Source organism: Ranitomeya imitator, chromosome 1 (genome assembly GCF_032444005.1).
Source record: "Ranitomeya imitator isolate aRanImi1 chromosome 1, aRanImi1.pri, whole genome shotgun sequence".
NCBI classification, from domain to species: Eukaryota; Metazoa; Chordata; class Amphibia; order Anura; family Dendrobatidae; genus Ranitomeya; species Ranitomeya imitator.
In genome coordinates this window covers 129,148,237-129,724,952 of record NC_091282.1, presented here as the reverse complement: position 1 = coordinate 129,724,952, position 576,716 = coordinate 129,148,237, and the positions used below count along the sequence as shown (strand labels likewise).

Below are 576,716 nucleotides of genomic sequence, written 5' to 3'. Positions count from 1 at the left end.
CTGCATCCCACCACAAGAATCACTCTGGAGTAATCACGGGAGAATGCTAAAATCCTCAGTGACATAGTGAGGGGTTGCGCACCCTCTTCTTCTCTGAGGCTATTTACTCATCTAAGAGTGCTACTCAAACTGATGGGGTGCAGCTGTGGGACCCTATTTTCAGAGATGATGTCCTCCACCCAAGTCTCAAAAAGCTGGAAGGGTCTTCAGGAGAGGTGGGTAGTCGAGCTAGGCTATCAGACGGTCACCTTTGTAGCTGTAGTGTCATCTTTCCTATGGTTACATTCAGGAGTGGACAGAGGCAGACATGTTATTGGTGGAACTGTGCAACTGCCCATTGGCCAAGAAGTAAGGTGACCCATTTCCACCTTCAAAGCATATGAAATTGTGCTTTATGATGAGTTATTGGTCTGACCATTAGCATAAAGACAGAATATAACATTTCTCCACAACAAAACCATTAATATGAGGCATTCAGGTAGGACAAGCTTAACATTTGAATTACCTGTATGCCCATATTAATAGGTTATATATGTCTTGGGGGTGACAGATTCCTAATGAGGCAAAAACACACATATATTAATTCTAATCTATATAATAGGATGACGACAGCTTTCCAGACCGGCATCCCACCACAAGAAACACTCCGGAGTAATCACGAGAGAAAGCTAAAATCCTCAGTGACATAGTGAGGGGTTGCGCACCCTCTTCTTCTCTGAGGCTATTTACTCATCTAAGAATGCTACTCAAACTGATGGGGTGCAGCTGTGGGACCCTATTTTCAGAGATGATGTCCTCCACCCAAGTCTCAAGAAGCTAGAAGGTTCTTCAGGAGAGGTGGGTAGTCGAGCTAGGCTACCAGAATGTCACCTTTGTAGCTGTAGTGTCATCTTTCCTATGGTTACATTCAAGGGTGAACAGAGGCAGACATGTTATTGGTGGAATTGTGCAGCTGCATATTGGCCAAGAAGTAAGGGGACCCATTTCCACCTTCAAAGCATATGAAATTGTGCTTTATGATGAGTTGTTGGTCTGATCATTAGCATAAAGACAGAATATAACATTTCTCCACAACAATACCATTAATATGAGGCATACAGTTAGGACAAGCTTAACATTTCTATTACCTGTATGCCTATATTAATAGGTTATATATGTCTCGAGGGGTGACAGATTCCCAATGAGGCATAAACACACATATATTAATTCTTATCTATCTAATAGGATGACGACAGCTGTCTAGACCTGCATCCCACCACAAGAAACACTCCGGAGTAATCACGGGAGAATGCCTAAATCCTCAGTGACATAGCGAGGGGTTGCGCACCCTCTTCTTCTCTGAGGCTATTTACTCATCTTAGAGTGCTACTCAAACTGATGGGGTGCAGCTGTGGGACCCTATTTTCAGAGATGATGTCCTCCACCCAAGTCTCAAAAAGCTGGAAGGGTCTTCAGGACAGGTGGGTAGTCGAGCTAGGCTATCAGACGGTCACCTTTGTAGCTGTAGTGTCATCTTTCCTATGGTTACATTCAGGAGTGGACAGAGGCAGACATGTTATTGGTGGAATTGTGCAACTGCACATTGGCCAAGAAGTAAGGGGACCCATTTCCACCTTCAAAGCATGTGAAATTGTGCTTTATGATGAGTTATTGGTCTGATCATTAGCATAAAGACAGAATATAACATTTCTCCACAACAAAACCATTAATATGAGGCATTCCGGTAGGACAAACTTAACATTTCTTACCTGTATGCCCATATTAATATGTTATAAATGTCTCGGGGGGTGACAGATTCCCAATGAGGCATAAACACACATATGCTAATTCTTATCTATCTAATAGGATGACGACAGCTGTCCAGACCTGCATCCCACCACAAGAAACACTCCGGAGTAATCACGTGAGAATACTATAATCCTCAGTGACATAGTGAGGGGTTGCGCACCCTCTTCTTCCCTGAGGCTATTTACTCATCTAAGAGTGCTACTCAAACTGATGGGGTGCAGCTGTGGGACCCTCTTTTCAGAGATGATGTCCTCCACCCAAGTCTCAAAAAGCTGGAAGGGTCTTCAGGAGAGGTGGGTAGTCGAGCTAGGCTATCAGACGGTCACCTTTGTAGCTGTAGTGTCATCTTTCCTATGGTTACATTCAGGGGTGGACAGAGGCAGACATGTTATTGGTGGAATTGTGCAACTGCACATTGGCCAAGCAGTAAGGGGACCCATTTCCACCTTCAAAGCATTTATGATCAGTTATTGGTCTGACCATTAGCATGTTACAGAAGACAGAATATAACATTTCTCCACAACTAAACCATTAATATGAGGCATTCAGGTAGGACAAGCTTAACATTTCTGTTACCTGTATGCCCATATTAATAGGTTCTATATGTCTCGGGGGGTGACAGGTTACCAATGAGGTATAAACAGACATATATTAATTCTTATCTATTTAATAGGATGACGACAGCTGTCCAGACCTGCATCTCACTACAAGAAACACTCCGGAGTATTCACAGGAGAATGCTAATATCCTCAGTGACATAGTGAGGGGTTGCGCACCCTCTTTTTCTCTGAGGCTATTTACTCATCTAAGAGTGCTATTCAAACTGATGGGGTGCAGCTATGGGACCCTACTTTCAGAGATGATGTCCTCCACCCAAGCCTCAAAAAGCTGGAAGGGTCTTCAGGAGAGGTGAGTAGTCGAGCTAGGCTATCAGACAGTCACCTTTGTAGCTGTAGTATCATCTTTCCTATGGTTACATTCAGGGGTGGACAGAGGCAGACATGTTATTGGTGGAATTGTGCAACTGCACATTGGCCAAGAAGTAAGGGGACTCATTTCCACCTTCAAAGCATTTATGATCAGTTATTGGTCTGATCAGTAACATAAAGACAGAATATAACATTTCTCCACAACAAAACCATTAATATGAGGCATTCAGGTAGGACAAGCTTAACATTTCTGTTACCTGTATGCCCATATTAATGGGTTCTATATGTCTCGGGGGGTGACAGATTACCAATGAGCTATAAACAGACATATATTATAATTCTTATCTATTTAATAGGATGACGACAGCTATCCAGACCTGCATCCCACCACAAAAAACACTCCGGAGTAATCAAGGGAGAATGCTAAAATCCTCAGTGACATAGTGAGGGGTTGCGCACCCTCTTCTTCTTTGAGGCTATTTACTCATCTAAGAGTGCTACTCAAACTGATGGGGTGCAGCTGTGGGACCCTACTTTCAGAGATGATGTCCTCCACCCAAGCCTCAAAAAGCTGGAAGGGTCTTCAGGAGAGGTGAGTAGTCGAGCTAGGCTATCAGACAGTCACCTTTGTAGCTGTAGTATCATCTTTCCTATGGTTACATTCAGGGGTGGACAGAGGCAGACATGTTACTGGTGGAATTGTGCGACTGCACATTGGCCAAGAAGTAAGGGGACCCATTTCCACCTTCAAAGCATATGAAATTGTGCTTTATGATGAGTTGTTGGTCTGATCATTAGCATAAAGACATAATATAACATTTCTCCACAACAAAACCATTAATGTGAGGCCTTCCGGTAGGACAAGTTTAACATTTCTTACCTGTATGCCCATATTAATAGGTTATAAAGGTCTCAGGGGGTGACAGATTCCCAATGAGGCATAAACACACATATACTAATTCTTATCTATCTAATAGGATGACGACATCTGTCCAGACCTGCATCCCACCACAAGAAACACTCCGGAGTAATCACGTGAGAATGCTATAATCCTCAGTGACATAGTGAGGGGTTGCGCACCCGCTTCTTCTCTGAGGCTATTTACTCATCTAAGAGTGCTACTCAAACTGATGGGGTGCAGCTGTGGGACCCTATTTTCAGAGATGATGTCCTCTACCCAAGTCTCAAAAAGCTGGAAGGGTCTTCAGGAGAGGTGGGTTGTCGAGCTAGGCTATCAGACGGTCACCTTTGTAGCTGTAGTGTCATCTTTCCTATGGTTACATTCAAGGGTGGACAGAGGCAGACATGTTATTGGTGGAATTGTGCAACTGCCCATTGGCCAAGAAGTAAGGTGACCCATTTCCACCTTCAAAGCATATGAAATTGTGCTTTATGATGAGTTATTGGTCTGATCATTAGCATAAAGACAGAATATAACATTTCTCCACAACAAAACCATTATTATGAGGCATTCAGGTAGGACAAGCTTAACATTTGAATTACCTGTATGCCCATATTAATAGGTTATATATGTCTCGGGGGTGACAGATTCCTAATGAGGCAAAAACACACATATATTAATTCTAATCTATATAATAGGATGACGACAGCTTTCCAGACCGGCATCCCACCACAAGAAACACTCCGGAGTAATCGCGGGAGAAAGCTAAAATCCTCAGTGACATAATGAGGTGTTGCGCACCCTCTTCTTCTCTGAGGCTATTTACTCATCTAAGAGTGCTACTCAAACTGATGGGGTGCAGCTGTGGGACCTTATTTTCAGAGATGATGTCCTCCACCCAAGTCTCAAAAAGCTAGAATTGTCTTCAGGAGAGGTGGGTAGTCGAGCTAGGCTACCAGACTGTCACCTTTGTAGCTGTAGTGTCATCTTTCCTATGGTTACATTCAAGGGTGGACAGAGGCAGACATGTTATTGGTGGAATTGTGCAGCTGCACATTGGCTAAGAAGTAAGGGGACCCATTTCCACCTTCAAAGCATATGAAATTGTGCTTTATGATGAGTTGTTGGTCTGATCATTAGCATAAAGACAGAATATAACATTTCTCCACAACAAAACCATTATTATGAGGCATTCAGGTAGGACAAGCTTAACATTTGAATTACCTGTATGCCCATATTAATAGGTTATATATGTCTCGGGGGTGACAGATTCCTAATGAGGCAAAAACACACATATATTAATTCTAATCTATCTAATAGGATGACGACAGCTGTCTAGACCTGCATCCCACCACAAGAAACACTCCGGAGTAATCACGGGAGAATGCTTAAATCCTCAGTGACATAGCGAGGGGTTGCGCACCCGCTTCTTCTCTGAGGCTATTTACTCATCCAAGAGTGCTACTCAAACTGATGGGGTGCAGCTGTGGGACCCTATTTTCAGAGATGATGTCCTCCACCCAAGTCTCAAAAAGCTTGAAGGGTCTTCAGGAGAGGTGGGTAGTCGAGCTAGGCTAACAGACGGTCACCTTTGTAGCTGTAGTGTCATCTTTCCTAAGGTTACATTCAGGGGTGGACAGAGGCAGACATGTTATTGGTGGAATTGTGCAACTGCACATTGGCCAAGAAGTAAGGGGACCCATTTCCACCTTCCAAGCATTTATGATCAGTTATTGGTCTGATCATTAGCATAAAGACAGAATATAACATTTCTCCACAACAAAACCATTAATATGAGGCATACAAGTAGGACAAGCTTAACATTTCTATTACCTGTATGCCCATATTAATAGGTTATATATGTCTCGGGGGGTGACAGATTCCCAATGAGGCACAAACGCACATATATTAAGTCTTATCTATCTAATAGGATGACGTCAGCTGTCCAGACCTGCATCCCACCCCAAGAAACACTCCGGAGTAATCACGGGAGAATGCTTAAATCCTCAGTGACATAGTGAGGGTTTGTGCACCCTCTTCTTCTCTGAGGCTATTTACTCATCTAAGAGTGCTACTCAAACTGATGGGGTGCAGCTGTGGGACCCTATTTTCAGAGACAATGTCCTCCACCCAAGTCTCAAAAATCTGGAGGGGTCTTCAGGAGAGGTGGGTAGACGAGCTAGGCTATCAAACGGTCACCTTTGTAGCTGTAGTGTCATCTTTCCTATGGTTACATTCAGGGGTGGACAGAGGCAGACATGTTATTGGTGGAATTGTGCAACTGCACATTGGCCAAGAAGTAAGGGGACCCATTTCCACCTTCAAAGCATATGAAATTGTGCTTTATGATGAGTTATTGGTCTGATCATTAGCATAAAGACAGAATATAACATTTCTCCACAACAAAACCATTAATATGAGGCATTCAGGTAGGACAAGCTTAACATTTGTATTACCTGTATGCCCATATTAATAGGTTATATATGTCTCGGGGGTGACAGATCCCCAATGAGGCATAAACACACATATATTAATTCTAATCTATCTAATAGGATGACGACAGTTGTCCAGACCTGCATCCCACCACAGGAAACACTCCGGAGTAATCACGGGAGAATGCTAAAATCCTCAGTGACATAGTGAGGGGTTGCGCACCCTCTTCTTCTCTGGCGTTGTCTTCTTTTTGTATCACATTTTCTTCTTGTGCCTGGGGTCTTCTTCTTGTGCCTGGGGAATTCTTCTTGTGCCTGAGGTCTTCTTGTATCAGATCTTCTTCTTGTGATTGGGTCTTCTTCTTGTGCCTGAGGTCTTCCTCTTGTTCCTGGGGTCATCTTCTTATGGCTTTATAGTCCAAATATAAGAAAGAAGATGAGGGCACTCACCGGTCTTCTTGAAATACAAAACTTTTATTGGCAACACATCCAGATAAAATTCATGGCCGGGAACGATGGAGCCGAAGCTCTGGTGAGCAGGGGAGAACAAGGACGACGGCCATTTCGCGCTGTGCTTGCGCTTCTACGTGACCCTTCTTTCTTATATTTGGACTATACAGCTGGTTTTTCTTCTGTTTTTGAGGAGCACCCGAGGTCAGAAATATTATGGCTGTTTTTACCGCTGCCGAGCACCTAGTATGAGGTAGCAGTCTGGTCATAACCGCCGTACTGGAGACTGTGCCACCCTGCTTGTATTATTTTTCTTTTTATGGCTTTGTTTTCTTCTCGTATCCAATCTTCTACTTGTGGCGGGGGTCTTCTTCTTGTGCCTGGGTCTTCTTCTTGTGCCTAGGGTCTTCTTCTTGTGCCTGGGGTCTTCTTCTTGTGCCCGGGGTCTTCTTCTTGTAACAGATCATCTTCTTGAGGCTGTGTCTTCTTCTTGTGCCAGGGATTTCTTCTTGTGCCTGGGATCTTCTTCTTGTGCCTGGGGTCTTCTTCGTGTTCCTGCTGTCTTCTTCTTGTGCCTTTGTCTTCTTCTCTTGTAAGATGTTATTCTTCAGGCTGGGTCTTCTTCTTGTGGCTGGTGTCTTCTTCTCGTGGCTGTTGTCTTCTTCTTGTGGCTGGAGTCTTCTTCTTGTGGCTGGTGTCTTCTTCTTGTGGCTGGTGTCTTCTTCTTGTGCCTGGGGTCGTCTTCTTGTGCCTGGGGTCGTCTTCTTGTGCCTGAGATGTTCTTCTTGTGCCTTTGTCTTCTTCTTGTATCAAATCTTCTTCTTGCGGCTGGGTCTTCTGCTTGAGGCTGGGTCATCTTATTGTGGCTGGAGTTTTCTTCTGCCTGGGGTCTTCTTCTTGTGTATTGGGTCTTCTTGTCCCTGGGGTCTTCTTCTTGTATCATATTCTTCTTGTGCCTGGGATCTTCTTCTTGTGCCTGGGGTCTTCTTCTTTTGCCTTGGATCTTCTTCCTTTGCCTGGGGTCTTTTCTTGTGCCTGGGGTCTTCGTCTTGTGCCTTGGGTCTTCTTCTTGTGCCTTGGGTCTTCTTGTGCCTGGGGTCTTCTTCTTGTGGCTGTGGTCTTCTTGTGGCTGTGGTCTTCTTCTTGTGCCTGGGGTCTTATTCTTGTACCTGGGGTCTTATTCTTGTGCCTGGAGTCTTATTCTTGTGCCTTGGGTCTTCTTGTGTCTGGGGTCTTCTTCTTGAGCCTGGTGTCTTCTTCTTGTAGCAGGTCTTCTTCTTGAGCCTGGGTCTTCTTCTAATGCTAAGGTCTTCTTCTTGTGCCTGGGGACTTCTTCTTGTATCAGATCTTCTTCTGGTGCCTGTGGTCTTCATCTTGTATCAGATCTTCTTGTGCCTGTAATCTTCTTGTGTCTGGGGTCTTCTTTTTTCTTGGGTCTTCTTCTTGTGCCTGGGGTCTTCTTCTTGTAGCAGGTCTTCTTCATGAGGCTGGGTCTTCTTCTAATGCTAAGGTCTTTATCAAGTGCCTGGGGACTTCTTCTTATATCAGATCTTCTTGTGCCTGTAATCTTCTTCTTGTGTCTGGGGTCTTCTTCTTGTAGCAGGTCTTCTTCTTGAGGCTGGGTCTTCTTCTAATGTTGAGGTCTTCTTCAAGTGCCTGGAATTTTCTTCTTGTATCCAATCTTCTTCTTGTGTCTGGGGTCTTCTTCTTGTGCCTGGGGACTTCTTGTATCAGATCTTCTTCTGGTGCCTGTGGTCTTCTTCTTGTATCAGATCTTCTTCTTGTGCCTGGGATCTTCTTCTTGTGTCTGGGGTCTTCTTCTTGTAGCAGATCTTCTTCTTGAGGCTGGGTCTTCTTCTAATGTTGAGGTCTTCTTCAAGTGCCTGGGGTCTTCTTCTTGTATCCAATCTTCTTCTTGTGTCTGGGGTCTTCTTCTTGTGCCTGGGGACTTCTTCTTGTATCAGATCTTCTTCTGATGCCTGTGGTCTTCTTCTTGTATCAGGTCTTCTTCAAGTGCCTGGGGTCTTCTTCGTGTTCCTGCTGTCTTCTTCTTGTGCTTTTGTCTTCTTCCCTTGTAAGATGATATTCTTGTGGCTGGTGTCTTCTTCTTGTGGCTGGTGTCTTCTTCTTGTGGCTGGTGTCTTCTTCTTGTGGCTGGTGTCTTCTTCTTGAGGCTGGTGTCTTCTTCTTGTGCCTGGGGTCGTCTTCTTGTTGCTGTGGTCTTCTTCTTGTGCCTGTGGTCGTCTTCTTGTGCCTGAGATCTTCTTCTTGTGCCTCGGATCTTCTTCTTGTGCCTTTTCTTCTTGTATCAAATATTCTTCTTGGGGCTGGGTATTCTTCTTGAGGCTGGGTCTTCTAATATTTTGGCTGGGGTCTTCTTCTGCCTGGGGTCTTCTTCTTGTGTCTGGGGTCTTCTTCTTGTGCCTGGGGACTTCTTCTTGTATCAGATCTTCTTTTGGTGCCTGTGGTCTTCTTCTTGTATTGTCGGGGTCGTCACGACAATACCTTTCATCCACCAGTCATTCCAAATCAGATTAAGAGCATGTTGGTACCGGATAAGAATGAGTCAGACACAATGCTGGTTCAAACTCATTGCATGCTCGTGTGTCCACACGTAGTGGGAACGTCACAGCAACTGGTTTATTTCCTAATACACAACATTATATGATCTATTGGGGGAAGGTGTGCAGAGGGCGGGGTTAGGCGGGGTTTAAGCAATGTATCTAGTATTCAGTCCTTCTGGTTGGTCTGACGTCATATGATGGATCCTCCTTCCTCCACGTCACTTTAAGTTTCTATTTCTCCAGGAACGATACTTTAGCTTCAGAAACGAAAGTAGATTCTTGGCAAGAACAAAAACTAAGGCATCACGTTAAGTTTTGATTTCCAGAGAAATGATACTTGGCTTCTGGAATGTGAAACTTATTTCTTCAGCAGAGTGAATCTGGGGCAAAGGTGAATACTGGCAGCCATCTTAAATACAATTACATATGCATTAGCAAGCATGAAGGAAAAACTTATTGTTTCGCAGCATAAGATTATAAAAGTACAAAAGTATATAAAGAAAATATATTTTTACCTTGACAGTATCAGATCTTCTCGTGCCTCGGATCTTCTTCTTGGGCTTGGGGTCTTCTTCTTGTAGCAGGTCTTCTTCTTGAGGCTGGGTCTTCTTCTAATGTTGAGGTCTTCTTCAAGTGCCTGGGGTCTTCTTCTTGTATCATATACTTCTTGTGCCTGTGATCTTCTTGTCCCTGGGGTCTTCTTCTTGTATCATATTCTTCTTGTGCCTGGGATCTTCTTCTTGTGCCTGGGGTCTTCTTCTTTTGCCTGGGGTCTTTTCTTGTGCCTGGGGTCTTCATCTTGTAGCTGGTCTTCTTCTTGAGGCTGGGTCTTCTTCTAATGCTAAGGTCTTCTTCAAGTGCCTGGGGTCTTCTTCTTGTATCCAATCTTCTTCTTGTGTCTGGGGTCCTCTTCTTGTGCCTGGGGACTTCTTCTTGTATCAGATCTTCTTCAAGTGCCTGGGGTCTTCTTCTTGTATCAGATCTTCTTCTTGTGCTGGGGTCTTCTTCTTGAGCCTGGTGTCTTCTTCTTGTGCAGGGTTCTTCTTCTTTTACTTTGGGTCTTCTTCTTGTGCCTGGGGTCTTCTTCTTGTAGCAGGTCTTCTTCTTGAGGCTGGGTCTTCTTCTAATGTTGAGGTCTTCTGCAAGTGCCCGGGGTCTTCTCCTTGTATCCAATCTTCTTCTTGTGTCTGGAGTCTTCTTCTTGTGCCTGGGGACTTTTTCTTGTATCAGATCTTCATTTGGTGCCTGTGGTCTTCTTCTTGTATCAGATCTTCTCGTGCCTCGGATCTTCTTCTTGGGCCTGGGGTCTTCTTCTTGTAGCAGGTCTTCTTCTTGAGGCTGGGTCTTCTTCTAATGTTGAGGTCTTCTTCAAGTGCCTGGGGTCTTCTTCTTGTATCATATTCTTCTTGTGCCTGTGATCTTCTTGTCCCTGGGGTCTTCTTCTTGTATCATATTCTTCTTCTGCCTGGGATCTTCTTCTTGTGCCTGGGGTCTTCTTCTTTTGCCTGGGGTCTTCTTCTTTTGCCTGGGGTCTTTTCTTGTGCCTGGGGTCTTCATCTTGTAGCTGGTCTTCTTCTTGAGGCTGGGACTTCTTCTAATGCTAAGGTCTTCTTCAAGGGCCTGGGGTCTTTTTCTTGTAGCAGGTCTTCTTCTTGTATCATATTCTTCTTGTGCCTGGGATCTTCTTCTTGTGCCTGGGGTCTTCTTCTTTTGCCTGGGGTCTTTTCTTGTGCCTGGGGTCTTTTCTTGTGCCTGGGGTCTTCGTCTTGTGCCTTGGGTCTTCTTCTTGTTTCTTGGGTCTTCTTCTTGTAGCTGTGGTCTTCTTCTTGTGCCTGGGGTCTTCTTCTTGTGGCTGTGGTCTTCTTCTTGTGCCTGGTGTCTTTTTTGTGCCTGGGATCTTCTTCTTGCACCAGATCTTCTTCTTAGGCTGGGGTCTTCTTCTTGAGCCTGTTGTCTTCTTCCTGTGCTGCGCTCTTCTTCTTTTTTCTTGGGTCTTCTTCTTGTGCCTGGGGTCTTCTTCTTGTATCCAATCTTCTTCTTGTGTCTGGGGTCTTCTTCTTGTGCCTGGGGACTTCTTCTTGTATCAGATCTTCTTCTTGTGCCTGGGATCTTCTTCTTGTGCCTGGGGTCTTCTTCTTGAGGTTGGGTCTTCTTCTAATGTTGAGGTCTTCTTCAAGTGCCTGGGGTCTTCTTCTTGTATCATATCTTCTTCTTGTGCTGGGGTATTCTTCTTGAGCCTGGTGTCTTCTTCTTGTGCAAGGTTCTTCTTCTTTTACTTTGGGTCTTCTTCTTGTGCCTGGGGTCTTCTTCTTGTAGCAGGTCTTCTTCTTGAGACTCGGTCTTCTAATGTTGAGGTCTTCTTCAAGTGCCTGGGGTCTTCTTCTTGTATCCAATCTTCTTCTTGTGTCTGGGGTCTTCTTCTTGTGCCTGGGGTCTTCTTCTTGTATCAGATCTTCTTCTGGTGCCTGTGGTCTTCTTCTTGTATCAGATCTTCTTCTTGTGCCTGGGGTCTTCTTCTTGTGTCTGCGGTCTTCTTCTTGTAGCAGGTCTTCTTCTTAAGGCTGGGTCTTCTTCTAATGTTGAGGTCTTCTTCAAGTGCCTGGGGTCTTCTTCTTGTATCCAATCTTCTTCTTGTGCCTTGGGTCTTCTTCTTGTGCCTGGGGTCTTCTTCTTGTGCCTGAGGTCTTCTTCTTGTGCCTGGGGTCTTCTTCTTGCATCAGATTTTCTTCTTAGGCTGGGGTCTTCTTTTTGAGCATGGTGTCTTCTTCTTGAGCATGGTGTCTTCTTCTTGAGCATGGTGTCTTCTTCTTGAGCATGGTGTCCTTTTCTTGTGCAGGGTTCTTCTTCTTTTACTTTGGGTCTTCTTCTTGTGCCTGGGGTCTTCATCTTGTAGCTGGTCTTCTTCTTGAGGCTGGGTCTTCTTCTAATGCTAAGGTCTTCTTCAAGTGCCTGCTGTCTTCTTCTTGTATCCAATCTTCTTCTTGTGTCTGGGGTCCTCTTCTTGTGCCTGGGGACTTCTTCTTGTATCAGATCTTCAAGTGCCTGGGGTCCTCTTCTTGCATCAGATCTTCTTCTTGTGTCTGGGGTATACTTCTTGTGCCTGAGGACTTCTTCTTGTATCAGATCTTCTTCTTGTGCTGGGGTCTTCTTCTTGAGCCTGGTGTCTTCTTCTTGTGCAAGGTTCTTCTTCTTTTACTTTGGGTCTTCTTCTTGTGCCTGGGGTCTTCTTCTTGTAGCAGGTCTTCTTCTTGAGGTCGGGTCTTCTTCTAATGTTGAGGTCTTCTGCAAGTGCCTGGGGTCTTCTTCTTGTATCCAATCTTCTTCTTGTGTCTGGGGTCTTCTTCTTGTGCCTGGGGACTTCTTCTTGTATCAGATCTTCTTTTGGTGCCTGTGGTCTTCTTCTTGTATCAGATCTTCTCGTGCCTCGGATCTTCTTCTTGGGCCTGGGGTCTTCTTCTTGTAGCAGGTCTTCTTCTTGAGGCTGGGTCTTCTTCTAATGTTGAGGTCTTCTTCAAGTGCCTGGGGTCTTCTTCCTGTATCATATTCTTCTTGTGCCTGTGATCTTCTTGTCCCTGGGGTCTTCTTCTTGTATCATATTCTTCTTGTGCCTGGGATCTTCTTCTTGTGCCTGGGGTCTTCTTCTTTTGCCTGGGGTCTTTTCTTGTGCCTGGGGTCTTTTCTTGTGCCTGGGGTCTTTTTCTTGTGCCTTTTGGTCTTCTTCTTGTGCCTTGAGTCTTCTTCTTGTGCCTGGGGTCTTCTTCTTGAGCCTGGTGTCTTCTTCTTGTAGCAGGTCTTCTTCTTGAGCCTGGGTCTTCTTCTAATGCTAAGGTCTTCTTCTTGTGCCTGGGGACTTCTTCTTGTATCAGATCTTCTTCTGGTGCCTGTGGTCTTCTTCTTGTATCAGATCTTCTTGTGCCTGTAATCTTCTTGTGTCTGGGGTCTTCTTTTTTTGGGTCTTCTTCTTGTGCCTGGGGTCTTCATCTTGTAGCAGGTCTTCTTCATGAGGCTGGGTCTTCTTCTAATGCTAAGGTCTTCTTCAAGTGCCTGGGGACTTCTTCTTGTATCAGATCTTCTTGTGCCTGTAATTTTCTTCTTGTGTTTGGGGTCTTCTTCTTGTGCCTGGGATCTTCTTCTTGTGTCTGGGGTCTTCTTCTTGTAGCAGGCTGGGTCTTCTTCTAATGTTGAGGTCTTTTTCAAGTGCCTGGTGTCTTCTTCGTGTTCCTGCTGTCTTCTTCTTCTGCCATTGTCTTCTTCCCTTGTAAGATGTTATTCTTGTGGCTGGTGTCTTCTTCTTGTGGCTGGTGTCTTCTTCTTGTGGCTGGTGTCTTCTTCTTGTGCCTGGGGTCTTCTTCTTGTGCATGGGGTCTTCTTCTTGTGCATGGGGTCTTCTTCTTGTGCCTGAGGTCGTCTTCTTGTTGCTGTGGTCTTCTTCTTGTGCCTGGGGTCTTCTTCTTGTGCCTCGGATCTTCTTCTTGTGCCTTTTCTTCTTGTATCAAATATTCTTCTTGGGGCTGGGTATTCTTCTTGAGGCTGGGTCTTCTTATTTTGGCTGGGGTCTTCTTCTGCCTGGGGTTTTCTTCTTGTGCCTGGGGTCTTCTTCTTGTGCCTGAGATCTTCTTCTTGTGCCTCGGATCTTCTTCTTGTGCCTTTGTCTTCTTCTTGTATCAAATCTTCTTCTTGGGGCTGGGTCTTCTTCTTGAGGCTGGGTCTTCTTATTTTGGCTGGGGTCTTCTTCTGCCTGGGGTCTTCTTCTTGTGTCTTGGGTCTTTTTGTCCTGGGGTCTTCTTCTTGTATCATATTCTTCTTGTGCCTGGGATCTTCTTCTTCTGCCTGGCGTCTTCTTGTTTTGCCTGGGGTCTTATTCTTGTGCCTGGGGTCTTATTCTTGTGCCTTGAGTCTTCTTCTTGTGCCTTGGGTCTTCTTCTTGTTCCTTGGGTCGTCTTCTTGTTCCTGAGATCTTCTTCTTGTACCTCGGATCTTCTTCGTGTGCCTTGTCTTCTTCTTGTATCAAATCTTCTTCTTGAGGCTTGGTCTTATTATTTTGGCTGGGGTCTTCTTCTTGTGCCTGAGATCTTCTTCTTGTGCCTTTGTCTTCTTCTTGTATCAAATATTCTTCTTGGGGCTGGGTCTTCTTCTTGGGGCTGGGTCTTCTTCTTGAGGCTGGGTCTTCTTCTTGAGGCTGGGTCTTCTTAGTGTGGCTGGGGTCTTCTTATTGTGCCTTTGGTCTTCTTCTTGTGCCTGGGGTGGTCTTCTTGTGCATGGGGTCGTCTTCTGGCATCAGATTTTCTTGTTAGGCTGGGGTCTTCTTCATGAGCATGGTGTCTTCTTCTTGTGCTGGGTTCTTCTTCTTTTTTCTTGGGTCTTCTTCTTGTGCCTGGGGTCTTCTTCTTGTAGCAGGTCTTCTTCTTGAGGCTGGGTCTTCTTCTAATGCTGAGGTCTTCTGCAAGTGCCTGGGGTCTTCTTCTTGTATCCAATCTTCTTCTTGTGTCTGAGGTCTTCTTCTTGTGCGTGGGGACTTCTTCTTGTATCAGATCTTCTTTTGGTGCCTGTGGCCTTCTTCTTGTATCAGATCTTCTTCTTGTGCCTCGGATCTTCATCTTGGGCCTGGGGTCTTTTTCTTGTAGCAGGTCTTCTTCTTGTATCATATTCTTCTTGTGCCTGGGATCTTCTTCTTGTGTCTGGGGTCTTCTTCTTGTAGCAGGCTGGGTCTTCTTCTAATGTTGAGGTCTTTTTCAAGTGCCTGGTGTCTTCTTCGTGTTCCTGCTGTCTTCTTCTTCTGCCATTGTCTTCTTCCCTTGTAAGATGTTATTCTTGTGGCTGGTGTCTTCTTCTTGTGGCTGGTGTCTTCTTCTTGTGGCTGGTGTCTTCTTCTTGTGCCTGGGGTCTTCTTCTTGTGCATGGGGTCTTCTTCTTGTGCATGGGGTCTTCTTCTTGTGCCTGAGGTCGTCTTCTTGTTGCTGTGGTCTTCTTCTTGTGCCTGGGGTCTTCTTCTTGTGCCTCGGATCTTCTTCTTGTGCCTTTTCTTCTTGTATCAAATATTCTTCTTGGGGCTGGGTATTCTTCTTGAGGCTGGGTCTTCTTATTTTGGCTGGGGTCTTCTTCTGCCTGGGGTTTTCTTCTTGTGCCTGGGGTCTTCTTCTTGTGCCTGAGATCTTCTTCTTGTGCCTCGGATCTTCTTCTTGTGCCTTTGTCTTCTTCTTGTATCAAATCTTCTTCTTGGGGCTGGGTCTTCTTCTTGAGGCTGGGTCTTCTTATTTTGGCTGGGGTCTTCTTCTGCCTGGGGTCTTCTTCTTGTGTCTTGGGTCTTTTTGTCCTGGGGTCTTCTTCTTGTATCATATTCTTCTTGTGCCTGGGATCTTCTTCTTCTGCCTGGCGTCTTCTTGTTTTGCCTGGGGTCTTATTCTTGTGCCTGGGGTCTTATTCTTGTGCCTTGAGTCTTCTTCTTGTGCCTTGGGTCTTCTTCTTGTTCCTTGGGTCGTCTTCTTGTTCCTGAGATCTTCTTCTTGTACCTCGGATCTTCTTCGTGTGCCTTGTCTTCTTCTTGTATCAAATCTTCTTCTTGAGGCTTGGTCTTATTATTTTGGCTGGGGTCTTCTTCTTGTGCCTGAGATCTTCTTCTTGTGCCTTTGTCTTCTTCTTGTATCAAATATTCTTCTTGGGGCTGGGTCTTCTTCTTGGGGCTGGGTCTTCTTCTTGAGGCTGGGTCTTCTTCTTGAGGCTGGGTCTTCTTAGTGTGGCTGGGGTCTTCTTATTGTGCCTTTGGTCTTCTTCTTGTGCCTGGGGTGGTCTTCTTGTGCATGGGGTCGTCTTCTGGCATCAGATTTTCTTGTTAGGCTGGGGTCTTCTTCATGAGCATGGTGTCTTCTTCTTGTGCTGGGTTCTTCTTCTTTTTTCTTGGGTCTTCTTCTTGTGCCTGGGGTCTTCTTCTTGTAGCAGGTCTTCTTCTTGAGGCTGGGTCTTCTTCTAATGCTGAGGTCTTCTGCAAGTGCCTGGGGTCTTCTTCTTGTATCCAATCTTCTTCTTGTGTCTGAGGTCTTCTTCTTGTGCGTGGGGACTTCTTCTTGTATCAGATCTTCTTTTGGTGCCTGTGGCCTTCTTCTTGTATCAGATCTTCTTCTTGTGCCTCGGATCTTCATCTTGGGCCTGGGGTCTTTTTCTTGTAGCAGGTCTTCTTCTTGTATCATATTCTTCTTGTGCCTGGGATCTTCTTCTTGTGCCTGGGGTCTTCTTCTTTTGCCTGGGGTCTTCTTCTTTTGCCTGGGGTCTTTTCTTGTGCCTGGGGTCTTCGTCTTGTGCCTTGGGTCTTCGTCTTGTGCCTTGGGTCTTCTTCTTGTTTCTTGGGTCTTCTTCTTGTAGCTGTGGTCTTCTTCTTGTGCCTGGGGTCTTCTTCTTGAGCCTGTTGTCTTCTTCCTGTGCTGCGCTCTTCTTCTTCTTTCTTGGGTCTTCTTCTTGTGCCTGGGGTCTTCTTCTTGTATCCAATCTTCTTCTTGTGTATGGGGTCTTCTTCTTGTGCCTGGGGACTTCTTCTTGTATCAGATCTTCTTCTTGTGCCTGGGATCTTCTTCTTGTGCCTGGGGTCTTCTTCTTGAGGTTGGGTCTTCTTCTAATGTTGAGGTCTTCTTCAGGAGGGCGTTAAACTAGAAGAAGAGGGGACGGGAAGAAAAACATTAGACTCGAACAAAGACGACCCAGGAAAACATACTCAGAAGGGAGGTAAGAACATTTCTAAAACAATCCACAGTGAGGAGATTGGAACAAAACAAAATCCTCTAAACTGCATGCTCGCAAACGCCAGAAGCCTGACAAACAAGATGGAAGAACTAGAAGCAGAAATATCTACAGGTAACTTTGACATAGTGGGAATAACCGAGACATGGTTAGATGAAAGCTATGACTGGGCAGTTAACTTACAGGGTTACAGTCTGTTTAGAAAGGATCGTAAAAATCGGAGAGGAGGAGGGGTTTGTCTCTATGTAAAGTCTTGTCTAAAGTCCACTTTAAGGGAGGATATTAGCGAAGGGAATGAGGATGTCGAGTCCATATGGGTTGAAATTCATGGAGGGAAAAATGGTAACAAAATTCTCATTGGGGTCTGTTACAAACCCCCAAATATAACAGAAACCATGGAAAGTCTACTTCTAAAGCAGATAGATGAAGCTGCAACCCATAATGAGGTCCTGGTTATGGGGGACTTTAACTACCCGGATATTAACTGGGAAACAGAAACCTGTGAAACCCATAAAGGCAACAGGTTTCTGCTAATAACCAAGAAAAATTATCTTTCACAATTGGTGCAGAATCCAACCAGAGGAGCAGCACTTTTAGACCTAATACTATCTAATAGACCTGACAGAATAACAAATCTGCAGGTGGTTGGGCATTTAGGAAATAGCGACCACAATATTGTGCAGTTTCACCTGTCTTTCACTAGGGGGACTTGTCAGGGAGTCACAAAAACATTGAACTTTAGGAAGGCAAAGTTTGAACAGCTTAGAGATGCCCTTAATCTGGTAGACTGGGACAATATCCTCAGAAATGAGAATACAGATAATAAATGGGAAATGTTTAAGAACATCCTAAATAGGCAGTGTAAGCGGTTTATACCTTGTGGGAATAAAAGGACTAGAAATAGGAAAAACCCAATGTGGCTAAACAAAGAAGTAAGACAGGCAATTAACAGTAAAAAGAAAGCATTTGCACTACTAAAGCAGGATGGCACCATTGAAGCTCTAAAAAACTATAGGGAGAAAAATACTTTATCTAAAAAACTAATTAAAGCTGCCAAAAAGGAAACAGAGAAGCACATTGCTAAGGAGAGTAAAACTAATCCCAAACTGTTCTTCAACTATATCAATAGTAAAAGAATAAAAACTGAAAATGTAGGCCCCTTAAAAAATAGTGAGGAAAGAATGGTTGTAGATGACGAGGAAAAAGCTAACATATTAAACACCTTCTTCTCCACGGTATTCACGGTGGAAAATGAAATGCTAGGTGAAATCCCAAGAAACAATGAAAACCCTATATTAAGGGTCACCAATCTAACCCAAGAAGAGGTGCGAAACCGGCTAAATAAGATTAAAATAGATAAATCTCCGGGTCCGGATGGCATACACCCACGAGTACTAAGAGAACTAAGTAATGTAATAGATAAACCATTATTTCTTATTTTTAGTGACTCTATAGCAACAGGGTCTGTTCCGCAGGACTGGCGCATAGCAAATGTGGTGCCAATATTCAAAAAGGGCTCTAAAAGTGAACCTGGAAATTATAGGCCAGTAAGTCTAACCTCTATTGTTGGTAAAATATTTGAAGGGTTTCTGAGGGATGTTATTCTGGATTATCTCAATGAGAATAACTGTTTAACTCCATATCAGCATGGGTTTATGAGAAATCGCTCCTGTCAAACCAATCTAATCAGTTTTTATGAAGAGGTAAGCTATAGGCTGGACCACGGTGAGTCATTGGACGTGGTATATCTCGATTTTTCCAAAGCGTTTGATACCGTGCCGCACAAGAGGTTGGTACACAAAATGAGAATGCTTGGTCTGGGGGAAAATGTGTGTAAATGGGTTAGTAACTGGCTTAGTGATAGAAAGCAGAGAGTGGTTATAAATGGTATAGTCTCTAACTGGGTCGCTGTGACCAGTGGGGTACCGCAGGGGTCAGTATTGGGACCTGTTCTCTTCAACATATTCATTAATGATCTGGTAGAAGGTTTACACAGTAAAATATCGATATTTGCAGATGATACAAAACTATGTAAAGCAGTTAATACAAGAGAAGATAGTATTCTGCTACAGATGGATCTGGATAAGTTGGAAACTTGGGCTGAAAGGTGGCAGATGAGGTTTAACAATGATAAATGTAAGGTTATACACATGGGAAGAGGGAATCAATATCACCATTACACACTGAACGGGAAACCACTGGGTAAATCTGACAGGGAGAAGGACTTGGGGATCCTAGTTAATGATAAACTTACCTGGAGCAGCCAGTGCCAGGCAGCAGCTGCCAAGGCAAACAGGATCATGGGGTGCATTAAAAGAGGTCTGGATACACATGATGAGAGCATTATACTGCCTCTGTACAAATCCCTAGTTAGACCGCACATGGAGTACTGTGTCCAGTTTTGGGCACCGGTGCTCAGGAAGGATATAATGGAACTAGAGAGAGTACAAAGGAGGGCAACAAAATTAATAAAGGGGATGGGAGAACTACAATACCCAGATAGATTAGCGAAATTAGGATTATTTAGTCTAGAAAAAAGACGACTGAGGGGCGATCTAATAACCATGTATAAGTATATAAGGGGACAATACAAATATCTCGCTGAGGATCTGTTTATACCAAGGAAGGTGACGGGCACAAGGGGGCATTCTTTGCGTCTGGAGGAGAGAAGGTTTTTCCACCAACATAGAAGAGGATTCTTTACTGTTAGGGCAGTGAGAATCTGGAATTGCTTGCCTGAGGAGGTGGTGATGGCGAACTCAGTCGAGGGGTTCAAGAGAGGCCTGGATGTCTTCCTGGAGCAGAACAATATTGTATCATACAATTATTAGGTTCTGTAGAAGGACGTAGATCTGGGTATTTATTATAATGGAATATAGGCTGAACTGGATGGACAAATGTCTTTTTTCGGCCTTACTAACTATGTTACTATGTTACTATGTAAGTGCCTGGGGTCTTCTTCTTGTATCATATCTTCTTCTTGTGCTGGGGTATTCTTCTTGAGCCTGGTGTCTTCTTCTTGTGCAGGGTTCTTCTTCTTTTACTTTGGGTCTTCTTCTTGTGCCTGGGGTCTTCTTCTTGTAGCAGGTCTTCTTCTTGAGACTCGGTCTTCTAATGTTGAGGTCTTCTTCAAGTGCCTGGGGTCTTCTTCTTGTATCCAATCTTCTTCTTGTGTCTGGGGTCTTCTTCTTGTGCCTGGGGTCTTCTTCTTGTATCAGATCTTCTTCTGGTGCCTGTGGTCTTCTTCTTGTATCAGATCTTCTTCTTGTGCCTGGGGTCTTCTTCTTGTGTCTGCAGTCTTCTTCTTGTAGCAGGTCTTCTTCTTAAGGCTGGGTCTTCTTCTAATGTTGAGGTCTTCTTCAAGTGCCTGGGGTCTTCTTCTTGTATCCAATCTTCTTCTTGTGCCTTGGGTCTTCTTCTTGTGCCTGGGGTCTTCTTCTTGTGCCTGAGGTCTTCTTCTTGTGCCTGGGGTCTTCTTTTTGCATCAGATTTTCTTCTTAGGCTGGGGCCTTCTTTTTGAGCATGGTGTCTTCTTCTTGAGCATGGTGTCTTCTTCTTGAGCATGGTGCCTTCTTCTTGAGCATGGTGTCTTTTTCTTGTGCAGGGTTCTTCTTCTTTTACTTTGGGTCTTCTTCTTGTGCCTGGGGTCTTCATCTTGTAGCTGGTCTTCTTCTTGAGGCTGGGTCTTCTTCTAATGCTAAGGTCTTCTTCAAGTGCCTGGGGTCTTCTTCTTGTATCCAATCTTCTTCTTGTGTCTGGGGTCCTCTTCTTGTGCCTGGGGACTTATTCTTGTATCAGATCTTCTTCAAGTGCCTGGGGTCTTCTTCTTGCATCAGATCTTCTTCTTGTGTCTGGGGTATACTTCTTGTGCCTGGGGACTTCTTCTTGTGTCAGATCTTCTTCTTGTGCTGGGGTCTTCTTCTTGAGCCTGGTGTCTTCTTCTTGTGCAGGGTTCTTCTTCTTTTACTTTGGGTCTTCTTCTTGTGCCTGGGGTCTTCTTCTTGCATCAGATCTTCTTCTTGTGTCTGGGGTATACTTCTTGTGCCTGGGGACTTCTTCTTGTATCAGATCTTCTTTTGGTGCCTGTGGTCTTCTTCTTGTATCAGATCTTCTCGTGCCTCGGATCTTCTTCTTGGGCCTGGGGTCTTCTTCTTGTATCATATTCTTCTTGTGCCTGGGATCTTCTTCTTGTGCCTGGGGTCTTCTTCTTTTGCCTGGGGTCTTTTCTTGTGCCTGGGGTCTTTTCTTGTGCCTGGGGTCTTTTTCTTGTGCCTTTTGGTCTTCTTCTTGTGCCTTGAGTCTTCTTCTTGTGACTGATCTTCTTCTTGTGCCTGGGGTATACTTCTTGTGCCTGAGGACTTCTTCTTGTATCAGATCTTCTTCTTGTGCTGGGGTCTTCTTCTTGAGCCTGGTGTCGTCTTCTTCTTGTGCAAGGTTCTTCTTCTTTTACTTTGGGTCTTCTTCTTGTGCCTGGGGTCTTCTTCTTGTAGCAGGTCTTCTTCTTGAGGTCGGGTCTTCTTCTAATGTTGAGGTCTTCTGCAAGTGCCTGGGGTCTTCTTCTTGTATCCAATCTTCTTCTTGTGTCTGGGGTCTTCTTCTTGTGCCTGGGGACTTCTTCTTGTATCAGATCTTCTTTTGGTGCCTGTGGTCTTCTTCTTGTATCAGATCTTCTCGTGCCTCGGATCTTCTTCTTGGGCCTGGGGTCTTCTTCTTGTAGCAGGTCTTCTTCTTGAGGCTGGGTCTTCTTCTAATGTTGAGGTCTTCTTCAAGTGCCTGGGGTCTTCTTCCTGTATCATATTCTTCTTGTGCCTGTGATCTTCTTGTCCCTGGGGTCTTCTTCTTGTATCATATTCTTCTTGTGCCTGGGATCTTCTTCTTGTGCCTGGGGTCTTCTTCTTTTGCCTGGGGTCTTTTCTTGTGCCTGGGGTCTTTTCTTGTGCCTGGGGTCTTTTTCTTGTGCCTTTTGGTCTTCTTCTTGTGCCTTGAGTCTTCTTCTTGTGCCTGGGGTCTTCTTCTTGAGCCTGGTGTCTTCTTCTTGTAGCAGGTCTTCTTCTTGAGCCTGGGTCTTCTTCTAATGCTAAGGTCTTCTTCTTGTGCCTGGGGACTTCTTCTTGTATCAGATCTTCTTCTGGTGCCTGTGGTCTTCTTCTTGTATCAGATCTTCTTGTGCCTGTAATCTTCTTGTGTCTGGGGTCTTCTTTTTTTGGGTCTTCTTCTTGTGCCTGGGGTCTTCATCTTGTAGCAGGTCTTCTTCATGAGGCTGGGTCTTCTTCTAATGCTAAGGTCTTCTTCAAGTGCCTGGGGACTTCTTCTTGTATCAGATCTTCTTGTGCCTGTAATTTTCTTCTTGTGTTTGGGGTCTTCTTCTTGTGCCTGGGATCTTCTTCTTGTGTCTGGGGTCTTCTTCTTGTAGCAGGCTGGGTCTTCTTCTAATGTTGAGGTCTTTTTCAAGTGCCTGGTGTCTTCTTCGTGTTCCTGCTGTCTTCTTCTTCTGCCATTGTCTTCTTCCCTTGTAAGATGTTATTCTTGTGGCTGGTGTCTTCTTCTTGTGGCTGGTGTCTTCTTCTTGTGGCTGGTGTCTTCTTCTTGTGCCTGGGGTCTTCTTCTTGTGCATGGGGTCTTCTTCTTGTGCATGGGGTCTTCTTCTTGTGCCTGAGGTCGTCTTCTTGTTGCTGTGGTCTTCTTCTTGTGCCTGGGGTCTTCTTCTTGTGCCTCGGATCTTCTTCTTGTGCCTTTTCTTCTTGTATCAAATATTCTTCTTGGGGCTGGGTATTCTTCTTGAGGCTGGGTCTTCTTATTTTGGCTGGGGTCTTCTTCTGCCTGGGGTTTTCTTCTTGTGCCTGGGGTCTTCTTCTTGTGCCTGAGATCTTCTTCTTGTGCCTCGGATCTTCTTCTTGTGCCTTTGTCTTCTTCTTGTATCAAATCTTCTTCTTGGGGCTGGGTCTTCTTCTTGAGGCTGGGTCTTCTTATTTTGGCTGGGGTCTTCTTCTGCCTGGGGTCTTCTTCTTGTGTCTTGGGTCTTTTTGTCCTGGGGTCTTCTTCTTGTATCATATTCTTCTTGTGCCTGGGATCTTCTTCTTCTGCCTGGCGTCTTCTTGTTTTGCCTGGGGTCTTATTCTTGTGCCTGGGGTCTTATTCTTGTGCCTTGAGTCTTCTTCTTGTGCCTTGGGTCTTCTTCTTGTTCCTTGGGTCGTCTTCTTGTTCCTGAGATCTTCTTCTTGTACCTCGGATCTTCTTCGTGTGCCTTGTCTTCTTCTTGTATCAAATCTTCTTCTTGAGGCTTGGTCTTATTATTTTGGCTGGGGTATTCTTCTTGTGCCTGAGATCTTCTTCTTGTGCCTTTGTCTTCTTCTTGTATCAAATATTCTTCTTGGGGCTGGGTCTTCTTCTTGGGGCTGGGTCTTCTTCTTGAGGCTGGGTCTTCTTCTTGAGGCTGGGTCTTCTTAGTGTGGCTGGGGTCTTCTTATTGTGCCTTTGGTCTTCTTCTTGTGCCTGGGGTGGTCTTCTTGTGCATGGGGTCGTCTTCTGGCATCAGATTTTCTTGTTAGGCTGGGGTCTTCTTCATGAGCATGGTGTCTTCTTCTTGTGCTGGGTTCTTCTTCTTTTTTCTTGGGTCTTCTTCTTGTGCCTGGGGTCTTCTTCTTGTAGCAGGTCTTCTTCTTGAGGCTGGGTCTTCTTCTAATGCTGAGGTCTTCTGCAAGTGCCTGGGGTCTTCTTCTTGTATCCAATCTTCTTCTTGTGTCTGAGGTCTTCTTCTTGTGCGTGGGGACTTCTTCTTGTATCAGATCTTCTTTTGGTGCCTGTGGCCTTCTTCTTGTATCAGATCTTCTTCTTGTGCCTCGGATCTTCATCTTGGGCCTGGGGTCTTTTTCTTGTAGCAGGTCTTCTTCTTGTATCATATTCTTCTTGTGCCTGGGATCTTCTTCTTGTGCCTGGGGTCTTCTTCTTTTGCCTGGGGTCTTCTTCTTTTGCCTGGGGTCTTTTCTTGTGCCTGGGGTCTTCGTCTTGTGCCTTGGGTCTTCGTCTTGTGCCTTGGGTCTTCTTCTTGTTTCTTGGGTCTTCTTCTTGTAGCTGTGGTCTTCTTCTTGTGCCTGGGGTCTTCTTCTTGAGCCTGTTGTCTTCTTCCTGTGCTGCGCTCTTCTTCTTCTTTCTTGGGTCTTCTTCTTGTGCCTGGGGTCTTCTTCTTGTATCCAATCTTCTTCTTGTGTATGGGGTCTTCTTCTTGTGCCTGGGGACTTCTTCTTGTATCAGATCTTCTTCTTGTGCCTGGGATCTTCTTCTTGTGCCTGGGGTCTTCTTCTTGAGGTTGGGTCTTCTTCTAATGTTGAGGTCTTCTTCAAGTGCCTGGGGTCTTCTTCTTGTATCATATCTTCTTCTTGTGCTGGGGTATTCTTCTTGAGCCTGGTGTCTTCTTCTTGTGCAGGGTTCTTCTTCTTTTACTTTGGGTCTTCTTCTTGTGCCTGGGGTCTTCTTCTTGTAGCAGGTCTTCTTCTTGAGACTCGGTCTTCTAATGTTGAGGTCTTCTTCAAGTGCCTGGGGTCTTCTTCTTGTATCCAATCTTCTTCTTGTGTCTGGGGTCTTCTTCTTGTGCCTGGGGTCTTCTTCTTGTATCAGATCTTCTTCTGGTGCCTGTGGTCTTCTTCTTGTATCAGATCTTCTTCTTGTGCCTGGGGTCTTCTTCTTGTGTCTGCAGTCTTCTTCTTGTAGCAGGTCTTCTTCTTAAGGCTGGGTCTTCTTCTAATGTTGAGGTCTTCTTCAAGTGCCTGGGGTCTTCTTCTTGTATCCAATCTTCTTCTTGTGCCTTGGGTCTTCTTCTTGTGCCTGGGGTCTTCTTCTTGTGCCTGAGGTCTTCTTCTTGTGCCTGGGGTCTTCTTCTTGCATCAGATTTTCTTCTTAGGCTGGGGCCTTCTTTTTGAGCATGGTGTCTTCTTCTTGAGCATGGTGTCTTCTTCTTGAGCATGGTGCCTTCTTCTTGAGCATGGTGTCTTTTTCTTGTGCAGGGTTCTTCTTCTTTTACTTTGGGTCTTCTTCTTGTGCCTGGGGTCTTCATCTTGTAGCTGGTCTTCTTCTTGAGGCTGGGTCTTCTTCTAATGCTAAGGTCTTCTTCAAGTGCCTGGGGTCTTCTTCTTGTATCCAATCTTCTTCTTGTGTCTGGGGTCCTCTTCTTGTGCCTGGGGACTTATTCTTGTATCAGATCTTCTTCAAGTGCCTGGGGTCTTCTTCTTGCATCAGATCTTCTTCTTGTGTCTGGGGTATACTTCTTGTGCCTGGGGACTTCTTCTTGTGTCAGATCTTCTTCTTGTGCTGGGGTCTTCTTCTTGAGCCTGGTGTCTTCTTCTTGTGCAGGGTTCTTCTTCTTTTACTTTGGGTCTTCTTCTTGTGCCTGGGGTCTTCTTCTTGCATCAGATCTTCTTCTTGTGTCTGGGGTATACTTCTTGTGCCTGGGGACTTCTTCTTGTATCAGATCTTCTTTTGGTGCCTGTGGTCTTCTTCTTGTATCAGATCTTCTTTTGGTGCCTGTGGTCTTCTTCTTGTATCAGATCTTCTCGTGCCTCGGATCTTCTTCTTGGGCCTGGGGTCTTCTTCTTGTATCATATTCTTCTTGTGCCTGGGATCTTCTTCTTGTGCCTGGGGTCTTCTTCTTTTGCCTGGGGTCTTTTCTTGTGCCTGGGGTCTTTTCTTGTGCCTGGGGTCTTTTTCTTGTGCCTTTTGGTCTTCTTCTTGTGCCTTGAGTCTTCTTCTTGTGACTGATCTTCTTCTTGTGCCTGGGGTCTTCTTCTTGTGGCTGTGGTCTTCTTGTGGCTGTGGTCTTCTTCTTGTGCCTGGGGTCTTATTCTTGACCTGGGGTCTTCTTCTTGTGCCTTGGGTCTTCTTCTTGTGCCTGGGGTCTTCTTCTTTTGCCTGATGTCTTCTTTTTGTCCCTGGGGTCTTCTTCTTGTATCATATTCTTCTTGTGCCTGGGATCTTCTTCTTGTACCTGGGGTCTTCATCTTGTGCCTGGGGTCTTCTTCTTGTAGCAGGTCTTCTTCTTGAGGCTTGGTCTTCTTCTAATGCTGAGGTCTTCTTTTTGTCCCTGGGGTCTTCTTCTTGTATCATATTGTGCCTGGGATCTTCTTCTTGTGCCTGGGGTCTTCTTCTTTTGCCTGGGGTCTTTTCTTGTGCCTGGGGTCTTTTCTTGTGCCTGGGGTCTTCTTCTTGTGCCTTTGGTCTTCTTGTGCCTGGTGTCTTCTTCTTGTAGCAGGTCTTCTTCTTGAGGCTCGGTCTTCTTCTTGTGCTTGGGGTCTTCTTCTTGTGCCTCGTATCGTCTCCTTGTGCCTGGGGTCTTCTTCTTTTGGCACAGTCTTCTTCTTGTACCATATCTTCTTCTTGAGGCAGAGTCTTCTTCTTGTGCCTGGAGTATTTTTCTCGTGGCTTTCTCTTCTTCTTGTATCAGATCTTCTTCTTGAGGCTGAGTCTTCTTCTTGAGGCTGGGTCTTCTTCTTGAGGCTGAGTCTTCTTGGGACTGGAGTCTTCTTGTGGCTTTCTCTTTTTCTTGTATCAGATCTTCTTCTTGACGCTTGGTCTCCTTTTTGTGACTGTTGTCTTCTACTTGTGCCTGGAGTCTTCTTCTTGTATCCAATCTTCTTCTTGTGTCTGGGGTCTTCTTCTTGTGCCTTGGGGACTTCTTCTTGTATCAGATCTTCTTCTGGTGCCTGTGGTTTTCTTCTTGTATCAGATCTTCTTCTTGTGCCTGGGGTCTTCTTCTTGTGTCTGCGGTCTTCTTCTTGTAGCAGGTCTTCTTCTTGAGGCTGGGTCTTCTTCTAATGTTGAGGTCTTCTTCAAGTGCCTGGGGTCTTTTTCTTGTATCCAATTGTCTTCTTGTGCCTGTGGTCTCCTTCTTGTGCCTTGCGTCTTCTTCATTTGCCTTGGATCTTCTTCCTTTGCCTGGGGTCTTTTCTTGTGCCTGGGGTTTTCTTCTTGTGCCTTGGGTCTTCTTCTTGTGCCTTGGGTCTTCTTGTGGCTGTGGTCTTCTTCTTGTGCCTGTGGTCTTCTTCTTGTGCCTAGGGTCTTATTCTTGTACCTGGGGTCTTATTCTTGTGCCTGGGGTCTTCTTCTTGTGCCTTGGGTCTTCTTCTTGTGCCTGGGGTCTTCTTCTTGAGCCTGGTGTCTTCTTCTTGTAGCAGGTCTTCTTCTTGAGCCTGGGTCTTCTTCTAATGCTAAGGTCTTCTTCTTGTGCCTGGGGACTTCTTCTTGTATCAGATCTTCTTCTGGTGCCTGTGGTCTTCTTCTTGTATCAGATCTTCTTGTGTCTGTAATCTTCTTGTGTCTGGGGTCTTCTTTTTTTGGGTCTTCTTCTTGTGCCTGGGGTCTTCTTCTTGTAGCAGGTCTTCTTCATGAGGCTGGGTCTTCTTCTAATGCTAAGGTCTTCTTCAAGTGCCTGGGGACTTCTTGTATCAGATCTTCTTGTGCCTGTAATTTTCTTCTTGTGTCTGGGGTCTTCTTCTTGTGCCTGGGGTCTTCTTCTTGTGTCTGGGGTCTTCTTCTTGTGCCTGGTCTTCTTATTGAGGCTGGGTCTTCTTCTATTGTTGAGGTCTTCTTCAAGTGCCTGGTGTCTTATTCGTGTTCCTGCTGTCTTCTTCTTGTGCCTTTGTCTTCTTCCCTTGTAAGATGTTATTCTTGTGGCTGGTGTCTTCTTCTTGTGGCTGGTGTCTTCTTCTTATGGCTGGTGTCTTCTTCTTGTGCCTGGGATCTTCTTGTGTATGGGGTCTTCTTCTTGTGCCTGGTGTCGTCTTCTTGTTGCTGTGGTCTTCTTCTTGTGCCTGGGGTCTTCTTCTTGTGCCTGGGATCTTCTTCTTGTGCCTCGGATCTTCTTCTTGTGCCTTTTCTTCTTGTATCAAATATTCTTCTTGGGGCTGGGTATTCTTCTTGAGGCTGGGTCTTCTTATTTTGGCTGGGGTCTTCTTCTGCCTGGGGTTTTCTTCTTGTGCCTGGGGTCTTCTTCTTGTGCCTGAGATCTTCTTCTTGTGCCTTTGTCTTCTTCTTGTATCAAATCTTCTTCTTGGGGCTGGGTCTTCTTCTTGAGGCTGGGTCTTCTTATTTTGGCTGGGGTCTTCTTCTGCCTGGGGTCTTCTTCTTGTGTCTTGGGTCTTTTTGTCCTGGGGTCTTCTTCTTGTATCATATTCTTCTTGTGCCTGGGATCTTTTTCTTCTGCCTGGCGTCTTCTTGTTTTGCCTGGGGTCTTATTCTTGTGCCTGGGGTCTTATTCTTGTGCCTTGAGTCTTCTTCTTGTGCCTTGGGTCTTCTTCTTGTGCCTTGGGTCTTCTTCTGGTGCCTGTGGTCTTCTTCTTGTATCAGATCTTCTTCTTGTGCCTCGGATCTTCATCTTGGGCCTGGGGTCTTTTTCTTGTAGCAGGTCTTCTTCTTGTATCATATTCTTCTTGTGCCTGGGATCTTCTTCTTGTGCCTGGGGTCTTCTTCTTTTGCCTGGGGTCTTTTCTTGTGCCTGGGGTCTTTTCTTATGCCTGGGGTCTTCGTCTTGTGCCTTGGGTCTTCTTCTTGTTTCTTGGGTCTTCTTCTTGTAGCTGTGGTCTTCTTCTTGTGCCTGGGGTCTTCTTCTTGTGTCTGCGGTCTTCTTCTTGTAGCAGGTCTTCTTCTTGAGGCTGGGTCTTCTTCTAATGTTGAGGTCTTCTTCAAGTGCCTGGGGTCTTTTTCTTGTATCCAATTGTCTTCTTGTGCCTGTGGTCTCCTTCTTGTGCCTTGCGTCTTCTTCATTTGCCTTGGATCTTCTTCCTTTGCCTGGGGTCTTTTCTTGTGCCTGGGGTTTTCTTCTTGTGCCTTGGGTCTTCTTCTTGTGCCTTGGGTCTTCTTGTGGCTGTGGTCTTCTTCTTGTGCCTGTGGTCTTCTTCTTGTGCCTAGGGTCTTATTCTTGTACCTGGGGTCTTATTCTTGTGCCTGGGGTCTTCTTCTTGTGCCTTGGGTCTTCTTCTTGTGCCTGGGGTCTTCTTCTTGAGCCTGGTGTCTTCTTCTTGTAGCAGGTCTTCTTCTTGAGCCTGGGTCTTCTTCTAATGCTAAGGTCTTCTTCTTGTGCCTGGGGACTTCTTCTTGTATCAGATCTTCTTCTGGTGCCTGTGGTCTTCTTCTTGTATCAGATCTTCTTGTGTCTGTAATCTTCTTGTGTCTGGGGTCTTCTTTTTTTGGGTCTTCTTCTTGTGCCTGGGGTCTTCTTCTTGTAGCAGGTCTTCTTCATGAGGCTGGGTCTTCTTCTAATGCTAAGGTCTTCTTCAAGTGCCTGGGGACTTCTTGTATCAGATCTTCTTGTGCCTGTAATTTTCTTCTTGTGCCTGGGGTCTTCTTCTTGTGCCTGGGGTCTTCTTCTTGTGTCTGGGGTCTTCTTCTTGTGCCTGGTCTTCTTATTGAGGCTGGGTCTTCTTCTATTGTTGAGGTCTTCTTCAAGTGCCTGGTGTCTTATTCGTGTTCCTGCTGTCTTCTTCTTGTGCCTTTGTCTTCTTCCCTTGTAAGATGTTATTCTTGTGGCTGGTGTCTTCTTCTTGTGGCTGGTGTCTTCTTCTTATGGCTGGTGTCTTCTTCTTGTGCCTGGGATCTTCTTGTGTATGGGGTCTTCTTCTTGTGCCTGGTGTCGTCTTCTTGTTGCTGTGGTCTTCTTCTTGTGCCTGGGGTCTTCTTCTTGTGCTTGAGATCTTCTTCTTGTGCCTCGGATCTTCTTCTTGTGCCTTTTCTTCTTGTATCAAATATTCATCTTGGGGCTGGGTATTCTTCTTGAGGCTGGGTCTTCTTATTTTGGCTGGGGTCTTCTTCTGCCTGGGGTTTTCTTCTTGTGCCTGGGGTCTTCTTCTTGTGCCTGAGATCTTCTTCTTGTGCCTTTGTCTTCTTCTTGTATCAAATCTTCTTCTTGGGGCTGGGTCTTCTTCTTGAGGCTGGGTCTTCTTATTTTGGCTGGGGTCTTCTTCTGCCTGGGGTCTTCTTCTTGTGTCTTGGGTCTTTTTGTCCTGGGGTCTTCTTCTTGTATCATATTCTTCTTGTGCCTGGGATCTTTTTCTTCTGCCTGGCGTCTTCTTGTTTTGCCTGGGGTCTTATTCTTGTGCCTGGGGTCTTATTCTTGTGCCTTGAGTCTTCTTCTTGTGCCTTGGGTCTTCTTCTTGTGCCTTGGGTCTTCTTCTGGTGCCTGTGGTCTTCTTCTTGTATCAGATCTTCTTCTTGTGCCTCGGATCTTCATCTTGGGCCTGGGGTCTTTTTCTTGTAGCAGGTCTTCTTCTTGTATCATATTCTTCTTGTGCCTGGGATCTTCTTCTTGTGCCTGGGGTCTTCTTCTTTTGCCTGGGGTCTTTTCTTGTGCCTGGGGTCTTTTCTTATGCCTGGGGTCTTCGTCTTGTGCCTTGGGTCTTCTTCTTGTTTCTTGGGTCTTCTTCTTGTAGCTGTGGTCTTCTTCTTGTGCCTGGGGTCTTCTTCTTGTGGCTGTGGTCTTCTTCTTGTGCCTGGTGTCTTTTTTGTGCCTGGGGTCTTCTTCTTGCATCAGATCTTCTTCTTAGGCTGGGGTCTTCTTCTTGAGCCTGTTGTCTTCTTCCTGTGCTGAGTTCTTCTTCTTTTTTCTTGGGTCTTCTTCTTGTGCCTGGGGTCTTCTTCTTGTATCCAATCTTCTTCTTTGTCTGGGGTCTTCTTCTTGTGCCTGGGGACTTCTTCTTGTATCAGATCTTCTTCTTGTGCCTGGGATCTTCTTCTTGTGCCTGGGGTCTTCTTCTTGAGGTTGGGTCTTCTTCTAATGTTGAGGTCTTCTTCAAGTGCCTGGGGTTTTCTTCTTGTAGCAGGTCTTCTTCTTGAGACTCGGTCTTCTTCAAGTGCCTGGGGTCTTCTTCTTGTATCCAATCTTCTTCTTGTGTCTGTGGTCTTCTTCTTGTATCAGATCTTCTTCTTGTGCCTGGGGTCTTCTTCTTGCATCAGATTTTCTTCTTAGCCTGGGGTCTTCTTTTTGAGCATGGTGTCTTCTTCTTGACCATGGTGTCTTCTTCTTGAGGATGGTGTCTTTTTCTTGTGCAGGGTTCTTCTACTTTTACTTTGGGTCTTCTTTTTGTGCCTGGGGTCTTCATCTTGTAGCTGGTCTTCTTCTTGAGGCTGGGTCTTCTTCTAATGCTAAGGTCTTCTTCAAGTGCCTGCTGTCTTCTTCTTGTATCCAATCTTCTTCTTGTGTCTGGGGTCCTCTTCTTGTGCCTGCGGACTTCTTGTATCAGATCTTCTTCAAGTGCCTGGGGTCTTCTTCTTGCATCAGATCTTCTTCTTGTGTCTGGCGTATACTTCTTGTGCCTGGGGACTTCTTCTTGTATCAGATCTTCTTCTTGTGCTGGGGTCTTCTTCTTGATCCTGGTGTCTTCTTCTTGTGCAGGGTTCTTCTTCTTTTTTCTTGGGTCTTCTTCTTGTGCGTGGGGTCTTCTTCTTGTAGCAGGTCTTCTTCTTGAGGCTGGGTCTTCTTTTAATGTTGAGGTCTTCTGCAAGTGCCCGGGGTCTTCTTCTTGTATCCAATCTTCTTCTTGTGTCTGGGGTCTTCTTCTTGTGCCTGGGGACTTCTTCTTGTATCAGATCTTCTTTTGGTGCTTGTGGTCTTCTTCTTGTATCAGATCTTCTCATGCCTCGGATCTTCTTCTTGGGCCTGGGGTCTTCTTCTTGCAGCAGGTCTTCTTCTTGAGGCTGGGTCTTCTTCTAATGTTGAGGTCTTCTTCAAGTGCCTGGGGTCTTCTTATTGTATCATATTCTTCTTGTGCCTGTGATCTTCTTGTCCCTGGGGTCTTCTTCTTGTATCATATTCTTCTTGTGCCTGGGATCATCTTCTTGTGCCTGCGGTCTTCTTCTTTTGCCTGGGGTCTTTTCTTGTGCCTGGGGTCTTTTCTTGTGCCTGGGGTCTTTTTCTTGTGCCTTTTGGTCTTCTTCTTGTGCCTTGAGTCTTCTTCTTGTGGCTGTGATCTTCTTCTTGTGCCTGGGGTCTTCTTCTTGTGGCTGTGGTCTTCTTGTGGCTGTGGTCTTCTTCTTGTGCCTGGGGTCTTATTCTTGACCTGGGGTCTTCTTCTTGTGCCTTGGGTCTTCTTCTTGTGCCTGGGGTCTTCTTCTTGTGCCTGGGGTCTTATTCTTGTACCTGGGGTCTTATTCTTGTGCCTGGGGTCTTCTTCTTGTGCCTTGGGTCTTCTTCTTGTCCCTGGGGTCTTCTTCTTGTATCATATTCTTCTTGTGCCTGGGATCTTCTTCTTGTGCCTGGGGTCTTCTTCTTGTGCCTGGGGTCTTCTTCTTGTAGCAGGTCTTCTTCTTGAGGCTTGGTCTTCTTCTAATGCTGAGGTCTTTTTTTTGTCCCTGGGGTCTTCTTCTTGTATCATATTGTGCCTGGGATCTTCTTCTTGTGCCTGGGGTCTTCTTCTTTTGCCTGGGGTCTTTTCTTGTGCCTGGGGTCTTTTCTTGTGCCTGGGGTCTTCTTCTTGTGCCTTTGGTCTTCTTCTTGTGCCTGGGGTCTTCTTCTTGTAGCAGGTCTTCTTCTTGAGGCTCGGTCTTCTTCTTGTGTTTGGGGTCTTCTTCTTGTGCCTCGTATCTTCTCCTTGTGCCTGGGGTCTTCTTCTTTTGGCACAGTCTTCTTCTTGTACCATATCTTCTTCTTGAGGCTTCTTCTTGTACCTAGAGTATTTTTCTCGTGGCTTTCTCTTCTTCTTGTATCAGATCTTCTTCTTGAGGCTGAGTCTTTTTCTTGAGGCTGAATCTTCTTGTGACTGGAGTCTTCTTGTGGCTTTCTCTTTTTCTTGTATCAAATCTTCTTCTTGAGGCTTGGTCTCCTTTTTGTGACTGTTGTCTTCTTCTTGTGCCTGGAGTCTTCTTCTTGTATCCAATCTTCTTCTTGTGTCTGGGGTCTTCTTCTTGTGCCTTGGGGACTTCTTCTTGTATCAGATCTTCTTCTGGTGCCTGTGGTCTTCTTCTTGTATCAGATCTTCTTCTTGTGCCTGGGGTCTTCTTCTTGTGTCTGCAATCTTCTTCTAATGTTGAGGTCTTCTTCAAGTGCCTGGGGTCTTTTTCTTGTATCCAATCGTCTTCTTGCGCCTGGGGTCTTCTTCTTGTGCCTGGGGTCTTCTTCTTGTATCATATTCTTCTTGCGCCTGGGATCTTCTTCTTGTGCCCGGGGTCTTCTTCTTTTGCCTTGGATCTTCTTTCTTTGCCTGGGGTCTTTTCTTGTGTCTGGGGTCTTCTTCTTGTGCCTAGGGTCTTCTTCTTGTGCCTTGGGTCTTCTTGTGGCTGTGGTCTTCTTCTTGTGCCTGGGGTCTTCTTCTTGTGGCTGTGGTCTTCTTGTGGCTGTGGTCTTCTTCTTGTGCCTGGGGTCTTATTCTTGTACCTCGGATCTTATTCTTGTGCCTGGGGTCTTCTTCTTGTGCCTGGGGTCTTCTTCTTCAGCCTGGTGTCTTCTTCTTGTAGCAGGTCTTCTTCTTGAGCCTGGGTCTTCTTCTAATGCTAAGGTCTTCTTCTTGTGCCTGGGGACTTCTTCTTGTATCAGATCTTCTTCTGGTGCCTGTGGTCTTCTTCTTGTATCAGATCTTCTTGTGCCTGTAATCTTCTTGTGTCTGGGGTCTTCTTTTTTTGGGTCTTCTTCTTGTGCCTTGGGTCTTCTTGTGGCTGTGGTCTTCTTCTTGTGCCTGGGGTCTTCTTCTTGTGGCTGTGGTCTTCTTGTGGCTGTGGTCTTCTTCTTGTGCCTGGGGTCTTATTCTTGTACCTCGGATCTTATTCTTGTGCCTGGGGTCTTCTTCTTGTGCCTGGGGTCTTCTTCTTCAGCCTGGTGTCTTCTTCTTGTAGCAGGTCTTCTTCTTGAGCCTGGGTCTTCTTCTAATGCTAAGGTCTTCTTCTTGTGCCTGGGGACTTCTTCTTGTATCAGATCTTCTTCTGGTGCCTGTGGTCTTCTTCTTGTATCAGATCTTCTTGTGCCTGTAATCTTCTTGTGTCTGGGGTCTTCTTTTTTTGGGTCTTCTTCTTGTGCCTGGGGTCTTCTTCTTGTGGCAGGTCTTCTTCATGAGGCTGGGTCTTCTTCTAATGCTAAGGTCTTCTTCAAGTGCCTGGGGACTTCTTCTTGTATCAGATCTTCTTGTGCCTGTAATTTTCTTCTTATGTCTGGGGTCTACTTCTTGTGCCTGGTCTTCTTATTGAGGCTGGGTCTTCTTCTAATGTTGAGGTCTTCTTCAAGTGCCTGGGGTCTTCTTCGTGTTCCTGCTGTCTTCTTCTTGTGCCTTTGTCTTCTTCCCTTGTAAGATGTTATTCTTGTGGCTGGTGTCTTCTTCTTGTGGCTGGTGTCTTCTTCTTGTGGCTGGTGTCTTCTTCTTGTGGCTGGTGTCTTCTTCTTGTGCCTGGGGTCTTCTTCTTGTGCCTGGGGTCTTCTTCTTGTGCCTGGGGTCGTCTTCTTGTTGCTGTGGTCTTCTTCTTGTGCCTGGGGTCTTCTTCTTGTGCCTGAGATCTTCTTCTTGTGCCTCGGATCTTCTTCTTGTGCCTTTTCTTCTTGTATCAAATATTCTTCTTGGGGCTGGGTATTCTTCTTGAGGCTGGGTCTTCTTATTTTGGCTGGGGTCTTCTTCTGCCTGGGGTTTTCTTCTTGTGCCTGGGGTCTTCTTCTTGTGCCTGAGATCTTCTTCTTGTGCCTTTGTCTTCTTCTTGTATCAAATCTTCTTCTTGGGGCTGGGTCTTCTTCTTGAGGCTGGGTCTTCTTATTTTGGCTGGGGTCTTCTTCTGCCTGGGGTCTTCTTCTTGTGTCTTGGGTCTTTTTGTCCTGGGGTCTTCTTCTTGTATCATATTCTTCTTGTGCCTGGGATCTTTTTCTTCTGCCTGGCGTCTTCTTGTTTTGCCTGGGGTCTTATTCTTGTGCCTGGGGTCTTATTCTTGTGCCTTGAGTCTTCTTCTTGTGCCTTGGGTCTTCTTCTTGTGCCTTGGGTCGTCTTCTTGTTCCTGAGATCTTCTTCTTGTACCTCGGATCTTCTTCTTGTGCCTTTGTCTTCTTCTTGTATCAAATATTCTTCTTGAGGCTGGGTCTTCTTCTTGAGGCTGGGTCTTCTTATTGTGGCTGGGGTCTTCTTCTGCCTGGGTTATTCTTATTGTGCCTTCGGTCTTCTTCTTGTGCCTGGGGTGGTCTTCTTGTGTGTGGGGTCGTCTTCTGGCATCAGATTTTCTTCTTAGGCTGGTGTCTTCTTCTTAAGCATGGTGTCTTCTTCTTGTGCTGGGTTCTTCTTCTTTTTTCTTGGGTCTTCTTCTTGTGCCTGGGGTCTTCTTCTTGTAGCAGGTCTTCTTCTTGAGGCATGGTCTTCTTCTAATGCTGAGGTCTTCTGCAAGTGCCTGGGGTCTTCTTCTTGTATCCAATCTTCTTCTTGTGTCTGAGGTCTTCTTCTTGTGCCTGGGGACTTCTTCTTGTATCAGATCTTCTTTTGGTGACTGTGGTCTTCTTCTTGTATCAGATCTTCTTCTTGTGCCTCGGATCTTCATCTTGGGCCTGGGGTCTTTTTCTAGTAGCAGGTCTTCTTCTTGTATCATATTCTTCTTGTGCTTGGGATCTTCTTCTTGTGCCTGGGGTCTTCTTCTTTTGCCTAGGGTCTTTTCTTGTGCCTGGGGTCTTTTCTTGTGCCTGGGGTCTTCGTCTTGTGCCTTGGGTCTTCTTCTTGTTTCTTGGGTCTTCTTCTTGTAGCTGTGGTCTTCTTCTTGTGCCTGGGGTCTTCTTCTTGTGGCTGTGGTCTTCTTCTTGTGCCTGGTGTCTTTTTTGTGCCTGGGGTCTTCTTCTTGCATCAGATCTTCTTCTTAGGCTGGGGTCTTCTTCTTGAGCCTGTTGTCTTCTTCCTGTGCTGAGTTCTTCATCTTTTTTCTTGGGTCTTCTTCTTGTGCCTGGGGTCTTCTTCTTGTATCCAATCTTCTTCTTGTGTCTGGAGTCTTCTTCTTGTGCCTGGGGACTTCTTCTTGTATCAGATCTTCTTCTTGTGCCTGGGATCTTCTTCTTGTGCCTGGGGTCTTCTTCTTGAGGTTGGGTCTTCTTCTAATGTTGAGGTCTTCTTCAAGTGCCTGGGGTCTTCTTCTTGCATCAGATCTTCTTCTTGTGTCTGGGGTCTACTTATTGTGCCTGGGGTCTTCTTCTTGAGGTTGGGTCTTCTTCTAATGTTGAGGTCTTCTTCAAGTGCCTGGGGTCTTCTTCTTGTATCATATCTTCTTCTTGTGCTGGGGTATTTGTTATGAACTAGTGATTCAGAACCACAATGGACCTAGTGGTTAAGAGCACACAAAGTGACCTGATAGTTACTAATAACATAGGACGAGCACTGAGACGTGGGAACTCTGCTGACCGCAATCCCTAATCCTATCATACCACACCAGAGGTAGCCGTGGAGCGCTCCTGACCAGACCTAGGCGCCTCGGGCACAGCCTGAGAAACTAGCTAGCCCTGAAGAAAGAAAAATAAGCCTACCTTGCCTCAGAGAAATTCCCCAAAGGAAATGGCAGCCCCCCACATATAATGACTGTGAGTAAAGATGAAAATACAAACACAGAGATGAAATAGATTTTAGCAAAGTGAGGCCCGACTTACTGAATAGACCAAGGATAGGGAAGATAGCTTTGCGGTCAGCATAAAAACCTACAAACAACCACGCAGAGGGCGCAAAAAGACCCTCCGCACCGACTAATGGTACGGAGGTGCTCCCTCTACGTCTCAGAGCTTCCAGGAAGCAAGAAAGACCAATATAGCAAGCTGGACAGAAAAAATAGCAAACAAAAGTAACACAAGCAAAACTTAGCTTATGCAGGGCAGACTGGCCACAAGAACGAAGAGAGAGCAAGACCAATACTGGAACATTGACTGGAGGCCAGGAACAAAGAACTAGGTGGAGTTAAATAGAGCAGCACCTAACGACTTAACCTCGTCACCTGAGGAAGGAAACTCAGAAGACGCAGCCCCACTCACATCCACCAGAGGAAGCTCATAGACAGAACCAGCCGAAGTACCACTCATGACCACAGGAGGGAGCTTGACCACAGAATTCACAACAGGTATTCTTCTTGAGCCTGGTGTCTTCTTCTTGTGCAGGGTTCTTCTTCTTTTACTTTGGGTCTTCTTCTTGTGCCTGGGGTCTTCTTCTTGTAGCAGGTCTTCTTCTTGAGACTCGGTCTTCTAATGTTGAGGTCTTCTTCAAGTGCCTGGGGTCTTCTTCTTGTATCCAATCTTCTTCTTGTGTCTGGGGTCTTCTTCTTGTGCCTGGGGTCTTCTTCTTGTATCAGATCTTCTTCTTGTGCCTGGGGTCTTCTTCTTGCATCAGATTTTCTTCTTAGGCTGGGGTCTTCTTTTTGAGCATGGTGTCTTCTTCTTGAGCATGGTGTCTTCTTCTTGAGCATGGTGTCTTTTTCTTGTGCGGGGTTCTTCTTCTTTTACTTTGGGTCTTCTTTTTGTGCCTGGGGTCTTAATCTTGTAGCTGGTCTTCTTCTTGAGGCTGGGTCTTCTTCTAATGCTAAGGTCTTCTTCAAGTGCCTGGAGTCTTCTTCTTGTATCCAATCTTCTTCTTGTGTCTGGGGTCCTCTTCTTGTGCCTGGGGACTTCTTCTTGTATCAGATCTTCTTCAAGTGCCTGGGGTCTTCTTCTTGCATCAGATCTTCTTCTTGTGTCTGGGGTATACTTCTTGTGCCTGGGGACTTCTTCCTGTATCAGATCTTCTTGTGTCTGGGGTCTTCTTCTTGTGCCTGGGGACTTCTTCTTGTATCAGATCTTCTCGTGCCTCGGATCGTCTTCTTGGGCCTGGGGTCTTCTTCTTGTAGCAGGTCTTCTTCTTGAGGCTGGGTCTTCTTCTAATGTTGAGGTCTTCTGCAAGTGCCCGGGGTCTTCTTCTTGTATCCAATCTTCTTCTTGTGTCTGGGGTCTTCTTCTTGTGCCTGGGGACTTCTTCTTGTATCAGATCTTCTCGTGCCTCGGATCTTCTTCTTGAGCCTGGGGTCTTCTTCTTGTAGCAGGTCTTCTTCTTGAGGCTGGGTCTTCTTCTAATGTTGAGGTCTTCTTCAAGTGCTTGGGGTCTTCTTCTTGTATCATATTCTTCTTGTGCCTGTGATCTTCTTGTCCCTGGGGTCTTCTTCTTGTATCATATTCTTCATATGCCTGGGATCTTCTTCTTGTGCCTGCGGTCTTCTTCTTTTGCCTGGGGTCTTTTCTTGTGCCTGGGGTCTTTTCTTGTGTCTGGGGTATTTTTCTTGTGCCTTTTGGTCTTCTTCTTGTGCCTTGAGTCTTCTTCTTGTGGCTGTGATCTTCTTCTTGTGCCTGGGGTCTTCTTCTTGTGGCTGTGGTCTTCTTGTGGCTGTGGTCTTCTTCTTGTGCCTGGGGTCTTATTCTTGACCTGGGGTCTTCTTCTTGTGCCTTGGGTCTTCTTCTTGTGCCTGGGGTCTTCTTCTTTTGCCTGATGTCTCCTTTTTGTCCCTGGGGTCTTCTTCTTGTATCATATTCTTCTTGTGCCTGGGATCTTCTTCTTGTGCCGGGGGTCTTCTTCTTGTGCCTGGGGTCTTCTTCTTGTAGCAGGTCTTCTTCTTGAGGCTTGGTCTTCTTCTAATGCTGAGGTCTTCTTTTTGTCCCTGAGGTCTTCTTCTTGTATCATATTGTGCCTGGGATCTTCTTCTTGTGCCTGGGGTCTTCTTCTTTTGCCTGGGGTCTTTTCTTATGCCTGGGGTCTTTTCTTGTGCCTGGGGTCTTCTTCTTGTGCCTTTGGTCTTCTTCTTGTGCCTGGGGTCTTCTTCTTGTAGCAGGTCTTCTTCTTGAGGCTCGGTCTTCTTCTTGTGTTTAGGGTCTTCTTCTTGTGCCTCGTATCTTCTCCTTGTGCCTGGGGTCTTCTTCTTTTGGCACAGTCTTCTTCTTGTACCATATCTTCTTCTTGAGGCTTCTTCTTGTACCTGGAGTATTTTTCTCGTGGCTTTCTCTTCTTCTTGTATCAGATCTTCTTCTTGAGGCTGAGTCTTCTTCTTGAGGCTGGGTCTTCTTCTTGAGGCTGAGTCTTCTTGTGACTGGAGTCTTCTTGTGGCTTTCTCTTTTTCTTGTATCAAATCTTCTTCTTGAGGCTTGGTCTCCTTTTTGTGACTGTTGTCTTCTTCTTGTGCCTGGAGTCTTCTTCTTGTATCCAATCTTCTTCTTGTGTCTGGGGTCTTCTTCTTGTGCCTTGGGAACTTCTTCTTGTATCAGATCTTCTTCTGGTGCCTGTGGTCTTCTTCTTGTATCAGATCTTCTTCTTGTGCCTGGGGTCTTCTTCTTGTGTCTGCAATCTTCTTCTAATGTTGAGGTCTTCTTCAAGTGCCTGGGGTCTTTTTCTTGTATCCAATCGTCTTCTTGTGCCTGGTGTCTTCTTCTTGTGTCTGGGGTCTTCTTCTTGTATCATATTCTTCTTGCGGCTGGGATCTTCTTCTTGTGCCTGGGGTCTTCTTCTTTTGCCTTGGATCTTCTTCCTTTGCCTGGGGTCTTTTCTTGTGCCTGGGGTCTTCTTCATGTGCCTTGGGTCTTCTTGTGGCTGTGGTCTTCTTCTTGTGCCTGGGGTCTTCTTCTTGTGGCTGTGGCCTTCTTGTGGCTGTGGTCTTCTTCTTGTGCCTGGGGTCTTATTCTTGTACTTGGGATCTTATTCTTGTGCCTGGGGTCTTCTTCTTGTGCCTTGGGTCTTCTTCTTGTGCCTGGGGTCTTCTTCTTGTGCCTGGTGTTTTCTTCTTGTAGCAGGTCTTCTTCTTGAGCCTGGGTTTTCTTCTAATGCTAAGGTCTTCTTCTTGTGCCTGGGGACTTCTTCTTGTATCAGATCTTCTTCTGGTGCCTGTGGTCTTCTTCTTGTATCAGATCTTCTTGTGCCTGTAATCTTCTTGTGTCTGGGGTCTTCTTTTTTTGGGTCTTCTTCTTGTGCCTGGGGTCTTCTTCTTGTAGCAGGTCTTCTTCATGAGGCTGGGTCTTCTTCTAATGCTAAGGTCTTCTTCAAGTGCCTGGGGACTTCTTCTTGTATCAGATCTTCTTGTGCCTGTAATTTTCTTCTTGTGTCTGGGGTCTTCTTCTTGTGCCTGGTCTTCTTATTGAGGCTGGGTCTTCTTCTAATGTTAAGGTCTTCTTCAAGTGCCTGGGGTCTTCTTCGTGTTCTTGCTGTCTTCTTCTTGTGCCTTTGTCTTCTTCCCTTGTAAGATGTTATTCTTGTGGCTGGTGTCTTCTTCTTGTGGCTGGTGTCTTCTTCTTGTGGCTGGTGTCTTCTTCTTGTGCCTGGGGTCTTCTTCTTGTGCATGGTGTCTTCTTCTTGTGCCTGGGGTCGTCTTCTTGTTGCTGTGGTCTTCTTCTTGTGCCTGCGTCTTCTTCTTGTGCCTGAGATCTTCTTCTTGTGCCTCAGATCTTCTTCTTGTGCCTTTTCTTCTTGTATCAAATATTCTTCTTGGGGCTGGGTATTCTTCTTGATGCTGGGTCTTCTTATTTTGGCTGGGGTCTTCTTCTGCCTGGGGTCTTCTTCTTGTGTCTGAGATCTTCTTGTGCCTCGGATCTTCTTCTTGTGCCTTTGTCTTCTTCTTGTATCAAATCTTCTTCTTGGGGCTGGGTCTTCTTCTTGAGGCTGGGTCTTCTTATTTTGGCTGGGGTCTTCTTCTTGTGTCTTGGGTCTTTTTGTCCTGGGGTCTTCTTCTTGTATCATATTCTTCTTGTGCCTGGGATCTTCTTCTTCTGCCTGGCGTCTTCTTGTTTTGCCTGGGGTCTTATTCTTGTGCCTGGGGTCTTATTCTTGTGCCTTGAGTCTTCTTCTTGTGCCTTGGGTCTTCTTCTTGTATCAAATATTCTTCTTGGGGCTGGGTCTTCTTCTTGAGGCTGGGTCTTCTTCTAGAGGCTGGGTCTTCTTATTGTGGCTGGGGTCTTCTTCTGCCTGGGGTATTCTTATTGCGCCTTCGGTCTTCTTGTACCTGGGGTGGTCTTCTTGTGCGTGGGGTCGTCTTCTGGCATCAGATTTTCTTCTTAGGCTGGGGTTTTTTTCTTGAGCATGGTGTCTTCTTCTTGTGCTGGGTTCTTCTTCTTTTTTCTTGGGTCTTCTTCTTGTGCCTGGGGTCTTCTCCTTGTAGCAGGTCTTCTTCTTGAGGCTGGGTCTTCTTCTAATGCTGAGGTCTTCTGCAAGTGCCTGGGGTCTTCTTCTTGTATCCAATCTTCTTCTTGTGTCTGAGGTCTTCTTCTTGTGCCTGGGGACTTCTTCTTGTATCAGATCTTCTTTTGGTGACTGTGGTCTTCTTCTTGTATCAGATCTTCTTCTTGTGCCTCGGATCTTCATCTTGGGCCTGGGGTCTTTTTCTTGTAGCAGGTCTTCTTCTTGTATCATATTCTTCTTGTGCCTGGGATCTTCTTCTTGTGCCTGGGGTCTTCTTCTTTTGCCTGGGGTCTTTTCTTGTGCCTGGGGTCTTTTCTTGTGCCTGGGGTCTTTTTCTTGTGCCTTTTGGTCTTCTTCTTGTGCCTTGAGTCTTCTTCTTGTGGCTGTGATCTTCTTCTTGTGCCTGGGGTCTTCTTCTTGTGGCTGTGGTCTTCTTGTGGCTGTGGTCTTCTTCTTGTGCCTGGGGTCTTATTCTTGACCTGGGGTCTTCTTCTTGTGCCTTGGGTCTTCTTCTTGTGCCTGGGGTCTTCTTCTTTTGCCTGATGTCTTGTTTTTGTCCCTGGGGTCTTCTTCTTGTATCATATTCTTCTTGTGCCTGGGATCTTCTTCTTGTGCCTGGTGTCTTCTTCTTTTGCCTGGGGTCTTTTCTTGTGCCTGGGGTCTTCTTCTTGTAGCAGGTCTTCTTCTTGAGGCTCGGTCTTCTTCTTGTGTTTGGGGTCTTCTTCTTGTGCCTCGTATCTTCTCCTTGTGCCTGGGGTCTTCTTCTTTTGGCACAGTCTTCTTCTTGTACCATATCTTCTTCTTGAGGCTTCTTCTTGTACCTGGAGTATTTTTCTCGTGGCTTTCTCTTCTTCTTGTATCAGATCTTCTTCTTGAGGCTGAGTCTTCTTCTTGAGGCTGGGTCTTCTTCTTGAGGCTGAGTCTTCTTGTGACTGGAGTCTTCTTGTGGCTTTCTCTTTTTCTTGTATCAAATCTTCTTCTTGAGGCTTGGTCTCCTTTTTGTGACTGTTGTCTTCTTCTTGTGCCTGGAGTCTTCTTCTTGTATCCAATCTCCTTCTTGTGTCTGGGGTCTTCTTCTTGTGCCTTGGGGACTTCTTCTTGCATCAGATCTTCTTCTGGTGCCTGTGGTCTTCTTCTTATATCAGATCTTCTTCTTGTGCCTGGGGTCTTCTTCTTGTGTCTGCAATCTTCTTCTAATGTTGAGGTCTTCTTCAAGTGCCTGGGGTCTTTTTCTTGTATCCAATCGTCTTCTTGTGCCTGGGGTCTTCTTCTTGTGCCTGGGGTCTTCTTCTTGTATCATATTCTTCTTGCGCCTGGGATCTTCTTCTTGTGCCTGGGGTCTTCTTCTTTTGCCTTGGATCTTCTTCTTTGTCTGGGGTCTTTTCTTGTGCCTGGGGTCTTCTTCTTGTGCCTTGGGTCTTCTTCTTGTGCCTTGGGTCTTCTTGTGGCTGTGGTCTTCTTCTTGTGCCTGGGGTCTTCTTCTTGTGGCTGTGGTCTTCTTCTGGCTGTGGTCTTCTTCTTGTGCCTGGGGTCTTATTCTTGTACCTGGGATCTTATTCTTGTGCCTGGGGTCTTCTTCTTGTGCCTTGGGTCTTCTTCTTGTGCCTGGGGTCTTCTTCTTCAGCCTGGTGTCTTCTTCTTGTAGCAGGTCTTCTTCTTGAGCCTGGGTCTTCTTCTAATGCTAAGGTCTTCTTCTTGTGCCTGGGGACTTCTTCTTGTATCAGATCTTCTTCTGGTGCCTGTGGTCTTCTTCTTGTATCAGATCTTCTTGTGCCTGTAATCTTCTTGTGTCTGGGGTCTTCTTTTTTTGGGTCTTCTTCTTGTGCCTGGGGTCTTCTTCTTGTAGCAGGTCTTCTTCATGAGGCTGGGTCTTCTTCTAATGCTAAGGTCTTCTTCAAGTGCCTGGGGACTTCTTCTTGTATCAGATCTTCTTGTGCCTGTAATTTTCTTCTTGTGTCTGGGGTCTTCTTCTTGTGCCTGGTCTTCTTATTGAGGCTGGGTCTTCTTCTAATGTTGAGGTCTTCTTCAAGTGCCTGGGGTCTTCGTGTTCCTGCTGTATTCTTCTTGTGCCTTTGTCTTCTTCCCTTGTAAGATGTTATTCTTGTGGCTGGTGTCTTCTTCTTGTGGCTGGTGTCTTCTTCTTGTGGCTGGTGTCTTCTTCTTGTGGCTGGTGTCTTCTTCTTGTGCCTGGGGTCTTCTTCTTGTGCATGGGGTCTTCTTCTTGTGCCTGGGGTCGTCTTCTTGTTGCTGTGGTCTTGTTCTTGTGCCTGGGTCTTCTTCTTGTGCCTCAGATCTTCTTCTTGTGCCTCGGATCTTCTTCTTGTGCCTTTTCTTCTTGTATCAAATATTCTTCTTGGGGCTGGGTCTTCTTCTTGAGGCTGGGTCTTCTTAGTTTGGCTGGGGTCTTCTTCTGCCTGGGATCTTCTTCTTGTGTCTTGGGTCTTTTTGTCCTGGGGTCTTCTTCTTGTATCATATTCTTCTTGTACCTGGGATCTTCTTCTTCTGCCTGGCGTCTACTTGTTTTGCCTGGGGTGTTATTCTTGTGCCTGGGGTCTTATTCTTGTGCCTTGAGTCTTCTTCTTGTGCCTTGGGTCTTCTTCTTGTGCCTTAGGTCGTCTTCTTGTTCCTGAGAGCTTCTTCTTGTACCTCGGATCTTCTTCTTGTGCCTTGTCTTCTTCTTGTATCAAATCTTCTTCTTGAGGCTGGGTCTTATTATTTTGGCTGGGGTCTTCTTCTAGTGCCTGAGATCTTCTTCTTGTGCCTTTGTCTTCTTCTTGTATCAAATATTCTTCTTGGGGCTGGGTCTTCTTCTTGGGGCTGGGTCTTCTTCTTGAGGATGGGTCTTCTTCTTGAGGCTGGGTCTTCTTCTTGTGCCTTCGGTCTTCTTCTTGTGCCTGGGGTGGTCTTCTTGTGCGTGGGGTTGTCTTCTGGCATCAGATTTTCTTCTTAGGCTGGGGTCTTTTTCTTGAGCATGGTGTCTTCTTCTTGTGCTGGGTTCTTCTTTTTTCTTGGGTCTTCTTCTTGTGCCTGGGGTCTTCTTCTTGTAGCAGTTCTACTTCTTGAGGCTGGGTCTTCTTCTAATGCTGAGGTCTTCTGCAAGTGCCTGGGGTCTTCTTCTTGTATCCAATCTTCTTCTTGTGTCTGAGGTCTTCTTCTTGTGCCTGGGGACTTCTTCTTGTATCAGATCTTCTTTTGGTGACTGTGGTCTTCTTCTTGTATCAGAACTTCTTCTTGTGCCTCGGATCTTCATCTTCGGCCTGGGGTCTTTTTCTTGTAGCAGGTCTTCTTCTTGTGTCATATTCTTCTTGTGCCTGGGATCTTCTTCTTGTGCCTGGGGTCTTCTTCTTTTGCCTGGGGTCTTTTCTTGTGCCTGGGGTCTTTTCTTGTGCCTGGGGTCTTCGTCTTGTGCCTGGTGTCTTTTTTGTGCCTGGGGTCTTCTTCTTGCATCAGATCTTCTTCTTAGGCTGGGGTCTTCTTCTTGAGCCTGTTGTCTTCTTCCTGTGCTGAGTTCTTCTTCTTTTTTCTTGGGTCTTCTTCTTGTGCCTGGGGTCTTCTTCTTGTATCCAATCTTCTTCTTGTGTCTGGGGTCTTCTTCTTGTGCCTGGGGACTTCTTCTTGTATCAGATCTTCTTCTTGTGCCTGGGATCTTCTTCTTGTGCCTGGGGTCTTCTTCTTGAGGTTGGGTCTTCTTCTAATGTTGAGGTCTTCTTCAAGTGCCTGGGGTCTTCTTCTTGCATCAGATCTTCTTCTTGTGTCTGGGGTCTACTTATTGTGCCTGGGGACTTCTTCTTGTATCATATCTTCTTCTTGTGCTGGGGTATTCTTCTTGAGCCTGGTGTCTTCTTCTTGTGCAGGGTTCTTCTTCTTTTACTTTGGGTCTTCTTCTTGTGCCTGGGGTCTTCTTCTTGTAGCCGATCTTCTTCTTGAGACTCGGTCTTCTAATGTTGAGGTCTTCTTCAAGTGCCTGGGGTCTTCTTCTTGTATCCAATCTTCTTCTTGTGTCTGGGGTCTTCTTCTTGTGCCTGGGGTCTTCTTCTTGTATCAGATCTTCTTCTGGTGCCTGTGATCTTCTTCTTGTATCAGATCTTCTTCTTGTGCCTGGGGTCTTCTTCTTGTGTCTGCGGTCTTCTTCTTGTAGCAGGTCTTCTTCTTGAGGCTGGGTCTTCTTCTAATGTTGAGGTCTTCTTCAAGTGCCTGGGGTCTTCTTCTTGTATCCAATCTTCTTCTTGTGCTTGGGGTCTTCTTCTTGTGCCTGGGGTCTTCTTCTTGTGCCTGAGGTCTTCTTCTTGTGCCTGGGGTCTTCTTCTTGCATCAGATTTTCTTCTTAGGCTGGGGTCTTCTTTTTGAGCATGGTGTCTTCTTCTTGAGCATGGTGTCTTCTTCTTGAGCATGGTGTCTTTTTCTTGTGCAGGGTTCTTCTTCTTTTACTTTGGGTCTTCTTCTTGTGCGTGGGGTCTTCTTCTTGTAGCAGGTCTTCTTCTTGAGGCTGGGTCTTCTTCTAATGTTGAGGTCTTCTGCAAGTGCCCGGGGTCTTCTTCTTGTATCCAATCTTCTTCTTGTGTCTGGGGTCTTCTTCTTGTGCCTGGGGACTTCTTGTATCAGATCTTCTTTTGGTGCCTGTGGTCTTCTTCTTGTATCAGATCTTCTCGTGCCTCGGATCTTCTTCTTGGGCCTGGGGTCTTCTTCTTGTAGCAGGTCTTCTTCTTGAGGCTGGGTCTTCTTCTAATGTTGAGGTCTTCTTCAAGTGCCTGGGGTCTTCTTCTTGTATCATATTCTTCTTGTGCCTGGGATCTTCTTCTTGTGCCTGGGGTCTTCTTCTTTTGCCTGGGGTCTTTTCTTGTGCCTGGGGTCTTTTTCTTGTGCCTTTTGGTCTTCTTCTTGTGCCTTGAGTCTTCTTCTTGTGGCTGTGATCTTCTTCTTGTGCCTGGGGTCTTCTTCTTGTGGCTGTGGTCTTCTTGTGGCTGTGGTCTTCTTCTTGTGCCTGGGGTCTTATTCTTGACCTGGGGTCTTCTTCTTGTGCCTTGGGTCTTCTTCTTGTGCCTGGGGTCTTCTTCTTTTGCCTGATGTCTTCTTTTTGTCCCTGGGGTCTTCTTCTTGTATCATATTCTTCTTGTGCCTGGGATCTTCTTCTTGTGCCTGGGGTCTTCTTCTTGTGCCTGGGATCTTCTTCTTGTAGCAGGTCTTCTTCTTGAGGCTTGGTCTTCTTCTAATGCTGAGGTCTTCTTTTTGTCCCTGCGGTCTTCTTCTTGTATCATATTGTGCCTGGGATCTTCTTCTTGTGCCTGGGGTCTTCTTCTTTTGCCTGGGGTATTTTCTTGTGCCTGGGGTCTTTTCTTGTGCCTGGGGTCTTCTTCTTGTGCCTTTGGTCTTCTTCTTGTGCCTGGGGTCTTCTTCTTGTAGCAGGTCTTCTTCTTGAGGCTTGGTCTTCTTCTTGTGCTTGGGGTCTTCTTCTTGTGCCTCGTATCTTCTCCTTGTGCCTGGGGTCTTCTTCTTTTGGCACAGTCTTCTTCTTGTACCATATCTTCTTCTTGAGGCTTCTTCTTGTACCTGGAGTATTTTTCTCGTGGCTTTCTCTTCTTCTTTTATCAAATCTTCTTCTTGAGGCTGAGTCTTCTTCTTGAGGCTGGGTCTTCTTCTTGAGGCAGAGTCTTCTTGTGACTGGAGTCTTCTTGTGTCTTTCTCTTTTTCTTGTATCAGATCTTCTTCTTGAGGCTTGGTCTCCTTTTTGTGACTGTTGTCTTCTTCTTGTGCCTGGAGTCTTCTTCTTGTATCCAATCTTCTTCTTGTTTCTGGGGTCTTCTTCTTGTGCCTTGGGGACTTCTTCTTGTGCCTTGGGGACTTCTTCTTGTATCAGATCTTCTTCTGGTGCCTGTGGTCTTCTTCTTGTATCAGATCTTCTTCTTGTGCCTGGGGTCTTCTTCTTGTGTCTGCAATCTTCTTCTAATGTTGAGGTCTTCTTCAAGTGCCTGGGGTCTTTTTCTTGTATCCAATCGTCTTCTTGTGCCTGGGGTCTTCTTCTTGTATCATATTCTTCTTGTGCCTGGGATCTTCTTCTTGTGCCTGGGGTCTTCTTCTTTTGCCTTGGATCTTCTTCCTTTGCCTGGGGTCTTTTCTTGTGCCTGGGGTCTTCTTCTTGTGCCTTGGGTCTTCTTCTTGTGCCTTGGGTCTTCTTGTGGCTGTGGGTCTTCTTGTGCCTGGGGTCTTATTCTTGTACCTGGGGTCTTATTCTTGTGCCTGGGGTCTAATTCTTGTGCCTTGGGTTTTCTTCTTCTTTTGCCTGGGGTCTTCTTCTTGAGCCTGGTGTCTTCTTCTTGAGCCTGGTGTCTTTTTCTTGTAGCAGGTCCTCTTCTTGAGCCTGGGTCTTCTTCTAATGCTAAGGTCTTCTTCTTGTGCCTGGGGACTTCTTCTTGTATCAGATCTTCTTCTGGTGCCTGTGGTCTTCTTCTTGTATCAGATCTTCTTGTGCCTGTAATCTTCTTGTGTCTGGGGTCTTCTTTTTTTGGGTCTTCTTCTTGTGCCTGGTGTCTTCTTCTTGTAGCAGGTCTTCTTCTTGAGCCTGGGTCTTCTTCTAATGCTAAGGTCTTCTTCTTGTGCCTGGGGACTTCTTCTTGTATCAGATCTTCTGGTGCCTGTGGTCTTCTTCTTGTATCAGATCTTCTGGTGCCTGGTGTCTTCTTCTTGTAGCAGGTCTTCTTCATGAGGCTGGGTCTTCTTCTAATGCTAAGGTCTTCTTCAAGTGCCTGGGGACTTCTTCTTGTATCAGATCTTCTTGTGCCTGTAATTTTCTGGGGTCTTCTTCTTGTGCCTGGGATCTTCTTCTTGTGTCTGGGGTCTTCTTCTTGTAGCAGGTCTTCTTATTGAGGCTGAGTCTTCTTCTAATGTTGAGGTCTTCTTCAAGTGCCTGGGGTCTTCTTCGTGTTCCTGCTGTCTTCTTCTTGTGCCTTTGTCTTATTCTTGTGGTTGGTGTCTACTTCTTGTGGCTGGTGTCTTCTTCTTGTGGCTGGTGTCTTCTTCTTGTGGCTGGTGTCTTCTTCTTGTGCCTGGGGTCTTCTTCTTGTGCATGGGGTCTTCTTCTTGTGCCTGGGGTCGTCTGCTTGTTGCTGTGGTCTTCTTCTTGTGCATGGGTCTTCTTCTTGTGCCTGAGATCTTCTTCTTGTGCCTCGGATCTTCTTCTTGTGCCTTTGTCTTCTTCTTGTATCAAATCTTCTTCTTGGGGCTGGGTCTTCTTCTTGAGGCTGGGTCTTCTTATTTTGGCTGGGGTCTTCTTCTGCCTGGGGTCTTCTTCTTGTGTCTTGGGTCTTTTTGTCCTGGGATCTTCTTCTTGTATCATATTCTTCTTGTGCCTGGGATCTTCTTCTTCTGCCTGGCGTCTTCTTGTTTTGCCTGGGGTCTTATTCTTGTGCCTGGGGTCTTATTCTTGTGCCTTGAGTCTTCTTCTTGTGCCTTGGGTCTTCTTCTTGTGCCTCGGATCTTCTTCTTGTGCCTTTGTCTTCTTCTTGTATCAAATCTTCTTCTTGGGGCTGGGTATTCTTCTTGAGGCTGGGTCTTCTTATTTTGGCTGGGGTCTTCTTCTGCCTGGGGTTTTCTTCTTGTGCCTGGGGTCTTCTTCTTGTGCCTGAGATCTTCTTCTTGTGCCTCGGATCTTCTTCTTGTGCCTTTGTCTTCTTCTTGTATCAAATCTTCTTCTTGGGGCTGGGTCTTCTTCTTGAGGCTGGGTCTTCTTATTTTGGCTGGGGTCTTCTTCTGCCTGGGGTCTTCTTCTTGTGTCTTGGGTCTTTTTGTCCTGGGATCTTCTTCTTGTATCATATTCTTCTTGTGCCTGGGATCTTCTTCTTCTGCCTGGCGTCTTCTTGTTTTGCCTGGGGTCTTATTCTTGTGCCTGCGGTCTTATTCTTGTGCCTTGAGTCTTCTTCTTGTGCCTTGGGTCCTCTTCTTGTGCCTTGGGTTGTCTTCTTGTTCCTGAGATCTTCTTCTTGTACCTCGGATCTTCTTCTTGTGCCTTGTCTTCTTCTTGTATCAAATCTTCTTCTTGAGGCTGGGTCTTATTATTTTGGCTGGGGTCTTCTTCTTGTGCCTGAGATCTTCTTCTTGTGCCTTGTCTTCTTCTTGTATCAAATATTCTTCTTGGGGCTGGGTCTTCTTGGGGCTGGGTCTTCTTCTTGAGGCTGGGTCTTCTTCTTGAGGCTTGGTCTTCTTATTGTGGCTGGGGTCTTCTTCTGCCTGGGGTATTCTTATTGTGCGTTCGGTCTTCTTCTTGTGCCTGGGGTGGTCTTCTTGTGCGTGGGGTCGTCTTCTGGCATCATATTTTCTTCTTAGGCTGGGGTCTTCTTCTTGAGCATGGTGTCTTCTTCTTGTGCTGGGTTCTTCTTTTTTCTTGGGTCTTCTTCTTGTGCCTGGGGTCTTCTTCTTGTAGCAGGTCTTCTTCTTGAGGCTGGATCTTCTTCTAATGCTGAGGTCTTCTGCAAGTGCCTGGTGTCTTCTTCTTGTATCCAATCTTCTTCTTGTGTCTGAGGTCTTCTAATTGTGCCTGGGGACTTCTTCTTGTATCAGATCTTCTTTTGGTGCCTCGGATCTTCATCTTGGGCATGGGGTCTTTTTCTTGTAGCAGGTCTTCTTCTTGAGGCTGGGTCTTCTTCTAATGTTGAGGTCTTCTTCAAGTGCCTGGGGTCTTCTTCTTGTATCATATTCTTCTTGTGCCTGGGATCTTCTTCTTGTCCCTGGAGTCTTCTTCTTGTATCATATTCTTCTTGTGCCTGGGATCTTCTTCTTGTGCCTGGGGTCTTCTTCTTTTGCCTGGGGTCTTTTCTTGTGCCTGGGGTCTTTTCTTGTGCCTGGGGTCTTCGTCTTGTGCCTTGGGTCTTCTTCTTGTTTCTTGGGTCTTCTTCTTGTAGCTGTGGTCTTCTTCTTGTGCCTGGGGTCTTCTTCTTGTGGCTGTGGTCTTCTTCTTGTGCCTGGGGTCTTGTTCTTGTGTCTTGGGTCTTCTTCTTGTGCCTGGTGTCTTTTTTTTGTGCCTGGGGTCTACTTTGTCTTCTTCCTGTGCTGAGTTCTTCTTCTTTTTTCTTGGGTCTTCTTCTTGTGCCTGGGGTCTTCTTCTTGTATCCAATCTTCTTCTTGTGTCTGGGGTCTTCTTCTTGTGCCTGGGGACTTTTTCTTGTATCAGATCTTCTTCTTGTGCCTGAGATCTTCTTCTTGTGCCTGGGGTCTTCTTCTTGAGGTTGGGTCTTCTTCTAATGGTTGAGGTCTTCTTCAAGTGCCTGGGGTCTTCTTATTGCATCAGATCTTCTTCTTGTGTCTGGGGTCTACTTATTGTGCCTGGGGACTTCTTCTTGTATCATATCTTCTTCTTGTGCTGGGGTATTCTTCTTGAGCCTGGTGTCTTCTTCTTGTGCAGGGTTCTTCTTTTACTTTTGGTCTTCTTCTTGTACCTGGGGTCTTCTTCTTGTAGCAGGTCTTCTTCTTGAGACTTGGTCTTCTAATGTTTAGGTCTTCTTCAAGTGCCTGGGGTCTTCTTCTTGTATCCAATCTTCTTCTTGTGTCTGGGGTCTTCTTCTTGTGCCTTGGGGACTTCTTCTTGTATCAGATCTTTTTCTGGTGCCTGTGGTCTTCTTCTTGTATCAGATCTTCTTCTTGTGCCTGGGGACTTCTTCTTGTGTCTGCGGTCTTCTTCTTGTAGCAGGTCTTCTTCTTGAGGCTGGGTCTTCTTCTAATGTTGAGGTCTTCTTCAAGTGCCTGGGGTCTTCTTCTTGTATCCAATCTTCTTCTTGTGCCTGAGGTCTTCTTCTTGTGCCTGGGGTCTTCTTCTTGCATCAGATTTTCTTCTTAGGCTGGGGTCATCTTTTTGAGCATGGTGTCTTCTTCTTGAGCATGGTGTCTTCTTCTTGAGCATGGTGTCTTCTTCTTGTGCAGGGTTCTTCTTCTTTTACTTTGGGTCTTCTTTTTGTGCCTGCAGTCTTCATCTTGTAGCTGGTCTTCTTCTTGAGGCTGGGTCTTCTTCTAATGCTAAGGTCTTCTTCAAGTGCCTGGGGTCTTCTTCTTGTATCCAATCTTCTTCTTGTGTCTGGGGTCTTCTTCTTGAGCCTGGTGTCTTCTTCTTGTGCAGGGTTCTTCTTTTACTTTGGTTCTTCTTCTTGTGCCTGGGGTCTTCTTCTTGTAGCAGGTCTTCTTCAAGTGCCTGGGGTCTTCTTCTTGCATCAGATCTTCTTCTTGTGCTGGGGTCTTCTTCTTGAGCCTGGTGTCTTCTTCTTGTGCAGGGTTCTTCTTTTACTTTGGTTCTTCTTCTTGTGCCTGGGGTCTTCTTCTTGTAGCAGGTCTTCTTCTTGAGGCTGGGTCTTCTTCTAATGTTGAGGTCTTCTGCAAGTGCCTGGGGTCTTCTTCTTGTATCAGATCTTCTTTTGGTGCCTGTGGTCTTCTTCTTGTATCAGATCTTCTCGTGCCTCGGATCTTCTTCTTGGGCCTGGGGTCTTCTTCTTGTAGCAGGTCTTCTTCTTGAGGCTGGGTCTTCTTCTAATGTTGAGGTCTTCTGCAAGTGCCTGGGGTCTTCTTCTTGTATCAGATCTTCTTTTGGTGCCTGTGGTCTTCTTCTTGTATCAGATCTTCTCGTGCCTCGGATCTTCTTCTTGGGCCTGGGGTCTTCTTCTTGTAGCAGGTCTTCTTCTTGAGGCTGGGTCTTCTTCTAATGTTGAGGTCTTCTTCAAGTGCCTGGGGTCTTCTTCTTGTATTATAATCTTCTTGTGCCTGTGATCTTCTTGTCCCTGGGGTCTTCTTCTTGTATCATATTCTTCTTGTGCCTGGGATCTTCTTCTTGTGCCTGGGGTATTCTTCTTGTGCCTGGGGTCTTTTTCTTGTGCCTTTTGGTCTTCTTCTTGTGCCTTGAGTCTTCTTCTTGTGGCTGTGATCTTCTTCTTGTGCCTGGGGTCTTCTTCTTGTGCCTGGGGTCTTATTCTTGACCTGGGGTCTTCTTCTTGTGCCTTGGGTCTTCTTCTTGTGCCTGGGGTCTTCTTCTTTTGCTTGATGTCTTCTTTTTGTCCCTGGGGTCTTCTTGTATCATATTCTGCTTGTGCCTGGGATCTTCTTCTTGTGCCTGGGGTCTTCTTCTTGTGCCTGGGGTCTTCTTCTTGTAGCAGGTCTTCTTCTTGAGGCTTGGTCTTCTTCTAATGCTGAGGTCTTCTTTTTGTCCCTGGGGTCTTCTTCTGGTATCATATTGTGCCTGGGGTCTTCTTCTTTTGCCTGGGGTCTTTTCTTGTGCCTGGGGTCTTTTCTTGTGCCTGGGGTCTTCTTCTTGTGCCTTTGGTCTTCTTCTTGTGCCTGGGGTCTTCTTCTTGTAGCAGGTCTTCTTCTTGACGCTCGGTGTTCTTCTTGTGCTTGGGGTCTTCTTCTTTTGGCACAGTCTTCTTCTTGTACCATATCTTCTTCTTGAGGCTGGGTCTCCTTCTTGAGCCTTGGGTCTTCTTCTTGAGGCTGAGTCTTCCTTCTTGTGCCTGGAGTATTTTTCTCGTAGCTTTCTCTTCTTCTTGTATCAGATCTTCTTCTTGAGGCTGAGTCTTCTTCTTGAGGCTGGGTCTTCTTCTTGAGGCTGAATCTTCTTGTGACTGGAGTCTTCTTGTCGCTTTCTCTTTTTCTTGTATCAGATCTTCTTCTTGAGGCTTGGTCTCCTTTTTGTGACTGTTGTCTTCTTCTTGTGCCTGGAGTCTTCTTCTTGTATCCAATCTTCTTCTTGTGTCTGGGGTCTTCTTCTTGTGCCTTGGGGACTTCTTCTTGTATCAGATCTTCTTCTGGTGCCTGTGGTCTTCTTCTTGTATCAGATCTTCTTCTTGTGCCTGGGGTCTTCTTCTTGTGTCTGCGGTCTTCTTCTTGTAGCAGGTCTTCTTCTTGAGGCTGGGTCTTCTTCTAATGTTGAGGTCTTCTTCAAGTGCCTGGGGTCTTTTTCTTGTATCCAATCGTCTTCTTGTGCCTTGGGTCTTCTTCTTGTGCTTGGGGTCTTCTTCTTGTGCCTCGTATCTTCTCCTTGTGCCTGGGGTCTTCTTCTTTTGGCACAGTCTTCTTCTTGTACCATATCTTCTTCTTGAGGCTGGGTCTCCTTCTTGAGCCTTGGGTCTTCTTCTTGAGGCTGAGTCTTCCTTCTTGTGCCTGGAGTATTTTTCTCGTAGCTTTCTCTTCTTCTTGTATCAGATCTTCTTCTTGAGGCTGAATCTTCTTGTGACTGGAGTCTTCTTGTCGCTTTCTCTTTTTCTTGTATCAGATCTTCTTCTTGAGGCTTGGTCTCCTTTTTGTGACTGTTGTCTTCTTCTTGTGCCTGGAGTCTTCTTCTTGTATCCAATCTTCTTCTTGTGTCTGGGGTCTTCTTCTTGTGCCTTGGGGACTTCTTCTTGTATCAGATCTTCTTCTGGTGCCTGTGGTCTTCTTCTTGTATCAGATCTTCTTCTTGTGCCTGGGGTCTTCTTCTTGTGTCTGCGGTCTTCTTCTTGTAGCAGGTCTTCTTCTTGAGGCTGGGTCTTCTTCTAATGTTGAGGTCTTCTTCAAGTGCCTGGGGTCTTTTTCTTGTATCCAATCGTCTTCTTGTGCCTGGGGTCTTCTTCTTGTGCTTGGGGTCTTCTTCTTGTGCCTCGTATCTTCTCCTTGTGCCTGGGGTCTTCTTCTTTTGGCACAGTCTTCTTCTTGTACCATATCTTCTTCTTGAGGCTGGGTCTCCTTCTTGAGCCTTGGGTCTTCTTCTTGAGGCTGAGTCTTCCTTCTTGTGCCTGGAGTATTTTTCTCGTAGCTTTCTCTTCTTCTTGTATCAGATCTTCTTCTTGAGGCTGAGTCTTCTTCTTGAGGCTGGGTCTTCTTCTTGAGGCTGAATCTTCTTGTGACTGGAGTCTTCTTGTCGCTTTCTCTTTTTCTTGTATCAGATCTTCTTCTTGAGGCTTGGTCTCCTTTTTGTGACTGTTGTCTTCTTCTTGTGCCTGGAGTCTTCTTCTTGTATCCAATCTTCTTCTTGTGTCTGGGGTCTTCTTCTTGTGCCTTGGGGACTTCTTCTTGTATCATATTCTTCTTGTGCCTGGGATCTTCTTCTTGTGCCTGGGGTCTTCTTCTTTTGCCTGGGGTCTTTTCTTGTGCCTGGGGTCTTTTCTTGTGCCTGGGGTCTTCGTCTTGTGCCTTGGGTCTTCTTCTTGTTTCTTGGGTCTTCTTCTTGTAGCTGTGGTCTTCTTCTTGTGCCTGGGGTCTTCTTCTTGTGGCTGTGGTCTTCTTCTTGTGCCTGGGGTCTTGTTCTTGTGTCTTGGGTCTTCTTCTTGTGCCTGGTGTCTTTTTTTTGTGCCTGGGGTCTACTTTGTCTTCTTCCTGTGCTGAGTTCTTCTTCTTTTTTCTTGGGTCTTCTTCTTGTGCCTGGGGTCTTCTTCTTGTATCCAATCTTCTTCTTGTGTCTGGGGTCTTCTTCTTGTGCCTGGGGACTTCTTCTTGTATCAGATCTTCTTCTTGTGCCTGAGATCTTCTTCTTGTGCCTGGGGTCTTCTTCTTGAGGTTGGGTCTTCTTCTAATGGTTGAGGTCTTCTTCAAGTGCCTGGGGTCTTCTTATTGCATCAGATCTTCTTCTTGTGTCTGGGGTCTACTTATTGTGCCTGGGGACTTCTTCTTGTATCATATCTTCTTCTTGTGCTGGGGTATTCTTCTTGAGCCTGGTGTCTTCTTCTTGTGCAGGGTTCTTCTTTTACTTTTGGTCTTCTTCTTGTACCTGGGGTCTTCTTCTTGTAGCAGGTCTTCTTCTTGAGACTTGGTCTTCTAATGTTTAGGTCTTCTTCAAGTGCCTGGGGTCTTCTTCTTGTATCCAATCTTCTTCTTGTGTCTGGGGTCATCTTCTTGTGCCTTGGGGACTTCTTCTTGTATCAGATCTTTTTCTGGTGCCTGTGGTCTTCTTCTTGTATCAGATCTTCTTCTTGTGCCTGGGGACTTCTTCTTGTGTCTGCGGTCTTCTTCTTGTAGCAGGTCTTCTTCTTGAGGCTGGGTCTTCTTCTAATGTTGAGGTCTTCTTCAAATGCCTGGGGTCTTCTTCTTGTATCCAATCTTCTTCTTGTGCCTGAGGTCTTCTTCTTGTGCCTGGGGTCTTCTTCTTGCATCAGATTTTCTTCTTAGGCTGGGGTCATCTTTTTGAGCATGGTGTCTTCTTCTTGAGCATGGTGTCTTCTTCTTGAGCATGGTGTCTTCTTCTTGTGCAGGGTTCTTCTTCTTTTACTTTGGGTCTTCTTTTTGTGCCTGCAGTCTTCATCTTGTAGCTGGTCTTCTTCTTGAGGCTGGGTCTTCTTCTAATGCTAAGGTCTTCTTCAAGTGCCTGGGGTCTTCTTCTTGTATCCAATCTTCTTCTTGTGTCTGGGGTCCTCTTCTTGTGCCTGGGGACTTCTTCTTGTATCAGATCTTCTTCAAGTGCCTGGGGTCTTCTTCTTGCATCAGATCTTCTTCTTGTGCTGGGGTCTTCTTCTTGAGCCTGGTGTCTTCTTCTTGTGCAGGGTTCTTCTTTTACTTTGGGTCTTCTTCTTGTGCCTGGGGTCTTCTTCTTGTAGCAGGTCTTCTTCTTGAGGCTGGGTCTTCTTCTAACGTTGAGGTCTTCTGCAAGTGCCTGGGGTCTTCTTCTTGTATCAGATCTTCTTTTGGTGCCTGTGGTCTTCTTCTTGTATCAGATCTTCTCGTGCCTCGGATCTTCTTCTTGGGCCTGGGGTCTTCTTCTTGTAGCAGGTCTTCTTCTTGAGGCTGGGTCTTCTTCTAATGTTGAGGTCTTCTGCAAGTGCCTGGGGTCTTCTTCTTGTATCAGATCTTCTTTTGGTGCCTGTGGTCTTCTTCTTGTATCAGATCTTCTCGTGCCTCGGATCTTCTTCTTGGGCCTGGGGTCTTCTTCTTGTAGCAGGTCTTCTTCTTGAGGCTGGGTCTTCTTCTAATGTTGAGGTCTTCTTCAAGTGCCTGGGGTCTTCTTCTTGTATTATATTCTTCTTGTGCCTGTGATCTTCTTGTCCCTGGGGTCTTCTTCTTGTATCATATTCTTCTTGTGCCTGGGATCTTCTTCTTGTGCCTGGGGTATTCTTCTTGTGCCTGGGGTCTTTTTCTTGTGCCTTTTGGTCTTCTTCTTGTGCCTTGAGTCTTCTTCTTGTGGCTGTGATCTTCTTCTTGTGCCTGGGGTCTTCTTCTTGTGCCTGGGATCTTATTCTTGACCTGGGGTCTTCTTCTTGTGCCTTGGGTCTTCTTCTTGTGCCTGGGGTCTTCTTCTTTTGCTTGATGTCTTCTTTTTGTCCCTGGGGTCTTCTTCTTGTATCATATTCTGCTTGTGCCTGGGATCTTCTTCTTGTGCCTGGGGTCTTCTTCTTGTGCCTGGGGTCTTCTTCTTGTAGCAGGTCTTCTTCTTGAGGCTTGGTCTTCTTCTAATGCTGAGGTCTTCTTTTTGTCCCTGGGGTCTTCTTCTGGTATCATATTGTGCCTGGGGTCTTCTTCTTTTGCCTGGGGTCTTTTCTTGTGCCTGGGGTCTTTTCTTGTGCCTGGGGTCTTCTTCTTGTGCCTTTGGTCTTCTTCTTGTGCCTGGGGTCTTCTTCTTGTAGCAGGTCTTCTTCTTGACGCTCGGTGTTCTTCTTGTGCTTGGGGTCTTCTTCTTTTGGCACAGTCTTCTTCTTGTACCATATCTTCTTCTTGAGGCTGGGTCTCCTTCTTGAGCCTTGGGTCTTCTTCTTGAGGCTGAGTCTTCCTTCTTGTGCCTGGAGTATTTTTCTCGTAGCTTTCTCTTCTTCTTGTATCAGATCTTCTTCTTGAGGCTGAGTCTTCTTCTTGAGGCTGGGTCTTCTTCTTGAGGCTGAATCTTCTTGTGACTGGAGTCTTCTTGTCGCTTTCTCTTTTTCTTGTATCAGATCTTCTTCTTGAGGCTTGGTCTCCTTTTTGTGACTGTTGTCTTCTTCTTGTGCCTGGAGTCTTCTTCTTGTATCCAATCTTCTTCTTGTGTCTGGGGTCTTCTTCTTGTGCCTTGGGGACTTCTTCTTGTATCAGATCTTCTTCTGGTGCCTGTGGTCTTCTTCTTGTATCAGATCTTCTTCTTGTGCCTGGGGTCTTCTTCTTGTGTCTGCGGTCTTCTTCTTGTAGCAGGTCTTCTTCTTGAGGCTGGGTCTTCTTCTAATGTTGAGGTCTTCTTCAAGTGCCTGGGGTCTTTTTCTTGTATCCAATCGTCTTCTTGTGCCTGGGGTCTTCTTCTTGTGCTTGGGGTCTTCTTCTTGTGCCTCGTATCTTCTCCTTGTGCCTGGGGTCTTCTTCTTTTGGCACAGTCTTCTTCTTGTACCATATCTTCTTCTTGAGGCTGGGTCTCCTTCTTGAGCCTTGGGTCTTCTTCTTGAGGCTGAGTCTTCCTTCTTGTGCCTGGAGTATTTTTCTCGTAGCTTTCTCTTCTTCTTGTATCAGATCTTCTTCTTGAGGCTGAATCTTCTTGTGACTGGAGTCTTCTTGTCGCTTTCTCTTTTTCTTGTATCAGATCTTCTTCTTGAGGCTTGGTCTCCTTTTTGTGACTGTTGTCTTCTTCTTGTGCCTGGAGTCTTCTTCTTGTATCCAATCTTCTTCTTGTGTCTGGGGTCTTCTTCTTGTGCCTTGGGGACTTCTTCTTGTATCAGATCTTCTTCTGGTGCCTGTGGTCTTCTTCTTGTATCAGATCTTCTTCTTGTGCCTGGGGTCTTCTTCTTGTGTCTGCGGTCTTCTTCTTGTAGCAGGTCTTCTTCTTGAGGCTGGGTCTTCTTCTAATGTTGAGGTCTTCTTCAAGTGCCTGGGGTCTTTTTCTTGTATCCAATCGTCTTCTTGTGCCTGGGGTCTTCTTCTTGTGCTTGGGGTCTTCTTCTTGTGCCTCGTATCTTCTCCTTGTGCCTGGGGTCTTCTTCTTTTGGCACAGTCTTCTTCTTGTACCATATCTTCTTCTTGAGGCTGGGTCTCCTTCTTGAGCCTTGGGTCTTCTTCTTGAGGCTGAGTCTTCCTTCTTGTGCCTGGAGTATTTTTCTCGTAGCTTTCTCTTCTTCTTGTATCAGATCTTCTTCTTGAGGCTGAGTCTTCTTCTTGAGGCTGGGTCTTCTTCTTGAGGCTGAATCTTCTTGTGACTGGAGTCTTCTTGTCGCTTTCTCTTTTTCTTGTATCAGATCTTCTTCTTGAGGCTTGGTCTCCTTTTTGTGACTGTTGTCTTCTTCTTGTGCCTGGAGTCTTCTTCTTGTATCCAATCTTCTTCTTGTGTCTGGGGTCTTCTTCTTGTGCCTTGGGGACTTCTTCTTGTATCAGATCTTCTTCTTGTGCCTGGGGTCTTCTTCTTGTGTTTTTGGTCTTCTTCTTGTAGCAGGTCTTCTTCTTGAGGCTGGGTCTTCTTCTAATGTTGAGGTCTTCTTCAAGTGCCTGGGGTCTTTTTCTTGTATCCAATCGTCTTCTTGTGCCTGGGGTCTTCTTCTTGTGCTTGGGGTCTTCTTCTTGTGCCTCGTATCTTCTCCTTGTGCCTGGGGTCTTCTTCTTTTGGCACAGTCTTCTTCTTGTACCATATCTTCTTCTTGAGGCTGGGTCTCCTTCTTGAGCCTTGGGTCTTCTTCTTGAGGCTGAGTCTTCCTTCTTGTGCCTGGAGTATTTTTCTCGTAGCTTTCTCTTCTTCTTGTATCAGATCTTCTTCTTGAGGCTGAATCTTCTTGTGACTGGAGTCTTCTTGTCGCTTTCTCTTTTTCTTGTATCAGATCTTCTTCTTGAGGCTTGGTCTCCTTTTTGTGACTGTTGTCTTCTTCTTGTGCCTGGAGTCTTCTTCTTGTATCCAATCTTCTTCTTGTGTCTGGGGTCTTCTTCTTGTGCCTTGGGGACTTCTTCTTGTATCAGATCTTCTTCTGGTGCCTGTGGTCTTCTTCTTGTATCAGATCTTCTTCTTGTGCCTGGGGTCTTCTTCTTGTGTCTGCGGTCTTCTTCTTGTAGCAGGTCTTCTTCTTGAGGCTGGGTCTTCTTCTAATGTTGAGGTCTTCTTCAAGTGCCTGGGGTCTTTTTCTTGTATCCAATCGTCTTCTTGTGCCTGGGGTCTTCTTCTTGTGCTTGGGGTCTTCTTCTTGTGCCTCGTATCTTCTCCTTGTGCCTGGGGTCTTCTTCTTTTGGCACAGTCTTCTTCTTGTACCATATCTTCTTCTTGAGGCTGGGTCTCCTTCTTGAGCCTTGGGTCTTCTTCTTGAGGCTGAGTCTTCCTTCTTGTGCCTGGAGTATTTTTCTCGTAGCTTTCTCTTCTTCTTGTATCAGATCTTCTTCTTGAGGCTGAGTCTTCTTCTTGAGGCTGGGTCTTCTTCTTGAGGCTGAATCTTCTTGTGACTGGAGTCTTCTTGTCGCTTTCTCTTTTTCTTGTATCAGATCTTCTTCTTGAGGCTTGGTCTCCTTTTTGTGACTGTTGTCTTCTTCTTGTGCCTGGAGTCTTCTTCTTGTATCCAATCTTCTTCTTGTGTCTGGGGTCTTCTTCTTGTGCCTTGGGGACTTCTTCTTGTATCAGATCTTCTTCTGGTGCCTGTGGTCTTCTTCTTGTATCAGATCTTCTTCTTGTGCCTGGGGTCTTCTTCTTGTGTCTGCGGTCTTCTTCTTGTAGCAGGTCTTCTTCTTGAGGCTGGGTCTTCTTCTAATGTTGAGGTCTTCTTCAAGTGCCTGGGGTCTTCTTCTTGTATCCAATCGTCTTCTTGTGCCTGGGGTCTTCTTCTTGTGCCTGGTGTCTTCTTCTTGTGCCTAGGGTCTTCTTCTTGTGCCTAGGGTCTTCTTCTTGCATCAGATTTTCTTCTTAGGCTGGGGTCTTCTTCTTGAGCATGGTTTCTTCTTCTTGAGCATGGTGTCTTCTTCTTGTGCAGGGTTCTTCTTCTTTTACTTTGGGTCTTCTTCTTGTGCCTGGTGTCTTCTTCTTGTAGCAGGTCTTCTTCTTGAGGCTGGGTCTTCTTCTAATGCTGAAGTCTTCTTCAAGTGCCTGGGGTCTTCTTCTTGTATCCGATCTTCTTTTTGTGTCTGGGGTCTTCTTCTTGTGCTGGGTTCTTCTTTTTTCACTGGGTCTTCTTGTGCCTGGGGTCTTCTTCTTGTAGCAGGTCTTCTTCTTGAGGCTTGGTCTTCTTCTAATGCTGAGGTCTTCTTCTTGTGCCTGGGGTCTTCTTCTTGTATCCGATCTTCTTCTTCTGCCTGTTGTCTTTTTCTTGTTTCTGATTTTCTTCTTGTGCCTGGGATCTTCTTCTTGTGCCTGGGGTATTCTTCGTGTTCCTGCTTTCTTCTTCTTGTGCCTTTGTCTTCTTTCCTTGTAAGATGTTATTCTTGAGGCTGTGTCTTCTTCTTGTGGCTGTGGTCTTCTTCCTGTGCCTGTGGTCTTCTTCTTGTGCCTGGGGTCTTCTTCTTGTGCCTTGGGTCTTCTTCTTGTGCCTTGGGTCTTCTTGTGCCTGAGATCTTCTTTTTGTGCCTTGGATTTTCTTCTTGTGCCTTTGTCTTCTTCTTGTATCAAATATTATTCTTGGGGCTGGGTCTTCTTCTTGAGGCTGGGTCTTCTTATTATGGCTGGGGTCTTCTGCCTGGGTTCTTCTTGTGGCTTGGGTCTTCTTGTTCTTATATCATATTCTTCTTGTGCCTGGGATCTTCTTCTTGTGCCTGGGATCTTTTTCTTTTGCCTGAGGTCTTCTTCTTGTGGCTGTGGTCTTCTTCTTGTGCCTGGGGTCTTCTTCCTGTGGCTGTGGTCTTCTTCTTGTGCCTGGGGTCTTCTTCTTGTGCCTTGGGTCTTATTCTTGTGCCCGGGGTCTTCTTCTTGTGCCTGGGGTCTTCTTCTTGTGCCTTGGGTCTTCTTCTTGTGCCTGGGGTCTTCTTCTTGCATCAGATCTTCTTCTTAGGCTGGGGTCTTCTTCTTGAGCCTGGTGTCTTCTTCTTGTGCTGGGTTCTTCTCTTTTCTTGGGTCTTCTTCTTGTGCCTGGGGTCTTCTTCTTGTAGCAGGTCTTCTTCTTCAGGCTGGATCTTCTTCTAATGCTGAGGTCTTCTTCCAGTGTCTGGGGTCTTCTTCTTGTATCCGATCTTCTTCTTGTGTCTGGGGTCTTCTTCTTTTTCCTGGGGACTTCTTCTTGTATCAGATCTTCTTCTGGTGCCTGTGGTCTTCTTCTTGTGCCTGAGATGTTCTTCTTGTGCCTGGGATCTTCTTCTTGTGCCTTTTTCTACTTCTTGTATCAGATCTTCTTCTTGGGGCTGAGTCTTCTTCATGAGGCTGGGTCTTCTTCTTGTGGCTGTGGTCTTCTTCTTGTGCTTGGGGTCTTCTTCTTGTGGCTGGGGTCTTCTTGTTGTGGCTGGGGTCTTCTTGTGGCTTTATCTTCTTCTTGCATCAAATCTTCTTCTTGAGCCTGGGTCTTCTTCTTGTGCCAGGGGTCCTCTTCTTTTGCCTGGGATCTTCTTCTTGTGGCTGGGTCTTCTTCTTTTGGCTTTGTCTTCTAGTGCCTGGGGTCTTCTTCAGCAGTAGACAAAAGATGGTCATCACTGCAGAGCCACATAAAGGCCAAGGACCATTATGACATGTGAGTGTTCCAGCACACATTTTATTTACTGTAGTCAGCGCACCTGGCTGCTACAAACCATTGGAATACTCAGATCTAACTACCTGCTGCTGCGGCTTCAGCAGTAGATTAAAGATGGCCACCACTGCACAGCCACATAAAGGCCAAGGCCCCGTATGACACATGAGTGTTCCAGCATACATTCTATCTACTGCAGGCCACGCACATGGCTGCTACAAATCATTAGAATATTCAGACCTACCTACTTGCTGCTGTGGCTATAGCAGTAGACTAAAGATGGCCACCACTGCACAGCCAGATAAAAGCCGAGGCCCATTACTACACGTGAGTGTTCCAGTGAGCCTGGCAGATAGTGGTGGCTGAAGTCTCCTGCTCCGTCACAGCCTGGCCTCCCCTCCTATAAACAGTGTCCACTAGTAAGTGTACCTGTGTCTCCAGGTCCAAGAGCATCAGAGTCTCCTCTCTTCTGCAGGGAACACTCTTCAGACGATATCACACAGAGACACAGTCCATTGCAATTTTCAAATGTGCAACTTTACTGTCTTCATGACACAGCACATCCTGTTACATGTTACAGCATTACTACCATGTTCCAAGCAGTACACGTCTTCCTCTTTCCCTGCACTATTCTTCCTGTCACACAGCAGGTACCCGGGCCGAACCGTACCGCATATTTTCTTAGAGTCCTCCCTGTTCAGCTCTATCAGGTTTAGGCGTCCAGTAATCTGTTTTGCCCCAGACACAAGCCTTTCAGACCCCGAAATCAGCTGCAAACAAGCGAGGGACCGGGTCTTTTTTCATGGCTTTTTCTTCAGCCTCTGTTCAAATGCTGCTGTATCCTGTTGCTGTGGATGGCCTCGTTTGTCTTTTACTTGTGGCTGGTCTTCTACTTGTGGCTGGATCTTCTTCTTGTGCCTGGGGTCTTCTTCTTGTGCCTGGTCTTCTCCCGGTTTTGACTTCTTCTAGTATCAGATCATCTTCTTTAGGCTGGGTCTTCTTCTTGTGCCTGGGTCTTCTTGTGGCTTGGTCTTCTTCTTGTGGCTTTGTCTTCTTGTGCTTGGGGTCTTCTTCAGCAGTATACAAAAGATGGCCACCACCACACAGCCACATAAAGGCCAAGGTCCATTATGACATGTGAGTGTTCTAGCACACTTTTTATCTACTGCAGGCAGCGCACCTGGCTGCTACAAACCATTAGAATACTCAGACCTACCTACCTGTTGCTGCAGCTTCAGCAGTAGACTAAAGATGGCCACCACTGCACAGCCACATAAAGGCCAAGGCCCAGTATGACACGTGAGTGTTCCAGCATACATTCTATCTACTGCAGGCCACGCACATGGCTGCTACAAATCATTAGAATATTCAGACCTACCTACTTGCTGCTGCATGTTCAGCAGTAGACCAAAGATGGTCACCACCGCACAACCAGAAAAATTCCAAGGCCAAATATGACACATGAGTGTTCCAGTATAAGGGTGAATCAGGTGGATAATCATGGCTAAGGGCTCCTGCTCCTTCACAGCCTGGCCTCCCCTCACAAAAAACGTGTCCATTAGTAAGTGTACCTGTGTCTCCAGGTCCAAGTCCTTCAGAGGCTCCTCTCTTCCGCAGGGAACTCTCTTCAGCCTATTTCACACAGAGACACAGTCCATTGCAATTTTCAAATGAACAATTTTACTGTCTTTAGGACACAGCGCATCCTGTTACATGTTACAACATTAATACCATGTTCCAAGCAGTACACGTCTTCCTCTTTCCCAGCACTATTCATCCTGTCACACAGCAGGTACCCGGGCCAAATCGTACCGCATGGTTTCTCAGAGTCCTCCCTGTTCAGCTCTATCAGGGTTAGGCATCCAGTAATCTGTTTCACCCCAGACACAAGCCCTTCAGACCCAGAAATTAGCTAAAAACAGGCAAAAGACCTGGCCTTCTTTCCTGGCTTTTTCTTCAGCCTCTGTTCTAATGCTGCTGTAGCCTGTTGCTGTGGATGGCCTTGTTTGTCTTTTACTTGTGGCTGCTTCTTCTTTTTGTGCCTGGGGTCGTCTTCTTGTGCCTGGAATCTTCTTGTTGTGCCTGGTCTTTTTCTTGCGGTTTTGACTTCTTCTTGTATCAGATCTTATTCTTGAGGCTGGATCTTCTTGTGCCTGGGTCTTCTTGTGGCTTTGTCTTCTTGTATCTGATCTTCTTCGTGAGGCTAGGTAATCTTCTTGAGGCTGGGTCAGATCTTCTTCTTGATACTAAGTCTTCTTCTTGAGGCTGGGTATTCTTCTTGTGGCTGGGGTCTTTTCTAGTGGCTGGGGTCTTCTTCTGGTGGCTGGGGTATTCTTCTTGTGGCGTTGATTTCTTCTTGTATCAGATCTTCTTTTTGTGCCTGGGGTCTTCATTTTGTGCCCTGGGGAATTCTTCTTGTGCCTGGGGTCTTCTTTTTGTATCATATCTTCTTCTTGTGCCTGGAGTCTTCCTCTTGCGCCTGAAGTATTCTTCTTGTGGCTTTGTCTTCTTCTTGTATCAGATCTTCTTGAGGCTTTGTCTTCTTCCTTTATGAGATCTCCATCTTGAGGCTGGGTCTTCTTCTTGTGCCAGGGTCTTCTTCTTCTGCTGGGGTCTTCTTCTTGTGCCTGGGGTCTTCTTCTTGTGCCTGTGGTCTTCTTCTTGTACCAGATCTTCTTCTTGTGTCTAGGGTCTTCTTCTTGTGCCTGGGTTCTTCTTGTGGCTTTTTCTTCTTCTTGTATCAAATCTTCTTCTTGAGCCTGGGCCTTCTTCTTGTGTCCGGGGTCGTCTTCTTGTGCCTGGGGTCTACTTCTTGTGCCTGGGGTCTTCTTCTTGTGCCTGGGTTCTCCTTCTTGTGCCTGGGGTCTTCTTAAAGCTTTGTCTTCTTGTATCATATTTTCTTCTTGAGCCTTTATCTTCTTCTTGTGCCTGGGGTCCTCTTCTTGTGCCTGGGGTCTTCTTCTTGTGCCTGGGGTCTTCTTCTTGTGCCTGGGGTCTTCTTGTGGCTTTGTCTTCTTGTATCAAATCTTCTTCTTGAGGCTGGGTCGTCTTCTACTTGTGGCTGGGTCTTCTTGTGGCTAGGTCTTCTTCTGGTACTTGGGGTTTACTTCGTGTGCCCGGGCATTCGTCTTGTGCCTGGGGTCTTCTTCATGTGCCTGGAATTTTCTTCTTGTGCCTGGGGTCTTCTTCTTGTGTCTGGGGTCTTCTTGTTTTGCCTGAGGTCTTCTTCTTTTGGCACTGTCTTCTTCTTGTATCCGATCTTCTTCAGGCTGGGTCCTCTTCTTGAGGCTGGGTCTTCTTCTTGTGGCACTGTCTTTTTCTTGTATTAGATCTTCTCCTTGAGGCTGGGTCTTCTTCTTGTGCCGGGTGTTTTCTTCTTGTGCCTTGGATCTTCTTCTTGTGCCTGGGGTTTCCCTCTTCAGATCTTCTTGAGACTGGGTCTTCTTCTTGAGGCTTGGTCTTCTTCTTGAGGCTGGGTCTTCTTCTTGATGCTGGGTCTTCTTCTTGTGCCGGGGTCTCTACTTTTGCCTGGAGTCTTCTTCTTGTGGCGCTGTCTTCTTCTTGTATCAGATCTTCTTCCTGAGGCTGGGTCTTCTTCTTGAGGCTGGGTCTTCTTCATAAGGCTTTGTCTTTTTTTGTGCCAGGGGTTTTCTTCGTGTGGCGCTGTCTTCTTCTTGTATCAGATCTTCTTCTTAAGACTGAGTCTTCTTCTTTTGACTGGGGTCTTCTTCTTGTGCCTGGTGTCTTCTTCTTGTGTCTCTGGGTCTTCTTCTTGTGCTTGGGGTCTTCTTGTGGCTTTTTCTTCTTCTTGTATCAAATCTCCGTCTTGGGCCTGGGCCTTCTTTTTGTGTCCGGGGTCTTCTTCTTGTGCGTGGGGTCTCCTTCTTGTGCCTGGGGTCTTCTTGTAGCTTTGTCTTCTTCTTGTATCATATTTTCTTCTTGAGCCTTTGTCTTCTTCTTGTGTCTGGGGTCCTCTTCTTGTGCCTGGGGTCTTCTTCTTGTGCCTGGGGTCTTCTTGTGGCTTTGTCTTCTTGTATCAGATCTTCTTCTTGAGGCTGGGTCGTCTTCTACTTATGGCTAGGTCTTCTTCTGGTCTTGTAATAAGATTATGCTATTGTTCTATGGAGACCGATGACGTGAGTCAGAATGACGACAAACACGGTATATCACAGTTCAAGATATATATATATATATATATATATATATATAGTAGGAAGATGAACTTCAGATAACTGATGCAAACTGCAACTTTACAGATAAGCAATTAAACAGTCTCAAGAATATGCAGATATTAGAAGTACAGACCGAGGGTGCAAGTACAAGTCCAGCAATGCAGTGTCCAGAGGTCAGACTCCAGGCTGGCTCCCAGTTGAGGGGCAGACCATAGCAGAGGTGGGTGCAGTGCAGGTGAAGAGTAACAGAGTCTTTCCGGTGGTACGTAGATCCAGAAGCAAGTGGGGTATCCCGAGGAGTAGAAGAACAAGCAGGTTGCAAGTCCTTGAGCTTGGCAGCAAGTGAGATACAAGATACACAAGCAAGGTATAGTGTGCAGAGTTCCTTTATATATGCAGCAGACAGGAAACAAGGAGTATCAGACAGGAAACAAGATGGCCCCCATGAAGCCAGCCACTCCATCTTGGGAAGGGCAGAATCCAACAGAACTAAGGGCAAGAACAGACAAAAACAGGTATGCAGTCTCAGTCCTTACAGGTCTTCTTTTTGTGCTCGGGCATTCTTCTTGTGCCTGGGATCTTCTTCATGTGCCTGGGGTCTTCTTCTTGTGCCTGGGGTCTTCTTCTTGTGCCTGGGGTCTTCTTCTTGTGCCTGGGGTCTTCTTCTTGTGCCTGAGGTCTTCTTCTTGTGTCTGGGGTCTTCTTGTTTTTCCTGGGGTCTTCTTCTTGTGGCACTGTCTTCTTCTTGTATCCGATCTTCTTCTTCAGGCTGGGTCCTCTTCTTGAGGCTGGGTCTTCTTCTTGTGGCACTGTCTTTTTCTTGTATTAGATCTTCTTCTTGAGGCTGGGTCCTCTTTTTGAGGCTGGGTCTTCTTCTTGTGCCTGGGATCTTCCTCTTGGCCCGGGGTCGTCTTCTTGTGCCTCGGGTTCTTTTCTTGTGGCACTGTCTTCTTCTTGTATAAAATCTTATTCTTGAGGCTGGGTCTACTTCTTGAGGCTGAGTCTTCTTTTTGTGCCTGGGGTCTTGCTATTGTGCTTGGGGTCTTCTTCTTGTATCAAATCTTTTTCTTGTGCCTGGGTCTTTTTCTTGTGTCTGGGGTCTTCTTCTTGTGCCTGGGGTTTTCTTGTGGCTTTGTCTTCTTCTTGTATCAGATTTTCTTCTTGAGGCTGGGTCGTCTTCTACTTGTGGTTGGGTCTTCTTGTGGCTGGGTCTTCTTCTTGTGCCTGGGGTCTTCTTCTTGTGCCTAGGGTCTTTTTCTTTTGCCTGGCGTCTTCTTCTTGTGGCACTGTCTTCTTCTTGAAGAAGAAAATGTATATTAAGCTGCTCCACCAATTGCCAAGGTATACCCATAATAGAGCAGTCCTATCTAATGTATATAATCCTTATCTGATGTATTAAAAACCTGATCATCTGTATAGTACCTGTATAAGTGGGGTTCAGAGAGAAAATATCCATGTGGACATCCAGGGTGGAACAGCTTCTATGCAAATGGCCCACACATGAGGGGTGGACTCCCCAGTCTTGTAGAAACAATTGAACAATTATAGAACCAAAAAACACATGGGCTACTTGCACAGTGAACAAGTCTGTAGAAACCTGTTCACACCACCAAGAAACCTGAAGACACAAAAAGAGCACAGCGAAGTCAAAAATACTCTGTTGTAAAGAAGTCACAGTAAATGAGCAAGTGCTAGTAAAAAAATGAAAAATATACAGGGTATTTAGTTAAAACGTATTAACTAAATACCCTGTATTTTTTTTTTCATTTTTTAAAGCCTGGGGTTTGCAGTAGACAAAAGATGGCCACCACTGCACAGCCACATAAAGGCCAAGGCCCATTATGACATGTGAGTGTTCCAGCACACATTTTATCTACTGCAGGCAGCACACCTGGCTGCTGCAAACCATTAGAATACTCAGACCTACCTACCTGCTGCTGCGGCTTCAGCAGTAGACTAAAGATGGCCACCACTGCATAGCCACATAAAGGCCAAGGCCCAGTATGACCCATGAGTATTTCAGCACACATTCTTTCTACTGCAGGCCACGCACATGGCTTCTACAAACCATTAGAATGTTCAGACCTACCTACTTGCTGCTGCGGCTTCATCAGTAAACTAAAGATGGCCACCACCGTACAGCCAGATAAAGGCCGAGGCCCATTATGACACGTGATTGTTCCAGTGTAAGAGTGAGCCAGGCGGATAATCGTGGCTGAGGGCTCATTCTCCGTCACAGCCTGGCCTCCCCTCACATAAACAGTGTCCATTAGTAAGTGTACCTGTGTCTCCAGGTCCAAGTCCTTCAGAGTCTCCTCTCTTCTGCAGGGAACTCTCTCCAGACGATTTCACACAGAGACACAGTCCATTGCAATTTTCAAATGAACAATTTTACTGTCTTTAGGACACAGCGCATCCTGTTACATGTTACAACATTAATACCATGTTCCAAGCAGTACACGTCTTCCTCTTTCCCAGCACTATTCATCCTGTCACACAGCAGGTACCCGGGCCAAATCGTACCGCATGGTTTCTCAGAATCCTCCCTGTTCAGCTCTATCAGGGTTAGGCGTCCTATAATCTTTCACCCCAAAAACAAGCCCGAACGTCTTAAAAAAAAAAATTAATTCCTGCTATTCCATTTGATTGGGCTAAACCTCAATGCCTTTAATGTCTCCTCCACCTCCCCCAATACATCCTACATTATTCTTAGCCATTTTCCTTCATGTAGAATTAACCTACAAGGAAACAAAGGGTTTATTTTAATTCCGATATTTTTGTCCCATTGACTTGCATTGTTATTGGGTATCGGCGATATCCGATATTTTTTGGATATCGGCCGATCCAATCCGATACCGATATTTCCGAATATCGGAAGGTATCGCTCAACACTAATTACGACCATCAGGATCAGAAAAAGTGTTTTATAAATGGGAAAAATACATACAAGATGAAGAACTTGAGCATAAAATATTACATGGATGGAAATTGGTAAGAAAGCATATCATCAATGAGCAATGGAGGGATAGCCAGTTTAGAATAATGCACAAAATAGTATGTGGATTTAACATACCGCCATCTCCACAGAACCCGGATAGGCAGATGAGTTGCCCCAAATGTAGCACATCCAAAACAGATATGGAGCATGGCATATGGTCGTGTCCCAAGACTCAAGAGTTTTGGGCCACGGTTCAAGATATGTATCTGCAAATGTGTGGGATCTGGGTAGACTCTAATCCGATATGCTGGTTGTTTCATTATGCGACAGGCAATACAAGAGGGGGACAGTTACATGACTTGTTTCACACCATTGCTTGGGTAACAAAACGTTTGATCTTGCAATTTTGGTTAGCCAGATCACTCCCAGGAAATAAAAGAGATTAAAGCAGGACTAATGTCCAGCCTATATTTTGAGAAAAGAGAAGCAGAAAGGAATAAAGATAAGATGACTAAAAGATTTTTTTTTAAATGGAGAGCCTTTATAGAATCGTTATTGTCTGTTGGGGAAATTCAGAAGATAATGAGGTCTCCGTAGTACACGCGTGCGCAATGCAATCTCGCCTTGCGCACGCGCAGTATGCTTTGCCCAACTGTGGGCAAAGCAGAAAAGCATTAGTGCGCATGCACCGGCGCACTATGTCCCGGAAGTATTTCGCTGTGTTCCGGGACATAGTGTGCCGGCGCATGCGCACTAATGCCTTTCGGCTTTGCCCGCAGTTGGGCAAAGCATACTGCGTGTGCACAAGGCGAGATTGCATTGCGCACGCGTGTACTACGGAGGAAACCGAATCAAATTCAAGACAATATTGCAGCCAGCGGGAAAGGAAGGGGTGCATGAAAGAACAGAAAACACCGCCCATCGGACCGAAAACAGAGCCCGCCAAATTCAGGTGACAGGTTCCCTTTAAGGTGCAAGGAGAACAACACCCTTTGATCAGCAAATAGCAATAACAGTTCAATGACACGCATTCCATGCTGTGTTGTTCACTTTAGGGCTCTATGCCCGGTTGCGGACTGACGCTTCTGCAGCCGTAGGTGTCACTGATTGCCAGGAGGTGGCCTTTACGTATATTTTACCATTAGTTCCAACTTCAATGTCCGCAATCCAGGCGGATTGCCTGGGGGATGAGACAAGGCCCTCAACTAGGGGACGGAGACGTGAGGTCCCCAGGGACATGGACTTGCTGATGGTACGCCCAGCCTACGAGGTATGGAGTTCAGACGCCAACCAATCATCAGGGGCAAAGGATCGGGCAACAGCACCCGCACTAGTGGGCTCAGGCAGGGACCTGTTGTGAATTCTGTGGCAGAGCTCCCTCCTGTGGTCACAAGTGGTACTTCGGCTGATTCTGTCTGTGAGCTTCCGTTGGTGGAGGAGAGTGGTACTGCGGCTTCTGAGTTTCCTTCCTCAGGTGATGTGGTGAAGTCGTTAGGTGCTGCTCTATTTAACTCCACCTGGTGCTCTGATCCTGGCCTCCAGTCAATGTTCTAGTATTGGACTTGCTTCCTCCTGGTTCGTTCCTGTGGCCTGCTGCTCTGCATAGCTAAGTTTCGCTTGTGTTATTTTTTGTTTGCTGTTTTTTCTGTCCAGCTTGCTTATTTGGTTTTTCTTGCTTGCTGGAAGCTCTGGGACGCAGAGGGTGTACCTCCATGCCGTTAGGGTGGTTTCACACTTGCGTTTTTGTCTGCAGCGTTTTTTTTCAAAAAAACGCATGCGTTTTTTTCCCTATCTTTAACATTGAAAACACATGCGTTTTTTTGTGTACGCGTTTGGTCGCGTTTTTGACGCATGCGTTTTTTTACTGCATGCGTTCATTTTCTGAAATGCTACTTGTAGTATTTTTAGAAGCGTTTTTTGGACCAAAAAAAAACGCATGCGTTTTCATGCGGTTTTTTTTGGGTCAAAAAATACATTGGAGTCAATGGGGACGCATGCGTTTTTTGGTGCATGCGTTTTTTGCGGTAAAAAACGCATGCGTTTTTTTATTAAAAAACCAGAAAACACACTGATATGCCACCCCCCAACATAAAGGTGATAAAGGGAACCTAACCCTACCCCTAACCCTACCCCTAACCCTACCCCTAACCGTAACCCTAACCCTAACACTAAGGGATCCTAACCCTAACCCTACCCCTAACCCTAACCCTACCCCTAACCATAAAGGGATTAGGGTTAGGGTTAGGGTTAGGATCCCTTAGGGTTAGGGGTAGGGTTAGGGTTAGGATCCCTTAGGGTTAGGGTTAGGGGTAGGGTTAGGGGTAGGGTTAGGGTTAGGATCCCTTAGGGTTAGGGTTAGGGGTAGGGTTAGGGGTAGGGTTAGGGTTAGGATCCCTTAGGGTTAGGGTTAGGGGTAGGGTTAGGGTTAGGGTTTGGGTTAGGATCCCATAGGGTTAGGGTTAGGGTTAGGGGTAGGGTTAGGGTTAGGATCCCTTAGGGTTAGGGTTAGGGGTAGGGTTAGGGTTAGGGTTAGGATCCCTTAGGGTTAGGGGTAGGGTTAGGGTTAGGGTTAGGGTTAGGATCCCTTAGGGTTAGGGTTAGGGGTAGGGTTAGGGGTAGGATCCCTTTAGGGTTAGGGTTATGATCCCTACCCCTACCCCTAACCCTAACCCGAACTGTTTCTGTTTATAGTGGGTTTTTTACTTTTTTTTGATAATTGGCAGCTGTCACACATTTCTCAGCATGCATTTAAAAAACGCAAACGCATGTAAAAACGCATGTAAACGCGTCAAAACGCCGCGTTTTTTTCACCACATGCAAAAACGGATGCGTCAAAAAAACGCAGCTTTTACACGCGTTTACATGCGTTTTTTCACCATGCGTTTTTTTGCGTTTTTTACCGCAAAAACGCACCCCAAAAAACGCCAATGTGAAACCAGCCTTAGTCGGTACGGAGGGTCTTTTTGCCCCCTTTGCGTGGTTGTTTGTAGGGTTTTGTGTTGACCGCAAAGTTACCTTTCCTATCCTCGCTCTGTTCAGAAAGTCGGGCCTCACTTTGCTAAATCTATTTCATCTCTACGTTTGTCTTTTCATCTTAACTCACAGTCATTATATGTGGGGGCTGCCTTTTCCTTTGGGGTATTTCTCTGAGGCAAGGTAGGCTTATTTTCTATCTTCAGGCTAGCTAGTTTCTCAGGCTGTGCCGAGTTGCATAGGGAGCGTTAGGCGCAATCCACGGCTGCCTCTAGTGTGCTTGGAGAGGATTAGGGATTGCGGTCAGCAGAGTTCCGGTCGACGCTTGCGTGAGCGTAAATCTGTGCACCATTTGGCGGTATTATCTGAGCATAAACCTGAGCCTATGCAGTGCGATAGGACTTTGACCAGAGTTGAACGGCAAGAACACAGACGTCAGAATGGGCTGTGTTTCTACTGTGGTGATTCCACTCATGCTATCTCTGATTGTCCTAAACGCACTAAGCGGTTCGCTAGGTCTGCCACCATTGGTACAGTACAGTCAAAATTTCTTTTGTCCGTTATTTTGATCTGCTCTTTGTCATCTTATTCTGTCATGGCATTTGTGGATTCAGGCGCTGCTCTGAATTTGATGGACTTGGAGTATGCCAGGCGTTGTGGGTTTTTCTTGGAGCCCTTGCAGTGTCCTATTCCATTGAGAGGAATTGATGCTACGCCTTTGGCCAAGAATAAGCCTCAGTACTGGACCCAGCTGACCATGTGCATGGCTCCTGCACATCAGGAGGATATTCGCTTTCTGGTGTTGCATAATCTGCATGATGTGGTCGTGTTGGGGTTGCCATGGCTACAGGTCCATAATCCAGTATTAGATTGGAAATCCTTGTCTGTGTCCAGCTGGGGTTGTCAGGTGGTACATGGTGATGTCCCATTCCTGTCTATTTCATCATCCACCCCTTCTGAGGTCCCAGAGTTCTTGTCTGATTACCGGGATGTATTTGATGAGCCCAAGTCCGATGCCCTACCTCCGCATAGGGATTGTGATTGTGCTATCGATTTGATTCCTGGTAGTAAATTTCCAAAAGGTCGACTGTTTAATTTATCTGTACCTGAGCACGCCGCTATGCGGAGTTACGTGAAGGAGTCCTTGGAGAAGGGGCATATTCGCCCGTCATCGTCGCCATTGGGAGCGGGGTTCTTTTTTGTGGCCAAGAAGGATGGTTCGCTGAGACCTTGTATAGATTACCGCCTTCTAAATAAGATCACGGTCAAATTTCAGTACCCCTTGCCGCTGTTATCTGATTTGTTTGCTCGGATTAAGGGGGCTAGTTGGTTCACCAAGATAGATCTTCGTGGTGCATATAATCTTGTGCGTATTAAGCGAGGCGATGAATGGAAAACTGCATTTAATACGCCCGAGGGCCATTTTGAATACCTAGTTATGCCTTTCGGACTTGCCAATGCTCCATCAGTGTTTCAGTCCTTTATGCATGACATCTTCCGAGAGTACCTGGATAAATTCCTGATTGTGTACTTGGATGATATTTTGGTCTTCTCGGATGATTGGGAGTCTCACGTGAAGCAGGTCAGAACGGTGTTCCAGGTCCTGCGTGCTAATTCTTTGTTTGTGAAGGGATCAAAGTGTCTCTTTGGTGTTCAGAAGGTTTCATTTTTGGGGTTCATTTTTTCCCCTTCTACTATCGAGATGGATCCTGTTAAGGTCCAGGCCATCCATGATTGGACTCAGCCGACATCTCTGAAGAGTCTGCAAAAGTTCCTGGGTTTTGCTAATTTTTATCGTCGCTTCATCTGCAATTTTTCTAGTATTGCTAAACCATTGACCGATTTGACCAAGAAGGGTGCTGATGTGGTCAATTGGTCTTCTGCTGCTGTGGAAGCTTTTCAAGAGTTGAAGCATCGTTTTTCTTCTGCCCCTGTGTTATGTCAGCCAGATGTTTCGCTTCCGTTCCAGGTCGAGGTTGATGCTTCTGAAATTGGAGCGGGGGCTGTTTTGTCGCAGAGAAGTTCTGATTGCTCGGTGATGAAACCATGCGCCTTCTTTTCCAGGAAGCTTTCGCCTGCTGAGCGAAATTATGATGTTGGCAATCGAGAGTTGCTGGCCATGAAGTGGGCATTCGAGGAGTGGCGTCATTGGCTTGAAGGAGCTAAGCATCGCGTGGTGGTCTTGACTGATCATAAGAACTTGACTTATCTCAAGTCTGCCAAACTGTTGAATCCTAGACAGGCTCGCTGGTCGCTGTTTTTCTCCCGTTTTGACTTTGTGGTTTCGTACCTTCCGGGCTCTAAAAATGTGAAGGTGGATGCCCTGTCTAGGAGTTTTGTGCCCGACTCTTCGGGTTTATCTGAGCCGGCGGGTATTCTCAAAGAGGGAGTAATTGTGTCTGCCATCTCCCCTGATTTGCGGCGGGTGCTGCAAAAATTTCAGGCTAATAAACCTGATCGTTGCCCAGCGGAGAAACTGTTTGTCCCTGATAGGTGAACGAATAGAGTTATCTCTGAGGTTCATTGTTCGGTGTTGGCTGGTCATCCTGGAATCTTTGGTACCAGAGAGTTAGTGGCTAGATCCTTTTGGTGGCCATCTCTGTCACGGGATGTGCGTTCTTTTGTGCAGTCCTGTGGGATTTGTGCTCGGGCTAAGCCCTGCTGTTCTCGTGCCAGTGGGTTGCTTTTGCCCTTGCCGGTCCCGAAGAGGCCTTGGACACATATCTCTATGGATTTTATTTCAGATCTTCCCGTCTCTCAAAAAATGTCAGTCATTTGGGTGGTTTGTGATCGCTTCTCTAAGATGGTCCATTTGGTACCCTTGTCTAAATTACCTTCCTCCTCTGATTTGGTGCCATTGTTCTTCCAGCATGTGGTTCGTTTACATGGCATTCCAGAGAATATCGTTTCTGACAGAGGTTCCCAGTTTGTTTCGAGGTTTTGGCGAGCCTTTTGTGCTAGGATGGGCATTGACTTGTCTTTTTCCTCGGCTTTCCATCCTCAGACTAATGGCCAGACCGAACGAACCAATCAGACCTTGGAAACATATCTGAGATGCTTTGTTTCTGCTGATCAGGATGACTGGGTGTCCTTTTTGCCTTTGGCTGAGTTCGCCCTTTAATCGGGCCAGCTCGGCTACCTTGGTTTCGCCGTTTTTCTGCAACTCTGGGTTCCATCCTCGTTTCTCTTCAGGGCAGGTTGAGTCTTCGGACTGTCCTGGTGTGGATACTGTGGTGGACAGGTTGCAGCAGATCTGGACTCATGTAGTGGACAATTTGACCTTGTCCCAGGAGAAGGCTCAACATTTTGCTAATCGCAGACGCTGTGTGGGTCCCCGACTTCGTGTTGGGGATTTGGTTTGGTTGTCATCTCGTCATATTCCTATGAAGGTTTCCTCTCCTAAATTTAAGCCTCGTTTCATTGGTCCATATAGGATTTCTGAGGTTCTTAATCCTGTGTCTTTTCGTTTGACCCTTCCAGATTCTTTTTCCATCCATAACGTATTCCATAGGTCATTGTTGCGGAGATACGTGGCACCTATGGTTCCATCTGTTGATCCTCCTGCCCCGGTTTTGGTGGAGGGGGAGTTGGAGTATATTGTGGAGAAGATTTTGGATTCTCGTGTTTCGAGACGGAAACTCCAGTATCTGGTTAAGTGGAAGGGTTATGCTCAGGAAGATAATTCCTGGGTCTTTGCCTCTGATGTCCATGCTCCCGATCTTGTTCGTGCCTTTCATATGGCTCATCCTGGTCGTCCTGGGGGCTCTGGTGAGGGTTCGGTGACCCCTCCTCAAGGGGGGGGGTACTGTTGTGAATTCTGTGGCAGAGCTCCCTCCTGTGGTCACAAGTGGTACTTCGGCTGATTCTGTCTGTGAGCTTCCGTTGGTGGAGGAGAGTGGTACTGCGGCTTCTGAGTTTCCTTCCTCAGGTGATGTGGTGAAGTCGTTAGGTGCTGCTCTATTTAACTCCACCTGGTGCTCTGATCCTGGCCTCCAGTCAATGTTCTAGTATTGGACTTGCTTCCTCCTGGATCGTTCCTGTGGCCTGCTGCTCTGCATAGCTAAGTTTCGCTTGTGTTGTTTTTTGTTTGCTGTTTTTTCTGTCCAGCTTGCTTATTTGGTTTTTCTTGCTTGCTGGAAGCTCTGGGACGCCGAGGGTGTACCTCCGTGCCATTAGTCGGTACGGAGGGTCTTTTTGCCCCCTTTGCGTGGTTGTTTGTAGGGTTTTGTGTTGACCGCAAAGTTACCTTTCCTATCCTCGCTCTGTTCAGAAAGTCGGGCCTCACTTTGCTAAATCTATTTCATCTCTACGTTTGTCTTTTCATCTTAACTCACAGTCATTATATGTGGGGGGCTGCCTTTTCCTTTGGGGTATTTCTCTGAGGCAAGGTAGGCTTATTTTCTATCTTCAGGCTAGCTAGTTTCTCAGGCTGTGCCGAGTTGCATAGGGAGTGTTAGGCGCAATCCACGGCTGCCTCTAGTGTGGTTGGAGAGGATTAGGGATTGCGGTCAGCAGAGTTCCCACGTCTCAGAGCTCGTTCTATGTTTTTGGGTTATTGTCAGATCACTGTATGTGCTCTGACTTCTATGTCCATTGTGGTACTGAATTACCTAATCATAACAGGGACCATCCATCTGGGGTCATGGGCCATGGTGCACTCACCCTCTTCTGCTTGCTTATCGCGCTCATCCTGGGCCCGCTGTATTCTTCCACGGTTGCGGCTGTGCACTCCGATGTTGACAGATACAGCTCCGGCTCGGCTCCCATCACTGTATCAAGTTTCTTCAGGGCGGTCACTACTTCCGGTTCTCCGGTCTCCAATCCTGGGCAAATTAGTTCTGGCTCCCGCCGATGTAGTTCCGGCCCCTGCTGCTGCGGATGTCCCGGCTCCTGTGGACAGCTCACCCGCTCGTTCTCCTCCACGGGTTCCCCCAGCAGCTGTTGATCCTCCTCCACTGACAACACGGGGAACCGCTGAGTCCAGAATTCATCCCCGACTCCGGTAAGCCATTCTGTTCTTCTCCTCCTTCTGTCGCCATCTCCATTCAATGCATCCCAGGCCACCGCAGCTGCCCACAGAATATTCTTCTGCGCCCCACTCATTCGAGGGTGGGGTTGCTTCTAGCCGCTCCACCCATTTCACAGCATTTGGTTGTAGAGGGTGGGGTTCTCTTTTCTTTAGCCACACCCACCTTGGTTGGGTCGGAGATTGTTGGCAGACAGACTTTGCACTCTCTCTAGGACGACACACCCATGAAGGGTGGAGCCACCGTTGTTGTTCTCTTCCTCAATGCCCCTAATCGCCAGCTTTGAGGCTACCATCTCGGCACAGAAAGTATCTTAGTCAAATTCACAGTTGCTGTCAAGTCCTTTGTTCTAGTCACATCCATTAAAATAGCCACATCAAAAATCTGTCTCTTTTTTCCTCACAATTTCCTTACTTAGCAAGGTGTCATCAAATGCAGCAAAGATACTTGCCATTTGTCTCAAATCTTCTCTTGTCATTTCCAGGGCATCTGTTAATCCTGGATTCACAGTTTTGGTCACATCTATATTGTCTGCCACTTGCAGAGCATCACTGCTTCTTTCCATTGAAGCTTTAATCACATTGACTTCACTTGCTGCATTCAGCGCATCAATTTCTTCGCTCACAGCATTCTCACGCTGCATGATTTGGACATCCTGCCGACTACACCAAGTGTAAGTGAGTCGCCCGCCAGGGCCGTGGGGTACCCGGTATCGGGCCCGGTGTTCACAGGGGGATGTCATGGTGGTGACCCGGTCCGTGGCTCTGGGCGCCCATGTAAAATAGGAAATTGAATGAAGTTTATATTTCTGATGCCACCTGTGGTATTTGGTCAGTGGGGACCGACGCTGCTTTAAGGGGTCCTCTGGGGTGATGTTATGGCAGCTAGATGGTCTAATTTCCCACAGGTGAAGTGTCTCCCCAGGGCTCCCGTTGTGTAGATGGAAGATGGTGAATGGCGGAATAAAGAACGAAGACACAGGTTTGCAGTCTCTACCTGGTTTACTGAAGACTTCAGGCAGCCACAGTCCAGGGTACCAGATCATAGGGCAGGCAGGGTCCAGCTGGCTTGGAAGCGAATCCACAGTCCCCTTTACCAGGTAGCGTTAAAAGCCTTCCTCTAGTGCTGTGATGTTGTAGTCCCTTACTGCCTATGGCTTCAGATAAGGTCCTCACAGTTCTTCTCTCTGTCCCCCTTATAGGATAGGACAATACCTGCATGACAGGTAGCTTGAACCTTTTTACAGGGACTCTAGTATGCCCCGGGCTCTATGTGTTACTGTGTCTCAGGTGTGTGTGGCGGACAGGTAACTTACAGCAGAGACCGGCAGGACAGCTGAACTGCAAGTCTTAGCTGGACCACTGAGGTTGTAATGGACTCTATCGGTTATCTGCGCTTCAGAAGGAGGCAGCCTGATGTTACTCTCCTGTGCTTCGCTCTCCTTCATGCTCACTGAACAATATTTGGCTTTCTATATGTTTCTTTCCAGGAGCTGTAGTACTTCAGACTATACCGCCCCATCAGACCTTCTGACACGGTCAATCTGCCCTCTCCTCTGCCTCTCTGACAGGAACTGACCTCACTTTCCTTCCAAACCACAATATACAGTGGGGCAAAAAAGTATTTAGTCAGTCAGCAATAGTGCAAGTTCCACCAGTTAAAAAGATGAGAGGCATCTGTAATTTACATCATAGGTAGACCTCAACTATGGGAGACAAACTGAGAAAAAAAAATCCAGAAAATCACATTGTCTGTTTTTTTATCATTTTTTTTGCATATTATGGTGGAAAATAAGTATTTGGTCAGAAACAAACAATCAAGATTTCTGGCTCTCACAGACCTGTAACTTCCTCTTTAAGAGTCTCCTCTTTCCTCCACTCATTACCTGTAGTAACGGCACCTGTTTAAACTTGTTATCAGTATAAAAAGACACCTGTGCACACCCTCAAACAGTCTGACTCCAAACTCCACTATGGTGAAGACCAAAGAGCTGTCAAAGGACACCAGAAACAAAATTGTAGCCCTGCACCAGGCTGGGAAGACTGAATCTGCAATAGCCAACCAGCTTGGAGTGAAGAAATCAACAGTGGGAGCAATAATTAGAAAATGGAAGACATACAAGACCACTGATAATCTCCCTCGATCTGGGGCTCCACGCAAAATCCCACCCCGTGGGGTCAGAATGATCACAAGAACGGTGAGCAAAAATCCCAGAACCACGCGGGGGGACCTAGTGAATGAACTGCAGAGAGCTGGGACCAATGTAACAAGGCCTACCATAAGTAACACACTACGCCACCATGGACTCAGATCCTGCAGTGCCAGACGTGTCCCACTGCTTAAGCCAGTACATGTCCGGGCCCATCTGAAGTTTGCTAGAGAGCATTTGGATGATCCAGAGGAGTTTTGGGAGAATGTCCTATGGTCTGATGAAACCAAACTGGAACTGTTTGGTAGAAACACAACTTGTCGTGTTTGGAGGAAAAAGAATACTGAGTTGCATCCATCAAACACCATACCTACTGTAAAGCATGGTGGTGGAAACCTCATGCTTTGGGGCTGTTTCTCTGCAAAGGGGCCAGGACGACTGATCCGGGTACATGAAAGAATGAATGGGGCCATGTATCGTGAGATTTTGAGTGCAAACCTCCTTCCATCAGCAAGGGCATTGAAGATGAAACGTGGCTGGGTCTTTCAACATGACAATGATCCAAAGCACACCGCCAGGGCAATGAAGGAGTGGCTTCGTAAGAAGCATTTCAAGGTCCTGGAGTGGCCTAGCCAGTTTCCAGATCTCAACCCTATAGAAAACCTTTGGAGGGAGTTGAAAGTCCGTGTTGCCAAGCGAAAAGCCAAAAACATCACTGCTCTAGAGGAGATCTGCATGGAGGAATGGGCCAACATACCAACAACAGTGTGTGGCAACCTTCTGAAGACTTACAGAAAACGTTTGACCTCTGTCATTGCCAACAAAGGATATATTACAAAGTATTGAGATGAAATTTTGTTTCTGACCAAATACTTATTTTCCACCATAATATGCAAATAAAATGTTAAAAAAATAGACAATGTGATTTTCGGGATTTTTTTTCCTCAGTTTGTCTCCCATAGTTGAGGTCTACCTATGATGTAAATTACAGACGCCTCTCATCTTTTTAAGTGGTGGAACTTGCACTATTGCTGACTGACTAAATACTTTTTTGCCCCACTGTATATAGGGGAGGCACCTAAGAATAGGATCAAAAGCTCCCCCTTGTGGCCTGGAGTGTGAACATGTTGTGTGTATGGTGGTTACCTGATAAAAGATATCCTTCATCGCTTCCAAATGTAACATCATCTTCCCCGTGAGGAAAGCAATGCTACTGTGATGACCAGGACCCTGGGGCACCCCACTCCCGTTAAATTCAGTACTCCCGGACTGGGAAAAGAAGAACAACATTACAGATTAGCAAAAAGACATACAAATTTTTGAATGCTGTAAACATGTAACACAAGTTAATGTAAACTGGAGCTTCCCTTTATGGGAGGAATTGATGCTTGAACGTTACAAGAACATATTTACATGGTATGCATACCTATTATAACTAACTATGAAATGCAATCGCCCTTACGGGTATACTACTTTAAGACTTCAAAATGCAAAACAAACGTTATATTACTTTCTTTAAAGTGCAAAACTTTTTTTTCTACAAACGGCTACTACCCCTACGGGTATACTGCATCAGGTCCGTTTAATTCAAAAGTGCAACATCAATACTTTCTGCACATAACACTATCTGGATTCAAGTTTCAGTTTCATTTTTATTCCTTATATTAACTCACTAATATATTAACTATCTAACATATAAAGAACAGTTCAGACTAACTTCAGATCATTTAACTGATCAAATGTCCAAATTCAAATCTAACTTCTTTCAGTACTGAGGTAATGCATTTAAAGGTGTAATTTAATACACAAGTCACTTAATAACTTATAACAGCAGCAACGATGCGAGAGACCGGTCATGAACCCCCAACGTAGGTTTTGGGCGAGCTACAAGGCATGTATCCAGACCCGGAATCCTGCCGCGCCAAACGGGTTTTTCTTCAGGTCTCTGTAAAACAAGGCAACTTTCACAGTAATGTTAGAAACAATCTCTTAGCAGCTGCTTTGTAAAACAAGTAGGAAGCACCTACATTCCCGACTCCACATACGGCAACCAGACTAGTTCCCTGGATCAACACCCTATCAAGGAAACTAATGTATATATCCTTTAACATTATGCTTTTCAAAAAAGGCATCCAGTCCCCTCTAAAATTTTAGTAATGAGTCACTCATTACAACATCATATGGCAGAGAGTTCCATAGTCTCGCTGCTCTTACAGTAAAGAATCCGCGTCTGTGATTATGCTTATACCTTCTTTCCCCCAGACATAGAGGATGCCCCCTTGTCCTCGTCTCAGGTCTACGAGTAAAAAGGTCATTAGAAAGGTCTCTGTACTGTCCCCTCATATGTTTATACATTAAAATAAGATCACCCCTTAGCCTTCGTTTTTCCAAACTAAATAACCGCAAGTGTAATAATCTATCTTGGTATTGCAGACCCCCAGTCCTCTAATAACCTTGGTCGCTCATCTCTGCACCCGCTCTAGTTCAGCTATGATTTTCTTGTACATTGGAGACCAGAACTGCACCCAGTATTCTAAGTGTGGTCGAACAAGTGACTTGTATAGAGTTAAAATTATGTTCACCTCATGCGCATCTATGCCTATTTTAATGCATCCCATTATTTTATTTGCCTTTATAGCAGCTGCCTGACACTGGCCACTAAATGTGAGTTTGTAGTCCACCCAAACACCCGGGTCTTTTTCAATGATGGTTTTGCCCAGTGTTTTACAATTAAGCACATAATTACAGTATACATCTTATTTGCTCTACCCAAGTGCATGACCTTGCATTTATCCCCAATAAAGCTCATTTTCCATTTATCAGCCCAAGCTTCTAGTTTACATAAATCCTCCTGTAAGATAAAATTGTCCCTCTGTATTGATTACCGTGCAGAGTTTAGTGTCATCTGCAAATATTAAAATTCTACTCTGTAAGCCCCATACAAGGTCATTAATAAATATATTTCTAGTTTACATAAATCATCCTGTAATATAAAATTGTCCCCCTCTGTATTGATTACCCTGCAGAGTTTAGTGTCATCTGCAAATATTGAAATTCTACTCTGTATGCCCCCTATAAGGTCATTAATAAATATGTTAAAAAGAAGAGGGCCCAATACTGACCCCTGTGGTACCCCACTGCTAATTGTGACCCAGTCCGAGTATGCTCCGTTAATTACCCCCCTTTGTTTCCTATCCCTGAGCCAGCTATTAACCCACTTACATAAAATGAGAATAATGGGGATAGGGGAAAATATGTGTATCAACCTTTTGTGTGGCACCTTATCAAAAGCTTTTGAAAAGTCCAGTCCGGAACTTACCTCTTGATAGAAACTGATCAGATTAGTCTGTCAGGAACGGTCTCTAGTTGATATTGGGTCATGAGGTTATTCCTCTTCAGATACTCCAGTATAGCATCCCTTAGAATGCCCTCTAGGATTTTACCCACAGTAGAGGTTAAGCTTACTGGCCTATAATTTCCAAATTCAGTTTTTGTCCCCTTTTTGAATATTGGCACCACATTTGCTATACGCCAGTCCTGTGGTACAGACCCTGTTATTATGGAATCTTTAATGATTAAAAATAATGGTCTATCAATGACTGTACTTAGTTCCTGCAGTACTTGGGGGTGTATCCCATCTGGGCCCGGAGATTTGACAATTTTAGTGATTTTTAGACGCCGCCGTAATTCCTGCTGGGTTAAGCAGGTGACATTTATTGGGGAATTTTTGTTATCACTGATCACTGATATTGTTTGCCATGAGATTTTCTTGTGTAAATACTGACGAAAAAAAATCATTTAGCATAATGGCTTTTTCCTCATCCACCATTTCAACCAGACTATTTTTAAGGGGGCCAACACTATCATTTTTTTAGTTTCTTACTATTTATATAGTTAAAGAATATTTTGGAATAATTTTACTATATCTGGCATTGTCTCAATCTTTACTGCTTTGATTTGCTTTTTACAGAATGTATTTAAGTTTCTGCATTTATTTATTGCCTCATCACTACCTACTTGCTTTAATTCTCTAAATGCTTTCTTTTTATCACTTATTGCGCCCCTTACAGCTCTATTTAGCCATAGTGATTTCTTCCTATTTCTAGTATGTTTATTCCCATACGGTAAATATTGTTCTCAGGTCCTATCCAGGATGCTAATTAACGTATCCCATTTTCTTTGTGTATTTTTATGTCTCAGGATATCATCCCAGTTAATTGCACCAAGATCATCTCTCATCTGTTGGAAATTTTCCTTCCTGAAGTTTAGTGTCCTAGTAACCCCACTACTACATATATTATTAAATTATACATGAAAACTTATTATTTTGTGATGACTATTACCCAAGTGACCCCCCAGTCCTTATATTTGCTATGCGGTCTGGCCTGATGGTTAATATTAGGTCTAGCAGTGCTCCACTACTTGTTGGGTCCTGAACCAGTTGTGAAATGTAATTGTCTCTCATAGTTGTCAAAAACCGATTACCTTTGCTGGAACTGCAGGTTTCTGTTCCCCAATGTATTTCAGGGTAGTTGAAGTCCCTTATAATAATGACTTCTCCTTGAGTCGCAGCTTCATGTATTTGCAGTACGAGGATATTCTCTGTTGCTTCCATTATTTTTGGAGACTTATTACAAACCCCTATCAGTAAGTTATTATTTTTCCCCCCTCCCCTTATCTCCACCCACAGGGACTCTACATTTTCATTCAATTTACATATATTATCACGCAGGATGGGTTTTACGGATGATTTTACATACAGACACACACATTCCCTTCGCTTATCTGTACGGTCATTTCTGAACAGACTATAGCCCTGCAAGTTAACAGCCCAGTCATGGCTCTCATCCAGCCATGTTTCAGATATCCCCACCATGTCATAATTATGATCCAACAACATTGATTCTAATTCCACCATTCTGTTGGCGAGGCTTCTGGCATTAGTATACATGCACTTGATGTTCCTCTCTGTACCTTTATTCTTTCTTAAATTATTAACTGCTCTAACACCCCCCCATGCCACCGCCCCCCCCCCCCATTTCATTATTTGTGCCCAGGTCTCTATCTGCACTATCTTCCCCTCCTATAAAATGATTATCCTCCCCCCAGTCCCTCTTTAAACACTCCTCCACCCTTCTAGCCATTTTCTCCCCCAACACAGCTGCACCTTCCCCATTGAGGTGCAGCCCGTCCCTAGTGTAGAACCTATAGCCAACTGAGAAGTCGGCCCAGTTCTCCAGGAACATAAACCCCTCCTTCCTACACCAATTCTTGAGCCACTTATTAACCTCCCTAACCTCCCATTGCCTCTCTGGTGTGGCATGTGGTACAGGCAGTATTTTAGAAAATACCAACTTGGAGGTCCTTGCGTTAAGCTGGCAGCCTAATACCCTGACATCGTCTTTAAGGACCTTCCACCTACCTTCCAACTTTGTCATTTGTGCCTATGTGCACCATGACCGCTGGGTCCTCACCAGCCCCTCCCAGTAGTCTGTCAACCTGATCAGTGATGTGTCGAACTCGAGCACCAGGTAGGCAGCACATAGTTCAACAATCCCTGTCTTTGTGACAGATTGCCCTATCTGTTCCACTAATAATTGAATCCCCCACTACCAGCACCTGTCTGGCCTGCCCTGCTCTCCTATTTCCCCCCTTACTGGAGCAGACACTCCCCCGGCTTTAAGAGGACATGCCTGGCTGCAGCAGTGCTAGCCCTGTACTGGCACCCCCTCATCCGCCAACTTAGCAAACTTATTGGGGTGTGCCAGATCAGGATTAGCCTCCCTGGCACGCTTTCCTCCACCCCGCTTTGTTGCCCAGCTTGCTGTTTAACTGTCCTGCAGCTCTATCCTACCATCCCCCCCCCCATCTATCCAATTGAGCGTCTGCTCAGTGAGCAGAAGACTCCTTTCCATATTGTCAATGGATCTCAGTGTTGCCAGCTGCACATTTAAATCCAGTATCTGGGCTTTCAAATGCACAACGTGCTCACATCACGCACAGCAGTATGCACCCTCAACCGGCTGCTCAAGGACTGCATACATGTGGCAAGATGTACACTGGATGGCATTATCAGTAGTGGAGCACATTTCCTAATGGGGATTGCACCAGACAGAACAGTTAAATAAAAAATAAATGAAAAGTATTAATAAAATACAGATAGCAATTCAGTATTTTCTCCCTTGGAAACTCCCTGAATCCAAAGTCACTGAATCACAAGTCACACACTTACCACGTTTCGCACTCATGCTTCGGTCACATTCAGCTCATTCACACTCTCTAAACAGAAGATTTAAAGAGATTTTTTTTTCTTTTTCCCCTCAGTAGCAATCCACCCTGCTGTTCAATGCACTAAAGATGATGATACTGCACAACCATATAAAGGCCAAGGCACATTATGACACGTGCGTGTTCCAGCACACATTCTATCTACTGCATTCAGTGCACCTGGCTGCTACAAACCATTAGAATACTCAGATGTACCTACTGCTGCGGCTTCAACAGTAGACTAAAGATGGCCACCACCGCACAGCCAGATAAAGGCCAAGGCCCATAATTACGCGTGAGTGTTCCAGCACATATTCTATCTACTGCAGGCAGTGCACCTGGCTAATACAGACCATTAGAATTCTCAGACCTACCTACCTGTTGATGCGGCTACAGCAGTAGACTAAAGATGGCCAACACAGCACAGCCAGATAAAGGCCAAGGCTCATTATGACACGTGAGTGTTCCAGCAAGCATTCTATCTTCTGCAGGCAGTGCACATGGCGGCTACAAACCATTAGAATACTCAGACCTACCTACCTACCTGCTACTGCGGCTTCAGCAGTAGACTAAAGATGGCCACCACAGCACAGCCAAATAAAGGCCAAGGCCCATTATGACACGTGAGTTTTCCAGCAAACATTCTATCTACTGCAGGCAGCACACATGGCAGCTACAAACCATTAGAATTCTCAGACCATGCGGATCAACAGGCTATAAAACAAATTCAAGCTAATAAAGCTAAAACGATCAGACCAGCCGATAAAGGGGGAGGTATAGTTATACTGAATACGGAGGACTATACAAAAGAGTGTTTAAGGCTGCTAGGAGACCATCAAACTTATAGTCTCCTATCTCAAGACCCATCAGATATATATATTCATGAAATGAAGGGTCTAATCAAAAAAGGATATGATCAAGGGATTATCACGAAAAAAGAGTTTGATTTTATAAATATTAAACATCCTAAAATAGCCCATTTTTATTACCTCCAAAAAATTCACAAAGACCCAGTCAACCCCCCTGGAAGACCTATAATATCAGGGGTAGACTGTTTAACAGCAAATTTATCAAAATATATAGATTGTCACCTTCAAAAATTGGTCCCTGAACTTCCCTCTCACTTAAAAGATAGTACACATATCCTTAGAAAATTATAGAATATAGAATGGAAGGATCATTTTATTATGGGCACGCTTGATATACCATCATACAGCACAATAAAGGCTGTGAAGCGGCAGAATTCTTTTTAAACAAACAAGGCTTACTTCCAAAAAGTCAAATCCAGTTTATTTTATATTGTATGCGTTTTATTCTATCCCACAACTATTTTAAATATAATGCGCACTACTACTCCCAGCAATGGGGTACTGCTATGGGTACCAGATTCGCACCTAGCTACGCTAATCTTTATGTGGGTAAATGGGAGTCGGACACCATTTATGGGAATTCCCCCTGGGGTGCGAATCTGGTACTCTGGCAAAGATTTATTGATGACATTGTTTTTATCTGGTCTGGTGGTCCCGATTCTCTGTCTGATTTTATTGGTAATTTAAATAAAAATTCATATTTTTTAAACTTTACGGGAACCACCAGTACCGTTTCTATCAATTTTTTAGATCTTAATATTTTTTATCAAGGAGGGTACCATTCATACGAGAACATTCCATAAACCCACGGATGGCAATAACTATATTTCTTTGGATAGCTGCCATCTCCCTAATTGGTTGTTAAACGTGCCCAAAAGCCAGATGATTAGGGCACATAGAAATTGTTCCCGGGAGCAGGATTTTATGCAGGAATCAAAAATTCTGATGGATAAATTTATAAAGAAGGGTTATTCCCACAGCTCTTTGTCCTTGGCTAAAAACCAGGTAGAAAAATTACCAAGATCTGGTCTCTTGCAAACAAAAGAAAAAATTAGTAAGAAAGGATGGTTAGATAAAGTCCCAATTATTACTAGATATAATGCTAATACTCACCTGTTCAAAAACATTGTAAGTAGACATTGGGACATCCTAAGAGAGGACAAGGTGATCGGTGAAAAACTCCCAGAACGCCCATTGTTCATCTATAAAAAAAGCCCTTAATTTGGGTAATAGGATAGCTCCTACAGTTCCACGCAATTTTCTTCCAACTAAATATGCATTTGTAAACACACCCCAAGGTTTCTATCCATGTTTAAAGTGTAAACCATGTAAATTGCTAAAAAGTAAAAAACAGCAGTTATTTGAGAAGGGGACTATTAATTGGAGAATTAGGAATTTCATTTCTTGTAACACTAAGGGGGTTATATATGCAATTACATGTCCTTGTGAGAAGGTATATATAGGCAGAACCAAAAGAGCAGTAGAAAAGAAATCTGCGGCACTCACCCAAATGTAGCAGTGAAGACGTGAAACTTTAATGGAGAAAATACATCAATATTACATCCATCTGGACATAAGGTAAGCAGGAGGGTGCGGTAATGGAGCTTGGACGACGGCCGTTTCGCACGTGATGTGCTTCGACGGGTCCAGGTGGTAGATTACTACACGTCATTTCCTTATAAAGGTTCCATGACGTGTAAGCATGAAAATAACAACTTCAAAAAATATTCAAAAATTACGTGATAAAGTGTTCTGTATGTAGATTATTGCACTACTATGTCACTTTATCACGTAATTTTTGAATATTTTTTGAAGTTGTTATTTTCATGCTTACACGTCATGGAACCTTTATAAGGAAATGACGTGTAGTAATCTACCACCTGGACCCGTCGAAGCACATCACGTGCGAAACGGCCGTCGTCCAAGCTCCATCACCGCACCCTCCTGCTTACCTTATCTCCAGATGGATGTAATATTGATGTATTTTCTCCATTAAAGTTTCACGTCTTCACTGCTACATTTGGGTGAGTGCCGCAGATTTCTTTTCTACTGCTCATATGAACTCTTCATGCTTCATTATCGTGCAGAGCACCACTACCCCCAGCATGCGTGACACCTGGCAACTTGGGAATCCGCTTTAAGTCCTGATTACATTATGTCACTCTAGTGCCATCCATTTCTACTTATCTTGTTGGTTGATTATTCACTTATTACTGGATAGAGCACAGAGTTTTTTGGTGACATAAAATAGAGAGGTTTCCAGTTTCAGACTCTCATAAAGAGGACTTTATTGATTTAATCGTTATGGATAACAATATGGAAAATATGGACTCCACAAATAGTCCAGGTTTGGAGAAATAAGGTATTTTAGCAGGTCGAGAGGGTGCGGTGGAGTTTTTTGCGGACTGCAATCTTAAGGATGAACTTCAAATCATCAGTACCAAGACTTTAGAAACCAAAATATGTTCGCTTGCCGAAAAGGAGATGCGCTTATTTTGCACAATCAAATCCTTAAAATCATACATAGACTGTAATAGAGTTCCCAGAGGCTTACGTGTTTTTAAAGAAATCTCTCAGTTTCAACATGACAGCGCATTCCAAAAAGAATGGGAAAAAATACATCTGCAATGTTCCCACAGTTTATTGTCGCTAGTAACTTCTCAGAATGAAAAAGAGTATTTACATCTATGTCAAGAACTAGAAAAAGCTAAAAAAGAATTATCTTCTCGATTGACAGAAAGTCAGAATAAAAATTTTGAAAATAAACTGGAAAGAAAACTAACATTATTACAAATAGAAATTAAACAGCAAAAGAAAGAAAAATTCTTGAGAGATAAAACTGATTATGAAACAGGAATGGTGTTTAAGTGGAATAAAAATAAAAGGCAATCTACATTCCACAAAAATCGAAATCAAAAAGGAAATAAAACTTATAAGAAAAAGAAACAAGACGGCTGGATTACCGATTCAGAATCTAGTGCGGCAGAGGACTCAGGTGACTCTAATCTTACTAATTCCGTTACTTCAGATAAAGCCAGTTGTTCATCCCCTTTAGAGGAAAGACTAGACGAGGAAGGAGGAACCGCAACTTACAGAAGAAAACGCAAGCAGGTTTCTTGGAAGAGATAGATACAAACGCAGAGGAAATAAAGGATGAACTACAAGTATTGAACTTATCTAAAAGGACTTTAAATGCGGACCATATTGCTTTACTATCTAAGGGCCTGAATTACTGTATCCCGGAATCATTTGATCTTACTGGATTCAAGATAGATCTTTTTAAGAGTGTTAGAAAACTCCATTTACATAAACATTTCCAGAAAGAAAATAAATATAACTTCAATGTACCAGTTGATCAAATGATTGTGGGGACTTCTCCAAATTTGGAGAGTGATATAGGTTCATTGGGTTTTATGATTTATCCATCTACTGTAAATGAAGATATTAATGATGCAGCTTTGTTGCTCAGTTTGAATGAGACTGCTGTCTCACGAACCACTGAGATAGAAAATATGAAGCCTTTTAAAGGTGGCAAGAAGTCTTGCTTTATGCCTCCTATCTCTCCTAGTAACGCCATCGACCTTTTCCAAGACTTAGTGATTAAGGATGTAGAGGCAATTATATATCATACTCCTAATAATAATCTTAATAACAGAGAAATGTTGGCACTAAAAGAACTACAAAAGTGGGACGATGTCGTTATCAGAAGAGCTGATAAGGGAGGCAATATTGTTGTCTTGGATAAGGAATATTACATAAATGAAGCTTATGCACAATTGAATGATCAAACTACTTATTGTATTCTACCCAATAACAGTACCCATAAATATATACTTAAACTAAGAACATTACTTAGAAAGTACGTAGAAAAGGGAGTGTTACCCAAAAAACGAGCAGAAAGCTTATTGTTAGAACACCCACAATTTCCATATTGGTACGGTATACCAAAAGTCCACAAAAACTTGAAAGAACCTCCGGGACGTCCTATTATTGCTGGGATGAATTCAGTTACAGAGGCACTATCCCAATATATAGATTGGCTTTTAAAGCCGTTGTTACCAGCTATCCCTTCGTATATCAAAGATTCGGGAGATTTAGTTTTGATTTTAAAGGAGGTAGATTGGCAGCCTACCTTTGCTCTAACATCTATCGATGTAGTTAATCTATATACTCGAATTCCAAGGGATAAAGGAATATGCGCCATACAAACAATCTTACAAAAAAGAGGCGTAGACCCGGATATTATATCTTTTATTTTAGATAGTCTGGACTTTATTTTATCCAATAATTCCTTTAAATTTTTGGACAGGTGGTATACACAATAAATTAGTACCGCAATGGGTACGCCCATCTCTTGTACTTATGCGAATTTGTTTTTATCAGTTTTTGAGGAGATATATGTTAATAATATTAATAATCCCTTCTTGAAACATATTCGCCTATATACTAGATTTGTAGATGACATCATGATAATATGGGACGGTGATGAGATAGAGTTCAATAATTTTGTTAGTTATTTGAATACCTCTAATAATGAAAATATGCAGTTTACTTCATGTTTCGGGAATCATAATCTCGAATATTTGGATGTAGAAATACAAATTAGAGAAGGAAATATTTCAACAAAGGTATTTAGAAAGCAAACTGCAACAAATAATATCTTGCACTTTGAGAGTGCTCATCCGTTACACACAAAAAGAGGGCTGCCTTATAGCCAAATGGTTAGACTACGTAAGATTAATAGTAGTAATATAACATTTAATGAGCAGATAAGTGAATTAAAATCTCGTTTTTTAAAAAGAGGCTATCCTGATCAGCTATTAAAAGAAGCAGAAACTCGTATTAATAAACATACGCAATATGATTTTTTGAAAAGGAAGAACAAAAATAAGAATAAAAATTTTGATGAATTACATTCTGAAAAAACAGATAATAATAACTTTTCTTTCTGTTTCAAACATAGCAATCTAGATAGAGTTATACATGCATCGATCAGAAAAAACTGGCATGTGTTGCAAAGTGACAAAGAGCTTATGTCTACCTATAAAAAGGCTCCGAGATTTGCTTATAAACGTGCGCACAATTTAGCTGATTTATTGGTCCATAATAAAATGGTTTCACAAAAAAATACCTGGTTAGCTAATAACATGCCTTCTGGAAATCATAAATGCGGCAATTGTAAATTTTGTCATCTTCATATAACTAAGAATCCCTTGCAGATAGGTTCTATCACTCATATGGTAAAAGATTTTATTTTTTGTAAGAGTAAATTTGTTATATATGTCCTGTTCTGCCCCTGCCGATATTTTTATATCGGTAAAACGATCAGACCGCTAATTGTTCGTTTCAAGGAACATTATAATTCGATTAAAACAGGAAAAGGATGCCTTAGACTTATTCAACATATGAGAGACAAACATGATGCTAATCCTAACCTTCTTAGTTTTGCAGGGATAGAAATAGTTAAATTTCCCCAGCAAGGAGGTGATCAGAACAAACTTTTATTACAAAAAGAAGCTAAATGGATTCTCAATGCGAACGCCCAGGGACCTATCGGTCTAAATGACAGACTTGATATGTCTGTATTTTTATAAAATATTAGAGGTCATGGTACTGTTAAAAATTAAAAATAAAATAATGTTTGTATCACAGATAATATGAGAATATTGATAGTTATATAGTATATTCGAATATGATGTTAACAAAGGATCCTTTAGAATTGTATGTTTTGTATGTAGATTATTGCACTACTATGTCACTTTATCACATAATTTTTGAATATTTTTTGAAGTTGTTATTTTCATGCTTACACGTCATGGAACCTTTATAAGGAAATGACGTGTAGTAATCTACCACCTGGACCCGTCGAAGCACATCACGTGCGAAACGGCCGTCGTCCAAGCTCCATTACCGCACCCTCCTGCTTACCTTATGTCCAGATGGATGTAATATTGATGTATTTTCTCCATTAAAGTTTCACGTCTTCACTGCTACATTTGGGTGAGTGCCGCAGATTTCTTTTCTACTGCTCATATGAACTCTTCATGCTTCATTATCGTGCAGAGCACCACTACCCCCAGCATGCGTGACACCTGGCAACTTGGGAATCCGCTTTAAGTCCTGATTACATTATGTCGCTCTAGTGCCATCCATTTCTACTTATCTTGTTGGTTGAGAACCAAAAGAGCCCTTCACACAAGGATAAATGAACATATTAGGAATATAAAGAAAAAATTTGTAGGGCACCCTCTTTCTAAACATTTTTTGACTCATCATGAAGGGTCAATTTATGGAACCACTTTCACTGGCCTCAAAGTAGTACAAAGTTGCTGGAGAGGGGGTGATTTCATTAAACAAATGTCCAGGGAAGAGACTAAGATGATTTTTGAACTGGATACATTAATCCCGAGAGGTCTTAATAGCGAGATTGAGCTATTTGCGTTTAATTCTTAATATGGCTGTGTGTCCTGTTATGACCTGGTGGTCAGGACAATAATGGACCTGGTGGTTAAGAGCACACGAAATGACCTGATAGTTACTGATAATAAGGACGAGCTCTGGGACGTAGGAACTCTGCTGACCGCAATCCCTAAACCTATCAAGCACACTAGAAATAGCCGTGGATTGCGCCTAACGCTCCCTATGCAACTCGGCACAGCCTAAGAAACTAGCTAGCCCTGAAGATAGAAAAATAAAGCCTACCTTGCCTCAGAGAAATTCCCCAAAGGAAAAGGCAGCCCCCCACATATAATGACTGTGAGTAAAGATGAAAATACAAACACAGAGATGAAATAGATTTAGCAAAGTGAGGCCCGACTTACTGAACAGACCGAGGATAGGAAAGGTACTTTGCGGTCAGCACAAAAACCTACAAAAAGACCACGCAGAGGGCGCAAAAAGAGCCTCCGCACCGACTCATGGTGCGGAGGCGCTCCCTCTGCGTCTCAGAGCTTCCAGCAAGCAAGACAACAAATTAAATAGCAAGCTGGACAGAAAAATAGAAAACCAAAGAAATACAAGCTGGAACTTAGCTTCTGATGGGAAGACAGGCCACAAGAACGACCCAGGAGAGAGCAAGACCAATACTGGAACATTGACTGGAGGCAAGGAGCAAAGAACTACGTGGAGTCAAATAGAGCAGCACCTAACGACTTAACCTCGTCACCTGAGGAAGGAAACTCAGAAGCCGCAGCCCCACTCACATCCACCAGAGGATAGGTCACAAGAACGATCCAGGAGTGAACTAGACCAATACTGGAACATTGACAGGTGGCATAGAGCAAAGATCTAAGTGGAGTTAAATAGAGCAGCAGCTAACGAATAAACCTAGTCACCTGTGAAACTCAGAAACACCCACCAGAGGAAGTCCATGGACAGAACCAGCCGAAGTACCATTCATGACCACAGGAGGGAGCCCGACAACAGAATTCACAACAGTGTCCACCGCTAACTATATAAGAGCGCAGTACCCCTAGAGGACCATCCCTGAGGAAGGAGATCGTTTATCTCTGAAACGCGTAGGATTTGGTCCCAAGCTCTTTCCATAGCCTGTCACGTGATCATTCACGTGACTGTGACGTCACATTAGGTCCTGCTACTGCAGAACACCTAACGGCTTTGTCCAGCAGCGTGGACACACTCCATTGAACGCAGGCGTGCGCTGCCACCGGCCGGAGCAGTGCCTGCTATCCGGATCTATACAGGACAACTCGTGGAATACGTTTCACCTGACCCTTTCCGGGCATCGCAAGTGGAAAGGATATTGGAAGACGCCGCACTATCGCTTCATGTACAGTTAACATCAGGCACTGACCTCACTTTACCCCTTCTGGGTGACTCGAGTTAACTATACCGAAGAAATCTTCATCTCCCTTGGACTACTCCTTCAGGTAGTGAATTAACACTTTTTTAACTATTTGTTCTTATATGTTTGGCGGTATAAGGTTGTTTTCTTACACTAACACGGTACCATTCTCTGCAACTTTTTTTCATTTTTTGAGTTAGATCTACTAATTTACTTGGCAGTTTCGATGGTCCTCTAGTGGGTTTTCCAGCGCAGACAGTTTCTTTTTATTTTTATCAGATTTATTGATTTTTTTGCGGGTGGGTGGTACCGCTATGACTGTTTGCTGCAGGTTTTAATTTAGTGTGAGCGCTACAGGTTCTCTTTGAGAATTCTCAGACCTACCTGCTGCTGCTGTAGCTTCAGCAGTAGACTAAAGATGGCCACCACCGCACAGCCAAATAAAGGCAAGGCCCATGATGACACGTGAGTGTTCCAGCACACATTCTATCTACTGCAGGCAGTACACATCTAATATATAAAGCTGAATGTTTGTATGTTTGTATTTCCGGGATTGGCATCTGCACCGTCGCAGCTACAGCCACAAAATTTTGCACAGTCACACGTCTGGACCCCGAGAGCGTCATAGGCTATCTTGTGAGGCGAAATTTTTACCCCACGCGTTCCAATTCACCAAACAATTTTGCCCCTATCTACATAATGTGGAAAAAAGTGAAAGGAAAAGTGTTGGAGGCGTCGCAGCTACAGCCACAAAATTTTGCACAGTCACACGTCTGGACCCTGAGAGCATCATAGGCTATGTTGTGAGGTGAAATTTTAACCCCGCGCTTTGCAATTCACCAAACAATTTTGCCCCTATCTACATAATGGGGAAAAAGTGAAAGGAAACGTGTTGAAGGCAAATTGACAGCTGCCAGATGTGAACAAGAGGGACTTAAAGAGTGAGAGCGATGGCGCCAAAGAGTATATACGGTACAGTTGCTAAGGTGGGGCCCTGACATGGGATACTCACCACACACGGGGATATGAACACACGCACAAAATGCGCCACACACTACCACGTGCTTGAACACATACTGTATACAATCCTCAGCACACATTTCACCACACATACACCAACCTCACCACATAAAAGTCGAAACACAAAAGTCGCCGCTCAAAACTCGCCACGCGCAAAACTCGCCACATGCAAAAACTAGGCTCACGCAAAACTCGCCACAAGTGCAAAACTCACCTCATGGAAAACTCGCCACACGCAAAACTTGCACATGCGGAAAAATTGCCACATGCACAAAAGTTGCAACACATGCAAAAGTTGCCTCACACAAAACTTGCACATACTCAAAAGGCACCACACATAAAACTCGCCACGCGCAAAACTCGCCATGCGCAAAACTTGCTGCACACAACTTGCTACACTAACCTGTCACATGCAACTCGACACACAAAAAGTTGCTACACGCATGTTGCCACACAAAACTCATCTCACAAAAGTCGCTACATGCATGTCGCCACACACAACTTAACACACACAACTTGACAAACGAAACTCGCCCTAAAACACACACAAGTCTGGTATTATCCTTCAAAAATAAAAATCTGATTAATAAGCAGACAAACTACAAGAGCAACAAATGTACCATATAGGAAATACGGCAGCTGTCAGTCACATGACCTGTCTGTTATGTGTATGTGTGAGCTAATATATACTGCCAGGGGGAGGGCTTCCTGTTGGCTGGGGATTTATCAGGCTGCCAATTTAGCTTACAAATACTGAGGTAAAAATACTGAGCAAATAACGTGTGAACGAGGTCTAATACAGGAGGAGATGACCTACAGGTATATACTATATACAGGAGGAGATGACATACAGGTATATGCTATATATAGAAGATGACATACAGGTATATACTATATACAGGAGGAGATGACACACAGATATATACTATATACAGGGGAGATGACACAGGTATATACTATATACAGGAGGAGATGACATACAGGTATATACTATATATAGAAGGAGACGACATACAGGTATATACTATATACAGGGGAGATGACACACAGCAGGTATATACTATATACAGGGGAGATAACATACAGGTATATACTATATACAGGAGATGACATACAGGTGTATACTATATATAAGGGAGATGACAAACATGTATATACTAAGGTGAAAATAAGAGGTGTGAGGTGAAAATGAAAAGGTGTGAGTGCAAAATGAGAGGAGTGAGGGAAAATAGTGGAGTGATCGGAAAATGACAGATGTGAGGTCGAAATGACAAGTGTTAGGGGGGAATGAGAGGAGTGAGGGAGAAAATGAGAGGTGTGAGAGAAAATGAGAGATGTGAGGGGGAAAATGAAAGATGTGAGGGGGAAAATGAAAGATGTGATTGATTGGGAAAATGAGAGGCGTGATGGGAAAATAAGAGAAATGAGGTGCTATAACTAACCACAGATATTTACTATGCCCAGGCAACGCCGGGCTCTTCAGCTAGTTGCTTATACAGTACAAACTATTAGAATACTAGACCTACCTACCTACCTGCTACTTCGGCATCAGCAGTAGACTAAAGATGGCCACCACCGCACAGCCAGATAAAGGCCTAGGCCCATTAAGACACGTGAGTGTTCCAGCACACATTCTATCTACTGCAGGCAGTGCAGATTGCTTATACAAACTATTAGAATACTTAGACCTACCTACCTACCTGCTACTTCGGCTTCAGCAGTAGACTAAAGATGGCCACCACCGCACAGCCAGATAAAGGCCAAGGCCCATTATGACACGTGAGTGTTCCAGCACATATTCTATCTACTGCAGGCAGCGCACCTGGCTAATACAAACCATTAGAATTCTCAGACTGACCTACCTATTGCTGCGGCTACAGCAGTAGACTAAAGATGCCCACCACCGCACAGCCATATAAAGGCCAAGGCTCATAATGACATGTGAGTGTTCCAGCAAATATTCTATCTGCTGCAGGCAGCGCACATGGCGGCTACAAGCCATTAGAATACTCAGATCTACCTACCTATCTGCTACTGCGGCTTCAGCTGTAGACTAAAGATAGCCACTAGGGTTGAGCGAAACGGGTCGAGATTTTTCAAAAGTCGCCGACTTTTGGCAAGGTCGGGTTTCATGAAACCCGACCCGACCCCAGTGTAGGGTCGGCCATGAAGTCGGCGATCTTTTGAATCTGGAATCGGAATTCCGATACCGATTCCCGATATGTTTAAGATATCGGGAATTGGTATCGAAATTCAGATTAAAGTGTAAAATAAAGAATTAAAATAAAAAATATCACAATACTTACCCTCTGACGCGCCCTGGTACTAACCGGCAGTCTTCCTTCCTTAGAATCAGCCTTCCAGGACCTGGCGGTGACGTCGCGGTGACGTCGCGGCTTGTGATTGGCCGCGCGGCCGCCCATGTGACCGCTCGCGCGACCAATCAGAAGCCGTGACGTCACCGAAGGTCCTTCAAGCGCTGATTCTTAGGAAGGAAGGCTGTCGGAAGGAAGCAGGGCGCTACCGAGGGTGAGTATATACCTAATAGGAATATACTCACCCTCAGAAGCGCCCTGCTTCCTTCCGACAGCCTTCCTTCCTAAGAATCAGCGCTTGAAGGACCTTCGGTGACGTCACGGCTTCTGATTGGTCGCGCGAGCGGTCACATGGGCGGCCGCGCGGCCAATCACAAGCCGCGACGTCACAGCGACGTCACCGCCAGGTCCTGGAAGGCTGATTCTAAGGAAGGAAGACTGCCGGTTAGTACCAGGGCGCGTCAGAGGGTAAGTATTGTGATATTTTTTATTTTAATTCTTTATTTTACACTAAAATATGGATCGCAGGGCCTGAAGGAGCGTTTCCGCTCCTTCAGACCCTGGGAACCATGGAAACCCAATGCACTGCATTGGGTTTCGAGTTTCGGCCGACCCCGACCCCGACTTTTTTATAGGATCGGCCGATTTCACTCGACCCGACTTTTGAAAAAGTCGGGTTTCGTGAAACCCGACCCGATCCTATAAAAGTAAAGGTCGCTCATCCCTAATGGCCACCACCGCACAGCCAGATAAAGGCCAAGGCCCATTATGACACGTGAGTGTTCTAGCACATATTCTATCTAATGCAGGCAGTGCACCTGGCTAATACAAACCATTAGAATTCTTAGACCTACCTAACTGTTGATGCGGCTACAGCAGTAGACTAAAGATGGCCACCACTGCACAGCCAGATAAAGGCCAATGCCCATTATGACACATGAGTGTTCCAGCACATATTCTATCTACTGCAGGTAGTGTACCTGGCTGCTATAAACCATTAGAATACTCAGACCAGCCTACCTACCTGCTGCTTCGGCTTCAGCAGTAGACTAAAGATGGCCACCACTGCACAGCCAGATAAAGGTCAAGGCCCATTATGCCTACCTGCTGCTGCGGCTTCAGCAGTAGACTAAAGATGGCCACCACCGCACAGCCAGATAAAGGCCAATGCCCATTATGACACATGAGTGTTCCAGCACACATTCTATCTACTGCAGGTAGTGTACCTGGCTGCTATAAACCATTAGAATACTCAGAACAGACTACCTACCTGCTGCTTCGGCTTCAGCAGTAGACTAAAGATGGCCACCACTGCACAGCCAGATAAAGGTCAAGGCCCATTATGACATGTGAGTGTTCCAGCACACTTTCTATCTACTGCAGGCAGTACACATGGCTGCTACAAACCATTAGAATACTCATACCTACCTATCTACCTAAATGCTGCTACGGCTTTAGCAGTAGACTAAAGATGGCCACCACCTTACAGCCAGATAAAGGCCAAGGCTCATTATGACGCATGAGTGTTCCAGCACACATTTTGTGTACTGGCTTCTACAAACCATCAGAATACTCAGACCTACATACCTACCTGCTGCAGCGGCTTCAGCAGCAGACTAAAGATGGCCACCACCTTCTTCTTGTTGCTGGGTCTTCTTCATGTGGCTGGATCTTCTTGTGGCTGGGTCTTGTTCTTGTGGCTTGGTCTTGTTCTTGTGGCTGGGTCTTCTTCTTGTGACTGGGTCTTCTTCTTGTGACTGGGTCTTCTTCTTGTTGCTGGGTCTCCTTCTTGTTGCTGGGTCTTCTTCTTGTGGCTGTTGTCATGATCCAGTCCGGAGTTTGTTTTGTTATTCACTCTCTGGACTGGTCATGCGGGGGTTAACAAACTCTGCCTTGTTTTTGAGCTGGCTGGGCTTTTTTAGTCCTCTGCAGTCTGCTGGCCAGCGTCAGTGATAGTTCATTCTTTCAGGCTAGAGCAGCTGACCTGTATACCCTGGTGATCCTTCTGCCACTGACTTCCCATATTTGTGTTATATTCGTTCCCTATTCCTGACGTAATGTTCGTCTGGTGGTTTTCCTAACAGTGTATGACTCAGCCTGATATCTGAACCCCGCCTCTTGCTTTCAGTCTCTGTTATCTTGTTCCCTGATCGACTTTGACTTCTGGCTTGTACCCCAACTTCATTATAAGTCTCATGTTTTGGATACCGCGCTCCCGTTTGCCTCTGCCTTCTGGCTTGCCTCTGACTTCGTGCATTCTGTGACCTCTGGTACCTCTGCTCCTGACAGTTTCTGACTCATCTGACCACTCTTTCTTTACATGTGACACCTGTGTGGCTGCTCAGTTTTGCTACGCTGTTGGCGTGCAACCTCTCTTCCCTCACCAGCACCTCCAGGTGGAGATTGCGCTAAACTGCACTGAAGCCACATCACAGCTGGGTCTTGTTCTTGTGGCTGGGTCTTGTTCTTGTTGCAGGATCTTCTTGTGGCTGGGTCTTCTTCTTGAGGCTGGGTCTTCTTCTTGAGGCTGGGTCTTCTTTCTGTGGCTGGGTCTTCTTTCTGTGGCTGGGTCTTCTTTCTGTGGCTGGGTCTTTTTCCTGTGGCTGGGTCTTTTTCCTGTGGCTGGGTCTTCTTGTATCAGATCTTCTTGTGGCTGTCTTCTTCTATCAGATCTTCTTGTGATTGGGTCTTATTCTTGTGGCTGGGTCTTCTTTGGGTTGTGTCTTTTTGTGGCTGGGTCTTCTTGTGGCTGGGTCTTCTGCTTGTATCAGATCTTCTTGCATCAGATCTTCTTCTTGTGGCTGGATATTCTTCTTGTGGCTGGGTCTTCTTGTGGCTGGATATTCTTATTCTGGCTGGATCTTCTTCCTGTTGCTATGTCTTCTTGTGGCTGGGTATTCTTGTAGCAGGATCATCTTTTTGTGGCTGGGCTGGATCTTCTTGTGGCTGGGTCTTCTTGTGGCTTGGTGTTCTTTTAGCTGTGTCTTCTTGAGGCTGGATCTTCTTCTTGTGGCTTGGTATAATGCACCACATAGTCTATGACGTTTAATGCACTCCTATATTCCTCTGTTCAGTATAATGCTCCCCATAGTGCATGCAGTTTATTTCATCCCAGTTCATATAATTAGCTCCATAGTCCACATAGTATAATGTGCCCTATACTCCATATAGTATCATGCGCCTCATACTCATATATTAAAATGCCTATCATAGTTCATATAATATAACTCACCATATATCATAATGCTCCCCATAGTCATGTAGTCCAATGTACCCCATAGTCCATACAGTATAATGCTTCCCATAGTCCTCTGTATAGTATTATGTGCCCCATAGTCAATATAGTATAAGGTGCCCCGTAGTACATACAGTATTATGCGCCTCATAGTTTATGTAGTAAAACGCACATCATAGTGCATTTAATATAAATCACCTCATAGTCTATATACTGTATTATAATGCATGCCATAGTTTTCTGTATCGTATAATGCGCCCTATAGTCCATAGAATATAATACATCCCATGTTCCTTTGTATAGAATAATGTGCTCATATTCCATATAGAATACTGCACCCCATCGTCTATGATGTTTATTGCACCCCTATATTCCTCTGTTCAGTATAATGCTCCCCATAGTCCATATAGTATAATTTGTAAAGCGCTGCGGAATATGTTGGCGCTATATAAATAAAATTATTATTATATAATGCACCCCATAGTCTATGTTTAAAGCACCCCTAATATCCTCTGTTCAGTATAATGCTCCCCATAGTCCATACAGTATAATGTTCCCCATAGTCCATATAGTATAATACATCCCATAATCCATGCAGTATAATGAACCTCAAAGTCCCTATACTATAATGCACACTATGGTCCATACAGTATAATGCATCCCATAGTCCATACAATATAATTCACCCCATAGTCTATAAAGTATAATGCATCCCATAGTCCTCTGCATAGTATAATGTGCTCAAAGTCCATATAGTATACTGCATCCCATAGTCTATAACGTTTAATGCACCTCTATATTTCTCTCTTCAGCATAATGCTCCCCCATAGTCCATACAGTATATTGCATCCCAGTTCATATAGTATAATGTGCCCCATAGTCCATATAGTATAATGCACCTCATAGCTCATACAGTAAAATACACATCATAGTCCAAATAATATAACATGGTCCATATATTATAATGCTTCCCATAGTCCTCTGTATAGTATAATGCACACCATAGTCCATACAGTATAATGAACCCCATAGTCCATACAGTACATTTCATCCCAGTTCATATAGTATAATTAGCCCCATAGTCCACATAGTATAAAGTGCCCCATAGTCCATATAGGATCATGCGCCTCATAGCTCATATAGTAAAATGCATATCATAATCCAAATAATAAAACGCACCGTATATCATAATGCATCCCATAGTCCTCTGTATCGTATAATGCATATAGTCCATATAGTATAATGCACCCCATTGTCCATAGAGTATAATGTGTTGTGATAAGGTAATTCAGTACCACAATGGACATAGAAGTCATAGCACATACAGTGACCTGACAGTAACCCAAAAACATAGAACGAGCTCTGAGACGTGGGAACTCTGCTGACCGCAATCCCTAATCCTCTCCAACCACACTAGAGGCAGCCGTGGATTGCGCCTAATGCTCCCTATGCAACTCGGCACAGCCTGAGAAACTAGCTAGCCTGAAGATAGAAAATAAGCCTACCTTGCCTCAGAGAAATACCCCAAAGGAAAAGGCAGCCCCCACATATAATGACTGTGAGTTAAGATGAAAAGACAAACGTAGAGATGAAATAGATTTAGCAAAGTGAGGCCCGACTTTCTGAACAGAGCGAGGATAGGAAAGGTAACTTTGCGGTCAACACAAAACCCTACAAACAACCACGCAAAGGGGGCAAAAAGACCCTCCGTACCGACTAACGGCACGGAGGTACACCCTCTGCATCCCAGAGCTTCCAGCAAGCAAGAAAAACAAATAAACAAGCTGGACAGAAAAAACAGCAAACAAAAATAACACAAGAGCAACTTAGCTATGCAGAGCAGCAGGCCACAGGAACGATCCAGGAGGAAGCTAGTCCAATATTAGAACATTGACTGGAGGCCAGGATCAAAGCACTAGGTGGAGTTAAATAGAGCAGCACCTAACGACTTCACCACATCACCTGAGGAAGGAAACTCAGAAGCCGCAGTACCACTTTCCTCCACCAACGGAAGCTCATAGAGAGAATCAGCCGAAGTACCACTTGTGACCACAGGAGGGAGCTCTGCCACAGAATTCACAACAGTACCCCCCCCTTGAGGAGGGGTCACCGAACCCTCACCAGAACCCCCAGGACGACCAGGATGAGCCATATGAAAGGCACGAACAAGATCGGGAGCATGGACATCAGAGGCAAAGACCCAGGAATTATCTTCCTGAGCATAACCCTTCCACTTAACCAGATACTGGAGTTTCCGTCTCGAAACACGAGAATCCAAAATCTTCTCCACAATATACTCCAACTCCCCCTCCACCAAAACCGGGGCAGGAGGATCAACAGATGGAACCATAGGTGCCACGTATCTCCGCAACAATGACCTATGGAATACGTTATGGATGGAAAAAGAATCTGGAAGGGTCAAACGAAAAGACACAGGATTAAGAACCTCAGAAATCCTATATGGACCAATGAAACGAGGCTTAAATTTAGGAGAGGAAACCTTCATAGGAATATGACGAGATGACAACCAAACCAAATCCCCAACACGAAGTCGGGGACCCACACAGCGTCTGCGATTAGCAAAATGTTGAGCCTTCTCCTGGGACAAGGTCAAATTGTCCACTACATGAGTCCAGATCTGCTGCAACCTGTCCACCACAGTATCCACACCAGGACAGTCCGAAGACTCAACCTGCCCTGAAGAGAAACGAGGATGGAACCCAGAGTTGCAGAAAAACGGCGAAACCAAGGTAGCCGAGCTGGCCCGATTATTAAGGGCGAACTCAGCCAAAGGCAAAAAGGACACCCAGTCATCCTGATCAGCAGAAACAAAGCATCTCAGATATGTTTCCAAGGTCTGATTGGTTCGTTCGGTCTGGCCATTAGTCTGAGGATGGAAAGCCGAGGAAAAAGACAAGTCAATGCCCATCCTTGCACAAAAGGCTCGCCAAAACCTCGAAACAAACTGGGAACCTCTGTCAGAAACGATATTCTCCGGAATGCCATGCAAACGAACCACATGCTGGAAGAACAATGGCACCAAATCAGAGGAGGAAGGTAATTTAGACAAGGGTACAAAATGGACCATCTTAGAGAAGCGATCACAAACTACCCAAATGACCGACATTTTTTGAGAGACAGGAAGATCTGAAATAAAATCCATAGAGATATGTGTCCAAGGCCTCTTCGGAACCGGCAAGGGCAAAAGCAACCCACTGGCACGAGAACAGCAGGGCTTAGCCCGAGCACAAATCCCACAGGACTGCACAAAAGAACGCACATCCCGTGACAGAGATGGCCACCAAAAGGATCTAGCCACTAATTCTCTGGTACCAAAGATTCCAGGATGACCAGCCAACACCGAACAATGAACCTCAAAGATAACTTTATTTGTCCACCTATCAGGGACAAACAGTTTCTCCGCTGGGCAACGATCAGGTTTATTAGCCTGAAATTTTTGCAGCACCCGCTGCAAATCAGGGGAGATGGCAGACACAATTACTCCCTCTTTGAGAATACCCGCCGGCTCAGACAAACCCGGAGAGTCGGGCACAAAACTCCTAGACAGGGCATCCGCCTTCACATTCTTAGAGCCCGGAAGGTACGAAACCACAAAGTCAAAACGGGGGCGAAAAACAGCGACCAACGAGCCTGTCTAGGATTCAACTGCTTGGCAGACTCGAGATAAGTCAAGTTCTTATGATCAGTCAAGACCACCACGCGATGCTTAGCTCCCTCAAGCCAATGACGCCACTCCTCGAATGCCCACTTCATGGCCAGCAACTCTCGATTACCAACATCATAATTTCGCTCAGCAGGCGAAAACTTCCTGGAAAAGAAGGCGCATGGTTTCATCACCGAGCGATCAGAACTTCTCTGCGACAAAACAGCCCCCGCTCCAATCTCAGAAGCATCAACCTCGACCTGGAACGGAAGCGAAACATCTGGCTGACACAACACAGGGGCAGAAGAAAAACGACGCTTCAACTCTTGAAAAGCTTCCACAGCAGCAGAAGACCAATTGACCACATCAGCACCCTTCTTGGTCAAATCGGTCAATGGTTTAGCAATACTAGAAAAATTGCAGATGAAGCGACGATAAAAATTAGCAAAGCCCAGGAACTTTTGCAGACTTTTCAGAGATGTCGGCTGAGTCCAATCATGGATGGCCTGGACCTTAACAGGGTCCATCTCGATAGTAGAAGGGGAAAAAATGAACCCCAAAAATGAAACCTTCTGAACACCAAAGAGACACTTTGATCCCTTCACAAACAAAGAATTAGCACGCAGGACCTGAAACACCGTTCTGACCTGCTTCACATGAGACTCCCAATCATCCGAGAAGACCAAAATATCATCCAAGTATACAATCAGGAATTTATCCAGGTACTCTCGGAAGATGTCATGCATAAAGGACTGAAACACTGATGGAGCATTGGCAAGTCCGAATGGCATTACTAGGTACTCAAAATGGCCCTCGGGCGTATTAAATGCAGTTTTCCATTCATCGCCTCGCTTAATACGCACAAGATTATATGCACCACGAAGATCTATCTTGGTGAACCAACTAGCCCCCTTAATCCGAGCAAACAAATCAGATAACAGCGGCAAGGGGTACTGAAATTTAACCGTGATCTTATTTAGAAGGCGGTAATCTATACAAGGTCTCAGCGAAACAGGAACACATGGGCTACTTGCACAGTGAACAAGTCTGTATGATCATGTTCACACACCACCAAGAAACCTGAAGACACAAAAGAGAATAGTGAAACCAAAAACACTCAGTTTGAAAAAATGTTGCAGTAATCCGCAAGTGCTAGTAAAAGATGTAAAAAACAGGGTATTTGGTTGATACGTTTTTTGCAAAAAATGTATACTAAGCTGCTCTACCAATCTTCACGGTATACCCTTATCAGAGCAGTCCTAACTAATGTATGCAATCCCTATCTGATGTATTTAAAAACCTGATCATCTGTATATAACCTGTGTGAACAGGGTTCAGAGAGGAAAAATCCATGTGTGCATACAGGGTAGAACAGCTTTTGTGCAGATAGCCCAAGAGGAGTGGTGGAACTCCCCAGTCTTGTAGACACAAGAGAACAATTATGGAAACAGGAACACATGGGCTACTTGCACAGTGAACAAGTCTGTATGATCATGTTCACACACCACCAAGAAACCTGAAGACACAAAAGAGAATAGTGAAACCAAAAACACTCAGTTTGAAAAAATGTTGCAGTAATCCGCAAGTGCTAGTAAAAGATGTAAAAAACAGGGTATTTGGTTGATACGTTTTTTGCAAAAAATGTATACTAAGCTGCTCTACCAATCTTCACGGTATACCCTTATCAGAGCAGTCCTAACTAATGTATGCAATCCCTATCTGATGTATTTAAAAACCTGATCATCTGTATATAACCTGTGTGAACAGGGTTCAGAGAGGAAAAATCCATGTGTGCATACAGGGTAGAACAGCTTTTGTGCAGATAGCCCAAGAGGAGTGGTGGAACTCCCCAGTCTTGTAGACACAAGAGAACAATTATGGAAACAGGAACACATGGGCTACTTGCACAGTCAACAAGTCTGTATGATCATGTTCACACACCACCAAGAAACCTGAAGACACAAAAGAGAATATTGAAACCAAAAACACTCTGTTTGAAAAAATGTTGCAGTAATCCGCAAGTGCTAGTAAAAGATGTAAAAAACAGGGTATTTGGTTGATACGTTTTTTGCAAAAAATGTATACTAAGCTGCTCTATCAATCTTCACGGTATACCCTTATCAGAGCAGTCCTAACTAATGTATGCAATCCCTATCTGATGTATTTAAAAACCTGATCATCTGTATATAACCTGTGTGAACAGGGTTCAGAGAGGAAAAATCCATGTGTGCATACAGGGTAGAACAGCTTTTGTGCAGATAGCCCAAGAGGAGTGGTGGAACTCCCCAGTCTTGTAGACACAAGAGAACAATTATGGAAACAGGAACACATGGGCTACTTGCACAGTGAACAAGTCTGTATGATCATGTTCACACACCACCAAGAAACCTGAAGACACAAAAGAGAATAGTGAAACCAAAAACACTCAGTTTGAAAAAATGTTGCAGTAATCCGCAAGTGCTAGTAAAAGATGTAAAAAACAGGGTATTTGGTTGATACGTTTTTTGCAAAAAATGTATACTAAGCTGCTCTACCAATCTTCACGGTATACCCTTATCAGAGCAGTCCTAACTAATGTATGCAATCCCTATCTGATGTATTTAAAAACCTGATCATCTGTATATAACCTGTGTGAACAGGGTTCCGAGAGGAAAAATCCATGTGTGCATACAGGGTAGAACAGCTTTTGTGCAGATAGCCCAAGAGGAGTGGTGGAACTCCCCAGTCTTGTAGACACAAGAGAACAATTATGGAAACAGGAACACATGGGCTACTTGCACAGTGAACAAGTCTGTATGATCATGTTCACACACCACCAAGAAACCTGAAGACACAAAAGAGAATAGTGAAACCAAAAACACTCAGTTTGAAAAAATGTTGCAGTAATCCGCAAGTGCTAGTAAAAGATGTAAAAAACAGGGTATTTGGTTGATACGTTTTTTGCAAAAAATGTATACTAAGCTGCTCTACCAATCTTCACGGTATACCCTTATCAGAGCAGTCCTAACTAATGTATGCAATCCCTATCTGATGTATTTAAAAACCTGATCATCTGTATATAACCTGTGTGAACAGGGTTCAGAGAGGAAAAATCCATGTGTGCATACAGGGTAGAACAGCTTTTGTGCAGATAGCCCAAGAGGAGTGGTGGAACTCCCCAGTCTTGTAGACACAAGAGAACAATTATGGAAACAGGAACACATGGGCTACTTGCACAGTCAACAAGTCTGTATGATCATGTTCACACACCACCAAGAAACCTGAAGACACAAAAGAGAATAGTGAAACCAAAAACACTCTGTTTGAAAAAATGTTGCAGTAATCCGCAAGTGCTAGTAAAAGATGTAAAAAACAGGGTATTTGGTTGATACGTTTTTTGCAAAAAATGTATACTAAGCTGCTCTACCAATCTTCACGGTATACCCTTATCAGAGCAGTCCTAACTAATGTATGCAATCCCTATCTGATGTATTTAAAAACCTGATCATCTGTATATAACCTGTGTGAACAGGGTTCAGAGAGGAAAAATCCATGTGTGCATACAGGGTAGAACAGCTTTTGTGCAGATAGCCCAAGAGGAGTGGTGGAACTCCCCAGTCTTGTAGACACAAGAGAACAATTATGGAAACAGGAACACATGGGCTACTTGCACAGTGAACAAGTCTGTATGATCATGTTCACACACCACCAAGAAACCTGAAGACACAAAAGAGAATAGTGAAACCAAAAACACTCAGTTTGAAAAAATGTTGCAGTAATCCGCAAGTGCTAGTAAAAGATGTAAAAAACAGGGTATTTGGTTGATACGTTTTTTGCAAAAAATGTATACTAAGCTGCTCTACCAATCTTCACGGTATACCCTTATCAGAGCAGTCCTAACTAATGTATGCAATCCCTATCTGATGTATTTAAAAACCTGATCATCTGTATATAACCTGTGTGAACAGGGTTCAGAGAGGAAAAATCCATGTGTGCATACAGGGTAGAACAGCTTTTGTGCAGATAGCCCAAGAGGAGTGGTGGAACTCCCCAGTCTTGTAGACACAAGAGAACAATTATGGAAACAGGAACACATGGGCTACTTGCACAGTGAACAAGTCTGTATGATCATGTTCACACACCACCAAGAAACCTGAAGACACAAAAGAGAATAGTGAAACCAAAAACACTCAGTTTGAAAAAATGTTGCAGTAATCCGCAAGTGCTAGTAAAAGATGTAAAAAACAGGGTATTTGGTTGATACGTTTTTTGCAAAAAATGTATACTAAGCTGCTCTACCAATCTTCACGGTATACCCTTATCAGAGCAGTCCTAACTAATGTATGCAATCCCTATCTGATGTATTTAAAAACCTGATCATCTGTATATAACCTGTGTGAACAGGGTTCAGAGAGGAAAAATCCATGTGTGCATACAGGGTAGAACAGCTTTTGTGCAGATAGCCCAAGAGGAGTGGTGGAACTCCCCAGTCTTGTAGACACAAGAGAACAATTATGGAAACAGGAACACATGGGCTACTTGCACAGTCAACAAGTCTGTATGATCATGTTCACACACCACCAAGAAACCTGAAGACACAAAAGAGAATAGTGAAACCAAAAACACTCAGTTTGAAAAAATGTTGCAGTAATCCTCAAGTGCTAGTAAAAGATGTAAAAAACAGGGTATTTGGTTGATAACCTGTTCACACAGGTTATATACAGATGATCAGGTTTTTAAATACATCAGATAGGGATTGCATACATTAGTTAGGACTGCTCTGATAAGGGTATACCGTGAAGATTGGTAGAGCAGCTTAGTATACATTTTTTGCAAAAACGTATCAACCAAATACCCTGTTTTTTACATCTTTTACTAGCACTTGCGGATTACTGCAACATTTTTTCAAACTGAGTGTTTTTGGTTTCACTATTCTCTTTTGTGTCTTAAGGTCTCAGCGAACCATCCTTCTTGGCCACAAAAAAGAACCCCGCTCCCAATGGCGACGATGACGGGCGAATATGCCCCTTCTCCAAGGACTCCTTCACGTAACTCCGCATAGCGGCGTGCTCAGGCACAGATAAATTAAACAGTCGACCTTTTGGGAATTTACTACCAGGAATCAAATCGATAGCACAATCACAATCCCTATGCGGAGGTAGGGTATCGGACTTGGGCTCATCAAATACATCCCGGTAATCAGACAAGAATTCTGGGACCTCAGAAGGGGTGGATGACGAAATAGACAGAAATGGGACATCATCATGTACCCCCTGACAACCCCAGCTGGACAAAGACATGGATTTCCAATCTAATACTGGATTATGGACTTGTAGCCATGGCAACCCCAACTCGACCACATCATGCAGATTATGCAACACCAGAAAGCGAATAACCTCCTGATGTGCAGGAGCCATGCACATGGTCAGCTGGGTCCAATACTGAGGCTTATTCTTGGCCAAAGGCGTAGCATCAATTCCTCTCAATGGAATAGGACACTGCAAGGGCTCCAAGAAAAACCCACAACGCCTAGCATACTCCAAGTCCATCAAATTCAGGGCAGCGCCTGAATCCACAAATGCCATGACAGAATAAGATGACAAAGAACAGATCAAGGTAACGGACAAAAGAAATTTTGACTGTACCGTACCAATGGTGGCAGACCTAGCGAACCGCTTAGTGCGCTTAGGACAATCAGAGATAGCATGAGTGGAATCACCACAGTAGAAACACAGCCCATTCTGACGTCTGTGTTCTTTCCGTTCAACTCTGGTCAACGTCCTATCACACTGCATAGGCTCAGGTTTATGCTCAGATAATACCGCCAAATGGTGCACAGATTTACGCTCACGCAAGCGTCGACCGATCTGAATGGCCAAAGACATAGGCTCATTCAGACCAGCAGGCATAGGAAATCCCACCATGACATCCTTAAGGGCTTCAGAGAGACCCTTTCTGAAAATAGCTGCGAGCGCACCTTCATTCCATTGAGTGAGCACGGACCACTTTCTAAATTTCTGACAATATACCTCTATCTCATCCTGACCCTGACACAGAGTCAGTAAATTTTTCTCTGCCTGATCCACTGAATCAGGTTCATCGTACAGCAATCCGAGCGCCAGGAAAAACGCATTAATATTACATAATGCAGGATCTCCTGGCGCAAGAGAAAATGCCCAGTCCTGAGGGTCGCCACGTAAAAAAGAAATAATGATCCTGACTTGTTGAACTGGGTCACCAGAGGAGCGAGGTTTCAAAGCCAGAAATAGTTTACAATTATTTTTGAAACTCAGAAATTTAGTTCTATCTCCAAAAAACAAATCAGGAATAGGAATTCTTGGTTCTAACATAGAATTCTGAACCACAAAGTCTTGAATATTTTGTACTCTTGCCGTGAGCTGATCCACACATGAAGACAGACCTTTAATGTCCATCGCTACACCTGTGTCCTAAACCACCCAAATGTCTAGGGGAAAAAAAAAGGCAAAACACAGTGCAGAGAAAAAAAATGGTCTCAGAACTTCTTTTTTCCCTCTATTGAGAATCATTAGTACTTTGGGCCTCCAGTACTGTTGTGATAAGGTAATTCAGTACCACAATGGACATAGAAGTCAGAGCACATACAGTGACCTGACAGTAACCCAAAAACATAGAACGAGCTCTGAGACGTGGGAACTCTGCTGACCGCAATCCCTAATCCTCTCCAACCACACTAGAGGCAGCCGTGGATTGCGCCTAACGCTCCCTATGCAACTCGGCACAGCCTGAGAAACTAGCTAGCCTGAAGATAGAAAATAAGCCTACCTTGCCTCAGAGAAATACCCCAAAGGAAAAGGCAGCCCCCCACATATAATGACTGTGAGTTTAGATGAAAAGACAAACGTAGAGATGAAATAGATTTAGCAAAGTGAGGCCCGACTTTCTGAACAGAGCGAGGATAGGAAAGGTAACTTTGCGGTCAACACAAAACCCTACAAACAACCACGCAAAGGGGGCAAAAAGACCCTCCGTAACGACTAACGGCACGGAGGTACACCCTCTGCGTCCCAGAGCTTCCAGCAAGCAAGAAAAACAAATAAACAAGCTGGACAGAAAAAACAGCAAACAAAAATAACACAAGAGCAGCTTAGCTATGCAGAGCAGCAGGCCACAGGAACGATCCAGGAGGAGGCCAGGATCAAAGCACTAGGTGGAGTTAAATAGAGCAGCACCTAACGACTTCACCACATCACCTGAGGAAGGAAACTCAGAAGCCGCAGTACCACTTTCCTCCACCAACGGAAGCTCATAGAGAGAATCAGCCGAAGTACCACTTGTGACCACAGGAGGGAGCTCTGCCACAGAATTCACAACAATAATGCATCCCATGGACCTTTGCATAGTATAATGTGCCCATAGTCCATATAGTATAGAATGGTGTAATTTTTGGCATTTTCTGTTATATTGACCCCCCAAAACTCCTTCAAATGTGAGGTGGTCACTAAAAAAAATGGTTTTTGTAAAGTTTGTTGGAAAAATTAGAAATCGCTGGTCACATTTTAACCCTTATAACATCTTAACAAAAAAAATTATGTTTCCAAAATTGTGCTGATGTAAAGTTGACATATGGGAAATGTTATTTATTGACTACTAGATGGTGGCCCGATTCTAACGCATCGGGTATTCTAGAATATGCATGTCCACGTAATATATTGCCCAGCGACTTAGTATATTGCCCGGCCCACGTAATATATTGCCCAGTCCACGTAAGATATTGCCCAGCCCACGTAATATATTGCCAAGCCACGTAGTATATTGCCCAGCGACGTAGTATATTGCCCAGCGATGTAGTATATTGCCCAGCCACGTAGCATATAGCCCAGCCATGTAGTATATTGCCCAGCCACGTATATTATCCAGCCACGTAGTATATTGCCCAGTGACGTAGTATATTGCACAGCCCACGTAGTATACAGCAGAGCCATGTAGTATATTGCACAGCGACATAGCATACAGCACAGAGCCACGTAGTATATTGCACAGCGACGTAGTATACAGCACAGAGCCACGTAGTATATTACCCAGTGACGTAGTATATTGCCCAGCCACGTAGTATATTGCCCAGCCACGTAGTGTATTGCCCAGTTACGTAGTATACTGCCCAGTTACGTAGTATACAGCACAGAGCCACGTAGTATATTGCCCAGTGACGTAGTATATTGCCCAGTCACGTAGTATATTGCCCAGTCACGTAGTATACAGCACAGAGCCACGTAGTCCATTACCCAGCCACGTATGTCACAGGTTAAAAAATAAAAAGTAAACATACCTAACGATCCGAGGGCCCCTTGTAGTTTAACATACTCACCATTCTTGTCGCTGCTCCTCAGCGTCCTGTGTCTCCGCCTCCTGGGATCCAACGGTGCTGTGTCGATGGGCGCACGGGTGTTGCCATCTTTCGTTCCCAGAATGCATTGCAAAATTACCTAGATGACTTAGCGGTTTCGCGAGACCGCTAGGTCTTCTGGGTAATTTCGCAATGCATCGCTGGGAAAGGAAGATGGCGGCAGGCGCGAGCGGACAACGGAGGGTGAGTATAGCAGGTTTTTTGTTTTTTTTACTATTTTTAACATTACTTTTTTTACCATTGATGCCGCATAGGCAGCATCAATAGTAAAAGGTTGGGGACACACAGGGTTAATAGCGGCGGTAACTGAGTGCGTTACCCTCAGCATAACGTGGTCCATTACCGCCGGCATTAACCCTGTGTTAGCAGTGACCGGAGGGGAGTATGGAGCGGGCGCTGGGGACAGTGACTGCGGGAAGCATGGAGCGGAGCGCTGGGGATACTGCGGGGAGTATGGAGCGGAGCCCCGGGGACACTGACTGCAAGGAGCAGGGAGTATGGAGCGGATCACCGGGGACACTAACTGCGGGGAGCGGGGAGTATGGAGCGGAGCGCCGGGGACACTGACTGAGGGGATTAAGGAGCGGCCATTTTCTTCCGGACTGTGCTCGTCGCTGATTGTTCGCGGCAGCCATGACAGGCAGCTGGCGAAACCAATCAGCGAATGAATAACCGTGACAGAAGGACAGACAGACGGAAGTGACCCTTAGACAATTATATAGTAGAGTTTGTGTGATACTACTCTCCAATTTAAGGGTACAAAAATAAAGTTTGAAAATTGCAAAATTGTCGAAATTTTTGCCAAATTTCAATTTTTTTCCGTAATAAACGCAAGTTATATTGCAGAAATGTTACCACTTTATATATAACAGGTTTATTTAATTACCAGTTTTTATTTGCTATTTATATTTCACTATAGCAGTATTCACATATGCTGGAAGCTGATGGTCTGTACTTCTTTTTGAGATATCCTTGTTTTTTATATGATTTTATTGTTCAAGTATTTTTTAATAAGATTATCCAGTAAAAATTCAACTTTTTACATCATCATAGATCTCTTCTTTATCTGTGACTATTCAGTCACCGAGTAATGATTTTTCAAAGGGGGTGTACTCATTTATGCTGAGCACTGTAGATCCCCTACGTACTGCCTAAAAATTTGAAGAGGAAAATAGTGAACACCACAAAAAACATATGATGGGTAAAAAAAAGGAGTAGTTCGGTAAGAAAAGAAGCTGCACAGAAAAAAGCATCAAAATATCTTTACTAACAAACTAAGTGTGAAACAAAATAAAAACAATTAAAAATCACAAAGTGACAACCAGCAGGGAAAAGACATGACAGTACTGGAAAATAATATAAAAATATTGTTACCCTATATATATGGAGCGCCCCCAGACACAGGGCCACGAGTTACATAGTTATATAGTTACATAGTTATTAAGGTTGAAGGAAGACTATAAGTCCATATAGTTCAACCCATAGCCTAACCTAACATGCCCTAACATGTTGATCCAGAGGAAGGCAAAAAAAAACCCATGTGGCAAAGAGTAAGCTCCACATTGGGGAAAAAAATTCCTTCCCGACTCCACATACGGCAATCAGACTAGTTCCCTGGATCAACGCCCTATCAAGGAATCTAGTGTATATACCCTGTAACATTATACTTTTCCAGAAATGTATCCAGTCCCCTCTTAAATTTAAGTAATGAATCACTCATTACAACATCATACGGCAGAGAGTTCCATAGTCTCACTGCTCTTACAGTAAAGAATCCGCGTCTGTTATTATGCTTAAACCTTTTTTCCTCCAAACGCAGAGGATGCCCCCTTGTCCCTGTTTCAGGTCTATGATTAAAATGATCATCAGAAAGGTCTTTGTACTGCCCCCTCATATATTTATACATTAAAATAAGATCACCCCTTAGTCTTCATTTTTCCAAACTAAATAGCCCCAAGTGTAATAACCTATCTTGGTATTGCAGACCCCCCAGTCCTCTAATAACCTTGGTCGCTCTTCTCTGCACCCGCTCTAGTTCAGCTATGTCTTTCTTATACACCGGAGACCAGAACTGTGCACAGTATTCTAAGTGTGGTCGAACTAGTGACTTGTATAGAGGTAAAATTATGTTCTCCTCATGAGCATCTATGCCTCTTTTAATGCATCCCATTATTTTATTTGCCTTTGTAGCAGCTGCCTGACACTGGCCACTGAATATGAGTTTGTCATCCACCCATACACCCAGGTCTTTTTCATTGACGGTTTTGCCCAGAGTTTTAGAATTAAGCACATAATTATACATCTTATTACTTCTACCCAAGTGCATGACCTTACATTTATCCCCATTAAAGCTCATTTGCCATTTATCAGCCCAAGCTTCTAGTTTACATAAATCATCCTGTAATATAAAATTGTCCTCTGTATTAATTATCCTGCAGAGTTTAGTGTCATCTGCAAATATTGAAATTCTACTCTGAATGCACCCTACAAGGTCATTAACCCCTTCATGACCGGGGGATTTTTCGTTTTTCCGTGTTTGTTTTTCGCTCCCCTCCTTCCCAGAGCCATAACTTTTTTATTTTTCTGTCAATTTGGCCATGTGAGGGCTAATTTTTTGCGGGACGAGTTGTACTTTTGAACGACATCATTGGTTTTAGCATGTCGTGTACTAGAAAACGGGAAAAAAATTCCAAGTGCAGTGAAATTGCAAAAAAAGTGCAATCCCACATTGGTTTTTTGTTTGGCTTTTTTGCTAGGTTCACTAAATGCTAAAAATGACCTGCCATTATGATTCTCCAGGTCATTACGAGTTCATAGACACCAAACATGACTAGGTTATTTTTTATCTAAGTGGTGAAAAAAAATTCCAAACTTTGCTAAAAAAAAAAAAAAAAAAAATTGCGCCATTTTCCGATACTCGTAGCGTCTCCATTTTTCATCATCTGGGGCCGGTTGAGGGCTTATTTTTTGCGTGCCGAGATGACGTTTTTAATGATAGCATTTCGGTGCAGATACGTTCTTTTGATCGCCCGTTATTGCATTTTAATGCAATGTCGCGGCGACCAAAAAAACGTAATTCTGGCGTTTCGAGTTTTTTTCCCGCTACGCTGTTTAGCGATCAGGTTAATACTTTTTTTTAATTGATAGATCGGGCGATTCTGAGCGCGGCAATACCAAATATGCGTAGATTTGATTTTTTTTTATTGATTTATTTTGATTGGGGCGAAAGGGGGGTGATTTAAACTTTTATGTTTTTTTTATTTTTTTCACATTTTTTTAAACTTTTTTTTTTTAACTTTTGCCATGCTTCAATAGCCTCCATGGGAGGCTAGAAGCAGGCATAGCACGATCGGCTCTCCTACATAGCAGCGATCTGCTGATCGCTGCTATGTAGCAGAATTGCACGTGTGCTGTGAGCGCCGACCACAGGGTGGCGCTCACAGCGACAGGCAATCAGTAACCATAGAGGTCTCAAGGACCTCTATGGTTACCATTCACAAGCATCGCCGACCCCCGATCATGTGACGGGGGTCGGCGATGACATCATTTCCGGCCGCCCGGCCGGAAGCGGTGGTTAAATGCCTCTGTCTGCGTTTGACAGCGGCATTTAACTAGTTAATAGGTGCGGGCAGATCGCGATTCTGCCCGCTCCTATTACGGGCACATGTCAGCTGTTCAAAACAGCTGACATGTCCCGGCTTTGGTGCGGGCTCACCGCGGAGCCCTGCATCAAAGCAGGGGAGCCGGCATCGGACGGTATAGTACGTCCGATGCCGGTAAGGGGTTAATAAATATGTTAAAATGAAGAGGGCCCAATACTGACCCCTGTGGTACCCCACTGCTAACCGCTACCCAGTTCGAGTGTGCTCCATTAATAACCACCCTTTGTTTCCTATCCCTGAGCCAGCTCTCAACCCACTTACACATATTTTCCCCTATCCCCATTATTCTCATTTTATGTATCAACCTTTTGTGTGGCACCGTATCAAAAGCTTTTGAAAAGTCCATATACACTACATCCACTGGGTTCCCTTGGTCAAATCTGGAACTTACCTCTTCATAGAAACTGATCAAATTAGTCTGACATGAACGGTCCCTAGTAAACCCGTGCTGATACTGGGTCATGAGGTTATTCCTCTTCAGATACTCCAGTATAGCATCCCTTAGAATTCCCTCCAGGATTTTACCCACAGTAGAGGTTAAGCTTACTGGCCGATAATTTCCGAGTTCAGTTTTTGTCCCCTTTTTGAATATTGGCACCACATTTGCTATACGCCAGTCCTGTGGTACAGACCCTGTTATTATGGAGTCTCTAAAGATTAAAAATGATGGTCTATCAATGACTGTACTTAATTCCTGCAGTACTCGAGGGTGTATCCCATCCGGGCCCGGAGATTTGTCAATTTTAGTGATTTTTAGACGCCGCCGCACTTCCTGCTGGGTTAAGCAGGTGACATTTAATTGGGAATTTTTATCACTAGTCATTTTGTCTGCCATGGGATTTTCTTGTGTAAATACTGATGAAAAAAAGTCATTTAGCATATTGGCTTTTTCCTCATCCTCATCCACCATTTCACCCAGACTATTTTTAAGGGGGCCAACACTATCATTTTTTAGTTTCTCACTATTTATGTAGTTAAAGAATATTTTGGGATTATTTTTACTCTCTCTGGCAATGAGTCTCTCTGTCTCAATCTTTGCTGCCTTGATTTGCTTTTTACAGAGTTTATTTAATTTTTTGTATTTATTTAATGCCTCCTCACTACCTACTTCCTTTAATTCTCTAAATGCTTTCTTTTTGTCACTTATTGCGCTCCTTACAGCTCTATTTAGCCATATTGGTTTCCTCCTAATTCTAGTATGTTTATTCCCATACGGTATATACTGTGCACAGGTCCTATCCAGGATGCTAATAAATGTCTCCCATTTTCTTTGCATATTTTTGTGTCTCAGGATATCGTCCCAGTTAATTGCACCAAGATCATCTCTCATCCGTTGGAAATTTGCCCTCCTGAAGTTTAGTGTCCTTGTAAGGCCTCTACTACAAATCTTATTAAAGGATACATGAAAACTTATTATTTTGTGATCACTATTTTCCAAGTGACCCCCAACCCTTACATTTGCTATGCGGTCTGGCCTGTTGGTTAATATTAGGTCTAGCAGTGCCCCCCTTCTTGTTGGGTCCTGAACCAGTTGTGAAAGGTAATTGTCTTTCATAGTTGTCAAAAACCGATTACCTTTGCTGGAACTGCAGGTTTCTGTTCCCCAATCTATTTCAGGGTAGTTGAAGTCCCCCATAATAATGACTTCTCCTTGAGTCGCAGCTTCATCTATTTGCTTTACGAGGATATTCTCCATTGCTTCCATTATTTTTGGAGATTTATAACAAACCCCTATCAGTAATTTATTATTTTTCCCCCTCCCCTTATCTCTACCCACAGGGATTCTACATTTTCATTAAATTCACCTATATTATCACGCAGGATGGGTTTTAAGGACGATTTTACATACAGACACACCCCTCCCCCTCGCTTATCTGTACGGTCATTTCTGAACAGGCTATAGCCCTGCAAGTTAACAGCCCAGTCATGGCTCTCATCCAGCCACGTTTCAGATATCCCCACCATGTCATAATTATGCTCCAACAACATTAGTTCTAATTCGTCCATTTTGTTGGCGAGGCTTCTGGCATTAGTATACATGCACTTGATGTTCCTCTCTGTACCACTATTCTTTCTTAAATTATTAACTGTTCTAACCCCACCCCCCCATGCCACCGCCACCCCCAACTTCCTTATTTGTGCCCAGGTCTCTGTCTGCACTATCTTCCCCTCCTATAAATTGAATACCCTCCCCCCCAATTCCTAGTGTAAACACTCCTCCAACCTCTCTGTACCTTTATTCTTTCTTAAATTATTAACTGCTCTAACCCCACCCCCCATTTCATTATTTGTGCCCAGGTCTCTATCTGCACTATCTTCCCCTCCTATAAAATGATTATCCTCCCCCCAGTCCCTCTTTAAGCACTCCTCCAACCTTCTAGCCATTTTCTCCCCCAACACAGCTGTACCTTCCCCATTGAGGTGCAGCCCGTCCCTAGCGTAGAGCCTGTAGCCAACTGAGAAGTCGGCCCAGTTCTGCAGGAACCCAAACCCCTCCTTCCTACACGAATTCTTGAGCCACTTATTAACCTCCCTAATCTCCCGTTGCCTCTCTGGCGTGGTAAATTGTACAGGCAGTATTTCGGAAAATACCACGTTGGAGGTCCTTGCTTTCAGCTTGCGGCCTAATTCCCTGAAATCATCTTTAAGGACCTTCCACCTACCTCTAACTTTGTCATTTGTGCCAATGTGCACCATGACCGCTGGGTCCTCACCAGCCCCTCCCAGTAATCTGTCCACCCGATCAGCGATGTGTCGGACTCGAGCGCCAGGTAGGCAGCACACCATTAATAATCTTTATTTTTAATAATCTTTATTTTTATATAGCGCTAACATATTCCGCAGCGCTTTACAGTTTTGCACATATTATCATCACTGTCCCCGATGGCGCGCACAATCTAAATTCCCTATCAGTATATCTTTGGAGTGTGGGAGGAAACCGGAGTACCCAGAGGAAACCCACGCAAACACGGAGACAACATACACCATTCGACGATCCCTGTCTTTGTGACAGATTGCCCTATCTGTTCCCCTAATAATTGAGTCTCCCACTACCAGCACCTGTCTGGCCTGCCCTGCTCTCCTATTTCCCTCCTTACTGGAGCAGTCACTCCTCCGGCTTTCAGAGGACATGCCTGGCTGCAGCAGTGCTACCCCTGTACTGTCACCCCCTTCATCTGCCAACTTAGCAAACTTATTGGGGTGTTCCAGATCAGGACTAGCTTCGATAGCACTCTTCCCTCTACCCCGCTTCCTAACTGTCACCCAGCTTGCTACTTCACCATCCTGCAGCTCCATCCTACCATCCCCCCTCATCTGTCCCATTGAGCGTCTGCTCCGTGAGCAGAAGACTCCTCTCCATATTGTCTATGGATCTCAGTGTTGCCAGCTGCACATTTAGATTCAGAATCTGGATTTCCAAATGCACAACGTGCTCACATCTCGCACAGCAGTATGCACCCTCGATCGGCTGCTCAAGGATTGCATACATGTGGCAAGATGTGCACTGGATGGCATTAACAAGAGTGGAACACATTTCCTAATGGGGATTGCACCAGACAGAAAAGTTAAATAAAAAAAATAAAAAATAAATACAAAGTATTAATAAGAAACAGACAGCAATTCAGTAATTCCTCCCCTGGAAACTCCCTGAATCCAAAGTCACTGAATCACAAGTCACACTTACCGTCGTCCACACTTACGCTCAGGCCACACTCAGCTCGCTCACACTCGCTATGCTGAAGATTTATAGATTTTTTTTTTCCTCTAGTTCCCTTAACAGCAATCCACCTTGCTGTTCAAATGCACTTCCATCTCGGTACCGGGCCTCTCTGGTTCGGTTCTGAGGCTGTCACGGTGGCTAGGCCCGGTCCGCGACCCTGCTAAGGGGCGTCCAATAAAAGGTGATAGGAGTCTGTCAAGTTTTCGTGACGCCACCTGTGGTGTTCGGTCAGGGTGACCGACGCTGCTGTGGGGTCCACTGGGGTGATGGAATGGCAGCTGGATGGTATACCTTCCCACAGGTGAAGTATGTCCCCAGGGCTTCCCAGTAAGGTAGATGGTGATGGTGTGAGGTGCAGTCAATAACAAGGACACAAGGTTGCAGTCTCTTTACTGAAGACTTCAAGATCCGCAATCCAGAGCACGTTTAACAGGGCTATCTGAGACCAGCCGGTCCGATGGGCACTTCCAGAGTTCCCTTTGCAGGTGGAAATCGTTGCCTACCACTAGCGCCTGTGTGTTGTAGTGCTACCCTGCTGAGCATTCGGAATAGTCCTCACAACTGCTGTTCTCGTTCGTTCGTTCTTTCTAATTCTCTGTCGCTTGTTCCAGATGTTTCTAGTTTCTCGTCCCCCAGTATGTTATGGCTTGGACGCACCCGTATGACGGGAAGGCTCGGAGCTCTTCCGGGACCCTAGAGACGCCTCTCTCCACATGTTGCCCCCTATGTCTTCGTAGGAAATTTAAGGTAGACAGCCAACCTATAATTAACTGTCCTGCGGAGTTCGAAGTAATGCCTAGAGTCAGTTACTTCCGCGGTGTTCCAGCCACCGGCTACGCGCCTCAGTAGGATGTTGCCTCGGTCTCACGGCACGACTCCTACTGGCTCTCCTTTGTGCTTGATCTCATTTCTCACTGTTCCACAATATCCTTCGCTTCGTGTCTCTTTCTTAGGATACCGCCGTGGGGTGTGCAGGCGCGGTTCCGTAACATTCTATTCTGGTCGCTAGGTGCCTGCCATGTTCCCACGCCTGACAGGGACCCCCCTGTGTCTTCTCCCTGCAACACCCCCTGCCACGGGATGTTGCCTGAATCCAACCCAGTCAGCTTCTGACTAACTTCCTATCCAACCCCTAGTTTTACCAGTGTGAGGAGTGGCCCAATAAATAAAGCCCTTTGCTCCCCCTAGTGGCCGGAGTGTGAAGTGTAATGTGTGCTGGTGATACCTGGTCGGTAGAATTCCTTCAGTGCCATCAGACGTACCATCACTCCCCTTAGTGGCAGAGGGTCATACTGCAATGACCAGATCTCTGGGGCGCTGCATATACATATACAGTGGGTTCGGAAAGTATTCAGACCACTTTAAATTTTTTACTCTTTGTTTCATTGCAGCCATTGGTAAATTAAAAAAAAGCTTAAAGGGACACTGTCACCTGAATTTGGAGGGAACAATCTTCAGCCATGGAGGCGGGGTTTTGGGGTTTTTGATTCACCCTTTCCTTACCCGCTGGCTGCATGCTGGCTGGAATATTGGATTGAAGTTCATTCTCTGTCCTCCGTAGTACATGCCTGCACAAGGCAATCTTGCCTTGCGCAGGCGTGTACTATGGAGGACAGAGAATGAACTTCAATCCAATATTGCAGCCAGCATGCAGCCAGCGGGTAAGGAAAGGGTGAATCAAAAACCCAAAAACCCCGCCTCCATGGCTGAAGATTGTTCCCTCCAAATCCAGGTGACAGTGTCCCTTTAAAAACACATAAAGGACTCCCAGACTATGAGATATAAGATTCTCTGGTCTGATAAGACGAAGATAGACCTTATTGGTGATAATTCTAAGCAGTATGTGTGGAGAAAACCAGGCACTGCTCATCACCTGTCCAATACAATCCCAACAGTGAAACATGTTGGTGGTGGCAGCATCATACTATGGGGGTGTTTTTTAGCTGCAGGGACAGGATGACTGGTTGCCATTGAAGGAAACATTAATGCGGCTTGGGTACAGTGATATCCAGGATGAAAACCTCTTCCAGAGTGCTTTGGACCTCAGACTTGGCTGAAGGTTCACCTTCCAACAAGACAATGACCCTAAACACACAGCTAAAATAACAAAGGAATGGTTTCAGAACAACTCTGACCATTCTTGACTGGCCCAACCAGAGCCCTGACCTTAACCCAATCGAGCATCTCTGGAGAGACCTGAAAATGGCTGTCCACCAACGTTCACCATCCAACCTGAACCGGAGATAATCTGCAAGGAAGAATGGAAGAAGATCCCCAAATCCAGGTGTGAAAAACTTGTTGCATCATTCCCAAGAAGACTCATGACTGTACTAGCTCAAAGGAGTGCTTCTACCCAATACTGAGCAAAGGGTCTGAATACTTATGACTAGGGTTGAGCGACTTTTAGTTTTTTAGGGTCGAGTCGGGTTTCGCGAAACCCAACTATCTCAAAAGTCGAGTCGAGTGGAATCGGCCGATTATCGCGAAAAGTCGGGGATCGACCGAAACACGAAACCCAATGCAAGTCAATGGGGGAGCATAGTCGGCAGTGAGTGGAGGCCAGGAAAACATGTACAGTGCCCATTTTAATGGCAAAAAACATACATTCTTGTTCCTGAAGCTTGTCAATCTAAATTTACTTTATGATAATAGTAAGGCATTGGAAATTGGGGGTCATTTGGCTAAAGTTGTGGGGGGTAGGGCTGGTTCAAGTATTTAGTGGGCCCAGGAAATCTGGACCACGTCATGGCAGTGGAGCAGGGAGAGGTAAGTATTTCAACTTTGCAAGTTCTGTGATCCTGAGCAAGCAGGGGGGCCCACTCGTTGGCATTGGCACTGGCACAGGGCCCCTCAAAGTACGGCGGTGTGTTTGCACGGCGGGGGCGCCTCCCACCGGCAGCGACACTTTTGCGTACTATGAGGGGCCCTGTGCCAGTGACGTCGCTGAGTATTCCTCCCCCCACCTGATGAAGGAACCTGCACTTTCATCTGCACCTTCCTCTTTGTCCCCGTGTAAGGTGGTATGGTATGCGGGAAGGGGAACCTGACTTTCAGCAGGGTCACAATCTTGCTGTGTAGCGTGCACGGGGAATGTTGCGTTATGGGTCAATATACCAGCAGACTCATCTATCACTGGCTGGGCAATGGGCAGGATGAGGAGGAAACACAGATATAGGCCCAAAGAATAAAGTGGGCTAAATGCAGTTCAAAATTGGTAACGGGACTAACCAGGGGGCATTGCTTTGTTCAGTGGAGGACAACTGTAATGAGAGGCTGACACAGAGAGTAAGTCCAAATCAGTAAGTATTCTAAATGCAGTTCAAAATTGGCAACAGTAGTAAACAGGCGGCACAGCTTTGTTCAGTGGAGGAGAACAGCAAGGAGCGACAGACACCGATAGTAGGCCCCAACCCAACTAGTAGGCCAAATGCAGTTGTTCCATTTAACAACTATTTAACAAGAGCCTGAAGATAGAAGCTCAGGAAAGGCAACCAGGAGAACACCTTGGAGCGGCAGATACTGTTAGTAGGCCCCAACCAAACTAGTAGGCCCACTGCAGTTTTAAAATTCCGATAGGCTGAAAACCTGATAATTGCAGGTCATTTTTTTTAAAGAGGACAGCTGTATTGAGTGGCGCAGCCAGACACTACAAGTAGGCTTTACACCACAAAGTTGGCTCGACGCAGGTTTAAAAAAGGTTACATGGGTACACGGTCTGCATTGGTATGCTCACTGGAGGACAATTGGAAGGAGGGACCGCAGAAAGACTTAGTAGGCCTAAAATAACAAAATAGGCTCTATGCAGCTTCGATTATGTGGCAACCTGGAGAACACCTTGGAGCGGCAGACACCGTCTCTACGACCCAGACCCAACTTGTAGGCCTAATACAGTGTTGTTTCAACAGCTACTTAACGAGAGCTAGAATATAGAAGCTATGGAGAGGCAACCTGGAGAACACCTTGGAGCGGCAGACACCGTATCTACGACCCAGACCCAACTTGTAGGCCTAATGCAGTGTTGTTTCAACAACTACTTAACGAGAGCTAGAAGATAGAAGCTATGGAGAGGCAACCTGGAGAACACCTTGGAGCGGCAGACACCGTCTCTACAACCCAGACCCAACTTGTAGGCCTAATGCAGTGTTGTTTCAACAACTACTTAACGAGAGCTAGAAGATAGAAGCTATGGACAGGCAACCTGGAGAACACCTTGGAGCGGCAGACACCGTCTCTACAACCCAGACCCAACTTGTAGGCCTAACGCAGTGTTGTTTCAACAACTACTTAACGAGAGCTAGAAGATAGAAGCTATGGAGAGGCAACCTGGAGAACACCTTGGAGCGGCAGACACCATCTCTACGACCCAGACCCAACTTGTAGGCCTAATGCAGGGTTGTTTCAACAACTACTTAACGAGAGCTAGAAGATAGAAGCTATGGAGAGGCAACCTGGAGAACACCTTGGAGCGGCAGACACCGTCTCTACAACCCAGACCCAACTTGTAGGCCTAATGCAGTGTTGTTTCAACAACTACTTAACGAGAGCTAGAAGATAGAAGCTATGGAGAGGCAACCTGGAGAACACCTTGGAGCGGCAGACACCGTCTCTACAACCCAGACCCAACTTGTAGGCCTAATGCAGTGTTGTTTCAACAACTACTTAACGAGAGCTAGAAGATAGAAGATATGGAGAGGCAACCTGGAGAACACCTTGGAGCGGCAGACACCGTCTCTACAACCCAGACCCAACTTGTAGGCCTAATGCAGTGTTGTTTCAACAACTACTTAACGAGAGCTAGAAGATGGAAGCTATGGAGAGGCAACCTGGAGAACACCTTGGAGCGGCAGACACCGTCTCTACGACCCAGACTAAACTTGTAGGCCTAATGCAGTGTTGTTTCAACAACTATTTAACGAGAGCATGAAGATTGAAGCTATGGAGAGGCAACCTGGAGAACACCTTGGAGCGGCAGACACCGTCTCTACAACCCAGACCCAACTTGTAGGCCTAATGCAGTGTTGTTTCAACAACTACTTAACGAGAGCTAGAAGATAGAAGCTATGGAGAGGCAACCTGGAGAACACCTTGGAGCGGCAGACAATCTTAGTAGGCCCCAACCAAACTAGTAGCCCCACTGCAGTTGTTCGATTAAAAAACTATTTAAGACGAGCCTGAAGATTGAAGCTCAGGAAAGTAAACCAGGAGAACACCTTGGAGCGACAGACAATTTTAGTAGGCCCCAACCAAACTAGTAGCCCCACTGCAGTTGTTCGATTAAAAAACTAATTAAGACGAGCCTGAAGATTGAAGCTCAGGAAAGTAAACCAGGAGAACACCTTGGAGCGACAGACAATCTTAGTAGGCCCCAACCAAACTAGTAGCCCCACTGCAGTTGTTCGATTAAAAAACTAATTAAGACGAGCCTGAAGATTGAAACTCAGGAAAGTAAACCAGGAGAACACCTTGGAGCGACAGACAATCTTAGTAGGCCCCAACCAAACTAGTAGCCCCACTGCAGTTGTTCGATTACAAAACTAATTAAGACGAGCTTGAAGATTGAAGCTCAGGAAAGGCAACCAGGAGAATACCTTGGAGCGGCAGACACCGTCTCTACAACCCAGACCAAACTTGTAGGCCTAATGCAGTGTTGTTTCAACAACTACTTAACAAGAGCTTCAAGCTAGAAGCGAGGGAGAGGCAACAGAGAGAACACCTTGGAGCGGAAGACTCAGTTTGTAGACCACGATGAAACTTGTGGCCCCAATGCAGTTGTATAATTCTGACAAGCTGAAAATCCGCCTTTTTTTTTTTAGAGGAGGACAGCTGTATTAAGTGGCGCAGACAGACACGGCTAGTAGGCCTTACACCACAAAGTTGGCTCACTGCAGGATGACAAAAAGTTATATGGGTACACGGTTGGCATTGGTGTGCTCAGCGGAGGACAAATGGAAGGAGGGACCGCAGACAGACTTTGTAGGCCTAAAATAAAAAAAAATTAGGCTCAAAGCAGTTTGAATTATCTTGCAGAGGTACACAGGCAGCATTGGTGTGTTCAGCGGAGGACAATTGGAAGGAGGAACCGCAGAAAGACTTAGTAGGCCTAAAATAAAAAAAATTAGGCTCAAAGCTGTTTGAATTATCTTGCAGAGGTACACAGGCAGCATTGGTGTGTTCAGCGGAGGACAATTGGAAGGAGGAACCGCAGAAAGACTTAGTAGGCTGTAAGACTCATGCTGGTGTGGTAGATGGAGGCAGGTATATCTCGCCCAGGTGTTTGTCCTATGTGAATTAGGCCACTCAGTATCTTCAGGGTGCTAATGGGTTAATGATTGCAGGAATAAAAGATGACCAGCTGGGTGTTTCCAGTGTCTGCCTGGGGCACACAGATTGCCTGTCTGTGTGGGACAAACGTGAGTGAAGAGCTCTGCTCCAGAATTGTGTGATGTTAGCTGGGTGGGAGAAGCCCCCCCAGTTGTTGAGATAGCAACGTATTTGTTTAGTTAGTGCCGGACAGGCTAGGATTTATTTTTATGTTTTGTTTTTTGTGTTGCTTTCACGTTAATAAATCTGACCTGAGGTCAGCCTGCTCAGAAACCTGCTGTACGCCTCAGATTCAATGCACAAACCACGTGTCCTTTGACCCCAGCAAAGGCGATCCCAGAGTGTTTTGTCACATTGTGGTGGAGAACGCGGGCATACCGTGGCACAGGCGACAGCATGGAAGACGTGGTGAAAGCCTTAGTACAGTCCACTGCCGTACAGCAGCAGGCCACTGCCGCACAGCACGAAGCTAATCGCTTGATGGCCGCACAGCTGAAGGAGTTACTGGACATGACGATTGCAGACCGCCAACTTCTCCAACAGGTGGCGCAGCGCCTGGTGAGCATGCCTGACGCTGACCCGGAAGCAGAGTCCAGAAGGATCCATGTGAGTCGATACTGGCAAAAGCTGACTGCAGAAGATGACGTCGAGGCATACCTGACAACGTTTGAGCGGACGGCATTGAGAGAAAAGTGGTCAAAGGCACGATGGGCCGATTTGATTGCCCCGTTTCTCTCCGGCGAGGCCCAAAAAGCTTACCATGATTTGGACCCGGAGGTCGCTCAGGACTTTGAGAAGCTGAAAGCTGAGATCCTGGCCCGGCTGGGTGTGACGACGGCTGTCCGTGCACAGTGGGTACATCAGTGGACATACCAGCAAGATAAACCAGCGCGGTCTCAGATGTTCGACCTGATCTACTTGACAAAGAAATGGCTGCAACCCGAGGTACTGACAATACCCGAAATAATCCAGCGGGTTGTCCTGGACAAGTACCTGAGAGTACTACCCCCAGCGCTGAAAAGGTGGGTAAGCCAAGGAAATCCCACGACAGCGGATCAACTTGTGGAGTTGGTCGAGCGTTATTCTGTGGCAGAAGGACTTCCCGACGACACCGCCAAACCCCGGTCTGTGCCTCCTCCTCGTGGAACCGGTAAGACTGTTCCAGGGACCACGGGTGAAGGAAAATCGCTTAAAACTGTGGGGGAGGAGTCCGGGACTGCTCGCACTCCGAGACCAAGAGTATTGGACGGTGGTCTCAGTAGGGGACCTGTTAGGTGTTTCCGCTGCCATGAGAAGGGTCATGTTTCTGCGAACTGTCCTGTTACCGCTGAACCCATGCAGTGCGACGTTATAGACTCTAGAAAACACATGTCTTTGGTTACACAGCTAGTGAGTGTGAATGCGGGTCAAAATGATACAGTGAAACACCTGTGTGAATTATCTGTTGATGGGAAAAATGTTGTGGCATTACTAGACTCTGGAAGTGTGGTGACTCTGGTGAAAGCTAGTCTAGTGGCACTTCCGTCTGGTCCGTCTGACAAGTTTTCTGTGACGTGTGTGCATGGTGACACCCGCTCGTACTTAACAGCGGTCATATGGATTTCTACTCCCTATGGGTCAGTGCAGCACAAAGTGGGACTCGTCCCCGCATTGTTACATGATGTAATCCTGGGCAGGGATTTTCCCTATTTCTGGCAGTTGTGGGAGAATCAGTTGCTCCTTCACGGTAGCTGTACCCGTGAATCTTCTCCCATGCCATCTGGAGGTCCCGAGTCCCTAGAGGAGACCCCACAGGAAGACGTTGCTGGGGAGGTTGGTGAATCTAACCTTCAGTACCCCTTCTCCGTCATGGCGGGGGAAACAGAGGAAACTGAGGAACCTCAGCGAGAGGCGGAGGCAGACAGCCATCCGGCACCCTGCCTGCCAGATTTGGGAGTCCAGGTGGATGACTTCCACAGCGAGCAAATGAAAGATCCTACCCTGACTCCGGCTAGGAAAAATGTAAAAATGATAGATGGGGTACCCGTAGAACCTGACACTAGGCTAGCGTACCCATATATGGTTCTTGAAAATGATTTGCTCTACCAGGTAGAAAAAAAAGGGGAAGACACAGTGCAACGGTTAGTGGTACCCAAACCTTATTGGCGGAAGGTACTGGATTTGGCCCACGGACATATAATGGGGGGACATCTGGGGGTACAGAAAACCACAGAAAGGATATTGCATTATTTTGTGTGGCCTGGAATACATTGTGATGTGCGTAACTATTGTGAGTCCTGTCCAGAGTGCCAAATCGCGGCCCCTAAATCTCAGTTCCGTAGCCCTTTGGTACCCCTTCCTATCATCGGGGTCCCTTTTGAGAGAATTGGGATGGATTTGGTTGGGCCCCTTCCCCGATCCGCACGTGGGCACCAACATATCCTCGTCATCGTGGACTATGCCACTCGTTACCTGGAAGCCGTCCCTTTGCGTAACACAGCTACCAAGATGATCGCCAAGGAATTGGTACAAGTGTTTAGTCGGGTGGGAATTCCAAAACAGATACTCACCGACCAGGGGACTCCCTTTATGTCGAGGGTAATGAAGGAGCTCTGCAGGCTCTTACAAATAGACCCGTTGCGTACATCTGTCTATCACCCTCAAACAGATGGCCTGGTTGAGCGCTTCAACAAAACCTTAAAACAGATGCTCCGGAAGGCGATAGACAAAGATGGGAAGAACTGGGATTACTTGTTACCCTATTTGCTGTTTGCCATTAGGGAAGTTCCCCAGTCTTCCACAGGATTTTCGCCTTACGAACTGTTGTACGCCCGTCGTCCCCGGGGACTGCTGGACGTCGCAAAAGAAACCTGGGAAGGTCAAGTCACTCCCTTTAAAACGGTGATCGACCATGTAACACAAATGCAGGATCGTATTGCCGCTGTCATGCCCATTGTTAGGGACCATATGTTACAGGCCCAGGGAGCCCAGAGGCAAAGTTATGATAGAGGTGCTAAGGTCCGTACATTTGCACCCGGCGATAGGGTGTTGGTCCTAATCCCTACGGTGGATAGTAAATTCCTGGCGAAATGGCAGGGCCCATTTGAGGTCCGAGAAAGAGTTGGTGAAGTGAACTATAAAGTGTACCAGCCGGGTAAGAGAAAACCGGAACAGATTTATCATGTGAATCTGATAAAATCCTGGAAAGACCGCTCTGCCCTAACGGCGGATCTGCCCCGTCCGGTTTGTTCACCTACTGTACCAGAGGTGAAGGTTGCTGAGACTCTCTCAGAACGACAAAAATCTGAGGTTAAGCAATTTTTGTTACAGAACCGACAGTTTTTCTCCGAAAAACCTGGCCGGACTAAGTTGGTGAAACATGAGATTGTCACAGAGCCTGGCGTCACTGTTCATGTGAAGCCCTACCGGATTCCGGAAGCCCGCCGTGAAGCCGTCTCCCGGGAAGTGATGGCAATGTTGGACTTAGGAGTCATTGAGGAGTCACACAGCGCCTGGTCCAGTCCAATTGTGTTGATACCTAAACCGGATGGCTCCATCCGGTTTTGTAATGACTTTAGGAAACTGAATGCAGTTTCTAAATTTGATGCGTACCCTATGCCCCGGGTCGATGAGTTGATCGACCGGCTTGGTAAAGCCCGATACATTACGACCCTGGATTTAACAAAGGGGTACTGGCAGATTCCTCTGGCCGAGGCGGCCAGAGAGAAGACAGCATTTGCTACACCGGAAGGTCTGTTCCAGTATGTCTATATGCCGTTTGGACTTCACGGAGCTCCCGCAACGTTCCAGAGATTGATGGATCGAGTCTTGAGGCCTCACAGACAGTACGCTTCTGCCTACCTGGATGACATCGTAATTTACAGCATGGACTGGGAAACTCATCTCCAGAAGGTACAAGCGGTGATTGATGACCTGCGAGATGCAGGTTTAACGGCAAACCCCAAGAAATGCCACATCGGGCTTGAAGAAGCCCGATACTTGGGCTACGTGATTGGCCGAGGAGTGGTTAAACCCCAGATCGACAAAATACAGGCAATTCAGGGCTGGCCACAACCAGTGAACAAGAAACAAGTGCAGGCTTTCCTGGGGATTGCCGGCTATTATCGCCGGTTCATACCCAATTTTGCAGCCATGGCTACTCCCTTGACGGATCTTACCAAGGGGAAGGGTTCCGTCATGGTAAAATGGACCTCAGCTGCTGAAGAGGCCTTCCACAGCCTGAAACGGGCTTTGTGCTCTCAGCCCGTACTAGTGACTCCTGATTTCAGCAGCGAGTTTGTGGTACAAACTGATGCCTCTGATACTGGTGTCGGAGCTGTACTTTCCCAGGTGAGGGACGGAGTCGAACACCCGGTCCTCTATCTCAGTCGGAAACTGAATGTACATGAGCAGAGATATGCGGTGGTTGAAAAAGAGTGCCTAGCCATTAAATGGGCTCTCGACTCCCTCAAGTATTACCTGGCTGGTAGGAAGTTTAGGCTGGTCACCGACCATGCCCCTCTCAAGTGGATGCACCTCCACAAGGACCATAATAGTCGGGTAACCCGGTCGTTCCTTGCCCTGCAGGCTTACTCTTTTACGGTGGAGCACCGACCTGGGGTGCAGATGGGGAACGCCGATGCCCTATCCCGAGTGCACTGTTTCAAAAGTGTTCTTGCTCGACCGGAGTGGTCTGAGCAAGGGGGGGGGATATGTAAGACTCATGCTGGTGTGGTAGATGGAGGCAGGTATATCTCGCCCAGGTGTTTGTCCTATGTGAATTAGGCCACTCAGTATCTTCAGGGTGCTAATGGGTTAATGATTGCAGGAATAAAAGATGACCAGCTGGGTGTTTCCAGTGTCTGCCTGGGGCACACAGATTGCCTGTCTGTGTGGGACAAACGTGAGTGAAGAGCTCTGCTCCAGAATTGTGTGATGTTAGCTGGGTGGGAGAAGCCCCCCCAGTTGTTGAGATAGCAACGTATTTGTTTAGTTAGTGCCGGACAGGCTAGGATTTATTTTTATGTTTTGTTTTTTGTGTTGCTTTCACGTTAATAAATCTGACCTGAGGTCAGCCTGCTCAGAAACCTGCTGTACGCCTCAGATTCAATGCACAAACCACGTGTCCTTTGACCCCAGCAAAGGCGATCCCAGAGTGTTTTGTCACAAGGCCTAAAAAAAAAAAAATTAGGCTCAAAGCTGCTTGAATTATCTTGCAGAGGTACACCGGCAGCAATGGTGTGGTCAGCGGAGGACGATTGGAAGGAGTGTCTGACACAGTTAGTACTCCCCAAAAATAAATAGATGTTAATGTCTCGCAAAACAACAAAACCAAAAAACAAAAGGGTGGCATACTTAGGTACAGGGGTGGGCTCCTCTGCTGAGTTTCAAACATAGTAATTTGGCGCTAAGTATTTACTGGTGTCAATATAGGACACTGACCCTGACTATTTTAACTAGCATCATACATGTCAACAAATTGGTATTGTCAGTGCCAGGCATTGAAGGATGTCAGCGCATAGACTAAACATTGGTGGAGCTGTGAGAGATAATTTTGCAAGTGGTAGAGCACTGTTTGAGCTGGGGGGGAACTCTCTTGTGGCCGGCGGTACAGGCCCAGGGCCCCTAATGTTACAACGGTGTGTCTGACGTTGGGTGCGCACCACCACCGCCAGAGACACTTTATTGTACTATGAGGGACCAAGTTGCAGTGCCGTCAACCAAAAGCGGGCACACCCACCTCTTCAGACAAATGGCACTCTCACGGGTGCTTGCGCCAAGTGGCGCGACCACGGCCCCGTGGGGGGAGTTAGCCCATTTAGGGAGGTGTCAACATGTTGTATGCTGGACAAACAGCTGCTGCAAATTAAGAGATAGGAACAGTCAGTAAGACGAGTCCACAAGCAAGACCTTTTTGTAGGAAAGCTAGGTGTCAGCCTAGAAAGGTGGGGCAAAATAATTCAAAATCCATGAGTGGTTCATTTTAATGAAGGTTAGATCATCAACATTTTGGGTAGCCAGAAGAGTCCTTTTTTCGGTCAATATTGAACCAGCAGCACTGAATACTCTTTCTGATAGCACACTAGCTGCTGGGCAAGCAAGCTCCTGCAATGCATATTCTGCCAATTCAGGCCAGGTGTCTATTTTGGATGCCCAGTAATCAAATGGGAATGACGGTTGAGGGAGAACATCGATAAGGGATGAAAAATAGTTAGTAACCATACTGGACAAATGTTGTCTCCTGTCACTTTGAATTGATGCAGCAGTACCTGTACGGTCTGCGGTCATAGCAAAATCACTCCACAACCTGGTCAGAAAACCCCTCTGTCCAACACCACTTCTGATTTGTGCAACTCTAACACCTCTGCCCTGTTGCCCCCTGCAGCTCGTGTGAGAACCATCACCAGCGCCGTGTGCTGGGATTACCTGAATCAAACGGTCTACAAGAGTTGCTTGTTTGGTTGCTAATATTTGTTCGAGGTTCTCATGTGGCATGATATTTTGCAATTTGCCTTTATAGCGAGGATCAAGGAGGCAGGCCAACCAGTAATCGTCATCGCTCATCATTTTAATAATGCGTGATTCCCTTTTGAGGATACGTAAGGCATAATCCGCCATGTGGGCCAAAGTTCCAGTTGTCAAATCTGCGGTTGTGCTGGGTTGAGGGGCAGTTTCAGGCAAATCTACGTCACTTGTCTCCCTAAAAAAAACAGAACCCGGCCTTGCAACGCCACCAGTTGCTATTGGCCCCGGAGAAGCTTCCTCATTCAAAAAATACTCATCCCCATCATCCCCCTCGTCCTCCTCCTCTTCGCCCGCTACCTCGTCTTGTAGACTGCCCTGACCAGACAATGGCTGACTGTCATCAAGGCTTCCCTCTTCCTCGGCTGCAGACACCTGCTCCTTTATGTGCGTCAAACTTTGCATCAGCAGACGCAGTAGGGGGATGCTCATGCTTATTATGGCGTTGTTTGCACTAACCAGCCGTGTGCATTCCTCAAAACACTGAAGGACTTGACACAGGTCTTGTAGCTTCGACCACTGCACACCTGACAACTCCATGTCTGCCATCCAACTGCCTGCCCGTGTATGTGTATCCTCCCACAAATACATAACAGCACGCCTCTGTTCGCACAGTCTCTGAAGCATGTGCAGTGTGGAGTTCCACCTTGTTGCAACGTCGATGATTAGGCGATGCTGGGGAAGGTTCAAAGACCGCTGATGGTTCTGCATACGGCTGGAGTGCACGGGCGAACAGCGGATATGCGAGCAAAGTCTGCGCACTTGGAGGAGCAAGTCGGGTAACCCCGGATAACTTTTCAGGAAGCACTGCACCACCAGGTTTAAGGTGTGAGCCAGGCAAGGAATGTGTTTCAGTTGTGAAAGGGCTATGGCAGCCATAAAATTCCTTCCGTCATCACTCACTACCTTGCCTGCCTCAAGATGTACAGTGCCCAGCCATGACTGAGTTTCTTTCTGCAAGAACTCGGACAGAACTTCTGCGGTGTGTCTGTTGTCGCCCAAACACTTCATTGCCAATACAGCCTGCTGACGCTTGCCATTAGGTGTCCCATAATGGCACACCTCGTGTGCAACAGTGGCAGCTGCGGATGGAGTGCTCGTGCGACTGCGGTCTGTGGACGAGCTCTCGCTTCTGGAGGAGGAGGAAGAGGGGCGAACGCCTACAGCCAACTGTTTCCTAGACCGTGGGCTAGGCAGAACTGTCCCAATATTGCTGTCCCCTGTGGACCCTGCATCCACCACATTAACCCAGTGAGCCGTGATGGACACGTAATGTCCCTGGCCATGCCTACTGGTCTATGCATCTGTTGTCAGGTGCACCTTTGTACTCACAGATTGCCTGAGTGCATGGACGACGCGGTCTTTTACATGCTGGTGGAGGGCTGGGATGGCTTTTCACAAAAAGAAGTGTCGACTGGGTAGCTCGTAGCGTGGTTCAGCGTAGTCCATCAGGGCTTTGAAAGCTTTGCTTTCAACTAACCGGTAGGGCATCATCTCTAATGAGATTAGTCTAGCAATATGGGTGTTGAAACCCTGTGTACGCGGATGCGAGGATGAGTACTTCCTAATGAGAGTCTCATGTAGGGTGAGCTGGACTGGAGAGCTGCATATGGTGGAACTAGCGGGGGTGCCAGTGGACATGGCAGACTGAGAGAGGGTTGGAGATGGTATTCTTGCTGGTGCCCTACATATAAGCAACACAGAACCCAACAAAAGGGGGACAAGGAGCGAAAATCTAAAATAAATCAAGTTTATTGAATATCCATAAAAACATCAAAAGTTTTTTTCAACAAGTGTTTTTCAAGTGCTTCACGTCAAAACTAGAAATAGACAACAGCGTTGACACACCATATTGACCCTAAGATATTACACACATAATAATAATAATAACTCTCTCTTTATGGGATACAAAAAAAGGCATTTACCATATGTGATGGATATAATCCTATTACTCACAAAATACTAAATCCCATATTGGTTCTAACACCATACTGAGAGGGCATACAGATACCCACCCCCATCTCTATCTATCGCACAAAGCTATCCCAGAATTTGGAGTGCATATCTGCATGTAACTACCTGGATCTGCGTGTCCTCCCTGTTGTCTCACCCCGACGCTGCGTTTCGCCGATCCTTCTTCCGGGGGCACACACTGGAGTGGCACTGAGGCTGAAATGCCAATCTTAATCTCCCACTATTTTTTTTTTTCAGGGAGAATTTAAAAGAAATCTGACCCAGTATTACACACTGGGTTTAATGTGGCACACAATTTGAGACAGGTGGCACACACTGGAGTGGCACTGAAGCTGAAATGCCAATCTTAATCTCCCACTATTTTTATTTATGGGAGAATTGGCAAGAAATCAGGCCCACTGTTAGACTGTATGTTTTCTGTGCCAGAAAATGAGACACAGATGCCACACACAGGACTGCCACTGATACAGATTTGCCAATTTTAATCTGCACCCTTTTTTTTTTTCTTCAGGGAGACTAGTGAATAAATCTGGCCCACTGTATTAGAGTCTATTTTCTGTGGCAGAAAGTGGCTTGAAGAGATATAACGAAACAAAAAAAAAAAAAAGGGACTGTACTACAATTACTATTTCCCTGCAGTAATCTCAGCAATGTATGGCAGCCAGCAATAAAAAGGAGTAGACTGCTGCACAAAAAAAGTCAACAGTGTGGACAAACAAACAAGAAAGCTGTGCAGAAAGGAGAGGAACAACAGGATTTGTGCTTTGAAAAAAGCAGTTGGTTTGCACAGCGGTGTACAAACAGCAATGCAGCTATCAGGGAGCCTTCTAGGGCAGCCCAATGAGCTACAGCGCTGAGGGGAAAAAAATGTAGCCTCCACTGTCCCTGCAAACAAAAGGTGGTGTTGGACAGTGGAAATCACTACAGCACAAGCGGTTTGGGGGTTAATGGACCCTGCCTAACGCTATCCCTGCTTCTGACGAAGCGGCAGCAACCTCTCCCTATGCTCAGATCATCATGCTGCCCACACTCTGCGTCCACCTTCATTGGCTGAGAAATGGCGCTTTTCGCGTCATTGAAACGCGACTTTGGCGCGAAAGTCGAGTACCGCATGGCCAACCCCACACAGGGATCAGGTCGGGTTTCATGAAACCCGACTTTGCCAAAAGTCGGCGGCTTATGAAAATGACCGACCCGTTTCGCTCAACCCTACTTATGACCATGTGATAGTTCAGCTTTTCTTTTTACCATATCTTCAAAAATTTCTACGTTTGTTTTTTTCCAGTCAAGATGGAGGGAAGAGTGTACATTAATGAGAAAAAAAATAAACTTTTTTGAATTTACCAAATGGCTGCAATGAAACAAAGAGTGAACAATTTAAAGGGGTCTGAATACTTTCTGTACCCACTGTATGTACAAATAATTCCAGAGCCATTCAGATATACAATAGATGTTCAATATAAAAATAGTCCCAGGTAATACATAATATAGAACTAGGAAAGATTACCAATATATTAAGGATAAATCATACAAGATACTAAATACAAGAGTAACAATATAATGGGACTAAAACCAATCAAGTATAAAAGTAAATGTACATGAAAAATAGCCAATAATGACAAATATCACCATGTAATAATAATAATAATAATGTAAGTATTAGTTTAAAGTGACAGATAGCATATAATATATTAATTAAACCCAATATATTTTATAAACAGAGGCATGAATAAAATGCCACTAATCCTGTAAAAACATAACCATATAAAAATACCTAAGATGGATACCAGGGGATCAATATATATTTAGTATAAGGCCCTGATAAGAAATATGACTTGCCCTAGAGATACACCATACAAGGAGACATACATACAGATAATGGTATATCCTATTAGGATGGTTTCACTATAAAGAAACTCTTATGATAGCTCAATCCAAATCCAGATTGTAACCCCTTCACCCCAAAGCCTGTTTTTACCTTCCAGACCAGGCCATTTTTTTCAATTTTGACTAGTGTCACTTTATGAGGTAATAACTCTGGAACGCTCCAACGGATCCCACCAATTCTAATACGGTTTTCTCAGGACATATTGTACTTGATAGTGGTAAAAATTTGTTCTACACAACTTGCGTTTATTTTATGAAAATTTCGCAATTTTCAAACTTTTCATATGTTTTTTGTTAGGAAGTTAGAAGGGTCAAAAGTTGACCAGCAGTTTCTCATTTTTCAAACAAAGTTTACAAAACCATTTTTTAGGGACCACGTTACATTAGAAGTGACTTTGGGGGGTCTATATGACAGACAATACCCAAAAGTGACACCATTATAACACCTCAAGGTGTTCAAAACCACATTCAAGAAGTTTATTAACAATTCAAGTGCTTCACAGAAACTGAAGCAATGTGGAAAGAAAAAATGAACATTTAACTTTGTTTCACAAATTTTTTAATTTAGACCCATTTTTTTTTTCACAAGAGTAACAGGAGAAAAAGGACACCAAAATTTATTGTGCAATTTCTCCCGAGTATGCGGACACCCCATATATAAGGGAAATACACTGTTTTGGTGCACGGCAGGGCTCAGAAGGGAAGGAGCACTGTTTTACTTTTTGACTGCAAAATTGGCTGGAATTGAGAGTGTTTGGAGAGACCCTGATGTGTCTAAACAGTGGAAACCCCCACAACTGAACCAATTTTATAAACTAGACCCCTCAAGGACCTTATCTAGATGTGTGGTGTGAGCACCTTGAACCCTTCAGGTGCTTCACAAACATTTATAGCATATAGCTGTGAAAATAAAAAACTTTTTTCTGCACAAAAATCTTTTAGCCCAACATTTTTGATTTCCAATTGATGTGTAATTTCTCCCGAGTACGCTGATACCCCATACGTGGGGGGGGGGGAGGGAAACACTGGGCGTGCGGCAGTGATTGTAAGGGAAGGAGCACCGTTTGACTTTTTGAACATATAATGAAAGAGGAGAGAGGTCAACTCACCAACTTGAATCCTCCAAGCGCAGGGAACTCCATTCTAATCACACTCATCAAGCTCTAGGATGAGTTAAAAGGATTTGTTTCTTTAGTAAATGCTAATTTTTAATAGCATGGCACTAGGCATAGTACCACAGAGAAAAAAGTGACGTATTTCAATTGCAACTGCAGTCTTTGTTTGACTTTTTGAACGCAAAGTTGGCTGTAATCGAGAACAGACACCATGTCACATTTGGAGCCCCTGATGTGCCTAAACAGTGGGCCCCCACAAGTGACCCCATTTTGGAAACAAGACCCTTCAAGGAACTTATCTAGATTTGTGGTGAGCATTTTGAACCCTGGGGTGCTTCACAGAAATGTATAATGTGAAAATAAAAAAACAACAACATTTTTTCCACAAAAATGTTTTGTTTTTTTTTGCCCCTGGCAGGCCTTGGAAGGGAAGTCGTGAGGGTTTGGAGGGCTGCCTTTGATGGAATGATCTGTGCACGCCATGTTGCATTTAGAGAGCCCCTGATGTGCCTAAACAATGGAAGCCTCCCACATACAGTAATGGCCAAAAGTATTGACACCTCTGCAATTCTGTCAGATAATACTCATTTTCTTCCTGAAAATGATTGCAAACACAAATTATTTGGTATTATTATCTTCATTTAATTTGTCTTAAATGGAAAAACACAAAAATAATTGCCCTAAAGCCAAATTGGATATAATTCCACACCAAACATAAAAAAAGGGAGGGTACAAGTATTAGCACTGTTCGAAAAATCATGTGAGCATGGAGAAAAGAAAGAAGACCAAAGAACTGTCTGAGGACTGGAGAAACCAAATTGTGAGGAAGCATGAGCAATCTCAAGGCTACAAGTCCATCTCCAAAGACCTGAATGTTCCTGTGTCTACCGTGCGCAGTGTCATCACGAAGTTTAAAGCCCATGGCACTGTGGCTAACCTCCCTAGATGTGGACGGAAAAGAAAAATTGACAAGAGATTTGAATGCAAGATGGTGCGGATGTTGGATAAAGAACCTCGACTAACATCCAAACAAGTTCAAGCTGCCCTGCAGTCCGAGGGTGCAACAGTGTCAACCCGTACTATCCGTCGGCATCTGAATGAAAAGGGACTGTATGGTAGGAGACCCAGGAAGACCCCACTTCTTACCCCGAGACATAAAAAAGCCAGGCTGGAGATTGCCAAAACTTACCTAAAAAAGCCTAAAACGTTTTGGAAGAATGTTCTCTGGTCAGATGAGACAAAAGTAGAGCTTTTGGGGCAAATGCATCAACATAGAGTTTACAGGAGAAAAAAGAGGCATTCAAAGAAAATAGCACGGTCCCTACAGTTAAATATGGCGGAGGTTCCCTGATGTTTTGGGGTTGCTTTGCTGCCTCTGGCACTGGACTGCTTGACCGTGTGCATGGCATTATGAAGTCTGAAGACTACCAACAAATTTTGCAGTATAATGTAGGGCCCAGTGTGAGAAAGCTGGGTCTCCCTCAGAGGTCATGGATCTTCCAGCAGGACAATGACCCAAAACACACTTCAAAAAGCACTAGAAAATGGTTTGAGAGAAAGCACTGGAGACTTCTAAGGTGGCCAGCAACGAGTCCAGACCTGAATCCCATAAAACACCTGTGGAGAGATCTAAAAATGGCAGTTTGGAGAAGACACCCTTCAAATATCAGGGACCTGGAGCAGTTTGCCAAAGAAGAATGGTCTAAAATTCCAGCAGAGCATTGTAAGAAACTCATTGATGGTTACCGGAAGCGGTTGGTCGCAGTTATTTTGGCTTAAAGCTTGTGCAACCAAGTATTAGTGTGAGGGTGCCAATACTTTTGTCTGGCCCATTTTTGGAGTTTTGTGTGAAATGATCAATGTTTTGCTTTTTGCTTCATTCTCTTTTGTTTGTTTTTTTCATTTAAGACAAATTAAATGAAGATAATAATACCAAATAATTTGTGTTTGCAATCATTTTCAGGAAGAAAATGAGTATTATCTGACAGAATTGCAGGGGTGTCAATACTTTTGACCATGACTGTATGACCCTACTATTTTGGAAACTAGACCCTCCAAGGAATTTATCTAGATGTGTGGTGAGAAACTTGAACCCTCAGGCGCTTCACAGAAATGTATAACGTTGAATCGTGAAAATAAAGTCACATTTTTTTCACAAAAATTTTTTTTGTACCATTTTTTTTTATTTTCACAAGGGTAACAGGAGAAAATTGACCAAAAAAATTGTTGAGCAATTTCCCCTGAGTACACCAATACTCCAAGTGTAGTAGGAAATTACTGTTGGGGCGCATGGTATGGCTTGGAAGGAGTGATGGCTTGGAGCACAGAATTTGATTGAATGGTCTGCGTGTGCCATGTCACGTTTGGAGAGCCCCTGATGCGCCTAAAAAGTGGAAACCCCCACAAGTGACCCCATTTTGGAAACTACACTCCTCAAAGATTCTATCTAGAGGCAGTTTTATAGTAATGATAAGGCTTTCCTTTTTACTGGTGTATGAATTTATAATGTGGTGGTACGTGTAAGTTGTGTGGAGTACATCAGATTATAAAAGTGTGTTGTGTCAACAGGGTAACAATGAATTTTATTAATTTGTGGACTTTGAAGCACGCTTTGAAGCAACTCTTAATGCAAAGTCCAGGTTTCTCAGAGCAGGTTTCACAATGGAAAACTGTCTTTTCATTTCCCCTCTTGGAGCAAACTCAGCACCTTTTCCTATGATCTTCCCTTCGTTGTTTGGGGAACCTCTCAGGGAAGATGTTGATCTAGTATGATATGGGCACCATCCGTTTCAAATGTACTGGGATGCTCTCCTTCTTGAGTGCCAAACATCTGGGCCTTGATGACTACCTCCTGAAACTGAAGGAAAGTCCCCTTATTGCCTGCAGATCGAAACAGCACAAGAACATTGTACAGTGCCATCTGTACAATGTGCATGGACATTTTTTTGCACAATACTTTAGCTTTTCACATGGTACATACTATATGGTTTGAGGACCTGATCTGAGCGATCTACACCATGTACCATTTGTAATCCAAGATACAATCTGGCTTCGGAACTTGTGTTGTGGTACTTCAGACAGTGACAAGGGAGCTGTTGTCACAGTGTATGGTGGTCAAGAAAAGGACATCCCTCTAGTCCTTACACTTGACCACCAGCATGTTGTCGCTGCATTGGGCTCTGCTGTCGCCCTTTCTTAGCAGTTGCCCAAGTAGCGGCTTAGGGAGACCTCTTTGATTTTAGAGCAATGTGTTGCATGCAACTGTACCTCGACAGAGAGGGGGTGGGATGCTGGTGTAAAAGTTATCTATGTGGAGGAGATAACCCTTAAGGTACTGTCACACTAGACGATATCGCTAGCGATCCGTGACGTTGCAGCGTCCTCGCTAGCGATATCGTCCAGTGTGACAGGCAGCAGCGATCAGGCCCCTGCTGGGAGATCGCTGGTCGGGGAAGAAAGTCCAGAACTTTATTTCGTCGCTGGACTCCCCGTAGACATCGCTGAATCGGCGTGTGTGACACCGATTCAGCGATGTCTTTGCTGGTAACCAGGGTAAACATCGGGTAACTAAGCGCAGGGCCGCGCTTAGTAACCCGATGTTTACCCTGGTTACCATCCTAAAAGTAAAAAAACAAACACTACATACTTACCTACAGCCGTCTGTCCTCCAGCGCTGTGCTCTGCTCTCCTCCTGTACTGTCTGTGAGCGTCGGTCAGCCGGAAAGCAGAGCGGTGACGTCACCGCTCTGCTTTCTGGCTGCCCGGCGCTCACAGCCAGACCAGAGAAGCAGAGCGCCGAGGACAGACAGCGGAAGGTAAGTATGTAGCGTTTGTTTTTTTACTTTTTAGGATGGTAACCAGGGTAAACATCGGGTTACTAAGCGCGGCCCTGCGCTTAGTTACCCGATGTTTACCCTGGTTACCGGGGACCTCGGGATCGTTGGTCGCTGGAGAGCTGTCTGTGTGACAGCTCTCCAGCGACCAAACAGCGACGCTGCAGCGATCCGGATCGTTGTCGGTATCGCTGCAGCGTCGCTAAGTGTGACGGTACCTTTATCCAGCAGTAGGTGCAAGAATTCCCACACAATTTTCACACTCACCCTCAGGACAGGGGGGCATTCAGGGGGTTAATCAGGGTTTCCTTCTCTTTGTAGACCCCAAATCTGTGAGTCTATCTTGTGGTGCTCTGGCACAGTTTGTACAGTTTAATTCTATACTTGGCAGTTAAGCAGGGGTCTCACTGATGAATCAGATCCAATGTGAGAACATCGATTGTGATATGCTAATGCCGAGGGTCAGTGCTCTGTGCTCAGATCCTCTCAGCACATGAGAGGACATGAGAGGATCACCTTAAAGCTGCAGAGACAGAAATTAATTTCTCCATTTCCTCTGCTGCCAGCGCACATACACCCATAGACTTATATGGGTTCGTGTGATCCAAATTCAGCATGCTGCGATTTTTTTTCTTGTTCCAATCGCGATCCAATCAGAGAAGGAAAAATAGGGATTTTTGTGTACTCATCGTAAAATCCTTTACTCCGAGCCACTCATTGGGGGACACAGGACACTAAGTAAATACAAAAAGGGTTAGCTCCTCCTCTGCAGTATAAACCGCCCACTGGCTCCGGATAATACCAGTTTGTAGCAAAGCAGTAGGAGATTAACAAGATTTAACTGTAGGAACAACATATCAGAGACAAAAACACTTATCCACTTATCATAGGCAACAAGCCAAAACAAGGGTGGGTGCTGTGTCCCCCAATGAGTGGCTCGGAGAAAAGGATTTTACGGTGAGTACATAAAAATCCCTATTTCTCCATCGCCACATTGGGGGACACAGGACCATGGGATATCCAAAAGCAGTCCCTGGGTGGGAAATAACAACCCAACAGTGTAAAGTTATGGCACCTGCTGTCTACAGGTGCGCTACCGCTGCCTGCAGAATACGCCTACCCAGGCTTGCATCTGAAGATGCCTGAGTATGGACATTGTAATGCTTTGAAAAGGTGTGCAGGCTAGACCAGGTCGCAGCTTTGCAAAATTGCTCTGCAGACCCTTGATTCCGAATGGCCCAGGAAGCACCCACCGACCGAGTGGAGTGTGCCCTGAGTCCCGCAGGGATAGGCTTGCCTCGGACGCGGTAAGCCTCTTGAATCGTCGACCGAATCCATCTGGTGATTGTCGACTTAGAAGCGGCCACTCCCTTCCGGTGTCCCGCCGGGAGCACAAACAGAGCATCCGTCTGTCAAAAAGATGCCGTTCTGGACACGTACTTCCTGAGATCTCTAACAAGATCCAAGGAGTGAAGAGCCTTCTCCACGCGGTGCGTTGGAGTAGGGCAAAGAGACGGAAGAACGATATCCTCATTGAGGTGGAAGGAAGACACCAGATTTGGGAGGAAAGTAGGGGACGGTCTGAGGACCACCTTGTCCCGGTGGAACGTAAGGAACGGCGTCCGACAGGAAAGAGCAGCCAACTCCGATACTCGTCTGATCGAGGTAATAGTGATGAGAAAGGCCACCTTCTATGAAAGGAGAGGTAGAGAGATATCCTGCAATGGCTCGAAGAGAGATTCCTGCAGGACACCTAGGACCAGATTAAGGTCCCAAGCCTCTAGAGGCGCTTTGTAGAGAGGCACCACATGAGAGACTCCCTGAAAGAACGTTCTGACCTGATGTTTGGAAGCAATTTTTCATTGAAAAAGGACTGACAAGGCCGAGACCTGCCCTTTAAGGGAACTCGGTGAAAGCCCCAAGTCCAGACCGGATTGGAGGAAATCCAGGATGGTAAGGATGTTGAAAACCATCAGAGGGCGACCTCTGCTTCTGCACCATTCGAAGAAGATCCTTCAGGTCCGATGGTAGATGGGCGATGACACCGGCTTTCAGGCATTGATCAAGGTGGAAACTACCTCATGGGAAAAACCCGCTTGAGTCAGAACCCAGGATTCAACGGCCAAGCCGTCAAAGACAGGGCCTCTGAGTTCTGGTGGTAGATCGGGCCCTGAGAAAGTAGATCTTTACGATCTGGTAGGCACCAATGAACGTCTGCGATGAGCTGGACCAGCTCTGCATACCACGCCCGGCGAGGCCAATCCGGGGCAATGAGAATTACCGTGACACCGTCTGCTCTGATCTTCCAGATAACTCTGGGAAGCAGGGGCAGGGGGGGTGAACAGGTAAGGGAGGCAAAACTGACTCCAAGGAAGGACTAGCGCGTCCGCCCCGATTGCTCTGGAATCCCGGGACCAGGTCACAAACTGAGGTACCTTGGCATTGAACCAGGAAGCGATCAAGTCTACATCCGGAGTACCCCAATGAAGGCAGATTTGTCGGAATATGTCCTGATGGACAGGATATTGATTGGAAGACGAGACTCATGATGAGTCCAGGTCCCTGCGCAGTGTGATGGCGAAAGACCGCTCCCCAGCCTAGGAGACTGGCGTCGGTAGTGACTACCAGCCAATGGACTGGGAGGAAGGACCTCCCTTGGAGAAGAGAGGATCGGAGCGTCCACCATTGGAGTGTCTGCTTGACCCGAGGGGAGAGAGGACACAGTCGGTTGAGGGAAGACGGACTCCCGTTCCATGTGTCCAGCAGAGTATGCTGGAGGGGACGGAGGTCTAGTAGTGCAAATGGAATCACCTCCATTGCGGCCACCATCTTCCAAAGAATCCTCATGCCGAAACGGATGGAACAGGGGGACGGCTGAAGAAGCTTCCAGACCCCTGTTGAAGAGCCAGGACCTTGTCCCGAGGAAGAAGCACGAACCCTAGGGAGGTGTCCAGGGTCATGCCCAGGAAGGAAATCCGTTGAGCTGGAACAGGAGATAACTTATTTAAATTGATCAACCAACCCAGCCGAGAAAGTGTATCCAAGGAAATGTGGACGCACTCCTCGCAGGCTCGGAAAGATGGGCCTTTGACCAGTAAGTCATCTAGGTAGGGAAGTACGACTAGACCCCGAGAATGCAGGATGGCCATGACCGCCACCATGACCTTTGTGAAAACTCTGGGGGCGGTGGCGAGGCCGAAAGGCGAGGCCGTGAACTGAAAATGTTCCTCTCTGACGGCGAAGCGAAGAAATCTTTGATGAGGTGGGAAGATTGGGATGTGGAGGTATGCATCCCGGATGTCGATGGATGCTTATAATTCACCGTGTTCCATCGAGGCAATGATGGAACGGACAGATTCCATCCTGAAATGACGGACTTTGACAAATCTGTTCAAGAGCTTTAGGTTCAGGATGGGCCTTACTGTTCCATCCTTTTTGGGAACCATAAACAGATTTGAATAAAAACCGCAGAATCTTTTGTCCTCTGGGACAGGGACAATCACTCAGTCTTGTCAGAGCGACTGGATGGCCTGGGAAAAAGCCCGAGCGCGCATTCCCGCTTCGGGAGGGCGGGAAGCGAAAAACCGGGTTGGAGGGGGAGAGGAAAAATCGATTTTGGAACCGGAGGACACCAGATCCCTGACCCACTCGTTGTGAACGACTGCGAGCCAGGCATGACTAAACAAGGTCACTTTTCTGTAAGGCCTCATGTAGAGAGTCAGCCCAACAAGTCACGGCTTTGGCTACCCAGGTAGCAGCGAAGGAGGGAAAGAGTGCCGAGCCTGAAGCCTCAAAAGCTGAACGGGCGAGACTGTCAACTAGGCGGTCTGTGGGATCTTTGATAGAAGATCCGCCTGGCACGGATAGGATAGTTTTAGAGGACAAACGTGAGACAGGAGGATCCACAGTAGGGGATTCTGTCCATTGTTTTCAGAGATCAGGAGAAAAAGGATATTTGGACTCCAGAGATCTCTGGCCCTGAAAACGTTTGTCTGGATGTTCCCTATGTCGCTGGACTATGTCCTGGAACTCCGGGTGATTGGCAAACACCCTGTGAGTACGTTTGGTCCTTTTGAAAGACACCGAATTATCCGTACTGGAGGTCGCCGGTTCCTCATCAACCTGAATGTACTGGTTGACGGCTTCAATGAGACTATCTATAGTGCTCTGATAACCTGGCGACTCCAGATCTAGAGGTCCGTCAGACTCAGGATCAGAGTCCTGGTTGGAAGAGGTGCCTGGGGAGTGAGAGCGGGAAGCGGAGCTAACGGATGCCGAGGCCCCAGAGGGCCTGGGGGACGAGCTACGGACGCGCTTCCTAGATGGCCGCTTGTGCTTAGAATGAGAGCGGCCCCTGCAGGCTGAAGATTCCGCAGCTGTAGGGGAAGCTTCCTGAATAGGCAGATTAGTGGTCCTGCTCCTGGTTGGATCCTGTAGCTTTAGTCAAAGAAGCCATAGATTGCAAAAGTGACAAAGCCCACTCAGGGGGACTGGTCACCGCGGGCTCGTTTGTGGCAGGGGGCTCCGGAGCGCATTTAGGGTCACAAGCACTACAGAGCGGAGCAGTATGCCCGCTTGGTAGAGCAGCCTGACAGGAGGTGCAAGAAGTGAAGAACACTGTATGTGTTTTTGCGGACTTTTTGTGTTTAAGCAGAGACATGTTGTCTCTTAACCTCTGTGCAGGGCTGTGAGGCACCTGTGCAGCTAGTAAAGCGGAGCACTGTGCAGGAGTATGAGGGCCTGTGTCAGCGTGCAGCGCACCTACCCAGGTCCTGTGTCCAGATGCCGCACTGAGACCGGGGGGGGAGAAGGTGGCGTTGAGGCTCATCGTTGTCCCAAGATGGCCGCCGAGAGTTTGTGGGGCGCTTCTCGCAGTGTGCGAGAAGCGCTGAACCGGTGGGCGGGCCGTCACGCGAGGCTGTGGGCGGAACGTGGCCTAGCTGAGGCCGAATCCGAGGACTAAATTAGCGGTGCCTGGCCGCAAGATGCGGCCAAGCCCGCGGTGCGCTCGGGAGCCCCACCCCTCCCCAGCTAGACTCACCGCTTAAGATCCTATTCAGGCGAGGTATGGGGGGAGATGCAGTCAACCTCGATCCGCCACCCTCTTGATGAGGAGGTGGAGAGGGACTGAGAAGCTCTTTGCAGCACCGCTGTTCTTCAGTGGTGGAGCAGAGGGAGGGCGGCCGGACTGTGCTCATGGGAAGGTGGCCTCTGTGTATCCTAAGGGATCGCTCCCCTAGGATTTAACAGGGCTAGTCCAAGGCCGGACATTCCACTTCGCAGGAGAGGGTACCGGGAGTAAACTCGCCGTGCTCACCTGTTGATGTTTCGGGGGAGATCGGCCCCCTTAAAAGGGTCCGTCGCCCCCTTCATCCTCTTGCGCAAAGTTAAAAATAAAAATAAGAACGTCTGGAAAAAACAGACACAGTGTGCCTCCTACGGACACTAAACAAGAACTGGTACTATCCGGAGCCAGTGGGCGGTGCATACTGCAGAGGAGGAGCTAACCCTTTTTGTATTTACTTAGTGTCAGCCTCCTAGTGGCAGCGGAATACACCCACGGCCCTGTGTTCCCCAATGTGGCGATGGAGAAAAATGCAATTGAGAACAGAAGCATAGGTTTAAATTGGTACGAATACAATCCAATTTTTTATCAGTTTTTTGCATTTGTCCAATTTAATTGCAAGTAGGAGCGAGCCCATATGTTCAGAAGTATAGCCTCCCTTTGAAATGAACCAGCGATTTATCTATACAGACGTCCCTTTAGGGGTTGTATGCCTCAGCAAATTTTCTGCTGAATTGTTCAACTACTGGCCAAATTTTATATAGCTAACAGAAAAAACTAAAAAAAAAAACATATACCATAAGATACAGCCTTCCCAAAACCCTGTCTGATGACAAATGCACATTTAGCAGGATGCAGCAGGCCTCCACTGATAAAAGCAAGCAGCAGCACCGGTGCAAACTACTGATAAAAACAGCCACCTCCACACTAGCAAGATATTACAAGGGTTGGCTGCTGGGTAGAAAAAATGCACAGTGAAATAGCTTGCATGCATAGGACGCCAGTCACACAGGTAAGTGTGATGCACAGTGTCTGGTTTGCAGCCTATTAATGACGCCCTTGTATTAGCAGGTGGGCTGCCCAGTACTATAGTATGCAGCACACAGGGACAGACTCCCCAATAATCAAGCCAACAAAAAGAAACTGGCCACATCCTGCAAAAAAAAAAACCCGCTATGATAAGAAGTGCAAAAAATTAATGCATATGATAAATACACTAAATGAGGTTTTGGTTAATATTTTGGCCAAAATAGATAAGCTCTAGTGATGAGCAAGTAATGAGGACCCTTGACGTTGGGTTGCAAGCTTATTAGTGATGAGCGAGTGTACTCGTTGCTCGGGTTTTCCCGAGCACGCTCGGTTGGTCTCCGAGTATTTGTCTGTGCTCGGAGATTTAGTTTTTGTTGATGCAGCTGCATGATTTAAGGCTGCTAGCCAGCCTGAGTACATGTGGGGGTTGCCTGGTTGCTAGGGAATCCCTGCATGTATTCAGCCTGTCTAGCTGTCGCAACTCATGCAGCTGAGGCGAGGAAAACTAAATCTCCGAGCACTTACAAATACTCGGAGACTACCCGAGCATGCTCAGGAAAACCCGAGCCACGAGTATACTCGCTCATCACTAATAAGCTTGCAACCCAACATCAAGGGTCCTCATTACTTGCGATTCCTACCACTAATATAAAAAAACAGCTAACCTGTGCTGCCTCTTGCCTTTATCAGTGGAGGTCTGCTGCATCCTGCTAAATGTGCATTTGTCATCAGACAGGGTTTTGGGAAGGCGGTACCTTATGGCATGCCAAATTTTATATACTAAAAGGCAAACATTTTTGGATCGCTTCAAATCGTGTCCTTGTCATGGCCATACGGAATATCGGCATGCTGTAGAGTATATCAGTACTCCAATATTGACAAAGTACACTGTACTATTTTTCTTTTCTAAAAAGAAGATCTGACGGTACTAACACAGACGTCTGCTACTCTAATACAATACCTCCCTACCATTTTTTTTTTCTATTAAAAAAAATCTCGACTATCACTTACACTGTGATATCCACTGCTCTAACTAGCTAAAAAAAGAAAAAGTTCCTTGGCTCAGACTCTGATCAGCAGCGATACTGATCAGAGCGCTACGGGCATGGGAAGAGCACGAATGCTCAGCGCAGGACGCCACGCACAAGGAGAAAGCGCAAAAAGGCTACCAATGGACATTACTGGATTTTTCTCTCAAGTAACTCAGGGGGTGTACAACCACATGTCAGGAAGGGTTAAAGGGGTTATTCACTACTGGATTTTTCTTTCTTTCCCTCAGGTAACACAGGGGCATATGTAACCACTCTGTATGCCAACTGAGTTAACGATGGTGTGCACAGTGGTGATCGCTATTTTAGATGAACCCCTTTGGTGCTGATTGGCTACACAATAATTACTGACCTATCAGCACCAAAGGGGTTAATCAGGCGAGGTGATGTGGTGATCACCCCATCCATTGTGACTGCTGTGTTTGGTGCTGTCTACATGCCATGTCACATGGATTCTTTTTCTCAAACTTATATAGTCACATTGCTGTGATTGGCTGGTCAGAACTGATCAGGCAATCACAGCAATTACCGACTGGGGGGTTAGGGTGGTACCGATCCCCGGGGAGACGTACAGGGATGGCCTGCTGTCAGAAAGTATATATACAGTGCATGTCGGGAGGGGATTAAAGGGGTTGTTCACCACTGGAAAGCCTCTTATTAATCACTCTTGTATTCTGCACAACAGAAAAATGAATACATTTATATTTACTGACTGGTGCGGCTCCTTCAACGTTCCGGAGGTCAAGTACCATAAGTAGTGCCATGTGATTTTTCGGGAGACACTGTGGGGAGAAACGTGAATTTTCGGCCAGTTGGTAACCCAAATGGAGAAAATATTTTTTTATATTTTATGAAGGATACAATACAACTAACAGAATACACGCATGCAGCCGTTCCTTCATAACTTTTATGCCCCATGATACAGTAATGAAAGAAGTAGTTGGCATACATTCTGAATATACATCTGCTCTTCTGGATATATTCTTTGTCACGTCCTTTGGTCTGTAAGGAGTTAAAGACATACACTGGCATACATTGAGGAATCCCTTGTTTCCGCTTGTTTCAAATGTAGATCCCAAATTCATATTTAGTGTATAATTCATATAGTGTAAATTCATATTTATTCAGTGTTTTACCATTCGTAGCTGTATTAACACAGTTCTGAACATGCACAGGTGCCATGTTACTGAGGGTGGATGATTATGTAGATGTGGATGTAGGACATATCCATGTCAATCAATGGAACAGGAGATGGATTAGTAAGCAAGGCATTATCAGCAGGGCATTATGAAAGGACACTTGATTCCTCAATAGAATACCATACACAATTAGGCAAATTAGCTTTTAACCTGGAACAAAACAATTTCATTAAAAAAGGCTCAAGGAAAACCTAAGGCAGCAGTCAGACAGCTATTTTTCATGGATATAACACGCATCAATTAAATTCCATGAGGTTTTTTGCATTTCCGCAGGTTTTTTTTTTTTTTTTTTTTTGAGAACCTGTGCGTCTACAAAACAGTGATGGACACATGTCCGATTTTTGATCCTAGGAATGAGAAATAAGGTTATTTATCCGAGGGCCATAAAATCTGCATAACGCATTAGTTTAAGAAATGGTGTGGATTGGAAATTTGCTGATTTTCTTTCAAGATTATAGAAAAAGGTTGTGCAGAGAAAACAAAGTTAAAAAAAAGGATTTTTATTTAACATAAAGTATGTTTTAGATATTCTTCAATGAAAGTATATTTAACCCCTTCATGACCCAGCCTATTTTGACCTTAAAGACCTTGCCATTTTTTGCAATTCTGACCAGTGTCCCTTTATGAGGTAATAACTCAGGAACGCTTCAACGGATCCTAGCGGTTCTGAGATTGTTTTTTCGTGACATATTGGGCTTCATGTTAGTGGTAAATTTAGGTCAATAAATTCTGCGTTTATTTGTGATAAAAACGGAAATTTGGCAAAAATTTTGAAAATTTCGCAATTTTCACATTTTGAATTTTTATTCTGTTAAACCAGAGAGTTATGTGACACAAAATAGTTAATAAATAACATTTCCCACATGTATACTTTACATCAGCACAATTTTGGAAACAAAATTTTTTTTTGCTAGGAAGTTATAAGGGTTAAAATTTGACCAGCGATTTCTCATTTTTACAACGAAATTGACAAAACCATTTTTTTTAGGGACCACCTCACATTTGAAGTCAGTTTGAGGGGTCTATATGGCTGAAAATACCCAAAAGTGACACCATTCTAAAAACTGCACCCCTCAAGGTACTCAAAACCACATTCAAGAAGTTTATTAACCCTTCAGGTGCTTTACAGCAGCAGAAGCAACATGGAAGGAAAAAATGAACATTTAACTTTTTAGTCACAAAAATTATCTTTTAGCAACAATTTTTTTATTTTCCCAATAGTAAAAGGAGAAACTGAACCATGAAAGTTGTTGTCCAATTTGTCCTGAGTACGCTGATACCTCATATGTGGGGGTAAACCACTGTTTGGGCGCACGGCAGGGGTTGGAAGGGAAGGAGCGCCATTTGACTTTTTGAATGAAAAATTGGCTCCACTCTTTAGCGGACACCATGTCACGTTTGGAGAGCCCCCGTGTGCCTAAAAATTGGAGCTCCCCCACAAGTGACCCCATTTTGGAAACTAGACGCCCCAAGGAACTTATCTAGATGCATAGTGAGCACTTTGAACCCCCAGGTGCTTCACAAATTGATCCGTAAAAATGAAAAAGTACTTTTTTTTCACAAAAAAATTCTTTTAGCCTCAATTTTTTCATTTTCACATGGGCAACAGGATAAAATGGATCCTGAAATTTGTTGGGCAATTTCTCCTGAGTACACCAATACCTCACATGTGGGGGTAAACCACTGTTTGGGCACATGGTAAGGCTCGGAAGTGAAGGAGCGCCATTTGACTTTTTGAATGAAAAATTATCTCCATCGTTAGCGGACACCGTGTCGCGTTTGGAGAGACCCTGTGTGCCTAAACATTGGAGCTTCCCCACAAGTGACCCCATTTTGGAAACTAGACCCCCCAAGGAACTTATCTAGATGCATAATGAGCACTTTAAACCCCCAGGTGCTTCACAGAGGTTTATAACGCAGAGCCATGAAAATAAAAAATAATTTTTCTTTCCTCAAAAATGATTTTTAAGCCTGGAATTTCCTATTTTGCCAAGGGTAATAGGAGAAATTGGACCATAAATGTTGTTGTCCAGTTTGTCCTGAGTACGTCGATACCCCATATGTGGGGGTAAACCACTGTTTGGGCGCACGGCAGGGCTCGGAAGGGAAGGCACGCCATTTGGCTTTTTAAATGGAAAATTAGCTCCAATCATTAGCGGACACCATGTCACGTTTGGAGAGCCCCTGTGTGCCTAAACATTGGAGATCCCCCAGAAATGACCCCATTTTGGAAACTAGACCCCCAAAGGAACTAATCTAGATGTGTGGTGAGGACTTTGAACCCCCAAGTGCTTCACAGAAGTTTATAATGCAGAGCCATGAAAAAAATATATATATTTTCTCAAAAATGATCTTTTAGCCTGCAATTTTTTATTTTCCCAAGGGTAACAGGAGAAATTTGACCCCAAAAGTTGTTGTCCAGTTTCTCCTGAGTACGCCGATACCCCATATGTGGGGGTAAACCACTGTTTGGGCACATGCCGGGGCTCGGAAGTGAAGTAGTGACGTTTTGAAATGCAGACTTTGATGGAATGCTCTGTGGGTGTCACGTTGCGTTTGCAGAGCCCCTGATGTGGCTTAACAGTAGAAACCCCCCACAAGTGACCCCATTTTGGAAACTAGACCCCCAAAGGAACTTATCTAGATGTGTGGTGAGCACTTTGAACCCCCAAGTGCTTCACAGAAGTTTATAATGCAGAGCCATGAAAATAATAAATACGTTTTCTTTCCTCAAAAATAATTATTTAGCCCAGAATTTTTTAATTTTCCCAAGGGTAACAGGAGAAATTTGACCCCAATATTTGTTGTCCAGTTTCTCCTGAGTACGGTGATACCCCATATGTGGGGGTAAACTACTGTTTGGGCACATGCCGGGGCTCGGAATTGAAGTAGTGACGTTTTGAAATGCAGACTTTGATGGAATGCTCTGCTGGCGTCACGTTGCGTTTGCAGAGCCCCTGATGTGGCTTAACAGTAGAAACCCCCCACAAGTGACCCCATTTTGGAAACTAGACCCCGAAAGGAACTTATCTAGATGTGTGGTGAGCACTTTGAACCCCCAAGTGCTTCATAGAAGTTTATAATGCAGAACCGTGAAAATAATAAATACGTTTTCTTTCCTCAAAAATGATGTTTTAGCAAGCATTTTTTTATTTTCACAAGGGTAACAGGAGAAATTGGACCCCAGTAATTGTTGCGCAGTTTATCCTGAGTATGCTGGTACCCCATATGTGGGGGTAAACCACTGTTTGGGCACACGTCGGAGCTCGGAATTGAGGGAGCACCATTTGACTTTTTGAATACGAGATTGGCTGGAATCAATGGTGGCGCCATGTTGCGTTTGGAGACCCCTGATGTGCCTAAACAGTGGAAACCCCTCAATTCTACCTCCAACACTAACCCCCCCACACCCCTAACCCTAATCCCAACTGTAGCCATAACCCTAATCACAACCCTAACCGCAACACACCCCTAACCACAACCCTAACCCCAACACACCCCTAACCCTAACCACAACCCTATTTCCAACCCTAACCCTAAGGCTATGTGCCCACGTTGCGGATTCGTGTGAGATTTTTCAGCATCATTTTTGAAAAATCCGCGGGTAAAAGGCACTGCGTTTTACCTGTGGATTTTCCGCGGATTTCCAGTGTTTTTTGTGCGGATTTCACGTGCGGATTCCTATTGAGGAACAGGTGTAAAACGCTGCGGAATCCGCACAAAGAATTGACATGCTGCGGAAAATACAACGCAGCGTTTCCGCGCGGTATTTTCCGCACCATGGGCACAGCGGATTTGGTTTTCCATAGGTATACTTGGTACTGTAAACCTGATGGAACACTGCTGCGAATCCGCAGCGGCCAATCCGCTGCGGATCCGCAGCCAAATCCGCACCGTGTGCACATAGCCTAATTCTAAAGGTATGTGCACACGCTGCGGAAAACGCTGCGGATCCACAGCAGTTTCCCATGAGTTTACAGTTCAATGTAAACCTATGGGAAACAAAAATCGCTGTACACATGCTGCGGAAAAACTGCACGGAAACGCAGCGGTTTACATTCCGCAGCATGTCACTTCTTTGTGCGGATTCCGCAGCGGTTTTACAACTGCTCAAATAGAAAATCGCAGTTGTAAAACCGCAGTGAAATGCGCAGAAAAAATGCGGTAAATCCGCCATAAATCCGCAGCTGTTTAGTACTGCGGATTTATCAAATCCGCAGAGGACCAGAATACGTGTGCACATACCGAAACCCTAACCCTAGCCCTAACCCTACCCCTAACCCTACCCCTATTCTAACATTAGTGGGAAAAAAAATTCTTTATTTTTTTATTGTCCCTACCTATGGGGGTGACAAAGGGGGGGGGGTCATTTATTATTTTTTTATTTTGATCACGGAGATAGATTATATCTCAGTGATCAAAATGCGCCCGCCATTTTGGAAGATGGCGGTGCTCAGGGAGAAGACGGACGGACCCCGGCAGGATCGGTAAGTATGATGGGGTGGGGGGGAGCACGGGGGGGGGAAGAAGCATGGGGGGGTGGATCGGAGCGCGGGAGGGGTGGAATGGAGCACGGGGGGGTGGAACGGAGCACGGGGGGGTTGGATCGGAGTGCAGGGGGGGTGATTGGAGCACGGGGAGGGTGATTGGAGCACGGGGGGAGCGGACAAGAGCACGGGGGGAGCGGAGCACAGGACGGAGGGGAGCCGGAGCAGTGTACCGGACAGATCGGAGGGCTGGGGGCACATTAGTGTTTCCAGCCATGCCCGATGATATTGCAGCATCGGCCATGGCTGGATTGTAATATTTCACCAGTTATAATAGGTGAAATATTACAAATCGCTCTGATTGGAAGTTTCACTTTCAACAGCCAATCAGAGCGATCGTAGCCACGGGGGGGGGGTGAAGCCACCCCCCCTGGGCTAAACTACCACTCCCCCTGTCCCTGCAGATCGGGTGAAATGGGAGTTAACCCTTTCACCCGATCTGCAGGGACGCGATCTTTCCATGACGCCACATAGGCGTCATGGGTCGGATTGGCACCGACTTTCATGACGCCTACGTGGCGTCATGGGTCGGGAAGGGGTTAAAAATATTAACCAGCCAATAGGCGGTACCATATAACAGCATTGGGGAAACACGGGTATTACATACCTGGTAATGTGTTTTTTCATGAGACATGACGGCACCACGAGAGATGGGATCCGCCCTTCAAGGACAGGAAACCTTCAAGATAAATCAGTTGTTTTACAGAGTACGAGAGGAACTCCGACGGTTAGTGTACACAAATACATCCTATACAGTTCTATTCACCGACACCTGAGGGAGTGTATAATACAAATAATGCTAATAATGCACCCAATTAATGACGTGATCAAAAGGGTGGGAATATAAAGGTGCCGTCATGTCTCATGATAAACCCATTATCAGGTATGTAATACCCGTGTTTTTCCATCATACATGACGGCACCACGAGAGAGTTACAGAGATTTGTATTCTTTTTTAGGGAGGGATCACTGCTTGTAACACTCTTCTCCCAAATGTGAGATCAGAGGTAGCAGATAGGTCTAGCCTATAATGTTTAAAAAATGTAGACAGAGAGGACCAAGTGGCCGCCTTACAGATTTGGTCGATGGTAGCATCTGCTCTCTCCGCCCACGACGTCGCCATGGTCCTCGTGGAGTGGGCTTTCAGACCCTGTGGAACAACCCTGCCTCCACTACTATACGCTAGAATAATGGCATCTCTCACCCATCTAGCGATAGTTTGTTTTGAGGCTTTAAGGCCCTTCCTTGACCCCTGGAATGAAACAAAAAGCCCTCTGTTTCCTCCAGGATTTTGTCATCTCTAAATACTGTAGGATACATCTCCTGACATCTAGGCAATGGAGTCTCTCCTCTTTCTTGTTGCTAGGATTGGGACAGAAAGAGGGTAGGGTTATATCCTGAGCCCTATGGAATCTCGATAACACTTTGGGGAGATATGCCGGATCTAATTTTAATACAACTCTATAGTCCATAATTTGCGTGTAAGGGGGGTCAGCTGACAATGCGTGTAAATCCCCAACCTTACAGCCCGATGTAAGTGCCACTAACAAAGCTGTTTTTAATGTTAGTACTTTATCTGATGCTCAAAGGGGCTTTCTGTCAAAGCTGTCAATACTAAATTTAGATCCCATGGTGGAGGAGTAGGGGATGGAACAGAGTCAGCTCTACTACAGGCTCGGATAAACCTCAACACCCATCTATTGCTTGCCAGGTCAGTTAAATAGGGCTGCTAAAGCTGAAATGTGTACTTTGAGGGTACTAACAGCTAATCCTAGATCTAATCCCTTTTGCAGGAACTCCAGTATTGCCACTATCTGGACCTCCCCTTCCCGTATTGGCGCTGAGCTGGACAGGAATTTCTTCCACATTCTCCCCTAGATCCTGGTCGTTACTGATTTTCTGCTACTAAGCAAGGTGGATATTAAACCAGCTGAGAATCCTTCTTTCTCTAATAATGACCGTTCAAATGCCAGACTGTCAAATGTAGCCCGGAATTCTGCGGATGGTTGAAGGGACCCTGTGTTAGAAGGTCCTGGTCTTCCGGGAGTACCCACGGGTTCGTCACTGACATCACTCTCAGCCAGTAAAACCATGGTCTTTTCGGCCAGAAGGAAGCGATTACAATTACCCTGGCCTTGTCCTCCCTGATCTTCTTCAGAATTGCTGGGATTAGACATATCGGTGGGAAGGCATACAAGAGTCCTGACATCCATTCTATGCTGAAGGCGTCTACTGCCAACGGTCTGTCTGCTGGGTTCAGAGAGCAGAACTTCTAAACTTTCTTGTTGGCTTTTGAAGCAAAGAGGTCTACACTGGGTCTTCCCCCCATGTGTATTATCCGATGAAAAATTGACTTTTTTAGGGACCATTCCCCCTGCCTTAAAGGGACTCTGTCACCTGAATTTGGCGGGACTGGTTTTGGGTCATATGGGCGGAGTTTTCAGGTGTTTGATTCACCCTTTCCTTACCCGCTGGCTGCAATATTGGATTGAAGTTTATTCTCTGTCCTCCATAGTACACGCCTGCGCAAGGCAAGATTGCTTTGCGCAGGCGTGTACTATGGAGGACAGAGAATAAACTTCAATCCAATATTGCAGCCAGCATGCAGCCAGCGGGTAAGGAAAGGGTGAATCAAACACCCGAAAACTCCGCCCATATGACCCAAAACCAGTCCCGCCAAATTCAGGTGACAGGTTCCCTTTAAGTGGTTCCTGCTTAAAAAGTCTGCCTTTATATTGTCCACACCTTGAATATGCAGGGCCGATAATGAGAGAATATGCCTTTTTCAGCCAGAGTCATGAGTCTTTTGGTTGTGCATCAATGACCGAGAATGGGTGCCCTCCTGGTGGTTTACATATGTGACCACTGTTCGGTTGTCCGATAGGACTCTCACATGATGCCCTGTTAAGTGTGGAAGTAACTTCCTCAGCGCTTTCTCGATTGCTAGGAGTTCCCACTTGTTTGAGGATAGATTTCTTTCCTCTTAAGCTCAGGAGTCTTGGACCCATAGTGTGTCTGAGTGAGCTCCCCACCCCCATGGACTGGCATCCGTTGTGATTACTTTGGAGGCTGTGTAAGTCCAAGGAACTCCTCATTTGTTTGATTGTTTCCTCTTTTTCCTCTGGGAGGTGACACTCCTGCACCACCGAGTCTACCGTTATCCCTAGGAAATTCTGGACCATCGCTGGCACCAGTTTGGATTTCTTGAGGTTCAGTTGCCATCACTATTCTGACCTGCTCCTGACAGTGAGAAAAGTTTTCCCCACTATCAGGAAGTCGTCTAAGTAAGGTATTATCAGAGTATCTTTTTCGTTCCAAACAGTTTTATTAGAATTTTAACTCTTAACCGGGAAGGAAAGATTAGGAATGGACGGGGGGGGGAGGGGTTGGGTTAAGAAGATGGGGAAAATAAACCCCTATAGCAATAGGGGAAACAGGTATCGTATAGTAGATTAGAATAAACATAATGATTTGAACTGAAATTACACAGTAGGTTATCAAAATGACATTAGGACTTTTTGTGCAGATTCGCTGAGTAGTCATCTAAGGCTATAGTCAGTAGATGGTAGAATACGAGTCCCTGTTGTGAGCTTTAAGCTTAATGAATATTATATGGTAGCTTTTTGAGTCCGGGAACACCCTCGGGAGACCCTGCGACTATGTGGGCGGCAAAAATATCTGGCTCATTATCCAAGCTAATCATTAGGAAGGAATAAAACAATAACCCAAAAGAAGCGTAGTAAAAATAGATGACAATATGCATAGGGCAGAACTACAGTTCAGGTAGGACCTTTGAAGGTTCTAGAAGGTTTCAGACCATGTTGCTGCAGGCAGGACAAACCCTCTGTAGGTGTTGTGATATGTATAGTTCCGGATAAGAGTTTTACCAACAGAGTAGAGGAAGGCGACCATGAATAAGCAAAGTGGGACCTCCGTAGCTCCCGTGTAATTGATGAAAAGTCTCGTTGCTTTTTCAAAGTGTCTTTAGACAGGTCTCTGAAAAATGTTAGGTGGCCATATGAGGAGAGCTGGAAGTCTTTTTCGGAGGAAAGCTCAAATAGTTTACCCCGGACCCAGGTGGGGAAAAAGGAGACAATAATGTCTCTTGGCACATCCAGTGGGAGGGACGAGGGTCTCTTAATTCGGTAGACTTTATCTATTACAGAGTATCTTATTCTCTGAGATGTGCTGACCTCTGCAATCAGTTTTGTAAATACCCTTGGGGCTGTTGCTATCCCAAAGGGTAGAGCCCTGTACTGAAAGTGACGTAGCTGGGACCCCATCTAAACTGCCACTGCCAATAAGCATCCTTTAGGTCTAGGACTGACATGTAACACTGAGGATATAGAAGTTTCACCGCTGATTTTATGGTTTCCATTCAGAAAGATGGAATTATTAGATATTTGTTGAGGCCTTTTAAATTTATTATTGTCCTCCAAGAATTGTCCGTTTTTTTTTTATGAGAAAAAGGGGGGAATAAAATCCTTCCATCCTTTCCTCTATTGGAACTTCTTCCAAGACGTGTTTGTCTAGGAGTGATGTTACTTCCCCTTCCAGACTGTCTTGTTTCTCTTGGGAGGATTGTACCGGAGTCTGCATGTATCTTCTTGGAGGCCAGTGGTGGAATTTTAGTTTTAGGCCCAATCCTATAATTTGTCTGATCCATGCGCTGGATGAGATCCTCTCCCAGGCTGGAAGGAAGTGAGAGCCTCCCTCCCACCTGAGAAGGACCGTCACTGGGAGGGTTTCTTGGTGTCCCTGGGGGACTTGCTAAAATAGAAGCCTTTTCCTCCTCTGGATCGCTTGTCAAAATTGCTCCTGTCTCGGTCTCTATACTGCTGCCTTCAGAATTTTCGGCCTCTCTGAAAGGAGCGCCAAAAGGGCTGAAATGGCTGCTTTGGAAAGTTTTTCTTTTTGTCACCGGCTTTTTCTAATACCTCGTCTAATGCCGGTCCAAACAGGAAGTTCCCCTCACATGGCAAAGAGCAAAGTTTCATCTTTGCCTGTGTATCTCCTGGCCAGTATTTAAGCCATACCGCACGGCGTCCTGTGTTGGCTAAAGCTGCTGACTTTGCTGCCAGTCTAGCAGAGTCTGCTGATGCTTCAGCTAGAAATACTGCCGCTGCTCTCATGGCCGGTATTGCCTCTAGGATAGTCTCTCTGGGAGCTTTTTGTTCTACCTGATCCTCCAGCTTTTATAAGCTTATCCATAGCCTCTGCTGGAAATGTATCTTCCTCCTCTGAGCTACTATCTGAGCAATGAGCTGTATCTGAGTCTTCTCCTGACTCTGAAGAATCCCTTTGAGATGCTACTGAGGGGCTGGATCTGTCCCTAGATCTGATATCTGTGTCGGCTGTCTGTAATGCTTTTACAGACCTACAGACCTCTGATTGGATCAGTGATCTAAGGGTACCATCACACAGTGGCATTTTGATCGCTACGACGGCACGATTCGTGACGCTCCAGCATCGTAACAATATCGCTCCAGCGTCGTAGACTGCTGTCACACTTTGCAATGTACAACGCTGGAGCGATAATTTCATGACGTATGTGTGATGTAGAAGCCGTTGGTTACTATGCGCACATCATATACAATATCGTGCACACCTTTGTTACACCATGCGATCATGCCACCACAGCGGGACACTAGACGACGAAAGAAAGTTTCAAACGATCTGCTACGACGTACGATTCTCAGCGGGGTCCCTGATCGCAGGAGCGTGTCAGACACAGCGAGATCGCTGGAACGTCACGGATATATCGCTCGAACGTCACGAATCGTGCCGTCGTAGCGATCAAAATGCCACTGTGTGACGGTACCCTTAGACTCTCCGTAAAGGAGGGTGTTTCTTCCGCTACAGTCTTGCTAATGCAATCCTGACAGATTTTTATTCCAGGATGGTTTTAACGCTTTTTTGCATAAGGGACATTCCTTGTTTTTAGCCTTTGATTTACACTTCTTGGGGACCTCCTATACTCCACCCCCCCCCCCCCCACCAAATGTATGTAAGAAAAGAGGGGAGAGACGGATATAAGAGAAAAGAACAGACATTAGAGTGCTGGACTTTCTCGAAGTTCATTCACCACTCGGACGCTTTCAAAGTACGGGTACCGGATCCGGAGGTTGACTGGTTTTCTCCGTGTCGCCCTGAGACCAGGGACCCCCTCCTTGGTATGGCGATTCGTCCGCCCGCTGTCTGAGTGGCTTCTGCTGCTGCCATGGCGTATCTGGCTCTTCTCACTTGAGCGAGACTGCCTCTCCTGCCCCTCTTGCTGTGGCATTAAATGTTCTGGCGAAAAACTCTCCATCTTACACACTACCACGTAACAAGAGCAGTCACTTTCAACCTGGCCTGGTTAGTGACACAGGACAGCACTTCTGGTTCGTTTAAATAGACTCACTTCCTTCTCTTTTTTTGTTTTAATGGATCACCTGGTTGATCCTGCCTTTTACTGGCCGCTCAGCACTTTGTGCTACAATCAGGTGTATGTGCGCACCTGCATGTTATAAGCAATAAATCACCTGGCTGATCCTGCCTTTGTAGTGGTCCAGCCTCAGCTGGTTAATAAATGCATTTGCGCTTTCGTTCTATGCGTGCCGCCGGTAGCCACGTCCGGTGCGCGCTACTTAATCAACTATTCACCTGCATCTGCCGTCCTGGCGCAACGCCTGCGCCACATAACTATGTCAGAGCGCGCACCCGGCAACCACTTCCGATGCGCGCCGCCTTTTTCGGTCCCCCTGCCCCTTAGTCCTGTACAAACGTTCCGAGTGTTCCCGCCGGGTATTTTGCGCATGCGTGTACCCACCATTTCTGGGTACCCGGCGCCGGCTGAGGAGCTCGCAGCACCAGGAATGTCCACGCCACAGACTCCAGGAGGCAGCGCAGCACTCACCCCCAATGCCCTGATGCTCCCCAGTGCTCCGGACACCGCTCCATACCTTTCCTTTGTGCAGCCTCAGGTACCGACCAGGGAGGAGGGAGGAGGGAGAGAACCTGCTTTCTATACTCGACAGGGAGGGCCCCAACCCTCCGAGGAGACTTACCTAGCCCGGGCACCAATGTGCCTTACGGCCTGCATGGCCACCCTTGGTCAACAGGGGGGGCACCATAAAAGTGACCCCCGTGGACAGCAGGATTTTATATAAACAGTAAGGAAACGCTACCTGCGGCCCCCGAGGATAATCTTTATCGGGCATTGCCTCACAGGTTGTGGCCATGCTTCGCTCAGGGGGGCCATGGATATTCATGGCCCCCGAGGCGACTACCGGTACCTGGTGACGGAAGCAGACCAGTGTCTGCCCCAATCCTTCCTGTTGTGAGTTCTGTTTTTGGGCTCCCTCTGGTGGTTACTGATGGTACTGGGTGATTTGTGTTCTGCTGTCTCTGGTGTCCACCTGTTCTATTAGGATTTGGGAGTTTCCTATTTAACCGGGCTTTCTTGTCATTTCCCCGCTGGCTATCAAGGTTATCAGAGTGTTTTGTTACCTCAGCTTCTGGCTTCAGTAATCTTCAGGACAAGCTAAGTTTTGATTTTCTTGTTCCACGTTTTGCTTTATTTTTGTCTTGTCCAGCTTGCATATAATTGTCTCTTTGCTGCTGGTTGCTTTAGTGGGCTGTAATTGCTCCTCATGTTCCATGAGTTGGAACATGAGTTCAAGTAATTACAGGATGGTTTTTTGAAGGGTTTTTTGCTGACCGCGCAGTTTACTTTTGTATCCTCTGCTATCTAGTTTTAGCGGGCCTCATTTTGCTGAATCTGTTTTCATACTGTGTATGTGCCTTCCTCTCATTTCACCGTCATTATATGTGGGGGGCTGCTATTTCTGTGGGGTATTTCTCTGGAGGCAAGAGAGGTCTGTGTTTCTTCTAATAGGGGAAGTTAGATCTTCGGCTGGTGCGAGACGTCTAGGATCAACGTAGGCACGTTCCCCGGCTATTGTTATTTGTGTGTTCAGGTTTAGGGTCGCGGTCAGCTCAGGTTCCATCACCCTAGAGCTCGTTGGTGCTTGTCCTTTTGTGATTCCCTGCCATTGGAATCATGACAGTATAGCCGGCCAAAATGTTTGGGCTGAAGTAGGAGGAAAAGTAGTCTGAGGAAGTTTTTTTTTTTTTTTTCTCTCCTCTGAGGTTGCTGCCTAGCCTTAATTGCAGCCAGGCTGATTTTTTTTTTTCCTCCTCTTAATCCTTGAATGGCTCTGACCTTAGCGGTTTATCATGGACGTCCAGAGTTTAGCTTCCAGCTTGAATAATCTTGCTGCTAAGGTTCAAAATATACAAGATTTTGTTGTACATGCTCTTATGTCTGAACCTAGAATTCCTATTCCAGAGTTCTTTGCTGGAGATAGATCTAGTTTTCTGAATTTTAGGAACAATTGCAAGCTGTTCCTTTCTTTGAAATCTCACTCTTCTGGAGACCCTGCTCAGCAGGTTAAGATTATTATATCTTTCCTGCGGGGTGACCCTCAAAATTGGGCATTTGCATTGGCACCAGGGGATCCTGCGTTGCTTAATGTGGATGCGTTTTTTCTGGCATTGGGTTTGCTCTATGAGGAACCTAACCAGGAGATTCAGGCTGAAAAAGCTTTATTAGCTCTCGGTCAGGGGCAAGATGAAGCAGAAATATATTGTCAAAAATTTCGGAAATGGTCAGTGCTTACTCAGTGGAATGAGTGCGCCCTGGCTGCAAAGTTCAGAGATGGCCTTTCTGAGGCCATTAAAGATGTTATGGTGGGGTTCCCTGCGCCTACGGGTCTGAATGAGTCTATGACTATGGCTATTCAGATTGATCGGCGTTTACGGGAGCGCAAACCTGTGCACCATTTGGCGGTGTCTTCTGAACAGGCACTTGAGACAATGCAATGTGATAGAGTTCAGTCTAGAAGTGAACGGCAAAACTATAGGCGGAAAAATGGGTTGTGCTTTTATTGTGGTGATTCAGCTCATGTTATATCAGCATGCTCTAAACGCACAAAAAAGGTTGATAAGTCTGTTGCCATTAGTACGTTACAGTCTAAGTTCATTCTGTCTGTGACTCTGATTTGCTCATTATCATCCATTTCCGTCGATGCCTATGTAGATTCAGGCGCTGCCCTGAGTCTTATGGATTGGTCATTTGCCAAGCGATGTGGGTTTAGTCTTGAGCCTCTGGAAGTCCCTATTCCTTTGAAGGGAATTGACTCTACACCTTTAGCTATGAATAAACCTCAGTACTGGACACAAGTGACCATGCGTATGACTCCCGTTCATCAGGAGGTGATTCGCTTCCTGGTATTGTATAATTTCATGATGTTTTAGTACTTGGTCTGCCATGGTTACAAACTCATAATCCAGTCCTTGACTAGAAAACAATGTCTGTGTTAAGCTGGGGATGTCAGGGGGTTAATGATGATGCACCTCCGATTTCTATCGCTTCATCTACTCCTTCTGAGGTTCCTGTATTTTTGTCGGATTATCGGGATGTTTTTGAGGAGCCTAAGCTCAGTTCGCTTCCTCCTCACAGGGATTGCGATTGTGCTATAGATTTAATTCCTGGTAGTAAATTTCCTAAAGGTCTTTGTTCAATCTGTCAGTGCCAGAGCATACTGCTATGCGGGATTATGTTAAGGAGTCCTTGGAAAAGGGACATATCCGTCCATCTTCGTCCCCTTTGGGAGCAGGTTTTTTTTTCGTGGCCAAAAAAGATGGGTCCTTGAGGCCTTGTATAGATTATCGTCTTTTGAATAAGATTACCGTAAAATATCAGTATCCTTTGCCTTTGTTGACTGATTTGTTTGCTCGCATTAAGGGGGCTAAATGGTTCACTAAGATTGATCTCCGGGGTGCGTATAATCTTATACGAATAAAGCAAGGTGATGAGTGGAAAACCGCATTTAATACGCCTGAGGGCCATTTTGAGTATTTGGTAATGCCTTTCGGACTTTCTAATGCTCCTTCAGTCTTCCAGTCCTTTATGCACGATATTTTCCGTGAATATCTGGATAAATTTATGATTGTGTATTTGGATGATATTTTGGTTTTTTCTGATGACTGGGAGTCTCATGTTCAGCAGGTCAGGAAGGTGTTTCAGGTCCTGCGGGCTAATTCCTTGTTTGTAAAGGGCTCAAAGTGTCTCTTTGGAGTCCAGAAGATTTCTTTCTTGGGGTATATTTTTTCCCCTTCTACTATTGAGATGGATCCCGTCAAGGTTCGAGCTATTTGTGACTGGACGCAGCCTGCATCTCTTAAGAGTCTGCAGAAGTTCTTGGGCTTTGCTAATTTCTATCGTCGTTTTATAACTAATTTTTCTAGTGTTGTTAAGCCTTTGACAGATTTGACTAAGAAGGGTGCTGATGTTACTGATTGGTCTCCTGCGGCTGTGGAGGCCTTTCAGGAACTTAAACGCCGGTTTTCTTCTGCTCCTGTGTTGCGTCAGCCTGATTTTTCGCTTCCTTTCCAAGTTGAGGTTGATGCTTCCGAGATCGGAGCGGGGGCGGTTTTGTCACAGAGAAGCTCCGATTGCTCGGTGATGAAGCCATGTGCGTTCTTTTCTAGAAAATTTTCGCCCGCTGAGCGGAATTATGATGTGGGTAATCGGGAACTTTTGGCCATGAAGTGGGCATTTGAGGAGTGGCGTCATTGGCTTGAGGGTGCTAGACATCGTGTGGTGGTCTTGACTGATCACAAAAATCTGATTTACCTTGAGTCTGCCAGGCGTCTGAATCCTAGACAGGCTCGTTGGTCACTGTTTTTCTCTCGTTTCAATTTTGTGGTTTCATACCTGCCAGGTTCAAAGAATGTGAAGGCGGATGCTCTTTCTAGGAGTTTTGTGCCTGACTCCCCTGGAAATTCTGAGCCCACTGGTATCCTTAGGGATGGGGTGATATTGTCGGCCGTCTTCCCAGACTTGCGACGTGCTTTGCAGGAGTTTCAGGCGGGTAAACCTGATCGTTGTCCGCCTGAGAGACTGTTTGTTCCGGATAGTTGGACCAGTAGAGTCATCTCCGAGGTCCATTCTTCTGCATTGGCAGGTCATCCTGGAATATTTGGTACTAGAGACTTGGTGGCCAGGTCTTTTTGGTGGCCTTCCTTGTGATGTGCGTTCTTTTGTGCAGTCTTGTGAGGTTTGTGCTCGGGCTAAGCCTTGCTGTTCTCGAGCCAGTGGATTGTTGTCACCTTTGCCTATCCCGAAGAGGCCTTGGATGCACATTTCCATGGACTTTATTTCGGATCTCCCTGTCTCTCAAAAAATGTCTGTCATCTGGGTTGTGTGTGACCGCTTTTCTAAAATGGTTCATCTTGTACCCTTGCCTAAGTTGCCTTCCTCCTCTGAGTTGGTCCCTCTGTTTTTCCAGAACGTGGTTCGTTTGCATGGGATTCCGGAGAACATCGTTTCTGACAGGGGATCCCAGTTTGTGTCTAGATTTTGGCGGACGTTCTGTGCTAAGATGGGCATTGATTTGTCCTTTTCGTCTGCATTCCATCCTCAGACGAATGGCCAGACGGAGCGAACTAATCAGACCTTGGAAACTTATTTGAGGTGTTTTGTTTCTGCTGATCAGGATGACTGGGTTACCTTTTTGCCGCTGGCCGAGTTTGCCCTTAATAATCGGGCTAGTTCTGCTACCTTGGTTTCTCCTTTCTTTTGTAATTCGGGGTTTCATCCTCGTTTTTCCTCTGGTCTTGTGGAACCTTCTGATTGTCCTGGAGTGGACATGGTGGTGGATAGGTTGCATCAGATTTGGAGTCATGTGGTGGACAATTTGAAGTTGTCCCAGGAGAAGGCTCAGCAGTTTGCTAATCGCCGTCGCCGCGTGGGTCCTCGACTTCGTGTTGGGGACTTGGTGTGGTTGTCTTCTCGTTTTGTTCCTATGAAGGTCTCTTCTCCTAAGTTCAAGCCTCGGTTCATCGGTCCTTATAGGATCTTGGAAATTCTTAACCCTGTGTCGTTTCGTTTGGATCTCCCGGCATCGTTTGCTATTCATAATGTGTTCCATCGGTCGTTGTTGCGGAGGTATGAGGTACCTGTTGTTCCTTCGCTTGAGCCTCCTGCTCCGGTGCTGGTGGAGGGAGAATTGGAGTATGTTGTGGAGAAGATCTTGGATTCTCGTGTTTCCAGACGGAAACTCCAATATTTGGTCAAGTGGAAGGGTTATGGTCAGGAGGATAATTCTTGGGTGGTTGCCTCTGATGTTCATGCTGATGATTTGGTCCGCGCTTTTCATAGGGCTCATCCTGGTCGCCCTGGTGGTTCTCGTGAGGGTTCGGTGACCCCTCCTCAAGGGGGGGGTACTGTTGTGAGTTGTTTTTGGGCTCCCTCTGGTGGTTACTGATGGTACTGGGTGATTTGTGTTCTGCTGTCTCTGGTGTCCACCTGTTCTATTAGGATTTGGGAGTTTCCTATTTAACCGGGCTTTCTTGTCATTTCCCCGCCGGCTATCAAGGTTATCAGAGTGTTTTGTTACCTCAGCTTCTGGCTTCAGTAATCTTCAGGACAAGCTAAGTTTTGATTTTCTTGTTCCACGTTTTGCTTTATTTTTGTCTTGTCCAGCTTGCATATAATTGTCTCTTTGCTGCTGGTTGCTTTAGTGGGCTGTAATTGCTCCTCATGTTCCATGAGTTGGAACATGAGTTCAAGTAATTACAGGATGGTTTTTTGAAGGGTTTTTTGCTGACCGCGCAGTTTACTTTTGTATCCTCTGCTATCTAGTTTTAGCGGGCCTCATTTTGCTGAATCTGTTTTCATACTGTGTATGTGCCTTCCTCTCATTTCACCGTCATTATATGTGGGGGGCTGCTATTTCTGTGGGGTATTTCTCTGGAGGCAAGAGAGGTCTGTGTTTCTTCTAATAGGGGAAGTTAGATCTTCGGCTGGTGCGAGACGTCTAGGATCAACGTAGGCACGTTCCCCGGCTATTGTTATTTGTGTGTTCAGGTTTAGGGTCGCGGTCAGCTCAGGTTCCATCACCCTAGAGCTCGTTGGTGCTTGTCCTTTTGTGATTCCCTGCCATTGGAATCATGACACCTTCCGACCCAGGCATCCTCTTCTGTCTTCAGAAGTCTTCTATCTTGAGGGTTCCCCGTCAAGGACAGGAAACCAACTGATGTGGAGAAAGGAACCGCCCCTTTTATCTTGAAGGGTTCCTGTCCTTGATGGGCGGATCCCCTCTCTCGTGGTGCCGTCATGTATGATGGAAAAACAAAATTGCTAGTAATCCCAAGTAAAATGAACACTTATAGTATCCCATGTGACAGTATCACATCTAAAAGAGACTATACAAGGACAACCAGAGTAAAAAAAAAAAAAATTGGAGAATAGTTAATTACCCCTCTGGAATGTGGTGCACTTTAGACAAGGTTCACACTTCCAACAAAGCCTCCAAGTGCAAGTTCACTTATTTTCACTAGAAGAAAAAAAAAGTAATGAAGGATTCACTTTTTAGCCCAGTTAAAATAAGACATTCTAGTAGAAACCCAAACAGCTCTCATTATAGTCAAATGAGGTCCATCTGGTGCCATTGGTGTTCAGTATGGGATGGATAGGTTTCCTTCACTTATTGGCACTTCAAATTCTAGTGTGAACCCAGCTTTGCATTTTTATTTTATCTTCTAATACAGCACTTAATATCTTAATGGAGTTTAACTCTTCACACTCAACTTCTGTACAATATGAACATTTTTTCAGTCCTTTTAGATTGATGACCCATCATAAAGACACCCGGCACCCCCCACCAATTAGATGTTAGCACCTCTGGTGGATGCGTAAACTGTTTTTAAACTCATATTGAAAAGAATTCCGTTCCTGGAAACCACGTCGTTCTTGTTTGATATTATAGTGTATCCCCATGTAAGAACGTGAGTTATCTATGTTTGGTGCTGCATTCTAGTCTCAAAGATTGGTGGTTGTGGGTTGGGGTGGGGGTTAGACAATTCTGTGACCAGAGCACTTAACCCTTAGGAACAAAGCAGTGGTTGAGTATTTTCTATGGGGCTGCCAGAAAAAGCTTTGTGTTTGGCTATTTTCAACAGTCCTACAGGGAATTAATGGAGTGGCGGGCCATCACTTCAGCTAGACATTTCACAGTCCCTTGGGATTAGTGGATGGTGGAAATTTGCACATGACCCCCTTTAGATGTGGCTGAACCCATGGATTTTTCCAAGAGTAAGATCATTCAGGAGACTTTTTCATCCTGTAGTGTCATTTTTTGTGTGTTTTTGGTCGTATCAAAAGTACTTGCTTTGTTGTTAATGACAGCTGGTGATTGTTTTGTTTTTTTTCAAAAGGTTTTGGGGTTGTCTTTTACTGGTGTTTTCCAATCTTTTTCTACATTCAACAATGAAGATTTCTGAAGCAAACCTGATGGGAAAACTATAAAAAATAGCTCCGTGCAGCTTTTCAGACTTCCCATTGACTTCTACAACATATGGGGCGTCTTCAGAGGAAAACGCCTGAAGAGGGGTCAGGTCACTTCTTTTTGCCACTTGGCATCTTTTGCAGTTAAAAACTTGCCAAAAACCTGAACATATGAACTGCAAGTCGTTTTTAGATATCGAGATGCAAATGTTCATTCTTTTGATCGCTTTTTCAGGCGGGTTTCAATGTCTTTTGAGCTGCTGTTTCTGCCGCTGCTCCTGCTGTGGTGGCTGCTGCTGTGGTTCACTGTCCTCCATTCTGCCGGGGACAGCTGATGGCAGGGAGAATCTCACCACGCTCCTTATATATAAAACAGCCACCCAGCGTCCTCACACCTACTTCCAGTTTTACCCAGGAAGTTCTTCCTCGTCACATGCACCGGCCGGACACCCGAAAGCCCTGCACTGGAATATGGTGCAGCGGCTGCACTCCCCCCAGCTCACACTGTAAGACCCATCGGTCCCAGAAGTGGCGGCTTCAGGACACCGCACCAGCCGCGGCAGGGGCATCATCGCTGCCTGAACCAGTCTGGCCGGGTCTGGACCATCTTCATCCTGATTCTTCAGTCTTCAGGTACACCGAACTGAAAGCTTCCAGTCAGGGACAGGAAACCAACTGATGCAAGGGAGAGGTACCGCTCTTTTACCTGTAGGTTTCCTGTCCCTGAAGGGCGGATCCCCTCTCCTCGTGGTGCTGGTCGTGCACATATACACTTTGGTATCTGTATGTTGTCAAGCAGTTGGTATCTAGAAAGGCCAGACTGCTGAATACTTGTACAGATTTACAACTTTCCACTACTTCACAGACCAAGTTTACATATTTTTATATTTTCTCTTTGGTAAAATTTAATTGAAATCATTTAAAAAATGAAAATCAAAAACATTTTATTTACATAAATAGTTTAGCACAAAACTTTACATAAACTACAGTTCACGCCCTTGTTATGCTGGCATGTAGGAAACCCGTACCAAGGTTTGTAATGTCACAGCAGAGGCTCATATAGGAGAAGGTACAATGGAAACGTGACAAGTTTATTCTCTTGTGTAATAGTTTCTGTTTGAGAGAACTATAAAATAAATGCATATACTATTGGAGAGATTATTTACAAAGCAAATGTGCATGACCATAAATTTTTAAATAGGTTCAGACAGAAAACATTAGATAGTAGCCAAATGTAAACCCTATTCATGGCGTTTATCAGTCACTGTCAAACTCCTCTATCCTCATCTCTTCATCTTCCATAATGGCCTGAGCAGTCATAGGTTGAGGTTGACTATTTGGAAGATCAGTTTCTCCTCCTTGACTGGAAGACAGTATTGAACTACTTGACCTTTCCTGAGTCTTGGGCCTGATTTCACTTCCCCTTTCTTTTGTAGCTTGTCCACTAGGGGGGTCTTCTTCATCACCGCTATCACCATATGGTACTCCAGAGTCCTTGTCAGTCAGGGCTTCAAGCCTCATCCTAGACAAACATTATATACAAGTCAGAAATGGAATAATACAAAACGTAATCAAATTTATAGATAGCATTGCTATATAGAGACATTTAAAGGGGTTATTCCCAAAATCACAATATGGTCTTATAATAATGTCCACTTTTTTTTTATTAATTTGTGCCAATAAATCTCTTTTTTTTGCACATATCAGCCCCAGAATGATGCCCATTCTCAGCTCTATTTACCCTTCAGTTTCCATAGAAACCATCCTCTAGTAATTCCAGTGCTCCTGGTTGATCATGCGCAGTGGGGTCTCTGTCAGTTGGCCTCCAGCATGACTCTGCCTCCATCTCTGACAATGTGTAATCTAACTTAAGAATAGACTCTCTGCCTCTGTGCACTGCCTACTTATGTATAGCACTCTGTATGGCCGATTTCATATTTTGTCAACCACATCAGTGAGGTTCTAAATCATTGTTAGTTAGTTTTTAGCAGAGCTCAACTCTCCTGCACTACTCTACATCAGGACCTGTAAATACTAGGCACTGCAGAGCTGTGTTTGTAGACTGCTGCTGACAGATCACTGATGTGAAATTGCAAATACTGCTAAGTCAATGTATATGGAGGAGGATAATCATCTACCATATGCATCAACAAAGCTGTATTTGCAGTTTCATGTTATTGATCACCCTGTTTATTTTTGGAGGTGTAAGGGAACATAGTTATTCGCCTGAATGATGGCTATCTTGTACAATAACTCCTAACTCATAGTTATTGCAACACTTTTGTTAAAACTTAGTAGAACTCTGAAGCCTCTCATGCTCTGTGCTAGGTATGACAAGAACATCAGTTTTACTGTGTTTATTTGAGAGTAAGATCAGATATGGCATTCACTGCAGCTAGAATCAAATAATTATTTAAAAAACAAATTGAAAACCACATCACCACCAGACTTCTGTAATTTGCACCTGAGATGTGAACTCAAATTCTGGCTTAAAGGGACTCGGTCACCTGAATTTGGAGGGAACAATTTTCAGCCATAGAGGCGGGGTTCTCGGGTGTTTGATTCACCCTTTCCTTACCCGCTGGCTGCAATATTGGATTGAAGTCCATTCTCTGTCCTCTGTAGTACATGCCTGCACAAGGCAATCTTGCCTTGCGCAGGCGTGTACTACGGAGGACAGAGAATGAACTTCAATCCAATATTGCAGCCAGCAATATTTCCCACCCTAGGCTTATACGTGAGTCATTAAGTTTTCCCGGGTTTTTGTGGCAAAATTAGGGGTCTCGGTTTATACTCGGGTCGGCTTATACTCGAGTATATACGGTATATTGGTGCAAGGCAATCCACCTAGCAAAAAGATGCATATAACCTTTAGGGTGACATACCACTGAGTCAGACTGAAGGATCACGTGTGGGAACCCCCTGACACATGTTTCGCAATCTTACATCTTCCGATATAAATGATATAAATTTAACCCCTTCATGACCCAGCCTATTTTGACCTTAAAGACCTTGCCATTTTTTGCAATTCTGACCAGTGTCCCTTTATGAGGTAACTCAGGAACGCTTCAACGGATCCTAGCGATTCTGAGATTGTTTTCTCGTGACATATTGGGCTTCATGTTAGTGGTAAATTTAGGTCAATAAATTCTGTGTTTATTTGTGATAAAAATGGAAATTTGGCGAAAATTTTGAAAATTTTGCAATTTTCACATTTTGAATTTTTATTCTGTTAAACCAGAGAGTTATGTGACACAAAATAGTTAATAAATAACATTTCCCACACGTCTAATTTACATCAGCACAATTTTGGAAACAAAATTTTTTTTTTGCTAGGAAGTTATAAGGGTTAAAATTTGACCAGCGATTTCTCATTTTTACAACGAAATTGACAAAACCATTTTTTTTAGGGACCACCTCACATTTGAAGTCAGTTTGAGGGGTCTATATGGCTGAAAATACCCAAAAGTGACACCATTCTAGAAACTGCACCCTTCAAGGTGCACAAAACCACATTCCAGAAGTTTATTAACCCTTCAGGTGCTTCACAGCAGCAGAAGCAACATGGAAGGAAAAAATGAACATTTAACTTTTTAGTCACAAAAATGATCTTTCAGCAACAATTTTTTTATTTTCCCAATGGTAAAAGGAGAAACTGAACCATGAAAGTTGTTGTCCAATTTGTCCCGAGTACGCTGATACCTCATATGTGGGGGTAAACCACTGTTTGGGCGCACGGCAGGGCTTGGAAGGGAAGGAGCGCCATTTGACTTTTTGAATGAAAAATTGGCTCCACTCTTTAGCGGACACCATGTCACGTTTGGAGAGCCCCCGTGTGCCTAAAAATTGGATCTCCCCCACAAGTGACCCCATTTTGGAAACTAGACGCCCCAAGGAACTTATCTAGATGCATAGTGAGCACTTTGAACCCCCAGGTGCTTCACAAATTGATCCGTAAAAATGAAAAAGTACTTTTTTTCACAAAAAATTTATTTTCGCCTCAATTTTTTCATTTTCACATGGGCAATAGGATTAAATAGATCCTAAAATTTGATGGGCAATTTCTCCCGAGTACGCCGATACCTCATATGTGGGGGTAAACCACTGTTTGGGCACACGGCAGGGCTCGGAAGGGAAGGCGCGCCTTTTGACTTTTTGAATGGAAAATTAGCTCCAATTGTTTGCGGACACCATGTCGCGTTTGGAGAGCCCCTGTGTGCCTATGCATTGGAGCTCCCCCACAAGTGACCCCATTTTGGAAACTAGACCCCCCAAGGAACTTATCTAGATACATACTGAGCACTTTAAACCCCCAGGTGCTTCACAGAAGTTTATAACGCAGAGCCATGAAAATAAAAAATAATTTTTCTTTCCTCAAAAATGATTTTTTAGCCTGGAATTTCCTATTTTGCCAACGGTAATAGGAGAAATTGGACCACAAATTTTGTTGTCCAGTTTGTTCTGAGTACGCAGATACCCCATATGTGGGGGTAAACCACTGTTTGGGCGCACGGGAGGGCTCAGAAGGGAAGGAACGCCATTTGGCTTTTTAAATGGAAAATTAGTTCCAATCATTAGCGGACACCATGTCGCGTTTGGAGAGCCCCTGTGTGCCTAAACATTGGAGATCCCCCACAAATGACCCCATTTTGGAAACTAGACCCCCAAAGGAACTAATCTAGACGTGTGGTGAGCACTTTGAACCCTCAAGTGCTTCACAGAAATTTATAACGCAGAGCCATGAAAAAAAAAAAAAAAATTTCTTTTCTCAATAATGATTTTTTAGCCCGCAATTTTTTATTTTCCCAAGGGTAACAGGAGAAATTTGACCTCAAAAGTTGTTGTCCAATTTCTCCTGAGTACGCTGATACCCCATATGTGGGGGTAAACCACTGTTTGGGCACATGCTGGGGCTCGGAAGTGAAGTAGTGACGTTTTGAAATGCAGACTTTGATGGAATGCTCTGCGGGCGTCACGTTGCGTTTGCAGAGCCCCTGATGTGGCTGAACAGTAGAAACCCCCCACAAGTGACCCCATTTTGGAAACTAGACCCCCCAAGGAACTTATCTAGATATGTGGTGAGCACTTTGAACCCCCAAATGCTTCACAGACGTTTACAACGCAGAGCCGTGAAAATAAAAAATCATTTTTCTTTCCTCAAAAATGATGTTTTAGCAAGCAATTTTTTATTTTCACAAGGGTAACAGGAGAAATTGGACCCCAGTAATTGTTGTGCAGTTTTTCCTGAGTATGCTGGTACGCCATATGTGGGGGTAAACCACTGTTTGGGCACACGTCGGGGCTCGGAAGTGAGGGAGCACCGTTTGACTTTTTGAATACAAGATTGGCTGGAATCAATGGTGGCGCCATGTTGCGGAGACCCCCTGATGTGCCTAAACAGTGGAAACTCCAACACACCCCTAACCCTTATCCCAACTGTAGCCGTAACCCTAATCACAACCCTAACCCCAACACACCCCTAACCCTAACCACAACCCTAATTCCAACCCTAACCCTAAGGCTATGTGCCCACGTTGTGGATTTGTGTGAGATTTTCAGCATCATTTTTGAAAAATCCACGGGTAAAAGGCACTGCGTTTTACCTGCGGATTTACCGCGGATTGCCAGTGTTTTTTGTGCGGATTTCACCTGCGGACTCCTTTTGAGGAACAGGTGTAAAACGCTGCGGAATCCGCACAAAGAATTGACATGCTGCGGAAAATACAACGCAGCGTTTCCGCGTGGTATTTTCTGCACCATGGGCACAGCGGATTTGGTTTTCCATATGTTTACATGGTACTGTAAACCTGATGGAACTCTGCTGCGGATCCGCAGCAGCCAATCCGCTGCGGATCCGCAGCCAAATCCGCACCGTGTGCACATAGCCTAATTCTAAAGGTATGTGCACACACTGCGGAAAACGCTGCGGATCCGCAGCAGTTTCCCATGAGTTTACATTTCAATGTAAACCTATGGGAAACAAAAATTGCTGTACACATGCTGCAGAAAAACTGCACGGAAACGCAGCGGTTTACATTCCGCAACATGTCACTTCTTTCTGCGGATTCCGCAGCGGTTTTACAACTGCTCCAATAGAAAATCGCAGTTGTAAAACCGCAGTGAAATGCGCAGAAAAACCACGGTAAATCCGCGATAAATCCACAGCGGTTTAGCACTGCGGATTTATGAAATCCGCTGCGGAAAAATCCGCAGAGGAACAGAATACGTGTGCACATTCCTAACCCTACCCCTAGTTCTAACTCCAACCTTTGTGGGGGAAAAAAAAAAAATTCTTTATTTTATTATTGTCCCTACCTATGGGGGTGACAAAGGGGGGGGGGTCATTTACTGTTTTTTTTTTTTATTTTGATCACTGTGAGGTTTTATCACAGTGATCAAAATTCACTCTGGAACGAATCTGCCGGCCAGCAGATTCGGCGGGCGCACTGCGCATGCGCCCGCCATTTTGGAAGATGGCGGCGCCCAGGAAAGACGGACGGACGGACCCCGGGAGGCTAGGTAAGTATAGGGGGGGGGGGGGGGGAAGATCAGGGCATGGGGGGGGGGGCGTCGGAGCACGGGGGGGTGGATCGGAGCATGGGGGGGGGATCGTAACACGGGGGGCTGGATCGGAGAACGGGGGGGTTGATCGGACTGCGGGGAGTGGATCGGAGTGCAGGGGGGTGGGATTGGAGCACGGGGGGTGGGATTGGAGCACGGGGGGAGCGGACATTAGGACGGGGGAGCGGAGCACAGGACGGAGGGGAGCGGACCACAGATCGGAGGGCTGGGGGGGCGATCGGTGGGGTGGGGGCACATTAGTGTTTCCAGCCATGGCCGATGATATTGCAGCATCGGCCATGGCTGGATTGTAATATTTCACCAGTTTTTTAGGTGAAATATTACAAATCGCTCTGATTGGCAGTTTCACTTTCAACAGCCAATCAGAGCGATCGTAGCCACGGGGGGGCTAAAGTACAACTCCTCCTGTCCCTGCAGGCCGGGTGAAATTACAGTTAACCCTTTCACCCGGCCTGCAGGAATGCGATTTCGCCATGACGCATACGCTGCGTCATGGGTCGGAATGGCACCGACTTTCATGACGCAGCGTATGCGTCAAAGGTCGGGAAGGGGTTAAAGGCGATACATATGGGTATTGGATGGTGCTTTGCTTAATCTGCAAACAGCCTTATAAGGAACCATAGAAACGATTGCAGCAGGATAGGATGTAATTCTCTTTATCCCACTAGAGGGCAGAGTAATAATAAAAGAAAATATATATATATATATATATATATATATATATATATATATATATATATTAAAAGTATATAATAAAAGAATATATATGTATATATATATATAGTAAAAGTATATAATAGAAGAATATATATATATATATATATATATATATAAAGTATATAATAAAATATAATTAAAGCCAATAAAGGCAATACAGCTTCTTTGAATCTTGAATCTATATATATATATATATATATATATATATATATATATATATATATATATATATATATATATATATATATATATATATATATATATATATATATATATATATATAGTAAAAGTATATAATAAAAGAATATATATATATATATATTCTTTTATTATATACTATATATACAGTGGGGCAAAAAAGTATTTAGTCAGTCAGCAATAGTGCAAGTTCCACCACTTAAAAAGATGGGAGGCGTCTGTAATTTACATCATAGGTAGACCTCAACTATGGGAGACAAACTGAGAAAAAAAAATCCAGAAAATCACATTGTCTGTTTTTTTATCATTTTATTTGCATATTATGGTGGAAAATAAGTATTTGGTCAGAAACAAACAATCAAGATTTCTGGCTCTCACAGACCTGTAACTTCTTCTTTAAGAGTCTCCTCTTTCCTCCACTCATTACCTGTAGTAATGGCACCTGTTTAAACTTGTTGTCAGTATAAAAAGACACCTGTGAACACCCTCAAACAGTCTGACTCCAAACTCCACTATGGTGAAGACCAAAGAGCTGTCAAAGGACACCAGAAACAAAATTGTAGCCCTGCACCAGGCTGGGAAGACTGAATCTGCAATAGCCAACTAGCTTGGAGTGAAGAAATCAACAGTGGGAGCAATAATTAGAAAATGGAAGACATACAAGACCACTGATAATCTCCCTCGATCTGGGGCTCCACGCAAAATCCCACCCCGTGGGGTCAGAATGATCACAAGAACGGTGAGCAAAAATCCCAGAACCACGCGGGGGGACCTAGTGAAGGAACTGCAGAGAGCTGGGACCAATGTAACAAGGCCTACCATAAGTAACACACTACGCCACCATGGACTCAGATCCTGCAGTGCCAGACGTGTCCCACTGCTTAAGCCAGTACATGTCCGGGCCCGTCTGAAGTTTGCTAGAGAGCATTTGGATGATCCAGAGGAGTTTTGGGAGAATGTCCTATGGTCTGATGAAACCAAACTGGAACTGTTTGGTAGAAACACAACTTGTCGTGTTTGGAGGAAAAAGAATGCCGAGTTGCATCCATCAAACACCATACCTACTGTAAAGCATGGTGGTGGAAACATCATGCTTTGGGGCTGTTTCTCTGCAAAGGGGCCAGGACGACTGATCCGGGTACATGAAAGAATGAATGGGGCCATGTATCGTGAGATTTTGAGTGCAAACCTCCTTCCATCAGCAAGGGCATTGAAGATGAAATGTGGCTGGGTCTTTCAACATGACAATGATCCAAAGCACACCGCCAGGGCAACGAAGGAGTGGCTTCGTAAGAAGCATTTCAAGGTCCTGGAGTGGCCTAGCCAGTCTCCAGATCTCAACCCTATAGAAAACCTTTGGAGGGAGTTGAAAGTCCGTGTTGCCAAGCGAAAAGCCAAAAACATCACTGCTCTAGAGGAGATCTGCATGGAGGAATGGGCCAACATACCAACAACAGTGTGTGGCAACCTTGTGAAGACTTACAGAAGACGTTTGACCTCTGTCATTGCCAACAAAGGATATATTACAAAGTATTAAGATGAAATTTTGTTTCTGACCAAATACTTATTTTCCACCATAATATGCAAATAAAATGTTAAAAAAACAGACAATGTGATTTTCTGGATTTTTTTTTCTCAGCTTGTCTCCCATAGTTGAGGTCTACCTATGATGTAAATTACAGACGCCTCTCATCTTTTTAAGTGGTGGAACTTGCACTATTGCTGACTGACTAAATACTTTTTTGCCCCACTATATATATATATATATATATATATATATATATATATATATATATATATATATATATATATATATATATATATATTTTTTTTTATATATATATTTATATTTAAACTTCTGATTTGGTATGAATGAATCGTGGATATTTGTGACTGCAATTTTTGAGAAGGTTATGGTGAATATAGTTCCAAGCCCGCTCCTTCACATTGATGCATGATGGATATCGCGCGCATTTTCCCCGCATTTTATTGAATGGCTCTTCTCCCCTGATGATCAAGGCAAGAGAAACGCGTGGGGAGTTACATTTTAGGGACAAATCTGTTATGGCCCTGAATATATCCAAGTAATGGGGTACTGTATGGACGTTTATGGAGGCCTCCCCCTGTGGCTGTGGATATTCTGAACCCTTTGTTTTTCGCTTTTTCCAGTGAAGGAAGTAACAACACTGGGTGAGATCGTTCCATTTCTTTGTCCTTTTATAAGTAATATACACCTAGGCATTATGACAATTAATGGTGCCTATTGGTAGTCCTGGTAGGGTGTAAATCTGGAGGTGTCTTTGTTAACCCCTACTATATTTCTATTTTGCATCACTAAGATGAGTGTTGCTAGTATGTCAATTTTTGGTGTGTATACTTGTTATTTACAGGTTTATTAGTTTTGATGGGATTACGAACCCTAAGGGTTCTTTTATAAATATAAATTAAAAGTAATGTTTTAAATATTGCTCTATCCACAAGTTTACCTTGCTGTTTTACATAGTTCCATAGTCCAAAATAATGAGGACTGTTTTTGTGAGAATAATCATGTATTTTTAAGGAACCATCTAATATATGTACCACTTCTTACTTGAAGGTATCATGTATTGTCTAATCATGTACTACTTACAATGTGTTTTATTAATTATTGTGTTTAATAAAGAATTGTCGATTTTATTAAGAAGTTCTCCAAGCTTTTTTGATAGGATAATTCAAATATAAAAAGTACATTGCAGCTTAAGTAGGTTTATGGTTAATAGTTATGATAAAAATCTTCCCAATAAAAACTGTGGCCGTGGATAGACACTAACGGGGTAAGTGTAAAATAGCAGTTAAGCTTTTCTCATTTACTGAAACAACAAGCTTGGCCACATTCATCTACTTGTGATTCTTGGTGTGGATTCTGCACAAAAAATCTGTTACTAATCACATTGTGACATGTGGTTCGGCATCTCAAAACAGGCTCAGATTTTCACAGTGTATTTAATCCTTTGTAATGCAACCCTTTGATACCAAAGCCCTAATAAATTAATGCAGATTGACAAAAAAAATTTTAGAAAAAACCTAACACTGCCTAATGCCAAAGACAACACACTAGCAGATATGACACATCAGACATGCTAATACAGCATGACAAACTTTGTGATACCTTCCAAAACATGTCTTCAATGGAAGCCTGCCAACATCCTGGATAAATGCAATTTGTGCTGCAGAAAGAAAAGAAATTACCTACATCAATGCCCAAAAATGTAGTCAGATCACTATTTACAACTGTTGATTGACAGGTGACAACAACGTTTCATGTGGAGAATTAATAACTGACAAACAAATAGGGGGATAAGTATTTAAGACAGGGATGTAGAACAGGAAAAGGCAATGGTCGTGGAATAACCTTGCAGTTTACCTTGGTTTCTTAGAGGGTTTGTCAGCTTTGCCAGGTATGGCACCACTTGGGTCTGAAGGCACATTGGTGAAGAACAGAAACTTGAGAACAGTTCTCTCGCAGCAAGTGTATTTTCCTGATACTGGCAGTAGAAATGAAGAGAAACGAATGTGAAGATCCCAGAGATACAGTTTGGTTGAAAAAACAAAAAACAAAAAAAAAACAGGTAAAAAATACACTTGTAAGCATCAAATTACCCACAACAGAAATACTACAATTTAGTAAGACAGAATACACAAGCTGTTAAACCAGTTTTTAGAAACTGCTCAACTACCTTTATAGGGAACCTTTACATGAAAAATTAATACTATAGCTGGTTATTGTAAGTTGTGTCCTGCATTTTCACCGGTTTTCACCTTTGCAGGCTCTCTCTCTAGTTTACAAGTGACTGAGATGGAGGGAAAGTTGCGGCTAGGATTTCTCCAAAACATAGCACAGCACACAGAGGAAGAATTCCTGCTTTTCATTCCTTTTTAGCACAAAGATTACGCAGCTGTACTGAAAAGCTGTTTTCTTATTTTTCCAATTTTGTTTTTGCAGAAAAAATTGTAGTCTTCACTAGTACCATTTTTGGGCGCATTCAACTTACTATTCGCTTATTATTCCATCATTTTGTGGGAAGGATAAATAAAATACAATAAATCTGGATGGTTGAAATAATTACTGTGAAAATCGATTTATATATTTCATTTTATATTTTTCTAATTTTCCTGCAGAAAGTCTTTTTAGAACATTATTTTAGAGCAATAGTCTTTTCAATTTTCTTTTATAGAGCTGAATAAATATTTGTTTTTTAAGATGCAACTATGGATACATTTTATTTTACTTTTTGTGAGGTGCGGAAAGTAACACTTCACCATAACATACATGTTTGGCTAGGTGTGCAAAGAAGTTAAGTATGTATGTATAAGAATAAAACGTTGAACCTTTTTATTTACGAGAAGCCATTGTGGCTTATGTAGAGGTCGGAATCCAACTCCTGATTGACAACTTGCAAAAGCCCTGGAACTGTTGGCATGTATTATCCCTCTGCTCGCCACCGAAGAGCCATAAACATTCAGCGTGGATCGAAACTGGAGAAAATAAAAATGTGGAAGCAAACATATAAATAGAACCACATACTCGACCCACACCAGAAATATACATGACAATTGCAATCCTGAACAAGGACAAAACTATGGAGGTACCTGACAAATTACTAATTATGTTAATCCAACAGTATGATGATGGTATAAAACCAACAGCCTAGTAGTTATTGGAGCGCTTACCACATAGAGCGCCACTCTCACCTGCGTTGGGTCTGGTTTTGAAGCTCTGATGCACTTAATTCAATAGCGCAGGTAAATATCAGAACTGCAGAATCAGACACAGCCCAAACATGACATCCAAAAAACCTTAGATTGCTCCAAACTCATGTGCTGTTTTGGACTTTCTTACACGGCAAATCTGGTAATATCCCAGCACAGATCTCTACGGATCTCCCCAAGTATGAACAATACGTGTTTAACCAGATGGAATTTATGAGTATGTTATTAGCACAGATGACGACTGTAACACTCCTTACATTCCAGTCACCAGTGAGACCATCGGCAGCACTGAGATACTCGCTGGCTCGAACAACGTCATCAATATCCGAGAAGAAATCCAAGTAGTTTTGGTGAAGATATAAATTAAATAATTCACTTTGCATATGTGACTTCTCTACAACGGCCTGTGTGGAAGAAACGAGATAAACATTACTGACCTAATAAAAAAAAAAAACACTAAAAACTTGACTGACGGCAAGAAAAGAGTAACAGACTTTGTGTGATTCAGAGTCCAGGGATTCAAAATGGACAAGGAAAATCAAAAAATATTCACCTGTGTCTCCATCCTTATGACCCAGAGTCTACATGACCCCTCTAAGCTGTACAGAAAATCTACCTACTCTTCACAATGCTCACTAAGTTATTGCATAAGTCCTTCCAGACAGTGCATGGTGGTATAACTCCTCTAGTTAACCACTGGCCATAAGTAAAATCAGCTCTGATCAGAGTAATAATGATTCATGCACACCACAATGTGGGATGTGTTGGGCTAAGTAAGGAATAGGAAATTAAAACAAAAGTTCTGCTAATCCCCTCTGTAAAACGTGAACCATCGTTACGTTTAACCAGAACACAGTCAAGAACCATTTTAGTTTACCCCGAGTCATATATAATAGCATCCATACTGGTAAAAAAAATGTCTCACCTCTGGAAGAACGAGCAGCAGGTCTCGATCATGTTGTGATAAATGTGTAGGCAATTTATAGCAGTCAGAGTCAGATTCTGGAGCCTCCCCTGGAAATACAAGTGATAGAGTACATCACCAAATAAAGCCTCTATTCCCAGTTCTCTAGTTTTGTGTACAGTTGATGGACTGGGATCATTTATACACAAATGTACTGATGTTACAAACCGCATGGTAATGCTGCTATGCAGCTGATTTTCCTCCTATATGAAGATACTGCAGCAAGTGTACTGTCCGCTGGGCTAAGGCCTAAAATCCTGACATGACCCTCAAAAACTTGGGTCCTTTTAAAGGACAGATTTATTTAATTTTTCTAAACGGTCACAAGCACCAATAACGGTTGCAAGGGGTAATTGCACATTTGACTACTCATTCGCATCAACAGCATATGTGCTGCTGAAAAGTGATAACTTTGGCAAATAAAACTGAAAAACAAGCATTTGCTCACTTGTCAGCTGATTGATGGGTTTGTTTATATTGGGCAATGATCAAAAAGATCTAATTTTCAATCTGCTGATCATTGGCCCTTTAAAAAAAAGCCTTCAGTCCCTAAGGTCACTGAAATTACTACAATATCAGTAAAGAAAAGTAACAATAACATAAGAATAATCCTCATTCGCATTTCACACAATGGACTAAAAATGCAGTCCTGGCCTATGTTATTAATATTATTTATTGCAGTTTTAGTGGAACATTAGAGTACAATGCTTTGACTGATTCTTACTTTTACAGTGAAGTATTTTCCCCAATGCTCGGAACAAGAAAAGAGAAGCATCTTTGCCTCCGATGGCTTGAATTTCATCTGCTTTGTCTCCTACATGAGATGATTTTTTTTTATTCTTTGATTTGGATGATATTTTTGACATCTTTGAGGGTTTTCCTTTCTTCTTTGACCAGAATTCACTTGTCAAGGAAGAATCTGTGATCAATGGAGAAATAGGAACAACATTTTCAAGCTACGATTACTGGTAATAAAAACAGGATTTTTGGTTGCTTACCGTAAAATCTGTTTCTTGGAGCCTCCATTGGGGGACACAGGAACCATGGGTGTATGCTACTGCCACTAGGAGGCTGACACTATGCAAATAAAAAAGTTAGCTCCTCCTCTGCAGTGTACACCCCACCGACTGGCATTATACTCTTCAGTTAGTGAGAAAGCAGTAGGAGATAAATAAGGTTGAAAACCCATAACCACAAACTTGAGGACTGTAAACGTGAGAACAGTCATAGAACATAGAACAACAGAAACGGAGAAACATTGGGAGGGAGCTGTGTCCCCCAATGGAGGCTCCAAGAAACAGATTTTACGGTAAGCAACCAAAAATCCTGTTTTCTTTATCGCCTCTCATTGGGGGACACAGGAACCATGGGACGTCCCAAAGCAGTCCCAAGGGCGGGAAAAACAGACTTCCGTCAGGTCAGAGGACTCACCACTGCCGCCTGCAAGATCCTTCTGCCTAGGCTGGCGTCCGCCGAAGCGTAGGTATGGACCTTGTCAAATTTGGCGAACGTGTGGATGGAAGACCAAGTTGCCGCTTGCAAAGCTGTAGGGCGGAAGCCCTGTGGTGCACCGCCCAGGAGACGCCGACTGCCCGGGTAGAGTGAGCCTTAATCCCAGGAGGGGGCACTCTGTACTTAACCCGGTAAGCCTCCGGAATTGCAGTTCTGATCCAGCGAGCAATAGTCGCCTTGGAAGTCGGTTGGCCTCTGCGCGGGCCATCAGGAATGACCAAAAGAGAATCAGTCTCTTGGAAAGTGGACGTTCTATCCAGGTAGATCCCCACTGCCCTGACGAGGTCCAGCTTGTTCAACTATCGCTCCAAAGAATGAGTCGGAGCTGGACAAAAGGAAGGTAGAACGATGTCCTCGTTGAGGTGGAAGAGGCGGAGGCCTGAGGACCACCTTGTCCTGGTAGATGACTAAGAACGGAGGACGGCAAGAAAGAGCCGCCAACTCGGAAACGCGGTGGATAGAAGTGATGGCCACAAGAAAGGCCACCTTCCAAGATAGGACTAACAGGGGAATCTCCCTGAGGGGCTCACAGGGGGAAACCCTCAGAACGTCCAGTACCAGGTTTAAATCCCATGAATCCACAGGGGCCCTGTACGGAGGAACAGCGTGGGCCACTCCTTGAGGAAAGGTCTTAACCTGTGGTCGGGAAGCTAAAGTCTTCTGAAAAACAAAAGGATGGAAAGCGCAGAGACCTGGCCCTTCAGGGAACTAAGGGCCAGGCCCGAATCCAGTCCTGCCTGAAGAAAAGCAAAAATGGAAGGCAGGGAAAAAGGACATAGATGAAACATGGTTGGACTCGCACCAACGGAAGTAAGCCTTCCAGGTACAATAGTAGATCCTGGAAGACGAAGGCTTCTGAGCCTGAATCATGGTGTGAATCACCCGTCCAAAAGGCCGGACGCTCCTAGAACTGCGGTCTCAAAAACCACGCCGTTAAAAGGAGCGACCGAGAATTCGGGTGGCAGATCGGACCCTGAGACCGCAGATCGGGCCTGCCTGGAAGGCGCCAGGGAGCGTCCGCGAGAAGATTGACGAGCTCCGCGAACCAAGCTCTCCTGGGCCAATCCGGGGCGATCAGAATGACCAGCATCCCTTCCGCTTTGATCATCTTCAACAGTCTGGGAAGGAATGGAAGGGGTGAGAACAGGTAGGGCAGCATGAACTGTGACCAAGGGATGGCCAGAGCGTCGACGCCCACTGCGAGAATCGCGAGACCTGGAGATGAACTGCGGAACCTTCCTGTTCATTCGAGACGCCGTGAGATCCACGTCCGGAGTCCCCCATCGAAGACAAATCTGATGGAAGACCTCCGGATGCAAGGACCATTCCCCTGCCGCGAGGCCCTTGCGGCTGAGGAAGTCGGCGGCCCAATTTTCCACGCCGGGGATATGCACCGCGGATATCACCAGAACTGTTGCCACTGCCCAGAGGAGGATCTTGGATACCTCGGCCAAGGAGCTCCGAGGCCCCCCTTGATGGTTGACATATGCCACCGCCATGGCATTGTCCGTCTGGATTCGAATTGGAATACCCCTGCGAATCCTTTTCCAGTGACGAAGGGACAGAAAATGGCCCGGATCTCGAGGACAATGATTGGCAAGGTTGTTCCTGCACCGACCAGCGGCCCTGTACAGTCAGGTGGCGAAACACCGCACCCCAGCCGAGCAGGCTGGCGTCCGTCATCAACACCTGCCAGGGACTGGAAGGATCTCTTGTCTTCGGGAAGAAAGACCTTCCTCTGATGAGTGTCGAAGAGCACGCCCAGAAAGATGATGTGCTGAGGAATAAGGCAGGGCTACTTCCGGTTGACCGGCCACCCGAAACGGGCTAGGCTGTCGACGATGGACAGGCTTTCCTGAGCCTGAGAAAAGGACAGAGCCTTGATGAAGATGTCGTCGAGGTGTGGAAACAGAACCAGGCCTCTGACCCTCAAGATGGCCATCAGTGCCGCCATGATCTTCATGAAAACTCTTGGGGCGGTTGCAAGACCGAACGGCAGGGCGACAAACTGAAAATGTTCCTGAAGCAATGCAAACCGCAGGTATCGGTGATGTCCCGGAAATATCGGAACGTGGAGGTAGGCGTCCTGAATATCTATGGAACACAGAAATTCCTGAGCCTCCATGGAAGCAATTACTGAACGAAGGGATTCAATCCTGAAGTGCTTCAGACAAACTCTCCTGTTCAGTAATTTGAGGTCCAGAATGGGACGCACCCTGCCGTCTTTTTTCGGTACCACAAAAAGGTTGGAATAGAAACCTGTGAACCGCTCTTTTTCTGGGACGGGAACAATTACCCCGGCTTTGAGGAGAGAAGTGATGGCTGCGAAGAAACCTGGAACTAGAGCGGGATCTCTTGGAGGTCGGGATTCTAAGAAACGATCCCGGGGTCGAGAAACTAACTCTATCTTGTATCCGAGGATACAACTTCTCTGACCCATGCGTCCTCTACTGAGGAGATCCAGACGTCCCTGAAGAAGAGGAGACGGCCGCCCCGCCGGGGAGGTGGGATGTCGACTAGCCGAAAGTCAGGCCGAGGTGGTTCTTCCAGTCCTGGAGGGCCTACCCTGGGAGTAGCGAGGACGCCAGGAAGGAGTGGGCCTAAAGGATGCCGCCTTCTTCTCCTGGCGTGCCTGTGGCCTTTGATGCTGCTGGGAGAAGGAGTTTGATGCCGCAAAGCGACGAAAAGGCCGAAAAGACCGAAATTGTCATCTAAAAGAGAGGCGACGAGGCTTGGTCTGGGGAAGAAGGGAGCCTGTGCCCCCAGTAGCGTCCTTAATGATTTGGTCCAGCTTAGAACCAAAAAGGACGAGACCCCTGAAAAGGCAGGCTGGTAAGGGACTTTTTAGAGGACAAATCCGCCTGCCAGGCCTTAAGCCAAACGGTCCGGCGGATGGCAACCACGTTGCTGGACACCTGAGCCGCCCAAGACGCGGCGTCCAGATAGGCTGAGACCAGATATTCACCCGCGTGAGAAATCTGGTTGGCTAGTCCCGCCAGCTGTCCGGAAGGAACCCCGTTCAGAATGCCCTGACGGAGCTGTTTGGCCCATTTGGATATGGATTTAGAAACCCAAGTGGAAGCAAAGGCCGGGCAAAGACTGGCTGCGGCAGCTTCAAAGGCTGACTTCGCGAAAGATTCTATGACTATCGTTAGAATCCTTCAGAGATGTTCCGCCAGACAGTGGGAGGACTGTGTTGGTGGATAGTCTAGAAACCGGAGGATCCACCAAGGGATAAGCCGTCCAATTAGCGGTGAGCTCCGGAGAAAAGGGATATAAAACGCCAAGTCGCTTTCCTCTCTGAAAGCATCTGGTCGGGTTCTCTCTTTCTCTGGTCATAATCTCCTCGAATTCCGGGTGAGGAGCGAAAAACTTGGAAGGTGGTTTAGCCCGTCTAAACGAAACCGCCTAATCTGCGGGTTCCGTAGAGGACTCCTTGATGCCACAGGTTAGATTTATCGCTCCAATGAGATTCTGAACCATCCCTCATGGTAGCGATCTGGTTAGAATCCAACTCCGAAACATGCTCCGAAGGCGCATCAGAGAACGCCTCGCCTGACTCAGGGGAGGAGGATCGGGAGGACGCCGACCGCAGAGGAGGACCGAGTGGAGAGATGGAGCGAGAAGAGGACTCAGACCGGCGTTCCTGTCTGGACCTTTGCGGCTAGCAATGGAGGGCTCGGACGGAGCTTCCTGCGACCCGCTGGCTACTGCGATGTCTGCAGGGGTAACCGATCCAGCACGGACACCAAAGTTTGAGACGCCAGAGTTAGATCGGCCACCGATTGGGACAGAGAGGAAGCCCAGCCTGGGATGGGGGTATCACTCTCGGGCGGATCGGCCGGGGGATCTTGGTAGCGGTGGAAACAATCGGGTTGCTGCAGAGCCTGACAGAGCGGAGGCAGAAGAGGAAGAAGTAGGAGGACCCCCTTAGAGTTAGACATTTGAAGAGGTCCCTGAAGAAAATGCCAGAGGGTTAGGGGACAGTGGGGCAGAGGGGGGTGTCAGTTTGCAGTGCAGAGCTACTCACGGCAGACGAAAAGCACAGATACCAGGATGCTGTAGGCCTGAAGGAAGATGCTGTGGATCTCCGGGGCAGCTGGTGTGCTGTGCCCCCAGAAAGGATCGCTCTGCGGAGTTCTCCGGCGCAGGTGTGTGGCACGATAGAGAAAAACTCGTGCCCTGAGTGTCCGACAGCCGGCGTGGAGGAAGGGGCGGAGCCAGTCGAGATGGTGCCGGTGGGTGGGGAAAAGCAGGGCACAGATTGTCGGGCGGGAGAAAGCCCGCCCGATGAAAAAGGAAGTGGGCGGAGCGCGGCACCGGAAGTAGGCCCCGGGAAAAGCCGGGGCCTATATTAGAAGCCGGTGCCCGCTGAGAAGAACCCCCGCGGCGCAGACACTGCCCGGCAGAGAGGCGCTGAAGCCGCCGCATGAAAGAGCAAGCGCTGCCGCCGGTTAAGAGTCGCCGGAGTAGGCCCCGGAAAAGCCGGGGCCTAAATTAGGAGCCGGTGACCGGAGAGAAGATCCCCGCGCGCAGACGCTGCCCAGCAGAGCGGCGCGGCAGCCGCCGCATTTAAGAGAGGGAGCGCTGCCGCCGGTGAAGAGTCGCCGGAGTAGGCCCCGGAAAAGCCGGGGCCTAAATTAGGAGCCGGCGACTGCCGGAAGCAACAGTGCTGGCTGTGGAGGTGAGCGACGCCTGAGAGGCCGCCGCATAGAATGCTGAGGGGGGAACGCTGAGGGTAGGTGGTACGGCGCAAGTAGGCCCCGGGAAAGGCCGGGGCCTAAATTAGGAGCCAGCGACCGCTGAGGGAAAAGCTGCAGGCAGGAGTGTGCCGCAAGCAGGCCACGGGAGGCCGGGGCCTGAAGGAAGAACGACGACCGCTGGAGGAACGCGGTGGGGCATGGAAAAGTAGCGCGGCTGACAGAAAAAAACGCCACGTCAGAAAGAGCCACCGCGCAGGGAACGGGGAAAGTGCTGCAAATGCAGCGATGACCCCGCGCTGAGTCCTGGGAACCCCTTTAGAAATACTCACCTAGTAAAATCCCACGTCGTCTGCTACTAACCTTGAGAAGGTATCAGACGTCCATAGGAGCTGTGATGGACGTCCTCGTCTCCTCCGACCGACAGGCTCTGGTAGGCGAGTGGGTGGGGGACGGAGCCAGGACCGGACTTCTGAGCACGCTTGTGTGCCAGGCTCTTGGTCCTGCTGAGGGATCTATGAGGATACGGGGTGGCAGTACACGCCGTACTCATAGTCCGCTTGTGGGAATACAGGTGTGACTCTTCACCCTGTATCCCTTCCGGAAAACCTGAAAAGAAACGACGCACATTGAGGTAGATAAGGGTCTAATGAAAGACCCGTGTCCACCTCCTACACACTAAGCTAAACTGAAGAGTATAATGCCAGTCGGTGGGGTGTACACTGCAGAGGAGGAGCTAACTTTTTTATTTGCATAGTGTCAGCCTCCTAGTGGCAGCAGCATACACCCATGGTTCCTGTGTCCCCCAATGAGATGCGATAAAGAAATAAAATGAATTCTTTATTATAAAATACATGAATTTCGGACATATTACTCTTTGGGCCAGCACATCCAGTTTTGCCTCTGTGTGCACTAATGGTGGAGTCAGGCAGTTTTTCTCCAACTCCTGACAATACGGTTTTGAGGACTGGCTAAAAAATTGTAGTTACTTACTGATAACGGTATTTCTCTGATCCCATGATGGCACCACGGAGAGAGGCGTCCGCCCCCAGGCACAGGAAACCTACAGATGAAAAAGGGCGTACCTCTCTCCCACATCAGTTGGTTTACAGAGCCTTATACAGAACTTCAGCCTCAACTCAATATTTGCACAAATTAAACTTAACCAATTTAACTTAACAGAGGCGCCATGACTAAAGCCAATTACTAGTAAATTATAATGTGCACACCTGTGTGTGAAAAGGGAGGGAATATACGGGTGCCATCATGGGATCAGAGAAATACCGTTATCGGTAAGTAACTACAATTTTCTCTATCCCCATGATGGCACCACGGAGAGATTTGCATAGATTGTAACTCTTAGGGAGGGACCACTGCCTCTAGAACCCTTCGACCAAAGGTAGGATCAGAGGAGGTCAAGTCTAAACGGTAATGTTTGAAAAATGTAGACTGGGAAGACCAAGTGGCCGCTCTACATATCTGTTGTATCGAAGCGCCAGCTCTCTCCGCCCAGGATGATGCCACTGCTCTGGTTGAATGAGCTTTTATATTCTCCGGGATGGCTGTCCCACAGGATGAGTAGGATAGGGCGATGGCGTCTCTTATCCATCTCGCTAACGTGGTTTTTGATGCTTTCTGTCCCTTCCGAGGACCCTGGAAGCAGACAAACAGAGCCCTATCCTTCCTGCACTCCCTAGTGGCTGATAGATATTGGACGAGACATCTTTTTACGTCTAGGGTATGCAGTGTTTTTTACCCCTCATTTTTGGGGCTGGGACAAAAGGAGGGTAAAGAGATCTCTTGTGTTCTATGAAATTGTAACGCGATTTTAGGGAGGTAAGCCGGGTCAGTTTTAAGAATGACTCTGTCTTCAAGTATCTGAGTAAAGGGTGGGCATGCAGATAACGCTTGTATATCGCTGACGCGGCGGGCCGAGGTTAGGGCCACTAGGAGTGTGGTTTTTAGAGATAAGCTCTTTAAAGGGGCGTCCGCCAGGGGCTCAAAGGGAGGTTTGGTTAGATCATTTAAAACAAGGTTTAGATCCCATGGAGGAGTATTATGGAGAGGAATAGCCTGGACCTACTTGAGGCTTTAATGAATCTCATGATCCAGCGATTTCTGGCTAGATCATGATTATACAAAGCTCCCAAGGCTGCTACCTGAACCTTTAGAGCAGAGGTCCCCAACTCCAGTCCTCAAGGCCCACCAACAGGCCATGTTTTCAGGATTTCCTTAGTCTTGCCCAGGTAATAATTGCATCACCTGTGCAATGCAAAGGAAATCCTGAAAACATGACCTGTTGGTGGGCCTTGAGGACTGGAGTTGGGGACCTCTGCTTTAGAGTACTTGTAGCTAGACCTTTTTCCAATCCCTTCTGCAGGAACTCAAGAATTTTTCCTATTGGGATTTCCCCAGATGGGTCTGCGCCAGATACCGACATAAATTTTTTCCATACTTTCCCATATATTTTGGTGGTTACGAGTTTTCTACTCTGTAATAGAGTGGATACTAGATTGGGTGAGAAACCTTTATCACTTAGTAGCTTCCTTTCAAAAGCCAAGCTGTCATGTGTAGGTTCTTTACACTGGGGTGAAACACCGGATCCTGGGATAAAAGTTTCGGAGTGTCTGGTAGAACCCAAGGGCTTGATATGGACATTTTTCTTAGCCAAGAAAACCATATTCTGCGGGGCCAGAATGGAGCTATTACTATCACTGTTGCTCCCTCCTCCCGAACTTTTCCTCAGCACTAAGGGGATGAGGGATATCGGAGGGAACGCGTAGGCGAGGCGATAGTTCCAGGGAATTGTAAAGGCGTCTAGAGCTACTGGGCCCCCCCGGGGATCGATTGAGCAGAATGTTTTTAATTTCTGGTTTTGACTGTTCGCGAATAAAGGCCCCTTCACATTAAGCGACGCTGCAGCGATACCGACAACGATCCGGATCGCTGCAGCGTCGCTGTTTGGTCGCTGGAGAGCTGTCACACAGACCGCTCTCCAGCGACCAACGATGCCGGTAACCAGGGTAAACATCGGGTAACTAAGCGCAGGGCCGCGCTTAGTAACCCGATGTTTACCCTGGTTACCATCCTAAAAGTAAAAAAAACAAACAGTACATACTTACCTAACGCTGTCTGTCCCCGGCGCTGTGCTTCTCTGCACTCCTCCTGTACTGGCTGTGAGCACAGCGGCCGGAAAGCAGAGCGGTGACGTCACCGCTCTGCTTTCCGGCTGACCGACGCTCACAGCCAGTACAGGAGGAGTGCAGAGCACAGCGCCGGGGACAGACAGCGGTAGGTAAGTATGTAGTGTTTGTTTTTCTTACTTTTAGGATGGTAACCAGGGTAAACATCGGGTTACTAAGCGCGGCCCTGCGCTTAGTTACCCGATGTTTACCCTGGTTACCAGTGAAGACATCGCTGGATCGGTGTCACACACGCCGATCCAGCGATGTCCACGGGAGATCCAGCAACGAAATAAAGTTCTGGACTTTGTTCAGCGACCAACGATGGCACAGCAGGGGCCTGATCGTTGGTCGCTGTCACACATAGCGATTTCCTTAACGATATCGTTGCAACGTCACCAAAAGCAACGATATCGTTACCGATATCGTTATGTGTGAAGGTACCTTAAGTCTATTTCTGGCTGTCCCCAAAGTTTTACGATCTGGTTGAATACCGACTGTTTTAGCTCCCACTCCCCCTGTTTTAAGCATGTCCTGCTCAAGAAGTCTGCAGTTTGGTTTTCTGAGCCTTTTATGTGGAGAGCTGTTAAGGACTTCAGATTGTGTTCTGCTATGTGGAAAATGGATTGGGTTACCTCCATTAGTGCACGAGACCTGGTGCCCCCTTGGTGGTTTAGATATGCTACCACTACCTGGTTGTCCGAAAAGATTTTTACGTGATGGGAGTGAAGGAGTTTTAGAAAGTGCGTTAGGGCCAATTTTACCGCTAACAGTTCTTTCATGTTTGAAGAGACTAGCTCTTGACTTTTGCTCCAATTCCCCTGTGCCTCTTGATCGTCTATGTGTGCTCCCCACCCTCAGTGGCTTGCATCCGTCGTTAGGATTTTTTCCGTCGGTAGTGCCCAAGGAACCCCCTTGGTTAAATTCACTGGGTCTGCCCACCATACTAGGGAGTGTATCGTGCTTGATGAGATACTTAATTGCCCGTCTAAATGTCCGCGCAGAGATAGGCTTGAATCTAAAGTCTCCCATTGTAGGTCCCGGGTATGACATTGTGCCCACTGCACGGCCGGGATACAGGCTGTCATGGAGCCCAGCAGGGACATCGCTTTTCTTAGAGTAGTGACTGGAGATATCGTCAACTGTAACATCGTCAACTGTAACACAGCCTGTGTCATTTTTTGAATCTTCCCCTGAGGAAGGTAGCACTTCTGCGTGATCGAGTCTAGGACTATCCCTAAGTACTCCTGTACCTGGGTTGGCACTACTCTGGATTTGGGTATGTTCAGTAGCCAACCTAGACTCGACAGTGAAGCCATGACCAAATCCAAACTGTTGTTTGCAATGTTGGAATGAGGTCCCTACCACAAGGAGGTCGTCCAGATGGGGAACTATTAGAACATTCTGTTTCCGTATGTGGGCCATCACTTCTGACATTATTTTCGTGAACACCCGAGGTGCGATGGCTAACCCGAAGGGGAGAGCCCGGAATTGGTAGTGTTTCACTTCCCCCTGGATATTCACTGCTAGTCTGAGATACTTGATGATGATCCCTGTGGATAGGCACATGGTAATATGCGTCTCGTAAGTCTAGAACAGTCATGAAACACAAGGGAAAGAGTATTTTCACGCAAGATTTTATTGTCTCCATTTTGAAGTGTTGAATCTCAAGGAAACAGTTTAATCTTTTGAGATTTATGATCGCCCTGTACAATCCGTCCGGTTTCTGGCGAAGGAAGAGGGGAGAGTAGAAGCCCATGCCTTTTTCCTGGTATGGGACTTCTTGCAACACTCCCTTCTGAATTAAGTTCAAGATTTCTTCCTGGAGAGCTGACTGTTCGTGTGATTGTCTCTGCGGTGTTACCATGAAGGAATTGCCGGGAGGAATGCGGAATATCAGTTTGAGACCTTCTCGTATTATGCCTAATATCCAGGGACTGTTTGAAATTTTTTCCCAGGCTGGAAGAAAACCAGCTAGCCTCCCTCCGACCCGGGGAATACCTTCATTGTGTTTTCTTATTATCGGGGAGGGGGGGGGGGGGGAGGTTGTTGAACAAAAAACCTCTGTTCTTATTTCTTTTGTCTTCCCATCCATCTTTATTATTCCCTTTTGGGGGGTCTCCTCCGCATGAACTTTCTGTTCCGAAAGGGACGCCTGTAAAGGTACCTTCACACTCAGCGACGCTGCAGCGATACCGACAACGATGTCGATCGCTGCAGCGTCGCTGTTTGGTCGCTGGAGAGCTGTCACACAGACAGCTCTCCAGCGACCAACGATCCCGAGGTCCCCGGGTAACCAGGGTAAACATCGGGTTACTAAGCGCAGGGCCGCGCTTAGTAACCCGATGTTTACCCTGGTTACCAGCGTAAAAGTAAAAAAAACAAACACTACATACTTACCTACCGCTGTCTGTCCCCAGCGCTCAGCTTCTCTGCACTCCTCCTGCACTGGCTGTGAGTACAACGGCCGGAAAGCAGAGCGGTGACGTCACCGCTCTGCTTTCCGGCTGACCGACGCTCACAGCCAGTGCAGGAGGAGTGCAGAGAAGCTGAGCGCCGGGGACAGACAGCGGTAGGTAAGTATGTAGTGTTTGTTTTTTTTACTTTTACGATGGTAACCAGGGTAAACATCGGGTTACTAAGCGCGGCCCTGCGCTTAGTAACCCGATGTTTACCCTAGTTACCAGTGAAGACATCGCTGGATCGGTGTCACACACGCCGATCCAGCGATGTCTGCAGGGAGTCCAGCGACGAAATAAAGTTCTGGACTTTCCTCAGCGACCAACGATCTCCCAGCAGGGGCCTGATCGTTGGTCGCTGTCGCACAGAACGATTTCCTTAACAATATCGTTGCTACGTCACAAAAAGCAACGATATCGTTAGCGATATCGTTATGTGTGAAGGTACCTTAAGACTGCTTGGGGAACCCGGGAAAAGATTTCTTCTTATCCCCGGCTTTGTCGAGGATGTCGTCTAATGTTGACCCAAATAAAAATTCGCCTTCACAAGGTATTGAGCATAGTTTGGTTTTGTTTGCAAGTCCCCTGGCCAGCACTTTAGCCACAGGGCACGTCTTGCGGTGTTTGAGAAGGAGGCTGACCTGGCTGCTAATCTAGCCGAATCTACCGATGCGTCAGCCAAAAAGGCTGCCGCACCTTTCTTCACAGACACTGACTTTTGAATTGTCTCTCTTGAGACTTTTTCCTTTAATTGGGAATCCAAGTGCTCGAGCCACACCATTAAGGCGCGGGCCGTACAAGTGGCCGCGATGGCTGGTTTTAGTCCACCGCCTGCCGCTTCCCAGGAGCTTTTCAAGAAAGTCTCAGTTTTTTTGTCCATAGGGTCTTTTAAGGTACCCATGTCCTCGAAGGGCAGGACGAATTTTTTTAGAGGCCTTCGCTATGGCCACATCCAATTTTGGTGCCTTACTCCAGGATGAGCAGGCTGGGTCATCGAAAGGGTATTTTCTCTTGGGAGTCAAGAGAACTTTTTTGTCTGTGTTTTTCCATTCTCTCAATTAGAGAGTGAATTTTTTCATTTATTGGGAACGCTCTTTTCTTTTGTTCCAAACCGCTGAACATTATATCCTGCGCCGTTTTTTTAGGGCGTTCATCTACCAGACCCATTGTTGTCCTGACGGCTTTTACCAAGGAGTCTGTCTCTTCGATAGGGAAGCAACTGCGTCCCCCTTCTGAGGATAGCAAAGAGGTGTCAGAGGCTGATGAATCACTAGAATCAGATATTTCGCTTTCCGACTCGTCCACACTAGATTCAGGGGACCTATGACTTGTTTTCCGTTTTTTCTTTGAGGTTGTAATGCCTTTGAGGGCATTCTCCACCTGACTCCTTATTAATGACTTTAGGTCTGATGCAAATGCCGGGGATTCCTCCTGAATCGTTTTCTCTATGCAAGTGCTGCATAGCTTTTTCTCCCAGGAGGAAGGAAGCTCTTCTGAACATATAGCACATACTTAGTGCTTTGATTTGCCTGTACATTTTCTTCCCTAGGGGAAAGAGTAACCCCGTATTAAACTCAGCACTTTCACGTAGATCACTCACCCCCTGTGGATAAGAGATACCGTCTCAGGCCTGGGGACTATATCCACCACTGGATTTGTCACCGGTCGTGTGGTTTTCGCAGAAACACGGCTGCGTTGTGACCCTGAGCGTCCACTGCTGCTGCGCTGTTGAGAGGAAGAGTTTCCCTTGCGCTGATGCTGTGAGCGCTGGTGCCGCTGTACCTGCGCTTGCTCAGGAGATAACCGTACGATCTCCTGTGGATCCTGCTGCTCTTGTCGCTCATAGTGGCCTCCGCACTGCGTTTAGTGCAAAGGAGGTTTGAATTGTCCACATTTTCCCGCCTGAAAGCGCTCCTTAAATCGCTTGCGCCGCCGGCGGAAGTGGCGATCTGCACATGCGCCCGCCTGACTTCCGGTTTTCCAGACCACGGGCGCCCACATATGGGAAGATATAAGCGGGGACACCCGCGCGCGCGCCTCAGCGTTCCGTCTGCCGGTGCCTGCCCGCGCACCTGTTTGGAGCTTCCGGTTCGGGCGGCAATTGCGCCGGCGTTTCAGCGGTCCCACATGTCGCTCCGGCCCACTGGCCTCTGCCCACCATACCGGCTTTGTCTGGGACCTCATGGAGAAGTAGCCACCGCTACCTCCATGTACCGCTGTGCCTCGGTATGGAGGCTATTTCGGTGACCGCCGCCACCTGCTTCCTTCCTCCCCCTTTTTTTTTTTTTTTTTTATCGTGGTGAAGGCAGGCTTGATCCTCTTCACTGCCTCCCCCTTCACACTCACCCATAAGGCCCGCCGACCCCAGTGGTGGTGCTTCAGGGAAGGGAAAAAGGGGGGAGAGAAAACCCGCTCCACCCAGCCGTGACAGGGCGCCCCCTGTCAGGAACCGACTGGACCAGCCCCTGGAATCCCACGAAGTATCCTCAGGTACGTGCTGTAGGTTCCCCGTCAGGGACAGGAAACCAACTGATGTGGGAGAAAGGTACGCCCTTTTTCACCTGTAGGTTTCCTGTCCCTGGGGACGGACCCCTCTCTCCGTGGTGCCATCATGGGGATATAGAAAAGACCTTTCACTAGTTTTAGCATGTTAAACTGGCCACAACATTGAACAGTGGGTTGCCGTACTGAATTAAAGGTAGTTTTTTTATTTTAAATTTCTGCTTCCTTTACAGAGAGATTAGCTTGCAAAGTTTAATTATAATTTACCACAAATCCTACTAGGTGTTACCAAGGATTTGCATAAGGCGTCATACAAAAGAAAAAAAAAAAAGGCCGTGCAATGACAGTATACTCTCCTCACTGATCTCACTGCAGAGCTGTGTGTGATGTTCTGTGAATAGAACAGAGTTGAGTGTAATTACTAACAATTCTTCAGCTTTTATTTTACAACAGAACTGAGCTGTCTCAGTACCAACACTTCTAGCAGCACTCCACTCACAATGGTGTCCAATCTGATGTACTGCCCCTCCCCTCACACTGCCTGCTGTGAGAGGAAACTGAAGAAGTGTTAGTAATTACACTCACCTCTGCTCTACTCCCAGAACTTTGTAATCACACACAGCTCTGCAATGAGATCAGTGAGGAGAGAAGGCTGTCTGTCATTTACATGTCTCACAAAGGAGCAAGCCTGTTTTAAAATGTTATGGGGGTGTATGCTTCCCTCCGCCCTCCCCCCCATATGACCTCTAGATTGGTCAATCTCATGCAGGTGAAACAGTACATGCCCAAAGAAAAGGGTGGTAATTAGAGATTAGCGAATTTACTCGGGTTCCTTCTTCTTGTCCTGACTGTATTTTATAATTTCTTCTCTCTGTTGCAAAGATATTTGCATTTAAAGTTTAGGTTATAACTTATGATAAGCCCATTTATTCCACGATGTGGATGTGGCGTTACCACTAGAGTTTAGCGAATGTGTTCGGGTTCCCTCTTCTTCGGCAAGCTATACCGCTAACTGAATAAGCTGTAGAGTGAACCCGGCTTCCTGGATCGCGCCAGCCGATCGGCGCCAAAGCTGCATGTGTCGCGGCTGTGTCACATATGCATGGAGAGAGCCGGTTTGTTAAGCTCTCCATGCACGTGTTGTGACTGTGACACAGCGGCGACACATGCAGCTGCGGCGCCGATCAGCCAGCGCAATCAAGGAAGCAGAGTTTCCTCTGCAGCTTATTCGGTAAGCGCTATAGCTTGCCGAATAAGAGGGAACCCGAACACATTCGCTAAACTCTAGTGGTAACGCCACATCCACATCGTGGAATAAATGGGCTTATCATAAGTTATAACCTAAACTTTAAATGCAAATATCTTTGCAACAGAGAGAAGAAATTATAAAATACAGTCAGGACAACATGGGATCGCAAATGATTTCTTCTTTGAAGAAAAACATTGTTTAAAAAAAAAACAGGCAGGGTAATGTTTGCTCTCGCAAGAAGAATCAGCTGTGATCGCCTGCTGTAATGTCTGTATACTCTTTCTTCCCTAACCATGCTGTGTTATGATCAGACCATGTTCCTGCATGGTAAGACACAGACATTACACAGTACACAGCAGGGGCACATTTAGCTCAGCACAGGAACATTTCACTTAAACACATCCTATTGTGAAAGTTAATATTATTGCAAAATTTACTGATTAAAATCAACTTTTGTTCGAGAGAAAACCCCTTTAAGTCATAAGTTCAGTCTTACCTTTAAGTGCTGAGAACTGAAGACTATTAATGGCGCTTCTAATATCCCCCGAACATCCGGAACACAAGAGCTCCAGAGCTTCCTTATCAGGGATAATGAATTTTCCTCCGCTCTGAAACAGAACAGCACGGTGCACATTACAATGCAGCTTTGAGGCGCATATACTTAGAGATTCATGATATTATGCAGCTTCATAAAGACATTTATTTAAGATGACACATTTACTAAGAGAAATTTCAAGGATAACAGTCTGCCTACCTAGATGTTCAATGTAGAGAAAAAAATACTCGTTTTTGTTTCCCTCTTCTAAACTGCTGCTATCACTTTGTTAGAACTCTTAAGAGCTTCGATTCCCAATTTCTTCCCTGTAACTGGGCACGACTGAGGAAAAGTCTCTTTGTCGAACACAATATGCATATCGGCCTGAGTAGTCCAGTGGGTGGGTCTGGACCATACTCAACGCCTTTAAGGCTATATTCACACTTTGCGGATTTTGCTGCGGATCCGCAGCAGTTTCCCATGAGTTTACAAAACAATGTAAACCTATGGGAAACAAAAAACGCAGTGCACATGCTGCGGAAAAAACCGCGCGGAAACGCTGCGGATTACATTCCGCAGCATGTCACTTCTTTTCTGCGGATTTTCACCTGCTCCAATAGAAAACTGCAGATGAAAATCCGCAGAAGAAACCGCAGTTAAAACCGCGATAAATCCGCAGTAAAAACCGCGACGGGTTTTCACTGCGGATTTTGTAATTCTGCTGCGGAAAAATCCGCAGTGGAATCTGCAAAGTGTGAACATAGCCTAAAGAGCCAATCAGGCTCCTTTACAACTAATTAGTATACAAAGCGGAGACTGCAAAGTGAGTTTGTTGTGTGCGTGCTTTCAGAATTTTAATGAATGCTCAATTAATCATTGCATTTTACAGGGCATTTGTAGGATTATTGTTGTATAGTGAAAATGATTCATTACCCGTTTCCACTGCTGCAAGAGCTACACAAGATATCAATCTATCCATACTGTGTTATGATTTGTAACTATTGCTGATATATTGCGGTTTTGTATAAGTACCTTTTAAATATTCAATAAAAAGTGTGGAATATAAATGGATTATGAAGTGGTGTCTAAACCATGCACACACTGACCGTAGTGGCTTCTGTAGCTGCAATTCGGCTCAGTACTTTCATCATGCTGGTGGGTGCAACAGGATTGAAGCTGCAAGAGAGCAGGAGCATTTAATACACATGTATTTTCCAATAAATTGTATAGTGACAGAAAATTATCCTGCTATAGGAGTGGCCTACTCATAGCAGAGGGCAAGTATACATAATATATAATGGAACCGAGAGTCTGCCACAGAACATCTGCTCTTTATAAGGCAGAACATGGTTACATGCGAGTCGTTTCAAACTGAAATATTCCACACACGCCGTGGTCTTGTCGGGGCTTAGATCCAATTCCCCTTGCAAAATGGGGTTCTTGCTTATGTGCCGACAGAGCCTTTGACTATAATGGTGCCGACAGAGTCAATGTGTGCTCTGTCGTGCATAATTTTTGGGCATATGTGCCTACTGGAGGCAGACACTGAAGACATACACTGTGTCCGAGTGTCCATCTCCAGTACACGTATACACCTGAAAATTAAGTAAGACAAAGTACACAATGACTATGTCCGCACTATTATAGACAATGGCCCCGACAGCGCACACGTAGGCATCCCGTTTTGTGGGGGAATTCGGACCTAACCACGACGGGACAACTGATCGTGGGTAAGAATGCAATGTAAGAGGGATCTAAGTTGAAAAAAAAAAAAAAGACTTATAAATCTAGTTCAACCTCATTCAATTAAATCGCTAGATTATTAATTATTCCAGTGGTTTTTAGAAAAGCATACAGCCCTCTTATAAAAGAGGATATCTGACATGTTGTGGACAAGCATTCCACAGTCTGACTGCTCCAACTAAAAAGAATCCTTTTTAGCTACTGGCATCACCTTTCTTCCACATGTAGTGAATGTTCCCTGGTCTTTCGGAAGGAATAAATCATGCCAGTCCTTTGTATTGACCACACACATATTTATACACAGGGTTAGACATCAGTCGATTCTCCAGTGGGCTCTCGAGCAGAACGTAGAGGGAGCCCGCTGACTTCAACTGAATGTTCGTCTAAGGACGCACATTCAGTTGAAATGTATTGCAGTGCAGTAGTTGTGGCATAAGACGTCACTGTCATGCGCAGCCTGCGACGGGCGTACTGACGTCAGCCGCCTGCCTCTGATACGTCGGCGGTCATGTTAAGACGACCACACTAGATCTGAAAGAAGAGGATGCCACGCGGAGCTGGGAGCACAGGCAGACAAGAGGAAAAACAGACTCCATGAGGGTGGTATGAAAGCCCGACATCCACAAGTGGGAGTTGTTCTTACAGACCAACACCGTGCAGGATAACTGGCAGATTCGACATTGGTGCCTTGTGCTCTGAGCACATTTGACAAATGTGAGAGTCAGGAGACGGCGTGAAGAACGTTCTGCTGCCTGCAACATCTTCCAGCATGACCGGTTTGGCAGTGGGTCAGTAATGATGTGGGGAGGCATGTATCTGGTGAGCTCCATGTGCTCGCCAGAGGTACCCTGACTGCCATTAGGTACCAGGATGAGAGCCTCAGACCCATTGTGAGACCATATACAGGTGCATTGGGCCCTTAGTTCCTTCTGATGCGTAACAATTCTAGGCCTCATGTGGCTGAAATGTGTCAGCAGTTCCTGCATGATGAAGGCATTAATGCTATGGATAGGCCTGCTCGTTCCCCAGACCTGAATTAATTCAAGCACATCTAAGACATCATGTCTCGTTCCATCCACCAATGCCCCGTTGCACCACAGACTGTTCAGGAGTTGACGGATGATCTAATCCAGGTTTGGGAGGAGATCCCATCAGGAGCATGCCCAGGCATTGTAGGGAGGTCATACAGACACGTGGAGGCCACACAGACTACTGAGCATCATGTCCTTGTCTTGAGGAAAGTTGAATCATCAAGTTGCTTTTCTATTTTGTTTTGGAGTATAATTCCAAATCCAGACCTTCAAGGGATATTAATTTTTATTTACATTGATCATTTTTATGCAGGGCCGGCTCCAGGTTTTTGAGGGCCCCGGGCGAAAGAGTCTCAGTGGGCCCCCCCCCCTTTAACACATACCCGATTTATGATGCACAGATACGGCAGAGAAATGTATAGTACAATGCCAGATTTCACTTCTTACATGAGTGACAGCTATTGTAAATTCTGCAGTGTATATATACAGGACAGGAGGAGTGATACTGTGCAGTGTATATATACAGGAGGAAAGGTGCTGTGCAGTGTATATATACAGGAGAGGTGCTGTGCAATGTATACATACAGGAGGAAAGGTGCTGTGCAGTGTATATATACAGGGGGAAAGGTGCTGTGCAGTGTATATATACAGGAGAGGTGCTGTGCAGTGTCGTGAGCAGGGCGTTGTTGTATCAGAAAATCTTTTCTGTTTTGAGTTTTTCTATGAAACAAAGACTTTTCTACATAAACAACGTTGTTTGGTTTTGCGGCCCTAACAGATCTGTGCTATAAAGTAACATCGCTCGGGCATTAATGAGGGACCTGATGCTGAATCCTTTCCACAAACCCTAATGACCCAATTAGTGCCTCGTCATTAGAAGCTCATTAAACGCCTCCCTGTCCCGAGCAATCATGTACAGTATGGGGGGATCTTGCAGCCCACCCGTGACTGCTCCATACCATACACTGCCCTCTGTCACTCTCACTATTATCCTGTGCATTTCTCCTTCATCGTTACCCCATGTTACACTTGTCACCCCCCACTACAGAGTAGCAGGGCAGCCAATGTCACCCCCTCCCGGACCCTAATGGCAGCAGGAAATGTCTGCTCCTCTATTGGATTGGAACCTGATTTAATCAAGGAATAATGTGGATTTGTTGCCGGTGGCTGCAGGGGAAGGGTTAAGTGATGCCATGTCCTTGGTGGGAGCAGTGGCAGCTGCTGGGACCTGGACAGACACAACCAATGTTGCTGTGACTGCACAGTGTCACCTGGAGGAGAGAAGCTGAGACTCCGGAGCAGAAATCACCCACATGCCAGCACTGGGCAGAGTCCCTCCAGTCACCAGCCTGGGGCCACGGGGCCCCAACGTACAGCCCACATGGCAGCAGCTCCCCTTCCTCCTGGCATCTGGTTAACCCCATTTATGCGGGTCAGATTGTTATATTTAAGGTTTAGCAATAACCTTCATACAGATGGGAAGGGGTTAAGCTTCTTCCTACCCCACTGGTGCAGGTTTGGTGCAGCATGCATGTATTCTGGGGTTCTGGGAGAGCTGGGTGGCTGCACCCCACCAGCTGCTCCTCCAGACATCACCCACATTTTTAGGCAGCAGAGACAGACAGCAGCAGACTGAGCCACAGGACCAACTGCAATTATTGCTGGATACCTTTGCACTCTGGTAGGACTAGCTCCTCCGGAATCTTCCTGATAAGTTCAGCTCAGCAGCACTGTCTGCAGCCAGCCAGGGGCCAGAGCAGAGAACTGCTCTCTCCGCCCACAAACAGTCACGCTGGCTGCCTTCTGTTAACCCCTATGTGTGCCTGCCTGGCTGCACTGACTGAGTGAGAAGATGCTTGTGTCAGAGCTGGCACATAGGGGTTAAGAGAACGCAGCCAGCAGTGACTTTGTGGGGGGAGAAAGCATGTTATCTCCTGCTCTGCTCTCCCAGCTGCTAGTGGGCCCCCCTTTCTTCCCAAGGCCCCGGCATTTGCCCGCTGTGCCGGGTGCTGACGCCGGCCCTGTTTTTATGTTTTATTGTTCTCAATGAATTCCACTATGTAATGAATAAAGATTTGCAACTGGAATATTTCATTCAGTGATATCTAGGATGTGGTAGTTTAGTGTTCGCTTTATTTTTGTTGAGCAGTGCATATTGTAATTTCTTACATTTTAAAATTACAAAAAGGAAAATGGGACAATGCAAAAGTTTGGGCATTCTTGGAGATTTGTGTGCTCTGATAAAGCCTGAAACCTTGGTCAAAGTTAATTAGCCTGTTAGTGAACAAGCCTTAAACATATCATCGTTAGGAAGGCCAGTTGATGCAAATTTCCAGCTTTATAAAACCCAGCCTCCTCTAACCTTGTGCCAAAAACCTGCAGCCATGGGTTCTTCTAAGCACCTAGCACTCTGAAAATGAAAATGGTGGAGGGTCACAAAGCAGAAGTGCATCTAGTTCCCACTTCCTCAGTTTGAAATGTAATTAAAGGGAACCCGTCACCAGAAATAACGCAGTTAACCTGCATGCATTTGAATGCAGAGGGGAGAAAATTATCTTCATTCCCCCCCCAGCATTCGCTATTCAGTCACGGTGGGCGGGGCATGGTTACAGTGGCCGCTCTGTATACTCAGAGTGGTGACTGAACTGGCGTCGCCCCGCCCCTATGACTAAATACCAAATACTACTGGCGGAAGAATATAGAATTGTCTCCCCGCTGCATTCGGCTGCCTGCTGGTGCCAGACAGCATCGTAACGCTGTTAACCTGCAGATTAATTGCACATCTGCAGGTTAACAGCGTTATTCCTGGTGTCAAGTTCTCTTTAAGAAATAACAGTTAACAGGAACAGTGGAGGTCAAGATAAAGTCTGGAAGACCAAGCAAAATTTCAGTGAAAGCTGTTCGTAGAATTGCTAGAGAGGCAAATCTGAACCCCCGCTTGACTGCAAAAGTTCTTCAGAAAAATTTGGCAGACTCTGGAGTTGTGGTACACTGTTCTACTATTCAGAGATGTCTGCACAGATATGGCCATCATGGAACAGTCATCAAAATAAAAAACCTCTCCTGCATCATCATCATCATCATAAAATTCAATGTCAGAAGTATGCAAAAGAACATCTAAACAAGCTTGATGTATTTTGGAAACAAGTCCTGTTGACCGAAGAGGTTAAAGTTGAACTCTCAAAAGTATGTGTTGAGAAAAAAGGGCTCAGGATTTCAGGAAAAGAACATCTCATCTGGGCAGCACGGTTGCGCAGTGGATAGCACAGCAGCCTTGCAGCGCTGGAGCCCTGGGTTCAAACCACACTAAGGACAACATCTGCAAAGAGTTTGTATGTTCTCTCCGTGTTTGCGTGGGTTTCCTCCGGGTACTCCGGTTTCCCCCCACATTCCAAAGACATACTGATAGGGAATTTAGATTTGTGAGCCCCAATGGGGACAGCGACGATAATGTGTGCAACCTGTAAAGCGCTTCGGAATATGTTAGCGCTATATAAAAATAAAGATTATTATTATCTCACCAATCATTAAGCATGGGAGCAGATCCAGGGGCGGACATATAGCCAGTACAGCTGAACAAGGGCCCGGAGGTGGAGGGGGGCCCTTGAGGAGCGGTAGCACTGATGGCAATCTGGTCTGTTGCTGGGATCCTGAGGCTCGACGTGTTTTCCTACAGATTGGTTCTTCAGGAGAACATACTGGTATATAAATCCCATAAAAGGGGAGGAGACTTGTTTAAATACCATCAGAACAACAGCGTGGAAATGATGCCATTCATGCGTGTCAGTAGCCGATATTCACCATCTTTTATCCCTTTTATGGGATTTATATACCAGTATGTTCTCCGGAGGAACCAATCTATAGGGAAACGCATCGAGAAATGTACATACTGGCCATTTTTTGTTGTTGGTCCACATGGGGTAATGAAATCCCTTTGAATGATTGCATTCTGATATCATGAACGGAGGGTTCAATTTGATTATTTAATCCCTCTGTAGAGTGCAGCATTAGCGCCTTAATTTTTTTCCTGGGATTTCTAACCCCCACTGTGTGTGGTATGGGAACCTGGAACTTGTTTTAAGTTCCTTTATTCGTGGGCAACGTGCAATATAAATATATTATCAAATGGCATATTGCACAATGATTGTTTATGGTGCATATACTGGGAAATCATTTATTTTGGCACCTATATTGTGAGATCTGGTTAAGGTGCATTAAGAGTATATTATCTAAAGAGTTCTTGCAAACTGATGACGTATGATGCAGTCTCTAGGATACCGCTTTTTGCACTAATATTTGGATGTGACTTGGGAATATATATACACAATTATGATATCTGCCTATTCCTAAACTTTTTATGATGTATGATTTTGGTGTTTTGCCTTTGGGCCTTATTTATCTCCCTCTCTGATATATTGCACTTACCATATGGTATATCAGAAGCAGGGTACCATGTCTGTCTGATTCTACTACATATGGTAGTATTGTTGCATTTCTGTGCACCCTATCTGGATAGGGTTTTCTAGGAAAAGGGAGGGAGAGTCCATGTGGAGAGGGGGCACCAATGCGCAGGTACAGGGGGCCAACCTCCGCTGGTAGGAAGGGAAACTATAGTAACCTATTAGGGTGAAGTATTCCTCTTCCTTATGTGCCTATTAGCAGACCCATATCATAATATGGGGTGTTGATTGTAAAAGTTGTGAAATATTTTATTGAGATTTATTAAAGGTTATGTTTTATATGATTTGAGGACTATTTGGTGAAAGTATAGTAAAAGTTGGGTCTCTAATATTTGAAATTCGGTGATTAGTATGTATAGTGCCATACTTTGTTACATAGTTTCCTCTTGTTTTGTATAACACCGTCCCTTGTTACGTACCATCCTCTCTAGTTATGTATAGGGAAGTCCATACATAGCGTATTTTTGTTAATCACAGCGCCAGAAGACCAGTCCATCAGCCGCCTGAATTAGAAAAATAGCTTTCCCATGCTCCCGTCATTGCATTATCTATATATATAATTGTCTAAGGGTTTTTCCGTCTGTCTGTCTGTCTTGGAAATCCCGGCTCTCTGATTGGTCGAGGCCGCCAGGCCTCGACCAATCAGCAACGGGCACAGCGACGATGATGTCATAAAGGACGTAGACATCCCGTGTCTCTGATTGACACTTCTATATTGATCAGTCCTCCTGACACTTCTATATTGATCAGTCCTCCTGACACCTCTATATTGATCAGTCCTCCTGACACCTCTATATTGATCAGTCCTCCTGACACTTCTATATTGATCATTCCTCCTGACACTTCTATATTGATCAGTCCTCCTGACACTTCTATATTGATCATTCCTCCTGACACTTCTATATTGATCAGTCCTCCTGACACTTCTATATTGATCAGTCCTCCTGACACTTCTATATTGATCAGTCCTCCTGATACTTCTATATTGATCAGTCCTCCTGATACTTCTATATTGATCAGTCCTCCTGACACTTCTATATTGATCAGTCCTCCTGACACTTCTATATTGATCAGTCCTCCTGACACTTCTATATTGATCAGTCCTCCTGACACCTCTATATTGATCAGTCCTCCTGACACCTCTATATTGATCAGTCCTCCTGATACCTCTATATTGATCAGTCCTCCTGACACCTCTATATTGATCAGTCCTCCTGATACCTCTATATTGATCAGTCCTCCTGACACTTCTATATTGATCAGTCCTCCTGACATTCTATATTGATCAGTCCTCCTGACACCTCTATATTGATCAGTCCTCCTGACACCTCTATATTGATCAGTCCTCCTGACACTTCTATATTGATCAGTCCTCCTGACACTTCTATATTGATCAGTCCTCCTGATACCTCTATATTGATCAGTCCTCCTGATACCTCTATATTGATCAGTCCTCCTGACACCTCTATATTGATCAGTCCTCCTGACACTTCTATATTGATCAGTCCTCCTGACACTTCTATATTGATCAGTCCTCCTGACACCTCTATATTGATCAGTCCTCCTGACACTTCTATATTGATCAGTCCTCCTGACACTTCTATATTGATCAGTCCTCCTGACACTTCTATATTGATCAGTCCTCCTGACACTTCTATATTGATCAGTCCTCCTGACACCTCTATATTGATCAGTCCTCCTGACACCTCTATATTGATCAGTCCTCCTGATACCTCTATATTGATCAGTCCTCCTGACACTTCTATATTGATCAGTCCTCCTGACACCTCTATATTGATCAGTCCTCCTGACACCTCTATATTGATCAGTCCTCCTGACACTTCTATATTGATCAGTCCTCCTGACATTCTATATTGATCAGTCCTCCTGACACCTCTATATTGATCAGTCCTCCTGACACTTCTATATTGATCATTCCTCCTGACATTCTATATTGATCAGTCCTCCTGACACCTCTATATTGATCAGTCCTCCTGACACTTCTATATTGATCAGTCCTCCTGACACTTCTATATTGATCAGTCCTCCTGACACTTCTATATTGATCAGTCCTCCTGACACCTCTATATTGATAAATCCTCCTGACACTTCTATATTGATCAGTCCTCCTGACACCTCTATATTGATCAGTCCTCCTGATACCTCTATATTGATCAGTCCTCCTGACACTTCTATATTGATCAGTCCTCCTGACACTTCTGTATTGATCATTCCTCCTGACACCTCTATATTGATAAATCCTCCTGACACTTCTATATTGATCATTCCTCCTGACACTTCTGTATTGATCATTCCTCCTGATACCTCTATATTGATCAGTCCTCCTGACACTTCTATATTGATCAGTCCTCCTGACACCTCTATATTGATCAGTCCTCCTGACACTTCTATATTGATCAGTCCGACACTTCTATATTGATCAGTCCTCCTGACACTTCTATATTGATCAGTCCTCCTGGTCTATATATATAATTGTCTAAGGGTTTTTCCGTCTGTCTGTCTTTCTGTCTGTCTGTCCTGGAAATCCCGCGTCTCTGATTGGTCGAGGCCGCCAGCGACGATGATGTCATAAAGGACGTAGACATCCCGCGTCTGATTGGTCGAGGCCGCCAGCGACGATGATGTCATAAAGGACGTAGACATCCCGCGTCTGATTGGTCGAGGCCGCCAGGCCTCGACCAATCAGCAACGGGCACAGCGACGATGATGTCATAAAGGACGTAGAAATCCCACGTTTCTGATTCAGCGACGGGCACAGTATCGACGTAGATGTCATAATGGTTGCCATGGCGACGATGTCATAAAGGTTGCCTCGACCAATCAGCGACGGGCACAGTCTGCGGCGAATTCTGGAATCATCATTGTCCATATACTACGGGGACATGCATATTCTAGAATACCCGATGCGTTAGAATCGGGCCACAATCTAGTATATACATAATAAAGGAAATCACTACAAAATTAGATTTCAATTCAATTAAATTTCAGCCACCGTATTTTTTGGACTATAAGACGCACCGGACCATAAGATGCACCCCAAATTTTCAGAAGGAAATAGGGGAAAAAAAATTAATGTGTCAAATGGGGGTCCGTCTTGCAGTCCGAATTCAGCTTACTCGGGAGGAAATCGGCAGCGCTGGTGGAGCGTGGGTGTTCGGTGGTCCGGTGATGACTCCCACCCCAGACTGGTGTGGCAGGTTCGGTGGTGCTTTGTGGTGCCCCCGCACATCCATTGCTGCGATGCAATGGCTTCCAGGAAAATGGCCGCCGGGGGAGGCGCTTGCTCAGATTGAGATCTCGTTGCCGAGATCTCGTTGCCGAGATCTCAATCTGAGCATGTGCTGTCCCCGGCGGCCATCGCATTGCAGCAGATTGAGATCTCGTCTCCCGAGATCTTGGGATGAGATCTCGTTGACGAGATCTCAATCTGAGCATGTGCCGCCCCCAGCCGCCATTTTCTTGGAGGCCACCACATCGCAGCAATGGATGTGCGGGGGCCTCCGGGCATTCACAAAATGCCGGCGGAGCCCCCACGTGCCACTGGGCACCACCGAACCTGCCGCACCAGCCTGGGAAGAGAGTGTGATCATCACCCTGCAGCATAGGACTGGGACTGCCGCAGAATCGCCCGGCTCCTGCTGCTGCTACACTGGGGTGAAAAGTGCGTCTTATAGTCCGAAAAATACGGTAATTGTTGATGGAAACATATGGCTTCTACAAATGGGTAATAAACCTAAACACAAGTGAAAAATCCACATTAGACTACCTCAAATGGCACAAGCTGAAGGTTTTACAATGGCCCTCGCAGACCCCTGATCTGAACATCATTGAAAATTTGTGGCTAGACCTCAAAATAGCAGTGCATGCAAGACGACCCAGGAATCTGCAAAAACACAGAAAGGCGGGCACCGCACTCAAATCAATACTAAGGGGATCAACCACATGCATATATAGGATACAAATAAAACAAAAGAAAAAAAGGAATATGCACACAGTGGGATCAACCTAATAAATTTTATTATAATATAACAATCCACCATATACAAAAGCAAGAAAGGGAAAGACAAACATTTAAAAACAAATCGGACCTACGCACATCCGACCCAGGAATCTCACACAACTGGAAGAATTTTCCAAGGAAGAATGGATGAAAATATATGAAATATATATGCAATTTACACACAGGATTCAGCCGGCCGCGAGCAATTAGCAAAGCAAAGTTCAAATTGCCACGTAGTATATTGCCCAGCCACGTAGTTTATTGCACAGCCACGTAGTATGTAGCACAGCCCACGTAGTATATTGCTCAGCCACGTAATATATTGCTCAGCCACGTAATGTACAGTTATATGAAAAAGTTTGGGCACCCCTATTAAGTTATTGTATACAATGCTTTTTCATTTTTTAAATTTTTTTTTAACATTAGATCCCGCGCCAATGTCACCAATTGCTCGCGCTGGCTGACCGCGAGCAATCAGCGAAGCGGGATTTAAATCCCGCGCCAATGTCACCGATTGTAGGGAGCGGACATTTCGCGGCCAGACTGTGCCTGACGCTCCCAAGAGTGCATTCCAATCTCGCGAGATGATGACGTAGCGGTCTCGTGAGACCGCACGTCATCAACTCGTGAGACCACAATGCATGGACCAGACCGTCGCGAGGAGCGGGAAAGGCCTGGGCTGTATCCGGGGGGCCGACAGAAGGGGAGTATATAATGATTTTTTATTTTTTGAAATATTTTTAAACATTAGATCTTTTTACTATTAATGCTGCATAGGCAGCATCAATAGTAAAAAGTGGGTCACACAGGGTTAATAGCAGTTGTAACGGAGTGCGTTAGCTGCGGCATAACGCCGTCCATTAACGCTGTCATTAACCCTGTGTGAGCGCTGACTGGAGGGGAGTATGGAGCGGGTGCCGGGCACTGACTGGACGGAAGTAGGGAGGGACTAATTCTCGGCAGAACTGTGCCCATCGCTGATTTGTCGCGACCAATCAGCGACGCGAGATTTCCGGGACAGACAGAAAGACGGAAGTGACCCTTATATCTACTATATAATTGTCTAAGGGTCACTTCCGTCTGTCCTTCTGTCTGGCTCGGATATTCATTGGTTGCGGCCTCTGTGTCATGGAAATGCAAATCGCTGATTGGTCTCGCCAGCTGCCTGTCATGGCTGCCGCAACCAATCAGCGACGGCCACAGTCCGATTAGTCCCTCCCTACTCCCCTGCAGTCAGTGCCCGGCGCCCGCTCCATACTCCCTTCCAGTCACCGCTCAACCCTGTGTGACCAAGTTTTTACTATTGATGCTGCCTAGGCAGCATCAATAGTAAAAAGATCCAATGTTAAAAATAATTTAAAAAAAAAAACCAAAAAAAACCTGCTATTCTCACCTTCTGTAGTCCGACGATGCGCTCGCGCCTGCCGCCAGCTTCCGTTCCCAGAGATACATTGCGAAATTACCCAGAAGACTTAGCGGTCTCGCGAGACCGCTAAGTGATACATACACACACACACACACACACTTTTACATGCCACTGTACCTACTCTGTGGGCCCTTGGGGTCAATTCTTCCTGTGGGCATCAGACACCACAGTCTGACACTGTCTATATATATAATTGTCTAAGGGTTTTTCCGTCTGTCTGTCTTTCTGTCTGTCCTGGAAATACAGCGTCTCTGATTGGTCGAGGCCGCCAGGCCTCGACCAATCAGCGACGGGCACAGTATCGACGTAGAAATCCCGCGTCTGATTGGTCGAGGCTGCCAGGTCTCGACCAATCAGCGACGGGCACAGCGACAATGATGTCATAAAGGACGTAGAAATCCCACGTTTCTGATTCAGCGATGGGCACAGTATCGACGTAGATGTCATAATGGTTGCCATGGCGACGATGATGTCATAAAGGTTGCCTCGACCAATCAGCGACGGGCACAATCTGCCGCGAATTCTGGAATCATCATTGTCCATATACTACGGGGACATGCATATTCTAGAATACCCGATGCGTTAGAATCGGGCCACTATCTGATGATCGCTGCTATGTAGCTGAGCCAATCAGGCTATGCCAGCTTCTAGCCTCCCATAGCGGCTATTGAATCATGGCAAAAATTTAAAAAAAAAGTTTAAAAAAAAATATGAAATAAATAAAAAATATATTTAATTTTAAATCACCCCCCCTTTTGCCCCATTCAAAATAAAACAATAAAAAACATCAAACATACACATATTTGGTATCGTCGCGTTCAGAATCGCCCGATCTATCACTAAAAAAAGGATTGACCTGATCTCTAAACGGCGTAGCAAGAAAAAAAATTTGAAACACCAAAATTACGTTTTTTTGGTCGCCGCGACATTGCATTAAAATGCAATACCAGGCGATTAAAAGAACATATCTGCACCAAAATGGAATCACTAAAAACATCAGCTCGGTACGCAAAAAATAAGCCCTATCCTGACCCCAGATCACGAAAAATGAAGACGCTACGAGTATCGGAAAATGGAACAATTTCTTTTTTTTAGCAAAGTTTTGAATTGTTTTTCACCACTTAGACAAATAGCCTAGACATGTTTGGTGTCTATGAACTCGTAATGACCTGGAAACTCACAATGGCAGGTCAGTTTTAGCATTTAGTGAACCTAGCAAAAAAGTCAAACAAAAAACACGCATGGGACTACACTTTTATTGCAGTTTCACCGCACTTGGAATTTTTTTCCCTTTTTCTAGTACACAACATGCTATAACCAATGATGTCGTTCAAAAGTACAACTTGTTTCGCGAAAAATAAGCCCTCACATGGCCATATTGACCTGGGAAGGAGGGGAGCGAAAAACGAACACGGAAAAACGGAAAATCCCAAGGTCATGAAGGGGTTAATATTTGGCAATATTTTAGGTGGAGATAAAGTGATATGTCAGAATAAAGAATGCTTTCACCTGATATTGCAAACACACAAGTCATCCTGGATTTCCTTCGGGAACAGTCGCCTTTGATGGCTGTCACCACTCAGACTGTCTGATATTATGAACACTAGGGGGCAGCGACCAGTCTTTACAAATTTCCTGCAGTGGAATGAGAAAAAAAATGAGTTTAACTCAGCGAGATACATGAATATACAGGAAAAGAGCACACAGTTTATATTCTAACTTACCTGAGAATATCATGAAGACTTGAAGGGTCCCTATAAAATTGGTTGGGCATATCCTGAAACAAAGTTAAAAAAATATATATATATATATATAAATTGATATTTGCTTAATTGTATGTAATGAATACACATTTGGTCTGTATTACTCTGTGCAATTTACCACTTGAGGACACATTCACTAATGGACACCACTGACAAAGCGTGAGGATTTGTACATACATTGCTGGTTTACTGTGATTTAAAAAAATAAATTAATAAAATAGGTCTACTATGTTTCAATGTAAAACTTCATATTCTTCACTCACTCATAGATTCAGACTTTTTACATATGCCTGCCAGTAATGTATGCTGGATATGAGGTTTGCCATCCTCAGAGCTTTTGTACAGTAATGGCACAGCTTCATTCCTGTACCGATTTCCCTTTATACAGCCCTTGAGGGATCTCACCTCTCCAGTTCTGCTTGACACTAATGTTAGAGTGCATGAAACTCTCCGTTCTCTGCATAGATACTCATCTTGTGTATTCACTGCTCTATTTCCTACTTACTGACATGTGAATTTCTTGTAATATACAGCCTCTGTCCTTCCAAATTATATCCTTAGCTCAGAGGAGGGATGGGAAAAGCAACCAAAGCAGACTCAACAACATGCGCCACCATCAGATATGTGAAGGAGTTGATTTTGTAGCATCAGAATGGTAGGAAACTTAAATAAAAGCTATTCAAAAATGTTCTTAAATTTTGCAATTACGAAGCAAATAAACAATAATAAAATGTACCAACATGGCGTCAATGCCCTTTAAAATTCTCCAGTGTGGTGTTATTTTACTTTTATTTCTAATCTGTATGCAAAGTATGATTAAATCCCTCGCAATTAACCGTTTGTAGACAGATTTCTTTCCCCTTCTATACGTAGGCAAGCTTTGGTGATTAGCAGTTTATATTGACTTTATTTTAGGACTTACGTCGATGATGATGAGTTTTCTGTCAGTAGAGGGTGACTCTCCCATCATCAGAAGTTTGTTGTATTTGTTAGCCCTTAAAAGAAAATCCTGAAAAAGAGCGGACTGAGACTGACTGGTGAAAATCTGGAACCCCATATCTAGAGGAGAAAATGGAAACAGACACAAAACATTTATGTTACAAGCCAATGTTTTAATTAATTTGATTAACAAAAGGAACCTATAGACGTAAAGGATCTTTTGTAACTTGGACAAATGTATACTATCAACCCCATAATTAAAAACACCTATTAATAGGAAATAATAACCAAAATGTACTCTCAGCACTGATTCCCTGCTTAACAGACTGTCAATCCAAATGCCGGAGCGTGGTTACAGCCACCGCTCTCCATAAAGCAAGTGATGACTAGCCTCGCCAACATGACTGACAGCCAGCGGCTCCCTGGAGAAATAAAAATGTAATTTGTACAGTGCTGCAGTCTCAGCACTGGTCATCTTCATAACGGTACTAACCCACAGATTAACACTATATCTGCAGGTTAATAACTTATTGGACATGACAGGTTCCCTTTAAATATATATATTTTTTATTTTTGATCATGTTATTTTTTTTTTTAATTTTCACATTAGCCAATAGCACTTAAACTAGACTCATGCTTCCTGTTCTGCATAAAAGACTTTTCAGCAATCTGACTGTCATCACAGGCAGGATTATAATGACAGGTACCACAATGTACATAATGGAGGTAAGGTTGCAGCTCACCTCTTTCTCTTCCCTGTACATTGCCAAGATTACAGCATGCTCAGATAAGGCTTCTATACAAACAAATAGGGTCAGAAGGACAGCGAGCAGGGTCTGTGGCAGCTGAGCATGTGAACAAGATGTCGATATGCAGAACTAGACTACACCACACAACTTCAGGTATGAAGAAACAAAGTTTACTTAAATGAAAGCACAGTACATAACAAAACATAATGATGTCAGGATCCCGATTCCACACGTCTAGGAAGGGCACACGTCTCAGGAGAACAGACGAAGGCAGTGTTGATGCAGTCCAGGATCATCTGGCACGGGTTGATGCAGTCCAGGGTCATCTGGCACAAGCTTACTAGAATGGCCTCTCTCTCAGGCCTCAGGCGTAGCACAGGCTCATCAGGAGAACATCAGACACCGATCCCAGAAGGACGTCGTCACAGGGTGGACCTCAGGACACAGGCAGGACATCAGGTCACCGGACACAGGAAAGACATCTGGGACACTGGCGTGGCAGCCCAGGGCATCAGGACATCGGACACAGGCTGGGACTCAGATGGCACAGGACCAGGTAGCGGTGATCTTCAAGTCCCAAGCTACGGCCATCAGGCTCCGGGCATCGGACCTAGGAAGGAACTCAAGCGTGATGGTGCAAGCACCGCCGTACTGGACCTGGACCAGACGGGGTTAGCACCGCATAGCAGGCTGAGCACAGCATAGTAAGAGCTCAGTAGGAACTCCTGACTCCATCTTTAAAAGATGAGCCCAAGGAGTACAGTCACTGGGTACGGGGTGTCAGACACAAAAGGGCTGACTGAGCAGCACAACAGACAGCATCCAAGGATGCATGTACCAGGTAATCGCCTGCTCGGGAAATTTGGTTCGCAAGGTGCGCCGCCTCTGGAGGAAGGTTACAGCTGCGAAGTGAAGTAGCTAAGGTTTTTGACCAGAAAATTATTGCCTTAACTACCCAGCTGTGGCAAATGATGTACAGAGAGCCGAACCTGAGGCTTCAAAGACAGAGCGAGCCAAACTTTCTATCTGACGGTCTGTGAGATTTTTGATGGATGAGCCATTCGACATGGACAGGAGAGTTTTGGATGCTAGGCGGGATACTGGGGAATCTACCACCAGAGATTGAGCCCAATCTTTCTTCAGATCAGCTGAAAAAGGATACTTTACCTCAAGAGGCATTTGTCCTGGGAAGCGTTTATCCGGGCGTTCTCTGTGCATATTAACTATGGCTCTAAATTCAGGATAAACAGCCTTATGAGAGCGTTTAGTCCTCTTCAAGGACACTGTTTAATCCGAAGTGGAGCCGGAACTTTTCTCAACCTTTAAAGCGTGGTTGACAGCCTCAATCAGCGAATCCACTGTTTTCTGAAAATCTGGCGAATCTGGATCTAAGGAACCATCAGATTCACACTCAGATTTGTGCTCGCTACTCACCTCTGGAGTGGTAGAGCGAGAAACAGAGCTCTGAAGCGACAAGGCATGTGTCTGCTCAGGTGACGTGCTACGGATCCGTTTTCTAGGTGCCTGACGGCTTCTAGAGTGCTTTCAGCCCCTGCTAACCGACTGCTCCCGGCTTGGGGAGGAACCATTTACATCAGTCCTGCAAACGCTCTGGTCCTCCGAAGGATCACGGCGGGATTCAATCGCTTTTGCCAGTGAAGCAATGGACTAAGACAGTGATGAAGCCCACTCAGGGGGACTAGGTACACTGGGCTCGGTGGCGGCGGATAACTCCTGAGCGCAGTTGGGGTCACAGGCATTGCAGAGCGGCAAACTCTGAGCCTTAGGAAATGCAGACTGGCAGGAGGAGCAAGAAGTAAAAAAATATAGTCATAGTCTTGTTAGACTTTTTAGATGCCTTAGGCTGGGACATTATGTACCCTTCAATGTGGCCCTAGGCTGGGACATTATGTACCCTTCAATGTGGCCCTATAATAATAAGGGCTGCGGAGAAGATACTGCTGAGCAAAAAAAAGGGGTTACAGCTGGGAGGAGGATGTATAATACAGTGCTCCCTTACCAAGGTCTGTGTCCCCGCTCCTCCTGCGTTTCTCCAACTGCGTGGACCCTGCGCTGAATACACTTGCTGCCGGGACCTTTCCGTCCTTCCGGATGGCAGTTAGTGTATGATCCCCTGAGATCTCAGAGGCGCTTCTCGAGCTGTGCGGAAGAAGATACGTGGAGGCGACACTCCATTTACTTGTCTGTTAGGTGTGTGGGGAGATCGGTGCCCTAGAAAAAATTCACCCCTGGCTTGGCATCCCACGTCGCAGGACAAGATATGGAGAGGCGACACTCTCCGTGCTCGCCTGTTGATGGTTCGGGGAATATCGGAACCTTGAAAGGATCTGTCACCCCTTCATTCCACTTGGAAAAATTGGTAAAAATAAAATGTAAAAATAATAAAGATCTTTCAGTCTGAAGACCAGACCTGTATGCCTCCTACGGATACTAAGCAAGAACTGGTTCTCTGGGAGCCAGCATGAGGGTGTATACTGCAGAAGAGGAGCTAACTTTTTTTTGTGTTAACTTAGTGTCAGCCTCCTAGTGGCAGCAGCATACACCCATGGTCTGTGTGTCCCCGAATGAGGCGAAGGAAAAATATATTTTTTGTCTGTGTTAGAGAACATCGGCAGAACCAGAAGCATTATCACAGGATGGGCCTAGGACCTGGACATTATACTGGGAAGGGCCACAAGATGGGGGTTATATAATACTGAAAGGGGTCAGGATAGGGGACATTATTACTCAAAGGGGCCATGAATGAGGGACATACAGTTGTGGCCAAAAGTATTGACACCCCTGCAATTCTGTCAGATAATACTCAGTTTCTTCCTGAAAATGATTGCAATCACAAATTCTTTGGTATTCTTATTTTCATTTAATTTGTCTTAAATGAAAAAACACAAAAGAGAATGAAGCAAAAAGCAAAACATTGATCATTTCACTCAAAACTCCAAAAATGGGCCACACAAAAGTATTGGCACCCTCAGCCTAATACCTGGTTGCACAACCTTTAGCCAAAATAACTGCGACCAACTGCTTCCGGTAACCATCAATGAGTTTCTTACAATGCTATGCTGGAATTTTAGACCATTCTTTGGCAAACTGCTCCAGGTCCCCGATATTTGAAGGGTGCCTTCTCCAAACTGCCATTTTTAGATCTTTCCACAGGTGTTCTATGGGATTCAGGTCTGGACTCATTGCTGGCCACCTTAGAAGTATCCAGTGCTTTCTCTAAAACCATTTTCTAGTGCTTTTTGAAGTGTGTTTTGGGTCATTGTCCTGCTGGAAGACCCATGACCTTTGAGGGAGACCCAGCTTTTTCACACTGGGCCCTACATTATGCTGCAAAATTTGTTGGTAGTCTTCAGACTTCATAATGCCATGCACACGGTCAAGCAGTGCAGTGCCAGAGGCAGCAAAGCAACCCCAAAACATCAGGGAACCTCCGCCATGTTTGACTGTGGGGACCGTGTTCTTTTCTTTGAATGCCTCTTTTTTTCTCCTGTAAACTCTATGTTGATGCCTTTGCCCAAAAAGCTCTACTTTTGTCTCATCTGACCAGAGAACATTCTTCCAAAACGTTTTAAGCTTTTTCAGGTAAGTTTTGGCAAACTCCAGCCTGGCTTTTTTATGTCTCGGGGTAAGAAGTGGGGTCTTCCTGGGTCTCCTACCATACAGTCCCTTTTCATTCAGACGCCGACGGATAGTACGAGTTGACACTGTTGTACCCTCGGACTGCAGGGCAGCTTGAACTTGTTTGGATGTTAGTCGAGGTTCTTTATCCAACATCCGCACAATCTTGCGTTGAAATCGCTTGTCAATTTTTCTTTTCTGTCCACATCTAGGGAGGTTAGCCACAGTGCCATGGGCTTTAAACTTCTTGATGACACTGCACACGGTAGACACAGGAACATTCAGGTCTTTGGAGATGGACTTGTAGCCTTGAGATTGCTCATGCTTCCTCACAATTTGGTTTCTCAAGTCCTCAGACAGTTATTTGGTCTTTCTTTTCTCCATGCTCAATGTGGTACACACAAGGACACAGGACAGAGGTTGGGTCAACTTTAATTCATGTCAACTGGCTGCAAGTGTGATTTAGTTATTGCCAACACATGTTAGGTGCCACAGGTAAGTTACAGGTGCTGTTAATTACACAAAGTAGAGAAGCATCACATGATTTTTCAAACAGTGCCAATACTTTTGTCCACCCCCTTTTTTATGTTTGGTGTGGAATTATATCCAATTTGGCTTTAGGACAATTCTTTTTGTGTTTTTTCCATTTAAGACACATTAAATTAAGATAACAACAAAGAATTTGTGTTTGCAATAATTTTCAGGAAGAAACAGTGTTATCTGACAGAATTGCAGGGGTGTCAATACTTTTGGCCACAACTGTATATTACTGGAAAGGGCTATTACACCAGGATGGGGACATTATTACTGGAAGAGGCCAGGACGGGGGACATTATTACTGGAAGGGAGCCATGATAGGGATATTATGACAGAATGTGGCTCAGGATGGGGGACATTATAGCAGGAAGGGAACCAGAAGGCTGGCAGTCTATGGAGAATGGTTATACATGTACAAATTTGACGTTTCAGCATCCGTGTGGAAGAGGAGATTAAAAGTGGAGAAATCTAAAAGGTATGCACCTGGGCACTAATAAAAGGCAAACATACATACTAGGGGGAGTAAAACTAGGAGTTACTTGTAGAAAAGGATCTTGGTGTACTAGTAGATCACAAACTAAATAGCTGCTTGTAATGTCAATCAGTAGCTCCTAAGGTCAGTAGAATATTGTCAGGTAATAAAAGAGGAAAGAACTTGTAGGACAGGGAAGTAATACTAATACATAACAAATGATGGATCCATCTGGAATAAGTAGTTAAGTTCTGTGAACCAGTTCATAAAAAGAATGCCCTCGAGTTAGAAAAGGTTCAAAGAACAGCTACCAAACTGATAAGAGCAAGGATGATTTTACTTATGAGGAAAGATTATAACAATTATGGTACATTTATTTAATCTTAAGGACAAGCATCTAAGGGTATGTTCCCACGGTCAGTATTAGACAGCGCTTTGGATGCAGCACGTCCGCTCCGTCCAAAGCTCTGCCGGCTTTTGAAAACAGGTAATCCTGCATGTGTTCATTGAACCGTGGAGAATCACCACGTCCAATACATTGTACGGGTGAAATTTATCTTGGAGACTGAGCATCCCCGCAAGACAAATAGACATGCTGCGGTCCGGAAAGACGCACCACAGGTCCGTCTCCACAGGGAAGCCAGAGGCGTTCGTGCACGCATAGTGGACATGAGATTTCTTGAAATCCCATCCACTATGCTTTAACATCTGGCCGCTGCGGGTTGGATGCTGCGGATGTACGCAGTGTCCAACCCACCATGTTTATTGACTGTGGGAACATACCCTAAGGGTATGTGCACACGCTGCAGATTTTGCTGCGGATCCGCAGCATTTCCGCAGCTGCGGATCCGCAGCAGTTTCCCCATGAGTTTACAGTACTATGTTAACCTATGGAAAACGAAATCCGCAGTGCACATGCTGTGGAAAAAAAAAAACACACGGAAACGCAGCGGTTTACATTCCGCAGCATGTCAATGCATTGTGCGGATTCCGCTGCGGTTTTACACCTGCTCCAATAGAAAACTGCAGGTGTAAAGCCGCAGCGGAATCCGCAGTAGAAACCACGAAAAATCCGCAGGCATAACCGCAGCGGTTTTGCACTGCGGTTTTTCCAAATCCGCTGTGGAAAAATCCACAGCCTTCCAGAATACGTGTGCACATACCCTAAGGCGGGACATGATTAGCTTGTTCAAGCTTACCTCCTCCTTCCTCATCCTACACATAAATGGGCATGCCCACAATACTCATGACCTTCCAGCTATGAGGGGGCAATTATACTGTTTTTTAGGACTGTGTGAGAGGGGGCATTATACTGTTTGCAGGACTATGTGAGGGAGTGTCATACTGCTTGTAGGATTATTTGAGTGGGGAACATTATACTGTTTGCAGGACTATGTGGTTGGAAATTATAGTGCATGTAAGCTTTTATACAGTGTGAAGGTTTTTGTGAGGGCCATAATACTGTGTAGGGAGTGGGGACCATTATACCATTTTGATGGGTGGCCACTATACAGTATGGTTGGTTGTATTGGGGCCATCATACTCAGTGGAAGGGTGTGGGTGACATACTGTATGTAGGGCTATGCGGTGTCCATAAGACCACCTATTGAGGGCTATGCTGTGTCCATAAGACCACCTATTGAGGGCTATGCGGTGTCCATAAGACCACCTATTGAGGGCTATGCGGTGTCCATAAGACCACCTATTGAGGGCTATGCGGTGTCCATAAGACCACCTATTGAGGGCTATGCGGTGTCCATAAGACCACCTATTGAGGGCTATGCGGTGTCCATAAGACCACCTATTGAGGGCTATGCGGTATCCATAAGACCACCTATTGAGGGCTATGCGGTGTCCATAAGACCACCTATTGAGGGCTATGCGGTGTCCATAAGACCACCTATTGATGGCTATGCGGTGTCCATAAGACCACCTATTGAGGGTTATGCGGTGTCCATAAGACCACCTATTGAGGGCTATGCGGTGTCCATAAGACCACCTAGTGAGGGCTATGCAGTGTCCAAAAGACAACCTATTGAGGGTTATGCGGTGTTCATAAGACCACATATTGAGGGCTATGTGTTGTCCATAAGACCATATATGGAGGGCTATGCGTTGTCCATAAGATCATATATGGAGGGCTATGCGTTGTCCATAAGACCATATATGGAGGGCTATGTGGTACCCATAACATCATATTGAGGGCTATGTGGTGCCGATAACACCATATTGAGGGCTATGTGGTGCCGATAACACCATATTGAGGGCTATGTGGTGCCGATAACATCATATGGAGGGCTATGTGGTGCAAATAACACCATATGGAGGGTTATGAGGGGGCCACTATAATGTTTTTTTTTTTAGGACTGTGTGAGGGGGGACATCATACTGTTTGCAAGACTGTGTGGGGGGCATTATTCTGTTTGCAGGACTATGTGAGGATGGCATTATACTGTTTGTATGTGGTGCCCATAATACCATATGGAGGACTATGTGGTGCCTATAATACGATATGGAGGACTATGTGGTGCCCATAATACTATATGGAAGACTATACAGTATTCATGATAGTGTATGGAGGACTATGTGGGGCGACATTATACTTTTTGCAGGTCTATCTGGGGGGAGCATTATATTATTTTCCGGGCTATGTGGGGGCCATTATACCGCATGTAAGTCATTATACAGTGTGAAGATTTTTGCAGGGGTTCATAATACTGCGTAGAGAGCTGTGGAGGGGGCAGTATGTGGTTTGGAGGGCATTATACTATTCAGAGCTCAAGTGGGGGCCATTATGCAATGAGCAATCAGAGTTGGGGCATCAAACTGTGTTAGCGTCGCCACACTTTGCAGAGGGAGGGTTGAAGGGGAGGGGGGTACAGTAGGGTCATCATACAGTGTGTGTGGAGGGTACAGTGGGGTTATCATACTTTGCTTCGGCAGGGTGGAACACACAACAGAGTTTGCATCATACTTTATGGGGGTAATGAAAGTGCAATACATGGGCTATTGGTTCAATAGGAGGAAATGACTTTGTAAGGGCTGCAAAGTTGTTAGATATGCTCTTCTGTGACCACGCTGAACATTAAGGGTTTTTTTTCATTGGGGGGGGGGGGGGGAGGAATGAGAACTTCTGCTATGTATATTTGTATGCCCCTGCAGACACTCAGATGCCATCTACTATGTCTAGGTGTCCGCCTCCAGTAGTCGTATTTGCCTAAAAATTATGCATGTGAGATTACATGTTAATTCTGATGGCACCATTACAATCTATGGCCCCGTTGGTGCATATGCTCGAATCCCATTTTGCAGGTGGGGTTTGGACGTAAGCTCTGACAGAACAAATGAGCGTGTAACAAAACGCAATGTGAAAGCACTCCAATATGAGAATTTATGACCAATGTGAAAACTGAATGATTTTTTTTTTTTTTAATATAGATCCTGATATGAAAGAATAACTTTAAAAAAATCTATAAAAAAAAATAAATGTAACAAAGTGTGTGCCTCCAATATTGAAAAGCTGCATGACAAATTACACATATAGGCATCTATAAGAGAAGGCAGAAATGATATGACAACTTGCATTTTTATATCGCCAACATATTCTAGGCCGCAATTGCTGATCATTAGTGGCCTGGCCCTGTGACCAATGCTGTGAATAACTAACCCTGGCGCAACACCCATTTTGACAGTTTTCACACAATCAGACCCATTTTTCCCTGTAAGTGGCGCTGTGATTGCAACATTAAAAATCTACATTTTGGTTTTTGCTTTTTTTTTTCTTTTTCTTTTAAATATATTTTTAATTACCTCGGTCAAAAATGACTGGTGGCTCATCCTGTTTATATTCTTGCATTAAAGGGTTGATCCACTCCTGGACTTGGATGCCCATCTCTTTGGCAAGCACTAGGATGGTTGCAGTCTTTCCACACCCAGGAGGGCCAGTCAGCAGCAAAATAGACCCGCCCTGTGAAGACATGCAGATGCGTTAGCGATAAAGAAAGGGTGATGAAGGTCCGACCTCTGAGGGCTCCAATGATAACTAGAAAGGGGGTCCTCTGCATTTGCGCTGTGAGGAGGAATTCAAATGGAGGGGCATGACAAATGCTTAATTCCTGCTCCACTCACAGCGGTCATGCTCAAGACCGCCACTCTAATGATCTGCAATCAGCCATTTATTTCCCGTCCTTTACACAAGTAATAAACGGCAGCTATGGAAAACCAGTACACATCAGTACTGTATAATAAGCAGACTGACCTGTTTTTTGTCACAGTGTGCTCTTAGCCAAGTTTCAACTTCCTCCACTTTCTTCTTATGTACAGCCAGCTCTGTCTGCAAAAAGTGTACAGTGCTTTCATGAAAATCCCGGATGATGTCCATATAAATTAAGAATCGCGGTACTTATTGGGAACATCCATAAGCATTAAAGGGGTTGTCACCTTTTCATATGTCTTATTTAAGAGACTTAGACATTTTTTTTGCTATGGAATTTGAGAGCAGCATGATGTTAGGGCTGAGACCCTGATTACAGTGCATTTCAAAAACCTGACCGTCACATCCAAACATAGACTCAGTGTGAACAGGTGCTGAACCTAGAGTCGCCAACTCGTATATAGTTAAGTAAATAAGGCAGCACACTGCAGCGCTAGAACATACAAACTTGAAAAACAAAATTTGAACTGCATTAGAAATATGAAAAATGAGAGCGTTCATTTTTCATATTTCTAATGCAGTAATGCAGTTCAAATTTCGTTTTTCAAGTTTGTATGTTCTAGCGCTGCAGTGTGCTGCCTTATTTACTTAACCTGATTACAGTGATCTGCTACTTGCTAGAATGTGTGTTGCGGTTTCAATAAAATCAGTGTTTTATCAGCAGATTATCAATACAGGACTAGGTGTCTTGTGCCTCCTAGTCAACTCCTCTGTATAACCCCACCCCCATCACTGATTGGCAGCTTTCTGTTAATATACAGTGTACACAGAAAGCTGCAAGAAGCATATGAGGGGTTATACAGAACACTACTAGATGTGCAGCTGAAAAACAGGGATTACAGCATGTAGACCACCAAGTGACACATCGTTGTAATCATGGTCTCTTTCATACTCCTCATTGTCAGATTACATAGGAAAAACCTGCTGACAAAGTCCCTTTAAAAAGGTATACACACTGGAGTAGTGGGTTCCATTTGGACCCTCCTGTGAGACTGCAGCGCCCTTATAATAACAGACCATCAATGTATTATATGGCTAGCCATTATACAGAATGACTAACATTTAATATTACAGAGTGGCCAGGAAGCTGTTTGGCCAGACCTGATGATAACAAGTGACTATAAGAGGCTAAAGGGTTATTCCCACCTCCGTCTTTCATGGCCGTTATGGGAACAACTGCTCCTTGGTGTTGGCCACCAAAAGCAGAGTTATGAACACTCCATAAATTAAGCTACGTGTACCGCAGCCCGTGAGTTATGCCAACAGTTCACATTGTTATATTATTTCCATAAGCCCCATATAAGCCATGAAAGACGGAGATGGGAATAACACTTTAATGAGAGCGTCCACAAAACCGCATCAGATGTTATTTAAAATCTTTTCATGAGAACAACCCTGTAGTTAATTTCCAGGATTCTGCCAGAACCATATTCTACATATCATGCCCTATTAGTAATGAGCGAATATACTCGTTACTCGAGATTACCCGAGCACGCTCGGGGGTCCTCCGAGTATTTTTTAGTGCTCGGAGATTTAGTTTTTCTTGCTGCAGCTGAATTATTTATATCTGTTAGCCAGCATAAGTACATGTGGGGGTTGCCTGGGTGCTAGGGAATCCCCACATGTAATCAACCTGGCTAAGAGATGTAAATAATTCAGCTGCGGCAAGAAAAACTATATCTCCGAGCACTAAAAAATACTTGGAGAACACCCGAGCGTGCTCGAGAAATCTCAAGTAATGAGTACGGTATATTCGCTCATCACTATTCCCTATTCATTATCAAGTACAGAAATATTATGGGTTAAAATTAGAATTAAAAAGTGAAATATTTCCAACTAAAAAAAATAAGTCACAGCTTGAGATGAGCTCTAAGAAATACATTACAAAACTTCATCTTTACTGCGTGACCTACCAGAACATTGGGCCTGTATTTGTCAATCCAGGGGTCATTCTGAGACTGGCCTGGTGTTGCTGCGACTCCATCTTTACAATGATTGGCAGAGAATGGATTTGCTCTTTTTTTGTTGTGAGATTTGTTCTCTAACGTGGACTCATCTTTTTTGCCAACACCTTGCTTAGAGGTCACAAAAACCTTTGAGGTGACTTTACCCGAGCTGCCAAAGAAATCTTCAAAGGACGGTTCTACCCAGTCAGTGATCTGGAAACAAGTCACATCATATTACATCATTAAATTGTCTTTCTGCAGTGTTGTGATTCACAGAGATCATTCTACTAAGGAACAGACACGCTAAGGAAAATATACAGGGAATATTTCATAATGAAAATTGCATTCAACGCCCTCGATCACCAGAGACGCACTCAACGGTTTCATGTGTTCTACAATTGTATCACAGATTGTGAGTGTGTTGTTTCAGAGCAAATCTGAAAAGTATCACAACTATCAGACATGTCCTCCATTTCACAATGATCACAACACTCATCTGATGAGATAATAAGCATCTAACATCCGACATAGACAAATACACAAGTGTCTCCTAAGCAATGTTACGCTTTAGGGTAGGTGCACACGATCAGTAATCGCTGCGGTTGGACGCTGTGAACTTGTGCAGCGTCCAGATGTTACAGCATAGTGGATGGGATTTTAACAAATCCCATGTCCGCTATGTGTGCACAGATGCCTACAGCTCACCGGCGGAGACGGACATGTGGTCTATCTAGACCGCAGCATGTCAATTTCTCTTGCGGAGATAAACAGAATGTATTGGACGCAGTGAATCCACCTGTGTTCAATAGACGGTGGCGAACGTGCGCTGTGTCCAAAGCACTGCCACTTCCGGATCGTCTGCACATACCCTTACAGGAGGCAGAATAACAGGGCGGCACATTTATCAAAGCCAACTGCGTATATCTGCAGGAAATACATCAGTATTGCACCGTATGGAACCCAAAATGTTAGATTGTAAATTGGTCAAATCACAGTAATTTTTGTTGTAAGGTTTCTGCATCTCTTGGCAGGAAAAACGCGCGTTTTTGTATGCGTTTTTGAACAGCAATGAAGGCTTTTTTGAGCTAAATACAGATGTTTAAAAAAAAATAGAATTATTCTTACCGTTAATTCGGTTTCAAGGAACCTTCCATGACGGCATATGGAGGTTGTCTCTTTGCCCTAAAGGGGAACAGGAAACACAAGAGAGGTTAAAAGCACCTCCCACCTCCCACTCGCCAGTGACTTATAACTGAAACCATAGCACCGGTTTACCTTCTGAGTCCCAGAATTAATCTAGGAAATATAGAGGGTGGGAAATTAGCGCCGTCGTGGAAGGTTCCTAGAAACCGAATTAACGGTAAGAATAATTCTATTTTCTCTAGTCACCTTCCACGACGGCATATGGAGGAATACCAACTAATTGGCACTAGGGAGGGACAACGGCCTGAAGAACCTTGCGGCCGAAGACTAAATCTCTATTGGATAATACATCCAACCTATAATGTTTGGAGAAGGTATGGAGTGACGACCACGTAGCTGCCCTGCAGATCTGCTCTGGAGATGCGCCTGCTCTCTCTGCCCAGGAGACCGACGTAGATCTAGTTGAATGGGCCTTGATTCCTACCGGAGGTAGTTTATTTTGAGCAAGGTAAGCTTCTGTTATGGCTTTTTTAATCCATGTAGCAATGGTACTCTTGGCTACCTTCTTCCCCTTATTTTGACCTGAGGAGTGGACAAAAAGGTTGTGATCAACTCTAAAGGCAAGGGTGTGATCCAAGTAATGTAGCAGGATACGCCTAACATCGAGAGTATTAAATCTTTTTTCCTCAGAGTTTGCAGGATTATTGCAAAAGGTTGGTAGCACTATTTCTTGAGAACGATGGAATTCAGAGACCACTTTTGGGAGGAAAGGGGGATCAAGACGGAGTATTATTGAGTCTTCTCTAACCAGTAGATAAGGTTCTCTAATAGACAAGGCCTGTAATTCACCCACTCTTCTAGCTGAAGTTATAGCTACCAAGAAAACCGTTTTGTAGGCGAGATTTTGTGGGGAACAGGTAGACAAAGGTTCAAATGGTGGACCTGTAAGGCCTTGAAGCACAATATTGAGATCCCATGGAGGAACTATAATTTGCTTCCTAGGGTTTATTCTATTTGCTGAGGTCATGAACCTTTTAATCCAGCGATGTCCTGCTAGATCTTGATCAAAGATGGAACTGAGCGCAGAGACCTGGACCTTCAGAGTACTGGGTTTCAGACCAATTTCTAGGCCTCTTTGTAAAAAGTCTAATATTTTAGGTATATCTGGCCTGAGAGGGTCTGGAGGGTTAGGCAGACAAAAAGATGACATTTTTTTCCAAATTTTATTATAAATAGCATTTGTTACCGGTTTTCTGGATTTTTGTAGAGTAGCTATAACAGGGTTTGATAACCCTTTCGCTCTCAGCACATTGGCTTCAGAAACCACGCCGCTAAATTCCATTTCTGAGGGTCTGAGTGAAGAACTTGGCCCTGAGAAAGGAGATTGACCTTTATCGGTAACATTACCGGTCCGTCCAACTGTAGTTGGATAATCAGGTTGAACCAACTTCTCTTGGGCCAAAATGGAGCAACCAAAATAGTTGGAGTCTTTTCTATCCGAATTTTCCGTAGCACCTTTGCAAGAATCGGGATGGGCGGAAATGCATAAGCCAGATGAAAGTGCCAATCTTGAACTAAGGCGTCTACTGCTCTGGGATTTCCTCTTGGATCCAGGGAAAAAAAATGTTTCTACTTTCACATTTTGGTGAGAAGCAAAAAGGTCGACCTCCGGGAGACCCCATCTGTTTACCAGTAAGTTGAATGTTTGCCGATCCAGACTCCATTCGCCTGGGTGAATATCCTGTCGGCTCAGATAATCTGCCTGAAAATTGGCAGTACCTTTTAGGTGAGTTGCCGTCAGGGACAGTAAGTGTTTCTCGGCCCAGGCAAAAATTCGGGCAGAGATCTTTTTTAGACTGGTGAATTTTGTACTGCCCTGATGTCTGATATGAGCCACCGTGGTCATGTTGTCCGAGTATATCTGGACATGTTGTCCAGAGAGCTGACGATTTGCTGCTAGGAGAGCTTCTTCCACAGCTTTGTGTTCTCGGATGTTTGACGATCTCTCTGATTGACGGGTCCCAAAGACCCTGATAGGGAACATGATTTATCATGGCTCCCCAGCCCCTCTTGCTGGCATCTGATTTGATCGTGGTTAACGGGAATTGAATCCAACTCACACCCCTGCGAAGATTTTCGGATTTCATCCACCACGTTAAGGCTGCTTTCACTCGACCTGGAGTGTGAATTCTTTTGTTTAAAGAGCCAGGACGACCATCCCAATTGTCTAGCACATGGGTCTGGAGAATTCTTGAGTGGGCTTGAGCCCAAGCCACCGACTGAATGCAGGCTGTCATGGAGCCTAATAGCGACATTCCTTCCCGGAGTGTGGGAGATCTCATCTCTTTGTATTTCTTGATCTTTACTACTAATGGTAGTCTGTGATTTTCTGGAAGGAAGGACATCTGTTTTTCCGAGTCCAGAATTACTCCCAAAAACTTTCTGGTTTTTGAGGGTTGAAGCTGGGATTTCTTTATGTTCGGTATCCAGCCCAGAGACTTCAATATCTCTAATGTGGTTGACACATGAGATACCAGGGTCATTTTGGTGGGAGCCACTATCAGCAGATCGTCCAGATAGGGCACTATACAAACCCCTTGTCTCCGAATGAATGACACTGCTTCCGCCATTATTTTGGAGAATACTCTCGGAGCTGATGAGATGCCGAAGGGAAGGACTCCAAACTGATAGTGCTCCACCTGATGATTCCCCTGAATCGCAAACCTGAGATATTTTTTGTGTCTCGGGTGAATAGGGATATGAAAATACGCAACCTTCAGTTCGATTGTCGCCATAAAGGCGTGCTGATCTATTAAAGGAATGGCTGATTTTACAGACTCCATCTTGAATCTTCGATATTTTACATATTGATTCAGACCTTTTAGATTTATGATGATACGTACTTCCCCCGATGGTTTGGGTACCAGGAATAAACGGGAATAATGCCCCTGACCCCATTCTGATTGTGGAACTGGGGAGATCACATTTGATCTTAAAAGGTCTCTGAGACCCAATGTTAACAATTTGTGATCCCTCGTTGAGGGGGTGGTAATTTTTAGACCCTGAGGGGGGGGGGGTAGAAGTTAACTCGATCAATAGGCCCTCCTTGATAACATTGAGGACCCAGTGGGAGCTGGTGATGTTTTCCCACTGATCCACATATTTTGAGAGTCTTCCCCCCACCGGGTCGGAGTCATTGTTTATCTTGCTGGAATGACTGCTGCTGCTGTTGTTGTTGAGGGACGAAGATATTTTTCCCTCTGCCTTTAGCATAGCTCCACCTGCCGGTCTTGCCTTTACCCCTCGGCTGAGAGGGCTGAGACAGTGGGGCACGAAAAAACCGTTTCCTCGGTTGTTTTTGCTCCGGGAGCGCCTTTTTCTTGTCAGTCGCCTTATCCAAAATGTCGTCTAAAGCTGGACCAAACACATAGTCTCCCTTAAAGGGGATGGCACATAACTTGGCCTTAGACGTGATGTCACCACTCCATAGCTTAAGCCAGAGAGCTCTTCTGGCAGAGTTAGAGAGCATTAAAGATCTGGTGGCAATTCTAACGGACTCCAGAGAGGCATCCGCCAGAAACCCAGTAGCCTTATGTAAGATAGGGAGAGAATCCAACATCTCACTTCTAGAGGTACCCTGAGAAATGTGCGATTCTAATTTCTCCAGCCAGCAGGAAAGGGTCCTCGCTACACAGGTAGAGGCGATATTAGCCTTGAGGACAGAAGAAGAAGACTCCCAGGATTTCTTCAGGAGACTCTCAATCTTCCTGTCCATAGGGTCTTTTAGCTGCGACGCATCCTCAAAGGGGAGTGCAGTTCTTTTGGCGACTCTGGCCACCTGCACATCCACCTTGGGAATGTCAAGTTTGACAAGGTCACCTTCTAGAGGAAATCTATGTTTCATCTCAGAAGACATACTAAGGCGCTTTTCAGGAAGTTCCCATTCTTGCGCAATCATATTAACGACATTAGCATGAACGGGGAATCCTGCCTTTTTCTCCGATCTGAGACCACCAAACATATGATCCTGTATGGACTGTGGTACAGGTTCCTCTTCAAGCCCCATAGTGTTACGAACAGCAAACACCAGGTCCTCAATATAATCCGAGGAGAAGAGGTATTTCCTGACCTCAGCCTTAGGGGATGCTGGATTTTCCCAGCCAGTAGATGAAGAAAACGAGTGGTCTGAATCCGAATCAGATTCTACGACCTGAATCTTCCTCTTCTTAGCTGGGGAATGTGGTGGCGGAGGTGGGGGTGGAGGTGTAAAAGCTGCTAAGGAAGATTGTACCTCCTGTTTAACAAGAGAGCGTATCTCATCTAGAAGGGATGGTTGCTCGGCTTTAACTATCCTGTCAGTGCATGGCTGGCAGAGTTTTTTATCCCAGGTAGGAAGGAACTTTGCAGAACAGACCGGACACTTCTTCCTAATAGTAGCTCTAGGGGCAGACTTTTCTCCCTGAAACAGAGAGAGAGAGAAGAATGAGGAGCTACCCCTAAGAAAAACTACCTCCCGGATCCAGACCCTGCGTACTCACAGAAGCAGGGGCAGCGCTGGGCTCTGCAGACGCAGGGCACAAAGAACCATCCATACTGAAGAGATTATAGTCTTACCTTCAGTGGTGATTCAGCAGGCTTTTATGGAGTAGCTCTCCTAGCACCTGCCTCCAGCGATAGGATTTCCCCTCCTCCAGGATCCACGTGTGGGACGCCATATCACTGACACCGCCGCCGGCGAAACCCGGAAGTGCCGGCTTCAGGGAGATACGAAAACCGGAAGTGACGCGCGCGCGACCGCTGACGTCACTTCCAAAACGCCGAACTGAGCAGCATGGAGGGAGGAAGCCGGGAAGCTTCAGAGAGGATCCCGGCTGGGGATCCCGGCTGGGGATCCCGGCCTGCTTTACCCTCGCGGGGGCGCAGGAAGGCCGGGAAGGGTCCCGAGGTACCTGCCAAGCAGGACGACGGGAGCAGCCCACGGAGAGGCACGAGGCGACCCCAGCTGCCCGGCTGAAAAGCAGGTAAGACCTGCAAGAATGACTGTAGTCACCGGCCACTACAGCATATAGGAACCTCTCCCTGTCCCATGGGGAACAGGAAAGACACTGGCGAGTGGGAGGTGCTTTTAACCTCTCTTGTGTTTCCTGTTCCCCATTAGGGCAAAGAGACAACCTCCATATGCCGTCGTGGAAGGTGACTAGAGAAAAAAAAGTTTTGTGATGTAATTTCTTGGTTCAACAGTCACCTTTTTCTTTCTGCTGCAGTAGCACCATGGTAATGGGATTAGGGCTTAGTGTCAGCATCTGTTATTGACACCCTCATTACTAAAGGTACCGTCACATTTAGTGACGCTGCAGCGATCTAGACAACGATGCCGATCGCTTCAGCGTCGCTGTTTGGTCGCTGGAGAGCTGTCACACAGACAGCTATCCAGCGACCAACGATGCCGGTCCCCGGGTAACCATCGGGTTACTAAGCGCAGGGCCGCGCTTAGTAACCCGATGTTTACCCTGGTTACCAGCGTAAATGTAAAAAAAAAAAAAAACACTACATACTTACATTCCGGTGTCTGTCCCCCGGCGCTGTGCTTCCTGCACTGTCAGGGCCGGCTGGCCGTAAAGCACAGCGGTGACGTCACCGCTGTAATCTGCTTTACGGCTGGTCGGCGCTGACAGTGCAGGAAAGCACAGTGCCGGGGGACAGACACCGGAATGTAAGTATGTAGTGTTTGGTTTTTTTTTACATTTACATTTTACATTTACACTGGTAACCAGGGTAAACATCGGGTTACTAAGCGTGGCCCTGCGCTTAGTAACCCGATGTTTACCCTGGTTACCAGTGAAGACATCGCTGAATCGGCGTCACACACGCCGATTCAGCGATGTCTGCGGGAGGTCCAGCGACGAAATAAAGTTCTGGACTTTCTGCACCGACCAACGATGGCACAGCAGGATCCTGATCGCTGCTGCCTGTCAAACTCAACGATATCGCTAGCCAGGACGCTGCAACGTCACGGATCGCTAGCGATATCGTTCAGTGTGACGGTACCTTAAGCAGATAAGTAAACACAAACACACACATTGTCACCAGCCTATGTAGGATTGTTAACAGAATGAAAGTACATAGGCTGTAGCCAGACAGCAAACGTTAATTAAAAAAAAAAAAAAAAAAATTGCATGGGCTCCTGCATAATTGTAATAACCAGCAGAGGGAAAGCTGATGGCTGAGGGCTGATAATATTCTTGGAAGGAGCCAATAGCCATAAAGGTTCCCAGGCTATTAATATCAGCTCACAGCTGTTTGCTTTTGCTTTAATGGCTAGCTTACAGTGGGACCCCGGAAAAAAATTGACATAGGGTCTCCCTATAAAATGTAACCAGCAAAGGCTAGTCAGAAAGCTGTGGGCTGACATTAATAGCCTCGGAAGGGGCCATAGATACTGGCCTCTTCCAGACTAAAAACATCAGCTCTCAGCCGCCCCAGAAAAAGTGCATCTATAAGATGCGCCAAATCTGGCACTTAGCCTCTTCTCTTCCCACTTGCCCTGTAGCGGTGGCAAGTGGAGTTCATATTTGTGGGGTTGATGTCTTTGTATTGTCAGATGACATCATTCCACAGGTTAGTAATGGAGAGGTCTATAAGACACCTATCCATTAGTAACCCCATAGTCAAATTGTATAAAAACACAGACACCCAGAATAAAGTCCTTTATTTGAAATAATGACACAGGCTCCTTTAATGAATCTTAACCCCTTCATGACCCAGCCTATTTTGACCTTAAAGACTTTGCCGTTTTTTTGCAATTCTGACCAGTGTCCCTTTATGAGGTAATAACTCAGGAACGCTTCAACGGATCCTAGCGGTTCTGAGATTGTTTTTTCGTGACATATTGGGCTTCATGTTTATTTGTGATAAAAACGGAAATTTGGCGAAAATTTCGCAATTTTCACATTTTGAATTTTTATTCTGTTAACCCTGCTGTTCTGTTAGGTCAAAAATGACCGTTTTTGAAATTCTATAATGTTATAAAAATTCAGCGTGTGATTCTGAGACTTGAGGCTCCCTGACTTTTCGTCATTAGGGGGGTACTCTGTGTGGGATTTTTTTTTTTTTTTTAATTTTTGTTTACTTTATTTGGTACAATTTTTTTTACACTTGTACTGTTCGGTCAAAAATGACCGATAGGCCTTTATTCAGCTCTCCAGACAATTTTTGACAAAAATAAAGGTGCTATCACCTCATTTTGAACTATATATTGCATCTACTACTATTTATCAATGTATCTGACTACTTTTGGTCATAAAAGATTTACACATACCAACATTTTCAAGTTGCGATACAGCCGACGGATTCGCTTCCAGTATAGCTATGCGCAATTTATTTCACTGGTTTTTATTTACCCTGCTGTTCATATAGATCTAGTTCCATTTAGTTGTCAACATTTCATATTGTAAATCATGATTTTCTGATTTTCCATGTGTTTGCTGGTTGTACAGTATTACACTGTGCAATGCTGTCCTAAGCAGAATTCACCTAAAGTGTTGTACTGTGAGCTTTTTCCTGCTGCAGGGTGGTGTCTGCTCTGATCTTATCTGTAGACAGATAACATAGCAGTGTAGAGTTTCAGTTCAGCTGGAGACAACACAGAGTGAGCAGAGGTTCAGACGTCAGAGCTCTGAAGTCCCATTTTTACAGGTATGTTACAGATAAATTATTCTTTTATTCTAAAATTATTCAATATTCTCACTGCTGTGATAAAATGGATGATAGGGGGTTAGCATTAGGGTTGTGTAGACTCAATGTCTGCTTATGAGTACATATTCTCACTGCTGTGATAGAATGGATGATAGGGGGTTAGCATTAGGGTTGTGTAGACTCAATGTCTGCTTATGAGTACATATTCTCACTGCTGTGATAGAATGAGTGCATGCCTCATTTTTGTTTGCGACGCTCCAGCACCATAATCACAGGGCATATCTCAATGTGTGACGGGACGTTATTGTGTGTATTGTTGCGAAATTGTTTTGATTTTAATTTTCATTCATTGTTTATGGATATATTTTATTTTTTCATTCAACAGTGATGCCTTACAGCATGAGAAGAAGACACTTCACCCAAGCTGAATTGGAGGAGTTTATAAACGACTCCGATACAGACGAGGATGTCCCACCTGAAAATGTCTCCGAAGAGGAGGACAACATTAGTGAGGATGAAGATATTGCCAAGAACTCGGATTCTGAGGGTGAATCTGATGTAGAAACCCCGACAACCGGTCTGACGCAAGAAATCAATTCAAAAAACAAAGATGTCGTTTGGAAATTGCAGCCTCCTGCTCCGACTGGTAGAAGGTCTTCATCAAATGTCATCACAGATACTCCAGGTCCCACTAGATATGCAATTGCTAGAATTGATGACATTCAATCGGCATTCCTATTATTCATAAATATAGCCATGCAAAATATACTTATCCAAATGACAAACATTGAGGGAAAAAAGGTTTATGGCGATAAATGGAAGAACTTCGATGTGACGGCTATGAATGCTTACATCGGGTTACTTCTATTAGCTGGAGTATACAAATCATATGGAGAGTCCACTAAAAGTTTGTGGAATTCGGAAACGGGGTGCCATATATTTAGGGCCACTATGTCTTTAGAAAGATTCCACGAAATTTCCAGAGTTCTACGGTTTGATGACAAAACGGATAGATCTGAAAGAAGAAGCACAGATAAACTTGCCCCAATTAGGGATTTGTGGAGTAAATGGGTCGAGATACTCCCAAAATGTTATAATACCGTAGAAAATGTCACTGTTGATGAGCAGCTGGTGTCATTTAGAGGCAGGTGCCCATTCAGGCAATACATTCCAAGTAAACCAGCAAAATACGGTATAAAAATCTGGACTCTGTGTGACAGTAAAACATCATATGCTGCAAATGTTCAAGTATATATTGGAAAAAACCCTCTAGAAAGACCTGAAAAAAACCAAGGCATGAGGGTAGTTTTGGACTTGACCCATGGACTCAAAGGGAGAAACGTTACCTGTGACAATTTCTTCACATCCTACCAATTGGGGCAGATGTTACAAAAAAACAATATAACTATGCTGGGTACTGTACGAAAAAATAAACCTGAACTTCCACAGGGTATCCTCAATAAGAGAGACGTACACAGTTCAATGTTTTATTTTACAAAGGTCGTACGTTCCCAAAAAAAATAAACAAGTTATCCTCATGAGCACCATGCACCATGATGCAAAAATAAGTGAGAGAGATGACAGAAAGCCAGACATGATTCTTCACTATAACGCCACTAAAGGTGCTGTTGACACATTAGACCAGCTTGTAGGCACGTATACATGTAAAAGAAAAACAAATAGGTGGCCTATGATTCTCTTTTACTACCTGATCGATGTATCTGCCTATAATGCCTTTGTATTGTGGCGGGAAATAAACCCCAAATGGCAAGATAAAAAATTACACAAACGACGGCTTTTTATTGAGGAATTGGGGAAGTCTCTCACTAATCCATATGTAAAAACACGGCCACGAAATCCAAGAAATGAGAGTGCAGAAAAAGTGGCCCGACAAATTCGAGAGCATGGTGGAGACGGCGAGCCAACAGCTTCGACCACCACTGATACTGAAACGGCTTCCACCATCGCAACCAGCTGCAAGCGAAAAAGAGGCTCATTCTGTCCAACGTCCAGTAACCATAAATCTAATATTATGTGTTGCAAATGTGCAAAATACTTGTGCAAGCGTCATGTAAATTATACATGTGATCAATGCAAGTAATACAATGATCGCATTTATCATTTGTTTTTGACAAAAAACCTTTTTTTTTAAAAAAAGTTTGTATATAGTTTAGAATAAAGAAAAGTTTTTATGTGCAATATGAAGCAAATATTGCAAAAAATGTTAATTTATTTGATTCAAAAAATAAAAGTTTTTGATTTAATTTTTCATCTGATTATTGAAAACCATGTTCACATACAGTAAAACAATGCAACAGGTAATCAAATAACACTTGAATTAGGTACAAATCACAACTTTGTTAGGTCCGGTCAAAAATGACCGGGAACAGTATAAGTGTATAAAAAACAACGTTTTTTGCCATTTTATAGAGAAAAAAGCTTTTTTTTTTTTTTTTTTTGCCTTTGAAAAAAGTATATCTACATAATGTTTGATATTATTACTTATAGTTAACATTTAGATCAAGATTTTTTTTTTATCTGCAAAAATAATCAATTTTTACAAAAATCGAAAAAATACCATGTTCCCTTTTGGATATAAAAAAAATATAAAACAAGCTTTGTATTTATTTTTTTTTCTGGTATTTGAACAACCATCTTCACAAGCAATATAATAGTGCAAAAACGGTTTTGAAAAACCACTTAGATTAGCTAAAAATGATTATTTTATAAGGACGGTCAAAAATGACCGGGAACAGTACAAGTGTATGTGAAATCTAAACAGAACAGCAGGGTTAAACTAGAGAGTTATGTGACACAAAATAGTTAATAAATAACATTTCCCACATGTATACTTTACATCAGCACAATTTTGGAAACAAAATTTTTTTTTGCTAGGAAGTTATAAGGGTTAAAATTTGACCAGCGATTTCTCATTTTTACAACGAAATTTACAAAACCATTTTTTTTAGGGACCACCTCACATTTGAAGTCAGTTTGAGGGGTCTATATGGCTGAAAATATCCAAAAGTGACACCATTCTAAAAACTGCACCCCTCAAGGTACTCTAAACCACATTCAAGAAGTATATTAACCCTTCAGGTGCTTCACAGCAGGAGAAGCAACATGGAAGGAAAAAATGAACATTTAACTTTTTAGTCACAAAAATTATCTTTTAGCAACAATTTTTTTATTTTCCCAATGGTAAAAGGAGAAACTGAACCACGAAAGTTGTTGTCCAATTAGTCCTGAGTACGCTGATACCTCATATGTAGGGGTAAACCACTGTTTGGGCGCACGGCAGGGCTTGGAAGGGAAGGAGCGCCATTTGACTTTTTGAATGAAAAATTGGCTCCACTCTTTAGCGGACACCATGTCACGTTTGGAGAGCCCCCGTGTGCCTAAAAATTGGATCTCCTCCACAAGTGACCCCATTTTGGAAACTAGACCCCCCAAGGAACTTATCTAGATGCATATTGAGCACTTTAAACCCCCAGGTGCTTCACAGAAGTATATAACGCAGAGCCATGAAAATAAAAAATAATTTTTCTTTCCTCAAAAATGATTTTTTAGCCTGGAATTTCCTATTTTGCCAAGGGTAATAGGAGAAATTGGACGCCAAATGTTGTTATCCAGTTTGTCCTGAGTACGCTGATACCCCATATGTGGGGGTAAACCACTGTTTGAGCGCACGGCAGGGCTCGGAAGGGAAGGCACGCCATTTGGCTTTTTAAATGGAAAATTAGCTCCAATTGTTAGCGGACACCATGTCGCGTTTGGAGAGCCCCTGTGTGCCTAAACATTGGAGATCCCCCACAAATGACCCCATTTTGGAAACTAGACCCCCAAAGGAACTAATCTAGATGTGTGGTGAGCACTTTGAACCCCCAAGTGCTTCACAGAAGTTTATAATGCAGAGCCGTGAAAATAATAAATACGTTTTCTTTCCTCAAAAATAATTATTTAGCCCAGATTTTTTTAATTTTCCCAAGGGTAACAGGAGAAATTTGATCCCAATATTTGTTGTCCAGTTTCTCCTGAGTACGGTGATACCCCATATGTGGGGGTAAACTACTGTTTGGGCGCATGCCGGGGCTCGGAATTGAAGTAGTGACGTTTTGAAATGCAGACTTTGATGGAATGCTCTGCGGGTGTCACGTTGCGTTTGCAGAGCCCCTGATGTGGCTAAACAGTAGAAACCCCCCACAAGTGACCCCATTTTGGAAACTAGACCCCGAAAGGAACTTATCTAGATGTGTGGTGAGTACTTTGAACCCCCAAGTGCTTCATAGAAGTTTATAATGCAGAGCCATGAAAATAATAAATACGTTTTCTTTCCTCAAAAATAATTATTTAGCCCAGAATTTTTTATTTTCCCAAGGGTTACAGGAGAAATTAAACCCCAAAAGTTGTTGTCCAGTTTCTCCTGAGTACGCTGATACCCCATGTGTGGAGGTAAACCACTGTTTGGGCACAAGTCGGGGCTCAGAAGTGAAGTAGTGACTTTTGAAATGCAGACTTTGATGGAATGGTCTGCGGGCATCACGTTGCATTTGCAGAGCCCCTGGTGTGCCTAAACAGTAGAAACCCCCCACAAGTGACCCCATTTTAGAAACTAGACCCCCCAAGGAACTTATCTAGATATGTGGTGAGCACTTTGAACCCCCAAGTGCTTCACAGACGTTTACAACGCAGAGCCGTGAAAATAAAAAATAATTTTTCTTTCCTCAAAAATGATGTTTTAGCAAGCATTTTTTTATTTTCACAAGGGTAACAGGAGAAATTGGACCCCAGTAATTGTTGCGCAGTTTATCCTGAGTATGCTGGTACCCCATATGTTGGGGTAAACCACTGTTTGGGCACACGTCGGGGCTCGGAATTGAGGGAGCACCATTTGACTTTTTGAATACGAGATTGGCTGGAATCAATGGTGGCGCCATGTTGCGTTTGGAGACCCCTGATGTGCCTAAACAGTGGTAACCCCTCAATTCTACCTCCAACACTAACCCCAACACACCCCTAACCCTAATCCCAACTGTAGCCATAACCCTAATCACAACCCTAACCACAACCCTAATTCCAACCCTAACGCTATGTGCCCACGTTGCAGATTCGTGTGAGATTTTTCAGCACCATTTTTGAAAAATCCGCGGGTAAAAGGCACTGCGTTTTACCTGAGGATTTACCGTGGATTTCCAGTGTTTTTTGTGCGGATTTCATCTGCGGATTCCTATTGAGGAGCAGGTGTAAAACGCTGCGGAATCCGCACAAAGAATTGACATGCTGCGGAAAATACAACTCAGCGTTTCAGCGCGGTATTTTCCGCACCATGGGCACAGCAGATTTGGTTTTCCATAGGTTTACATGGTACTGTAAACCTGATGGAACACTGCTGCGAATCCGCAGCGGCCAATCCGCTGCGGATCCGCAGCCAAATCCGCACCGTGTGCACATAGCCTAATTCTAAAGGTATGTGCACACGCTGCGGAAAATGCTGCGGATCCGCAGCAGTTTCCCATGAGTTTACAGTTCAATGTAAACCTATGGGAAACAAAAATCGCTGTACACATGCTGCGGAAAAACTGCACGGAAACGCAGCGGTTTACATTCCGCAGCATGTCACTTCTTTGTGCGGATTCCGCAGCGGTTTTACAACTGCTCAAATAGAAAATCGCAGTTGTAAAACCGCAGTGAAATGCGCAGAAAAAACGCGGTAAATCCACCATAAATCCGCAGCGGTTTAGCACTGCGGATTTATCAAATCCGCAGCGGAAAAATCCGCAGAGGACCAGAATACGTGTGCACATACCGAAACCCTAACCCTAGCCCTAACCCTACCCCTAACCCTATTCTAACATTACATTAGTGGAAAAAAGAAAAAAAAAATCTTTATTTTTTTATTGTCCCTACCTATGGGGGTGACAAAGGGGGGGGGGTCATTTATTATTATTTTTTTTTATTTTGATCACTGAGATATAATCTATCTCAGTGATCAAAATGCACTTTGGAACGAATCTGCCGGCCGGCAGATTCGGCGGGCGCACTGCGCATGCGCCCGCCATTTTGGAAGATGGCGGCGCCCAGGGAGAAGACGGACGGACCCCGGCAGGATCGGTAAGTATGATGGGGTGGGGGGGGGCATGGGGGGGGGGAATCGGAGCATGGGGGGTGGATCGGAGCGCGGGAGGGGTGGAACGGAGCACGGGTGGGTGGAACGGAGCACGGGGGGGGTGGAACGGAGTGCAGGGGGGGGTGATTGGAGCACGGGGAGGGTGATTGGAGCACAGGGGGAGCGGACATGAGCACGGGGGGAGCGGAGCACAGGACAATTACCCCTGTCAGTGTATCACCGGCGGCCAGGTAGAGCAGTCACATCCCCCGATGTGACTGTTCTATATGTGAGATTGCCATGGGACACTCTGGATTACGTGGACTACTGCGGACAGGTAAGTATATGGTGATTTTGTTTTTTTCCCCTATGATTTTTGTGCCATTTTTTTTTACTATCGTTCTCCGGTCATTTCTTTTCACTCCATTGAATAAGAAAGAAAACACTAGCATTTTTAAGTACAATGACAGTGTGCTACAAAAATGCCCGGGAGTCTTTCAAGCTTTCCTATTGACATATATTGTTAAGTATAGAGCGTCTTCTGAGTAGAAAATGCCTGAAGAATAGTCGGCTCACTTTTATCCACGTGGTGGTTTTAGAAACCTGAAGTGGTTAAAAGATGTTCAAAAGCCTGAAGTATGCACGGAAGATACAGAATTTAAATGCAATCTAAAAATTCTTATAACATTAGAAAGCCGACTCATTACCTTAGCAGAAGAGACTTTCCTTCTGCAAGATGTCTTTGACATTATAAAGTTGTAAAATTCCCATCAGCTCAGCGCTGCATGATATGTGGGGTCTGCACTATAACAAGGAAATGAGACATTCATGTATAAATGTGTTAATCAAAAACAAAAAACATGACATGGCATACATCAATATAAACAAGTTATCGCCGCTGTACTGTATACCCAACAACTAAGAACGGGGCAACTTGTGTCCATGGGCAAAAGGAGATGATTGAGATGGCGTGTTATGCATATGCCCACCGGCTCCAAACAAGTCTATGACACTAAAGATAAAGCATTATGCTGCGCTCGACTCTGGTCAGTGTCAGATGAGATTGGAACAGCAGGGCTAACCTTTAATATGTTCAATGTCAGATTTGAATGAATCGGCGGGGAGTATGAGCAACTCTCCATTCATTCCCATTTTGCTGAAGATCAATGCAGACACTGCACATAGGAGGGCAGACAGGGTGCGTGTGCAAAGCGCATGCGCGGGATTACAGCACCAAACAGGTCAGTGTGATGCTGATGGGAGGGGGAACCATAATAATGAAGTCAGGAGGCAGGGATATCTTCCAGGCAGCGCACACCCCGGAGCTTGGGAGAAATCATTAGCATATAACATTATAAATACATGTCTCAAGATCTACCGCAGCTATGAGGCATACAGGCAAGACTGGTGTAACATTCTATTACCTGTGTGCCCATAGTAATAGATCAATATCATCCAGGGGTGACAGATTCCCTTTAAAAGGATAATCAGTATCTGATCAGTGGAAATCCAAGATTTTCCAAGGCAGAGCGCAGCAGCCTCCTGATGCTGTGCAGAGAATAAGGCTATGTGCACACGTTGCTGTTTTTACTGCGGATCCACAGCGTTTTTGACGCTGCGGATCTGCACCAGTTTTCCATGTGGTGTACAGTACCATGTTAACCTATGGAAAACAAAAACCGCTGTGCACATGCTGCGGAAAAAAAACGACCGGAAACGCAGCGGTTTATTTTCCGCAACGGTTTATTTCCCGCAGCATGTCAATTTTTTGTGCATAATCCGCAGCGGTTTTCCATCTGCTCCAATAGAAAACTGCACATGGAAAACCGCAGCAGAATCTGTATTAAAAATCGCGGTAAATCCGCAGTAAAAACCGCAGCATTTTTTCACTGCGGATTTTGCAAATCCGCTGTGGAAAATTCCGCAATGGAATCCACAACGTGGTGTGCACATTGCCTAAGGCCACGTTGTATTTTCTATACATCCCCTGATTGTGAGCGGTAACAACATCCACTTTAGCACCAGCTTTTCAGAGTGTAGCAGTGCCTTGTTTTAGGGATTGCAGATGGTTCCAGAAGTCAGACCTTCACTTATCAGACAAAATTAAAAAGGCGCGTCGGGGCTTTTTTTTTTTTTTAACTGTTCTGATAACAACCTGAGTGTCCTCCATGTGTGGGTAATATGTTTCCCTATAACTATTTTGTAAATTATGCCTACTTTGCCTGAGACATTATCCAGTTGTACATTTATATGACATTTGTCTAATACTAACTTCTTACAACTCATGGTTGTTAAATGTCTTTTCTAAAATGTACTATTTTTGAACCATTTATATTCCGCATTCTCAGGTATCTAAATATCTGCCTCGAGCGTTTTTTTTTCTTGTGATTACTTCCACCGATGTCAGTGTTCTGTCCCACAAATAACGCACAACTGGGTTGGTTTTTACCTGATGGAAGGTGCCTGAGCAAAGTGTAATGTCAGCGGTCTGCACGCTTGTGCTAGTTCTCAGGTTCCCTGGACCTGTCTGCCCGTACTTGCCTTGTGTGCCTGTATTTCAGCCATGCCCGCCAGCACTTACCTACCGGTCTGTATACCAGCCAGCACCTGCCGTGCCAACCTGTACACCAGCCATACCAGCCAGCACTTACCTACCGGTCTGTATACCAGCTGTGCTCACCTGTATACCAGCCTGCACTTGCCGTGCCCACCTGTACACCAGCCATACCAGCCAGCACTTACCTACCAGCCTGTATACCAGCTGTGCTCACCTGTATACCAGCCTGCACTTGCCGTGCCCACCTGTACACCAGCCATACCAGCCAGCACTTACCTACCAGCCTGTATACCAGCTGTGCTCACCTGTATACCAGCCTGCACTTGCCGTGCCCACCTGTACACCAGCCATACCAGCCAGCACTTACCTACCAGCCTGTATACCAGCTGTGCTCACCTGTATACCAGCCTGCACTTGCCGTGCCCACCTGTACACCAGCCATACCAGCCAGCACTTACCTACCAGCCTGTATACCAGCTGTGCTCACCTGTATACCAGCCTGCACTTGCCGTGCCCACCTGTACATCAGCCATTCCAGCCAGCACTTACCTATCAGCCTGTATACCAGCTGTGCTCACCTGTATACCAGCCTGCACTTGCCGTGCCCACCTGTACACCAGCCATACCAGCCAGCACTTACCTACCAGCCTGTATACCAGCTGTGCTCACCTGTACACCAGCCAGCACTTACCTACCGATCTGTATACCAGCTGTGTCAACCTGTATACCAGCCTGCACTTGCCATGCCCACCTGTACACCAGCCATACCAGCCAGCACTTACCTACCAGCCTGTATACCAGCTGTGCTCACCTGTACACCAGCCTGCACTTGCATTGCCCACCTGTAAGCATACCAGCCTTGCCTACCTGTGCCTGTATGCCAGCCGTGCCCGGATCGTACATGTCCATGATATGTCATGTCAGCAGCCGTTACCTCAGTTATTATAGCTCCTGCCAATTACCACACAGCGCTCTTCTCAGCTCAGTGCATGTGTATAAGCGAGGGGTGGGACTTGTAGTTCCACAGGTGTAAACCAATGTAACTAGAGAGCAGGCAGTGTATATAGGCGCAATGTCACCTCCTCCTCCAGCCCCGGCTGGTTCATTCATTGCAGACAGAACTCCATCCGGGCACTCACCTCCGAACACCACAACAAATCGCCTCCTGTCTGCAGTAACGGTTTGCCGTGCAGTAAGTGCTCACCCTGCCAGCGCCTCACATCAACGTCACCGACGCAGACAGACAGCAGCTACTGGTGGTGAAGCCAGCGGCGCCATGTTTGATGTGGGCAGAAATTTGCTTTATTGGTTCCTCTGTATAATCCATATCGTAAATATCGCGCTATGATAATTATGAGGCCAGGATGTTATTTATGTATTTTTGACACTACAGTAATGATATCTAGGTTGATGATGCAGGCCTCAGCTGTGACGTCACGTCGCCCCGCCTCCAGTATGTGTAAGGATACAACGTGCGTGACTGGTGCTGCACGTGACCGAGCGAGATAGATCTGTGTGACCATGAGGCGCCCCAATATCCTGCTGACTGGTGAGTACTGGCCCAACCCCAACCTACTGCTGCCAGGAGAGCAGATTACACCCATATACTGCCCAGTCCCCAACCTACTGCTGCCAGAAGAACAGATCACACCCATATACTGCCCAGTCCCCAACCTACTGGTGCCAGGAGAGCAGATTGCACCCATATACTACCCAGTCCCCAACCTACTGCTGCCAGGAGAGCAGATTACACCCATATACTGCCCAGTCCCCAACCTACTGCTGCCAGGAGAACAGATTACACCCATATACTGCCCGGTCCTCAACCTACTGCTGCCAGGAGAGCAGATTACACCCATATACTACCCAGTCCCCAACATACTGCTGCCAGGAGAGCAGATTACACCCTTATACTACCCAGTCCACAACCTACTGCTGCCCGGAGAGCAGATTACACCTATATACTGCCCTGTCCACAACCTACTGCTGCCAGGAGAGCAGATTACACCTATATACTGCCCAGTCCACAACCTACTGCTGCCCGGAGAGCAGATTACACCCATATACTGCCCGGTCCACAACCTACTGCTGCCAGGAGAGCAGATTACACCTATATACTGCCCAGTCCACAACCTACTGCTGCCAGGAGAGCAGATTACACCTATATACTGCCCAGTCCCCAACCTACTGCTGCCATAAGAACAGATTACACCCATATACTGCCCAGTCCACAACCTACTGGTGCCAGGAGAGCAGATTGCACCCATATACTGCCCAGTCACCAACCTACTGCTGCCAGGAGAGCAGATTACACCTATATACTGCCCTGTCCACAACCTACTGCTGCCAGGAGAGCAGATTACACCTATATACTGCCCAGTCCCCAACCTACTGCTGCCATAAGAACAGATTACACCCATATACTGCCCAGTCCACAACCTACTGGTGCCAGGAGAGCAGATTGCACCCATATACTGCCCAGTCACCAACCTACTGCTGCCAGGAGAGCAGATTACACCCATATACTGCCCAGTCCCCAACATACTGCTGCCAGGAGAGCAGATTACACCCATATACTGCCCAGTCCCCAACCTACTGCTGCCAGGAGAGCAGATTGCACCCATATACTGCCCAGTCCCCAACCTACTGCTGCCATGAGAGCAGATTACACCCATATATGCTGCCCAGTCCACAACCTACTGCTGCCAGGAGAGCAGATTGCACCCATATACTGCCCAGTCCACAACCTACTGCTGCCCGGAGAGCAGATTACACCCATAAACTGCCCGGTCATCAACCTACTGCTGCCAGGAGAACAGATTACACCCATATACTGCCCGGTCATCAACCTACTGCTGTCAGGAGAACAGATTACACCCATATACTGCCCGGTCCTCAACCTACTGCTGCCAGGAGAGCAGATTACACCTATATACTGCCCGGTCCTCAACCTACTGCTGCCAGGAGAGCAGATTACACCTATATACTGCCCAGTCCTCAACCTACTGCTGCCAGGAGAGCAGATTACACCCATATACTGCCCGGTCCCCAACCTACTGCTGCCAGGAGAACAGATTACACCCATATACTGCCCGGTCCCCAACCTACTGCTGCCAGGAGAGCAGATTACACCCATATACTGCCCAGTCCACAACCTACTGCTGCCAGGAGAACAGATTACACCCATATACTGCCCAGTCCCCAACCTACTGCTGCCAGGAGAGCAGATTACACCTATATACTGCCGAGTCCCCAACCTACTGCTGTCAGGAGAACAGATTACACCCATATACTGCCCAGTCATCAACCTACTGCTACTGAGGACTGGGCAGTATATGGGTGTAGTCTGCTCTCCTGGCAGCAGTAGGTTGAGGACTGGGCAGTATATGGGTGTAATCTGCTCTCCTGGCAGCAGTAGGTTGGGGACTGAGCAGTATATGGGTGTAATCTGCTCTCCTTGCAGCAGTAGGTTGTGGACAGGGCAGTATATGGGTGTAATCTGCTCTCCTGGCAGCAGTAGGTTGGGGACTGGGCAGTATATGGGTGTAATCTGCTCTCCTGGCAGCAGTAGGTTGTGGATTGGGCAGTATATGGGTGTAATCTGCTCTGCTGGCAGCAGTAGGTTGATGACTGGGCAGTATATGGGTGTAATCTGTTCTCCTGGCAGCAGTAGGTTGTGGACCGGGCAGTATATGGGTGTAATCTGCTCTCCTGGCAGCAGTAGGTTGGGGACTGTGCAGTATATGGGTGTAATCTACTCTCCTGGCAGGCAGTAGGTTGATGGCTGGGCAGTATATGGGTGTAATCTGCTCTCCTGGCAGCAGTAGGTTGATGACTGGGCAGTATATGGGTGTAATCTGTTCTCCTGGCAGCAGTAGGTTGAGGACTGGGCAGTATATGGGTGTAATCTGCTCTCCTGGCAGCAGTAGGTTGGGGACTGGGCAGTATATGGGTGTAATCTGTTCTCCTGGCAGCAGTAGGTTGATGACTAGGCAGTATATGGGTGTAATCTGTTCTCCTGGCAGCAGTTGGTTGATGACTGGGCAGTATATGGGTGTAATCTGTTCTGGCAGCAGTAGGTTGAGGACTGGGCAGTATATGGGTGTAATCTGCTCTGCTGGCAGCAGTAGGTTGATGACTGGGCAGTATATGGGTGTAATCTGTTCTCCTGGCAGCAGTAGGTTGTGGACAGGGCAGTATATGGGTGTACTCTGCTCTCCTGGCAGCAGTAGGTAGGGGACTGGGCAGTATATGGGTGTAATCTGTTCTCCTGGCAGCAGTAGGTTGTGGATTGGGCAGTATATGGGTGTAATCTGCTCTCCTGGCAGCAGTAGGTTGGGGACTGGGCAGTATATGGGTGTAATCTGCTCTCCTGGCAGCAGTAGGTTGTGGATTGGGCAGTATATGGGTGTACTCTGCTCTCCTGGCAGCAGTAGGTTGAGGACTGGGCAGTATATGGGTGTAATCTGCTCTCCTGGCAGCAGTAGGTTGAGGACTGGGCAGTATATAGGTGTAATCTGCTCTGCTGGCAGCAGTAGGTTGATGACTGGGCAGTATATGGGTGTAATCTGTTCTCCTGGCAGCAGTAGGTTGTGGATTGGGCAGTATATGGGTGTAATCTGCTCTCCTGGCAGCAGTAGGTTGAGGACTGGGCAGTATATAGGTGTAATCTGCTCTGCTGGCAGCAGTAGGTTGATGACTGGGCAGTATATGGGTGTAATCTGTTCTCCTGGCAGCAGTAGGTTGTGGACCGGGCAGTATATGGGTGTAATCTGCTCTCCTGGCAGCAGTAGGTTGGGGACTGGGCAGTATATGGGTGTAATCTACTCTCCTGGCAGGCAGTAGGTTGATGGCTGGGCAGTATATGGTGTAATCTGCTCTCCTGGCAGCAGTAGGTTGATGACTGGGCAGTATATGGGTGTAATCTGTTCTCCTGGCAGCAGTAGGTTGAGGACTGGGCAGTATATGGGTGTAATCTGCTCTCCTGGCAGCAGTAGGTTGGGGACTGGGCAGTATATGGGTGTAATCTGTTCTCCTGGCAGCAGTAGGTTGATGACTAGGCAGTATATGGGTGTAATCTGTTCTCCTGGCAGCAGTAGGTTGAGGACTGGGCAGTATATGGGTGTAATCTGCTCTGCTGGCAGCAGTAGGTTGATGACTGGGCAGTATATGGGTGTAATCTGCTCTCCTGGCAGCAGTAGGTTGGGGACTGGGCAGTATATGGGTGTAATCTGTTCTCCTGGCAGCAGTAGGTTGTGGATTGGGCAGTATATGGGTGTCATCTGCTCTCCTGGCAGCAGTAGGTAACCTACTGCTGCCAGGAGAGCAGATGACACCCATATACTGCCCAGTCCTCAACCTACTGCTGCCAGGAGAGCAGATTACACCTATATACTGCCCAGTCCTCAACCTACTGCTTCCAGGAGAGCAGATTACACCCATATACTGCCCTGTCCCCAACCTACTGCTGCCAGGAGAGCAGATTACACCCTTATACTGCCCAGTCCCCAACCTACTGCTGCCAGGAGAACAGACTACACCAATATACTGCCCAATCCACAACCTACTGCTGTCAGGAGAGCAGATTACACCTATATACTGCCCAGTCACCAGCCTACTGCTACCAGGATAAACGAGTGCACCTATATACTGCCATGCATACCTTTTCACGTAACGTGAATATTTGCTTTGGATTTTAATGTGGAACATTCTCTAAATCTCATCCATTCTCCTGAGACAGCCTTATCATTCTGCAATAAAATCCTCACAATGTGAACATATCCTAACACTTGTCATCTTTCAGGTACGCCAGGTGTTGGTAAGACAACTCTGGGCAGAGAGCTGGCAGAGCGAACTGGTCTGGAATATGTCAACATCGGAGATTTGGCAAAAGAAGGTGCGTTTTATTATATAGAGGTGGTAATGTACCGTATATACTCGAGTATAAGCCGAGATTTTCAGCCCATTTTTTGGGGCTGAAAGTCCCCCTCTCGGCTTATACTCGAGTCATACCCAGGGGTTGGCAGGGGAGGGGGGGCGGGGGCTGTGTAATTATACTCACCTGCTCCTGGCGCGGTCCCTGCGGTCCCTACTTCTTCCAGCGCTGCAGCTTGTTCCTGTACTGAGCGGTCACATGGTACCGCTCATTACAGTAATGAATATGCGGCTCCACCTCCCATATAGGTGGAGCCGCATATTCATTACTGTAATGACCGGTAACTGTGACCGCTCAGTACAGGAAGAAGATGCAGCGCTGGAAGAAGCAGGGACCACGCCAGGGACAGGTGAGTATACGGGGAGGAGAGCGCTGCGCGATATTCACCTGCTCATCGTTCCGGTAAGGCTCCGTCTTCAGCGTCCTCTGGCTGTGACGCTCAGGTCAGAGGGCGCGGTGACGTGGTCAGTGCACGCCCTCTGCATGAGCGTCAGTGCTCAAGACGGAGACGCACCGGAACGAGGAGCGGTGAATATTGAAAGTGCGGGGGGTCCTGAGCGACGAGAGGTGAGTATGTGATTTATTTATTTATTTTTTATCAAAGCATATGGGGCAAGTGACTGTATGGAGCATCTTTTGGGGCCATAACTCTTGTGCAGCACTATATGGGGCAAGTGTCTGTATGGAGCATCTTAGGGGCCATAACGCTTGTTCAGCACTATATGTGGCATTTATCTGTATGGAGCATTTTATGGGGCCATAACGTTTGTGCATCACTATATAGAGCAAATATCTCTATGGAGCATCTTATGGGGCCCTTATTACCCTTTATGCAGGATTATATGGGGCATATTTTAATATGGAGCATCTAATGGGGCCCATCAAACTTTATGGAGCATTATATGGGGCTCCTGATTCAATATGGATATTCAAAAACACTTAACCTACTGATGTCTCAATTAATTTTACTTTTATTGGTATCTATTTTTACTTTTGAAATTTACCGGTAGCTGCTGCATTTTCCACCCTAGGCTTATACTCGAGTCATTATGTTTTCCCAGTTTTTTTGTGGCAAAATTAGGGGGGTCGGCTTATACTCGGGTCAGCTTATACTTGAGTATATACGGTAACAATGGATGAGGTGTGTATGGACGTCTATAGAGAGCCTGCAAGTCTTTCTTTCCCACACATAGTGATTGGCAGCTGTATAAGTTTACAACCAGAACATAGCTGTCCATTATAACGGTAGGTTTTAAGAAATACTCAGTGAGATGATTTTATTCTTTTTTCCAGGACGTCCCTCCTGACAGCACCCTGGAGGATGTCCTTCTCCTCCTTGCTGGGACAGGAAACACACGAGAGTTCAAATATCCAGAACCACCTACCAATCCTCAGTGTTTTTCCTGTCCCTGCATGGAGAGACACACGTAGAGAAGCAGTGCATGCTTACCGAGCTCAGGGGGATCGGGCGGTCATCCAATCCTTCCCTCTGTCAAGCGGCTCAGGGTCGAAACTCCCCGGAGGGGAGTCCCTCTACCCCAGAGGCCCGGAGTGGGACGATGCTCCGGGATTGAACCGCTCCTCCCAGTGGGGGGGCTCTCGGTTCGAGACGCGGCGGCGATCCAGCCTCCATTCTGCAGAGCGCGTAGTCCTGGAGACGCTACAGCAAGCCGGCACTTCCGTGTCTAAGGTAGCCGCGTCACTTTCGGTTTCACCAGTGCCGGCGAGACGTCCCTTCCGGTGGCGTTCTTTTGAGCGGGGGAGGCAGACGCTCCACTAAGGAGTATGCCAAACAGAGCGGTCGCTACTGCATTAGCGTCCAGCCCCTGCAGTGGCTCATATTGTCTGCTTCAGCATCGGCTATGGAAGACAGCATCAACGAGGAAGGGGTAAGTCTGCCTGGGGCAGTACATCCTTAAACTCAGAAACTACCTCGTACCTTCTAGCCTATTACTCCCTATCTTATGTCGTTTAGGATAAAGGGAATCCCCGCTGCTCCCCCAGCCACGGTTAAAAAATCTGGGCAGGTCACGACGAAGAGCGTCAGATGGCCTGTATACTATACTAAGCTCCCAGACTCCAACGGCATGACCCTCTGTGCATCCTGCACTTCTAAGGTCATGAAAGATGAGCAGACATCCCTGCTTTCTGAGATGAGATCCCTAATACGGGAAGAGGTGCAGGCTTCTATATCCAGCCTTTCGCAGTCTCGGCCCACCAGTCCCATAGCTGGTCGCAAGCGTCCCAGGCAGGAGGAAACCCAGGGGGAGCCTGAGTATTCTTCTGATGAAGATTCCGAGCTCAGGGATTTGCTATCAGAAGAGGAGGGAGAAATTCCTTTGGAGAACCAGGACCGAGCCAGGAAGTATCTCTTCCAGTCTGAAGAGACAGATGAACTTTTCCAGGCTGTTAGGAATACGATGCAGATTGAAGATACTTCTAAACCACAGTCCAGACAGGACTTGATGTTCGGGGGACTTGTGGCACAAAACCTGACCGTGTTTCCCATAAGTGATCATATCAAACTATGGTCCTGTAGGAATGGAAGGAGGCTGAGCGCCGATTGGTGCTATCTCATGACTTTAAAAGTCGTCTACAATTTGACTCTGAGGAAGTCAAGTTATGGGAAGAGGTCCCTAAAATTGACGTTCCCGTGGCAAAAGTCACTAAAAAGACTGCTATACCCTTCGAAGACTCCTCTAGTCTTCGTGACCCTATGGATAGGAAGGCCGACATCCTCCTTAAGAGGGCTTGGGAAGCTTCTGCAGCCCTGATTAGAACAAACATTTCAGCCACTTCGGTGGCCAGGTCTATGTACTTATGGATGGGGCAGTTGGAAGAGCAGTTATCCAATAAGACTCCTAGATCAGATATTCTACATTCCCTTCCTATAATGAAGTCAGCAATTGCTTTCTTGTCGGATATGACAGCTGAATCAGTCAGATTTTCAGCCCGTAACAGTTCACTATCTAACGCGGCTAGGAGAGCTGTGTGGCTGAGGTCATGGTCAGGTGACAACGCCTCTAAATCCAAACTCTGCTCTATAACGTTCTCAGGACAGAGGGTGTTTGGACCTGCTTTGGACTCTATCCTTGAGTCAGCTTGTGATAAAAAAAAAGGGATTTCCTGAGGACAGGCCTAAACGTTCTCAGTCCTTTCGGAGAGGTTTCTTCTCTAGAAAGCAGTTCGACCCTAAAGGTCAGGGTCGGTCCAGCAGAGGATCCTACAGAGGCTCCCATGGACAGAGTAACAGGAACAGAGGTTCTTTCTTTAGCCCATCCTACAAAAATAAGTCACTATGACGCCACTGGCATCGGGGGAAGGCTTCGGAGGTTTGCAGGAAAGTGGGCTCAGATTACTCAGTCAGTGGGTTCTCAGTACTGTCTCCGAGGGATACAGCACAGAACTCTACGCTCCTCCCCCAGAGAGGTACATTGCACCTACTATCGTCACAGCAGATTCGGCCATACTAAAAGACTTACAGGACATGCTCAGGCTCAGGACCGAGGTAATAATTCCGGTCCCTCACTCAGAGATGGGAAAGGGTCACTATTCCTCCCTAAAGCTTTTGAATGCCTGGGTGAGATACAAAAGGTTCCGCATGGAATCTATCCATTCAGCAATTCAGCTCATAAATCAAGATGCGGTCATGTGTACTATCGACCTAAAGAGTGCCTACTACCAGGTTCCAGTACACCCCTTGTCTCAGAACCTGCTGAGGTTTGCAGTAGCTCTGCCAACCCGGACCTGCCACTGTCAATTTCAAGGCCTCCCCTTCGGGCTGGCTTCTGCGCCTCGTATTTTTACAAATCTTGTATCAGAGATGGTGGCCTTCCTGAGGAAACAGGGCATCATAATAATTCCGTACCTGGACGATTTCCTTCTTGTGGCAGATTCAGTAAAGCTCCTGGAAGATCACAGAGATCGGACAATCGCAGTGATGGAGCATCTCGGATGGGTACTAAACCGGCAGAAATCCAATCTTCTACCAGAACAAAGGAAGACCTTCCTGGGAGTGCATCTGGATTCCAGACGCAGAATATCCTGCTTACTGGATGTCAAGCAACGGATAATTCAAACTCGAGTCACGTATCTATTGGAACATCGGGTTACCATAAGGATGGCTATGAAGGTTCTCGGCCTAATGACAACCTGCATACCATGTGTCAGGTGGGCGCAGTCGCACTCAAGACATCTACAAAGGCAGATCCTGTCGGTATGGGATCGCCGCCAGTCTTCTCTAGAGGCTCCATTGAGGCTGACAGGTCCAACTCGGAGATCTCTCCTTTGGTGGACTCGCACAGAATACCTAAAAGTGGGCGTTCTATGGATCACCTCTCCCTACGTAGTTATCACCTCTCCCTACGTAGTTATCACTACAGACGCCAGTGCATGGGGCTGGGGAGCTCATTTACAAGGCAGAATCTTGCAAGGCAAGTGGCCAGAAAGTATAAGAGACAGATCATCCAACTTCAAAGAGCTCTACGCTGTATGGCAAGCGTTGAGGCACAATCGGCCCGTGCTCTTAGATCGCCACGTAAGAATTTCTCCGACAATATAACGACAGTCTCATTCCTGAACCATCAGGGAAGACCAAGATAACAACCACTGCAGGATCTAGCAGAGATGATCTTCAGCTGGGCAGAGAACACCGTGCTATCTATAACAGCTATCCACCTAGAAGGATCTCAGAATGTAATTGCAGATTACTTAAGCAGACGGGAACTGTGTCCAACAGAGTGGGAATAGAAGCAGAGCATCTTTCGGAGATTATGTATTCGGTGGGGAACTCTGTTGTGAATTCTGTGGCTGAGTTCACTTCTGTGGTCACAAGTGGTATTGCAGTCTCTGGGCTTCCTCCCTCAGGTGTTTTGGTGAGCTCGTTGGCTGCCTTGCTATTTAGCTCCACCTGAGTCTGTCTTCCTTGCTCCTTGTCAATGTTCCAGTTTGGATCTGAGCTACTGCATCTTTCCTTGGGCCTGCTGCTCTGCTAGATAAGTGCTTCTAGTTTGTTTTCTGTTTTTTCTGTCCAGCTTGTTATTATCTTTTGCTGGAAGCTCTGAGAAGCAAAGGGGTGCACCACCGTGCTGTTAGTTCGGCACGGTGGGTCTTTTTGCCCCTTTGCGTGGTTTTCGTTTTAGGGTTTTTTGTAGACTGCATAGTTCTCTTTGCTATCCTCGCTCTGTCTAGAATATCGGGCCTCACTTTGCTGAATCTATTTCATTCCTACGTTTGTCTTTTCATCTTGCTAACAGTCATTATATGTGGGGGGCTGCCTATTCCTTTGGGGTATTTCTCTGAGGTAAGTCAGGCTTGTATTTCTATCTTCAGGCTAGTCAGCTCCTCAGGCAGTGCCGAGTTGCATAGGTAGTTGATAGGCGCAATCCACTGCTGCTTCCAGTTGTGTGAGGATAGATCAGGTACTGCAGTCTACAGAGATTCCACGTCTCAGAGCTCGTCCTATTGTTTTTGGTTATTGCCAGATCTCTGTATGTGCGCTGATTACTGCACGCTGTGTTGCCTGATTGCCAGCCATAACAGTACAAGGAGACTTCAATGATTTCCAATAGAGGGAAAAAAGAAATCCTGACATCATTTTTTTTTCTTAGCTCTGTCTTCAGTCTTTTTTTTCCCCTAGACATTAGAGTGCTTCAGGACACAGCTGTGGACATGGATATTCAGGCTCTGTGCTCCTCAATGGATAATCTCGTTGTAAATGTACAAAAGATTCAAGATACTATTGATCAGAAATCGATGCTAGAACCAAGAATTCCGATTCCTGATTTGTTTTTTGGTGACAGAACGAAGTTCCTGAGCTTCAGAAATAATTGTAAGCTATTTTTGGCCTTGAAACCTCATTCTTCTGGTAATCCTATTCAACAGGTTTTGATTATTATTTCTTTTTTGCGCGGCGACCCACAGGACTGGGCGTTTTCTCTTGCACCAGGAGATTCTGCATTGAGTAATGTTGATGCATTTTTCCAGGCGCTGGGATTGCTTTACGATGAGCCTAATTCAGTGGATCAAGCTGAGAAAAATCTGCTGGCTTTATGCCAGGGTCAGGATGATGTAGAAGTATATTGTCAGAAATTTAGAAAATGGTCAGTACTCACTCTGTGGAATGAATCTGCACTAGCGGCTTTGTTCAGAAAGGGTCTCTCTGAAGCTCTTAAGGATGTAATGGTGGGATTTCCTATGCCTGCTGGTTTGAATGAGTCTATGTCCTTGGCCATTCAGATCGGTCGTCGCTTGCGCGAGCGTAAATCTGTGCACCATCTGGCGGTATTGTCTGAGAGTAAGCCTGAGCCTATGCAGTGCGACAGGACTATGACTAAAGTAGAACGGCACGAACACAGACGTCTGAACAGGCTGTGTTTCTATTGTGGTGATTCTACTCATGCTATTTCTAATTGTCCTAAACGCACTAGGCGGTTCGATAGCTCTGCCGTTATTGGTACTGTACAGTCCAAATTCCTTTTGTCCATTACCTTAATGTGCTCTTTGTCATCATATTCTGTCATGGCGTTTGTGGATTCAGGCGCTGCCCTGAATCTGATGGATTTGGATTATGCTAAACGTTGTGGATTTTTCTTGGAGCCTTTGCGGTGTCCTATTCCGTTGAGAGGAATTGATGCTACACCTCTGGCCAAGAATAAGCCTCAGTACTGGGCCCAGCTGACCATGTGCATGGCTCCTGCACATCAGGAAGTTATTCGCTTTTTGGTACTGCATAATTTGCATGATGTGGTCGTGTTGGGGTTGCCATGGCTACAAACCCATAATCCAGTATTGGATTGGAACTCTATGTCGGTAACCAGCTGGGGTTGTCAGGGAGTACATGGTGATGTTCCATTTTTGTCTATTTCGTCATCCATTCCTTCTGACATCCCAGAGTTCTTGTCGGACTTTCAGGATGTATTTGAAGAGTCCAAGTCTGATGCCCTACCTCCGCATAGGAATTGTGATTGTGCTATCGATTTGATTCCTGGTAGTAAATTCCCTAAGGGTCGTTTATTTAATTTGTCCGTACCTGAACACACCGCTATGCGCAGTTATGTGAAGGAGTCCCTGGAGAAGGGACATATTCGCCCATCGTCGTCACCATTGGGAGCAGGGTTCTTTTTTGTAGCCAAGAAGGATGGTTCGCTAAGACCGTGTATTGATTACCGCCTTCTTAATAAGATCACTGTTAAGTTTCAGTATCCCTTGCCATTGATTTCTGACTTGTTTGCTCGGATTAAGGGGGCTAGTTGGTTTACTAAGATTGATCTTCGTGGTGCGTATAATCTGGTGAGAATCAGGCAGGGAGATGAATGGAAAACGGCATTTAATACGCCCGAGGGTCATTTTGAGTATCTGGTGATGCCGTTCGGACTTGCCAATGCTCCATCTGTTTTTCAGTCTTTTATGCATGACATTTTCCGTGAGTATCTGGATAAATTCTTGATTGTTTACTTGGATGACATTTTGATCTTCTCAGATGATTGGGAGTCTCATGTGAAGCAAGTCAGAATGGTTTTCCAGGTACTGCGTGCTAATTCCTTGTTCGTGAAGGGATCAAAGTGTCTCTTCGGTGTGCAGAAAGTTTCATTTTTGGGGTTCATCTTTTCCCCTTCTACTATCGAGATGGATCCGGTTAAGGTTCAGGCCATCCAGGATTGGACTCAGCCGACATCTCTAAAAAGTCTGCAGAAATTCCTGGGCTTTGCTAATTTTTATCGTCGCTTCATCTGTAATTTTTCTAGCATTGCCAGACCATTGACCGATTTGACCAAGAAGGGTGCTGATTTGGTTAATTGGTCTTCTGCTGCCGTGGAAGCTTTTCAGGAGTTGAAGCGTCGTTTTTGCTGTGCCCCTGTGTTGTGTCAACCTGATGTTTCTCTTCCGTTCCAGGTCGAGGTTGATGCTTCTGAGATTGGTGCAGGGGCGGTTTTGTCACAGAGAGGTTCTGGTTGCTCAGTGTTCAAACCATGTGCTTTCTTTTCCAGGAAATTTTCTGCTGCTGAGCGTAATTATGATGTGGGCAACCGAGAGTTGCTGGCCATGAAGTGGGCATTCGAGGAGTGGCGTCATTGGCTTGAGGGTGCTAAGCATCGCGTGGTGGTTTTGACTGATCATAAGAACCTTACTTATCTTGAGTCTGCCAAGCGCTTGAATCCTAGACAGGCCCGTTGGTCGTTATTTTTTGCTCGTTTTGATTTTGTGATTTCATACCTTCCGGGCTCTAAAAATGTGAAGGCGGATGCTCTGTCTAGGAGTTTTGTGCCCGACTCTCCGGGGTTATCTGAGCCGGCGAGTATCCTCAAGGAAGGAGTCATTGTGTCTGCCATCTCCCCTGATTTGCGGAGAGTGTTGCAGAAATTTCAGGCTAATAAACCTGATCGTTGTCCGGCCGAGAAACTGTTCGTCCCTGATAGGTGGACTAGTAAAGTTATCTCTGAACTTCATTGTTCGGTGCTGGCCGGTCATCCAGGAATCTTTGGTACCAGGGAGTTGGTTGCTAGATCCTTCTGGTGGCCATCTCTGTCACGGGATGTGCGTGCTTTTGTGCAGTCCTGTGGAATTTGTGCTAGGGCTAAGCCCTGCTGTTCACGTGCCAGTGGGTTGCTTTTGCCCTTGCCGGTCCCGAAGAGGCCTTGGACACATATTTCGATGGATTTCATTTCTGACCTTCCCGTTTCTCAAAAGATGTCTGTCATTTGGGTGGTCTGTGATCGCTTTTCTAAAATGGTCCATCTGGTGCCCTTGGTTAAATTGCCTTCCTCCTCTGATTTGGTGCCTTTGTTCTTCCAGCATGTGGTTCGTTTACATGGCATTCCTGAGAATATTGTTTCTGACAGAGGTTCCCAGTTTGTCTCGAGGTTCTGGCGAGCCTTTTGTGGTAGGATGGGCATTGACCTATCTTTTTCCTCGGCCTTCCATCCTCAGACTAATGGCCAGACCGAACGAACCAATCAGACCTTGGAAACATATCTGAGATGTTTTGTTTCCGCTGACCAGGATGATTGGGTGTCATTTTTGCCGTTGGCTGAGTTCGCCCTTAATAATCGGGCCAGCTCGGCTACCTTGGTCTCTCCATTTTTCTGCAATTCTGGGTTCCATCCTCGTTTCTCTTCAGGACAGGTTGAGTCTTCGGACTGTCCTGGTGTGGATTATGTGGTGGACAGGTTGCAGCAGATCTGGACTCAGGTAGTGGACAATTTGACCTTGTCCCAGGAGAAGGCTCAGCTTTTCGCTAATCGCAGACGCCGTGTGGGACCCCGACTTCGTGTTGGGGATCTGGTTTGGTTATCTTCTCGTCATATACCTATGAAGGTTTCCTCTCCTAAATTTAAACCTCGTTTTATTGGTCCGTATAGGATTTCTGAGATTCTCAATCCGGTGTCTTTTCGTCTGACCCTCCCAGACTCCTTTTCCATACATAATGTATTCCATAGGTCGTTGTTGAGGAGATACGTGGCACCTATGGTTCCATCTGTGGAGCCTCCTGCCCCTGTTTTGGTGGAGGGGGAATTGGAGTATATTGTGGAGAAGATTTTGGATTCTCGTGTCTCTAGACGGAAACTCCAGTATCTGGTCAAATGGAAGGGTTATGCTCAGGAAGATAATTCCTGGGTTTTTGCCTCTGATGTCCATGCCCCAGATCTTGTTCGGGCCTTTCATGTGGCTCATCCTGGTCGGCCTGGGGGTTCTGGTGAGGGTTCGGTGACCCCTCCTCAAGGGGGGGGTACTGTTGTGAATTCTGTGGCTGAGTTCACTTCTGTGGTCACAAGTGGTATTGCAGTCTCTGGGCTTCCTCCCTCAGGTGTTTTGGTGAGCTCGTTGGCTGCCTTGCTATTTAGCTCCACCTGAGTCTGTCTTCCTTGCTCCTTGTCAATGTTCCAGTTTGGATCTGAGCTACTGCATCTTTCCTTGGGCCTGCTGCTCTGCTAGATAAGTGCTTCTAGTTTGTTTTCTGTTTTTTCTGTCCAGCTTGTTATTATCTTTTGCTGGAAGCTCTGAGAAGCAAAGGGGTGCACCGCCGTGCTGTTAGTTCGGCACGGTGGGTCTTTTTGCCCCTTTGCGTGGTTTTCGTTTTAGGGTTTTTTGTAGACTGCATAGTTCTCTTTGCTATCCTCGCTCTGTCTAGAATATCGGGCCTCACTTTGCTGAATCTATTTCATTCCTACGTTTGTCTTTTCATCTTGCTAACAGTCATTATATGTGGGGGGCTGCCTATTCCTTTGGGGTATTTCTCTGAGGTAAGTCAGGCTTGTATTTCTATCTTCAGGCTAGTCAGCTCCTCAGGCAGTGCCGAGTTGCATAGGTAGTTGATAGGCGCAATCCACTGCTGCTTCCAGTTGTGTGAGGATAGATCAGGTACTGCAGTCTACAGAGATTCCACGTCTCAGAGCTCGTCCTATTGTTTTTGGTTATTGCCAGATCTCTGTATGTGCGCTGATTACTGCACGCTGTGTTGCCTGATTGCCAGCCATAACAGAACTCCCAGCATCGACCTATTCGCAAGCAGGAGAAACTCGAAGACCTCAAGATTTTTCTCCCTGAACCCCTCGGATCTTCCAGAAGGGGTAGACGCTCTGAGCCAAGAATGGGATCAACCCCTCTCATATGCCTTCCCACCACTGGTATTAATTCCAGCTGTTCTTCGGAAGATCAAGGAGGATCAGGCAACGGTCATCCTAGTCGTCCCGTATTGGCCAAGAAGGAGCTGGTTTCCTGTGCTGGGGACTCTAGCAATCGACAATCCACCAGTCATATTACCCATCAAGGGGAGAGTCATTCACCAGGGTCCAGTGTATCATCCAGACCCAAGCAGACTCTGTCTTTCAGCCTGGATCCTGAAAAGGACATCCTGAAGTCAAAAGGCCTGTCAGACCAGGTCAGATCTACTATCCAAGGTAGTAGAAAACCCATTACTTCAGCCATTTACCAAAAGATTTGGAAACGTTTTTGTCTAGAAGGTGGCAGGTCCGAGGTTGTATCAGGCTCTCCGGACATCCCTGTTATCTTGGACTTTCTGCAGAAAGGGTTTAACATGGGTCTTCGACCTAGCACATTAAAGGTCCAGGTGTCCGCACTAAGCTCATTCCTGGACTATCCTTTGGCATCTCACCCATGGATAATAAGGTTTATTCGGGCCACTCAGAGAATGCATCCCACCATTAGACAGTTGTCCCCATCCTGGGACCTTAACCTAGTCCTTAGGGCCCTATGTAAAGGTATTTACGCTCCGGGGGATGATAGGCCTATCTCTATTCGCACTCGGAAAACGGCTTTCTTAGTGGCGATCACTACAGCCAAGAGGGTTGGAGAGATTCAGGCTCTATGTATCAGGGATCTTTATCTACAAATTAGAGAACACAGCCTTAAGGTACCGTCACACTAAGCGACGCTGCAGCGATACCGACAACGATCCGGATCGCTGCAGCGTCGCTGTTTGGTCGCTGGAGAGCTGTCACACAGACAGCTCTCCAGCGACCAACTATGCCGGTAGCCAGGGTAAACATCGGGTTACTAAGCGCAGGGCCGCGCTTAGTAACCCGATGTTTACCCTGGTTACCAGCGTAAAAGTAAAAAAAAAAAAAAACACTACATACTTACTTCCGCTGTCTGTCCCTCGGCGCTCTGCTTCTCTGCCCTGTGTAAGCACAGCGGCCGGAAAGCAGAGCTTTCTGCATAGTCCTATTGAATAACATTGGTCCGAGTGCTGTCCGTTCTTTTTTTTAAACTGATAGAACTTGGACCAAAAATACGATTGTGTGCATGAGCCCTAAGTGAAAGGGAGAAGCAGACTTTCTTCAAGAGTCCTAGCAGCAGTAACCCCTCAGTGACAGGGCTAATTTTGACCTTAACGACCAAGCCAAATTTTACAATTCTGACCGCTGTCACTTTATGAGGTAAAAACTCTGGAACACTTCAACGGATCACATTGATTCTGAGAGTGTTTTTTCGTGACACATTGTTCCTCATGATGGTGGTAAAATTTCTTTGATATGACTTGCGTAAATTCATGAAAAAAAACTTAAATTTGGCCATTTTCAAACTTTTAAATTTTTGTGCCTTTAAATGAGTTATGTCACACAAAATAGTAAATAACATTTCTCACATGTCTACTTTATATTAGCTAAATTTTTAAAACTTTTTTTTGTTTTGTTAGGAAGTTAGAGTGGTTTGAAGTTGACAAAGGATTTCTCATTTTTCCAATCAAATTTACAAAGCCATTTTTTTAGGACCTAATCACATTTAAAGTGACTTTCAGGAACCTGTATGACAAAAAATACCCAAAAGTGACACCATTCTAAAAATTGCAGCTGTTGTGAATTCAGCTTTTGGGCTCCCTCCGGTGGTTGTAGAGAGTAATGCAGTTGTGCCTGGACTGCAGGAGTGGACAGGTGTATCTACTAATTGCAAAACTGACTGGGGTATATAGCTTTGCAGGATCCTTTAGTCAGTGCCAGTTGTCCATTGTTCTGGAAGGATTCACTTCCCTGCTGGTCTCTCCAGTTTGCTGTGCTTTTCTACAAAGATAAGTCCTGGCTTGGTTTTTGCTGTCCACCTGCAGTGGACTTTATAGTTCTGTGCATTTTCATGTTTTTGTTTTGTCCAGCTTGGTCTGTGAAGGATTTTTTGCAGCCTAGATATTTCTCTGGAGATGCAGATATACCCCCCATGTCTTTAGTCAGATGTGATCCGTATTTTCTGCGGTGGATATTTTCTAGTGTTTAAGTCCTCAAAACCACATTCAAGAAGTTTTATTACCCTTCAGGTGCTTCACCGAAATTAATAGAATGTGGAAGAGGAAAAAATTAACATTTAATTTTTTTTTTTTAACAAAATGGACCCCAAAATTTGTTGTGCAATTTCTCCTGAGTACGCCGATACCCCATATGTGGGGGGAAACTACTGTTTGGATTCATGGCAGGGCTCAGGAAGGAAGGAGCACTGTTTGAGTTTTTTGAACGCGAAATTGGCTGGAATCGATAGCGGATGCCAACTCATATTTGGAGAGTCCCAGACGTGCCTCAACTATAGAAACCCTCCAGAAGTGACCCCAATTTGAAAACTGGACCCCTCAAGGAATATTTAGATGTGTGGTGGGCACCTTGAAACCCCAGGTACTTCACAGAGGTTTATAACACACAATTGTGAAAATAAAAAGATGAGATGTTTTTAGCCCCAACTTTTTTTATTTTCACAACGGTAACACAAGAAAATGAAACCCAAAATTTGTTGTGCAATTTCTCCAGAGTATGCAGATACTCCATGTGTGGGTGAAAATTACTGTTCGGGCACACAGTAGGGCTTAGAAAGGAAGGAGTGATGTTTTTTAATGCAGACTTTAGTGGAATGGTGTGCGCGGGTGTCATGTTGCGTTTTGAGAGCCCCTGATGTGACTAAACAGTGGAAACCCCTCACAAATAACCCCATTTTGGAAACTAGACCCCCGAAGAGGAAATTATCTAGACATGTGGTGAGCACCTTGAAGCTTTTGTTGGGAACAGTTTTAGATACCATTTTGCATCACATTTATCCTGCGCTCTACGCTGAGCACTTAGTTTGGAGCTTCCATCTAAATCATTGAGTGACGTGATTCAGATGAAACACCTGAGGGGTCCATTCATTATAATGAGCAACAAAGTTACTCTGGACTCAGTCTGGCCTCTGTTCAGCGGTGTCCTTCTTTTCATAAGTACACAAAGCTGTGGGTTTTTTTGCACGTCTAAAAAGATGAGCACCGTCGGATCACAAGCTAATAGGTGTCCACAGTGGCTTCATCTGCCTCATTATAGGGACTCTTCTGCAGGAGGTTCTGTCCGAATCATGTATTTGAGATTTACACAGGATCCAAGAAGTATCGTTTCTCCTTGTGGAGAGTGACATGATAAGCATGTCGAGGTGAGGAGACTTAAAGCCGCAATGCTCCTCTGGGAAATATGCAAATTGTCTCTTCAGAGAGGAAGAGAACTAGAACTCTAGTGCCACCTATTGGAAGTAGCAATCCTATCAGTCAATGTCGATCCTTTACCGAGCCTTGTTCCCACTCCCCATATGGGATGCTAGATGTATGTATATTGAATATTAACAGTGTTGATATTCACGTCCCCTTATCCTTTGGTTGGGGTTACCCATGTGGTTATAGGTTTTTTTTACCTTGTATTTGGTGCCAATCTATTCAGAGATGATAAATGCATTCAGTTATGCTATAAAGGTTTGCCTCCTTTAAAATCTAACATTTGTGCTTTATTATATTGTGATTGTATGGTACATACCTGCCTTGACTGTATTAACCAGTGCTCCTGATTGTTACATTAATGGTATACTTACCGATTGTTTTTAAATGTTTTTAAAAAAATCCTGGTGTTTTGGGTTTGTGTAATAATAAAATTTGACATTTCTTAAGGTGATCCCTGCTTTTTTGTATGTCTTTTTGCTCTTTGGTTGTTGATCCTATATACAAGACATACTGCAGGAGGATCCCATGGGTATTTTTAAATTATTTACTTGATGGTGCCCTGATTGTGTTGAATAGTATTTATTGGAAGCCGTCCCGTTTGCGCAGTTACATCTCCGTCCCCTGCAACAGGCGCTGCTGTTAGCCTGTCACAGGAGTCCGTTTTCCCTAGACCGTCATTTTCGCCTGTCCCCACAGGTCCGGCAGACCCTCAGGTGGTGGACGCTACAGTCCTCCCTGAACCAAGGGAAATCCTTTCTCCCTGTGCGCTGGTTAGTGGTGACCACCGATGCCAGCCTTTTGGGCTGGGGCGCAGTTTTGAATCACCACACGGCACAATGTCGTTGGTCCACAAGAGTCGTGTCTTCCAATCAATATCTTGGAGATTCGAGCGATCACACTTGCCTTACGCAACTTTCACCACCTTCTCGCAGGTCATCCCATCACAATCCAATCCGACAATGCCACAGCCGTGGCGTATATCAACTGGCAAGGAGGAACCCGCAGCAGGGCAGCCAGGCTCGAAGTCTGCCACATCCTGCGCTGGGCCGAGACCAATCACTCGCTCATCTTGGCGATGCCCATACCGGGTGTGGAGAATTGGGAAATGGACTTCCTCAGTTGCCAAGGTCTTGCCTCGGGCGAGTGGTCCCTCCATCCGGAAGTCTTCCAGCAGATTTGTCTTTGCTGGGGGGATGCCGGATGTGGATCTCATGGCCTCGAGGCTCAACAACCAGGTTCCCCAGTTCATTGCTCGACCCGCGATCCTTGCGCCATCGGGGCAGACGCTCTGGTCCTGATGTGGCATCGGTTCCAGCTGCCCTACATATTTCCGCCTTTTCCTCTGCTCCCGAGAGTCATCAAGAAGATCAGGGCAGAGTGGAGACCAGTGATCCTCGTTGCGCCAGACTGGCCGCACCGAGGATGGTAAGCGGAACTCGTCCAAATGGTTGCCGACGTCCCCTGGCGGCTTCAAGATCGCGTTGATCTTCTCACAGGGCCCGATTTGCCACCAGAACTCTGGGGCCCTGTCTTTGACGGCGTGGCCGTTGAATCCTGGATTTTAGCCCAAGCCGGATTCTCTACAAGGGTTTCTTCTACCATGATTTGCGCTAAGAAACCCGTATCATGTGCATTTATTATCGCACCTGGCGCATCTTCTTTTCATGGTGCAACGCCCATGGACGTTCTCCTCTGGTGTTTTCAATTCTGGAGTTTCTCCAATCAGGTTTAGAGTCAGGCCTTGCCCTGGGCTCGCTCAAGGGACAAGTGTCCGCATTGTCTATTTTTATCATCACCTGGGTTAGGACCGGTTATGATATATGAATAAAAAAAAGATGCAACATTTGGGATTTTATGAGATGTTTAACCCGGCAAAAAAGATGCAACATTTGGGATTTTATGAGCTGTTTCTCCCGGCTCCTGCGTGAAGATCTGCCTTCTTCCTCCTGTGCCTTCTCCATTACGCTGTGGCTCCTCTCAGGTGAGGTCTGACCTGGTGCCAGGGAAATAGACAACCCTTTCCCCCCCCAGACCCTGCCTGAGGCCGTGGTGAGTGATAGTGTGGGTTTCCCCCGCCACTGTCTGCTGCTTTGAGCCGCTATAGGTCTGCTCAGCTACTCATCTGGAAATGCCCTCCCCCACTTAAGGGGTTAACTAGTGTGATAGTTTTATGCGGCGGGTCTTTCCAGACACGGCAATATCAAATGTGTACGCTTTTTTATTTTCCCCTTTTTTACATAAAAATATTTTGTAACCATAAATTTGTATTTATGCAGCATCGATAGTAAAAAGATCAAACGTTAAAAATAATAATAAAAAAAAAATCATTATATACTCACCTTCCGGCACCTTTCCCGCTCCTCGCGACGCTCCAGGCCATGCATTGCGGTCTCGCGAGGCTGTGCTATATACTACATCGCTGTGCTATATAAAGCGTGAGCTGTTATATACTGCCTCTGCTATATACTACGTGGGCTGTGTTATATACTACGTGGCTGTGTTGTATACTACGTGGCTGTGTTGTATACTACGTGGCTGTGTTGTATACTACGTGGCTGTGTTATATACTGCGTGAGCTGTGTTTATATACTGCGTGAGCTGTGCTATATACTACGTGGCTGTGTTTATATACTATGTGGGATGTGCTATATACTACGTAGCTGTGCAATATACGTGGCCGGGCAATATACTACGTGGCTGTGCTCTATACTACGTGGCTGTGCTCTATACTACGTGGCTGTGCTATGTATTACGTGGCTGTGCTATGTATTACGTGGCTGTGCTATATATTACGTGGCTGTGCTATATACTATGTGGGCTGTGCTATATGCTACGTGGCTGTGCTATATGCTACGTGGGCGGTGTTATATGCTACTTGGCTGTGGTATATTTCTCTGCTGTATCTGTGCATCATGAATCGTGGTATCTGTTAAAGAGGGGGGGCCACTGAGACTTTCACCCGGTGCCCTCAAAAACCTGGAGCCGCCCATGGCTTCACTGATTGGTCACGCCTGGCCGACAGCGAACAATCAGCGACGGGTGCAATCCAGCCATGAATTGGCGCGGAATTTGAACCACGCTTCGCTAATTGGTTGCGCCCGGCTGGCCAAAGCCTATGTATAAATTACATTATTCTGCAAACTTCATAAATAAACTACATACATATTCTAGAATAACCGATGCGTTAGAATCGGGCCACCATCTAGTGGTTTATAACTGTCAGTTTTGCATTGACACAAGCCCCTCAGACTGTGCTCTGCACATGGTCTATGGGGCTTGTCGTAGCCTGGTGACCCAGATATCGTCATGACGACACTGGGTTACCATGGCAATTGATCGGAGGGCAGAGGGAGCCCCCTCCCTCTGCCTGCCTTATAAATGATGTGCTCTATATCAATCAAAGCATTTACGGGGTTAAACTGACGGAAGTGGTGTGGGCACTGAGTGTCGGATATGATATCAGCTGAACAGCTTGTGGCGATAACGCACGCACAGCTGCTGTGCGCACAAAATGGCCAGGACGTACGCTATATGTCCAAGGTGGGGGAAGTCCTTCCCAACTAGGATGTACTGGGTATGTCAAAGGTCGGGAAGGGTTAAAAACCCTCCTTTTCGTGATTATCTTGCCGTTTAAACAAGCTGTTATGCAACATGTTCCTGCCAATGCACTGTCCCCTGTAAACTGGATTTGCTTATGCGTAGAACTATGTCAGCTCACGCGCACTTAAGGTGCCGTCACATTTAGCGACTCTGCAGTGATCTAGACAACGATCCCGATTGCTGCAGCGTCGCTGTGTGGTCGCTGGAGAGCTGTCACATAGACAGCTCTCCAGCGACCAACTATGCGAAGTCCCCTGGTAACCAGGGTAAACATCGGGTTACTAAGCGCAGGGCCGCGCTTAGTAACCAGATGTTTACCCTGGTTACTTTTGTAAATGTAATAAAAAAAAACACTACATACTTACATTCCCGGTGTCTGGTCATGTCCCTCACCTGCAGCTTCCCACACTGACTGGTGAGCGCCGGCCAGCCGTAAAGTACAGCACAGCGGTGATGTCACCACTGTACTTTACGGCCGGCGCTCAGTCAGTGCGGGAAGCTGACGGCGAGGGACATGACCAGACACCGGGATTGTAAGTATGTAGTGTTTTTTTTTTTTGTTTTTTTTACATTTACAATGGTAACCAGGGTAAACATCGGGTTACTAAGCGCGGCCCTGCCTGTCACGTCCCCCGCCGTCAGCTTCCCGCACTGACTGTGTCAGCGCCGGCCGTAAAGCAGAGCACAGCGGTGACGTCACAGCGTGACAGACATCGGAATGTGAGTATGTACTGTTTTTATTTTTTTTTTTACTTTTACAATGGTAACCAGGATAAATATCGGGTTACTAAGCGCGGCCCTGCACTTAGTAACCCGATATTTACCCTGGTTACAAGTGAACACGTGTGTGACGCCGATCCAGCGATGACAGCGGGTGATCAGCGACCAAAAAAAGGTCCTGATCATTCCCCAACGACCAACGATCTCCCAGCAGGGGCCTGATCGTTGGTCGCTGTCACACATAACGAGATCGTTAGCGGGATCGTTGCTATGTCACAAAAAGCGTGACGTTGCAATGATATCGTTAACAATATCGTTGTGTGAAGGTACCTTAAGGCTCTGCTTACACTTATTCTGCGCTCTATGCTGAACGCTTGCATCGGGGTTTCCATGTAAATCTCTGAAATATGTGCTTCGGATGGAACCCCTGTAGAAGATTCCTTATAATGAGGCAGATGGAGTCACTGTGGACATTGCTTGGCCTGTGAACCGGCATTGTCCATCGTTTTAGGAGTGCATAAAAGTGTGGAAAAGGACAACGCAGAGGCCAGATGAGTCCAGAGTAACTGCCTCATTATAGTGAATAGATCCCCTGGGGGGTTTCATCTGAAACATGTCACTCGGAGATTTAGGTCGGGATCACATTTGCAAGTGCAATGCGAGAGACTCGCATCAATACCCAACACTGCCGCCGCCGGCGGTTCAGACCAGAGCCTTCAGCTGCATAGAAATGCATGCAGGCGCACACTTTGGTCACTAGTGCCCGGTATTGATGCGAGAGACTGGCGCGAGTCTTTCACATTGCACTCGCAAGTGTGACCCCAGCCTTAGATGGAAACCACAAAGTAAGTGCTCAGCATAGAGCCCAGAATAAATGTGATCCCAAATGTTATGTAAAATGTTCCCAATAAAATCTTCAAATCAATCCATACAAAAAAGCAAATCCCCACCGATGTCCATAATACATAGTAACATAGTTAGTAAGGCCGAAAAAAGACATTTGTCCATCCAGTTCAGCCTATATTCCATCATAATAAATCCCCAGATCCACGTCCTTCTACAGAACCGAATAATTGTATGATACAATATTGTTCTGCTCCAGGAAGACATCCAGGCCTCTCTTGAACCCCTCGACTGAGTTCGCCATCACCACCTCCTCAGGCAAGCAATTCCAGATTCTCACTGCCCTAACAGTAAAGAATCCTCTTCTATGTTGGTGGAAAAACCTTCTCTCCTCCAGACGCAAAGAATGCCCCCTTGTGCCCGTCACCTTCCTTGGTATAAACAGATCCTCAGCGAGATATTTGTATTGTCCCCTTATATACTTATACATGGTTATTAGATCGCCCCTCAGTCGTCTTTTTTTCTAGACTAAATAATCCTAATTTCGCTAATCTATCTGGGTATTGTAGTTCTCCCATCCCCTTTATTAATTTTGTTGCCCTCCTTTGTACTCTCTCTAGTTCCATTATATCCTTCCTGAGCACCGGTGCCCAAAACTGGACACAGTACTCCATGTGCGGTCTAACTAGGGATTTGTACAGAGGCAGTATAATGCTCTCATCATGTGTATCCAGACCTCTTTTAATGCACCCCATGATCCTGTTTGCCTTGGCAGCTGCTGCCTGGCACTGGCTGCTCCAGGTAAGTTTATCATTAACTAGGATCCCCAAGTCCTTCTCCCTGTCAGATTTACCCAGTGGTTTCCCGTTCAGTGTGTAATGGTGATATTGATTCCTTAATCTGTTAGAAATATAGGGGGCTTCCACGTTACTGGTAGTACAAATGCTCCAGAAAAGCGAAATGGCTCCTCACCCCCAAAAGAAATTCTGCGCTCTCAAATCCAAATGTTCCCTTCCTCTCTGAGCCCCATAGTGTGCCTAAACCACATTTAGTAAAAAAAAACTGACCTCCAAACAGAAATCGAGTATGTACAGGTGCTTACTAAGTAGCTATCTCCATATATAACCAACAAAATAAAGTAGCACTTTGCATTACTGCACTAGAAATTATGAAAAATTAAGAATACATAGTGCATAAATTTACCGATTCATGTGTACTCGGCAGTCGCACAGGTGCATTTTACTTAGTAAATATCACTTATTGGGTTTCTGTTTTTGTAGGCAACTTGTATGAAGGGTTTGATGAAGAGTACGAGTGTCCTGTTCTTGATGAAGACAGAGTAAGTTGTACTATTTTATTCCTTTACGTATGAATTTCATTCTGTACATCTGAAAAAAAACAAACAATAATTTGACCTTTGGGACATGTTGGACTAAAGGTACCTTCACACATAACGATATTGTTAACGATATCGTTGCAACGTCATGCTTTTTGTGACGTAGCAACGATCCCGCTAACGATCTCGTTATGTGTGACAGCGACCAACGATCAGGCCCCTGCTGGGAGATCGTTGGTCGTTGGGGAATGATCAGGACCTTTTTTTTGGTCGCTGATCACCCGCTGTCATTGCTGGATCGGCGTGTGTGACGCCGATCCAGCGATGTGTTCACTTGTAACCAGGGTAAATATCGGGTTACTAAGCGCAGGGCCGCGCTTAGTAACCCGATATTTACCATGGATACCATTGTAAAAAAAAAAAAAAACACACTACATACTCACATTCCGATGTCTGTCACGTCCCCCGCTGTCGGCTTCCCTGCACTGACTCAGCGCCGGCCGTAAAGCAGAGCACAACGGTGATGTCACCGCTGTGCTCTGCTTTACGGCCGGCGCTGACACAGTCAGTGCGGGAAGCTGACAGTCAGTGCGGGAAGCTGACGGCGGGGGACGTGACCGACATCGGAATGTGAGTATGTAGTGTGGTTTTTTTTTTTTTTTTTTGTTTTGTTTTTTTTTTGTTTTGTTTTTTTCAATGGTAACCATGGTAAATATCGGGTTACTAAGCGCGTCCCTGCACTTAGTAACCCGATGTTTACCCTGGTTACCCGGGTGCTGCAGGGGGACTTCGGCATCGTTGAAGACAGTTTCAACGATGCCGAAGTCTTTCCCCTGATCGTTGGTCGCTGGAGAGAGCTGTCTGTGTGACAGCTCCCCAGCGACCACACAACGACTTACCAACGATCACGGCCAGGTCGTATCGCTGGTCGTGATCGTTGGTAAGTCTTTAATGTGACGGTACCTTAATGTTTGTCCTGTAATTAGCATTTATTACTCCTACTCAACTCCCTACTTTCCTTGCACATCCCAACCCCCCTAAATTCTCATTGACCCCCTACTGTCTCACTCTTTGTCTACTCTATCTATCCCCTTATTAGCACAACTACCCTCCCCCAGTTCTTAGTTTAAAAGCACTTCCATCTAACTGACCTTTTTTTTTTCTCCAAGCACAACTGCACCCTCTCAATTTAGATGCAGCCCGTCCCTACCATAGAGCCTGTAGTCTACAGACAAGTTGGCCTAGTTCTCCATGAACGCAAACCCTTCCTTCCTGTACCAATTTCTAAGCCACTTAACTATCTCCCTAAAGGTACCGTCACACTCAGCGACGCTGCAGTGATAGACAACGAGCCGATCGCTGCAGCGTCGCTGTTTAGGTCGCTGTAGAGATGTCAAACACAGCAACTCCAGAACGATGCAGGAGCGATCCAGTGACGTAACAGCGACTCACTTATCGTTCTCGCTGGTTGTTAGCTCCATGTAAAACATTGCTGGCGTCGTTGCTTTTGATGTCAAACATGACGATACACGCCGACCTGACGACGAAATAAAGTTCTGGACTTCTAGATCCGACCAGCGATATCACAGCGGGATCCAGATCGCTGCTGCGTGTCAAACACAACGAGATCGCTATCCAGGATGCTGCAATGTCACGGATCGTTGCCGTTCTCGTTGCAAAGTTGCTGAGTGTGACGGTACCTTTAGGCTAGGTTCACATTGCGTTAGTGCAGTCTGTTCAACGCACACGTTAAACGGACTGCGCTAACGCAAGTGCCGACTTTGCACAGCGCTAGCGCAGATGGAGCATCTGCTAGCTCCATCTGCGCTAGCAGTGATGGACCCAGAAACGCTGCAGCCCGCGTCTCCGGGTCCGTCACTCAAATGACTGCACATCGCTAGCGATGCGTCCGACATTGCAGTCTATGGCGGCGTTAACGGACTACGTTACACTGCGTTATGCCGCAGTGTAACGTCCGTTAAACGTACCGCCGTAACGCAATGTGAACCTGGCCATAGCTCCTGCTGTTCTTTCTAGTGATGCTCGTGGCATCGGCAGTATTTCCGAAAACACCACCTTGGAGGTCTTGGCCTTCATCTTTCCTAGTAGTTCTCTGCAATCGTTTTTAAGGATCTTTCTCCTTCCTTTAACTTTGCTATTGGTACTAATGTGTGCCATGACCGCTGGGTTTTTCCCAACCCCACCCAGCTATCTATCTTTCCAATCCGCAATATGTCGAGCCTGAACACCCGTCAGACAACACATTGTTCAGCATCCACGATCTCAGGGACAGATGACTCTGTCTGTCCCCCCAATTATAAAGTTCCCTACCACCAACATCTGTCTGGCCTTTGCTGCAGTTCTATCTCCCTTCTTCCCACAGCAGTCGTTTTCTTGGTTGCTAGGAGCAACGTCCTGGTGTAATGATCCCATTCCTGGTCTTGCATTCCTAATATCAGACAAACACGCATATTTACTAGGTTGTGCCAGATCAAGATTGAGCTCCCCGGCACTTTTTCCTCTACCCCTTCTTGTAACCGTCACTCGGCTGCTTTCTTCTAGGTGCTGATCTTCCCCACCTACACCCTCCTCCATATCACTGTCCCCAGCCAGCGCATGCTCAGTGAGCTCAACACTCATCTCCATGTTTGCAATGCTTCTGAGTGTTGGAAGCTGCACATTTAGATCCGTTACCTGGGCTTCCAATCATGTAACTCGCTGACATCAAGCGCAGATATATCCACCTTCAAACAGCTGTTCAAGGCATGCATACATCACATAAGATGCACACCTGGTGGCATTGTCCATATAGCACATATTAAATGGGGTTAACAATACAGATATAAGCAGAAAAAAACAATGGAAAACTAGTAAGGAAAACGCCAAACTATGATATTGTTTAACTGTGCACTTATCTGCTGCCTCTGCTCCGCTCAGTTTGCTTTTTTTTATACATTTCTGATGATCCACAGTACAAAAGCAATGTCTGATTTGTATTAGTTGATATTCATTCCGTACTTTTAAATTGAAATTTGTCAGTTTCAAGTAATTTCAGTGACCATTGGAGCAGTTTTCCTACTTTACCAGAATATAGAGATGTTGACAAAACTGTTGTTGAAAATCTATTTAATCCTAAGTCATGTTGGAGTCGAGAGTTTCAGTTGTTTCCTTTCTTGCAGGTGATAGATGAGTTGGAGGACAGAATGAGTGAAGGAGGTATCATCGTAGACTATCACGGCTGTGACTTTTTTCCAGAAAGATGGTTCCAAATAGTATTTGTGCTGCGGACAGACAATTCGTTGTTATATGATAGGCTGGAAAGCCGGTAAGTGGAGAAAAATGGAAAACCGAACAGATAATAGATTAATCGCTTGGGATTTTCCGTTTTGGTTTTTTGCTCCCCTTTTTCACAGGGCCATATTTTTATTCTATTTTTATTTTTTTCATCAATATGGACGTGTGAGGGCTTGTTTTACTCTGGACCAGTTGTACTTTTGAACATCACCATTGGTTTTATCGTGTAGTGTACTACAATTGTTTTTTTACCATGTTCACTAAATGCTAAAACTGACCTGAGATTCTGGTTCTCCAAGTCATTACGAGTTTGCAGATGCCAAATATGTATAGGTTCTTTTTTTTTATTTAAGTGGTGAAAAAATAATCCAAAATTTGTAATAAATAAAAATGGCTCCATTTTCCAAGACCAGTAGCGTCTCCATTATTCATGATCTCGGGCTGGGTGAGAGCTGCTTTCTTGCGCGCTAAGGTGACTTTTTTTTATCTATTCCTTTTTAAGGTAGATACGATCTTTTAATTGACTGTTACTGCAATTTGCGACGACTAGAAAAGTAATTCTGGCTTATTGTTTTTTGTTTTTTTTCTCCCCTCATTACACCATTTACAATCAGATTAATTATTTTTAGATTTTGATAGATCGGGCGTTTCTGAACTCAGCGATGCCTATTATGTATATATTTTTTTTCATTCTTATTTTAACCCCTTTGTGACCTTGGACCGTATAGTACGTCCGAGGTCAGATCCCCTGCTTTGATGTGGGCTCCGGTGCTGATGTTTTGTACAGCTGACATGTGCATGCAATAGTGGCGAGTGGAATCGCGATCCACCCGCCGCTATTAACTAGTTAAATGCCACTGTCAAACGCTGACAGCAGCATTTAACTACCGCTTCCGGCCATTCGGCTGGAAATGCGTGCATCACCGACCCCTGTCACATGATCGGGGGTTAGTGATGCGTCGGCATAGTAACCAGAGGTCTCCTTAAGACCTCTATGGTTGCTGATGCCGGCTTGCTGTGAGCGCCACCCTGTGGTCGGCGCTCATAGCAAGCCTGTAATTCAGCTACATAGGAGCGATCTGATGATCTATGTAGCAGAGCCGATCAGGCTATGCCAGCTTCTAGCCTCCCATGAGTGCTATTGAAGCATGGCAAAAGTAAAAAAAAAAAAAAAAAAAGTTAAAAAATATGAAATAAATAAAAAAAAATATAAAAGTTTAAATCACCACCCTTTCCCCCCCATTCAAAATAAAAAAAAAAATAAAATCAAATATACACATATTTGGTATAACCACGTTAGATCGCCCGATCTATCAATAGAAAAAAAGGATTAACCAGATCGCTAAATGGCGTAGCGAGAAAAAAACTCGAAACGCCCGAATTACGTTTTTTGGTCGCCACGACATTGCATTAAAATGCAATAACAGGCGATTAAAAGATCATGTCTGCACCGAAATGGTATCACTAAAAATGTCAGCTCAGCGCGCAAAAAATAAGCCCTCACCCGACCCCAGATCACGAAAAATGGGGACGCTACGGGTATCGGAAAATGGCGCATTTTTTTTTTTAAGCAAAGTTTGGATTTTTTTTTTCACCACTTACGGTAGATAAAAAATAATCTAGACATGTTTGGTGTCTATGAACTCGTAATGTCCTGGAGAATGGAGAAACATAATGGCAGGTCAGTTTTAGCATTTGGTGAACCTAGCAAAAAAATGCCAAACAAAAAAAACACGCACGGGATTGCTTTTTTTGCAATTTCACAGTACTTGGAATTTTTTTCCCATTTTCTAGCACATGGTAAAACCAATGATGTCATTCAAAAGTACAACTCGTCCCGCAAAAAATAAGTCCTCACATGGCCATGTTAACGAAGAAAATGAAAAAAAAGTTTATGGCTCTGGGAAGGAGGGGAGCGAAAACCGAACACTGGAAAAAAACGAAAAATCCCAAGGTCATGAAGGGGTTAAAAAACATCTCTGCAACACGTTAACAGCCGCGGGTGGATCTCGATTCCACAAGCGGCTGTTAGGGACACATGTCAGCTGTTCAAATCAGCTGACGTGCTGGAAAAGTTGCGGGCTCACCGCAAACAGGGGGAGCCCACCTTAGATATAACTATACGTCAAAGGTGGGAAAGAGGTTAAATCAGGTTCTTGTGTTGTGTGTGTTTAGTCAAACACGGGCAATGCTGTTTGATACAAACATAAAACTCCCAAAGGATTCAAAACCAAAACAACTTCTTCTGGGCACAAAGGTATCACAGCAAATAGTTCATTTAGCAGGGCACATACATGTCAGTGTGGGTCCACCAGAACAGATAAGTCCTTTCTCCTGGTGCAAATGTCACACACAGAAGACCCACAATTCTAGCAGTCTTGGTATCCCCTTTTCTGCCTGAGCTTCCAGCGCCAAACTAAACTGTTCAATTCCAGGCACAGTTCACACTGAACAGGCTGCATCTTCCACACGGTTCTTCAGGTGCATCTAATTAAGACAACTGCAGTGCTAGGATTTCAAAAATACATACCGTATTTTCCGGCGTATAGGACGACCTCCAACGTTTCCAGCTAAAATAGTTTGGGATATGCTCGCCATATAAGACTATCCCTCTTCCGATGTTTGCTGCGCTGTCATGTGCATGACAGCGCGGCAAACACCACTTCTGATCAGTGGGGAAATCATCTCTGCCGGTCAGAGAGCCGCGGTTCCCACGCTGTCAAAAGACAGCGTAAGCCCGCAGCTGTAATCGGAGGTATAAACTTTACCTCCGGTCACTGGTGTCAGCTGATGGGTCAACCGCTCCCATCATCCAACACCTACAGCCGCTAATTACAGTGAGACGGATCAATGCATTCCTATGTGTGCAGAATCCCCGCGATTCCGCACAAAGAATGAACATGCTGCGATTCCGCCGTGGAAAAAAATGCAGCATGTGCACAAAAAATGCGGAATGCATTCTAATAATAGGACGCTTAATGTATGCGTTTTTATAGCGAAAAAAAACGGGAAAATTCCTGAACGTGTGCACATGGCCTTAACCCCTTCATGACCTTGCGATTTTCCATTTTTCCGTGTTCATTTTTCGCTCCCCTCCTTCCCAGAGCCATAACTTTTTTTTATTACAAACAAGTTGTACTTTTGAATGACCTCATTGGTTTTAGCATGTCGTGTACTAGAAAGTGGGAAAAAAAATTCCAAGTGCGGTGAAATTGCAAAAAAAAGTGCAATCCCACACTTGTTTTTTGTTTGGCTTTTTTGCTAGGTTCACTAAATGCCATTATGATTCTCCAGGTCATTACGAGTTCATAGACACCTAACATGTCTGGGTTATTTTTTATCTAAGTGGTAAAAAAAAATTCCAAACTTTGCTAAAAAAAAAAAAAATTGCGCCATTTTCCGATACCCGTAGCGTCTCCATTTTTCATGATCTGGGGTCGGTTGAGGGCTTATTTTTTGCGAGCCGAGCTGGCATTTTTATTGATACCATTTCGGTGCAGATACGTTCTTTTGATCGCCCATTATTGCATTTTAATGCAATGTCACGGCGACCAAAAAACGTAATTCTGATGTTTCAAATTTTTTTTCTCGCTTCGCTGTTTAGCGATCAGGTTAATGCTTATTGATAGATCGACCGATTCTGAACGCGGTGATACCAAGTATGTCTAGGTTTGATTTTTTTTTTTTTTATTTAATTTGAATAGGGCGAAAGGGGGGTGATTTAAACTTTTTATATTTTTTTTTTATTTTTTATTCACTTTTTTTTTTTTTCTTTTGCCATGCTTCAATAGCCACCATAGGAGGCTAGAAGCAGGCACAACTCGATCGGCTCTGCTACATAGTGGCGATCATTAGATCGCCGCTATGCAGCAGAAATGCAGGTGTGCTATGAGCGCCGACCCCAGGGTGGCGTTCACAGCTAGCCGGGATCAGTAACCATAGAGGTTTCAAGGACCTCTATGGTTACTATACAGAAGCATCGCTGACCCCCAATCATGTGACGGGGGTGAGCGATGCGCTCATTTCCGGCCGGAAGCGCCGGTTAACCCCTTTACCCCCAAGGGTGGTTTGCACGTTAATGACCAGGCCAATTTTTACAATTCTGACCACTGTCCCTTTGAGGTTATAACTCTGGAACGCTTCAACGGATCCCAGTGAATCTGACTTTGTTTTCTCGTGACATATTGTACTTCATGACAATGGTAAAAATTCTTTGATAGTACCTGCGTTTATTTGTGAAAAAAACGGAAATTTGGCGAAAATTATGAAAATTTCGCAATTTTCCAACTTTGAATTTTTATGCAATTAAATCACAGAGATATGTCACACAAAATACTTAATAAGTAACATTTCCCACATGTCTACTTTACATCAGCACAATTTTGGAACCAACATTTTTTTTTGTTAGGGAGTTATAAGGCCATGTTCACACAGTGCGTTTTTTACTGCGGAACCGCAGCGGTATTGCCGCTGCGGTTCCGCAGCAGTTTTCCATGCAGGGTACATAACAATGTAACCCTATGGAAAACAGTCACTGCTGTGCACATGGTCCGTAATTTCGTTTAAAAAGCCGCGCAGAATAGCTGCGGCAAAAAAGGAGCATGTCACTTCTTTTTCCTGAACCGCAGCGGTTCTGCACCCATAGACCTCCATTGTGAGGTCAAAATCACAGTAAAACCCGCAGATCAAAAATATATCTGCGGGTTTTACTGCGATTTGATGTGCAGAACCGCTGCAGCAGGAAGTGCGGGGGAGCGGGCGGAAGTGCGTGGGCGGAGTGTGGCTGCCCCCCCCCCCGTGCTCCGATCCCGCCCCCCCATGCTCCGATGCCCCCCCCCCCAGTGCTCCGATGCCCCCCCCCTGCCCTAATCTCCCCCCCTTATACTTACCCGGCGTCCCGGTGTCCGTCCGGCCGTCTTCTCCCTGGGCGCCGCCATCTTGCAAAATGGCGGGCGCATGCGCAGTGCGCCCGCCGAATCTGCCGGCCGGCAGATTCGCTCCAAAGTGCATTTTGATCACTGAGATAGGTTATATCTCAGTGATCAAAATAAAAAAATAGTAAATGACACCCCCCCCACTTTGTCACCCCCATTGGTAGGGACAATAAAAAAATTAAGAATTTTTTTTTTTTTTTTTCACTAAGGTTAGAATAGGGGTAGGGTTAGGGTATTTTCAGCCATTTTAGCCCTAAAAAGCTTCCTAGGAAACACACAGTCTCTGCATAGAAAACTGCATAAAAAAAGGATAAAAAAACGCATCAAAAAAAGGACCTGCGTTTTCTGCCAAGAGCTGCAGTTTTTTAAAAAAACTGTCCTGAAAAAAAAAGGATGGAAATCCTGAACGTGTGAACATACCCTAAGGGTGAAAAGTTGACCAGCAATTTCTCATTTCTACAACACCATTTTTTTTTTTTTAGGGACCACATCACATTTGAAGTCATTTTGAGGGGTCTATATGATAGAAAATACCCAAGTGTGACACCATTCTAAAAACTACACCCCTCAAGGTGCTCAAAACCACATTCAAGAAGTTTATTAACCCTTCTGGTCCTTCACAGGAATTTTTTGAATGTTTAAATAAAAATGAACATTTAACTTTTTTTCACAAAAAATTTAATTCAGCTCCAATTTGTTTTATTTTACCAAGGGTAACAGGAGAAAATGGACCCCAAACATTGTTGTACAATTTGTCCTGAGTACGCCAATACCCCACATGTGGGGGTAAGCCACTGTTTAAGCGCATGGCACAGCTCGGAAGCGAAGGAGCGCCATTTGACTTTTCAATGCAAAATTGACTGGAATTGAGATGGGACGCCATGTTTCGTTTGGATAGCCCCTGATGTGCCTAAACATTGAAACCCCCCACAAGTGACACCATTTTGGAAAGTAGACCCCCTAAGGAACTTATCTAGAGGTGTGGTGAGCACTTTGACCCACCAAGTGCTTCACAGAAGTTTATAATGGAGAGCCATAAAAATAAAACAAAAATTTTTTCCCACAAAAATTATTTTTTAGCCCCCAGTTTTGTATTTTCCCGAGGGTAACAGGAGAAATTGGACCCCAAAATTTGTTGTCCAATTTGTCCTGAGTGCGCTGATACCCCATATGTGGGGGGAAACCACTGTTTGGACGCATGGGAGGGCTCAGAAGGGGAAGGAGTGCCATTTGAATGCAGACTTAGATGGAATGGTCTGCAGGTGTCACATTGCGTTTGCAGAGCCCCTAATGTACCTAAACAGTAGAAACCCCCCACAAGTGACACCATTTTGGAAAGTAGACCCCTAAGGAACTTATCTAGATGTGTGGTGAGCGCTTTGACCTACCAAGGGCTTCACAGAAGTTTATAATGGAGAGCCATAAAAATAAAACAAAAATTTTTTCCCACAAAAATTATTTTTTAGCCCCCAGTTTTGTATTTTCCCGAGGGTAAAAGGAGAAATTGGACCCCAACAGTTGTTGTCCTATTTGTCCTGAGTACGCTGATACCCCATGTGTTGGGTTAAACCCCTGTTTGGGCACACGGGAGAGCTCGGAAGGGAAGAAGCACTGTTTTACTTTTTCAACGCAGAATTGGCTGGAATTGAGATCGGACGCCATGTTGCGTTTGGAGAGCCCCTGATGTGCCTAAACAGTGGAAACCCCCAATTATAACTGAAACCCTAATCCAAACACACCCCTAACCCTAATTCCAACGGTAACCCTAACCACACCTCTAACCCTGACACACCCCTAACCCTAATCCAAACCCTAACTGTAACTTTAGCCCCAACCCAAACTGTAGCCCTAACCCTAGCCCTAACCCTAGCCCTAATGGGATAATGGGAAAATGGAAATAAATACATTTTTTTAATTTTGTCCTAACTAAGGGGGTGATGAAGGGGGGTTTGATTTACTTTTATAGCGGGTTTTTTAGCGGATTTTTATGATTGGCAGCCATCACACACTGAAAGACGCTTTTTATTGCAAAAAATATTTTTTGCGTTACCACATTTTGAGAGCTATAATTTTTCAGTATTTTTGTCCACAGAGTCATGTGAGGTCTTGTTTTTTGCGGGACGAGTTGACGTTTTTATTGGTAACATTTTCGGGCACGTGACATTTTTTGATCGCTTTTTATTCCAATTTTTGTGAGGCAGAATGACCAAAAACCAGCTATTCATGAATTTCTTTTGGGGGAGGCGTTTATACCGTTCCGCGTTTGGTAAAATTGATAAAGCAGTTTTATTCTTCGGATCAGTACGATTACAGCGACACCTCATTTATATCATTTTTTTTATGTTTTGGCGCTTTTATACGATAAAAACTATTTTATAGAAAAAATAATTATTTTTGCATCTCTTTATTCTCAGGACTATAACTTTTTTATTTTTTTGCTGATGATGCTGTATGGCGGCTCGTTTTTTGCGGGACAAGATGACGCTTTCAGCGGTACCATGGTTATTTATATCTATCCTTTTGATCGCGTGTTATTCCACTTTTTGTTCGGCGGTATGATAATAAAGCGTTGTTTTTTGCCTCGTTTTTTTTTTTTTTCTTACGGTGTTTACTGAAGGGGTTAACTAGTGGGCCAGTATTATAGGTCGGGCCGTTACGGACGCGGCGATACTAAATATATGTACTTTTATTGTTTTTTTTATTTATTTAGATAAAGAAATGTATTTATGGGAATAATATATATATTTTTTTTTCATTATTTAGGAATTTTTTTTTTTTTTTTTTTTTTTTTTACACACATTTGGAAAAAAAATTTTTAACTTTTTTACTTTGTCCCAGGGGGGGGACATCACAGATCAATGATCTGACAGTTTGCATAGCACTCTTTCAGATCACTGATCTGACATGCAGCGCTGCAGCCTTCACAGTGCCTGCTCTGAGCAGGCTCTGTGAAGCCACCTCCATCCCTGCAGGACCCGGATCCGCGGCCATCTTGGATCTGGGCCTGGAGCAAGCAGGGAGGAAGGTAAGACCCTCGCAGCAACGCGATCACATCGCGTTGCTGCGGGGGGCTCAGGGAAGCCCGCAGGGAGCCCCCTCCCTGCAGGAAGCTTCCCTATACCGCCGGCACATCGCGATCATGTTTGATCGCGGTGTGCCGGGGGTTAATGTGCCGGGGGCGGTCCGTGACCGCTCCTGGCACATAGTGCCGGATGTCAGCTGCGATAGGCAGCTGACACCCGGCCGCGATTGGCTGCGCTCCCCCCGTGAGCGCCGCCGATCGTGCTGGACGTACTATCCCGTCCGTGGTCATAGGGGCCCACCCCACCTCGACGGGATAGTATGTCCGATGTCAGAAAGGGGTTAAATGCCGCTGTCGGCGTTTGACAGCGGCATTTAACTAGTTAATAGCGGCAAGTGAATCGCGATTTCACCCGCCGCTATTGTGGGCATATGTCAGCTGTTCAAAACAGCTGACATGTCCCGGCTTTGATGCGGGCTCACCGCCGGAGCCCGCATCAAAGCGGGGGTTCTGACTTCGGATGTACTATCCCGTCCGAGGTCAGAAAGGGGATATTTTTTTAATAAATCAAAATACTTTTTATCTGTCTGGAAAACCTATTTATTCCCAGTTTGATATTGGAAGAGAATTCATACCAATGCAAGCAACTAATGATGAGTGAACGTTCTCGGATAACGTCTTATCTGGGTGTGCTCATATATTATGTTCGCAACTCTGCAGCTGCAAATCATGTACCCGCAGGGCCTCGAACATACTATCCGACCACTCTCCAGATTATCTGAGAACCGAGCGTGTTCAGATAAGGCCCCTTTCACGCATCAGTTTTTTTGCCATCAGTCGCAATCCGTCTAATTTTAAAGAAAAACGGATCCGGCGACTGATGCAGCCGGATCCGTTTTTTTCTCATAGGCTTGTATTAGCGCGCTGGATGGCCTCATGTTTCATTCGCCGGCGGCCGGAGACAACGGACTTAGTAACTTTTTTTGTCTGTCAAAAAAACGGACAGCGACAGATCCGTCACCGTCCATCGTTTGCTAGAATGGAAGCCTATGGCGGCGGATCCGTCAAATTACGTAATCTGGCGTCTGATTCAGTTTTTTTTAAACTGAGCATGCTCCAATTTGTTTAGGATCCAATTAGCCAAATCGTAGTCAGATCCAGTGAAAAAACGGATCCGTCGCATCAGTTTTTCACAATCTGCGATGGATCCGTTTTTAAAAATTCAACGGATTGCGACTGATGTGTGAAAGGGGCCTAAGACATTATCCAAGCACATTCGCTCATCACTACAAGCAACTAGAAGAAGGCTTCTCGCTCAGAATTTGGTGTTTGACATTTTTGTTTTTTTATTTCTTCATTTTTGTTCAGGGGATACAAGCAGAAGAAACTGCAAGACAACGTTCAATGTGAGATTTTCCAAACCATCTATGAAGAGGCGGTGGAGTCGTATCGGCAGGACATAGTCCACCAGCTTTCCAGTAACACACCAGAAGACCTGGAGCAAAACCTGGAACAGATTTTCCAGTGGATCCAGCAGTGGATGAAGGATAATAACTGAATTATGACAGTTGACCATTATTATCTGTGATTTCTTTGCTTTAGAACATAACATACTGTGCTGTGTTTCAGCATTCACTGCTAGTGCTGAAGACATATGAATTGGACCCTATGTACATACTGTAAATTGCTATAATTATTACAGAGATCCAAAGGTTAGGGTTTGGAGGATTGACTGAACCCCTTACTATAAACTTGTATAGTATTCCTCTTTTTATGTTCCCTTTCTACGCCATATGATGGCAGTAGGCTGTGTTTTTTTGTACAATAAAGAAACCTTATTTGGGTAATTTGTTGAGTTGAGCAAAAAGATTTGCAGGATATTGTCCCAGTAGCAATCAATAGTCTGTATTGGCCAGACAGTAGGACAGCAAATGTTGTACCTGTGACATTCCAGGTGCATCTTCTGATTAGTAGGCGCCCCCGATGTTATCCATGTGCCTCAATGTACTGATCAATATTGTATCTAGACCAGGGTCCTAGGACTTTTTTTTTTTTTTTTTTTTTCCCCTCTTCTTTCTCCCTTAACTCTAGTAAATTTGGGTAAATGAACCCAGCAACATGAGCATGAATCAGAAGATGGAGAAATAGCAGAAGTTGTATCCATTTTTTGGAGCCTAACATAAAAAAAACAAACCGACTAAAAACATAATTTCTAATAAATTAACAAAAGAGATTAAAAAAAAATTGCATGGATAATTCAGATTTTTAAGCAGCCGGATACCATAAGAGTTTATCCAAAGACTTCTTATATCTTTTTCATTTCAACTCTGGTAAGGGCTTTACACCATTATGTATGATGTGGAAAAAAGGTACACATTTTGAAGATTAATTCAAAAGTGACAAGAAAAAGACCAGTCCTTAGTGAGAGAGACTTGACTAGAGATGAGCGGATTTGATCGGGTCAGGACTTATTCGGCAAGCAATAGCGCTTACCGAATAACCTGTAGAGGGAACCCGGCTTCCTGGATCGCTCCGACTGATCATCTGCATGTGTCGCGGCTGTGTGACAGTCACAGCACATGCACAGAGAGCCTGTTTGTTGGGCTCTCCATGCATGTGTCATATCTGTCACACAGCCGCGACACATGCAGCCGTGGAGCCGAACAGCAGATCAGCCGGAGCGATCAGGAAGCTGGGTTCCCTCTGCAGCCTATTTGGTAAGCGCTATAGCTTGCCGAATAAGCCCTGACCCGATCAAATTCGCTTATATCTAGACTTGACCACACACCGTCCAACAGACTGACTATAATTTACACCAGGAATTACCATACAATATTGTGCTAATATGGTTGCTGATGGTAGGAAATTATTTCGAATTCTGGCACATAACTGTCCAAAGATGTGTTAAATTTTAAGAAGCGTGAACCTTTTTCTTAACTTGTCTCCAGATGATCCCTGTATCATCATCCATTTTCCATCACACTTTACATTTGGCCCAGTGCAGTCAGCAAAGTGGCGTTCTCCTGAAATTCACCAAACACAGACTTGTCCATTAGATGCCATACATTGAAGCATTATCCCTCACTCCATAAACCACATTTCTACTTCTTCAAAGTCCAATGCCATGATGCTTTACACCAGGGGTCCCCAACTCCAGTCCTCAAGGCCCACCAACATGTCATGTTTTCAGGATTTCCTTAGTCTTGCCCAGGTAATAATTGCATCACCTGTGCAATGCAAAGGAAATCCTGAAAACATGACCTGTTGGTGGGCCTTGAGGACTGGAGTTGGGGACCTCTGCTTTACACAACTCCCAACAGACACTTGGAATTGTGCTTTGTGATGTAAGGCTTCCATGCTGCTTCTATTACACAGAAACCCATACCGTGAAACTTTTATTACCTGTGTTGTGAAGTTTTTGTACTCATGTTAAAGGGGGTTGTTTGACCACAAAATAATTTTTCTTTTATGCATGGATTGATTGAAAATAATAAGCAGAGGTATATTCACCTTTCAGCGGATCCTGTGCACACCCCTCTGGATGTCTGCGCCATCTCTAGAAGTGGTGTCTGTACCGATAGAATGTCTCATTACCGATGCAGTCCCCATCGGGCATATGTCTGAAATCCCAGAAAAAAGAGGGTTCGGATGCATACACCAACGGGGTCAAAAAATGGAATGGTGACGGCAGAGCGAACGTTCTATCCGACGTGCATTTTTTTTTCAGAAGTGTACACCTACAAGAGGCAGACACTCGGATGCAGGTACCTGCACAGAAGAAACAAGAATTCAACGCCTATACAAGGGTGGAATATCGTCAGGTGAGGGACAACCACTAGATGTCAAAGGGCACTATGGCACTGCTGAGAGGCGACAGGCTTTCTAATGAAGGCAGGAGACAGGTGTTTTCTTCCAGGCACCACACGCCCCAGAACCTGGAAGACCGGGTTAACATTAAGTATTAAAAAATTATTTCTGAAGAACAAAACTGCAGATATGAGGCATAAAGGTATGATTATTGTAAGTATTCTAAACCTGTATGCCCATATTAATAGCTTAGGTACTTCCAAAGGGTTAACAGAAGTGACGAGCGAATGTGCTCGGATAGCGTCTTATCAGAGCATGATCGGATGTTATCCGAGTATCTTGTGCTCGTAGATTGTTTGCATCCCTGCGACTGTATGATTTGCAGCTGTTAGACGCAAAACACGCAGGGGGTTCGCCTGTTTGTTAGGCCGGGTTCATACTTGCATGTGGCTGGTCTGCATATGGCTGCGTAGTTCCTCCCTTAAGCTCCGTCTGCTTCCGCATGAGTCCTGCGTACCTATCTTTAACATTGGGTAAGCGGGGACATGCGTTGTATGCGGATGTGGAGTTTCGACGTGCCCATCGACCGCACGGGAATGCAAAAAGTTGTGTTCCCGTGCGGTCGGCGGGCACATCAAAACTCCGCATACAACGCATGTCCCTGCATACGCAATGTTAAAGATCAGGACGCATGCGGAAGTAGGTTTAAGGGAGGAACTATGCAGTCCAGCCACACGCAAGTGTGAACTTAGCCTTACAGTCTGAACACATGCAGGGATTCCCTAAACCACAACTCATGCTTCTGCAGGGACTTGAATATAATATATGAGCCCTACAAGATACTCGTATAACACCCAAGCATGCTCTGACGCTATCCGCTCATCATTAAGTGACAGATTCCCTGTAATTTCCAGTAACCATCCCAATTGCATGTACCCCTGAATTATGATTTAGGAAGGAAGCAAAATTATAATGAAGATTGTATTTTCCCTTCCCCCATAATAGCACACCTGAGAGAGAGGATTCGCCCAGTCAGGACAGAAACGCTACTGAAAATAAAAGGTGGTACCTCTCCCTCGCTTCAGTTGGGTTTCCTGTCCTGACATGAACCCTTCGTGCTGAAGACGGCGGTCACAGTCTACTTACCCACTTCCGTCCCGGCGTGGAAGAACAGGCAGGGCCTGTGCGCTGGTCTTCGGGTGATGGAGGTGCTGTCCGCAGGGCCTTAGCGTCCGAGCGGGTGTGAGTGCAGCACGGTCAGGAGTCCAGGACTCTTCTCTGGCTGCCGTGCCGCCCGCCCGCTGCCGGCATCCAGGAGGGGCGGCTGCTTATGCGTCACGCGCAAGGCATGCTGGGAATGGGTGTGTCTGCGTGATATTGGGGCGGGCGCAGGATCCAAGATGGCAGCGCCCATGAACAAAAAAACTGCCGGCTGGCTAATCCTTGCGGTGTGGCAGGGGGGAGGGACAATCGATGGGCATCGGAGGAGGCGAGTGCAGTGGATCGCTCATAAAGAGGGATGACCACAGAAGATGCACTCATGCCCAGAGCTTCATCATGGAAGTGGGGCAGCAAGAACAGCAGCCACCATTACAGCAGCAGGAGCTCTGCCGAGCCACCAGCATACCAGGAGGAGTAGGAGCGGCCGTCGTCCTGTCCGGCAAGACTCCTCGACGTCCAGAACGGACGTTGTACGTGCATCTGATCAGCTTCTGAAACCGGTATCCTTGACTGACAGCGGTCGTGAATGTCACCCTTATGGTAACTGGGTCCATTTTTTCTGCTTGATCACTAGGGGTCGATGAAGTCTAGCTGTAAAACAAAGGACGAGAATGTGCCCTTTGCAAAAACCCGCTGGCAGTTCAGTCGCAGAAAGATCTGTGCTGACTATCAAGACCATATGGGAAGAGACCCCTGATTTCTTTTTTTTTTTTTTTTTTTTTTTTAAAACATCATTTTTATTGGTTGTTTTTTTTTTTTTAAAACAAATAAGTACAATACATATTGCAAATGTTGCTTTAAATTATTACATAGAAATAGAACAAACATTAATCTTTGTAACACAAATAGTATTAACATATCCCCTAATGTCCACATCTAACCAGCTTCAATGATTGGAATCCGACAATCAAATCCAGAACATACACCAACTGATGCATTTATCATGTGACAAATTTTAATTTATCCAAACTACCACTTAAATCTTCTAACAAATACCAATCTGAATTAACAAAGGACCTCATTATCTCTTGAATTTCCCCTGTCGACAATAAGGATTCTATGAACACTCTCCATTTTTTAAAAAATCTTTTCGTCATCTTATCTTTATCCCTTTCTGCTTCTCTTTTTTCTAAATATAGGACAGCCATTAGTCCTGCTTTAATCTCTTTTATCCCTGGGAGTGTACTAGCCAACCAATATTGCAAAATTAAACGTTTTGTCACCAAAGCAATAGTATGGAACAGATCATGTAACTGACCCCCTCTTGTTTTGCCTGTCGTATAATGAAACAGCCAGCACATCGGGCTAGAATCCACCCAGATCCCACACATCTGTAGATACATATCTTGAACCATTGTCCATAACTCTTGTGTCTTGGGACACGACCACATGCCATGCTCCATATCTGTTCTCGATGCGCCACATTTGGGGCAACTCATCTGCCTATCAGGGTTCTGTGGAGTTGGCGGTATATTAAAGCCACATATTATTTTATGCATTATTCTAAATTGGCTATCCCTCCATTGCTCATTTATGATATGTTCCCTTACCAATTTCCATCCATGTAGTATTTTATGCTCAAGTTCTTCATCTTTCATGTGACCCCTGATTTCACCACTAGCCTTAGGGCTATAATACAGGCGGAAGTAAAATGCTCCTTAAAGGCAGCCTTTAAAAAAGCTGGGAAAAGAGGCCGCAAGGTGCCTACGGATTCAGAGGCCTCTCTAGGCCAAGAAAATCGGGAAAGATCCCTGTCTCCCTCTGCCTGCTCTTCTCCCCAGTCCTCAGAATCTTCCTCAGACAGTGATATAGGGGGCCGACCATGTTTCCCAACTGAGGATGTAGAGAGACTGGTCAAAGCAGTCAGGTCTACATTGGGCCTTGAGGAAAAAACACCACCTAGGTCATTAGAGGATGTTCTGTTTGGAGGAAAAAAGGAAACGCACGCTCCCTTTCAATGCGAAAATAAAGGCATTGATAAGGAAAAAGCCTGAGAGGTCGGGTACTTTACCTTCTACATCAAAGAGAAGGTACCCATTAGAGGAGAAAAACTCTGAACCTTGGCAAAAAATCCCTAAAATTGATGGTGCCCTGACCATGTCTTTAAAATAAATTATCACTACCATTAGAGGACTCGGGCGTACTAAAGGACACGCTTGATAAAAAGGCAGATGGCTTTTTAAGACACATCTGGGAAGCGACGGCAGGGGGATTAAAACCAGCAATAGCTGGGACATGTACTGCCCGTGCTCTCATGATCTGGCTACAGCAGATAGAGGATCAGCTGAGGGATAAAGTGCCAAGAGGCAATATACTAGAAAATATGACCTTAGTGCATGGTGCAGCAGCTTTCTTAGCAGATTCCTCAGCGGATTCTGCAAGATTAACAGCCAGAGCAGTGGGCTTGTCCAATGCGGCAATACGAGCCCTCTGGCTTAAAGAAAAGACTGTGTTCCATCCCGTTTGATGGTCAATTCCTTTTTGGTAAAAAAAAATTGGAAGAAATTTTGGAGCAAGCAGGGGACAGAAAGAAAGGCTTTCCCAGCTGTACTAGAAAATCCAAAAGGCCTTTCAAAGGAGAAGATTTAATGGAGGTTCCCCAGGAGATAGGAAAAATTGGGACTTTAAAGAAAAAAGAGGGTCGGGCTACATGTTCAAAGGGCCCTTTACGTCATCAAAAAAATCTCCCCAATAACATCAGATCAGAGGTAGTGGGAAGGCGGTCTCTCTCTTCCTCCCTGCCTGGGTAAACATCTCCCCCAGTACGTGGGTATTAAATATAATCAAGGACAGTTTAAAGATAAAATTCATCCGTCCACCCAGGCAAAATTGTACAATGACACCCCGAAGGAAGTCACAGGAGGAACAACTGGCTCTGGAAACAGTGGTCTTGGGACTAGTACAGAAACAAGTTGTACAGGAAGTCCCGACTCAGAAGGAAGGGGATTTTATTCCCCCCTCTTTTTTATGCAAAAACCAGATAGTTTTGGGAGAACCATAGTCAACCAGAAGAAGCTCAATCAGTGGGTACAGAATTTCTCCTTCAAGATGGAATCAATCAACACGGCTATAAACAATCTTGTTCCACCACTGCTTCATGGCAATGATAGACTTAAAGATGCCTATTATAATATCCCAATCCATCAGAAGTAACTGAGGGTAGCGCTCTATGTCCAAGGTCAGGTCAAACATTATCCATATACAGCCCTTCCATTCGGCCTGGCTACAGCTCCCAGGGTCTTCACCAAAGTGATGGCCATAGTAATGTCATACCTTCGATCCCAGGATATAGTAATCGTCCCATACATGGACAACTTCCTTGTGGTAGGGAGGTCGGAGGCCCACAGCACACGTCAAGTAAGAGAAGTGATGTCAACTCTAATAGAGTTAGGATGGTTAGTAAATACCCACAAGTCAAGATTAGCGCCAGAAAAGGTGCAATCCTTCCTAGGGTTAATACTGGACTCCAAGCGACAGCTTTGCCTCCTGCCAGACCGCAAAATAATCAAAATAAGGGGCCTGGTTCCTACAGCAATACAACAGCCAGCAATGACACTGAGGAATGCAATGTCCCTACTAGGCTCGTTAACATCATGTATACCAGCTGTAGGGTGGGCATAGTTTCACCTAAGACAGCTGCAGTGGGAAGTTCTGTCGGCGCAGAAATCATTGAAAGGACATTTAGAAGGAAAAAGGTCTTTCCTTGGCCGTAAGAGATTCCCTAATCTGATGGACTGTAAAGAAGCATCTGACATCGATGATCCTGTGGCATAAACCAGTCGAGGACATTATCACAACCGACGCAAGTGGTACAGTTTGTGGAGCACACCTGAGATCCCACTCAGTACAAGGAACCTGGTCCTCGCTAGAAAGGAATCACAGTTCGATTGTGAAAGAACTGCGGGCAGCGGAAAAGGCCTTGAGACATTTTTTCCGCTTGCTTCGGGGCCGCCATACTCGAGTCATGACAGACATTTGAGCAGTGGTGGCTTATTTTAACCAACAGGGGGGGATGAGGTCCCGGGGCCTCATGAAGATATCAAATCTACTATTCCAGTTAGCAGAACAACACCTGTCCTCTTTCATGGCAATACATGTAAGGGGCATCGAAATATCCAAGCAGACTTCCTGAGTCGCAGAGACTTGAGCCAGCAGGAATGGTCCTTAAACCCTCAGATTTTCCATCAAATAGTGCAAGCTGGGGCAAACCAGAGATAGACCTGTTTGCCACCTCACACAACAGAAAAGTCAGGAAGTTCTGCTCCCTAAATCCAAGGGAACATCCTTTTGCAGTAGATGCCCTACAAATACCCTGGAAGTTCTCCCTGGCCTACGTGTTCCCCCTGATGGCAATGATTCAGACAGTAGTCTGGAAGATCAGAGAGCATCGAGAGAGTAATTCTCATAGCTCCGTTTTGGCTGAGGCCATGGTTCTCCCTTCCAAGGCAGATGTCAATTACATATCCATGGATCCTGCCAGAGGTTCTGGACCTGCTTACCCAGGGACCAGTGGGCCACTCTCAAGTGAAGGGCTTCCATCTGGCAGCCTGCAATTTGAGAGGGCACTACTGAGTCGCCAGGAATTCTCACCAGGGTTAGTCTCCACCCTGTTGAAGAGTAGGAAACCTATCACATCCAGAATCTACGGTAGAACATGGAAAAAGTTCTTAGACTTCCTGGGGGAACCTTTAGGTGAGGTTGCTTCGGTGGGACCTAACCTAGAATTTCTACAGGCAGGGTTGCAACTCGGATTAGCAACTAGCACACTCAAGGTTCAACTAGTACGGCAGCGGCGATTGCGTGTGGGTGTCAGCTGTATGTGACAGCTGATACCCCGCAGCAATACCCACGATCAGTGCTAGCAGCGATCGCGTTGTTCCGGTGCTCTCCATGGAGACCCCGGATCCAAAATGGCCACGGGGTCCTTCACTGAGATGGCTTGTCAGCGCCTGCTGAGAGCAGGCGCCAGCAAGCCTCCTGCACTGCCTGTCTGATCGCTAATCCAACACAGTGCTATGCAAAGTGTCAGATCAGCGATCTGACTTTATATAGTAATGTCCCAACCTGGGACAATGTTATAAAGTAAAAAAAAAAATTCGAATGTATAAAAAAAAATCCCAAAATTAAAAATAAAATGGATTTATTGGAAAAATATGTAAATAAAAAAAAAAAACAAAGTAAGCATATTTGGTATCGCCGCGTCTGTAACGACCCGCTCTTTAAAACTTTCCCACTAGCTAACCCCTTCAGTGAACGCAAACAAAGGCAAAAAACAATGCTTTATCAACATACCGCCGAACAAAAAGTGCAATAAAATGCGATCCAACAGACGGATATGAATAAACATGGTACAGCTGAAAACGTCATCTTGTCCCGCACAAAAAGCCGCCATGTAGCTCCATTAGCAGAAAAATTAAAGTTATAGCTCTCAGAATAAAGTGATGCAAAACCAATTATTTTTATATAAAATAGTTTTTATTGTGTAAAAGCGCCAAAACATAAAAAAATGATATAAATAAGGTATCTCTGTAATCTTACTGACCCAAAGAATAAAACTGCTTCATCAATTTTACCAAACGTGGAATGGCACAAGCACCCCCCAAAAGAAATTCATGAATAGCTGGTTTTTGCTCATTCTACCTCACAAAAATCAGAATAAAAAGCGATCAAAAAATGTCACGTGCCCGAAAATGGTAGCAATAAAAACACCAACTCGTCCCGCAAAAAACAAGACCTCACATGACTCTGGACATGAATATGGAAAAATTATAGCTCTCAAAATGTAGAGATGCAAAAACTATTTTTTGCAATAAAAAGCGTCTTTTAGTGTGTGACAGCTGCCAATAATAAAAACCCGCTACAAAAGTAAATCAAACCCCCCCTTCATGACCCCCTTAGTTAGGGAAAAATAATTCATTTTTTTAAATTTTATTTAGTTCCATTTTCCCGTTAGGGTTGGGGCTAAAGTTAGGGTAAGGGCTACAGTTAGGGTCGGGGTTAGGGTTAGAGCTAAAGTTAGGGTTGGGGCTAAAGTTAAGGTTGGGGCTAAAGTTAGGGTTTGGATTACATTTATGGTTGGGATTAGGGTTAGAGGTGTGGTTAGGGTTATGGTTGGGATTAGGGTTAGAGGTGTGCTTGGATTAGGGTTTCAGTTATAATTGGGGAGTTTCCACTGTTTAGGCACATCAGGGGCTCTCCAAACGCGACATGGCATCTGATCTCAATTCCAGCCCATTCTGCGTTGAAAAAGTAAAACAGTGCTCCTTCCCTTCCGAGCTCTCCCGTGCGCCCAAACGGGTTTACCCCAGCATATGGGGTATCAGCATGCTCAGGACAAATTGGACAACAACTTTTGGGGTCCACTTTCTCCTGTTACCCTTGGAAAAATACAAAATAGGGGGCTAAAAAATTATTTTTGTGGGAAAAAAAAAGATTTTTTATTTTCACAGCTCTGTGTTATAAACTAGTGAAACACTTGGGGGTTCAAAGTTCTCACAACACATCTAGATAAGTTCCTTGGGGGTCTGGTTTCTAATATGGAGTCACTTTGGGGGGTTTCTACTGTTTAGGTACATTAGGGGCTCTGCAAATGCAACGTGATGCCTGCAGACCAATCTATCTAAGTCTGCATTCTAAATAGTGTCACTTGTGGGGGATTTCAATGTTTAGGCACATCAGGGGCTCTCCAAATGCGACATGGCGTCCCATCTCAATTCCAGTCAATTTTGCATTGAAAAGTCAAAACGGCGCTCCTTCCTTTCCAAGCTGTGCTATGGACCCAAACAGTGGTTTACCCCCACATATGGGGTATCGGCGTACTCAGGACAAATCTTACAACAACTTTTGGAGTACAATGTCTCCTGTTACCCTTGGTAAAATAAAACAAATTGGAGCTGAAGTAAATTATTTGTGAAAAAAGTTAACTGTTCATTTTTTTAAGCATTCCAAAAATTCCTGTGAAACACCTGAAGGGTTAATAAACTTCTTGAATGTGGTTTTGAGCACCTTGAGGGGTGCAGTTTTTAGAATGGTGTCACACTTGGGTATTTTCTATGATATAGTCCCCACAAAGTGACTTCAAATATGATGTGGTCCCTAAAAAAATGGTGTAAAAATGAGAAATTGCTGGTCAACTTTTAACCCTTATAAGTCCCTAACAAAAAAAATAAAAAATTGGTTCCAAAATTGTGCTGATGTAAAGTAGACATGTGGGAAATGTTACTTATTAAGTATTTTGTGTGACATATCTCTGTGATTTAAGGGCATAGAAATTCAAAGTTGGAATTTCCATTTTTTCACAAATAAATGCAAGTTATATCGAAGAAATTTTACCACTATCATAAAGTACAATAAATAAATAAAGCTCTCATTTTTCATATTTCTAGTGCAGTAATGCAGTTCAAATTTCGTGTTTTCAAGTTTGTATGTTCTAGCGCTGCAGTGTGCTGCCTTATTTACTTAACTATATACGAGTTGGCGACTCTAGGTTCAGCACCTGTTCACACTGAGTCTATGTTCGGATGTGCCGGTCAGGTTTTTGAAATGTATTCTCTAGCCTTCTGATCGTGCACTCCGCCTCCTAGCCACAGGTGTTTTAATTACAGCAGGTCCGATACCCCTCCACAGAGAGAGAGAATTTTAGTCTAAGAAGAGGTTTCACATGTACCCATTCAGATGGAGACGTTTATTCTCAGCGAGGTAAGGCAAGCGTAGGACCTGGTATAAGAGAGATGCCGTAAAGGGGCTACCAGGTACACATAAAATTGGCTATTTTTATGCGCTAAAAGCTCTCATTTTTCATATTTCTAGTGCAGTAATGCAGTTCAAATTTCGTGTTTTCAAGTTTGTATGTTCTAGCGCTGCAGTGTGCTGCCTTATTTACTTAACTATATGCGAGTTGGCGACTCTAGGTTCAGCACCTGTTCACACTGAGTCTATGTTTGGATGTGCCGGTCAGGTTTTTGAAATGTATTCTCTAGCCTTCTGATCGTGCACTCCGCCTCCTAGCCACAGGTGTTTTAATTACAGCAGGTCCGATACCCCTCCACAGAGAGAGAGAATTTTAGTCTAAGAAGAGGTTTCACATGTACCCATTCAGATGGAGACATTTATTCTCAGCGAGGTAAGGCAAGCGTAGGACCTGGTATAAGAGAGATGCCGTAAAGGGGCTACCAGGTACACATAAAATTGGCCATTTTTATGCGCTAAAAGCTCTCATTTTTCATATTTCTAGTGCAGTAATGCAGTTCAAATTTCGTGTTTTCAAGTTTGTATGTTCTAGCGCTGCAGTGTGCTGCCTTATTTACTTAACTATATATGAGTTGGCGACTCTAGGTTCAGCACCTGTTCACACTGAGTCTATGTTTGGATGTGCCGGTCAGGTTTTTGAAATGTATTCTCTAGCCTTCTGATCGTGCACTCCGCCTCCTAGCCACAGGTGTTTTAATTACAGCAGGTCCGATACCCCTCCACAGAGAGAGAGAATTTTAGTCTAAGAAGAGGTTTCACATGTACCCATTCAGATGGAGACGTTTATTCTCAGCGATGTAAGGCAAGCGTAGGACCTGGTATAAGAGAGATGCCGTAAAGGGGCTACCAGGTACACATAAAATTGGCCATTTTTATGCGCTAAAAGCTCTCATTTTTCATATTTCTAGTGCAGTAATGCAGTTCAAATTTCGTGTTTTCAAGTTTGTATGTTCTAGCGCTGCAGTGTGCTGCCTTATTTACTTAACTATATATGAGTTGGCGACTCTAGGTTCAGCACCTGTTCACACTGAGTCTATGTTTGGATGTGCCGGTCAGGTTTTTGAAATGTATTCTCTAGCCTTCTGATCGTGCACTCCGCCTCCTAGCCACAGGTGTTTTAATTACAGCAGGTCCGATACCCCTCCACAGAGAGAGAGAATTTTAGTCTAAGAAGAGGTTTCACATGTACCCATTCAGATGGAGACGTTTATTCTCAGCGAGGTAAGGCAAGCGTAGGACCTGGTATAAGAGAGATGCCGTAAAGGAGCTACCAGGTACACATAAAATTGGCCATTTTTATGCGCTAAAAGCTCTCATTTTTCATATTTCTAGTGCAGTAATGCAGTTCAAATTTCATGTTTTCAAGTTTGTATGTTCTAGCGCTGCAGTGTGCTGCCTTATTTACTTAACTATATACGAGTTGGCGACTCTAGGTTCAGCACCTGTTCACACTGAGTCTATGTTCGGATGTGCCGGTCAGGTTTTTGAAATGTATTCTCTAGCCTTCTGATCGTGCACTCCGCCTCCTAGCCACAGGTGTTTTAATTACAGCAGGTCCGATACCCCTCCACAGAGAGAGAGAATTTTAGTCTAAGAAGAGGTTTCACATGTACCCATTCAGATGGAGACGTTTATTCTCAGCGAGGTAAGGCAAGCGTAGGACCTGGTATAAGAGAGATGCCGTAAAGGGGCTACCAGGTACACATAAAATTGGCCATTTTTATGCGCTAAAAGCTCTCATTTTTCATATTTCTAGTGCAGTAATGCAGTTCAAATTTCGTGTTTTCAAGTTTGTATGTTCTAGCGCTGCAGTGTGCTGCCTTATTTACTTAACTATATACAAGTTGGCGACTCTGGGTTCAGCACCTGTTCACACTGAGTCTATGTTTGGATGTGCCGGTCAGGTTTTTGAAATGTATTCTCTAGCCTTCTGATCGTGCACTCCGCCTCCTAGCCACAGGTGTTTTAATTACAGCAGGTGTTGTGAATTCTGTGGTCAAGCTCCCTCCTGTGGTCATGAGTGGTACTTCGGCTGGTTCTGTCCATGGTCTTCCTCTGGTGGATGTGAGTGGGGCTGCGGCTTCTGAGTTTCCTTCCTCAGGTGACGAGGTTAAGTCATTAGGTGCTGCTCTATTTAACTCCACCTAGTTCTTTGTTCCTTGCCTCCAGTCAATGTTCCAGTATTGGTCTTGCTCTCTCCTGGATCGTTCTTGTGACCTGTCTTCCCTGCATAAGCTAAGTTCTGCTTGTGTTTCTTTTGTTTGCTATTTTTTCTGTCCAGCTTGCTATATTGGTTTGTCTTGCTTGCTGGAAGCTCTGGGACGCAGAGGGAGCACCTCCGTACCGTTAGTCGGTGCGGAGGGTCTTTTTGCGCCCTCTGCGTGGTTGTTTGTAGGTTTTTGTGCTGACCGCAAAGCTATCTTTCCTATCCTCGGTCTATTCAGTAAGTCGGGCCTCACTTTGCTAAAATCTATTTCATCTCTGTGTTTGTATTTTCATCTTTACTCACAGTCATTATATGTGGGGGGCTGCCTTTTCCTTTGGGGAATTTCTCTGAGGCAAGGTAGGCTTTTTTTTCTATCTTCAGGGCTAGCTAGTTTCTCAGGCTGTGCCGAGGCGCCTAGGTCTGGTCAGGAGCGCTCCACGGCTACTTCTAGTGTGGTGTGATAGGATTAGGGATTGCGGTCAGCAGAGTTCCCACGTCTCAGAGCTCGTCCTATGTTATTAGTAACTTTCAAGTCATTTTGTGTGCTCTTAACCACCAGGTCCATTGTGATTCTAAATCACCAGTTCATAACAGTACTGGAGGCCCAAAGTACTAATGCTTCTCAATAGAGGGAAAAGAGAAGTTCTGAGACCATTTTTTTTTCTCTGCACTGTGTTTTGTCTTTCTTTTCCCCTAGACATTTGGGTGGTTCAGGACACAGGTGTAGTGATGGACATTAAAGGTCTGTCTTCTTGTGTGGATCATCTCACTGCAAGAATACAAAATATTCAAGACTTTGTGGTTCACAATTCTATGTTAGAACCTAGAATTCCTATTCCTGATTTGTTTTCTGGAGATAGAGCTAAGTTTCTGAGTTTTAAAAATAATTGTAAACTATTTCTGGCTTTGAAACCCCGCTCCTCTGGTGACCCAGTTCAACAAGTAAATATCATTATTTCTTTATTACGTGGCGACCCTCAAGACTGGGCATTTTCCCTTGCGCCAGGAGATCCTGCATTATGTGATATTGATGCGTTTTTTTCTGGCGCTCGGATTGCTTTATGATGAACCTAATTCAGTGGATCAGGCAGAGAAAATCCTGCTGGCTCTGTGTCAGGGTCAGGATGAGGTAGAGATATATTGTCAGACGTTTAGGAAGTGGTCTGTGCTCACTCAATGGAATGAATGTGCTCTGGCAGCTATTTTCAGAAAGGGTCTCTCTGAAGCCCTTAAGGATGTCATGGTGGGATTTCCTATGCCTGCTGGTCTGAATGAGTCTATGTCTTTGGCCATTCAGATCGATCGACACTTACGTGAGCGTAAAACTGTGCACCATTTGGCGGTATTATCTGAGCATAAACCTGAGCCTATGCAATGTGATAGGACTTTGACCAGAGCTGAACGGCAAGAACACAGACGTCGGAATGGGCTGTGTTTTTACTGTGGTGATTCCACTCATGCTATCTCCGATTGTCCTAAGCGCACCAGGCGTTTCGCTAGGTCTGCCACCATTGGTACGGTACAGTCGAAATTTCTTTTGTCCGTTACTTTGATCTGCTCTTTATCATCCTATTCTGTCATGGCATTTGTGGATTCAGGCGCTGCCCTGAATTTGATGGACTTGGAGTTTGCTAGGCGCTGTGGGTTTTTCTTGGAGCCCTTGCAGTATCCTATTCCATTGAGAGGAATTGATGCTACGCCTTTGGCCAAGAATAAGCCTCAGTACTGGACCCAACTGACCATGTGCATGGCTCCTGCGCATCAGGAGGATATTCGCTTTTTGGTGTTGCATAATCTGCATGATGTGGTGTTGGGGTTGCCATGGCTACAGGTCCATAACCCAGTATTGTATTGGAAATCTATGTCTGTGTCCAGCTGGGGTTGTCAGGGGGTACATGGTGATGTTCCATTTCTATTTCATCATCCACCCCTTCTGAGGTCCCAGAGTTCTTGTCGGATCACCGGGATGTATTTGATGAGCCCAAATCCAGTGCCCTACCTCCGCATAGGGATTGCGATTGTGCTATCGATTTTATTCCTGGTAGTAAGTTTCCTAAAGGTTGACTATTTAATTTGTCTGTGCCTGAGCACGCCGCTATGCGGAGTTATGTAAAGGAATCCTTGGAGAAGGGTCATATTCGCCCGTCGTCGTCGCCATTGGGAGCGGGGTTCTTTTTTGTGGCCAAGAAGGATGGTTCGTTGAGACCTAGTATTGATTACCGCCTTCTTAATAAAATCACAGTCAAATTTCAGTACCCCTTGCCGCTGCTGTCTGATTTGTTTGCTCGGATTAAGGGGGCTAGTTGGTTCACCAAGATAGATCTTCGTGGTGCGTATAATCTTGTGCGTATTAAACAGGGCGATGAATGAAAAACAGAATTTAATACGCCCGAGGGCCATTTTGAGTACCTGGTTATGCCATTCGGGCTTTCCAATGCTCCATCAGTATTTCAGTCCTTTATGCATGACATCTTCCGAGAGTACCTGGATAAATTCCTGATTGTATACTTGGATGATATTTTGGTCTTCTCGGATGATTGGGAGTCTCACGTGAAGCAGGTTAGAATGGTGTTCCAGGTCCTGCGTGCGAATTCTTTGTTTGTGAAGGGGTCAAAGTGTCTCTTTGGTGTTCAGAAGGTTTCATTTTTGGGTTTCATTTTTTCCCCTTCTACTATCGAGATGGACCCTGTTAAAGTTCAGGCCATTTATGATTGGACTCAGCCGACATCTCTGAAGAGTCTGCAAAAGTTCCTGGGCTTTGCTAATTTTTATCGTCGCTTCATCAATAATTTTTCTAGTATTGCTAAACCGTTGACTGATTTAACCAAGAAGGGTGCTGATGTGGTCAATTGGTCTTCTGCTGCTGTGGAAGCTTTTCAGGAGTTGAAGCGTCGTTTTTCTTCTGCCCCTGTGTTGTGCCAGCCAGATGTTTCGCTCCCGTTCCAGGTCGAGGTTGATGCTTCTGAGATTGGAGCAGGGGCTGTTTTGTCACAAAGAAGTTCTGATGGCTCGGTGATGAAACCATGTGCCTTCTATTCCAGGAAGTTTTCGCCTGCTGAGCGTAATTATGATGTTGGCAATCGAGAGTTGCTGGCCATGAAGTGGGCATTCGAGGAGTGGCGTCATTGGCTTGAAGGAGCTAAGCATCGCGTGGTGGTCTTGACTGATCACAAGAACTTGACTTATCTCGAGTCTGCCAAACGGTTGAATCCTAGACAGGCTCGTTGGTCGCTGTTTTTCTCCCGTTTTGACTTTGTGGTTTCGTACCTTCCGAGCTCTAAGAATGTGAAGGCGGATGCCCTGTCTAGGAGTTTTGTGCCCGACTCTCCGGGTTTGCCTGAGCCGGCGGGTATTCTCAAAGAGGGGGTAATTTTGTCTGCCATCTCCCGTGATTTGCGGCGGGTGCTGCAAAAATTTCAGGCTAATAGACCTGACCGTTGCCCAGCGGTGAAACTGTTTGTCCCTGATAAATGGACGAGTAGAGTTATCTCTGAGGTTCATTGTTCGGTGTTGGCTGGTCATCCTGGAATCTTTGGTACCAGAGATTTGGTGGCTAGATCCTTTTGGTGGCCGTCTCTGTCGCGGGATGTGCGTTCGTTTGTGCAGTCCTGTGGGACTTGTGCTCGGGCTAAGCCTGCTGTTCTCGTGCCAGTGGGTTGCTTTTGCCCTTGCCGGTCCCGAAGAGGCCCTGGACACATATCTCTATGGATTTCATTTCGGATCTCCCTGTCTCTCAAAGGATGTCGGTCATTTGGGTGGTTTGTGACCGCTTCTCTAAGATGGTCCATTTGGTACCCTTGTCTAAATTGCCCTCCTCCTCTGATTTGGTGCCATTGTTTTTCCAGCATGTGGCTCGTTTACATGGCATTCCGGAGAACATCGTTTCTGACAGAGGTTCCCAGTTTGTTTAGAGGTTTTGGCGAGCCTTTTGTGCTAGGATGGTCATTGATTTGTCTTTTTCCTCGGCTTTCCATCCTCAGACAAATGGCCAAACTGAACGAACCAATCAGACCTTGGAAACATATCTGAGATGCTTTGTTTCTGCTGATCAGGATGATTGGGTGTCCTTTTTGCCTTTGGCTGAGTTCGCCCTTAATAATCTGGCCAGCTCGGCTACTTTCGTTTCGCCGTTTTTCTGCAATTCTGGTTTCCATCCTCGTTTCTCTTCAGGGCAGGTTGAGTCTTCGGACTGTCCTGGTGTGGATACTGTGGTGGATAGGTTGCAGCAGATTTGGACTCATGTAGTGGACAATTTGATCTTGTCCCAGGAGAAGGCTCAACGTTTCGCTAACCGCAGGCGCTGTGTGGGTCCCCGACTTCTTGTTGGGGATTTGGTTTGGTTGTCGTCTCGTTATATTCCTATGAAGGTTTCCTCTCCTAAGTTTAAGCCTCGTTTCATTGGTCCGTATAGGATTTCTGAGGTTCTTAATCCTGTGTCGTTTCGTTTGACCCTTCCAGCTTCTTTTTCCATCCATAATGTATTCCATAGGTCATTGTTGCGGAGATACGTGGCACCTGTGGTTCCATCCATTGATCCTCCTGCCCCGGTTTTGGTTGAGGGGGAGTTGGAGTATGTGGTGGAGAAGATTTTGGATTCTCGTATTTCGAGACGGAAACTCCAGTACCTGGTTAAGTGGAAGGGTTATGGTCAGGAAGATAATTCCTGGGTCTTTGCCTCTGATGTTCATGCTGCCGATCTGGTTCGTGCCTTTCATTTGGCCCATCCTGGTCGGCCTGGGGGCTCTGGTGAGGGTTCGGTGACCCCTCCTCAAGGGGGGGGTACTGTTGTGAATTCTGTGGTCAAGCTCCATCCTGTGGTCATGAGTGGTACTTCGGCTGGTTCTGTCCATGGTCTTCCTCTGGTGGATGTGAGTGGGGCTGCGGCTTCTGAGTTTCCTTCCTCAGGTGACGAGGTTAAGTCATTAGGTGCTGCTCTATTTAACTCCACCTAGTTCTTTGTTCCTTGCCTCCAGTCAATGTTCCAGTATTGGTCTTGCTCTCTCCTGGATCGTTCTTGTGACCTGTCTTCCCTGCATAAGCTAAGTTCTGCTTGTGTTTCTTTTGTTTGCTATTTTTTCTGTCCAGCTTGCTATATTGGTTTGTCTTGCTTGCTGGAAGCTCTGGGACGCAGAGGGAGCACCTCCGTACCGTTAGTCGGTGCGGAGGGTCTTTTTGCACCCTCTGCGTGGTTGTTTGTAGGTTTTTGTGCTGACCGCAAAGCTATCTTTCCTATCCTCGGTCTATTCAGTAAGTCGGGCCTCACTTTGCTAAAATCTATTTCATCTCTGTGTTTGTATTTTCATCTTTACTCACAGTCATTATATGTGGGGGGCTGCCTTTTCCTTTGGGGAATTTCTCTGAGGCAAGGTAGGCTTATTTTTCTATCTTCAGGGCTAGCTAGTTTCTCAGGCTGTGCCGAGGCGCCTAGGTCTGGTCAGGAGCGCTCCACGGCTACTTCTAGTGTGGTGTGATAGGATTAGGGATTGCGGTCAGCAGAGTTCCCACGTCTCAGAGCTCGTCCTATGTTATTAGTAACTTTCAGGTCATTTTGTGTGCTCTTAACCACCAGGTCCATTGTGATTCTAAATCACCAGTTCATAACAAGCAGGTCCGATACCCAGAGGCGTAGCTAGAGCTTTTGCCGCCCGGGGCTGGTCCCGAGCTTGGCGCCCCCCCCCCAGCAGGAATAAGACCTCAGATGTAGAACTTTAATTGTTTCGCCGGTGAATGTTACCATCACATGATCGGGACTGCAAAATACAAGTTCTGCTTACCTGACCGCGCTCCTGCTCTCTCCACGCAGCTGAAACGTGCACTCGCCGGCGACTGACAATGATGTCAGACGCCGGCGACATGCACACTGGGACTGACGTCAGCTGCCAGCCTCAGATTGGCTGGCGGCTGTTAACTATTGACGTGCGGGCGCGGGCCCACACGTCAATAGCGTTAAACAGCTGCAGCGCCGGCTGCGGCCCGGTGACCCACCCCCAGGGGCGGCTCCATGTTTTTGAGGGCCCCGGGCAAAAGAGTCTCAGTGGGTCCCCCCCCCCTTTAACACATACCACGATTCATGATGCCCAGATACGGCAGAGAAATCTAGGTATAGTACAGTGCCAGATTTCACTTCTAACATGAGTGACAGCTATTGTAAATTCTACAGTGTATATATACAGGATAGGAGAGGTACTGTGCAGTGTATATATACAGGGCAGTGGTACAGTGCAGTGTATATATACAGGGCAGTGGTACTGTGCAGTGTATATATATACAGGGCAGTGGTACTGTGCAGTGTATATATACAGGGCAGTGGTACTGTGCAGTGTATATATACAGGGCAGTGGTACAGTGCGGTGTATATATACAGTGCAGTGGTACTGTGCAGTGTATATATATACAGGGCAGTGGTACTGTGCAGTGTATATATACAGGGCAGTGGTACTGTGCAGTGTATATATACAGGGCAGTGGTACAGTGCAGTGTATATATACAGGGCAGTGGTACTGTGCAGTGTTTATATATACAGGGCAGTGGTACTGTGCAGTGTATATATACAGGGCAGTGGTACTGTGCAGTGTATATATACAGGGCAGTGGTACTGTGCAGTGTATATATTTCAGCAGCCACCCAGGCCCCCAGCACTTGTCCTGTATATATATTATATATACTGTCATGCAAGCTGTATAGATACAGTATATACATATACAGGACAGGTGCTGGGGGCCTGGGCGGCTGCTGAAGTATATAATATACAGTATATCAGCTGTGGCCGCCCCAGGTCACCCAGACTGTCAGAATACAGGGATACATCGCACTCACTCAGGGCGGCAAGGCTTGCCAAGGAGCTCCTCCGGAATCTGCCTGTCCTGATGTAAGTTCAGCAGTCAGTGAGGGGCGGGCGGGAGAGCAGAGCAGGAGAACTCTCCACCCACAAACAATGTCACGCTGGCTGCCTTGTTAACCCCGATGTGCCTGCACTGCCTGGCCCTGCACTGACTGAAAAGATGCTTGTGCCAGCAGGGCTAGATGCCCGCCCCCCGCATTGTGCCGCCCCCCCCCCCCCCCGCACCCACCTTCATACGCCACTGCCGATACCCCTCCACAGAGAGAAAGAATTTTAGTCTAAGAAGAGGTTTCACATGTACCCATTCAGATGGAGACGTTTATTCTCAGCGAGGTAAGGCAAGCGTAGGACCTGGTATAAGAGAGATGCCGTAAAGGGGCTACCAGGTACACATAAAATTGGCCATTTTTATGCGCTAAAAGCTCTTATTTTTCATATTTCTAGTGCAGTAATGCAGTTCAAATTTCGTGTTTTCAAGTTTGTATGTTCTAGCGCTGCAGTGTGCTGCCTTATTTACTTAACTATATACGAGTTGGCGACTCTAGGTTCAGCACCTGTTCACACTGAGTCTATGTTTGGATGTGCCGGTCAGGTTTTTGAAATTGAAAAATAAAGTACAATATGTCACGAGAAAACATTCTCAAAATCACCAGGATCCGTTATAGCGTTTCAGAGTTATGACCTCTTAAAAGTGACAGTGGTCAGAAATGAAAAAAAATGGCCTGGTCAGGAAGTTGAACACAGGCTTCGGGGTGAAGGGGTTAACGAGATAATCATTCAAAATTTGAAAATTCGAAAAATTTTTAAATTTGTCAGGTTTAAGATATGTTTTGCGTTTATTTATAAAAAATGTATAAAATTATCAACCTAAACTTACCATTAACAGAAAGTAGAATGTGACACTTAAGAACATTCTCAAAATCACTGGGGTATGTTGAAACATTCCGGAGTTATTGCCACAAAGTAACACTGGAACACCTAAAGAGAAAATCCAACAAGACCAATAAACTTTATTCAACAATAAAAACATGTACAATTAATAGGAAATACAATATGTGTATTTGGTAAAAACAGAAACACCACAAATAGAATCATGGGTGGGTGAACCTGGATGGTAAGTAATACGTGTATATAAAGGTATAAATATCAAGGATCTAGCTAATCTAATATATAATTGCCTAGAATACTACTTCCTGCAATTTGTGCCAACTTCCGTGGCTTTGTCCGGAGCTAATGTCCGGAGCTAATGTCCGGAGCTAATGTCCGGAGATTAATTGCCTAGAATACTACTTATTGCAATTTGTGCCAACTTCCGTGGCTTTGTCCGGAGCTAATGTCCGGAGCTAATGTCCGGAGCTAATGTGCGGAGATAATGTCCGGAGCTAATGTCCGGAGCTAATGTCCGGAGCTAATGTCCGGAGATAAGTGACGTCAACAGTGTCCAGTGTCTGATTGGTTGCCGCCTGCTGCGAGCGACCAATCAGAAACGTGCCATACTGTGACACACTCCGCCCGCCATTTTGGTGTGATTTTTGAATTTTTACCTCACAGCAAGTTTCTACTGCGTGGAGGCGGGCCCAGTGACGTTGCTCTTCAAGCTCCTGCCGAATTTCGTCAAAAAAATGATAATACCATTTACCAAAACTATATATATTTAGTTGTGAAGTGGTTCAGTGACATTTTCACACCAATTTTGAACTTTTGTTTGCTGTTTTCTCCATATACTGCCTATTATTTTTGTTCTTTCTTACTATTATTTATTAATTGTATTATTCTTACATTTGAATAAATAAAGTATATATGGATTCTAGACTCCCGATTCTTTAGAATCGGGCTGCCATCTAGTATTTAATAATCTTGTGGCTGTAATGTACAGTATATACTGCAGTTGAGGGAATAATATAGAGGGCTTGGATAGCACACAGGACATTGTTAGGGGTCGAGTTCCCGCTTCTGCACAGGGGGAATCTCGGGCCGTCTCCACTGCGATCTCCTATTCTTCTCCTGCCGCAGTGGAGTCTGCTCAGCGGAGACGTCGGTCCCAGCGTCTTGCTCAGTCCCACTCTGTACAAAGAGTTACTGCTACTTTTCCTGCTTCTGCCTTTGAAGTCAGTGTTGGGCAGCGGCGAGCAGATGCTTTTGGGACGAAGTCCTGCTTTTCTCTTTCTGAGCATGCCCAGGGCAAGATCTCCCGTTGGAGATCGAGGGTCACATGCTCAGGTACTGCAGCACATCCCATTGGTCCTCCAGGAAGGTCATGAAAGTGCAAAACTTCGGTAGCAGCTTCCCATTGGTCCTTTATTGGAAGGTCCTGAACGTGCTGCAAATATATAAGCTGCGCATGACCGCACGGCCATGCGCTAGTATTGACTTGATATAATGTGTGTGTGTAGATGGATGAAAGCTCCTAAATCATTCCCATTCCTAGTGTTGTTGAATGGTCGCGAATGAAGGATTGCTATCTAGCGCCCGACTTAGCCATCAGCACGTAAACACACAATACAGCGTCTTATTGCTGTGACCGCCAGTGCGGCGCCGTGCGCTTTCACAGTGCTTTCCTGACCCAAGCCTGGGTGGTTAGCCAGGGCGGCACTGCATGCACTCTCGTGCTTCTATTTCTGTCACTCTGACACCCCAGTAGCGGTGTCGAGTGTTGTGAATTCTGTGGCTGAATTCACTCCTGTGGTCACAAGTGGTACTGCAGCTTCTGAGCTTCCTCCCTCTGGTGTTCTGGTGAGCTCGTTAACTGCTTCATTACTTAACTCCGCCTGATGCTGCTATCCTTGCTCCTTGTCAATGTTTCAGTGTTGGATCTGAGCTTCTCCTGATTGTTCCTGTGACCTGCTGTTCTGTATAGCTAAGTGCTTTTTGCTTTTTGTTGCTTTTTTTCTGTCCAGCTTGTCTTTTGTTTTGCTGGAAGCTCTGAGACGCAAAGGGTGTACCGCCGTGCCGTTAGTTCGGCACGGTGGTTTTTTTTGCCCCCTTTGCGTGGTTTTGCTTTAGGGTTTTTTGTAGACTGCAAAGTTCGCTTTACTGTCCTCGCTCTGTCCTAGAATATCGGGCCCCACTTTGCTGAATCTATTTCATCCCTACGTTTTGTCTTTTCATCTTACTCACAGTCATTATATGTGGGGGGCTGCCTTTTCCTTTGGGGAATTTCTCTGGGGCAAGTCAGGCCTATTTTTCTATCTTCAGGCTAGCTAGTTTCTTAGGCTGTGCCGAGTTGCCTAGGTAGTTGTTAGGCGCAATCCACAGCCGCTTTTAGTTGTGTTTAGGATAGGATCAGGTGTGCAGTCTACAGAGTTTCCACGTCTCAGAGCTCGTTCTTGTATTTTTGGGTATTTGTCAGATCACTGTGTGCGCTCTGATCGCTAAGCACACTGTGTTTCTGGATTGCCTTCATAACACCTGTCATTAGCAAACATAACAGTACAAGGAGCCAAACTACTGATTCTCAATAGAGGGAAAGAAAAAGTTCTGACATCATTTTTTTTTTTTTTTTCTGCTCTGTGTTCACTTTTTTTTTTTTTTTTCCCCCTAGACATTTGGGTGATTCTGGACACAGGTGTGGACATGGATATTCAGGGTCTGTGCTCTTCAATGGATAATCTCGTTATAAATGTACAAAAAATTCAAGATACTATTGATCAGAAATCTATGTTAGAACCAAGAATTCCTATTCCTGATTTGTTTTTTGGAGATAGAACTAAGTTTCTAAGTTTCAAAAATAATTGTAAGCTATTTCTGGCCTTGAAACCTCATTCTTCTGGTAATCCTATTCAACAGGTTTTGATTATTATTTCTTTTTTGCGCGGCGACCCTCAAGACTGGGCATTTTCTCTTGCGCCAGGAGACCCTGCATTGAGTAGTGTCGATGCGTTTTTCCTGGCGCTCGGATTGCTGTACGATGAGCCTAATTCAGTGGATCAGGCTGAGAAAAATTTGCTGGCTTTGTGCCAGGGTCAGGATGATATAGAAGTATATTGTCAGAAATTTAGGAAATGGTCAGTACTCACTCAGTGGAATGAATCTGCGCTGGCAGCTTTGTTCAGAAAGGGTCTCTCTGAGGCTCTTAAGGATGTCATGGTGGGATTTCCTATGCCTGCTGGTTTGAATGAGTCTTTGTCTTTGGCCATTCAGATCGGTCGACGCTTGCGCGAGCTTAAATCTGTGCCCCATTTGGCGGTACTGCCTGAGGTTAAACCTGAGCCTATGCAGTGCGATAGGACTATGACTGGAGTTGAACGGCAGGAATACAGACGTCTGAATGGTCTGTGTTTCTACTGTGGTGATTCCACTCATGCTATTTCTGATTGTCCTAAGCGCACTAAGCGGTCCGCTAGGTCTGCCGTCATTGGTACTGTACAGTCCAAATTCCTTCTGTCCATTACCTTGATATGCTCTTTGTCGTCGTTTTCTGTCATGGCGTTTGTGGATTCGGGCGCTGCCCTGAATCTGATGGATTTGGATTATGCTAAACGTTGTGGGTTTTTCTTGGAGCCTTTGCGGTGTCCTATTCCATTGAGAGGAATTGATGCTACACCTTTGGCCAAGAATAAACCTCAATACTGGGCCCAGCTGACCATGTGCATGGCTCCTGCACATCAGGAAGTTATTCGCTTTCTGGTGTTGCATAATCTGCATGATGTGGTCGTGTTGGGGTTGCCATGGCTACAAACCCATAATCCAGTATTGGATTGGAATTCCATGTCGGTATCCAGCTGGGGTTGTCAGGGGGTACATGGTGATGTTCCATTTTTGTCGATTTCGTCATCCACCCCTTCTGAGGTCCCAGAGTTCTTGTCTGATTATCAGGATGTATTTGAAGAGCCCAAGTCCGATGCTCTACCTCCGCATAGGGATTGTGATTGTGCTATCAATTTGATTCCTGGTAGTAAATTCCCTAAAGGTCGATTATTTAATTTATCCGTGCCCGAACACGCCGCTATGCGCAGTTATGTGAAGGAATCCCTGGAGAAGGGACATATTCGCCCATCGTCATCACCACTGGGAGCAGGGTTCTTCTTTGTAGCCAAGAAGGATGGTTCGCTGAGACCGTGTATTGATTACCGCCTTCTTAATAAGATCACTGTTAAATTTCAGTATCCCTTGCCATTGTTATCTGATTTGTTTGCTCGGATTAAGGGGGCTAGTTGGTTCACTAAGATAGATCTTCGTGGTGCGTATAATCTGGTGAGAATCAGGCAAGGAGATGAATGGAAAACTGCATTCAATACGCCCGAGGGTCATTTTGAGTATCTAGTGATGCCGTTCGGACTTGCCAATGCTCCATCTGTGTTTCAGTCTTTTATGCATGACATCTTCCGTGAGTATCTGGATAAATTCCTGATTGTTTACTTGGATGACATTTTGATCTTCTCAGATGATTGGGAGTCTCATGTGAAGCAGGTCAGAATGGTTTTTCAGGTCCTGCATGCTAACTCTTTGTTTGTGAAGGGATCAAAGTGTCTCTTCGGTGTGCAGAAAGTTTCATTTTTGGGGTTCATCTTTACCCCTTCTACTATCGAGATGGATCCAGTTAAGGTCCAAGCCATCCAGGATTGGATTCAGCCGACATCTCTGAAAAGTCTGCAAAAGTTCCTGGGCTTTGCTAATTTTTATCGTCGCTTCATCTGTAATTTTTCTAGCATTGCCAAACCATTGACCGATTTGACCAAGAAGGGTGCTGATTTGGTTAATTGGTCTTCTGCTGCTGTGGAAGCTTTTCAGGAGTTGAAGCGTCGTTTTTGTTCTGCCCCTGTGTTGTGTCAGCCAGATGTTTCTCTTCCGTTCCAGGTCGAGGTTGATGCTTCTGAGATTGGAGCAGGGGCGGTTTTGTCACAGAGAGGTTCTGATTGCTCAGTGATGAAACCATGTGCTTTCTTTTCCAGGAAGTTTTCGCCCGCTGAGCGTAATTATGATGTGGGCAATCGAGAGTTGCTGGCCATGAAGTGGGCATTCGAGGAGTGGCGTCATTGGCTTGAAGGAGCTAAGCATCGCGTGGTGGTATTGACTGATCATAAGAACTTGACTTATCTCGAGTCTGCCAAGCGCTTGAATCCTAGACAGGCCCGTTGGTCGTTATTTTTTGCCCGCTTCGACTTTGTGATTTCGTACCTTCCGGGCTCTAAAAATGTGAAGGCGGATGCTCTGTCTAGGAGTTTTGTGCCCGACTCTCCGGGTTTATCTGAGCCAGCGGGTATCCTCAAGGAAGGAGTCATTGTGTCTGCCATCTCCCCTGATTTGCGGCGGGTGCTGCAAAAATTTCAGGCGAATAAACCTGATCGTTGTCCAGCAGAGAAACTGTTCGTCCCTGATAGGTGGACTAATAAACTTATCTCTGAACTTCATTGTTCGGTGTTGGCTGGTCATCCTGGAATCTTTGGTACCAGAGAGTTAGTGGCTAGATCCTTCTGGTGGCCATCTCTATCACGGGATGTACGTACTTTTGTGCAGTCCTGTGGGATTTGTGCTAGGGCTAAGCCCTGCTGTTCTCGTGCCAGTGGGTTGCTTTTGCCCTTGCCGGTCCCAAAGAGGCCTTGGACACATATTTCGATGGATTTCATTTCTGACCTTCCCGTTTATCAAAAGATGTCAGTCATTTGGGTGGTCTGTGATCGCTTTTCTAAAATGGTCCATCTGGTGCCCTTGGCTAAATTGCCTTCCTCCTCTGATTTGGTACCTTTGTTCTTTCAGCATGTGGTTCGGTTGCATGGCATTCCTGAGAATATTGTTTCTGACAGAGGTTCCCAGTTTGTTTCAAGGTTCTGGCGAGCCTTTTGTGGTAGGATGGGCATTGACCTATCCTTTTCCTCGGCTTTCCATCCTCAGACTAATGGCCAGACCGAACGAACCAATCAGACCTTGGAAACATATCTGAGATGTTTTGTTTCTGCAGACCAGGATGATTGGGTGTCCTTTTTGCCGTTGGCTGAGTTCGCCCTTAATAATCGGGCCAGCTCGGCTACCTTGGTTTCTCCATTTTTTTGCAATTCTGGGTTCCATCCTCGTTTCTCTTCAGGACAGGTTGAGTCTTCGGACTGTCCTGGTGTGGATTCTGTGGTGGATAGGTTGCAGCAGATCTGGACTCAGGTAGTGGACAATTTGATCTTGTCCCAGGAGAAAGCTCAACTTTTCGCTAATCGCAGACGCCGTGTGGGTCCCCGACTTCGTGTTGGGGATCTGGTTTGGTTATCTTCTCGTCATATTCCTATGAAGGTTTCCTCTCCTAAATTTAAACCTCGTTTTATTGGTCCGTATAGGATTTCTGAGGTTCTCAATCCTGTGTCTTTTCGTTTGACCCTCCCAGACTCCTTTTCCATACATAATGTATTCCATAGGTCGTTGTTGCGGAGATACGTGGCACCTATGGTTCCATCTGTTGAGCCTCCTGCCCCGGTTTTGGTGGAGGGGGAATTGGAGTATATTGTGGAGAAGATTTTGGATTCTCGTGTTTCTAGACGGAAACTCCAGTATCTGGTTAAATGGAAGGGTTATGCTCAGGAAGATAATTCCTGGGTTTTTGCCTCTGATGTTCATGCTTCCGATCTTGTTCGTGCCTTTCATGCGGCTCATCCTGGTCGGCCTGGGGGCTCTGGTGAGGGTTCGGTGACCCCTCCTCAAGGGGGGGGGTACTGTTGTGAATTCTGTGGCTGAATTCACTCCTGTGGTCACAAGTGGTACTGCAGCTTCTGAGCTTCCTCCCTCAGGTGTTCTGGTGAGCTCGTTAACTGCTTCATTACTTAACTCCGCCTGATGCTGCTATCCTTGCTCCTTGTCAATGTTTCAGTGTTGGATCTGAGCTTCTCCTGATTGTTCCTGTGACCTGCTGTTCTGTATAGCTAAGTGCTTTTTGCTTTTTGTTGCTTTTTTTCTGTCCAGCTTGTCTTTTGTTTTGCTGGAAGCTCTGAGACGCAAAGGGTGTACCGCCGTGCCGTTAGTTCGGCACGGTGGTTTTTTTTTGCCCCCTTTGCGTGGTTTTGCTTTAGGGTTTTTTGTAGACTGCAAAGTTCGCTTTACTGTCTTCGCTCTGTCCTAGAATATCGGGCCCCACTTTGCTGAATCTATTTCATCCCTACGTTTTGTCTTTTCATCTTACTCACAGTCATTATATGTGGGGGGCTGCCTTTTCCTTTGGGGAATTTCTCTGGGGCAAGTCAGGCCTATTTTTCTATCTTCAGGCTAGCTAGTTTCTTAGGCTGTGCCGAGTTGCCTAGGTAGTTGTTAGGCGCAATCCACAGCCGCTTTTAGTTGTGTTTAGGATAGGATCAGGTGTGCAGTCTACAGAGTTTCCACGTCTCAGAGCTCGTTCTTGTATTTTTGGGTATTTGTCAGATCACTGTGTGCGCTCTGATCGCTAAGCACACTGTGTTTCTGGATTGCCTTCATAACACCTGTCATTAGCAAACATAACAGTCGAGCGCATGAGGTCTAGGTACTCAACTCCTGTGTCTTGGGATTGAGTTCTGAGACTCCTTGCTTGCGCTCTTGGTGCAGTACCGCGGCCCTGTGACGCAACAGGGTTCGCTTCCTTCACACAGGGTAAGGTTAACCCGTGTGTGTATTCACATTGTACCGCCATATAGTCCGTCATTACTTGGCAGCAGGTTCCATCTCTGCACGGTCCATCTCTGCACGGTGGACCCTGGGCTGTGAACGCACCTTACTCTGTCTTATTATTTGGTGCGTTCCGCTAGCCCTAACAGACATGGCACATATCCTGTCAAATTTACATAGTACAAGCCACCAATTAGCATATAAAAAGTGAAGGGCAATAATTAACATCAAAACACAAATTGTGATGCCATTGAAATACTGATATGCATCATGCCCAGTATGTGTCAGTATTATCCATTAAGTGCAAACATAGTCTGCAAGAGGAAATCACACAAGTTATCCAGGCACCATCCACACCTGACGCGCGTTTCGCACTAGAATGCTTCATCCAGGTAATAATAAATAATTGTAGATAAAACTTGGTGTTCTGTAATAAGAACGTGTTGTGCGGAACTAATTGCTTAACACTTTCTTATTATTTCTAGAGTCTCATTTGATTTTTTTCTTCGTGTACTGGTTGTCTCATTTATGCTTGCATATAATATTTTGGTCTCTTTTTGATTCTCGATCTTCATTTCTACATGGCTGTGTGTCCACACATATTCCTTTATGTTATTGTCAAATGCATTACATTTTCTTTTGTACAACCCCTGGCAAAAATTATGGAATCACCGACCATGGAGGATGTTCATTCAGTTGTTTAATTTTGTAGAAGAAAAGCAGATCACAGGCATGGCACAAAACTAAAGTCATTTCAAATGGCAACTCGCAACTCTCTGGCTTTAAGAAACACTAAAAGAAATCGAGAACAAAAAATGTGGTAGTCAGTAATGGTTACTTAAAATAACAGGCAAATGGTTGGCAAGTAGTAATTACTTGTCATTGTAGTCACATGTGTCTTTTTGCCTGAATTGAGGAGTTGTGCTGGTGCCAGCTGGTGTACAGCTCCCCCCTCTCAGCCTCCTGTGTGCAGAATACAACACATCACACTGCATGTATGGTCACTGGAAACAGCGTCAGCACCAGAGCGGACACCAGAGGGCGCGAGTGAGCAGCCAGAAGGTGAGTCAGGGTCCGGCCCAGCTACCTGCAGAGGAGGCGGGGCCAGCCATGACGTCAGCCTGGGATAGGAAGAGAGTCATGTGACCGAGAGAGAGGAAGCTGTCCCGGGAGAGAGTGCAGCCTGCAGGTGAGAGTGCTGTGTATGGAGAGCGCCACTAAGTCCGGGATCTGAGAGCGGCAGGGACTGGAAGAAGAGCGAGGTGCGAGTTAAAGAGACATGCTAGACTGCAGCTTCTGACCTGCGCCCATCACACAGCAGGTGAGGGCTCTCTGTAGTCTCTGCTATGGTGTCCAGTCCTTGTCCTGATCTCCCCTACTTTTACACTTGGTAATGAGGAGTTTGTATTGCGCAGTGCTCTGGAACCTGTGGCACTACAGCTCCCAGCATGCCCAGAGCTGTAGTGAGACCAGAGCGGCAGGCCTCATGTAGTCGTCATTGTTTGTCACTTCATGTTGTGTTTCTGTGGGATGAGACCTCGTTGAGTATGGCGGACGTGTATTGGGGGCCAACAAAAGTTTTATCCCCTAAATGACCGGCCAAGTTTTTCTTTTACTTTTCAGCGGCCATTTCTTTTTTCACTCAGCGCCGTTTTTGGATCCATATAAAATACTGTGTAGTTTTGTGTTTATATTTTTTCTGTTCACATTTCACACCCAATAACTGGTTGTTACGGTCATGTAGATAATATGCAAAGCTCCGCTATGCTGGCAGCCACCCTGTGACCATCATGTCCTACACCAGAATTGGCGCTGCCGTCGCTCCTAGTCACTACACAATGCTCACTCAGGTCAGAGAGAAAACAGAAGTGGCCATAAACCGCTCCCGGGTCCTCAGCTGGGTCTGCAGAGGTCGGCACTTCACCTGCTCCTGCGATATTGAAGGGGTGGTCCGAAGGCAAAGTAACTTTCATTGTAATTCCATATCTATTTTGTACTATAATCCAAGCTATTTTCTAATACACTTGAATTAGTAATTCCTTACCCTTCCCTTACTGCACTAACTGCTTTTTCCCCCCTATTTCCTTTTTGATGATGCTTCATTTGAGAGTTCTAGTGCTTGTTGGGATACTCAAACGGTGTCATCAGTGGGCAGTGTCAAAACCCCCGCCCCTCCCTGAAACAAAGCGACATCAGTGATGCTCATTTCAGGGCCTGTGCTCTCCCTGTGCAAGGTGCACAATGACAGCGAGCGCTCTATTGTCGGCTCAGAACTAGAGATGAGCGACCGTCCGATGTACGTTAAACATACCCAAACCCCATTGAATTCAATGTGAGGCAGAACCAAATACATAGACAACACCTTAAGGGGGGGATACAAACCTTCCCAAAAAGCTCAAATTAGGGGCAAACACCAGGAAAAGTGGCATCAATTGACCTACAGTATAAATACTATAATTGTGCAGCAAGGATGCATGGGACAGGGCTTGGACCAGCTTTTCTAGCTGAAACATTGATCAGTAAAAGGTGGATGAGTGACTGGTGTTGTGTGAGGCCTGCCAAATTCAGACAACACACATGGATACCCAACTTGGAGTAAAAATATTTCCAAAAATTAGGGGCAGACACCAAGAAAAGTGACATCAATTGACCCACAGTAGACATTTGATAATGACACAGCAGCAGTGAGCCATGGGTAATTCATGAGGTAACAGGGTCTGGGCTAGCATTTACAGCTATGAATTGAAGTGTAAGATGAGGTGGGTGAGGGATCAGTGTAAGCCTTCTTTGCTGGGAGCCCTGATACTTCATGCAACGGCGCAGACTGTTTTTTTTTCCCAGCCACAGTCAGATGGCACAAACATCAGATTCATAGAGTACTATTGGTAGTAAAATGAACACAGATAGTTGACTGAAAGTAAGTGCAGGCCTGCCAGTCTGGGAGCCCTTCTGCTACAGGCAACACACATGAAGGAGACCCAATTTGGAGTGCAAACATTTCAAAAAAATCATTGTCACACACCACTAAAGTGACATCAATTTCCACAGTAGAAACAGTATAATGGGCCTCTGACACTCTTACCACAACAGGCAACCCACCAGATGGAGACCCAACAACACCATTGCCTAGTCTGCCCAGTCTGTGACTGGAGTTCAAAAGACATTGCAGATCCACGACTTGTTCATATTGATGAAAGTTAGGTGGTCTACACTTTCAGGAGACAACCGGATGTACTTATCCGTCAGGACACCACTAGCTGCACTAAAGATACATTCTGAGAGAACGCTGGCTGCCAGGCATGACAAAACCTCCAAGGGTGACAGGCGAGCTCAGGCCACTCTTCCATTTTTTGAAGACCAAAATGCAAAAGCGTTCAAATTCACCCTGATGGCATTGAAATTGAGCTCGAGATACTCATGCACCATCGTCTACAGTCGTTCACAACGTGTCTGACTTGTACTCTGTTCTTCTGGTGCACTGGCTGGTCTAAAAAATGTTAATGTTTTTGCGTTGACGCCTTAACGTTTCCAGGGTTGGAGGTCTAGAACTGCTATGCACACTGTGTGCCTTACTGCTTTCTTGGGGAAAAGCACTCTTAAAATTGACTACAAGCGTGTTTTGGTACTCCAGCATGCGTGTGTACCTTTCAAGGTACTCTTGTACCGTGGATCTAACAGTGGTAACACACATATGAGCATCATGTTGCAGATAGTGCAGTAAGAAGGCGCTCATGTGTCGGGCGCTTCTATGAGGTCCGAGACCTTGGTGTGTTAGTGACGCGGTAACCCTCAAGCTTGCTTCCTCTGTCCCCTCCTGCCAACCACGGGCAATAGAGTGGAAATCATTATTCTCTTCATCTCGACTGTTACGTGCCCATCACCTCTTTCTCGGCCTTCTCCATTTTGTTGCTCGGCTCCTGCGCCTTCACGAACAGTTTGTCTGGTACCATGAGCTCCCCTCGATTGCTGTAATCCACCCTCCCATGGCACCCGCCTGTGCGATAACAGTTTGGAACTAAGAGATATTGTTATCGTTTTCAAATCCTCCACTGCTTCCACCTCTTCCTCTTGGACCATCACCTCCTCCCGTAAACTATTCAGAGTGTGCTCCAGCAGGTAGGTGACTGGAATAGTGATGCTGATGATGGCATCATCAGCGCTAACCATCTTAGTAGCCATTTTGAAACTGTGCGAAAGGGTACAGAGGTCCTTCATCTGTGCCCACTCTCCATACTGCGTTGACCCAGGCTATGCAAAAGGACGGGCTCGTCGCTGTTGTCACAGTGGCTGCAACATATGCAGATTGGAAATTCAACGTGTCGGCACATCAGATATCAAACGATTAACCAGTAGGCTCAAAGACCTCTGTAGCGATGTAAGCCAATGACCTGCTGTGTGCGATTGGTGGAAGTGAGCACACAGCGACGTTCTTTCTGCAGTTATCTCACACAGCCATACCTACCTCCTGGTTCAGTCAAGACCGTCATTGCTCAAACTCTGCCTAGATAGCAGTCCACAACTCTTGAGCTGTGTGACTGCGATCTCGAAGGCATATTTAAACACTGCCCGAATCCAGTGAGCCCTGGCTTTGCAGTAAGTAAGTGAGTGGGGATTCTCTCTGCACTGTTGAAACGTGTGTCTCCTTAAGGGAGAGCTCGAGGGCGTAGGTGGAGGCCATAGAGGAGGTGGAGGAGCCAGAAGCAGTGGAGGAAGTGTTAGATACAGAGGTTTGTCCCGCAAGTCTTGGGGATTCCTAGACTTGTGGAGCAGTCCCTTGAGTGCCAGCCCCAACAGCCACCAAAGGTGCCAAGGAGGGAGCTGTAACGCCCCTGCCAATGTTTGCTCGTCCAGGTGTCAATGATGAAATGAACCCTGGCAGACATAGATTGTTTTCAGGGAATGGGTGATGTTGTCTGCGACATGCTGGTGTAGCGCAGGCATAGCTCTTTTTAGAGAAGTAATGACAACTGAGTAACTGGTGCTGGGGGACTGCGATGGCTATAAACTATGAGAAACCGTCTTTAACCAACAGACGGAAAGGCAGCATTTGCGTGGCCAGCAGATTGGAGATGGTAGAGTTCATGCCCTTTGGCATTTGTAGGAGGAAACATTCTTGTACAACACCACAACTGTAGGACCGAGGGCCACTTGATGCAGCGCTTTCCATCTACTGGAGTACATACTCTTTCTGCCCCTCATCTACAAGGTGTACCGATGTGCAGCTGCTAGAGAAAGGAAGTTGAGTAGCCCGTCCAGTAACAGATGTTGTCAGTTGCCTTTGGATAGGACAAGACTGTGTTTGTTCAGTAGAGCTTTCAGTAACATTACCACCTAACCCACATACACGTTGAACACCAAGCCTATTTCCCCTTCCACCATGACCTCGCTTTTTACCCCACTCATGTTGTATGTACCCTTTCCCTCTTTTAACCAGATGTTTCACAACCTTAGGCCCACACCGACAGGTTCCCTTTAAGAATAACGATTTGTATTAACAAATGTTGACTTTTGAGTCCTGACTGCAACACCGTATTAGCTCAAACGATTTTGAGTAGGAAATGTGCACAACACTATTAGCACAAACTACTTAGGCTACTTTCACACTTGCGTTTTATAGCTTCCGTCACAATCCGTCGATTGATTTATTTATTTTTTTCTCCCTCCCTCCCTCCCCCCCTTATAGGAACGTTTTTTCTGCACGTCAGAAAATCAGTCAGTGATGCATCCTGCGCTGCCCGTCGTTGGCTATAATGGAAGCCTATGGATGCAGGATCCGTCGCTGACTCTCACACACTGGAATCCAGCGCCGGATCATGTTTTTTTCCCTCTGAGCATGCCCGGACGGATTTTCAGATCCGGGAAAAAGTCTCTCCCTGTCTTTCCTCTCCTCTCCCCGGAATTTGTGGACGACGCATCCGTCATTACACTGGATGCGTCACACACGTTTTTCCCTATTTTCATGACATACGTCAACACTAAGAAAATGGCTCCAGCAAAACAACCTGTCCACTTTTTATGTGGAGAGGGACATGTGACTTCAGTAGCCAATGACAGAAGTCCTTGTGTCATGACGTTGTGGATGGTTTATGCGCCCTGATTGGCTGCCGGAATATACACATATTAAGTTACGGTAGTTAAAAAAAAATTACACTCCATCGCTCCTCTGACCTACACACTCTCTCCGCTCATCATGCAGAACCACTATTCTAGCTAAATTCTTAACAAAAGTATTAATGCAAACGCGATCATTAACCTAACTGTGACCAAGTTTTGCTGACTTTGAGGAAAAATGCTCCGAAAACTGAACACGAATCCGAGTGTGCTACGTTTGTGCCGAATTTGAGATTGGCAAATGTTTTACGGACAAGTTTGCTCATCTCTACTCAGAATACCAGTAGCGAGCTGGCAACAGCGTGGTGTCTGAATACCCAGAGTGCAGAGAAAAGCGCTGCCCCTGCAATGATGTCACTGGTCTTTGCATGCTGGGTATTGTGATACCACTCTGTTTTTGGCTCATACCTACAGAGTGCACTGTCATTGTGCACATCGCACAGGGACTAGCCCTGCCCCTGAAACAGGGAACAGCCCCTGAAATGAGCATCATTGGTGACTCTTCGTCTGTGGGAGGGGGCAGGGCCTGCTGCGGTGATGGCAGCCTCAGGCCCCCGATGACTCTTTGAGTATATCAGCATGCACTGGGATTCTCAAACGAAGCATCATACAAAAGGAAGTATTAAAAAAGAAAGAAAAGCAGTTAGTTTAGTTAAGGAAGGATAGGAAATTTTTAATGCAAGTATATTAGAAAATAGTTTAGATTATGGCACTAACTAGGGATTTAGAATGAAAATTACTTTGCCTTCGGACCACCCCTTTAATCCCACTCTGTAAATTTACACGGGCCGTTGGTCATTATGAGGTTATCTCCTAATAATGGTAGTATATATACTGACCTATGTCTGCCTTGTATTCCTGATTAACTGCATGGATGGGAATTAGTCAGTGTGAAATTTCACTTCTTTTCTTTAGATATGTTCTCTGTATATTAATCATTTATTTAAAAAGTGAAACACTGATGTTTAATAGACGATCTGGATAGTATCATGGACTGAATTGACGAACCACCTAGTAAATGTCAGTTTGTACCTGCTTAGCTGCCACTCAACATTTTTGGTAAATATGTTGTAAGCCCTTACCCTTTTTTCAGACTGTATGAGATTGTCACAGGGCTTAATAATATAGTTCTATCTGCAATAGAAGACAGCAGTAATTACAATAACAGAAAAATGTACAAATAATATAAACATGTATTTTTTTAAAGTAACAAAAGATAAAACTATATAGAATTGGACTCCTACCCATCCATAAAATTATGTTTTATGTTCTTCCTGATAATGAGGTGTAAAACTTGGTTAATAACTTTTATATGTGCCTCAAAATGGTGGTTCTGACAATATGTCCAGCACAAAAAAAGCCTTTATACAGCTGTACAATGGTGTTAATTTTATTAATATTTTTTTATGGCTCCTCAAATTTGACAATAAATTAAAAAACAACATTGTTTTGGTCATTAAGGACAAAATAGGTCTGGTCCTTAATGTGAACCTGTCAGCAGGCCGCGCACACATGGTCTTCATAATAGAGACAGATTGTTTGTGCTTCGGGGCGGCCTGTGGGAAGGTCTCTCCTTGATTTCTCTGGCTTAAGGTACCGTTACAATAAACGACTTACCAACGATCACGACCAGCGATACGACCTGGCCGTGATCGTTGGTAAGTCGTTGTGTGGTCGCTGGGGAGCTGTCGCACAGACAGCTCTCTCCAGCGACCAACGATGCCGAAGTCCCCGGGTAACCAGGGTAAACATCGGGTTACTAAGTGCAGGGCCGCACTTAGTAACCCGATATTTATCCTGGTTACCATTGTAAAAGTAAAAAAAAAAAACACTACATACTCACATTCCGATGCGGCCCTGCGCTTAGTAACCCGATATTTACCCTGGTTACAAGTGAACACATCGCTGGATCGGCGTCACACACGCCGATCCAGCGATGACAGCGGGTGATCAGCGACCAAAAAAAGGTCCTGATCATTCCCCAACGATCTCCCAGCAGGGGCCTGATCGTTGGTCGCTGTCACACATAACGAGATCGTTAGCGGGATCATTGCTACGTCACAAAAAGCGTGACGTTGCAACGATATCGTTAACGAAATCGTTGTGTGAAGGTACCTTTAGAGCAGGAAGATAAGACTCTGCCTCTAGTCCCACCCCGGAGCACGAGCATATCAGTAGCTGCAAACTTCTAAAACTGATTACACAAGACTGATTTCTTCACCCCAGGTATTATTTTAATCAGTTTAGCGCTGCCAAACTGACAGTGTCTGTAGGTTACTTAGCAAAGTCTTGCTGACAGGTTCACTTTAAATGCAACCTGTCAGCTGTGGCATTTTCATAGAATACTTAAAGGGAATCTATTTTTGCCACCTAATCTGAGACCAGCATAATGTAGAGACCGAGACCCTGATTCCAGCGATACATCACTTACTTGGCTAATATACGAGGAATGCGTGCCATTACCATCTAACTTCCAACCGCCACATACACCCTTGTAAGTGGGAACGACCGAAGAAGCCAAAATGGGGGGTTGGGGGGACTCCGGGTGCACTCCAAAAAGAATTAAACAGTGAAATGAAGGACGTAGAATTAAATGGGTCGCACAGACCGTCCCTTAAAATTCTTCTTTATTGAAAAAAGTTAAAACAGTAGGTTGCAGGGATGGACGTAATACATCATAGACGAGGGCCATTTCTCACCAAATAGGGCTTCAATGGCTCCTGGCAAGAAGAAGAATTTTAAGGGGCTGTAAGTGCGACCCATTTCATCACTTACTGGGCTGCTTGCTGTGGCTTAGATAATCTGCTGGTAAAACAGTGATTTTATCACTAGAAGACTAGTAAAAACATTCATTAGCATATATCGATAGAAAGAAATCCGCACTGTTATCACAGCAGAGCCCTATATCCACAATGTTCAGTCACCTCGCTCCGAGCATAATCACGTGAACTCACGGGTGCCAACCCAAAATAAACAGTCCAAATTTTCCATGCAAAAATAGAAAAAAAAGGTGGCACTCACCGTTCTTAAAATCCAGACTTTATTAGTACAACATTAAATCCTCTTCAAACAGGCAGGATGCGCGAAACGGCCGTCGTCCGATCCTTTATCCACTTGTCCTCATCCTGCCTGTTTGAAGATGTTTTAACGTTGTACTAATAAAGTCTGGATTTTAAGAACTGTGAGTGCCACCTTTTTTTTCTATTTTTTTTTTCTATTTTTGCAACAACAACAAAAATTCATTAGCTTTGTATAACCTGCCCCCACTACGGTTTGGCAGCATTCTGTCCATGTTTAGTGTACGCAGAAAGCTGCCAATCAGTGGTGTGAGCGGGGTTATACAGAGCTCACAGTTTAGGAAACTGCTAGATCTGCAGCATAGAAATCAGTGAATTTATCAAATGACAGCAAGCAGCTCCGTAAGTGATCTGTAAGAAGATGGAAGTATTGCCCCTGAAAGACACCTGTATTATTGCAATGTATTTTATGGGTGACATGTTAAGTAATGTGTGTTATTAGTGATGGGTTGTGTTGTGGCCAGTAGCAGGGAGTTAATAGTTGGGACTAGCCCAGAGTGGGAAGGCCTAAAGTGAAGGGACAGAGAGAGTTTCCTGTCAGGAAGTCATATATGGCCCAGACTGCAGCAGAAGCAGACCTACTGTCTGATGAGTAAGCTGAGCCACATGACGTGGGTGAGCCTTGGGTGAGTGAAGATCAAGGGAATGGATAGCGAGATGCAGGAAGGAGGCAAGATAAAATGAAAGAGGAGATGGGATCTAGGGGCAGGAAACCTAGAAAAGCAATACCGAGCTTGCAAGTCCAGAAGGTAATGGGACGGATCGGAGCAGGGAACATGAGAAGAAGAGTGCCCCGGGTGGTAGTTCCAAGACATCAACAAGCTGAGAATTTGAGTAACGACCATATTGGCAAAGTAGCTTCCCTAAGGGGAAAAGGACGTGGAACCACAAGTTGATGTACAGGGCTCTCACTTACTGACTGTAGTATCGTTATTGGGGAAGGGAAGTTCCTGAAGTATTGTGCTGGGTTGTGGTGAGGATCGAGGACTACGCAAGGCAGAACTGTGTCATTATAGGAAGGACTGAGAGCATGTGTAAAGATGTTCCATGTACTAAAGAGAAACATTCATGAAGTTATTCACTCACTATCTGCAGTATATCATTCCCACCAGGTTTTTGTTCAGTAAACGACCGTTTATTCGTTAGTGTTGGTCTCCCTCATTGATCTTAGTAAGACCTGGTCCAGGCCAGCTGAAGTCACCGGCAGCACGCAGCCTGCAAGAGTGCAACGCCTCCACAGCTAAGGTCCACACACCCAGTCAGGACCACCATTTTTATGTAGCGTAGAACATCCGTACCTCACCCACAACTACCGCCCGCGTCACAGACAACACTGTAACAGACACACTGCTGGAACCCGGCTTTCTGTCCCTACATCATGCTTCCCTCAGACGAGGTAGCAAAAAAATAGTGACAGATTCCTTTAAATCAGAAATGACAGACATAACCAGTGATACTAGGATGGCTAGTCTTAGATGCAGGTCTCCAGTGCCTTCTAATATTCTATTCTTGACTGATTTAGGTTTCTCCCTATACACAAACATAGGGAGATACCTGTCATTGTAAGGGATTAGGTGAGGAGAAGCTCCCAGGGAGCAGCATTTTGTAGTAAGGTAGAGAAGAACGACTGTAGAGTTGGATGGTGCAAGTGAACGGAGCCAATGGTCCCATAAATACTTGAAATGAAACGAAATCACTGCACTCATCCAGTTCAAAAAAGATTTGCTGAGGTGAACATTTTATTTGAGATGCGGTGGTGAAGACGAAACGACAGGTGATGAGGCAATTTATAACATTTCGGCCACCCTGTGGCCTTGATCACAACAAAATGCTGTAACAAATAGAAAAAATGCAGTGTATTAACACATGATTATGTACAGTGCTACAATACTATATACAAAATGTACAATCACAAGAGAGAGTTCTATATACAATCCTAGAAAACATGTCAGAGATCCATGGATAACAAGAGAATAGATAAAAACTATATTACTCCTGCGACCAAAGGGCATTAACCCCTTTACCCCCAAGGGTGGTTTGCACGTTAATGACCGGGCCAATTTTTACAATTCTGACCACTGTCCCTTTATGAGGTTATAACTCTGGAACGCTTCAATGGATCCTGGTGATTCTGACACTGTTTTCTCATGACATATTGTACTTCATGACAATGGTAAAAATTCTTTGATAGTACTTGCGTTTATTTGTGAAAAAAACGGAAATTTGGCGAAAATTATGAAAATTTCGCAATTTTCCAACTTTGAATTTGTATGCAATTAAATCACAGAGATATGTCACACAAAATACTTAATAAGTAACATTTCCCACATGTCTACTTTACATCAGCACAATTTTGGAACCAAAATTTTTTTTTGTTAGGGAGTTATAAGGGTTAAAAGTTGACCAGCAATTTCTCATTTCTACAACACCATTTTATTTTAGGGACCACATCTCATTTGAAGTCATTTTGAGGGGTCTATATGATAGAAAATACCCAAGTGTGACACCATTCTAAAAACTACACCCCTCAAGGTGCTCAAAACCATATTCAAGAAGTTTATTAACCCTTCTGGTGCTTCACAGGAATTTTTTGAATGTTTAAATAAAAATGAACATTTAACTTTTTTTCACAAAAAATTTAATTCAGCTCCAATTTGTTTTATTTTACCAAGGGTAACAGGAGAAAATGGACCCCAAACATTGTTGTACAATTTGTCCTGAGTATGCCAATACCCCACATGTGGGGGTAAACCACTGTTTGGGCGCATGGCAGAGCTCGGAAGCGAAGGAGTGCCATTTGACTTTTCAATGCAAAATTGACTGGAATTGAGATGGGACGCCATGTTTCGTTTGGAGAGCCTCTGATGTGGCTAAACATTGAAACCCCCCACAAGTGACACCATTTTGGAAAGTAGACCCCCTAAGGAACTTATCTAGAGGTGTGGTGAGCACTTTGACCCACCAAGTGCTTCACAGAAGTTTATAATGCAGAGCCGTAAAAATAAAACAAAATTTTTTTCCCACAAAAATTATTTTTTTAGCCCCCAGTTTTGTATTTTCCTGAGGGTAACAGGAGAAATTGGACCCCAAAATTTGTTGCCCAATTTGTCCTGAGTGCGATGATACACCATATGTGGGGGGAACCACTGTTTGGGCACATTGGAGGGCTCAGAAGGGAAGGAGTGCCATTTGAATGCAGACTTAGATGGAATGGTCTGCAGGTGTCACATTGCGTTTGCAGAGCCCCTAATGTACCTAAACAGTAGAAACCCCCCACAAGTGACACCATTTTGGAAAGTAGACCCCCTTAGGAACTTATCTAGATGTGTTGTGATAGCTTTGAACCCCCAATTGTTTCACTACAGTTTGTAACGCAGAGCCGTGAAAATTAAAAAAAAAAATCTTTCCCCCCAAAATTATTTTTTAGCCCCCAGTTTTGTATTTTCCCGAGGGTAAGAGGAGAAATTCGTCCCCAAAAGTTGTTGTCCAATTTGTCCTGAGTACGCCGATACCCCGTATATTGGGGGAAACCACCGTTTGAGCGCATGGCAGAGCTCGGAAGGGAAGGAGCGCCATTTGGAATGCAGACTTAGATGGAATGGTCTGCAGACGTCACATTGCGTTTGCAGAACCCCTAATGTACCTAAACAGTAGAAACCCCCCACAAGTGACCCCATATTGGAAACTAGACCCCCCAGGGAACTAATCTAGATGTGTTGTGAGAACTTTGAACCCTCAAGTGTTTCACTACAGTTTATAACGCAGAGCCGTGAAAATAAAAAATCTTTTTTTTTTCCCACAAAAAATATGTTTTAGCCCCGAGTTTTGTATTTTCCCAAGGGTAACAGGAGAAATTGGACCCCAAAAGTTGTTGTCCTATTTGTCCTGAGTACGCTGATACCCCATATGTTGGGGTAAACCCCTGTTTGGGCACACGGGAGAGCTCGGAAGGGAAGAAGCACTGTTTTACTTTTTCAACGCAGAATTGGCTGGAATTGAGATCGGACGCCATGTCGCGTTTGGAGAGCCCCTGATGTGCCTAAACAGTGGAAACCCCACAATTATAACTGAAACCCTAATCCAAACACATCCCTAACCCTAATCCCAACAGTAACCCTAACCACACCCCTAACCCAGACACACCCCTAACCCTAATCCCAACCCTATTCCCAACCGTAAATGTAATCTAAACCCTAACTGTAACTTTAGCCCCAACCCAAACTGTAGCCCTAGCCCTAACCCTAGCCCTAATCCTAACCCTAGCCCTAACCCTAGCCCTAACCCTAGCCCTAACCCTAGCCCTAGCCCTAACCCTAGCCCTAACCCTAGCCCTAATGGGAAAATGGAAATAAATACATTTTTTTAATTTTTCCCTAACTAAGGGGGTGATGAAGGGGGGTTTGATTTACTTTTATAGCGGGTTTTTTAGCGGATTTTTATGATTGGCAGCCGTCACACACTGAAAGACGCTTTTTATTGCAAAAAATATTTTTTGCGTTCCCACATTTTGAGAGCTATAATTTTTCCATATTTAGGTCCAGAGTCATGTGAGGTCTTGTTTTTTGCGGGACGAGTTGACGTTTTTATTGGTAACATTTTCGGGCACGTGACATTTTTTGATCGCTTTTTATTCTGATTTTTGTGAGGCAGAATGACCAAAAACCAGCTATTCATGAATTTCTTTTGGGGGAGGCGTTTATACCGTTCCGCGTTTGGTAAAATTGATAAAGCAGTTTTATTCTTCGGGTCAGTACGATTACAGCGACACCTCATTTATATCATTTTTTTATGTTTTGGCGCTTTTATACGATAAAAACTATTTTATAGAAAAAATGATTATTTTGGCATCGCTTTATTCTCAGGACTATAACTTTTTTATTTTTTTGCTGATGATGCTGTATGGCGGCTCGTTTTTTGCGGGACAAGATGACGTTTTCAGCGGTACCATGGTTATTTATATCTGTCTTTTTGATTGCGTGTTATTCCACTTTTTGTTCGGCGGTATGATAATAAAGCGTTGTTTTTTGCCTCGTTTTTTTTTTTTTTTTCTTACGGTGTTTACTGAAGGGGTTAACTAGTGGGCCAGTTTTATAGGTCGGGCTGTTACGGACGCGGCGATACTAAATATGTGTACTTTTATTGTTTTTTTTTTTTATTTAGATAAAGAAATGTATTTATGGGAATAATATATATATATATTTTTTTTTCATTATTTTGGAATATTTTTTTTTTTTTTTTTTACACATTTGAAATTTTTTTTTTTTTAACTTTGTCCCAGGGGGGGACATCACAGATCAGTGATCTGACAGTTTGCACAGCACTCTGTCAGATCGCTGATCTGACATGCAGCGCTGCAGCCTTCACAGTGCCTGCTCTGAGCAGGCTCTGTGAAGCCACCTCCCTCCCTGCAGGACCCGGATCCGCGGCCATCTTGGATCCGGGGCTCGAGCAGGGAGGGAGGGAGGTAAGACCCTCGCAGCAACGCGATCACATCGCGTTGCTGCGGGGGGCTCAGGGAAGCCCGCAGGGAGCCCCCTCCCTGCGGGAAGCTTCCCTGCACCGCCGGCACATCGCGATCATCTTTGATCGCGGTGTGCCAGGGGTTAATGTGCCGGGGGCGGTCCGTGACCGCTCCTGGCACATAGTGCCGGATGTCAGCTGCGATAGGCAGCTGACACCTGGCCGCGATCGGCGGCGCTCCCCCCGTGAGCGCCGCCGATCGCGCTGGACGTACTATCCCGTCCATGGTCATAGGGGCCCACCCCACATGGACGGGATAGTACGTCCGATGTCAGAAAGGGGTTAAACAGAGACTGGCTTAGCAAGGGTTAGATAAACCTTAAGCGAGACTATAAATTGTATGGTACAAACGGTAAAAAAACAGATATACATATACAAACACTTATTTAGGGTATGTGCATCTACCTAGGCTCTGAGTGACCTCATAGCTTCAAGTTAAATTTTGCAAACAGACTTGTAAAGTCTGTAAGAGTTAAGTACTCGGTTGCGTAAAGGGGTTAGAAATATAAAAATAGGTATTTACCCCATACAGGAATGAAAGATTATCCGGGATGGTGTGTATATTCATGTACCATCGACCACAAAGAGGGTTAGCTGCAACACAAATAAATCCATAGATATTTCTACTGGGTTTTTATAGTTCCAGGGTTCACATACAACAAAAGGCTATACCGTACTTGCCCGTGTGGCGTCCAGGACTAGGATCGCGGTCCCTACTGCGCTGCCAATGGATGTGAGACAACCAATACATTACAGAGAAGTCCCACGTTAATCACATGTAGATATTTTAAGTGACATGCGGGTCATTCCATATCAAGTGATCCAAATATGAATCCTTTTTTTTTTACCTCACGTCTTTAGATTTTTTTTAATTTTTTGTTTTTATGAGGTACACCTTTAGTTAATTACAAATTAAAAGTTTTGATTTTTTTTTTCTTCTTCATCGGTTAATTTTTTTACAGTTTTCTAAAGTTTAAAAAAAGCACGGATTTTGGCCTGGTATGGCTTTACATTTTTTATCATATCTCGGGCTAGAATTAAAGGGACACTGTCACCTGAATTTGGAGGGAACAATCTTCAGCCATGGAGGCGGGGTTTTTGGGTTTTTGATTCACCCTTTCCTTACCCGCTGGCTGCATGCTGGCTGCAATATTGGATTGAAGTTCATTCTTTGTCCTCCATAGTACACGCCTGCACAAGGCAAGATTGCACCTTGTGCAGGCATGTACTACGGAGGACAGAGAATCAACTTCAATCCAATGTTCTGATTTTATGTTTGTGTGAGTTTCTTCCTTTTTTCTTTTCAAATTACAACTTATTGCATTCAACATTTATATGCAACAATAAAGAAACACAAAAAAACAAATACCGACGTGCCAGAATAAATACATCTTATTCATCATAACACAACTTGTTCAATGCATTCAGGTTGAAAATGCTGAGCAGGAAAAAAGAAAAAAGGTCATCATGTGAATCCCAGCCCCGCAGGGTCTTCTTATTTATTCATACTACGGGGCTGGGATTCACAGGCAGGGCGTCCGCACAGGCGCAGTCAGCTGGACTGCATATGAGGACAGACGGGCAGCGCTCACTGCGCCTGCCCAAGGCAGGAGAAAAGAGCGCAGGCGTCGGCTCATTTCAAAACAGCGGTGAGGAGGCGGCGCCCTGCGCCAAGAAGATTTGAGTGACGGCTGTGTAGCGTCTGCAGCAGGGGGGAAAGACCTGCCTCCAGGACTGAAGAAAAGGTAATTAGGACAAATTACAAAACTGATTATTTCGGCAGTTACAGCACCCAGAACTAAAAGCCACTTTGTCAGAATGCAGCATTACTGCTGCACAAGGTGGCTTTTTTTAGTTAAAAATGCCTGGGGATGGGGGGGGGTGACGGGTTCCCTTTAAGAAGAAAAGTACAGTAGTTAAATCCTCATTCTATAAAATATGAACTAATCAAACAACTAATAGTAGGTTTTTACACTGGCCTTTTATCATCAATGTGTCCCTTCTAGTGGGTGAAATGTAATGTCCATAAGCGCTTACTAGCAATGGCCGTTTCCTTTTGTGTCAGAGTATGGACGGCCGGTCATGGTGCTCGGCTCCACCTGAGTTAATATTGGATTTTTGTTAACTTTTACAATGTCTGGTTTTCTTGGATACACAAAGGACGGCGCTGGACCAGAAGGTGCAAAAAAGTTCTTTCTACTTCTTCAATTTCACAATCTTTGGAGAGTCCAGTAGCCGACACCAGCGCCGATCATATTCACAGGTCACATCACCAGTTCTATACGTAACAAAACCTGGCACTCAGCTTTTATGTCTGAGGAGATATTTATTAATCAGCAACGAAACGTTTCGGTCCTTTACAAACTGGACCTTTATCAGTCACGTGCTATTTAGCGTGTAGTTATAAGCAATGTGCTCTTATGAGTAGGCAAGATATAGGAGTAGCTGGCAGAAAGCAGACCATGTGGCTGTAAGGGCAGAATCCTATCATGTAATGATAGCCGTCACGACGCGGTGTCCAGGCGCTATACTAGGAGGGCGTCCTCCCAGTATAGCGCCTGGACTAGCGGTGGACACCGCGTCGTGACGGCTATCATTACATGATAGGATTCTGCCCTTACAGCCACATGGTCTGCTTTCTGCCAGCTACTCCTATATCTTGCCTACTCATAAGAGCACATTGCTTATAACTACACGCTAAATAGCACGTGACTGATGAAGGTCCAGTTTGTAAAGGACCGAAATGTTTCGTTGCTGATTAATAAATATCTCCTCAGACATAAAAGTTGAGTGCCAGGTTTTGTTACGTATGGTATGGTGTTGGAACCTACCTGAGCACCTCTTGTCTTTAGGCTGTGCACCAGGTTATATACTTAAGTTACATCACCAGTTCTGTCATCCATTGCCGATCTTGTGCCGCCTTCTACCACGTCATGCACTTCACTGTCTTTACTGAATGAAAAAATCCTTGTTTTTATTTCTGTTTCCCTACATGTGATGACAGTCCAGTATTGCGGAGTCCCTGTGATGGGTTCTGCTTCCTGTAACCGAGGTTTTCACAAACTCTCCTCCTCTTCGTAGTCCTGGTTTGTACAATACATGGACTGGATGTTAAGAAAATTTTTCTCCCTCCATTTGAGAAGTTTCCTGGGTGATAAGATTTGGTGTGAATATGGCCTCTGGAGGCTGGAGCTGCCGGCCTGTCATCCGCTCTGCATTCACTGTCTGCCCCTGGTCATTCTCAGCCCTAAGAAAGCTTCTCATCTGTCCTCTCTTGCTTCTAACATAATACAGTAATATCTAAAAATCATGGATTACCGTATATACTTGAGTATAAGCCGAGATTTTCAGCCCACTTTTTTGGGCTGAAAGTCCCCCTCTCGGCTTATACTCGAGTCATACCCAGCGGTTGGCAGGTGAGGGGGAGCGGGGGCTGTCTAATTATACTCACCTACTCCTGGCGCGGTCCCTGCAGGTCCCTGGCTTCCCAGCGCCGGCAGCTTCCTCCTGTACTGAGCGGTCACATGGTACCACTCATTACAGTAATGAATATGCGGCTCCAACTCCCATAGAGGTGGAGCCGCATATTCATTACTGTAATGAGCAGTAACGGTGACCGCTCACTACAGGAAGAAGCTGCAGCGCCGGGGAAGCAGGGACTGCACCGCGCCAGGAGTAGGTGAGTATAACATGGAGGGGAGCACTGCGCTGCGCGATATTCACCTGCTCCTCGTTCCGGCACCGCTCCGTTTTCAGCAGTGACGCTCAGGTCAGAGGGCGCGGTGACGTGGTTAGTGCGCGCCCTCAGCCTGAATGTCAGTGCTGAAGATGGAGCGGCGCCGGAACGAGGAACACGTGAATATTGGAAGTGCCGGGGGCCTGAGCGACGAGAGGTGAGTATGTGATTTTTTTTTTTTTTTTTTCGCAGCAACAGCAAATGGAGCAGGTGTCTGTATGGAGCATCTATTGGGCCATAACGTTTGTGCAGCACTATATGGGGCAAGTGTCTGTATGGGGCCATAACGTTTGTGCAGCACTATATGGGGCCATAACGTTTGTGCAGCACTATATGGGGCAAGTGTCTGTATGGGGCCATAACGTTTGTGCAGCACTGTATGGGGCCATAACGTTTGTGCAGCACTATATGGGGCAAGCGTCTGTATGGGGCCATAACGTTTGTGCAGCACTATATGGGGCCATAACATTTGTGCAGCACTATATGGGGCAAGTGTCTGTATGGGGCCATAACGTTTGTGCAGCACTATATGGTGCCATAACGTTTGTGCAGCACTATATGGGGCAAGTGTCTGTATGGGGCCATAACGTTTGTGCAGCACTATATGGGGCCATAACGTTTGTGCAGCACTATATGGGGCAAGTGTCTGTATGGGGCCATAACGTTTGTGCAGCACTATATGGGGCAAGTGTCTGTATGGAGCATCTTATGGGGCCATAATCAGCATTTGTGCAGCATTATATTGGGCAAATATGTCTATGAAGCATCTTATGGGGCCATTATTAACCTTTATGCAGGATTATATGGGGCATATTTTAATATGGAGCATCTTATGGGGCCATCATAAACTTTCTGGAGCATTATATGTGTCTCCTGATTCAATATGGATATTTAAATACACTTAACCTACTGATGTCTCAATTAATTTTACTTTTATTGGCACCTATTTTTACTTTTGACATTTACCGGTAGCTGCTGCATTTTCCACCCTAGGCTTATACTGGAGTCATTAAGTTTTCCCAGTTTTTTGTGGCAAAATTAGGGGGGTCGGCTTATACTCGGGTCAGCTTATACTCGAGTATATACGGTATTTGGTAACTATAGACCCCACACTGTTAGACCACAGGCTGAACAGATGTGAAATCAAGATTTTTGAATTGACAATGTAATAGTTTTATTTTTTAAAATATGATCCCATCACGATCCCAACTTGCATTTTGGTACAGATGTGGCTAGGAGCATAGCAGGCACATGTGCAGTTTGACATTTTGAAATTAAACGTTTTTTTCGAAAATGCGTTTTAAAATTTTGCGTTTCCGTTCGAATGGGTAAAATATTATCAAAGATACACTCGTGACATATCTGGTGAAAGCCTGTCCAGTTCTGAGTAGAATGGTGTTTATTTTGTTTCTCTATCTTTTTTCTAGCCTGAGTTATGAGGAGAAATGTAAAGGCAGGCAACACCGAAATTCTCACTTTTTCCAAACTTTGAAAATCAATTTAAAAAAAATCTAGAATTTTTTTTTTTCTTCACATTTTGCATTCTCTGACACTATTACCAAATAACAAAATCTCAAAAGAATTAAAAATATAGAGGTAAAAATCATTGGTTCACTTGACATGGAATGACCGATGCTGTACCTATTTACAGACTTAGGCTTCTTTCACACTAGCGTCGGGCCCGGCCCGTCGCAGTGCGTCGGGCCGAGGTTACCGACGCTAGCGTTGCCTCCGCCGCACAACGGGTGCAGCGGATGCTGCTTTTCAGCGCATCCGCTGCCCCATTGTGAGGTGCGGGGAGGTGGGGGAGGAGTTCCGGCCGCGCATGCGCGGTCGGAAAAGACGGTCCGTCGGCTGCAAAAAATGTTACATGGAACGTTTTTTGCGGCCGACGGTCGGCCGAAAAACGGCGCAACCGTCGCGCGACGGTTGCGACGTGTGGCAATCCGTCGCAATGCGTCGCGTAATGTTAGTCAATGGAGAAAAAACGCATCCTGCAAACACTTTTGCAGGATGCGTTTTTTCTGCAAAACGACGCATTGTGACGGATTGCAGTTAACGCTAGTGTGAAAGTAGCCTTAAGCGGCTACATCCGCCCTGTGCAAGTGTGTACACACAACGCTGTTATTTCGATTTTCTCTAGTCCCTGCTGGCTAAACGTTACACGGGCAAGTACGGTATAGCCTTTTGTTGTATGTGAACCCTGGTACTATAAAAACCCAGTAGAAATATCTATAGATTTATTTGTTAATGTATGTGCATCTGTTTTTTACTGTCTGTACCATACGATTTATAGTCCCTCTAAGGCTATATTCACACTTTGCAGATTTTGCTGCGGATCCGCAGCGGATTTGCCCGCTGCGGATCTGGAGCAGTTTACCATGAGTTTACAGAACAATGTAAACCTATGGGAAACAAAAAACGCAGTGCACATGCTGCGGAAAAAACCGCGCGGAAACGCTGCGGATTACATTCCGCAGCATGTCACTTCTTTTCTGCGGATTTTCACCTGCTCCAATAGAAAACTGCAGATGAAAATCCGCAGAAGAAACCGCAGTAAAAACCGCGATAAATCCGCAGTAAAAACCACGATGGGTTTTCACTGCGGATTTTGGAATTCTGCTGCGGAAAAATCCGCAGTGGATTCTGCAAAGTGTGAACATAGCCTTAAGGTTTATCTAACCCTTGCTAAACCAGTCTCTGTTTAATACCCTTTGCAACATAGGTCGCAGGAGTTAAATACCCGTATATACTCGAGTATAAGCCGACCCGAGTATAAGCCGACCCCCCTAATTTTGCCACAAAAAACTGAGTCATTAAGTTTTCCTGAGTATAAGCCTAGGGAGGGAAATGCAGCAGCTACCGGTAAATTTCAAAAGTAAAAATAGATACCAATAAAAGTAAAATAATTGAGACATCAGTAGGTTAAGTGTTTTTGAATATCCATATTGAAACTATGTCACCGCGCCCTCTGACCTGAGCGTCACAGCCAGAGGATGCTGAAGACGGAGCCGCACCGGAACGAGGAGAGGTAAATATCGCGCATCGCTGCGCTCCCCTCCCCGTATACTCACCTACTCCAGGCACGGTCCCTGCAGTCCCTGCTTCTTCCAGCGCTGCATCTTCTTCCTGTATTGAGCGGTCACAGTTACCGCTCATTACAGTAATTAATATGCGGCTCCACCTCTATGGGAGGTAGTTTTTAACTATTCTCTTGTTATCCATGGATCTCTAAGGCTACGTTCACATTAGCGTCATGCGACGCTGCGTCGCCGACGCAACGCACGACGCATCAGAAACGCACGCAAAAACGCAACTTTTGTGACACAAGCGTCGGACGCATGCGTCGTAAAACGCAGCGTTTTTGGTGCGTTTTTACAAAAACGCAGCGTTTTACGACGCATGCGTTGTCAAACACTGATTAGATCTTTACACACAATTTAGTGTCTAGACACTAGATAACACCACCAATGAATAGAAGAGGGTGGGTCTAGTGTCTAGACAATCGATAATGCCACCAATGGGTAGATGGGGGTGGGTATTAATGTAATAGTGGTATATATACCCCGGCATACATTATTTCCAACCATAGAGCATCAAGATGGATCGTTCCATGGAGAGTATCTACCTCACTTTTCAGCTGGAATTAGCCCTTGCTATAGCTTATGCTTTTGCCTGTCAAGAACAGAGGAAAAGAGACAAACAACGGAGAAGGAGTCGTCGGCGTTTTTGGCTACACCCTATAGTGGAAGTCCGAGAGAGTCGTGGAGTGTACCATTGTCTTTTTGGCGAATTAAATGAGAACCAGGACAAATATTTTGAGTACACCAGGATGTCAAAAGACAGCTTCCGATATCTGCTGCGTCTGGTGGAAGGAGCCATTTCCAGGCAGGACACGCAGCTCCGTAAATCGATTTCCCCTGAGGAACGTCTGCTGGTGACTCTACGGTACGTAATGGAATGTGAAGGATTTATATGTTCTTGCCACTTTTTAAATTAACGTGTTTTTGTTTTTTGGGGTGGGGGATTGTAATTAAAAATGAAAAATTCTTTCATAACAATTAAATTAATTATATTTATTTATTTATTTTTCTTCTTGTCAGTTTCCTGGCTACCGGAGAGACATTGAGATCACTGCATTTCCAGTTTCGGATTGGAGTCTCAACACTGTCGGGTATTATTGCAGACACATGCCGCGCATTGTGGGACAACCTCAGGGAGGAATTTTTACCCATCCCTACAAGAGAATTATGGCATGCCAACGCCCAAAAATTTGAAAAAGTTTGTGATTTCCCTAACTGTATCGGAGCCGTGGATGGCAAGCACATTAGGATTACCAAGCCTTCAAGAAGTGGATCTCTTTTTTATAATTATAAAAAATACTTTTCCACCGTGCTGATGGCAATTGCAGGTGCGGACTGCAGGTTTATCGCTGTGGACATTGGAGCGTTTGGTCGTGCAAATGATTCACGGACATTTAAGGAGTCTGACATGGGCCGAAGATTATACGAGAACAATTTTAATTTCCCCCATCCACGACCTCTTCCTAACACCGAAGGCCCGGCCCTGCCATTTGTTGTGGTTGGGGATGAGGCTTTTCAAATGTGTGGCAACCTACTTAAACCGTACTCTAGTCGGGGGTTGGACCGCACAAAAAGTATTTTTAATTATAGACTGTCCAGGGCCCGAAGAACTGTGGAGTGCGCCTTTGGCATTCTGGTGTCCAAATGGCGTATCTTAGGATCCGCAATAAATTTGAAAATTGAGACAGTGGATGAGGTGGTGAAGGCGTGTGTGGTTCTACACAATTTTATTATTGATAAAGAGAGAGTCAACGTGGAACTCGATGAACCCATACAAAATCCATTGCCTGATTATCAAGCTCATCCTCTGCGGACAACTTTGGAGATTGCTCATATGAGGGACCAATTTGCTGCATATTTTGTTTCCGATGTTGGCCGTGTTTCTTGGCAAGATCAAATGGTGTAATTCAACGTGTTGTTATGATGTTATGTAAACACTGTGGAGCCCATGTAATGTAACCATCATATGTTTGGTTATTAATGTCACCCGATTGTCTAATGCGTTGTGTTTGTTAATAAAGTTTATTGTGCCTTTCCGCCTTTCCGTTTTCACAAAACAAATCTCCCATCCGTTTTTCCATAGTAATTGTAAAAAATCCTATTTTATTGAAAGTAATGATTGTCCCACAAAATTTATGTGAGCACCAGTACCCAAATGGACTGTGACAAAACAATAAAATTTGCAGCCGTGAGTACCATAGTTTTGACGTATAAAACTTCATCGGCTCCCACCTTGTTAACCATAATTAATACTGAAGACTATTTTCATATGGAACCTGGCTTGACAAGGAGGGAAACTATCATGTTTGCAAAACTCTACAGAGTTAACACTATTGTACTCAGGATGGTAGAATTTGTCCAGAGTCAAATAGTGGCGACACTGTGAACATTGCTTCCACCTCACCTGACCAATGTTTTAAAGGGAACCAGTCACCTGTATTTTGTGGGACTGGAACACCCCAAAACTCTGCCCATATGAGCCAAAAACAGTCCCACCAAATTCAGGTGACAGGTTCCCTTTAAGGTACATTAATAAAACTATTCTACAACGATAACTACCAGTGATACCACCGGACCGTGATCGTTGTTTATTGGTCGTGTGGTTGATGGAGAGCTGTCACACAGCCAGCTCTCCAGCAACCCAAAAAGAGCAAGTCCCGTGTAATCTGGGAAATGTTATGAAGCGCATGGCCGCACTCACGATGTTTACCATTGTAAATGTAGTTATTAAAAATACAAAACAACATTTTATTACGGTGTGTGACACGTCCATCGCCGTCAGCTTTCCGTACTGTGCCAGCCCTAAACCACAGTACAGCGTTTATTATTAACGGTGTGCTCTGATTTACGGGCGGGAATCACAGTGTAAGTAATTGCGGAAAGATGACGGCGAGGGACGTGGTTGACACCTTTTTTTATTTGTGGGGTATTTTTTAATTTTTATTTGAGTGTTTAAAACACTGCGCTAGTAACCCAATATTACCTATTTTAAAATAAAGACATCGCTTGATCGGTGTCTAACTCGCCGATCCAACAATGACAGCGTGGGTAACAAAAAAAAATCATAATCATTCGTTGACACCCAAAATCTCACAGCAGGGGCTCTATCGTTTTACGATTACAGAAAAGATAACGTTGGTTACACAAATAAACCAACTTTATCTATACTGAAATCGTTGTGTGATGGTACATTTTAAACTTGACATATTGAGCAATGCTGGTTGTGTTTGTAACAGCTGATAGTACAATGAGCGCCAGGCCTATAAAACAATTAATAAAAAAAAATCTAAAAAATATTGTCAGACATTGCACATCAGGTGTTACAAAGACAATATTTGTGTATACGGCGCAAGGTGTCATTTGGTGAAAACTTTATTTGAGACAATAAAAACCAATTTTTTGTAAACCAAATAAATTTTTTATTTTGGGACAGGAAAAAAAATTAGGGACATAACATTACGGGGTACCTACATCCACAACTAAAGGGGATTGATATCCCTCACTTCTGGTGGGTGTGGAAGAGACCGAGGAGGAGGACGAGGAGGAGGAGGACGAGGGGGAGGAAGCAGCAGCATATTCAATGATACTTGACGGGATGCCGACATCCATCCACTGTTGGGATACTTCCAAAGCAGGTGAGGGAGGAGGAGGAGGGACGACGACCAGTGTCCTTGGCTGGCTACTCCGGCTCCGGGTCGACCCAGGCTGTGTTGACGGTGTGCTCCTTGTAGACCCAGGCTGGGTACTGGGTGTGCTCCGTGTAGACCCAGCCTGGGTACTTGGTGTGCTCCGGGTCGACCCAGGCTGTGTTCTGGTGGTAGTTGTGGGAGCAGCCATAGCCAAGGTCGTAGTGCTAGTCGTCGTCGTCTTGGTCTTCTTTTTTTTCCTCCTCTCTCCCTCTGGGTGTGGGTCGGCTTCCCGTCTGTGCCCGTGTGCCCTTGAAGGCCGGTCTTGCTCCGACCTTTGGGGCTCTGTTCTGTGGTGGCGGTGGCGGTGGCCCTCGTCACGCGGACCTCTGTGGTGGTGCTCTGCAGCAGGAGTCGGAGTCATGGCAGCCAGCGATGGTACTGTGGGCGCATTTGTCGCTGACTGCATGACCCGAGCCTGCTGCAGAGCAGTGACATAAAGATTGTTGCAGCCCTGCATGACCGAAATCTGGAGTTCCGGCGTAAGATGTTCAACCATCCCGTTGTGAAGGGCAGTAAAAAAATGTTTCGCCGGCCTCGCGAGATCCGTTTCGATGTTTTCAAGACGCCGCTCGATATTTGACATTTTATCGCACAGCGCCTTGAAACCATTCTGAAAGACGGTACTCAAATGTAAAAATTCGGGCATGGGCGCCCTGTCCGAGGCCCGCTGACGCTGTCGGGAAGACCCGAAGGAAGGAGCGACAGAGGCCTCGGCCAGGGGAACATCTGATGGACCGGCTGCCGGTTCGCCAGATTGTGGTGGTGCAGACCTGCTCTCGCTGTGGGATGGCTGCGAGGCTTGAGATGGCTCTTCACAAAGGACCGCTCCAGAGGGTCGGACAGGCTCGCGGGTGCTGCTGTGTGTTCTGTGAAAACATAAGGAAAGCATTAGTATACTAAATATCAAATTTCACAGGCGTCATTAATTAACTTTACCGCCAGGTATCCATTACCGCCATTAATATTAACCTATTTTTAATCTTGACACTGCATATGCACCATCAATATTAAAAAAAACACATTTATTTTATTCCAAATAGTCACCCATGATTGCGATTTGTAACGCCAGACAATTATGCTTACGTTGGAATTGCCATGACGTCACGGTCATGTGACCGAGACGTCATCACAGGTCCTTTGAGCTGAGCAAGCATGGGAACATAACCTGCCTTGCAGTGGAATGTATGGCGTGTCTATAATATTTTAATTATTTGTGTATAACTAAATCGGGGATACACCTGGATAGGTACTATACTAATCCCCTATGAAATATTGGCTGGGCATGGCCAATCTACTAGCTTTCTGTGTTCTGTATACTTCCGATTTCAGGGACATTACTAGTAAGTCACGCTCACCATTGTAGTAATCCCAGAAGGGAGCTGCTGTGTAAAGTGTGAGAATACCAGAAATGAATATAAATTCGAGGTCAACGAGGCGTGAAAAGTAAAAACAAAATACTTTATTCACTTCAATCAGAAGCAGAGGATGAAACATCTGCACAATACAATAAAAACACTGTCTACGTGTTTCAGGTCTGATGTTCCCTGCCACCTGAAACGCGTAGATAGTGTCTATGGTATTGTGCTGATTTTTCATCCTCTGCTTATGATTGAAGAGGATAAAAGTATGTATTTTTTACTTTTCACGCCTCGGTGAACTCACCTTTTTTTTTTTTGTTTAAATACTTTGTACTTGCCAAAATAAATGGCTGGGCAATAAGCTAAGTGGCTGGAATGTAGTATGTGAATATGCATGTTGTAAAAACTAGGTGTGTGCATAGGTACTAGACTTACTCTCTGCTTTCAAGGACCGGTCTCAAGAATTGCAGTATACGGTTATACTTGTAAACCGAGGTCCTTGAAGCCGCTGCACCACTACGGGCCTGTCCTTCCTTTTTCAGGCCCCTCTTGAAACGGTCCTTCATGGAGCGCCATCTGGTCCGCAGTTTTCGAACTGTGTATAAATAAATAAAAAAACAAAATAAAATTTAGAGAATATATTGACAACGATTACGCAACCGTGTGCAATACCAATAGAAGACATCACAGACGGTTGTGTAATCCTAGCATGATGGGTCACAGCAGCATTTTGGAAATACTTACGAAAACTAGCTTTGACCGTGGGGGAAGCGCTGTCGAAGCCATCCCACAGCAATTGTGCCACCTCTTTCCACAGACACCGCAATATGCCCTGGTCCGCGTGCCGGGGGTCACGGCTGTCCCACAACGGGCCCCGTTCCTCTATGGATGCCACCATGAGGTCGATGTTGAGGGGTTCATCCAGGGCCCGTTGTGAAACCTAGAAAAAATGGAAAATATTAATTGTTGCAAGATAAATAAAAGTTGACCCTACCTCCTCCACCGCCACCTACCACACACAACACCACACCATCCCGCCACCCCCCATACCCGCCCAAAAAAAAAAAAAAAGTTTAAAATAAAAACTTACTCTCCGTCCTGCAACCACAGCTTGGCCCCGTGGTCTCTGCTCCTGCTCCGGTCTCTGCTCCTGCTCCCTCTCTTCCTCCTGGCTCTCCTCCTCACTTGAAGAAGCCTGCAAAATAGTTTACCAAAAAGTTGAGTGACCCATCTACAAATGAAAGCGAATATAGTAATAGTAGATCATGTACTCACCTCACTCCTCAGCGGTGGGGTGCTGGAATCACTGCCGCTGGCCATGACTATTAATGCAATTCTGAAATAAAGAACAAAATAATTGTTCCTATGCTCCTATGCACAATCCAGCAATATAAAAAACAAAACAAAAAAAAAAGGCATTTAAACCACAAACAACATTGCACTCCAACCTAACGCTGAGCAAACAACACTGCCACATTGATTAAATTAAAGAAACAATGGCTGAGACAACCCAATGCCAGATTAAACTAAAGCCTAAAGATAAGATCTACAACAGACCCCATGTTGTAATACCAAAAGATTTTTTTTTTTTTAAAGTACAGTAATCCACGGAGCAAGAAACCCCAAAAACACAATAGATTTTTGAAAGGAAAAAAATGTAAATATTTAAAAACACCATACTTTACAATAAAACCGACAGGGCCGGAGACAATAGAAGGGCATACAACGCCATACATCACAGCCAGAAACATACAACAATGTCTTTACACAACCACAGTGCAGAACTACACAACTTGCAATAAAAAAATTATTACATGTAAAAGGGCGCATAATCATTCTATGCACTACCATACTTTACAATAAAACCGTCAGGGCCGGAGACTATTAAACGCCATCATATAACGCAATTTTTAAACCTCACAACTGAATACAAAAAACACCACCAAACCAAATAATTGAAAATAAAATTCTATCCTGAAAAGAACAATCATCAAGGCCGCAGACACAATGAAACGCCATCCTATACAACGCCATACATCACAACCAGACTAAAAATACAACAATATCTTTAACCACAGTGCAGAATATAAAACACAACTTGCAAAAATAATTTTAAACCACATGTAGAAAATGCACAGAATCATTGTATACTTACATCTCTGGACAGCGGATAAGTAGAAGTGTTCTGGGATGTGTAGAAGTGTTCTGGTGATGGATTTCTTGCCTCAAGATGCTGCAGTAGAAGTGACAAACAATCCAAACATTTTCTTTATATAGGGGGGATGTTTATCTACTGTTTGCACTGTCTAGACACTGTCTAGACACCTTTTTGTTCAATTTTATGTAACGACGCATGCGTCGTACAACGCACGCACGACGCACACACGCGACGCAAGTGCGTTGTCAATGTGTTTCAATGGAGATTTTAACGCAATGTCGACGCACGAGCGACGCAAGTGCGACGCATGCGTTTTTTAGACGCTCGAAAAATGCAACATTGTCGCGTCTCCGACGCCACCCAGGTGCGGTGAAACGACGCATGCGTCGTGCGTTTTACCGAAAACGCACGACAACGCAACGCATGCGTCCCCAATGTAAAAGATAGGGGCGCATGATGCATGCGTTGCCGTGCGTCGGCGACGCAGCGTCGCATGACGCTAATGTGAACGTAGCCTAACATGTTTTCTATGATTGTATATAGAACTTTCTTGTGATTGTACATTTTGTATATAGTATTGTACCACTGTTTGTAGCACTGTACATAATCATGTGTTAATACACTGTATTTTTTCTATTTGTTACAGCATTTTGTTGTGATCAAGGCCACAGGGTGGCCAAAATGTTAAAAATTGCCTTATCACCTGTCGTTTCGTCTTCATCACCGTATCTCAAATAAAATGTTCACCTCAGCAAATCTTTTTTGAACTGGATGAGTGCAGTGATTTCATTTCATTTCAAGCATTTTGTAGTAGTCAGCCTAGTCACATCGTCCATGGTTGCAGTTTTAGGCTATGTTCAGTTTTAGGCTAATGTTCCGTTTTTGCCTCTTTTTTTTTTTTTTTTAATGCACATTTTAAACTGTGGTTTACAGTACCAGCAAAACTGTTCTGTTTTTATTTTTTCCTGACAGAATTGGAAAAGAGCTGCATTTATTTTTATACTGCAGCGTATCACTTCTTTCAGGTTATTTGCATCATTTTTTGACCCATAGAAAGCAATGAGCAAGTGCAAAAATACTGCAAAAAGTGCAGGTATCAGGTTTTGGTGCAATTTTTGTTGCCGTAAGTGAATGAGAAGATTCCCCCGTAGATAGCTGGCCTTCATCTCAGCTGTTTTATCCAGTCTGAAGCTGGTAAGCAGCCTGGATTCCAGACTGATACATTGTAGCGAATTTCCAGACATGTTTATGTAGCTGCTGCTGTTGTATTTATTGGATAAAGTAAAAAGTAGCTTTTGATTGACAGATTTCCTCTTTGTTGGTTTTCACACTGTCATTTTGTGTTCTTCAAGCATACACAAATGTCTGGAGGAGAATCATCTTCAGCATCAAGATCCAAACACAGAGCTACAAATGGCCGTGGTATCCAATATGACCAAGTGCCAGTTGAGTCACATGAGCCAGGAGGTAATCTGCAGACGTTACAGGACTGCCAGTTGGCTTTGAGTGCAGATCCATTGCCACCACCTCCACTGCCACTTAGTCCTCCATTTGGGACAGACTTCTTTCCAAGCGACAGTGAGGAACCAGTCACTGCACTTGAACTGAGACCTGTTCGACGTTTTATTCCAGATTCCTGGAAAAACATTTTCAAGAATAAAAGGGAAACTGCATGGGAAGAACCCATTTCTGATATTAACTACATTTCTGGAGGAGAACGTTGTTCACCTCCTCGTTCACCGTCCCTCCCCGCTTCTGGACCTCATGGAAAAAGCTCAGTTGAGGATGCAGAATTGGTTGGAAACTCGTACCGAGACCCATATGGAGGTTCTGGAGGTAGCTACAACTCTAAGAAAGAAGCTGATGCCATGATTGCCAATGATCCATATGGGTCTTTGGGTCGCCAGACGCAGACTGTGAAAACCTATAGTGAGAGGGTAGAAGAGTACAACTTGCGATACTCTTACATGAAGTCGTGGGCCGGATTGCTGAGAATACTGGGCGTTGTGGAACTCTTGCTCGGAGCTGGTGTTTTTGCCTGTGTTACAGCTTATATCCACAAGGACAATGAATGGTACAATATGTTTGGTTATTCGCAGCCATATTCATATTCAGCTAGTTTACAAGGAGGATACTACTATAGTGGCCCCAAGACTCCCTTTGTACTAGTGGTGGCAGGCTTGGCATGGCTGACTACTATAATCCTCCTGGTGCTTGGCATGTCCATGTATTACAGGACAATTCTCCTGGATTCTAACTGGTGGCCGCTAACAGAGTTTGGCATTAACATCTGCCTGTTTGTTCTCTATTTGGCGGGAGCCATTGTGTACGTCAATGACACAAACCGAGGAGGACTGTGCTACTATTCCTTTTTCAACAACCCCTTATATTCCACATTTTGTCGTGTGGAAGGGGGGCAGACGGCAGCCATAATCTTCTTGTTTGTCCTTATGTTAGTCTATTTAATCAGTGGACTTGTTTCATTGAAGCTTTGGCGACATGAGAGTGCCCGCAAGAGACGAGAATATCTTGAGCATGAGGTAAGTTATTTTAGTATTTATTTAGGCATACTGTATTAGGTTAGTAGGTTATTTCCAAAACATTAACTATTGCTGATTCCTAGGGGTCTGACCTCTTGGATCACCAGCAATCCTTAATAGAGCAGAAGTGCAGATACCATGCCTCCATTGCTTTAATTGTATTTAGGGCTGTTGAGATCGGCATTCAACTTTATTCATAGGCCATGAATGGAGCGGAGGCAGAGTGTGCACTGCCGATTCATTTCTAATTCTTGGGTACCAAGGCCCTGATCTCGGGATTGCTTGGTTCTCTGCACCTGGACCCCCTGCAATCAGCAAGTCATCCCCTGTAAAGTTGATGGGAATCTCCTTTTCTTTTGCTTGGATCAGTGGGTCTCTACTTTTTCTGGTTCTTTCTTTTTGGGATATTTTTCATTTTTGTTAATACTTGATGCAGGGACATTCTAAAACCACTGCATCAAAGGGATTGTCCAACCTTAGGCTACAAATCGGACGGCGTGCTTTGTAAGGATTCTTTGGCATCGGTAGCGGGCTGTCATGTGGCCACTAGTATGAGATTTCCAAATTTCTGGTCAGATTTGTTCGACCTTGCTCAATAGGCTTGCATTGAGCGAGGCCGCGCCCATCTTGTTAGCACATGACTGCATGTATGCAAATCACATACTTGTGGTAACATGCCCGCTGATCCCAGAGAATATTCGAAGTGTGCGCAATGTGAGGATTCTCAAGTCTGCAGTCACATAGTCACGCTTTTACTCTAATGCTGGCAACCCCTTTTAAAGTGAATGGGTCAGTGCTGCCCAAACCAAGGAGAGCAGGAATCAATCACTGTCTGTGCAACTGCAGCCAGGTATATCTTTCTCTGAAACCCCCTTGCCCCATTATGCGTACGCATGGGAGAGACCTGTCAATCAAATAGTGTGGTGTTGATAAAAGCTGTCCGGGAGCTGCGCTGGACTAGTCGGGACCTTTCATATGGACTCTGGCTGGTTTGTAAAAAGAAAGAAATGCCAGACTGCAATTGTACAGCCATGCAGTAATTCATGCTGCCTGTGGCTTGGGCATCATGACTCTGACACGTTCCCTTTAGACTTGATGATGCATGCCAATGCACTCTGTGCCCAATGCAGTGCTTCTACCCAGCATTCTTAAAAAAGCTGTCCACTACTAGGACAACCCCTTCTCATACCCCATGCTTGGCCCCGGTAAAATAAAAAAAAGTTTATACTCCCCACCCATGCTAGCGCCGTTCCAGCACTGACATTCCTGGGGCTCTCCTGTGGTTGTCACGACACAAGATCCTGGCGCCCAATTAGTGCTGGCATTGCTGTCCCCACATTCGGTTAAGTAATGAAGAGGTAGGGAGATCTGTGGCTGCCGCTCACGTTCTCTTCATTACCTAACCGTATGAAGTTTGGGACAGTGACGCCAGCACTGATTGGGAGCCAGGCTCACGTGTCACAAAAACCGCACTAGAGCCCCGGGACCATGAGTGATGACATCTCAAACATTTAGAACAAGAAGGGGTTGTCCTGGTATTGAACAATCCCTTTAAGTGTTAGTTTCTTGGGCTGCGGGGGAGTGTTCCCAATCAAGTCACTGTACCTTTACAACTTTTCCTCCTGCCTCTCCCATATACATACGTACATGCATGCATGCATGCATGCTTGCTGGGCCCAACCTGCCTAAGAGACAACAACATTTTGACATGTTGGCAAAGCTGGCTGATACTGGAATAAAAACTCCAAAAGCCACACATGATTTCAATTTTGGATTTGGAAAAAATTGGGATATTTAAAGCAGTTTAAGGCTATGTGCATACGATGTGGATTTGCTGCGGATCCGTGGCAGATTTTTCCGCGCAGAAACGCTGCAGATCCGCACTGTGATGTACAGTGTAATGTTATTCAATGGGAAAAAAAAGCTTGCAGAAAAATCAGTGCGGAATTGCTGCGGATTTCAAAGAAGTGCATGTCACTTCTTTTGTGCGGATCTGCAGCGTTTCTGCACCCCTCCATGTTCAAATTCCGCAGTGGCAAAAAACGCACAAAATCCGCATCAATTCATCATAAAAACCGCGGCAAATCCGCGGCTGCGGATTCTGCCAGGAGATGCGGATTTTGTGCAGAAAATTCTGCACCTCTTTTCCCACGTGTGCACATAGCCTTACACCAGAAAATTGTCAGAAACTACTTGATGAATCTGGCCTTAGTGATGTTTTTAGTTTATATCAGCACAGTGAATCGTTACTATTACTTTTATATTCAGGATGAAATAACCTGATATTTTGTGTTCTATTTGGCAGATGAAGTCGCATGATTCACATGATTACCCACATAAAGTCTTGGTACGTATAATATATAAAAAAGTGTCCATATTATTGGCCTTACTATCGGATCAGGCAGAAATGTTGGATATAGTAGTGTGGGTGGCTGTGAGCGCTGCTGTGCCGGAAGAAAGTGACGGACCAGGATCCTGGCACTTGGATCCCAATAACTTAAAATTTGATGGCTTATCCTGGCCATATTGTCTTGAGTAAGCAATAGTGATGAGCGAACAGGCTCAGATAAGGTGTTACCCGGGCATGCTTGGGTGCTAACCGCGTGTCTTTGAGAATTCTCGAATAATAAATTCGAGTCCCCGCGCCTGCATGTTTCACATCTCGCCTTATCCAAACACGTTCGCGCATCGCTAGTAAGTGACCATTAGCCACAGTGCTAGCTTCCTTTTTGACTACAGGTACTTTTCAAGCAAGAAAACTGTAAGCATATTTACTTATGGAAATAAGATGGTGATTATATTGTGAATTCTTTGCATTGCCTAGTAAGATATAATAATCTTTATTTACATAGCGCCAACATCTTCCGCCTCGCTTTAAGGTACCGTCACACTTAAGCGACGCTGCAGCGATACCGACAACGATCCGGATCGCTGCAGCGTCGCTGTTTGGTCGCTGGAGAGCTGTCACACAGACAGCTCTCCAGCGACCAACGATCCCGAGGTCCCCGGTAACCAGGGTAAACATCGGGTTACTAAGCGCAGGGCCGCGCATAGTAACCCGATGTTTACCCTGGTTACCATCGTTAAAGTAAAAAAAACAACCGCTACATACTTACCTACCAGGGATTCAAGCTTCAGGAGGCTAATTTGCATATTCCAGGTGCCTTCTGGGAGAAGCGAAGTCTCCCTAAGCTAGAAGATCGTTGGGTACAGCCGGGACCAGCTGCTTCGAAAGCATCACCAAACCAGGGATTCAAGCTTCAGGAGGCTAATTTGCATATTCCAGGTGCCTTCTGGGAGAAGCGAAGTCTCCCTAAGCTAGAAGATCGTTGGGTACAGCCGGGACCAGCTGCTTCGAAAGCATCACCAAACCAGGGATTCAAGCTTCAGGAGGCTAATTTGCATATTCCAGGTGCCTTCTGGGAGAAGCGAAGTCTCCCTAAGCTAGAAGATCGTTGGGTACAGCCGGGACCAGCTGCTTCGAAAGCATCACCAAACCAGGGATTCAAGCTTCAGGAGGCTAATTTGCATATTCCAGGTGCCTTCTGGGAGAAGCGAAGTCTCCCTAAGCTAGAAGATCGTTGGGTACAGCCGGGACCAGCTGCTTCGAAAGCATCACCAAACCAGGGATTCAAGCTTCAGGAGGCTAATTTGCATATTCCAGGTGCCTTCTGGGAGAAGCGAAGTCTCCCTAAGCTAGAAGATCGTTGGGTACAGCCGGGACCAGCTGCTTCGAAAGCATCACCAAACCAAACAGAATTTTTGCCTGTAGGACATTATTGCAAGAGAGCTTGGCTGAGTAGATTACACAAGAAGGAAAACACACAGCAAGTCAGCAGGATCTAGGAGCAACATGGCAGATGTGACAACCTACATGGTGAGCTGCAGCATGTGCTACATGTTCACAGATCGACCAGAAGAAGAATCCAATTTCACCTGTCAGAAGTGTAGACTAGTGGCCCTTTTAGAAGAAAAGGTGCGGGGTCTGGAAGAAAGAATAGCAACTTTGAAACTCATCAAAGAGAATGAAGACTTTCTAGACAGAACAGAAGCATCTCTACTGGTCACAGAAGGTGCAAAAAGTGTCAGAGAACCTCCAAAAGCAGATGAGTGGAAGCATGTGACCAAAAGAAGCAAGAAGACCATGGAGAAATCACCAACCACACAACTGAAGAACCGATATCAAATCTTTGTAGAGGATGAAGATGGCACACCTAAGAATGAAGCAATACCAGCAAGCAAAAAAGAAAAGGGCACACAGCAACAAGTGACAGCAAAAAGTACAGCCAAGAAGCAACGAAGAGTGGTGGTGGTGGGAGACTCACTACTGAGAGGCACAGAAGCAGCCATCTGCAGACCGGACATAACTGCAAGAGAAGTATGCTGCCTTCCAGGTGCGATGATCAAGGATGTGACCGATAGGATACCAAAGCTCTTCAGCTCCAAGGACGTCCACCCATTTCTTCTGATACATGTTGGCACCAATGACACGGCAAGGAAGGACCTACCGACAATCTGCAAGGACTTTGAAGAGTTGGGGAAGAAAGTAAAGGAACTGGATGCACAGGTAGTTTTTTCTTCTATCCTTCCAGTAGACGGGCATGGCACCAGGAGATGGAACAGGATCCTTGATGCAAACAACTGGCTAAGACGATGGTGCAGACAACAAGGATTTGGATTCCTGGACCACGGTGTGAATTACTGGTATGATGGACTCCTCGCCAGAGACGGACTACACCTCAACAAACCTGGGAAACACACATTCGCCAGAAGACTCGCTACACTCATCAGGAGGGCGTTAAACTAGAAGAAGAGGGGACGGGAAGAAAAACATTAGACTCGAACAAAGACGACCCAGGAAAACATACTCAGAAGGGAGGTAAGAACATTTCTAAAACAATCCACAGTGAGGAGATTGGAACAAAACAAAATCCTCTGAACTGCATGCTCGCAAACGCCAGAAGCCTGACAAACAAGATGGAAGAACTAGAAGCAGAAATATCTACAGGTAACTTTGACATAGTGGGAATAACCGAGACATGGTTAGATGAAAGCTATGACTGGGCAGTTAACTTACAGGGTTACAGTCTGTTTAGAAAGGATCGTAAAAATCGGAGAGGAGGAGGGGTTTGTCTCTATGTAAAGTCTTGTCTAAAGTCCACTTTAAGGGAGGATATTAGCGAAGGGAATGAGGATGTCGAGTCCATATGGGTTGAAATTCATGGAGGGAAAAATGGTAACAAAATTCTCATTGGGGTCTGTTACAAACCCCCAAATATAACAGAAAGCATGGAAAGTCTACTTCTAAAGCAGATAGATGAAGCTGCAACCCATAATGAGGTCCTGGTTATGGGGGACTTTAACTACCCGGATATTAACTGGGAAACAGAAACCTGTGAAACCCATAAAGGCAACAGGTTTCTGCTAATAACCAAGAAAAATTATCTTTCACAATTGGTGCAGAATCCAACCAGAGGAGCAGCACTTTTAGACCTAATACTATCTAATAGACCTGACAGAATAACAAATCTGCAGGTGGTTGGGCATTTGGGAAATAGCGACCACAATATTGTGCAGTTTCACCTGTCTTTCACTAGGGGGACTTGTCAGGGAGTCACAAAAACATTGAACTTTAGGAAGGCAAAGTTTGAACAGCTTAGAGATGCCCTTAATCTGGTAGACTGGGACAATATCCTCAGAAATGAGAATACAGATAATAAATGGGAAATGTTTAAGAACATCCTAAATAGGCAGTGTAAGCGGTTTATACCTTGTGGGAATAAAAGGACTAGAAATAGGAAAAACCCAATGTGGCTAAACAAAGAAGTAAGACAGGCAATTAACAGTAAAAAGAAAGCATTTGCACTACTAAAGCAGGATGGCACCATTGAAGCTCTAAAAAACTATAGGGAGAAAAATACTTTATCTAAAAAACTAATTAAAGCTGCCAAAAAGGAAACAGAGAAGCACATTGCTAAGGAGAGTAAAACTAATCCCAAACTGTTCTTCAACTATATCAATAGTAAAAGAATAAAAACTGAAAATGTAGGCCCCTTAAAAAATAGTGAGGAAAGAATGGTTGTAGATGACGAGGAAAAAGCTAACATATTAAACACCTTCTTCTCCACGGTATTCACGGTGGAAAATGAAATGCTAGGTGAAATCCCAAGAAACAATGAAAACCCTATATTAAGGGTCACCAATCTAACCCAAGAAGAGGTGCGAAACCGGCTAAATAAGATTAAAATAGATAAATCTCCGGGTCCGGATGGCATACACCCACGAGTACTAAGAGAACTAAGTAATGTAATAGATAAACCATTATTTCTTATTTTTAGTGACTCTATAGCGACAGGGTCTGTTCCGCAGGACTGGCGCATAGCAAATGTGGTGCCAATATTCAAAAAGGGCTCTAAAAGTGAACCTGGAAATTATAGGCCAGTAAGTCTAACCTCTATTGTTGGTAAAATATTTGAAGGGTTTCTGAGGGATGTTATTCTGGATTATCTCAATGAGAATAACTGTTTAACTCCATATCAGCATGGGTTTATGAGAAATCGCTCCTGTCAAACCAATCTAATCAGTTTTTATGAAGAGGTAAGCTATAGGCTGGACCACGGTGAGTCATTGGACGTGGTATATCTCGATTTTTCCAAAGCGTTTGATACCGTGCCGCACAAGAGGTTGGTACACAAAATGAGAATGCTTGGTCTGGGGGAAAATGTGTGTAAATGGGTTAGTAACTGGCTTAGTGATAGAAAGCAGAGGGTGGTTATAAATGGTATAGTCTCTAACTGGGTGAGAATCTGGAATTGCTTGCCTGAGGAGGTGGTGATGGCGAACTCAGTCGAGGGGTTCAAGAGAGGCCTGGATGTCTTCCTGGAGCAGAACAATATTGTATCATACAATTATTAGGTTCTGTAGAAGGACGTAGATCTGGGTATTTATTATAATGGAATATAGGCTGAACTGGATGGACAAAGTTTGCATCTCGGCTTTGGGAAAATGGCTGCCGCGATCTCTAATGCGCACGCGCGGCTGCCCGCGGCCATTTTCCTGAAGCCCCGTGCAGCAGAGCACTCCATCTGCGCACGCGCGGCCCCAGGAAGATGGCCGCCCCCACCGATGCAAGGGATTACAGCGCAGATCGCGCGCTGTGTCTTCACGTGGGCGCAGGGAAGTCGGAACTCTGGACATGCGCACACCACTACGCCACCAACGGAAAGCTGGGGAAGAAAAGAGCGCTGTGAACACGCCCACCTGACCAGACCAGCCTGATTGACAGGCGAAAACGGCGACTTTGGTAATGTATTTCTCAGCATACATGGGGAATCAGGGTACACTACATACACTATAGTAACGCACAGCACAGGCCCTATTTAACAGTATTTATAGCTCAATCTCAAAAAACGGGGTGACAGGTTCCCTTTAACAATCCTTTCAAGGCTGCAGTTATCAGGTTGTTTGTGCACCTTTTCCTACCACACTTTTTCCTTCCACTCAACTTTCCATTAATATGCTTGGATACAGAACTCTGTGAACAGCCAGCTTCTTTAGCAATTATCTTTTGTGGCTTACCCTCCTTGTGGATTGTGACAGTGACTGCCTTCTGGACATCTGTCAAGTCAACAGTCTTCCCCATGATTGTGGAGCCTACTGAAACAGATTAAGGGACCTTTTAAATGCTTAGGAAGCCTTTGCAGGTGTTTTTGTTACTTATTCTAATTTACTGAGATAATGACTTTTGGGTTTTCATTCTCTGGAAGGCTGGGTTCCCATTGCGTTATGGGACCGCGTTTAACGGACAGCGTTGCACGGCGAAATTAACGCCGTGCAACGCGTCCGTTAACGCGCCCATTGAAGGCAATGGGAACGCGCTTCACTAGCGCGTGCCATGTTCGGCACGCGCTAGCGACGCGCCGGTGTTTCCTGGCGCGAGAGCGGGGACGTTACCGCGACCCCGACCGCAGCCCCATAGAAAACATTGCGTTAGCGCAATCCGCTAGCGCTAAACGGATTGCACTAACGCAATGTGACCCTAGCCTAAGCCATAATCATCAACATTAACAGAAATAAACACTTGAAATAGATCACTCTGTTTGTAACGACTCTATATAATATGAGTTTCACTTTTTGTATTGAAGAGCTCAAATACAAATAACTTTTTGATGATATTCTAATTTTGTGTGAAGCACCTGTAGTTGCGTTGAGAACAATGAAACATAAAAATTATCAATGTAAATCAAAATTAATATCCCATTTGGAATGATGCTGAAAATCAAAGTGAGAAATAAAATGACAGGCTTATTGAACTTCAGTGGAAATGCCTCAAGACAAGGAAATGATGCTCAGTAGTGTGTGTCGCCTCCACGTGACTGTATGACCTCCCTACAACACATGGTCATGCTTCTGATTCGGTGGCGAATGTTCTCCTAAGGTATCTCCTCCCAGAACTGGATTAAAGCATCAGTCAACTTCTGGATAGTCTGTGGTGCAATGTGGCGGCGGTGGATGGACATGACGTCCCAGATGGGCTGTATTGGATTTAGGTCTGGGGAATGGGCAGGCCAGTCCATAGCTTCAATGCCTTCATCATGCAGGAACAGCTGACTCACTTCAGCCACATGAGGCCTAGCATTCTCATGCATCAGAAGGAACCCAGGGCCCACTGCACCTGCATATGGTCTCCCATTAGGTCTAAGGTTCTGATCCCGTTACCTAATGGCAGTCAAGGTACCTCTGACTAGCAGATGGAGCCCTCCAAAGAAATGCCTCCCCATACTATTACTGACCCACTTCCAAACCAATCATGCAGTAGGATGTTGCAGGAAGCACAACGTTCTCCATGGAGTCTCCAGACTCTGTCATGTCTGTCACATGTGCGCAGTATGAACCTGCTCTCATCCGTGAAGAACACTGGGCGCCAATGTCGAGTCTGCCAATCTTGGTGTTCTCAGGCAAGTGCCAATCGCCTTGCATTGTTTTGGTCTGTAAGCACAACACCCACTTGTGGCCGTCGGTCTCTCATACCACCCTCATTGAGTCTGTTTCTGACAATTTGAGCAGACATGGATGTTAGTGGCCTGCTGAAGGTCATTTTGCATGGCTTTGGCATTGCTCCTCCTGTTCCTCCTTGCACAAATGGAGGACATAACGGTAGTGCTGTTGGGTTGTTGCCCTCTTACTGCCCCTACACGTCTCCTGGTATCTGCTCCATGCTGTGGACACTGTGCTGACAGACACGGCTACAATTCTTGCGACAGCTCGCATTTATGGGCCATAGTGTATGAGCTGCACTACCTGAGCAACTTCTGTGGGTTGTAGACATCACCTCATGCTACTGTACAGTACCTCAAGGGGAGAGAGCAATAACAAAATGCAAAAGTGACCAAAAAAACAGTTAAAAGGAAGAGAACAGAGAAATGATCTGTGGTCACGATCTCGCCTCATGGGGTAAAGATGATTCTGAGAAAGGTCAGGAATCAGTCCAGTACTACACGGGAGGACCTGGTCAATGACCTAAAGAGATCCTGCTGGGTATGCAAGGTCCCCCCTGCTCACTCTAGCACATGCCCAGGTCTGTTTTTTTTATTACAATAAATTTTTATTAAGTTTTCAAAATTCAATGCAAACAGCCACCTGCCAACATGGCTGGCGGAACCACATAACTGAGGATATTTTTGCAATATATCAATAACACTGATCTCAGCTTTTCCATCAAGTAATCATCTATTGTATATTAACTTTTGAATATTAAGCAGTAAACCTAATGTATTGGACAAGGAGGCAATCTGAACTGTTACTCCATAATTCCACCCAAACTAAACATATGCATGGTCACATAGGAGATGGACAATCCACAATTATGTCCAGGTCTGTTTGAAGTTCGCCAGTGACCATCTGGATGATCCAGTGGAGGCATGGGAGAAGGTCATGTGGTCAGCTTAGACTAAAATAGAACGTTTTGGTATCAACTCCACTCTCTGTGTTTGGAGGAAGAAGGAGGAATACAACATCAAGAACAGTCTCAACCGTGAAGCATGGTGGGGAAACATCATACTTTGGGGTTGCTTTTCTGCAAAGGAGACATGACGACTGCACCATATTGAAGAGAGGATGAACAGGGTTAAGTATTGTGATATTTTGGCCAACAACCTCCTTCTCTCAGTAAGAGCATTGAAGTTGGGTTAGCATGACAGTGGCCCAAAACACACAGCCAGGGCAATTAAGGAGTGACTCATTAAGAAGCATTTCAAGGTCCTGGAATGGCCTAGCCAGTCTCCAGACCTGAACCCAATAAAAAAACTTTGGAGGGAGCTGAAACTCAATGTTGCCCAGCGACAGCCCCAAAACCTGAAAGATCTGGAGAAGATCTGTATGGAGGAGTGGGCCAAAATCTCTGCTGTAGTGTGTGCAAAAAGTACAGGAAACGTCTGACCTCTGTAAATTCAGACAAAGGTTTCTGTACCAAATATTAAGTTGTTTTTTTATTGTATCAAATCAGCAACACAAGTCTATGGTTATATGAAAAAAATTTGACTCCACTTGGACATTCGTGTGTGGTTCGATTTTCAAGGACTGTCAGAATGGAAAAGGTGGAGGTTTTTTTTTTATATTTTTTTTTCTCCATGTCCAAGAAAAACTGATAAAACTTGGTCCATGCTCTGACCAAACTCTGATCAAAGTGTGATCCAAGAAATCGGTCAGTTTTTCTCATACGTGGAAAAATCTCATGTCTGAATGAGCACTAAGGCCCCCACACAGATTGGATAAAGTTCGGCCAAAATTGATGAGCTGACTAGTATGGGGGGCTTCCAAACTCTTCAGTTTCAACTGCCAATCATGTTGTGCTGTATGTAGAGTTGAGTGATGCTGTGTATGGGAGAGTTGGGTGAAAGATTGCGGTCGCCCAAACAATCATTAGGCAGACTACTAACTAATGTGTAATTAAAGTGAACCTGTCAACAGAATTGTGCACAGTAACCTACAGACAGTGTCAGGTTGGTGCCTTTATACTGATTAAAATGATGCCTGGGTTGATGAAATCCGTCTTTTGGTTGTTGGCTCTTTATTTTCAGTTTTGCGTTAATGATATGCTCGTGCTTCGGGGTGGGCCTATCAGAGCACCACATGAAGACCTCCCCAACAGGCCGTCCCGGGGCACAGGCATATCGTTAACTGAAAATAAAGATTAAACACCAACCACAAGAAGGATTTCATCAACCAAGGAATCATTGTAATCAGTATAATGGCGCCGACCTGATACTGTGTGTAGGTTACTGTGCACAATTCTGCTGACAGGTTTTCTTTAAACTGAGCACAAATGTAGCTTTCCTATCTAGAATGGACATGAAATTCTCTCTTGTAAATCTCTTTAACTGACTTAACGAAAAATAAATAAATACATTTGGTATGTTTTTAAAGAAAGAAAAACCTTAGACATGCTTTATATTTTTTGTTATCAGTAATAGTTCTGGTTATATTTTTTGTTCCTCCATGAAGCAGGTAGGCTCAGGGGCAACTAATGTAACTTTTCATTGTGCAAACAGTGCTATAAATCTCAATTTCATGAATCGCTGTGTGCCTGGGTTTAGGGAGAAGTTGCAAATTCAAGAAAGATACAGTCAGATTTGAGCAGAGTTAGAATGTAACGTGGAGCTCAGCTGTGGTTCCCTCTTGTGGCTGCTTCAAGAAAGTGGTTATATAGTTGTAGAACCAGTGCTTCGGGGTAAACGACACGCCTGACACAAGTGTGCCTAATCCTCGCTTATTTTCAGCCTTGGGCACAGTTTATCGCCTTTTGGGTTTAGGTCAATCATCATTACATGCAGTGTTTTCTATCCATTTGTTAACTATTATATTTAGTACTAGCTGAAGAGCCCGGCGTTGCCTGGGCATAGTAAATATCTGTGGTTAGTTATAGCACCTCACGTCTCTTATTTTCCCATCATTTTCTCCCTTATACCTCTCATTTTCCCCCTCACTCCTCTTATTTCCCCCCTCACTCTTCTCATTCCCCCCTAACACTTGTCATTTCGACCTCACATCTGTCATTTTCACTCCACTATTTTCCCTCACTCCTCTCATTTTGCACTCGCACCTTTTCATTTTCACCTCAGACCCCTCATTTTCACCTCAGTATATACATGTTTGTCATCTCCCTTATATATAGTATACACCTGTATGTCTTCTCTTGTATATAGTATATACCTGTATGTCATCTCCCCTGTAAATGGTATATACCTGCTGTATGTCATCTCCTCCTGTATATTATATATACCCATGTGTCATCTCCTCCTGTATAAAGTATATACCTGTATGTCATCTCTTCTGTATATACTATATACCTGTATGTCATCTCCTCCTATATAGAGTATATACCTGTATGTCATCTCCTGTATATAGTATATACCTGTATGTCATCTCCCCTGTATATAGTATATATCTGCTGTATGTCATCTCCTCTATATACCTATGTGTCATCTCCTCTTTTATATAGTATATACCTGTATGTCATCTCCTCCTGTATATAGTATATACCTGTGTCATCTCCTGTATATAGTATATACCTGTATGTCATCTCCTCCTGTATATAGTATATACCTGTGTGTCATCTCCTCCTGTATTAGACTGCATTCACACGTTGTTTGGTCAGTATTTTTACTTCGGTATTTGTAAGCTAAATTGGCAGCCTGATAAATCCCAAGCCAACAGGAAGCCCTCCCCCCTGGCAGTATATATTAGCTCACACATACACATAATAGACAGGTCATGTGACTGACAGCTGCCGTATTTCCTATATGGTACAGTTGTTGCTCTTGTAGTTTGTCTGCTTATTAATCAGATTTTTATTTTTGAAGGATAATACCAGACTTGTGTGTGTTTTAGGGCGAATTTCATGTGTCAAGTTGTATGTGTTGAGTTGCATGTGGCTACATGAATGTAGCGACTTTTGTGAGGTGAGTTTTGTGTGGCGACATGCGTGTAGCAACTTTTTGTGTGTCGAGTTGCATGTGACAGGTTAGTGTAGCAAGTTGTGTGCAGCAAGTTTTGCGCATGGCGAGTTTTGCGCGTGGCAAGTTTTGTGTGGTGCCTTTTGAGTATGTGCAAATTTTGTGTGAGGCAACTTTTGCACGTGTTGCAACTTTTGTGCATGTGGCAATTTTTCTGCGTGTGCAAGTTTTGCGTGTGGCGAGTTTTCCATGAGGTGAGTTTTGCACGTGCGGCGAGTTTTGCGTGAGCCTAGTTTTGCATGTGGCGAGTTTTGCGCGTGGCGAGTTTTGAGCGGCGACTTTTGTGTTTCGACTTTTATGTGGCGAGGTTGGTGTATGTGTGGTGAAATGTGTGCTGAGGGTGGTATATGTGTTCAAGCACGTGGTAGTGTGTGGCACATTTTGTGTGTGTTCATATCCCCGTGTGTGGTGAGTATCCCATGTCGGGGCCCCACCTTAGCAACTGTACGGTATATACTCTTTGGCGCCATCGCTCTCATTCTTTAAGTCCCCCATGTTCACATCTGGCAGCTGTCAATTTGCCTCCAACACTTTTCCTTTCCCTTTTCCCCATTATGTAGATGGGGGCAAAATTGTTTGGTGAATTGGAAAGCGCGGGGTTAAAATTTCACCTCACAACATAGCCTATGACGCTCTCAGGGTCCAGACATGTGACTGTGCAAAATTTTGTGGCTGTAGCTGCGACGGTGCAGATGCCAATCCCTACTGATTATTACACAACTTTTTCGGAGCACTGCATGTCAAATCTCCATAGTTGTTCTGTGGATTCCAAATCTGCATAAGTCAATTTACGCTACAGATATTCTCTGCAGCGTGTGCACAGATTACGCGTACTGTAAAGTGCAGAATATGTGCCCTGTGGTACCTACCCTTTGAATAAGTCCATACAATGTATCTGCGGTGGAATCTGCACAGTGGGAATATCCACACTAAACTGTGCATTCATTCCTGTGGTTCGCACTGTGGAAATGCTGTATAATCCCCCCTGCACCACTGCTGAGCAGCTCTCTGTGTACTCTGTGCATAGGCAGAAAGCTACCAATCATTGGTGTGGGTGAGGTTATACAGAGGACTACTACGCAACAGCAGATATGCTAGTCCTTTAGTGATAATCTCCTGCTGATGAAACAGATTTTGTCTAAACTATAGCAAGCAGCCCAGTAAGTGACACATCGCAAGAAGCAGGGTTTCTGTCTCTAGTTTATACTGTTCTCAGATTAGTTATCAAAAGTAAGCGTTTTTCCCTAAAAATATGCAACAGTTTTATTAATTTCTTCATGGATTTAAAAAAGAAAACTCCAATAAAGATACCTATAAAAACGATGAAAAAACTTTAAACATGATCTGTCATGTCAAAAAATGTGATTAGTCTGCAGGTTAATAGAGTTCTACTAAAGCGGTGTGGCTGCCACACTAAAATCCCCGCTGCCGGAGGAAATGAATGCAGTGTGAACATACCCTAAGGGTATCTCTGCAAGAAAGTGCGTAATTGTCAAATTAGGGCTCATCCAATAGAAGCTCTCTCGTTTTTGAGGTAGAGCTTCATTTTGGTCTTTAGATCTAATATGAAGACACAAATGACGCGTTTTATGACTACAGTGATCACCAACCTTTCCTTTCATGCTTTTGCTTTGTTTTAGCGTGACGCCTCTGCTGGTAATGACCATCCTGCGACTGATGTCCCAGCAAAGCAAAGAGCTAAACAACCTCCCGAAATGAGACCTGAGCTTGTAAGCGGGTACATTCCAGCAGGGCATATTCCGAAGCCCATTGTCATGCCGGACTATGTGGCGTAAGTAGTGGGCACAGAGCTTCTTTATATAGAAAAGATTTTGTGACCTTTATCTCTACTTTTCAGTAAGGCTTCCTTTACACACACTTTTGGGTGTTTTTAAACACTTCAAACAAATTTATAGGTTGTTTTTTAAAAAAAAGTTTTTAGTGCTATTCCTTTTTATTTTGTATCGTCAATTTTTAAAGTCTTATCTTTGGGGATGACTGTGGGGAAAAACAACATGCCAAGAGCATGCTATGTTATGTAAGACAGCCACAAACCCCCAAAACGGAAAGACTGGGGAAAATGTATCATTCACTCAATGGCTGTTTTCTGACGTTAAAAAGCTGTAGATGATACTTGTGAGACATTTTGCGACTTTCGGCTTATTTTGCGCAGAAATCACTCTATACAAGGGCATGGTTTAACACATCATGGCAAATTAGCTATAATGTACACCAGAAAAATAGTGTACATCATAGCGGAAATATACCCCAGCTCTTAGTTGGCATAAATTTCACTTTCTGGTGTACCGACAACCCACAGATGCGCCCCTCAAATTTATTTATTTTAGATGTGCACCTCAATAAATTAGGGCACCCTACTCTAGTCTGTTACAATTAAAGCCTTGATAGTTCCCTATGAAAAAAAGTGTTTTGTTTCTTTTATAATAGGAAATACCAGGCAATAAAATCAGATGATGAGCGCGACCGATATAAAGCCGTGTTTAATGACCAGTATTCTGAGTACAAAGAGTTATCGGCAGAGGTACAAGCGGTGATGAAAAAGTTTGGTGAACTAGATGCGGTAATGAAAAAATTACCCAGAAACCCAGAAAATGACTACGTGAGTATAAGTTTAACATTGTAAATATTTCTTAAGTATGTTATTCACTTATTGACTATGATGTATAAGCTATAAATGTCTAAATACCCTTTATATCCATAACACAATGTAGCTTATTAAAGTAGATTATTTCTGCAGCAAATCATTTTTAAAAGGTTAATCAGTCTAACCCAGAGGATGTGATACTTGGCGATGAGAAAAGCCATTATTTGGTAGAAACGGTTTGAGATTTCAGCTAGTTCTCTGGTCTGTGTGGCTCTTCTGTTATGATTCATGGGTTTTAAGCAATATCACACAAGATCACGCCTAAGGCTACTTTTACACTAGCGTCGGTACGGGCCCGTCGCAGTGCGTCGGGCCGACGTACCGACGCATTCTGTGAAGTAAAAGCACAACGGGGGCAGCGGATGCAGTTTTACAACACATCCGCTGCCCCATTGTAAGGTCCGGGGCGGAGTTCTGGCCACGCATGCGCTGTCGGAAAAAGCGGACCCGACGGACAAAAAAAAAACGTTGCAAGCAACGTTTTTTTGTCCCGACTGACTGCAAAAACACGTCGCATCCGTCGCACGACGGATGCAACGTGTGGCAATCCGTCGCAATGCGCCGCTAATGAAAGTCAATGGAGAAAAAACGCATCCTGCAGGCAACTTTGCAGGATGCGTTTTTTTCTTCAAAACGACGCATTGTGACGTGCGTCGAACGACGCTAGTGTGAAAGTAGCTTAATCATATCTTGTGTTACTCTGAGAATGTGATTGATGGTGCGGTGAACCTGATGTAACATGTACACATGTTTTATAGATGTACCAACAGCTCATCTCTACAAGCAGCAAGGATATTCGAGGAATTTCCGAGTAATTTTATCAGTGTCTATGCGCCCAATTAAAGGGAATCTGTCAGCAAGATTTCACCAACCCAAACTATCTGTATGCACATTTAACTCTTTCAGAGACAAATTCAGCACTACCTTTACATGGTCAGTCCATTCCTCTGTTACTGAGAAATGTGGTTGAATTAATATGCAAATTAGGCTGTCTCATGCCTCTGTCACATCCGCTCTATTTGCCCAGCGCAGCCTCCTCCAGCTTGACTAACTACCTCTATGCTCTGTGACTTCAGGCAAAAGAGCGTCCGTCAAGCAGGTGGAAGCAACATTGGGCAGGGAATAGAGCTGGAGTGACAGAGGTTTCATATCTACAATGGCTCTTCAGCCTCATTTGCAGATCAATTCACAAGCTGATAGTTCAATAACGGAGGAACGGACTGCCCATATAAATGATATTGCTGGATTTGTCCTAGGCGATGTCCACATGTTCAGTATTTGGTCAGTATTTTACCTCAGTATTTCAGTAAGCCAAAATCAGGAGTGGAACAATCAGAGTATAATAGAAATACATCACTTCGGTATTTTTCACCCACTCCTGGTTTTTGGAATGAAGGTGTGAACGTGGCCTTAGGAAGAGCTACATGCGCATGTACCATAAATGGTTTAGGGGCTTGTATCCTGCTAACAGATTATCACTTTTCTGCATAAGATTAATTTTAATATAAATGTGTGTACATTTTTAAAAATTGACCCTTCATAATTCTGTAGGCCAGCACATCGCTTCTTTGATATTTAGGTAGTAGTTGAAGATAAAACTTCTCCAAACGTTCCTAGGAGTGGCATGACATCACGGTCATGATCCTCACTGAAGGGACTTTAGTATCATATCTCGGTATGTAATATTTTGGTTCTAGATTATTAAGCAGAGCCTCCTATTGGTGATTCAGTGTGAACTCTCATTGCAGAGGTTGGATGTTTCTGGCATGATCAGTGCTGTATTAGTCTGGATTGTATTACTGTAAAGATGATCACTGCATTCTCATCAATGTGGCTCACCACACAAAAAAACGTGGTGACTGCTCTCCTGCCGGCAGAACAGGCACGGTCAGAAAACGAATGCCTTCTAGGAGTAAAAATCATCCCTCCACCCTGCTTACACCCATGGCTTTTCTTTGTATGATTTGCTATTTAGCCATACACATTAGCTGGAGTCATCTTCAGTGCCGCTATATAAATGTATTGGGAGATTGCCATTTTTATGTTTTCCTTAAGTCCTATAATTACTGCAAGTAACTTTGCAACACCCGCTAGAGCCGTGGGGTACTCGGAACAGGATCGGACGGTTCTTAAAGGGGTGGTCACGGCAGCAGTGACCCGGTCTGTGGCCATGGGCACGCAATTAACCCCTTAAAGACCCTGCCTTTTTCTTTTTTGCTTTTTTTTTTCATTTTTCCATCAATATGGCCATGTGAGGGCTTGTTTTTTTTGCGGGGCAAGCTGTACTTTTGAACAACACCATTGGTTTTACCACGTTGTGTACTAGAAAATGGGAAAAAAATTCCAAGTGCGGTCAAATTGCAAAAAATGTGCAATCCCACAACTGTTTTTCGTTTGGCTTTTTTGCTGAGTTCCCTAAATGCTAAAAACGACCTGCCATTATGATTCTTCGGGTTAGTACGAGTTTGTAGACACCAAACAAGTCTAGGTTTTTTTTTATCTAAGTGGTGAAAAAAAAATCCAAACTTTGCTTGCAAAAAAAAAAATTGCGCCATTTTCCCAGACCCGTAGCGCCTCCATTTTTTGTGATCTTGGGTTGGGTGAGGACTTATCTTTTGCGTGCCGAACTGACGTTTTTAATGATACCATTTCGGTGCAGATATGTTATTTTTATCGCCCGTTATTGCATTTTAATACAATGTCGCGGTGAGCAAAAAAAATTAATTCTGGCGTTTTGAATTTTTTTTATCGCTACAACGTTTAGCGATCAAGTTAATTATTTTTTTATTGATAGATTGGGTGATTCTGAAAGCGGCGATACCAAATATGTGTAGGTTTGATTTTTTCTTTAATTTTATTTTGAATGGGGCGAAAGGGGGGTGATTTAAACGTTTATATTTTTTAAAACCTTTTTTTTTTTAACTTTTGCCATGCTTCAATAGCCTCCATGGGAGGCTAGAAGCTGGCATAGCCTGTTCGGCTCTGCTACATAGGAGCGATGCTTAGATCGCCCCTATGTAGTAGAATTGCAGCATTGCTATGAGCGCCGACTACACGGTGGCGCTCACCGCAATCCGGCATCAACAACCATAGAGCTCTTCAGGTGACCTCTAGTACACCGATGACCCCCGATCACGTGACGCATTTCCAGCCCAATGGCCAGATGCGCTTGTTAAATGCCGCTGTCAGCGTTTGACAGCGGTATTTAGCTAGTTAATAGCGGCGGGTGGATTGCGATGCCACCTGCCGCTATTGCGGGCACATGTCAGCTGTTCAAAACAGCTGACATGTTCCGGCTTTGATGTGGGCTCACCACCGGAGCCCGCATCAAAGGAAGAGATGCGACCTCCGCAGTACAAATACGGCAGAGGTCGCGAAGGGGTTAAAAGAGATGAGGGAATGTTTGTAGGGGATTGTTCATAATGCCACCTGTGGTATTCGGCTATAGATGGCTTAAAGGGACCCCGCTGGGGCTGATGGTGATGCAGCTAGGATGGTCCTGCTCCCCACAGGTGGAGTGGGGCCCCAGGGCTACCAGAACAGTCTCAGGGGTTGTGGAAGTTGGGGTGAAGGAATGATTGGAGGACACAGGGAATGTAGTTTCTTCACCTTTTTAATTGTAGGTGCAGTCCGGAGCACAGGTACAGGTGGTATTGGAGATCCGGGAAGCCTGGAAGCCGTTCAGAATCCTCCTAGACAGGTGGGGTTGGAAGCTTCCCTACTGCACTGTTATTTAGGTTCTTGCTGCCTTAAAGGGAGCCTGTCACCCCCAAAATCGAAGGTGAGCTAAGCCCACCAGCATCAGGGGATTATCTACAGCATTCTGTAATACTGTAGATAAGCCTCCGATGTATCCTACAAGATGAGAAAAAGAGGTTAGATTATACTCACCTGGGTGGGCGGTCCCGCTGCGGTCCGATCCGATGGGCGTCGCGGTCCGGGGCCTCCCATCTTCTTACAATGACGTACTCTTCTTGTCTTCACACTGCAGCTCCGACGTAGGCGTACTTTGTCTGCCCTGTTGAGGGCAGAGCAAAGTACTGCAGTGCGCAGGTGCCGGCAAAGGTCAGAGAGGCCTGCGCACTGCAGTACTTTGCTCTGCCCTCAACAGAGCAGACAAAGTACGCCTACGCCGGAGCTGCAGCGTGAAGACAAGAAGAGTATGTCATCTGATGAAGATAGGAGGCACCAGACTGGGACCACCCCTGGATGAGTATAATCTAACCTCTTTTTCTCATCTTTCAGGTTACATCGGGGGCTTTTCTACAGCATTCCAGAATGCTGTAGATAAGCCCCTGATACTGGTGTGCTTAGCTCACCTTCGATTTTGGGGGTAACAGGTTCCCTTAAAGCTCTCTTCAAGTCCCTCGCTGTCCTTTTGGTGAAACACTACCCGCATGGCAGGCAGCTTGAGCCTTTTCCTGAGCTCACTCCCTCGTGGTGACTCCAGGCTCTCTAGTTTGCTGCTGTGCCTTCGGGAGTCAGATGTGTCCAGGAGACCTGCAATCTCCTGTTCCCCGGATTCAGTTGCGTGGCATGCAGTTCTCACACAACCACGGGCTCCAGTGTCTGGTCTGTTGCGCTCAGTCCTGGGGTGAGCTTAGTCGCATCTCCTATCCCCCAGCTTCTCCTCACTTGCTTCCTCTTCTTTCACTGTCTCTGACTGACTGACTAACCCCACCTCCAGACCAGAAATTATCAGGGAAGTTCCCCTGAAACTGGGTTTAGAGCTCCCCCTTCTGGTCTGGAGTCAGGAAAGTGATGCATGCTAGTGTTATAGGTTAAGGGGAACCCTTCTTGCTTCCAGGCATGGCATTACCCCCTGTGAGGGAGGCACTGCCGATGTGGCATCCGGACTCCTGGGGTGCCACAATTTTACAGCTAATCAGTTTATAGTCTCCACAACAAAAACCTGAGGAGTGGAATAGAAGCCTACAACTGATTTTAATCACAATGCTAAAGAATTTAAATATTTCTTAACCCCTTAATTCCATATGACGTACTATCCCGTCGAGGTGGGGATAGTACGTCATAGCGATCGGCCGCGCTCACGGGGGGAGCGCGGCTGGGTGTCAGCTGCCTATCGCAGCTGACATCCGGCACTATGTGCCAGGAGCGGTCACTGACCTCTCCCGGCACATTAACCCCCGGCACATTAACCCCCGGCACACCGCGATCAAAGATGATCGCGGTGTGCCGGCGGTGCAGGGAAGCATCGCGCAGGGAGGGGGCTCCCTGCGGGCTTCCCTGAGACGATCGGTACACGGTGATGTACTCACTGTGTACCGAGCGTCTTCTCCCTGCAGTCCCCGGATCCAAAATGGCCGCGGGGCTGCATCCGGGTCGTGCAGGGAGCACTTCCAGGTCAGGAGCAGGCTGCAGCTGCAGCTCTAATCCTGCCCAGCTGTTTGTCAGATCACCGATCTGACAGAGTGCTGTGCACACTGTCAGATCAGTGATCTGTGATGTCCCCCCCCCCCCCCGGGGCAAAGTGAAAGAGTAAAAAAAAAAATTTCCACACGTGTAAAAAAAAAAAAAAAAAAAAAAATCCTAAATAAAGAAGAAAAAAATATTCCCATAAATACATTTCTTTATCTAAAAAAAAATAAAAAAAAATAAAAAATAAAAGTACACATATTTAGTATCGCCGCGTCCGTAACGACCCAACCTATAAAACTGTCCCACTAGTTAACCCCTTCAGTGAACACCGTAAGAAAAAAAAAAAGAGCCAAAAAGCAACGCTTTATTATCATACCGCCGAACAAAGAGTGGAATAACACACGATCAAAAAGACGGATATAAATAACCATGGTACCGCTGAAAACGTCATATTTTCCCGCAAAAAACGAGCCGCCATACAGCATTATCAGCAAAAAAATAAAAAAGTTAGTCTTCAGAATAAAGCAATGCCAAAATAATTATTTTTTCTATAAAATAGCTTTTATCGTATAAAAGCGCCAAAACATAAAAAAATGATATAAATGAGATATCGCTGTAATCGTACTGACCCGAAGAATAAAACTGCTTTATCAATTTTACCAAACGAAGAACGGTATAAACGCCTCCCCCAAAAGAAATTCATGAAGAACTGGTTTTTGGCCATTCTGCCTCACAAAAATCGGAATAAAAAGCGATCAAAAACTGTCACATGTCCGAAAATGTTACCAATAAAAACGTCAACTCGTCCTGCAAAAAACAAGACCTCACATGACTCTGTGGACCAAAATATGGAAAAATTATAGGTCTCAAAATGTGGAGACGCAAAAACTTTTTTGCTATAAAAAGCGTCTTTTAGTGTGTGACGGCTGCCAATCATAAAAATTTGACATAAAAAACGCTATAAAAGTAAATCAAACCCCCCTTCATCACCCCCTTAGTTAGGCTAGGTTCACATTGCGTTAATGGGTTAACGCTAACGGACAGCGTTGCACGGCGAAAATGTCGCAATTATCGCCGTGCAACGGGTCCGTTAGCGCACTCATTGACAGCAATGTGATTTTCGGGTGTAGCGCATCGCTAGAGCGTGCCATTTTCAACTCGCGCTAGCAAGGTGCTGTTCTTTTGTGGCGCGCTTCGGACGCTGCTTGCAGCGTCCGCGGCGCACCCGAGGTCCGATCCCCGATCTTCCAGAGCGGGGACGTTAACGCGACACCTAAAAAGACATTGCGTTAGCGCAATGCGCTAGCGCTAAAAGGATTGCCCTAACGCAATGTGAACATAGCCTTAGGGAAAAATAATAACATTTAAAAAAATGTATTTATTTCCTTTTTCCGGTTAGGGTTAGGGTTTGGATTACATTTACGGTTGGGATTAGAATTAGGGGCGTGTCAGGGTTAGGGGTGTGGTTAGGGTTACCATTGGGATTAGGATTAGGGGTGTTGTTGGATTAGGGTTTCAGGTAGAATTGGGGAGTTTCCACTGTTCAGGCACATCAGGGGCTCTCCAAACGCGACATGGCGTCCGATCTCAATTCCAGCCAATTCTGCATTGAAAAAGTAAAACAGTGCTCCTTCACTTCCAGGCTCTCCCGTGCGCCCAAACAGGGGTTTACCCCAACATATGGGGTATCAGCGTACTCGAGACAAATTGGACAACAACTTTTTGGGTCCAAGTTCTCTTGTTATCCTTGGGAAAATAAAAATTTGGGGGGCTAAAAATCATTTTTGTGGGAAAAAAAAGGATTTTTTATTTTCACGGCTCTGCGTTGTAAACTGTAGTGAAACACTTGGGGGTTCAAAGTTTTCACAACACATCTAGATAAGTTCCTTGGGGGGTCTAGTTTCCAATATGAGGTCACTTTTGGGAGGTTTGTACTGTTTGGGTACATCAGTGGCTCTGCAAATGCAACGTGACGCCTGCAGACCAATCCATCTAAGTCTGCATTCCAAATGGCGCTCCTTCCCTTCCGAGCTCTGCCATGCGCCCAAACAGTGGTTCCCCCCCACATATGGGGTATCGGCGTACTCAGGACAAATTGGACAACAACTTTTGGGGTCCAATTTATTCTGTTACCCTTGTGAAAATACAAAACTGGGGGCTAAAAAACAATTTTTGCGAAAAAAAAAAAAAATTATTTTCACGGCTCTGCGTTATAAACTGTAGTGAAACACTTGGGGGTTCAAAGCTCTCAAAACACATCTAGATAAGTTCCTTAGGGGGTCTAGTTTCCAAAATGGTGTCACTTGTTGGGGTTTTTAATGTTTAGGCACATCAGGGGCTCTCCAAACGCAACATGGCGTCCCATCTTAATTCCAGTCAATTTTGCATTGAAAAGTCAAATGGCGCTCCTTCCCGTCTACTATGCACCCAAAAAGTGGTTTACCCCCACATATGGGGTATCGTCGCACTCAGGACAAATTGCACAACAACTTTTGTGGTCTAATTTCTTCTCTTACCCTTGGGAAAATAAAAAATTGGGGGCGAAAAGATCATTTTTGTGAAAAAATATGATTTTTTATTTTTACGGCTCTGCATTACAAACGTCTGTGAAGCATTTGTTGGGTCAAAGTGCTCACCACACATCTAGATAAGTTCCTTAGGGTGTCTAGTTTCGAAAATGGTGTCACTTGTGGGGGGTTTCAATGTTTAGGCACATTAGGGGCTCTCCAAACGCAACATGGCGTCCCATCTCAATTCCTGTCAATTTTGCATTGAAAAGTCAAATGGCGCTCCTTTCCTTCTGAGCTCTGCCATGCGCCCAAACAGTGGTTTACCCCCACATATGGGGTATCAGCGTACTCAGGACAGATTGTACAACAACTTTTGGCATCCATTTTATCCTGTTACCCTTGGTAAAATAAAACAAATTGGAGCTGAAATAAATTTTGTGTGAAAAAAAAGTTAAATATTCATTTTTATTTAAAAATTCCAAAAATTCCTGTGAAACCCCTGAAGGGTTAATAAACTTCTTGAATGTGGTTTTGAGCACCTTGAGGGGTGCAGTTTTTAGAATGGTGTCACACTTGGGTATTTTCTATCATATAGACCCCTCAAAATGACTTCAAATGAGATGTGGTCCCTAAAAAAAAAAAAATGGTGTTGTAAAAATGAGAAATTGCTGGTCAACTATTAACCCTTATAACTCCCTAACAAAAAAAAATTTTGGTTCCAAAATTGTGCTGATGTAAAGTAGACATGTGGGAAATGTTACTTATTAAGTATTTTGCGTGACATATCTCTGTGATTTAAGGGCATAAAAATGTAAAGTTGGAAAATTGCGAAATTTTCAAAATTTTCGCCAAATTTCTGTTTTTTTCACAAATAAACGTAAGTTATATCGAATAAATTTTACCAATACCATGAAGTACAATATGTCACGAGAAAACAATGTCAGAATCGCCAAGATCCGTTGAAGCGTTCCAGAGTTATAACCTCATAAAGGGACAGTGGTCAGAATTGTAAAAATTGGCCCGGTCATTAACGTGCAAACCACCCTCGGGGCTTAAGGGGTTAAAAGAGATTTCACCTTTACAGTAAGAGTAAGGTGTATTGCTGAGATATGCAATTGGGATCTGATTTTAGGAGTTTCTAAAAAGTACAGTCCCTGGCCAGCTTTTCAAAGTTTCTTTACTCTGGGAGCTTTGCAGCTTTTCAGAGTAAATCATACCAGGCAGCAATCACACCGTCAGTGTCTGATTCATGTTCTCGTGGTTTGAGCAGCATTATTCTGATGACCGGTTCCCTTTAACTATAAGAACACAAATAGTAATTTTGTTCAGTAACCTATGTCGTGTGAAAACTTTAAATTAGCTGTCAAGGACTTGCATATTGATGACCTAACTGTAGGATTGGTAATTAGTATAACAATGATGGGGGTCCGACACCCGGCACTCCCACCGATTAGCTGCTATCTGCTCTGGGTTGTCTCATCAGTTCATTTTCCCCTACCCTCTCCTATAATCTCGAGGATAAAGCCACTTCAACACCTCTTTGCCATAACCATGATGTTGTTCAATTTTACACATCAGAAGTAGCCACTGCCAGGTGATTGCCGGCTGCTTTCCCCTGCAGTAACTGCTGATTACTGGGGACACCTTGCTTTACAACTTAATTCTTGGGAGAAAATACATATGTTATACAGAACTCCACCCTGCCAGCAATATAAAAATAGTAATTTATTAATCATAGTGGGAACATGGTAAAGATTTTCCTTGGAGTTACATCATCTCTGAGCAGAGGCATGGTGACGAGGCCTACAGTATTTGGTAATACCACCTACAGTATTTGGTAATACCGCCTGCAATATGGGAAAAGTATGCACGTGATCTCTCATTGTGATTGTAATATTGTCAGGAACGATGGATCTGTGAGGATTCACAACATTTTACTAGTGCAGTACACTGTAATACGTGTTCTCTCAGGACAGTCCCGAAGACTGTTTCCAGCTGTTTTTCACGTGTGACAATAAGGTGTAATCACTATGTAGGGAGTGTGATGTTTACCAGCGCCAGATTACGCCTCGACATGTAATAACCATCTGCCCACATTACAGCACCTGACTAATTAATGTTTCCACTAATAGCATCAATTCCAGAGCTCCACCTATGTCTATGTAATGCTTCTGATGTTGGCTGTTGGGACAGGACTTAATATCTACTATATAATTGTCTAAGGGTCACTTCCGTCTGTCTTTCTGTCTGGCACGGATATTCGTTGGTTGCGGCCTCTGTCATGGAAATGCAAGTCACTGATTGGTCTCACCAGCTGCCTGTCATGGCTGCCGTGACCAATTAGCGACGGCCACAGTCCGATTAGTCCCTCCCCTACTCCCCTGCAGTCAGTGCCCGGCGCCCGCTCCATACTCCCCGCAGTCAGTGCCCGGTGCCCGCTCCATACTCCCTGCAGTCAGTGCCCGGCGCCCGCTCCATATTCCCCTCCAGTCACCGCTCACACAGGGTTAATGCCAGCGGTAATGGACCGCGTCATGCAGCGGGTAACTTACTCCGTTACTGCCGCTATTAACCCTGTGTGATCAAGTTTTTACTATTGATGCTGCCTGTGCAGCATCAATAGTAAAAAGATCTAATGTTAAAAATATTTAAAAACAAAACAAAAACCTGCTATTCTCACCTTCCGTAGTCCGACGATGCGCTCGCGCCTGCCGCCAGCATCGGGTCCCAGAGATGCATTGCAAAATTACCTGGAAGACTTAGGGTACCGTCACACAGTGGCATTTTGATCGCTACGACGGCACGATCCGTGACGCTCCAGCATCGTAGCAATATCGCTCCAGCGTCGTAGACTGCGGTCACACTTTGCAATGTACGACGCTGGAGCGATAATTTCATGACGTATGTGCGATGTAGAAGCCGTTGGTTACTATGCGCACATCGTATACAATATCGTGCACACCTTTGTTACACCATGCGATCATGCCGCCACAGTGGGACACTAGACGACGAAAGAAAGTTTCAAACGATCTGCTACGACGTACGATTCTCAGCGGGGTCCCTGATCGCAGGAGCGTGTCAGACACAGCGAGATCGCTGGAACGTCACGGATATATCGCTGGAACGTCACGGATCGTGCCATCGTAGCGATCAAAATGCCACTGTGTGACGATACCCTTAGCGGTCTCGCGAGACCGCTTAGTGATCTGGGTAATTTTGCAATGCATCCTGGGTGGGAACGCAAGATGGCGGCAGCCGCGCGCGCATTGCCAGAGGTTTGCTGGATCTACACCGTGTTCCAAATTATTATGCAAATTGGATTTAAGCGTCATAAAGATTTAATTGTTTTGTTTTTCAAATAAACTCGTAGATGGTATTGTGTCCCAGGGCTCAATGGATCACGGAAATCAATCTTAAACACATGTGATAATTAGTTTTCCAGGTGATTCTAATTAAAGGAAAACTACTTAAAAATGATGTTCCACATTATTAAGCAGGCCACACGTTTCAAGCAATATGGGAAATAAAAAGGATCTCTCTGCTGCTGAAAAGCGTTAAATAGTGCAATGCCTTGGACAAGGTATGAAAACATTAGATATTTCACGAAAACTTAAGAGTGATCATCATACTATGAAGAGATTTATGACTGAAACAGAGCTGTTGTGAATTCTGTGGCTGAATTCACTCCTGTGGTCACAAGTGGTACTGCAGCTTCTGAGCTTCCTCCCTCAGGTGTTCTGGTGAGCTCGTTAACTGCTTCATTACTTAACTCCGCCTGATGCTGCTATCCTTGCTCCTTGTCAATGTTTCAGTGTTGGATCTGAGCTTCTCCTGATTGTTCCTGTGACCTGCTGCTCTGTATAGCTACCGTATATACTCGAGTATAAGCCGACCCGAGTATAAGCCGACCCCCCTAATTTTGCCACAAAAAACTGGGAAAACTTATTGACTCGAGTATAAGCCTAGGGTGGAAATGCAGCATTTACCGGTGAATTTCAAAAATAAAAATAGATCATTATTTCCCCATAGCTGTGCCATATAGTGCTCTACACCATTCATATTTCCCCATAGCTGTGCCCCATATAGTGCTCTGCACCGTTCACTGTGCCCCCTAGCTGTGCCATATACAGTGCTCTGCACCATTCATTGTGCCCCCTAGCTGTGCCTTATACGGTGCTCTGCACCGTTCATTGTGCCCCATTGCTGTGCCATATACGGTGCTCTGCACCGTTCATTGTGCCCAGGGCCGTATTTAGAGTTTCTGCTGCCCTAGGCACTTTTAGTGCTGCCTCCCCCTTTGGTGAGTATGACACTATCGGCAGTGACTTTGGCAAAAATCGCTGATGTGAAAGTCGCCTTTTGCAGCAGATCCGACAGTTTTTCCGCATCTGCCGCGTAATGGATCACTTAGGGCAACACTGCGTTCGGCCTCATTCATTCCCTATGGGACTTACAGACATGTGCGGCTCTTGCGGTTTTGCCGCCATCCGGCAAATGCGGTACTTGCAGCAATGAGAAAAAACACTACTAGCAGTGTTTTATGTATCATCGTAAGTGCAAAACCGCAATTGCCGCACATGTTCGCAAGTAGCCATCATTACCTGTCCCTGCACCTTGCTAGCTCATCCCTATCCAACCCTCCCTGACCTAAAACTACACTATAAAGCTTCAGAAAAGCAATTTATTAACTGCCATATTCCTATGATAATGAGGGCTCTAGGCTACGGCGTAGACTGGGACGGGCAGTCTCCGGGTCTCCATCCTCTCTGTGCACACCCTCAGTCCCTGCCTCACTGCCTGTGCACAGACCACCCTCCACCGCACCCGGTAATCACCGCTCGCAGTAGCATACCAGCAGAGGTGTATCTAGGGTTTCTGGCACCCGGGGAAAGAATTCATTTTGGTGCCCCCCCTCCGCCAAGGACATATGTGATTTGCACACTCAGTCATGTGCCCACGAGCTCCTCTCCCTAATGCTCTCAATGTTCAGTGAAAAACTAAGAGAAGCAGAAGAGAAGCTCGATGTCGCAGGACCATAAGAGTATGTGTCCACGTTCAGGATTGCATCAGGATTTGGTCATGATTTTTCATCAGTATTTGTAGCCAAAACCAGGAGTGGAACAATTAGAGGAAAACTATAATAGAACCATATGCTCCACTTCTGTATTTATCACCCACTCCTGGTTTTGGCTACAAATACTGATGTAAAATACTGACCAAATCCTGATGCAATCCTGAACGTGGACACACACCCTAAGTCTGAAAAATCGCATATGAGTGACGTGTCCATGTGACGACTACTGGAACTTGCAGAGCTGAATCCTGACATCGCAGCTTCTGAATTCTCACAACGCATGCACTGCACTTTTAGGATTCTCCCTTGCCGGTGGACGGTCATGTCAGCACAAGTATGTGATTTGTAGACTTCTGACCACATTCTGACTAGATGTGCCCGGCCTCGCTCAGTTCATTTTCATTGACGGAGGTCACGCATGTCTAGTCAGCACGTGATCGCATTAATGTAAATCCCCAGCATGAGAGAATCCTGACAGCGTGCAGTGTGCACTGTGAGAATTCAGAAGTCTGCAGTCACAAAGAATGACTGCAGACTCATCACAAGCCTGGACATCCCCTTTAAAAGGGACTCTGTCACCTGAATTTGGAGGGAACAATTTTCAGCCATAGGGGTGGGGTTTTCGGGTGTTTGATTCACCCTTTCCTTACCCGCTGGCTGCATGCTGGCTGCAATATTGGATTGAAGCTCATTCTCTGTCCTCCATAGTACACGCCTGCGCAAGGCAAGATTGCAGATTGTGCAGGTACAGTATGTACTACGGAGGACAGAGAATGAGCTTCAATCCAATATTGCAGCCAGCATGCAGCCAGCGGGTATGGAAAGGGTGAATCAAACACCCGAAAACCCCACCCCTATGGCTGAAAATTGTTCCCTCCAAATTCAGGTGACAGTGTCCCTTTAAATCTCCTAACATATATAAAAACATGAGAGTTAGCATCACAAATAACATTTACATCCAGGTACCTGATAGATGACGTCGCCTCTGGAGCCGTTCTCCTTTTCTTCATCTTGTCCAGATCCCATGATGAGTTTTCTCATCCACAGCCGTCTCTGCAGACTTCCATCTTCGCCGCTCTTTTGCAGAAAGTCTCCACATGACGCCCTTAAAGATACAAGTGTCATTATAATGCTCCCAAATAAAAAATTGCCCCTCACTATATTGTCTGCACAAAGTATGACCCCCACACTGTCCCTCTTATGGTACATGCTCTTCACACTGTCCTCTCCTTTCTATACCAGTCCCCTCTTCACACTGTCCTCTCACACTGTGTCCCCCTTATAGGGCCCAGTATTTATACTCCATATTTATACTCCATCCTCCCACACTGCGTTCATGCCTCCCCCATCCTCCCACCCTGCGTTCATGGCTCCCCCATCCTTCTCCCCTGCAAGCATGGCTCCCCCATCCTCCCACTCTGCGTTCATGGCTCCCCATCCTTCTCCCCTGCGTTCATGGCTCCCCCATCCTTCTCCCCTGCGTTCATGGCTCCCCCATCCTCCCACTCTGCGTTCATGGCTCCCCCATCCTCCCACTCTGCGTTCATGGCTCCCCCATCCTCCCACTCTGCGTTCATGGCTCCCCATCCTTCTCCCCTGCGTTCATGGCTCCCCATCCTTCTCCCCTGTATGCACGGCTCCCCATCCTTCTCCCCTGTATGCACGGCTCCCCATCCTTCTCCCCTGTGTGCACGGCTACCCCATCCTTCTCCCCTGTGTGCACGGCTCCCCATCCTTCTCCCCTGTGTACATGGCTCCCCATCCTTCTCCCCTGTGTGCACGGCTCCCCATCCTTCTCCCCTGTGTGCACGGCTCCCCATCCTTCTCCCCTGTATGCACGGCTCCCCATCCTTCTCCCCTGTGTACATGGCTCCCCATCCTTCTCCCCTGTGTGCACGGCTCCCCATCCTTCTCCCCTGTGTGCACGGCTCCCCATCCTTCTCCCCTGTGTGCACGGCTCCCCATCCTTCTCCCCTGTGTGCACGGCTCCCCATCCTTCTCCCCTGTGTACATGGCTCCCCATCCTTCTCCCCTGTGTGCACGGCTCCCCATCCTTCTCCCCTGTATGCACGACTCCCCATCCTTCTCCCCTGTATGCACGGCTCCCCATCCTTCTCCCCTGTATGCACGGCTCCCCATCCTTCTCCCCTGTGTGCACGGCTCCCCATCCTTCTCCCCTGTATGCACGACTGCCCATCCTTCTCCCCTGTATGCACGGCTCCCCATCCTTCTCCCCTGTATGCATGGCTCCCCATCCTCCTCCCCTGTGTGCACGGCACCCCACTTTTTTCCCTGTCATACTTACCTCTCACCGGCGCGCAGCACAGAACTTCCTGGCATCTCAGCGTCTTCCTTCCTGTCTTCAGCGGTCACATGGTAGCGCTAATTAAGGGTGATGAATATGCGCATATTCATCACCCTTAATGATCGGTACCATGTGACCGCTGAAGACAGGACGGCGCTGAGACGCAGTTGCAGCCACCGCTGGAGGAAGGTGAGTATTACGTCTTCAGGGAGGGAGGGAAGGGGGCGGGAAGGAGGGAGGAGGGGGGGGCGGGAAGGGGGGAGGGAGGAGGGGGGGCGGAAACTTGACCCCGGAGTTTTATAAAATAAAAAAAAAAAAAAAAAGGAAAAAACCTAGCTCAAGGGCGCCCCCCCGCATCCCGCCGCCCTAGGCACGTGCCCTCAAGTGCCTAGTGGCAAATACGGCCCTGATTGTGCCCCCTAGCTGTGCCTTATACGGTGCTCTGCACCGTTCATTGTGCCCCCTAGCTGTGCCTTATACGGTGCTCTGCACCGTTCATTGTGCCCCCTAGCTGTGCCTTATACGGTGCTCTGCACCGTTCATTGTGCCCCCTAGCTGTGCCTTATACGGTGCTCTGCACCGTTCATTGTGCCCCCTAGCTGTGCCTTATACGGTGCTCTGCACCGTTCACTGTGCCCCATAGATGCTCCACATTAATCTGTGCTGCCGCTGCTACTGCTGCAATAAAAAAAAAAAACCACATACTCACCTCCCTTGATTGCAGCTCCCAGCGTCTCGTTCCGGCGCCTCCATCTTCCCGGCGTCTCTGCTCTGACTGATCAGGCAGAGGGCGCCGCGCACACTATATGCGTCATCGCGCCCTCTGCCTGATCAGTCAGAGAGCGCAGACGCCGGGAAGATGGAGGCGCCGGCCGGGAAGATGGATCGGCGCCCGGCGGCTGGAACGAGGACAGGTGAATATAACATACTCACCTAGTCCTGGCGATCCTCGCGCTGTCCCCTCCTGTCTTCGGCGCTGCAGCTTCTTTCTCTATCAGCGGTCACCGGCACCGCTGATTAGAGAAATGAATAAGCGGCTCCGCCCCTATGGGAGGTGGAGCCGCTTATTCATTTCTGTAATGAGCGGTCCCACGTGACCGCTGAAGAGAGGAAGAAGCTGCAGCGCCGAAGCCCGTGGGACGGCAGGGACAGCGTGAGGATCGCTGGGACTAGGTAAGTATACCCCAGCGCCCTCAGCCCCTCACCTGCCGACCCCACCGCTACCGTGACTCGAGTATAAGCCGAGGGGGGCACTTTCAGCCCTAAAATTTGGGCTGAAAATCTCGGCTTATACTCGAGTATATACGGTAAGTGCTTTTTGTTTTTTTTGTTGCCTTTTTTCTGTCCAGCTTGTCTTTTGTTTTGCTGGAAGCTCTGAGACGCAAAGGGTGTACCGCCGTGCCGTTAGTTCGGCACGGTGGGTTTTTTTTGCCCCCTTTGCGTGGTTTTGCTTTAGGGTTTTTTTGTAGACTGCAAAGTTCGCTTTACTGTCCTCGCTCTGTCCTAGAATATCGGGCCCCACTTTGCTGAATCTATTTCATCCCTACGTTTTGTCTTTTCATCTTACTCATAGTCATTATATGTGGGGGCCTGCCTTTTCCTTTGGGGAATTTCTCTGGGGCAAGTCAGGCCTATTTTTCTATCTTCAGGCTAGCTAGTTTCTTAGGCTGTGCCGAGTTGCCTAGGTAGTTGTTAGGCGCAATCCACAGCCGCTTTTAGTTGTGTTTAGGATAGGATCAGGTGTGCAGTCTACAGAGTTTCCACGTCTCAGAGCTCGTTCTTGTATTTTTGGGTATTTGTCAGATCACTGTGTGCGCTCTGATCGCTAAGCACACTGTGTTTCTGGATTGCCTTCATAACACCTGTCATTAGCAAACATAACACCGAGCACAGAGTTCATGCAGATAAAGGCATAATGAGGAAGGTTTCTGCCAGACAAATTCATTGGATTAAGAGAGCAACTGCCAAAATACCATTACAAAGCAGCAGTTATTTGAAGCTGCTGGTGCCTCTGGAGTCCCTCGAACCTCAAGGTGTAGGATCCTTCAAAGGCTTGCTGTGGTGCATAAACCTACTATTTGGCCACCTCTAAACAGTGTTTACAAGCAGAAACGGTTGCAGTGGGCCCAGACATACATGAAGACTAATTTTCAAACAGTCTTATTTACTGATGAGTGTCGAGGTGGTTGGCCACTATGTCCCAACAAGGCTGCAACGTCATCAAGGAGGTGGAGGAGTCATGTTTTGGGCCGGAATCATGAGGAAACAGCTGGTAGGGCCCTTTCAGGTTCCTAAAGGTGTGAAAATGACCTCTGCAAAGTATAGAGTTTCTGAGTGACAACTTTCTTCCATGGTTTAAAAAGCAGAAACGTGCCTTCAGGAGCAAAATCATCTTCATGAATGACAATGCACCATGTCATGCTGCAAATAATACCTCTGAGTCATTGGCTGCTATGGGCATAAAAGGAGATAAACTCATGGTGTGGCCACCATCTTCCCCTGACCTCAACCATACAGAGAACCTTTGGAGTATCATCAAGCACAAGATCTATGAGGGTGGGAGGCAGTTCACATCAAAACAGCGGCTCTGGGAGACTATTCTAACTTCATGCAAACAAATGCAAGCAGAAACTCTCCAAAAACTCACAAGTTCAATGGATGCAAGAATTGTGACGGTGATATCAAAGAAGGGTTCTTATGTTAACCCTGCTGTTCTGTTCGGGTCATAGTGACCCGGAACACTACAAGTGTATAGTAAATGCGAACAAAACAGCAGGGTTAACATGTAACTTGGCCTGTTAGGATGTTTTGGAGTTAAATAGCTTTTTTTGTTCAGTGAATGTGACCTCCTAATGCTGCAAATTCCACAAATGAGCATTTTCAGTTCTTTAAAACATATCAAATGTATAGAAATTCTACTGTACCTAATAATTTGGAACAGTGTATTTTGAGTTTTTATTCATTTTGGAGATTATACTGTAATCATTGGGAGGTTTCTCCAATAACATTTGATGTATACTCTAATGGGTGATGACTTTTATTAGACTGATTGTCATTTGTCATTTGCACCGACCATTTAGGAAAATCCTAGAAAAATATCATTTGCATAATAATTTGGAACATGGTGTACGCTGGCTCCCGCCGGCGTGTGAGTATATAACTATTTTTTATTTTAATTCTTTTTTTAACAGGGATATGGTGCCCACAGTGCTAAATACTACATGGGCTCTATTAGATACCGCGTGGCTGCTATATACTACCTGGCCAGTGTTAGATAGTATGTGGGCTGTGTTCTATACTGCGTGGGCTGCGTCGTTATATACTAAATGGCTGCTATATACTACGTGAGCAGTGTTATATACTACGTGGCTGTGTTCTATACTATGTGCTATATACTACGTTACCACTGTTAGATACTATGTGGGCTGTGCTATATATTACGTGGCCAGTGTTACACACTACGTGGGCTGTATTATATACTGTGTGGCTGCTATATACTGTGTGGGCTGTGCTATATACTACGTGGGCTGTTATTTACTGCGTTGCCTATATTAACGCATCGGGTATTCTACAATATGTATGTATGTAGCAGCCACATGGTAAATACCACAGGCCACGTAGTACTCCTATATACTACGTGGCTTCTAAATACATACATACATACATATTCTACAATACCCGATACGTTAGAATTGGGCCACCATCTAGTTAGAAATAAAGACATATACCGTACCTTTTTATTTTTGAACACTGCAACATCCAGAAAAAAAATCAAGATGAAACCCCATTTCCAAATTGCTTTGACATAGGGGCCAATAATATCACTAAGACTCGCATTTTGTCTGCGAGTCTTAATGAGGGTGTACTGCAGTAAGATGTGCCTATTTCATTAAGAGAAACATGCCTCTCAATGAATCGTCCACATCCTTAAACTGCTGTACACCACCGCCAGAAATGTTACTCCTGTTTGGGACTGGACTGAGTTACACAACAACCTTTGATGAATTTGCCAAGCCCTGTCCCATTCCAGCTCTGCTCAGTTTGACAGAGCTGGTTGAACATGTTGCACAAAAACGCCAACCGTTGCCAAATTTGAGGGTGTTTTATGCCAGAAGTTTTCATGAATTGGGCCCATAGTGAGTGGGGTTTTATTTTCACTCTCGAAATCCTATTGATTGTATATAAAGTCATTGGCCATTTGCATACATGATCTCCTATGTTATTAAATGACCATTAGGTTATCCTTGACAAATTCACAAATGCGCTCTACGAATTGAATACACCACAATTTGTCTTCTATGGCAGCTATATTATTTTATAGTGAAACCCTAAATATATGAGGCGAATACTACATACTGCAACAAAAAAAGTGCAAATCTCTCAAACGCATAAAATAACTAGAATTCCAAAGTTGTGGTTGTATATTTCCATATTTCGCATTTACTCTATGGCATCTTTTTAATAAATGCTAGATATCAACCTAAAATTAGCCATTTCTGTATGTGAGGGAAGGGATACTAAAATTTGTTTTTGTTTTTTTTTTCTTACATTTTTCAGGAATATGAACGAATTTCCAAGGTTCTGCAGGAATATCAGAAGAAAAAGAACGTGCGTATATTCAGTGCACATGGAATATAATAATAGTGACAAGAATAAATTCTGGTTTCCTCATTCATCTGCTAAACTGAACATAGAGAAGTGTCATTTTGCATCCACTTTAGTAATTTGTGGTATTTTAATTAAATAATAAATGTATTGCAGCTAAGTCGTTCTAACCTTGTTTTATGGCTTCCTGACTGGGCACTTTTCCTTTTTTTTAGTGCTTATGATCCCTTTAAAGGGAATCTGTCAGAAACATTACCCTGCAAAGGTGATGCAGGATAGGGCAGTGAAAACTTTTGTCAGATACCTCTCATGGAGCCAATCCAATTCGCCAAAATTTGACTTTTTTATGTAAAATGTATCCCTCTCAATATTTCACCCAGCCCTGTGCATGACCTCTGCTTATGCGGGGATACTGTTACTGCCAGGTTCCCTTTCATGAAAGCAATTATTGTAATCTGAATCCAGCCTGCTTTCCTTTTCTGTTTTTTTTTCTGGAAGGATATGACTGGTGCGGTAATGGGGGGGAAGGTGCTACTGGGATAGGAGTTGGGGGTGCTCAACTGAGTTCTACCTATGTTCTGTGCTCTTAAGCCCGGCTACGATTTATCCAGGCCTGCCTTGAGAAATCTTATTGGTCTTACCCAGCTTAAAAGAAGCAATCACAAACAACAATATGTTACTGGCTGTAATATAGAAATATACTCTGGTTGGTTAGAAAATAGCACATGTATAATATTTCAAGGGATGGTCCACTACTCAGACAACCCCTTCTCAATCCCTCTGTTTCTGCCATGTAAAATTATAACACTTGCCTCCGTTGCCGGCGCTGTTCCAGTAGTGTTGGCCCTGGCTCTCCCAGGGATTGCTTGACACTGTTATACTCTTCCAGGGATTGCTTGACATTATGTCACATGATCCCTTCAGCCAATCAGTTGCTGCTTCACTCTTCTCTCTTTGGGACATATCTGAGATTCGGAGGAGGTGAGCGAGCAGCCGCAGCTCTGACTTCCTCCTGACTGACTGCATGTCATGCAAGATGAAAGACCCAGTGCCGTTACTGCTGGAACAGCGCCTGTATTGGAGGCGAGGTAAAGCTGCCTTTATTTTACTTGGGGGAAACGGTGATTGAGAAGGTGTTGCCCCAGTAGTAGACAACCCCATTAAATAGCGTTCTATGGAACTATATTTGTCTTTTCCAATAATATCAGTTGGACATTGTCTTCTTTCTCAGCACAAAATGAACTTTGAGCTTCCAGCCTGTTTTATTGTTGGGTGTTTCACACTGGCCTTTGTACAACATGTGAATTATTTTGCCGTAACTGTGAAATGCAGGCTAACTAATAAGTTTGTTTCCTAATAGGATCCTACATTTTTGGAGAAAAAGGAGCGCTGCGAGTACCTGAAGAACAAGCTCTCTCACATTAAGCAGAGGATTCAGGAGTATGACAAAGTAATGACGTGGAATGATGGATTTAATTAGCAGTTGGGAAGATTAATTTCTGTAAATGGCGTCATGTCAATATTCTCTCAGACCGTATTCACAATTGAGTTGTGGCTTTTTTTAAACGAAAGTCACCATTCAGTGCAGGAACCATCACGCAACCAACACCAAAGATGGACGACTGCCTCAAATTATAATGGGATCCACTAGGTTCTGTCTCAGTGACAGCAAGAATAGTCAGACATGAGCGGACATCTTCTTTAATCAGAGCAGAATATTTTACATGTTTTATTGTAAATAATATTTTATTGTGAAAATGTTTAGATGCTAGTTATATGAAAGACTGTGTACATCCATTCATAAATAGTACTTATAATTTGGGCAGTGATGTAATTAAAAAAATATTTTGTATTTTTCTTTTTTCATAGTTTATTTTTATTATCTGTAATAAACATTTTGCAGCTGTGCCCAATTAGTGGGAACACTTGTCATTTCATTTACCTATTTCTGAGGGATACACTGTAATAATGAGATGTAATTTCTACAGATCAGTGATGTAACATTTTTCCATTTTACAAATAAAATGTCTATAGTTTCCCTTTTTATTGCTGGCATGGTTTATTTTTATACCTAACTAGCTGAAGTGCCCGGTGTTGCCCGGGCATGGTAACAAACTGTGGTTAGTTATAACAAATTATAATGATTATAGTGCACATAAAAATATTTCACATCATATATTCAACACTACAGATTTGCAACACTTTAAATGATTACTCAAGTATTGATAGTATTTAATTTTCAACTCATTCAAGAGCCTTTTGGTAAACAACATTTTAGTTTTTTCCTTCTGGTGCAAAGATGAACAGATTTCCCACATCATCCCATCAGCCAGAGCCACTGGACTACTACCCCTGATATCCCACATCATCCCGTCAGCCAGAGCCACCGGATTACTACCTCTAATATCCCACATCATCCCGTCAGCCAGAGCCACTGGACTACTGCCTCTAATATCCCACATCATCCCGTCAGCCAGAGCCACTGGACTACTACCCCTAATATCCCACATCATCCCGTCAGAGCCACCGGACTACTACCCCTAATATCCCACATCATCCCGTCAGCCAGAGCCACTGGACTACTACCCTTAATATCCCACATCATCCCGTCAGAGCCACCGGACTACTACCCCTGATATCCCATATCATCCCGTCAGCCAGAGCCACCGGACTACTACCCCTAATATCCCACATCATCCCGTCAGCCAGAGCCACTGGACTACTACCCTTAATATCCCACATCATCCCGTCAGAGCCACCGGACTACTACCCCTGATATCCCATATCATCCCGTCAGCCAGAGCCACCGGATTACTACCTCTAATATCCCACATCATCCCGTCAGTCAGAGCCATGGAACTACTACCCCTAATATCCCATATCATCCCATCAGAGCCACCGGACTACTACCCCTAGTATCCCAATCGTCCCATCAGCCAGAGCCACCGGACTACTACCTCTAATATTCCACATCATCCTGTCAGTCATAGCCATGGAATTACTACCCCTAATATCCCACATCATCCCATCAGAGCCACCGGACTACTACCCCTAGTATCCCAATCGTCCCATCAGCCAGAGCCACCGGACTACTACCTCTAATATTCCACATCATCCCGCCAGCCAGAGCCACCTGGCTACTATCACTAATATCCGACATCATCCCGTCAGAGCCACCGGACTACTACCCCTAATATCCCAATCATCCCATCAGCCAGAGCCACCGGACTACTACCTCTAATATTCCACATCATCCCGCCAGCCAGAGCCACCTGGCTACTATCACTAATATCCGACATCATCCCGTCAGAGCCACCGGACTACTACCCCTAATATCCCAATCATCCCATCAGCCAGAGCCACCGGACTACTACCTCTAATATTCCACATCATCCTGCCAGCCAGAGCCACCTGGCTACTATCAGTAATATCCCACATCATCCCATCAGAGCCACCGGACTACTACCCCTAGTATCCCAATCGTCCCATCAGCCAGAGCCACCGGACTACTACCTCTAATATCCCACATCATCCCGTCAGAGCCAACATTGTCAGGTTGGCGCAGTTACACCGATTAAAATTATACTTAGGTTGGAGAAATCCGTCTTGGGTTTCTTTTTTTAATCTGTATTTTAATTTTTAAGTTAATGAGATGCTTCATGCCAGACAAAGAGAGTTCCTGATTCTGGGCTCCCCCTGCAGTCTGTGGCAGAGGGTGGTCTGTGTCGGCACCGTAATAAATTGTGTTATTTCCAGCTTTACAGAAGGACGATAACACCATAGAAATGATAAGAATAATAGGCCTCAGTTACCACAACTGTCTACATGGAAAACTGTAGCTCATAACAACCAACCACAGCTCAGCTTCTTATAAACCGCTCTGGTGAAATGAAAGATGCTTAGTGATTGGTTGGGGCTAAGTGGAGTGGGCGTGGTGGATACACACACACGCACACACACACACATTAATTTTTTTTATATATATATAGATTTTTATATATATATTGCAAATATGATCATTTTGTTATATACTTCACCTCTGCTTTGCCAGAGCTTTTTCTACCCTTTCTATCTAGGCAGATTATTTATTTTTTTATTTTTTCAAATTTTCATGGATAGGTATCAGCCTTTTGTTCTTTTATGGACTAGAACAGGATACATAAAAAAAAAATGATACTGTAACATGACCTCAGATTTTTAAGTGCCACCACGATTGTTACACCACTGCTCCTCAGCTGACCAGTCCATCCGGTCAAAAAATCTGTTTTACTCCTGGACTTCGGCAGGTTATCCAGCATGTTACATAGCTCGGCTAGTGTAATGTGAAACTGGTAACATTACCCTTTAACCAAGAGACGGATACTTCCTTTTTTTTTTTTATCCATGTAAGGCATCAGCTCCTTTCCTCACTGCGGGAATCATACAGTTTTGGGCACGGCGTTTTTCAGCAGTTGTGTGTCTTGACTCGCTGAACAGCTGCTGGCTCTGCAGGCTATTTATCAAAATCTTGTAAGGAAAAATCTTCCTTTTCAAAGGGTGTGAATAGCTGGCCAGTGTTGTGAAACTGTTTAGGGGGACGAAGATTTTAATACAGGTTTGTACTATCAGTCTTTCATCCACATTGCCCTCCATTTGTCCTGTTTTTACCTTTGTACGACAGTTTTTACACGTCAACAATAAAACAAATTGTACAAGACCAAATACAGTTTTCTATTTTAATTTCAATAGATCAGTAAAAGGGATGCCATATGGATTAGGTTGATATGACCTCTGTTTACTTTATTTTTCTTTTAACGCACCTACTGAGTTTGTTGGGTCAGATACGAAAAATGGCTTACACTAATACAATGTGGTGTGTTGTCTACTTCTGGCCTTAAAGGGAATCTACGATACGATACGATACACTTTATTGATCCCGTGGGAAATTATGGTATCACAGCAGCACAACTTAAATCATAAAAATCATAAAGGAATTACATAGTTGACATGACAGTGGAGTTGACAGAAGAACATTATACATTAGAATAGGACATACACAACAAGTGATCTGAAATGTAGAGAAATAAGTAGACATTCACCTTGGTGGTTTAACCCTAATGTTATTGTTGTACATCCCCATGGCAGTTGGCACAAACGATTTCCTATATTTTTCCTTCTTACACCTCAGAAGTATTAGCCGGTTGCTGAAGGTGCTCTTCTGTCTCATGAATAGCTCATATAGTGGATGTGCATTATTGTTCATAATTGCCATACACTTTCTCAGAGTTCTTCTCTCCACTACCTCCCCAAAAGAGTCCAGCTAGCAGCCGACAGCAGAACTTGCCTTCTTGATAATCTTATTCAGCTTATTAGCATCAGAGGCCCGCACACTACTACCCCAGCACGTGATTGCAAAAAAGATGGCACTTGCCACTACAGATTGGTAGAACATTTCTAACATTTTGCTACACACATTAAAAGACCTCAGTTTCCTTAGGAAATACAGTCTGCTCATCCCCTTCTTGTAGACAAACTCTGAGTGGCATCTCCAGTCCAGTTTGCTATCCAAATGGACCCCCAAATATTTGTAACTCTCCACCTGCTCTACCTCCTGACCAGCAATAGTGATCGGTAAGCATTCCATCTTTATCCTGCTATAGTTGGCCACCAACTCCTTGGTTTTCTTAACATTTAGTTGTAGATAGTTACCATTGCACCAATCCACGAAATTCGACACCACCCTTCTGTATTCCTCATCCCCCTGATCTCCCCTAATGCATCCCACAACCACGGAGTCATCCGAAAATTTTTGAAGGTGGTAAAGTTCAGATTTATACTGAAAGTCTGAAGTATACAGTGTGAATAGAAAGGGCGCAAGCACCGTTCCCTGGGGGGCACCTACACTGCTCAATAATCTGCTTGACACCACTGCTCCCATCTGTACAAACTGTGGCCGATCTGATAGGTAGTCAGTTATCCAATTTCTCATCCCCTCCTCAACCTTCATATCAGTCATCTTTTTGTGTAGTAAAAGTGGCTGCAGGGAGTTAAATGCACTCGAGAAATCGAAGAACATCGCTCGCACCGTGGTTCCGTCAGTCTCCAGAAATGAATGTACCCTATGTAACAGAGAAAGGATAGCATCATCCACCCCCAATCTATGTCGGTAAGCAAACTGAAGGGGATCAATAAAAGCATTGACCCTCGATCTTAAGTGAGCAAGCACTAATCTTTCCAAGGCCTTCATAGCGTGAGATGTTAAGGCTACAGGACGATAGTCATTTAGGGTTGCAGGAGAAGAAGTCTTGGGTACCGGCACCAGACAGGAAGTTTTCCATAACACCGGTACCCTCTGTGTTTGTATACTTCCATTAAATAGAAGTGTAAAGACAGTACACAGCTGGTCTGCACAAACTTTAAGGACATGTGAGCTGAGACCATCAGGTCCTGCAGCTTTACCAATGTTAAGTGACTTAAACTGCCTCCTCACATCATTTTCGGATACTCTAAATTTAGTCTGCTCATCCTCCAATATCGATGTTGCAGAATTTGCACCCAATTCCCATCCACTATCAGTTGGCAGTGCACATGTACTACTAAACCTGTTGAAATACTCATTTATCTCATTAGCCTTGTCTAGATTTCCATCATCATTTTCAGGCCTCAGCTTAAGCCCAGTCAGTAATTTCATTCCTGACCAAACCTCCCTGGTATTATTGTGGGACAGTTTCTTTTCAAGTTTAATTCTGAAGGCTTCCTGGGCCTCCTTTATTTTATGCTTCAATTCATGCTGTATCATTTTAATTTCCTCTTTGTCACCTAGTTTAAATGCCTTTGAATCTGTTACCAGGTTTTTGCTACCTCATCTGAGAGTATCATAATGTAGGGCAAGAGACCGTGATTCCAGAGATCTATCACTTAATTTACTGGGTGCAGCCGTTCTGACAGCGTTTTTCTCTGCTGTAGGTGTAGCAGTGCTCAAAAAGCTGCCCTCGCTTATACCAATGATTAGCAGCTTTCTCTGTGTATTGACAGCAAGCTGCTAATCGGTGATGGATGCGTGGTTGGACCAGGAGGCACGGGCAGCTAGTTCAACATTGATAATCTCCTGCAGATAAAACACTTTAAAACAATATCACACAACCTAGTAAGTGATACGTTGCTGATATCGGTGTCTCAGGCCCTACCTCATGTTTCCCTGAAGCTAAATAGCAAAAACCTGGTGACAGATTCCCTTTATATGGTTTGGCTCCGCTCATTTCCACATCTACAGACACTTGCTGGACCGCAGGCATTATGAACCTGACCTATTCATTGGAATAGGAAAGGTGTATGAATCCAAACAGGTATGTGTTGATGTGAGGCCAATGTCGCTAAACTCCTTTAATACAATAGGTAAAGGAAGAAAAAGTCTTTTTAAAAAGAAGGGAGTGCATACGATGTTAAATGAATGGTGGTTCATGTGATAATTGTGGCTATACTGTACAAAGACATATTGGGTCCACTGAATGAGCCCTCTGGTCTACCACAGAGTGCTCCTAATTAACATAAATTATGCTATTCAATGATTCAAAGCCTTTTCCATTTTAGGAAAACCCATCCTTAGGGCTCTTTTACAGGTCCCTGTGTTCTGTTAGGTGTAGTGACAGTTTTCACACATACCAGAGACACATACGTAGGCCAATTTAAGTGAATGGGTCTGTGCACATGTCAGTGTGTTTCCACAGAACGTGTGTCCGTGGGCAAAACATGCTCACCTGTCCGGTTTGTAACAGCAAAACGGGCCGCAAAAGCTCCCACATACAGACGACATTCGTGTGTCATCAGTGTCACACATACCGGCGCCTGGGAATCGGCGGTATAGTTTGCGCTGTTCCGTGGCACCGGGTCACATCACTGTCTCTTTTTTTTGTGCTGCGATTGCAATCAGCGCCAGCAAGGGACCATGTTGAGATTTGTATTGAACTGTTAACAGTGAGAGAAGACAGCAGATGGGAGTATTCATCAGGCACTGCCTGCAGTATAAATAAATTACCGTATATACTCGAGTATAAGCCGCCCCCCCCTCCCCCTAATTTTGCCACAAAAAACTGGGAATACTTAATGACTTGAGTATAAGCCTAGGGTGTAAAATGCAGCAGCTACCGGTAAATTTCAAAAATAAAAATAGGTACCAATAAAAGTAAAATTAATTGAGATATCAGTAGGTTAAGTATTTTTGAATATATATTAAATCAGGAGCCCCATATAATGCTCCATACAGTTCATGATGGACCCCATAAGACGCTCCATACAGTTCATGATGGGCCCCATAAGACGCTCCATACAGTTCGTGATGGGCCCCATAAGACGCTCCATACAGTTCATGATGGGCCCCATAAGACGCTCCATACAGTTCATGATGGACCCCATAAGACGCTCCATACAGTTCATGATGGACCCCATAAGACGCTCCATACAGTTCATGATGGACCCCATAAGACGCTCCATACAGTTCATGATGGGCCCCATAAGACGCTCCATACAGTTCATGATGGACCCCATAAGACGCTCCATACAGTTCATGATGGGCCCCATAAGACGCTCCATACAGTTCATGATGGACCCCATAAGACGCTCCATACAGTTCATGATGGACCCCATAAGATGCTCCATACAGTTCATGATGGACCCCATAAGACGCTCCATACAGTTCATGATGGGCCCCATAAGACGCTCCATACAGTTCATGATGGGCCCCATAAGACGCTCCATACAGTTCATGATGGGCCCCATAAGACGCTCCATACAGTTCATGATGGACCCCATAAGACGCTCCATACAGTTCATGATGGACCCCATAAGATGCTCCATACAGTTCATGATGGACCCCATAAGACGCTCCATACAGTTCATGATGGACCCCATAAGATGCTCCATACAGTTCATGATGGACCCCATAAGACGCTCCATACAGTTCATGATGGACCCCATAAGATGCTCCATACAGTTCATGATGGACCCCATAAGACGCTCCATACAGTCCAATAACTGAGCTCATCAGTTTTGCCTGAGTAGAGGTCACTGATTGCATGCAGTGCTGTTGACATGACGTCAGTGCTGCAGACAATAATAGACACCAGGAGCACCCGGTGAGATTCAGCGCTGGGTCCGGGAAAGACAAAGAATTTTCTTTAAAAACTACTCTTGGGGACAAGAGTTTTCTGAAAACGGAAAACCTTATTTAATAAGCTGCCACTTGGGTCTGCTAAAAGCTTACTTGATAAATTCTCCAGGATGTATGTTCTCCCCGTGTTCTCGTGGGTTTCCTCCGGGTTCTCCGGTTTCCTCCCACATTCCAAAGGCATACTGATAGAAGATATAGATTGTGAACCCTAATGGGGACAATATATAATGTCTGTAAAAGTGCTGTGAAATTAATGGCGATATATAAAAGAGAAAAATAAATAAAGGAGCCTTCTGGACTCTCATTCATAGAGCTATATTGTAAGATTACATGTCAGTCAGCAGCAGCAGAGAGCAAATCTACAGGTACATAAAAACAGCAAATTATAGATTCTGCCTCCCAAAAATCTTTTTTTTCAGCTTTTGAACAAATCATAGGCTCTGCAAGTACAGGAGAATAGCTCAGGAAAACTGCTCTAGGATTTTGTTACCATGTAAAGTACTGTAGGTTACTTCCGTTTCTTATGGCGTTTTTGTATGCTTTTTTTCTAATATGCAGTTTTATCGCATTCTTGATGATGCGGTTTGTTGTGTCATTCTTTAAATAAAGCTGCCTTGTTTTGTAAACTTTCTGGTATTTTGATTTCACTGTGCGTTTTGTACCTGCGGTTTTCCGCATCTAATGGAAGTTTACGGGGAAAATCTGCACAGAAAACTCAGCGTAGCCGCAAGAGAAATTGGCATGCTGCGGATTTGAAAAAAGCACTGCAGGTGAGTTTACGCAGCATAAATAAGAAATCCCATCCACTCTGCTGGAACTGTAAGGCACTGTGTTTTTGAAGCAGGGAAAACACCCAGCGTAAAAAAAACTGCAGATAGACATGGTCGTGTCCTGTCCAGACTTCTCTAACCCAAGCCATTTCTGGGGAAATTTGTGCTAAAAGTAACACGTTTTTGTAAAACTCTCCATTGCAAAAAAAAAATTTGCTAATTTTTAACACTTTTACACCACTTTTATTGCATAAAAACTTTGATGAATTGGCCCCTATGTGTTTAATTCAGACACAATTGAAAGCAGGTTCTCCTCTTAGCAGTAGGTTATGTGTAGTTTCACATGTTATTTTGACAGTAAAATAATCTACAATTTCCATGGTGGATGCAGGGCACTATACTGTAGTGTTTATCCTCTGAAAATCTGTAGAGAAAAGTGTCTGATCCACCTGCACTTATTTCACAATCAAGTTGTGTGAGGTTGATCCTGCAACGTGTCGCTGCTGTCATCCAACTCCTGGAACTGGTTGAAATATGGCAATGTTTTAAAACAATAGCCTGCAGGAAGAGCCAAGGTGCTGATTTTATTTTTATCAGGAAGGCAAATACTAAACATTAAATCACTGCATAATAAATTTACTTTTGATATGTAATGTACACACCGTGGTACTGCTGTTCAGAGCTGTGCTTAAAAAGCAAGATAACACATTGGAAATTAATGAGATTATCTAATTATCTAGATGTACTAATCGGGCACGAGATTAAAATGAGAAGTATACACAAAATTACTGTAGAAAAAAAAGACATGGGATCCATATCCAAAATGTATTCATTGATCTATTGCAGCTAACCAATCATTTACAAAACTGAACACAAGATTCTTGGTTGACTTTATAATCAAAATGTATTAACTCACCGTAATGTCAAATGGAACTTCTTATTGGGTTCTTAACGTTAAAGGTGCAGCAACCACATCAGCCTCCTATTGATTTGAATAGGAGACAGATGTACAGTACCAACCCTTGGCCACTATCGGAAGACAGCCTGCTCCGCAAGTGAGTATTTTCGTCTGGCGGCTGACGCCGATAACGATAACAGCTGATCAGTGGGGGTGCCGAGTGTCGGACCCTGGCCGATCAGACATTGATGACCTATCCTAAGGATAGATAGACAGTAGGATTTCAAGTGCACAACTATGACAAAAATATATTTAGGGGTGCTACAAAATGCATGGAGAATGCATGACAAGAACTAGAGAAAAGGCCAATGCATAAATTTGCGCACACCCACTATGTATCAGAAGAAGAAATATATAACCTTTTTTGTAATCCAAACACATGAACAGATTTAAAACCAATTAAAAACAATGAAGAAACACCCTTCCTCATATAGAGGTGCCAAACATAGTATAGGGTTCTATACTACAGTTGTGGCCAAAAGTATTGACACCCCTGCAATTCTGTCAGATAATACTCAGTTTCTTCCTGAAAATTATTGCAAACACAAATTCTTTGTTATTATGATCTTCATTTAATTTGTCTTAAATGAAAAAAACACAAAAAGAATTGTCCTAAAGCCAAATTGGATATAATTCCACACCAAACATAAAAAGGGGATGGACAAAAGTATTGGCACAGTTCGAAAAATCATGTGATGCTTCTCTACTTTGTGTAATTAACAGCACCTATAACTTACCTGTGGCACCTAACAGGTGTTGGCAATAACTACATCACACTTGCAGCCAGTTGACATGGATTAAAGTTGACTCAATCTCTGTCCTGTGTCCTTGTGTGTACCACATTGAGCATGGAGAAAAGAAAGAAGACCAAAAAACTGTCTGAGAACTTGAGAAACCAAATTGTGAGGAAGCATGAGCAATCTCAAGGCTACAAGTCCATCTCCAAAGACCTGAATGTTCCTGTGTCTACCGTGCGCAGTGTCATCAAGAAGTTTAAAGCCCATGGCTCTGTGGCTAACCTCCCTAGATGTGGACGGAAAAGAAAAATTGACAAGAGATCTCAACGCAAGATTGTGCGGATGTTGGATAAACAACCTCGACTAACATCCAAACAAGTTCAAGCTGCCCTGCAGTCCGAGGGTACAACAGTGTCAACCCATACTATCCGTCGATGTCTGAATGAAAAGGGACTGTATGGTAGGAGACCCAGGAAGACCCCACTTCTTACCCCGAGACATAGAAAAGCCAGGCTGGAGTTTGCCAAAACTTACCTGAAAAAGCCTAAAACGTTTTGGAAGAATGTTCTCTGGTCAGATGAGACAAAAGTAGAGCTTTTTGGGCAAAGGCATCAACATAGAGTTTACAGGAGAAAAAAAGAGGCATTCAAAGAAAAGAACACGGTCCGTACAGTCAAACATGGCGGAGGTTCACTGATGTTTTGGGGTTGCTTTGCTGCCTCTGGCACTGGACTGCTTGACCGTGTGCATGGCATTATGAAGTCTGAAGACTACCAACAATTTATGCAGCATAATGTAGGGCCCAGTGTGAGAAAGCTGGGTCTCCCTCAGAGGTCATGGGTCTTCCAGCAGGACAATGACCCAAAACACACTTCAAAAAGCACTAGAAAATGGTTTGAGAGAAAGCACTGGAGACTTCTAAGGGTATGTGTCCACGTTCAGGATTGCATCAGGATTTGGTCAGGATTTTTCATCAGTATTTGTAAGCCAAAACCAGGAGTGGAACAATTAGCGGAAAAGTATAATAGAAACATATGCACCACTTCTGTATTTATCACCCACTCCTGGTTTTGGCTTACAAAAACTGATGGAAAATCCTGACCAAATCCTGATGCAATCCTGAACGTGGACACATACCCTAAGGTGGCCAGCAACGAGTCCAGACCTGAATCCCATAGAACACCTGTGGAGACATCTAAAAATGGCAGTTTGGAGAAGGCACCCTTCAAATATCAGGGACCTGGAGCAGTTTGCCAAAGAAGAATGGTCTAAAATTCCAGCAGAGCATAGTAAGAAACTCATTGATGGTTACTGGAAGCAGTTGGTCGCAGTTATTTTGGCTAAAGGTTGTGCAACCAAGTATTAGGCTGAGGGTGCCAATACTTTTGTCTGGCCCATTTTTGGAGTTTTGTGTGAAATGATCAATGTTTTGCTTTTTGCTTCATTCTCTTGTGTTTTTTTCATTTAAGACAAATTAAATGAAGATAATAATACCAAAGAATTTGTGATTGCAATCATTTTCAGGAAGAAACTGAGTATTATCTGACAGAATTGCAGGGGTGTCAATACTTTTGGCCACAACTATATGTTTGGCACCTCTATATGGGGAAGGGTGTTTCTTCATTGTTTTTAATTGGTTTTAAATCTGTTTATGTGTTTGAATTACAATAAAGGTTATATATTTCTTCTTTTGATACATAGTGGGTGTGCGCAAATTTATGCATTGACCTTTTCTCTAGTTCTGTCTATCCTAAGGATACCGTCACACTAAAACGACGCTGCAGCGATACGACAACGATGTCGATCGCTGCAGCGTCGCTGTGTGGTCGCTGGAGAGCTGTCACACAGACAGCTCTCCAGCGACCAACGATCCCGAAGTCCCCTGGTAACCAGGGTAAACATTGGGTTACTAAGCGCAGGGCCGCGCTTAGTAACCCGATGTTTACCCTGGTTACCAGCGTAAACGTAAAAAAAAACAAACACTACATACTTACATTCCTGTCGCGTCCCTCGGCGCTGTGCTTCTCTGCACTGACAGTGAGCACCGGACAGCCGGAAAGCAGAGCGGTGACGTCACCGCTGTACTTTACGGCTGGCCGGCGCTCACCAGTCAGTGCGGGAAGCTGACGGCGAGGGACATGACCAGACACCGGGAATGTAAGTATGTAGTGTTTTTTTTTTTTTTACATTTACACTGGTAACCAGGGAAAATATCGGGTTACTAAGCGCAGCCCTGCGCTTAGTAACCCGATGTTTACCCTGGTTACCAGTGAAGACATCGCTGAATCGGCGTCACACACGCCGATTCAGCGATGTCAGCGGGAGATCCAGCGACGAAATAAAGTTTCAAACGATCTGCTACGACGTACGATTCTCAGCGGGGTCCCTGATCGCAGTAGCGTGTCAGACACAGCGAGATCGTAAGGATATCGCTGGAATGTCACGGATCGTGCCGTCCTAGCGATCAAAGTGCCACTGTGTGACGGTACCCTTAGGATAGGTCATCAATGACAAAGTACTGGACAACCTCTTTAACTAAGATTCTCGTGTTCAGTTTTATACATTTTTGCTTAGCCGCAATACATCATTGTATGAGTTCTAGTTGTGCGGTCAATTTCTTTTTTTTCTATAGTAATATCATATTGCATATTACCACCTCTTTTTTGGTCTGATTTGGTACAAGCACTTCTTCCATTTGTCCCAGGTATTTTTTAAATTAAGAACCTGCAGAGGGATTCTGGTTATTTTGTTCTCAGCTTTGTCTGAGACAATGTGGAAGGTGAGAATTTCTGATCTTTTCACTTGGTGCAGTATGGTGGCCATTGTTGCTGTGACCTAGAATAGTGAGATCTTTGCTTGATCCTTGCAGTATGGGTGCTGTGGAGCACCTGGGTCACTTCACCTGCTGGTGCAGCATGGCTTCATTGGAGATCACCGCACCTTCACCTTCCACATACAACGCATGTCCCTGCATACCCAATGTTAAAGATAGGTACGCAGGACGCATGCGGAAGTAGGCGGGGCTTAAGGGAGGATGTACGCAGCCATACGCAGACCAGCCAAACCCAAGTGTGAAACCAGCCTAAGACAAGGATGTGAAACAAATACAGAGAGGGACAAAATTAAAAGCTTGGACCAAATTGTGGGACAACCTTGATATTTATTTAAAAAAAAAAATTTACAATTGAGGAAGTTTTTCCTTATCAAATATAACAATGAACTTTTTCATATGGAACCAAGTTTAAAGGGGATGTGCCTCGGTCAAAGTACATTTTAATTAATAGATCTTAGAATACAAAGCCATCCACAACCTGTTTCCTCCATACATCTGTGACATGGTCTCCCGATACTAACCCACACGGAACCTTCGATCCTCAAGATCTCCTTCTCTACTCCCCTCTTATCTCTTCTTCCCACAACCGCATACAAGACTTCTCCCGTGCTTCCCCCATACTCTGGAACTCTCTACCCCAACACATCTCACTCTCGCCTACCATGGAAACCTTCAAAAAGAACCTGAAGACCCACCTCTTCCGACAAGCCTACAACCTGCAGTGATCCTTAGGGCTCATACTTGCGAGAAACTCGGATGAGTCTCGCATGTTAATACCCGGCGCTGCTGCCAGCACTCAGATCGGAGCGTGCGGCCGCATAGGAATACATGCGGTTGCACTCTCCGCTCCTAAGTACCGGGTATTGCCTTGCGAGACTCATCCGAGTTTCCCGCAAGTATGAGCCCTAAGGATCACTGCAGGTTGTAGGCCTTAGTCTGCTGAACCACCGCATGACCAGCTCTACCCTCTCCTAGTGTATCCTCACCCATCCCCTGTAGACTGTGAGCCCTCGCGGGCAGGGTCCTCTCTCCTTCTGTACTTGTGTGTGCCTTGTTTTGCTCATGTTTATTGTGCTTGTCTAAGTCTGCCCCTTTCACATGTAAAGGGCATGGCATAAATGGCGCTGTAAAAATGAATAATAAAATATTGGATTATGTTATGTAAAAGCAGTAAAGAGCATATGGCCCAATGGCCTAATTTAAATATGTAATGACAAAGTTTACAAAACCTTGAATAATATAAAGTATGGTGCATCCAAAGTGCTCCCAAGCACAGTATGATACCCCCAATGTAATGGCCACAAGAAGTGCTCTATACAGTATAAAGGGCCTCACATAGTCCTCCATACAGTATAAACGGGATCCTGCATTGCCTTCCATACAATATAATGGCCCCAGATTGTGCTACACAATGTATAATGGGCACACGTTGCGGATTTTGCTGTGGATCCGCAGCGGATTTGACGGAAAAACGTGAGGTGAAATGATGGAATCCGGCGACCGATTCATATCTCTCTCTCTCCTTTAAAAAACCATGTGCAGTACATAGAGCCGGATCCAGCTAAAAAACGGATCCGGTGCATCAGTTTGCATCCGTTTTTTCACTATATACACCGGATCCGTTGTTTAGCAAATTTGCCGGATTGTGCCTGAAACCAAAAACCTGATGTGTGAAAGTAGTCTTTTGCTTCAGGCACAATCCGGCAATTCTTGGAAAAAACGGATCCGGTTTTATTTTACGCCAGATCAGTTTTTTTCCCATAGAGTTGTATTTTTAGTCTCTCCACTATGGAGACGAGTCCTAAATACTTAAATTTCTCTAATTGTTTCCACCACATTGTGGTAAGGTGTCCATTTTTCTAGGAGCCGCCATGTTTCCCGCCACTCCTGCTGCACACATGGTGACCTGGAGCTCAGAGGTGCAATGTCAGCTGCACCTGTCATGTCCCTCTCAGCCAGGCTCATGCTGCAGTCACACACAGCAGGTTGTACACGGCCATGAAACCGGTCCCTGCAGAGAGTGAGGAGCCGGCAGCGCAGCGAAACCTGTTCTGCCGAGTTTCAGGTGTACACCGCTCCTACGCCACGCCCGGCTCCCCGGGGTGTGGGGGAGGGGAGAGGCACTGAGAAAGGGGTGGCAGCGCCAGGACTGAGCTCCAGAAGAACGTTCAGCTCTGCCTGGTGGTGTCTGTGGAAAGTTTCCCCTTCTTGTGTGGACATTGAGGAGCCCTCGGCTGCTGATAGAGGTGAGAAGTCTCCTGATCTTGTGTGATCCAGAGAATGTAATCACAAACCCTCCTGTAGATAGAAGATCAGATAGTAGGATCTCCTGCTTGTGACTTTGTATTCTCAGATGATGGGGTCCTGCACTGGGGGATGTGATGGTGGGATCTCCTGCTTGTGACTTTGTATTCTCAGATAATGGGGGTCCTGCACTGGGGGATGTGATGGTGGGATCTCCTGCTTGTGACTTTGTATTCTCAGATGATGGGGTCCTACACTGGGGGATGTGATGGTGGGATCTCCTGCTTGTGACTTTGTATTCTCAGATGATGGGGTCCTGCACTGGGGGATGTGATGGTGGGATCACCTGCTTGTGACTTTGTATTCTCAGATGATGGGGTCCTGCACTGGGGGATGTGATGGTGGGATCACCTGCTTGTGACTTTGTATTCTCAGATGATGGGGTCCTGCACTGGAGGATGTGATGGTGGGATCACCTGCTTGTGACTTTGTATTCTCAGATGATGGGGTCCTACACTGGGGATGTGATGGTGGGATCACCTGCTTGTGACTTTGTATTCTCAGATGATGGGGTCCTGCACTGGGGGATGTGATGGTGGGATCACCTGCTTGTGACTTTGTATTCTCAGATGATGGGGGTCCTGCACTGGGGGATGTGATGGTGGGATCACCTGCTTGTGACTTTGTATTCTCAGATGATGGGGGTCCTGCACTGGGGGATGTGATGGTGGGATCACCTGCTTGTGACTTTGTATTCTCAGATGATGGGGTCCTACACTGGGGGATGTGATGGTGGGATCACCTGCTTGTGACTTTGTATTCTCAGATGATGGGGTCCTACACTGGGGGATGTGATGGTGGGATCACCTGCTTGTGACTTTGTATTCTCAGATGATGGGGTCCTACACTGGGGGATGTGATGGTGGGATCACCTGCTTGTGACTTTGTATTCTCAGATGATGGGGTCCTACACTGGGGGATGTGATGGTGGGATCACCTGCTTGTGACTTTGTATTCTCAGATGATGGGGTCCTACACTGGGGGATGTGATGGTGGGATCTCCTGCTTGTGACTTTGTATTCTCAGATGATGGGGTCCTACACTGGGGGATGTGATGGTGGGATCACCTGCTTGTGACTTTGTATTCTCAGATGATGGGGTCCTACACTGGGGGATGTGATGGTGGGATCACCTTCTTGTGACTTTGTATTCTCAGATGATGGGGGTCCTACACTGGGGGATGTGATGGTGGGATCACCTGCTTGTGACTTTGTATTCTCAGATGATGGGGTCCTGCACTGGGGGATGTGATGGTGGGATCACCTGCTTGTGACTTTGTATTCTCAGATGATGGGGTCCTGCACTGGGGGATGTGATGGTGGGATCACCTTCTTGTGACTTTGTATTCTCAGATGATGGGGGTCCTACACTGGGGGATGTGATGGTGGGATCACCTGCTTGTGACTTTGTATTCTCAGATGATGGGGTCCTGCACTGGGGGATGTGATGGTGGGATCTCCTGCTTGTGACTTTGTATTCTCAGATGATGGGGTCCTGCACTGGGGGATGTGATGGTGGGATCACCTTCTTGTGACTTTGTATTCTCAGATGATGGGGTCCTGCACTGGGGGATGTGATGGTGGGATCACCTGCTTGTGACTTTGTATTCTCAGATGATGGGGTCTTACACTGGGGGATGTGATGGTGGGATCACTTGCTTGTGACTTTCATTTCCCAGATAATGGGGCCCTGCACTGGGGGATGTGATGGTGGGATCACCTGCTTGTGGCTTTGTATTCTCAGATGATGGGGTCCTGCACTGGGGGATGTGATGGTGGGATCAGTGCTGTGTGCTTGTTACAATCTACATCCATATTTGTTTTAGGGTCTTCTTTGTTCCCTTGCTGGAGAGTGCACCTGTCTGTTCACATTTCTGGATTATTCTTCGCCCGTGTTTTCTTAGTAAATATCCTACTAAAGCCGGTAGCTGATCCCAGCGGAGGAGTAGATGTATCCCTTGGGATGGAGCCCATTGCTGTTTGTTTGGGGTTTGCTTTACATTTGGTCATAGATGCAAAAATAAGATAACTAATCCTCAGCGAGCAAACTCTTCCTTACAGGTGCGGGCACGTCCTGAGCATCTGACGGTGTCGCACATAATATTTACTACTTGTCAATCACTGTTTGCACGCCATGATCGTGAATGTCGAGGGGTCTGTTATATGGACCCCATGTGGGGGCACACGGAGTACCTCTTTATGGCTGTGGAGGCAGTCCTTGTGCCTCCATGAGGGACGTCGTTCACCTCTAGAACCTCTGGCTCTAGTACATAAACACCATTTCTTCTATCAAGTAGAAGACGCTTCAGGGAACGCTGGTGGTTTTTTTCCCTGCAGCGTCTTTTCGGTCAGTTCTTGGGTGTTTTTTTGTTTTTTTTTTGTATTGTACAAGCTAGTGAACAGTGACATCCAAGCAGAATCCACCTGAACAACGGTCAAGTCACTGCTTATAGTTGCTTTTCGTCTTTGCAAACCTGAGGCTCAAAAAGACCGATCATGTGCAGCGCAAGTTGTTTCGCATTGCAGCTCTGACGGTCCCCATTATACAGAATTTGCTCCATGACGCTGTCCGTTATATTGATGGAATATATAGTGGAGGGATCCTAACACAAAATACAGATTTCTTGGGAAAACTCTGCAGCACGTGATCTTGGTTGCACAAAAACGCGTCACCTGAACGGGCCACGAATGGTCCTAGAAATCGATGCAGGTTGCAGCATTGAATGCAAATCTGACACTTGTGAACAGATCCTAAAGTTTGCTCCCCAAACTAAAGGCAGGATTTTTTTTCCCTCTTACCAGTAAATATACAGCAGATTTCCATCACTGTCACATGGGTTAGCTCCAAGCGGAGTAATGTCGTTTTTTTTTTTTTTTTACACAAAATATATACTCTACTAGAATAAATTGTCCTCTATAGTACAGATACTGCCTGTAGTGTTATCCACATGTAAAGACACAAGACCTTAAAAGTGATGGGCACTCGGGAATGTACACACAAGGAAAATAGCCGCAAGCGCTTTTCAGGTCTTCAGGCCCATTTGCCTCCTGCCAGCAGTATTGGACATACAAAGAGAGAGATCTTGTCGAAGGCAAAAATATCAAAGAAAGAAAAGTTTAAAATTGACAGGTGTGTAAGGGGCGAAGTGCTGTCCAACTGCCGCCTTGTGCATTATGTATGTAACGGAAATATAGCGTTTCATTTTTTTTTTTTTTTGCATCTTTCCACTAAAGACACGAGTGGAGAACTTCTGAGGAATTTTTTTTTTTTTTTTTGGTCCCCATTAATTTGATGGACAATGGAACAGCTTGTTTTTAAGTGAGTTTTACAGTTGACCAATATAAGTTTTTATTAAATTGCAGTGATCTCCAAGCACACAGGATCGCTGAGAACTGCCAGATAAACCGTGTTGTCACATAATCTAGATTCCAATAACCGTGGTGGTAGCCGTTCTTTCGGTCTCTTTCAGTTCGTGCCTGCTCCTGCTTTGAAGCTGTTATTTGCTACAACTGAGACTGACGCACGCAACATGTCTTTGGTCTTTTGTTCTTTGTTATATCTTGCTTGACTTGCTTTCCTGCACAAATCTCCTCCTTCAATGCTGTGCTTGATCAGATCATTAATTGAAGAACTTCCCTGATATGTGATATGTCTGCGTAGCAGAAAATGTCTTTTAAATTTAAAGAAAAAAAAGTCTAAGCCCTCGTAAACATGGGGTGGGGGAAGGGGGATCTACTGCTTGGGAGGTGCTTGGAGTTGGTAGATCCAGCTTATCCATGTATCACTTTTATTTAATGGCCACTATGTAACATTACATTTCCATGTTAGTAACCGCAGATTGCTAGGAATTGGAGAAGCCATGTTTTGTTTGTTGAAAGAATTGTCACCTTCTTAGTTATCCAGGTATACCAATATTGGAAGACTACAAAGTATTTACTGTATGCTGGAGTGTGGCTTAGTTTAAGAAAAATCTTCATAACACATGTGCCAAAAGCTTAAGGATCTCAAGTTTTTCCTCTGGATTCTCAACTTGGGACTCTATTGCTGGGACATTCATCTAACTCCGTGTTCCCCAACTCCGGTCCTCAAGAGCCACACACAGCTCATGTTAACTCCTCTAACTCAACCCCAGAGTGAACTACAGAACTGGTTTCCAGTTCACTTTCACCACACCAGTGGGGAATTAGTGCCAGTTGGGAGAACTAATAATTTTCTTGTTTTCTTGGTCAATGTATGCATTCTTAGTTTTATGTGGTCTTCAGGGCACAATATGTAATTTTTAGGATGATATTTAATCTCAGACAGTCTACATGTACCTTTTTTATCCGAGCAGCAAGTGTTCCCGTAGCGTTGGCACCAGTGTGTTTTTCTCTTACATACAATATTATAAGACCTTTTTCAAATTATTTTGCTGCCACGGACCTAATGATCCTATGTGGGACACATTGTGTCTACGGCCCTATAGATGTACGAGGAGCCGTTGCTGTTCAGAATATTGTGATCTCTTGTTTTTCTCAATCTCCTGCGCCTCAGATTTCAATGACTAAACCTTGAGTTGAATGTCCCAATGCGAAGAAGCGAACTTTACCCTGTAAAAATGTCGACAATCTGCAATAAGGAAGCATGAAGGTATATGGCCCAAGGAAACGTCACAAGTCACGTGCATCTAGTTTGTTTTCAAACCTGCAAGAAAGCCGCATAGTTTCTAATGAAATCTCCCCTGAGTTTGTTTCTAGGTTTTGGGCTCTTACAATAATGCCGTCTGTGTAAAATTTCATAGTTGGCAGCCGAGTACTGAAATTCCTTTAGCTGGTAATCGCATTGATCTCCTGATCGGGATGAAGGCTTATCCCTGTACGCTTGTCGACTAATACAGCATGGTACAGCCTTAAATATACGATAAAATAATTTGCAACCTCTCCTTAGCTAAAGTGTTCACATACAACAATGTTGGCACATTTGATGTCAGGAAGCCCCCCACAAAGAGGCCGCTCCTTCTTCCTCTAAGTATAATGCACACTTGGTTCTTTACAGTCTTGGCTCTGATGATCACAGCAGGATTCTTGGTGTGTTCCTTTAGGAAAATAGAGCAAAGGAATGTTGTTTGCAGCCATTGCTTCTCTAGGAAGCTTTTTATAGACCTATTGTCTAAGCTGACCATGAGGAGGTGGAAAGCCTGGTGTTAAACACCTGCATGTGATATTACAACCAGGACGGCTGTATTTCTTACTAATCTAGATCTCGATTAAGCTTTTCCTAGATTAGTTGTATATAATTATGTATTACCAATTGGGGATAATATTCTTAGGCTATGTTTCCACAGGGCATATTCCTTCAGTATTTGCAGCGTCCAGATGTTACAGCATAGTGGAGGGGATTTTATGAAATCCCATCTAAACTATGCGTGCAAACACGCAGGTGGCAGACCTGCGTAGCCGGACATGCGGCACATCTTTCAAGACTGCAGCATGTCTATTTATCTTGCAGAGACCCTCAGCAACATAAATAAGTCTATGTATAGGATGCGGTGATTCAATGAACACAAGCGGAATCACCGCGCGTACAAAAGGGGGCAGCGCTTTGGGCGGAGCGGGGTGTCTGCTGCGTCCAAAGCTCTGGGATTCCGGACCTTTTACACATACCCTTAGTGTATGAATGTTCCGTGTCCACAACAACCTGATCTGCTGCTGCTTGTCACTCTTAAGGTACCGTTACACTAAACGATTTACCAACGATCAAGACCAGCGATACGACCTGGCCGTGATCGTTGGTAAGTCGTTGTGTGGTCGCTGGAGAGCTGTCACACAGACAGCTCTCCAGTGACCAACGATGCCGAAGTCCCCGGGTAACCAGGGTAAACATCGGGTTACTAAGCGCAGGGCCGCGCTTAGTAACCCAATGTTTACCCTGGTTACCATTTTAAATGTAAAAACAAAACAAAAGAAAAACACTACATACTCACATTCCGGTGTCTGTCACGTCCCTCGCCGTCAGCTTCCCGCACTGACTGTGAGCGCCGGCCGTAAAGCACAGCGCTTAGTAACCCGATATTTACCCTGGTTACCAGTGAACACATCGCTAGATCGGCGTCACACACGCCAATTCAGCGATGACAGCGGGAGATCAGCGACCAAAAAAAGGTCCTGATCATTCCCCAGCGACCTCCCAGCAGGGGCCTGATATCTGTCACACATAACGATTTTGTTAACGATATCATTGCTACGTCACAAAAAGCAACGATATCGTTAAAGAAATCATTGTGTGACGTACCGTCATACCAATAGAGCAATGTAGTTTCATTGAGCTTTTGTGTTCTTAGCACATCATATATGCAGCAATCCTGCAGAGGTGAAGTGGTTTTTGAGAACTATTATTTTGATGTGACCTAGGCACAACTTCAGGCTTATCAAAAATCGAGTTCTGAGCCTTCTAGATTATAAAGCAAACTAGAAAACTTGCCCAACCCTTGGCTCATCCAAATCCTACACACTGTGTCTGATGGCTCCTTACCACCTGTCCTATTTTTAAAAAGAAAATAGACCCTCTAGTGTAGAGACAGCATTGTAGAAATTCAGTCCGTTCTTTCTGGTCTGTGTATGGAGCCTTTGATGTGTCTGTACGATCAGCTATGCAATCCTTAATCTTTCTATAACTTGATATCCACCTTCATCTCCTTCCAGGAGTTGGCCAACGCTTCTAGTATTCAGTCCAACCCTCCCTTTCTCCACCTCCTATTGAAATCAGAGATCTGCCTCTACACATGGTGTCAATTTTGACATCATCAAAATATGTCAGCAGAATCTGTTAACAATATCATATCTAAAAGATGTGTGTGTGTGTGTGTATATATATATATATATATATATATATATATATATATATATATACATATACATATATACAGTGGGGCAAAAAAGTATTTAGTCAGTCAGCAATAGTGCAAGTTCCACCACTTAAAAATATGAGAGGCGTCTGTAATTTACATCATAGGTAGACCTCAACTATGGGAGACAAACTGAGAAAAAAAAATCCAGAAAATCACATTGTCTGTTTTTTTAACATTTTATTTGCATATTATGGTGGAAAATAAGTATTTGGTCAGAAACAAACAATCAAGATTTCTGGCTCTCACAGACCTGTAACTTCTTCTTTAAGAGTCTCCTCTTTCCTCCACTCATTACCTGTAGTAATGGCACCTGTTTAAACTTGTTATCAGTATAAAAAGACACCTGTGCACACCCTCAAACAGTCTGACTCCAAACTCCACTATGGTGAAGACCAAAGAGCTGTCAAAGGACAACAGAAACAAAATTGTAGCCCTGCACCAGGCTGGGAAGACTGAATCTGCAATAGCCAACCAGCTTGGAGTGAAGAAATCAACAGTGGGAGCAATAATTAGAAAATGGAAGACATACAAGACCACTGATAATCTCCCTCGATCTGGGGCTCCACGCAAAATCCCACCCCGTGGGGTCAGAATGATCACAAGAACGGTGAGCAAAAATCCCAGAACCACGTGGGGGGACCTAGTGAATGAACTGCAGAGAGCTGGGACCAATGTAACAAGGCCTACCATAAGTAACACACTACACCACCATGGACTCAGATCCTGCAGTGCCAGACGTGTCCCACTGCTTAAGCCAGTACATGTCCGGGCCCGTCTGAAGTTTGCTAGAGAGCATTTGGATGATCCAGAGGAGATTTGGGAGAATGTCCTATGGTCTGATGAAACCAAACTGGAACTGTTTGGTAGAAACACAACTTGTCGTGTTTGGAGGAAAAAGAATACTGAGTTGCATCCATCAAACACCATACCTACTGTAAAGCATGGTGGTGGAAACATCATGCTTTGGGGCTGTTTCTCTGCAAAGGGGCCAGGACGACTGATCCGGGTACATGAAAGAATGAATGGGGCCATGTATTGTGAGATTTTGAGTGCAAACCTCGTTCCATCAGCAAGGGCATTGAAGATGAAACGTGGCTGGTTCTTTCAACATGACAATGATCCAAAGCACACCGCCAGGGCAACGAAGGAGTGGCTTCGTAAGAAGCATTTCAAGGTCCTGGAGTGGCCTAGCCAGTCTCCAGATCTCAACCCTATAGAAAACCTTTGGAGGGAGTTGAAAGTCCGTGTTGCCAAGCGAAAAGCCAAAAACATCACTGCTCTAGAGGAGATCTGCATGGAGGAATGGGCCAACATACCAACAACAGTGTGTGGCAACCTTGTGAATACTTACAGAAAACGTTTGACCTCTGTCATTGCACACAAAGGATATATTACAAAGTATTGAGATGAAATTTTGTTTCTGACCAAATACTTATTTTCCACCATAATATGCAAATAAAATGTTAAAAAAACAGACAATGTGATTTTCCGGATTTTTTTTTCTCAGTTTGTCTCCCATAGTTGAGGTCTACCTATGATGTAAATTACAGACGCCTCTCATCTTTTTAAGTGGTGGAACTAGCACTATTGCTGACTGACTAAATACTTTTTTGCCCCACTGTATATATATATATATATATATAATTTTACTTTCTTGTCTAACTTTGAAAAGTAAATTGAGACTGGTTATATTTTAACCTATTCAGTCAATTTCTGGTTGACTACTGCCTTGCCTTATCAAGGACTATGCAGTCCTTCCATGTGCTCTTAGTAACATAGTAACATAGTTAGTAAGGCCGAAAAAAGACATTTGTCCATCCAGTTCAGCCTATATTCCATCATAATAAATACCCAGATCTACGTCCTTCTACAGAACCTAATAATTGTATGATACAATAATAGTAACATAGTTATATTGAGGGAGTTCAAGCAGTAAATGCTTTGGGGACTTGGGTAGCATCAGAATGGGATCTGCGATGTGACTAATCACGTCTTTAAAGGGAACTGCGATGTGACTAATCACGTCTTTAAAGGGAACCTGTCACCCCCCTCAGGCGTTTGTAACTAAAAGAGCCACCTTGGGCAGCACAAATGCTGCATTCTGACAAGGTGGCTCTTTTAGTTATGATGCCTGCACACGCTGAAATCACTGTTTATAAAATGTGCCCCCTCATACCGTGAAATGTTCCCGGAGGCGGGCCTTCCCCTCCTAATCAGACGCAGCACAGCCATCACTCCTTTTGCTTCTATGTGCTTTGTTCTTTTTTTGGCTGGACAATTTCTTTTTAATGCTGGGTTTAATAGAAGGGTATCGGTACACAATGGGTCATTCCATATAACTGCAGACTGGTTAGATTGCCCATGTGATCTCTGCCAAGTGTTCACAGTGGTAGGGGAGAGGGGGAAGGTTGGAGCTGTTAATGCTGGTGGTGGTATAGATGTATCCGTTGCTGTAATTAGAAACCAGTGGGTGCCATATCTCTCAATGGTGGCACCTTAAAGAAAAAAACTAGGGTCGTTTCCGGCAAAACTAACTGGGTAACAGCTGTAAGTTTATTCAACACCTAGTACTAATGTGTACTAAGACTGCCGTTCACAGCTGTACTTGACCATGAAGCATTTCGAAATGGTGGATTGATCTGACCACTTTTTACGTTACATGGATGGCTACAAGTGAGTGAATCTGATGACAAATGACAGAAATTCTGATGCTCTGGAAAAGCTTGGATCATTGTTTTCCACATACCTACACCAACATGTTGGGTTATAGGTTGAACTCGATGGAATTATGTTTACCTTCATCCTTTTAACAAGCTTGTTGCATACAAAGGGCAGCCCTTCACGTACCGACTCTCCAAACGTGATGGAGAGTCGGTCTACACACAAATTTTGAAGATCGATCCTTTTGTTCCACAAGGACATCAAAATGAGCAGCGGTTCTTTCATGGAGAACATGAGCACTCGACTGAGCAGAGCATTCCTGTGAGTTGAGAGGAAAGTCTGCCTGACGATGAGCTGACTAATGTGTATGGGGACCTATACACTGCAATAAAGCCCCACCCCTCCCACCGCCTCTGATACATTTTTTTTTTTTTTAATGTTTTACGCTTTTTCATGATTGTGGTCAGCTTCAGCACACAACCAACTGTTCAAGCCACATTTTCAGGATGCAGCAGTTTCCTTTATCCATGTGCTACTTTTTGGAATGATACAAGATATTCGAGGGTGAGAACCTTTTATGTAGAGGAAGTAATGTATTGCGCCTGTGAGGCACTTACATTGTGCTGAAACTTTGCCTAGGATATGTCTGTGCTAATTTGGTCATATGAGTGACGTTTGTAAAGATGTTATGGGTGCGAATCATCAAGGCTTTCATGCCACATTTCTGGTGTGTGTTTTGGAAAGTCACAAAATTTATGCGCAACTGAGTTATGTCTACATTTTGTGACTTTTGGTGCATGTTTCTCCCAGCTCCACCAAAATGGGTGGAATGGGATTGTGACTCCACAGCTCCGGATTCATGACTGGAGTGAGCTTTCTGGCTTGGAGCACAGAGGTGAACGCCACTAGTCAGACGTTCATGAAGTGACGTGCCGCTCTTCGTGAATCAGGAGGGTCTAAGTTCACTATGTCTCGTCATCAAAACAGGAACAATGCAGGTCCTGATGAATCGGGCCCTTAATGCATTAATCAGGCTAGAAGGGAGCGGAGCAAATCATAATGTATACAATGTTACCAGAAATGCAGAAATCCATTGGGGAACGCGTCCCACGGCCCTGGCTGTAAGATCGCAAATTATGTTGCTGATTTTTGCAGGTCTGGGTGATTGGACATTTAGTCATTTGGACCCAGAAACCAGTTTGATCTTATTACTGATAAGTGTAGATGGGAATCTGTATTATTACCATGTACAACATTTATTTTTTTTCTCTATAGCCTTGTGCTGTTGTTTCTGTGTTTTGTGAAGGCTGTGTCTTATAAACAGATGTTGCTTTTAGTTTAATCTTGATGTTAGGAAAATTACAGTGGCTTTTGTTCCAGTCGGAATCTAATTTTGGAGAGGTAACAATCTCCAAGGTGCCTATGCTTATTACCTGAACAATAATGGTGCTGTGTGCTCAAATCAATTGTTAGGACTTTTGACTAGTTCAGGAGTTCTTTTGTAACTAACTTAACATTATGTATGCGTTTTTAATGTTTTTATAGCGTTTTTAGCGCGAAAAAACTGCGAAAAAACCTGTACGTGTGCACATACCCTAAATGTAATCAGGTCTTGGCTAATGTGTATGTGTATATATCTATCCATCTATCTAAAAAAAAAAAGAAATATATATATATATATATATATATATATATATATATATATATATAAAAATATAACTAACACACACACACACACACACACACACACACACACACACACACACTGTCATGGCCAAAAGTATTCACACCCCTGCAATTCTGTCAGATAATACTCAGTTTCTTCCTGAAAATCATTGCAAACACAAATTATTTGGTATTATCTTCATTTGATTTGTCTTAAATGAAAAAAACACAAGAGAATGAAGCAAAAAGCAAAACATTGATCATTTCACACATAACTCCAAAAATGGGCCAGACAAAAGTATTGGCACCCTCAGCCTAATACTTGGTTGCACAACCTTTAGCCAAAATAATTGCGACCAACCGCTTCCGGTGACCATCAATGAGTTTATTACAATGCTCTGCTGGAATTATAGACCATTCTTCTTTGGCAAACTGCTCCAGGTCCCTGATATTTGAAGGGTGCCTTCTCCAAACTGCCATTTTTAGATCTCTCCAGAGGTGTTCTATGGGATTCAGGTCTGGACTCATTGCTGGCCACCTTAGAAGTCTCCAGTGCTTTCTCTCAAACCATTTTCTAGTGCTTCTTGAAGTGTGTTTTGGGTCATTGTCCTGCTGGAAGACCCATGACCTCTGAGGGAGACCCAGCTTTCTCACACTGGGCCCTACATTATGCTGCAAAATTTGGTGGTAGTCTTCAGACTTCATAATGCCATGCACACGGTCAAGCAGTCCAGTGCCAGAGGCAGCAAAGCAACCCCAAAACATCAGGGAACCTCTGCCATGTTTGACTGTAGGGACCGTATTCTTTTCTTTGAATGCCTCTTTTTTTTCTCCTGTAAACTCTATGTTGAGGCCTTTGCCCAAAAAGCTCTACTTTTGTCTCATCTGACCAGAGAACATTGTACCAAAATGTTTTAGGCTTTTTCAGGTAAGCTTTGGCAAACTCCAGCCTGGCTTTTTTATGTCTCATGGTAAGAAGTGGGGTCTTCCTGGGTCTCCTACCATACAGTCCCTTTTCATTCAGATGCCGACGGATAATACGGGTTGACGCTGTTGTACCCTTGGACTGCAGGGCAGCTTGAACTTGTTTGGATGTTAGTCAGGGTTGTTTATCCAACATCGCACAATCTTGCGTTGAGATCTCTTGTCAATTTTTCTTTTCCGTCCACATCTAGGGAGGTTAGCCACAGTGCCATGGGCTTTAAACTTCTTGATGACACTGCGCACAGTAGACACAGGAACATTCAGGTCTTTGGAGATGGACTTGTAGCCTTGAGATTGCTCATGCTTCCTCACAATTTGGTTTCTGAAGTCCTCAGACAGTTCTTTGGTCTTCTTTCTTTTCTCCATGCTTAATGTGGTACACACAAGGACACAGGACAGAGGTTGAGTCAACTTTAATCCATGTCAACTGGCTGCAAGTGTGATTTAGTTATTGCCAACACCTGTTAGGTGCCACAGGTAAGTTACAGGTGCTGTTAATTACACAAATTAGAGAAGCATCACATGATATTTCGAACAGTGCTAATACTTGTATTCCCCCCTTTTTTATGTTTGGTGTGGAATTATATCCAATTTGGCTTTAGGACAATTCTTTTTGTGTTTTTTCATTTAAGACAAATTAAATGAAGATAATAATACCAAATAATTTGTGTTTGCAATCATTTTCAGGAAGAAACGGAGTATTATCTGACAGAATTGCAGGGGTGTGAATACTTTTGGCCATGACTGTATATATATGTTTGCTGTTGTAAATTCTGTTCTTAGTCATAAGTGAAGCAAGAAATTCCCAGCAATTCCCCAACAGTCGCGTAATACAAACAGGCATACACAACCGTCCCCAAAGCTTGGGGCCATCAGGTTTTCATTGTGTTCTCCAGGTTTTACCAGACAAAATAGCAGAACATCCTGTATCATTGGAGAATTCTACCAAAAACAACTTTTTAAAGACCCCAAAAAAGCCACTCCCCTGAGACTGTTGCACAATTAAAATTATTTTCCTTTTGGAAATCTCATCACTAATGTAGTATTTTCCCATGGCTAACAGAACCCTTAAAAACTTGTATAGTGCATAAAATAGTTGGACTTTGAAGCAAACTGGAAAAAGTAATTGTATTCAGCTATACCTGTGCCATTCTGGTTCTGTATGCATGATACAGCCACAAATGGAAAATACATTCTGTAAATGGCTCTACCTATTATCCTGACTAGTTATATCCCCCTTGGGTGTGTTTTTTTTTTGTTTTTTTGTTTTTAATTAGCCGTGAGCTGCACATATTGTCTGTCTGCTGAAGATCTTATTGTACTTGGGTATTGACACTTTGGTTTTATGTAACTGATATTTTTTTTTTTCTTGTAACAAATTGTTTTTTCTTTCTACAGCTAAAGTTTTTATTCGGTGACCATCCTCCCTGCTCGCAGAGATGTCTTCCAAGCCGTTTGAAAGTCCGCCACCTTATCGACCAGATGAGTAGTACGTATCTACTTTGCAATGCTTATCAAATGTTTACTTGGTACAGCAGCAAACTCTGGGAAACTGCCTATTAAGCAATGAATCAGTGATAAATGTGTGGCCCTGCACTTGTAACAGTTATTGTATTCATGGGTCAGGGTCACACAGAGCATTGGGCAACATAGGGTTTTTTATTTTCGTTTTTACCCCTTGCATTGAATCCAGCAGATGGCTGTTACTGCCGTAATGGTCTCTGTCCATTACTTTCCCTTTTTTTTTTTTTTTTTTTTCCCTTTCACTCTTTTATAGTGGTTTATTATAATGGAAAATACAATATACAATTTGGCTTACTAGGTTTTGCCGTCCCAAATCTAAACCTTTTATTATTCAGTACCTCTACAGTCTACTCAGTAAGGCAAGAGGCCCTACACAGACTCTCGTCCTGAGCCTCTCGGATTACTACGTTCTAAGGTTTCCTTCGGCGGTCCATTTCTTTCACTTGCATGGTCAGCTATGGTGCACTGGAGAACAAAATGTGTTATGAGCCATACATGACTTATTTATCATCTTGTACCAGATTCCATCATGTCTGCCTTCTTTATCTGAATGATTACTGTTTCTTAAAGAGAGATTTTCAAATTTAACATAAAGACTTTTTAGGAGGAAGGGATGGATGGGCATGAGGTAATAAATAAGGTGTACGCTCCTGCTTTTAACCTCCTCTGTTGCCTTTTGTGCTGCAAACAGTATCTGGCCTCAGTATTCAGGTGACCAAAGTTCTCATTGCTTCCTGTCCCACCAGAGCCACAGGGGTTAGAGCTGGTGATAATACCTAATTTTTTTTAAATAACCGTCCCTTCTTACTGGTAGAAAAAAAATAAAATAAATCATAAGTAGTATAGAATAAAAGTTGAGCTCTGCTCATGAAGTGGAGTGATCTGGCTATCAGATCAAGAAAAAGGGTTAATGATTCGATGACTTTGCAATTGACCCAAATTGTGAAAATGGCTTGTTTTGCTCTTGTTCTAACCCAATGTTCACTCTCTTGCAGCAAGCCATCCATTTATGCCCCCAGCCAAGACCTGTACGGAGGGAAGATGCCCTCACAGCCTGCATACTCCTATTACCCTGAAGATGAAGTCCAGCACTTCTACAGGTGGAGTTCTCCACCAGGAATCATCAAGATCATGTCCATTCTCATTGTGGTGATGTGTGTGGGAATCTTTGCATGTGTGGCTTCCACGTTACCATGGGACTTGGACATCACTGGACAGTCTATGGGATATGGCCTAGGAGGGTATTCTGGTTATTCTGGTGCATACAATGGCTATGGTTTTGGAAGTTCACAAGGGGGCTATGGCTTTGCTTACGGAGGGAACTACACTGATCCTCGTGCTGCCAAAGGTTTCATTCTTGCTATGGCTGCATTTTGCTTCATATGTGGTATGGTAATCTTTGTAATGACTGTAACAAGAACCCAGACGTCCACCACTAGAAGATTCTACCTGATTGTCATGATCGTCAGCGGGATCATGGGGGGATTGGTCTTCATTGCTACGATTGTCTATACCATAGGAGTAAATCCTGTAGCTCAAGCATCTGGATCGGCCTTCTACACACAGATTGTATCTTTATGTAACCAGTTCTACTCTCCTGTAACCACTGGGGTGTTTGTTAATCAGTATCTCTATCACTACTGTGTCGTGGAACCACAAGAGGTAAGAATGTGTGCCAAATGTGAAAATCTCAGATTTGGATATTTGTTTTCATTGTGGCAACATTTAAACTGATCCAAAACTGTATTTAGATCAGTAATACTATCCTGTTGATTCTTTCGGGGAAGGATATTTGCCTCTTGCATAGTCTTCTGATTAGTGTTTGTACTGCTGAGATGTTGAGTGAAAAGAATGCGGTAGATCACATAATTGTTCTGCATTTCCACAATATTCTTGGTCTAGTTACTCACGGATGCACTTTCTAATTGACCAGATCTCTAAACGTGGATATATATATATATATATATATATATATATATATATATATATATATATATATATATATATATAGTTATATATAGTTATAGTTATATATAGTTATAGTGGTGGTCTTGAAGTGGATATCCACACACTCACACCAGCTTCTCCAATCTTGCTGTTTTAACATATGCACCAGTGTTTCTATGACACTGAAAAATATATATATTTCAGTGTCATAGAAACACTGGTGCATATGTTAAAAATTTTTTTGTTCCCTCTTATGTAAATACTGTTATCCTGAATCCTGCTTTTTGCCCTGCACCTTTCCATTCCGGATATATGACCCCCCCCCCTTTTTTTTTTTCCCTGTATGTAAAACTAGCCTTTAAGTCAAGTGAGTTTGGTCATTGAATCTTTAGGACCATAGCAACTGGCTGAAAAGACTATTTCTATACATAAAAGAAGGGGCCACACCTCCAGTAAGAGTGGTGCAGTAAAAAAAAAAAAAAAAAATTTTTTTTTTCTTCTTTCGTGTCGCACTTTACAAGGTGAGATAGTGGAGCTCAACAAGGCTAAAAGGACCAGCATTTTTGTTCTACTCTAGTTTCCCCCCCCCCCAGGTATCTGTTGTGCATGCCACAGAGTTGGATTAGACTGGAGAATCATTATTATTTTTTTCATAAAGCTAATTATGACCGTTAACGTATTTGGCCAGCATCCATGTATAGCTAATATCTTTAAACTAAACCTTTTACTTATAATATTTTTTGTTTTTTACTTTTATAGGCAATTGCCATTGTCCTGGGGTTCTTGATCGTTGTGGCATTTGCCATTATCATATTCTTTTCTGTGAAAACAAGGAGGAAGATCAACTCGTACGGGAAGTCAAACATTTTATGGAGGAAAACTCCATCAGAGGAACAGGGCGTTCCGAACGTGGAGGAGTGGGTAAGATCACAAAACGTCTGGTTCTATATGATTTCACAGCAATCCGGGGTAATTGCATAAGGCCACCCACAAATATTGGGTGTCTGTCGGCAGAGGGCTGTCTCGGCCAGGTCTCGTATACACAGGAACATTCTGTTTTCTATGAGAAAGTGATTGCCAGATATGGCCGCTGAACGCCAAACGCTTTGTTCTCCCAGAGAGTCTGAAATAGGACATAGCCGCTCAAACGCTCCCTCCGATGAGCTGTTGCACAAGGTCCCAGTGCACGTGGGTTTTGGCAGAAGCTGTCACTATCGGCAGTTTTGGTTGCCATTGGTGTAATGTTCCATGTATCCCCGGGGCTTCAGTCCTGGTTTGGAGCTTCTTTAGTGATTATATTAATTTGCCACGTTTTGAATGCTTTATCACCCTTTTTCAGGACTGATAATTCGTTGCTTGTGCAGACTCCCATTAATCTCTAGAATGGGTAGTGGACCATTTAAAAGGAAAAAAAAAAGTTGCAAAGAATGCACATTACTGCTTTATCCATTGCTTTTGGGACTGATGGAATAAAAAAAAACAGAGGTTAGCTAACTTGACCTGTCCAAAAGACAATGGACTTAATTCATCAAAGCTTTTACAACAGAATTCCCACATAAAAAGCTGCAACTTTTTTTTTTCCTCTACATGAGGCTGCACTAAAGCTTCACAACTTTTGACGGTCATGTTCCATTTTTGTCGAAATCCGCCAAAGCGCGCGAAGCGGAGATGGGGGGTATGACAATTCTACTGGTCAAATTCTATTACTGCAATTAAAGTAGCGTTTGTGGTAAGCCGCACAACACTTTAGACTGGATTCATGAAGGGGTGTGCACCTCCTAATAAATCAAAAGCATCAGACTCCAGCACACTTTCTCATCAAGACCAGCACGAACAATGCTGGTATTGATGAATCTGGGCCAATGAATGCAGCACTGTTGTGCATGTGCGGGCGTCGTTCCGTTCGAAAAAGAATGCTGATAACCTGTACAACCTCTTTAGAGAAGCACTCCTCCTCCCATCAAAGTTTTTATCTTCTTTAATGTATGGCAATCATCATATTATATAGCACTGTGTTATTACAATTGCTTATTTAGCCTTTGAACCCAGCTAATTCTTCTCTTGTTTTCTGCTCAGTGTAGAAACAAAGTTGTTTGTCCCTGCATTTATGTTACCCCTCAACTCCTGACCCAAGTTTTCTCTTGTCCCCCTGTCAGGGACTTTTGCAGTGACTTATGACTCATACAGGGAAAATTGACCTCCTGTTTCTACATAAATCTTTGAAAGTCTCAGCTAGTGTGTTTTTAATTACATGATGTCATAGACCTAGTGGAAAACAGAAGAATTAGCTGTGTAAAAGGTGTGAGGCAGTGAGGGGAATCCTACATGAGGGTCGTTGTCCCCCAGGATGAGCATAGAGGCATACTAAACCTGCTGCAGTACATTGTGATTACAGCCCCAGCACTGATTACAGCCCCAGCAGTGGTTACAATGCATAATAAGAGTGTGGATTTGGTCAAACTATTTGACCAAGTCAGATTTAAGAAAACCTGACATGGGTTTTTATTTTTGGCGAGATCTGCAGGATGGTAGTGGGATGGCTCTCTCCCTCCACTCCAGATCTTGGGAAAGGCCCATGTCCACGATAACAATTTATCCTTTCAGTTGAAGATTGCATGTGAGTATTTGGTTTGGAAGCATCAGAGCAGGAGGCTCTATGCAGGACAGGTCTGCGTGAGCCTGAACAGAGGCCAGAGAAGGCAAAGCCATTGACGCACCCACGAGTGATACGGCGGTGCAGTCGCCCACATTCGCTGATTTGATACGGACTTTTGAGGACGATCCGGCTGCGAACTGGAGGATAAAGTTTGAGATTTTTTAAGTTGCCAAAATAAAATAAAAGTTTACGTTGGGCTAACATGGATCTGCTCTATACCGAACTGTTATGAAAGCCACTGCACTACAAAGGGCAAAATGAGCAATTGTCAGTACACAATGCTATAATAATATAAGAGGATAAAAATGTTGATGTGTGAATTCCAATTAGTATCAGTATTATTAATATTGTTGTTCCCTCCAGCATGAAATTAAGTTCCTGGAAATTTGCCCTGTAGGTGCCAGTATCAATAGATACCTGTTAAACCAGTATTGCAGTACTTTAAAGTGGCCCTTTAAATGATTTATATAGCCTGTTTCGTGATTGTTTACTTGGTCAGCTACTGCAACAACACCTTAGAAAAATGTATATCTTTTCAGGTATGTTTGCATATTTTGTTGTGATAAATACTGATCTGCTACAGATTTTTTTTTTTCTTTAAAATTTGCTGATTTTAGTTGCAAAGTATCTGTTTATTTATCCTGGTTTTGGAAGGTGTGTGTGTGTGTGTGTGTGTGTGTGTGTGTGTGGCTGATGGCATAGATTATAACATTTTTACTGTCCTTGCAGAAGTGGATAATTCACGTTTTACAACAAAATATTCTTAAAAATATATATACCGTATATACTCGAGTATAAGCCGACCCCCCCCCCCTAATTTTGCCACAAAAAACTGGGAAAACTTATTGACTCGAGTATAAGCCTAGGGTAGAAAATGCAGCAGCTACCGGTGAATTTCAAAAATAAAAATAGATGCTCCATACCGTCCATTATTGCCCCATAGATGCTCCATATACAACTGTGCTATATAGAATGCTCTGCACCGTTCATTATTGCCCCATAGATGCTCCATATACAACTGTGCTATATAGAATGCTCTGCACCTTTGATTATGGCCCCATAGATGCTCCTTATAATGCTGTGCCATATATGCTCTGCACCTTGGATTATGGCCCCATAGGTGCTCCTTATAATGTTGTGCCATATATGCTCTGCACTAGAGTTGAGCGACCTTGACCTTTTTAGAGTCGAGCCGGGTTTTGCGAAACCCGACTATGTCCAAAGTCGGGTCGAGTGAAATCGGCCGATTATGACGTAAAGTCGGGATCGACCGAAACACGAAACCCAATGCAAGTCAATGGGGCAGCATAGTCGGCAGTGAGTGGGGGCCAGGAAAACACCTAGAGTGGCCATTTTAATGTCAAAACCATCCATTCTTCTTAATGAAGCTTGTCAAGCGTAATTTACCTTATAATAATTGGAAGGCATTTGAAATTGGGGGTCATTTGGCTAAAGTTGTGGGGGGTAGGGCTGGTTCAAGTAATTAGTGGGCCCAGGAAATCTGGACCACGTCACGGCAGTGGAGCAGGGAGAGGTAAGTATTTCAACTTTGCAAGTGCTGTGAACCTGAGCAAGCAGGGGGGGCCCACTCGTTGGCATTGGCACTGGCACAGGGCCCCTCAAAGTACAGCGGTGTGTTTGCACGGCGGGGGCGCCTCCCACCGGCAGCAACACTTTTGCGTACTATGAGAGGCCCTGTGCCAGTGACGTCGCCAACTAGTATTCCTCCCCCCACCTGATGAAGGAACCTGCACTTTCATCTGCACCTTCCTCTTTGTCCCCGTGTAAGGTGGTATGGTATGCGGGAAGAGCAACCTGACTTTCAGCAGGGTCACAATGTTGTTGTGTAGCGTGCACGGGGAATGTTGCGTTATGGGTCAATGTACCAGCAGACTCATCTATCACTGGCTGGGCAATGGGCACGATGAAGTGGAAACACAGATATAGGCCCAAAGAAGAAAGTGGGCTAAATGCAGTTCAAAATTGGTAACACAGGAATAACCAGGGGGCATTGCAGTGGAGGACAACTGGAATGAGAGGCTGACACAGAGAGTAGGGCCAAATCAGTAAGTAGTCGAAATGCAGTTCAAAATTGGCAACCGTAGTAAACAGGCGGCACAGCTTTGTTCAGTGGAGGAGAACAGCAAGGAGTGGCAGACACCGATAGTAGGCCCCAAACCAACTAGTACGCCAAATGCAGTTGTTCCATTTAACCACAATTTAATGAGAGCCTGAAGATAGAAGCTCAGGAAAGGCAACCTGGGGAACACCTTGGAGTGTAACACACCATCTCTCTCCACCCCATACCCATTTTGTATGGCCTAATGCAGTGTACTTTTCTACAACTACTAAACGAGAGTCGGAAGACCGAAGCAATGGCAAGGAAACCTGGGGAACACCTTAGAGTGTAACACACCCTCTCTCTACACCCCATACCCAATTTGAAGGTCTAATGCAGTGTAGTTTCCAAGAACTACTAAACGAGAGCCGGAAGATCGAAGCTCAGGAAAGGCAACCTGGGGAACACCTTGGAGTGTAACACACCCTCTCGCTACACCCCATACCCAATTTGAAGGCCTAATGCAGCGTAGTTTCCAACAACTACTAAACGAGAGCCGGAAGATCGAAGCTCAGGAAAGGCAACCTGGGGAACACCTTGGAGTGTAACAAACCCTCTCTCTACACCCCATACCCAATTTGTAGGCCTAATGCAGCGTAGTTTCCGACAACTACTAAACGAGAGCCGGAATATCGAAGCTCAGGAAAGGCAACCTGGGGAACACCTTGGAGTGTAACACACCCTCTCTCTACACCCCATACCCAATTTGAAGGCCTAATGCAGTGTAGTTTCCAAGAACTACTAAACGAGAGCCGGAAGATCGAAGCTCAGGAAAGGCAACCTGGGGAACACCTTGGAGTGTAACACACCCTCTCTCTACGCCCCATACCCAATTTGTAGGCCTAATGCAGCGTAGTTTCCGACAACTACTAAACGAGAGCCGGAATATCGAAGCTCAGGAAAGGCAACCTGGGGAACACCTTGGAGTGTAACACACCCTCTCTCTACACCCCATACCCAATTTGAAGGCCTAATGCAGTGTAGTTTCCAAGAACTACTAAACGAGAGCCGGAAGATCGAAGCTCAGGAAAGGCAACCTGGGGAACACCTTGGAGTGTAACACACCCTCTCGCTACACCCCATACCCAATTTGAAGGCCTAATGCAGCGTAGTTTCCAACAACTACTAAACGAGAGCCGGAAGATCGAAGCTCAGGAAAGGCAACCTGGGGAACACCTTGGAGTGTAACACACCCTCTCTCTACGCCCCATACCCAATTTGTAGGCCTAATGCAGCGTAGTTTCCGACAACTACTAAACGAGAGCCGGAATATCGAAGCTCAGGAAAGGCAACCTGGGGAACACCTTGGAGTGTAACACACCCTCTCTCTACACCCCATACCCAATTTGAAGGCCTAATGCAGTGTAGTTTCCAAGAACTACTAAACGAGAGCCGGAAGATCGAAGCTCAGGAAAGGCAACCTGGGGAACACCTTGGAGTGTAACACACCCTCTCGCTACACCCCATACCCAATTTGAAGGCCTAATGCAGCGTAGTTTCCAACAACTACTAAACGAGAGCCGGAAGATCGAAGCTCAGGAAAGGCAACCTGGGGAACACCTTGGAGTGGAACACACCATCTCTCTACACCCCATACCCAATTTGAAGGCCTAATGCAGAGTAGTTTCCAAGAACTACTAAACGAGAGCCGGAAGATCGAAGCTCAGGAAAGGCAACCTGGGGAACACCTTGGAGTGTAACACAACGTCTCTCTACACGACGGAAGGGCTGATTCTTAGGAAGGAAGGCTGTTGGAAATAAGCATTGCGCGTCCGAGGGTGATTATATTCTTATTAGGTATATACTCACCCTCGGACGCGCCCTGCTTCTTTATTTGGAATGAATGTTTATTTGCAATGTGGTGTTGACTTTCTCTATTATTTTGGTAATTAATGATTTTATTATTTTCATTATTTTGCATCTTCTCGGCAATAATATAAAGAAGACGCGACAGGACAACACTCGGTGGATGCCATATGTGTGTTTTCAATTTAAAAAAACTTTCAGTTAACTACTTGCAGGAGAAAGTAATTGTAGCTGGTGGCCATTTTTAGTACTGTACCAGATTTTAGTTGTGTGTTTGTTTTTAATGTTAAAATGTCTGCATTTGATATCTCACCAGTATTTTCTTTTTTATAAGCAAAATACTTATTTTTATATTTTCTGATGTTGGTTCCAGGGGTACACGGCCAGCAGTGCCCTGGTCAGTGTAGTAGTAGTTGAAAGAATGGACCGCAGACAGGCATCGAAGGCCTAAAATAATAACACATGGCTGTAGGCAATTTTAAATTGGTTCCAGGGGTACACGGACAGCAGTGGTGTGGTCAGTGGAGGCCTAGTGGAAGGAGTGACCGCAGACAGGCATCGAAGGCCTAAAATAATAACACATGGCTGTAGGCAATTTTAAATTGGTTCCAGGGGTACACGGGCAGCAGTGACCTGGTCAGTGTAGTAGTAGTTGAAAAAATGGACCGCAGACAGGCATCGAATGCCTAAAATAATAACACATGGCTGTAGGCAATTTTAAATTGGTTCCAGGGGTACACGGGCAGCAGTGACCTGGTCAGTGTAGTAGTAGTTGAAAAAATGGACCGCAGACAGGCATCGAATGCCTAAAATAATAACACATGGCTGTAGGCAATTTTAAATTGGTTCCAGGGGTACACGGACAGCAGTGGTGTGGTCAGTGGAGGCCTAGTGGAAGGAGTGACCGCAGACAGGCATCGAAGGCCTAAAATAATAACACATGGCTGTAGGCAATTTTAAATTGGTTCCAGGGGTACACGGGCAGCAGTGACCTGGTCAGTGTAGTAGTAGTTGAAAGAATGGACCGCAGACAGGCATCGAAGGCCTAAAATAAAAAAATTGGGCTGGCTGTAGGCAATTTTAAATTGGTTCCAGGGGTACACGGACAGCAGTGGTGTGGTCAGTGGAGGCCTAGTGGAAGGAGTGACCGCAGACAGGCATCGAAGGCCTAAAATAATAACACATGGCTGTAGGCAATTTTAAATTGGTTCCAGGGGTACACGGACAGCAGTGACCTGGTCAGTGTAGTAGTAGTTGAAAGAATGGACCGCAGACAGGCATCGAAGGCCTAAAATAAAAAAATTGGGCTGGCTGTAGGCAATTTTAAATTGGTTCCAGGGGTACACGGGCAGCAGTGACCTGGTCAGTGTAGTAGTAGTTGAAAGAATGGACCGCAGACAGGCTTAGAAGGCCTAACATAACAAACTTGGGCTGGCTGTAGGCACTTTTAAATTGGTTCCAGGGGTACACGGGCAGCAGTGGTCTGGTCAGTGGAAGTCTAGTGGAAGGAGTGACCGCAGACAGGCTTCCAAGGCCTAACATAACAAACTTGGGCTGGCTGTAGGCACTTTTAAATTGGTTCCAGGGGTACACGGGCAGCAGTGGTCTGGTCAGTGGAAGTCTAGTGGAAGGAGTGACCGCAGACAGGCTTCCAAGGCCTAACATAACAAACTTGGGCTGGCTGTAGGCACTTTTAAATTGGTTCCAGGGGTACACGGGCAGCAGTGGTCTGGTCAGTGGAAGTCTAGTGGAAGGAGTGACCGCAGACAGGCTTCGAAGGCCTAACATAACAAAATTGGGCTGGCTGTAGGCACTTTAAATTGGTTCCAGGGGTACATGGGCAGCAGTGTATGGTCAGTGGAAGTCTAGTGGAAGGAGTGACGGCAGACAGTCTTCGAAGGCCTAACATAACAAAATTGGGCTGACTGTAGGCACTTTTAAATTGGTTCCAGGGTAACACGGCCAGCAGTGGCCTGGTCAGTGTAGTAGTTGTAGAAAGAAGGGACCGCAGACAGGCTTCGAAGGCCTAACATAACAAAAATGTCAAAACAATGGTATTGTCAGTGCCAGGCATTGAAGGATGTCAGCGGCTAGACTACACATTGGTGAAGCTGTGAGAGATAATTTTGCTAGTGGTAGAGCACTGTTTGAGCTGGGGGGGGGAACTGTCTTGTGGCCGGCGGTACAGGCACAGGGCCCCTCATATTACAACGGTGTGTCTGACGTTGGGTGCGCACCACCACCGCCAGAGACACTTTATTGTACTATGAGGGACCCAGTGGCAGTGCCGTCGACCAAAAGCGGCCACACCCACCTCTTCAGACAAACAGCACTCTCAAGGGTCCAAGCGCAAAGTGGCGATAGCACGGCCCCGTGTGGGGAGTTTGGCCATTTCGTGAGGTGGAAACATGTCGTATGCTGGACAATCAGGTGAAGAAAATTACGAGATTGGAAAAGTCATTCAGAATAGTCCACAGGCAAGACCTTTTCATAGGAAAGCTAGGTGTCAGCCGGGCAGGGTGGGGCAAAAGATTTTGAAATCCAGTTGTGGTTCATTTTAATGAAGGTTAGATCATCTACATTTTGGGTAGCCAGACGAGTCCTTTTTTCTGTTAGTATTGAACCTGCAGCACTGAATACTCTTTCTGATAGGACACTAGCTGCCGGGCAAGCAAGCTCCTGCAATGCATATTCTGCCAATTCTGGCCAGGTGTCTAATTTGGATGCCCAGTAATCAAATGGGAATGACGGTTGAGGGAGAACGTCGATAAGGGATGAAAAATAGTTTGTAACCATACTGGACAAATGTTGTCTCCTGTCACTTTGAATTGATGCTGCAGTACCTGTCCTGTCTGCGGTCATAGAAAAATCACTCCACAACCTGGTCAGAAAACCCCTCTGTCCAACGCCACTTCTGATTTCTGCCCCTCTAACACCTCTGGTCTGCTGGCCCCTGGAGCTCGTGTGAGAACGATCACGGGCGCTGTGTGCAGGGAATGCCAGAAGCAAACGGTCAACAAGAGTTGATTGTTTTGTTGCTAATATTAGTTCCAAGTTCTCATGTGGCATAATATTTTGCAATTTGCCTTTATAGCGAGGATCAAGGAGGCAGGCCAACCAGTAATCGTCATCGTTCATCATTTTTGTAATGCGTGTGTCCCTTTTGAGGATACGCAAGGCATAATCCGCCATGTGGGCCAAAGTTCCCGTTGTCAAATCTGCGGTTGTGCTTGGTTGAGGGGCAGTTGCAGGCAAATCTACGTCACTTGTGTCCCTCAAAAAACCAGAACCCGGCCTTGCCACGCCACCAATTTCCCGTGCCCCCGAGAAAGCTTCCTCATTAAAAATATACTCATCCCCATCATCCTCCTCATCCTCCACCTCCTCTTCGCCCGGTACCTCGTCATGTACACTGCCCTGACCAGACAATCGCTGACTGTCATCAAGGCTTTCCTCTTCCTCTGGTGCAGACGCCTGATCCTTTATGTGCGTCAAACTTTGCATCAGCAGACGCATTAGGGGGATGCTCATGCTTATTATGGCGTTGTCTGCACTAACCAGCCGTGTGCATTCCTCAAAACACTGAAGGACTTGACACATGTCTTGAATCTTCGACCACTGCACACCTGACAACTCCATGTCTGCCATCCTACTGCCTGCCCGTGTATGTGTATCCTCCCACAAAAACATAACAGCCCGCCTCTGTTCGCACAGTCTCTGAAGCATGTGCAGTGTTGAGTTCCACCTTGTTGCAACGTCTATGATTAGGCGATGCTGGGGAAGGTTCAAAGAACGCTGATAGGTCTGCATACGGCTGGAGTGTACAGGCGAACGGCGGATATGTGCGCAAAGTCCACGCACTTTGAGGAGCAGGTCGGATAACCCCGGATAACTTTTCAGGAAGCACTGCACCACCAGGTTTAAGGTGTGAGCCAGGCAAGGAATGTGTTTCAGTTGGGAAAGGGAGATGGCAGCCATGAAATTCCTTCCGTTATCACTCACTACCTTGCCTGCCTCAAGATCTACAGTGCCCAGCCACGACTGCGTTTCTTGCTGCAAGAACTCGGACAGAACTTCCGCGGTGTGTCTATTGTCGCCCAAACACTTCATAGCCAATACAGCCTGCTGACGTATGCCAGTAGCTGCCCCATAATGGGAGACCTGGTGTGCAACAGTGGCAGGTGCGGATGGAGTGTTTGTGCGACTGCGGTCTGTGGACGAGCTCTTGCTTCTGCAGGAGGACGAGGAGGAGGAGGAGGAGGGGGTGCGAACGGCTACAGACAACTGTTTACTAGACCGTGGGCTAGGCAGAACTGTCCCAAACTTGCTGTCCCCTGTGGACCCTGAATCCACCACATTTACCCAGTGTGCCGTGATGGACACGTAACGTCCCTGGCCATGCCTACTGGTCCATGCATCTGTTGTCAGGTGCACCTTTGTGCTCACAGATTGCCTGAGTGCATGGACGATGCGCTCTTTAACATGCTGGTGGAGGGCTGGGATGGCTTTTCTGGAAAAAAAGTGTCGACTGGGTAGCTCGTAGCGTGGTACAGCGTAGTCCATCAGGTCTTTGAAAGCTTCGCTTTCAACTAACCGGTAGGGCATCATCTCTAACGAGATTAGTCTAGCTATGTGGGCGTTCAAACCCTGTGTACGCGGATGCGAGGCTAAGTATTTCCTTTTTCTAACCATAGTCTCATGTAGGGTGAGCTGGACTGGAGAGCTGGAGATCGTGGAACTAGCGGGGGTGCCGGTGGACATGGCAGACTGAGAGACGGTGGGAGATGGTATTGTTGCCGCCGGTGCCCTAGATGCAGTGTTTCCTACTACGAAACTGGTGATTCCCTGACCCTGACTGCTTTGGCCTGGCAAAGATACCTGCACAGATACAGCAGGTGGTGCGCTAAATGGTGGTCCTACACTGCCGGAAGGGATGTTGCGTTGATGACTAGCTTCATTGGCCGAGGGTGCAACAACCTTAAGGGACGTTTGGTAGTTAGTCCAAGCTTTCAAATGCATGGTGGTTAAATGTCTATGCATGCAACTAGTATTGAGACTTTTCAGATTCTGACCTCTGCTTAAGGAAGTAGAACATTTTTGACAGATGACTTTGCGCTGATCAATTGGATGTTGTTTAAAAAAATGCCAGACTGCACTCTTTCTAGCATCGGATACCTTTTCAGGCATTGCAGACTGAGCTTTAACCGGATGGCCACGCTGTCCTCCACCAGGTTTTGGCTTTGCCACGCGTTTTGGGCAAGATACGGGCCCGGCAGATGGAACCTGTGGCGATGTTGATGCCTGCTGCGGCCCCTCCTCCTCCTCTGCTTCAGAACTGCTGCCGCCTGCACCCTGTTCCCCCAATGGCTGCCAATCGGGGTCAAGAACTGGGTCATCTAATAACTCTTCTTGTACCTCCTGCGCAACTTCGTCTGTGTCACCGTGTCGTTCGGTGGTATAGCGTTCGTGATGGGGCAACATAGTCTCATCAGGGTCTGATTCTTGATCAGCACCCTGCGAGGGCAATGTTGTGGTCTGAGTCAAAGGACCAGCATAGTAGTCTGGCTGTGGCTGTGCGTCAGTGCACTCCATGTCAGATTCAATTTGTAATGGGCATGGACTGTTAACTGCTTCACTTTCTAAGCCAGGGACGGTATGTGTAAAGAGCTCCATGGAGTAACCCGTTGTGTCGCCTGCTGCATTCTTCTCTGTTGTTGTTTTTGCTGAAGAGGACAAGGAAGTGACTTGTCCCTGACCGTGAACATCCACTAACGACGCGCTGCTTTTACTTTTACCAGTTTCACGAGATGAGGCAAAAGAGCTAGAGGCTGAGTCAGCAAGATAAGCCAAAACTTGCTCTTGCTGCTCCGGCTTTAAAAGCGGTTTTCCTAATCCCAGAAAAGGGAGCGTTCGAGGCCTTGTGTAGCCGGACGACGAACCTGGCTCCACAGCTCCAGACTTAGGTGCAATATTTTTTCCCCCACGACCACCTGATGCTCCACCACTACCACTACCCTCATTACCAGCTGACAATGAACGCCCCCGGCCACGACCTCTTCCACTAGACTTCCTCATTGTTTTAAAAACGTAACCAAACTAACGTTATTTGTTGCAGTCACACAACTTACACGGTGAGCTATAACTTCAGTATGATTTAGCTACCCCTTTACAGGTTGGTGAGACCACAGCGAAAATCAGGCCCAATGTTACACACTCTTTTTTTGGTGGCTGCAAATTAGAGAGATGCCCCACACGCAGGACTGTCACTGAAGCACAAATGTTAATATTAATGTCACACTATTATTTTTTTTTTATTTTTATTTTTTTCAGGAACACTTTAGAAACCCCCCAAAAAAAAAAAAATAGATTTTTGCAGGGAGAATTTAGAAAACAAATGTAACAAACTATATGCTTTCTATGGGCCACTGAGTGAGAGATGACGCACACAGGAATCAGGAGTGGCACACAAGCCCAGAGGCCAATATTTTTCTACCAATGATTGATGGAGTTATTTTCTCTGGTAGATTTTGGAACCCAAATCAAGGAAAAAAAATGTAGGCTTTCTATGGACCACAATTGGAGAGAGAGAGAGAGAGAGATGGCACACCCAGGAGTCAAGACTGGCACACAAGCAGAAAGGCCAATATTAATCTCCCACTGTTTTTTTTTTTTTTTTTTTTTTTTTTTTTTTTTTCAGGGAGACTTTAGAAAAAAAAATAATAAAAAAAATATGATTTTATCAGGAAGAATTTAGAAACCAAATAAAATAAAATGATTTTTTCAGGGAGAATTTATAAAACAAATAAAAACAAAAATAGGCGTTCTATGGCCCACTGACTGAGAGATGACGCACACAGGAGTCAGGAGTGGCACACAAACCCAGAGGCCAATATTTTTCTACCAATGATTGATGTAGTTATTTTCTCTGGTAGATTTTAGAACCCAAATCAAGGAAAAAAAATATAGGCTTTCTATGGACCACAATTGGAGAGAGAGAGAGAGAGAGAGAGATGGCACACCCAGGAGTCAAGACTGGCACACAAGCAGAAAGGCCAATATTAATCTCCCACTGTTTTTTTTGGTTGGTTTTTTTTTTTTTTTTTCAGGGAGACTTTAGAAAAAAAAATAAAATCATATTTTTTTTATTATCAGGAAGAATTTAGAAACCAAATAAAATAAAATGATTTTTTCAGGGAGAATTTATAAAACAAATAAAACCAAAAATAGGCGTTCTATGGCCCACTGACTGAGAGAGAGAGAGAGAGATGGAACGCTTAGTACTGGCACACAAGCCCAAAGGGCAATATTAATCTCCCTTTTTTTTTCCAGGGAGAATTTCTAAAACCCAAAAAAAAAATAAAATAGGCTTTCTATGGCCCACTATTTGTGAGAGAGATGGGACGCTCAGGACTGGCACAGATGGCACGCTCAGGACTGGCACAGAAGCCCAGAGGCCAATATTAATCTCCCTTTTTTTCTGGGAGAATTTATAAAACCAAAAAAATATTTAAATAGGCTTTCTATGGCCCACTATTTGTGAGAGAGATGGCACGCTCAGGACTGGCACAGATGGCACGCTCACAACTGGCACACAAGCCCAGAGGCCAATATTAATCTCCCTTTTTTCAGGGAAAATTTATAAAACAAAAAAAAAAATTAAATAGGCTTTCTATGGCCCACTATTTGTGAGAGAGATGGCACGCTCAGGGCTGGCACAGATGGCACGCTCAGGACTGGCACACAAGCCCAGAGGCCAATATTAATCTCCCTTTTTTTCAGGGAGAATTTATAAAACCCCCAAAAAAAATAAAATAGGCTTTCTATGGCCCACTATTTGTGAGAGAGATGGGACGCTCAGGACTGGCACAGATGGCACGCTCAGGACTGGCACAGAAGCCCAGAGGCCAATATTAATCTCCCTTTTTTCAGGGAGAATTTCTAAAACCCAAAAAAAAAATAAAATAGGCTTTCTATGGCCCACTATTTGTGAGAGAGATGGGACGCTCAGGACTGGCACAGATGGCACGCTCAGGACTGGCACAGAAGCCCAGAGGCCAATATTAATCTCCCTTTTTTTCTGGGAGAATTTATAAAACCAAAAAAATATTTAAATAGGCTTTCTATGGCCCACTATTTGTGAGAGAGATGGCACGCTCAGGACTGGCACAGATGGCACGCTCACAACTGGCACACAAGCCCAGAGGCCAATATTAATCTCCCTTTTTTCAGGGAGAATTTCTAAAACCCAAAAAAAAAATAAAATAGGCTTTCTATGGCCCACTATTTGTGAGAGAGATGGGACGCTCAGGACTGGCACAGATGGCACGCTCAGGACTGGCACAGAAGCCCAGAGGCCAATATTAATCTCCCTTTTTTTCTGGGAGAATTTATAAAACCAAAAAAATATTTAAATAGGCTTTCTATGGCCCACTATTTGTGAGAGAGATGGCACGCTCAGGACTGGCACAGATGGCACGCTCACAACTGGCACACAAGCCCAGAGGCCAATATTAATCTCCCTTTTTTCAGGGAGAATTTCTAAAACCCAAAAAAAAAATAAAATAGGCTTTCTATGGCCCACTATTTGTGAGAGAGATGGGACGCTCAGGACTGGCACAGATGGCACGCTCAGGACTGGCACAGAAGCCCAGAGGCCAATATTAATCTCCCTTTTTTTCTGGGAGAATTTATAAAACCAAAAAAATATTTAAATAGGCTTTCTATGGCCCACTATTTGTGAGAGAGATGGCACGCTCAGGACTGGCACAGATGGCACGCTCACAACTGGCACACAAGCCCAGAGGCCAATATTAATCTCCCTTTTTTCAGGGAAAATTGATAAAACAAAAAAAAAAATTAAATAGGCTTTCTATGGCCCACTATTTGTGAGAGAGATGGCACGCTCAGGGCTGGCACAGATGGCACGCTCAGGACTGGCACACAAGCCCAGAGGCCAATATTAATCTCCCTTTTTTTCTGGGAGAATTTATAAAACCAAAAAAATATTTAAATAGGCTTTCTATGGCCCACTATTTGTGAGAGAGATGGCACGCTCAGGACTGGCACAGATGGCACGCTCACAACTGGCACACAAGCCCAGAGGCCAATATTAATCTCCCTTTTTTCAGGGAAAATTTATAAAACAAAAAAAAAAATTAAATAGGCTTTCTATGGCCCACTATTTGTGAGAGAGATGGCACGCTCAGGGCTGGCACAGATGGCACGCTCAGGACTGGCACACAAGCCCAGAGGCCAATATTAATCTCCCTTTTTTTCAGGGAGAATTTATAAAACCAAAAAAAAAAATAAATAGGCTTTCTATGGCCCACTATTTGTGAGAGAGATGGCACGCCTAGGGCTGGCACAGATGGCACGCTCAGGACTGGCACACAAGCCCAGAGGCCAATATGAATCTCCCTTTTTTTCAGGGAGAATTTATAAAACCCCAAAAAAAATAAAATAGGCTTTCTATGGCCCACTATTTGTGAGAGAGATGGCACACTCAGGACTGGCACACAAGCCCAAAGGCCAATATTAATCTCCCACTGTATTTTTATCAGGGAGAATTTATACACCCCACAAAAAAAAATACAGAAAAATGAAAAGGCTTTCTATGGCCCACTATGTGAGAGAGATGGCACACACAGGGATGGCACTCTAGCAGAAATGCCAAATTGCCAATCTTAATCTCCCACCAAAAAAAAAAAAAAAAAAAAAAACAGGGAATGTCCTACAATTACTATCTCCCTGCCTGCAGTAATCTCAGCCAGGTATGGCAGGCAGCAATAAGGAGTGGACTGATGCACAAATGAAATAAAAAGTGTGGACAAACAAAAAAGATAGCTGTGCAGAAAGGAAGGAACAAGAGGATTTGTGCTTTGAAAAAAGCAGTTGGTTTGCACAGCGGCGTACACACAGCAATGCAGCTATCAGGGAGCCTTCTAGGGCAGCCCAATGAGCTACAGCGCTGAGGGGAAAAAAAAAAAAAAAAAAACTTCCACTGTCCCTGCACACCGAGGGTGGTGTTGGACAGTGCAAATCGCTGCAGCACAAGCGGTTTTGTGGTTAATGGACCCTGCCTAACGCTATCCCTGCTTCTGACAAAGCGGCAGCAACCTCTCCCTAAGCTCAGATCAGCAGCAGTAAGATGGCGGTCGGCGGGAACGCCTCTTTATAGCCCCTGTGACGTCGCAGACAGCAAGCCAATCACTGCAATGCCCTTCTCTAAGATGGTGGGGACCAGGACCTATGTCATCACGCTGCCCACACTCTGCGTTTACCTTCATTGGCTGAGAAATGGCGCTTTTCGCGTCATTGAAACGCGACTTTGGCGCGAAAGTCGCGTACCGCATGGCCGACCCCGCACAGGGGTCGGATCGGGTTTCATGAAACCCCGACTTAGCCAAAAGTCGGCGACTTTTGAAAATGTTCGACCCGTTTCGCTCAACCCTACTCTGCACCTTTGATTATGGCCCCATAGATGCTCCATATACAACTGTGCTATATAGAATGCTCTGCACCGTTCATTATTGCCCCATAGATGCTTCTTATAATGCTGTGCCATATAGAATGCTCTGCACCGTTGATTATGGCCCCATAGATGCTCCTTATAATGCTGTGCCATATATGCTCTGCACCTTTGATTATGGCCCCATAGATGCTCCTTATAATGCTGTGCCATATATGCTCTGCACCTTTGATTATGGCCCCATAGATGCTCCTTATAATGCTGTGCCATATATGCTCTGCACCTTTGATTATGGCCCCATAGATGCTCCTTATAATGTTGTGCCATATATGCTCTGCACCTTTGATTATGGCCCCATAGGTGCTCCTTATAATGCTGTGCTATATAGAATGCTCTGCACCGTTCATTATTGCCCCATAGATGCTCCTTATAATGCTGTGCCATATATGCTCTGCACCTTTGATTATGGCCCCATAGGTGCTCCTTATAATGCTGTGCCCCATATATGCTCTGCACCTTTGATTATGGCCCCATAGGTGCCCCTTATAATGCTGTGCCATATATGCTCTGCACCTTTGATTATGGCCCCATAGGTGCCCCTTATAATGCTGTGCCATATATGCTCTGCACCTTTGATTATGGCCCCATAGATGCCCCTTATAATGCTGTGCCATATATGCTCTGCACCTTTGATTATGGCCCCATAGATGCCCCTTATAATGCTGTGCCATATATGCTCTGCACCTTTGATTATGGCCCCATAGGTGCTCCTTATAATGCTGTGCCATATAGAATGCGGCTGCAATAAAAAAAAAAAAAATCACATTCTCACCTCTCTTCTCAGGACGCCGGCGCTTTCAATAATTACCTGCTCCTCGTGCGGCTCCGTCTCCAGCACTGACGCTCAGCAGAGGGCGCGCACTGACTACGTCACTGCGCCCTCTAACCTGAGCGTCACTGCTAGAGGACGCTGGAGACGGAGCCGCACCGGAGCGAGGAGCAGGTAATTATAGCGCTGCGCTCCCCTTACCTGCTGCGGCGCGGTCCCTGCAGTCCCTGGCTTCTCCGGCGCTGCAGCTTCTTCCTGTAATTGAGCGGTCACATGGCACCGATCATTTACAGCAATGAATATGCGGCTCCTCCCCTATGGGAGGTGGAGCCGCCTATTCATTTCTGTAATGAGCGGTGCCATGTGACCGCTCAGTACAGGAAGAATCTGCAGCGCCGGAGAAGCCAGGGACTGCAGGGACCGCGCCGCAGCAGGTAAGTATAACTACACAGCCCCCGCTCCCCCTCACCTGCTGACACCCGGGTATATGACTCGAGTATAAGCCGAGAGGGGGACTTTCAGCCCAAAAAAATGGACTGAAAATCTCGGCTTATACTCGAGTATATACGGTATGTATTGCAGAGATAGATTGCAGAAAAGCTGGTAATTCAATTACCGGCTTTTGCTGTCTCCTTCCCAAACCTGACAGGATATGAGACATGGGTTACATACAGTAAACCATTTCATATCCCTTTCAAATTTTGTGGCTCCAGCTGTTAAAATAAAGGGTTAAATTACAGAAATTCAGATGTGCCTTTTCTGGGGTGGCTGGGGGCAGATGTTTTTAGCCAGGGGGGGGCCAATAACCGTGGACCCTCTCCATGCTATTAATATCTGCCCTCAGTCACTGGCTTTACTACTCTGGCGGAGAAAATTGTGCGGGAGCCCACGCCAATTTTTTTAGTGATTTAACCCTTTATTTTAACAGCTGGAGCCACAAAATTTTACACACACACTTCTTACATTAGTAGTGAGGAATATGTAAAAAAAAATAAGGGATATGAAATGGCTTACTGTATGTAACCATGTCTCATATCATGTCGGGTTTGATAAGGAGATAGATGGCAGAAAAGCCGGTAATTCAATTGCTGTTTTTTGCTATCTCTGTATTAAATGTATATATGTATGTGTCTTAGTGATGTCTATCTATCTATCTATCTATCTATCTATCTATCTATATATATCTATATATATAATTGTCTAAGGGTTTTTCCGTCTGTCTGTCTGTCTGTCCTGGAAATCCCGGCTCTCTGATGGTCGAGGCCGCCAGGCCTCGACCAATCAGAGACCGGCACAGCATCGACGTAGAAATCCCGCGTCTCTGATTGGTCGAGGCCGCCAGGCCTCGACCAATCAGCAACGGGCACAGCGACGATGATGTCATAAAGGATGCAGAAATCCCGCGTCTGATTGGTCGAGGCCACCAGGCCTCGACCAATCAGCAACGGGCACAGCGACGATGATGTCATAATGGTTGCCATGGCGATGATGATGTCATAAAGGTCGCCTCGACCAATCAGCGACGGGCACAGTCTGCCGCGAATTCTGGAATCATCATTGTCCATATACTACGAGGACATGCATATTCTAGAATACCCGATGCGTTAGAATCGGGCCACAGTCTAGTATATATATAATTGTCTAAGGGTTTTTCCGTCTGTCTGTCTGTCTGTCTGTCCTGGAAATCCCGCGTCTCTGACCAATCAGCGACGGGCACAGAATCGACGTAGAAATCCCGCGCCTCTGATTGGTCGAGGCCGCCAGGCCTCGACCAATCAGCGGCGGGCACAGCGACGATGATGTCATAAAGGACGTAGACATCCCGCGTCTCTGATTCAGCGACGGGCACAGTATCGATGTAGATGTCATAATGGTTGCCATGGCGACGATGATGTCATAAAGGTTGCCTCGACCAATCAGCGACGGGCACAGTCTGCCGCAAATTCTGGAATCATCATTGTCCATATACTACGGGGACATGCATATTCTAGAATACCCGATGCGTTAGAATCGGGCCACAATCTAATATATTATATCTATACTATGTGTAGACATTTATTTTATCTATTCTAACATGTCAGTGTGATTGTACTGTACACCGCACATGAATTACCGGCTTTTCAAAGGACACCGGTGCATAAAAACCGGACAGCACTCACATGGCACATGGTCCGAGTGCTGTGCGATTTTGATTTTTTTTTTTCTCGCACCCATTGACTTAAATTGGCGAGTCTCGTCCGAGAATCGCCGCAATACGCAGCATGCTGCAATTTTTTTTTTTTTCTCAGTCCTACTTCAGCTGAGAAAAAAATCGCAGATGAGATGTCCCCCATTGAATAACACTGGTCCAAGTGCAATCCGATTTTTTTTTTTTTTTTTTTTTTTTTTTTTTTTTAAACGGATTGCACTCGGCTGCTTTCCTCGCAAGTGGAAATGAGCCCTAAGAGACAGACTGTCATATTTTTTGTGCAAGAATCACATCATCTAGTTTTGTGTATTTTCAAATGTCCATATTATTTTTATTTAAAAAGCCATAATAGAGAATTTCCATGCGCGGGACCCACTTGTTTATGTATCGTATGTTTCGCCGTCCTTTCAATAGCTGGCATGTAATACCATAATAAAGGGTAACTGTTTCCATACTATTTGCCAGGCATGTGGCTTATCAGTTCACTCTCTAAACTTGCCTGTCTAGCGGAATGCACACAGAGCATTTTCACCTTCGATTACATGTTTATACAAGTGGGCTGGGTTACTGCGGTACAGCCCTGGGGACGCTGCCCATCGGGCTGTATCTGCGTGCTGGTAGGTCGGTATCTGCGTGCAGATACAGCGAATCCCCCGGGGCAGAGGTGAACATTCCTCATATATAGATGTACTGGCAGATAAGCTCTGTGCCGGTGATGTAACCTGATGTCTCATGACAGAAGTGTTTGTAATGAGCGGCTGCAGTTTCTGGGCAGGGCCTCGAGTTTCATGACATTGTCAGCGTGTTTATTCTGGCTTGTCGCAGAGGACTTCAGCTTTGTGTTCTTCCGTGGTGATTTGTAAATGCGACTTTCCAACTTGGGATTTATTTGAACTGAAAACCATTTATATCATAAAGTCACTAGTGCTAGTCTGCGCTGCGCAAGAAGTCTTGTCTGCACTTAAAGGACAAAAAAATTTCCGGTTTAAGGACTAAATTAAGTGGTAAAAAAAAAGAATTAATTATTTCATTCCCCCCTAAAGAGCAGTTTACATTGGCCATTTTCAGTCATTTGCATGTTACAGGCCAATAATGGAGTCCAGAAAAATGTAACTGTAGTATTGTCCGACCTTGATTGACCATGCCACCATAGAAATCACGCTGGCATGAGTTCCATTTGCATACGGTGCCATTGATGGCATTTAATATTTAGTCTGTGTACCCATGGTGAGCTTTTACCATGTTTTTGATGCTGCATATTTTCACTGCTGTAAAAACGCAGCATTTTACAGTACAAGCAAAGTGGTTGGGATTTATAGAAATCTCATGCTCACTATGCTTCTTTTTCATGCTACATAAGCTCGCATTTTTTCTAAACCAGAGCATGTCCATTTATCTTGTGGGTACGCAGAGTTTTCTGGGAATTTGTCCATAGTTACGGTAAAAGCATGCGTTTTTAGTGTTTCCACAGCAGAAACTCAAAAAAAAAAAAAAAGCCTGTAATCCGCACCTGAATGTCAAATACCAGGCAGTGTAGAAAGCAAAGCGGCTTTATTTAAATCATGGCACACAAGACGGAGACACATACAATGTCAAAAACACGAGAATTCATATTTACAAAAAAAAACAAAACACAAATGCAATGAAAATAATGCAAGTAGCCCAATTTACATAATGTATGCGGAAATTCTGCAACATCAAAAACTCACCAAATACTGATTGTGGGAACGTAGCCGTACAATTTTGCATTGCTGTCTTGGGATGGAGGACACTGGGCAATAACTGTACTAGGACCCAAAGAAGCGCACACCGGCGTCAAACAGCCGTCGTCCGTTGCGTCTCCTCTTCACACTTCCTTGCTGTTTTTATGTGATTTCCAAATAAAGGACATACATTTTGTTTCTATCTTGGAGACTGTCGAATGCTTTGTTCTACCGGAGATATGCCATCACTGAACACATATGGAAGAGCCAGTCATAATGGTTGTCTGGAGCTTCCTTCTGCCGACAGCCGCTTAATGTGTATGACCGGTTAAAGAAATGTATCTGTATACATATGAGGGTACAGTTGCAGGGTTCGGACTAATCGTCTGATTAGGGGAGGAAGGGGCTATGCCATACTGCAGGCCAAATACATTTTTTCAAGTTTTGCTTGGATTATTCATCATGATCACAAAGTAAAAATGTACAGGTCAGGCTTTATATACATTTGTAGGAATGAGAGTGTATATAGATTACTGGTGGAAGAGCTCCAGTCACACCTAACACTTCTGTATGCAACAAAATTGGTTAAGGGGTCATCCTGAGACTGTGGTTTTTGTTTTTCTCTTGACCTAAAGAATCCAGCATGAATGGTTTCTGTTGTGTAATTTCATATCTATTCCTAACAAAATGTCCTAGGGTGTGAAGAGAAACTAATCATCTCGTGTGTGTGTGTATATATATATATATATATATATATATATATATATATATATATATATATATATATATATATATATATATATATATATATATAGTGTTTTCTTTTTTTTATTCTTTCCTTTGATGAGGTTTCAAGAAATCTACAGATAACTTGTGTTTTTGCTTAGACTTGTTGCCTGGCAATGTGAAGATGAAACCTTATGACATGTAATAACTGTTATGATTAGCCGCCTTCTCGCCAGGAACCATGAGTTTCTGGAGGATGGCCTCTGTCAGATAACCTTAAGCATAAAGTACTGGAGAATGTCCTAAAGGGTTTCTCCTTTTATATTTGAGAGGTGTGTGTGACATTGCTGTGAATATTTTGCTTTTTTTTTTTTTTAAGACCAATTTCTAGTCACCAGCCCCTCTGTCCAGCACTGTCTCCACTGCTGCTCCTGTTGTCTCATCTTCAGTGCTTGTCGTTAGGCATGTAAATAATTAGATCCGAGACACATATATGAGTCCGCAGACGGACAGAACAACACTCCACAAATAGTATATAGCATCCGAAAAAAAGGAGTCACGAAACTGCCACTTAGAGTATAAAAAATAACACCATTTATTTATAACCTTATAAAAAAGCTCAATACACATACATATAAATAGAGTAACTATTGTGAATTACGAATAGGGTAACAAGACCAACCAACACAACCAAATCAACGGCTTGAGGTCTCAGGTTCACTAGAAGCACATGTATAATGAATAGTATTCCATAACTAGTCCAACTAAGGACCCGTGAAAATAAATAAATCTAAATAAACATACAAGACTGGACCTCACCCATGTCAGCCGAGTTGTGTAGGTAGTCACGCCAGCCCCTACGCGCGTTTCGCGTAGGCTTCTTCCGGGGGCTGGCGTGACTACCTACACAACTCGGCTGACATGGGTGAGGTCCAGTCTTGTATGTTTATTTAGATTTATTTATTTCCACGGGTCCTTAGTTGGACTAGTTATGGAATACTATTCATTATACATGTGCTTCTAGTGAACCTGAGACCTCAAGCCGTTGATTTGGTTGTGTTGGTTGGTCTTGTTACCCTATTCGTAATTCACAATAGTTACTCTATTTATATGTATGTGTATTGAGCTTTTTTATAAGGTTATAAATAAATGGTGTTATTTTTTATACTCTAAGTGGCAGTTTCGTGACTCCTTTTTTTCGGATGCTATATATTGTCGTTAGGCATGCAGCTAATTCAGGGGTGGGGAATTTTTTTTTTTTTTCTTCTACCAAGGGCCATTGGGATATTTATACCATCCTTCTGGGGGCCGTACAAACTCCACCCACAAAGTACATCCTGACTCTGGCACTGGTGTCAGGACACAATCTTTCATTGCATGCCCTTCAATGTTCAGTAGTGAACACTGCATGTGTGTGCTAACAGAGCAAGAAGAAATTGAAGAAATGAATGAGCTGGTTGTAATCAAAATAGACCTCCCTGCCCAAGAATGCGGTCCCTGAGAATCTGCTCGGAGGCCTGATAAAAGGTCACCTAGGGCCGTAAATGGCCCTGGGGCCTGAGGCTCCCCACCCCTGAGCTAATTGCTAAGCGGCTTTTGCCGTCTACTCTTGACAGCCACTTGGCTCACTTATTGACTGCAGGGCTGTTGAGTTAATAACAGGTTGTTTTTATTTAAAATGCAAAAGCGAAAAAAAACTGCAGCCATGGGACCAGAGGTTTTCCAAAACCTGGAAACTTTTTTTTTTTTTTGTGGTGACTGCTCAGGTAACTTTATACACAAGCCCTTTAGAAGCAAAGGCATTTACTATATGTGATTGTTAGAGATGAGCGAATATACTCGTTACTCGAGATTTCCCGAGCATGCTCGGGTGTTCTTCTAGTATTTGTAAGTACTCGGAGATTTAGTTTTCAGCGCCGCAGCTGAATGAATTACCTCTGTTAGCCAGCATAAGTACATGTGAGGGTTGCCTGGTTGCTAGGGAATCCCCACATGTACTTATGATGGCTAACAGATGTAAATCGTTCAGCTGCAGCGCTGAAAACTAAATCTCTGAGTAGTTACAAATACTTTGAGGACACCCGAGCGTGCTCAGGAAATTTCGAGAACCGAGTATATTCGCTCATCACTAGTGATTGTCAAAAAGCCGCATTATCATGGCCGCTCCTTGTTGGAAGTGAAACGATGGCGTTAGTTTGTCCTGAATATATAAACTGTATAATCCATTGTGTTTTGCTTCGGTTGTACACTTGATGATATTAACCCCTTTACCCCCAAGGGTGGTTTGCACGTTAATGACCAGGCCAATTTTTACAATTCTGACCACTGTCCCTTTATGAGGTTATAACTCCGAAACGCTTCAACGGATCCTGGTGATTCTGACATTGTTTTCTCGTGACATATTGTACTTCATGATAGTGGTAAAATTTCTTTGATAGTACCTGCGTTTATTTGTGAAAAAAACGGAAATTTGGCGAAAATTTTGAAAATTTCGCAATTTTCAAACTTTGAATTTTTATGCAATTAAATCACAGAGATATGTCACACAAAATACTTAATAAGTAACATTTCCCACATGTCTCCTTTACATCAGCATAATTTTGGAACCAATTTTTTTTTTTGTTAGGGAGTTATAAGGGTTAAAAGTTGACCAGCAATTTCTCATTTTTACAACACCATTTTTTTTTAGGGACCACGTCTCATTTGAAGTCATTTTGAGGGGTCTATATGATAGAAAATGCCCAAGTGTGACACCATTCTAAAAACTGCACCCCTCAAGGTGCTCAAAACCACATTCAAGAAGTTTATTAACCCTTCAGGTGTTTAATAGGAATTTTTGGAATGTTTAAATAAAAATGAACATTTAACTTTTTTACACAAAAAATTTACTTCAGCTCCAATTTGTTTTATTTTACCAAGGGTAACAGGAGAAATTGGACCCAAAAAGTTGTTGTCCAATTTGTCCTGAGTACGCTGATACCCCATATGTGGCAGTAAACCACTGTTTGGGCGCATGGGAGAGCTCGGAAGGGAAGGAGCGCAGTTTGACTTTTCAATGCAAAATTGACAGAAATTGAGATGGGACGCCATGTTGCGTTTGGAGAGCCACTGATGTGCCTAAACATTGAAACCCCCCACAAGTGACACCATTTTGGAAAGTAGACCCCCTAAGGAACTTATCTAGAGGTGTGGTGAGCACTTTGACCCACCAAGTGCTTCACAGAAGTTTATAATGCAGAACCGTAAAAATAAAAAATCATATTTTTTCACAAAAATTATATTTTTGCCCCCAATTTTTTATTTTTCCAAGGGTAAGAGAAGAAATTGGACCTCAAAAGTTGTTGTCCAATTTGTCCTGAGTACGCTGATACCCCATATGTGGCAGTAAACCACTGTTTGGGCGCATGGGAGAGCTCGGAAGGGAAGGAGCGCAGTTTGACTTTTCAATGCAAAATTGACAGAAATTGAGATGGGACGCCATGTTGCGTTTGGAGAGCCACTGATGTGCCTAAACATTGAAACCCCCCACAAGTGACACCATTTTGGAAAGTAGACCCCCTAAGGAACTTATCTAGAGGTGTGGTGAGCACTTTGACCCACCAAGTGCTTCACAGAAGTTTATAATGCAGAACCGTAAAAATAAAAAATCATATTTTTTCACAAAAATTATATTTTTGCCCCCAATTTTTTATTTTTCCAAGGGTAAGAGAAGAAATTGGACCTCAAAAGTTGTTGTCCAATTTGTCCCGAGTACGCTGATACCCCATATGTGGCAGTAAACCACTGTTTGGGCGCATGGGAGAGCTCGGAAGGGAAGGAGCGCCGTTTGACTTTTCAATGCAAAATTGACAGGAATTGAGATGGGACGCCATGTTGCGTTTGGAGAGCCACTGATGTGCCTAAACATTGAAACCCCCCACAAGTGACACCATTTTGGAAAGTAGACCCCCTAAGGAACTTATCTGGATGTGTGGTGAGCACTTTGACCCACCAAGGGCTTCACAGAAGTTTATAATGCAGAGCCATAAAAATAAAACAAAATTTTTTTCCCACAAAAATTATTTTTTAGCCCCCAGTTTTGTATTTTCCCTAGGGTAAGAGGAGAAATTGGACCACAAAAGTTGTTGTCCAATTTGTCCTGAGTACGCTGATACCCCATATGTGGGGGGGAACCACCGTTTGGGCGCATGGGAGGGTTCGGAAGGGAAGGAGCGCCATTTGGAATGCAGACTTAGATGGAATGGTCTGCAGGCGTCACATTGCGTTTGCAGAGCCCCTAATGTACCTAAACAGTAGAAACCCCCCACAAGTGACACCATTTTGGAAAGTAGACCCCCTAAGGAACTCATCTTGATGTGTTGTGAGAGCTTTGAACCCCCAAGTATTTCACTACAGTTTATAACGCAGAGCCATGCAAATAAAAAATATTTTTTTTTCCACAAAAATTATATTTTAGCCCCCAGTTTTGTATTTTTCCAAGGTTAGCAGGAGAAATTGGACCCTAAATGTTGTTGTCCAATTTGTCCTGAGTACGCTGATACCCGATATGTGGGGGGGAACCACCGTTTGGGCGCATGGGAGGGCTCGGAAGGGAAGGAGCATCATTTGGAATGCAGACTTAGATGGATTGGTCTGCAGGCGTCACATTGCGTTTGCAGAGCCCCTAATGTACCTAAACAGTAGAAACCCCCCACAAGTGACCCCATATTGGAAACTAGACCCCTCAATGAACTTATCTAGATGTGTTGTGAGAACTTTGAACCCCCAAGTGTTTCACTACAGTTTATAACGCAGAGCCGTGAAAATAAAAAATCTTTTTGTTTTCCCACAAAAATTATTTTTTAGCCCCCAGTTTTGTATTTTCCCAAGGGTAACAGGAGAAATTGGTCCACAAAAGTTGTTGTCCAATTTGTCCTGAGTACGCTGATACCCGATATGTGGGGGGGAACCACCGTTTGGGCGCATGGGAGGGCTCGGAAGGGAAGGAGCATCATTTGGAATGCAGACTTAGATGGATTGGTCTGCAGGCGTCACATTGCGTTTGCAGAGCCCCTAATGTACCTAAACAGTAGAAACCCCCCACAAGTGACCCCATATTGGAAACTAGACCCCTCAATGAACTTATCTAGATGTGTTGTGAGAACTTTGAACCCCCAAGTGTTTCACTACAGTTTATAACGCAGAGCCGTGAAAATAAAAAATCTTTTTGTTTTCCCACAAAAATTATTTTTTAGCCCCCAGTTTTGTATTTTCCCAAGGGTAACAGGAGAAATTGGTCCACAAAAGTTGTTGTCCAATTTGTCCTGAGTACGCTGATACCCCATATGTTGGGGTAAACCCCTGTTTGGGCACACAGGAGAGCTCGGAAGGGAAGGAGCACTGTTTTACTTTTTCAACGCAGAATTGGCTGGAATTGAGATCGGACGCCATGTCGTGTTTGGAGAGCCCCTGATGTGCCGAAACAGTGGAAACCCCCCAATTATAACTGAAACCCTAATCTAAACACACCCCTAACCCTAATTCCAACGGTAACCCTAACCACACCTCTAACCCTGACACACCCCTAACCCTAATCCCAACCCTATTCCCAACTGTAAATGTAATCTAAACCCTAACCCTAACTTTAGCCCCAACCCTAACTGTAGCCCCAACCCTAACCCTAATCCTAGCCCTAACCCTAGCCCTAACCCTAACCCTAGCCCTAACCCTAGCCCTAACCCTAGCCCTAACCCTAGCCCTAGCCCTAACCCTAGCCCTAACCCTAGCCCTAACCCTAGCCCTAACCCTAGCCCTAACCCTAACCCTAGCCCTAACCCTAGCCCTAACCCTAGCCCTAGCCCTAACCCTAGCCCTAACCCTAGCCCTAATGGGAAAATGGAAATAAATACATTTTTTTTTATTTTTCCCTAACTAAGGGGGTGATGAAGGGGGGTTTGATTTACTTTTATAGCGAGTTTTTTAGCGGATTTTTATGATTGGCAGCCGTCACACACTGAAAGACCCTTTTTATTGCAAAAAATATTTTTTGCAATACCACATTTTGAGAGCTATAATTTTTCCATATTTTGGTCCACAGAGTCATGTGAGGTCTTGTTTTTTGCGGGACGAGTTGACGTTTTTATTGAAAACATTTTTGGGCACGTGACATTTTTTTATCGCTTTTTATTCCGATTTTTGTGAGGAAGAATGACCAAAAGCCAGCTATTCATGAATTTCTATTGGGGGAGGCGTTTATACCGTTCCGCGTTTGGTAAAATTGATAAATCAGTTTTATTCTTCGGGTCAGTACGATTACAGCGATACCTCATTTATATAATTTTTTTATGGTTTGGTGCTTTTATACGATAAAAACTATTTTACAGAAAAAATAATTATTTTTGCATCGCTTTATTCTCAGGACTATAACTTTTTTATTTTTTTGCTGATGATGCTGTATGGCGGCTCTTTTTTTGCGGGACAATATGACGCTTTCAGCGGTACCATGGTTAGTTATATCTGTCTTTTTGATCGCGTGTTATTCCACTTTTTGTTCGGCGGTATGATAATAAAGCGTTGTTTTTTGCCTCGTTTTTTTTTTTTTTTTCTTACGGTGTTTACTGAAGGGGTTAACTAGTGGGCCAGTTTTATAGGTCGGGCCGTTACGGACGCGGCGATACTAAATATGTGTACTTTTATTGGTTTTTTTTTTTTATTTAGATGAAGAAATGTATTTATGGGAATAATATTTTTTTTTTTTTTTCATTATTTTGGAATATTTTTTTTTATTTTTTTTACACATTTGGAAATTTTTTTTTTTACTTTTTTACTTTGTCCCAGGGGGGGACATCACAGATCAGTGATCTGACAGTTTGCACAGCACTCTGTCAGATCACTGATCTGATAGGAGTGCAGGCTGCTTCACAGTGCCTGCTCTGAGCAGGCTCTGTGAAGCCACCTCCCTCCCTGCAGGACCCGGATCCGCGGCCATCTTGGATCCGGGGCTCGAGCAGGGAGGGAGGTGAGGAGACCCTCGCAGCAACGCGATCACATCGCGTTGCTGCGGGGGGCTCAGGGAAGCCCGCAGGGAGCCCCCTCCCTGCGCGGTGCTTCCCTGTACCGCCGGCACATCGCGATCATCTTTGATCGCGGTGTGCCAGGGGTTAATGTGCCGGGGGCGGTCCGTGACCGCTCCTGGCACATAGTGCCGGATGTCAGCTGCGATAAGCAGCTGACACCCGGCCGCGATCGGCCGCGCTCCCCCCGTGAGCGCGGCCGATCGGCTATGACGTACTATCCCGTCCAGGGTCAGATAAGCCCAGGGCACCTCGACGGGATAGTACGTCTAAGGTCACAGAGGGGTTAAGGAATGGGATCTAGATTTTTTTTTTTCAGTTTTAAATACAAAGTACGGTAATTTTTGCAACAGTGGGGAACACTGTAAGAGAAACTATCATCTATCATTTTATTCCATCTTCTAAAGCTGTGTTTCCCAACTCAAGAGCCACCAAGAGATCATGGTTTCAGGATTCTTTTAGCGTTGCACAGATTCCAACCAAAGAAATCCTGAAAACATGATTTGTTGGTGGCTCTTTACTGGGGTTGGGGAACACTGCTCTAAACCAACATTACTGCAGACAAAGTACTTAAACAAGGTAATATATTTTTTGTTGTACCATTATTCTTTTTGATAACTCATTCCCTTGCCAACAGGTGAAAAATGTGTCCACCGATCCTGAGCAGATACCGGCCATGTCAGAATACAATGAGAAGGTGAATGGGTCTGTTATGGATCATAGAAGTGTAAATGGACTTCAAGCTTATTCAGAACGCAGCTTCAGATCACAAGCGTGAGTTTTATTAATAATGTATGCTATATTTCCAATAGTCAATGAAATTGTGTTGGGCTATTCGTACACACAACATCCTCTGCTACATAACTCCAAAAAAAAAAAACATACTGTACTTTTTGCAGCAATCTTTCAGTGGCGAAAGACCATTTTTCACCCAACGTTTTTAGAGAATAAAAACCTAATTCCTTAAAGAAGCACTACTTTTTTTTTTTTTTTATTTCATTTTTCCTAAACCTGTGTAAATTTAGAAGTAGTGTAGAGTAGGTACATTAATATATTCACTAATCAGTCTTCCCAGTTTCCTGCATCACTCTGGTCCTCTTCTGGGTCATGAGATGGCAATTTCTACTCACTAGATCACAGTGGTGTTTGTGTGTGACTCGGAAGTCGCTTTAGCAAAGTACCGGTGCTTCTCGCAATTATCAATAATAATAATTTTATTTATATAGCGCCAACATATTCCGCAGTGCTTTACAAGTTAGTCGGACCAGCCATAGTGTAAGGCTCAGGTGTTCATGGAAAGCTGCATGAACCAGTTAACTGCCTAAGTATGTAGCAGTACAGACACAGAGGGCTAATAACTGCATAAAGTGTATGAGAACATGTTGCGAGGAACCGGATTATGTTTGTTTGTTTTTTTTTTTTTTTTTGTTTTTTTTTAATGGGCCACACAGGGATAGTTAGGTTAATGCGTTGAGGTGGTAGGCCAATCTGAACAAATGCGTTTTTAGGGCACGCTTAAAACTTTGGGGATTGGGGATTAATAGTATTAACCTGGGTAGTGCATTCCAAAGAATCGGCGCAGCACGTGTAAAGTCTTGGAGACGGGAGTGGGAGGTTCTGATTATTGAGGATGCTAACCTGAGGTCATTAGCGGAGTGGAGGGCACGGGTAGGGAGGTAGACTGAGACCAGAGAGGAGATGTAGGGTGGTGCTGAGCCATGGAGTGCTTTGTGGATGAGGGTAATAGTTTTGTGTTGGATTCTTGAGTGGATGGGTAACCAGTGTAATGACTGGCACAAGGTAGAGGCATCGGTGTAACGGTTGGTGAGGAATATGATCCTGGCTGCAGCATTCAGGACAGATTGGAGAGGGGAAAGTTTGGTAAGAGGGAGGCCGATTAGTAGAGAGTTACAATAGTCCAGACGAGAATGAATGAGTGAAACATTAAAAGTTTTTGCAGAGTCGAAAGTAAGAAAAGGGCGAATTCTAGAAATGTTTTTGAGATGCAGATAAGAGCGAGCCAGTGATCGGATGTGGGGGGTGAATGAAAGCTCAGAATCAAGGATGACCCCAAGGCAGCGGGCATGTTGCTTTGGAGTAATGGTGGAACCGCACACGGAGATGGCAATGTCAGGCAAAGGTAGGTTAATAGAGGGAGAAAACACGAGGAGTTCAGTTTTTGACAGGTTTAGTTTCAGATAGAGGGAGGACATGATGTTAGAGACAGCGGTAAGACAATCACTGGTGTTTACTAAAAAGGTCAGCGTGATAACAGGAGAAGAAGTGTATAATTGGGTGTCGTCAGCATAGAGATGGTACTGGAAACCAAATCTACTGATTGTACCCAATTATTAGAATATCATCAAAAAGTTAATTTCTTTAAGTTCTTCAATACAAAAAGTTAGTCTTATATATATTATATAGAGTCATTACAGACCGTGATCTATTTCAAGAGTTTATTTGTTAGTGTTGAGGATTATGGCTTACAGCCAAAGAAAACCCAATTCATTATCTCAATAAATTAGATTAATTCACAGAAAACACCTGCAAAGGTTTAAGCGTTTAAAAAGGTCCTGTAGTCTGTTTCAGTAGGCTCCACAATCATGGGGAAGACTGCTGACATGACAGATGTCTAGTAGGCAGTCACAGACACACTCCACAAGGAAAGTAAATTTTGCATTTCATTTGGAAATCAAAGTCCCAGGGTCTGGAGGAAGAGTGGAGAGGCACAGAATCCAAGCTGCTTGAGGTCTAGTGTGAAGTTTCCACAATCAGTGACTGTTTGGGGAGCCATGTAATCTGCTGGTGTAGGTCCACTGTGTTTTATCAAGACCAATGTCAGCGCAGCAGTCTACAAGGAAATTTTAGAGCAAAAGTACCAATACCTGGTTTAAAAAAACCACGATATCATTATGATTGATTGGCCAGCAAATTCGCCTGACCTTAACCTCATAGATTCTATGGGGTATTGTCAAGAGGAAGATGAGACACCAGACGCAGCAATGCAGAGGAGCTGAAGGCTCCTTTCAAAGCAACCTTGGCTTCCATAACCACTCAGCAGTACCACAGGCTGATCGTCTCCATGTCACCCCGCATTGATGCAGCAAGTGATGACAAAGGAGCTCCGACCAAGTATTGAGTGCATTTACTGAACATACATTTCAGTAGGCCAACATTTCGGATTTTAAAATCATTTTTCAAGCTGGTGTTATAAAGTATTCTAATTTACTGATTATAATGAAATGACTTTTGGGTTTTCATTTTCTGAAATAAACACTTGAAATAGATCACTCTATTTGTAATGGCTCTATAAATGAGATTCACTTCTTATATTGAAGAACTGAAATAAACTTTTTGACATTCTGATTTTAAGAAGCACCTGTACATCTATGTAGTGTCAGAACGAGGCTCCATAGACTTGCACTGTAAAAGCAATTTCCATCTCACACACAGACCTCCGTGTGAACCAGTAAGTAGGCATAGCAGTCACGTGACATAGAAGAGGTTCAGAGCGGCACTGGAAATTGAGGGGAAAAAACTGCCATCAGTGAGGAGAGCATTTATGCACCTACTCTACACTGCATACAGTTAGGTCCATATATATTTGGACAGACAACATTTTTTTCTAATTTTGGTTATAGACATTACCACAATGAATTTTAAACAAAACAATTCAGATGCAGTTGAAGTTCAGACTTTCAGCTTTCATTTGAGGGTATCCACATTAAAATTGGATGAAGGGTTTAGGAGTTTCAACTCCTTAACATGTGCAACCCTGTTTTTAAAGGGACCAAAAGTAATTGGACAGATTAAATTTTAAATAAAATGTTCATTTTCAGTACTTGGATGAAAACTTTTGTTGGCAATGACTGCCTGAAGTCTTGAACTCATGGACATCACAAGACGCTGTGTTTCCTCCTTTTTGATGCTCTGCCAGGCCTTCACTGCAGTGGTTTTCAGTTGCTGTTTGTTTGTGGGCCTTTCTGTCTGAAGTTTAGTCTTTAACAAGTGAAATGCTGCTCAATTGGGTTCAGATCAGGTGACTGACTTGGCCATTCAAGAATATTCCACTTCTTTGCTTTAATAAACTCCTGAGTTGCTTTGGCTTTATGTTTTGGGTCATTGTCCATCTGTAGTATGAAATGACGACCAATCAGTTTTGCTGCATTTGGCTGGATCTGAGCACACAGTATGTCTCTGAATACCTCAGCATTCATTCTGCTGCTTCTGTCCTGTGTCACATCATTAATAAACGCGAGTGACCCAGTGCCACTGGCAGCCATGCATGCCCAAGCCATCACACTGCCTCCGCCGTGTTTTACAGATGATGTGGCATGCTTTGGATCATGAGCTGTACCACGCCTTCGCCATACTTTTCTCTTTCCATCATTCTGGTAGAGGTTGATCTTGGTTTCATCTGTCCAAAGAATGTTCTTCCAGAACTGTGCTGGCTTTTTTAGATGTTTTTTAGCAAAGTCCAGTCTAGTCTTTTTATTCTTGATGCTTATGAGTGGCTTGCACCGTGCAGTGAACCCTCTGTATTTACATTCATGCAGTCCTGTCTTTATGGTAGATTTGGATATTGATACGCCGACCTCCTGGAGAGTGTTGTTCACTTGGTTGGTTGTTGTGAAGGGGTTTCTCTTCACCATGGAGATTATTCTGCGATCATCCACCTCTGTTGTCTTCTGTGGGCGCCCAGGTCTTTTTGCATTGATGAATTCACCAGTGCTTTCTTTCTCTATCGCCTCTCAGAAAACGACGCACATTGAGTTAGATGTGGGTCTAATGAAAGACATGCGTCCACCTCCTACTGACACTAAGCTAAACTGAAGTGCATAATGCCATTCGGTGGGGCGTACACTGCAGAGGAGGAGCTAACTTATTTTGTGCATAGTGTCAGCCTCCTAGTGGCAGCAGCATACACCCATGGTTCCTGTGTCCCCCAATGGAGGCTCCGAGAAACAGATTTTACGGTAAGCAACCAAAAATCCTGTCTTCTCATGATGTACCAAACTGTAGATTTTGCCACTCCTAATATTGTAACAATTTCTCAGATGGTTTTTTTCTGTTTTCGCAGTTTAAGGATGGCTTGTTTCTCCTGCATGGAGAGCTCCTTTGACCGCATGTTTAATTCACAGTAAAACCTTCCAAATGCAAGCACCACACCTCAAATCAACTCCAGGCCTTTTATCTGCTTAATTGAGAATGACCTAACGAAGGGATTGCCCACACCTGTCCATGAACTAGCCTTGGAGTCAATTGTCCAATTACTTTTGGTCCCTTTAAAATTGGATGAAGGGTTTAGGAGTTTCAGCTCCTAAACATGTGCCATCCTGTTTTTAATGTGGATACTCTCAAATGAAAGCTGAAAGTCTGAACTTCAACTGCATCTGAATTGTTTTGTTTAAAATTCATTGTGGTAATGTCTATAACCAAAATTTGAAAAATGTTGTCTGTCCAAATATATGGACCTAATTGTATATACACAGGTTTAGCCAATAAAGTTGTTATAGGAGTGCTTATTTATTAACCGAAACCTAGAGACCAGTATTGCACCCACTAAACCACCTTGCAAACGTGTCTGTCTTTTCATACTGCCCTCATGCCACACAAGTTTAAAACTGCTTCTAGTGTAAGCAGTTTATATCTCCTGGAACTGTCCTGATTCTCATACTGTCACTTGACATTCATGTTCACATTCTGCCAGCACTATAGGAGCTGGAACTTATTTCTTTTTGCTTCCTCTTTAGGCATGCATTGCACTGGCAGCTGTCAAACTTGCCCATTATCTCTTAGTCTATTAATGGTGGTTTCTTTAAAGGAAAAAAAAAAAAAATCATGCCTTCAATATTCTCAACGCTGTATAATTGTTTTGGCTCACAAAGTTTATCTTGGTGTTTGGGACATCATGGGTACCAAAGGCTGCAGATTAAAATATCTATCCTATAACCTAGTCTGTGGTCAACTAAAATTAAACATCCAGTATTGGAAATGGCGATCAAGCACCTAAAAGAAGACTTGGCCCCCTCTTATATATATATATATATATATATATATATATATATATATATATATATATATATATATATATATATATATATATATATATATATATATATATATATATATATATATATATATATATATATATATATATATATAATTTTTTTTTTTTTTTTTTTCTCTTGACTACATGGTTACATGTATCGTTTAATTCTGGTACATGAAAATTAGTCTGCGTACGGGTGTGTAGTCCATGATTAACATTGTAATGTACAGCACACTCTTTGCAGATTTATTTTTTCATACCTGAAACTCGCCGATGAAACTGATAGTAAAAATTGACACACTGATGTTCATCAGATCCAAAACTGATTTTTTTTTTCTTTTCTTTAAATTCATAAGTGAAAATCTGACATTAGAATTAGGCCTTATAATGGCCTTACTCCCATGTTCTGCGTTTGATAGTTATTTTAATTTCTTTCCTATCAGAATACCAGAAGTAGTATACCCAGTGAAAAATGAATCTGGATTTTCACCAAACGCTTATAGCAGCAGTTCTGATGCAAGCAAAAAAGCACCACGCAAGAAACGGCCCGGTAGAGCCAGGAGGTCTCCTAATGACTATGACACGGACTACACAACAGGAGGAGAGTCTGGTGAAGAGCTGGATGATGAAGATGATTTGGAAAGGTAATTTCCTCAATTTAAAATTCCTATATAACTTACCAGTTCTGCTTCCAGTGTGTAGAAAGCTGCTGGTCGTTACCATTGACACTGGTAGGAGAAATTGTGTCCTACTCTCCTCCCACCCCACCCCCAAACTCCTGTTATGGGAGCTACACTTGCAAAAAAAAATGACCGAACATTATATGGTGCAAGCTCCCTGAGAATAGTACACGGAGAGATTGCACAGGACCGGTTAGACCAGTTAGGACCCAGTTTTACCAGTCTCGTGTGCGTTTTTTTTGTTTTGTCCCCCCCCCCCTCCCCAACAGACTACAAACATATCTTTCTCTTTATATAGTGAATACCCCCCCATCACTTCAGACCAGCAGAGACAAGACTACAAGCGAGAGTTTGACACCGATCTACAAGAATACAAGAGGTTACAAACCGAACTGGAGGACGTCTCGAAAGCTTTGGCTCAGTTAGATACGGAGCTAGATGAACATCCAGAAGGAAGCCAGTCTTACAAGGTCGGTTTATAATGGAAATTATGGTCTGCACTTTTAGTAGATTCTTATTTATTTTGTTACCATTTTTATTATTACATATTGTTTTGTGTTCAATGTCAAATCTATAGCAAAAAGAAAAATTAATGATGTGCTGCTATAGCCTATTAATACACTAATTCTAGAACCTGGTGGATCTGTTAACCCCAAGAAATACTCCCAACTCTATTTTGGTCTGGTATTTCCAAGGTAAACTAATAGTGACCCTGGTCAGGAACTGGTTAATGAAGTTGCCACAATATAATTTACAACATGACTATATGTATACTGCTGTGGGAATCTGGGAACTAATTTATGGATGTTTCTTCCAGGCTGTTGCCGATGAATATAATCGCTTAAAGGACATTAAAGCGGTAAGTATGTCTAATAGTGGTAATAATGGCGCACGTGTGTTCGTCACAATAAAATGCTTTGTAAATAAATGGCAATGTAGTTAGGATGTAATACCACTTAGCTTTACTACATCTATTGGAGTAAAGATGCCTGTATCAAATCTGAGGCATGCAAAGGTATAGGTAGTGACTGTTATGGCTGGCAATCAGGCAACACAGCGTGCAGTAATCAGCGCACATACAGAGATCTGGCAATAACCAAAAACAATAGGACGAGCTCTGAGACGTGGAATCTCTGTAGACTGCAGTACCTGATCTATCCTCACACAACTATAAGCAGCAGTGGATTGCGCCTAACAACTACCTATGCAACTCGGCACTGCCTGAGGAGCTGACTAGCCTGAAGATAGAAATACAAGCCTGACTTACCTCAGAGAAATACCCCAAAGGAATAGGCAGCCCCCCACATATAATGACTGTTAGCAAGATGAAAAGACAAACGTAGGAATGAAATAGATTCAGCAAAGTGAGGCCCGATATTCTAGACAGAGCGAGGATAGCAAAGAGAACTATGCAGTCTACAAAAAACCCTAAAACGAAAACCACGCAAAGGGGCAAAAAGACCCACCGTGCCGAACTAACAGCACGGCGGTGCACCCCTCTGCTTCTCAGAGCTTCCAGCAAAAGACAATAGCAAGCTGGACAGAAAAAAAACAGAAAACAAACTAGAAGCACTTATCTAGCAGAGCAGCAGGCCCAAGGAAAGATGCAGTAGCTCAGATCCAACGATGGAACATTGACAAGGAGCAAGGAAGACAGACTCAGGTGGAGCTAAATAGCAAGGCAGCCAACGAGCTCACCAAAACACCTGAGGGAGGAAGCCCAGAGACTGCAATACCACTTGTGACCACAGAAGTGAACTCAGCCACAGAATTCACAACAGTACCCCCCCCTTGAGGAGGGGTCACCGAACCCTCACCAGAACCCCCAGGCCGACCAGGATGAGCCACATGAAAGGCACGAACAAGATCTGGGGCATGGACATCAGAGGCAAAAACCCAGGAATTATCTTCCTGAGCATAACCCTTCCATTTGACCAGATACTGGAGTTTCCGTCTAGAGACACGAGAATCCAAAATCTTCTCCACAATATACTCCAATTCCCCCTCCACCAAAACAGGGGCAGGAGGCTCCACAGATGGAACCATAGGTGCCACGTATCTCCTCAACAACGACCTATGGAATACATTATGTATGGAAAAGGAGTCTGGGAGGGTCAGACGAAAAGACACCGGATTGAGAATCTCAGAAATCCTATACGGACCAATAAAACGAGGTTTAAATTTAGGAGAGGAAACCTTCATAGGAATATGACGAGAAGATAACCAAACCAAATCCCCAACACGAAGTCGGGGTCCCACACGGCGTCTGCGATTAGCGAAAAGCTGAGCCTTCTCCTGGGACAAGGTCAAATTGTCCACTACCTGAGTCCAGATCTGCTGCAACCTGTCCACCACAGAATCCACACCAGGACAGTCCGAAGACTCAACCTGTCCTGAAGAGAAACGAGGATGGAACCCAGAATTGCAGAAAAATGGAGAGACCAAGGTAGCCGAGCTGGCCCGATTATTAAGGGCGAACTCAGCCAACGGCAAAAATGACACCCAATCATCCTGGTCAGCGGAAACAAAACATCTCAGATATGTTTCCAAGGTCTGATTGGTTCGTTCGGTCTGGCCATTAGTCTGAGGATGGAAGGCCGAGGAGAAAGATAGGTCAATGCCCATCCTACCACAAAAGGCTCGCCAGAACCTCGAGACAAACTGGGAACCTCTGTCAGAAACAATATTCTCAGGAATGCCATGTAAACGAACCACATGCTGGAAGAACAAAGGCACCAAATCAGAGGAGGAAGGCAATTTAACCAAGGGCACCAGATGGACCATTTTAGAAAAGCGATCACAGACCACCCAAATGACCGACATTTTTTGAGAAACGGGAAGGTCAGAAATGAAATCCATCGAAATATGTGTCCAAGGCCTCTTCGGGACCGGCAAGGGCAAAAGCAACCCACTGGCACGTGAACAGCAGGGCTTAGCCCTAGCACAAATTCCACAGGACTGCACAAAAGCACGCACATCCCGTGACAGAGATGGCCACCAGAAGGATCTAGCAACCAACTCCCTGGTACCAAAGATTCCTGGATGACCGGCCAGCACCGAACAATGAAGTTCAGAGATAACTTTACTAGTCCACCTATCAGGGACGAACAGTTTCTCGGCCGGACAACGATCAGGTTTATTAGCCTGAAATTTCTGCAACACTCTCCGCAAATCAGGGGAGATGGCAGACACAATGACTCCTTCCTTGAGGATACTCGCCGGCTCAGATAACCCCGGAGAGTCGGGCACAAAACTCCTAGACAGAGCATCCGCCTTCACATTTTTAGAGCCCGGAAGGTATGAAATCACAAAATCAAAACGAGCAAAAAATAACGACCAACGGGCCTGTCTAGGATTCAAGCGCTTGGCAGACTCGAGATAAGTCAAGTTCTTATGATCAGTCAATACCACCACGCGATGCTTAGCACCCTCAAGCCAATGACGCCACTCCTCGAATGCCCACTTCATGGCCAGCAACTCTCGGTTGCCCACATCATAATTACGCTCAGCAGCAGAAAATTTCCTGGAAAAGAAAGCACATGGTTTGAACACTGAGCAACCAGAACCTCTCTGTGACAAAACCGCCCCTGCACCAATCTCAGAAGCATCAACCTCGACCTGGAACGGAAGAGAAACATCAGGTTGACACAACACAGGGGCACAGCAAAAACGACGCTTCAACTCCTGAAAAGCTTCCACGGCAGCAGAAGACCAATTAACCAAATCAGCACCCTTCTTGGTCAAATCGGTCAATGGTCTGGCAATGCTAGAAAAATTACAGATGAAGCGACGATAAAAATTAGCAAAGCCCAGGAATTTCTGCAGACTTTTTAGAGATGTCGGCTGAGTCCAATCCTGGATGGCCTGAACCTTAACCGGATCCATCTCGATAGTAGAAGGGGAAAAGATGAACCCCAAAAATGAAACTTTCTGCACACCGAAGAGACACTTTGATCCCTTCACGAACAAGGAATTAGCACGCAGTACCTGGAAAACCATTCTGACTTGCTTCACATGAGACTCCCAATCATCTGAGAAGATCAAAATGTCATCCAAGTAAACAATCAAGAATTTATCCAGATACTCACGGAAAATGTCATGCATAAAAGACTGAAAAACAGATGGAGCATTGGCAAGTCCGAACGGCATCACCAGATACTCAAAATGACCCTCGGGCGTATTAAATGCCGTTTTCCATTCATCTCCCTGCCTGATTCTCACCAGATTATACGCACCACGAAGATCAATCTTAGTAAACCAACTAGCCCCCTTAATCCGAGCAAACAAGTCAGAAATCAATGGCAAGGGATACTGAAACTTAACAGTGATCTTATTAAGAAGGCGGTAATCAATACACGGTCTTAGCGAACCATCCTTCTTGGCTACAAAAAAGAACCCTGCTCCCAATGGTGACGACGATGGGCGAATATGTCCCTTCTCCAGGGACTCCTTCACATAACTGCGCATAGCGGTGTGTTCAGGTACGGACAAATTAAATAAACGACCCTTAGGGAATTTACTACCAGGAATCAAATCGATAGCACAATCACAATTCCTATGCGGAGGTAGGGCATCAGACTTGGACTCTTCAAATACATCCTGAAAGTCCGACAAGAACTCTGGGATGTCAGAAGGAATGGATGACGAAATAGACAAAAATGGAACATCACCATGTACTCCCTGACAACCCCAGCTGGTTACCGACATAGAGTTCCAATCCAATACTGGATTATGGGTTTGTAGCCATGGCAACCCCAACACGACCACATCATGCAAATTATGCAGTACCAGAAAGCGAATAACTTCCTGATGTGCAGGAGCCATGCACATGGTCAGCTGGGCCCAGTACTGAGGCTTATTCTTGGCCAAAGGTGTAGCATCAATTCCTCTCAACGGAATAGGACACCGCAAAGGCTCCAAGAAAAATCCACAACGTTTAGCATAATCCAAATCCATCAGATTCAGGGCAGCGCCTGAATCCACAAACGCCATGACAGAATACGATGACAAAGAGCACATTAAGGTAATGGACAAAAGGAATTTGGACTGTACAGTACCAATAACGGCAGAGCTATCGAACCGCCTAGTGCGTTTAGGACAATTAGAAATAGCATGAGTAGAATCACCACAATAGAAACACAGTCTGTTCAGACGTCTGTGTTCTTGCCGTTCTACTTTAGTCATAGTCCTGTCGCACTGCATAGGCTCAGGTTTACTCTCAGGCAGTACCGCCAGATGGTGCACAGATTTACGCTCGCGCAAGCGACGACCGATCTGAATGGCCAAGGACATAGACTCATTCAAACCAGCAGGCATAGGAAATCCCACCATTACATCCTTAAGAGCTTCAGAGAGACCCTTTCTGAACAAAGCCGCTAGAGCAGATTCATTCCACAGAGTGAGTACTGACCATTTCCTAAATTTCTGACAATATACTTCTACATCATCCTGACCCTGGCATAAAGCCAGCAGATTTTTCTCAGCCTGATCCACTGAATTAGGCTCATCGTAAAGCAATCCGAGCGCCAGGAAAAATGCATCAACATTACTCAATGCAGAATCTCCTGGTGCAAGAGAAAACGCCCAGTCCTGTGGGTCGCCGCGCAAAAAAGAAATAATAATCAAAACCTGTTGAATAGGATTACCAGAAGAATGAGGTTTCAAGGCCAAAAATAGCTTACAATTATTTCTGAAGCTCAGGAACTTAGTTCTGTCACCAAAAAACAAATCAGGAATCGGAATTCTTGGTTCTAGCATCGATTTCTGATCAATAGTATCTTAAATCTTTTGTACATTTACAACGAGATTATCCATTGAGGAGCACAGAGCCTGAATATCCATGTCCACAGCTGTGTCCTGAAGCACTCTAATGTCTAGGGGAAAAAAAAGACTGAAGACAGAGCTAAGAAAAAAAAATGATGTCAGGATTTCTTTTTTCCCTCTATTGGGAATCATTGGTGAGGCTCCTTGTACTGTTATGGCTGGCAATCAGGCAACACAGCGTGCAGTAATCAGCGCACAGACAGAGATCTGGCAATAACCAAAAACAATAGGACGAGCTCTGAGACGTGGAATCTCTGTAGACTGCAGTACCTGATCTATCCTCACACAACTATAAGCAGCAGTGGATTGCGCCTAACAACTACCTATGCAACTCGGCACTGCCTGAGGAGCTGACTAGCCTGAAGATAGAAATACAAGCCTGACTTACCTCAGAGAAATACCCCAAAGGAATAGGCAGCCCCCCACATATAATGACTGTTAGCAAGATGAAAAGACAAACGTAGGAATGAAATAGATTCAGCAAAGTGAGGCCCGATATTCTAGACAGAGCGAGGATAGCAAAGAGAACTATGCAGTCTACAAAAAACCCTAAAACGAAAACCACGCAAAGGGGCAAAAAGACCCACCGTGCCGAACTAACAGCACGGCGGTGCACCCCTCTGCTTCTCAGAGCTTCCAGCAAAAGACAATAGCAAGCTGGACAGAAAAAAACAGAAAACAAACTAGAAGCACTTATCTAGCAGAGCAGCAGGCCCAAGGAAAGATGCAGTAGCTCAGATCCAACGATGGAACATTGACAAGGAGCAAGGAAGACAGACTCAGGTGGAGCTAAATAGCAAGGCAGCCAACGAGCTCACCAAAACACCTGAGGGAGGAAGCCCAGAGACTGCAATACCACTTGTGACCACAGAAATGAACTCAGCCACAGAATTCACAACAAGTGACCCATGCACCTCAAGGAAGCCTGGTTGGTAGAAGTCCCAAAGCGTGCCACCAAACTTACTTGCTCGATAACTGTATTAATTTCTTTTTTTTTTTCTCCATATTTTATCATGAATTGTTTTATGATGGTTGTTTAATGAAGGGTTTACATAAAGTGAGCTGTAATTTTAGCCCAGATTCATCAAGACCGGTGTTGTCCATGTTTGGATACAATATATCCTCTGAACAGTGGGCACAAGCAAAATGTCCAGCTAAGCGAAGAGTCCCCACTGAAGGAGTAAGATACCGTATATACTCGAGTATAAGCCGACCCGAGTATAAGCCGACCCCCCTAATTTTGCCACAAAAACCTGGGAAAACTTAATGACTCGAGTATAAGCCTAGGGTGGAAAATGCAGCAGCTACCGGTAAATTTCAAAAGTAAAAATAGATACCAATAAAAGTAAAATTAATTGAGACATCAGTAGGTTAAGTGTTTTTGAATATCCATATTGAATCAAGAGCCCCATATAATGCTCCATAAAGTTTGATGGGCCCCTTTAAATGCTCCATATTAAAATATGCCCCATATAATCCTGCATAAAGGGTAATAAGGGCCCCATAAGATGCTCCATACATTCACTGCCCCTTATAGTACTGCACAATCGTTATGGCCCCATACAGATGCTGCATACAGTCACTGCCCCTTACAGTGCTTTACAATCGTTATGGCCCCATAGAGATGCTCCATACAGACACTGCCCCTTATAGTGCTGCACTATTGTTATGGCCCCATACAGATGCTCCATTGTTGTGAGTTCTGTTTTTGGGCTCCCTCTGGTGGTTACTGATGGTACTGGGTGACTTGTGTTCTCTGCTGTCTCTGGTGTCCACCTGTTCCATCAGGTTATGGGAGTTTCCTATTTAACCTGGCTTTTTTGTCATTTCCTCGCCGGCTACCAATGTAATCAGCGTGTCTTTTTACCTCTGCTCCCTGCGTCTGTTATCTTCAGGACAAGCTAAGTTTTGATTTTCCTGTTCCACGTTTTTCTTAATTTTTGTCTTAGTCCAGCTTGCAGAGATGTGATTCTTTGCTGCTGGTTGCTCTAGTGGGCTAAAATTACTCGTCATGTTCCATGAGTTGGCACATGAGTTCAAGTAATTTCAGGATGGTTTTTTGAAGGGTTTTTCGCTGACCGCGCAGTTCACTTTTGTATCCTCTGCTATCTAGCTTTAGCGGGCCTCATTTTTGCTGATTCTATTTTCATAACTACGTATGTACTTTCCTCTCATTTCACCGTTATTACATGTGGGGGGCTGCTATTTCTGTGGGGTGTTTCTCTGGAGGCAAGTGAGGTCTGTGTTTCTTCTTATAGGGGAAGTTAATCCTTCGGCTGGCGCAAGACGTCTAGGAATCATCGTAGGCACGTTCCCCGGCTACTGCTAGTTGTGTGTTTAGGTTCAGGATCGCGGTCAGCTCAGGTTCCATCACCCTAGAGCTTGTTTTGTTTTTTTGCTTGTCCTTTTGTGATCCCCTGCCATTGGGATCATGACACTCCATACATTCACTGCCCCTTACAGTGCTGCACAATCGTTATGGCCCCATACAGATGCTCCATACAGTCACTTGCCCCATTTGCTGTGGCTGCGATTAAAAAAAAAAACATATACTCACCTCTCCGTCGCTCAAGACCCCAACACTCTTACCTGCTCCTCCTTCGGGTGCGGCTCCGTCCTCAGCACTGACGTTCAGCAGAGGGCGCGCACTGACAACATCACCGCGCCCTCTGACCTGAGCGTCACAGCCAGAGGATGCTGATGACTGAGCCGCACCGGAACGAGGAAAGGTGACTATCGTGCTGCGCTCCCCCTCCCCGTATACTTACCTGCTCCTGGCGCGGTGCAATCCCTGCTTCTCCCGGCGCTGCATATTCTTCTTGTACTGAGCGGTCACCGTTACCGCTCATTACAGTAATGAATATGCGGCTCCACCCCTATGGGAGGTGGAGCTGCATATTCATTACTGTTATGAGCGGTACCATGTGACCGCTCAGTACAGGAAAAAACTGCAGCGCTGGAAGAAGCAGGGACCGTGCCAGGAGTAGGCGAGTATTATTAGATAGCCCCCGCTCCCCTGCCGACCCCCGGGTATGACTCGAGTATAAGCCGAGAGGGGGACTTTCAGCCCAAAAAATGGGCTGAAAATCTCGGCTTATACTCGAGTATATACGGTATGTTAATTATTTTAGAGCCATTTGGCAAAGCTTCACAATATGGTCAGATTAAGAAAGCAAAGTACAAATTCGCCAAATCCATGGTCTAATGATGTGACACAGGCCGTGATGGATTTGGAAGCAAATATTCCATTACCTTTTGAAACCTTCTAAATTTATTAATGGTTGAAATGTAGTCAAGGATGCAGCTGTTCCCAGTGCTCAATCAACAGGTATCGGTAGCCATCACCAACCCTGGTCAAACCAGTTTTAAGCCTTTTGCAGAAATGCATGTGGATGGTAGATATAGTCAATACCATTCTGCTGCCTCATACATGAAGTGTCGTTTTGGCTGATGCTACCTCCCCACTTGTCTGTAGAACAATCTGAAATTGTTGGTAGGTGCTATGGATTTTACTCCCAAGCTTTCTGTTTTTCTAGTGATTGCATACTGGAGTAAATGCTTTGTACTATTATTATTATTAAAGTATTATCTTGTTTTCTATATGACAAAAAACTATATTCTCTTTTATTCAGTCTTCTGATTACATGAACAAAAGACGACATTGCAAGCACCTGAAAGGCAAACTGAACCACATCAAGCTTATGGTTGGCGACTATGACCGCAGTAAATAAATGAAATTGAATTTCAAGACCTGGAAACAAAGTCCAACAATTGTCTATCTTTAAGACATTTTCAGAAGAGGTCACTGTCAAGAACTTTGTTATTATGGTCGTGTTTTCATGGTTCTTTTGTTTTTAATGTTGAAGCGTGACATGTCTTATTGGCATACTTTTGTTGAGCCTCTTCTGTAGAAATGCATCTAGTGGTCTGTAGACTTCTAAATGCTGCTGACACTATATGGGCCTGAAGCATCCTTTTCCTATAAGAAGTGGTAGACATCTGTTAAGTGCAACAAATGTGTGTTGTTGTTTTTTTTAACATGGGGAAAATGTTTTGGCTATAATCAACACTTTTGATAATTAAAGCACTCAAATGACTTGCTACAGTCAAATTTTCCTCCTGATCTGATCAGCATCTTAACACTTCCAATGAACCATTTTATAGACATGTTGCAAGCTTAAATGTGCTTTTGTACTTGTAAATACAAATGAATCGGCTCATCTGATTTGTATGGGGGGGCCTCTGACTCACATGCCGATGAGGTAGAGAGGGGTCGGGCTCTTCTCTGGGGGAAGCCACTGCCAGAAATGTTTGGCAGATGCTTTCTTCCCTTTGAACACATTAGAACGAACTAATAGTTCTTGTGAATTACTGTGGTCACACGTGTGTATATATATTTTTTTTTATTTGTCAGTGTTGGCCTGTGTTCACCGGCACATAGGCTACTTTTCACATGGCTTTGGCATGCTCCAATTAATGGACTAGAGCCTGTAGATGGCAGGCAGCTCCTGCACTGTCCACGGAGGATGTGACACACATGGAGCTATAAATTCCGTGTCTGTGTATTTAGCCTTATGGTGTCAAGTGAGGACAGTTGGCCAAACAAGTGTTTTACACAGAGCTATCTTATGTGGGGACACCATTTTAGCATGTGCAAGTTTTGTTTTCATGCAATTTTTGTATTTTGTAGCCTCCTTTTTTATTTTAATATGCCGTGTCCACTCCTAAACAGTACGGTTAGCACAAAGTTGCTTAATCATAAAATATGCTGGGACCCAATTACATTTTTTTTTTTAATAATAAAGAAAAAGTGAACTTAAGTGCAGCCTATTTTTTTTTGTTGTTGTTGTTGTGTAGTACGGTAATTTTATTATTTTTTTTTTTTTTTTTCATCAATCAATAAAAATGTATTTTTATGTCTAAATCTTTAATAAAAAAAATAGATATGGAGCCATGTTAACAAGCTTCTGTTCTCCTTTCCAGCATCTTGGTGTTTAGCCATCTTGTGCATAGGGGCACGTCAGTTATCTAGTTGGTTGGATCCGATTGAATTGGAACTGTAAAATTGATTCTCATACTGATTTTTAGTTACCATATTACTGCAACATAAACCACTGGAGTATTAATTGTTTATTCATTGACAAATCCTAGGACTACTTGTTTAAGACACGGATGACTGCTTTATATAAATATATACAGTGGGGCAAAAAAGTATTTAGTCAGTCAGCAATAGTGCAAGTTCCACCACTTAAAAGGATGAGAGGCGTCTGTAATTTACATCATAGGTAGACCTCAACTATGGGAGACAAACTGAGAAAAAAAAATCCAGAAAATCACATTGTCTGTTTTTTTAACATTTTATTTGCATATTATGGTGGAAAATAAGTATTTGGTCAGAAACAAACAATCAAGATTTCTGGCTCTCACAGACCTGTAACTTCTTCTTTAAGAGTCTCCTCTTTCCTCCACTCATTACCTGTAGTAATGGCACCTGTTTAAACTTGTTATCAGTATAAAAAGACACCAGCGCACACCCTCAAACAGTCTGACTCCAAACTCCACTATGGTGAAGACCAAAGAGCTGTCAAAGGACACCAGAAACAAAATTGTAGCCCTGCACCAGGCTGGGAAGACTGAATCTGCAATAGCCAACCAGCTTGGAGTGAAGAAATCAACAGTGGGAGCAATAATTAGAAAATGGAAGACATACAAGACCACAGATAATCTCCCTCGATCTGGGGCTCCACGCAAAATCCCACCCCGTGGGGTCAGAATGATCACAAGAACGGTGAGCAAAAATCCCAGAACCACGCGGGGGGACCTAGTGAATGAACTGCAGAGAGCTGGAACCAATGTAACAAGGCCTACCATAAGTAACACACTACGCCACCATGGACTCAGATTCTGCAGTGCCAGACGTGTCTCACTGCTTAAGCCAGTACATGTCCGGGCCCGTCTGAAGTTTGCTAGAGAGCATTTGGATGATACAGAGGAGTTTTGGGAGAATGTCCTATGGTCTGATGAAACCAAACTGGAACTGTTTGGTAGAAACACAACTTGTCGTGTTTGGAGGAAAAAGAATACTGAGTTGCATCCATCAAACACCATACCTACTGTAAAGCATGGTGGTGGAAACATCATGCTTTGGGGCTGTTTCTCTGCAAAGGGGCCAGGACGACTGATCCGGGTACATGAAAGAATGAATGGGGCCATGTATCATGAGATTTTGAGTGCAAACCTCCTTCCATCAGCAAGGGCATTGAAGATGAAACGTGGCTGGGTCTTTCAACATGACAATGATCCAAAGCACACCGCCAGGGCAATGAAGGAGTGGCTTCGTGAGAAGCATTTCAAGGTCCTGGAGTGGCCTAGCCAGTCTCCAGATCTCAACCCTATAGAAAACCTTTGGAGGGAGTTGAAAGTCCGTGTTGCCAAGCGAAAAGCCAAAAACATCACTGCTCTAGAGGAGATCTGCATGGAGGAATGGGCAAACATACCAATAACAGTGTGTGGCAACCTTGTGAAGACTTACAGAAAACGTTTGACCTCTGTCATTGCCAACAAAGGATATATTACAAAGTATTGAGATGAAATTTTGTTTCTGACCAAATACTTATTTTCCACCATAATATGCAAATAAAATGTTAAAAAAACAGACAATGTGATTTTCTGGATTTTTTTTTCTCAGTTTGTCTCCCATAGTTGAGGTCTACCTATGATGTTAATTACAGACGCCTCTCATCTTTTTAAGTGGTGGAACTTGCACTATTGCTGACTGACTAAATACTTTTTTGCCCCACTGTATATTAAAGGGTTTGTATGTCATTAAAGAAAAAGGCTGCTTTTTATTTTTCTGGAAACTGCATTGACCTTTTAGGCTTTGACTAATATTGCAGACCCATTGAATTAGCTTGGCAGGTTAACCAAACAAGACCAAATGGACTAAAATTGCGCAGTTTATAGATGGAACATGCAAACTTTTTCTGCATTCCATTAGCCTCTTTCTGCTCAGCCTTCCAGTTTGTACTTGTGGGTACTTTTTTTTCTTTTTTTTTTTTTAGCTTTAAATCAATGTGAATTAAAAAAAACTGAACAATGAATGTTAAAAATAAAGTGGGGGGAAAAAACCTTGATACAGGTTTCTTTATACTTGCATGTTATACTCAAGATTTCAGGATATTTCCTGTGAATAACTGTATATATTTTTTATGTGACGTTCAAATGTTCCTATTTGTAAAGTAAAATGTGTAGCAAGCCTATAAGGAGACAGTTAAGCTGATTTCACCCCCAAGGTTTTCATATCCACTTACAGTAGTGTAATGTCTAGCTCTTATGATTTTTCAAGGGTTATGTGAAATAATCAATGGATTCATGTTATTTTACTGTGACTACTTGTTAATAAATGGTTGACTAATCCCCATGTGGATTTAATTTTATTTTTGTCCTCCCATCCATTTGAACAAAGTGTGAATTTGTGTAGATGCCAACCATTGTATTACGGTAGCCATAGAGTTTAAGCACATTCTCGAATCGACAAACGTAGACAATCCAAACGCTTGACTGGAGAATCCGTTCTGGATAAGAATTCATGCAATGTCTGTACGTTATATTCAAACTTCAGTGACATCACCCAAAGGAAGTTATTGTTGCATCCTAAAGGCGCTTCTCTGGCAGGAATGTGAAGAAAACCAAGAACATCGCCGTGAGAGCAGTGGTGCAACTGGAAGCTCATGGAGCGTAATGCAGAATTTCCAATAGGGCCCTCCATCATCTCAGGTCTTTTTATTAGTACTGATGTTCTCATATTGGCCATACAGACCTTTTGTGGCTCCTCTAGGCTCCAGAGAGTGGGGAGACTGCAACCCTTGAACCCACTATTGTTATACCCCTGTATGGGAACATTTACCCACCACCTCTTGGAATTTATCATCCACAAACAGAATAGTTAGAAAACGTTACACGACAACCAAACTGGCATGGACCAAATCAAGGTAGCAATATTTACAATGGTCACCAATAGCAACAATTGGCAATGAAGAGACACAGAAGGCTGTCAGGTGCCAGCTGTAAGTCAGAGCCAGGTGGTCCGCAATGGCATATGGTATGGATTCCCCCTCGTCCACCTGATTTACACTTTTTTTTTTTTTTTACCAGAGAACAGCAGCGGGTAGCTAATATAGAACAACTAACTACATTACATGGCTAATTCATGTTGGTTCAAATAGCAAATTCATGGCAGCAACTAAGTAATGATTGCTCCAAAAAGAAAATGAGACTAGATGGTAACCGAGGCAAGAGAATCCAGATACTAAATCTGTATTGTCCACCAGAGGCAGGCTGAAATATAGAATGCAGAGGAAGGGCAGCACCCAGGAATGGATGGGCAAGGATACTTTGTCATGAGGAAAAAAATAAATAAATTGGGTTGCTTTTTCAGCGCGTGTAAGGATTCATCTAGGCCCTATTTGGATGAGTGGAACAAATGCAAATATTTCTATAGCTGGTTGATGTTCCATAAGTATGCAATATCCTTACAAGTATAAAACATCTGACCCCTTCAGGTTCCATCTCTGCAGCCTTTGTATCACTCAGCCGTCCAATCTAGTGTAGAGGCTTGCTGAAGCTGTCAATACTTTTGACAGCTCAGTTTTCAGTCAGGTGCAGGGGTGTGCTGAGCTATCGGTGTTTTCTCTTCGCCACGACAGCACCCACTTGAGAAAGGGGATCCGCCCCTAGGAACAGGAAACCCCTATGGAGAGAATAAAAGGGGCGGTCCCCCTCGCTCCCACAGTTGGTTTCCTGTTCCTACGGGAGACACCTGGAGAAGAGGATGCCCAGCCTGGATGCCGCTTGCGCAGTTTACCTGTACAGGGACGGCAAGGGCTCCAGAGCTGGAAGCAGCGTCGGGGGTCCTATGGCAGCTTCCCCCCTCTGCTGGCACGTACCGTGAGGCCACGATTGGGGAGTCGCCTGGCTCACGGAGATACATCCAGCACGCCTGCAGGGACCGGATCGCTGGGGTAATAACCTGTGTTGCCATCTTCGGGTGGCGCACAGGCAGCGTGTGGCCTAGTGTTTTGTCCCCCGGAAGTATTGTTACAACTTCCAGGGTGAGGCTGAAGGAGGACGGCGCCTGCGCTCTGGATGGGAATGCATGCGCGCACAGCAGAGCCGCAACCCGGATGTAGTGATCACTTCCGGGTGCGGCAGGAAGAAGATGGCGGCCCCCATTACAAGAGGACGCCGGCGCTGATACCCAGCGTCCATCATGGCATCTTCCCAGGACACAGCGTTGCCTTCAGCTGAGGTCACCGCTGTTACTCCTGGAAGCCGGACAAGCAGCAGCCGCAGATCATCCTCCAAGAGCACCAGAGAAAAGAGATCGGACCGGTCGGCTCCTCCATCTGTGCCTCCGTCTCCTCCTCTTCAGCCGGTATTATGATAACAGCTTCAGGGGTGAGTGTTTGTCTACCCTATTTAAGCTGATTACACTCCCCTCTTTTATCTAATTCCCTAGGCTAAAAGAACAGGGAAATCCAAACATAAGCAATGTGCCTTATGCTCTCAGCCGCTCCCGGATATCTATTTAAAAAAAGCTGTGCCAGTCATGCATCAAGTCCACCTTACGTGAGGAGTCGTCATTAAGGTCGGAAGATATACGTAGCATGATTAGAGAGGAATTACGAGCCTTTCGAAGCTCGGATAAAGTTCCTGAGAGTAGGAAGAAATATAGCTCTCCTAGATCTGAACAATCCTCTGAGGTTGAGGATAAGGATTCGGACGGGTCTCAAGAGGGTATATCCTCGGAGAGTGAGCAGGATTCATGCTTCCCTACAGATAGCATTGACAATCTAGTCAAATCAGTACGTAACACCATGGGTATGGAAGATAAAACCCTTAAAACACCACAGGATGTGATGTTTGCTGGCCTGTCCGAAAGAAAAAGACCTTCTTTTCCTGTTATTCCAGCGATAAAGGAATTAGTCAGAAAGGAGTGGGAAAGCCAGGGGCAAAAAGGGTTGCCATCTTCCTCAAAACATCGCTATCCCTTTAATGACGAGGATTTCTCCAAATGGTCAAAAGCCCCAAAAGTAGTTGCGGCAGTGGCGTCCACTTCTAGAAAATCTTTGCTGCCTGTTGAAGATTCAGGATCTTTGCAAGACCCGCTTGACCGGAAAGCTGATTCCCTTTTAAAAAGAGCTTGGGAATCCTGTACAGGAGCTTTCAGACCGGCTATTTCGGCCACATGCACTGCTAGGTCCATGCTGGTCTGGTTGAATGACCTTGAAGAAGGCTTGAAAGGTGGCCTTTCCTGCAATAAACTAATGTCCTCTATTCCGTTAATTAGAGGAGCTACTGCCTTTTTGGCCGATTCTTCAGCTGATTCCATCCGATTAGCAGCCAAATCGGCAGGTCTGACCAACGCGGCTCGCCGCGCCTTGTGGTTAAAAGGATGGAAAGGAGATCCACAAACGAAATCTAAGTTATGTGGTCTGCCATGCCAGGGTGAGTACCTATTTGGTACTCAGATGACATTATTACCAAAGCGGGTGAGAGGAAGAAAGGGTTCCCCAATAACTCTTAGCTTCCATCCTATAGGAGAGCGTTCCGAAAGCCCATGTTCAACAGAAGACGGGATTATAAAAACCAGAACCGTTGGGATAGTAAAGACTTTAAGCAAAAAGGAGCCTTCTTCGGAAAACGCCCTTTCAAACCTGAGGATAAACCCCGCTAGGACAGATCTACCCGTTGGTGGTAGGTTGTCCTTCTTCTCTACGCAATGGCTGGCAAGAACTTCTAATCCATGGGCAACTAGCCTTATAACTACGGGCCTAAAATTAAAGTTTTCCCAAGTCCCCCCGGACTCATTTTTTCTGACTTCCTTGGGGTCACCATCACAACAAGAGGCCTTGGAACAGGAAATAATAACTCTCCTGTCCAAAGGAGTATTGGTGGAAGTCCCTTTTCATCAAAAAGGAAAGGGATTTTATTCCCCTTTATTTTTGATTTCGAAACCAAACGGATCATATAGAACAATAATTAACCTTAAGAGACTAAACATCTTCTTAGAGAACCAAACTTTTAAAATGGAATCCATTCGGTCAACTATTAAGCTTCTGTTTCCCCATTGCTTCATGGCAGTTCTTGACCTTTAAAGATGCATATTATCATCTTCCAATCTTCAGTGAGCATCAACAATATCTACGGGTGGCAGTTATGATCAAAGGTCAGATTCGGCATTATCAATACACAGCAATGCCCTTTGGACTATCAATAGCCCCTAGAGTTTTCACAAAACTAATGTCAGAGGTAATGTCATATTTGAGGTTAAAAGACACCCTCATAATACCATATTTAGATGACCTATTGATAGTCGGGAACTCCCTTTCTCAATGTCATCAACGTATATCCGATTCAATTTCGTCCCTACAGGGGTTGGGGTGGTTAGTAAATTGGGAAAAATCTAGATTGTCCCCTACAACTAATCAAAAATTTTTAGGAATTATTCTAGACTCTACAAATCAGATGTGCTTTCTTCCCGAGTTAAAACAAATGGCAATCATAAACAAAGTACAATCGGTGATTAACAACCCCCTAATTTTCATTAAAGAAGGTATGTCCCTTCTTGGTTCTTTCACATCTTATATTCCAGCTGTTCCGTGGGCCCAATTCCATAGCAGGAAATTACAGTATACGATACTTCGTGAGGAAGAAAGATTACAAGGCCGATTAGATAGTCGTATTTCCTTACCAACAGATGTGATACAATCTCTCACTTGGTGGTTAAATCCGAATCATTTTACCAGTGGGGTTCCCTGGGTGGTTAAACCTTCAAAAACTATCTTCACTGATGCCAGTCCTAGTGGTTGGGGAGCACACTTAGGAGATCAAATAATGCAAGGTCTGTGGTGTCTTAGAGAATCGGATGATTCTTCTAATAAAAAAGAACTGAAGGCTATCTATCATGCCTTATCTAAATTTCTTCCGCAGCTACACGGAACGCATACAAGAATCCTTTCAGACAACATGACAGCAGTAGCATACATAAACCACCAAGGAGGAACAAGATCAGAAGCACTCATGTCTATAGCCGACAACATTCTAGCCATAGCAGAGGAGCACCTTCTGTCCCTATCAGCGCTACATTAGAGAGGAATCGACAATTCGAGAGCAGATTTCCTCAGTCGCCACACTCTCCACCAAGGAGAATGGGTTCTAAGTCGTCATATCTTTTGCACGATAGTAAAAAAAATGGGGCACTCCCGAGATAGATCTCTTTGCGACAAAACAGGCAAGTCAAAAAGTTTGCATCTTTGTTCCGATCCGACAATCCAGATATCTTCGACGCCCTACAAGTGCCATGGGTATTCAAGAAGGCATATGCCTTTCCCCCGCTGATACTATTTCCGACAGTAATCAGGAAGATAAGGGAGGACAGAGCAAACGGGCCAGAACGGAGCGATTAAGATCACAAGAGGCCATGGTTTTCCTGGCTAAGAGCCATGTCAATTTCAGACCCATGGATCCTCCCGGAGGATCGGGATCTTCTTTTCCAGGGCCCCTTCTGCCACCCTCATGTGAAGGGTCTACGGTTAACAGCCTGGAATTTGAGAGCCAGCTGCTAAAGATGAGAGGGTTCTCAAACAAAGTAATTGACACTCTATTAAGTAGAAAAAAATCCACTACCTCCATCTACGCAAGAGTGTGGAGAAAATTTCTAAACCTCTACCCAACAGCCCTGTCAAACGAAATTCATATTCCTATGATTCTAGAATTTCTTCAAAAAGGGCGCGATTTAGGCCTGGCGGTCAGTACCTTTTAAAAGTACAAATTTCTGCGCTGGGGGCTTTATATGGTCACGATATCGCAGGTAATAAGTGGGTAGCCAGGTTTGTTGCAGCATGCCAGAGGTCAGAGACAGTTCACATTCCCCATGTACCACCTTGGGATGTTAATTTAGTTCTTGAAGCTCTTACAGACCACCCTTTTGAGCCACTACATTCAGCTCACATAAAACATGTCTCCCTCAAGACAGCTCTTCTCGTCGCCTTAGTATCAGCGAGAAGAGTAAGTGACATACAGGCACTATCGATAGATCCTCCCTTTATGTCAATCTTTCCAGATAGAGTTGTCCTAAAAACAGACCCTTCATACTTACCCAAAGTATGTACTAAATTTCACAGATCGCAAGAAATTTTCCTTCCCTCCTTCTATGATAACCCTACAAGTCAGGAAGAACAAAAATACCACACATTAGATGTGAGGAGAGCCATATTGGCCTATTTGGATAGGACTAGTGCTTGGAGGAAGAGCAGGGCTCTCTTTGTTTCCTTCCAGGGTCATAGGAAAGGAGCTGGAATCACGAAGGGTACTTTATCTCGGTGGATTCGAGATGCAATATTTCTGGCCTATTCATTCAAAGGGGAGAATCCGCCTGAGACCGTAAGAGCACATTCCACCCGGGCGATTGCATCATCCTGGGCTGAACGAGCGGAGGTTCCGATAGAGCTGATATGTAAGGCCGCAACCTGCTCTTCGCCTACTACCTTCTATAATCACTATAGATTAGACTTGTCTTCCTCATCTGACTTGTCCTTCGGTAGATCAGTCCTTAACACGGTGATCCCTCCCAAATGACTATCTCTGAAAGTCTCTCAAGTGGGTGCTGTCGTGGCGAAGAGAAAACACCAGATTACGTACCGGTAATGCTCTTTTATAGAGCCACGACAGCACCCCTTCACTTCCCACTCTTATAGGTTTTTTTATTTAGGAGCACGGTTAAGGGTGTTTGGTTCTTGTAGTTAGCCATACTTAAAATAACTAATTATAAACGATGATATTGAATGACCTACTAAAATCTGGTGGGCGGTTCCTCGCAATCTCTGTAAACCCAACTGTGGGAGCGAGGGGGACCGCCCCTTTTATTCTCTCCATAGGGGTTTCCTGTTCCTAGGGGCGGATCCCCTCTCTCAAGTGGGTGCTGTCGTGGCTCTATAAAAGAGCATTACCGGTACGTAATCTGGTGTTTTTAATTGATAGATCAGACATCCAGTCTGAGACTGGAAGATAGTGTCTGTCTCCAGGTGTTCATTGTCTTAGATGATTGACTTAGCTGGGCTGTTAATCCCAAACCTCTGTCAGACGTAGCTTCCGCTAAAGGTACCGTCACACTCAGCAACTTTGCAACGAGAACGACAACAACCTGTGACGTTGCAGCATCCGGGATAGCGATCTCGTTGTGTTTGACACGCAGCAGCGATCTGGATCCCGCTGTTATATCGCTGGTCGGAGCTAGAAGTCCAGAACTTTATTTGGTCGCTAGATCGGCGTGTATCGTAATGTTTGACATCAAAAGCAACGACGCCAGCAACGTTTTTTACATGGAGCGAGAATGATAAGTGAGTCGCCGTTACGTCACTGGATCGCTCCTGCATTGTTCTGGAGTTGCTGTGTTTGACGTCTCTACAGCGACCTAAACAGCGACGCTCCAGCGATCTAGTTTAGGTCGGATCGTTGTCTATATCGCTGCAGCGTCGCTGAGTGTGACGGTACCTTTAGTGTGGTTGGTTTTTATCTGTACCTAATGTTTTTCTTAATCTTTTGTTGCCTGAACTAGGACTTCGTTCTAACCATCCCTATGTTTAACCCCTTCTGATCCGCAATCTTCCTGGTATTTTGACCTCGGACCATTACCTGACATGGTCTCTTCCCTCTGATTAAGATGTACCCTCCTGGCTTTTGACCTCAGACTCCTCGACTACTCCAACTCAGTTTTTTTGTGAGTAGTTACTCAGCTCCACGTTACATCTGGCCTAGAAGTTTTTTTTTCTTCTCTTTTTCGCCAGTATGGATAGTGTTCACGTGCTTAGTGACCAGGTGGTGAATTTGATGCAGATGTCTTAGGCTATGTGCACACGTTGTGGACTTGTGTGTGGATTTTTACGCACTGTTTTTGCTAAATCCGCAGGTAAAACGCCCTGCGTTTTACCTGCGGATTTACCATGGAATTACTGCGGGTTATTGTACGGATTCCACCTTTTGGTTTTACACCTGCGGATTCCTATTGAGGAGCAGGTGTAAACCTCTGCGGAATCCGCACAAAGAATTGACATGCTGCGGAAAATACAACGCAGTGTTTCCGCGCTGTATTTTCCACACCATGGGCACTGTGGATTTGGTTTTCCATAGGTTTACATGGTACTGTAAACCGCATGGAAAACAGCTGCGAATCCACAGCCAAATCTGCAATGTGAGCACATAGCCTTAGGATATGGCTAAGGGTTACCAGAGTCTGAAGTCATAGTAACATAGTGAGGCTGAAAAAAGACATTTGTCCATCCAGTTCAGCCTATATTCCATCATAATAAATCCCCAGATCTACGTCCTTCTACAGAACCTAATAATTGTATGATACAATATTGTTCTGCTCCAGGAAGACATCCAGGCCTCTCTTGAACCCCTCAACTGAGTTCGCCATCACCACCTCCTCAGGCAAGCAATTCCAGATTCTCACTGCCCTAACAGTAAAGTATCCATTGCAGGGTCAGATCATTATCTTATGAACACTTCTTATAGCTCGCCACTGCTGGCAGTGGCTGTGACGTCAGTACCCTCTGATGTATAGTTAAGTTTCTCCCGAATTTGTAATGGCTCTCCCTGATACATTTTTGGGAAATACAAGTTTAGTGTGATCAGGGAGAGCTGTAGGTTTATTTATTTATTTTCCTTGCATCCCCAGTCATCAGGGTGTGAGTTCCAGCAGGTAGGAAAAATTAAGAGTGCTTCATGTCTGCTCCCATTCTGATCCAACCTGATCTCCAAGAACCGTTCATTTTGGAGATGGATGCCCTGGAGATCGGAGTAGGGGCAGTTTTATCACAGGGGCCCAAAATTCTGACTAACCTGCGTCCATGTGTTTTCTTTTCAAAAAAAATTTTTGTCTGCGGAAAGAAATTATGATGTTGGGAATCGAGTTACTTGCTGTCCAATTGGCCTTTGAGAAATGGAGGCATTTTTGGAGGGGGCGATTCATCCAGTTACTGTGGCCATTGATCACAAGAATCTAGCTTACATTCAATCAGCTAAAAAGTTAACTCCTGGATAGACCAGATGGTCCTGATTATTCTCTAGGTTTAATTTTTTATTCCATTCAGGCCGGGGTCTAAGAATGTGAAAGCTGATGCATTATCTTGTAGTCTCGATTCAGTTTCTCATTCAAATTCTCCATCCTCCATTATTTCTCAGGGTATTGTGGTTTCTATGGTAACCTCGGAATTGGAAGAGGAGATCATAAAGTCCAGTCGGTGGCTCCTTCCACAACTCCAGGATCCAAATTAATTGTGCATATATACCTAAGATTGTGGATGTTACAGGAATTTCATGATTCCATCTTAAGTGGTCATCCGGGGGTTACTGCTACACGGAAAGCCATTCTTAGACTTTTTTTTTTTTTTTTTTTGGGGGGGGGGGGTCAATAGCCCCTTCCCAGCCTGAGAATACCAGCCCCTAGCTGTCTGCATTAGGCTGTTTGTCAAAAATTGGGGAGACTCCATGGCATTTTTGTTTTATTTAATTTTTTTTTTAAAACACATGAGGACCCCTCTATTCTTGATGACCAGCCTAGCTAGTGCTGACAGCTGAGGGTTGCAGTTCCCAGCTGTCAGTTTTGCCTGGACCCCCACGCCTTTTTTTTTTTTTTAATTAGAGATCAGCTGCCGCTTGCTCTCACTGTTATTAGCAGCACCAGGCATCGGCTGATGGGAGCAGTAGTGGGAACTGCGGCTGTCTGACCGGCGGTAATGATTTTACTGCCGAATAGAAGTAGTGTTTGATGCACTGTCATGCACATGACATCCGGTGTTCGGGGGGGGTTGAATCTGAACAGAAACACTGACTTCCTGTTGAAGTCCAGTGATCGGTGTCTGTACCCGAACAGTAGGTGTTCGGTATGGACGCCGAACTTTACTGTTCAGGTCCACCCATGTATATTCAGCAGAGATTTTTGTAGTAACCTCAGGACTGACTTGTCATTTGCATATGTCTACCAACCTGAAACCAACAGTCAGACTCACAGGACAAATAAATCTTTGGCACAAATTTTAAGGTGCTTTGTGGCGCTCGACTGGAGGACTGGTCTTCATTCTTTTACTTCTCGCTGAGTTTTGTTTTAACAGTCGAGTAAATCTCTGCTAAAACCTCACCGTTTTTCTGTAATTATGGTTTTCATTCCCATTTTGGTGAATTTTCTAGGATTAGTTCTGACTGTTTTGGGGTGGAGGCCATCATACAGAGACTTGGGGATGTCTGGAGGGAGGATCCAAAGACTATTGGAACTGCTCCGATTTGTTAAAAATGGAAAGCCATAGAAGACGCTTGGTGGGTCCTATTTTTAAGATTGGGGATAAGGTTTGGTTATCATCTAGGTACATTAAACTTAGTGTCGTAAGCGATGTTGTGTCCAAAGTTTATTGGCCATATGAGATCTTTGAGGTGGACAATCCAGTGGTTTTAGATTAAAGCTTCCTTCATCCCTTCGCATTCCTAACATGTTCCATAAATCCCTATTAGGCTACATTTCCGGTACTGGGAAAAAATGGTACCGGAGATGAGTGTCCATGTGCCGCATGAGTATAGTAAGCGCTGTTCCCCAATATGTGTGCTGAAGACGCTCTCATCATTCTCCCCTGCTCTGCCAGTGATCAGCATGAGCAGGGGGAGAATGATGAGTTGTATTCAAGTAATAACAATGACAGAAGGGGGCGCCTGATGGGACTATTACTCTCATCAGCCTAAACCCGCTGATGCTAATAACAGTGACAGCTGGAGCGGCTGATTATAGTATTCCTCACTGCCTGTGCTGTAAATAAATAAATAAAATGAAAACAAATCTGAGTGGGTTCCCCTCTATTTTCTATAACCAGCCAGGCAAAACTGACAGCTGGGGTCTGCAACACTCAGCAGTCAGCTTCAGCAAGGCTAGCTATCAAGAATAGAGGGGTCTGCATGCTGGTTTTTTTTTTTTTTTTTAATTATTATTAAATAAATGTTAAAAAATTCTCATGGTGATCTGCTATGAAGACACTGAGCTTGAACTGCGGTGACCTAATCACTGACTTTTTTTTTCCCCACGGTGTTGAGGTCACCGCAGTGCAGCCCTGTTGGGAACGTAGCCTCACTGACTCGCTGTAACCAAAATGATGTCACCGCTGGTCAATGATGCTGCGCTCGCAGCAGCTCATTCACCAGTGATTCTCAGCATGGATGGTCACATCTTGGCGCCGTCCAGGTTGAAAACTATTGATCCCATAGACATGGATTACCTCGTGGGACAGAACAACAGAGGTGAGAGATATTGTGTTTTTTTTTTATTTTAGTTTTATTACAGAAGATGAGAGTTTCTGTAATAAAATTAGGGAGTTAGGTGTTACGGTGTTTTAATATTTTTAGATAAAGTGGAAAACTTTTGTTTTATTTCTAAGAAGACTTTTTTAGCCTTCGCCACCACAGCACACCACATGAGAGAGGGATCCGCCCATAGGAACAGGAAACCTACAGAATAAAAGGAGGCGGTCCCCTCTCCTCCTCAGTTTAGGTTTCCTGTTCCTATGGGAATCCGAGGTACCTACAGTTAATAGGATTCCTGGGCCATGCACCTGCCTGCGTCGGTCTCCGTGGGAACGGCAGGGGCTGCGGTTCCAGAGGCAGCGGCGGGGGAGCCACTGTTTGCAGCCTCCCCCCTCGTCTGATCAGTCGCCATGGTCCGGGTCCGGTCACCGCTGGGCCGCCCGGCTCCATGAGGGCGTGCGCGCTCAGCGGCCGGCTTAATATCCACAGCCGCCGCATGGTGAGGAGGACCTGCGCGTCTAACCCGGAAGTCGCTGGAGCACTTCCAGGTTCGGGCCGGGGAGGCAGGAGATTCGGCGCCAGATTTAAATCTGCAGCGCTAGCGTCGGCCGGTGTGTGTGAGTATGGCTTCACCGGCCGACGAGGCGCACCTAGCTGTGACAGAGCGCTCTCCTAGCAAGGAGAAAAGCGCCAGGAGCAGCACCAAAGATGGTGGTCGACAGGAGCGATCTTCCACCAAACAAAGAGATCCCTCAAAGAATCCGCCTCCAGATCCGGTACCTGTCAGCTTCTCTGGGTGAGTTTAAAGAATCCTCTACCTATATGCTGATGTATGTTCCTCCTGTGTCCCCTTCCTCTAGGCTAGGAAAAAGACACACAAATCCAAGCACAAGGAGTGTGCTTTATGTGCGCAGCCCCTACCGGATTCTTATACGAAAAGGTTATGCTCGGATTGCATCATGCTAACCTTACGTCAGGAAAATATAATGACTCCATCTGACGTTAGAGCCATAATTCGGGAAGAGATGCAGGGTTTGGCGCATGCAAGTAGCACCAGTACCCGCCAACCAAGCAGGTCCCCATCTCCAGCAAGCCCAGAGTCAGAGGTGGTACATAAGTCCTCAAACGAATCAGAATCTCGGCCGAGTTCATCCGAAGATGAAGGGGGGCTGTGTCTGCCTAACAGCAGTGTAGACAACTTAGTAAAAGCTATAAACAGATATATATATATATATATATATATATATATATATATATATATATATATATATATAAATAATCCGCGCTGGGTTCTCCAATTTTGTGACCACTAAATACCTCCAAAAAACAATAAATATTTTGACCTTGTATATGACAATAAAAAACTATTAAAAAATAATAAGTTTGTGCTGTGTTTTAAAATAGCTCCACCGTGGAGCACAACATTACCATAAGGAAATTCTGAGCAAGATAATAAATTGATTTTTTACCTAGTGCGGTATAGTCAATAATATCCACAGTTCCCTTTAGTCGGTCTTTGTAAAAGTCCAAATGTGGAAAAATGCAGCTTCGGTGGAGTTTTTTTTTTTTTTTTAAATTAAAGATTTAATTAAAAAGAAGTGGGATAAGCAAAACACAAGAGGATTCCTACCATCATCCTCTAAGAGACGCTATCCCTTCAGTGATGAGGCGCTGAATTCTTGGTCGAAGGTGCCAAAAGTTGATGCAGCAGTAGCCTCAACTTCCAGGCAGTCTGTCTTGCCAGTCGAAGATTCGGGGATTCTAACTGACCCATTAGACCGAAGAGCAGAGGCCTTGCTTAAAAAATCATGGGAGGCCAATACAGGGGCATTCATTCCAGCCATCGCTGCTACCTGCACGGCGAGATCGCTCCTAGTGTGGATGGAACAACTGGAGGAACAAATTAGAGGTAGAACTTCGAGAGAGTCAATTCTACCGAAAATCCCTCTAATAAAAGAGGCTATAGCGTTCTTGGCGGATGCCTCGGTTGATTCGCTACGCCTAGCAGCCAGGTCAGCCGGCCTAGTGAACACAGCCCAGCGAGCACTCTGGTTGAAGAACTGGAAAGGGGACGCACAAGCAAAAGCAAAACTTTGTGCGATCCCCTGCCAGGGTGAGTTCCTTTTTGGAAAGACACTGGATGAGCTCTTGAATAAAGCGGGAGAGCGAAAGAAAGGCTTCCCTAACCAATATCTTCCATCTTACAGGAGAGCCTTCAGAAGACGCCCCTTTACCAGGAACAAACCGTTTGAGCAAAGGAAGCGTTGGGAAACAAAGGATCCTAAACAATGAGGCGCTCTGTTTAGCGGATCCTATAATACAAAACGTGGCAAGTACCGCTAACTTTGAAGTGGGCTGCAGATTAAAATTTTTCTTTTCTAAATGGGAACAGATAACATCTAGCCATTGGATTCTGGACATTATTAGACACGGATTAAAGTTAGAGTTTATTAGAATCCCTTGGGATTCTTTTATAGTAACATCACCAAAAGGACGGGAACAACAAAAAGCTCTAGAGTCAGAGATTAGGGTTGAGCGAAACGGATCGTTCATTTTCAAAAGTCGCCGACTTTTGGCAAAGTCGGGTTTCATGAAACCCGACCCGATCCCTGTGTGGGGTCGGCCATGCGGTACGCGACTTTCGCGCCAAAGTCGCGTTTCGTATGACGCGCTTGGCGCCATTTTTTTCAGCCAATGAAGGGGCGTGGGCAGAGTGATGACATAGGTCTTAGGGGCGTGGACGCCTATCGCCATGTTGTCGCTTGTGCGCTGTAGCGATTTGCACTGTGTAACACCAGCTTTTCAGTTCAGGGACGGACGGAGGGGAGAGGGGGAGAGAGAGAGAAAAAAAAAATCCCATTGCCTTTGCATTGGGTTTCGTGTTTCGGTCGATCCTCGACTTTTCGCCATAATCGGCCGATTTCACTCGACTCGACTTTTGAGATAGTCGGGTTTCGCGAAACCCGGCTCGACCCTAAAAAAGTCAAGGTCGCTCAACCCTATCAGAGATCCTATCTCTTCTATCTAAAAAAGTGTTGGTGGAGGTTCCCCAGGATCAAAAAGGAAAAGGGTTCTACTCTCCTTTGTTTTTGATCAAAAAACCAGATGGTTCATTTAGAACCATCATAAATCTGAAGAAATTAAATTCCTTTCTGCGTAACCATACTTTCAAAATGGAATCTATTAGTTCCGCCATCAAGCTTTTGTTCCCTAGGTGTGTCATGGCCGGGATAGACCTAAAAGATGCCTACTACCATCTTCCCATACACGCCGAACATCAGCAGTACCTAAGGGTAGCAGTCATTCTGGCGGGACAGGTTCGTCACTTTCAATATGTAGCGATGCCCTTTGGGCTCTCTATGGCTACCCGTATCTTCACAAAAGTAATGTTAGAAGTGATGGCTCATTTACGCCAGCAAGACACTTTGATAATACCCTACCTGGATGATTTTTTAGTAGTAGGAGATTCCATAACTCAATGTAAGATGCGGTTATCTAATGCGATCTCGTCCCTACAGGAGTTGGGTTGGATCGTCAACTACGAAAAATCCAGGCTGAATCCAGACACCGTTCAGGTATTTCTAGGAATCCAGCTAGACTCCATAAGTCAGAAAAGCTTCCTCCCGCATTCAAAAAGAGTGACTATACAATCAAAGGTGTCAGAGGCAATGGGAAGACCCCACATCACACTAAGGAAGGCTATGTCCTTACTAGGATCATTATCCTCATGTATACCAGCTGTACCGTGGGCTCAATTCCATACCCGTCAATTACAGTATGAAGTATTGTCAGTCCAGGGGGAGAAGCGACATCTGGAGATGTCTTAGAATCACTATCCTGGTGGCTAGATTTGGAACACCTTTCAGGAGGTGTACCGTGAATAATAGATCCTTCTAAGAGGATTACCACTGACGCCAGCCTTATGGGGTGGGGTGCACATATGGAAGATAATCTGGTCCAAGATACCTGGAATCAGGCAGAATTAACATGCTCTTCCAATTGGAAAGAGTTAAAAGCGGTAGAATATGCCTTAAATCATTTTCTTCCACAGATTCGAGGAGCACATGTAAGAGTTCTATCGGACAATTCCACCACAGTGGCATATATAAACCGTCAAGGTGGTACACGATCAGGAGCCCTGATGACCATAGCAGCAGACATCTTCCAAGTGGCAGAGTCTCATCTTGCATCTTTAACAGCCCTACACATCAGAGGGGTGGAAAACACCAAGGCAGACTACCTCAGTCGAAACAGACTACGCCAAGGAGAATGGACTTTAAACCGAGACATATTCAGGATAATGACAAAACCATGGGGTATACCTCAGATAGATCTGTTCGCCACAAGAGGCAACAGACAGGTGAAAAGATTTGCTTCCCTGAACCTCATGGATCACCCAGACATGTTGGACTCCCTTCACCACCCTTGGAAGTTCAAACTTGCATACGCTTTTCCTCCGATGTCTCTGATTCCTGTAGTGATCAGGAAGATCAGGAGGGAACAAGCAAGAGTAATCCTCATTGCATCCTTCTGGCCAAAGAGACCATGGTTCTCTTGTCTCCAGAGCATGTGTCTATGCGATCCATGGATCCTTCCTTCAGACAGAGAGCTGCTGTCCCAGGGCCCGTTTTTCCACCCGCAAGTGAAAGGTCTTCACTTGACGGCGTGGAATTTGAGCGGCAGTTATTAAATTCAAGGGGGTTTTCAGAACAACTAGTAAACACCCTGTTACTGAGTAGGAAGAGATCTACCACCCTATTATATAGTAGGGTATGGAAGAAATTCTTAAACTTTTATACAATGCCGTTCGCTAACCGAGTTCCGGTAATACCTATTCTAGAGTTCCTACAAAAAGGTAGAGAATTAGGTTTATCGGTAAACACCTTAAGAGTTCAGGTCTCAGCGTTAGGAGCTCTATATGGGGACAATATAGCAGCTAATAAGTGGGTCTCCAGATTTATTAAATCTTGTGAACGTAGTAATCCGGTCCATATTCCCCGTCTACCTCCGTGGGATTTAAATTTAGTGTTAGAGGCCTTAACTGGTTCCCCATTTGAACCACTAGATTCCATACCTCTGAATATTCTAACATATAAAGTAACCCTATTGGTAGCCCTAACCTCAGCTAGAAGGGTTAGTGACACCCAGGCCCTATCAGTAGACCCACCTTTCTTACTGGTATTTCAAGATCGAATAGTCCTAAAACCTGATCCCTCATACCTCCCTAAGGTAGCATCCACCTATCATAGATCTCAGGAAATTTTTCTCACTTCCTTTTTTGATTCTCCTGTAACCCCAGAACAACATAAGTTCCACACCTTAGATGTCAGAAGGGGCATCTTGACGTATATAGAAAGGTCTCAGACATGGAGGCAGAGTAGGGCTCTGTTTATCTCCTTTCAGGGCCGCAAGAAAGGACATGGGGTCACGAGAGCTACCATATATTGGTGGATCAGAAAAGCTATCTCTTTGGCCTACACATCAAAGGGCGAGATCCCTCCAGTTGGGATTAAAGCACATTCAACACGAGCCATGGCTTCCTCCTGGGCGGAACAAGCGGATGTACCAATCCACTTAATATGTAAGGCCGCAATCTGGTCTACACCTTCTACCTTTTACAACCATTATAGACTTGATCTATCTATATCTTCTGATCTGACCTTTGGTAGAGCTGTGCTTAGTACAGTAGTCTCACCCAGATAATGATTCTCTGAAAGTCTCTCATGTGGGGTGCTGTCGTGATGAAGGGTAAAAAGCCGGATTACTTACCGGTAATGCACTTTTAATGAGTCCACGACAGCACCCATTTACTACCCTTCCTAAATTATCCACAGTTCTTTCTTTTAAGTTCACAAATAATGGTTGTATAGAGTTAAGAAATTTATATTGCTGAGTAAGAATTAATACTAAAGCTTTTGCAGTTCCCTTTTTATACTCTATAAACTAAAAACTGAGGAGGAGAGGGGACCGCCTCCTTTTATTCTGTAGGTTTCCTGTTCCTATGGGCGGATCCCTGGTTTTCCTGTGTTTGTGCTGCAAAGAGGATCTGAGGTTTGTCCCCGATGGTGGGTTGATTTTTGGGTGGAATCATATAGAGGTGTAGTTCCGTTGGGAGCCCAGTGCTCGAACCGTACCTCATAAGGGACGGACACCCCGGATTGACCAGTGATGTAATTCTCTTTATAGTCAAAATATCCTGTATTCCTGATCATTGTTAGAATCAGGCGTGATGAGGTGATCGAAGATTGGGTAGGATACGTAACTCAGGAATATATAGAAGTATACAGTAAATATATCCAGAGGTATCCGGAGAGTTAGTCTAAGACGCCCTCCTCTTTTCACTGAGTACCGCGTTTTTGGGTTGTCCCAGCGGGGGACAGGTAGACCCAGTGGAATAGACTATATATGGCCGCTCTAGTACTATGCACAACAAAGTAAGGATATTTAGCTCTAAAGGAGAATCATGTTTCCATGGAAGTAAGAGAAGACTTTGAATTTGTGTGATGAATCTGATATTGTTAGCCCAAAGATGAGGAAAATATTCTCAATCATTGGTTTTTCTAAGGTGGTCTGGTTTTTCATATGAATTGTGTGATGAAGGTTTTGTAGAAATTAATTAAGTCTGAGAACTGCTGTATTCCGTTTGTGTGAAATTTTTAAGATCCGATTGGAGGGGGGAGTCAAACAGCTGCGTTATTGTTTTCTTTTGTGCTGAGGAATGCTGTAAATTCTTATCTCTGTGTCTCTGGTATGGAGGGGGCACGTAGCTGCGTCCTCTCTGAATTTTATGTCCTTGGGGTAGAACGCGCTGGGAGATCTGTGTTTTGTTTAAAACAACAATATTGTATTGAATTAGAAAGAAATATTGTAAGTTTAAAGTAAAAAATGGCGCCTAGTTTTAGAAGGAAACTTGTAAGAGATTGTTTGGTTATCAGTGTGATTGAAAGATTGGTAAAAGATTCATCTGCTTCAAGTTGAATGGTTGATATATAGCAAATTAAGGATTAACAGAGGAAGTGAATTCTGATTTGTTTTTGTTACGTTGAAAAAGGAAAGTTGTCTATTACTATGACAAAAAACTGGATGTTTGTGGTGCAAGAAGGAACTGAGAAAGTGACTGAGATCAATGTGTTGGGAAAGCAAACAATTAAAAATTTGGGACAGGGGGGCTCCCTGCTAGATAATATGGTCCCTACCCAGGAAATTAAGCCTCTACTCCCGACTGTAAGCCCTATGCCCCTTAACCCCAAGGCACCAATATATCCTGGACTGCCAAGAAGTTCTATGGGCGTCTTATGGTAGTGTTTAAAGATCTGGGGTTTTCACTGTATAATAAAGCCTATACACACCTTTTTGCAGTAGCTTTGATGTCCGGCCTTAAATCTGAATTGAAAGAGGCAATAATGTCAATGAGACCCGATACTGAGACTTCCATTCTGGACGATGCATTGAAAAAAAAGTAGTACAAAGTTTTCAGAACAACTTAACCCGCTCTGCATCAACAGGGAAATCAAGGGTTAAATCAGTAGCTGCAGCGATTTCTGCTCCAATCTCAGCCCCCCCCACAGTTACAAGGACACAGCTGGTTCCTTATCAGTGGCCCAGACTCCAGCTCCAGCCCTCCTCCCTTACACAAATCCGGTCCCATACTCCAATATCCCTTTTTAACCCTATGTCTGGGAATCTCCCTCGCCATGTTAATTCTCAGATCATGAGCTTGTTTTAATCAGTGTAGATGGCAGACCCAATAAATATACTCTCACAAAACCCATCCTTGTGGGACCTTTCCCTGAAGTTACTGCTAAGTTCGTAATCTCTCCCTCATGTCCGGTAAATTTACTGGGGGCAGATTTATTATCACAGTTCCGCTCCAGAATACAATTCCAAGATGATGGTCAGATGGTCCTTACGTTATATAACCCCTATGCAGATGAACATAATGAGATGTATATCTTACATGCCCTTTCCACGGTTATGATGGCCCTGATAGGCCCAGATTCACCCACAATAATGCCTGTAGAACCAGTAAAAGTGTTTCTCAAACCTGGTGCCCCTTTTCCCAAAGTCCATCAGTACCCTTTGAAACATGATCAGGAGTGGGGCCTCAAGGGTCAAATACAAACGTTACTCGATAATGGTGCCCCGGTACCCTGTGTTTCCCCATGTAACACACCTTTGTTTCCCGTTAAGAAAAAGAACCCACCCGGCCAACCCCCTGTGTACCGGCTGGTACAAGATCTACGGGCTGTTAATGTAGCTACTGTTCTGGAAACTCCGGTGCTTAATCCACATACTCTCTTGTCCCAGATACCTCAGGATGCTGCTTGGTTCATAGTCATCGATCTCGCCAATGACTTCTTCAGCATTCCATTATACCCAGATTGCCAGTTTCTGTTTGCATTCATTTATCAGGGACAACAATTGACGTGGACAGTTATGCCACAAAGGGCCCAAAACAGTCCCAATCAGTTTGCAAAAAAATATGGGCGAGTGTCTTTTACCCTGGCAGTTAGATCACCCCTATGTCACGCTGCTTCAGTATGTGGCTGATCTTTTGTTGTGTGCACGGACAGAGCAGGAAGTCATTGTTGCCACTGTTAGCCTCCTCAAGTATCTGGCAGATCTGAACTGTCGGGTTTCGGCCTCGAAACTTCAGTTCTGCCTTGGTCAAGTGATATTTTTGGGTCACTGTCTCCTTCAGGGTGCCAGACACCTCACAGAAGAAAAAACAAAAAAAATAGCCGTCAGCTTCCTTCCTTTCCCAAAAGATGAGACTGCACTCCAGCGTTTTCTTGGACTATGTACTTATTGTTGTCAGTGGATACCGGACGCATCCCGCATAATGCAACCTCTCTACAATGCCCTGAAAGACGGTTCAAGATATGCTGATGATTTTGGCAGATTCCACACCGGATACACTGTTACTACGGAAGACACTGTATTACCCGGAGCTGCACTCCCTCCCTCACTGTCAGCACAAGAACAGAACTTCAGGCTCTGTCTACTACATGTACTTTGGCCAAAGACAGGCGGGCTAATATATACACGGACTCACAGTGTGCATTTGGTATTGCTCAGGATTTTGGAGCCCTATGGGCCAATGGAGGGTTTATTACTACCGCCGGGACTCCAGTGAAGAATGCTGAAGCTGTTAAAACCCTCATGGACTCAATCAAATTACCTACCCAGGTGGTCATTATCAAAGTTAAGGAGCACGGTACTATGGAACAGTCCACAGACTGTTGGTAACACCTTTGCGGATATGCAAGCAAAAGCTGCTGCTCTCCTACCCGTTGAACAGACCATACCAGCTATGGTGACCACACGCTCTCAGCGTAAAGTTACAAGAAACACTGACTCTACAGGAACCTGATGATCCAAAACAGACTGAAGTTTTCTGTCGGACTCCGCGAGACCGCTTACTGACGATGCAGAGAATGTCTCCAAAGGAAGAAATGAAACAGTGGAAGGCTGATAAAGCATGTATGGACAATGGTCTCTGGAAAAAGGACCAACTTGTGTGTCTCCCTAAGCGGATGTACCCTGCTATTGCCACGTGGGCACATGGGCCCACACATCGAGGGAAAAAAAAACAGGCCCTTGCCCTGGTACAAAAATTCTACTGGGTTCCAGGTATTTCTACAGTCCTGACAGCACTCAACCGTGCATGTAATATCTGTCAGTCCTGCAATCCCGGTCAACTTCAACATGTACCCCGAAGCACCTTGCTAAGCCCGACTATTCTTTCCAAAGGCTCCAGGTGCACCACATCACGTTGCCTAAGTCTGGAAGGTATGAATATTGTCTGGTGGTTGTCGATATGTTCTCCAGTTGGCCAGAAGCATTCCCCGTTACTAATATGACTGCAAAAACCACAGCAAAGAAACTGGTGATGGAAGTCATATGCAGATATGGTGTTCCAAAAGTTGTTGAAAGTGACCAATGCCTGCCCTTGTCTTCTCGTGTGTATCAGGAGGTTCTGAAAATGCTTGGATCCACTGTAGCCCTCCATACTCCGTACCATCCACAATCTAGTGGGAAAGTTGAGAGGCTGAACGGCACACTGAAGGGACAATTGACCAAAATGATGCAGGAGACTACGGCTCCATGGCCAGAGCTCCTACCTATTGTACTGTACCACAGTTGTACTGCCTCTATTACAAAACATGGCCTGTCCACTAATGAAATATTGTTTGGTGCTAGGCCCTCAGTTGCAAGTTTCCAGTCTCAGTAGTTATCAGAAGAAACTGACCGTGCTGTTCAATATGTTATTCAGCTTAGTAAAAATGTTGCTAACACCCATGTTTTAGTTTCTTCTTCCCTTCCAGATTCAGCAGAAACTGATACTTGTCACAATTTGAAGCCTGGTGGTTTTATAGTCGTGAAAAGTTATGTCAGAAAACACGGACTAGAACCCTTGTATGACAGTCCCTACCAAGTCCTCCTCATCACTCCTATGTCAGTAAAGCTGGAAGGAAGGCCGACGTGGATCCACGCATCGTACTGCAAGCTGGTCAAACAGATTAGTAGCAAATAAGGGGACATAATGTTTTAGTTTTTCGTATGTCCATTTAATTATATTGATAACTGTATGGGACAGCCTAAATTCTCCAATATCCTTGAATAATAAGTTTGTACAATATCATGAAAGATTAGTAGTACAGATGGATATAGCCAATAAAATTGTCAGTTCTATTTTCATTTACCCTATGATTACACAAAGGTGGGATAAATTGCTTAGGGCTACAGACTATCTAGATGATCAAATTTGGGATATATTGGATATACTTTATACTACTGTTGCTGTCCAAAACCAACTTATCATAGTCATTAATCAATATACTGTAGTACTGGACTACTTAACAGCAGCACAGGGTGGTATGTGTCAGGTTATTGGACCCGCTTTCTGTTATTATACAGATCCCAATAGTACTTTAAAGTTAGAAGATATTAAAAAACTCAGATCAATATGATAAAGACAATGACCGTAATAGGGACAGTTGGTGGGCAGATATCTTCTCTTTTCTTAATCTAGCCAATTGGTTTGAGGGACTTGGGGGCTGGATAGCTGGAATTTTACAAAGTTTGTTACATATCGCTGCCTTTATCCTTGTCATGTATGCAATACTAAAACTTGTTCTTTGGTGTATTTCTTTATGTATTAGGAAATTCTGCACTAAGACAACTAATGATGAAACCAAAAGCATTGCCACCCCTGCTCTTCTCTACACCGCTTTCATAAAGTTACCTGATGAAGATGTTGAAGCCAAGCGTATGGCTATCTTCAAAGGATCCCCACCACCGATATCAATAATTGTTATTCGTAAATTCTAGTATACAAGGGGGACGGGTACGCCGCAACAGCCATGGCTGGTAATATGGCACCAGTCATGTGAAGACCAGTACCCCTCGAGCTTATAGCTTGGGATAGTACCTCTGATGCTGGACATTACTTAACAAAATTTATCTAGGGGGGAATGTGAAGGAACAAATTATGAAAGATTCTCCATTTTGTGCTTTGACTCCATTTTCTTGTTGGTTAAAGATAAATTCTGTTATTCCATGGAGTATCTCTGTCCTGTTTCTCACAAAGATAACATTTTGTTATTCAACTAGGCTATGGTTTATAATTGGTATAAAGACCTTGAGTGTTCTAACTCGAGCCAGATAAGAGACTCGGGGGTGTATCGCTATACAAGACTGAGGCACCTGTTAGAATGTCTTTTTTATGCCAAGAAGATATGACCATATCTGTAGTTTCAGTTTTTTCTGTATTCTTATAGGTTAAGAACTGTGAGCGTGTTCTTATGCTGATTGGTTGAAGTATAATTTCTATGACTATGAAAACTCATACACAATAAACGGGGGCCAGAGATCTGCTCGATCCCACATACAGAGACATGCGTCTCCGTCTGGTCATTTTCAGTTGCCGGCAACGCCCTGTAGATTAATTTGGAAATCACTGAGTCAACCGTGAAGGATCAATTTAGATCCTCCCTCAACAGGAAGAGCTGGGCAAAGCGCCAGAATTGGCACATGTAATAGATGTGCCATTTCTGGTTGGCTGTGGGCTGCTAATTTTAGACTGTGTCCTATATCAATGGCTCCATACCAGACTGAGAATACCAGCCCCCAGCTGTTAGCTTTAGCAAGGTTGGTTCTCAAAAATGGGAGGGACCCCACAATATTTTTTAAAATTATTTATTTAAATAATTAGAAAAAACAGTGTGGGGATCCCATCCCTTTATTCTTGAAAACTAGCCTAGCTAAAACGGACAGGTCAGAGTTGCAGCCCCCAGCTGTGAGTTTTGCCTGGCTGGTTATAGAAAATAGAGGGGAACCCACACCGGATTTTTTTTTTAAACTATTTAAGAGCTGGCTGATGAATACGCCCATGAGCTGCTCCTGCTGTCACTGTTATTAGCGGCAGCAGGTGTAGGCTGATGGGAGTGATAGTCCCATCAGCCAGGGGTGGGATTCAGCCGGTACTCCTCGGTTCGATGGAACCACTTGTTAAAAAAAGTAGCCGGTTCCCCGAACCGGGGAGTTTCAGAGCCACGATCCTGTACCACACCTCCCAACTTTCCCGTATCCCGGTGGGGAGTCCCAATTTGAGAGTGCTCATGGTCCAGCACTGCAATGCTGCATCCCTCCACCCCGCAGAGAGCCGCACACCACATGTATGGCCGCCACTGCTCTGTTTGCACAGCACCTGTGATGAGGTCACAGGAGGGGAGGAATCAGGAGTCACATGATCAGGGGTCTCCCTGTATTGCAGGACTTTGCTGTGCTGTTTGTCATGGCGCTGGACGACGGTAAGCTTATGTGTGGGGTCAGGACTTGTTTACAGTGTGGATGTAGCAGAGCCATGTGTATGTGTGTGTGTGTGTGTGTGTGAGAGGTGTATGGAGCGGAGCCACGTGTGTGTGTGTGTGTGGTGTACGGAGCGGCTCCGCTCCGGTGTGTGAGGTGTACGGAGTGGAGCTGCGTGTGTAGGAGTAACTGTGTGGCCATTATACTGTACGCAATATCATGTGGGGCCATTATACAGTATGGATCACTGTGGGGCCATTACACTGTGCGCAGTATCATCTGTGGCCATTATACAGTATGGAGCACTGTGGCCATATTTTTTTATTTATAATTATTGTTTATGAAACAGTGTGATCAGCAGTGCTAAATGGGTGTGGTTGGGGCATGGATATGGGTGTGACTAGTTGTGAAATGGGTGTGGTCAGAGGCGTGGCCGCCACAAACTTTACCCGCTTTCCCTTCTTCAAAAGTTGGGAGGTATGGTTTCACTGCGCCCCTACTTGTACATATTTGAGGAAAAGTTGTGCAAATGAGCGTGGCTTAAAAATGGGTGTGAGGAGCTGATAGAAATTGTGTTGATGTCTGGTGAATGCAGTACCCGGGTCATTGCAGATTTCAATGCAAGACACCCTACGCAAGAAAACTGTCACCATTACCATGTTATTTAGGTGCATCCATATAAATAGCCCACCCAAAAATTTTGCCTCATCACTGAACATAATGTTCTGTGTAAACTGAGGGTCATGTTCCAATTTTTGTTTTGCCCATTCTGCAAATTCAGCGTGCCGATCTGGCATCAGTCGAACATCCCTTCGGTGGATATTAGCTACTCACAAATGGCACCCTTACAAAACAACGCTGCTGCAGCATCTCAACGAGGATGACCCAGATCAGCGCGCCAAATTTGCAGAATGGGAAAAACAAAAATTAGAACAGGACCCTCAGTTTACACAGAACATTATGAGCAGTGATGCGGTAAATTTATTTGGGTGGGCCATTTATATGGATACACCTAGATAACATGGGAATGGTGACAGCAATTCACATGGGGATCTTGTGCTGTATAGCCTGGATACATCCAAATTCATCTTCGTGTCGTGCAAACATGTTATTGGCAATAGTTTACTTATAGGCAATAAAGTTGACCAAAGTGTTTTTTTGCTACCCTGGTCCGGAGTCTTCTGCAACAGGAATCCTGGGCACCATGACGCCTACACTAGGTCTTTCTACGTCATGGACATAGTAAATGCCGCTGCTGTCAGCCGCATTAGTAAACTCCCCTTGTACAGGTGTCATGGAGAAGCACAGTGAACCAGAGCATTGGAAATCTGTTTGCTCAACTCAAACAAAACTTTCTGACAGAAGAAGGTATATATATATACCTACAGTATTCTATGTGTAGAAATTTATTTTACCTATTCTAATAAAACCTGTCAGTGTGATTTTACTGTACACTGCATCGGTAACTTTTCTATAGAACACCCGTGTGTATTTCTCGCAAGTCACACTGTTGGTCCGTGTGTAATCCGTATTTTTCTCGCCCCCATTGACTTTCATTGGAGTATTTTTTGCGCAATACGCTGACAAATGCAGCATGCTGCGATTTTGTACGGCCGTAAAATACGGATGCATAATATACGCCAGATTGAAGCTGCCCAATAGAGAATCATTGATCCTTGTGCAATGCGTAGATTTTGCACATCTAATACGTCCGTAAAACTCTCTAGTGTGAAGCCGCATTAGTAAACTCCCCTTGTACAGGTGTCATGGAGAAGCACAGTGAACCAGAGCATTGGAAATCTGTTTGCTCAACTCAAACAAAACTTTCTGACAGAAGAAGCTTCAGTAGTTCTAACCCCCTCCCCAGAATATTACTTACCCTCCCACTGCTTCCCAGGTCTGTAAACTTTCTCTGCAGCGCTGGCGTCATATTGACAGCCTGCAGCCAATCATTGAGCTAACAGCTCAAGCAGTCTACAGGGGTAGTACAACTGAGAGTTACTTACCGGTATCAGGATTTCTCAGAGCCCATGATAGCACCACAGTGTCATTACTCAGCAGTCGGCTGACCCATGACTAGAGATCCTTCCCTGTCCCCAACAATAGGGGGCGCCCTAGCTAACCCTATTTCCCAGTATATTTCTGAAGGTGAAAATCCCGGGGCTGATACCCTTGCCTTATCTCCTGAATTAGCACTCCGTCTGTTCTCTTCCCTCACCCAGGGAAGAGGGGCGCAACTGTGCACCGCAGTACACCAACCTGACGAACAAGGCAACACGAACAAGGGTAACTGAAAATACCAGGCACACAAATATTCACTCACATATAACCGATGAATGAATCGGGGAACTCCCTACGCGTCTGGCGAAGACGGCGATCAACCCGAATTGCCACACATGACTGCCTCCTTGCTGAAGTTGTGTGTGACAGTGTGGACGCAGCTATGGAGACGCGGTCAGGGTTGTTCTATACAAGGCCCCAAACCAGAAAAAATTCCTCCACTGTCTGAAGAGACTGGGACTCAGATGGGAAATAAAATGCCCATGCTTGGGGGTCCCCCTGAAGGAGCGAGATTATTATTCCCCACACATTGCTCCTCTGTACCTGAGGAAACAGGGTGTTACCTAAAGTACAGTTTACAGGCCTCTCTGACAGCAACAAACTTGTCACGTCCCCCAGAGAACCTGTCAGGCAAAGCTATCTTGGCTCTACTATGGTTTGCCTGGGAAACATGATTCCTACACCAGATGTATTAGGGTGCTGCAAAACAACCGTGTGTAAATCTGCCACCTCCAGACTGAGCTGCTACAGTTTCCCTGTCAGAGCAGTAATAGGATCCATACTGGATCAGAAAAAATGGTTAAGGTCAGATCTAATGTCACTACTCAGCTGTCGGGTGACCCGGAACCAGGGCTCCTTCCCTGTCCCTAACACTAGGGGGTGCCCTAACACACTATTTTCCTGGATACTTCTGAACGTGAAGATGCCGGGGCCACCACCCTTGCCTTATCTCCTGAATGAGCCTCGGTTTGTTCTCTTCCCCCACCTAGGCGCAACCGTATACCGCAGTACAGAACTCGACGAAAAAGGCAACACGAATATGGGTAACTGAAAATACCAGGCATACAAATATTTAGTCACATATAACAGAGGAATACATCGGCATATGGAGGATGGGGAAAAACCAAAGTTAGGCCGGCTTCACACTAGAGAGTTTTACGGACGTATTAGATGTGCAAAATCTACGCATTGCACAAGGATCAATGATTCTCTATTGGGCAGCTTCAATCTGGCGTATATTATGCATCCGTATTTTACGGCCGTACAAAATCGCAGCATGCTGCATTTGTCAGCGTATTGCGCAAAAAATACTCCAATGAAAGTCAATGGGGGCGAGAAAAATACGGATTACACACGGACCAACAGTGTGACTTGCGAGAAATACACACGGGTGTTCTATAGAAAAGTTACCGATGCAGTGTACAGTAAAATCACACTGACAGGTTTTATTAGAATAGGTAAAATAAATTTCTACACATAGAATACTGTAGGTATATATATATACCTTCTTCTGTCAGAAAGTTTTGTTTGAGTTGAGCAAACAGATTTCCAATGCTCTGGTTCACTGTGCTTCTCCATGACACCTGTACAAGGGGAGTTTACTAATGCGGCTGACAGCAGCGGCATTTACTATGTCCATGACGTAGAAAGACCTAGTGTAGGCGTCATGGTGCCCAGGATTCCTGTTGCAGAAGACTCCGGACCAGGGTAGCAAAAAAACACTTTGGTCAACTTTATTGCCTATAAGTAAACTATTGCCAATAACATGTTTGCACGACACGAAGATGAATTTGGATGTATCCAGGCTATACAGCACAAGATCCCCATGTGAATTGCTGTCACCATTCCCATGTTATCTAGGTGTATCCATATAAATGGCCCACCCAAATAAATTTACCGCATCACTGCTCATAATGTTCTGTGTAAACTGAGGGTCCTGTTCTAATTTTTGTTTTTCCCATTCTGCAAATTTGGCGCGCTGATCTGGGTCATCCTCGTTGAGATGCTGCAGCAGCGTTGTTTTGTAAGGGTGCCATTTGTGAGTAGCTAATATCCACCGAAGGGATGTTCGACTGATGCCAGATCGGCACGCTGAATTTGCAGAATGGGCAAAACAAAAATTGGAACATGACCCTCAGTTTACACAGAACATTATGTTCAGTGATGAGGCAAAATTTTTGGGTGGGCTATTTATATGGATGCACCTAAATAACATGGTAATGGTGACAGTTTTCTTGCGTAGGGTGTCTTGCATTGAAATCTGCAATGACCCGGGTACTGCATTCACCAGACATCAACACAATTTCTATCAGCTCCTCACACCCATTTTTAAGCCACGCTCGTTTGCACAACTTTTCCTCAAATATGTACAAGTAGGGGCGCAGTGAAACCATACCTCCCAACTTTTGAAGAAGGGAAAGCGGGTAAAGTTTGTGGCGGCCACGCCTCTGACCACACCCATTTCACAACTAGTCACACCCATATCCACGCCCCAACCACACCCATTTATATATATATATAAAAAGAGGGCAATAAAGTACAAGCTTGGGAAGCTTTGCATTTTTTCTAAGGTAGTATTTTGATGCTGTTCCGTTTTTTTTTCTCACATTATATATATATATATATATAGTTATAGTGAGAAAAAAAAACGGAACAGCATCAAAATACTACCTTAGAAAAAGTGCAAAGCTTCCCAAGCTTGTACTTTATTGCCCTCATTATATATATATTTATATATATATATATATATATATATATATATATATATATATATATATATATATATATATATATATATATATATATATACACACATACACATACAGTTAGGTCCATATATACTTGGACAGAGACAACATTTTTCTAATTTTTGTTATAGACATTACCACTATGAATTTTAAGCAAAACAATTCAGATGCAGTTGAAGTTCAGACTTTCAGCTTTCATTTGAGGGTATCCACATTAAAATTGGATGAAGGGTTTAGGAGTTCAGCTCCTTAACATGTGCCACCCTGTTTTTAAAGAGACCAAAAGTAATTGGACAGATTAAATAATTTTAAATAAAATGTTCATTTCTAGTACTTGGTTGAAAGCCCTTTGTTGGCAATGACTGCCTGAAGTCTTGAACTCATGGACATCACCAGACACAGTGTTTCCTCCTTTTTGATGCTCTGCCAGGCCTCCACTGTGGTGGTTTTCAGTTGCTGTTTGTTTGTGGGCCTTTCTGTCTGAAGTGTAGTCTTTAACAAGTGAAATGCATGCTCAATTGGGTTGAGATCAGGTGACTGACTTGGCCATTCAAGAATATTCCACTTCTTTGCTTTAATAAACTCCTGGGTTGCTTTGGCTTTATGTTTTGGGTCATTGTCCATCTGTAGTATGAAACGACGACCAATCAGTTTGGCTGCATTTAGCTGGATCTGAGCACACAGTATGGCTCTGAATACCTCAGAATTCATTTGGCTGCTTCTGTCCTGTGTCACATCATCAATAAACACTAGTGACCCAGTGCCACTGGCAGCCATGCATGCCCAAGCCATCACACTGCCTCTGCCATGTTTTACAGATGATGTGGTATGCTTTGGATCATGAGCTGTACCACGCCTTCACCATACTTTTCTCTTTCCATCATTCTGGTAGAGGTTGTTCTTGGTTTCATCTGTCCAAAGAATGTTCTTCTAGAACTGTGCTGGCTTTTTTAGATGTTTTTTAGCAAAGTCCAGTCAAGCCTTTTTATTCTTGATGCTTATGAGTGGCTTGCACCGTGCAGTGAACCCTCTGTATTTACTTTCCTGCAGTCTTCTCTTTATGGTAGATTTGGATATTGATACGCCGACCTCCTGGAGAGTGTTGTTCACTTGGTTGGCTGTTGTGAAGGGGTTTCTCTTCACCATGGAGATTATTCTGCGATCATCCACCTCTGTTGTATTCCGTGGGCGCCCAGGTCTTTTTGCATTGATGAGTTCACCAGTGCTTTCTTTCTTTCTCAGGATGTACCAAACTGTAGATTTTGCCACTTCTAATATTGTAGCAATTTCTCGGATGGGTTTTTTCTGTTTTCGCAGCTTAAGGATGGCTTGTTTCACCTGCATGGAGAGCTCCTTTAACCGCATGTTTACTTCACAGCAAAACCTTCCAAATGCAAGCACCACACCTCAAATCAACTCCAGGCCTTTTATCTGCTTAATTGAGAATGACATAACGAAGGGATTGCCCACACCTGTCCATGAAATAGCCCTGGAGTCAATTGTCCAATTACTTTTGGTACCTCTAAAAACAGGGTGGCACATGTTAAGGAGCTGAAACTCCTAAACCCTTCATCCAATTTTAATGTGGATACCCTCAAATGAAAGCTGAAAGTCTGAACTTCAACTGCATCTGAATTGTTTTGTTTAAAATTCATTGTGGTAATGTCTGTAACCAAAATTAGAAAAATGTTGTCTCTGTCCAAATATATATGGACCTAACTGTACATACTAGATGGTGGCCCGATTCTAACGCATCGGGTATTCTAGAATATGCATGTCCACGTAGTATATTTCACAGCCCACGTAGTATATTGCCCAGCCACGTAGTATATTGCCCAGTCACGTAGTACATTGCCCAGTCACGTAGTACATTGCCCAGTCACGTAGTATTTTGCCCAGCCACGTAGTATATTGCCGTTACGTAGTATATTGCCCAGTGACATAGTATACAGCACAGAGCCACGTAGTATATTGCCCAGCCACGTAGTATATTGGCCAGCTACGTAGTATATTGCCCAGTCCTGTATGTCACAGGTTAAAAAATAAAAAATAAACATATACTCACCTTCCGAGGGCCTCTTGTAGTTTGTTCACATGACCGTGACATCATGGCAGGTCCTTCTCGCGCAAGCGCGCAGGACCTGTGATGACGTCGCGGTCACATGACCGTGACATCATGGCAGGTCGTTCTCGTGCAGGCGCGCAGGACCTGTGATGATGTCGCGGTCACATGACCATGATGTCATGGCAGATCCTTCTCCCATACCATCCTTGCCACTGGAAGTTGTCGCTTGCATGGAGCGGTTAACAGAGCGTAGCAAGGAGCGGGAAAGGCGGCGGAAGGTGAGTATATAATAGTAACATAGTTAGTAAGGCCGAAAAAAGACATTTGTCCATCCAGTTCAGCCTATATTCCATCATAATAAATACCCAGATCTACGTCCTTCTACAGAACCTAATAATTGTATGATACAATATTGTTCTGCTCCAGGAAGACATCCAGGCCTCTCTTGAACCCCTCGACTGAGTTCGCCATCACCACCTCCTCAGGCAAGCAATTCCAGATTCTCACTGCCCTAACAGTAAAGAATCCTCTTCTATGTTGGTGGAAAAACCTTCTCTCCTCCAGACGCAAAGAATGCCCCCTTGTGCCCGTCACCTTCCTTGGTATAAACAGATCCTCAGCGAGATATTTGTATTGTCCCCTTATATACTTATACATGGTTATTAGATCGCCCCTCAGTCGTCTTTTTTCTAGACTAAATAATCCTAATTTCGCTAATCTATCTGGGTATTGTAGTTCTCCCATCCCCTTTATTAATTTTGTTGCCCTCCTTTGTACTCTCTCTAGTTCCATTATATCCTTCCTGAGCACCGGTGCCCAAAACTGGACACAGTACTCCATGTGCGGTCTAACTAGGGATTTGTACAGAGGCAGTATAATGCTCTCATCATGTGTATCCAGACCTCTTTTAATGATTCTTTATTTTTTTTATTATTTTTAACATTAGATGTTTTTACTATTGACGCTGCATAGGTAGCATCAATAGTTAAAACTTGGTCAAACAGGGTTAATAGCGGCGGTAACGGAGTGAGTTACCTGCGGCATAACGCGGTCCGTTACCGCTGGCATTAACCCTGTGTGAGCGGTGACTGCGGGGCGTATGGAGCGGGCGCTGACTGCAGGGGAGTAGGGAGGGACTAATCGGACTGTGCCCGTCGCAGATTGGTCGCGGCAGCCATGACAGGCAGCTGGCGAGACCAATCAGCGACTTGGATTCCATGACAGACAGAGGCCGCGACCAATAAATATCCGTGACAGACAGAAGGACAGACAGAAATACGGAAGTGACCCTTAGAGAATTATATAGTAGGAGAGATGGGATCTGCCTTTCAAGGACAGGAAACTACAGATGAAAAGGGCGGTACCTCTCACTCGCATCAGTTGGTTTACAGAGCACAAGAGTACCTCCAGGTTATTAAAATAATAAATATTTTAACCATAATACTTTTGACCAAACTCCCTGTGACCTATACATAAATCACACACAAACTAGTGGGTGCTCACCCACACGTGACGTGAGGGAATACAAGGGTGCTATTATGGGCTCTGAGAAAACCTGTTACCGGTCAGTAATGTCTTTTTCCTTTCCCTATGACAGCACCAAGGAGAGAATTGCAGAGAATCGTATCTTAGGGAGGGACCACAGCCCTGTTTTTATCTGTAGGTTTCTCGTCCTTTTGAAGGACAGATCCCCTCTCTCCGTGGTGCTGTCATGGGGGAAGGAGAAATGCTCTCTTTTTTCTTGGTAACATTCCGAGGTCAAAGTACCGGGAGGACAACAGATCAGAGCAGAAGGGTGTTAAACAGGCGGATGGTCTGTTGCCTGATCTTGGACTTCATACTGACCATCCGCCTGTTTAACACCCTTCTGCTCTGATCTGTCGTCCTCCCGGTACTCTGACCTCGGAACGTTACCTGACCACGCTTTTGTCTCTTCGTTCTGTTTATGATGTACTCTCCTGGCTTCTGACCTTGGACTCCTTGACCACTCTGACTCACGGCTTGGCTGTGAGAAGTGACTACCGTCACAGAAATATTCCACACAATACTTACTATCTCACCCACTGCCATGTCGGATGGGCATGGTTAAGAACACACCAATGGAATATTGTTGAATATATTATTTCCCGATTGTTCAGTCATGAATGATGCTGTATTGAAAGACCTACACAGATAAGGATAGGCACTCAAGATGGAGCATATGAATCATCACCCTTGCCTTTTACATGAGAAGATGACACCCATTCTGAGCCTAGCCACGTCTCTAGGTGAAGGCCAAGGCGGCATTGTCCCAAGAGTATAGAAATGGCATCTGAGAGCTAGTTTATTATATACATTTCATTGTTTCTACTACAATATTGCTCGTACATTGCAAGGGCATTTATCACAGGGTGAACTCAGAGAGCATTTTTAAGTGTGGTGTCTGTCTGCTTGGCCGTTGTTTGTCCCTTTTAATAGATTTTCATTAAAAGTTATATTTGATATATTCTTTGGGGTTCCTTCATATCAGCAGTTATCATCTGGGTAACTAATATCTAGTACAGGTAGAGTGTTCATTAATCATAGGCGACCGGTAGACATGATCAAAAAGACTCCCAGGACCCTGATCTAGCAGCCAAGTCAAAGTCGACAACTGCTGGACAAAAGCTGTAGAAACCGCTTTGTCCCAGTAGGAATTCCCTGCACTTCTTCTAATTCAAAGATCCAGTACGACGTCATCATTGCAATGCAACATACATGCACCACCCATGCTAATTAGAGGAGGCGCCAGGGATTTTGGCAGGTAGGAGGCGGCGGCTGACAGGATCCTGTTCCAGTGGCCACGGATGACCAACAAGGCCACTGGACTAGGGTCATGGGAATCTTTTTGATCATTTCTAATGACAAGAATCTGGCACACGGACCATTTCCAGATATTGAACAGCATGTGTGACATGACACAATGGGCTGCTTATCTTCAGCATCCTTAACACTCAGTGATGTCCCGCTATACCATGGTGATGTCCCGTAATACACACCCATATATTAATTACGTATCTTGTTTAAATATGATCAGGATCACACAATATGAAACAGATTTATATTTTTCTTACTTTAATTAGAAAAAGATACACAAAATATATCAGATTTTACAAAGAAAATAGTAAACGTGGTCATTCACATACTAATGGCCCAGCACATAAAGTCCATTATTTCTCCAAAATGTAATCCAACAGAAAAAGTAGTCTCCTCCACATCAAGAACCTTCTGGAAGGCTGCCTGCATGTCGTTATGTGCAGTCCTATTACATGTCTAAATTCAACAAGAGCCGCTCAGTCTTCCTGTGAAACATGAGATCTGGGTAAGGACATCTGGAAAATGAAAAATTACAAAATGACTTAAATGCAGTGATGAGATCAGAACACGGATCATACTCTAAATGAAGGCATGAAGTAAAATATCTTTAGGTTAAAGAAGCCTTCATACTCCCATCAAAGTTTTTATCCTCTTAATATATTGCAGTCATCATATTATGCGGCACTGTGTGCTTACAAATGCTCATTTTGCCTTTCTACCCAGCTGATTCTTCTCTTTTTGCTGCTCTATGTAGAAACAGGAAGTTTGCTGTCACTGCTCCCTGTCACAGCGCCCGGGTATAGCTGCTGCAGGGAAATCTGCACCCAGCAGCAAAGGAGCTGGGCTAGACGCCGAGTTACTAACCTGATCAACAATGGGACCTTACACATGTGACAGAGTGACCAGGTAAAACAATAGGACCTTAGACGTGACAGAGTGGGAGGAGGTCAGGGGCCGGAGCCAGACGCCTGGAAACAGAGAAGAGAAGGGACAACCATAAAAGAATAGTGAAACAAGCAGAGGTCATAGCCAGGAGATCACGAGATACCAGTAGGGAGAGTCAGAGAATAGTCAGAAGCAAAGCCAGAGGTAAGTAATCCAGGAAAACGAATAGAGTAACGCACGGAAAGCAAGAACACTATGCAAGCCAGCACACACTCCAGAGCTCAAGCATACAGACTGAAGTAAACAGCTGACAGGGATACCAGGTTAGGAGCGAGTATAAATATCCCTCCCATCTTGAAAGAGGCCAACAACATTAACCCTGAGAGAACAGGATATTAACCATGTCCTAACCATGACACTCCCCCTCTTCCTGCCAGGGACTTTGGCAGTGACTCATGACTTGTGCAGAGAAAGTTGACCTCCTGTTTCTACATAGAGCTGAGAAGGACTCAGCTAGTCATTTTTTAATCACGCCATGTCATAGACCTAATGGAAAACACTGGGTAGAAAGGGAAATGAGCAATTGTAAGTACACAGTGCTATATGATTCCAATATATCAAGAGGATAACATTTTGATGGGGGCGCTGCTTTAACATTTAACCAAACTCCTGGGCATAGATTCTCAAAGTGACCATAACACTAGTTAAAGAGGTTGTCCAGGTCAAAAATGAATCCTAAAATGAACTTAAAATAATATACTTAACATAAGAAAAGTTTCCAGATCTAAAATGTGGATCCCGACATAGGCATTGAGCAAATAGGCATCAGTTGACTGAATGAATCTGCCATATGTCTATTTTTCAGCCTCTTCTTTAACTTGGTCTCTGACATTTCAAACACTGTATGGGAAACAGTAACACTAGAAGTGAGCCATGGGCTGCACTACGGTGAGGATTTTCATGGGCTAAAAACTTCAACAGTATAATCTATACTGTTGTCTATAAGAAGGGTTCATAAACTTCACATAACAAAAGGTGTCCTGGTCTGCATAGAGCCTCCTGCTCTGATGCTTACAAACCAAATACTTACACCAAATCTTCAATTGAAAGGATAAATGGTTATCGTGGACATGGGCCTTTCCCAAGATCTGGAATGGAGGGAGAGAGCCATCCCACTACAATCCTGCAGATCTTGCCAAAAATAAAGTACATGTGAAGACTCCCTAGCAACCAGGCAACCCCCACATGTACATATGCTGGCTAACAGATGTAAATCATTCAACTGCGGCAAGAAAAACTAAATCTCCGAGCACTAAAAAATACTCGGAGGACCCCTGAGCATGCCTGAGTAATCTCGAGTAACAAGTACCGTATATACTCAAGTATAAGCCGAGATTTTAAGCCCATTTTTTGGGTCTGAAAGTCCCCCTCTCGGCTTATACTCGAGTCATACCCAGCGGTTGGCAGGGGAGGGGGAGCTGGGGCTGTCTAATTATACTCACCTACTCTTGGCACGGTCCCTGCAGGTCCCTGGCTTCCCGGCGCCGGCAGCTTCCTCCTGTACCGAGCGGTCACATGGTACCGCTCATTACAGTAATGAACATACGGCTCCAACTCCCATAGAGGTGGAGCGGCATATTCATTACTGTAATGAGTGGTAACTGTGACCGCTCACTACAGGAAGAAGCTGCAGCGCCGGGGAAGCAGGGACTGCACCGCGCCAGGAGCAGGTGAGTATAACAGGAAGGGGAGCACTGCGCTGCGCGATATTCACCTGCTCCTCGTTCCGGCGCCGCTCCGTCTTCAGCAGTGATGCTCAGGTCAGAGGGCGCGGTGACGTGGTTAGTGCGCGCCCTCAGCCTGAACGTCAGTGCAGAAGACGCTGAAGATGGAGCGGCGCCGGAACAAAGTCAGGTGAATATTGAAAGTGCCGGGGGCCTGAGCGACGGAGAGGTGAGTATGTGATTTTTTTTTTTATTGCAGCAACAGCAAATGGGGCAAGTGTCAGTATTGAGCATCTTATGGGGTCATAACGTTTGTGCAGCATTATATGGGGCAAGTGTCTGTATGTAGCCATAATCAACGCTTGTGCAGCATTATATGGGGCAAATGTCTGTATGGAGTATCTTATGGGGCCATAACGTTTGTGCAGCACTATATGGGGCAAATATCTTTATGGAGCATCTTATGGGGCCATAATTAACGTTTGTGGAGCATTATATGGGGCAAGTGTCTGTATGGAGCATCTTATGGGGCCATAATCAAGGTTTGTGCAGCACTATATGGGGCAATTATCTTTATGGAGCATCTTATGGGGCCATAATCAATATTTGTGCAACATTATATTGGGCAAATGTGTCTATGGAGCATCTTATGGGGCCATTATTAACCTTTATGCAGGATTATATGGGACATATTTTAATATGGAGCATCTTATGGGGCCATCATAAACTTTCTGGAGCATTATATGCATCTCCTGATTCAATATGGATATTCAAAAACACAGCCTACTGATGTCTCAATTATTTTTACTTTTATTGGTATCTTTTTACTTTTGACATTTACCGGTATCTGCTGCATTTCCCACCCTAGGCTTATACTCGAGTCATTAAGTTTCCTAGTTTTTTGTGGCAAAATTAGGGGGGGTCGGCTAATACTCGAGTATATACGTATATTCCCTCATCACTACTTATTATCTTTAGTCAAAATGCACATTTACCTCTCACCTGCAATTACATTTCTCCACACTGGGCAATGACAACAGGCAGTTTTGGTTTATTGTTGGGGCCAGTAGGGACATTCTGTAAAGAGAAAGTTGCAGGTCATGTACATTACGGATGGTTACACAGTTCCATCCCAGTACCACAAAATCCTAGAATTCCCATAGTCTACTTTATCGCATTCAGTCCCTGCAGAGTTTCTGATTCTTCATCCCAGGCAATCAATGTCTACAGTCTGTCAGTACAAAGACACTTTACCATCTTCCCGAAAAAAAAACAACAACAACTAAAGGTTCCCAAAAGAGACACCTGCCAAGCTAAACCCCTTCGAAGATGCAAAGAAAGGACACAATAAGATTTCTAGACATTCTCTGTATCCTACAAGGTGAAACTAAAGTGTATATATCGTCCAAGTGATACATTGGCTACACGCCAGTCTGAGTGTACTCAAAAGACTGAATGAGCACTCCATTTATTGCACCTAGTAAACACCTCCCCCCAAAAATGGAAAACAAAATAAAACCAAAATTGGTGGTTTATGATAATTTATGTATGGTGTGGGGAATCTAATTTTCTGTTTGAGTCACAAGAAAACCCCCAAAACTAATATTGGCACAAAATTGATTGCAGTTTCCTGCATGTATGAAGTGCTGGGTGACATTGTGACAATGTGCCCAGCTTTGACTTTCAGAAAATGTATCGGTTACTTGGTTCATATTGCGTTAATGTGACCGCGCTAACGGACAGCGTTGCACGGCGAAATTAACGCCGTGCAACGCGTCCGTTAGCGCGCCCATTAACAGCAATGGGGACGCGCATCACTAGCGCGTGCCATTTTCGGCACGCGCTGGCGATGTGCCGGTGTTTTGTGGCGCGCCGCGGACGCTGCTTGCAGCGTCCGAGGCGCGCCCGCGGTCCGTTCCCCGCGCTCGCAGATCGGAGATCTGCGAGAGCGGGGACGTTTAACGCGACCCCATAAAACAACATTGCGTTAGCGCAATCTGCTAGCGCTAGGCACTAAACTGATTGCACTAACGCAATATGAACCTAGCCTTAGGAATAGAATCTAAATGTGAACCTAACCTCTTCCCCACAACAAACCCCAAATGAAACAAATCAAAGTCAGCGAAAGGGTTAATGAAATTGTCGCTAGATTAAGAATTTGTTTTCTGACTCGTTTTAAGTGGAAATTGACATATGCTTTTTTTTCCCCCCCCCCATTTTTTTTTTTATTTTAATTTGCAAGGATTTTTAAATTGATTATTGGAAAAAAAGTTCCATGTGTCTTTTTTTTAGCAGAGATTCTGAAATTCCTGTAAAAAAAAAAAAAAAGATGCAACAGCAGTGAAACTAAAATTCCCTATCATGTAAAGGCACCCTGAGGAAAGGCTTGTAAAGCATCGTTAAATGAGAAGCGCTCCGGGAGGCTGAAGCCACCCATTGTTGCCAAAAAATTAGCATGTCATAGAAAAGTGGTGCAGTGGATGGATTCTGAAGTTAAAAAACAAAAAACTTGTCCTGTGTCAAAGAGGACAATCACTGTGATTTCCCCACTTTTACCAGTGCAGATGTTCTTTTCACACAAGCATATAAAACATCGCTTAGCACTGGGCCCAGTGTTACTCTCTGCCGCAGCTCAGATCTGCCATTATTTTCTAGTGCTGATTCAGCACGAGAGAAAGATGGCAGGATGCTGTGGGTGCACCCGAGAATCAGATCACACTCACCCATACAAGTCGATGGGTGCAAGTGAAACATTGGATTGCACTCAAATGTCATCCGAGTGCAGTGCGATTACCGCATATGCCAGCAATGGAGGAGATGGACAAATTACTTTGTCTCCTCTGCTGCGATTCTCTCATGCGTGAGGACCGGGGCACAAAGTACTGACACTCGGCTCACGCTCGCAGCAGAGTTTGAGCCGAGTATCGTTATCATCTCACATCGGATGCTATAGGCTAATGTGACCCCTGCCTTAGCCTGAGGCACCAACAGGCAGTGACTAACATGTAACTACAAACTTTATACAGAGATTTTTTTATTTAAATTTGAGAGTAATTAAACTATTTTAAGGAAAATTTGGTAATAAATGTTGTTTACAACCTTAAAAACAGGAATCCAGGGTTTTACAAAACTTTTGCAAAAGTTGTGAATATTCTAAAAGAAATAATCATTACTTATGACTAGTGATGAGCGAGTGTGCTCGTTATTCGAGTTTCTCCGAGCACGCTCGGGTGGTTTCCGAGTATTTGTTAATGCTCAGAGATGTAGTTTGTGCAGACGCAGCTGCATGTTTTGGGGCTGCTAGACATCTTAAATACATGTGGGGATTGCCTGTTTGTTAGGGAATCCCCACATGTATTCAAGCTGTCTAGCAGCTGCAAATCATGCAGCTGAGGAGAGAAAAACTAAGTCTCCGAGCAGTCCTAAATACTCGGAGATCACCTGAGCGTGCTCGGAGAAACTCGAGTAACGAGCACACTCGCTCATCACTACCTATGACCTTAACCCTGATGGCGCTGTAGTCCTGCAGAGATGCTGGTCAGTTGATCATTCATGTGACCACAGCAGCAAATCACTGGAATCATCATCATCATCATCATCATGATCAACAGTTAAGATTACAACCAACTTTTTTATTTTTCGGTCAATATGGCCATATGTGGGCTTGTTTTTTTGTGGGACAAGTTGTACTTTTGAACGACACCATTGGTTTTAACATATGGTGTACTGGAAAATAGGGAAGAAAAAAAATCCAAGTGCGGTGAAACTGCAAAAAAAAGTGCAAACTTTTTTTTTTTTTTACCATGTTCACTAAATGCTGAAACTGACCTGCCATTACGATTCTCCAGGTGATTAAGAGTTCATATACAAAATAACTGAAAACTTCAGTGTGCATAACTATTCACCCCCCTAAAGTCAGTATGTTGTAGAGCCTCTTTTAGTGGTACTTACAGCTGCAATTTGCTTTGGAGAAGACTGAACTTTCCACATGTTGCCACTGGGATTTTTGCCCATTCCTCAAGGCAAAACTGCTCCAGCTCCTTCAAATTAGATTGTTTCCTAGCAATCTTCAAGCCCGATAAATTCTGAATTTGATTAAAGTCTGGGCTTTGATTGGGCCCACTCCAAAACAATTACCGTATATACTCGAGTATAAGCCGAGATTTTCAGCCCATTTTTTTGGGCTGAAAGTCCCCCTCTCGGCTTATACTCGAGTCATATACCGGGAGGTCGGCAGGTGAGGGGGAGCGGGGGCTGTGTAGTTATACTTACCTGTTCCTGGCGCGGTCCCTGCAGTCCCTGGCTTCTCCCAGCGCTGCAGATTCTTCCTGTACTGAGTGGTCACATGGCACCGCTCATTACAGAAATGAATAGGCGGCTCCACCTCCCATAGGGGAGGAGCCGCATATTCATTGCTGTAAATGAACGGTAACTGTGACCGCTCAATTACAGGAAGAAGCTGCAGCGCCGGGGAAGCAGGGACCGCGCCAGGAGCAGGTAAGTATACGGGGAGCGCAGCGCTGCATGATATTTACGTGCTCCTCGCTCCGGTGCGGCTCTGTCTCTAGCGTCCTCTGGCTGTGACGCTCAGGTTAGAGGACGTGGTGACGTAGTCAGTGCGCGCCCTCTGCTGAGCGTCAGTGCTGGAGACGGAGCCGCACGAGGAGCAGGTAAATATTGAAAGCGCCGGCGTCCTGAGCAAGAGAGGTGAGTATGTGATTTTTTTTTTTTTATTGCAGCACCAGCAGCATTCTATATGGCACAGCTTGATAAGGATCATCTATGGGGCCATAATCAACGGTGCAGAGCAATAAATATATGGGGCACAGCTTTATATGGAGCATCTATGGGGCCATAATCAACGGTGCAGAGCATTATATATGGGGCACAGCTTTATAAGGAGCAACTATGGGGCCATAATCAAAGGTGCAGAGCATATATATATATATATATATATGGGGCACTGTTGTGAATTCTGTTGTCAAGCTCCCTCCTGTGGTCATGAATGGTACTTCGGCTGGTTCTGTCCATGGGCTTCCTCTGGTGGTTGTGAGTGGAGCTGCGGCTTCTGAGTTTCCTTCTACAGGTGACGAGGTTAATTCGTTAGCTGGCTGCTCTATTTAACTCCACTTAGATCATTGCTCCATGCCACCTGTCAATGTTCCAGTATTGGTATAGTTCGCTCCTGGATCATTCTTGTGACCTGTCTTCCCAGCAGAAGCTAAGTTCCTGCTTGTTTTTCTCTGGTTTGCTATTTTTCTGTCCAGCTTGCTATTTTGATTTTTGTCTTGCTTGCTGGAAGCTCTGGGACGCAGAGGGAGCGCCTCCGCACCGTGAGTCGGTGCGGAGGGTCTTTTTGCGCCCTCTGCGTGGTCTTTTTGTAGGTTTTTGTGCTGACCGCAAAGTTACCTTTCCTATCCTCTGTCTGTTCAGTAAGTCGGGCCTCACTGTGCTAAATCTATTTCATCTCTGTGTTTGTAATTTTCATCTTTACTCACAGTCATTATATGTGGGGGGCGGCCTTTTCCTTTGGGGAATTTCTCTGAGGCAAGGTAGGCTTTATTTTTCTATCTCTAGGGCTAGCTAGTTTCTTAGGCTGTGTCGAGTTGCATAGGGAGCGTTAGGAGCAATCCACGGCTATTTCTAGTGTGTGTGATAGGATTAGGGATTGCGGTTAGCAGAGTTCCCACGTCTCAGAGCTCGTCCTATATTATTAGTAACTATTAGGTCATTCCGTGTGCTCTTAACCACTAGGTCCATTATTGTCCTTACCACCAGGTCATAACAGGGCACAGCTTGATAAGGAGCATCTATGGGGCCATAATCAACGGTGCAGAGCAATATATATTATATTATATATATATATATAGCACAGCTTTCTATGGAGCATCTATGGGGCCATAATGAACGGTATACAGCATTCCACATGGCACAGCTTTATGTGGAGCATCAATGGGGCCATAATGAACGGTGCAGAGCATTGTATATAGCACAGTTGTATATGGAGCATCTATGGGGCAATAATGAACGGTATGGAGCATCTATTTTTATTTTTTAAATTTACCACTAGCTGCTGCATTTCCTACCCTAGGCTTATACTCGAGTCAATAAGTTTTCCCAGTTTTTTGTGGCAAAATTAGGGGGGTCGGCTTATACTCGAGTATATACGGTACATGTTTCCTCTTAAACCGCCGTTTTAGCAGTATGCTTCAGGTCACTGTCTAGTTGGAAGGTGAACTTCTATCCCAGTCTCAAATCAATGACAAAAACAGTTTTTACTCAAGAATATCCCTGTATTTTGCACCATCAATCTTCCACTCAACTTGAACCATTTTCATGATACTGCCGCCACGTTTCACTGTGGTGATGGTGTTCTTGGGGTGATGAGCTATGTTGGTTTGATGCCAGATATAGCATTTAACTTGGTGGTGTCACGACACAGCTGTCGAGCGACCCGGGACCAGGGACTCCTTTCCTGTCTCAAACACTAAGGGGCGCCCGAGCTCGCCCTATTCCCTGGGATACTTACGAAGGTGAAGATGCCGGGGCCATCACCCTTGCCTTATCTCCTGAGTTAGCCCTCCGTCTGTTCTCTTCCCCCACCCAGGGAAGAGGGGTGCTATTGTGCATCGCAGCACACCAACCTGACAAACAAGGCAACACAAACAAGGGACGAGAATTGCCTCAGTTACAAACCACGAAACAGTCACAGATAACTCCCCCAACACTCCTTCTCATATGAACACCTCTTCCTCCTGAAGTCATGCAGCAAATGCTAGCTCTGACATGGATTTGCACCAGAGACCAGATTATAAAGTGGATGGGAGTGGCTAACTGAGCTCAGCTGATAACACAGTCTTCCAACATGGCCGATTAACCCTTGTTATGCTTAACCCATTATCTACCAATGTCCTTTTTTTTGGGACGCCTAATCTTTAGCTTCTAGCAACTAAGATTTTATAATTTTTATAATTAGGTCCAGTTTTTTGTGTTGTGTTTGTAAAATGAATGTTTTCAATATAGGAAATCATGTCATTGTAATTTTTAATTGAATATTGGGATGCCCTTTTCTGAAAAATCAGTACTTGAAAAATTTTTGCAAATTATGTTTCTGATTCATTAATACCCACATCTTTAAAAATCTGTCATAAAAAAAAAAATGAAAATCGCTAATTTGGCAAGTAATGAGTTAAAGAAGCACCATTAAAATGAAGGAGAAGTGTTTTTTCTTAGCGCTACAGTAGGAGCAATCAGATGCTACAGTCTTCTGGCTCCACACTGTCGCGGTAACCCCGTGACAGGTGGTCAAAAAGTTCAATTTTGGTCTCATCTGACCACAGCACCTTCCTCCATACATTTGGGAAGTCTCCCACGTCTTTTGGCAAACTGAAAATTATCCTTACACAAAAATTGTAAGTAAAGACTTTTTTCTGCTCACTGTTCCATAAAGGCCACCTCTATGGAGTGTACGGCTTATTGTGATCGTATGGACAGATACCCCAGTGTCTGCATGGGAACTCTGCAGCTCCTTCAGAGTTATCTTTGGTCTCTGTGCTGCCTCTCTTATTAATGCCATACACAGGGTGGGCCATTTATATGGATACACCTAAATAAAATGGGAATGGTTGTGTAACAACCCTGCCGGCATCAATGTATGGCCTCCCATCCCCCACCTGCCTTACACACCAACTTACTCACTACTCCGGGCCATGCTGTGAGTTCTGTCTTCTGCCGGTTCCATGCTGTGTGCCTCATGTTTCCTGCCTGCTCTTGTGAAGGGTTAAACTAAGAAAAATTAAAGCAGGCTTCATTTTGTGCTTTTCGACTCCATCTTGTTGTTTTGAGATAAATTTTGTTACTAGGTAAAAGTTCATAGTTGTTATGAGACCTTGATTGTTTCAACCTCTCTGCTGCGCACCTTGCTGCTCTGCACGCTGCAGCGGTTCTGCTCTTGGCTCCACTTCTTTCAGCTCTGCTCTTAGCTCTGCCTCCTGTGGCTCTGCCCTTAGCTCCGCTTCCTACCTTTCAGCTCCTAGCTCCGCCTCCTGTGGTTCTGCTTTACATCTGCTCCTTGCGGTCCTGCTCTACTTCCGTTCTGCAATCTACGGGTCAGGTTCCTATCTGTTCCCATATACTCTCCTGTCTGAACAAGTCCCTACCTGTTTCTATATACCTGCCTGTATGCTGGTTCCTACCTAGTCAGTACCTGTCCTGCCAGGGTACCAGCCGTATCCGCCTGCCCGAGTGCCAGCCATGCCCATCTGCCAGTGCCTCAGCCGTGCCCACCTGCCAGTGTCTCAACCGTGCCCGCCTGCCAATGTCTCAACCGTGCCCGCCTGTCAGTCAAGCCCGTTGCCTGCCCCTGTCCTAGAGTTCCGTCGCCCGGTGGGATCAGCCACAGCCAGACACCACCCTGGAGTAGTACCTGGCAGCTACCTCCCGCACAAACCTGACCTCACCATCAGAGGCTCCAGTGAACACCAAGGTACGTGCTTAGTCACGCCACTTCCAGGGTAGTCTGGATTGTGGCACAGTGGGGCCACAACCCCCACGCTTGCGCCAAGCAGTCAGGATGCGAGCGTTACAGATTGGTGATATCAACTCCCTGTTTGTGGCACATTAATATGGGTGGTGACCATGGTGGCCATTTTGAAGTCAGCTATTTTGGATGCAACTTTATTTTTTTCCAATGGGAAGAGGGTCATGTGACACATCAAACTTATTGAGAATTTCACAAGAAAAACAATGGTGTGCTTGATTTTAATGTAACTATTATTTCATGAGTTATTTACAAGTTATGACCACTTATAGAATGTGTTTAAAGTGCTGCCCATTGTGTTGGATTGTCAATGCAACCCACTCTTGTCACACGGATAGCAACACCGCAGAAGAAATGCTAGTATAAGGGGGTCAGATTCCTTGTAGGAATGCTCAGACCTGACACCCATAATGTGGTGGTGCACTATCTTACTAGAAAAACTCAGGGAACATGCCATCTTCAGTGCATAAAGAGGGCAACACATCATCATGTAGCAATTTCAGATATCCAGTGGCATTGAGGTTTCCAATGATGAAGAATGAGCCCACTATCTTTGTACCCCATATACCACACCATACCTTCTATTATGGGGGTCAGGTCCGAGCATTCCTACATGAACAATTTCCTGGAAAGTGGATTGGTCATCGTGGGCCAGTTTTAGGCCAAAAAGGTCTCTCGATTTGACCCCCTTAGACTTATCTTTGGGGTCACCTGAAGGCAATTGTCTATGCTGTGAAGATACGAGATGTGCAGCATCTGAAACAATGGATACTGGAAGCCTGGGCTAGCATTTCTTCTGCGGTGTTGCTATCAGTGTGTCAAGAGTGGGAGAAGAGGGTTGCGTTGACAATCCAACACAATGGGCAGCACTGTAAACACATTTTATAAGTGGTCATAAACTTGTAAATAACTCAAAGAATAAAGTTACGTTGAAAACAAGCACGCCATTGTTTTTCTTGTGAAATTCTCAATAAGTTTGATGTGTCACATGACCCTCTTCCCATTGGAAAAATAAAGTTGGATCAAAATGGCCACCACCCATCTTGAAAAGTTTCTCCCCTCCCAAATACTAATGTGCCACAAACAGGAAGTTAATATCACCAACCACTCCCATTTTATTTGGATGTATCCATATAAATGGCCCACCCTGTATGAGATTGAGATGTAGATATAGATATATATAGATAGACAATTATATAGTAGATATATATATATAAGGGTCACTTCCGTCTTTCTGTCTGTCACGAAATCCTAAGTCGCTGATTGGTCGCGGAAAAAGGCCACGACCAATCAGCGACGGGCACAGTCCGGCGGCTAAATGGCCGCTCCCTACTCCCCTGCAGTCAGTGCCCGCTCCATACTCTCCTCCAGTCAGCGATCACACAAGGTTAATGGCAGTGTTAACGGACCGCATTATGCCGCAGTATAATGCACTCCGTTAACGCTGCTATTAACCTTGTGTGACAAACTTTATACAATTGATGCTGCCTATGCAGCATCAATAGTAAAAAGATCTAATGTTAAAATATAAATAAAATAAAAAAAATCATTATATACTCACCCTCTGTCGGCCCTCCGGATCCAGCCCAGGCCTTTCCCCCTCCTCGCGACGCTCCGGTGACCGGTCCATGCATTGCGGTCTCGCGAGATGATGACGTAGCGGTCTCGCAAGACCATACGTCATCATCTTGCGAGACCGCAATGCACTCTTGGGACCGGAGCGTCGCGAGGAGCGTCAGTAAACGCCTGGGTAGGATCCGGGGGGCCGACGGAGGGTGAGTATATAACTTTTTTATTTTAATTCTTTTTTTAACCGGGATATGGTGCCCACATTTCTATATACTGCGTGGGCTGTGTTATATACAACATCTCTGTGCTATATACTATGTGGGCTGTGCTATATACTATGTGGCTGTGGTATATACTACTTGGCTGGACAATATACTACATCGCTGTGCTCTATACTACGTGGCCTGTGTTATATACTGCATGGGCAGTGTTATATACTACGTCTCTGTGCTATAAACTACGTGGCTGTGCTATATACTACGTGGCTGTGCTATATACTACGTGGCTGGGCAATATACTACGTGGCTGGGCAATATACTACGTGGCTGGGAAATATACTACGTGGCTGGGAAATATACTACATAGCTGTGCAATATACTACGTGTCTGTGCTATTTACTACGTGGGCTGTGCTATCTATTACGTGGCTGGGCAATATACTACGTGGCTGTGTTATATACTACGTGGCTGTGTTATATACTACGTGGCTGTGCTATATACTACGTGGCTGTGCTATATACTACGTGGCTGTGCTATATACTACGTGGGCTGTGCTATACGCTACTTGGCTGTGCTATATTTCCCTGCTGTATCTGTGCATCATGAATCGTGGTATGTGTTAAAGAGGGGGGCCCACTGAGACTCTTTTGCCCGGGGCCCTCAAAAACCTGGAGCCGGCCCTGGCTTCACTGATTGGTCGCGGCCGGCCGCGACCAATCAGCGACAGGCGCAGTCCGCCCGCGAATTAGCGCGGAATTTGAACCACGCTTCGCTAATTGTTCGTGGTGGGCTGGCCGAATCCTGTGTATAAATTGCATTATTCTGAAAACTTCATAAATAAACTACATACATATTCTAGAATACCCGATGCGTTAGAATCGGGTCACCATCTAGTATAAGTATATACAGTACAGACTAAACGTTTCGACACCTTCTCATTTAAAGATTTTTCTGTATTTTCATGACTATGAAAATTGTACATTCACACTGAAGGCATCAAAACTATGGATTAACACATGTGGAATTATATATTTAACAAAAAAAGTGTGAAACAACTGAAATTATGTCTTATATTCTAGGTTCTTCAACGTAGCCACCTTTTGCTTTGATGACTGCTTTGCACACTCTTTGCATTCTCTTGATGAGCCCTGTCAGGTTTAATAAGTGGGATTTCTTGCCTTATAAATGGTGTTGGGACCATCAGTTGTGTTGTGCAGAAGTCTGGTGGATACACAGCTGATAGTCCTATTGAATAGACTGTTAGAATTTGTATTATGGCAAGAAAAAAGCAGCTAAGTAAAGAAATAGGGATTTTTGTGTACTCACCGTAAAATCCTTTTCTCCGAGCCATTCATTGGGGGACACAGACCGTGGGTGTATGCTGCTGCCAATAGGAGGCTGACACTAAGTGATACAAAAAAAGTTAGCTCCTCCCCTGCAGTATATACTCTCCTGCTGGCTCTCAGCTAACCAGTTCGGTGCAAAAGCAGTAGGAGATCAATAACAATATATGAGCGTATAGCATGTCATATTCTAAAAAACAAGCATAAGCTAATAACAGGGTGGGAGCTGTGTCCCCCAATGAATGGCTCGGAGAAAAGGATTTTACGGTGAGTACACAAAAATCCCTATTTCTCCTTCGCCTCATTGGGGGACACAGACCGTGGGACGTCCCAAAGCAGTCCCTGGGTGGGGACAACAATAGATCAGGCCCTGTGTAACCGCTACTTACAAGTGCGCCACCGCGGCCTGCAGAGTCCGCCTGCCCAGACTCACATCTGTGGAAGTGTGGGAATTATAGTGCTTCAAGAATGCATGAGGACTGGACGAATCCGCAAGCTTGCAGGCGTGCCTTGCTGACGCCTGGTGCCTAGAACCCTTGATAGACAGGGAGATAGGCTGACATCTAGCACGGAAGGACTCCTGGATGGTGAAAAGAATTCACCATGTTATCATGGTCGATGAAACGGCTAAACCCTTCCTGAAAATGTCAGGAAGCCTTTCTCTACCGTCAGGAAGCCCAAATATAATGTCCAACCTTCAGAAGGACGCTGTCCTCAAGACGTACCTACTCAGAGCACTCACTTCGTCCAGAATATGGGGGATCTTATTCCATTTTGTGGACTGGAGCCAAAAGAGATGAGGGAAGAACTATGCCCTCATAACAGTGGTAATACAGTACCACCTTGGTAACAAGGGATGGAGATGGCCTGAGGACAACCTTGCCTCGAAGGTAATAAGGGAAAAAAATCTGAAAGAGCAGAGAAGCTAGCTCCGAAGACTCGTCAGAGTGAGAATATCGCAGAGGAGAACGGGATGACTTTCCCTGATAGTAAAGTCTGCCCGGATGGAAAAAGGAGCCTACTGTAAGGCTCCTAGGAATAATAAGGTCCCAATGATCTAACGGTATGCGATAGGGAAGAACTACGTGTGAAAACTCCCTGTGAGAAAGTCCCTACTTGCAGTTGTGCTGCGATAAGGCGAGAAGATACTGGCTCCGCAAACAAAAAACGGACGTGGTCAGTGCGGATCTCTGAGGATCACTGGGGCCCCTTTCTGCTTCCGAGAGGCTTTCGGAAGCAGTGGAAGAGGAGTTATGGAAACTGGTACCACGGCAGAACCAGAGCATGGAGAGCGATGGCTCTTAGATCTCGAGGCCGAACCACGAACTCGAGTACATTGGCCTTCAGTCTGGATGTCATCCCACCTACAACTGGAGAGCTCCAGTAAGGACAGATCTGATGGAAGACTTCGGGGAGAAGTTCCCACTGACTTGAGGCGGAACCCTGACGGCTGAATTTGTTTGCCGTTCAGAGTTCTACTTCTGGGATATATACTGCCGAGATCACCGAATAGACTTCGGCCCATCAGAGAAAGTGAGGTACCTCGGTCATGGCGCCTGATCGTGGGTACCTGCTAGATGACTGACGTAAGGCACCGCCGTGGCATTATCCAATTGAATTCGGATAGGGTGACCGGCCAGAAGGCAGTGGACCTGATGTAAGACTACCGTTCAGATCTCCAGAACAATGATGGGGAGAAGAAGACTGGCATTGGTAGTTACTAATAACCATTGAACCGGGAGAAAGGCCCTGGATAAAGAAGGAGCTCAGAGACTATTGTCTGAAAGTCTATTTGACTTGCTGAAAACGAGCGGAGCGAAGGAAACCGCTTCCATTGTCGTCACCATTTTTCCTCAGAACTCTCTTAGCAAATCGAATGAAATGAGGGGTGAGTAATCAAGTCCTCAGAACTCTCCTTGCGCGAGCTCCCTGTTGAAGGGCCATGACCTTGACTCGAGGAAGAATTACCATCCTTCTAGAAGTGTGCAGGATCATCCTCAAAAAGGATATCTGCTGGGCTGGAAATGAGGAGAACTTGTCCAAGTGTAGCTGCCAGCCCAGGAGAGAAGGTATCGCAAGAGATATAGACGACTCAGCGTAGTCCTGGAAGGGCGGCTAGACAGACCAAACAGGGCAGGACGAGCACGCCTCTAGAGTGCAAGAGAAACATGTCATCCGCCATGACCCGAGCGAACACTCTGGGTGCGGAAGCAAGGCCAAAGGACAAGGTTGTGACATGAAAATGCTGTTGACGAATGGAAAGGCGAAGGAATTTTTGCAGAGGTCAAGCAACCCGAATGTCGATGGATGCCGGAAACTGCACCTTTTTCTGTTGAAGTAATGGCTGAGCGGAGGAACTCCATCCAAAGAAGGAGGACCATGTCAAAGGTTGTTAGAAGTTTGAGGTCCAGGGTCGATCTTACTTTTCGTTCCCCTGTTTGGAACCAAGATCCCTTAGATCTAGACTGTGCTGGACAATCCTTATACAATCCTTTGTCAGACTCCCGCTCAAAGGATTTGATTGGCCAGTTGTTGCTGGTGTGAATCAAGGTAGTTAAGGTCTCCAGCCAGGAGACCATTGCTCTAGCAATCCATGCGGCCGCTAGGGAGGATAGAGCGCTGGAGTCGAAGCCGCAAGACGGAACGAACCAGATTTGCTATCTGACAGTCCGTGGTGTTTTTAATTGATGACCCATCAGGTAGGGATACTGGTAGGAATACCACAGGAGATTCTACCCGGTTAATCTGCCCCATGGCAGAATGTGCGGCTGCATCCAGCAGGTCATAGTCTCTTGCCATCTCCTCTTTTCACGGTGCAGAGATAAAAATTAGGCACCCTCGATCCATCAACCTCTTAACAGGGAAGTGGAGAGGAATTGTCCGCCTTCTTGCATCATCCACTAAATAGTGGTGATGCAGAGGGGGGAGCTCGTACGCCAAAAAAGGGTGCCTCTATATGTCCACAGAGTACAGGTCTCCAGGTGGACAGGACAGGTTGTCTGGCGTTAGGCCTGGATGCAGAAGAGGAAACATGGAGACGACACTCCGTGTGCTCGTCTGTTGATGGTGTGGGGAGATCGGTGCCCTTTAAAGGACCCGTCGCCCTTAAAAAACAGGCCAGGCATGGCATCCCACGTAGATGCTTCTGTCCAGTGAATCGCTTATCCGAATTGAATGGCAAATGCTCTCGAGGGAGTTTAGTCTCTGAAGCTCTGGCAAGCTCAGGCAATATCCAATCCATATTCAGAGCCTTGTCGTCATCAAATCATTGGTGAGGGAGCAAGAAATGAAAAACTTCCATTTTCTAGATGCCTGTATGTTTCTAGACGCCTGCACGTTTCTAGAATACTTGCGGCCCCTGCTAGCCGACGGCTCCCATGTAGGATAGGGACCATGTATATTGGTCCTGCGAGCACTCCAAACACAGAGGGTACACAGAGGGATTCAATCTCTTGGTCAGAGAACCATGGATTGGTCAGTGAAGAAGTCCACTGAGGGGAACTAGAGGATAAAGCTGGGGTCGGCGGCGGAGGGCTCCTCGGACTGATCAAGCGCCTTTAAGACCAGGGAATACTGGTCATGCGCCTTTAAGACCAGAGAATACTGGTCATGCGCCTTTAAGACCAGAGCATACTGGTCATGCGCCTTTAAGACCAGAGAATACTGGTCATGCGCCTTTAAGACCAGAGAATACTGCTCATGCGCCTTTAAGACCAGAGAATACTGGTCATGCGCCTTTAAGACCAGAGAATACTGCTCATGCGCCTTTAAGACCAGAGAATACTGGTCATGCGCCTTTAAGACCAGAGAATACTGGTCGTGCGCCTTTAAGACCAGGGAATACTGGTCATGCACCTTTAAGACCAGAGAATACTGGTCGTGCGCCTTTAAGACCAGGGAATACTGGTCGTGCGCCTTTAAGACCAGGGAATACTGGTCGTGCACCTTTAAGACCAGGGAATACTGGTCATGCACCTTTAAGACCAGGGAATACTGGTCGTGCACCTTTAAGACCAGGGAATACTGGTCATGCACCTTTAAGACCAGGGAATACTGGTCATGCACCTTTAAGACCAGGGAATACTGGTCGTGCTCCTTTAAGACCAGGGAATACTGGTCATGCACCTTTAAGACCAGGGAATACTGGTCATGCACCTTTAAGACCAAGGAATACTGGTCATGCACCTTTAAGACCAGGGAATACTGGTCATGCGCCTTTAAGACCAGGGAATACTGGTCATGCGCCTTTAAGACCAGGGAATACTGGTCATGCGCCTTTAAGACCAGAGAATACTGGTCATGCGCCTTTAAGACCAGAGAATACTGCTCATGCGCCTTTAAGACCAGAGAATACTGGTCATGCGCCTTTAAGACCAGAGAATACTGCTCATGCGCCTTTAAGACCAGAGAATACTGGTCATGCGCCTTTAAGACCAGAGAATACTGGTCGTGCGCCTTTAAGACCAGGGAATACTGGTCGTGCACCTTTAAGACCAGAGAATACTGGTCGTGCGCCTTTAAGACCAGGGAATACTGGTCATGCTCCTTTAAGACCAGGGAATACTGGTCGTGCTCCTTTAAGACCAGGGAATACTGGTCATGCACCTTTAAGACCAGGGAATACTGGTCATGCGCCTTTAAGACCAAGGAATACTGGTCATGCGCCTTTAAGACCAGGGAATACTGGTCATGCGCCTTTAAGACCAGGGAATACTGGTCATGCGCCTTTAAGACCAGGGAATACTGGTCATGCGCCTTTAAGACCAGGGAATACTGGTCATGCGCCTTTAAGACTGGGAATACTGGTCATGCGCCTTTAAGACCAGGTACTTCCTTACCCGGGTACTGATGTAGAGTCGATGTGCCCCTTTAATGCAAAAATACTGTCACCCCAGTGTGAGCTGGACGGGTGGACCAAGATGGCCACCGGGAGCTGCAGAGTTGATAAAATCTCGCAGAGAGCGAGAAGCGCCAATTTGGGGGGCGGAGCCACAGACACGATGTTGAATAGGCCCAAGCCGGGGCCTAAATTTCTGTAGCCGGCGGACGTCACCAGTGGGTCGTTCCAGGCAAGACTTCCAGGATGCGGCCTACAAATCGGCCGAAGCCGGGGACTAAATTTTTGCAGCCATCCAGAGCGTTACCTCAGAGAGGTGGGCCACAGGAAAGTGGCTGAGGCTGCCTGTCAGCATGTGAATATCCCACTGAAGATGGATCCACTTCACCATCGGTGCGCGTCCCGGCATGGAGCCGCCGCGGATGTGGGTTTCAGCGCTGTTCTGTGCAGCGTGGACGGTGCAGGGATAAGCCTCAATCCATCATCCCTTTGTTAGGGAGGTGGAGAGGAACCGTCCGCCTCCTTGTGCCATCCGCTTTCACAGTGGTGGGACAGTGGGGGCTGCTCGGACGCCATAGAGAGGGGCCTCTGTACAGCCACGGAGTTCAGTCCGGGTGGACAGGGCCAGTTGTCCGGCATTAGGCCTGGCTCCAGGAGAGGATACATGGAGGCAACACTCCATGTGGTCGCCTGCTGCTGGTGTGGGGAGATCGGGACCATGAAAGGAACCGTCGCCCCTGAAGTGAGCTCAGGCATGGCTTCCCACGTCGCAGGAGAGGGTACGGGGAGGTATACTCGCCGTGCTCGCCTGTTGATGGTTCGGGGGAGATCGGAACCTTGAAAGGAACCGTCGCCCCCTTCACTCCGTTAATTAAAAAATAAAAATTTTACAGAAAAGTAAACAATAAAATAAAAACGTTGGGGTCTGAAACAGACCCATGTGCCTCCTACAGACACTAAGCAAGAACTGGTTAGCTGAGAGCCAGCAGGAGGGTGTATACTGCAGGGGAGGAGCCGAGAGCCAGCAGGAGGGTGTATACTGCAGGGGAGGAGCTGAGAGCCAGCAGGAGGGTGTATACTGCAGGGGAGGAGCTGAGAGCCAGCAGGAGGGTGTATACTGCAGGGGAGGAGCTGAGAGCCAGCAGGAGGGTGTATACTGCAGGAGAGGAGCTGAGAGTCAGCAGGAGGGTGTATACTGCAGGGGAGGAGCTGAGAGGCAGCAGGAGGGCGTATACTGCAGTGAGGGAGCTGAGAGCCAGCAGGAGGGTGTATACTGCAGGGGAGGAGCTGAGAGCCAGCAGGAGGGTGTATACTGCAGGAGAGGAGCTGAGAGCCAGCAGGAGGGTGTATACTGCAGGGGAGGAGCTGAGAGGCAGCAGGAGGGCGTATACTGCAGGGGAGGAGCTGAGAGTCAGCAGGAGGGTGTATACTGCAGGGGAGGAGCTGAGAGGCAGCAGGAGGGCGTATACTGCAGTGAGGGAGCTGAGAGCCGGCAGGAGGGCGTATACTGCAGGGGAGGAGCCGAGAGGCAGCAGGAGGGCGTATACTGCAGGGGAGGAGCCGAGAGTCAGCAGGAGGGTGTATACTGCAGGGGAGGAGCTGAGAGGCAGCAGGAGGGCGTATACTGCAGTGAGGGAGCTGAAAGCCAGCAGGAGGGTGTATACTGCAGGGGAGGAGCTGAGAGCCAGCAGGAGGGTGTATACTGCAGGAGAGGAGCTGAGAGCCAGCAGGAGGGTGTATACTGCAGGGGAGGAGCTGAGAGGCAGCAGGATGGCGTATACTGCAGGGGAGGAGCTGAGAGTCAGCAGGAGGGTGTATACTGCAGGGGAGGAGCTGAGAGGCAGCAGGAGGGCGTATACTGCAGTGAGGGAGCTGAGAGCCGGCAGGAGGGCGTATACTGCAGGGGAGGAGCCGAGAGGCAGCAGGAGGGCGTATACTGCAGGGGAGGAGCTGAGAGCCAGCAGGAGGGCGTATACTGCAGGAGAGGAGCCGAGAGGCAGCAGGAGGGCGTATACTGCAGTGAGGGAGCTGAGAGCCAGCAGGAGGGTGTATACTGCAGGGGAGGAGCTGAGAGCCAGCAGGAGGGTGTATACTGCAGGGGAGGAGCCGAGAGCCAGCAGGAGGGAGTATACTGCAGGGGAGGAGCCGAGAGCCAGCAGGAGGGAGTATACTGCAGGGGAGGAGCTGAGAGCCAGCAGGAGGGAGTATACTGCAGGGGAGGAGCTGAGAGCCAGCAGGAGGGAGTATACTGCAGGGGAGGAGCTGAGAGCCAGCAGGAGGGCGTATACTGCAGGGGAGGAGCTGAGAGCCAGCAGGAGGGCGTATACTGCAGGGGAGGAGCCGAGAGCCAGCAGGAGGGTGTATACTGCAGGGGAGGAGCCGAGAGCCAGCAGGAGGGTATATACTGCAGGGGAGGAGCTGAGAGCCAGCAGGAGGGTATATACTGCAGGGGAGGAGCTAACTTTTTTTGTATCACTTAGTGTCAGCCTCCTATTGGCAGCAGCATACACCCAAGGTCTGTGTCCCCCAATGAGGCGAAGGAGTAAAACGAGTGGCTATCATTACTTTGAGAAATGAAGGTCAGTCAGTCTGAAAAATTGGGACAACTTTGAAAGTGTCCCCAAGTGCAGTGGCAAAAACTATCAAGCGCTACAAAGAAACTGGCTGACATGAGGACCACCCCAGGATAGGAAGACCAAGAGTCACCTCTGTTTCTGAGGATAAGTTTATCCGAGTCACCAGCCTCAGAAATCGCAGGTTAACAGCAGCTCAGATTAGAGACCAGGTCAATGCCACACAGAGTTCTAGCAGCAGACACATCTCTACAACAACTGTTAAGAGGAGACTTTGTGCAGCAAGCCTTCATGGTAAAATAGCTGCTAGGAAACCACTGCTAAGAACAGGCAACAAGCAGAAGAGACTTGTTTGGGCTAAAGAACACAAGGAATGGACATTAGACCAGTGGAAATCTGTGCTTTGGTCAGATGAGTCCAAATTTGAGATCTTTGGTTCCAACCACCATCTTTGGGCAACGCAGAAAAGGTGAACGGATGGACTCTACATGCCTGGTTCCCACCGTGAAGCATGGAGGAGGAGGTGTGATGGTGTGGGGGTGCTTTGCTGGTGACACTGTTGGGGATTTATTCAAAATTGAAGGCATACTGAACCAGCATGTCTACCACAGTAACTTGTAGCGGCATGCTACGCCATCCGGATTGCGTTTAGTTGGATCATCATTTATTTTTCAACAAGACAATGACCCCAAACACCTCCAGGCTGTGTAAGGGCTATTTGACCAAGAAGGAGAGTGATGGGGTGCTACGCCAGATGACCTGGCCTTCACAGTCACCAGACCTGAACCCAATTGAGATGGTTTGGGGTGAGCTGGACCGCAGAGTGAAGGCAAAAGGGCCAACAAGTGCGAAGCATCTCTGGGAACTCCTTCAAGATTGTTGGAAGACCATTTCCGGTGACTACCTCTTAAACTCATCAAGAGAATGCTAAGATTGTGCAAAGCAATCATCAAAGCAAAAGGTGGCTACTTTGAAGAACCTAGAATATAAGACATAATTTCAGTTGTTTCACACTTTTTTGTTAAGCATATAATTCCACATGTGTTAATTCACAGTTTTGATGCCTTCAGTGTGAATGTACAATTTTCATAGTCATGAAAATACAGAAAAATGCCGGGCGTGACCAATTAGCGAAGCGTGGTTCAAATCCCGTGCCAATTCGTGGCTGGATTGCGCTTGTCGCTGATTGTTCGTGGCCGGCTACGTAGTATGTAGCACAGCTACGCAGTATATAGTACAGCCACGTGGTATATAGCACAGCCCACGTAGTATAGAGCACAGACTACGCAGTATATAACACAGGCCACATAGTATATAACACAGCCACGTAGTATATAGCACAGCCACTGCGCACGTAGTATATAGCACAGCCACAGCGCACGTAGTATATAGCACAGCCCACGCAATATATAACACAGCCCACGTAGCATATAGCACAGCCCGCGTAGTATATAACACAGGCCTTGTAGTATATAACACAGCCACGTAGTATATTGCACAGCCACGTAGGAAATAGCACAGCGAGGTAGTATATAACACAGCCCACGTAGTATATAACACAGCCCATGTAGTATATAGCAATGTGGGCACCTGTTATGGCTGGCAATCAGGCAACACAGCGTGCAGTAATCAGCGCACATACAGAGATCTGGCAATAACCAAAAACAATAGGACGAGCTCTGAGACGTGGAATCTCTGTAGACTGCAGTACCTGATCTATCCTCACACAACTATAAGCAGCAGTGGATTGCGCCTATCACTACCTATGCAACTCGGCACTGCCTAGGGAGCTGACTAGCCTGAAGATAGAAATACAAGCCTGACTTACCTCAGAGAAATACCCCAAAGGAATAGGCAGCCCCCCACATATAATGACTGTTAGCAAGATGAAAAGACAAACGTAGGAATGAAATAGATTCAGCAAAGTGAGGCCCGATATTCTAGACAGAGCGAGGATAGCAAAGAGAACTATGCAGTCTACAAAAAACCCTAAAACGAAAACCACGCAAAGGGGCAAAAAGACCCACCGTGCCGAACTAACAGCACGGCGGTGCACCCCTTTGCTTCTCAGAGCTTCCAGCAAAAGATAATAGCAAGCTGGACAGAAAAAACAGAAAACAAACTAGAAGCACTTATCTAGCAGAGCAGCAGCCCAAGGAAAGATGCAGTAGCTCAGATCCAACACTGGAACATTGACAAGGAGCAAGGAAGACAGACTCAGGTGGAGCTAAATAGCAAGGCAGCCAACGAGCTCACCAAAACACCTGAGGGAGGAAGCCCAGAGACTGCAATACCACTTGTGACCACAGAAGTGAACTCAGCCACAGAATTCACAACAGTACCCCCCCCTTGAGGAGGGGTCACCGAACCCTCACCAGAACCCCCAGGCCGACCAGGATGAGCCACATGAAAGGCACGAACAAGATCTGGGGCATGGACATCAGAGGCAAAAACCCAGGAATTATCTTCCTGAGCATAACCCTTCCATTTGACCAGATACTGGAGTTTCCGTCTAGAGACACGAGAATCCAAAATCTTCTCCACAATATACTCCAATTCCCCCTCCACCAAAACAGGGGCAGGAGGCTCCACAGATGGAACCATAGGTGCCACGTATCTCCTCAACAACGACCTATGGAATACATTATGTATGGAAAAGGAGTCTGGGAGGATCAGACGAAAAGACACCGGATTGAGAATCTCAGAAATCCTATACGGACCAATAAAACGAGGTTTAAATTTAGGAGAGGAAACCTTCATAGGAATATGACGAGAAGATAACCAAACCAGATCCCCAACACGAAGTCGGGGTCCCACACGGCGTCTGCGATTAGCGAAAAGCTGAGCCTTCTCCTGGGACAAGGTCAAATTGTCCACTACCTGAGTCCAGATCTGCTGCAACCTGTCCACCACAGAATCCACACCAGGACAGTCCGAAGACTCAACCTGTCCTGAAGAGAAACGAGGTTGGAACCCAGAATTGCAGAAAAATGGAGAGACCAAGGTAGCCGAGCTGGCCCGATTATTAAGGGCGAACTCAGCCAACGGCAAAAATGACACCCAATCATCCTGGTCAGCGGAAACAAAACATCTCAGATATGTTTCCAAGGTCTGATTGGTTCGTTCGGTCTGGCCATTAGTCTGAGGATGGAAGGCCGAGGAGAAAGATAGGTCAATGCCCATCCTACCACAAAAGGCTCGCCAGAACCTCGAGACAAACTGGGAACCTCTGTCAGAAACAATATTCTCAGGAATGCCATGTAAACGAACCACATGCTGGAAGAACAAAGGCACCAAATCAGAGGAGGAAGGCAATTTAACCAAGGGCACCAGATGGACCATTTTAGAAAAGCGATCACAGACCACCCAAATGACCGACATTTTTTGAGAAACGGGAAGGTCAGAAATGAAATCCATCGAAATATGTGTCCAAGGCCTCTTCGGGACCGGCAAGGGCAAAAGCAACCCACTGGCACGTGAACAGCAGGGCTTAGCCCTAGCACAAATTCCACAGGACTGCACAAAAGCACGCACATCCCGTGACAGAGATGGCCACCAGAAGGATCTAGCAACCAACTCCCTGGTACCAAAGATTCCTGGATGACCGGCCAGCACCGAACAATGAAGTTCAGAGATAACTTTACTAGTCCACCTATCAGGGACGAACAGTTTCTCGGCCGGACAACGATCAGGTTTATTAGCCTGAAATTTCTGCAACACTCTCCGCAAATCAGGGGAGATGGCAGACACAATGACTCCTTCCTTGAGGATACTCGCCGGCTCAGATAACCCCGGAGAGTCGGGCACAAAACTCCTAGACAGAGCATCCGCCTTCACATTTTTAGAGCCCGGAAGGTATGAAATCACAAAATCAAAACGAGCAAAAAATAACGACCAACGGGCCTGTCTAGGATTCAAGCGCTTGGCAGACTCAAGATAAGTAAGGTTCTTATGATCAGTCAAAACCACCACGCGATGCTTAGCACCCTCAAGCCAATGACGCCACTCCTCGAATGCCCACTTCATGGCCAGCAACTCTCGGTTGCCCACATCATAATTACGCTCAGTAGCAGAAAATTTCCTGGAAAAGAAAGCACATGGTTTGAACACTGAGCAACCAGAACCTCTCTGTGACAAAACCGCCCCTGCACCAATCTCAGAAGCATCAACCTCGACCTGGAACGGAAGAGAAACATCAGGTTGACACAACACAGGGGCACAGCAAAAACGACGCTTCAACTCCTGAAAAGCTTCCACGGCAGCAGAAGACCAATTAACCAAATCAGCACCCTTCTTGGTCAAATCGGTCAATGGTCTGGCAATGCTAGAAAAATTACAGATGAAGCGACGATAAAAATTAGCAAAGCCCAGGAATTTCTGCAGACTTTTTAGAGATGTCGGCTGAGTCCAATCCTGGATGGCCTGAACCTTAACCGGATCCATCTCGATAGTAGAAGGGGAAAAGATGAACCCCAAAAATGAAACTTTCTGCACACCGAAGAGACACTTAGATCCCTTCACAAACAAGGAATTAGCACGCAGTACCTGGAAAACCATTCTGACTTGCTTCACATGAGACTCCCAATCATCTGAGAAGATCAAAATGTCATCCAAGTAAACAATCAAGAATTTATCCAGATACTCACGGAAAATGTCATGCATAAAAGACTGAAAAACAGATGGAGCATTGGCAAGTCCGAACGGCATCACCAGATACTCAAAATGACCCTCGGGCGTATTAAATGCCGTTTTCCATTCATCTCCCTGCCTGATTCTCACCAGATTATACGCACCACGAAGATCAATCTTAGTAAACCAACTAGCCCCCTTAATCCGAGCAAACAAGTCAGAAATCAATGGCAAGGGATACTGAAACTTAACAGTGATCTTATTAAGAAGGCGGTAATCAATACACGGTCTTAGCGAACCATCCTTCTTGGCTACAAAAAAGAACCCTGCTCCCAATGGTGACGACGATGGGCGAATATGTCCCTTCTCCAGGGACTCCTTCACATAACTGCGCATAGCGGTGTGTTCAGGTACGGACAAATTAAATAAACGACCCTTAGGGAATTTACTACCAGGAATCAAATCGATAGCACAATCACAATTCCTATGCGGAGGTAGGGCATCAGACTTGGACTCTTCAAATACATCCTGAAAGTCCGACAAGAACTCTGGGATGTCAGAAGGAATGGATGACGAAATAGACAAAAATGGAACATCACCATGTACTCCCTGACAACCCCAGCTGGTTACCGACATAGAGTTCCAATCCAATACTGGATTATGGGTTTGTAGCCATGGCAACCCCAACACGACCACATCATGCAAATTATGCTGACCAGAAAGCGAATAACTTCCTGATGTGCAGGAGCCATGCACATGGTCAGCTGGGCCCAGTACTGAGGCTTATTCTTGGCCAAAGGTGTAGCATCAATTCCTCTCAACGGAATAGGACACCGCAAAGGCTCCAAGAAAAATCCACAACGTTTAGCATAATCCAAATCCATCAGATTCAGGGCAGCGCCTGAATCCACAAACGCCATGACAGAATACGATGACAAAGAGCACATTAAGGTAATGGACAAAAGGAATTTGGACTGTACAGTACCAATAAAGGCAGAGCTATCGAACCGCCTAGTGCGTTTAGGACAATTAGAAATAGCATGAGTAGAATCACCACAGTAGAAACACAGCCTGTTCAGACGTCTGTGTTCTTGCCGTTCTACTTTAGTCATAGTCCTGTCGCACTGCATAGGCTCAGGTTTACTCTCAGACAATACCGCCAGATGGTGCACAGATTTACGCTCGCGCAAGCGACGACCGATCTGAATGGCCAAGGACATAGACTCATTCAAACCAGCAGGCATAGGAAATCCCACCATTACATCCTTAAGAGCTTCAGAGAGACCCTTTCTGAACAAAGCCGCTAGTGCAGATTCATTCCACAGAGTGAGTACTGACCACTTCCTAAATTTCTGACAATATACTTCTACATCATCCTGACCCTGGCATAAAGCCAGCAGATTTTTCTCCGCCTGATCCACTGAATTAGGCTCATCGTAAAGCAATCCCAGCGCCTGGAAAAATGCATCAACATTACTCAATGCAGAATCTCCTGGTGCAAGAGAAAACGCCCAGTCCTGTGGGTCGCCGCGCAAAAAAGAAATAATAATCAAAACCTGTTGAATAGGATTACCAGAAGAATGAGGTTTCAAGGCCAAAAATAGCTTACAATTATTTCTGAAGCTCAGGAACTTAGTTCTGTCACCAAAAAACAAACAAATCAGGAATCGGAATTCTTGGTTCTAGCATCGATTTCCGATCAATAGTATCTTGAATCTTTTGTACATTTACAACGAGATTATCCATTGAGGAGCACAGAGCCTGAATATCCATGTCCACAGCTGTGTCCTGAAGCACTCTAATGTCTAGGGGAAAAAAAAGACTGAAGACAGAGCTAAGAAAAAAAAATGATGTCAGGATTTCTTTTTTCCCTCTATTGGGAATCATTGGTGTGGCTCCTTGTACTGTTATGGCTGGCAATCAGGCAACACAGCGTGCAGTAATCAGCGCACATACAGAGATCTGGCAATAACCAAAAACAATAGGACGAGCTCTGAGACGTGGAATCTCTGTAGACTGCAGTACCTGATCTATCCTCACACAACTATAAGCAGCAGTGGATTGCGCCTATCACTACCTATGCAACTCGGCACTGCCTGAGGAGCTGACTAGCCTGAAGATAGAAATACAAGCCTGACTTACCTCAGAGAAATACCCCAAAGGAATAGGCAGCCCCCCACATATAATGACTGTTAGCAAGATGAAAAGACAAACGTAGGAATGAAATAGATTCAGCAAAGTGAGGCCCGATATTCTAGACAGAGCGAGGATAGCAAAGAGAACTATGCAGTCTACAAAAAACCCTAAACGAAAACCACGCAAAGGGGCAAAAAGACCCACCGTGCCGAACTAACAGCACGGCGGTGCACCCCTTTGCTTCTCAGAGCTTCCAGCAAAAGATAATAGCAAGCTGGACAGAAAAAACAGAAAACAAACTAGAAGCACTTATCTAGCAGAGCAGCAGCCCAAGGAAAGATGCAGTAGCTCAGATCCAACACTGGAACATTGACAAGGAGCAAGGAAGACAGACTCAGGTGGAGCTAAATAGCAAGGCAGCCAACGAGCTCACCAAAACACCTGAGGGAGGAAGCCCAGAGACTGCAATACCACTTGTGACCACAGAAGTGAACTCAGCCACAGAATTCACAACAGGCACCATAGCCCTGTTAAAAAAAGAATTAAAATAAAAATTAGTTATATATTCACTTTCCAGCGGCCCCCGGGTCTAGCGCAGGCCTTTAGCGATGCTCCTCGTGACGCTCCGTTCCCAGTAATGCCTTGCAACAATAACCCGTGATGATGTATCGGTCTCGCGAGACCGCTACGTCATCACGGGTCGTTGCCGCAATGCATTCTTGGGACCGGAGTGTCGCGAGGAGCGGGAAAGGCTGGCGCGGACGATGGAAGGTGTGAATATATAGTTTTGTTTTTTTGTTTGTTTTTTAATATTCTTAACATTATATGTTTTTACTATTGATGCTGCGTATGCAGCATCAATAGTAAAACGTTGGTGACTGACTGGAGGGGAGTAGGGAGGGGCCAATTCACGTCCAGACTGTGCCCGTCGCTGATTGGTCCCGGCCAGCCGGGCGCGACCAATCAGCGACGTGGGATTTCCGTTACAGACGGAAGTTATAGACAAACAGACGGAAGTGGACCTTAGAAAATTATATATATATATTATATATATATATATATATATATATATATATATATATATATATATATATATATATATATATATATATATATATATATATATATATATATATCTCAAAAAAGAAAGAGCACTAAAATCCCACATCCTAGATATCACGGAATGAAATATTCCAGTTGTAAATCTTTACTCATTACATAATGGAATGTGTTGAGAACAATGAAAACATAAAAAACGTAAATCACAACTAATATCCCACGGATGTCTGGAGTTGGAATGATGCTGAAAATCAAAGTCGAAAATGATGTTACAGGCTGATCCAACTTCAGTGGAAATGCCTCAAGACAAGGAAATGATGCTCAGTAGTGTGTGTGGCCCCCACGTGCCAGTATGACCTCCCTACAACGCCTAGGCATGCTCCTGATGAGGCGGCAGATGGTCTGAGGGATCTCCTCCCTGACCAGGACTAAAGCATCTGCCAACTCCTGGACAGTCAGTGGTGCAACGTGATGTTGGTGGATGGTGCGAGACATGATGTCCCAGATGTGTTCAATCGGATTCAGGTCTGGGGAATGGGCGGGCCAGTCCATATCTTCAATGCCTTCATCTTGCAGGAACTGCTGACACACTCAGCCACAGGAGGTCTGGCATTGTCCTGCATTAGGAGGAACCCAGGGCCAACCGCACCAGCATATGGTCTCACAATGGGTCTGAGGATCTCATCTCGGTACCTAAGGGCAGTCAGGCTACCTCAGGCGAGCACATGGAGGGCTGTGCGGCCCTCCAAAGAAAGGCCACCCCAAACCATTACTAACCCACTGCCAAGGTTGTTGCAGGCAGCAGATTGATCTCCACGGCGTGCCCAGACTCTGTCACATGTGCTCAGTGTGAACCTGCTTTCATCTGTGAAGAGCACAGGGCGCAAGTGGCAAATTTGCCAATCCGGGTGTTCTGTGGCAAATGCCAAGCATCCTGTACAGTGTTGGGCTGTGAGCACAACCCCCATCTGTGGACGTCGGGCACTCAGACCATCCTCATGGAGTCGGTTTCTAACCGTTTGGGCAGACACATGCACATTTGTGGCCTGCTGGAGGTCATTTTGCAAGGCTCTGGCAGTGCTCCTCCTGTTTCTCTTTACACAAAGGTTGAGGTAGCGGTCCTGCTGCTGGGTTGTTGCCCTCCTACGGCCCCCTCCTCGTCTCTTGGTGTACTGGCCTGTCTCCTGGTAGCGCCTATTCTATCCTGTTGTTTAAGTGTTCCCTTTATTTTTTTGAGCAGTGTATATATGTGTGTGCATATATATGTATGTACATATACACATACATACACTACCGTTCCAAATTTTGGGGACACCCAGACTCCCACAAGTTTGTTTGGCTTGATGTGCACTCTTTGCGCACCATACGGTCAAGCTGCTCCCACAACAGCTCAATACTCACAGACCATATGACACTTGGATTGCACACAGGTGGACATCCAGTCACTAAGTATGGGCCTTATGAAGGTAACTGCTTGCACCAGAAGTGTTTAGGGGCTTCATAGCAAAAGTGGTGAATACATAAGCACATGACAATTTTTAGTTATTTGATCCCATAAATCTAATTTATGCCTATATTTTTCTCACTTCAGCAACTTAGATTATTTAGTGCTGAGGCATCGCACACAAATCAGATTGCAAAAATATATTTAAACACAGGTTGTAATGTCATAAAATAGATTAAAAGCCAAGGGGGCGAATACTTTCGTAAGCTATTGTATGTGGTCATACTCAGGACTGTGTAGTAAATGATTTCTTCATTCATAAACTGAAAGTTGCTTTATAAGGATCACAACAAGAAACATGAAATTACCTCAATTTTTCTCATTACAAGAAGTCCATCGATGACTTTACCTGGAAACAAAGAAAATAAAGATTACTAAATTACCCCAGAGTTTAACGCATCATATTTTTTTCGAACTATAGGACACAACTTTGTATAAATCAAATCCAAGGTTTAGACAGCAAAATTAGGAACAACATACAGTGTATGTCTTACTAATTAAAACTTTCCTGGAGTTGTAAAGACGTGGAGGGTTCAATATCACTAATTTTGAACACCTTTCTGACATCTGACGTACTATCCCGTCCAGGTGACCTGGGCTCGTATGACCGTCGATGGGATAGTACTTCATATGCGATCAGCCGCAGTTATGGGGGGGGAGCGCATCCGATAGTGGCCGGGTGTCAGTTTATTATCACAGCTGATATCCGGCACTATGTGCCAGGAGCGGTAATGGACCGCTCCCAGCACATTAACCCCCGCAGCACTGCGATCAAACATGATTGCAGCGCTCCGGTGACATAGGGAAGCATCGCGCAGGGAGGGGGCTCCCTGCGTGCTTCCCTGAGACCCTCAGAACAACGCGATGTGAGAGCAGGCACTGGCAAGCCTCCTGCCTGCCTGCAGTGCTCTGCAAAATGTCAGATCAGCGATCTGACACTATATAGTGATGTCCCACCCTGGGACAAAGTAAAAAAAAGTAAAAAAAAAAAAAAAAATAACTCAGTAAAAATATATATTTTTTTTAATTCCTAAATGAGGAAAAAATAAATAAAATAAATATTGTTCCAATAAATACATTTCTTTATGTAAATAAAAAAAGAAAAAATAATAAAAGTACACACATTTAGTATCGCTGCGTCCGTAACGACCCGACCTATAAAAGTGTCCCACTAGTTAACCCCTTCGGTGAACACCGTAAAAAAAAAACGAGGCAAAGAACAATGCTTTATCATCATACCGCCGAACAAAAAGTGGAATAACACGCAATCAAGAAGACTGATATAAACATGGTACTGCTAAAAACGTCATCTTGTCCCACAAAAAACGAGCCGCCATACAGCGTCATCAGTAAAAAAAGTTATAGACCTCAGAATAAAGCGATGCAAAAATAATTATTTTTATATAAAATAGATTTTATTGTATAAAAGTGGCAAAACATTAAAAAAATGATATAAATGAGGTATCATTGTAATCGTACTAACCCGAAGAATAAAACTGCTTTATCAATTTTACCAAACGCGGAATGGTATAAACGCCCCCTCCCCAAAAGAAATTCATGAATTGCTTGTTTTTGTTCATTCCGCCTAACAAAAATCAGAATAAAAAGTGATAAAAAAAAAAAAATGGCATGTGCACGAAAATGGTACCAATAAAAATGTCAACTCCTCCCGCAAAAAACAAGACCTCACATGACTCTGTGGACCAAATATGGAAAAATTCTAGCTCTCAAAATGTGTTGACACAAAAACTATTTTTTGCAATAAAATGCGACTTATAGTGACAGCTGCCAAAAATAAAAACCTACTATAAAAACCCGCTATAAATAGTAAATCAAACCCCCCTTCATCACTGCCTTAGTTAGGGAAAAGTAATAAAAAATTTTAAAAATGTATTTATTGCCATTTTCCCATTAGAGTTAGGGTTGGGGCTAAAGTTAGGGGTTAGGATTACGTTTATGGTTGGGTTTGGGGTGTGGTTAGGGTTATGGTTGGGATTAGCGGTGTGTTTGGGTTAGGGTTAGGGTTGGGATTAGGGTTAGGGTTGTGTTGGGGTTAGGGATGGAGTTAGAATTGGGGGGTTTCCACTGTTTAGGCTCATCAGGCGCTCTGCAAGCGCAACGTCATGCCCGCAGACCATTCCATCATTGCGGTTAAATTTCTCCTGTTACCCTTGGGAAAATAAAAATTTTGGGGCTAATAAAAATAAATTTTGTGGGGAAAAAATGATTGTTTATTTTCACAGCTCAGTGCTATAAACTTTAGTTAAACACTTGGGGGTTCAAAGTTCTCACAACACATCTAGATAAGTTCCTTGGGGGTCTAGTTTCCAATATGGGGTCACTTGTGGGGGGTTTCTACTGTTTAGGTACGTCAGGGGCTCTGCAAACGCAACGTGACACCCGCAGACCATTCCATAACGCCACTTCTTCCCTTCCGAGCCCCGAAGTGTGCCCAAACTTTAGTTTTCTCCCACATATGGGGTATCAGCGTACTTAGGACAAATTGCACAACAACTTTTGGGGTCCAATTTCTCCGGGTACCCTTGGAAAAATACAAAACTGGGGGCAAAAAAATCATTTTTGTGGAAAAAAAATGATTTTTTTTTAAATTTTCACGGCTCTATATTATAAACTTTAGTGAAACAATTAAGGGTTCAAAGTGCATACCACACATCTAGATGAGTTCCTTAGGTGGTCTAGTTTCCAAAATGGGGTCACTTTTGGGGGATTTCCACTGTTTAAACATATCAGTGGCTCTCCAAATGCGACATGGCATCTGCTCTCAATTCCAGCCAATTCTGCGTTGAAAAAGTCAAACGGTGCTCCTTCCCTTCCGAGCTCTGCCATGCGCATAAACAGTAACTTACCCCCACATGTTGGATATCAGCGTACTCAGGACAAATTGCGCAACAATTTTTTGGGCTCCAATTTTTCCTGTTACCCTTGGGAAAATAAAAAATGGGGGGCGAAAAGCTCATTTTTGTGAAAAAAATATGATTTTCTTTATTTTTACGGCTCTACATTATAAACGTCTGTTAAGCACTTGGGGGTTTAAAGTGCTCACCACATATCTAGAAAAGTTCCTTAGGTGGTCTAGTTCTCCAAAATGATGTCACTTGTGGGGGGCTTCCACTGTTTAGGCACATCAGGGGCTCTCCAAACGCGACATGGCGTCTGATTTAAATTCCAGCCAATTCGGTGTTGAAAAGTCAAATGGCGCTCCTTCCCATCCGAGCTCTGCCATGCGCCCAAACAGTGGTTTACCCCCACATATGGGGTATGGACGTAATCAAGACAAATTGTTCAACAACTTTTTGGGTCCAATTTCTCCTATTACCCTTGGTAAAATAAAACAAATTGGATCTGAAGTAAAAGAAATGTTCTTTTTTTTTTTTTTTTTTTTTAAACATTCCAAAAATTCCTGTAAAGCACCTGAAGGGTTAATAAACCCTTGTGGGGTTTTGAGCACCTTGAGGGGTGCAGTTTTAAGAATGGTGTAACTTTTTGGTATTTTCTATCATATAGACCCCTCAAAGTGACTTAAAATGTGATGTGGTCCCTAAAAAAAACAGTGTTGTAAAAATGAGGAATCGATGGTCAACTTTTAACCCTTATAACGCCCTAACAAAAAAAAAAAAATTTTGGTTCCAAAATTGTGCTGATGTAAAGTAGACATGTGGGAAATGTTACTTATTAAGTATTTTGTGTGACATATCTCTGTGATTTAATTGTATAAAAATTCAAAGTTGGAAAATTGCGAAATTTTCATAATTTTCGCCAAATTTCCGTTTTTTTCACAAATAAATGCAGGTACTATCAAATAATTTTTACCATTGTCATGAAGTACAATATGTCACGAGAAAACAATGTCAGATTCACTGGGATCCGTTGAAGCGTTCCAGAGTTATAACCTCATAAAGTGACAGTGGTCAGAATTGTAAAAATTGTCCCGGTCATCAACGTGCAAACCACCTTCGGGTGTTAAGGGGTTAAACTTAGAATAGAATGTACTCAAGTTTTTATTTTGCATTTCCGTGCGGTCGCCACACACCTCAAATCGCCACATGCGGACGCATCCGTATACAATGTATGTCCCTGTGTGTACCCGATGTTAAAGATAGGTACGCAGGGAAACGCATGACCCAGCTGGCAGTAGTCGGAGCTTCACGGAGGAAGAACACTGCCATCCGCAGCGCACAGGAACGCGAACGCAAGTCTAAATCTCGCCTAAGCGAACACTCACCAAAAACCACATGCTTCCCATCCAGCCAATCGCACTTGGAGCAAGTGATGAAAAATTGGCAGCCGTTTGTTCCGGGGCCGCTGTTGGCCTGCGGAGGAAAACACAGGGCATGTTCACGTGTATAATCACCGCAGAGACATTAGTGTAAAACCCCCAAATCAGGAGCGGATATACTATACTTTGTAGACTTCCTAGAATAAGTCACACATGGGGCTAAAAAAACAGGATTTTTGGTTGCTTACCGTAAAATCTGTTTCTCGGAGCCTTCATTGGGGGACACAGAAACCATGGGTGTATGCTGCTGCCACTATGCAAATAAAAAAGTTAGCTCCTCCTCTGCAGTGTACACCCCACCGACAGGAAGTAGGATATTCAGTTAGTGAGAAAGCAGTAGGAGAAGCAACGTGTAAAAGAGAAAGAATAATAACATAATAAACTTTATCTACATAGCGCCAACAAATTCCACGGCGCTCCATAGATTAACAGTTTCAAGCACTCAAAGAGTGTTTAAAGAACTCAAACGTATACAGTAAACAGAGCTGTTCAACTTGGGAGGGTGCTGTGTCCCCCAATGAAGGCTCCGAGAAACAGATTTTACGGTAAGCAACCAAAAATCCTGTTTTCTCTATCGCCTTTCATTGGGGGACACAGAAACCATGGGACGTCCCAAAGCAGTCCCTGGGGTGGGAAAAACAGACTTCCATCAAGTCCGAGGACTCACCACTGCCGCCTGCAGGATCCTTCTGCCCAGGCTGGAGTCCGCCGAAACGTGTGGATGGAAGACCAGGTTGCCGCTTTGCAAAGCCGTTGGCGAAAGCCCTGTGACGTACCGCACTGGAAGCGCCGACTGCCCGGGTAGAGTGAGCCTTTATCTCAGGAGGGGGCACTCTATGCTTGACCCGGTAAGCTTCCAAAATTGCCGTTCTGATCGAGCGAGCAATAGTCGCCTTGGAAGACGGCAGGCCTCTACGCACGCCATCAGGGATGGCGAAAGGAGAATCCATCTTTCGGAAAGCGGCCGTGCTAGCCAGGGAGATCCTCACTGCCCTGACGGGGTCCAGCCTGTACAACGATCACTCCAGAGGAAGAGTCGGAGCTGGACACAAGGAAGGTAGAACGATGTCCTCGTTGAGGTGGAAAGATGAAAACCACCTCGTGAAAGGAAGGAAGGCGGAGGCCTGGGACCACCTTGTCCTGGTGGAAAAACAAGAAAGGAGGTCGGCAAGAAATGGCAGCCAACTCAAAAACGCGGCGGATCGAAGAGATGGACCTGAGAAAAGCCACCTTCCGAGATAGAACTGACAGGGAAAAACTCCCTCAGAGGCTCAAAGGGGGGAACCCCTAAGAACAACCAGCACAACCTTTAAATCCCATGAATCCACAGAGGCCCTGTACGGAGGGACAGTATGGGCTACTCCTTGAAGGAAGGTCTTAACCTGTGGCTGAGAAGATAACGTCTTCTTAAAGGGAAGAAGAGCGCAGGAACCTGGCCCTTTCTGGAACTGAGAGCGAAGCCGGAATCCAGTCCTGCCTGAAGGAAAACCAAATGGAAGGCAGGGAGAGGACATAGGTGAAAAGCGGTTGGACTCGCATCAACGAAAGTAAACCTTCCAGGTACGATAGTAGATCCTGGAAGAAGACGAAGGCTTCCTAGCCTGGATTATAGCGTGACCCATCCGGGCCGAAAGACCGGACGCTCTTAGAACTGTGGAGTCTACAGCCACGCCGTTAAACTGAGCGACCGATAATTCGGGTGGCAGATCGGACCCTGAGACAGCAGATCGGGTCTGTTTGGAAGGCACCAGGGGTGTCCGCGAGAAGAGTGACGATGTCCGCAAACCAAGACCTCCTGGGCCAATCTAGGACGATCAGAATGACCGGCACCCATCCCGCCTTGATCTTTTTCGACAGCTTGGAAAGCAAGGGAAAGGGGTGGGAACCGAAAGGGGAGTACGAACTGCAACCAAGGAATGGCCAGAGTGTCAACACCACTGTGAGAGGATCGCGGGACCTTGGGCCGACCCGAGGGACCTTCCTATTCAATCGGGACACCATGAGGTCCACATCTGGAGTCCCCCATCGAAGAGCAATCCGATAGGAAACCTCCTGAAGTACCAGTCCCCTGCCACAAGGCCCTCGCGGCCGAGGAAGTCGGCGGCCTAAATGTCCACGCTGGGGACATGCACTGCGGAGCTCACCAGGACCGTTGCCTCTGTCCAAAGGAGGATCCTGGAATCTCGGCCGAGGCCAGAGAACGCTGAGTCCACCCCTGGTGGTAGACATATGCCACTGCTGTGTCATTGTCTGTCTGGATTCAAATTGGCAGGCTGCTGAGAATCCTTACCCAATAGAGGAAAGACAGAAAGATGATCCGGAATTCGAGGACATTGATCGGCAAAGAGGACTCCTGCGCCGACCAACAACCCTGAAAAGAACAGGTGACAAAGCCCCGCGCCTCCGCCGAGCGGGCTGGCGTCCGTCGTCACCACCTGCCAGGGAACTGGGATAAGAGAAGTGACCTCGGCCACCAGTCGAGGAACCGTTTGACCCGGGAGAAAACCGGATCGGACGATGCAGGGAGAAGACAGACCTGTCCCCCTGTGATAGAATAGCCTGCTGAAGAAGTCTTGAATGTAACTGGTGAAGGGAAAATTGCTTCCGATGTTGCAACCAACCTCCTTAGGACCATTAATGCCCATCAGAAAGGAGGGGAGCCGAAAACCCTGGAGCAAGCGAACTTCCTGACAAAGGAGGGATATCCTGTCTTCGGGAAGGAAGACTCTGGCCGACAAGTGTCGAAGAACATGCCCGGAGATACGAGGCGCTGAACAAGACGGAACTTCTTCCTGTTGACGAGCCACCTGCAACGGCTAGAGTGTCGGGAAAGATGGATAGACTTTCGGGAGCCTGAAACCGAAATTCCTGAGCCTCCATGGAAGCGATTACTGAACGAGGGAATATCATCCTGAAGTGTCTCCAACGACACCTCCTATTCAGCAAATTGAGATCCGGACTGGGACGAACCTTGTCGTCCTCTGTCAGTACAAAAAGCTTCGAAGAGAAGCCTGTGAACCGTTGAACCGTTCCTGTTCTGGGACGGGAACGATTACCCCGGATCTAAGGAGGGAAACAATGGCTGTAAAGAAACCCGGGACTAGAGCGGGGTCTTGGAGGTTGGGATTCGAAGAAAACGATCCCAGGGCCATGAAATGAAGATTTTGTATCTAGAGTATACAAGTGCCCTGGCCCATGCGTCATCTACTGAGGAGACCCAGACGTCCCTGAGGAACAGGAGAAACGGGCTAGAGTCTAGTCGTCGGTCATGCCTAGGTGGAACTTCCAGTCCTGGACCTGGAGAAACCACCTTAGGAGTAGCGGGAACGCCAGGAAGGAGTGAGTCGAAGAATACCTTCGTCTCTTAACGTGCCTGTGGCCTCTGTTGCAAAAAGGAATCTGATGCCGCAAAACGACGAAAAAAAGGCCGAAAAGGACCGAAGTTGCCGCCTAAGAATAGAACTGGTGCCGCCAGTGGCGTCCTTAATAATTTGGTCCAGCTTGGAACCAAAAAGACGTGATCCTTGAAAAAGGCAGGCTCGTAAGGGACTTCTTTGATGACTCTTGAGCCAAACAGAACGACGGCTGACAACAACATTACTGGGTGTCTGAGCGGCAGAAGACGAGACGTCCAGAGAACAAATTATTCCCTGGCGAGAGTAATCTGGGTGGTAACTTCCGCCAGCCAGTCTGGTGGAGCTCCGGCTTGAATGCCCCAACGGGGTTGTTTTAGCCCCTTCGGATACCGACTTCGAAACCCAAGTGCAAGCGAAAACCGGGCATAGGGATGATGCGGCAGGTTCGAGAGCCGAATTCACAAGGATTCCATGATCCTATCGATGGAATCTGTCAGAGTCGCCCCACCGGACAGTGTGAGGACTGTGTTGGTGGCAAGTCTAGCAGCCGGCGGATCCACAGGGGGAGAGGTCGTTCTCCATCGCCTCTCATTCCGGTTGGCGATGAGATCCGGAGGAAAGAGATAAGAGACTCCAAGACGCTTTCCTCTTTGAGAACGTCTGGTTGAATTCGCTCTTTCTCTGGCCAGAAGCTCCTCGATTCAGGATGAGGAGCGAATCCCTTGGGAGGTAGTTTAGACCGTCTAAACGAAACCGCCTGATCTGCGGGTTTCGTAGAGGCATCTTTGTTGCCACAGGTCAGATTGGACGCTCCAATGAGGCTTTGAACCATATCCCTCATGTTAAGATATGGTTCGACTCCGGCCCCAAAATATCCTCCTAAGGCACATCAGAGAAAGCCTCGCCTGACTCCGGGAGGAGGATAAGGGGGAACTCGACCACAGAAGGACCGTGGGGCGAGATGGACCGAGAAGAGAACTCAGACTGGCGTTCCCGTCTGAATCTTTCGCGGCCTGTATTGGAAGACTCGGACAGAGCTTCTTGCGACCCGCTGGCTACTACGGAAGGCTGTAGGGGCAACCGATCGAGCACGGACACAAGGGTCTGGGACACCCGTGTGAGATCCGCTACTGATAGAGACAGAGGGGAGGCCCAGCCTGGGGTGGGGACTTCGCTCTGAGGCAGAGCAGCAGGGGGGCAGGGGGGGAACAAAATGTGGGTTGCTGCAGGCCTGCCTGAGGGGAGCTTGTGGTTACAAAGCAAACCCTGAAAGTGTTTCACTTAGACGCAGGAAAAGGCAGGAGGCCGGGAGCGACCTCCCTTAAAATTAGACCGAACGGGCCCTTGAGGGAAATGTCAGAAGATTAGGGGTTTGAGTCAAACTGCGGTGCAGAGGTACTCACGGCAGGCGCTGCGGTGTCTGGAAGATGCTCCTCAGGAAGGATAGCCCCTAGGAGAACAGGTAGACACATCTGGGGCACTCTTGTCCGGAACTTACTGCAGGTCTGAAGAACAGCAGTGGAACAGAAAGAAGGAGCTGCTGCCCTGCGGCCTCTGGTGCAATCCGCGCAGATGATGTGCTGTGCCCCCAGGTGAAAATGTGGGCAGGTTGGAATCTCCTGCCCTGTGCTCAGCAGCGACGTGAAGGAAGGGGCGGAGACAGCCCCGATGGCACCGGTGGGCGGAGATTGCAGGGCACAGTTTGTCGGGCGGGAGAAAGCCCGCCCGAAGAAAGCAGAAGTGGAGGAGCGCGGTACCGGAAGTAAGTCCCGGCGAAAGCCGGGACCTAAATTAGAGGCCGGTGCCGCTGGAAAAGAGGCTGCGGCCCCGGAACAGTGCGCCGCAGAGCAGCGCGGCAGCCTGCCAGGACCGCAGGGAGAAACGGTATAGTCGGGATGCGGCGCCGAAGTAGGCCCCGGCAGAAGCCGGGACCTAAAGTAGAGGCCGGCGCCGCTGGAAAAGAGACCGCGGCCCCGGAACAGTGCGCCACAGAGCAGCGTGGCAGCCTGCCAGCACCGCAGGGAGAACGGGACGCGGCGCCGAAGTAGGCCCCGGCGAAGCCGGGACCCAAATTAGAGGCAGCCGCTGCCGGAAAGGGGATCGCGGCGCCGAAGCCCGCAGGGCGGCCGCAGGGGGGGTGCCGGCGTCACCAGAAAAATGACATTGCACTGCGGCCCGATGAAGGGGATAGCCCGTAGTGCAGAGCCACTGCTCGTCTTGGTGCCCCTAGGATCCCTTTTAAAATAAAATCAGCGCCGCCATAGAAGATAGTGCAGCGTATTTAGGGACTACTACTCCCCCACACTGTGAGAGAGTAAGGGGAAGATCTGGAAATTTAGGGGAAATACTCACCTAAACATCCCACGCAGTTACTAACCTGAAGGGATTGAGACGTCCACGGAGCTGTGATGGACGTCCTCGTCTCCTCCAACCGACAGGCTCTGGTGGGCGAGTGGGTGGGGGACAGAGCCAGGACCGGACTTCTAAGCACGCTTGTGTGCTAGGATCTTGGTCCTGGAGAGGGATCTATGAGGATACGGGGTGGCAGTACACGCCGTACTCATAGTTCGTATTGTGGGACTACAGGTGTGACTGTTCACCCTGTATCCCTCCGGAAAAATCTGAAAAGAAACGACGCACATTGAGGTAGATAAGGAGCTAATGAAAGACCCGTGTCCACCTCCTACTGACACTAAGCTAAACTGAATATCCTACTTCCTGTCGGTGGGGTGTACACTGCAGAGGAGGAGCTAACTTTTTTTATTTGCATAGTGTCAGCCTCCTAGTGGCAGCAGCATACACCCATGGTTCCTGTGTCCCCCAATGAAAGGCGATAGAGAAATTATTTTTGCAGTTGGGCTTCTTTAATCAAAAAAATTAAAAAATTAAACCATTTTCCACCTACAGCTTCTGTGTTACACTGTCTATTGCTGTCTGCAGAATGAATTAACTGAGAATCCGTCAGTGAGCTCGTCAGCTGAGTTCCTAACTCTTTTATCTGTCTTTTTCTGAGCTCCTCTCGGCTGTTGTGTGACCAAATGAAAGTGTAATCTTCAGAGGATGTAAAAGTCAAACGGTGCAACATTTCTAATGACACCCACTTGCAAAAATGATTTCTAGCATTGATTTCATGCATTTAAGCCTATGTTCACACGTTGCTTTTTTCTGCAGCCAAAACCTGATCTCTTGGCTGTAAAAAAGCTGCAGACAAAGCAGGTTTTACTGACTTTTTTGCAGCTTTTCTTGCTGCATATTTTCTGCGTTCTTCAGGATCCCAAAGTTTAGCTTTACTTCCATATACAAGAATGAACAATGCAAAGTGTTAGGGCACCAAGGCAAGACGTATGTGAAACCATAAAACATTTTTGTAAAAAAGTGCAAATTGATTTTTTCATAAACTCATATGAACTGTTTGATTCAGAACGGTCACTATTTTTAAGACCTAAAAATCTTTTTCCACAAAATGTTTTGTGGAAAAAGGCTTTTATAAAAATAGTGACTATTCTGAACAAAACAGTTCATATGAGTTCATGAAAAAATACATAATTACAAATGTAACAACAGCAGGGGGAGGTGAATTGGTTGGGAATAGTTTACCAAAGACATTGGCAGAGCATTATGTAGGGTGGACACCGTTTACTCTCACACCTTGGTTGGCCATTGAATTGCTCAGGCAATTGTTTACTTTTAAACACATCGCTAATTTAATTAAATAGTCCTAACTGACATTCTTAGGGGAGGACAACAAGACAGTATGGTTTAACCCCTTAACCACCGGAGCTCTTTTCGGTTTTGCGTTTTCGTTTTTTGCTCCTCTCCTTCCCAGAACCATAACTTTTTAATTTTTCCGTCAATATGGCCATGTGAGGGCTTATTTTTTGTGGGACGAGTTGTACTTTTGAACAACACCATTGGTTTTACCATGTGGTGTACTAGAAAATGGGAAAAAAATTTCAAGTGCGGTGAAATTGCAAAAAAAATTGCAATCCCACACTTGTTTTTTTTTACTAGTTTCACTAAATACCCGTAGCATCTCCATTTTTCGGGATCTTGGGTGATGGCTTATTGTTTGCGTGCCGAGCTGATGTTTTTAATGATATTTTGGTGCAGATACATTCTTTTGATCTTCCGTTATTGCATGTCGTGGCAACAAAAAAAAACGTAATTCTGGTGTTTGGAATTTTTTTCTCGCTACACCGTTTAGCGATCAGATTAATCCTTTTTTTTTTTATTGATAGATCGGGCGATTCTGAACTCGACGATACCAAATATGTGTAGGTTTAATTTTTTTTATTGATTTATTTTGAATGGGGCGAAAGGGGGGTGATTTAAACTTTTATATTTAAATTTTTTTCATATTTTCTAAAACTTTTTTTTTTTTTTTTTTTTACTTTTGCCATGCTTCAATAGCCTTCATGGGAGGCTAGAAGCTGGCATAGCCTGATCGGCTCTGCTACATAGAGGTGATGCTCAGAGTGCCCCTATGTAGCTGAATTACAGCATTGCTATGAGTGCCGGCCACAGGGTGGCGCTCACAGCAATTTGGCATCAACAACCATAGAGGTCTAAAGGAGACCTCTGGTTGTTATGCCAATACACCGATGACCCATGATCATGTGATGGGGGTCACCGATGTGCACATTTCCGGCCGGATGGCCGCAAGCATTTGTTAAATGCCGCTGTATGCGTTTGACAGCGGCATTTAAGTAGTTAATAGGCGCGAGTGGATCACGATTCGACCCACAGCTATTGAGGGCACATGTCAGCTGTACAAAACAGCTGACATGTCCCGGCTTTGATGCGGGCTCACCGCTGGAGCCTGATCAAAGCTGGGGATCTGACCTCGGATGTACCATTTCACCCGATGGCAGAAAGAGGTTAAACTTGGGTAAATCACAAAAATAAATGTGTTTTCCATCCTTCTGTGCCTGCTATTTTTCACTAAAAACGCACCAAAACTTGATGGAAACGTTTTTTGCTACTATGCTGAAACAAGTGACATGCTGCAGTTTTCAAACAAGAAGCCATTTTGTAATTCAGTCAGGAAAAAAAAAAAAAACGATATGTGCATGAAATTCTGAAATCGCATAGCTTTTGCTTGTACTGTAAAAAAAACCCAGCTTTTAATTTGAATAAAAAATGCAGCAAAAACGCAACATGTGAACATAGCCTTCTTATAAAAAAAAGTGATAATTGTGTAAAAAGGTGGACAACCCATTTTGAGACAATCCTGGATGAAGAGCTCTAGGAGGTCAACTGAAGTATTAACCCTTGCAATGACAGAGCAAGGAAAGCCTGCAGTGTTTAATAGGATGGTGAAGCAGTTCTACTAAGTGCAGGAGTTTGTGTAACCATGCTGCAATCTTCTGGCTCCTCTCTGTCGTAGTATCTCATGACAGGTAGTCCAGCCTTATAATACTGATGACAGATCCTATATACTAATATCAGGTCAGTAGGGTTTCCGACACCCAGCACCTGTTGTTAGCTCTCCATGCAGCCGGATGTAAGGATAGATCATCATTATCATAAGCTGGACGACCCCATTTAATATATTGTCAGTGGAAATACAAAGAATGTCACATACATGTAACTACAGGACTTACCATGGAAAGCAGGCCAGGAGCGGAGTGCTTCAGCTTAAAGTTCTCATCTGCAAATGGTCCTCTGTAAATACTTGCTAGTCCTGTGCCGTCTCCCTGCAGAGAGGTCATTATATAATTGTAAGTGCAGTAAAGCAAATGTGACGGCTTCCAGTGTCCAATATGGAGTTCTGCCCCAGCTTTCCAGATGCCCCAAGTGACATACACATTAGCGACCGTTCTGGGGCGGACATACCATTGGTGCAACCTGTGCAGCTGCACAGGGGCCCAAGAAGTAACCAAACTACCAAAGCAGGGCCCATATACTGCTCTCGCACAGGGGCCTTCTTCTGGAGGAGTCCCACATTGGGACTGTAATACATATTTACTCCCCTCTTCCTTTCTCCCGATACTTTGCCATAGCAAAATCTGAATGCAGTGAACACAGATGCATCTGCTGTGGCCCATGCTGGTAGAGTTATTTAACTCCTTAAGAGCTCAGAAAATTTAATTATTTTCCCCTCCGTGTTTTGCCAAGAGTCATAACATTTTTTTGTTTATTTTCCCCGTCCACATAGCCATATGAGGACTTGTTTATTTATTTTTCTTTACTGATGGTCAAGTTGTAGTTGTGAATGACATCAATCAATTTACCATATTATGTACTGAAAAACAGGAAAAAAAAAAAATCAAAAACTCCAAACACACACAATTCCAATTTGTTTTTACAACTCATTGTGGTAAATTCAATATCATCCTATAGGTCAGTGCGATATCAAAGGTTACACTGTTTTTTTTTAAAGGGATTCTGCCACCCCAAAAATGGCCTATAAGCCAAGCCCACCGGCATCAGGGGTTATCTACAGCATTCTGTAGTGCTGAAGATAAGCTCCAGATGTATCCTGAAAGATGAGAAAAACAAGTTATATTATACTCACCCAGGGGCGGTCCCGATGCGATTCGGTCCAATGAGCGTCGCAGTCCAGGTCCGGCGCCTCCTATCTTCATACGATGTCGTCCTCTTCTTTCCTTCCTGTTGCGGCTCCGGCGCAGGCGTACTTTATCTGTCCTGTTGAGGGCAAAGCAAAGTACTGCAGTGCGCAGGTGCTGGGCCTCTCTGACCTTTACGGCACCTGCGCACTGCAGTACTCTACGCTGCCCTCAACAGGACAGACAAAACAGGATTTTTGGTTGCTTACCGTAAAATCTGTCTCTTGAAGCCTCCATTGGGGGACACAGGAACCATGGGTGTATGCTGCTGCCACTAGGAGGCTGACACTATGCAAATAAAAAAGTTAGCTCCTCCTCTGCAGTGTACACCCCACCGACTGGCATTATACTCTTCAGTTAGTGAGAAAGCAGTAGGAGAAAAGAAAAAGGTTGAAAAACCATAACCACAAACTTGAGAACTGTAAACGTGAGAACAGTCATAGAACAGATAACAACAGAAACATTGGGAGGGAGCTGTGTCCCCCAATGGAGGCTTCAAGAAACAGATTTTACGGTAAGCAACCAAAAATCCTGTTTTCTTTATCGCCTCTCATTGGGGGACACAGGAACCATGGGACGTCCCAAAGCAGTCCCTAGGGCGGGAAAAAACAGACTTCCATCAGGCCAGAGGACTCACTACTGCCGCCTGCAGGATCCTTCTGCCTAGGCCGGCGTCCGTCGAAGTGTAGGTATGGACCTTGTAAAACTTGGCGAACGTGTGGATGGAAGACCAAGTTGCCGCTTTGCAAAGCTGTAGGGCGGAAGCCCTGTGGTGCACCGCCCAGGAGGCGCCGACTGCCCGGGTAGAGTGAGCCTTAATCCCAGGAGGGGGCACTCTGTTCTTGACCCGGTAAGCCTCCAAAATTGCCATTCTGATCCAGCGAGCAATAGTCGCTTTAGAAGCGGTTGGCCTCTGCTCGTGCCATCAGGAATGACGAAAAAAGAATCCGTCTTCCGGAAAGTGGACGTTCTGTCCAGATAGATCCTCACTGCCCTGACGAGGTCCAGCTTGTTCAACGATCGCTCCAGAGGATGAGTCGGAGCTGAACAAAAGGAAGGTAGAACAATGTAGAACAATGTCCTCGTTGAGGTGGAAGGTGGAAACCACCTTAGGAAGAAAAGAAGGTGGAGGCCGGAAGACCACCTTGTCCTGGTGAATGACCAAAAAACGGAGGACGGCAAGACAGGGCCGCCAACTCGGAAACGCGGCGAATAGACGTGATGGCCACAAGAAAGGTCACCTTCCAAGATAGAACAGATAGAGGAATCTCCCTAAGAGGTTCAAAGGGGGAAACCCTCAGAACGTCCAGTACCAGGTTTAAGTCCCATGCGTCCACAGGGGCTCTGTACGGTGGAACAGCGTGGGCTACTCCTTGAAAGAAGGTCTTAACCTGTGGCCGAGAGGCCAAGCTCTTCTGAAAGAGGATGGCAAGCGCAGAAACCTGGCCCTTTAGGGAGCTAAGAGCCAGGCCCGAATCCAGTCCTGCCTGAAGGAAGGCCAAAAGAGAAGGCAGGGAAAAAACCATAGGCGGAACGCGGTTGGATTCGCACCAACGGAAGTAAGCCTTCCAGGTACGGTAGTAGATCCTGGGAGACGAAGGCTTCCGAGCCTGAATCACGGTGTGAATCACCCGGTCCGAAAGGCCGGACGCTCTTAGAACCGCGGTCTCAACAGCCACGCCGTTAAACTGAGCGACCGAGAATTCGGGTGGCAGATCGGACCCTGGGACAGCAGATCGGGCCTGTCTGGAAGGCGCCAGGGAGCGTCCGCAAGAAGGTTGACGAGCTCCGCGAACCAAGCTCTCCTGGGCCAATCCGGGGCGATCAGGATGACCGCCACCCCTTCCGCTTTGATCTTCTTCAACAGTTTGGGAAGTAATGGAAGGGGTGGGAACAGGTAGGGCAGCTCGAACTGTGACCAAGGAATGGCCAGAGCCTCGACGCCCACTGCGAGAGGATCGCGGGACCTGGAGACGAACTGCAGAACCTTCCTGTTGATTCGAGACGCCGTGAGGTCCACGTCCGGAGTGCCCCATCGAAGACAAATCTGATGGAAGACCTCCGGATGCAAGGACCATTCCCCTGCCGCGAGGCCCTCGCGGCTGAGGAAGTCGGTGGCCCAGTTGTCCACGCCGGGGATATGCACCGCGGATATCACCGGAACCGTTGCCTCTGCCCAGAGGAGGATCTTGGATACCTTGGCAAGGGCCAAGGAGCTCCGAGTCCCCCCCTGATGGTTGACATATGCCACAGCCGTGGCGTTGTCCGTCTGGATCCGGACTGGCAGGCCCCTGATGATCCTTACCCAGTGGCGGAGGGACAGAAAGATGGCCCGAATTTCGAGGACATTGATTGGCAGAGATGACTCCTGCGACGATCAACGGCCCTGAACCGTCAGGTGGCGAAAAAACCGCACCCCAGCCGAACAGGCTGGCGTCCGTTGTCACTACCTGCCAGAGAACTGGAAGGAAGGACCTGCCCTGGGAGATGAGAGGTGACGTCAGCCACCAGTTGAGGGACCGCTTGACCCAAGAAGAGAGTCTGATCGGCCGATCCAGGGAGAAGACAGAATGGCTTGCTGAAGGGGTCGCGAATGAAATTGGGCGAAGGGAATCGCTTCCAATGTAGCTACCATGCTTCCCAGAACCTTCATGGCCGATCGGAGGGAGGGAGGCCGAGGACCCTGGAGCAAGCGTATGTCCCGACAAAGAGTGGATCTCTTGTCTTTGGGAAGGAAGACTCTGGTCTGACGAGTGTCGAAAAGCATGCCCAGAAAGATGATGCGCTGAGAGGGAATAAAGGCAGGACTTCTTCCGGTTGACCAGCCACTCGAAACGGGCTAAGGTGTCGAGAACAATGGACAGGCTTACGTGAGCCTGAGCAAAGGACAGAGCCTTGATGAGGATGTCGTTGAGGTATGGAAATAGGACCAAGCCTCTGACTCTCAAGATGGCCATCAGCGCCGCCATGATCTTCGTGAACACCCTTGGCGCGGTTGCGAGACCGAACAGCAGGGCGACGAATTGAAAGTGTTCTCGTTGCACTGCGAAGCACAGGAAACGGTGATGTCCGGGAAATATCGGGACATGGAGGTAGGCGTCCTGGATATCTATTGAGCATAGAAATTCCTGGGCCTCCCTGGAAGCAATTACCGAACGAAGGGATTCCATCCTGAAGTGTCTCAGGCGAACTCTCCTGTACAGCAATTTGAGGTCTAGAATGGGGCGAACCTTGCCGTCTTTTTTCGGTACCACAAAAAGGTTCGAGTAGAAACCCGAGAACCGTTCTTTCTCTAGGATGGGAACGATTACCCCGGATTTGAGCAGAGAAGCGATGGCTGCAAAGAAGCCCGGAACTAGAGCGGGATCTCCTGGAGGACGGGATTGGAAGAAACGATCCCTGGGTCGGGAGGCGAACTCTATCTTGTATCCAGAGGATACAACTTCCCTGACCCATGCGTCCTCTACTGCGGAATTCCAGACGTCCCTGAAAAGGAGAAGACGGCCACCCAACCTGGGAGTTAGGCTGGAGTCTTGTCGAGAGTCATGCCGAGGTGGATCTTCCGGTCCTGGGCCTGGAGGATCTACCCTGGGAATAGCGAGGACGCCAGGACGGAGTGGGCCTAAAGGACACCGCCTTCTTCTCCTGACGTGCCTGTGGCCTCTGTTGCTGCTGGGAAAAGGAGTTTGATGCAGCGAAGCGACGAAAGGGCCGAAAAGAGCGAAACTGCCGTCTAGGATGAGGGCGACGAGGCTTAGCCTGGGGGAGAAGAGAACTTGTACCCCCGGTGGCGTCCTTAATGATTTGATCCAGCTGGGAACCACAGAGACGAGAGCCCTGGAAGGGCAGACTAGTGAGGGACTTTTTAGAAGATAAGTCCGCCTGCCAGGCCTTGAGCCAAACGGTGCAGCGGATGGCAACGGCATTGCTGGAAGCCTGAGCCGCACAAGACGCGACATCCAGGGAGGCAGAGACCAGGTATTCACCAGCGTGGGAAATCTGGTTGGCAAGCTCCGCTAGTTGCACGGGAGGCGCCCCGTCCAGGATACCTCGACGGAGCCCTTTGGCCCATATGGAGATGGATTTAGAAACCCAAGTGGAAGCAAAGGCTGGGCACAAAGCCGCTGCAGCCGCGTCAAAAGCTGACTTCGCCAAGGATTCTATAGCCCTATCGTTAGAGTCCTTCAGAGATGCTCCGCCGGACAGAGGAAGCACCGTGTTGGTGGACAGCCTGGACACAGGTGGATCCACCGAGGGAGAGACCGTCTAATTGGCGGTAAGTTCTGGAGAAAAGGGATATAGCACACCCAGGCGTTTTCCCCTCTGAAAACGCCTAGTGGGGTTCTCTCTCTCTCTGGACATGATCTCCTCAAATTCAGGATGAGGAGCAAAAAACTTGGAAGGTGGTCTGGCCCGTCTAAAGAAACCGCCTGATCTGCGGGTTCCGTAGAGGGATCTTTTATGCCACAGGATTGGTTTACAGCCCCAATGAGATTCTGGACCATCTCCCTCTTGGTGGCGATTTGGTTAGAATCCAGCTCCGAAATATCCTCCGAGGGTGCATCAGAGAATGCCTCGCCTGACTCAGGGGAGGAGGGTCGAGGGGACGCCGACCGCAGGGGAGGGCCGTGTGGCGAGATGGAGCGAGAAGAGGACTCAGACCGACGTTCCTGTCTGGACCTTTTGTGGCTTATCAAGGAGGGCTCGGGTGGCGGTTCCTGCGACCCGCTGGCCACTGCAGGGGTCTGCAGGGGTAAACGATCCAGCGCGGCCACCAGGGTTTGGGACACCCGTGTTAAATCGGCCACCGATTGTGACAGAGAGGAGGCCCAGCCTGGGATGGGGGGGGGGGATCACTCTCGGGCGGAACAGCCGGGGGATTGACACAGCGGGGAGGACTGACCTGAGGGAAGCTTGCTGTTACAGGACGAACATGCAAAGTACGTGACTAAGAGATCCCTGAAGAAATGCCAGCGGGTTAGGGGCAGGGGAGGGTGTCAGTCTGCAGTGCAGAGCTACTCACGGTAGATGAGAAAGGAATTCAGAGAGCTGTCCGGCTTGATGAATGGACCTCCGGCAAAGGTAGTCCCTCTAGCAGGGGATGTGGGCTTCTGCTGCAGTCTGATCAGAGGAAGCTGACCGCTGAGAAATGCGACAGGTGCAGAGGAACCTCGTGTTCCAAGATGGCGCCGGTGGGTGGGGAAAAGGGCGGGACCTGTGCCCCTGTCCCAGAGAGGTTGTCGGGCGGGAGAAAAGCCCGCCCGACGAAGAGGAGAAGGGGGCGGAGTCCGGCACCGGAAGTAGGCCCCGGCCGAAGCCGGGGCCTAAAATAGAGCTAGGTGCCGGAAAAGGCCGCGGCGACTGAGGGAGGGATCGGGGCGGCAGCTGAGACGCCGCACACCGCAGCAGGCACAAAGCGGTGTGGCGGCCTGCAAGCCGCCGCGCCAAAAAACGGGCTGGACGGCCGCATACAGCGGCCTGGGAAAAGTAGCTGCAGGGACCGCAGCGGTGCGGCGGCTGTTTAGCAGAGCCGCCGCACTGAAGAAAATAATGAACGGCCGCTTGCAGCGGCCGGAGCCGGGCAGCCGCAAGCAGTGTGGCAGACCGAGAGGGCCGCACTGATGGCAAGGACGCCGCTGAGAGCGGCAGGACCAGCTGTGCAGCGGCTAGTGGTAAAGAAGCCGCGCCGGCACAGGGGCAAGGCGGCCGCGGCCAAAGAAGCAGTGCGGCGGCTGAAAGAAATGGGCCCAGCTCCAGAAAGGAGGTAAGGTGACCTGTACATGAAAACCCCTAAATAAGGCACTCCTTTGTGAATTTGTGGGATGGGTATCACAGTGGATCGTTAGGTAATATACTCACCTTAGACATCCCACGCCGGTACTAACCTGGAAGGTATCAGACGTCCAGGGGCTGATGGACGTCCTCGTCTCCGCGACCGACAGGCTCTGGTGGGCGAGTGGGTGGGGGACGGATGCAGGACCGGACTTCTGAGCACGCTTGTGTGCTAGGATCTTGGTCCTGCTGAGGGATCTATGAGGATACGGGGTGGCAGTACACACCGTACTCATAGTCCGCATTGTGGGACTACAGGTGTGACTGCTCACCCTGTATCCCTCCGGAAACCTGAAAGGAAACGACGCACATTGAGGTAGATAAGGGTCTAATGAAAGACCCGTGTCCACCTCCTACTGACACTAAGCTAAACTGAAGAGTATAATGCCAGTCGGTGGGGTGTACACTGCAGAGGAGGAGCTAACTTTTTTATTTGCATAGTGTCAGCCTCCTAGTGGCAGCAGCATACACCCATGGTTCCTGTGTCCCCCAATGAGAGGCGATAAAGAAAGTACGCCTGCCCCGGGCCGCAACAGAAGCAAGGAGGATGACGACGCCCGACCCGGAACTGTGATGCCCACCGGGACCGCCCCTGGGTGAGTATAATCTAACCTCTTTTTCTCATCTTTCAGGATACATTGGGGACTTATCTACAGCGTTACAGGAATGGTGTAGATAAGCCCCTAATGGCAGTGGCCTTAGCTTATAGGCGTAAAATGGGGTGACAGATTCCCTATAAATACTTTACAGCAGGGGTAGGGAACTTTTTTTCTGCCAGGGGCCATTTGGATTATCACTCGGGGGCGGTACAAAATTATCAACTTGAAATTTATCCTGCTATATATGGTCAAACATTTAATTAACTCCCCTAATGTGATGGCTGGAGCTGCTTCTATTTGATGCAGCTGAGATGTTAGGTGGAATGCAGATGTTGCTACTCACAACTGCTTTTCCAGATTAGCGTCGGTCTGCAGCGCAGGTGACTATTTGCAATGAATTTTGAAAAGATCTCGCAACAAACAGGGGGAAATTCATCACTGCTTATGTTACATTTATAGAACTCAAGTAGTGGGAGGTTTGCCGTATATACATCACGTAGGAGACTCAGACTGCTGTATATACATCACATGGGAGAAATTGAGGCTGCTGTATATACACATCACATGGGAGGGTCTGGGGGCCTACATGCAACCCAGGTGGGTCTTGGGGGCCTACATGCAACCCAGGTGGGTCTTGGGGGCCTACATGCAACCCAGGTGGGTCTTGGGGGCCTACATGCAACCCAGGTGGGTCTTGGGGGGCCTACATGCAACCCAGGTGGGTCTTGGGGGGCCTACATGCAACCCAGGTGGGTCTGGAGGCCTAAATGAAACCCAGGAGGGTCTGGGAGCCTACATGCAACCCAGGAGGGTCTGGGAGCCTACATGCAACCCAGGAGGGTCTGGGGGCCTACACGCAACCCAGGAGACATTCCCCTTGAGAAAGCACGCTCGTAGGGGCGTTCACGGTGGCGTCTAGGATTCCATACATCAGATCATGGGTAAGCACTGACTTCTCAGCAATACCATCTGCATGACCCAATTGGACTATAATGAGATTTATTACAGATCTATTTATTAATTTTAATTTGGTATCTGTATTTCCCAAGATGAATTGATTGAAGCCAATATGGTATAGATCAAATTTATCATAGATTTATTTATAAAATGTTCATCTGGTAATCATAATGAATTGAGTTGATCTGATGTGGCACTTTTCCTTATATTATATTTTTTGAGTCGCCACCCTCTTTCTTATACTTGAAGAATCCTCTTTGTTACAGACCTCAGATATGTTTTTTGCTTGTATGTTATATGTTTTTATAATGAATGTTGAATAAAACCTTACTGATTTTATTCTCTTGTGTGAGTAGTTCATAGATACTCTGTATCCATACACAGGTGATAAACTACCCAGGAGGGTTTGGGTGCCTATATACAACAAAGGAGAGGCTGGGGCTTCTGCTGCTCTTGTCGTCGGTGGGACTGGAGTGTGCTGACTGCGCCTACAAAGAACGTCCTAACTTTACTCCACTGGTTCAATGGTGAATGCTGCGTGCAAACAGCATCAGTGGTAATTAAGTGGCCAGCAACATATGTATTTGCCGGCACGAGCACCGAGTCTACAGTGCCCATTTCTTGGTGTCCTCAATAGTGAGAAATACAGGCAAATATTTATTCATCATGTAATACCAAATTTATTTTGCAGCAGGACAACGTCTCCAAACATAAAGCCAATGTCTTTAAGAAGCATCTTCACGTAAAAGAAGAACAAGGAGTCCTGGAAGTGATGATACGGCCCCATAGAGGCCTGACCTCAGCATCATCCAGTCTGTCTGGGATTACAACAAGAGGCAGAAGTCCTTGCACAAGAGACATCCACAGAAGATCTGGGGATAGTTCTCCAAATTGTTGGGAACTTCCTCCCTGCCGAGATCTTTCAAAAACGGTTTGCAAGTGTACGTAGAAAAACTGATGAAGGCAAAGGGCAGTCACCAAATATTGATGTGATCTAGATTTCTCTTTTGTTCACTAACTTTCCATTTTCTTAATCAATATCAACACTTCTACACTTATTAAAGCATTCTAACTTTAAGCATTTTTGCACACCTGCCAAAAAATGTTGCACAGTACTCGCTATATACTGTATGTTATGGAGCATGAAGAGGCTAAGGTAGTCCTCTGGGAGTATGAAAGAGTGTCTTCCTTTCTTTCCAAGGAGCAGCCTATTGGCTCAGTCTTTTAGATAGGCAGACCCTTTATTGTACCGGTTAACCCCCAAAAAAGACACCTCTTTCGGGGCTTTTTCCCCCCTCTTCCCATTGAAGATACATAAACACTTGGCTGAGCCAAAAATGCGTGTAAATGGAAAAAAGACAGGAGAAAGCTGTCAGCCACAGGGTCATCTGAGGTGTATGGGCTCCTTCTGACAACCGCAAGTGCCACATGCAGTTATGGAGATTTTTTGGATCTTATCTTCTATTAAAGACTATAATATAATGCTATTTCTGAAATAATAATGTGAAAATACTTACATTAACAAAGTCTCCTCCTTGGATCATAAAGTCTTTTATTACCCTGCAGGAATGAAGATACAGAACAGGGAATAAACCGAGAAATGATAAGTCATAAATCAACAGGATCACATCTATGAAACCCACAGTAATGGAGGAACAGTAACCGCCTAGATGTGTTGTCCTGGTCACTATAGTTTTGATTCCTAGCACATCAAGATATAAAGTCAGATCAAATAAATCTTATTTTGGAGTAAGAGCCCCCAACACTGAGGGTAAAACACATACATTGCAATGGCGTGATAGCCACATATCCTAGTGACATAAAGGTTAGACAAGCCTCCCTGCACAACCTGCGGACCCTATGTAAAGGTACCGTTACACTAAACGACTTACCAACGATCACGACCAGCGATACGACCTGGCTGTGATCGTTGGTAAGTCGTTGTGTGGTCGCTGGGGAGCTGTCACACAGACAGCTCTCTCCAGCGACCAACGATCCGGGGAAAGACTTCGGCATCGTTGAAACTCTCTTCAATGATGCCGAAGTCCCCGGGTAACCAGGGTAAATATCGGGTTACTAAGTGCAGGGCCGCGCTTAGTAACCCGATATTTACCCTAGTTACCATTGTACAAGTAAAATAAAAAAACACTACATACTCACATTCCGATGTCTGTCACGTCCCCCGCCGTTAGCTTCCCGCACGGACTGTGTCAGCGCCGGCCGGAAAGCAGAGCACAGCAGTGACGTCACCGCTGTGCTCTGCTTTACGGCCGGCACTGACAGTCACTGCGGGAAGCTGACGGCGAGGGACGTGACAGACATCGAAAAGTAAGTATGTAGTGTTTTTTTTTTTTTTACTTTTACAATGGTAACCAGGGTAAATATCAGGTTACCAAGCGCGGCCCTGCGCTTAGTAACCCGATATTTACCCTGGTTACAAGTGAACACATCGCTGGATCGGCGTCACACACGCCGATCCAGCGATGACAGCGGGTGATCAGCGACCAAAAAAAGGTCCTGATCATTCCCCAACGACCAACGATCTCCCAGCAGGGGCCTGATCGTTGGTCGATGTCACACATAACGAGATCGTTAGCGGGATCGTTGCTAAGTCACAAAAAGCGTGACGTTGCAACGATATCGTTAACAAAATCGTTATGTGTGAAGGTACCTTTAGCCGTCTGGCAGGAAGGGGTCTGGAGAAAGCAGAATCAGAAAACCTCTATAAAAGGGATTTCACTCATTACAAGTCAGGGTGCAATTCTGCACACAAGTTCTGCTAAATACTACAGATCAGATTTCTAAAGAAAATACATACAACAATTTGCTTGACCCCTCATGATTGCCATCTGCACTTGTCCATGAGTCATAACCTTGTCACCATAACTATTACTGGTCTTTAACCCCTTAATGACCGCCAATACGTCTTTTAACTGACCTGAGATATAAGAGAATAGTATCCCCATACAGGTGACAATCCAGCAGCTGTCAGCTGTGCACTATAGCTGACAACTTGCTGTAACAGCCACGATCAGTATTTGCACCATCTAAATCTGTTTAACCCCTTAGGTGCTGTCAATAGCGACTACATAATTATAAATGGTTAACAGAGCGTGGGGGCTTCTTCTTTGTCCCAATTGGTACCCTCATATCATGATTTTGTTGTCCTGATGTTTGCCATGGCAATTCATGGCCAAATAGCGGCTTTAGAGTCTGCCGGCTATAGTAATCTGTTTAGAAGTTAGAGACATTTAGGTGGTAAAAATACACATTTTCATTTCTGTCATACCACTTTGCATTAATTCCTGTAAAGCACCTGAAGGGTTAATAAACTACCTGACAGCAGTTTTCAATATGTCAGGGGGTGCTGTTTTTAAAATGGTATCACGTTTGTGGGTTTCCCAATATATGGGACCCCTAAAGTCACTTCAAACATGGATAAGTCCCTAAAAACAGGATTTTTGGTTGCTTACCGTAAAATCTGTTTCTTGAAGCCTCCATGGGGGACACAGGAACCATGGGTGTATGCTGCTGCCACTAGGAGGCTGACACTATGCAAATAAAAAAGTTAGCTCCTCCTCTGCAGTGTACACCCCACCGACTGGCATTATACTCTTCAGTTAGTGAGAAAGCAGTAGGAGAAAAGAACAAGGTTCAAAAACCATAACCACAAACTTGAGAACTGTAAACGTGAGAACAGTCATAAAACAGATAACAAACATTGGGAGGGAGCTGTGTCCCCCAATGGAGGCTTCAAGAAACAGATTTTACGGTAAGCAACCAAAAATCCTGTTTTCTTTATCGCCTCTCATTGGGGGACACAGGAACCATGGGACGTCCCAAAGCAGTCCCACGGGTGGGAAAGACAGACTTCCATCAGGTCAGAGGACTCACCACTGCCGCCTGCAAGATCCTTCTGCCTAGGCCGGCGTCCGCCGAAGCGTAGGTATGGACCTTGTAAAATTTGGCGAACGTGTGGATGGAAGACCAAGTTGCCGCTTTGCAAAGCTGTAGGGCGGAAGCCCTGTGGTGCACCGCCCAGGAGGCGCCGACTGCCCGGGTAGAGTGAGCCTTAATCCCAGGAGGGGGCACTCTGTTCTTGACCCGGTAAGCCTCCAAAATTGCCAATCTGATCCAGCGAGCAATAGTCGCTTTAGAAGCCGGTTGGCCTCTGCGCGTGCCATCAGGAATGACGAAAAAGGAATCCGTCTTCCGGAAAGTGGACGTTCTGTCCAGATAGATCCTCACTGCCCTGACGAGGTCCAGCTTGTTCAATGATCGCTCCAGAGGATGAGTCAGAACTGGACAAAAGGAAGGTAGAACGATGTCCTCGTTGAGGTGGAAGGTGGAAACCACCTTAGGAAGAAAGGAAGGTGGGAGCCGGAAGACCACCTTGTCCTGGTGAATGACCAAAAACGGAGGGCGGCAAGACAGGGCCGCCAACTCGGAAACGCGGCGAATAGACGTGATGGCCACAAGAAAGGTCACCTTCCAAGATAGAACTGATAGAGGAATCTCCCTAAGAGGTTCAAAGGGGGAAACCCTCAGAACGTCCAGTACCAGGTTTAAGTCCCATGCCTCCACAGGGGCCCTGTACGGCGGGACAGCATGGGCTACCCCTTGAAAGAAGGTCTTAACTTGTGGCCGAGAGGCCAAGGTCTTCTAAAAGAGGATGGAAAGCGCAGAGACCTGACCCTTCAGGGAGCTAAGCGCCAGGCCCGAATCCAGTCCTGCCTGAAGGAAGGCCAAAAGAGAAGGCAGGGAAAAAACCATAGGCGGAACGCGGTTGGACTCGCACCAACGGAAGTAAGCCTTCCAGGTGCGGTAGTAGATCCTGGAAGACGAAGGCTTCCGAGCCTGAATCATGGTGTGAATCACCCGGTCCGAGAGGCCGGACGCTCTTAAAACCGTGGTCTCAACAGCCACGCCGTTAAACTGAGCGACCGAGAATTCGGGTGGCAGATCGGACCCTGGGACAGCAGATCGGGCCTGTCTGGAAGGCGCCAGGGAGCGTCCGCGAGAAGGTTGACGAGCTCCGCGAACCAAGCTCTCCTGGGCCAATCCGGGGCGATCAGGATGACCGGCACCCCTTCCGCTTTGATCTTCTTCAACAGTTTGGGAAGTAATGGAAGGGGTGGGAACAGGTAGGGCAGCTCGAACTGTGACCAAGGAATGGCCAGAGCATCGACGTCCACTGAGAGAGGATCGCGGGACCTGGAGACGAACTGCGGAACCTTCCTGTTGATTCGAGACGCCGTGAGATCCACATCCGGAGTCCCCCATCGAAGGCAAATCTGATGGAAGACCTCCGGATGCAAGGACCATTCCCCTGCCGCGAGGCCCTCGCGGCTGAGGAAGTCGGCGGCCCAGTTGTCCACGCCGGGGATATGCACCGCGGATATCACCGGAACCGTTGCCTCTGCCCAAAGGAGGATCTTGGATACCTCGGCAAGGGCCAAGGAGCTCCGGGTCCCCCCCTGATGGTTGACATACGCCACAGCCGTGGCGTTGTCCGTCTGGATCCAGACTGGAAGGCCCCTGAGGATCCTTTCCCAGTGGCGGAGGGACAGAAAGATGGCCCGAATCTCGAGGACATTGATTGGCAGAGTTGACTCCTGCAACGACCAACGGCCCTGAACCGTCAGGTGGCGAAAAACCGCACCCCAGCCGATCAGGCTGGCGTCCGTTGTCACCACCTGCCAGTGAACTGGAAGGAAGGACCTGCCCTGGGAGATGAGAGGTGACGTCAGCCACCAGTTGAGGGACCGCTTGACCCGAGAAGAGAGCCTGATCGGCCGATCCAGGGAGAAGACAGACCTGTCCCACTGAGACAGAATGGCTTGCTGAAGGGGTCGCGAATGAAATTGGGCGAAGGGAATCGCTTCCAAGGTAGCCACCATCCTCCCCAAAACCTTCATGGCCGATCGGAGGGAGGGAGGCCGAGGACCCTGGAGCAAGCGTATGTCCCGACAAAGAGTGGATCTCTTGTCCTTGGGAAGGAAGACTCTGCTCTGACGAGTGTCGAAAAGCATGCCCAAAAAGATGATGCGCTGAGAAGGAATAAGGCAGGACTTCTTCCGGTTGACCAGCCACCCGAAACGGGCTAAGGTGTCGAGAACAATGGACAGGCTTTCGTGGGCCTGAGCAAAGAACGGAGCCTTGATGAGAATGTCGTCGAGGTATGGAAATAGGACCAGGCCTCTGACTCTCAATATTGCCATCAGCGCCGCCATGATCTTCGTGAACACCCTTGGAGCGGTTGCGAGACCGAACGGCAGGGCGACGAATTGAAAGTGTTCCTGTTGTACTGCGAAGCGCAGGAAACGGTGATGTCCGGGAAATACCGGGACATGGAGGTAGGCGTCCTGGATATCTATTGAGCATAGAAATTCCTGGGCCTCCATGGAAGCAATTACTGAACGAAGGGATTCCATCCTGAAGTGTCTCAGGCGAACTCTCCTGTTCAGCAATTTGAGGTCCAGAATGGGGCGAACCTTGCCGTCTTTTTTCGGTACCACAAAAAGGTTCGAGTAGAAACCCGTGAACCGTTCTTTCTCTGGGACGGGAACGATTACCCCGGATTTGAGCAGAGAAGCGATGGCTGCGAAGAAGCCCAGAACTAGAGCGGGATCTCTTGGAGGACGGGATTGGAAGAAACGATCCCTGGGTCGGGAGGCGAACTCTATTTTGTATCCCGAGGATACAACTTCCCTGACCCATGCGTCCTCTACTGCGGAAATCCAGACGTCCCTGAAGAAGAGAAGACGGCCGCCCAACCTGGGAGGTGGGCTGGGGTCTTGCCGAGAGTCATGCCGAGGTGGATCTTCCAGTCCTGGGCCTGGAGGATCTACCCTGGGAATAGCGAGGACGCCAGGACGGAGTGGGCCTAAAGGACACCGCCTTCTTCTCCTGACGTGCCTGTGGCCTCTGTTGCTGCTGGGAAAAGGAGTTTGACGCAGCGAAGCGACGAAAGGGCCGAAAAGAGCGAAACTGCCGTCTAGGAGGAGGGCGACGAGGCTTAGCCTGGGGGAGAAGAGAACTTGTACCCCCGGTGGCGTCCTTAATGATTTGATCCAGCTGGGAACCAAAGAAACGAGAGCCCTGGAAGGGCAGACTAGTGAGGGACTTTTTAGAAGATAAATCCGCCTGCCAGGCCTTGAGCCAAACGGTGCGGCGGATGGCAACGGCATTGCTGGAAGCCTGAGCCGCACAAGACGCGACATCCAGGGAGGCAGAGACCAGGTATTCACCGGCGTGGGAAATCTGGTTGGCAAGCTCCGCTAGTTGCATGGGAGGCGCCCCGTCCAGGATACCTCGACGGAGTTCTTTGGCCCATTTGGAGATGGATTTAGAAACCCAAGTGGAAGCAAAAGCTGGGCATATGGCCGCTGCAGCCGCTTCAAAAGCTGACTTCGCAAAGGATTCTATAGCCCTATCGTTAGAGTCCTTCAGAGATGCTCCGCCGGACAGAGGAAGCACCGTGCTGGTGGACAGCCTGGACACAGGTGGATCCACCGAGGGAGAGACCGTCCAATTGGCGGTAACTTCTGGAGAAAAGGGATATAGCACACCCAGGCGTTTTCCCCTCTGAAAACGCCTAGTGGGGTTCTCTCTCTCTCTGGACATGATTTCCTCGAATTCAGGATGAGGAGCAAAAAACTTGGAAGGTGGTTTGGCCCGTCTAAACGAAACCGCCTGATCTGCGGGTTCCGTAGAGGGATCCTTTATGCCACAAGATTGGTTTACTGCCACAATGAGATTCTGGACCATCTCCCTCATGGTGGCGATTTGGTTAGAATCCAGCTCCGAAATATCCTCCGAGGGCGCATCAGAGGGTGCCTCGCCTGACTCAGGGGAGGAGGGTCGAGGAGATGCCGACCGCAGGGGAGGGCCGAGTGGCGAGATGGAGCGCGAAGAGGACTCAGACCGACGTTCCTGTCTGGACCTTTTGTGGCTTATCAAGGAGGGCTCGGGCGGCGGTTCCTGCGACCCGCTGGCCACGGCAGGGGTCTGCAGGGGTAACCGATCCAGCGCGGACACCAGGGTTTGAGATACCCGTGTTAAATCCGCCACCGATTGTGACAGAGAGGCGGCCCAGCCTGGGATGGGGGGGGATCACTCTCGGGCGGGACAGCCGGGGGATCCTGGGCGGTGGGAACAATCGGGTTGCTGCAGGACTGACACAGCGGGGAGGACTGACCTGAGGGAAGTTTGCTGTTACAGGACGAACATGCAAAATAGGTGACCAGGGCAGAAGATGAAGAAGTCGGAGGACGAGAGCGGCCCCCTTTAGAGTTAGACATTTTGAAGAGGTCCCTGAAGAAAATGCCAGCAGGTTAGGGGACAGTGGGGCAGAGGAGGGTGTCAGTCTGCAGTGCAGAGCTACTCACGGCAGACGAAAAGCCCGGATACCAGGAGCTGCAGGAAGATGCTGTGGATCCCCGGCGCAGATGGCGTGCTGCGTCCCCGGACCGAGCGCTCTGCGAAGTTTCCCGGCGCAGGAGCGTGGCAGAATGAAGGAGACTCGTGCCCTAAGCGTCCAGCAGCGGCGTGGAGGAAGGGGCGGAGCCAGACGAGATGGCGCCGGTGGGAGGAGAATGCGGAGTTTGTCGGGCGGGAGAAAGCCCGCCCGATGATACCGGAAGTGGGCGAGCGCGTCACCGGAAGTAGGCCCCGGGGAAAGCCGGGGCCTAAATTAGAAGCCGGTGACCGCCGAAAAGGTGGTAATCGGCGGTGCGGCGCAAAAAACAGTGCGGGCGCCGCCCGGCTGATAGGCGCGGCAGCCGCCGCAGGAAAGGGGGGAGCGCCGTTGCTGGCGCCGGAAGTAGGCCCGGGAAGAGCCGGGGCCTGTATTAGAAGCCGGCGGCCGCTGGATAGGACCGCGGCCGCGCGTCACCTCCCAAGGTACGGCCGCCGGGGAAAACGGTGCGGCTGCCTGAAGGGGGCCGCGCCGCAAAGATTAAAAGGATGCGGCCGCAGGTAAGGCAGTGCGACTGCCTGTGAAAACGCGGCCGCGGTGGAAAACTGCGCAGTCGGTATCAAGGCCCCCAACGATAGGGAAGGAATGGGGCCTAAGTGTCACCCAGATCGGTGGGTCTCGGAAAAAGGTGCGGCCGCAGGTGGAGAAGTGCGGCCGTAGAAATAGCAGTGCGGCTGCCAGTAAGGCACCGCGCTGCTCAAAAGGAAAACTGCGCAGGAAACGTAGGGGGATCCACAGGGCCCCCTAACTGATAGGGGCACAAATACTCACCTAACTTCCCACGCCGTCGGTACTAACCTTAAGAAGTGGAAGGTATTAGACGTCCGTGTAGGTGGTGAAGGACGTCCTCGTCTCCTCCGACCGACAGGCTCTGGTGGGCGAGTGGGTGGGGGACGGAGCCAGGACCGGACTTCTGAGCACGCTTCTGTGCCAGGATCTTGGTCCTGCTGTGGGATCTATGAGGATACGGGGTGGCAGTACACGCCGTACTCATAGTCCATAATGTGGGAGTACAGGTGTGACTGTTCACCCTGTATCCCTCCGGAAACCTGAAAAGGAAAGACGCACATTGAGGTAGATAAGGGTCTAATGAAAGACCCGTGTCCACCTCCTACTGACACTAAGCTAAACTGAAGAGTATAATGCCAGTCGGTGGGGTGTACACTGCAGAGGAGGAGCTAACTTTTTTATTTGCATAGTGTCAGCCTCCTAGTGGCAGCAGCATACACCCATGGTTCCTGTGTCCCCCAATGAGAGGCGATAAAGAAAAAATAAATTTTGTAAATTTCTTTGAAAAAATGAAAAATTGCTGCTACATTTTTAAACCTCCTAAACTGCTAACAAAATAAAATAATATTTTACAAATGGTCCTGATGTAAAGCAGACATGTGGGAAATGTTATTTATTAATGGTTTGCTGTGGTATGACCATCTGGATTAAAGGGATAATCATTCAAATTTAGAAAATTGCTAATTTTTTAACATTTTTCTCAAATTTTTGATATTTTTTATAAATAAACACAAAAAATGTTGAACAAAATTTACCATTATCATAAAGTATAATGTGTCACGAAAAAACAATCTCAAAATCACTGGGATTTGTTGAAGCGTTGCAGAGTTATTACCACATAAAGTGACACTGGTCAGATTTCAAAAATTTGGCTCGGTCACTAAGGGGTTAAATGAGTTTTCCCTTCTTATAAAAAGTTATAAGATACTAGCATATACAGTGGGGAAAACGAGTATCTGATACACTGATGATTGTGCAAGTTTTCTCAACTACAAAGAATAGAGAGGTCTGTAATTTTTATTGTAGGTAAAGAAAACCTAGCAGGTCTATGAGAGCCAGAATTTCATGCAATAAAATGCAAATTACATATGTAAAAATCATACAATGTGATTTTCTGTTTTTTTTTATTTTTACATTCTCTCACAGGTGAAGTGTACCTACGATAAAAATTACAACCCTCTCCATTCTTTGTGGGTGGGAAAACTTGTCTTCCCCACTGTACTACCGCTTTATGATTGTGGGGTTCCGAACGCTGAGTCCCGAAAGCGGAGGAGACACATCACCAACATCCAGTTCCCTTTTTCCCTTGCATAGTGGGCTTTCAATCACCTGGTTTTGCTAGGTATTCCATAAAGGCCAGTTGCTACTTTGCATGGCAACTGGCGGGCAGCGGCACCGTCTCCACGTGTGACCTGCGGGCAGCACGCTCCTGCTGAAAACTATGCAACCCAACAGGTATCAGCAAATGTGACCTTAATGGCCCTGCTCATCTCTTGTAGCAGAAGTGAGTGGACCTTCCCAGTAACACTCATGAAATACAACCCCTATGTGTTCGTAATAATGCTAAAAGTCTAGAGCCCAGACACAATGTCCAGGGAAGGGACCTGTGAGGAGAAAAAAACCCTAGCAGCCGTAACATACAAAAGACAATTACTGACAGACACATACCTGTGGAAAGTGCTTCCCTTATATCCTATGGGAACACCGTCCTTTCTGTAAGACAACAAGTAACGCTCTTCATTTACCACTGTATTTTGAGTCTGTGCTAAAGACCAAGAGACACCTTTATCTTCAGTCTATTCAGCACCGATACCTCTGCACAACACATAGTAATGGTAGGTTAATGATGGTGGATCCCCGATTAGTCAGGTCCGACCGAGAATCTGATGTGGTGGTTATCTAAGAACCCTCTCAGTCATCCAATGTAGAAAAGGTAAAGGGTTTGTCCAAATTCTTTGCTGTATTATGTCCCTCCTAAAATAATATATAATCCTCTTACGTAGACATGTGTTTTCCTAAGCCACATATGGTAATGGAGAATTACAAAACCTGTAACTACTGCTGTCGCACAGGTTACCGTCTACTGCTGCAGTCAGCGGCGGTTGATTTATAAGCAAAGGGCACACTGCTGCTCCCCCAATGCCACAGAGGTAAAACAGCCTCTGTGTCACGAGTTTTCCGCGACAGAGAGGAGCCAGAAGACCACAGTGTCTGATTTCTCCTACCTCTGCACTGTTTAGAAGCACTTCACCTTCATATTAAACTCTGCAGGTTTCTTTTAGCAGTGCAAGGGTTAATCTGCTCAGTTGAGAGCTCTTGGAAGCTTTCCTGCATTAAGGCTCTCAGCTGTTCACTGTTAGCCATTCCCGTCTCCTACATATTATGGGCCCTGACTAGCACTCATGGTAAGAGAAAGCTTATGCTGCATGGATAGGAGTTGGTGGTTTGTGGTTACTGTTTGAGATGTTTGGTGGGTTTATCTGACACTGTTGCTAGGTTTTGGGTGTGTGCTAATTCCCCTCCTTCTCCTACTTTGGTTTTAGCCCATCCTCCACTCCCTGGTGTATACCTTTTGTTTGTGTGAGTATATTTGTATGATTGGTATTTTCCTTTATCTCTGTTTGTATTATCTTGTTGGTCTGGTTGGTGTACTAAGGTACTCCTACTACTCCTCCCCTTCCCTGGGTGGGGGAGAAGGGTAAAGACTGAGGGTGGATTCAGGAGCTAAGGCAAGGTATGTGACCCTGGCATCTTCACCATCAGAAGTAATCCAGGGAACAGGGCGAGCTAGAGTGCTTCTAGTGTTAGGGACAAGGAAGGAGCCCGACAACAGAGTTGTGACACTCTGCTTACAGACCGGTGCCGAGACCATTCCACTGGTCCAAACTGTAGATCATCATGAGTGCACTGCCCCCAGCAAGCAATGAGGCTTGTGAGCAGTGCGCTCCCGAAAATAATAAAAAGAGAAAAGCCCTTTAAGGTGGCCATGCACTATACATAATTGCCAGAGGAACATTACTCAGCTGACGGCTATTTCTCCCAATCCCTCATACTTAGCCGTGGGTGTACCTGCTCCTAACAGGGAGATTGGAATAAGTGATTGCCATCAATCTTTGGCACTGATTTATTTCCAGCAATAACAAAAGGATAGCGCATGTTGAAATCAAACATGTCAAATCCTCCATGTCCCTGAAATCTGCCATTGGTGGAGATTTTGAACACATACCCTAAGCTTCCAGTCACGCCTCACACACTTCCACTGATGCATAATGAAGACGATACAGTATATACATAAATGGCTGACAGATAATACATACAGACCTGAACTCTCCAGTGCAAAACTGCCTGGAAAAAGAAAATATATAATTATTATCAGCAATATATTCATCTTGTAGATTAGAGTGTAGAGGTTTAATTTATAGCTCTTAGTATTAATGTCTTACTAGTTATGAATGCTGCAGAGAGAAAAAACATATAGTATATGTATATATAATAAGTGAGCAGAACTAGGTTTCATGTGTGCCCTGTATGGTGGCTCCATAATGTAAAGTATTAGGGCTCCTCCACATGGCAGAGCTGACAGCATGTGTGCCCAGTATGGCGCCTCCATACAGCACAGTATTAGGGCTCCTCCACATGGCAGGGCTGACAGCATGTGTGCCGCAGTATGGCGCCTCCATACAGCACAGTATTAGGGCTCCTCCACATGGCAAAGCTGACAGCATGTGTGCCGCAGTATGGCGCCTCGATACAGCACAGTATTGGGGCTCGTGCACATAGCTGGACTGACTGCATGTGTGCCCAGTATGGCGCCTCCACACAGCACAATATTAGGGCTCCTCCACATGGCTGGGCTGACTGCATGTGTGCCGCAGTATGGCGCCTCCATAAGGCACAGTATTAGGGCTCCTGCACATGGCATGCCTGACAGCATGTGTGCCGCAATATGGCGCCTCCATAAGGCACAGTATTAGGGCTCCTGCACATGGCATGCCTGACAGCATGTGTGCCGCAGTATGGCGCCTCCATACAGCACAGTATTGGGGCTCCTGCACATGGCTGGGCTGACAGCATGTTTGCAGCAGTATGGCGCCTCCATACGGCACAGTATTTGAGCTTCTGTACATGATTATATTTTATGTCCAAGTGTTATTAAACAAAACATCGAATTGCACTGGGACCAATGTCAGTCTATGGGGCTGTGCATATTTCAGATTTTTTCCCTCAGTGAGCTGGTTCAAAAAAAAAAAAAAAAAAAAATCACTGCCTGAGTTTGGTTTGATATTCGGATGGTATTCTGCCATGTAATTCATCGCTCTGCTCTCTGATGACATCTGTCTGCAGTCCGATGTCAGTGCACATACAGAATGAAGAAGATGGAGACATTTTTGTCCTCCATTTTTCCTCATCCAAGGGAATCGAATCACACATGGATCAGTGTGGTCAGCGTTTGATCTGAGTGTCACTTGCATAGTCTGCCCGATGAGACCACACGCTGGTGTGCGCCTGCCCTCACAGGGATATTCCCACATCTCTCTATGGGAGGACATCCCAGTAACAGGTCCCCCAGTACAGCTTGCCACGATGAGGCTGCTTGGAGCTGTAACACTGCAGCGTGCAGCCAGGGTGGTATATTTAGCATTACCTAAAATTTTCTGCTGTTTTGGGGATGACATCTGCAAAGAGCTCCACCTTCATCCGCCCAACTTCCTAAATGTACAGAAAAAACAAACAAAACATAATTATTTATTTTTATACAATGTAATGTAAGGTGCTGCCCCCCGCAGGGTTACTACCTACCTACCTGCCTGTTGTGCCCGACGCCGTTCTTCCCTTGCACATAGTGGTCATAGACTGCTCCTGCCGGCGATACAGCAGTCTCTGCTGACATCATGCAGACAGGGCAGCGGTTCCTTTTCTGCCTCTGCTGACGAGACAGGGCATGACTTCTGATGTCATTCTGATTGACAGGTGACTCCCCCCAGATAGGCAGCCGAGATTTGGCTGTCAATCAGAATGACGCTGGGAGTCCCACCCTGACAACAGAGCGGAGCAGGAAAGAAGCCTCAGCTCTGTAGGTGTGACGTCAGCAGAGGCAGCTGAATCCCCGGCAGGAGCGGTTCTGTGCCGGGGTAGGACTGCGCCGAGCACAAACGCCAGGTAAGTAGTAACTATCTGCCTGATAGCTCTTAGACACATATTTTGTTTTGTCATAAAGTTGCAGATATCTCCTTTAACCCTCCGTCACATACAATATTCGGACTAACGAGTTCACATACAATGTGCCTGTCAGGCGCCTGCTGGAAAAATACCTATAATATCCAATGTTTGCAATTTCAGTGCTCTAAAAGTGATCAGTGACCTTCATAGGGATGTAATAAAAGAGACTACACATAATCAGTTGCAAAAAAAAACATTTACTTAACATAAAACTAATAACTATGAAATACAAACTTTTCAAAACTCCCGCCAAATAGTCCCCCAGTTCGACTCTCTCAAAAAAATGTACAAAGAAAATTTTTGAACCCAAACTTAATTTTAAGGTACCTTAAGTACTATTAAAAACATATTCAATCAGAAGTAGATGCTGAGGTTTCCCCAGAAGAGTCACACTTGCAGAGCAAATAGCAAAAATTACACACCATTTTTGCATGTGTCAGGCAAATTGCTTTATGACATTTGAGACATTCATAATTTGAAAGCCTTCTGGTTCCGCTTTCCGTTTGGCAGGTGGTGCATCTCCTTCTTTTGTGAGGTGGTGCAGATGGTGACTTTTCACCATCATCTTCTGGGCGGAACCTTTTGAGCTGAACTTGAAGGGGAGAGGGCATGCCGATTGTTTTCACGCTTCTCCTGCGTAGCTCTCCAAGTACTAGTTCATGGGCCAATTTTTTCAGATACAATCGTCTACGGAGTGGTTCAAGCTTGTTTTCAAGATAAATTACTTGTGAATTTATACCACCCAAATTCAACATAGCAAAAAATATGACCATTGGCCAGCGTTTGATGTTTCTGCTGACGTTGAAAGTGGAGCACATCTGATCTGCTGTATCCACACCCCCTTTGGTGGCATTGTAAAATGTAATTATCTCCGGGTTTTTTTCTGCCCCAGTCCCAGGATCGATGGCAGCATCATCATGAAGTGTTGATAGAAGAAGTACGATTTTTTTGGCATGTGGTACATAGGAAACTAAAGCCTTTCCATTATGGAATGCAAACATGCTGCTGTACTGTTGTCTCTCTTTCACACTTACAAACTGTGGCGGCAATTCCCTTTTGTTTTTTCTTACAGTTCCCACATATGACAGCTTCTGAATTTTCAGATAATCAATCAGATCACAACTTGTAAACCAATTGTCAGCTGTAATATTGCGACCCGATCCAAATAAGGGTTCAGCCAGTCTTTTTACAACATCAATGGGTTTGTTGCTCACACAGTAAGGACCTTCTGGTTGTTTTCATGCATAAACTTCCAGGTTGTAAGTGTAGGTCTTACTGGCATCAACAAGGGCATAAATTTTTATTCCATATTTGTTTGGCTTTGATGGAATATATTGACGAAAGGCACATCTACCACGAAAACCAGGGAGCATTTCGTCAATAGTGAGATTCTCTCCAGGGTAATAACTTTGTTTACAGTTTACAACAAATTTTTGAAATATATCACGAATTGGAGCAAGTCGGTCATGTGTTTTGCGTTCGGTTCGGGTAGTTCTGTCGTCAAACCGAAGGCAACAAATTAGAATCTTGAATCTGTTTATGGACATAACAAGGCTAAATTTTTCAACTCCATCCCCATCTTTACCCCAAAGTTCCTCCAAACTTTGTCTATTTGCCCTATAAGCTCCTGCAAGGTACAGTAATCCAAAAAAAGCACGCAGTTCTATTTCATCTGTGGGCTTGATGGTTCTGTTGCAGATGTACTTGTCCTTTATAATGTCTATATATTGGTTGGTATATGTGACAATAGAGTCCAGAATGTCATCTGTAAATATACTGTTCCAGCATTCAACTGCAGTTTTTGCATTACGTGCAGTTCCTATTACTGCAGGAAGGTGAGTAATAATGTTTAAAGGTTCCCTACGTTTTTTCTGGAATGGCTTCTTGTTCCATTTAGTATTTTTATCTTTTCCAATATAATATGATCCAACTTCTTCATCCTCACCACTGTCACCATCTTGCTCTGTTTCAGAATCCAGGACACATTCTTCCACCTCATTATGAGAATCAATCTCACTTTCCTCTCCTAAATCCTCATTCAGTGTGAGGTCTCTATCATCTAACAGCATGTTTGTTACTTCCTCAACATCAAGTTGTTTGGATAAATTGTACATTTTCCTCTCCATTTCAGCAGATAATCTGAAGCAAGAGAAGGAATATGTTAGGGAACTACTGTATATGCCTGAGCAGCACACTTTCTTTTATAAAATCTCCCTTATTTCTATGAAATATCCTCACATTTTGTGCTATACATTCATAAAACAAGCTAAATAAACTATTGTGATGAATAAAAACATAAAATACCAACCTTACTGAATGTGACGTATTCACATACAATGAGCCTGAGAGATCTGTGCAGCTATATCCTCTCCCCTGAAGCTCTGAAATCCAACTGTGATATCAGGTTTCACAGACCTTCAAGAGACAGGAGACTACCTGGAGGGAGGGGGTTTCCTCACAATCTGGTGAGGAAGGAGAAATGAAAGTAAAAGAGAAGCGCCTGTCAGATCAGTTGTATGTGACGGAGGGTTAAAGGAGGGGATTCTCATTATAAGAGACTCTTAAAGGGGTTGTCATATCGGGTCATTCCTGACCACTTCAGGAAAACACTGCCAATCTATTTTCTGGCTTTGCTGGCGGTTTTGCGGCGATTGTTATTTTTTTATCTTTAGTTTATGAGGCTGAGGAACACGCAGGCTGCTGCTTTGCACGGCTTCACAGTTTCCGAACCCTGAAGTGTAAGGCGTCCTGTGCGGAGGATTAGAAACAGGTTTTGAGGCAGAATCTGCTTTAAAGATCACATAAAAGTATCTGGAGTGTGAGGAGAGCCGGATCGGAGCAGTCACCTTGGAGAACAGCATGACTTCAGGTAAAGTGTCAGCTCTGAGCCACAGCCTCACAAACAACAAACTGCAGGAATATAGGGGCAGTGTAATTGTGCTGGTACTTGTAGTCTCCAGCGCAAAGTGCTAATCCCAGTCCAATGAATGAAGGTCCCACTCTTCAGTGATTTCTATCCTCCCCATAATAACCATGATGCACTGTGATGGCAGCACCACTACACTGCATGCACATGCGTCACTACGGAGCCACATGGAGAACACAGCATCATGGCCGCAGCAGTCCCAGTGCTGGTCGCTCACTATGAGCAGAGCTGAGGTAATGTTACCTGCCCACCGATACTGATATCGAAGAACACGATTGGGTTGTTCGGATTGGAAGCCGAGAGCGCCATTTCTGTCTCGGGAGAGGGGAAATCCAAGCTACAGGACCTCTGCTGACGTCATGCCCATGTGGGGGTGATGTCACCGGAAGGGGCGGGGCCGTCGTATCTATCGCAAACCTGGTTACCAGGCAGCAGCGTTGTGCAATGTGCTGTGTGGAGATGAGATGTTTTGGGCTGCAGGGGGAAGGAAGGGGGGCTGTTACTCACATTGGTCTGGGGGGGGGGAAGGAGGGGTGCTGTTGCATTGGTCTCGGGGGTCTGTGGGGAAAGAAGGGGGTGCTGTTACATTGGTCTGGGGGGAGGGGTCTGTGGGGAAGGAGGGGGGGCTGATACATTGATCTGGGGGGTCTGTGTGGGGAAGGAGGGGGGGCTGATACATTGATCTGGGGGGTCTGTGTGGGGAAGGAGGGGGTGCTGGAGTTTACGCTTTTATTGGTAACAGTTTCGGGCACGTGACATTTTTTGATCGCTTTTTGTGAGGCAGAATGACCAAAAACCAGCTATTCATGAATTTCTTTTGGGGGAGGCGTTTATACCGTTCCGCGTTTGATAAAATGGATAAAGCAGTTTTATTCTTCGGGTCAGTACGATTACAGCGATACCTCATTTATATCATGTTTTTAGGTTTTGGCGCTTTTATACGATAATAGATTTTATAAAATAATTATTTTTGCATCGCTTTATTCTCAGGACTATAACTTTTTTATTTTTTTGCTGATGATGCTGCATGGCGGCTCGTTTTTTGCGGGACAAGATGACGTTTTCAGCGGTACCATGGTTATTTATATCCTTCTTTTTGATCACGTGTTATTCCACTTTTTGTTCGGTGGTATGATAATAAAGCGTTTTCTGCCTCTTTTTATGGTGATCACTGAAGGGGTTAAAGGGACACTGTCACCTGAATTTGGAGGGAACAATCTTCAGCCATGGAGGCGGGGTTTTTGGGCTTTTGATTCACCCTTTCCTTACCCGCTGGCTGCAATATTGGATTGAAGTTCATTCTCTGTCCTCCGTAGTACATGCCTGCACAAGGTGCAATCTTGCCTTGCGCAGGCGTGTACTATGGAGGACAGAGAATGAACTTCAATCCAATATTGCAGCCAGCGGGTAAGGAAAGGGTGAATCAAACACCCAAAAACCCCGCCTCCATGGCTGAAGATTGTTCCCTCCAAATTCAGGTGACAGTGTCCCTTTAACTAGTGGGACAATTTTAAAGGTCGGGTCGATACGAACGCAACAATACTAAATGTGTATTTTTATTGGTTTTTTTTTTTATTTAGACAAAAATGTATTTATTGGAACAATATATTTTTTTTTCTTTATTTAGGATTTTTTTTTTCTTACACACTTGTAAATATATATTTTTTTTTACTTCTTTACATTGCCCCAGGGGGGGGACATCACATTATAGTGACAGATCGCTGATCTGACACTTTGCAATGGACTGTGTCAGATCAGCGATCTGACAGGCAGTGCAGGGAGGCTTCCCTGCTCCTGCTCTGAGCAGATGCTTGGAAGCCACCTCCCTGCAGGACCCGGAAGGCCCCCCGCGGATATTTTGGATCTGGGCCTGCAGGGAGGAGGTAAGAGACCCTCGGAGCAACGTGATCACATCGCGTTGCTTCGAGCGTCTCAGGGAAGCATGCAGGGAGCCCCCTCCCTGCGCGATGCTTCCCTATGCCGCTGGAACACTGTGATCATACTTGATCGCAGTGTTCCGGAGGTTAATGTGCCAGGAGCGGTCCGTGACTGCTCCTGGCACATAGTGCCTGATGTCAGCTGTGATAATTAGCTGACACGCGGCAGCAATTGGCCGCGCTCCCCCCCGTGAGCGCTGCTGATTGCATATGACGTACTATCCCGTCGAGGTTCAGATAGGCCCAGGTCACCTCGACAGGATAGTACGTCTAATGTCAGAGAGGGGTTAATAAGTAACTGGTGTTTTTAAGGGTCTCACACGAAGTATACATGTCATTTAACTCCTTAAAAAAATCAGTTACTTATTAAAATTTGTGAAAATGAGTTGTTTGCCCATTTTGATGCCAATTCTGATGCCCAGAACCCATTTGGGCCAGGTTAGAGGGACCTGGGTTTGATGCAGGGCATCACTGTCTGTGTATTGTTAGGGTATGTCTCCACGTCCAGGATTGCATCAGGATTTGGTCAGTATTTTACATCAGTATTTGTAGCCAAAACCAGGAGTGGAACAAATAGAGGAAAAGTATAATAGAAACATATGCACCACTTCTGTATTTATCACCCACTCCTGGTTTTGGCTTACAAATACTGATGTAAAATCCTGAACGTGGACACATACCCTTAGGGTATGTTTCCACGGTCAGGATTGCATCAGAATTTGACGCAGGTAAAATCTGCACATGAGGTCACTGGCAGGTAACATGTGTTTCTTACATGCGTTTTTCATGCGGATCTGTGTGTGTTTTTGTAAGCTAAATAAAGTTATACAAAAAAGAATTGTGATGTCATTTCTTGTCCAACCTCTTTATTTACATACTCCATTGAATAATGTTTAGACACACAGATAGATCTATCTATCGTATCTTTAGCTCTATCTATTCATTATCTATCGTATCTATTGGTGATGAGTAGTGATGAGCGAATATACTCGTTACTTGAGATTTCTCCAGCATGCTCGGGGGTCCTCCGAGTATTTTTTAGTGCTTGGAGATTTAGTTTTTCTGGCCGCAGCTGAATGATTTACATCTGTTAGCCATCATAAGTACATGGGGGGATACCCTAGCAACCAGGCAACCCCCACATGTACTTATGCTGGCTAGCAGATGTAAATCATTCAGCTGCAGCAAGAAAAACTAAATCTCCGAGCACTAAAAAAATACTCGGAGGATTCCTGAGCATGCTCGAGAAATCTCAAGTAACGAGTATATTCACTCATCACAAGTATCTATCTATATATACTAGCTGAAGAGCCCGGCGTTGCCTGGGCATAGTAAATATCTGTGGTTAGTTATAGCACCTCACTTCTCTTATTTTCCCATCATGCCTCTCATTTTCTCCCTCTCTCCTCTCCTCTCATTCCCCCCTAACACTTGTCATTTCGACCTCACATCTGTCATTTTCCGATCACTCCACTATTTTCCCTCATTTCCTCTCATTTTGCAATCACACCTTTTCATTTTCACCTCACATTTTCATCTCAGTATATACATGTTTGTCATCTCCCTTATATATAGTATACACCTGTATGTCATCTCCTGTATATAGTATATACCTGTATGTCATCTCCCCTGTATATAGTATATACCTGCTGTGTGTCATCTCCCCTGTATATAGTATATACCTGTAGGTCATCTCCTCCTATATATAGTATATACCTGTAGGTCATCTCCTCCTGTATATAGTATATATCTGTGTCATCTCCTGTATATAGTATATACCTGTATGTCATCTTCTATATAGCATATACCTGTATGTCATCTCCTCCTGTATATACCTGTAGGTCATCTGCTCCTGTATATAGTATATACCTGTGTGTCATCTCCTCCTATACAGGTCCTCAAAAAATTAGCATATAGTGTTAAATTTCATTATTTACCATAATGTAATGATTACAATTAAACTTTCATATATTATAGATTCATTATCCACCAACTGAAATTTGTCAGGTCTTTTATTGTTTAAATACTGATGATTTTGGCATACAACTCCTGATAACCCAAAAAACCTGTCTCAATAAATTAGCATATTTCACCCATCCAATCAAATAAAAGTGTTTTTTAATAACAAACAAAAAACCCATCAAATAATAATGTTCAGTTATGCACTCAATACTTGGTCGGGAATCCTTTGGCAGAAATGACTGCTTCAATGCGGCGTGGCATGGAGGCAATCAGCCTGTGACACTGCTGAGATGTTATGGAGGCCCAGGATGCTTCAATAGCGGCCTTAAGCTCATCCAGAGTGTTGGATCTTGCGTCTCTCAACTTTCTCTTCACAATATCCCACAGATTCTCTATGGGGTTCAGGTCAGGAGAGTTGGCAGGCCAATTGAGCACAGTAATACCATGGTCAGTAAACCATTTACCAGTGGTTTTGGCACTGTGAGCAGGTGCCAGGTCGTGCTGAAAAATGAAATCTTCATCTCCATAAAGCATTTCAGCCGATGGAAGCATGAAGTGCTCCAAAATCTCCTGATAGCTAGCTGCATTGACCCTGCCCTTGATGAAACACAGTGGACCAACACCAGCAGCTGACATGGCACCCCACACCATCACTGACTGTGGGTACTTGACACTGGACTTCAGGCATTTTAACATAGTAACATAGTTAGTAAGGCCGAAAAAAGACATTTGTCCATCCAGTTCAGCCTATATTCCATCATAATAAATACCCAGATCTACGTCCTTCTACAGAACCTAATAATTGTATGATACAATATTGTTCTGCTCCAGGAAGACATCCAGGCCTCTCTTGAACCCCTCGACTGAGTTCGCCATCACCACCTCCTCAGGCAAGCAATTCCAGATTCTCACTGCCCTAACAGTAAAGAATCCTCTTCTATGTTGGTGGAAAAACCTTCTCTCCTCCAGACGCAAAGAATGCCCCCTTGTGCCCGTCACCTTCCTTGGTATAAACAGATCCTCAGCGAGATATTTGTATTGTCCCCTTATATACTTATACATGGTTATTAGATCGCCCCTCAGTCGTCTTTTTTCTAGACTAAATAATCCTAATTTCGCTAATCTATCTGGGTATTGTAGTTCTCCCATCCCCTTTATTAATTTTGTTGCCCTCCTTTGTACTCTCTCTAGTTCCATTATATCCTTCCTGAGCACCGGTGCCCAAAACTGGACACAGTACTCCATGTGCGGTCTAACTAGGGATTTGTACAGAGGCAGTATAATGCTCTCATCATGTGTATCCAGACCTCTTTTAATGCACCCCATGATCCCCATTTTGGCATTTCCTTCTCCCCAGTCTTCCTCCAGACTCTGGCACCTTGATTTCCGAATGACATGCAAAATTTGCTTTCATCAGAAAAAAGTACTTGGGACCACTTAGCAACAGTCCAGTGCTGCTTCTCTGTAGCCCAGGTCAGGCGCCTCTGCCGCTGTTTATGGTTCAAAAGTGGCTTTACCTGGGGAATGCGGCACCTGTAGCCCATTTCCTGCACACGCCTGTGCACGGTGGCTCTGGATGTTTCCACACCAGACTCAGTCCACCGCTTCCTCAGGTTCCCCAAGGTCTGGAATCGGTCCTTCTCCACAATCTTCCTCAGGGTCCGGTCTCCTCTTCTCGTTGTACAGCGTTTTCTGCCACATTGTTTCCTTCCAACAGACTTACCATTGAGGTGCCTTGATACAGCACTCTGGGAACAGCCTATTTGTTGAGAAATTTCTTTCTGGGTCTTACCCTCTTGCTTGAGGGTGTCAATGATGGCCTTCTTGACATCTGTCAGGTCGCTAGTCTTACCCATGATGGGGGTTTTGAGTAATGAACCAGGCAGGGAGTTTATAAAAGCCTCAGGTATCTTTTGCATGTGTTTAGAGTTAATTAGTTGATTCAGAAGATTAGGGTAATAGGTCGTTTAGAGAACCTTTTCTTGATATGCTAATTTATTGAGACAGGTTTTTTGGGTTATCAGGAGTTGTATGCCAAAATCATCAGTATTAAAACAATAAAAGACCTGACAAATTTCAGTTGGTGGATAATGAATCTATAATATATGAAAGTTTAATTGTAATCATTACATTATGGTAAATAATGAAATTTAACACTATATGCTAATTTTTTGAGAAGGACCTGTATATAGTATATACCTGTAGGTCATCTGCTCCTGTATATAGTATATACCTGTGTGTCATCTCCTCCTGTATATAGTATATACCTGTAGGTCATCTGCTCCTGTATATAGTATATACCTGTAGGTCATCTCCCCTGTATATAGTATATACCTGTAGGTCATCTCCTCCTGTATATAGTATATATCTGTGTGTCATCTCCTCCTGTATATAGTATATACCTGTGTGCCATCTCTCCTGTATATAGTATATACCTGTGTGTCATCTCCTGTATTAGACCGCATTCACACGTTATTTGGTCAGTATTTTTACCTCAGTATTTGTAAGCTAAATTGGCAACCTGATAAGTCCCCAGCCAACAGGAAGCCCTCCCCCTGGCAGTATATATTAGCTCACACATACACATAATAGACAGGTCATGTGACTGACAGCTGCCGTATTTCCTATATGGTACATTTGTTGCTCTTGTAGTTTGTCTGCTTATTAATCAGATTTTTATTTTTGAAGGATAATACCAGACTTGTGTGTGTTTTAGGGCGAGTTTCGTTTGTCAAGTTGTGTGTGTTGAGTTGTGTGTGGCGACATGCATGTAGCGACTTTTGTGAGATGAGTTTGGGGGGCAACATGCGTGTAGCAACTTTTTGTGTGTCGAGTTGCATGTGACAGGTTAGTGTAGCAAGTTGTGTGCAGCAAGTTTTGCGCATGGCGAGTTTTATGTGTAGTACCTTTTGAGTATGTGCAAGTTTTGTGTGAGGCAACTTTTGCATGTGTTGCAACTTTTGTGCATGTGGCAATTTTTCCGCGTGTGCAAGTTTTGCGTGTGGCGAGTTTTCCATGAGGTGAGTTCTGCACTTGTGGTGAGTTTTGCGTGAGCCTAGTTTTTGCATGTGGCGAGTTCTGAGCGGCGACTTTTGTGTTTCGACTTTTATGTGGCGAGGTTGGTGTATGTGTGGTGAAATGTGTGCTGAGGGTGATATGTGTTCAAGCACATTTTGTGTGTGTGTTCATATCCCCAGGTGTGGTGAGTATCCCCTGTCGGGGCCCCACCTTAGCAACTGTACGGTATATACTCTTTGGCGCCATCGCTCTCATTCTTTAAGTTCCCCTTGTTCACATCTGGCAGCTGTCAATTTGCCTCCAACACTTTTCCTTTCACTTTTTTCCCCCATTATGTAGATAGGGGCAAAATTGTTTGGTGAATTGGAACGCGCGGGGTTAAAATTTCGCCTCACAATATAGCCTATGACGCTCTCGGGGTCCAGATGTGTGACTGTGCAAAATTTTGTGGCTGTACCTGCGACGGTGCAGATGCCAATCCCGGACATACACACACACACACACACACAGCTTTATATAGTAGAGATATATATATATATATATATATATATCTCTATCTATTATCTAGAGATTATATATATATATATATATATATATATATATATATATATATATATATATATATATATATATATATATATATATATACAGTGGGGCAAAAAAGTATTTAGTCAGTCAGCAATAGTGCAAGTTCCACCACTTAAAAAGATGAGAGGCGTCTGTAATTTACAACATAGGTAGACCTCAACTATGGGAGACAAACTGAGAAAAAAAAATCCAGAAAATCACATTGTCTGTTTTTTTAACATTTTATTTGCATATTATGGTGGAAAATAAGTATTTGGTCAGAAACAAAATTTCATCTCAATACTTTGTAATATATCCTTTGTTGGCAATGACAGAGGTCAAACGTTTTCTGTAAGTCTTCACAAGGTTGCCACACACTGTTGTTGGTATGTTGGCCCATTCCTCCATGCAGATCTCCTCTAGAGCAGTGATGTTTTTGGCTTTTCACTTGGCAACACGGACCTTCAACTCCCTCCAAAGGTTTTCTATAGGGTTGAGATCTGGAGACTGGCTAGGCCACTCCAGGACCTTGAAATGCTTCTTACGAAGCCACTCCTTCGTTGCCCTGGCGGTGTGCTTTGGATCATTGTCATGTTGAAAGACCCAGCCACGTTTCATCTTCAATGCCCTTGCTGATGGAAGGAGGTTTGCACTCAAAATCTCACGATACATGGCCCCATTCATTCTTTTATGTACCCAGATCAGTCGTCCTGGCCCCTTTGCAGAGAAACAGCCCCAAAGCATGATGTTTCCACCACCATGCTTTACAGTAGGTATGGTGTTTGATGGATGCAACTCAGTATTCTTTTTCCTCCAAACATGACAAGTTGTGTTTCTACCAAACAGTTCCAGTTTGGTTTCATCAGATCATAGGACATTCTCCCAAAACTCCTCTGGATCATCCAAATGCTCTCTAGCAAACTTCAGACGGGCCCGGACATGTACTGGCTTAAGCAGTGGCACACGTCTGGCACTGCAGGATCTGAGTCCATGGTGGCGTAGTGTGTTACTTATGGTAGGCCTTGTTACATTGGTCCCAGCTCTCTGCAGTTCATTCACTAGGTTCCCCCGCGTGGTTCTGGGATTTTTGCTCACCGTTCTTGTGATCATTCTGACCCCACGAGGTGGGATTTTGCGTGGAGCCCCAGATCGAGGGAGATTATCAGTGGTCTTGTATGTCTTCCATTTTCTAATTATTGCTCCCACTGTTGATTTCTTCACTCCAAGCTGGTTGGCTATTGCAGATTCAGTCTTCCCAGCCTGGTGCAGGGCTACAATTTTGTTTCTGGTGTCCTTTGACAGCTCTTTGGTCTTCACCATAGTGGAGTTTGGAGTCAGACTGTTTGAGGGTGTGCACAGGTGTCTTTTTATACTGGTAACAAGGTTAAACAGGTGCCATTACTACAGGTAATGAGTGGAGGAAAGAGGAGACTCTTAAAGAAGAAGTTACAGGTCTGTGAGAGCCAGAAATCTTGATTGTTTGTTTCTGACCAAATACTTATTTTCCACCATAATATGCAAAAAAAATGATAAAAAAACAGACAATGTGATTTTCTGGATTTTTTTTTCTCAGTTTGTCTCCAATAGTTGAGGTCTACCTATGATGTAAATTACAGACGCCTCTCATCTTTTTAAGTGGTGGAACTTGCACTATTGCTGACTGACTAAATACTTTTTTGCCCCACTGTATATAGATATATCTCTATCTATAGAGATATATTTATAGATAGATATATCGGTACATAGATGACAGATAAATAGATAATACCAAGCCTGATGTTTAGTAATAAACATAATAAAATGTTAATAAAGAGTTAGGCCAGGATCACACATGCGAGAAACTCGCACGAGTCTCGCCTCAATACCTGGCACTGCCACCGGCACTCGGGACCGGAGAAAGTGGCTGCATGTACAGTGGGGCAAAAAAGTATTTAGTCAGTCAGCAATAGTGCAAGTTCCACCACTTAAAAAGATGAGAGGCGTCTTTAATTTACATCATAGGTAGACCTCAACTATGGGAGACAAACTGAGAAAAAAAAAATCCAGAAAATCACATTGTCTGTTTTTTTAACATTTTATTTGCATATTATGGTGAAAAATAAGTATTTGGTCAGAAACAAACAATCAAGATTTCTGGTTCTCACAGACCTGAAACTTCTTCTTTAAGAGTCTCCTCTTTCCTCCACTCATTACCTGTAGTAATGGCACCTGTTTAAACTTGTTATCAGTATAAAAAGACACCTGTGCACACCCTCAAACAGTCTGACTCCAAACTCCACTATGGTGAAGACCAAAGAGCTGTCAAAGGACACCAGAAACAAAATTGTAGCCCTGCACCAGGCTGGGAAGACTGAATCTGCAATAGCCAACCAGCTTGGAGTGAAGAAATCAACAGTGGGAGCAATAATTAGAAAATGGAAGACATACAAGACCACTGATAATCTCCCTCGATCTGGGGCAACAAGCAAAATCCAACCCTATGGGGTCAGAATGATCACAAGAACGGTGAGCAAAAATCCCAGAACCACACGGGGGGACCTAGTGAATGAACTGCAGAGAGCTGGGACCAATGTAACAAGGCCTACCATAAGTAACACACTACGCCACCATGGACTCAGATCCTGCAGTGCCAGACGTGTCCCACTGCTTAAGCCAGTACATGTCCGGGCCCGTCTGAAGTTTGCTAGAGAGCATTTGGATGATCCAGAGGAGTTTTGGGAGAATGTCCTATGGTCTGATGAAACCAAACTGGAACTGTTTGGTAGAAACACAACTTGTCGTGTTTGGAGGAAAAAGAATACTGAGTTGCATCCATCAAACACCATACCTACTGTAAAGCATGGTGGTGGAAACATCATGCTTTGGGGCTGTTTCTCTGCAAAGGGGCCAGGATGACTGATCCGGGTACATGAAAGAATGAATGGGGTCATGTATCGTGAGATTTTGAGTGCAAACCTCCTTCCATCAGCAAGGGCATTGAAGATGAAACGTGGCTGGGTCTTTCAACATGACAATGATCCAAAGCACACCACCAGGGCAACGAAGGAGTGGCTTCGTAAGAAGCATTTCAAGGTCCTGGAGTGGCCTAGCCAGTCTCCAGATCTCAACCCTATAGAAGACCTTTGGAGGGAGTTGAAAGTCCGTGTTGCCAAGCGAAAAGCCAAAAACATCACTGCTCTAGAGGAGATCTGCATGGAGGAATGGGCCAACATACCAACAACAGTGTGTGGCAACCTTGTGAAGACTTACAGAAAACGTTTGACCTCTGTCATTGCCAACAAAGGATATATTACAAAGTATTGAGATGAAATTTTGTTTCTGACCAAATACTTATTTTCCACCATAATATGCAAATAAAATGTTAAAAAAACAGACAATGTGATTTTCTGGATTTTTTTTTCTCAGTTTGTCTCCCATAGTTGAGGTCTACCTATGATGTAAATTACAGACGCCTCTCATCTTTTTAAGTGGTGGAACTTGCACTATTGCTGACTGACTAAATACTTTTTTGCCCCACTGTATTTCTGTGTAGCTGAACGCTCCAGTCCCGGCGGCAGTGATGGGTATTGAGGTGAGAGACTCGTGTGAGTTTCTCGCAAGTGTGACCCCGGCCTTAAAAGCAATATCTGTTTAATTTAAAAAAAAAAGTGAAAAAAAAAAAAAAATGCCGTGGGCTCCCGCACAATTTTCTGCGCCAGAGAGGTAAACCCAACGACTGGGGGACTGATGTTTGCAGCCTGGGAAGGGGTTAATGTCCATGGATCTTCCCAGGCAATAAATATCGGCCCGCAGCTGTATATTTAGCCTTTACTGGCTATAAAAACAGGGGGACCCCTCAAAAAAATTGACGTAGGTTCCCTTATAATTTATAGCCAGAAAGGCTACGCAGACAGCTGCGGGCTGATATTCATAGCCTAGAGAGGGACCATGGATATTGGCCCCCCCGGCTACAAATACCAGCCCCCCCAGAAATGGCGCATCAGTAAGATGCGCCAATTCCGGCGCTTAGTCTCTTTCTTCCCACTCCGGAGTAGTGGTGGGATATGGGGTAATAAGGGGTTAATGTCACCTTTGTAAGGTGACATTAAGCCGGCTTGGTAATGGAGAGGCGTCAATAAGATACCTACCATTACTAATCCAATAGATGTTAAAGGGTTAATAAAACACAGACACATGCAGAATAAAGTGTTTTAATGAAATAAAAAAAAAAATCACACAGTTTTGACCATATTTTTATTGTACGCTCAATCCATGTGATGCCGTCGTCTCCTGGAAAAAAATAAATAAATAATAAACCAACAGTATACTCCCTGAGTCCGACGTAGTCCTTAATAATGAGAGTATGTGCACACGTTTGCGTTATTTTCGTGATAAAAACGCATTAAAAAAAAACGCATAGATATGCACCCTATCATTTAGAATGATTTCTGTGCACATGATGCGTTTTTTTTCCGCAAAAAAAAAAAAAACGGATCGCGGTAAAAAAAGCAGCATGTTCATTAATTTTGCAGATTTCGCGTTTTTCCCGCTATTCTATGCATTGGGAAAAAACGCGCAAAAAACGCATGCGGATTTCTGGCAGAAATGTCCGGTTTTTGTCAGGAAATTTCTGCAAGAAATCCTGACGTGTGCACATACCCTTAGTGTCCCACGACGAGTCCAGCTCTGCTACATCTGGATGCCTGACATCCATACATAGCAGAGACTGTAGACGATCGCTGGAGATGACTCTCCAGCGATCACCTACACTACAGTGTTCTCACAATCAGCTGACCGTGAGAACCAGACTAGTGACCGGAGATAACCCCCGGTCACGGCAGTTCTCACGATAAGCCAAATGTTTACAAAACAGTGAGCAGTGTGCAGTGTGAGGATGCGATTTCCTCGCATCAAATTATCCGTGTGACATCCGTATGGCATCCGTACGAAATCTCGGCGGCTTGCAAAACGGACATAGATCGGATCCATGGCCTCAATTAGTAAAAACATATAAAGTCTATATATATTGTAAGATTACGCTACCTGAGTGTGTTGGGGGACACTCGCTTGGCAGCAGGCTAAACACTTCAGGCACGATATCTCACATAAATCTGGTTTATTAAACTTCATAAACCACATGACGTACAGTCCATTGCAATACATTCCATGATACAACAAGCACCTACAGTTTATGAAGGTACCTGACGGGAGCTCCTGCTCCACCTGCTGACTCCTTGTCAGTCCTCTGGGAAAGCTGCGTTACGGGGTTCACCAACTTGCCGGGCCGGCACACATCAGTCAGTCTAGAGCCACCGAAGGACTGTAGCTTCACCACACATCTGTCACTGGCTCTGCAGATCCCGATCCTCACCTCGTGCTATTCAGGGATCCGGTCCTACTCCCAGGACCTCCCAACACCCAGGTTACACAGGATCACACAGGTGGCCAGTCCGGGTACTATTCAGGACGTCCATCCCCAGCTGGGACCGTCCCATACCCAGGCCACCAGTAGCAAAGTCCCACCATGTGCTATTCAGGAAATCCCAGGATTATCCAACACAGGCTTCCAGGGCCTTGCACTTGCACCATTCAGATCCAAACACAGGAACCACGTGACCCACACCCTGGTCACATTACATACCTGTAACCACTCCCCTGGGTGGGAGTGTGGGTGTGTGTGGCTAGTCTGACCCTCCCATCTCTCATGACTAGCCCTGCCAATCTCCCATTAGAACTTACACATTTACATGTGGGACTACAGGTCCCAGACCATAACATAGCTTTAGACTGACAGCGCAGTGTCCTCCTCTGCAACACACATACCGGCCATCTACAATTCTGCTGGACTTTGTCTCATCACAACTATGCCTCCAAGTGCATCTTGAAGTGCAGACGCAGCGCCCCCTGGCTGTAACATTGGTCACTGCACCACAATATATATATCTATCTATCTATATCTATCTATATCTATATATCTATCTATATCTATATATCTATATATCTATATCTATCTATATATCTATATCTATCTATATCTATCTATATATCTATCTATATATCTATATCTCTATCTATCTATCTATATATATATACAGTGGGGCAAAAAAGTATTTAGTCAGTCAGCAATAGTGCAAGTTCCACCACTTAAAAAGATGAGAGGCGTCTGTAATTTACATCATAGGTAGACCTCAACTATGGGAGACAAACTGAGAAAAAAAAATCCAGAAAATCATATTGTCTGTATTTTTAAAAATTTATTTGCATATTATGGTGGAAAATAAGTATTTGGTCAGAAACAAACAATCAAGATTTCTGGCTCTCACAGACCTGTAACTTCTTCTTTAAGAGTCTCCTCTTTCCTCCACTCATTACCTGTAGTAATGGCACCTGTTTAAACTTGTTATCAGTATAAAAAGACACCTGTGCACACCCTCAAACAGTCTGACTCCAAACTCCACTATGGTGAAGACCAAAGAGCTGTCAAAGGACACCAGAAACAAAATTGTAGCCCTGCACCAGGCTGGGAAGACTGAATCTGCAATAGCCAACCAGCTTGGAGTGAAGAAATCAACAGTGGGAGCAATAATTAGAAAATGGAAGACATACAAGACCACTGATAATCTCCCTCGATCTGGGGCTCCATGCAAAATCCCACCCCGTGGGGTCAGAATGATCACAAGAACGGTGAGCAAAAATCCCAAAACCACGCAGGGGACCTAGTGAATGAACTGCAGAGAGCTGGGACCAATGTAACAAGGCCTACCATAAGTAACACACTACGCCACCATGGAC

General features: G+C 45.2%; 6 protein-coding genes across 15 annotated transcripts; 3 read left to right on the top strand and 3 right to left on the bottom strand.

Annotated features, from left to right (window-relative positions):
- Positions 1-169,336: 169,336 nt before the first annotated feature.
- On the bottom strand, positions 169,337-243,443 carry RAD17 (RAD17 checkpoint clamp loader component). 3 transcript variants are annotated; one of them, XM_069750861.1, is made up of 17 exons: positions 243,338-243,443; positions 240,349-240,445; positions 224,665-224,910; positions 222,797-222,871; positions 222,349-222,505; positions 213,125-213,261; positions 212,164-212,216; positions 211,949-212,074; positions 198,865-198,934; positions 197,720-197,831; positions 182,344-182,538; positions 181,581-181,669; positions 180,913-181,059; positions 180,275-180,421; positions 179,310-179,430; positions 179,055-179,112; positions 169,337-169,931 (listed from the first exon to the last, which is right to left on the bottom strand). In XM_069750861.1, exons 2-17 carry the CDS (start codon positions 240,388-240,390, stop codon positions 169,667-169,669), a joined length of 2,040 nt encoding a protein of 679 aa, XP_069606962.1. In that variant the 5' UTR covers positions 240,391-240,445; positions 243,338-243,443; the 3' UTR covers positions 169,337-169,666. The 3 variants fall into 3 exon arrangements, with proteins under 3 accessions (XP_069606962.1, XP_069606970.1, XP_069606978.1); XM_069750869.1 differs by lacking the exon at positions 243,338-243,443 and adding an exon at positions 243,066-243,177; XM_069750877.1 differs by lacking the exons at positions 224,665-224,910; positions 240,349-240,445; positions 243,338-243,443 and having other exon boundaries at positions 222,349-222,509; positions 222,800-222,867.
- A 188-nt stretch (positions 243,444-243,631) lies between these two features.
- On the top strand, positions 243,632-281,683 carry AK6 (adenylate kinase 6). Its single transcript, XM_069750889.1, has 5 exons — positions 243,632-243,747; positions 248,002-248,094; positions 268,531-268,589; positions 271,766-271,911; positions 281,205-281,683. The coding sequence occupies exons 1-5, from the start codon at positions 243,720-243,722 to the stop codon at positions 281,392-281,394; spliced, it is 516 nt and encodes a 171-aa protein (XP_069606990.1). The 5' UTR covers positions 243,632-243,719; the 3' UTR covers positions 281,395-281,683.
- Positions 281,684-311,183: 29,500 nt separating this feature from the next.
- MARVELD2 (MARVEL domain containing 2) lies at positions 311,184-379,084 on the top strand. 3 transcript variants are annotated; one of them, XM_069750828.1, is made up of 7 exons: positions 311,184-311,537; positions 340,301-341,488; positions 343,794-343,835; positions 356,142-356,293; positions 356,950-357,121; positions 376,992-377,042; positions 378,400-379,084. In XM_069750828.1, the coding sequence occupies exons 2-7, from the start codon at positions 340,310-340,312 to the stop codon at positions 378,517-378,519; spliced, it is 1,716 nt and encodes a 571-aa protein (XP_069606929.1). In that variant the 5' UTR covers positions 311,184-311,537; positions 340,301-340,309; the 3' UTR covers positions 378,520-379,084. The 3 variants fall into 3 exon arrangements, with proteins under 3 accessions (XP_069606929.1, XP_069606939.1, XP_069606949.1); XM_069750838.1 differs by having other exon boundaries at positions 311,344-311,478; XM_069750848.1 differs by having other exon boundaries at positions 311,350-311,405.
- LOC138656796 (uncharacterized) lies at positions 327,121-338,177 on the bottom strand. Its single transcript, XM_069744088.1, has 6 exons — positions 338,066-338,177; positions 337,881-337,985; positions 337,535-337,730; positions 337,226-337,385; positions 336,203-336,298; positions 327,121-327,202 (listed from the first exon to the last, which is right to left on the bottom strand). Exons 1-6 carry the CDS (start codon positions 338,108-338,110, stop codon positions 327,121-327,123), a joined length of 684 nt encoding a protein of 227 aa, XP_069600189.1. The 5' UTR covers positions 338,111-338,177.
- Positions 379,085-393,495: 14,411 nt separating the features above from the next.
- OCLN (occludin) lies at positions 393,496-458,970 on the top strand. Its single transcript, XM_069750817.1, has 9 exons — positions 393,496-393,728; positions 407,381-407,471; positions 408,502-409,168; positions 410,213-410,374; positions 439,638-439,774; positions 445,496-445,696; positions 446,031-446,202; positions 446,550-446,591; positions 455,188-458,970. Exons 2-9 carry the CDS (start codon positions 407,422-407,424, stop codon positions 455,284-455,286), a joined length of 1,530 nt encoding a protein of 509 aa, XP_069606918.1. The 5' UTR covers positions 393,496-393,728; positions 407,381-407,421; the 3' UTR covers positions 455,287-458,970.
- Positions 458,971-492,662: 33,692 nt separating this feature from the next.
- On the bottom strand, positions 492,663-575,513 carry PPIH (peptidylprolyl isomerase H). Of its 6 annotated transcripts, none has more exons than XR_011318312.1 (11): positions 562,705-562,853; positions 558,961-559,025; positions 557,637-557,660; positions 555,984-556,028; positions 546,565-546,607; positions 536,694-536,786; positions 527,681-527,768; positions 523,746-523,786; positions 502,725-502,794; positions 496,026-496,107; positions 492,663-492,936 (listed from the first exon to the last, which is right to left on the bottom strand). XR_011318312.1 is itself a non-coding variant. In XM_069750803.1 (11 exons), exons 2-10 carry the CDS (start codon positions 559,011-559,013, stop codon positions 496,082-496,084), a joined length of 483 nt encoding a protein of 160 aa, XP_069606904.1. In that variant the 5' UTR covers positions 559,014-559,025; positions 575,126-575,513; the 3' UTR covers positions 492,663-492,936; positions 496,033-496,081. The 6 variants fall into 6 exon arrangements, 5 of the variants coding, with proteins under 5 accessions (XP_069606904.1, XP_069606867.1, XP_069606890.1 ...); XM_069750803.1 differs by lacking the exon at positions 562,705-562,853 and adding an exon at positions 575,126-575,513 and having other exon boundaries at positions 496,033-496,107; XM_069750766.1 differs by having other exon boundaries at positions 496,033-496,107.
- Between the last annotated feature and the right edge of the window lie 1,203 nt (positions 575,514-576,716).

Bases quoted from the DNA above. Each gene is read 5' to 3' on its own strand.
- RAD17 (XM_069750861.1), bottom strand. From the start codon at position 240,390: ATGTCAAAGACATCTTGCAGAAGGAAAGTCTCTTCTGCTAAG. The intron at 213,262-222,348 runs GTAATTAAAAAT...TTTCTCCTCTAG, and splicing joins ACCAGTCATTTTTGACCGAG to ATATGGGGTTCCAGATTTTC. The intron at 169,932-179,054 runs GTATCACAAAGT...ATGTTTGTCTAG, and splicing joins TTGAAGACATGTTTTGGAAG to GATGAGGCTTGAAGCCCTGA.
- AK6 (XM_069750889.1), top strand. From the start codon at position 243,720: ATGAGGCGCCCCAATATCCTGCTGACTG. The intron at 243,748-248,001 runs GTGAGTACTGGC...GTCATCTTTCAG, and splicing joins CCCCAATATCCTGCTGACTG to GTACGCCAGGTGTTGGTAAG. The intron at 268,590-271,765 runs GTAAGTTGTACT...CCTTTCTTGCAG, and splicing joins CTGTTCTTGATGAAGACAGA to GTGATAGATGAGTTGGAGGA.
- LOC138656796 (XM_069744088.1), bottom strand. From the start codon at position 338,110: ATGGCCAGCGGCAGTGATTCCAGCACCCCACCGCTGAGGAGTGAG. The intron at 337,986-338,065 runs GTGAGTACATGA...ACTATTTTGCAG, and splicing joins CCCCACCGCTGAGGAGTGAG to GCTTCTTCAAGTGAGGAGGA. The intron at 337,386-337,534 runs GTAAGTATTTCC...ATTTATACACAG, and splicing joins CACGGTCAAAGCTAGTTTTC to TTCGAAAACTGCGGACCAGA.
- MARVELD2 (XM_069750828.1), top strand. From the start codon at position 340,310: ATGTCTGGAGGAGAATCATCTTCAGCATCAAGATCCAAACACAGAGCT. The intron at 343,836-356,141 runs GTACGTATAATA...GCTTTGTTTTAG, and splicing joins ATTACCCACATAAAGTCTTG to CGTGACGCCTCTGCTGGTAA. The intron at 356,294-356,949 runs GTAAGTAGTGGG...CTTTTATAATAG, and splicing joins GTCATGCCGGACTATGTGGC to GAAATACCAGGCAATAAAAT.
- OCLN (XM_069750817.1), top strand. From the start codon at position 407,422: ATGTCTTCCAAGCCGTTTGAAAGTCCGCCACCTTATCGACCAGATGAG. The intron at 445,697-446,030 runs GTAATTTCCTCA...CTCTTTATATAG, and splicing joins GATGAAGATGATTTGGAAAG to TGAATACCCCCCCATCACTT. The intron at 446,203-446,549 runs GTCGGTTTATAA...TGTTTCTTCCAG, and splicing joins AAGGAAGCCAGTCTTACAAG to GCTGTTGCCGATGAATATAA.
- PPIH (XM_069750766.1), bottom strand. From the start codon at position 562,770: ATGGCGCTCTCGGCTTCCAATCCGAACAACCCAATCGTGTTCTTCGAT. The intron at 559,026-562,704 runs GTAACATTACCT...CTGTACATTTAG, and splicing joins ATATCAGTATCGGTGGGCAG to GAAGTTGGGCGGATGAAGGT. The intron at 557,661-558,960 runs GTAATGCTAAAT...TTCTTTTTCCAG, and splicing joins AAAACAGCAGAAAATTTTAG to GCAGTTTTGCACTGGAGAGT.